This window comes from Anabrus simplex, chromosome 1, assembly GCF_040414725.1.
Source record: "Anabrus simplex isolate iqAnaSimp1 chromosome 1, ASM4041472v1, whole genome shotgun sequence".
In the NCBI taxonomy this organism is placed as follows: domain Eukaryota; kingdom Metazoa; phylum Arthropoda; class Insecta; order Orthoptera; family Tettigoniidae; genus Anabrus; species Anabrus simplex.
The window spans coordinates 1,582,951,606-1,583,528,321 of NC_090265.1; the positions used below are offsets into that span (position 1 = coordinate 1,582,951,606).

The 576,716-nt window shown below is 39.8% G+C and overlaps 1 protein-coding gene across 1 annotated transcript; it reads right to left on the minus strand.

Moving 5' to 3' along the window:
- Positions 1 to 21,412: 21,412 nt before the first annotated feature.
- LOC136862779 (popeye domain-containing 2) lies at positions 21,413 to 277,124 on the minus strand. The gene is made up of 8 exons (XM_068226268.1): positions 277,044 to 277,124; positions 276,697 to 276,854; positions 193,247 to 193,349; positions 168,586 to 168,726; positions 145,636 to 145,680; positions 86,565 to 86,703; positions 34,306 to 34,335; positions 21,413 to 23,082 (listed from the first exon to the last, which is right to left on the minus strand). Exons 1-8 carry the CDS (start codon positions 277,122 to 277,124, stop codon positions 23,018 to 23,020), a joined length of 762 nt encoding a protein of 253 aa, XP_068082369.1. The 3' UTR covers positions 21,413 to 23,017.
- Positions 277,125 to 576,716: the final 299,592 nt, after the last annotated feature.

A 576,716-nucleotide genomic window follows, 5' to 3' on the forward strand; every position in this document is an offset into this window, starting at 1 on the left:
GCTTTTCTCACATATAACCAGACGCACACAAAGAAGATCCAGCTTTGTGACTTTTGCCAGCAAGTAGTGATGATGATGCTCTCTCTCCCAGAAGACCCAGTCAATAGGACACCAAAGAGGGACAATCATTACCTCGAACAGCGAGATCAACTCACAGACCTAAAATGTCGCAGGTAAGTTATATTTCGCACAAGTAACACTGAATATAATCAATATTTTACCATAATAAAATACTTTTATATGTCCTGAAATTCCCTTACAGAAGAGTTCGCGGACGCTGCAAGCGATGCTACGAGGAGTGCAGACAGACTATGAGCAGCACAGAAGCATGCAAGAAAGCAACAAAAGTGTCCACCATCTGCAAATCTTGCCCTGACAAGCCCTACTTGTGCGTCAACTGCTTTGAACTGCACCACAAGAAGAACTGGTAAGTACTTTCAGCACGTTTACATTCATGATACTACAGACAACACAATTACACAGGTTCACACATAAGTACAAGGGACTGATGATCATGATGTTCCTAGTCCATAATGAATCAGTAACTACATTCACATAAGTTATAATGTTCCCGGACAATATTTGCCTACTTCTCTTTTTCCTTAGATCACTTCTGATGTGGATGATGGGGATGACGCGGATGACGAAGAAGTAGCGCAATTATCTCCAGTTATTGCAGCAAATACTAAACAATTCACTTTCTCTGCTATTATGTTAAGTTATGTATATACATTTCAAATATTATGTACAATGTATTATTTAATTTCCATTTATATAAAATCTTGTGTTCGTGAATAAAATTTGATATCATGTTTGTCATTGAGTTGAAATTTGCTTTCTCGGTCATCCTACAAATCTGAAAAACCCTTCAGCAATAGCAAGCTCATAGTATCAACAAGCTAACGCGTCTCTCATAATCAACGACATATAAAACGTCGCATCTCTGCAAAGGAAGAGGTAAGTATGGCTGAACGTTGGGACATAACCCCATATGGGGGCGCGTGTACGTTTACAATTTGTAATGACCAATACGACCCCATATGTGGTCGCAATATTTTACCTAATCTACATAATAAGTTAACCTAATACATCATAAATATATCCTCAATTCAGTGATCACTTGCTTGGTTAAGCCTATGAACGTTTTGGCACCAGGGAGTAACTCAGTGTTATTAGCTCACGGCACCAGACGGCAATCCCAATAATTTCGGTCTGGCACTCAACGTGTTAAATAACATGCAAAACTGCACCTCATGTTTCTGAGAAGGAGAGCTTCTTCGGATTAGGCAGGATTTTGAATTGACCAATTTCAAATTATCGAGGTTCTACTGTATTAACTCATAGGTACTTAACAGTGATCCCCATAAGGAACTTTCACCCTATCAGCGCAGTAATGAAAGCTGAGAGTACTTTTCCTATTAGTGTAACTCACAACCTGACTTTTAACCCTGTTTATCATCATACCATTGCCTGCTGTCCATCTGACAATATTGTCGAGGTCTTTTTGCAGTTGCTCACAATGCTGTAACTTATTTATTACTCTATACAGTCATCATCCACAAAATGCCTTATCTCTGATTCCAGTTCCTTACTCATATCATTTATATATACACAGGATGGTCAGAAACAATATGAACTGTGTATATGAGTGTTAGAGGTTTGGTCATACTGATAAATAATTCTAAAAAATAATTTTATTTTCGCACCATTGTCAATTTATCAGCTGCTGAAGTTAGCCAATCAAATGACATTGCAGGCAATTTTAAACGGGCTTTGTGCAGCAGTGTCAGTAAATCTGCACTGACTTAACCCTTTCACTCTGGTCGACTGCTGTAGCAGTGGGGTGGTAGCTGTGCCACATACCCGGTGGACTGCTGCAGCAATCGTGCTGGAATCATGCCTCATAGCCGGTCGACTGCTGTAGAAGTCGCGTGTCTTTCGGCTGTTTTCCGATTCACCACAATAGACTGCTGGGGAAGTTTGGCCTTGGAGGTCTATCGTGACTGTCTTGGGAGTCTATAGTTATGGCTATGATCACTAGATGACAGGAGTAACCAGTCTGAAGACGAAAGCAAATTTGTCCGGTATGCTACTCACTTCGCGCCTAGTTGCTTCCCTGTGCTGACGTAATTGTACTTCTTGACTTAGTTTTCAATCGTTTTGAAATTGTGAAAGGCCTGTCGATGGAGGAAATATATACTGCGGAGGAAGCTCTTCCCCTCATATTGGGTAGTGACTATGAAGAAGATGATGACGAGTTATTTGTCATCTGATTCTGCTGATGAATGACTTCAATCACACCTTCTACTTCAGGCACGTTTTCTACTCCAATTACCACTTCATCATCTAAAAGGTACTTTTGACTGAAGATGAAGATAGTTTTGATGAAGATCACATACCTGAACCATCAAGAAGAAAACTAAATTAGAAAAAGAAGAACCCGAATCTGAAAGAACATAAGTTCAACGCAGCTAATTTCGGATTGAAAAGTTTAGTGGAAAGTGCTAGCCGAGTGAAAAGTGCTAAAAATATAATCATAAGCATTTCACCGAATGTGCATTACACATAAAATAATTTTAAACTCTGCCTGTCCTTTCCTTATGTCACAGGTTGACTGCGGACGGGAGAGCGGAGCAAGACGAGTATTCTGTACAGCAGGCTCGGTGAGCCACTCACTTCAAGCATTCAGAGGGTCATGCCACCATGCTCACTCTGCCAGAGTGAAAGGGTTAAGAATGGCTTGAGAGCCATACCAAGAAATCAGCATCAAGCACAAACAAATTGTTGGTTTCAGCCAGTATCACTGTAGCATTCTTTCTATGATGCGATCCTGTCAACTTGGAGGTCTGTATCCAACCTCCTCTCCTGCCAAAGTTTTATTCTTTGACTGGTGCTCTGATGCCCATCTTAAGATATGAGTCCACCCAGCTTTCACTCCCGTAAAGCAAAGTTGGTCTGAAAACAGACCAATATAAAGATAGTTTCGTCCGGGAGTTGACTACCTTCTTACAGAATACAGTTGATCGCAACTGCGAGCTCACTGCATTAGCCTTACTAGACCTTGATTCAATCTCACTCACTATATTACCATCCTGGGAGAACACTAAACCTAAATACATGAAATGATCTACCTGTTCCAGCTTTGTGTCCCCAATGTGACATTCGGTTCTCTTGGATTTCATACTACTGACATCAATTTAGTCTTCGAAAGGCTAATTTTCACACCATTCTCATTGCACCTATTTTCAAGTTTCAAGATATTAGACTGCAGGCTTTCAGCACAATCGGCCATCAAGACCAAGCCGTCAGCATAGGCCAGACTGCTTACTACATTTCCAACTAACTGAATCCCTCCCTGCCACCTTATACCATTCAGCAGATGATCCATTTAAACTACGAACAGCAAAGGTGAAAGATTACAGCATTGTCTAATCCCTGTCAGTACCCTGAACCAAGAACTCATTTTACCTTCAATTCTCACTTAAGCCCAATTGTCAACATAAATGCCTTTGATTGATTTTAATAATCTACCTTTAATTCCATAGTCCCCCAGTATGGTGAACATCCTTTCCCTCGGTACTCTGATGCTTTATCTAGATCTATGAAACATAAAGACAGCTGTCTATTCCTCTCGTATTATTTTTCAATTACCTGGCGCATACTGAAAATCTGATCCTGACAGCCCCCCTGGGGTCTGAAACCACACTAGGTTTCATCCAACTTCTTCTCAACCACTGATCGCACCCTTCCTTCCGAGATGCCAGTGAATACTTCGCCTGGTATATTAATCCATGAGATACCTCGATAGTTGTTGCAATCCTTCCTGTTTCCTTCCTTATAGATAGGTGCAATTAATGTTTTTGTCCAATCTGAAGGTACCTTACCAACACTCAATGCTAATCTAACTACTCTGTGAAGACATTTCATCCCATTGTCTCTGCCTTTCCACTATACTTCACCATTTTGGGTCTAATTTCATCTATTCCTGCTACTTTATGACAATGGAGTTTATTTACCATCCTTTCCACTTCCTCAAGCATAATTTTGCCAACATCATTTTCCTCCTCCCCATGAGCTTGGCTGTTCGCAACACTACCAGGAAGATTTCCTTTTACGTTGAGAAGATGTTCAAAATATTCCCTCCATCTCTCCAGTGATTCCCTGGGATCTATTATGAGTTCACCTGAATTACGCAAAACGTTGTTTATTTCCTTTTTCCCTCCCTTCCTAAGATCCTTTATTACTGTCCAGAAAGGTTTCCCTGCTGCTTGACCTAGCCTTTCCAGGTTATTACCAAACTCTTTCCAAGACTTCTTTTTGGATTCAACAACTATTTGTTTCGCTCCGTTTCTTTCATCTACGTACAAATCCCTGTCTGTGTAGTTTTATTTGGATATAATGGTGAGTAACATTAGTTCTTGGAATCAGTTTTTTAAGAGGGCTGGTACTCAACTATCTGAGCTATCATGCATGCCAAGTAATCTTAGTGTAGATTATCCTGTGTGAAAGAAGAAATGTTGCAGTGAGCCACCCAGAGAGCCAAACCGGCGACCTCCAATGAAATATATAACTCTGTCCCATTTCTTCTGAATTTAACTATTTACTAAACCATTAAAAAAGCACAATATTAACATTGCATACCGGACCCACAACACCAACCGTAATATTTTTTTCAATTCCAACTCCGTTAATACAATTTACGACAGATGCTCAATCTCGGGAATATATAGACTCAGATGCACACAGTGCAATTTTTCTTATATAGGGCAAACTGGCCGTAGCTTTAGAATAAGTTATTTGGAACATTATAATGCCTTGAAACACAAAAGGCATTCTGCCATGTGTATTCATATGGGGGACACAGGGCATAATTTCAGTACTATCGATCAAGATAAGCAAATACTCAAATACGTAAATAAAAGCAGTCTAATGACCGGGTATGAAAATGCTTACATTTCCTTGGACCAGTACTTTAATAAAAATAGTAATTTAAATGACGTCTCAGACATTAATAGCCCCATAATTGAGCAAATCCCCAATCTAATTGCTAACTTTTTAATCAATGCTAAAAATTTCATGAAGATTTTTCATTATAAACATGCTTTCAATCCTCCTGTAGTAACAACAGCAACAGTAGTCACACCTACAACGCCTCCTAGCACTGCATCCCCTCCATTGGCCGAAAACTCGCGTAACGCCCCGCCTCCCTTCCCCTACCCGCTATCTTCCCCGTCTCTACGATCGCATTTGTACAACACACTTAGCAGCAAGTCGGTGACCATCAAACCTCGGTAAACAACCAAGGGACTAATCTCCCCTCAATTAACACACGGGTAAGCGCCTTCTGTTATTATTTCCTTACAGTAGTACAGCCTTTAAATTCCAGCAACTGACACACGTACTATTCTTCCTTTTTCTTTTTTACAGGATACACCCGATTTATATTATTTCACCTACGAGATCAGTAGTTCTCCATTTGAAGCCCAATATTAACACACTACTACACAAAATATAATAATGTTTGAAAAACAACGCGAGGAACTCCCATAAGGTTATTTACGCCGATCCAGACGACGTTTTATCATCAGTGTAGTTCGTTTTTCAACCAATATATGTGATTTTAGCATTCCTCATCATGTTTATTTTTAAAAAAAACATCATAGTTCATTACAAGAGCTCACCCTTATGTGAATAACTGTTTTTAATCATAAATATTCTAATGCAACTGAGCGAAGATTATTATGGTCATTGATTTATACGAACATTTAATCACTACATACTATAGTAACTTTTCATATCATTCATTCCACTTACATTTTAAGCAATTTTAATGATCAATATTTGTTTTAATAGACATAATATAATCTTATTGATTATTTTTAAATTGTTAAAATTCGTATTTTATCAATATATATTAGACGTTTTTTCGTTATATATACCAGGGTCAGGGCCCTGACCCACCATGGATTATGTTATCTATAGCTGATGATGCTCACTAAGATTGAGCGAAACATGTCCTACTTGTAATTAAATGGTTTTATCCTAAATATAAAGGACTACTGTGTATTGGAAAGGTGGTTTTATTAATATAATTTCTTAATTATAATTGTACCGGGAGGTACACCTCTATGCCGCGTGTTCAAAATGAACGCCTAAAAGAACTCCTCTAGTGGTGAAACAGTGAAATTGAAACTAGACCAACTTATGAATTTACTCAGAAGATGTCACCACAGAAATCTGATAATTTTGTTATTGTGAAGTTTCCTGAACTGACTGTATTTCTACTTGTTTTGTTTGCCATTCATCAAGAAGTTTGGACTTTCTTCCATACATGTCACTACCAGAAGTGAAAGAACTTTTGATTTAAAGAATTTTTGTATTCATAAGTTTTTTTACTAACTGATGTTCATTTATTTTTGGGTTGGCAATATTTATCTTTTCTTTCCGCCAGTTTTGAATCTAGCCAATCCCTAATTTCTGCAATTAATTTTCTACCAATCACAGTCTTCTTCTTCTTCTTCTTCTTCTTCTTCTTCTTCTTCGATTTGAGTGTAACTTTAAAGTACCCAATAAACATGAGAGGGTGTGGCTAGTTTAATCTGGAATGGTCTCGGACTTTCCCCGAGGGTTTATAAACTGCGGATTTTCACGTCTCTTGGCCAATTGATCGTCATCTGACCTAGTGTGTGTGTCAACGCAGGAGGCGGGCAGCGCCTCTTTCATCAGGCAGCAGTAAACCGACAAGGTAATGGCCACATAACATCTTTATTTCTTGCTAGCTCTGCAGTTTAACCTGAGGGAAAGGTCCGAGTCATTAACTATGTAACCTAGTTTTCCTAAAAATGTAACTTTCTGCCGGCTAATGTAGAAACTTCATAAATCTTTAACTGTAAATTGGAGATAGAGAGTGATGTACCCTCTCGAGCTCCCCTTCATCTTGGTTTGAGGTGACTACGTTTGCAACTGGCTTTCTTCCTTTCCGTAATGCACTAATTTATCATTATACGAGTCACCTCAGTAGTTTGGGAATAGCCCCTGTTTCTCCGGCCTAGTGCCCTTTGGGTTTTAAGTGCTCATATCTAGGAGTGCAAGCATTCGCCTCCATTCATTTTGTGTTCAGGCCATTTATTTAACCTTCCTTTTACATGAAGGCCCAGTAGGTTGGGTATTAAATACCCCTGTATAATCATTTTCCTACTGTAAGTGGTGCCTTCAGAGGCCAGAATTTGTAAGTTGATGTTGCCTTGAATAGGCTTGGAAAACTGAGAGCCTGTTAGCTCTTTTTCAAAGTAAGATTAGTGTATGCCTCTTGAAGGCTAGATGATGTGTTTTAGGAGCAAGTGCTCCATGAATTTAGGGGATTTCTACCCTTTGAACAAATTTATGCTTGTCTGTAAAATTTGAGCTGGGAGCTCAAAAATTGTAAAACTACGGGCTTGTAGCCCAAGAGTGTTGAAGTTCTGAAATCTTGGATTTTTCTAAGTCTTGTTTCTAATTGCCATTTTGGACCTGAAATGTCATTGTTATCTCACTAAGTGAAAAGTTGTTAAGTTGTTGTTTTTCAAAATTATAACCTTCAGTTTAACTTTTAAATTCTTTTCTTGACATTGTAGTTAAACCCATTCACCCCAGCACCTTCTTTCACCTCTTCTGCTCCATGGGTAACTCCGTAGTAATAATAATAATAATAATAATAATAATTGTACCGGGCGGTACACCTCCACTCCGCTAATTTAAAATGTGCGCCTGTGGAAACTCCTCTGTTGGAGGAAGTCTGAACTTTATTTACCCTATTAATTTTCTAGTTTCTCAGAAGATGTCACCACCTGGAAATTTTTGAGTTTGTGAACTGTGTCATTTTCGACGTACTTTTGTTTTGCTTGAAGTAAGAAGTGTGAACTTTCTCTTCTAGAGGACACCACTGAAAAACTACAATAGTGCACCCTAGTGGGAAGAAAAATAACTGTTCTTCGGAGAAAATTTTATTTCAAAAGTTTGTTCTTTGTTAAATTTCTTTCTGTTATTGTTTAAGTTGGCTGTATACCCCTCTCTTTCCCCTTGTTTTGTATTTGACCAATCCCGAATTTCTGTTATTAATTTCTGACCAATCATTGGTATCTTCCCCCAACTTGGATATGTTTCTATACCCTAGCCAATAAAAAGTTTGTGGGAGGGTGTTTTCTTTCCCCTAACACCTAGAACCTTCCGCGAGAGGATATAAACTGCTGATTTTTGGGTCTCCGGGCCACTTCTGTTCCATCTTTCAGTGTATTAAGTACATAGCAGGAGGCGGGGAGCGCCTCTTTCTCCGGCAGCGGTCAACTATAAGGTAATGGCCGATTAATATATTCTTTCTTTGCTAGCTCAGCAGTTTAACTCTCGGGGCGGGTGCGAAGCGTTCCACCATGTAACCTTTTCCTAAAATGTAAATGTAACTACTCTTTTCATCTATTCTCTTGGAAAGCTACATTCTGGGATAGAGAGTGCTAACCCTCTCGAGCTCCCACTCATATTGTTTTGAGGTGAACTTATTTTTCTCAACCTATTCTTCGTTAATGTAAAACAAATTGTTCTCTTCTTAAGTCACCTCTTTAGTATGGGATTAGCCCTTGTATTAACGGCCTAGCGCCAAGTAGGTCTTAATCTAGTGTATTAGGAGTGCAAGTTCGCCTCCTCTCAAATTGTTATTTTAGAGGTCATTTAATTAACATTCTTTTCATTTAATAGACCTCAGTAAATTGGGTATTTTACCCCCTGTGTTTATGTCCGTTGAGGACAGCTTGAAGGTGGAGTTTGGTGTGGCCTGGGAGAGGCTTAAATTTGAGAGCGAGTGGCTCTTTTGAAAATTGTATGTTGTATGCCTCGAGGAGGCTTTTCAGTGTAATTTGGAGCAAGGGCTCCTAGGTATGAATGGGGTTTTTCTGCCCCTCTGTTAAAACTTGTGTTTGGGGTAAAACTGAGCTGATTGCCCAAGCATTGTGAACTCGGGGCGCGAAGCCCAAATTCTGTAAATATTGTAACTACCTTATTTTGACTTGCTATTCTGTACCTGCCATGCTTGTTACTTATTTATTTTGAAAAGAAAATATAACCGTATTAAATTTTAAATTTACTTTACAGGCACTATAATTTCGTAGCTTGAGATCCATTCACACCCGCACCTTCTTTCACCTCTACCTACCGCTAAAACACGGTAACAATAATAATAATAAGAAGAAGAATAAGAATAATAATAACAAGAAGAAGAATCTGGTGGTTTGTTATTTAGATTTCTGTGTCTGCTGGATTACTACTGGTCAAGCTGTGTGTAGATTGTGTTAAAAAAAAGGAATAATCTGCTGTGAAATGCATCAGACGATGATGCCAGAATGGAATTGAAATCAGGACTCTCAGTGCGAATTTTGGAAGTCAGATTATGGGTGGACACATATGAATGTTTATTGAATTGAGAAATAAGAAATGAATTATAAATCACCTTGCTGAAATGAGTGTGTTATGTGAAGCGAATTGATGTTTGAAAATGATATTTAAAGGGACAAAACTGGTCTTCCCTTGACAGTGTAAAGTTATGTTCTTTCCCACACCTCCAGACAAGAGAGGGAGTAGAGAAAGCTCTTCCATAAGGGTGTGCTATTTGTATTTTTTTTTTTTTTTTTTGCATCTGTGGCCCCACACCATGAAATTGTGGTCCATGTGCGATATGTAGGTCTTTAGTACTGCTCCAGAGTGGAATGCAAATGATCTATTTCCTCAGGCGGCTTAAATAAATGGCAGAAATCAATAACCGGTTCCTTTTTTGTTAATTGCTGTCATGCATCTAAAAATTATTAGTAGGGATTTCAGCCTCTCTGCAAACTTCGAAGATCTTGGGTTCGGCTCTGGCTTGAACCGGCAGACCTAAAGATGTTGGGACTGGCAGTTAGCGTGTTCATCTGTGTTGTGTATATAATTTCTGTATGTCTTGAGCGTTTGTGTGTTTACTGTATTGTGATGCCATTCAGGGTCGACATTGGTTTCAACCAATGGTGTGATCAGGTTCGTGTGTATGTAGGTGGTGTTCGATTTGGACCCAGGGCATGTGAATTTTGTGTTTGTTTATGTTATATTACTTTAGGTTATTACACTGGGAAATTTGTTAATGTTAGACTAGGTGTCACTCAGATTTGTTTATTTTCAGTGATTAATATTTAATATTCTGTACTTCTTGAATGGTTAGACTCAGTCTCATTGAATAATGCTCAACATATCCAGTGTTTAATTTTTGTGAAATTCAATTATGTATTTGCCATTAAGAGGTTTGTTCCAACACACGGTTCAGAACTGATACCAACAAGTGTGAATGCGCAAGCACGTACTGAGTACTGTTCAGAACCGGTTCGTTATTGCAGCATGTTGGAACACAAATAGAATCGTTCTGTGCATAATCTGAGTCATCTAGTGACAGCGGGAGAAACAAATCATTTATTTGGTGGGTACTTGATTACTGTAATAAAGAGATAAGGAATGAATTATGTCTACATTCTTAATGTATTGACAATGTCATTCAGAATCCTCTTAGTATCTCTATCATCACCATCGTCCTCAACGTCGCCTATTTCCTGTTGAGACAAGGCCCTTTCCACAATAATGTTGATGCCATTCTCTTCCAATACAGCGTCACTTAAAGATGGATGGAACACTGTAGGTATAGAATAAAAGCCTTTCCTATATATATATATAGAAATCCAGGTCATTTCCTGGTTACCAGGCGAGTTGGTTGAGCGGTCAGGGGCACGCGGCTGTGAGCTTGCATCCGGGAGATAGTGGGTTCGAATCCCACTGTTGGCAGCCCTGAAGATGATTTTCTGTGGTTTCCCATTTTCACACCAGGAAAATGCTGGGGCTGTACCTTAATTAAGGCCATGGCTGCTTCCTTCCAACTCCTAGGCCTTTCCTATCCCGTCATCGCCATAAGACCTATCTATGTCGGTGTGATGTAAAGCAACTAGTGAAAAAAAAAATCCTGGTTTGTCAATTTTTATGTGAGAGCCATTCATGGCCCCAATAACACCTAGAAACCCTCTTTTTCTGAAATGTAGTTCACTGTCCCTTTTTTCAACTTCTGTAGGCCAGGTGATTATTTGGGCAAATAGATAGATAGATTGCTAAAAAATAGAACAACTCTTTGGAGCACCCTGTGTAAAGAGCTGATGGTAACATCAAATCTGTCAGCAACATCTCTGAAACTTGCGGTTTGATGCCCCATGAACCACAGAAATATGAGAACCTGAAATTAGCAATGCATATGTATTATGCTAAAGATGAATAAAATACATGTATAGGCATTTTGCTGAGAAATGAATGCGCGAAGCATAGTCAACTATAAATTACCACTGCTGACCTGACTTAGAGCTGATAGTTTTTCATACTGCCCATTGTGTCTTTTAAACTGAGGAGTTTGCTGAAACTGCTCAGCAAAATTCTCAGCAACTGCTCAAGTGACCCGAAAATGTTATAAAAATGAATCATCTTCATACAGAGGGACTGTTTGTTCTGAAAATATAAAATTATAAGCAATAAGTCTATGATCCTTTTCACCAGAAATTAATCATGGTATAAACACATAAGAATTAGAAAATTTATTTTCCAAATGGGGTATTTTCTTACTTACTTCTGCCATGACTTCATTCTACATTTGAATGAATGCACATATTTTTGGAAATGATTGAAGATATCCTTCACTCAGCTATTCCATTCTTTTTCTCCCTTCCCACAAATGAATATTTCCCCCAGTTATTATGCCATTGGCGTAACCTTATTTTAAACTCGTGATCGAACCTACCTCCATAAACACCTTCAGTCTTCAATCTCTTTCCATTATCCTCCCAAGCACTTTCTCCTGTATATGCCAGGTACATATCCCAGGTACATACTCTCAACCTCCTTTCTGTCAAACTTTCTCTCCCAAGTTTTCTTAGCATGATACTAACATTGCTGGTCATTCTGTGGTCCTCATCACATAACTAACCTGCTTTCCTCTGTACCCACTCTAATTCTTTTACCAAAAATTCTTGATAAGGATCCCTTACCTGCGAAGTATACTCCAGTTGAGGTCTTACAAGTCACTGTCATAAATTGACAGTTGGAACTAAAATGGATGCATTTGCCATGAGAAGAATAGATATGGCACATAAATTCAATCATCGATATCAAGAAAGTTATACATATAGTGAAATCGAGGTGAGGAATATCAAGGTGGCGCACAGTGGGACGAAATGACGAAAACGTGGCCAAAAGTCAAAAAAATAAATTTTCTATTGGGGATTTTCGACTCATAAGTTGGTAATAGGAACGTTGGGACTATTGAATTCCGGCCCTAGAAACAGCCGGCCAGTTCATTGTGAAGTTGCACAGTAGGTCAAATGCGTAGCGTTTCTGTTAGTCACGCACGAGGCAAGCTGAGGGAGCAACGTATCACATGTTAAGATATTGATAAAAGTGATCTCAGACGTTTATAAAAGTATCGACAAAATGGATAATGTTTCTCCAGGTATGTAGTTTATTATTAAAACTTTATTAGATGTTAAACAAAATAGTAACAGTTGTTTATTTATAATTAACTTTTATGCTAAATAACGTAAAATAATATTGAAATATAGTAACAAATGATAGGTAAAAGTTATGTATACGACAGCATTCGGCTAAATCTCGCATACTATGATGAAGTATAATTAATTTACTTTCAAAATCTCTTGGAAAAATGCACTACTAGCCACTACTCCGGTAATGAACCACATTTGAAGTGAAAATTGGTATTAGCCGATATTTATGCATTTTGTAAAAAGTTATATAAAAGTTCAGTTATAGCAATATTTCTGTGAATTATGCTATTATATATATGTGTAGCATAGTAAAGGAAAGAATGTGATGAAAGGAGATGGAAACATTGACCCTTCTTTTGAAGGATCTGACGCATAACTTAGAAAAGGACAAACGATGCTATTATATTCTGTCCAATCTTTTTTTCATACACACACAGACACACCAATACATATGTATATATATATGTATATATATTATTTTATATGCTTTTTCAGGTTCATCTAGTAACCATGATAAAGTGCATTTTTCGAGAAAAGACATTTTCATCCAAATGAAACCATATCTCTCCAGTGACCTGCAAGTAGTTGTTGACAATTTGGAAAAGTTTGTGGCTGACAATATGGGACAACCTTATACATTACCGGAATACATGAGGCCAATTATTTCAACTTTATTTCACGTGTTTAGGACCAAACATAAGCAAGCTTCCAAACGTGATGATTATTTTTTTAAGAAAAATGAAACATGGCTAAATGGTTTAATTAATTTTCCTGTACCTGGTGTTACTACGAGAAGCGAACAGCGTGGATCAATGGGTCGACCTCCAAAAGAATTTGACGAAATGTCTGACAGATCAAAAAGAAGAAGAACCGCGGAGATTCGTGAGAAGTATAATCACAAAGAACTAGCATACGCTGCGCAAATGAGTCTCCAAGCTTCAGGAAATTTAGATGTTTCCAAAATTGTGAAAGATGTTTCAATATCTAATCCATCTGACGTCGCAGAATTTCGGAAAAATGATCGTCTTCAAATAATACAGGCCTTAACGGGGATGAAGCTCTAGCTCTTATTTTTGATACAGGAATGTCAAAAGGACGATATCAACTAATGAGAAACCGTTTCAAAGCAAAGGGTATGAACGTTATTCCACCATATACGGCTGTGGCCATTGCTAAAAATGATTGTTACCCCCATGATAATTACCTTAGTTTTACAGAATCCAGAACTGAGGTTAAATTGCAAGGTTTATTGGATCATACTTTAAATCGCATTTTGTTACTTAAGGAGAACAATATTGCGCAAATGACCGATGAAGAACTTGAGCATATGAATTTTATTTGCAAGTGGGGCTTCGATGGGACTTCGGGACACAGTATTTATAAAATGAAATTTACTGATCCAAATATTTCAGATACAAGTTTACTTCTCACTTTGATTGCTCCATTGCAACTTAAAGCAGTTAATACAATTTCTAATGTTTAATCTGTAGTTTGGTCCAATACAGAACCTTCATCTACTCAATATTGTAGGCCATTAAAATTAGAAGTTGTAAAAGAAACCATTGAAACCTCACTGAATGAAAAATCTTATTATGACAAACAGATTCAACAATTGCAACCTTTAGAAAGAGTCATCGCCACGAGAAAGATTGTGGTCACATATGAATTAGCTATGACCATGGTTGATGGTAAAGTATGTAATGCAGTTACGGGAACTAAATCATCTCAACATTGTTATTTATGTCAAGCAACATCCAGTAAGTTCAATGATATTGACGCAATGTTAAAGAAACCAGTAAACGTCGATCATTACAAATTAGGATTGTCAACTCTTCATGCATGGATTTAGTACTTCGAAAGTCTCATTCATATATCATATCAAAGTGAAACACAGAAGTGGCAAGCACGCAAAACTGAAGACAAAGCCGTGAAAGAAAGAAGAAAACGTACTGTATGGTCCAGGATGGCTTCAGAAAAGAATTAGGACTTCTCATTGATATGCCAAAAGCTGGTGGTGGCAGCACTAATGATGGAAATATGGCTCGACGTTTCTTCGAAAACGCACGTACATCAGCTAGTATAACCGGAGTCAATCAGGATCTGATTCATCGTTTTCATGTTATATTGCGAACAATTTCAAGTGGTGAAGAAATTAACATAGATAAATTTTGCACATATTGTACAGAAACAGCCAGATACTTTGTTCAACTGTATCCCTGGTACAACATGCCAACTGGAGTTTACCGACTACTGATCCACGGACCGGATATAGTAAAAGCAGCATTACTACCGATTGGCAAACTATCAGAAGAAGCGCAAGAAGCGACTAATAAATTAATCAAATGAAACCGAGAATACCACACACGAAAGTGTTCTCGAGTTAAAAACATGGAGGATATTTTTCGAAGACTTCTGGCAACAACTGATCCTTTTATAGCATCCTTGCATCAGGTACGTCGCAAAAAAGAGAAGGGTTTATTACCAGAAGCGAAAGCTCTCTTAGTGTTACCTCCAGTTGCTTCTAACAGTGATGAAGGTTCAGACGATGATGATTTTTGTGGGGACAGTGATTCCTTCGAAGATTATGATTCAGGCGGACAGATTAGCGATTTCGAAGATGAATCAGAAGCAACTGTTGAAGAACATCAAAGCCAATAGGATAAGGATAAAGATATAAACTTATATTGTAATGTTTCTTTTCTTCATTTCTAATAAAATGTATTAATATTCACAAATTATATTTATTGATAATAATTGAAAAATCCTAAATTCAAAAACAATAACTACTTTAGTTTTTCAATAATTAATTAACTATATTTTTGCCTATGAATATTATATTTAAAAAAATTTGTTTGATAAATTGGATCTGCCATTTTGAATTTTTCAATTTTAACATCAAATTCGTAATCAGCAGTATGAAAAACCTTATAATACTCATTTTTGCCCAATTAAACCAACTTTTACGAATTTTGGTCCGCCATATTGGATCCGCCATTTTGAATTTTTCAATTTTAACATCTAATTCGTAATCAGCAGTATCAAAAACCTTATAATACTGATTTTTGCCCAATTAAATCAACTTTTACGAATTTTGGTCCGCCATATTGGACCCGCCATTTTGAATTTTTCAATTTTAACATCAAATTCGTAATCAGCAGTATCAAAAACCTTATAGTACCCATTTATGTCCAATTTTACCAAGATTTAGACTTTCAGCCACGTTTTCGTCATTTCGTCCCACTGTGTGGCGGTGAGAAAAATAAAGAAATGCCTAAGATTGTTATAACATTATTATTATGACTTATAAAATACTGCAAGCAAGAAGAAGCAACGTACCATTGTGATAAAAATATGCAAATATTACGAGCAGCTAACTTTAATTTGGAGAGAATGATTACATCAGTTAAAAGAGAAAGGCCGATATTATAGAATATTGTAGTGAAAAGCGTAAAATAAACGCCAAAAAAACAAAGTGACATATTAAGAAGAAGATTATGTAAAGGATTATGTCACATACCCCGAACAGCAGCAGCAGATAACATTTAAAGCTCGCCGGCAAGAAATATTAAAGGCACAGCAATTAGAATCAACATATAAAATAGAAATCAGAACATATAACTGAATTTTATGAAAACATATTGGTAATCTAGAAGAGAATATCAGAATTGAAAGAGAAACACTTTATTTAACACCTATTTTAATGTTAGAAGGCAGTGAAAACCCTAAGATGACAAAACTGACTATGTCTGTATGTATTTTTGTTACATTTGCATAAGACATGCCCTTGAACATGAGCTAAGAAGACCATGGCCAATGTCTGGGGAAGGCTTACCCGAAATGATGGAATGTCCCTCAACATCCCAGAGACCAGGAGGATGTAGCAGCCAGACCTAAATCGCAGATGGCCCAGTACATCTGATTCCAGTGCCATTGGAGCAGATGGAAAAAGATAAGTGATATACATCTATGCAGTAAGTAAATTAGAAATCTTTTGAAACAAAATATTATTTCCTGGTGTATTAAACAAATAGTGAAGCAGTGAAATCTTCGAATTAGCTCATAAATAGTGGATTTTTGTGTGATATCATATACATGTGACAGTGAAAAGGGATGATAGGTAGTCATCTAAATGAAATAGCAATTCTTTGGCTAGGATGTGAATGTGATATATGTGACTAGTCAATTCATAATGTTGTCTAACATAGTGAAGAGGTTAGCATATGTGAATTATAAGAGATATATCGACACTGTGGTTAATGTAACGATTAAGTTATGGTTGGTATGTTATTAAATGGAGGTGATACAGTGCCTTACGTAGGTTATAGTTGGTTTATGTGAAAGACATATGAGTAATATGAAATGATACAGAAGTGAGTTAAGAAGAAATGGAATATTCAAGCAAATAGATGATGATTATGGAATAATCTGTGTCAAGTCAACGTGTACATGAGGGTTGTTGATTTGAAAGAAGAAATATTATGAGGAAATATGAAACAGATGATATATATGATGAATGAGTTAATAATACGAAGAATAATGATGGTGATGGTTATTATTGCATCGATAAAGAAGAGAATGATTTGTTGCAAGGGTTATATTGAGAGGATTGATGCAATTTGAGGTTAATAATATATATTTCAACTCCATGATGAGTAATAATTCTTAGGTATTCCATATCCAACGTTGAATATGAATCATTGAGATAAACCAATATAAGGAAAATTAAGTAGAATACTGACCAACATTAACCCAGATTTCAACCACAGTCATGTTCACTTAATAAATAGAAGTGTATCATATTTACTTATCACAATTATGCTACTGGTGAAGTTACTGACACACAATTGCTAAAGATATTGGTTGTTAGAGTCTTCTTAAATAACGTACCATACTTATTTTCATAAATAAAGATGAATGAGGTGTTGCAAGTTAGTGATGACATGTTGATATGTTGTATGTGATACATTTATGCAGTTAACTTAATTCATAAAATGTATGAGAGGAATGATATCCACATGAGCTATTGGTAATGATGATAGATGATAATTTTGAAGAGTGCATATGCAGTAAATGACTTATCGCTTATCTTTTTCCTGACGTATCCACATATAAGAAAGCTGAAGTGATTGAAATCATCGATATTATTTAAAGTATTGATATCCTCAATATTATTAATTAACTATGGAGATGTAAAGACATGAACACATAAAATTAGGATATTTAAGTCAAGGCAACAGATGATGCTCAACAATTTTCCAGATAGATCTGTAAATTTTATAACATTAACAAATGTAGGGATTGTAATCTTATTCAGTAACAAAAGAGTTGAACAAGAGATGTGATTTTAATTTACATGCACAGAATTCGAGGAATTATTTCAGATTTATTTTCTATTTTTCAATACATAATTGTAAATTTTTGTTTTTAATCAAAGATCTTTGATGAATTACTTCAATGATTAACGAATTTTAAATGAAGAGAGATACTTATGTCCAATGATATTTCATTCTTCTTTTATTTTCAAGATTTAATTATAATAAACGATAGTAGTCAAACTTATTGGCATTTCTATGTTATACTAGGATAAGTAGATAGTTATAGTTAACCTCAGTTAAGGACTACGAATTTTACTATGAGAAAATTAATTAATCGGCAAGATGGAGACGTCCATTGATTGAGTTGAAGGGAATTCAGCTGGCGAACACAGCGAACTGATTATCTCTCCGGACCCACGACCTCAAAAAATAACGAGAATAGAAACTTAATTGGAAATGAGATAGTCTGGATTTCTTTGTGGCCTGACCTGGACGCAGGAATGGCGCAATACTGATCAGTGAAATATCTCAATAGTTGTTGCAATACTTCCTGTTCCCTTACTTACAGACAGCTGCAATTACTGCTTTTGTCCATTCACAAGGTAACTTACTAACATTCCATGCTAATCTTGTTACTCTATGTAGCCATTTTAACCCTTTCACCATTTCAATAATAATAATAATGCTATTTGCTTTACGTCCCACTAACTACTTTTTCGGTCTTCGGAGACGCCGAGGTGTCGGAATTTACTCCCGCAGGAGTTCTTTTATGTGCCAGTAAATCTACCGACACGAGGCTGACGTATTTGAGCACCTTCAAATACCACCGGACTGAGCCAGGATCGAACCTGCCAAATTGGGGTCAGAAGGCCAGCGCCTCAACCGTCTGAGCCACTCAGCTCGGCTCACCATTTCAAGCCTAATTACATTTATTCCTGCTGCTTTATGACAATGGACTTTATTTACCATCCTTTCCACTTCTTCAAATATAATTTCACCAACTCTCGGCTGTTTGCAACGTCTCCAGGAAGATTTCCTCTTATCTTGAAAAGATTAATATTTTTTCCATCTGTCCAGTGATTCCCTGGGATCTACTATCAGTTCACCTGATTTACCCAAAACACTATTCATTTCCTTTTTCCCTGCCTTTCTTAGACTTTTTACTACTGTTCAGAAAGGTTTCCCTGCTGCTTAACCTATCCTTTTCAGGTTATTACCAAAATCTTCTCACGACTTCTTCTTGGATCTTTACCATCCACAATAAATTAAAGGCTCAAATAAAATGACAGATTTTGCTACCCAGTTCATGGGTTGGCATGGGAGACATCACGGACGTTATTGCTCTCAGTATACCACAAGCTTACTCTTCACGAAAGGTCCACAAGACATGTCTCCTCTGCAAGGCATCAAGAACAAGGCTTCTGAAGACAAACACTCTTATTTCCCCATCTCTTCTAATATGCTTGTGTTGACTGTATGGGAAATTGCATACCGCAGAAGCACCCATGGTAAATATAAAATGGAGGGGGGAAATAGTTTTCATTAGCACAGAGATAGAAACTCAAAATTTTTCATTTTATTCCCAGGCTATTCATCCTTGCTTCTCTGTACAGCATTTCTGTGATGACGACTTAGGAACATAACACTGGGGAACTAAATTTTTGTTGCAATGATATAAACCCTTGTTATTATTTAATTTTGGTGTGCTGATCTCAAGTCTGAAGCAAGATTTTTCTCTGTAAGCTACAGTTGTTTTGCAATTCAATATTTTCTGTTTTCATCTTAGTGTAAATTTTTCAACATTCAGTTCAACATACTGAATTTGGATATCATCTTGGGCACCATGCTGGTGAGAATATTATTGATTTATACACAAAATCTTCCAACTGTATTGGATGTGTTGACAGGTTTGCAATACAACAAAATAAAAAAACTTATTTTGAGCATAAAAATGTAAATAAATTACAATTAAATATAACTATGTACTTTTCTTAAAAATAACCTTTATATATATTATAAGTGGAAGGAAATAACAAATTTACATATATGGTATGCAAAACTCAATTACTGTGGATCTTAATCAGGCAAGAATTTGTGCTTATGGCTCTTGTATTTGTGAACTTGTTGAGGACAATCTCGTTTGATTTCTTCAGATTCTACAGCTAATTCCTAATGAATATCAAAAGTCCCTAGATCACTAAGTCCACTGCCTTTGTCCTCAGCAGAGACAAAGTTATTGAAAACTGGAACCAGGAGTGTCTCAGAATGTGGGATGGGTGGTATTGATGAGGGAATACTAGGATATGGTATTGTTTGCTAGTTTTTCCTGCTGATACCCTTCTTTTATTTTGTTTTGTCTTTCCAATTTTATTTTCCCTACAATTTTTGGTAATATAAGTCACCGCTGTGGTCCTTGGATTTTTTTGTCCAATCACGAAGCATTGCCTCACAATTATGACACGCAATATACGGGATCCCATTTCTTACCCTCATTGCCTAGGGAAATTTCAAAACAGGTTCTATATGCATGTCTCATAAATGCTGAAGTGTGTAACACGAACATTTAAACAAAACAGAAGGAATTTTACATTTATGTCTATTTAAACAGGCCACATTCTGTCTTAAAAAAAAACAAGGTGTTATTTAATCAGACAGTTTTATATTTAAAAATAATTAAAATTATGTGTAACAGGAACATTTAAACAAAACAGAAGGAATTTTACATTTATGTCTATTTAAACAGGCCACATTCTGTCTTTTAAAAAAACAAGGTGTTATTTAATCAGATATTTTTATATTTAAAAATAATTAAAATTATGTCAAAATGGTATGCATACTGTAAATCATTAATTACCCTGCAGTTATCTTCAATATAAGCTTCACTGTCCTCCAATTCCAGTAAACAACAGGTGCCTTTATCAGCAAAAAGTACAAATTCAAATTGCAAGAAAGCTACAGCATGAACAAGAAAACAGATTTCAGATTTGTAATCAGCAATGCAGAAAGATATAGAAACCATGGAAATGTCTGATGAAACAGAAAATGAAAAGAAAAAAATGTTCCCCAGTGTAATCTAACTGAAAGTCAACTTAAATATAATTATGAAAACTAAATACACAAAATTATTTTGCCTTGTCTTTCTAAATTTATTTTTCCCACAATTTGTTGGTAATATACCATTATAAAAACACAAGCAATCAACAGAACTACTTTGAAGTACAATATATGGTATCTGGAGACTAATATTCCATGAATTTAGCACCATCACAGTACTTTTGGTTTGAATATCATCTTCTATAACGTACCTATAATATGTAAAACTTAACAGTCAAACTTATAGCCTCTTCTCTACTTGGGGACTAATTTGCCACCTCAGTTAATAGCACAGGTTACTAAAAAAATGAAAGCCAAAGCACAATGATGACACAGTAACCATTTCTGCCAAACAATAAATGTAGCACACTATTGTAAAGATATCTCAAGCAAGTATACTGCATTAAACATTTTTTTAAAATGTCACTTGGCAAAATCAACATCTATTTATTTATATAAAAATAAACATCACCAAAAACTGCTTACAAATTAATTTCTATCAATATGACCTTAAACAACATGAGCTATGATAAAAGTATTCAACCATATTTAGGCAATTTCTAGGACAGCTTATCAGATAGGTCATGTCATACTTTTAATGTCCTTTAATGCTTTTATGACATATAATATTCAATAATCATAAAAATATATCAATATGGACCAAAATACAATTACTGAATACATAAATACAATCTAGAACATTCAACTTGTACATTTAAATGATACATCAAAGACATATTTACAAATATCCAGAAACTTTCAACAGAAAAGGGAAGAACTGTATCTTGTTAGAATCTGGCATAATTACTCAGTTAAATCCATAGGCATATATGTTTGTGGAACTATAGTAGGCATTCAGTCTTGTCCTATCTAGAATGTTTTCCAGCAGTAAATAAGCTTTAAACTACAGTTACCCCAAAAGAGACTGATTTTATTATTCCATTTAAAGGTTTTAAACACTGCACTTGTCAGCCACTTGGACTCAATAAATGTGAACAATCTGCATTAAGTGATAAAAGGTTTTATATGAAAGTAATGGAAATGAACAAACAAGTGATGATGTGTGAGAGATTGGAAAGATAGTGGCAGTGACCTTGACAAAGGCACAATTTCAACATTTGCCATGAGTAAGGATGGCAGATTATGGAATTTGAACCAATCACCAAGCCTCCTTGAATACAGACCGCTTTGTTCTACCTTTACTGCACTGAGCCTTATTGGTCAGTATTCAGACTTATGAGGCTAGAGAGGAAGAAATCTCTGAAAGTGACAGAGGACATGAAAAATACAACATGGCCTAATAAATTGAAAAGCCTTTCTGGATATTATCAAACTGACTGTGAAAAAATTACACCAGTACACCATATTTAGGCAAATAATTTCTGAGACCTTACTTTTAACTGTTCATCACAGTAAAAAGAAAGAACTTATTCTATAGCTTCTAATACATGATATTTACTGTATAGGTACTAAATATACTGAGAGTTGTTCATCAGCTGCCTGCAACAACAACAACAACAACCACCTGAGGTTCCATCATAAAATATAAACTGCCCTCTCAATATTTCACTTAAATAAGTTATCTTCTATATAATAATAAATTCAAATAACTAGACTTTTTCACTAAGTAAATTCAACTGTAGAAACAACATTACATAACAAATTTTTATTATAATAACATCCAAAGGGGTTATGGGATTAGTTGTGATGGGAAGAGTACTGTTGGTCAGTCTGGTTTATGTACATGATTGTACAATATAAAACACACTAGCTATATGACTTAAGGTTACATGTTCACTGGGTTAGTAATTAAACACTGATGACAAGTTTTGGCAGTTAGTAAGTGGAGAGAACAACAGAAAGAGAGGGATATCTTCTCAAACTTTTTTTTTTGTATTGAGAATGGAAATGCAGTTTCTTTTCTTTCCTTTCCTTTCCTTCAGTGTGAAAAGATTGTCTGCTCAAGTTCAGATCAAACACACACTCACATTTATATACACATATATCCACTATCTCACAGTTCTCCCATCACACTGGAGTTTCATGGTCGGCTTCTTCTATCCGGCCCAGGCGCCACGCATTTGGATCTGCAGCTGTAACAAGACAAAGTTGAGTCATTACCTGCAAAACACTTCAAAAATGAGGAGCAGCAGTTAATGGCTTATCTACATGATACTGCCACATTTCTTACAGCATGCACAACCTACGATTGTTTTAAGTTGGGAACCAACCACTTGACCATATTCCTTCAAACATAATGCTAAAGACATGCAACAGAGTTGACACTGGCAGCAAGAGACCAGTTTAGTGGCATGGATATACAGACATGCAGAAAGCCATTAACCCTCAGGGCTATAAACAAGGATTGAGTAGGTATACTTTCTCTTACAGAACGATTTGGTCAATAACAGTTAATACAAAGACATGTTTCAGCCTTCTATCAGAGACAACACTTGATATCCAGTATACAGTAATAAAAAATTATCCAGCTCTTTGGTGTACTACAAGAGATAAACATTTTTTAACCTGTAGCGAGGCGCGCTTAATTCTGTAACGCTAGTGGTCGCTTGTCTGTCATTTCACCACCCTTGGTCCTTGTGTCGAAATTGCTGGCTACATCGTACACATGGTTAACAGAGCCTTGTAAGTCATAAAGAGGATTGAAAAAATGAAGTACAAACTGTTTCAAACAATGTCATGACTTTTTCTTTCTCTTAAGATTGTTATCACTCCCTCCTTCTGTGTACGTAGTAAACTATAACATCTTGATGATAAAACAATTGTGTGGTAAATTTTTCCAGATTGTTGTATTATTCTTTCCTAAAACAAACATTCCATCGGTATGTGCTAAATCACTCCCAATTTTATCTTTGTCTTCAGAAAATTCATTCTTGGTGTCCGAGTAATGATCACTTTCTTGCAAAATATCTTCTTCACCCACCTCAAATCCACTAATTTTATCTTTACCAAGGATCTCTCATTAAAGGTTCATAAAAATGAGGAAGTTCACCACCTATAAAGAAAATGTATAACTCGGAATTGCTGAACGAAAACACTCCCATCACTATGAAAATCTCCCCTTCCTTACAAGGTGCACCATGCTCTAAATGACCAACCCTGTGTTTATCAACATTTCACTCAAGAACAAAGCAACAAATATAAATAACATTGACCATAATTTATACACTGACTGACAGAGCAAATGCAACACCAAGAAGGAGTGGTCAGAACTTTATGCCAATTGCAGGGTAGACTGACGTCACTGAGGTATGCTCATGATGTGAAATGCGCCGCTGTGCTGCACACGTAGCGAACGATAAATGGGACACGGCGTTGGCGAATGGCCCACTTCGTACCGTGATTTCTCAGCCGACAGTCATTGTAGAACGTGTTGTCGTGTGCCACAGGACACGTGTATAGCTAAGAATGCCAGGCCGCTGTCAACGGAGGCATTTCCAGCAGACAGACGACTTTACGAGGGGTATGGTGATCGCGCTGAGAAGGGCAGGTTGGTCGCTTCGTCAAATCGCAGCCGATACCCATAGGGATGTGTCCACGGTGCAGCGCCTGTGGCGAAGATGGTTGGCGCAGGGACATGTGGCACGTGCGAGGGGTCCAGGCGCAGCCCGAGTGACGTCAGCACGCGAGGATCGGCGCATCCGCCGCCAAGTGGTGGCAGCCCCGCACGCCACGTCAACCGCCATTCTTCAGCATGTGCAAGACACCCTGGCTGTTCCAATATCGACCAGAACAATTTCCCGTCGATTGGTTGAAGGAGGCCTGCACTCCCGGCGTCCGCTCAGAAGACTACCATTGACTCCACAGCATAGACGTGCACGACTGGCATGGTGCCGGGCTAGAGCGACTTGGATGAGGGAATGGCGGAACGTCGTGTTCTCTGTTCTGTCAGTGATAGTCACCGCAGACGAGTGTGGCGTCGGCGTGGAGAAAGGTCAAATCCGGCAGTAACTGTGGAGCGCCCTACCGCTAGACAACGCGGCATCATGGTTTGGGGCGCTATTGCGTATGATTCCACGTCACCTCTAGTGCGTATTCAAGGCACGTTAAATGCCCACCGCTACGTGCAGCATGTGCTGCGGCCGGTGGCACTCCCGTACCTTCACGGGCTGCCCAATGCTCTGTTTCAGCAGGATAATGCCCGCCCACACACTGCTCGCATCTCCCAACAGGCTCTATGAGGTGTACAGATGCTTCCGTGGCCAGCGTACTCTCCGGATCTCTCACCAATCGAACACGTGTGGGATCTCATTGGACGCCGTTTGCAAACTCTGCCCCAGCCTCGTACGGACGACCAACTGTGGCAAATGGTTGACAGAGAATGGAGAACCATCCCTCAGGACACCATCCGCACTCTTACTGACTCTGTACCTCGACGTGTTTCTGCGTGCATCGCCGCTCGCTGTGGTCCTACATCCTACTGAGTCGATGCCGTGCGCATTGTGTAACCTGCATATCGGTTTGAAATAAACATCAATTATTCTTCCGTGCCGACTCTGTTTTTTCCCCAACTTTCATCCCTTTCGAACCACTCCTCCTTGGTGTTGCATTTGCTCTGTCAATCAGTGTAGTTTAAAAAAGGAACAGAAGCTACAATGGGAAACAACACTGTAGGAGACGTTAACCAGTTAATGGATAAAGGAAAAATGGCGGCGAAGGGACCGATGTGCGACCAACTGAGGGTTAAAAAAATATGCTACACAAATTACTTTAAAATGAATACTATAAAATTTATGGAAGTATTCAAGCTCTTTAAGCTTTTACAAATGTGAAATTACCAGCATTTTGCCCCATTGTGACATTGGGCTCATCTGCCACACCTCTCCAAGATGCTGGTGACTACCACACTGTCACTCCACGTGTTTCAAAAAGAGGCTTGCAATGGTGTCTCAGTGGTGTACTAGTTGCTAGCATCTTGGAGAGGTGTGGCAATTCAACTGATACTCCCATTGTCACACTGGGGTGAAGTGGTGGTAATTTCAAGTTTCAAAAAGCTAAGCTTTAATACTTTTGTAATATTCATAATCTGTGAAATTAAATGATGGTTCCTTATGGGGAACTTAATTTTTGATAAGTAATTTATGTTAATGTTAAAGAAATCTAAGAGTTAAAGAATAAATCTATCAAGGATTTGAAATGATATAGGTACTGATATGAAAAATTACCACAAAGTTGTTTATTTTCAAATGTACAATCTGTAAATCTGCCAGAAACTTAATTTCACTTACTTTCCTCAGAGGATGGTCACAAATATTATATATTTTTTTCTTATGTTAACAAATTTAAGTTTAAAACAACAATCGCATACAACAACATACAAGTAAAGAGAAAACAAGTACTGCAGCTCATTAGCGAATTACAACTGAAAATAAATGAGCTGGAAAATCTTACACTGAGAAAGTCTCAGGAATAAATGAAGCCTAATTACTGGAACATTTCACACTGGAAACTTATTAAAATCAGTACTGGTACCTAAATAGCTGTAAAAATTTAGAAGTACATGTTCAAATATCCCCCCCTCCCCCACACCCACTATTACCAATAAATATGGTATATATCATGACTTTTTCAAAGTTATTGAAGAAAATGACCAAAAAAAAAATGGAAATGACAGGTTTGTCAGTTATCAAGTTTATCAAGTCTGTTACACAGAATAGAAGAATTTGCACAATCTGTTCAAGTCATTCAGAAATGGGAATGATAAGATGAATTTACTTATTTCTATAGCAAATTAAAATCCTCTCTTACTTTCCAATGTGTTTTGTTAAAAATACAAAAACACATACTTATGCATCTTTGCTCAGTAACCACTTGTTATATGAATAAAAAGAACATTTTGCTATCATGGATGAAATACAAATCGTAGAGGAAACAAAAAGGACTGAAACATGCCTAATATCTATTTTTCTGTATTTATAACTAAATTAATCCAGTTCCTTTAAGACTATAAGATTAGAGAGACCTGTCTTGAACAGTACAAGTTCAAGACTCAATACCAATGTGACATCCAATCAAGTTCATACCCAGGTTGGTAAATTGTATGTAATGCATGCAACTACACAAATAACTTCCAACGAAGCCATCAAAGCCACAGCAAGTGCAAGCAACTATACAACCTTGGTGCATTATCCTTCAACCTCCCAAACAGTAAGGAAGTGCACATTCTATGACAACATCTATTTTATGCAGATAGGAATAAAATACTAAAGTGAAACATGAGAAGCAGAGCAAATATTTCATTCAAGAGTCAAGAAGAAACCAGAAAACTGTTATAATTCACTTTTTTCATGAGACACTTCTCTTCCATGTGCATACCTTAATTGAAAATTGTCATCCTTAGCAGATATCATTTGTGACCCTATGCTTTAATTCTCATTCTTTAATGTTTTTTGTTTGTATTGGATCATGTGTCAGGGACAACACAATGCTATTATAGGCCCCTCATAATATTAACTGTTTGGCTCCTAGGCTGAGTGGTCAGCATAGAGGCCTTCAGTTCAAAGGGCTTAGGTTTGATTCCCAGCTGGGTCTGCAATTTTAATCTTAAATGGTTCATTCCTATGGCTTGAGAACTGGGTGTTTGTGCTGTCCCCAACATTCCTACTAAAACATACCACTATCCTCCACCACAATGTTGTCCATCTCTTATTCTGCTTCTCTAAAGGGGGGGATCAAGTATTAAGTGAGATAGAACTTCGTAGCGAGTTTTTATGACCGGATGCTCTTCCAGACATTAACCTCATCAGAGGAGTCAATGCAATGAAATGAAAGATGTGATATATGATAGTATGAAGGGAGAGGGTGAAACCTTATGCTGATACAGCCTACTTCTGCCGAAGAGCACCAAGGGATCTACTCAAGGCTTAACGTCCCCATTCAATGGACGAATCACCATCAACAGCATCATAAATCCTCACTCCATATGAACACTGCAAAGGGTTTGGAGCTGAATCCAGGCTTTTTACATGCAATCTACCCTACTGGTCAACATTCTGATGGTGATTTTTTTTTTCCACCAATGGGAATGTCAGACAATATAGACTTGATGCCTTAACGATCATGGCCACCAGCTGGGCTATACATCACAATAACACACAGTTTACCATACATGGTAGATACCACACACACTCATTGGAGGGTCTGCCTTACAAGGGCTGCACCAGGCTGGCAATGCCACATGATTTATTAAGAGTAATTCATGAAGGAGAGTTCTGATCCCCTCAAGGAAACAGAATATCTGCAGAAGAGAAAGGATGTTAGTGCTAAACTCTCTAGGTTTCATAAACCTAATATCATTATGGTCAGAAAAGGTCTGTCTCCTTGGCTGAACGGTCAGCGTTGAGGCCTTCGGTTCAGAGGGTCCCGGGGTTCGATTCCCTGCCGGTCGGGGATTTTAATTGCCTTTGATGAATTCTCCTGGTCTGGGGCTGGGTGTTTGTGTTTGTCCCAGCACTTTCCTCTTCATATTCAGACAACATACTACACTACCAACCACCACAGAAATATGCTATAGTGATTACATTCCTCCACATAGGGTTGGCATCAGGAAGGGCATCCAGCCGTAAAACAGTGTCAAATCCCCATGTGCGACAGTACGCACCTGTGACTCCACAGGTGTGGGAAAAGTGGTAGAAAAAGAAGATTATGGTCAGAAGAGAACAGGAGTTAATGAAAGGTATAGTGAACAGTGAAGATGAAGAAGAGGAAAACTGAAAGAACCTAAGAATGAAAACCTCAAATGTTCGATTTAACTAATTATACAGGAGAGACAGAAAACTGTTTTTCTTCAGATTTCAAAGTCTCTCTCAATAAGTTTATTGATAAATATTGCATAACATCTTAGAAATGTGCATGTACTGATAACTTACATAATTTTTACTTGTTTTTTTAGATTTGCTTCATGTTGCACCAACACAGATAGGTCTTATGGTGATGATGGGATAGAAAAGGGTTAGTAGTAGGAAGGAAGCGACTGTGGCCTTAATTAAGGTATAGCCCCAGCATTTGCCTGGTGTGAAAATGGGAAATCATGGAAAACCATCTTCAGGGCTGTCAACAGTTAAGTTTGAACCCACTATCTCCCAAATGCAAGCTCACAGCTGTGAGCCCCTAACCACATGGCCAGCTGACTTTTTTTTTTTTTTTTCCACACCTGTTACTGGATATACAAGTTTATCATACTTACATGGCTAAGAGTTAGAAGATTTTCATTATATTACAATAAATTTTCAGAGATTCTAGTGTAAATTATATTGCATGAAAGGTGGGAATAATTTAATTTTTTTTGCTTGAAACTTTCCCTAATTTAGTTGACCACAACAGGTAATTTGACACCTTGATCTTTCGCTAGTTGTTTTATGTTATTAAATCAGCATTACTACAGACAACTAAATATAAAGTGAATAATCATAATCTAGAGCCAACGAGTATTTCACACTAAATTCTGCCTACTCAGATATACATGGTTTACTAATGGGTCTCTGAATGAGAGTACAATACATTTTTTAAATTTTTCATAATTTAGCACCTTGACATATGAGATTTTCAACTTCTGTTTAAATATCTCAATTTCAGAAAAGAAAAAAAAGACTTATGAGGTTTTCATTTTTAAGTGTTGATGAGTAGAACTGATGTCAGATTCAAATGGGACCTTAAAAATCCGGATTTTCTTTTTCTTTCTAGAAACTTGAGACCTTTAAATCAGTTTCTCAGTCTGAGGTTTTCTTTCCATATATTTAATCTGAGGGAGAAAGAAGCAGCGCAGGGGAATGAATGTAACAGGTAATAATATTGAGTAAGTGGCTGTGCGGTCTGGGTCATGTAGCTAACGGTTTGCATTCGAGAGATAGTGGTCTCGAACCCCACTGTTAGCAGCTCTGAAGATGGTCTTCCATTGTTTCCCATTTTTACACCAGGAAAATGCCACGACTGTATCTTAATTAAGGCCATGGTCACTTCCTTCCCACTCCTAGCACTTTCCTATCCGATCGTCATTACCAGACCTATCTGTGTCAAACATAGTAATAGCCATGGCACATATCATATATCATTAGATAAATTCTATAGCCTTATTTAGGTGGCCACTAGAAGCAGTTATAATACTCAGTTACGATGAACTGTTCTTTAAAAATACACAGTTAATCATTTCACTATTCAGAAAATACATAATTGCCACTATAAAGAATTATCTAAAGTATATATATTTTTATTAATACACTCTCGTGGTGTATTTGCAGTCAATTTCACTGCCTTAATGAGAAAAATGAGCCTGTTTATCCTTAATTAGTTCAGAGTATCATGGTGTCATTTTAGATATTGCAACACATATTTGTTTATCAATACTGAGTTCAGCTCAATACTTTGACTTTATTAATACAGTATCATTTTATTATTTTACTTTATTAATATTCATTTACAAACTTCTTGATGATGGATAATTGTATACCCTCTGCTACCTTATGCAGGCATTTTCAATTTGCAGCCATTTAGGCTGACAACAGAATCACCGCTATCTCATAAAACTAGTTTGTTGTTTGTTAGGTCATCAGCCCAAAGGCTGGTTGGATCCTCAAATAGCACCACCACTATGCAGTTATAGGGAAACCGCCAAAACCAATGGCAGATCCCAAATGAGGCGTACTAGGCAAGATGAGGAGTGAGGTAGTTTGCCATTGCTTTAGTTTATGTACTAAAAATATTAAGCCTATGTGGATGTTATTATGCCGGCCCTGCCGTGTAGGGGTAATGTGCCTGCCCTTTACCCGGAAGCCCCGGGTTCGACTCCCAGCCAGGTCAGGGATTTTTACCTGAATCTGAGGGCTGGTTCGAGGTCCACTCAGCCTACGAGATTACAATTGAGGAGCTATCAGACAGTGAAAGCCAAGAATAACGGCCAAGAGGATTCATCGTGCTGACCCCATGACACCTCATACTCTGTAGGCCTTCGGGCGGAGCAGTGGTCACCTGGTAGGCCCAAGCCCTTCGGGGCTGTTGCGCCATGGAGTTTGGGGTTTGGTTTAGGGTGTTATTATATTATAATTTCTAACAATTGAGTAGGCACATGACAATATCCTCATTGTAGTGTCCTTGTCAAAGTTTGCTGGCACCCTCGCTAAAGTTTGGTGATGCCCCTGGAGCCAGGGCGCACACTTTGGGAACGACTCGCCTATGGTATCAAAACATCAAAACCTGCACCCTTGCAAAGAGACACTCATTAATGCAGCAGGCATCAGAGATGAAGTTCCTGAGTTCCACTATCTAGAGGACCAGGATGAACAAGTTAAGAAATGAGCATGTGAAGCAGGAAGCTCACATCAGAACATCACCACTGGACACATCCAGTCTGCAGTGGTTCAGTCATGCAATGAGGATTGAGCCTATGAGTACAGCCTGAGTGCACTTGAAAAGAGAGGTAGAAGGAAAACACCTGGTCGGAAGACACTGAATTAGCTGGATGAACATGGTCAAGACTGACATTGAAGCCATGGTAAGGACACTGAATGATGCCATGAAGAAGAAGACATTCAAGAATAGAAGAGAGTGGAAGAGGCTAATCAACAGTACTTGGGAAACCGGAGCTGTAAAAAAAATAATGATCATCATCATAGCTTCTCTAGCATGCAATTCAAAACAAGACGTGTCTAGACATTTTGTCTTCATTCTCTGATTGACTGTCTCAGAAAACAGGCTTAGTCAACAGAACTGAAAGAACATTTTTTACAAGTTCGCTTTTGCTTTGGCAGCAACTTATTAACAATCTCTTGACTGGCATACTGCTGAGAAACTTCCTACCATAAGCTCCAGAATTTAGGAATTCCTCCAGCTATCAAACAATAGCTGGTAATAGTTGGGCTAACCAACCTTCACTGTGAGTTCTAAATCATTAGATAGATAAATTGAAGACTGATGTCTCCAAACAATTCTGTCAATTCATAGCTCACCTTAATATTTAGTTTAATAAATTGTGTGTCATGTAAGGAAATGGATACATGGGTAAAAAGTGGAAATGTGAGAACAAAAGATGAAATTATCACTGGGATTCATCTGTCTGGACAAGATAGCTACTTCCTATGCACAGTATGTCCGGCGTTACAAAATATGACTGACATGTCATGAAATGGAGAAATATGAAGAAACCTTTACAGAATCACTGTAGCCCTATTTGTAAGGATAGCAATATTATTTACAGCATAAAAATACCACATTGTAAGTCAATCTGGAGGGTCATCAAAATCATAATTCATTAATAATTTCTTAAAATTAATTTGGTTTAATTAAAACCTACTGAGATGTCAACTGTCTCCTCTCACTTGCAAATTCAATATACAACTAGGGGCCTGTCACAGCAACAGCTGCAAAAAGAGACTAAAAATGATGACAGAGGAAGCGCGAGACAAGTAACATAAAATATACTGAACTCTGGAACTCTGCCTTTAAACTTACACTTTTGTTGTGACTATGCATATGGAATTTTAAAACCTTGGCAATTACCATATCACCTTCTTGTGCATGCTTGCAACAGTCATGTTTTAATCATTTTAACAATGTAGGCTACAGTTCACTGTAAATGATTGCATTTGACTCTCCTATTCAATGACTGATTGTAGTATTTCACTGTAAACACTCTTTTTGTGAAATGCCTTTCAATTTCAGGGAACTGACCCTGATATGGTGTATTTATAACTTTAATTTTTACATCCCTCGCAGCTTTAACTCTACTAAATGCCACAAATAACAATTCACAGAACTGAACTAACTTTCAATCTTCTTCTACTGCCACTTTCCCCACACCTGTGCGGTCGCGGGTGAAAACTGTGTCGAACATGTGGATTTGGTCCTTTTTAAGGGCTGGATGCCCTTTCTGACACCAATTCTATGTGGAAGGATATAATCATTATTGAGTGTTTCTGAAATGATCAATCAATCAATCAATCAATCAATCAATCAATCAATCAATCAATCAATCAATCAATCAATCAATCAATCAATCAATCAATCAATCAATCAACATTGATCTGAATTTAGGGCAGTCACCCAGGTGGCAGATTCCCTTTCTGATATTTTTCGAGCCTTTTCTTAAATGAATGCAAAGAATTTGGAAATTTATTCAACATCTTTGGAAAATTATTCCAATCTCTAACTCTCCTACCTACAAATTAATATTTTCCCCAATTAGTTCTCTTGAATTCCAACTTTACCTTTATATTGTGAAGTTTTCTACTTTTAAAAACATTACTCAAACGTATTCATTTACAAATGTCATTCCACACCATTTCTATGCTATATGACTTACTGCATTTCAAACAAGGAGAAGTACTCCACCCTTTCATTAAATTATGAGGCGCACTTACTAAGCACAAGTTTCTGATAATATGCAACCATATCATTTCTCAATAGCCATTTTAGAAAACATCATATGAAAAGCTACGTAAATACCATCACATCAACTAACACTTTAAAATGAATCAAAAAGTGAGTGTACAGATTATATTTTCTAAAATCTTACTGGTCAATAGACTGGAGATAAAAGAGACAACTCAATTGAACAATTTCCTGTGCCATGTAGAAAATTTAACTTCTTTCCATCTTTGTAAACATTTTAAAAAACTTCCGTATTTAAAAAATACTATTCCATAATGCTATATGCAATGTTACAGATATGTTACAAAGTTGTTTTCTGTATTAACTGTGTTATAATATTACCGATATCTGTTCTTGTTACTGTAGAAGGGTAGGATTAAGTGTTCTTAATAAATAAATTCATGTTTTCTGGAGAACAACTATAAAGATAATTGTAGAGAAGTATAAACTACACAGACATTAAACAATAAAGTCATTCAAGAACTCGGGAGATGATCAACTATGGTGGACATCGGAAACTGTAAATACTGTAGATGGACACATTTTCCCTCGATCATATTGTTGTGGATCTATCATTAAGTTTGAGATAAAAACATACTTTGCATACGTGAAGAGATATTATAACTATTTACATCGATATAATAGTGAAAGTAGTATAGAGCTGATCCACAGCAAAGGACAACTAGATGGCAGGGTTCTACACATCAATGGACTTTTTTTCATCAACACACCAGCAAATATTCACCACACTGATCTTAAATATAATGGACATGTCAAGTAACAACAACAATTCATATCAAATGCATGTCACTCTTGACTTCCAAGGGGATTGTTACAGTGGCATCAAAAACAGCAGAGGGAAATGATTTGAATGAATTCCTGCTGTCACATGACAACACTAGTACATGCTAGGTGATTAATGAACACAACCAACTTACCACAATAATAGTACCTAATCCTAGGCATACCTAGGCAAAAAAGAAATAAACAGTCTCATGATATGCTTTGAGGCATTCCTCCTCAAACAATATTCCTAGAGCTTCCTCACACTAAAATAATCATGATTTTGAAAAAAACAAGCTTGCACATTTAAGACTATAACTGTTCTCTGCATGTCACTGAATAAAGAGAGGTTAATGAAACTAGGCATCTAGTAAATGTTCCACTACAAAACTGCAAAACAAACTATTCTACAATTTTACCACATGATACTTCACTAGGGATAGAACAGACAACATTCTGGAAGATCTAGAAAATTTTAAGGGAGAACTACATACAGTAAATATGTTCACTTTACAAAAAATATCATTTGAACAGGAATCTAAGCTTTAAAAAAAAAAAAAATGTAAAGGTTACACTGAAATAAAATATTCCATCATTAATGCTTCTAAAACTATTCTATAACTTTAAGACATATGTATAGTCACTTCTTTCTTTATACAAACCTGCATCATGCCTTAGGAGAGATAATACTCTTGAAAATTAAATAAATATTGTGTCCAACAGAGGGGAATATCAGTAGTGGAGAAACTAACAACCACACAGTCTGAAAATACAATGCTATTCTAATTTTAGGCATGAAGTCTTTTATACAATGGTCTGAATTAAGCCCAGAGATAATGCATGTCCAAGAATCCAGAAACTGACAGAACTGCATTGTACAGGGAGAGAGATCACTGATGAGTGGTTATGCACCTCAAAGAGTACAGCTTCCAAACTATCCCTTTTATATCAGAAGCTATTGGAATTACCTGATCAGAGAGATTATAATGAAGATTAAGGACCAAGACAATATTTGTTAAAACTAGCAGCTATTTGGTCCTTAGTAAACAACTAATATTGGTCTAGAAATCGACAGTTTTTTGAGAGATACGTGATGCCAGAAGCATCATTGAACATAATCATTTCAAATTTTAAGCAGTTGTTTGTATTTCCTTTAGTGAAAAAACTGTTTTCAATTAAAATATCCTCCTGCGTACACCTTCATTATCTATCTATTGATTCTTTTGAGGGACATGAGACACCTCTGGGCATCTGCTCTTTGAGTGTGTAGATCTCATTCCTTTCTCTACAGACCACATTATACATTTGTGTATGTATGCACTACCCAAGGACAGAATGTCAGAATGTCTAGAGGTCCTGGAGTTAGTCCAGAGGGAATGATTAAGAACAGTATATTATGAACTTCTGAAGTTATCCTCAGAAACCAATTCCTTATCTTAACTGTAATCAGCCATTACTGATGTAATTTTCAGAGTACAGCATGGAGCAATTTTTTACAAAATTGATGTAAACTCTATCAATAAACTTTCACAGACTGTTCAGATTTGCCGGAGAAGTATTTTGATATAAGGAATCCATGGTCACTGGGGACTTACTGCCGAGTACTCATAATTCCATTCCTTCTTTCTTTAACCTCGACTACATAAGTGTTTATTTACACGGAATTCGTTTTGCTTTTCGAATGAAACTATCTTTGCATATGTTAACTTGGCATAGTAACTTTTAATTAATTGCCATGGTACTCACTGTTGAGCATAATGAGTTCATACTGTCATGGTAGAGTTGAAGCCCTGTAGCTTTATTGTACTGCTATCACCTGGCAGGATGGATGGAATCTTATGAGACTGATGTGGTGATAGGAGTGGAATCGTGGTTGAAAGAAGGGGTATTAGGGATAAAATTAGTTTGTGATAATATGAAGGAGGTGGGAATTATAGGAACATACAGGCCTGGAAGAGAGGAAAGAGACATGGAAATCTTTGAAAAAATAATAGATTATACTCATAAAAACAATAATAATGATATGGTAATAATTGGGGGAGATCTAAATTTGCCTGAAGTTGAATGGAAAGGAGCTGCAAGTGAAGCCCATGAACAGAAACTGGCAAATAAGTTAATTTGGGAGGGAGGATTTACACAAGTAGTACAAGAACCGACTCGTCTCAATAACTTACTAGATGTATTCTTGGTTAAACCATGGGAAATTGTTGATAAAACTGAGGTAATTGAAGGAATAGGAGACCATAAGGCTGTAATAATGGATGTAGGACTCGTACCAAAAAGGCTTAATAAGAGGGTTACACAAGACAAGAAATTGTACAGAAAAACTAAAGTTGATGAATTTGGGACTTACCTTAAATCACAATTCAGTTGTTGGATAAGTGAAGGGAGTAACGTGGATACACTTTGGGCTAAATTTAAAGGAATTATTTGGGAAGGAGAGAAGAGATTTGTACCTGTTAAGAAGGGTAAAATGACCTCAGACCCTGTTTATTATACAAGGGAAATAAGAAAATTAAAAAGAAAATGTAAAATAGTAAACAGGAAAATCAAAGAGGGTAGGGAGAGTAGAGAAACTAGAAAACAGCTAATGAGAGAACTGAATAGAGTGAAAAAGGAAGCAAAAGAGAATTATATGAATGGCATACTTCAAGAGGGTAATGACCACAAAGAGAAATGGAAAAAGCTGTATTCATATGTCAGGAATCAAAAAGGAAAAGGAGTCCAAATTCCTACAATGGTGGGAGAAGGGGGTGAACATTATTTAACAGATACTGAGAAAGCAAACCTATTTAGTAGGGAATTTAGAGATTCAGTAGATGATTGTCAAGAGTTGGAAACCGAAACAGAAGATAGAGAGGGAGAGAGAGAGAGAGAGAGAGGGAAACAAGAAGCTTCTCATTCACAAACGAAGATATTTTCAAAGAAATCCAACTGCTTCAGCAAGGAAAAGCTGCAGGAAGTGATCAAATTACTGGGGAGGTATTAAAGACAATGGGGTGGTACATAGTGCCTTATTTAAAATTTCTCTTTGACTATGTCATAAATAATAGTGTAATACCAAAGGAATGGAAGGAATCTATAATAATACCAATTTAAAGGAAACCAGAGAACTACAGACCAATCAGCCTGACCAGTATAGTTTGTAAAATTCTGGAGAGTTTAATATCGAAGTACATCAGAGGGATATGTGATGATAAAAATTGGGTCATGAGGAGCCAGTATGGATTTAGAAAGAAATTTTCTTGTGAGGCACAACTGGTGGGATTTCAGCAGGACATATCAGATCAGTTGGATTCAGGAGGTCAGTTAGATTGCATAGCCATAGATCTTTCCAAAGCCTTTGATAGAGTGGAACATGGAATATTATTAAAGAAATTGGAGGGAATAGGATTGGACGTAAGGGTTACACGTTGGATAAAAGCATTTCTAAATTCAAGGGTTAAGAAAGTCAAAGTAGGAAATAATATATCACAGGAAGAGAAAGTCTGGAAGGGAATTGCACAGGGTAGTATAATCGGTCCGTTACTTTTCTTAATATACGCAAATGATTTAGGGAACAATATAACATCAAAAATAAAATTGTATGCAGATGACATAATTGTTTATAGAGAAATAAACAACATTGAGATTGTTCAGAATTACAAAGGGACCTTGAAAGTATCCAACAATGGGTTGAAGAAAATAATATGAAGGTTAATCGAGGCAAATCAACTGTTACAACTTTTACAAACAGGAGCTTTAAAACTGAATTTGAATATACTTTGGATGAGGTAGTTATCCCAAAAGATGGCAAGTGCAAATACTTAGGTGTGAGATTTGAAAGTAATTTGCACTGGAAGGGTCATATTGATGACATTGTTGGGAAAGCATACAGATCATTACATGTCATAATGAGGCTACTTAAAGGATGCAACAAAGAATTAAAAGAAAAAAGTTACTTGAGTATGGTTCGTCCATTATTGGAATATGCAAACAGTGTTTGGGATCCTCACCAAGAATACCTAATAAAAGAAATAGATAGTGTGCAAAGGAAAGCAGCAAGATTTGTAACAGGGGATTTCAGGAGAAAGAGTAGTGTATCAGAAATGTTAAAGGAACTTGGGTGGGAAACTTTAAGTAAGGGAAGGGAGAAAACTAGACTTATAGGATTATATAGAGCCTATACAGGAGAAGAAGCATGGGGAGATATCCGTGAGAGGCTTCAGTTGGAAAATAATTATATCGGCAGGACTGACCACAAATATAAAATTAGAAGGAATTTTAGCAGAAGCGATTGGGGTAAATTTTCATTCATTGGGAAGGGTGTGAAGGAGTGGAACAGTTTACCAGGGGTAGTGTTTGATCCTTTTCCAAAATCTGTACAGATATTCAAGAAGAGAATAAACAGCAACAGAGAAAATAAATGAAGTGTTAGAGGGCATTTGACCGGTGCAGGTTATTGTAAATAAAAAAATGTGTGTGAATAAATTAATTCCATCCCCTGGTCTAAGGAGTTTGGACAGCCAAAGTAGGGGACTGCCTGTAGGGGTGAAGTACAGTGGGGACTTCGAGGGCCCTGGGACCGCTACGGTAGCTGTGAAGACCCTTCAGGAACTCTGAAAAGTGGTGGCAAAAGGGGCTCTGGTTAAGACGCAGCAGGTCGTTATGCTACTTAGGATCCAGAACGGGTAAAAAAAATAGTAAATAAATAAATGCAATGTAAATATTAATGTTATACCAGTTTTATAGTATCATTTGAAGCAATTCCACATACTGTATATCAGTTGACTATATTTGTAAGTAGTACAGGAGATATTATAATTAGAATTTTGTAAACAATATAAATTTATTAAGGATGAGCTGTGTGTTTAATAGAAAACATTGTTAGCGTAAATTGTATAATATTGTATTATAGGAAAAATTTTCTTCTCTTGTTAATTTAATATTTAGTGCTTGACAATAATGTATTTTAGTGTACCATTTGCCACCGAGGTAGACACCTCATTTGCAAATAAAGAGATTTTGATTTTTTTGATTTTGAGTGGTCTACTTGCTTTCTCATGGAGGTGGGGATGTTCTGGTCCTTCTCTTTCTTTCTCTCTCTCTCTCTGTGTGACTGAGACACACAAACATTTAGCCAATAACAGTTGAGGAGACTAAACGTGATAAGATTCTATTAATGTATTTCGAGTCCTCAACCTGAAGGCTGGTTAGGTTCTCAACACATTCACCATCAGCTGTCACAAGTAGCCTAGGTGCCACAAAGGAGGTGCATAACGGAAATGAAGAGTGACGTAGTTTCCCATCGCTTTTCTCACTGAGCCAGAAGGTACTGCTGCATATCAGTCTGCCAGGCCCACTTAAATGTAAACACTCACCAACCATGTCAATATTTTCACACCGTTCATCACAGGGGCTGGCTGTGTAAGGAATGGTGTTATTAGCAATATTTATACTTCAGCCACTTTGACACTGTCAAAGCCAAGTATGAGACCAAGACAGAAAAGTGAAATTAATTCTTGCTAGTGGTTTAACGTTGCACTAATACATCAAAGTTTTTAGCAATGCAAGGATGGGGAGTGACGGGACTGGAAAGATAGCAGACATGACCTTTCTTAAGGTATACCCTTTACAGACCCAAGTCAGAACTAATTCATTCTTACTATTACTTCCTGTTTTTTTTTGTTTTTTTTTTAGTATTCACTTGGGCTGAAGAGATTATTTTTATTTAAAAAATTAAAACCCGAACTTCAGCAGAAAATGGTCCCTCACAAAAGCCAGTGCTGGGTCTTAACCATTATAAAAATGGCTATGGGATCCACACCAATTTTTGAACTCCATGCCAACCTCACTGTGGACATTTTATGCAATGCAGCATGCAATAAATACCAAGATACACTTTAATTGCCATTGGTGTAAGAAGCGGTTTCAGTTCTTTGTTCTTCTCTCGCTGGTAGTACTGGCTGGTACACAGAGCTGCACACTTGAATACATTTTCAGGAAAGTACTCCTGATGCACATTGCTGGGATTTTAGGCTCTTACAACTGTATATCATTGTTCTCTTCACACTACTTCAACTAAATTGTCCTTCTTTAAGTTTTAAAACAAAACCTCATTATTAATTTCACTTTGTCTTTTGGTTGTTTTTTTTTGTCAAATATTAATTCAAATGAACCTACATTGTTGGGTGCTCTTCAAAATTCAATTTTCCTGGGTATAATAGTATTCACTTTTAATTTCACTCTTTAATGCTATTGTAAAATAGAGTTTTAAGCAATTAAAATGATTAAACCATCATTTCAATTGAACTATGCATCTGTTCTATTTGCAACATTTTATGCAAATTGGCCTATTATTAAAGGTGTGGCCCGAAATCATGCCTATGGTTTCCAATGTGGCCTGATCTAGCCCATACCACTCATCAGTTGTTAGAAATGTTGTGCGTATGTATATACTTTATATGTTTTACATAAAAAATACAATAATAAGAAAAGCTATTTCCAGACATGACCCCCACTGAATATGTCAAGCATTTATTAAAATGAGCTCTTTATGGACTTTGCTTTTTACTGACCATGCAATTTGCAAAACTTGCTTGGTGTTGTTAGTGATGAATGGGACGAATTGGACCAAGGATGACTTGATCTTGCGGGTGGTATGGTAAGATGAATTCAAGCATGTATAGAAGCACAGAGACATGCTACCCTATATTGACATTGTCAAGATTGATGTAAAAAACTCTGAGAAGCCATTATCTCATACAAAAATGTTTTTTGAAATTTATTTTTATTTTACAATTTGCTTTATGTCACACTGACACAGATAGGTTGTATGGCATAGGGCAGGGCTAGGAGTCAGAAGGAAGTGATTGTGACCTTGATTAAGGTACACCCCAGCGTTTGCCTGGTGTGAAAATGGGAAACCATGGAAAACCATCTTCAGAGCTGCTGACAGTGGAGTTCAAACCCACTATCTCCCAAATGCAAGCAACAGCTATGCAACCACTTGCTCGGTCTTTTGATTGTTTGTTTGTTGAGCACAAATCAACTCAAATATATCATACTTACATGAACCAGGTCCATTCTTTGTGTTACATGTCATGAAGTGCAATAAATATATAAAGCCAGTACATAAGCCTGCCCTCAAGAGTCGAAATTACCATCTATAAAGTAACTGGGAATTCTAAATGGGCTATTAATATGTCTTATGAATAAAAGTTGCACTTTCCAGGTTTTATATGGCATTCAAATGGACTCAAAACATGTATTGTAATACTGTATTTCCTTACAAACCATATTGAGTGCAGTTGTGGCTCAGAGTTGTATTTTGATGTCTAAGGATCTGCGTACTCTTTAGAAAGCTACATACAACTGTCCACAACAAATCACCATCAACAGTGTCATATGCCCTCCCTCCATATGACCACCGTGAAGAGGTTTGGAATTTAATCCAAACTTTAAGCACGCATTCTAGTGAATATATATTGTATTCCACCACCTCCCCTAGCATGCCGGCCAACATTCTGATGGTAAAAATAATTTCAATGAACGGGACTCAAACTGGCTAACCACTGTGTCAGATCATATAAACTTGATGCATTAACGACCATTGCCACAAGGTGAGCTGCTGTATTTCGCGTGCTTATCAACAGAGATAAATGAAAGAAAAAAAAAAAATGCATTTCACTGAAAGTATTTTTCGCTAAATAGTTCAAGTATGATGGTCTTCAATATTTTATTCTTGTAGCCCATATCTGGTACCATTTCAACTCTTGAACATTCCCATTTTCTCCATATACAGTATCTGTGGAAGGCAACAAAGTCACAATATACATGGTTTGACCTCACGCCGATAGATATAGCTGTGTACCTGCGGCATCATGGCAAATGAGACAATAACTTCACTGATAGAAACTTTTTTTTTTTACGAAGCTCAATAGCTGCAGTCGCTTAAGTGTGGCCAGTATCCAGTAATCAGGAAATAGTGGGTTCGAGCCCCAGTGTCGGCAGCCTTGAAGAGGTTTTCCATGGTTTCCCATTTTCACACCAGGCAAATGCCGGGGCTGTACCTTAATTAAGGCCACGGCCGCTTCCTTCCACTTCCTAGGACTTTCCTATCCCATCGTCGCCATAAGACATATCTGTGTTGGTAAAGCAAAAAAAAACCAACAACATATTTTTCTTTTTACAAAAGTACAAACATCGTGGTCGTGAGAGGTTCATTGTATTTTCCTTGTACAGAAGACATAACAATCTACAACTGGTATGAATTTCATCAATTGAAACTTTGTTTTCTCAATACTGCTGTGAATGAGAGAGAGAATTACAGATTTTATGCAGTGTGATTCAGCCGCCCCTTCCAATGTAGTTTTATACAACCCGCAATATTAATTCCGTCCTGAAAACGTCTGCCCTGCCGGTATGCCCAGACACCACAACCGGATATCTTGCATTTACCGCCTCACCATGATAGGACACCGTTATATTCTACTTGTATTAAACACGACAGAGTCTTGGGTTAGGACCACAAAATGAAAATAAGTCCAAAACAAAAATAATGGAGTAGTCATACAAAGTCAGGTAATGCAGGTAATATTAGATTAGGAAATTAAGTCTTAAAGGAAGTAGATGAATATTGTTACTTGGGTAATAAAATAACTAACGATGGCAGAAGGAAGGAGGATGTAAAATGCAGGCTAGCACAAGCAAGGTAGGCCTTTCTTAAGAAAAGAAATTTGCTCACTTTGAACATTGATATACGAATTAGGAAAATGTTTTTGAAGACTTTTGTCTGGAGCGTGGCATTGTACTGTATGCAGGCAAAACATGGACAATAACTAGCTCAGAAAGAAAGAGAATAGAAGCTTTTGAAATGTGGTGTTACAGAAGAACGCAGAAGCTGAGATGGAGATTGAATCACGAATGAAGAGATACTGAATCAAATTGGTGAGAGGAGATAGTTATGGCTAAATTTGATGAGAAGAAGAGATAGAATGATATGACACATCTTAAAACACCCAGAACTTGTTCAGTTGGTTTTTCAGGGAAGTGTAGGGGGTAAGAACAGTAGGGCTAGACCAAGGTATGAATATGACAAGCAGATTAGAGCACATGTAGGATGCAAGAGTTATGTAGAAATGAAAAGGTTAGCACAGGATATGGTGGCATGGAGAGCTGCATCAAACCAGTCTATGGACTGATGACGTAAACAACAACAACATTAAACACTGGAAGGCATGCGTGTGTCTTCTAGATCATATGAACCTGACATACCGGTAAAACACTAAATTGATATTGTGACCGCAGTTAACCTAATACATGCTATAAGCTGCACAGTGTGCCGTACGGAACCATAGCGTATGTGGTAAAGGTTCAGTGGAGAGGGCTTGCATGTGAGATGGGAGGTTCGAGTCCGGGGAGAAGATTACATATTTTTAAAATAGTTGTTTAATATGTACCGCACATAATGTACGTTCAGTACCAGCTTTCATGCTAGTTGTATGTGAATGAATGTGTTTGTCGCCCTAAGAAGGCCCGATTAGTTAGTAGGTTGGACACATACAAACCGGAAATAATAGAAACACAACTGCGCTGACAATGTATTATAGCAGCAAATGTCCGATGTGATGACGGTTTTGGTTCGTGCACATTCAGGCCCGGTGTCCATTAGATCGTCTTGCACGCTGAGGCATTCCAGGTGTAATTGCTCGGCAGGCATCTGTGATGAGTTGCCAGAGCTGGTCAGGGTTTTCCGGTACTTGAGTATAAATTACTTTCTTCAAATGCCCCCACAAAAAGAAATCTAATGGCGTTAAATCTGGTGATCTGGCGGGCAAAGATACAGGGCCTCATCATCTTTTCTCTTTCCCTGGCAGTTCCTCGTTCAGATGGTTACGAATAGGTAAAGTCGAGTGTAATAGAGTAAATTAATGTATTATTTGGGTCCACCTTTTCAATACAAAATGTAAATAGTGTAAATTACATAAATGATTAGGGACTAGTTTCGACCTAGTAATAGGTCATCGTCAGCCTATAGCAAAATTAAAACACAAATAACAAAGAAATTAAACAATGTAAAGACACGTACGGTCTCGTAAAAGTACATACTATGTGAGATATTGTGCAACACTATGTTAAAAAATAACTCTCTGAAAGATATTCATAATAAGTCCAGTGCATATTAAAAAGATGTTATAGATAGGAATCCTTCAGTTGCTGGAATATGCTGGCTCCTTTAAGATGCAGGTATCCAATTGAAGAACCAAGAAGCCGAAGTTATGTCGTTTATTTATGAATGAAGTCCAGTGCGCCGTATAGCATTTAAAAGTCCAGTGCGCACTAAATAAAAAAACGACGTAACTTCGGCTCATTGGTTCTTCAATTGGATGCCTGCATCTTAAAGGAGCCAGCATATTCTAGCAACTCGAGGATTCCTATCTATAACATCTTTTTAATATGCACTGGACTTATTATGAATCTCTTTCGGAGAGTTATTTTTTAACATAGTGTTGCACAATATCTCACATGGTATGTACTTTTACGAGACCGTACGTGTCTTTACATTGTTTAATTTCTTCATTATTTGTGTTTTAATTTTGCTTTAGGCTGACGATGACCTATTACTAGGTCAAAACTAGTCCCTAATCATTTATGAAATTTAAACTATTTACATTTTGTATTGAAAAGGTGGAGCCAAATAATACATTAATTTACTCTATTGTAATCACAGTTCAATACGGATCTATCATTATGAAACTTATTTAATTTAATTAAAGTCGAATGTGGCGGAGCTCCATCCTGTTGCAACCCCATCATCAAACTACCATGCAAGGACACATCCTCCAGCAGCCGTCGGAGTTCCTAACGCAGAAAGTACAGGTAGCGTGGGCCTGCCAATGGCCCTCAAAAGAAATAAGGTTCAGTCAGGTGATTCCCCAAGATTCCACACTACACATTCACTCCCCATTATGCTTGATGGGCTGGCTGTCGCACCCAGTGAGGATTGTCCAGACTCCAATAGTGCACGTTGTGGCGACTGATGTTGCCATTATTGTGGAAGCGCGATTCGTTCGAGAACAAGATATGCGATATGAATGCTGCATCATTGTACAGCCTGCCTAATAGCCACCAACAGAACTCCATTTGAGCTTCGAAATCCCACCCATGGAGTTCTTGGTGTAGCTTAAGATGGTATGGGTGAAATTTATGTTCATGCAGCATTCGCCAGACGGATGGTTGGTTGGTGTTCACCTTTTGTGCAATCACTCTTGTACTGATGTGTGGATTATTACGAACTGCCTCTTCTGTTTCACTCGATGTAAAAGGCCTATTGTGGACTGGTGACAGCTTGGAAAACATACCAGTTGACCTTACGCATCTTACAACATGGTGGAATGTTGTACCAGCCAGGTGTCGCCTGTCAGGATACTGTTCCTGGTATGGATGCAAATTTTCGTGATACACCTACTCGACAATTAGTTAACTTTCAAGAATGCATACGATCATTTTAACCACACCATCAATGCTTGAAATTCTAAGGAATTTGTATATCCCAGCTGCAGAATGAGCCCAATCCACTCAGAGTCCAACCTATTTCAAATACAACATTGGAACAAGTAAACCACTTTCTGTATTTTGGAAGCATGCATTGTAGCTGAGAATAGGATGTGGAGAACAGATTCCACATATGACTGTTATATGAATATTGTACTGGGTCTTCATGAATACAGAGCTAATTGTGCAAACCAACCTTATGGTGTACTAAACATTGTCATCTCAATGTTAATGGCTATGAACTGCAGACCATGCACTATAACAACATTTATCTTGAATGCGTTCAAGGATATGGAAAGGATTTGGTCATGACATTCATAGATCTGACAAAGGCATATGATAGTGTTCCCCGAGAGAAGGTTTGGGAAACAATGGTCAAAAAGAGACTGGGTAAACAAACTGTAGAAATGGTGCAAGCAATGTACAACAACTGCGTCAGCAGCGTATGGACTCGATTGGAAACAGAGAATGGTTTGGAAATGAAACTGGACTAAGACAGGGGAATGTGCTGTCACTTATTTTGTTTCTAATGGCTATGAACAAAATATTAAAGGAGATGAAGGAAGCATATGGGAATAGGGAGATGAAGTTATTACTATTTGCAGACGATCTTGTGATCTCGGGAATGAACAGCAGAGAAGTACAAGAACAACTTGATACATTGAATGAGGAAATTGAAGAGTATGGTACCATATGAAAATCAACACTGGGAAAAGCAAGACCATGGTGATATTGAGAGGAGAAAGACAAGGAAAAGGCATTGTGCAAATTAGTGGTCAAAACCTTGAAATTGTGGACAGTTTCAAATACCTAGGGAGTAAATTAATGCAGAATACAAGGCTGGACATGGAGATTAGCAAGAAGGTGCAACAGGGCAATGCATTCTAGCAGGGTGTAGGAAACCTTGTCTGGAATAACGAAGTACCAAGGAAGTGTAAAGAGATAATGTACAACATGTATTATATACCCGTACTGACTCACGTGGCTGAGACCTGGACAATGACAAGTACAGAGGAGAAGAGAATTCAAGCCAATGAAATGAAATACCTAAGAAGTATGATAGGAAGGACAAGGAAAGATGGAGTGAGAAACAAAGATGTTAGAAAGAAAGTCAGAGTAGAAAACCAAATTGATAGAATTGATAGGAATAAACTATGATGGTCTGGGCATGTAAAGATGATGGAGGAGAAGAGAATACCAAAGAAGAAATGAAGATTGAGGGAAAGAGAGCAAGAGGGAGACCTAGAATAAGGTGGATTGATGCAATGAAGAAGAGTGCAAGAAGAAACCTGAACACAGCAGGATTAGTGGGAGAGAGGAAGGTGGAGAAGTGCCATAAATGCCCTAAGCCATCAGAGCGCTGGAAAAGGATGATGATGGTTTCACTGGGGTAAACTGAGATCCATCATGAATATCATATGGGAGGACTACATCTTGTGAAAAGATGTGTTAACTCTCCAGTACTCACGTGGGGTGAATTACCCCATCTCTTGGAAAACGACTGCCATTTTTTTTCTATCACTGACTGTACCCTGGATTACTGTGTACCCTTCAAGGACACTGTGTGGCACTTCCCGAGTTGTCATAAAACTTTGGATGTCTGTACATTTCCAGCAGTGAGACAAAACTAATTGGGGTAACATCTTACCCCATGCGAGCACCGGAGAAACTAAATTGGCAAAATCATTGTTTGTCAGTTTTCATTCTTGCGTGTTTCATTGTGAGAGGGTATTAATAGCTATGTTGTTTATGTTGGAAACAACCTTGAAAATATTTTCCCTAGTAGAACCTTCCGAAGATCAGTTGAAATGGAGTTGTTAAAACCTCACACAGCAGTTGGAGCGACACAAACAAGTTTGCCTCACAATATCAGAGGGAAAGCCTTACGAATTCATTCAAAGGATAAAGAAAAAATTCCCAGGGCTCTCCGATGCTACTCTTGAGGGGAAAAATAACAGTGTCATCTGGATACTGCTTTGTGAAACTCTTGTGAAAAGTATGTCTGTGAAGACCATTTCAGTACCTGTGTGATGAATTCTTGAACCAGAAAACCGAAAGTGAGTAACACAGACTAAACTTCAGTGTTCAAACCGTAATCAAGTGTGACTGATTTCCATAGTTCTAGTTTCTATGACTGCATGAACTCAAGCGTTATTATGGACAATATTTTTCTGCTTTGAAGTTATGTAGGATATCTAGTTTCTATATGGTGTGTTTATTAATGGCAAGACTTGGAGTTATTTCAATTGTGTTTTCTATTATAGGGTCCTTATTCAGAAGCAACATGAAAAGAACAATTTTATTTTTACTTTCTGATAAATTTTTGCAGAAGAATGCGGTAATACTTTAACCCGCACAAGCACTGGTGTAACAAAACACCTCGGGGAAAACTGAAGGGTTAAAAAAAACCTATAGGCCCACAATCAGTTATGGTCTAAACTGAATAGGACACGTGCATGGTATGAGTGACACCAGGTTTCACTGTCTATCCTTTATGGTGAACTTTTCATTGGGACAGAACCACGAGGAGCCCCTTTGAGGCATTATGACTATCAGCTCAAACAAACTATGAAGGGGACATACAAATCCATAGACCTGAGATGCATTTGCCAAAGTTTGCCTCCACCGATGATGAATAATGAACAAGAACGCTGCAGTTGTAAAGAGGCCAAATATGAAATTCTGCCAAACCCAATCACGTATTCCTCTTGTATTTCCATTGCAATTTGTGCGAACACCTTTCGCACAAGGTTTGGTCTGTTCAGTCACTAAAAATACGTACATAAAAAGAACTAAGAATAGAGACTTTCCACACTTAGTTCAGTTCTCTACTGGAGAGAATCGTTAGGAAAATATATAAATTCAGAAATGATTAATAATAGCTAATGACACAATGGTACATATTGTGACAATGAAGACTGAGGTTGTGGGGCTGGTGGCAGGCAACAATTTGAGTGGCACGAATTGTTAAGGTATACAATAAAGAAGTTGGCCAAGCTTCTCTGAAGATGCTGGAAGTAGGCCAACAATGGAGAAGTCCTTCAGGTCTTGAGAGATCGCCACACTACCTCAATTCAGGCCAGTAATTGTCTCGAGGCAGTAAGAAACATTGCTGTGAGAGAACTCTAAGACAAAGACTTCTGGAAGCAAATTTGAGAGAAAAAGAGTGATCCATCACTGGTGTGCAGTGTACTTTCCCAGTATAAAGTAGTGTGGTTAGAATTTGTGTGTCGATACCAGGACGGGACTGTGGACCAATGCTGAATGATGTTCTTCATAGTAAGTCAAAAAAAATTCTCCAGGCATCTGGTTTAAGAGAGAGAGTAGGGAGAAGGATTGGAAAGTGACATTCTCCCTGCAATATCTCAGAGATAATGCCATATGGATATGGCTCCATCATAGTTTGGGATGGGAGCAACTTTCAGACATGAACAGAGCTTTTCATCATTGATGGAGGTGCTCTGATATACTGAGGTGGTGTTAACAGAGCAAAAACGTCAGACTGATACACAATAGCACCTGTCCTTATCTCACTCACTGTGTGTGAGAATTTCTTTGTGACACTGGGATACAAACCCTAAACTGGCCAGTATACAGCCCAGACCTCAATTCCATTGAACAGCTATGGGATATGCTTGGGCAAAATGTCCATTAAAATTTTGACACCCTGAATGAAATGAGACTAGCACCATGGTGTATGAGTCATCATTGCAAGGGATGGAACACACAATATTAATGTAAGGAATGTTGTTAGCGACAGTAAGAGAACGTTCAGTTACAAGATGGTGAATTAAGATAAGCTAGTCTCTCTTTAATTCTATTCAGTGAAACTGCCAAAATTTGCAACTATTTTAAGAAGTGTCATAAAATATTGTAAATATTTGACAATTAGAATAATGTGCACAGGGAACCATAAATGCATGGTGTAATCAATAAAAACAAGATTTCAGGTCAATGTATTCAATATTATAAATTTAAAATGATCCACTTCCTTTTTTCTGATCAATGTAGAAGGATAGGAACATCAAAAGGAATGCATAACATGATACGAAAACCAATGGGTCATTGTGTGAAAAAGGAGAAATAGAACACTTGAGGACAAGGACAATCTCCACATCTTCACACACTGTGGTTTTCAAATAGACTGGCTCTCTCCTCACCAATCCCAGCTCTTCTCTTCTCAGCCCTTGATGAGCTCATTTTTGCTTCCCTCATCAGCAAGGTAGGCATCAACACTTATTGAGGGGCCATCTTGAAAATTCTTAATTTTAATGTGAGAAGTGTAAGATTGCACAATACGAATTTTATTCCATATTGACAGTTTTTTAATTACATCAATTCAAATGTAAACAATTCTCCTATTCAATATTTCATGATATATCACTTGTTTCGACCCATTTTAGAGTCATCTTCAGAGGAAAATATGTCTTAAAAACATAAGTTACTATAAAACACTATTTCTAAATAAGCTATCTAATAAGTGGCTTATTCAAATCTTGTAGTGGTGTCCTGGTAACATATTATTGACACCTAATTAAAATCACTGTTCTTGAGATGTAATTTCTTCTATATAACTGTAAAAAAAACTTGATATGTGGATTAAAAAGTTAAAGATTAAAGTTTAAAGTTTTTCATATATAGAAGACAAGAGATTACATCTCAAGAAACCATTTTCTCCATATACAGTATCTGTGGAAGGCAACAAAGTCACGATATACATGGTTTGACCTCATGCCGATAGATATAGCTTTGTACCTGCGGCATCATGGCGAATGAGACAATAACTTCACTGATAGAAACATTTTTTTTTTTTACCAAGCTTGATAGCTGTAGTTGCTTAAGTGCGGCCAGTATCCAGTAGTCGGGAGATAGTGGGTTCGAGCCCTACTGTCGGCAGCCCTGAAGATGGTTTTCTGTGGTTTCCCATTTTCACACCAGGCAAATGCCGGGGCTGTACCTTAATTAAGACCACGGCCGTTTCCTTCCACTTCCATCGTGGCCATAAGACATATCTGTGTCGGTGCGACGTAAAAGCAAATAGCAAAAAAAAAAAAAACATCTCAAGAACTGTGATTTAATTAGGTGTCAATAATATGTTACCAGGACACCACTGAAAGATTTTAATAAACCACTCATTAAATAGTTTATTTAGAAATAGTGTTTTATTGTAAGTTATATTTTTATTACTTACTTTCCACTGAAGATAACTCTAAAATGGGTTGAAATGTGTTTGGATTATGTAGATATCTCATCTTTATAGATGTAATATATTATGAAGTATGAGAGGTGTAAGATACAGAAAAAGGGATCCAATGAGTCAATTACAGACCGGAAAAAAACGAATACCGGTAGATGTATATCATGTCAAATCATGTCCCTCAATGAGTGTTGATGCCTGTCCTCCTGATGATACTGGGACTGGGAAGGAGAAATAAATGAGTTCATCAGGGGCTGAGAAGAAATGGATGTAGAAGAACTAGAACCGATAAGGAGTCAATCTATCTTAAGTCAGCAGTATATTGTATCCGACAGGGACATGAAGCAAGAACTAGGGATCAAGTGAACGTGCACTTCTTTGTCTGGGAGTGTGTTCACGGAAACTAGAAGCGTGGAACACCAAGCATGAGGTTTGGGAATATTTCCCCCAAGCAGAGCTAGAGAACCTCAGGATGAAAAGAAGGGAGGAGTTATCCTGACCACCAGTTGCTTTTGAGTGGGAGAGGTAAACTTTTTAGCATCGTAATCTCAGAACCATCTTTAAAACAGCTTAGCCAACTTCATTTTCTATATCAAAGGAATCGATTTTAATAATACAGTACTGCACTGTACAAGGATCCAAAAGAGCTGTTCATCATCTGTGAATTTATGTAGGGTTTGTGACATCCTTTATGGTAAAAATCTCCTGTTAAAAGGAGGAATACATGATTATATAACAGTGGAAAGTTACAGAGGCCATGTGTTTAATGTCTCAACATCCACTTGACAAGAGAAGTCCCTTGAGTGAGCTGAAAAATGAGGACAGATATTTATTCACTACTGCGGATTTTGCGATCAGATTTCGTCAGGGCGGTCTTAACCATATTATAAGATCACTGGTCACCTGATTATCGCACTATTGTGCCTGATATAAGGTGTGGGAAGCATCACCAAAAGACATTCTGTGGTTTTATCTCTTGAGGGACAGATGTGTGACAGTCCCGAGCAACAGTTTCCTTTGTATGTGAACTTTTATTTTAAAGAATAGTGGAAATGAATTAAAACAATTGGTGTATGAGAAGAAGTGATATTAGTGATATATGAGAGTGTGCATTCGGGTTATTTGACCGTAATTTAGAACAGGAACTTGAACTGATATTATTATTATTATTATTACCGCCATAAGCTAAAACAAAGAAAGGACTATTGGAACCCTCATAATAATAGTTATAGTGAGCAGAGACACAGGGCTTGAGACTAAGGCATCACTGTTAAACTAAATGTGGATGTTTAATTAATAACCCTGTATTAGTACTTCTGATCAAAAATCGGGCCATAAAGTACGTGTTTGAAGTAGATGTACATAACTGGCTTAACTCTGTGTGTTGTGCGCCATAGTTACTAAGGAGATTCCATTGCCAAGGATTATGAACTTTCATCCTAGGAGTTCCAGTTCGGACCTGGTCATCATACCAGTTTACCTGGAGGTCATGAAGAAATAAATCGACCAATGGACGTCCCATAGTTATCTGAAGTGTCCAGGAGGATAAGGTTGAGTACATCCATTTTACTAGCATGGCTCATATCACAACAGAATATCAATCTAAAGTTGTTTTTTTTGCTAGTGGCTTTACGTTGCACCGACACAGGTAGGTCTTATGGCGAGGATGGGATAGGAAAGGGCTAGGTGTTGGAAGGAAGCGGCCATGGCCTTAATTAAGGTACAACCCCAGCATTTGCCTGGTGTGAAAATGGGAAACCATGGAAAATCATCTTCAGGGCTGCCGACAGTGAGATTCAAACCAACTATCCCCCGGATGCAAGCTCACAGCTGCGCGCCACTAACTGCATGGCTAAATTGCCTGGTCATTTAAAGTTCATTAATTTGTAAATAATAATCTATGGGGTTTCCTTTATTTAAAATGTAAGTGTGCTAATTAAGGGAAAGTATTCAGTTAGTATCAAGTCTGAGTGAATTAGATTTTTGTAAATATGGGTAGATTTGATTTGTATTTTATTTTATTCTTTATTTTATTTTTGAGAATGGTGTAGAATGGTTAGTGCCAGTAGTGTCCACTGGAATGTTCTTTTAGACTGATTGGTACTCAACCAATTGTATCACCATGCATGCGAATATTATTTTGATGTAGTTTAGTCATCTCGGATGGAAGGAGTGCCGGAGTGAATCGTCAGAGATCTGAACCATCGTCCTCTGTTGTATAATAGCTAGGCCTTGTTTATTTGGATTTTAGAGTTGGCCACACATTTGTGTGTGTTGATAAAGTAATATTTGGTTTTGTGTTTGTGTTGAATTAATTGTAAGGATGGATATGGATTATCACGTAGGAGTAGTATCATGATGGCCGATAATGTAGATGTTAGGCCCCTTTTATGTAACGAATATCATGATGATATTTGCTACAGTTTATTTTGTTCCGTTTGGAGTTACTCAGTTGCTGTGTTACGAGAGAGCTGAAGAGAAAGTACCATCTCACCAGTTGAAAATGAATTTGTTCACGATGGCAGAAGGCAGTGAAGCCAGGACTCCTGGAAGAAAATATAAACCCATGTGGTGGATCTAGATATTCAGGGCCTTATTAATGAGATGAAGTGATTGATGAATTATGTGATGTCACATTGAAATGAGTGACCGAATTAAGTTATGTGAAATAAGTCTTGGAAGTTTCATTTGAGATTTAAAGACATAGCGTGTTTTTATGAGGGAGCGTTGAGACTCCCCTAAGAATCTGAATTATGTGGCTAGGAATGCCCCTTGTTAAACAGACAGTGGCCCGTACATAGCAGGGATGGAGGCTGGTTTGAGTCTGTTCATATGGCGAGAACATTGTGTCATTTATTGAGTAACACAACGACCTTTTAGAATAGTTTCATTATGAATATAAACCACCCACCTATTTCAGCTGAAGTTAATTACCGACAGAGGCCAGTAAACCTTTTTAGAAATATATTATTATTATTATTATTATTATTATTATTATTACTTTTTTTTTTTTTTTTTTTTTTTTTTTTTTAGGGATTTCAGTCCCATCTTCAATCATTGCAGGAAGTGAGTTCAGATATCACTGGCATCTGCCAAGAGTACGTGGGGTTTCCCATGGCAACCAGACATCTTCAGTTTACTATTTTTTTTAATTTGTGTTGTGTTTTATTTGTTGATTGCGAGATTGTGTTCTGGAATGGCATTGGTTCTGACCCAACAGTCCATTTATATTATGTGTCCAAAGCCATGTATTTGTTGTTGACTCACGGCATTTTTGATGGGGTTATTTATATGACACCCGTATTCTCCTAACCTTTAAGCCACTAAGTTACAGATATTTATTATGCCCAAGCGATTTTAAACCCAGTTAACGACCCTGTAGATTTGTCTGATGATGATGATGCCTGTTGTTAAAAGGGGCCTAACATCTAGGCTATCGGCCCCTAATGGTATGAAATGAGACAAAATGTAATGACAATTTTAAAGTTCAAAATCATCCACTGACCAGAATAAAGAACATGATTATGAAGAAAGAATAGATGGATATGTATTTGAAACAATCAGTGGATCCAGCCCAGAAAGTATCATAAACAATGGTATTACTGACCAAGGGACTGCTTTTAAAGCACAATCCTGAATCGAGGATGCTTGTTGCCTAAAGGGGTCCAAAATCCAAGTCAACGGCCCCTCATAATAGTACTTATTGCTAGTAAGGTAGAACCATGGTATTTGTCATGTTGCTGTACTAATAAAAAGCATTGACTCATGGTGTTCTACACATTATGGTACTACTCACAAGTACTGTACTTTGCATAGGTAATGCAGACCTATGGTGTTTCTCACATAATGGTGCCACTCATAGGCGTGTTCCTCACCTAGCTGTACTAATCCTGGGCACCGGTATTCTCGTGGTGTTCGTAACATAGTGCGTACTAATAACAGGCAATGCAGACCCATGGTGTCGCTGATATAGCCCTTTCCACCCTGAGATATTTTCTTTGAAATTTGAATTTTTTTCTTACTTCAATGTACGTAATTTTGAGCCTAGATTTCAGGAAAATTAGTAAAAAAAATTTTTCTTCACCGTTCTTGTGGAAAACCACCTGCACGATCATGCTAGTTAGGGTTTATTTGAGGCACATTTCTTTGCTGAATGACACATATTGAGAATATGAAATTCTGTAAGTGGATGATTTTATTTACAGTGAATCAAATATATGAAGTAAAATAGGTTATAAAACATCAATATAGGACTTATATATACAGAATATTCTTTGGAAAGTATTCTTCGGTTCAATGCCGGTTGGGAACTCGGCAACTGACGTGTAGGTAAATGATTAGAGAATGATTATCAGTAGAATCATTATCTCCTGTGTGTTCTTCTTCATCAATATCACCATCATGATGACTATCACCAGAATCATTGCCTACGTGTGAAGATATAAGTTCAGGTACCCACTCATCATCATCATCACCATCTTCACTGAGTAAGTCCTCACAATCAGATGCATAGGTTAATACATGTATTTTGTATTCACATGAGTATACTAATGCTTAATTAGAGAAATCTTACTAGAATAATAATGATCACTTTTGAGGTTAAAAACACACCATTATCTCAAATTAAACCCTAACCCACAACATCGTGCTAGTTACAGATTGACAGTTTATTATAACCACTAGGTTCAAAAAGTAGCATTGCTAAGGATATGTATACCTTCTAAGATGATTCTAGGATGTTTTAAAAAGATTCACATCAAAATCAATATGTAAAAGATAATAAAAAGGGACAATTTAACTTGAGGCCGCATGGTATGTTTTGTTTACAAAAGTTTAAACACATATGCTGCCTCCTTGTGCCCAACTATCGAAATAAAAACAACTGAAATATGAAGCGCGGAACCCACACGATCATTGCAGCCCGGTGTGATGCAGGGAAATGGGCTAGTTTTCTTTTAATAAAATAAAAACCCAACCCGCATGATCGTGTGGCTCAGGGTGGAAAGGGATAATAGTACTAATCACAGGCAACGCCCAGACCCGTGGTGTTTCTCACAATGGTACTAATCACGGGTACTGGAAAACCCATACAGACTCGCCTTCTGTTGCTACTAATCACAAACCTATTGTGTACCTAATATAGTGATATTACTCGCAAGTAAAGGCGACCCAGGGTATTCGCCGCATGATGGTACTAATCACAAGTAGTTTCATGGTTCTCATACAATCATCCCTTGCTTGTCCCTTTTAGTTGCCTCTTACGACAGGCAGGGGATATCGTGGGTGTATTCTTTGTCTATGGTCCCCCACCCACAGGGGGTTGTAGATTTGATGATGATGATGATGATGATGCTTGTTGTTTAAAGGGGCCTAACATAGAGGTCATCGGACCTTAATGGTACAAAATGAAAGGACAACAAAAAATTCAAAATCATCCACTGACCAAAATAAAAAAATCGTCATGAAGGAATGGATGGATATGAACCAAGAAAACAAAAAACAACAACGAAACAACAAAAAAATGAGAAAAAATAGTGGATCCAACTAAAAAAAACGGTCATAAATTTTTTTTACTGACCAAGGGACCACTCATAAAGCACAATCCTGAATCGAGGATTGCTTGATGTCTAAAGGGATCCAGAATCCAGGTCTAAGGCCCCTCAGAATGGTACATGTCGTGAGTAAAGTAGAATCATGGTATTTGTCAAGTTGGGGTACTAATCAAAAGTAGCAAAGACTCACGGTGTTCCACACAAGATGGTACTACTCACAAGTATTGTACTTCGTACAGGTAACGCAGACCTATGGTGTTTCTCACACAATGGCGCCACTCATAGCTAACGCAAACCGATGAGGTTCCTCACCTAGGTGTGCTAACCACAGCGACTTGTACTATCCCGTGGTGTTCCTCACATAGTCGCAGGGGATACTGTGGGTGTATTATTCGTCTGCGTCCCCCACCCACAGGGGGTAAAGAGAGAGAGAAAAGAAGAAAAAAGAAGGGATCTGTCACTTTGAAAGATGAAGGAACGGATGAAGAAAGGCAAGGGCCACGAAGGGCGTGAAAATGAAAGACTCCCTAGGCCTCGAATGCTCTAATACCATCGGGGTCGGAAAAGAACAAGAGTTGACCAAGGGAGGTCGGACAGGATAGACTAATGTGAGGAGCCTGGCACAAGTAAGTGGAAGCAATGCAAATACTCAGTTAAGGGCCCCATGGTCGCCAATCCACACTCGCAAGTTGAGAGCCCCTTGGGCCCCTGTTAGTCGCCTCTTACGACAGGCAGGGGATACCGCAGGTGTATTCTACACGTGCGTCCCCCACCCGCAGGGGGTGGTTGCAGATTTATCGCCGGAGACTCAATGGGTAGGGAGCGGGTGCAATATGAAGATGTGGACACTGTCATTGTCCATTTGTTTTTTTTTGTTTTTTTCCCTCTGCCCTCACTGACCTGTCATTACATTTATCCTACTATGTGTTCCTTTCAATGTTTCTATTTTTCTACAAAGTATTTACATACTATTGGAAAACTGAGGAAGCTGAGAAGAAGCTAAAAGAAAATATGTATTTTCAAAAATGGTCTCGTTCTATAAGATTTTTTTCCTAGTGGTTTAACACTGCACTAACAGATCATAAGTTTTCGGTGGTGAAAGGATGGGAAAGGGCTAGGATTGGTAAGGGTACGACTATGTCCTTAATTAAGGTACAGTCCTGGAATTTGCCTGGTGGGATGGGAAACCAAGGAAAACCACCTTCAGGGCTGCCAATGTTGGGATTTGAACCTTCCATCTCCTGAATGCAATCTAAGGCCTATATTACACTATCACATTTCTGTGTCATAGAATATGATAAAATCTTTGATCACATGAATGTGATCAAATTTGCTCATTAAAGACTTCTTGAGTATATTACACTACATCAAAGCTGTTATCATATGTTATGTCATAGTACTGTAATGATGAATCCAGGCTCCGGGGCCAGATGAGATACTTCCGATACTCCTACAGGAAGGACGGGAGATACTCGTCAATGCCCTGACGGACCTCTTCAGAGCTAGTCTAGCTGTAGGGTACGGCCCGAAATCATGGTCTGAAGCTAAAGCAGTATTCATATAAGGGCAAACTATGCCCAAACCAAAGCATACAGACCATTATGTTTAACCTCCTTCATGCTGAAAGCAATGGAAAAAATTCTGGATAAATATATCAGAAGAACGGTGCAACTGAACTCAACATTATAAAAAGTAATCATAGAAAGAGATATCAAGATTATAGAACGTTAAGCTTGGTAACATATGCCTCCAAAATTATTACAAGAATTGTTTACCAACGCATGGAGAAGAGAATAGAAGAAAATCGCTCAGAGGATCAATTCGGGTTTAGAAGAAACGGAGGAACAAGAGAAGCAATTTTGAGCTTTAGAACAATTATTGAACAAGCCCTACGAATCAATAAGAACGTCCTAATTGCTTTCATTGATATAGAGAAAGTGTTCGATAATGTTAACTGGAATATTATGCTTAAAGCCCTTAGAAGTCTGAAAGTGGACAACAGAGATTGGAAAATCATCTATCAGCTGTACAAGAACCAGACAGCGCTTATAGGAAAGGAGCAAATCAACGAGAAAATAAGAAAAGGAGTACAGCAAGGGTGTGGTCTGTCACCTCTATTATTCAATGTGTATTTAGAAGAAGCAATGAAAGAGTTTTCAGCCACCTCCACCCATGGAATAAAAATAAATGGCCAAGTATACCAAACAATATGTTTCGCAGATGATATTGCTGAAACTGAGAAAGAGATACAGACCTCATTAAAGAAATTGAATGGTTACTAATACTAAAGTGTAACAAGATTGTTAACAAAACAAAAACCAAGATAATGAAATGTACTCTGCATGGTAAACAGGATGTTAATGATTGGTTGGAAGGAGAAAAATTGACTCAAGTAAATCAGTTCAGTTATTTGGGAAGCATTATTACATCTGATTGGAGGTGTGAAAAGGACATCCGTTCTCGAATAGCCCAGGCTAAAGAAGCTTTCAATAAAAATAAAAAAGAAGCCTGTTGACCTCTAAGGCAATATTCCTACCAGTAAGAAAGGATTTCATTAAGAGCTTCATATGGAGCATTGCGACCTATGGCTCTGAAACCTGGACTCTATTAAAGGCTGATAAGAAAAGAATAGATGCAGTTGGAATGTGGTGCTGGCGTTGAATGTTATGAATACCCTGGACTCACAGGCTAACAAATGAAGACGTTCTCAAGAGAGCTGAAGAAACCATCAGTCTAGAGAAAATGATCGCAAAAAGAAGAGCGTTTGACGAGGACAGTCATGCTACCCACCAATCATCACGTTGAGGAGAACGAGAGAGACAGTGTTTTTGTCAAATTTCAGTCTTCTGTTCCTGTTTTTATAATCTTTGTGCTTCGAATTGTAGAACATTTCATGTGATTCATAATGTGAAATAAGAAGTTTGTGGTTACCACAGACCATGTGCACTTATTACCCACCATTTTCTTTCAGCCTTGTCACAGATTTGATCAAAGGTATGATCGTTAGTACAACTTTTATCACACAACTGTGTCACGGCTAGATGTGATCAAAGATCCTGTATTACACTGTAAAATATTTTTATCACATAAACATTATCAAACTTCTGTGACACAGAGATGTGATAGCGTAATATAGGCCTAAGGAAGATGCATATGCCATGTTATTGTTTGTGCGTTCTTATGATGTAATTAAGATATATTCATGGGATGTAAATTTACTTTTATATTGCCATTGATGCTTTCACAGCCCGTACTTATAAACATGATACTGTATAGGCTTTTGGGCTTATGCCGTGTCAAGAAAATAAGGTGAAATTCTTTATGTTTCGCAGAGAACTGTGCTTTGCGTCATCAGAAGAAAATCTCGACTGTCCACGAGAAAGGCTTCTTAAACAATGACTTTTTGAAATTTGGATGTTATAATAGAAGTGGAAATGGTACGTTCATTCATCACCAGATGGCTCCCCGGACGTGGCACAGCGCTAGCGTTTGAAGCGGAAGCTGACCAAACCATCAGAATAAGTCTACCAGGGTCACATAACATGTGTATGTAACATATGACATTGACAGGTGTATGACATTGACACAAGCCTGGAATGAAACATCTGGCGATGAGGAACGTACGAATTTGGAAAACACCGAGATGAAAAACAATAGTGAAGGGACAGGAAAGGAATTTGAGAGAATTTGTGAGCCAGCAAATATCCAGGTGGAGATGAACATACTCAAAGTCACGTTCAAGGGTAATGGTTACAGCAATTTGCAGATTCATAGAGCCCTGCATCCCAGAGAAATGACCAAGCAAAGCTCATAGAAGGAAGAAGTGAAGGGAACTGCCTACTTGCCTTACATCCACAACACCACAGATCGAATTGCCAAGGTCCTCCGCAAACACAATATAAAAACCGTGTTTGGCACCGCCACTAAAATTGCTCACAGTCTGAGTAAAACCAACGACAAATTGTCCTCACTTTTACATCCTGGTGTATACAAAATTCCCTGTACTTGCAGCAAGGTATACATCGGCCAAACATGGCGGTCCATTGGTATCAAGGAACATGAACGTAATATTTGTCTCAACCAGCCAGACAAATCGGTAATAGCTGAGCATGCTCTATCGTCGGGTCATGATGTCATGTTCCAAGATGCTCGAGTTCTTACCCACACTAGACACTACAGGCCCAGGATTATACAGGAAGCTGTGGAAATACGTAGAAATCCTAACAATTTCAACAGGGACACTGGCTATCTATCAAGTAATACCTGGTTGCTAGCCATTAAGGATTTACGTAGGTAGTTCCCTTCCCTCTCCCTTCACTATTGTTATTTTGTCTCAGTGTTTTCCAAATACATACGTTCCTCATCGCCAGATGTTTCATTCCAGGCTTGTGTCAAAGTCATACACCTGTCAATGTCGTATGTTACGTACACATGTTATGTGACCCTGTTAGACTTATTCTGATGGTTCGGTCAGCTTCTGCTTCGAACACTAGCGCTGTGCCACGTTCGGGGAGCCATCTGGCGATGAATGAACGTACCATTTCCGCTTCTATTATAACATCAAAATTTCAAAAAGTTATTGTTTAAGAAGCCTTTCTTATGCACAGTTGAGATTTTCTTCTGATGACGCAGAGCACAGTTCTCTGCAAAACGTAAAGAATTTCACCTTATTTTCTTGACACGTCATAAGCCCAAAAGCCTATACAGTATCATGTCTACTTTTATATTGTACATAATATACTTTAAGTGGTCTGAGCTAAAGAATCTAACAATATAATTAAATCTTTTCTGGTTTAAATATTTCTTAGATTAATTTCTTAATTTTTAGAAATATCCAGTTCACAACAACTAACTCTTAAGGCTGGATCATTTGGCAAATCCATTTTAATGCTAGTGCTACAAAAGTTAACAGAAAAAAAAAAAACTCTTTTAATGACTGATGATGGTGATTATTGTTTTTAAGAGGAAGTACAACTGGGCAACCATCCTCTATATAACACTAATCAGAGGGAAAAATGGAAGGGATCCAACACTTCGAAAAATGAAGATATCGGCCAAAGTAAGACAAGGGCCATGAAGGGCGTGAAAATGAAAGACTCCCTAGCCCTCGCAAACCTAATAGCGTCGGGGTTGGAAAAGAACAAGAGTTGACCAAGAGACGTCGGATAGAATAGATGAAAGTGAGGAGCCTGGCACAAGTACGTGGAAGCAATGCCAGGACTCAGCTGAGGGCCCCGTGGTCGCTAACCCACGCTCCAAAGTTCACAGCCTCTGAGGCCCCTTTTAGTCACCTTTTACGACAGGCAGGGGATACCATGGGTGTTATTCTACCACCCCCACCCACAGGGGGATTTTAATGACTGTCCTTTAACTGAACAATGATTAAAACCAAAATAGGTATGTTAAAAGATGTTTAAAATCAACTAAAATTAATCATTTACATTTTTTGTGTTTTATACTAGCAGACAAAATGTTTCCTTTGCAGTGTTTTCTAAAGTTGCAGGGGCTTCGAGCCTATACAGCCACAGCCTACCAGTATGTCAGCTATCGTCTTCATGGAAATGGACATGTGTCGTTGCTATGCTGACTGTTTATTGATAAAAATACCCTGGTAACATTCTGTGATATGCTGAATCTGGTAACATTCTGTGAAATGCTGAGCCTGAGGTCAAGCAAGCAGGGAAATAAAACAATCTTTTGTCCTTTACCAACATTTCCTTTCATACTCATTCTCACCAGGCTGAGTAGCTCACACAGTAGAATGTCGGCCTTCTGAGCCCAACTTGGTGAGTTCAATTCTGGCTCAGACTGGTGTTATTTGAAGGTGCTCAAATACATCAGCCTCATGTCGGGACAAAATCCAGGCACCTTGGCATCTCCAAAAACTGCAAAACATAGTTAGTGGAACGGGAAACCAATAACATTATTCTACTCATTCTTACAGTAGGTGCAACCTAACACTGAGAAATAAAACAATGTTAAGTCCTTTACTGAGATTTCCTTCTGTACTCATTCTCACTAGAGGTGCAACCTACTCTTAAAGTGCATAGCGTTACAGTGCTCCACCTGTAATACAAGTGACCTAGATTGTATACTGAGTGATAATACCACAACTTTAACAACTGTTAGGAATCTTCAAACCACTGAAAGGTAACTCCTGTTTAATGATTATAATGACCATAATGATGGTGGTAGCCTTATAAGGCTATTTGAAGTCATCAGCTCTTGTCCAGCATCCACTGCATTATAGTCTAATGTGTTGTATTGGCTAATGCGGGCTTTTGTAAACTCTCATCACACTGTAAAACTGTATTTGTAAAGTGATTCATGTAAAAGAGGTGTAAGGATATTAGGTACATGAGGAAGCCAATATTGCTTTATATTCAGTTAACAATTTTGAAATATTTATCAAACTGCCAAACTGTAGTGTAACTGAAAATGAAATGAATCAAGAGGAGAACAACATAATGTGAAGCAATGAATCAAATTAATGATATTATTAGAGGCCCAAGATAAACCTGAAGAATAATTAAATGATCAACAAGCAATAACAAAATTATTCACTCCATTGTAATATGTACAAAGATGATTAGTAAAGATCACCAACTGCCATGAACAATGCAAGCTTTATGCCATGCCATTTCAACCAACCAAGGGACGGAATGCAAATAAAAACCAACTCACCTAGATCTTAAAGCTACTGCTGAGAGTCAGTTGTTTCTTGTGGGTTTGTCAAAACATGGAGCCTAGCACTCTGTCCTCTATTTAATAAAGGGTCATGCTCGCATACTAGTGCTTCATCTAGAAAAACAAAACAGGACAAGCAAAAAAGAAAAGAAAAACATAAATACTGCTTTTCCTAATTCAAACAAAACAAACACTGTAAGCTAAAAATGGAAACTCAAAATCAGCCAATGTAATTTTCCTGTAATTTCCTTGTACTATCAGCCTCAACCAAAAGCAAGAAGCAATGTTGTTTTCTTTATGCAGAACATCCATGCCAAATTTCAAAACTATGCTCAGAGCAGCAGAACCACAGCGACGTGTATGAAGAGGTTTATAAATTTAAAAATAAGAACAAATTCACAGGAGAATTGGCCCTCAATTTGAAAATTTTGAAACAAAATACTGAAATTAACCAAAATAATTATAAAAGGTAGAATATACACAAAGTCTATGTAGCTTTAACTAGGACTTTCCATGTGTTCATATTGATGAAAGTGTTGAAGAGAAATGAAGAACATGATATACATAAAGAATAATATTCTGTTAGAGGACAAGATTGTGGATAAATATAAGGTTTGCGTAAGTGAAACATAGCAAAGCTGGCATCTCAACAATTAAATGATGGAACAGTCCAGAGGTGGCAGAACTGCACGATTTGAAATTTGTAGTAACAGCTCAGAATATGATCAGTTAAGACATGCATCCACCAAGTGCAGGAAGAAGTAACATTAGTGTTTAATGGTTACGTCCAAACAAATACAATGTGGCACGGTTCACTTCTTGTGCAAGGTACTTTGACTGGGAAAACTGTCACGAAGCATGCTTGTACTCCACGGTATCGAATGTCAACACGCTGTCAACACAACAATGGACAGTTGATGCCATTTTTGTTGCGGTCTAGTGGATTAAATGCCTTAGAGCCAAGATCTCTCCCCCTTATGACATTTACATTTTTGGTCTGCTCAAGAAAGCCCAGAAGCGAATGTGTTTCACCACTGATCAAGTGGCTCCTGTTGTTGTGGAACAGTAGTCCAACCGGTGTCCTTCAATGAAACTTGTTCAGTGCCGGGACAGGTGCCTAAATGGTGGGGATGCTTATCTGTAGACTCTCTCAACCTACCATCAGTATGTTGTCTTTAGATACAGTGTATGTTGTCCAATACATAGGGTAATGTAAGCTTCCTGACACAATTCCACATTTCAACTGAAATTCTTCACAACATGGTGCTCTAACAGAATATTATTATTCATGCATACATTTTTAAAAATTGGAAAATGTCCATATGATGGTGAATGTGTGTTTGTTGTGAACAAGTATTTATCTACAGTGTTTCTTTACGAAGGAAATTCCATCTAGGTTATAGTGTGCACAAATCGCAAAGATTTAGAAGATCATATTGACATAAATTATATATATGCACAACTATTTAAAATATATGAAATTAGGATTTCCATAATGATATAAATCTATTGTTTCGGAAATACACAGTGTTATGCATAAAGTGAGCCATAAACCTAGTATGCCTTAATGTGAAGCAATACCAAAATTCTATATTATTATGTGAAATAACATAGTTAACCAAATTTCTATACTAGGCCTGTATTTATTTTACATGATCAGGCCCACTGGACTGTGCGCTGATACAAGTATCCTCCTCAATCATGTTCTATTCATCGCTGCCAAACGCCATCCGTCTATATATATCACTGATGTTGCAGGTCCTCGTGTAGGCTATCACTCCACTTCTTCCTTGACCTCTCTAGAGGTCCTCCTTCCTGTGGGGATGAAATCCATGAGCTTCCGTGGCCATCTGTAGTCTTCCATTCAATCCACCTGTCCAGCCCTCTGCAGTCACTTGCTTATGATGGTCTCTGCTACGTTTGTATCTTGGTACAGTTCCTCTAGCTCAACAAAGTGTCTGATCCTCCATTCACCCGTGTTTGCGTCCAACACCAGACCAAAGATCTTTTGCAAAACTTTTCTCTCAAAAATGAAGAGTTTATGAAAGTCCTTCTTTTGGATATTCCATGTCCCGCAGCTAGATGGGCTAGATTAGGGTTTTGTACAGTCAAATCTTGAACTGTTTCAAGAGACTTTTGAAACTGAGCAGTTGTGTTAAGCTACAGAAAGATAGGTTTCCTCCCTGGATCCTGGCATTCATTTCTTCTTCACATGACGAGTCTACAGTGAAAAGCGCTCCCAAGTATTTAATTCGCAGACTCTTCCGTAGGACTGATCTCCCATGCACAGTGACTGTAGCTTTCGAGCAACTTGACCTTGCCCTCGAGTAATCCATCTTAAGAGAGGTAACTTAAAGGGTCCACCTTTTCAATACAAATAAATGTTATAATGGTTAAGTTAAAACATGTTCACTTGGAACTAGTTTCAACGCTATTTAGCGTCATCTTCAGCCAAAATGTGAAAAATACGCATAGGTACATACATACAAACATATACATTACACAAAATATTATAATGTTATGATTAAATAAGAGTAAAAAGGGGAATAAAATAGTGATTAGATCTCAAGTTCAGAACTTGGCAGTCATTATCAAAACAACCCATGGAGAGTGAATCAAAATAGTAATCTAATTGTACAAACATGAGTTAGGACTGAACAAACATAATTTTGAAAATAAGTATACATATAACACTTTAAAACTTTGCTTAAGTCCAAGATGAACTTGGTAGTCAAAGATTCAAATTTGTAGTAACTTTTTTCATTAAATTATGTCACTTATTAACTAAGAGTGTAGAGAACATTTTCTTTAAGCTTTTTGACAGAAATACAATATTCAATTTGTGTATGATGTTCCTCTGAGAGCTTTGAAGTTAGTTTTACATCATGGCTGTGCTGTTGTCTGTGGTCTATTGTTTTTATGTTGCAATGTAATGTAAGGTGGAGACCAAGTTCTGAGCCAAGGTTTCTACGATGTTCACAGTTCAATGCGGGACATGTAATGTAAAAAGGAGATATTTATAAAAGTGGAAATAGTGAAGAAAAAGAGAGATAGCCCAAGCTCTCTTCACTTTCTTCACTATTTCAACTTTTATAAAGATCTCCTTTTTACACCGCAGATCCCGCATTGAACTGTGAACATCATAGAAACCTTGGCTCAAAACTTGGTCTCCACCTTACATTACATTGCAACATAAAAATTATAGACCACAGACAACAGCACAGCCATGATGTAAAACTAACTTCAAAGCTCTCAGAGGAACATCATACGCCAACTGAATATTGCATTTTTTGTCAAAAAGCTCAAAGAAAATGTTTTCTACACTCTTAGATAATAAGTGACATAATTTAATGAAAAAAGTTACTACAAATTCGAATCTTTGACTACCAAGTTCATCTTGGACTTAAGCAAAGTTTTAAAGTGTTATATGTATTTTCAAAAGATTATGTTTGTTCAGTCGTAACTCGTGTTTGTACAATTAGATTACTATTTTAACTCACCCTCCATGGGTTGTTTTGATAATGACTGCCAAGTTCTAAACTTGTGATCTAATCGCTATTTTATTCCCCTTTGTTCATGTTTGTGGGTTGTTGTAGTCACGTCCTAGTTCGTGAACCATGGGCAATGACTGAGTGGCCTAGTAAGTGGTCCTGAGAGTCAGGCTACCAATTGCTATGGAATGGGAGTGGGCATCTCGGACATATTCTGAGTCGTGGTCCTCCTTATGCTCAGGCGGCTAGGATTATACAACCCACCGGTGGTCCATAACCCGTTAGAGGAGAGATCCTCACTTGGACTATGTGCAAGTAGGGCAGCATCCTGCTTCATGAATTTACTGAGCTCAGAACACTTTAAGCAAGCCTCGGACCTATGGGAGTAATGGAGTCCCACTCCCATTTGACAGGTGAGGGACTCCTTGGAAACAACTTGGCGAACGAAATGGAATTCGATGGGGAGCTATCAATATTAATGGGGCTTATGGAAGAAAGAAAGAAAGCAGAACTGGCTGAGTCAGCAAAGAGGATGCATCTGGATGTGCTAGGAGTAAGTGATATTCGGGTAAGGGGAGATAACGAGGAAGAGATAGGAGATTATAAAGTGTACTTGACGGGTGTCAGAAAGGGAAGGGCGGAGTCTGGGGTAGGGCTCTTTATCAGGAATACCACTGCACGCAACATAGTTTCTGTTAGGCATGTAAATGAGTGAATGATGTGGGTAGATTTGGCAGTTGGAGGAATTAGGACTAGAATTGTGTCCGTGTATTCACCATGTGAGGGTGCAGATGAGGATGAAGTTGACAAGTTTTATGAAGCATTGAGTGACATCGTGGTCAGGGTCAACAGCAAGGATAGAATAGTGCTAATGGGCGATTTCAATGCAAGAGTTGGGAATAGAACTGAAGGATACGAAAGGGTGATTGGTAAATGTGGGGAAGATATGGAGCTAATGGGAATGGGAAGCGTTTGCTGGACTTCTGTGCTAGTATGGGTTTAGCTGTTACGAATACATTCTTCAAGCATAAGGCTATTCACCGCTACACATGGGAGGCTAGGCGTACCAAATCCATAATAGACTATATCTTAACAGACTTCGAATTCAGGAAATCTGTTAGGAAAGTACGAGTTTTCCGCGGATTTTTCGATGATACAGACCACTATCTGATCTGTAGTGAACTAAGTATCTCTAGGCCTAGGGTAGAGAAAGTGAAATCTGTCTGCAAACGAATAAGGGTAGAAAATCTCCAGGACGAGGAAATTAGACAGAAGTACATGGATATGATTAGTAAGAAGTTTCGAACAGTAGACAGTAAGCAGGTTCAGGATATAGAAAGTGAATGGGTGGCATACAGGGATGCTGTAGTAGAAACAGCAAGGGAATGCCTAGGAACAACTGTGTGTAAAGATGGGAAAAGGCGAACATCTTGGTGGAATGATGAAGTGCGAGCAGCTTGTAAACATAAAAAGAAGGCTTATCAGAAATGGCTCCAAACAAGGGCTGAGGCAGACAGGGATTTGTATGTAGATGAAAGAAACAGAGCAAAACAAATAGTTGTTGAATCCAAAAAGAAGTCATGGGAAGATTTTGGTAACAACCTGGAAAGGCTAGGTCAAGCAGCAGGGAAACCTTTCTGGACAGTAATAAAGAATCATAGGAAGGGAGGGAAAAAGGAAATGAACAGTGTTTTGAGTAATTCTGGTGAACTCATAATAGATCCCAGGGAATCACTGGAGAGGTGGAGGGAATATTTTGAACATCTTCTCAATGTAAGAGGAATTCATCCTGGTAGTGTTGTGAACAGCCAAGCTCATGGGGAGGAGGAAAATGATGTTGGTGAAATTATGCTTGAGGAAGTGGAAAGGATGGTAAATAAACTCCATTGTCATAAGGCAGCAGGCATAGATGAAATTAGACCTGAAATGGTGAAGTATAGTGGGAAGGCAGGGATGAAATGGCTTCATAGAGTAGTAAAATTAGCATTGAGTGTTGGTAAGGTACCTTCAGATTGGACAAAAGCAGTAATTGCACCCATCTATAAGCAAGGGAACAGGAAGGATTGCAACAACTATCGAGGTATCTCATTGATTAGTATACCAGGCAACGTATTCACTGGCATCTTGGAAGGGAGGGTGCGATCAGTCGTTGAGAGGAAGTTGGATGAAAACCAGTATGGTTTCAGACCACAGAGAGGCTGTCAGGATCAGATTTACAGTATGCGCCAGGTAACTGAAAAATGCTACGAGAGGAATAGGCAGTGTGTTTATGTTTTGTAGATCTAGAGAAAGCATATGACAGGGTACCGAGGGAAAAGATGTTCGCCATACTGGGGAACTATGGAATTAAAGGTAGATTATTAAAAGCAATCAAAGGTATTTATGTTGACAATTGGGCTTCAGTTAGAATTGATGGTAGAATGAGTTCTTGGTTCAGGGTACTTACAGGGGTTAGACAAGGGTGTAATCTTTCACCTTTGCTGTTCATAGTTTACATGGATCACCTGCTGAAAGGTATAAAATGGCAGGGAGGGATTCAGTTAGGTGGAAATGTAGTAAGCAGTCTGGCCTATGCTGACGACTTGGTCTTAATGGCAGATTGCGCTGAAACCCTGCAGTCTAATATCTTGGAACTTGAAAATAGGTGCAATGAGTATGGTATGAAAATTAGCCTCTCGAAGACTAAATTGATGTCAGTAGGTAAGAAATTCAACAGGATTGAATGTCAGATTGGTGATACAAAGCTAGAACAGGTCGATAATTTCAAGTATTTAGGTTGTGTGTTCTCCCAGGATGCTAATATAGTAAGTGAGATTGAATCAAGGTGTCGTAAAGCTAATGCAGTTAGCTCACAGTTGCAATCAACAGTATTCTGTAAGAAGGAAGTCAGCTCCTGGACGAAACTATCTTTACATCGGTCTGTTTTCAGACCAACTTTGCTTTACGGGAGCGAAAGCTGGGTGGACTCAGAATATCTTATTCATAAGTTAGGAGTAACAGACATGAAAGTAGCAAGAATGATTGCTGGTACCAACAGGTGGGAACAATGACAGGAAGGTACTCGGAATGAGGAGGTAAAGGCTAATTTAGGAATGAACTCAATGGATGAAGCTGTACGCATAAACCAGCTTCGGTGGTGGGGTCATGTGAGGCGAACGGAGGAGGATAGGTTACCTAGAAGAATAATGGACTCTGCTATGGAGGGTAAGAGAAGTAGAGGTAGACCAAGATGACGATGGTTAGACTCGGTTTCTAACGATTTAAAGATAAGAGGTATAGAACTAAATGAGGCCAAAACACTAGTTGCAAATCGAGGATTGTGGCGACGTTTAGTAAATTCACAGAGGCTTGCAGACTGAACGCTGAAATGCATAACAGTCTATAATGATAATGTATGTATGTATGTTTTACTCTTATTAATCATAACGTTATGATAATTTGTGTAATGTATATGTTTATATGTATGTGATGTGACCGTATCGTCACTCTGAATATTTATTTGGATATATATATGTGTGGGAAGTATGTATGCTTGGAGCTTCTTTGTTAATATGGGAGCTCAACTGCATCATGTAAAGCGGAATGCAAGACAATCAGTGGTTTAATAGTAATTCGGTCGTCTAAATCAAGAGCCCAACGGGGAACCCCTGTTGGTCTTCGCCAGCCTGGCGCCAAACGCACGCAGTTTATGGCTGATAAAACCCCCGAACTGAGCGCGCGTGAAGAGGGAAGACAAAAAAAAATTATAGTTTCTGCTGACTCCGCCCCTGAAACAAATGCCGACTCACAGTAGAGCCAACGTGAGGAGGTGATTTTAGAAGTACTTTTGGGATAATAACGCTTAAATTAATCATGAAGCATATGTCGAAGTAACAGCAAGAATAATGGATCATTGACAAAATTATAAATAAAAATAAAAATATATTATTTATGAAATTACGTCTCAAAGAAATTATGTAATATGCTCTGGTGCCATGACGCTAGCTGTGAAGCAGACAACCAACAGGGGTTCCCCGTTGGGCTCTTGATTTAGACGACCGAATTACTATTAAACCACTGATTGTCTTGCATTCCGCTTTACATCTAGTATTAGGGATTGGTGAGCCACACAATTTGCCGCATCGCTGATTTCCATAAACTTAGTGGATTTGGAGATCTCAAATTTATGGTGGGGGGAGTTCCTCTGTCCAAACCCCACTCCATGTGAGACCATATATGCTCGCACTTCTGAGGGTAGCTAGTTAGTCAGCAGGCAGTCTATGAGGTGACCATATGGTCGTTTTGTGATCGGACTCTCCTGTGTCTTTGTGTAGAAAATATGGATCTAAGTGGGAATGCAAAGATAGTGTAATTTCTTGTGGGTATCGTCGATGGAAAACTGAATTTTAGAGACAGTGCTGTATGAATGACGGATTAGTCGCGATGCACTGCGTAATTACGTGACTATGCCGTACGTTCACATCGCAAAATTGTGACAGGGTGAAGTGCTGAATGTCTGACAAAGAAAACTGTTCTTTGATTAATATCTCGTAGTAGAGAGAGAGAGTGCACGGTGTGCGCGTGAGTAAACTGTATAATTATATAAAACAGACATATGAGACAGGGTTTTAAAACATAACAACACGTCAAGTTATTTTCAGATTTTCTTTGTTTTAAATATCGCAGCGTCAAAACAGTGATGTTGTATTAGTTTGGTCTGATTGATGTAACCTTCTTTGTACCGGAATCAGATTAACAAATCCGCAATTTCCATTCTGCAGAAGATCGCAATCATAACTATATAAGGAAAGCTCTAACTGTGACGTGTGGATAAAGAGTATTAGTGAAACGTGGTGTGAATAGTATCTTTCTAGTGTTCACGAACTCAAGACCATGGATACATCAAGATTCATCGAGGGACGTTTTGAACCTGTGATCCTTCAAGGCGGAGCCATAGTCTAAACTCACCAGGCGGGTCCCTTGCGGACTCGGACAATGGAGGACTTCTAATGGCTGTTGAGTACCAGTTATGACTTTGTAATGCTAACATTCCCTTTGTAAATAGATAGTGAATTTAAGGATAGGTTAGTATCATTTTATCAATATTAAATTATCAGATTTGTTTGCTTAGAGTGGTCAGTAGAAATTTTTTAGCTTACTTACTGGAGGATAGTTGCATGTATTTTGCATGAACATGTACTGGGGAGATTTGTGATCAAGAGAGCTGATAGGAAAGGTAGTAGTTTTCCTCCGAATTAATTATTCAATAATATGATTTAGGATAATATGATGGTAGGGTCTTCACCGGTGTCCGGACAGTGTTTTTTAAATGTGAGGATAGTTAGGGCACTATCTATAATGTAAAGTTATAGAGCTTATTGCATGTTAGATTATAAGTGGGTGTATGATCTGTGTGTGAAGAATACCTCATGCCCAGTTTTGACATTCACTCTCCCACATTGGTTAGGCCCATGTGATTTTTTTTCCATTTTAATTAAATTTATTTCATTGGTTTGATAGTAAATGCTGACTTTACTGAAAATAGATTCACTTCATTATAAATATGCAGTCTTATATCTCTTTTTTTTTGCTATGGGCTTTACGTCGCACCGACACAGATAGGTCTTATGGCGACGATGGGATTGGAAAGGCCTAGGAGTTGGAAGGAAGCGGCCGTGGCCTTAATTAAGGTACAGCCCCAGCATTTGCCTGGTGTGAAAATGGGAAACCACGGAAAACCATCTTCAGGGCTGCCGATAGTGGGATTCGAACCTACTATCTCCCGGGTGCAAGCTCACAGCCGCGCGCCTCTACGCGCACGGCCAACTCGCCCGGTCTTATATCTCTGTTTGAGAATATGGTTAATGCTAGCCTGTGAGATGGGGAAACCATGTTAACTATGCTAGGTAGGAAACTGTCTGAACTCTGGCCTTCTGTAAAATTGAGATATTGGCACGATATTGAGAAATATTTATAGGATATAATGAATGCCTAAGCTGATTTTAGCTATAATAAGTGTGTCAGTTTATTGCGTTGAAATAATGAGCCACTGATGATGCACTGAGTATGTATTTATTTGTGGAGATGTTTGTTTCAAGGAGGCTTTTGTCCCGTGGCGTGACCCCTGTCCAAATAATTTATGATGGTCTACCCGAGGGTGAGGAGCGTTTAAAAGGGAAGACAGGCGGCCCGAGGTCTCTATACTGGCTGGTGAAGAAATGCAGATTTTTCAGACACAGCATTCATCTTTAGTAGTCGATATACTTTTACATTGGTTTCCACATTTGTAACAAGTTATGATAAAACTAATGTTGGAATACTTAATTGTTGCCCTTAAGAATGCAATAGCTAGGGATTTGTTTTACAGGGTCCCAAATGATGTCAAAACCAAGGCCACCACTTCGAACCTTGCAGGCACGATGAGGTCAGTGAGTCACACAGCTTATATGTTTTCTCTTCCAGGCTGTAGAAGTATTTGAATATGATATTTTGATAATCATTGTTTTATTGAAGTTAGGTTTTGTGAGAATCCATTTGTAGTTTATTTCAAGTGAAGGGGTTGAGACACTTATGGCATGTACAGTAGGTTCATCAAATGTGGTGATTTGTTTCCACCGGAGTTCTGTTTACTTTTCTTATTCCCGGGATCATGTTGTGATTATGTGGAATTTGTTTATTGCTTTCTTTTAATCTATATTTTACATATAATTCATTCGGACTATATTTAATTTAGACAGCCACTCTAAGACTAACCTCAGAGTAAATCAGTGTTTTGAAGATGTAAATTGGGAGTCTTCCCATGGGAATATCGCGCATTTGCAAGGTCATAACTTATTACTGTAAATAGTCAAATGTTTTATTATGATGAAGTTTAGAAGGGTAAAATTATTTTTGTGTCATATTAAACAGCTGGAATGAATTGTAGGGTTGATCAACAACAAAACCAATTATACAAAGTTAAAACTTGGAAAGGTAATTCAACCTTCCTCAAATTATTTGAATCAAGTGAAGGGACACTAATGTTCTTAATTAATGTATGTATGGAATGTTTAGTCAGTAAGTAAAATTTGACACCGTAATTTCAATAATCCACTTGTGAAGATGTGGACCGAAAGTTGGTTTAATTGACAGCACAGAATTGATTTCCCATTGCTTTATTGAGTGTCAAATGTATCCTTGAAGATTAATGAATTTAAACATCAAGCTGGTAGAGTGTAAAGTATGTTTTAACAAGAGCTAATTAAACCGTTAGAAAAATTTATTTGTGCCTATCTTTGCCGGTATTAGCATCCTTACCTCTTGTGTTCAGTTTATGCCTATAAATTAGATTTAAGTTGGTTGTAATTCATAGCTGCGGATGCACCATGGCCATGAGAGGCTCGTGCTCACGTTTTGGAACGGAAGGGTAGTGGTTGACCTCGCTATGTCAAATAGGGTATTTGTCATCTCATGTGTTCGGATTGGTCATTTCAATCCAAATGAGGCGGCATTTGTCACTAGACAAAAAAGGTCCCTTGACTGTTAATTTCTGTGGTGCATGGTCCCATGTGTTCATGACCCGGTCGGGGTAAATATGCATTGTCACATGGTCCCATGAGCTATGGGAGTTGATGGGAAAGGTTCCAGTACCTATGCTTATTTCTCACATTGTGGCTGAAGATGACGCTAAACAGCATTGAAACTAGCTCCAAGTAAACATGTTGTAACTTAACCATTATAACATTTATTTGTATTGAAAAGGTGGACCCCTTAAGTTACCTCTCTTATGTTCTCAGTTCAATACGGATATAAGATGAAATTCTTAAATTTAAATAATCCATTTTAGCTTCTTTTATGATGAACCTGAATCTGCTGGCAGCCATCTCCAGTGCTCTGGCCCTTTGTATGTCCTCCTCAGAGCTGGTAAGTAAACAGATATCATCTGCATAGGCTAAGTGTATCAAGATTTTTGCCTTTGACTTGGATCCCTTCAAAGTTCTCTGGAAGAGTCAGTGAGGGCTCTGAAGAAGGGAATGCATGTTGTTCCTTACACATGTATGAGTGAATAAATAATTTTCAATTATTAAAAGTGTATTGACAACATAAACTATTTAAAATAGTTTCTTTAATAGACCTGTCACAAATTCAAAGCTCTCTGTTACTCTGTTTTCCATCTTTGCCTCACTGGGTGGTTTGCTCAGGCAGATCTTTACCAGGTTGATGAGGTTTTTTAGCCATCCCAAACTCTCTTGGGCAGTGATGATGATGGTTGTTGTTTAAAGGGGCCTAACATCTAGGTCATTGGCCCCTAATGTTACGAAAAATTACAAATTAAAAGTTCAAAAATCATCCACTGACCAAAATAAAATGTCATTAAGAATGAATGGATGGATATGAATTTAAAACAATCAGTGGATCTGACCCAAAACTATCATAAAAAATAGTATTACTGACCAAGGGACCACTTCTAAAGCACAATCCTGAATCGAGGATGCTTGTTGTCGAAAGGGGTCCAAAATTCAGGTCAACGGCCCCTCATAATGGTACTTGTCGCTAGTAAAGTAGAACCATGGTATTTGTCATTTTGGGGTACTAATCAAAAGTAGCGTAGACTCACAGTGTTCCACACATTATGGAACTACTCACAAGTATTGTACTTCGTACAAGTAACGCAGACCTATGGTGTTTTTCACACAGTGGAACCACTCACAGGCAACGCCCAGACCCGTGGTGTTTCTCACAATGGTACTAATCACGGGTACTGTAAACCCACAGTGAACCACACTCTTCTGCTACTAACCACAAACCTATTGTGTACCTAACATAGTGGTACTACTCGCAAGTAAAGGCGACCCATGGTGTTCCCCGTGTGATGGTACTAATGACAAGTAGTTTCATGGTTCTAATATAATCATCCTTTGGTCACCCCTTTTAGTTGTCTCTCACGACAGGCAGGAGACACCGTGGGTGTATTCTTCATCTGCATCACCCACCCACAGAGGGTAGCCAAAGAGAAAAAGTAGGGATCTGTCACTTCGAAAAATTAAGTAACGGACGAAGAAAGGCAAGAGCCACGAAGGGCATGAAAATGAAGGACTCCCTAGGCCTCAAATGCTCTAATACCGTCGGGGTCGAAAAAGAACAAGAGTTGACCAAGGGAGGTCGGACATGATAGATGAATGTGAGGAGCCTGGCACAAGTAAGTGGAAGCAATGCCAGGACACAGCTAAGGGCACTGTGGTTGCCACCCTATGCCCTAAAGTTGGACAGGATCTTGTTGCAGACATTAAGCAGGGTAATTCTTAGATAGTTATCACATTTCAATTTTGATCCTTCCAATGGATCAGACAGATAAGAGCTGCTTTCCATTTTGATGGTAGTTCTTCATTGGTCCAAATTGTTTGTATCAGACAGTATATTCTTTCTTGAAGTTTCGTTCCTCCCTCTTGGATTATCTCTGTCTATATTCTGTCTTCACCTGAGTTCTTATTCTTCTTAAACCATTTGATTTGGGTGTTGATATCATCCACAGTTGGTCGGGGGATAATTTGAGTCTGCTGTGACTGGGAACTGGAACTCAAACAATATGTCGGATTCATCATAACTGAGGAGCTGATCGAAGTATTCCTTCCATCTCTTGGTGATGTCACTATCATTGGTCAAGACTGTATCATAAGAATCTTTGAAAAACTTCTGTCTAACCTGGAATCCTTTGCTAAAACAGGTCACCTTTTGGAACATTTTTTAATATTATAATTTTAAATTTTAACTTGTTTTTCCCATTCTCTTGTCAAAAAATTATGTTAAAATTTTATATGCTTGCAAAACCAAGCTAATGGAGATGTCGAGATTCCTGTCCTATTGTATTTTCATGATTTTCCTTGTCTTCTTCCTGTAGCTTCCTATTCCTATAATGACTTATCAGTGTGTTCATTTCAAAGTGTGCTTCTATTCAAGTGTCTATCACTGTCTACATATTATTTTATTTATCTCTTGTTTGTTCCTTTCTGCTACTTAAACTAATGGTGTGGTAGCTCATCACTCTTGTTAACATGTACTTCCTTAGTAGTTGGAATTACAACTTTCTTTCTGAAGTCTGAAGGCAATTCTCTCATCTCGTACATCTTATGTACTGAGTGGAATAGCTCTAGTTGTATCACATTGATTATGGAGTGTGAATTAGTCTGGTTATAACAAGCTATGTCATTATATTCATTATTTAATTTAATGTTGGTAACAGGTGCATGACGTAAGTTCAGCTCCTTACTTGAATGGTCAGCACCACAGTCTTCAATTCAGAGGGTCCTGGGTTTTATTCCCATCTGGATTGGGATTTTAGCCACACCTGATTAATTCATCTAGCTTGGAGACTAAGTGAATATGTTTGTCTCAATACACACTACTTCATAAACACAAAACACACCTCACTACTAACCACCACAGAAACACATCATAGTGAATATGTCTCTCCACACACTGTAGGGTTGTAAAATAGGCCCATGTTCACATGTGCTACACAGTTTGCACCTGTGACCCCACCAGGTATGGGAAGAGTGGTGGTAGAAGAATAACAAGAATAAGAAGCACATGATATCAGATGTTCCTGTCTCTGGAGTCAGTTACTGATTTGCCCGAATATAGTCTGTTGAACAATCTTCAATAAGATAACTTTTTAACTACAGAATAACAATTTTGTGTGGCTACTGCTAGCCCTATGCAGCCCTTGTAAGGCAGACCTTCCAACGAGGATGGGCGGCATCTGCTGTGTATGGCAAACTGCGTGTTATTTTAGTGAAGGATAGTGTTGTGTGTGGTGTGTGAGTTGCAGGGATGTTAGGGACAACACAAACACTCAATCCTTGACCTAGGGAAATTAACCATTTAAGATTAAAATTTCTGACCCGGCTGGGAATAGGAGCCAGACACTTTTTTATTATAAAAACTATAGATTAGTGGTAACCTTTCACTGCCACATAATTTTCATTCTGAATTTTAGGTTCCTGAGAGATATGTAGAAGAGAATGCTATGACAGTTAGGGAGACAGGGACTGGCATGTTATTTATGATCTGGCAAACGTAACGTGTCATTTTGTGCCAACAATGTAAGTGAAACTTCCTTTAACAGAGTCTAAGATGGTGCATTAACAATCATGGCAAAACTGGAAGGAAAATTACAACAAATTCTTGGGTAGAAAGCAGGAAAAGGTATCTTTCACAGACACCTTGGGCGAAAGTAAGTAAACCAATGAAATAATTGATGCTGAATAGTTAATAGAGTAATCCTTATTCTCAAGTGTCTGCATTAACATTCTAGTCAAGTAACCAGCATATTTTCCTACACTTCAAGAAAGAAAACTTGCATCTATGAATTTTTACAACATGAACATTTCATCATGTTTTAAGAGTTTTTGAAGTTTTTAGCAAGGTTTGTTGTTTCAGTGAAGCATGAATGTAAACTTTCGAGTCAATTTCTTGCAGCTGAAGACTCAAGGAGTCAAAACATGTACAGTTCCTTCTGTTTTCTTGTAGTTTCTTAATTTTGATAATGTTACAGAACTTTAATTTGTAAAAATTGAATAAGTGAAAGATACATGGTGTTGAGTAGGTGGTAAACATATATTTTCTGGTCAATAAAATTTTGAAAACACTATCAAAGTCAATACAGAACCATTACCGTACAAAATTCATTAGTTGCCCTGAACTTAATGTAAAATAGAATATAATTTTTCAGATCACAAAAATAGAAAACCTTGAAAAGTACTTAGTGATTTATGACAATGTACTGTAGATCAGGACCGCTCATATGGTACATATTGCATATGAAATGGCCGCTGTGCCAGTGGACACTACACAGTGGAAATTTAGTCCTTACACCGAAGGCTGGATTGGGGGAGGGGAAAACTTGTGGTTGGGGATGCAGCATCAAGAGAGAGCATGGGTAATTTCCCTTTATTTTTACAGAAAGATTGAAAAAAAAAAAAAAAAAAAGAGCCTAATGTATTTATATTTTTTAATGGAGAACTCTTCTTTCAGGACACTCCCAAAATGTATCTTGTGTTCAATGTATTTGTGAGGCCATTTTCGTTAAATGCAGCAGACATGCCAGAACAATTGCAATTAGAACTCCTGGATTTGGAGTGTAGTACTAAGCAATGGGATATATTTTTAAAAGAGTAGTTTGCCTGCATGTTATCGTGTTTTTTCCTAGGCTACACTTTCCTCAAATTCACTGAGAAGCAAGTGAAGTATTGTCCATGTTTGGATCCATTTCTATATGTTAATGGTTTTTCTCTGTCTTCAAAAATACTAAACCAAGACTACAGTTGGCTCTGATGGGTGCAAACCTGATAAATATTTTAAGGCTTTCTGTCAGACGTTCGTAATTGCAAGACAACAAAACCAGCTTTTTTTTAAAGGTACTATGTTATAGTTTAATGCACCTTATATGAAACAATACTGTCTATTGGGCACATATGCTGCTACACAACTAGAATAGTGAGATGGGAGGGAGAGAGAGATAAGAAGAAGAAGAAGAATAAAGAAGGAAAGAAAGAATGAAAGGGTGTGGCAGTGAGCAGTGGTTGGAGGAGTCTTTCCAACACAAGCACTATGCATACTTCGCAGTGAACTTCACAGTGGTAAGCACAGTGAGTGGTCCTGATACAGATTGTCTGTACGCTGTAGATAAGAGGTTGTAGTAAAATTGCATTAAAATAGTTATTGTGTGCTTATTTTTAAAAAATCTAATATAACAAATTAATGCATAATCCTGTCCCTTAATGCTGTCTTGAGTAGAATGTAATTTTTTTTCTCAAATTATTAAAATATTCTAACTGACAACAACCACTTTCACCCATATTAACCAATCTCTTAATCTTAATCTCTTCCCCACCTGCTTGTGCCACATGCAGCCCATTAAGGGCCTTGGAGTGCCAATATGACTGCTGCAAGATGGCCTGAAGATATTGGAATGCTGCATAATCAATGTGATGACATCCTCAACCATATTATTTGTTTTTTGTGACAGAGTCGACTGCCTCTCAAATCTTGGTCTCAAACGGTTGAAAGAACTCTGTTCCAGCCCTTGGTGAGGACTGAAATCCTTTGATGAGCCAGAAATTCAACCTGGGGCTTTCAGGTAAGAGGCAGCTACATTTTCCTTGCACCACAGTACTGGCATATGGTAATTCATTCCTTTCTTTATTCTGGTGCTATCAGTCAGGGTGACTTTTGGCCACACTCACACCACCTTGCCAGTTGTTAGTCTTGTGCCATTAAGCACCAATCTCCCATTAACCCCCCCAGCTGTCAGGTCTTTCATCAGTTGATCTCACTCCAAAGTCTCCCCAGAGGCTCTTTCATTCAACAGGCTTCCTTCTCAGATCCTCTTAACTGCTCAGTCACCTGAAATGTTCAATCTACTGGCCACATCTGCCTCTGATAATTTGGTTGATGTTTGGTCTTCCATAATAAGCATAGGTATCTGTATTCCTTAGGAATATCCAGACTCCATGAATGAACTCAGGGCTATGGTACCTTATTCTCAAAAACTCAAGGTGATATCGATCAAGTTTGGTGAAGGACAATGCCTCGGAACTGTACAAGAATACTGAACAGATAACTGCCTAATAGTGGGGTATCTGTATAATATTGGAGAGAAGATGTGACTAACAGAGATTCTGTCACCAACCCTGATGCTGTAGATCCCAGCACATCTGTCTTGGCCAACAATTAGGTGTTTACAGCATATCCAGTCCAACTTCCTTTGTTTTGTTGTCAATTTGCAATGTGATCTGCATCACATCTTCGCCCTTGTCCCAGATAACATTTCAATTGTCGACATAACCAAGAACCGTGTATTCCATTTAGTTGTAATCAACCTTTGTCTGCTAAAGCATGTTCGACTACCTTACCTAGGACTACATTGAAAGTCAAAGGGGGATGTCATCTCCTTGTTTGATATCAGTTTTGTTCTTAAAGAGGTGTAAAAACTCTTCACTCTGCTAGATGATTCTTCCATGTAGATTCTAGTGATGCATACCAGCTCGGTGTGGATGCCAAACTCAGTCACAATTTTCCTTATCTTCTCTCTTGATGCTGTCTTATGCATTCCGAGAGTCTATAATGACAGATCAGATGTAAGGCTTTTCAGGTGTCTATAATGATGATGTGAAACACATTTCTCGAAGATCTAATGTATTGACAAGTTTTGATCTGTTGTCAAAAACCTGCTCGGTAGTCTCTGAGGGTTTCTTCACTATATGGAGTCAAACAGGAGTGGATGATGTTGGAGATGATTTTATAAGCTGTACACAGGAGTGCCATGCATGGGGATGTAATTAGCTCAGTGGTTTAGCTGCTGACTTCCCACTCAGAAGACTGAGGTTCAAATTCTGGTCAATCCTGAGTTGAGATTTTCATCTCAAAGTTCATGTGGCATCAAGAAGGGCATCCAGCCTTAAACACCTGGCCAAAACCAAATATGAGCCTGGGTGGCTCCAGCGACCCCAAAAAGTACTGGGGGTAAGCTGAAGAAAGTTTTACTGAGTGGAATGGTCATGTGTGTTAATGGCTATTCACCAAGCTCTGCATTCAGGAGATGAGTAGGTCTGAACCCCACTGTCGGCTGTCCTGAGAATGTTTTAACGTGGTTTCCCCATTTTCACTTCCAAGAAAATGCCAGGAAAGTCCTGTTTATATGCCTTCCATCTCCTTACCCAATTTCTTCACCATCATCCATTTCATCTTCATTAGCTCCTCAAGTGAGGTTGGCATCACGAAGGGCACCCAGCCGTAAAATCATGCCATATAATTTCATCTCACCTCATCCCATACACTGTATCTAGAAATGGGACTAAGAGCCAGACATATCACATAGGAGTGTGATCCCTTGATATTTGTTACATCGTAATTTGTCTTCTTTAAAAACCAAGCCTATAATGGCAGCCCTCCACTCCCCTGGTGGCTCTTGTGTCCTCCATACTGCTGTAACCAATTTATGCAGCTTAATCAAAAGCACTTCCCATTCACGAAGGATCTCTGGGTATTTGGTCAATCTCTACAGCTTTATTGTTCTTTAGTTTGTGTGTCACTATTCAAACTTTTTCCAAGGTTGGTTCTGCTACCAGAGGTTCTGCCTTCCTCATCAGCTGTATTACAGTTCAACATCTCTTCAAAGTACTATTTCCGTTGATCCAGGACCTCCACAGGCCGGGTCAAGAGGTCATTTTGTTCACCCGGTAAGTCTTTGGGAATGGGCATGAATCCTTGCTCCAGTCCTTTCACTTTTAGTACATACTGCGACTACAGTTATCTTGCCTGTCAGTCTCAATCTCTCCAACCAAATTCTCTATGAAAAGTTTCTTCTCCCTATGCAAGATATAGGTACTGATCTCTCTGATCATGAAGGGCGTTCTTTCTCTCCTGTACTGCTATAGCACAGGGGTCATTGAATCAGATCTTCTTCAGACTACTACTCTTTCTATAGATCACCTGATCTGCTATTTCAAAGATGTAAGCTTTGAGTTTATCCCATCATTTCTCCACAGAATGTTCTGGTTCCTCTACATCTTCCAGGACTTGCAACTTGAAACTACTGGTGATGAAATACTAACATATAGATTATAGTACCAAATGAATATTCAAAATGTTTTTTAAAAGGGAGTTAATGGTAATGTAAATTTTTCCTCTATATTCAAGGTAGAATCTTGCAGTAGACATTGTCACCATGCTCTTGTAGTTTTTTCTTCAATGCCAAAATCCCAGATTTAATGAAGTCTTTTCCAATTTTGTTTACATCCTCATCTCTTATTAACAAAACAAGCAACTTTTTTTAGTTACAAATTATTGATTTCAAAAATCAGTTTTTATAATATGGCTCCTGAAATAGCTCCAATGCTACAAGAGCATGAACATTAGACCCAACCTAAAAAGCAATGTATCATTCAGAATTAGAAGCTTCACATGCTATGTTACACAAGCAAGTTATAGAAATTTGATTACTACAAATCTGAACTGTTCTGTTCTTATAATCAGAAGTAATGCAATATCCCTGCACCAAAGTACAACACAAGAGCAATTTATGGATTCCATGCATAACACAACCTTTGCTCCACCCACTAGATCAACAGTAGCCTTGTTTGATAAGATATTTAGGATGAATGTAATTTATGTTACTTTATTCCAAAGAATTAAACCACCTCTCACACACATGAAGTGGATAAATGACCAGTGTAATATTGTATAGAAAAGTGGAGAGAATAAGGTTACAAATAACCTGAGTTCTATAATTTGCCATATCAGGTGTTCCCATTCTACCATACTAAAGGAAATATTTTTAAATACCACATTTCTGAAATAATGTACAGTTACCAAGCTCCAAAAATTTAAAATGAACATAACACAGCAAGATGAACTAGATCAACTATAAAAATTAATTCTCATTATAGTGCTGATGATGGAAATGATTAGACATTAGAGTGTTGAAAGAAATGTTTTTAATTCTGATTGTGTTGTAAACAAACAATGACAAAAATTCCCACACACACAGTATATATATGTTCAGCACGCCTGAGCTAATAACAGCTTGGGAGAAGCTGTTATCATATTAATCTCCACGAACAAGAGGTAAAAAAATAAATTAAAAAGTGTGCGAGTATTTTAAATTAGTAAACACCAATCAACATAATCTCTACATTACATCAATTGTCAGATGAGCAGTTTAACTGTTGAAATGTCAGACAAAAGGAGAAGACAGGAATAATACCTATTGAAATAGTCCTATTGGTTTTATTGGTATTAGATTCTAGTTGTTTCTGACATTAATTCTCAACTGGTCTAGGCTGTGTGTTCCATTCACTCCATTTCATGGCTATGCCTGACTCCACTGAGCTACGAAAACATTCATCAGTTCTCCTCTACTTGGCAGATAACAACAGAGGGACATAACAAGAGGTTGCTCCAGATGAAGCATACAGTAAAATATATTATGCAACAATCAGGATTCCTAGGTTTCCAAATAGGGACAGTGATATCAGAGAACGTGTATCTTCAGAACTAGAAGCAGAACACCACCATTCTTTCTCATACTTCAAATTTATTTTTAATACCAATACCTAAAGGTAAATACTTAATTACTTACAAAGATGTCTTTCAATTCTATACAAGTATAGGCCCTATAGAAAAAATAAAATATAATTAATTACAATGTTACTATTAGAGGTGCATCTGATATGAAGATATGTTTTGGCTTCCACTGAATAACCACGTAAACAATATGAAAGATACAACACATCTAGATTCATGTATATTTCATGTAGTCCATCCTTCAGAAAGTAAATCACTCTTAATATAAGAACAAACAACAAAAGGAAAGATATTCATTAAAATCAGGGATTATTTTATAACATTATTAGAAAAACAGAAACCAAAAGAAATAAAAATGAAAAAAACTAGTAATCAAAGAATACATGTACATGGTAGTCTTTATGGCAACTTCCTGGATATTAATGAAATTAAACTTCATTCCAGTCTGAAAAAAAGTCCCCACTATTACTATTTCTAGTAGAGAAAAAGGATTGTCCAGTATTTTCCCAAATATATCAACACTGATATATGTATAGCTGAGGATGGAAGAGACTACTCAAACGAAATTTTCCCAGTTGTATGAATTACTAACATTATAATCAGAAGGAAGTCTAGAAATATGAAAGCTATCCACGCTATCAGTCAATCAGTCATCAATGACCTGCATTTAGGGCTGTTGCCCTGGAAGCAGATTCCCTCTCAATTGTTTACCTGGCCTTTTCTTAAATGTTTTCAGAGAACTTGGAAATTTATCAAACATTTCCCTTAATAAATTATCCCAATTCCTTATTCCTCATTCTATAAATGAATATTTGCCCCAATTTTTCCTACTGAATTCCAGTTTTATCTTCATATTATGATCTTTCTTTCTTTTTAAAGTTCCGCTCAAGCTTATGCATCTACTAATGTCATTCCATGCTATCCCTCCACTGACAGCTCAGTACATACTGCTTAGTCAAGCAGCTCATCTCCTTACTCCCATATCTTCACAACCCAAAGTTTGCAACATTTTCATAATACTATTCTTTTGCCGGAAATCACCAAGAACCAATCGTGCTCCCTTCCATTGGATCTTTTCCAGTTCTTGAATCAAGTAATCATGGTGTGGATCCCATACACTGGAACCATATTCTAATTGGGGTCTTACCAGAGATTTATATGCCCTCTCCTTTACATCTTTACTACAAACCTTAAACACCCTCAAAACCATTTGAAGAGATCTGTATCCTTTCTTTACAACTTTGTTAATGTGATAAACCTAAAGAAGATCATTCCTTCCATTAACATCTACATACTTACAGTGTTCCCCATGAGGTACTAACACCCCATCAACACAGCAATTAAAAATGTGAGGACATTTCCTCTTTGTGAAACTTACAACCTGACTTTTCATCCTGTTTACCATCATACCAATGTCTGCTGTACGTCTTACAACATCTCTTTGTAGTCTCTCATAATCCTATAACTTATTTACTATTCTACAGACTAACACCATCTGAAAATAACCACCTGTGACTCCAGTTCTTTACTCATATCATATATATATTTAAAAACTATAAAGGTCCAATAATACTGCCCAATGGACACCCCCCCCCCCCCCTACACACCTCTTAATCACTGCAGGATCAGATAAAACTTCATCTACTCTAATTTTCTGAGTTATAGTTTCTAGAAATGTAACCACCCTTTTGTCTAGTCCAGTCCAATAGCCCTCATTTTTGTCAGTAATCTCCCATGATCTACCCTATCATAAGCCTTGGATAGGCCAATAGAAACACTGTCCACTTGACCTTCTGAATCTAAAAGATCTGTTATATCTTGCTGGAATCCTACAAGATGAGCTTTACTGGAATAACATTTCCTAAACCTGAACTGCCTTCTATCAATTTTAGTAATTAGTTAGTAATTTTACAAACATATCAAATATAATTTAAAAGGATGCTTTCCCATAGCTTACAAACAACACATGTCAAGTTGATGGCCTGTAATTATCTGCTTTATGTTTATCACTCTTTCTCTTGTACACTGGTGCTACTATTGCAACTCTCCATTCATTTGGTATCACTCCTTCATGCAAGCAGTAATCAAATATTTCAATATGGCACTCTATCCCAACCTATTGCATTTAGTATCTCCCCAAAAATCTTATCAATTCCAGGTGCTTTTCTAGCTTTCAACTTTTGTATCTTTTATGAATGTCTTTATCATCATTGATAACAATATAATGTCATTATCCTTATACCAAAATACCTTTATATACTGATGACTGAATACTTCTGCCTACTGTTAGTCCTCACATACACTCTTCTTGTTCGTTAATGATCCCTGGAATGTCCTTCCTGGAATGTTTCTGTTTTAAAATACCTATACATATTCTTCCATTGTTCCCTAAAATTTATACAGTTGCCAATCACATTTGCCATCATATTACTTTTAGCTGAATTTAGCAAAATTAAAATTTTCTAGTACGTTCTTTCAATACTCCCACAAGCATTCCTAACTGTATTTCTTTCAAACTTGCACCTGCTTAATCTCTTTATTTCCCTGTTATAAAATGGGTCCTTACTACTTTACTACCTTTAAAGGTACATACCTGTTTTCACAATCCCTAAAGCTTGCTTTAAACATCGCATACACTGTTTACATTTTTATTTACCATTTTCCATTGAACATAATCACTTTTTAATCATTTCCCTATGCCTCTCTTATCAACCATATGGTACTGCCTAAGAATCCTACTTTTACAATCTTCTAACTATGACAAAAACAGCTTCACGATCACTTATACCGAATGATCCTTACCTTTCGACTCTCCTCCTACATTTAAGAGATGCTATTCTGTTCTTAAAAGCAATAGTTCCTAAATGTAACAACTAGAAACTTTTTCTATCTAATAAGATAAGGCATACCTTGCAGCTGACGGTTGATGAGAGCTGTAATGCCAGGCCCATCACCACTCTTCTTCACAATTAACATTGGCTTGTCCTCACCATCTTCAAGGCTGTTAGGTAAGTGACCGTTGTTGCTGGCTGCCATTGTCTCGCTCACCTGCATAACACAGGGGAAGTTATGTGTTTGTTCCAAATGAATGTCAAATATAGAATGCCCAGGAATATCAAATGGTGGGAGATGGCGGAGCAGGGTAGAGAAAGGTTTTAATTATTTTTTTCCCCCGCTAATAAACATTGCATGTCTGAGTTGGTAGTCTGGCAGTTTGGATTTACAGTACTGTATTAGTAAATTCAATTAAGCGATTACTTAGAAGCCATGTTTTACAATATCACTTTGTTAGTTAGAATGTGAAACATTCAATATGACTGGCTGGAAATTCTTCACATTTTTCACTTGTTACTTGTTATGAATGATTATTTAAATGTTTTTTTAACTTGAAATTTATTTTCAAATTAAGTATCAATTTCTATCAAGTTCCAGAAAAAACATAATATCTGCTGTAATTTTATAATCAAGTGATGGGTTCCTCCTCCACACCCAAGACACATACTAATATAAGAAAATACAGACCCAATATGAATCAGTCTTATATGATGATGATGATGATGATGATGATGATGATGATGATGATGTTTAAAGGGGCCTAACATCTAGATCATCGGCCACAATTAGTCTTGTAGTAATTGCACCTCTCCTTAGTGACATTAGAATCGGTGAGCTGTAGTACCCGTTGTTGATAGGACTATCACTTAGATGTGCACGATTACACATTTTTTTATCCTTCATATTTCCCCCCATATTTTGAGGCACATTAGTAGGCATGCCTCCCCCTATCAGTGGCTTCTCATGACGTACTCACTTCCCTGCTCTTTAAGGTGCTTTACACTGGGGTTTTTTATTTTTTATTTTTTATTTTTTTTGCTGCTGTTGATTTGATCTCTAACTTCCCGTATAAAAGAAAGTCAAGAATTGGGTTAATTTTCAAGGAATACTGACAGATGTACAAAGCCTTTAACCTGCAAATGGCTGCTATATGAGATTTTCTCTCACATTATTTTGTATTGTGAGTTTACTTGTTAGTGATGCAAGGGAGGTGACTGTTCCCTCTTCTAGCTGAGTTGATAACTGTCGTGAGTAAGGTGATTCACATTTGAAGGGTAAGTATCCTATCCTCTAGCCGAAATAAAGATTCGTATGAGTTCATGCTGTCTGTCCTGAAATGCCTCCTCTCTCACCACTGACTCTTAATTCCCTCCCCTTCTCTCCACATCTTCTCTTGGCTGGTGAAGCCATCTCTTCCTAGGTTTTCCCATTAGCTTTCTTCCTTCAACCCTTCTTTCTAGACATGCGCATGGTGTTCCTGTGCCATTCATTTTGCATGCCTGCAGTTTACACATAATGAAATTCATTATTCAAGTTCTGTACCGATTATAAAAATTAGAAAAAGAATACTTTCTTGTCCACCTATTCAATACTAATTATTTAATAATCCTTCTTGATTATTTTTCACAGTTACAAAGATACCAGTACATGTTATTACAGATTATTAGGCCATCAACAGCCATTAAATTTCACATTTGGTTAAGACATATCTTACAATTATAAAATTTCATACATATATTGAACATTGTACATGCTACAAATATTTAATTTTTATTAAAATTGACTTTATAATATAATTAAAAGGATACATGATCAAGCTGAGTAATCAGTGAATGAATGAATACATTTTAAGAAAGATAGTATTATGTATACATGATGTCAATTGGCCAGGTATTATGAAACATTGTTAAAAGTAGTCTGAATTTACAAGCATTTTTAAAAATATTCATTACGAAGTTAAGTTGTAATATGAGTTTGTAATCCCATGCTACAGTTCCTTATGTTAACTAAATATTGGCTAAGATAGTCCTATTAGGTATAAAATTAGTTATTCTCTTCTTTTCAAAATAGCTTGCCATGTTTGTACCTATAGATGCAAATCAATCATGAATATTATAATTAATTGTAAGTAATTATTTATTTCCCTCAGTTACTAAGTTCTGCCCATATTTTAATTTCTACCATCATTTTTCTTCTTTGCCCCTTGCTGTTCCACTGATTTCCCACCATATACTGTAATATTTCCAAATTTTTCCTTTGCATTATAATGGGTATGACCCCTAATTATTTTATTACTTTATTAATTTGACCTTTCTTAATTTCTTTAATTTATGAAATGATCTTCCATATGATTTTGAGAGTACCACAGTTTAACCTATTATCTTGAATTGTTGAACTGTTAGAAATCACCTCTACAGTACTGCATACGAGAAGGATTAACTCCAGAAAACTCTTCATGGTTACGCATACATTCAGTATTCACGTCTTATGATATACCGTACTTTGTCAGATTTAGGCAGCCTATCATTATAGGAAGTACAAATAAATAAAAATACTGAAATGAATTATTTTAATCATGAGGAATCAGAGCCCATTTAATTATGAAAACCTAAGTAATTTTGAAGACTACTTCTGGCTTAGAATTTTATGCTCTTCTTTTCATCCTGACTTTGTTATTACTGGTCATGTTTCTCTGACTTGCTCAGCTGCTTTTTAGAGTGGGCACGGGCCATTGTCTTTTACTGAGGTTATTATTTTAGTTGTGATTTTGAGTTTTTTGTGTTGTTGATTATTTTTTCAATATGGCAGATTGTACCAATGATTAATCGTGACATTCTGATTTTGTTCTTCAATTAATTTATTCTATGTACATGAAATGCTTCTCCTGTTTCTCTACCAGGTCGGGTATGAAGCGAGATGAATCTTTGTAGCAACTTTTTGCAACTGGATGCCCTTCCTGATGTCAACCTCATCAGTGGAGTAAAGGGGATAGTCTGGCAATAAAATATTGAATTTTGCAATTTTTTTTTTGCTTAAATACGTTCATTCATATATGCGCTTTCATAGGAGAAAAGGATTTTGTGAAATTTGAAAGAGAAATGTAGAAAAAATATAATTAAATTCTAGCCTGCAGCTGAGGAGTGAGCATGGCATCATATGACAGTTGTCACAATGTTACTTGTTTGCCCTGAAAAATAAATCTGGACTTCGGTGCCATCTCTTGAGCACTCTCTTGAATATATATGTGTTCTTTGAGAAGCAGGTATGTATTTATTTATGCTCTGTGATCATAAGTTGTTTGAAGTGGTTTGTAAACAAGCTTGTCAAAGTGTGTTTTGGCGGTGTTATTTCTGTTTATCAGTGTTCAATCGTGCCTAAAGTCAGAGGTAAAACTGCACTAAAATGGAGGGCAAAAGAAATGCTTACTAGGAGGTGGTCTACAAACCATGCAGAAGAAACACCCACATGTGAGATGGAAGGAAATATTTCTAAGGGATCAAATGAACCTGAACATGAAGTTGAAGGCCAGTATTATGTTTGTTGATATGACTTTTCTCTGAGATCCCTGTATAAAAATGCACTGTGTTGTAAATATTTCAAGGAGAGAGTGTAACTGAACAAATAAGAAATAAGTTCAGTTTTTCTAGAAAAGTGGTTGTAAAATGTTTTGAATCAAATCTACACATGTTCTCAGAAGCAGAAATCTCAAACTAACAAGAGCATGTTTGACATAAACAAGAAAATTGTGGAATCTTTCAACAAGTTTGCTAGGGGATATGCTGCTGTGGAAATATTCTATTTAGTTATGGACATGAATATCATGAACAAATTTACTTACTATAATATTTTGCACCATATTGTAAGAGAAGGAAAAGTTTTTGCCAATCATGTTTTGGAAGAATCAATGAGGTGGGTACACAAGGCATATATAAAGGAAAATAGTGTTCTCGCAGGTGAATCAGTCATTGACATTTCAGTCAGCTACAACGGTAGTTGGCATAAGAGAGGTTTTACCAATAACTTCGGAGTCGGATGTGTGATTGACATTTTGACTGGTTTAGTGGTTGACTGGGAAGTTTTATCCAAGTACTGTCACTCGTGCACTGCCGGGAAGAGGGACGTGGGTGAAGAAACTCCAGATTTTTCATTTTAGTACGAGGGTCACCAGGCACACTGCGATCGAAACTACAGTGGATGATCACCTCAAGGCATGGAAATGGAAGCTGCGGGGAGGTTATGGAACCACTCAGAAAAGCTAGGTTTCCACTACACTACTCTGTTGTGCGATGCAGACTGCAAAACACACATTCACCTGCAGAAGCTGAATGTTTGTGGCAACACAACTTGTGAAGGAGGCGTGTGAATCATATTGCAAAAAGACTTGGGACAGGATTAAGAAATGTGGTGAAGGAAAGTCGGGCACAAAACGTGACTCTCGGTGGGAAAGCACATGGAAGTTTGAAGGAAGAAAGAATTGTAAAGCTGACTCATTATTATAGAAGAGCCATTGTTGACAATGCTCCAGATACTATGGCAATGAAGAGTTCAGTCTATGCAACACTGTACCACTGTATTGAGCTCTGATGAGAAACCACAACACATGGAGTGTCCAAAAGGTGAAAAATTTTGGTGTTTCTTTAATCGTGCCCTTGCCAAAGGAGAGCAACCAGAATCACACAAAACTGCTATCCATACTGTTCTGAGACCATTTGTTGTTGTTATGATGACATCAGTTTATCAGAGGCTGGCATCTGATACAATTCTCTCCAGATGCACTGCTGGAAAGACTCAAAATGCAAATGAATGTCTCCATAGTATAATCTGGTCAAAGTGCACAAAGGATGTATTTGTATCCAAGAAAAAAATTGAACTAGCTGTGACAGAAGCTATGTCACAGTTCAATCAAGGGTGCTACCTGACAAAAGCAACAAGAACAGAGACCACTCCACAGCCAGCAAATAAGAAGAGAATAAGCAAAGTTAGAGACGAGTGACGAAGGAAGCAAAAGGCAAAACGTTGCTTAGAATTTAAAAAAAAAGAAGATGAATCCAGATTGATGGCCATGCACACTGAGGAAGCTAGAAAGAGAAAAGAAGGAACAACATACAACCCAGGTGGATTTTAGAGCAAGGATCGGCGGAAGATTGTGTCGAGTAACTTTGACTGCGTTTATCTTTACTTTGTGAAACTGAACATTTAAATATAACTTTTTCGTAGTAAATATTCTCCAAATTGGGTGAAATTTTTAAAGATAACTCCTACTAACAGTGCTAACAGTCTTGGGCATCATTTAAAAAAAAAAAAATTTGGAACAAAATATTAATAAATGTATGTTGTAATTATTTCCATAAAAAGATTCAAAATTTTGAAAATGAATTTAAAGGTCACCACAAAAGATATCCAAAAAACCTTATGCTAAACTGTCTGACTATATAATGAAATAGTCTTCAATTTTTCAAACACATTAAAAAACACTATAAAAAGATTATTTTTGAAAAACCCTTTAAATTTTTTTTTCTCAAAAACTGTTGGATCAATTGAGTTGTAAGTTTGTTTCTATGTTTAATAATACTCACAAATTATATGTTTAAAATTTTCTTTCCTCACTATGGCCTGTCGTAGTATGCATGTTCCAATTCTTCATCCTAACTTCCTCTCTTTTAAGGTATGGGTGTCATAGACATAGAGAAATGTCTTCTTCAAAAGATTTACGTACATAATAATGTAATAATTGGTGAATTCATCCACAGCAATGTTTTAATAAAATCATCTGTAATCCATCTTTCTAACAATCTTACATGTACGCACCAATGGGCAGCAGTAACCTGACCAGAATTATTCACCCATTTATTACTGAATGGCTTGCAAGTACCTGGTGGTAAGAAGATATTCAATCTATGTTACACAGATGAGACTGCAACTACACTAATCACCACTGAAGATATGGAAATAATTGAACTTGTTACTTGTATCAAAAATGTAACTACATGAATGAGACTGCAGATCAGTATGAAGAGGACAAAAATAATGATTGTTGATAGAACAAGAAATTAGCCAGCACAGACCTTCAAGGAGTTGGAAATAATCTGATAAATACTATACCTTAATTCAGTCATTTCCAACTGAGGTAGCAGTGCATGTCTCAAGAATTCATTAACACCGTTCAGTGGTGCCTCGCAAAGTTCAACTTTCCAGAGCTATGCTCTCCCATATCTTTGTATTTGAGCTTTGATGTCTGCTGGCTATTAAATTGTTATAAATGACTAGCTGCTTATTTTATTTTTTACTTAAGCAATTAAGGGAACATATGCTTGATATCCTCAGGCTAATGAGATTTAGAGCAAATTATATTTTTTCTCTATGGTCCTAATTAATATGGACAATATTTTTCTAATGCATTGATACTTAAGGTGAAATAGTGTGAAGGAAATTAATAATATTATTTGTTATACATCCCACTAACTACTTTTTTTAAACAGGTGTTGGAGACACTGAGGAGCCAGAATTTTGTCCAGCAAGAGTTCTTCTGTGCTCCAGTAAATCTACCAACGTAAGACTGACATATTTGAGCATAGTGATGGAAAATATACCTAGAGCACACTGCATTGTAAAATTCCTGTACAGATGTAACTTTATATGGCATTTTCAATGTATTTAATTCTACAATACAGATTCTTCTTCTTGCAGGCATTATGGTCATCCTAAAGGAGTGAGATTGAAAAGTAAGCAGATGTCCTCAAGTTGTCCATTCAACATCATCTCAGAGGCAGAGCACTTAAAGAGGTTGTGTTATGAAGATGAGGGTGGATACAAATCTTACAGTTCTTGTTAAGCAGCTCAAGAATCTCAAAACACTGATTTTCCTGCAAGAGATACAAACTTCTAGACTTCGTTCCTTTCTACTGTGTTTCTTCTCACAAATTTCCTATAAGATATGCTGTTGTGTCCAGTATATTGAAGGATTCAAATTTCCAGACTTTACACATTCGTTCTCTTACTGTAATGGTCTTCCTAGGTTTTGAGCAAAGATTGAAGCATTACGTGAATCGAGTGGAGTAGCTGTACGTGTAATGTGCCATGGCTATGGAGCCGAGCTCTGCATTTGGGAGACACGAGGGTTTGAACCCCACCATTCTCTGTCCTGAGAATGGTTTCCTGTAGTTTCCCATTTGTACTTCCAGGCACGTACATACATACATACATACATACATACATACATACATACATACATACATACATACATACATACATACATACATACATACATTGAAGCATTATGTGAATAGAAACACAGATAAGATTTAAAAGATGGTGTACAAAATACTGCACCAACTAGATTCATAAAACTGTATATAAAATGTTTGTACATCATCAGATTTTCTAACTTTTATTATTCATTATATAACCCTTCTTCTCAAGTATTTGTTTAAAATAAAAAGTTCAGAAGTCAATCTTCCTTCAAATTTTGAAGACTCTATGATTGGTTACTGGGGAGTGGCTAACCACAAATGACTTTTGACCATTATTTAAAAGTGGAAAAGCTGTTTATGATACAGTACTTGCCACAATCTGATTTGATTTTTGAAGTGTAAGAATTAAATGAGATACATATAAATGCTTATTTACAATTGTGAAAGGTCAATTTTGAAAAGGGGGTTGTAAACCAGATGTTGAACCTACTGTGGTCTGTCTCCTATGTGTAGCCAGCTCTGAGTGGAAAGAAAGAAAGAAAGAAAGAAAGAAAGAAAGAAAGAAAGAAAGATGCTCTTACCGTATTTACATTTGAGGGAATACCAACTATCAGTTTTAGAGTTGTTTGTATTATATATATATATATATATATATATATATATATATATATATATATTCCTAATCAATGTTTTCTATAAACTTTAAGTGATGAAATAGATTGTGTTTTCCTCACTTTACACACATGGGCACATGGGGGGGGGGGGTGCAATTAGCACAGTGGCTTAGCCGCTGGCTTCCCACCCAGAAGTCTGAGGTTTGAATCGCAGTCGATACCTGGGTTGAGAATTTTGTCTCAAAAAATCACATGGTGTAGGGAAGGGCATCTGGCCTTAAACCCCTGGCCAAATCCAAAATCATCCTGGTTGGTTCCAACGACCCCGATATAACTGGGACAATTTGAAGAATGTTTACACCCAGGGGCACATGTGATAATAGGGAGAATTTTCAGAGATTAATAGCTGGGAAGCAAGGACAAAGGCACACAATTTTGCACTGATAGTTTAGATATATGCTTACAATTGTGAAACTCATTTTTTAAAGTGTACTGAGCATTTCAGGGGCTGTAAACCAGTTGTTGAGTTTGCTGGGGCGTAACTGTCTCCCATGTGTTGGCCAGCTTTGTGTGGGAAAAAGAAAGAAAGAAAGAAAGAAAGAAAGAAAGAAAGAAAGAAAGAAAGAAAGAAAGAAGGAAACCATGCTGTTAAATGTAAGGTAATCTCCCTTCTTTCAAAAGGTACTATAAGTGTTGCCTTTGGCTTTCATGTATTGCTGACATCTGTAGATAAATTTTCTGCTAAGTTGCCAGTTCAGTATTCAGAAATGAATGAAATTCCTTGGTGAAAATTTTGTTTTACATAAAGATTTTCTTTCTAAGTGGGCTTGATCTGTAGACTTTCTTTTAAACTACCCAACAGAAAGACCACAAATGGGTGAAATCTGAGAAGTATACTGGGCATATGTTATCTGTAATAATCCTGTCTTCAAAAACTTCAAACAAAAGTGCTTTATTTTAATCTTCTTCTTTCACCTAGCATTGTCCTGCAAGAGCAGGGTCCACTCCTCGAGTCCTTAAACACCATTTTGCATGGTCGTGGACACTGTCTGACCCCAAGCCAACGGCCCTCATATCCTCTTGTACAGCAGCATCCAGGCACTTTTTTGGTCGTCCAGGTGGACGTACACTGTTAATGTCAAAGTGGAAGGCGAGGTTGGCAACTGTGCCAGGTGCTACACATAGAACATGGCCATACCATCTGAGGCACCTTTCCTGCATTTCCTTCCTTTTCCAATAAATTATGTCATTCCTCATGTGATGTGCTTTATTTTAACACACTGTATAAACCACGTGAACCATGCAATGTCATGTCAGTTTGCTGTCAGTTCCACAAAGAAAAACTGCAGTATTTTAAATCTATAATCTTCCTACAGCTTATCCCAGTTATTTCTGTGGTCACTGAAACCACTTTGACTCATTTGGATTTGGGCTAGGAGTTGAAGGCAAGATAACCTTCCTGAAGACACAACATTTTTCAATGGAAAATTCCATCTCCAAGACTGACCAGGACTCAAAATCTGGCTATCTAGATGGAAAGTCACTGCACTAACCATGTCTTCTATTTTGGTAATATATCTGTGGTATAAACACAGAATTTTAATATTTAAATGATGTTTCCTTCACCTGTTCATATCACCCATTCATAATCAGTGACAAGTTTATGCAACATAAACAATGACCCAATGACAAAGGATCCAACAGAAACAAGTCATTCTGTTACTAATAAAATGATTTCTTTTTTTTTTTGGCGAGTTCTGGTGTTCATCAATTTGTACTTTGTGTTCAACAGACTAAAACACTTCAGTGTCCTGTTACATGTATATTAACTAAATTGACACTGAAAAATGAAAAAAAGGCTTCAATAAATTATTCAGCCCAGGCAAAGTATCAAAAGCATATCATGAACGTTGAAATACCCATCGCATTAAATAAGAAATGTTAAGAATTAAATTTCATTCCTAAATTGTTATTGATACAGGAAAAAAGGTATTTATAAAGAAATTAACAAGAAAATCACTTAAATCTATGCAACTCTACGAACATTCTGCAATGATTCTTTACAGACTACATAAAAAATTAAGCAATCAAGAAACGAGTAATCAATGACAAAATATCGTTAACTTATGCAATAAACAAAAAAAACAACAACAACAAAAACAAACATGCTGAATTCTACCCAAGAATACACAACAGATCCAACATTTTTTTTAAAAATAAGGATATAAATCTGCTAGAAAAAGGTAAGTTCAGTTGCCAAGAACATCACACGATAAATAACACAAAACAACTAATTACTGACAGAGATTGCATTTGAAAACCTAGTTATACTACAAAAAGACATAATAAATTATGTAGCCACTGACACACTCAAAATAATTAGACAAGAAAATCCATTCTTCTTTTTCTTCTTCTGAAGCCTTTCCTGATGCCAACCCAACATGGATGAAAATATTCACCATTGCATGTTTCTGTGGTGGATTGTAGTGTGATATGTTGTATGTAAATGAAGATGTGTATTTTTCTGGCGAGATGTAGTGTTTACAGTGCACTATGTCTTCTATTTATGTGCTAGAATAAAGTTGTTACTTTCATTGACCTGTCACAGTCTCATCCTTGGCTTTGATAATATGAAGGTGACCAAGGTATGAGCGATGCTAGTAATACCAATCCTTATGCAACCAGTCCCTGCTATGAATGGTGTGAAAATGTTGCTCATAGGGTTGGTTGGTGCATGCATTTCAGTAGGCTTGGCAGACTGATATGTAATAGCAACGTATGGCTCAGTGAGGAAAGCTACCTCACTCCTCATTTCCCTAGAATGCCTCTTTAGTGATGCCTAGGCTATCCTATGACAGCTGTTGGCAGAACTGTGGAGTATGAGTGTAAAAAGGCTGATTATGCCCTTTTAAAGGGCAAAACATGTCCCTTCAAATTTTAGTTTAATAGGATGTAAGTCCTAACTTTGGAAATTCAATTGTATTGAATAGGTTGATCCTAATAAATTTTGGTAATATCTTAAACTGATATACATTTCAATACGGACCAAACATGAAATTTGTAACATGTAAAGAACTGTGGAGGATCAAACCAGCCTTCGTGCTTAATACTCAACATACATACATACATACATACATACATACATACATACATACATACATACATACATACATACATACATACATACATACATACATACATACATACATACATACATACATACACACACATTATGACAAACAAACACCCAAGCTTCAAGCTACAGGATTAACTAGACAAGTTAAAATCCACAGCCTAGCTTTCAATTTGCTTACAGCGACGATGAGATAGGAAAGAGCTAGAAGTGGGAAGAAAGCAGCTGTGGCATAAATTAAGGTAGAACCACAGCATTTGCCTGGTATGAAAATGGGAAACCATGGAAAACCATCTTCAGGGCTGCCGACAGTAGGGTTCGAACCCACTATCTCTGAACTGCAAGCTCACAGCCGTACGACCCTAACTGCACGGCCACTTGTTTGATTCTATCCTGGGATTTAAACAGGGCATTCTAGACCAAAGGCCACTATGCATGCCATTCAGCCAAGGAGCCAATAACAATCCATAAAACAACAGAACTTCAAATTTCGAAGGTCATTACTTAAGAGCGTAGGGGGCAAAATAAAAAGCAAGAACCTAATTGTCACAAAAGTGGACAAAGGGAATACAGTGGTCATAATACACAAGGACAAATATATTAAAAGAAAATAACTAACAACAGAATACAAGAGATCAACGCAACCAAACCAAAAATTTTTCAAACAAGATCAAACAAGTGATCAAAACAAAATCACAGATCTTATTCTCAACAAAGAGGGGATCCCAAGATCCTTACATGAAGAGCCCTCCCTTAAATAAACATAGGTACATGTGTCATCAGAACAAGAATCATTTCAAAATTGCACCTAGTTACAACATACGCAAACCACTCAACCAAATGCAAAATGAAAATATTTTAATAATTGGTAACAGACTGAATTAAAAAACATTAAAACTAACAAAAGAACTAAACAAGCTGAACATGACAGAAAGCACAAGAATGACATCCTTTGACAATACCAACATACATACCAGCATTCCAAAAGAAGTATCCATTAAAATTACAGAAATAACATCTCAAGGTAAATAATTCACTACAAGAAATGAAAGATAATCAACCTTCAAAGCCCAACCTTAAACCAAAGCACCTGTGTGTTCTATGACAAAATCTACTGTCAAAAAGAAGGATTGAAGGATTAACCATGAGTTCATCATTGTCAGGAATAGTGAACATACCCCTATATAACAATGAAAACAATTTCTTAACTGACCAATGGTCTAAATGGGTCATACACTGGAGCAGATAAGTAGATGACATAAATATACCTCAGAATCAATCAATCAATCAATCAATCAATCAATCAATCAATCAAGATCTGCATTTAGGGCAGTCGCCCAGGTGGCAGATTCCCTATCTGTTGTTTTCCTAGCCTTTTCTTAAATGATCGCAAAGAAATTGGCAAATGATTGAACATTTCCCTTGGTAAGTTATTCCAATCCCTAACTCCCCTTCCTATAAACAAATATTTGCCCCAATTTGTCCTCTTGAATTCCAACTTTATCTTCATATTGTGATCTTTCCTACCTTTGAAGACACCACTCAGACTTATTCGTCTAGTGATGTCCTCCCACGCCATCTCTCCACTGACAGCTCGGAACATACCACTTAATCGAGCAGCTCGTCTCCTTCTCCCAAATTTTCCCAGCCCAAACTTTGCAACATTTTTGTAACGCTACACTTTTGTCGGAAATCACCCAGAACAAATCGAGCAGCTTTTCTTTAGATTTTTTCCAGTTCTTGAATCAAGTAATCCTGGTGAGGGTCCCATACACTGGAACCATACTCTAGTTGGGGTCTTACCAGAGACTTATAAGCCCTCTCCTTTACATCCTTACTACAACCCCAAAATACCCTCATAACCATGTGCAGAGATCTGTGCCCTTTATTAACAATCATATTTATGTGATTACCCCAATGAAGGTATTTTCTTATATTAACACCTAGGTACTTACAATGATCCCCAAAAGGAACTTTCACCCCATCAATGCAGTAATTAAAACTGAGAGAACTTTTCATATTTGTGAAACTCACAACCTGACTTTTAACTCCGTTTATCATCATACCATTGCCCACCGTCCATCTCACAGCACTATCGAGGTCACCCTGCAGCTGCTCACAATCTTGTAACTTAGGTATTACTCTGTAGAGCAGGGGTTCCCAACCTGGGGGGTGCGCCCCCCTGGGGGGGCGTGGGGCTTTATCAGGGGGGACGTGAAGTGATTTCCGAATTCATATTTTTTAAACTCGAATATTACAATTTTGTGTAATAAACGATTTTTGAATCTCTCCCAGTGATTTCGCGTCAAGTCAATCGTTCAAAAGCAGTGGTAGTTGCCAACTGTCGGCACAAACCTCTGGGGAACCGCGAGGTTCGAGGTGAAGTAAGAAATTTGGTGTGTTGTGAGGAGCGAAATGAAGCCTGAGAGCAGGTGCGGGAAAAAGAGCACTCAACGCACGTTTAATTGCATACTTTGTGGACCTACTTGCATGAAAGTAAACTATGACCATACGCGACATATTTCAACTCATCAACGATGTAGTAGTTGCTTTCATTTTACAGTGTTATTATTACATACTGTACAAGGTTTTTTGATAAACAACATATATTACATGAAGGAGGTACTCGTATAAATGTCGGTATTATATCAAATTGATCTAGTAGCGAGAACAACAGGAAGGCTAAATTATAATAATTTTTTAAAATATAACATGTTAGGCTTTCACTGCTAGCGTGAAATTCTATGTAGGCCTACTGGTATTTTGGGCTACAAGTAATTAATATTCAACAACAGCAATTAATGAAACAGTGACATTTTCTCACCAAAGAACTTAACTGGCAATAAGTTACTACAGTCAGGAGTCGACATTAACTCTGAAGAACAAAGAATATCGGAGTTTCAGAAGCAACAAATGATGTGGAAGTTCCTCTTTCCCTCTCACTCTGCGGCATATAGACTCATTTTTTGGTAGGTCGTCCTTGAATGCTCTGTTCCCACCCCTACACATTCTTATTCTTCCCTTGCAGTCAAATTGGCGAGAGTTACATAGTACAACTGTCCTATCAGAAATGGTGCAGTAATGGCCTTGACAACACATCGCCGATTGACGCTCAGTGGCCAGGCCCTTTGACTGTTGATTCTGTGCCTCGTATACTTTCGCAGTAGACGTGTCTGTCAAGTTGTTTATCGTGAGTGTTGTGTATGCTTCGCTGTAACCGTGCGACTATGTGAATTGTGTTATTTAATATTGTGACTTTAAAAAAAATTGATAACGATGTCCAAGAAGAGACTGTGCAATGATGACTATATTAATTATGGCTTCACAGTCGTTGAACGGAATGGAATACAACAGCCTCAATGCATAATCTTCCACTGCGTTCTGAGTAACGATTCGATGAGGCCTGTGCATTTGGAGAGACATTTAAACACGAATCATTCAGGCTTAAAAGTCAGACCCACATAATTTTTTGCAACTAAACTCTACTCACTAAAACGTATGAAGATTCATCGGGTACTTTTAACAAAAAAAAAATAAATGAGAAAGCAGTGGAAGCATCATATGGGCTAGCTCTTCTGATTGCAAAAGACAAAAAAGCACACACAATTGGGGAAACCTTAGTAAAGCCATGTATATTATTAGCCGCAAATATAGTTTTGGGTGAAGGGAGTCGGTAGAAATTGTCTAAAATTTCTCTTTCTGATAACACAGTGAAGTGCAGACTTCAAGAACTGTCAGAAGACATTAAAATGCGAATTTTGGAGAAGGTGAAAGCATCTCCAGTGTTTTCAATTCAGTGTGATGAAACAATTGATGTGGCCTATTGTTGTCAACTGATTGTATACTGTCGATTTGTCGACAGTGGAATTTTAAGAGAAGAAGTGTTGTTCTCAGAATGTTCGAAAACAACTTCGAAAGCTTGTGATGTGTTTTCTGCCCATTGATAGTTTTTTCCAAGAACATGGACTTTCTTGGAAAAATGTAGTGGATGTATATACAGATGGTGCATCTGCTATGATTGGGTCACGTTCTGGGTTTCTCAAACTGGCCAAAGATAAAAATCCAAACATCATGGGAACCCACTGTATAATTCACAGGCAGGCTTTGGGGGCCAAAACCTTGCCCCAAGATGTTAATAACACTCTAAAAGTCGCTATAAGAATTGTGAACTCTGTGAAGACAAGTTCTTTACAGATAATATTGTTTGAAGCCCTTTGTGTTGACCTTCAAGCCGATCACAAAACTCTCCTTTCCCACACAGAGGTTCGCTGGCTATCAAAAGGGAACATGTTAGCTCGGCTGTTTGAATTAAAGTCTGAAGTTGAAATTTTTCTTCTTGGTGAAAGTAAGAACGATCTGTATGAAGCGTTTACTGATGCCAATTTTATCGTCTCATTGGCATACCTTTGCGATTTTTTTGAAGCTTTGAACAATTTGAACTTAAAGCTCCAAGGCAAAAACTCCAATATTATGCTTCCTTTTGATGACATCAGAGCTTTCCTGGAAAAAATACAGTTATGGAAACGCCGGCTTCAGTTGAACATCATCTCATTCTTTCACCACTTTAATGAAATTTTGCCGGAAAATGAACGTGATCGCAATAAACTTAAGGTGCAAATTCAGTCACATTTGGATTCCCTGGCACAAGAATTCAATTTCTACTTTCCCGATATCTCATCATATGAATGGCCCTGGATGTTAACAAGAAATCCGTTTGCCACTGACATTGTGGCACTGCCAGCACAACTTCAAGAAGAAGCCATAGATTTGAAGTGTGATTCACAGCTAAAAGATGATTACAAAATATTAGAACTGGGTGACTTTTGGGTAAACTTTCTTGCAGTGTATCTTGAAATAGCCAAAGTAGCATTGCGTGTCACTGTCCCATTTTCAACGAATATTTATGCGAGTCAGGATTTTCAACGCTGAGTGTCATAAAAACAAAGCAGTGCTGTCGGCTTGATGTTGCAAGTGATGCCCGCTGTGCTCTCTCAAATATCAAACCAAACTACCGAATCTTATCAAGAGAAAACCATGTCAACCCTCTCACTGACATTTGTTGACTGATTTAAGGATTTATTGTAAAACTGTGTTCTTTGTATTGTGCTAAAATGAAGTTAGTAGTCATAGATATAAAGCGCGTATTTCATATTATTTTCCCATAAATGAATAATGGAACAGTTCATTATGTAGTGTCATTATATTAGCTCTATATCCTCCACGTCATTTTATCAGAGAGGTTATAGAAGTGACGGGGTTGGGAGGGGGGGGGGGGGGTCCGATGACCACCCGTATCTGAAAAGGGGGGCGTCGGCTGGCAAAGGTTGGGAACCACTGCTGTAGAGAATAACATCATCTGCAAACAGCCTTATCCCTGATTCCACATCTTTACACATATCATTGATATATATATATAAGAAAACATAAAGGTCCAATAATACTGCCTTGAGGAATTCCCCTCTTAATTATTACACGGTCAGATAAAGCTTCGCCTACTCAATTCTCTGAGTTCTATTTTCTAGAAATATAGCCACCCATTCAGTCGCTCTTTTTTCTAGTCCAATTGCACTCATTTTTGCCAGTAGTCTTCCATGATCTACCCTATCAAATGCCTTAGATATGTCAATCGCAATACAGTCCATTTGGCCTCCAGAATCCAGGATATCTGCTGTATCTTGCTGAAATCCTACAAGCTGGGCTTCAATCGAATAACCTTTCCTAAACCCAAACTGCCTTCTGTCAAACCAGTTATTAATTTTGCAAACATGTCTAATATAATCAGAAAGAATGCTTTCCCAAAGCTTACATACAATGCATGTCAAACTGACTGGCCTGTAATTTCAGCTTTATGTCTATCGACCTTTCCTTTATACACAGGGGCTACTATAGCAACTCTCCATTCATTCGGTATAGCTCCTTCAACCAAACAATAATCAAACAAGTACTTCAGATATGGTACTATATCCCAACCCATTGCCTTTAGTATATCCCCAGAAATCTTATCAATTCCAGCTGCTTTTCTAGTTTTCAACTTTTGTATCTTATCGTAAATATCATTGTTATCATAGGTAAATTATAATACTTCTTTAGTACTCACATCCCCTATCTGGACGTTATCCTTGTAACCAACAATCTTTACATACTGCTGACTGAATACTTCTGCCTTTTGAAGATCCTCACATACACACTCCCCTTGTTCATTAATGATTCCTGGAATGTGCTTCTTTGAACCTGTTTCTGCGTTAAGTACCTATACATACCCTTCCACTTTTCACTAAAATTTGTATGAGCACCTATTATGCTTGCCATCATGTTATCCTTAGCTGACTTCTTTCCTAGATTCAATTTCCTAGTAAGTTCCTCCAATTTCTCTTTACTTCCATAACCATTTCTAACTTTATTTTGTTCCAACCTGCATCTCCTTCTTAGTCCCTTTACTTCTCTGTTATAATATAGTGTATCCTTACCATTCCTTACCACCTTTAAAGGAACAAACCTGTTTTCACATTCGTCAACAATTGCTTTAAACCCATCCCAGAGTCTGTTTACATTTTTATTTACCATTTTCCAGCGATCATAGTTACTTTTTAAAAACTCCCTCATGCCTGTTTTATTAGCCATATGGTACTGCCCAATAGTCCTAATTTTAATACCTTTCTTTCTTTCACATTTATTTTTAACTACCACAAAAACAGCTTTGTGATCACTAATACCATCTATTACTTCAGTTTCCCTATAGAGCTCATCCGGTTTTATCAACATGACATCCAGGATATTTTTCCCTCTGGTTGCTTCCATCACTTTCTGAATCAGCTGTCCTTCCCATATTAACTTATTTGCCATTTGTTGGTCATGCTTCCTGTCATTTGCATTACCTTCCCAATTGACATTTGGTAAATTGAGATCACCGGCTACTATCACATTCCTTTCCATTATAATTTCCAACATAGCTGATTATCTTATCAAATAATTCTGAATCAGCGTCAGCGCTGCCCTTTCCCGGTCTGTACACGCCATAGACATCAAGTTGCCTATTATCTTACACCCAGAATTTCATGTTTTTCATCCTTAGCTTTTTCGTAGCTTACAAATTCTTCTTTCACCAGAATGAATACTCCCCTCCTACCATTCCTATCATATCTCTAGATACACACTCCAGTACCTGAGAATATTTCTGCATCCATCATATCATTTCTCAGCCATGATTCAACTCCTATTACAATATCTGTGAAGTATATATCTATTAAACTACTTAATTCGATCCTTTGTTTACAATGCTGCTACAGTGAGCACAAACATTTTAATGTCATCCCTACTTGATTTCCAGTTCCCTGTTTGCTTAACACCACTCCCTAAGCCACCCCGTTTCCCTGAATGTACCTGCCTATAACCCTTCTAAACAAGTTTCCTAACTTATATGTACCACTGCGGTTTAAGTGAAGGCCATCTGGGCGCAGATCTCTGTCTCCTACCCACCCATTAGGATCTAGAAATCTCACTCCCAGTTTCCCCACATACCCACTCCATAGTCTCATTTAAATCCCCAATCACCTTCCGGTCAGTATCCCTCCTACAAAGTATTCCACTGATAATCTCTGCTTCCTTAAACTTCATCCGTGCTGCATTTACCAGATCCCACACATCCTCAATTGTGTTGGTACTTATGCCTGCTTGCCTTACGTTGTTAGTACCAACGTGAAACAGAAACACTACCACTTCTCCTTTCCCTCTTCATTCTCTTCTACTTTCCTCAACATCTGCCTCAACCTAATTCCTGGATAACACTCTACCCTGGTTCACTTTCCCCACATGTCTAATGATGGAATCCCCCATGACCAGAGCCTCAACCCTACCCACCTCATTTGAACCCCTCCCCTCCTGGTCAGCCCTATCTTCTCTCACTGCTGCAGAAGCTACTTCCTCCTCCCTTTTCTCCCTCCCTTGACCCTGTTCCACCTGTCTTTTCCTTTCCACTACACTACATTTCCCTTTCCTACCTTTTCCCTTCTTCCTACTTCCACACAACTCAGCAACAGTTCCCTGTTTCTCATCTTCCCTCGATTGTTCTAATTGCAGTGACTTGTACCGATTTCTAACTGACACCTGTCCTGAATTCTGATCCTGAACAGAGCCCTTAGCCTGCAATCTCCTTCCCCTTAAAACATTAGTCCACCTGTCTTCTACAATTCCCCCATTTCCTGCCCATCCCTCCTTTACACCTACTGTATCCTGTACATTATTTGAGGGAGGCCTACTTTCCATCCTGTCCTCTGAGAGAATCCTACTTATCTCCCTCAAACTCTCCAACTCCTCCCTCATACTCGTTAATGCCTGGCCACACCCACAGTTCCTACACTTGCACTGCTTAGCCATTATTTACGAGTAATGGGAAGAAAAGGAAAAATAAAATAACTTATTCTGTGCAAATAAAAATGAAAGGAAAGACATATTGGCTATAAAAATGAAAGGAGAGAAATATTGTCTAGGATAGTTCACAAAAGTCACACAACAACAAGGTAATTAATATAAGCTACTACTACACTACAATACTACTTTGTTGTACAATTTTTTTTCTACAACACCCTAACAGAATGAATATTGCTGTTAATTAGTGAAAACCGAAAGTAATACACAAGAATTAGGTCTACACAATTCTAAACTGCAGTTAAGTCTGCCCTAATTACCGCAACAGAATACTAGTAAGAGAGTTAATACAGGTACCATAGATACTATAACCATACTACACAAATATTTCACAGTAATAGAATAAACACACTAATTTATAATAAGATACCTACTATAATACACTACAATTATTTTAAACTACGTTCAAACATATCCTAATTATAATACAACATAGCAAACATGCTGCATTTACCAGGCACAAGGAATTCTTTAGACACTTCAGTTGAATTCACAATGGAACCAAAAACAAACAGCAAAATCAAGTTCAAGCTAAGTTGTGAGAAGATCCGTTTGGCTTCATAAGAAATGTAGGAACACTTGAAGCAATCCTAATTTTATGTCTGATCTTAAAGAATCAAATGAGTAAAGATAAGCCCATGTACATGGCATTCAAAGCTCTATAAAAGGCATTCATTAATGCTGATTAGAGCAAGCTACTTGAGGTTCTAAAGGAGGCTGGGATCAGATACCAAGAAAGAAGAATTATCTACAATCTGTATAAAAATCAGTCTGCAGTGAGAAGAATCAAAGGCTATGAAAAATCAGCAGCAATCCAGAAAGGTGTGAGGTAAGGCTGCAGTGTGTCCCCTTTCATTTTCAATATTTATAAAGAACAGGCAGTAAAGGAAATCAAAGAGAAATTTGGAAAAGTAATCACAATACAAGGATAGGAAATCAAAACTCTGAGATTTGCCAATTATATTGTTATTTTATCTGAGACTGCAAAAGTACTGGAGAAAATAATGAATGGTATGGACAGAGTCTTTGAGAAGGAGTCCTCAATCATCATCATCATCATCATCATCATCATCATCATCATCATCATCATCATTTCCCTTTATCCAGCTGTAACCAGGTAGAGGCAAATATGGTTCCTCTCCACTTTCTTCGGTCCTTCCACCACTCCTCCCCCAACACTGTTCCCCAGTCCAGGTTTCTTTCTATAATACTGTGTTAGATTGTGTCCTTCCATCTCAATCATGGTCGTCCATGGCCTCTCCTCCCTTGTATTTGCATTTCCATCACCTTTTTTGGCATTCTTTCATCACAGAAGGAGTACAAGATGAAAATAAATAAACTCTAAACAAAGGTAATGGGGTACAATCGAATGAATTTAGGTGATGCAGAAAATATCTGATCTTAAAGGAAGTAGATGAATATTCTTACCTGGGTAGTAGAACTAATGATGGCAAAAGTAAGGACACAATATGCAGACTAACACAAGCAAGGAAGGCTTCTCTCAAGATAAGAAATCTGCTCACTTCGAATTTTGATGTAGAAATTGGGAGGACTTTTTGAAGACATTTATCTAGAGCATGGCATTGTACAGAAATGAAACATGGATGATAACTAACTGAGAAAGAAAGGTAACAGAAGTTTTTGAAATTTGGTGTTACAGAAGACTGCTGAAAGTGAAATGTGTAGATTGAATCATGAGTGAAGAGATACTGTGTCGAATTGGTGAGAGAAGAACAATTGGCAAAATTTGACCAGAAGATATAGAATGACTGAATGCATCTTAAAACACACAGGACTTGTTCAGATAGTTTTGGGGGGAAATGTCGGTGGTAAAAATGACAGGTGTAGACCAAGGTATGAATATGGCAAACAGATTAAAGTAGATGTGGGATGTAGTGGTTACATAAAAATGAAAAGGTAAGCACAGGATAAGGTGGCATGGAGGGCTGCATAAACCCAGTCTGTTGACTGATGACCCAAATAACAACAACTCCTCATACTGGTCAAGAAAAATATTAATTGGAACCTAAAGTTACTGAGCATTTAATGTGAACTTTAAATGCTAACATTAAAAGCCTAGAAAATATATGATGAAATTGTGCGATCACAATTTCAGCAAAGCAGAAGTTATTACAAAGTCTATATATGCATTCTTTAAAACCATCTTCAATACTGATGAATAAATGATGTAGTTGTGTAATCTGCTAAGTGTTGATTATTTGGAAGAACTTATAAACAGATCAGATTAAACTGTGACAGATTCAGGAGCTGATTTGGCAAGCTGTTTACTTACCATCTTACACATCTGCAAAGTATAGATATACTGTATATAACTCAACCCAAGAAATTAGTGTTCTCTAGTACAACAGCAGACAAATACAACAGCTGATGACATTAGCTTCAAATCAAGCTTTTTGATATGGAACAATTTTTGTTTTCATTCTAATACTACATTTTGTCAGGTCAGAATCATCCTGCTACCATAGCTCTTTCAGACCGTGTACGCACAATTGTGCGGGTTCGTATTTTACTTATGTCTGAGCTTATTTGACCTTTTCTTGGCGCTAGACCAGACTGCAGTGCTTGTGCGGGACATGTAGCATGTACTTCAGCTGTTTTTATTTAGTACTTGACCATCAGGGGGCAGGAAGAAGAGTTTAAAAATACAGTTCATTAGCAAGATGGCGGGAAGCAGTAATGCCTAAAGTAAGTATTTATTTATTGCATTCATATTAATCTAGAAGCTTTACTGAATATCAGAATATAATCAATGAAGTGTGTAAATTGTGTAGCAAACATAAATTGTGAACTTACAACATTGTACGTAATACCATGAGGGTTTGAATGTTGATACGCACATATGTGCGGGCTAGGTTTCCTTACAGGCAATGCATGCAGGAGTGCTGGGTGCTGTCACATAAAGGACTGTGAAAGCAAAACTCATCCTCTACATGAGAAATATAATGTATAAGATTTTAATTTTTTAAAATCGTTCCACACTGTAAAATAGAAAATTTGATAATGTACATGTGCATATTCATATGTACTGAGTTGAACTTTTACATTTTTATTTTTTGCAAGTGGTGAATGAAGTCCTGATACGCACAATTGTGTGCGTTCTGCTTTTCAGCCGATAGTTCTTATTTTGTAAAATAAACTGTAAAAACATGTATTTGAGAGCATTTTAGTAAGTTTTTGATGTTTTGACACCTCCGGATTTCTTTTAGGCCTGACGACAAGTTGCTGCTGCCAAAAGGGCAGTAAAAGCAAAACTCTTCCTCAATGTAGAAAATGCAACGTTTACTTGTGTTTGAACGAAGATTTAATTGTTTTAAATTATTCCACACTGTAAAATAGAACATTTGATCATGTACATATGTATATTCACATGCATTGAGGTAATATTTCTTTTTTTTAAGTAGTGAATTAAGTCCTGACACACACAATTGTGCGGGTGCTTTTTTTTTCAGACGTTAATTTTTATTTTGTAGAATAAATTAAAAATATATGTATTTAAGAGCATTTTAGTCAGTTTTTGACATACAAACAAAAATTCACACTGCCAGTTTTCTTTCAGGTCTGAAAGGGATAGGTGCCAGTAGATGGTACAAACTGCAACTGTCTGGCCACGGGTGTTGCGGCCAGTAACAAACCAGGCAAACTGAGGGAGAACCAACAGTTGCGGGCAGAGGAGTTTTCCCTTACCCGGTTTTGATGAAACTTGTGTGTAGGAAATGACACACAAATTTATAATTTATAATTTATTTATTTAGGAAATTGAATTTAGCAAAGAAGTCAGCTAAGGATAACATGATGGCAAGCATAATTGGTGGCCACACTAATTTTAGTGAAAAATGGAAGAGTATGTATAGGTACTTTAAGGCAGAAACAGGTTCCAAGAAGGACATTCCAGGAATAATTAATGAACAAGGGGAGTGTGTATGCGAGGATCTTCAAAAGGCAGAAGTATTCAGTCAGCAGTATGTAAAGATTGTTGGTTACAAGGATAATGTCCAGATAGAGGAGGTGAGTAATACTAAATAAGTATTACAATTTACCTATGACAGCAATGACATTTACAGTAAGATACAAAAGTTGAAAACTAGAAAAGCAGCTGGAATTGATAAGGTTTCGGGGGATATACTAAAGACAATGGGTTGGGATATAGTACCATATCTGAAGCACTTGTTTGATTTTTGTTTGCATGAAGGAACTTTACCAAATGAATGGAGAGTTGCTATAGTAGCCCCTGTATATAAAGGAAAGGGTGATAAGCATAAAGCTGAAAATTATAGACCAGTCAGTTTGACATGCATTGTATGTAAGCTTTTGGAAAGCATGCTTTCTGATTATATAAGACATGTTTGCAAAATTAATAACTGGTTTGACAGAAGGCAGTTTGGGTTCAGGAAAGGTTATTCGGCTGAAGCCCAACTTGTAGGATTCCAGCAAGATATAGCAGATATCCTGGATTCAGGAGGTCAATTGGACTGTATTGCAATTGACTTATCTAAGGCATTTGACAGGGTAGATCATGGGAGACTACTGGCAAAAGCGAGTGCAATTGGACCTGACAAAAGAGTGACTGAATGGGTGGCTCTGTTTCTAGAAAATAGAACTCAGAGAATTAGAGTAGGTGAAGCTTTATCTGTCCCTGTAAAAATTAAGAGGGGAATTCCTCAAGGCAGTATTATTGGACCTTTATGTTTTCTTATATATATCAATGATATGTGTAAAGAAGTGGAATCAGAGATAAGGCTGTTTGCAGATGATGTTATTCTGTACAGAGTAATAAAGAGGTTACAAGATTGTGAGCAACTGCAAAATGACCTCAATAATGTTGTGAGATGGACAGTAGGCAATAGTATGATGATAAACGGGGATAAAAGTCAGACTGTGAGTTTCACAAATAGGAAAAGTCCTCTCAGTTTTAATTACTGCATTGATGGGGTGAAAGTTCCTTTGGGGATCGTTGTAAATACCTAGGTATAAATATAAGGAAAGATCTTCATTGGGGTAATCACATAAATATGATTGTAAATAAAGGGTACAGATCTCTGCACATGGTTATGAGAGTATTTAGGGGTTGTAGTAAGGATGTAAACGACAGAGCATATTTATCTCTGGTGAGACCTGAACTTGAATATGCTTCCAGTGTATGGGACCCTTACCAGGATTACTTGATTCAGGAACTGGAAAAAATCAAAAGAAAAGCAGCTCGATTTGTTCTGGGCAATTTCCGACAAAAGAGTAGTGTTACAAAAATGTTGCAAAGTTTGGGCTGAGAAGACTTGGGAGAAAGTAGACGAGCTGCTCGACTAAGTGGTATGTAAATTTCTATAAAATAATTTTCCGCCTTGTCAATACTTTATACACTTTTATTCTATTTAATGAATTTCAGACAAACATCACATCATTTCAATTTGCAGATAAATTAAAGGAATGAAGAATTGGAAGAGAGTAAGAGGAGAAAATTTCTGATTCATAAGAAGTCTAGAAAATTAAAGCAAACGTTAAGCAAGAAGAAATATTTTTAAAAAATGACGAACTTCATAAATGTAATTTATTAATTTAATTTAAAAAGTGGCTATTTATTATTTGTTATTTCATAATTCAGGATAGAGATAGATTTTATAGATTTTATAGACGATGAAGAAAGAGTTACTATTTTTAGATATTAATAAGGACATAAATTAACATAGAAAGATTAATTTAATTAGATTTTATCATTGATGATTGGTAAAATTCTGGTAAAATATATGACAAATGACAATGTAAATGGGCAAAAGAAAACTTAGAGTAATATTGTAACTAATTTAAATTCATATATTTTAATATATAACTGAAATATGATACCAATGAACCATAGTCCTAAGATAATTAGTATTTGGCACCACTGAGGAAGAGAGCAGGGGCTCTCAAAACATGTACATGTACGGTAATTAAATAGAATAAAAGTGTATAAAGTATTGACAAGGCGGAAAATTATTTTATAGAAATTTGTATATAAGTCAATACGGACCAAAATGGTGAAAATAGGCAATTCTAAGTGGTATGTTCCATGTTCCGAGCTGTCAGTGGAGAGATGGCGTGGGAGGACATCAGTAGACGAATAAGTTTAGATGGTGCCTTTAAAAGTAGTGAAGATCACAATATGAAGATAAAGTTGGAATTCAAGAGGATAAATTGGGGCAAATATTAGTTTATAGGAAGGGGAGTTAGGGATTGGAATAACTTACCAAGGGAGATGTTCAATAAATTTCCAATTTCTTTGCAATCATTTAAGAAAAGGCTAGGAAAACAACACATAGGCAATCTGCCACCTGGGCAACTGCCCTAAATGCAGATCAGTAGTGATTGATTTGATTTTGATTTTCATAATTCCCGTGTTGATATCCTAGTTTCAGTAGATTTAATTTTAAATTAGGACACTTCCACCATATCAACACTTTTAAAATTTATGTAGAATTTTATTCTAACTCATTTTTACATTAGTACCAGTTTCGATCTCTTACTAAGACCATCCTCAGCTACAATGATAACCAACCTTATAAACTAGGCATCACTATAAATTATATAAATTATGAAAGCTTTGTATTATAAATTTACATTCCTAACTTTTTACGTTTTATCTTCCTGAATTAGGAATACCATCTAAATGTCCATTTTTTACATTGTAAAAACTTTTATTTTTGTCCTACACTTTTATGAGAAACAACATTAAACACATTAAAACAAAAATGAAAGGAAACAGACTGAAACCCAACAACTACAGAGGCATCACTTTTCTATCTCATGAACTCAAAATAATGGAACAAATCATAGAACAAAGGTTAAGAACCACCATTGAACTACAGCTTGACAATGTGCAGTATGGATTTAGAAGGAATACAGCAACAAAAGACCTAATATTTTCTGTAGGAATGATCATGGAGAAGCACTGGAAAAAAAAAGAAAGATATCTTCATTTTCCTAGATACTAAGAAGGGTTACAAGACTGTACAGAGACAAAAAATCTGGGAATACCTTGAGAATAGATCTATACCATGTGCTTTAATTGAAGTAAAAATGCTGTATGAACATTGCCAGAATTGTGTTCAAATAGGCAATGGATATTCAGAGAGGTTTCAGACTAAGCAAGGTGTACAAGGCAGTGCATTATTGCCACTTTTATTCATCACTGTAATGGATGAAATAATTAAAAGAGTTAAGAGACTCAACAACAAATCTGAATTTAAAACTCTCGCCTTTGTGGACGATGTAAAATGGGGGTGATAATGATACTGAAGTACAACAGAAGCCGAATGGAATACTATATTCAAGCAATTTTCCATGTGTAGTGGTGAATAATCTTACACTTGAAGAATGTATTTGTAACTGCTAATCCTACACTAGCACAGAAGTTCAATAATTATTTCTCATTCTTACTAGCTTTCATATCTTCCCCACATTTACCCACAATCTTCTCATATCCTTTAATTATACTTCCCTCTCTTGCATTAAAATCACCCATAAGCACTATCCTATCCTTGCTGTTGACCCTGACTACAATGTCACTCAGTACTTCATAAAACCTGCCAACTTCATCCTCATCTGCACCGTCACATGGTGAACAGTCAGGCAATTCTCATCCTAATTCCTTCAACAGCTAAATCTATTCACATCATGCACTCATTTACAGTACGTGCCCAACAGAAACTATGTTGCGTGCAATAGTATTCCTGAAAGATCACAATATGAAGACAAAGTTGGAATTCAAGAGAACAAATTGGGGCAAATATTCGTTTATGGGAAGAGGAGTTAGGGATTGGAATAACTTACCAAGGGAGATGTCTAATACATTTCCAATTTCTTTGCAATTGTTTAAGAAAATGCTAACAACAGATAGAGAATCTGCCACCCGTCGACTGCCATAAATGCTGATCAGTAGTGATTGATTGATTGATTGATTGATTGATTGATTGATTGATTGATTGATTGATTGATTGATTGATTGATTGATTGATTGATTGATTGATTGATTGATTGATTGATTGATTGATTGATACTGCCCCAAACTTTGATCTTACATTCTTAACACCTGTTAAGAATATTTAATCTGGTATCTTTTTCTTGTTATCTTTCCTTATCCAGATGTCATTAACTCCTAACACATCTGGATGCATCCTTTTTGATGACTCAGCCAGTTCTACTTTCTTTCTACCATAGGCCACATTAATATTGATAACTCCCCATTGAAATCCATTTTCTTCGTCGAGTTGTTTCCAAGCTCTTGCCTGTCACATGGAAGTCAGACTCTGTTACTCCCATACCTCCGAGGCTTGCTTAAAATGTTCTAAACATACTTCGCAAAATTTCTGCAAAGCAGGATGCTACCCTAGTTACACACAGTCTCAATCTCTCCTTTAATGGATTGTATAGTCCTAGCTGCCTGAGTACAAGGTAGGCCATGACTCAGATGTCCAAGATATCCACTCCTATTTCATACAAACTGGTATCTCAACTTTTGGAACACTTACTAAGCCACTCAGCCATTGCCCAGTTCTTGAACATGGACATGACTACAGAAATCCACAACATGAACCACAGGTATCTATATGTAATATATTTCTGTACCTGTGTAATGAAGGTAAATGGCATTACGTCAAAAGGTTTTATTTATTTATTTATTTATTTATTTATTTATTTATTTATTTATTTATTTATTTATATATTTATTACAAAACTGAGGTTTTGATATTTGTTCACTGAATTTTATGTACTCTTGTCTGGTTCCATGGCTAAATGGTTAGCATGCTGGTCATAGCGGTCCTGGATTTGATTCCCGGCAAGGTCGGGAATTTTAACCATCATTGGTTAATTCCGCTGGCATGGGTTCTGGGTGTAAGTGTCGCCTTCCTCATTGTTTCATCCTCATCATGAAGTGCATGTCGCCTACGGGAGTCAAATCAAATCAAAAGACCTGCACCTTGCGAGCCGAACATGTCCTCAGACACGCCCGGCACTAAAAGCCACGTGCCATTTCATTTCTGCACTTTTTTCCATGGTGTAAAATATTGTCTCCTACATGCAATAACACGTGAGCTAGCCAGTTTGAGGTAAAATGCACCAAGTCCAGTATAGTTCCAAAACAAATGAAGGAAATAATCAAAATTTGAAAATGATCGAAAAGTATTTGGTTTACTATGTAAAAGAAGTTTACAAGGCTTTTCATTAAAGAAAAGTATAGTGAAATGAACACTGAAAAACATCCTTTTACATGTCCTGTAAATCTGCATAGGTATTTGTGACACAGTGCCCTTTACCTCCAGGGCACAGAGATCAATTGGTGGCTACATTGCATAACTAGAGTATTTTATGAAATTTTAGAAGAGAAGAAATAAAAGCTGGTGGTCTGCCACACATTTGTAATTTAAAAATAACAGGAGAGGTAAATCCAATATAAACTTATAAAATAATTTATAAAAAGGAACACTAGCATAAATCCTCAACCTACAGTACAATTCCTTCACTATCATGGCCAGCCATGAATGGAACCTCCTTGCGCAGGAAGTCAGAAGGATATCAAACCATGGAAACTTTAAAAAAGTGTGCTCAAAATATCTCCATGGGATGAACTCGTAGAACAACAGCAATTATTATTATTATTATTATTATTATTATTATTATTATTATTATTATTATTATTATTATTATTATTATTAAATAATATTACTGTTCTTAAAAGTAGCAATAGAGCAGTAGTAGTCAGCTGTGATTCCCAGTTTAAGTCATTTTTAGTTCAATCCCTATTTTATAATATTTTTTGCCTGCAGTGCTGACATTATTACTAAACTTTTCTCAATTTGAGACATTTCTGGAATTCAACATTAAACTGTAAATAATATTCTGGTTATCTAGATTATTAACAGAGTAGGAAATTAGCTGAGCAAAAATAATTGAATTACTTGTAACTATTACTTATTTAGTAATTTTTACTTGTAATTGTTAATTTTGATAAAATGCAGTGTTTACTCATAACTTAGTTCCGACAATAAAATTGTAATTGTTACATTCTAGTAATCGATATACATCGCATCAAGAGCTTGACAACTTTGGAGCCCTAGCATTTGCAAGGCGTTGTGCCAAGGGTACCGTATAATTCCAGAATAGTAGATGCACTCGTTCATTTACTCGCAGGTTTTTTATAATAGTGTATTACATGCAGTAGCGGTGACTGGGAATTAGAAGTGGAGAGGCGAAACAAAATTACGGACAACAAAAAGTATTACATGTAATAAATATCATTTTTGGTCCGTATTGATGATATTTGATTGAAATAATAACATTAAGTTATTTATTAGACCACCTAATCAATACAAAATCGTCTTGGATGATTTACATAAATTTGTTAACTAATAGTGGTACATGTTTCGCCTTCTCTGAAGGCATCATCAGCCATAGTCTTAACCTTAAATTAAAAATAAGCGTCTAAATAACATGTAATAATGAAATGATTTTTAAAATTTTGAAGAGATTTGAAGTAAAATAACATTAAAAATAACAATGATGGTTTAAAAATACAATGTGATGAGATATAATAGTGGAAGTATTAACAAAATTAACATTAGAAGGCTGCTAAAATAAGTGCAATGGATAAAACAACAGATTGTTATACAACAAGGAGTAAGATTGCATAAAAATAAAGTTGATAGTCTGGCGGTTATAATTAGACGATGGCGAAAAATCGTATATAATCAAAGTAAGGAAGAGAGAATAAAAGTCAAAGTTAGTCGAGAGATCCGAAGTTAATCATGATCTTGAAGATAAAAGACGAAAGTCAGAGGCATATGGTGAAGTTGTAGAACACGTTGAGGATATGAAGTTGTAGAATAGAAGCTGAAGAACAGTTTCAAATAGGATCTCTATGGACCATGTAAACTGGAAGAAAAGCTATAAAGTGGTACATTTTTTTATGCTCTCTGAGCGAATTTTCACAGAGAGGTAAAGGTTTTTCCAATTTAAGTGCGGTAATAACAGTTTTTGAGATGTTGACTCAATATTAGACTACAGAATAAAACTTTCACCAAAGGAACAATATTCATATGTATTAAAATTAACAAAAGTACGGCGTGATTATACAATTAAAAATCATTTAGTATTTGACTACACACAAAGAAACTAACAGACAATAAAGAGACTGCCAGACGGATGAATGCATGCAGCAATCGGTGAATCACACCTCAGTGCCCTTGATCTCGGCAAAAAGACAAGACATACGCCTGCTACCCTTTTTCATAGCACATGCAACGTCTCCACTACTTAATGAGGCACTATGCAAATTGGTTAGTCGCGACAAATGACAATTTGTACGTATTTCCACTAATAATTAAAGAAAATAAACTAAAGAGCTAGCTGATACGATAACGGGGCTTGTATTTTTTTTTTCAATAATTCCAATAATTCCTGGCTAAAATGGAAGAAAAATGTAATGTTTTCTCCACAAAGTGGGGGGAAGGGTGACTGCTCCCTTGCCCCCCTTATTCGTCGCTACTGATTATGTGGTCAAGATGGTGGTGATGGTGATTATTGTTTTAAGAGGAAGTACAACTGGGTAACAATTCCCTACTAACACTAATCAGAAGGTCCGACATTTGGAAAAGTGAAGTATCAGCAAAAGAAAGGGAGGGGCCATGAAGGGCGTGAAAATTAAAGACTCCCTATGCCTCGAATACCTAATACCATCTACGTAGGGAAAGAACAACAGTTGATCAAGGGAAGCCAGATAGGAAAGATGAAACCGAGGAGCCTGGCACAAATAAGTGGAAGTAACACCTAACTCACCTTGTGGAACCATGGTTGTCAACCTACACTCGCAAGGCAAGAGTTCTTAGTCTACCTTTTAGTCACTTCTTATGACAGGCAGGAGATACCGTGGATGTTTTTCTACCTCCCCCACCCACAGGTGTTACGGAATAAACAGGTGACAGTGACAGGGAAGGGTTAAGAAATTCCCCTATTTTGAATAAATATTTTGATAATTTTTTTTTTGCTAGTGGCTTTACGTCGCAATGACACAGACAGGTCTTATGGCGACAATGGGATAGGAAAGGCCAAAGAGTTGAAAGGAAGCGGCTGTGGCCTTAATTAAGGAACAGCCCCAGCATTTGCCTGCTGTGGAAATGGGAAACCACAGAAAACCATCTTCAGGGCTGCCGACAGTAGGATTCGAACCCGCTATCTCCCGGATACAAGCTCACAGCCATGCGCCCCTGACCGCATGGCCAACTTGCCCGGTAATATTTTGAATTAGTTATTCTGAAAATAATGAAAACAGGAAAGTAACAAGCAAATTTTGAAAGTCTGATTAGTCTCACCTAGTGAGGATAGCCACTTTTGACTGTCTTGGATGGTATATTTTTCGTTGCAAACTTTGGTATCATTCCATACCCATGTGAGAAAATGTCAGTGATTCCCTAAAGACTTGCTTTCTGTAAAGTTATTGTACTTATAATTTTACTGATTATTTTAGAAAATATTCATTAGTAGGCCTAATCATAACTGAGGACATTTTTTCTCAGGTAACTGCAATTGAGCCCAATTACTTTTATTCTGTACTTTACCCATCAATTATTATTATTATTATTATTATTATTAATGTTCTGGACCGCACAGCAAGATGCAAGACCGCTACTTGGCGCGGTAAATTACATCTGCACCCATTGTCATTGCTGACAATGAGACCAGCACCATTGTCGTGCGTAGGCAAGTGCGAAGGATTTCTGGCGATACAAATGATATACCTCCGTGCATTATTGATCTTATTATAGAGGTGAACAATTCCACACTCAATATGATTCCTATAGTTTATTTCAAATGTGTTTACATTTTTATTTATATGCCAGGAGAATCTACTGTAATCTAACTTTAAGTTCTCCAAAGGAAAAGATGGCTCTTGAAAACGAACCCAGGAAAGATTACAAATGATCAGTTTGTGATCAGAATAAGTACATTATGAACAGCAAAATCAATTGGTCCCAACTACTTTTTCACACCACCGCCGTTAAGTTGATATATTCCGCACGCCCCCCCCCCCCCCCATAAGAATAAAGAAGGCGTGTTTCTTTAAGTTTAAAGGGGATTCCAAATACCAAAGTTCACCCCTGTTACCTTCAGTTTTGAGATATGAGTATCCGCATAAAAATAATTCACCTTTATAACCTCCTTTCACACTCACACCCCAAGTGAATTTTCTGGCAAAAACACTTGTTTCTTTAATAGTAAAGGATCTTCCAAATACCAATTATCATGACTGTAACAACTTCAGTTTTTATTGGATGTAAGTGTCCACACACAATTAATTCAATTCATGTTTCAATTCTTTCACCTCCGCCCCCTTTCATTGGATTTACCGAGAATACGCGTTTCTTTACTTTTAAAGCAGATTCCAAATACCAATTTTCACGTCTGCAAATACTTTCATTTTTGAGATAATACCATCTCCATACAAACATTTCAACTAATTTTTCAATTTCCCTCCCCTCCATTAAGTGGATTTTCGAAAACAAAAACTACGTATTTCTTTATTTTTAAACGAGATTTCAAATACCAAATTTCACGTCAGTAACATCTTCAGTTTTTGAGATATCAGTATCCAAATTAAAAGAATTCAACCCCACTTTCAGTCACTTTTACCCCCCCTCCACCCATATGGTTTATCCGAAAACAAAAATACATGTTTCTTTATTTGTGATAGAGATAAAATATACCATTTTCACTTCTGTATCATGTTACGTTTTTGAGATATACTGTAGAAATGCTCATTTTAAAATTTCACCGCCTTTTTAGTTCCCCTTAAGTGGAGTTTCCAAAAAAATCACCTTTCTTTACTTTTACAAGAGATTCCAAATACCAATTTTTACGTCTGTAACATTTTACGTTTCTGAGATATAAAGTAGTTATAATCTATATAAAGTAGTTATAATCTTTCTAAAAATTCACCCCCAATTTGTCATTCCCATATAACCCCCCTTAACTGGATTTTCCAAAAACAAAACAAAAAAAATACGTGTTTCTTTATTTTGAAATGAGATCCCAAATACTAATTTTCAGGTGTGAAATATCTTCAGTTTCTGAGATATCAGTATCCACATTAAAGGCATTCAACCGCTTTTACACCCTTTTTCACCAATCCTATTGGGATTTTCCGAAACGAAAAAATGCACGTTTCTTTCTTTTTAAAGGAGATTCTAAATACCAATTTTTACATCTGTGAACTTTTAAAGTTTTGAGATATAGATACACTCATTTTAAAAAAATCACTCCCCTTTTCACCCCCCACATTAATTCGATTTTCCAAAAACAAAAAATATGTGTTTCTTTATTTTTAAAGGAGATCCCAAATACAAATTTTCATGTCTGTAATATCTTCAGTTTCTGAGATATAAATATCCTCATTAAAGGCATTCAACCACTTTTTCACCCTTTCACCCCGCCTACTGGGATTTCCCGAAAACAAAAAATACGTGTTTCTTTATTATTAAAGAAGATTCTAAGTACCAATTTTTACATTTGTAAACATTTAAAGTTTTGAGATATAGATATACTCATTTTAAAAATTCATCCCCCTTTCCACCCCCATTAATAGTATTTTCCAAAAACAAAAAAAATACGTGTTTATTTATTTTTAAAGGAGTTTCCAAATACAAATTTGCAGATCTGTGATATCTTCAATTGCTGAGATATAAGCATCCTCATTAAAGGCATTCAACCCGTTTTTCACTTTTTCGCCCTTCCTATTGGAATTTTCCGAAAAAAATACGTGTTTCCTTATTTTTAGAGGAGATTCTAAATACCAATTTTTACATCTGTAAACTTTTAAAGGTTTGAGATATAGATACTCATTTCAAAAATTCACCCCCCTTTTCACCTCCTTAGCGATGGAATATCCCAAAATCCTCTGTTAGCGAGCACCTACATTGTAATATAAATATATCCTCAAAATTTCATTCCTTTATGTTCAGTAGTTTTGGCTCGGCGATGATGAATCAGTCAGTCAGTCAGTCAGGACATGTTCTTTTATATATATAGATAGACTAGCAATTACCCGCGGCTTTGTTCGCGTGGATTTCATAATTTGATCAAAGTAATTGTTCCTCGGCATTGTACTAAGAAAATATCTGAAAATTCCTAGAAAGTATAAAAACTCACTACAAAGTTGAGTTTCATTTACGCCAGAATTCTTTGTAAATCATGTTTGTGCTATTGCCTTTTGGGGTTAAGACGACCATGTGACATAGAGCTAAACATGTGAGAAACAGTCTTCTCTCAAGTCGAAAAAATAAATACGTGTTTATTTATTTTTAAAGGAAATTCCAAATACCTATTCCCACAACTGTAACATCTACAGTTTTTGAGTAATACATAAGAATCCTCATAAAAATAATTCAACCCCTTGATCTGTCCTTCACCCACCTATATCTGAGTATTTTCCGAAAACAAAAATACATGTTTCTTTATTTTTAGAGGAGATTCCTAATACCAATTTTCACGTCTGTGACATCTTCAGTTTTTTAGATATAAGTCTCCTTATAAAAGGTGTTCAACCACTTTCCCCCCTTAATTCACTCACCTTAATGAGATTTCCCGAAAACAAAAAATACGTATTTCTTTGTTTTTAAAGGAGATTCCAAATACCAATTCTTAAGTTTGTAAACTTTTAAGTTTTTGGGATATAGATATCCTCATTTTAAAATTTCATCTCCTTTTTACTCCCTTAGCGAGCACCTAAATGTTAATATGAATGTATCCCCAAAATTTAATTTCTCTACAGTCAGTCAGTCAAGTCAAGTCAAGTCAAGTCAGGCCAGGTCAGTCAGTCAGTCAGTCAGGACAAGTTATTTTATATATATAGATTATTGTTATATGTAAACTATGAATGAGCAAAATAACCAGTATCAAAATTTCAAATTAATTTCCAACACTAAAAACATAGTGTGATCATTGTGCAAAGAAAGATTAAACATGCATATACTGCAAAGAAAACTTGGAATGCTGGTTTCAACTAAAATAGGACCATGCAAGTACAGAGGCAAAGAAAAAAATATGTTCTTTCATGTACCCAAGAAACTTAAAATCATACCTCTCAACTATCGTTCACTACATCTGGAAAGACGATGTATTTGTTACTTCCTCCCTTATGAAACTACAATAATTCTAAGAACAGCCATCATAAGAACTCTTATGCTGACAGGCCATAAGGACCTATTTTTTCTATAATGCTGATGTTCATTACATGATGATGATAACTTTTAGACCAAACCTCCCTAATTCATTTACAGTTATACACTGATGAGCAACTGAATTAGAGATAGCTTCCGCTTTGGCAACATGGTGCTGTGGTCAGCCTAGTGAATGTAAAAGTTTGGTATATTACATGACTGCGATGTCGTCAGGACTTGTACTGGCTGTGTGAGTAACAGGTGAGCACAGAATAGGCGAGACATGAGATCTTGGTGTGTTTTACTCTGGCCAAATTTTTGGTGCCATACTTACGGTCTATTCCACTCTGGAGTCGTGCAGGCAATGGGCTTTCCATGGGCCATCATGTTCAGAGTGTACCATGAGTTTGTTGATTTGGGAAAAACCACTACTCTGCTGTAGAGTAAAACATGATGATGACAGGGGTCAGGGTTGACTGACTTGGGATGGTATGAGTGGATAGATGGGTCACAGTACAACAGATTACTAGCCAATTCAATGCTGTATAATAACTAAGTGTGAGCAGCCATCCACGACCATCACCTCACAGTGAGGTACAGAAGTTATCACCCCACTTGGGTACCTCTGCTCATCGCACATCACAAGGCACAAAGAATGACATTGGCAAAGGAACACCACCAATGAACTCTGAAAGCATAGAGAAAGATCACCTGGACAAAGGAGTCATTGTACCAGTTTGTACACGCTGATGGCAGGGTACCATTGTGTCTCCAAGCACTTGAGGAAATGGATTTGTCTTGTTAGTAAGGTACAGTTCAGGCTGGTGGTGGTAGTATGCTCATACAGGACTGTTCACATGGGATGAAATGGAACCCCTGGTATGTTTGACAATGTCCCTCACCACCACGTACAGGAAGACAATGTACCATCCAGTTGCTCCCGAATTGTGGCCGATTGGTTTGTTGAACACTCCACAGGCATGAGGATGCTTGCCTGGTTCCTAAGGTCACCTCACCTCAATCCTATTGAGCACATCTAGGATACTGTCAAGAGGGATGTGTGCACCATCGACCCTGTTCTGAACTATCTCTGTGCATTATGGGAGCCTGTTCAGTAGTCATGGAACAGCATGGCTTCCCATGTTTTCTTGTGGAGTCCCTTTCACGCTGGCTGAATTGTCATCAGGGTGAAACAGGATGCTAGCCAGGCATTTCTAAGTCAGTTGTTCATCAGTGTATAAGCAATGATTATAGGGCCTATTTCTGAGAATGGACTCTAATATACTCATGAGCATTCTTAATGAAATTATTCGACAAACATTTGACATTTCAAATTAAGATAAAATTATAGTTACTAACAAATCTAATCTCCTACTATGAGAACATATATAATTTTTTTCTTCAAGTACTCTAGTTTGAATTATCTAATCAAAGAACTGGCTATGAGGAGATCCTGTGCCAGTTTCATTATATATAGGATTTCAAACACTGATTAAATTAAACTACAAATCTCAGTAGGAGTTAAGCAGCTCCATGTAAAGGTACCACTGATAGCTTCTACATCATCGTCCACTCTAACAGCAGTTTGTTAAATTCTAGTACTAACACGTATTACCTGGTGCATCAATAGGATAACATTTCTGAGTTCTCTAATCATCATGACAGACTACTTTTCTTTAATATTCTATCACTCCAAAGTCAGTGCAACACACAATCCACAAAAAAAAATAGACATGCAAGCCAGCAGGCAAATAAAATCTAAGCACAATAAAAGGCACTCATCATACAAACATCACTATAGTGAGATTACATAAAACAGCTAGCATATGGTGGGCAACTTGCTCAATGTGTTGAGCAGTGGATAGTGTTGTAGCTTGAATAATAATTAGCAATATTACATGAATAATACTAAACGTTAATCAGCTTGACCCTTGTTAACAGAATCTGCTTGACTTTCTGGCATCTGTTCTACAGAATGAGCAGAAGTCAAAAAAAAATTTGCTTTCTCCCCTAAAACAAAAATCACTACCATCATCACCACAATGAGAAATAACATTTAGTATACCTAGCACATTTAAACAGTATTAATCTGAAGAGAGAAACATATAATGGAAGAAATTGTCTGTCGAGAAACCAACTTTAAAGGCAGCAAAGAACTACTGTAAATGATCAGCTAGAAAGGATTTTCTGGTATAAAGTGTTAATATGATGGCTACTTACAAGGCAGACCACTCACCTGTTTAGAATGTACAATCAATACCTACAACACAAATTATGCAGTAACTAACACATGGGCGAGAAAGTTGCCTAATTTAGTGAAAGATTACCAACATGAAAGGACCTTGACAGTCATTATTCTACAAAAACAATGACAGGAGGAAACCTATAATACTAAATAAATTTAGAAATAAAATGAAATTCTTCAAGAAATATTAAGAATTATTGGTGAGAGAATAGGAATCAAGTTTGCAACATGCCATATGGTCTCTCTAGATTTATGCAAACATTTCTACAATGCCTGTATGCACTGCCTAGCATTTTTGGGCCTGAACTACGTTCCACTGAAACAAATTTTAGTGGTTGGTACCCTGCACCCCTGAGAAGCCCTGGAATAAGGCCTTCTCTGGAACTCCCCGCCTGGTTAAGGGAGATATTTTAGTGTCAAGTAAATTATTGCTATGTAGTTGATAGGTTTGTACCTTCAATTTTAAAGTGAATTTTATGTGACAACTTTGAAATGAGTGATGGGCCAAGTTTTAAGTGTTTTTACGCCCCTATCTAGGTATCCCCATGCCAGGCTAACTTAGTTATCTGACATAAATGGTGTATATGTATATTCAAGTATGTTACCCTCCCCTGCCAACCATATGACCTTGCTGCGGTGGGCAGGCTCGTGCGTCCCAGTTAAGCAGATAGCTGAGCCACGGGTGCAACCATATCAGAGGGGTATCTCTCGAGAGACCAGACTACTGGGTGGTTCATCGAAATGGGGGTAGCAGGCTTTCAGAAGTTGCAAGGGTGGCAGTCTAGATGATTGACTGATATGGCCTTGTAATAATACTTAACATGGCTTAGCTATGTTGATACTGCTACATGGCTGAAAGCAATGGCAAACTACAGCTGTAACTAACTCCTGATGACGTGCAGCTCTCACTGTATGAATGATGTACTGATGACAACTTTCTCCCGGGTAACATATTCTGGAGGTAAAATAGTCCCCCATTTGGATCTCCGAAAGGGAACTACACAAGAGGAGGCAATCATCAGGAAGATGGATACTGACAATCTGCAAGTCAGAGCATGGAATGTTAGAAATTTGAATCACTGTAGTAGGTTAGAGAATCTGAAAAGAGAGATGGTTAGACTAAAGTTAGAGGTAGTTGGTATAAGTACAGCAGCTGGTAAGCTGTTACGACAGTATTAACAGTATTGAACCTCTCCAACAACCTTTTCGGATTGGTGTTATAACTATAGAAATTCGTGTCAAACGGCTTTATGCCAAAGAACTCTAATTATTTTCACATGATGAGGCCTTCACTCCTGCACTGGGTATGTGCAATGTCTCCGCTTAGCTGCGCATGTGCTGGGAGCTCCCTGGCGTGACTGCTCTGAGCCGGCGTGCCGAAGCGTTAGTTCTGAACGGGAAGCCATGATGTGTAGAAGTCGAAACGTTTCGTGAGAGCTAATGTGTTTCAAAAGATGGGTTCTTCTAACCAATTATTCTTTGGAGCGTGGAAAATGCATGGTGGACTGGTTTCGAAAATTTAATTTTAAATTTAATTATTTTCATTTCTTGCTGGTATTGTATTATTTTCTTGTGAACCAAGGTGGCTTTTCCAAGGTATTGAGCTTTTCACCTTTTACTTTTTGGGGTTTCCTGTCTGTAATTCTGTGTACCTTTCTACTCTGTTTGGTATGTTTTCTTTTCTCCCAGGGTTTTCAGGATATTTTTCCTTGCTATGGTTTCTTTTCCTCCTCGCTCGGGAAGGAGGCTTTGCGTTGTTTTGGGTTACCTTAGCAACAGGATGTTGATCGGATTGTTGTTGGGAATTGGATTGAGTGAACCAATACGCGTGCTTTGCGTTGTTCTCTGTTAATGTTTTTGGTTTGGTGTATCTTGTTGATGATATTTGATTTTCATTAATCCATTATCGCCACCCTTAAAAAAAAAATTTTAAAAGAACTTTCTTTTTCGTTTGGATGCAGTGCGTGTGTAAATTACTTATCTTGGAAACAGCCCCTTGGTGGTAATGGTATTAATTACTCAAGGTGTTGAAGAAGAAGTGATCTCCTCAGCATCTAGCTGAACTGTAATCTTGTTTACTGGAACTAAAAGTTTGCTTAGTTTATTTTATACTGGTGATCGATCACATTTTATATGTTATTAGTAACTTCTGGTAAAAAGGAATGGAGGTCAACATTTTCCTTTTTTTTTCTCTCCGATTTATTGGTTGCAAATCTTTTATTTTAATCAGTTAATGAATATCAACATATTTTCTGATTTATTGGTTGCAAATCTTTTTATTATTATCAGTTAATGGATATCAACATATTTTCTGATTTATTGGTTACAAATCTTTTTATTATTATCAGTTAATTGATATCAAAATATTTTCTGATTTATTTAGTTGTAAATTACTTTACTATTTACATTTAATTTGATTCCAACTTGATATCAAATTTATTTTCTGGCAACCATTTTTATTTTCTGAATTAATACTAGGTTTTACTAAAATTTGACTTCAGTTAGGGTTTCTTTTATTTCTTTTTGGAGTTGTTACATCTCATTCAGTACCAATTAAAGTTATTTAATGTTACCAAGGTGTTGTTTTTCATTCACTGTTTTCAATGGAGCACTGCCACTGTCTCTTTTCATAATTGTAACCACGGCCTTAAGCCACTTCCCTTCTCTGTTTCCGGTAAGTGTGTTTGGTTATTTTTGATGTCTTATGTTTGTTTTTTGACAGTGTTTTCTCTCTCCTTTTCTTGTATTCGCTCTAACTCCCTTCGGGGGTGAGTACACTACCAACCTTCTCACCTGGGAGCATTTCTCCTAGGCATGTAAGGTTTTTCTGCCCATCGTCCAAAGGGCTGGTTGGTGGCCTGGAGGACGGTGTCGGTTAGACGACCGACATAATGAAAGAATTATTGTGGTCAAGATAGACACCAAGTCAATGCCCACCACAATAGTGAAGGTCTATATGCCTACTAGTTTAGTGGATGATGATGAAACTGAACGAATATATGAAGAGAGAACAATTAAATACAATGTGTAAAAGGCAACGAGAATCTAATAGTGATGGGAGACTGGAATGCAGTGGTAGGCCAAGGAATAGAGGATAATACAGCAGGAGAATTCAGATTGGGACAAAGGAATGAAAGAGAAAGTCGGCTGATTGAATTCTGCACTGATCACAATTCAGTCCTTGTTAATACTTGGTTCAAACACCACAAACAACAGCTGTATACGTTGATGACATGGAGACACTAGAAGATATCAAATAGATTTCATTATGGTTAGGCAGAGATTCAGAAACCAGGTGTTGGTTTGCAAGACTTCCCCAGGAGCAGATGTGGACTCTGACCACAACTTGTTGGTCACGAAATGCCATCTGAAGTAGAAGAAAGGAAGGAATGCAATGAGATGGGATCTAGACAACTTGAAGGATTGTTTCAAGGAACATGTTGCACAAGGACTAAATGAAAAGGCTGAAGGAAACAAAATAGGGGAATCATGGACAGTCGTGAAGAAAGAAGTCAGTAAGGCTACTGAAGAAAGTTTAGGAAGAAAGAAAATATGGATAATGCAGGAGATATTAGACCTGATTGATGAATGACAAAAATAATGCAAAAATTTAGGAGGGCAGAAAAGAATGCAGGCAATTAAAGAATGCAGTGGATGGAAAGTGCAGGACGGCTAAGGAAGAATGGCTGAAAGAGAAGTGTAAGGATGCTGAAGTTTGTATGATCCTAGGAAAGATAGATGCTGCATACAGAAAAATCAAGGAAAACTTTGGAGAAAGGGAAACTAGGTGTATGAATATTAAGAGCTCAAATAGAAAACCATTTCTATGGAAAGAAGACAGGGCAGAAAGATGGCAGGAAAATATCCAACAGTTGTATCAAGGTAAAGATGTAGATGATATGGTTCTGGAACAAGAAGAGGCTGTTGATGCTCATGAAATGGGTGACCCAATTATGAGGTCAGAATTGGACAGAGCTTTGAGAGATATAAATAGGAACAAGGCACCTGGAATTGAGAACATTCCCTCTGAATTACTAACTGAGGAGAAACCTGCATGGGGAGGTTATTCCATTTAGTGTGCAGGATGTATGATAAAAGGAGAAGTGCCATCCAATATTTGGTAGAACGTTGTTATAACTATTACCAAGATAGTCAGTGATCAGAAGTGTGAAAACTACCGCACCATTAGTTTAGTATCTCACACCTTCAAAATTTTAACACGTATTATTTACAGAAGAATGGAAAGATAAGTTGAAAATGAGTTAGGAGAAGATCAACTTGAATGAAGGACAAGCCCATGTACATAGCAATCATAGATCTACAAAAGGCAATTGACAATGCTGCTTGCACCAAGCTATTTGAGATTCTGAAGGTGCCTGGGATCAAATACCAAGAACGAAGAATTATCTGAAAAATTGTAAAAAATAAAAAAAATCAGTCTGCAGAGATAAGAATCAAGGACTTTGAAAAAGAAGCAGCAATCCAGAAAGGAGTGAGACAAGGCTACAGTTTGTCCCCCCTTCTTTGCAATGTTGATATAGAACAGGCAGTAAAGGAAATCAAAGTGTAATTTGAAAAGTGAATCACAATCCAAAGAGAGGAAATCAAGATGCTGATATTTGCTGATGATGATGATGATATTTTATATGAGAATGCAGAAGATTTGGTGAAATTGCTTAATGGTATGGACAGAGTCTTGGGGAAGGATTACAAGGTGAAAATAAATAAGTCCAAACCAAAAATAATGGACTTCAGTCAAATGAAGACAGGTGATGCAGGAAATATTAGATTAGGAAAGGAAGTCTGAATGGAAGTAGATGAATATTGTTACTTAGGTAGTAAAATAACTAACAATGGCAGAACTAAGGCCATACACTGCAGAGTAGCACAAGCAAGGAAGGCCTTTGTTAAGAAAATAAATTTGCTCACTTCAAACATTTATATGGGAATTTGAAAGATGTTTTTGAAGACTTTCATATGGAGCATGGCATTGTTTGGAAATGAAACATAGACGATAACTAGCTTAGAAAGAAAGAGAATAGAAGCATTTGAAATGTGGTTTTACAGAAGAATGCTGAAAGTGAGATGGGTAGATCAAATCACGCATAAAGAGATACTGAAATGAATTGGTGAGAGGAAATTGTTTTGGCTAAATTTCATATGATATAAACTTCATAATGATCTGTATTGACAAATATTCAATGTTAAATGGGGTAATAGCGGGTCCACCTATTCAATAGGTAATTATCAATGACAATATAGGCCTAATTATATTTTAATTAAAAAATTGGCTACATTCTCATTAACCTGCGAGGGGCCGCATGTCTAGCGTAACATCAGGAGTCGCGTACTGTAGTTCTGACCGGAAATCAATAAAACACCAAATGCTTACTTAATACGCTATTTATTGTTGCAATAATATAAGGTAATATTATTTAAACACAGACAAACACTTTTTAACATAATCATTATAATGAGATTGCTTTTTGCTGATGAAATTGAAAATAAAAATTCAAGTTCTGTTTATGGAAAATACTTTTAAAATGATGTTTAATTTCATTTAACACACATCTAGACAAGGCTCCTTCTCCCTCTACTCAACAGTGAAGGATAACAGTGCACTTTCCGCATTATAAATAAGTCTACGCCACGAGTCGTGTATGGTTGAATAGACTGGAGACAGGTAACGTGAGGAGTCGCGTGCAAACGAAATGACCGGATAGCCAGCTTGTCACTCACTGAAGGAGTGAAGAGTGATAACAGTGGTGTGACAGAAGTGTGGATGAGTCCATTGAAAGGTACTGACGGGGAGGAAGTATAATAAACAGTGTTCACAGAAGGCTTGATCAAAATAAACAGAAAAGGTTGAAACGACCGGACGCGACTCCTCACGGGTTAAAACAGTAATGGGACTACTTTCATCCTTATTTTGAAATCTTCCTCAGCCATTAACCTAAACCAACTGACATATTTAAAAAACACTGAAAAACACATCTAAAAAATGTAAATGAAGCAAGACAATTTAAAAAATCCATGAGTCTTTGGTGTCATTGATAAACTTTTTTTTTAGAGTAACACCAATATGCTTCAGTTGTATAATGTAAATGTTATATAGTGAAGATAATGTTTTGTTAAGTTAAATGGTACTGTTCTGTTCAAGTTGTAGCTGTAGGAACCAGTCTAATATTTATTGCACTGTGACTTATACTGAGTGGATTTATTGAAAAGTTGAAAACTGGCTGACAGGGACATCTGTAAAACCAGAACTGTGGAACATGGCAGCTCAGGAGATGTTTGTAGGCTGTCAATATGGATCAATTGTTTGTTGCCCAGAATAGATGTACGGAAAAAAGAAAAAGAAAAGGAGAGAATCAAACCGATGTTTGATTGAAGAAAACTAAAACATGTATTATACAAGACTTAAATCCCCCCCCCTGACACAGCTTCAACAACCACCACCCTTGGTATCCTCACCTTTCTTTTACTGCAGCTTCATGAAGCAGTGTGATGGGAGGTAAGTCTTGCATAATATACATTATTTCATTTTTCCTTTTCTTTAACCAAACAGCAGTTTTATTCTCTCTTTCTTTTTGAAGACATCTATTCTGGACAATGTACAATTATCCATATTGACAGTCTACAAACATGTACTGGGCCACTGTGTACCATAGTCCTGTTTTTATAGATGTCCCCCTCAGTCAATTTTTTACAACAACTTTAAAAAAAAGTACTGACACCAAAGATGGATTTTTTTAAAGTATTTTGCTTCATTTACATTTTCTAGTGTTTTTCAGTGTTTATTAGTTATGCCAATTTTGGTTTATGTAATGGCTGAGGATGACCACAAAATATGGTCAAAACTAGTCCCATTAATGCTTTAATGAGAATACAGTATAGCCAATTTTTAAATGAAAATATAGTTATATTGTAACTGATAATTATGTTACGGTGTAACGCAATTTATCCTACCCTGTGAACCTATTTTGAACTGGCAATATCGCCGTAGAAAATCTTAATCTTTCTATATGTCTAAGCGGACGGATTCCCTCGTCCTACTACGTGCTTTGGTGATACTCATCGAACTTATTTATAATTCTTATTGTGGACTGATGGCAACGTCCTTGGATTATCGCATTTCTGAATTGTACGGACTGTTTCATTTCTCTTACAATAAGTGCTGCAATCTTCTGCCAGACACCCACAATGAGTTTCCCCTCCCCTAGCGCTCTTCTCCTATCAGAGCGCGGCTACTTCCTCATGGAGCAAACCTCGCCATTTTGTCCCCGACAGTACGCATTGAGAAGTCATGGCGTGCGGTTGTGTTTATTGGATCCTTAAGATGTTGGCGTCGTGTTGGTGTGAAGACCCCGGCTGAGAGTCTTGAGATGTGGGTTTTAAACCCAAATTACCTTGTTTCCTGCATCGTCCTATTATGATACTTTTCAACTAATTCTGACCAGGGAAAAGCAAACTCATCAGGAAGCATCTGTAAGTATGTGAGGAACTAGCTCATCATGGCTGAGCGTCAGCTTCACCCAAGTAAGTGGGTTCATCATTTGGCAAGTTATATCCTGTGAATATGAAACGGCAAGGAAATTCGTGTGATTCGTGTATTGAAAATTAACTCCTTCAAGGTGGAATTTCGTGAAAATAATTTTTTTGGAAATTACTAAAAGGACGCACGTGTGCTTTATTCTAATAATATTTCAAAATTATTGGTATGTAGTGACTACGTAAATAAGGAAATCCTTTTTAAATTAACTATCATTTTCTCCCGTTAATGATTTTCATTGATCATGTAAATTCAATATGTGTCAGGCACTTAATGCCCTTTATACTGCGTGAGGTTCCGCAGAAGCATATAATTCTGGTTTCCTGGGTTTAAAAAAAAAAAAAAAAAAAGAATAACCTTGCTTCTATTTTCTGGTATTTTAAACTTTGGTGTTTCCTGATTTTATTTTGGTTCTGGCCTTTGTTGTGCTTGTACTATGTTTGGTTTGGCGGGCGGATGTTTTTTGTTGCTATGGTAACGGTTTTTTTTCGGGAGATGATGGTGATTGTTGCTTGTTGGTTTTGCGTGTTTTATTGTGGAGCCTGAGTTTGCTTAAGAATTTCCGCTTTCGGTGGAAGATTTATTTGCTCCTCACTTGATCTCTTACGGTTTTCTTCCTTTTCCCCTTGTTTACTGTGTGTGTTTTCCGTGCGCTAATCTTATTTGACCCCTCGTAGTTTATTAATTGGGCTAGAGTTCTATGCTCCTGCGAAGCCTCCTCTTATTAAGAAGGTGCAATGAAACTCGTTAATTGAGGGGCTTTCCCTAGGTTTAATACGTTAGTTTTAATTTCATTTTAGTAAGTCTAACAAACGGGCCCCGTTTTAACCTTCTGTGAACAATTTAAGTTTTAATTCGAATCATTTTCTGTTATTATGGTAATATTACCAAGGTGTACTATTTCTAGTGATGGATTTAGTGCCTTTAATTAGTACAACCTTCTGTTTTAAGCTAATGATTTCCATCAGTATCATTTTCTGAAGAGGACTACGTTTTTCAGTTTCATCTGTGTATTTTCTATTATTCACTAATTGTTTTTTGAACTACTTAAAATATTTTTATTCCCTCAGATAGGACGATGTTTTTCTTTTTGGTTTCCTGTTAAGTTTTCATTCTTTAATTAAAAGTTTATTTGATTGAAACCAGTGTCTCCTTTTATTATCTGTGTGGTTCAGCGCCGAAACAAGGAATTTTTATCCATTTCCTCTGGGTGTTTTATTTGGGCCTTGCTGGGTAAGTATCTGTTGGATGTTATTTTCCTATTCTTGTGACTGATTTCCTTAATTTGTTTAATAAACTTTGTTTATTTAACACCGGTTTATAGGTAGTACCAGCCGGTGCATGTTTGCTAATCACTAGTGTAGTGACTTACTGCGCTGGTGGTATAGTAAAGTGGTAGCAGAGCGTGGTTGTCTTTTTTCTTGAGGGCGCTGCTAACCATTGTCATTCTTTCCCCTTTTTCCCCTGGGTTATTGTACTTGTGATGGCGTTGAAGCACTGGATTATGAAGGTTGACTATGTATGATAATTATATGCATAATTGTGAAAAGAAGTGCAAGTATCTTTCCTAATTCTTTTGAATTCTGTTTCATGTTAATTCATCATGTCCCGAGCGGTGTTGTTTCCATATCATTTGCGGAAAGCTGAACTCCTGTATGAGCTCCAGGTTCGTGGCTTGGAGACTGACGGCACTGCTACTGAATGTGCAGCTCGTTTGTCATCCCATCTCCAGGTTCCGATTGATCTATCTAAGGTAGAAGTTAACAACTCCGGTGAGTCCATTCTTGAGATTAAAAGTAACGTAGAGGAGATTCAATCCTTCAGAAATGAATTTATTGAGGTGACGCCTACCAAGGCCCAAGTAGATCGGCTCAAGGCTAGATCATTCCACTATTGTGGGCGGATTCAAGACCTTTTAACCATTAAACCTGCTGCAGAAAATGTTAGTGAGTTAACACGTTTGTTATGTCTCGCCTCTAGTATCTCAACTGAGTTAGACTTGATGTTAGCGTGTAGAGAGGTAGAAAAGTTATCTGTGGTTGACAGGCAAGGTCCTTTGTGTACTAACCCTAATAACCATCCTAACCGAGTTGCTTCCAATACTAATGAACAAGAGTCTACCTGTGTTCCTACTTCTGTGTTAGAGAGCCTTATCTCTAGGTTAAACGTTAACCCTTCTCATAATTCCCTTAAGGAACTGTTTATCGGAGTTAAGAATTTTACTGTGAATTCGATCGAAGAAACCTTAAGATTCCTAAGATTCCTTGTAGAAATCAAGGAATCCGCTTGTGTATACTCTGTTGACGATCTGGGTATGTATAGAGCCTTATTTTCCCATTGCGAAGGTATTTTAAAGAGAGAAATTTCTGAGGCTATTTCTCAGAGGTGTAAAATTGATAATTTTCATGAATTAATTCTTGATAAATTTATTCCCTCCTTAGCCCTTCAGAGTCTCATTCCACAGCATTGCTTCAGGACTCAGTACCTTCATGAAAACTTACTAACATACATTGTTGATGTGAAATTCTTTTGTAAGGTGTTCCGAATTACGGTCCCTGAAGAAGAAATGGTGACTCGAATAATAAAAGGGATATCTCCTGCCTATCGGTCTTACCTTTCCCTCACGAGGTGTCCTACTAATTTTAGTGAACTTGAGGCCGCGTGTTCCTTTGCAGAAGATGTAAAGCATGGAGACGCGTCCAGATCGGTACACCTACCCCCCCCTATTTATCCCAGTCATCCAGTGGGTCCTAAAACTGGTAATGGTTCTAATCTTAAAGCATGTTTTGTATGTGGTTCTGTCGAGCATCTCAGGAATTCTTGCCCTTCCAAGAACAGGAAACTGGATATTTGTTGCTATTTGTGTGGTTCTCGGCAACATTCCAAGAATTCCTGCCCTAACTCCTTCCATAGACGTAGCAAATGACAAAAGGGTAATGGTAAACTATTTGCATTTCAAAATTCTGTGAATTCAAACAATGTGAATGAAGTTCTCTGTCCCCCCGAATGTAATAAAATATATGGGCTCGTTTCTTCCCATGGTGCTTTCACTAAGGTGGAAATAAATAATGAAGCTGTTCTTGCATTGGTGGATTCGGGTAGTATGGTGAATTTGATTGATTTTGATTGGTATAATCGCCTGAAGAGTGCCTGTAAATTTTCTGAATTGCAACCCGTTGGCATTAAATGTGTTGCAGCTAATGGTAACAAATTGGATATTTTAGGAACTGTGAGAGTAAAACTAAGAATAGGAAATTTCACTTGGAAAGTTACCTTCCTAGTGGCATCCCAACTACCCTGCAATGTAATTTTAGGATCTGGATTCTTGTCAAAAACGGGATTAGTCCTTGATCTTCAGGACAAAATGTTCTTTTTTAAATTTTCCCCCTCCTGTAAATTTAAATTGATTGAGAGTTCTAGGGGTACCCTTAATGTCTCTTGTGTATCTGGGTCTGAACCAGATGAAAGTTGTGGTATTGAAAACTTAAAACTTGATCATTTAAGTAAAGAAAAGGCTGAGGTAATCCGTGTTCTCTGCAGTGAATTTCCTGAAGTTTTCACCAGTAAATTAGGGCTAACTAATGTTCTTGAATATGATATCGAACTAACTGATACCAAACCTGTGAGGTCTCCCCCGTATAGACTCTCTCCTCCACGTATGTTGGAATTAAAAAAGATTATTGAGAAAATGCTCGCGGAAGGGGTTATCCGTCCTTCTACCTCTCCATATGCCTCTCCTGTTTTCCTTGTACCCAAGCCCTCTGGTGGCTTCCGTGCTGTTTTGGACTATAGGAAATTAAACCAGAAAGTGGTTCTTCAGTCTATTCCGTTACCTGACCTGCACACCTGCTTTGGGTGGTTTTCTGGGGCAAAGTTTTTCACAGTACTGGACCTTAACCAGGCCTACTATCAGATTCCCTTATCTAAGCGGTCGATACCTCTTACTGCCTTCATTACTGACTGGAATTTGTATGAATTTCTCCGGCTCCCGTTCGGTTTAAATTCTGGGGCTGGTGTTCTCACTCGTTTGCTTGATTCTATCTTTTCTGATATCAAATTTAAATGCGTTTTTAACTATCTTGATGATGTCCTTATATATTCTAAAACCTTTGAGGAACATGTGACCCATGTTCGGGAAGTTCTTGAGCGCTTGAGGAAAGCTGGCCTCACCGTTAAGCTATCTAAGGTAGCCTTTGCCCAACCGAGTATGTCCTTTCTTGGGCACGTTGTGTCTTCAGACGGAGTTTCCGTTGATCAATCCAGGACACAGGCCATTCGTGAGTTCCAGCCTCCTAAAGATGTCAAAGGCATTGCTCGTTTTGTGGGAATGGTTAACTTTTTCAGAAAATTTATTCCCAATTTCGCTGAGGTAGCTGCTCCTCTCAATCATTTAAGGCGGAAGGATGTGAAGTTCTTCTGGGGTCCTCTTCAACAAGAAGCATTTGAAAAATTGAAACTTGCTCTGTCGAACGCCCCTGTTTTGGCCATACCTGATTTTTCTAAACGCTTTATTGTTCAGACCGACGCATCTGGAAAGGCTATTGCTGGTGTTCTCCTACAAGAGTACGAGGATGGACGCAGACCTGTTGCATATGCCTCCCGTGTCCTAACCGATCTTGAGAGTAAATACTCTGTTTACGAGCTGGAGTGTCTTGCAGTCCTGTTTGCCCTCGAAAAGTTTCGGCCATTTGTTGAACATGTAAATTTTGACCTGGAGACAGATAATCAGGCTTTGTCGTGGGTTTTGAACCGGCCCAAAAGAACTGGGAGGATCACTCGATGGGCACTTAGAATTTCTGCCTTTAATTTTAAAGTTAAGCATATCAGAGGTACTGATAATGTCATCGCCGATGGTCTAAGCAGAATGTTTGATGGGGAACCTTGTCCTAAGGAAAAATCTGATGTTGTAAATTTTGATGAAAGTAATGTCGTTGGAGTTAGTGCCATCCTTACTAATCTACCTTTACTTTACCATGAATTTGAAGATCATCAGAAATCTGACCCGGAATTAAGTGAGATCATCGACAAAATTAATAATGGAACTCTTGTGAAGCCTTACTCTCTTGTCAAGGGGGTCCTGTGTTGTAAGGGTCGAGGAGACCATAGTTTCAAAATTGTTGTGCCCAAGGTGCTAATACCGACTATCTTCAAGTATTATCACTACTGTCCAATCGGAGGTCATTTAGGTGTGTTCAAGACAAGGCAGAAGATTAGGCAGTTTTTCATTTGGAAAAGGATGGACTGTGACATCAGAAACATGATTAAGTCATGTAAAATTTGTGCCATCAGTAAACCTAGTTTGAACAACCGTGTAGGTTTGTTATCATCCTCACAAGCCTCTCGCCCGATGGAGCGACTATTCATAGACTACGTGGGACCAATGGTTCGATCTTCTCCGGGAAACACTCATATCTTTGTGTGTGTCGATGCGTTCTCACGGTTCACTTGGATCTTGCCTACTAGGTCTACCACTTCTCGGACTACTATTAACTGTCTAAATTATATCTTTGCTTCTTTCGGCCCTCCCAAGTTCCTTGTTTCTGATAATGCCAGTGCTTTCACTAGTCATCTGTTTAAAAGATACCTTTTCGAGTTGTGTATCTCACATGTCACAACCACTCCCTATTATCCAAACCCATCTTATGCTGAAAGAGTAAATAGGAATTTGAAGTCTGCATTGATAGCCTATCATCACCTTAATCAATCTAAGTGGGACTCCTGTTTGCATTGGTTAGCTCATGCTTTCAACTCTGCAATCCATGAGTCTCATGGAAAAACGCCCATGTCCCTTATGTTTTCTTACACTCCATATTCCCCAATGTCAAATGTGCTTGCCATTGATGATCTTTTGCCTGTTCTCTCAAAACCACATGATGTTCGCAAGGTTTGGGACGAAGCAAAGAAAAACCTGTCCGTGTCATATGAGAAAGCCAAGAGAAGGTACAATTTGGGTAGGAAATCAAATAGAGTCAAGGTTGGCGACTCAGTCTTCATTAAATGTTATCCCATCAGTAAAGCTGTTAATAAATTTTCAGCCAAACTGGCACCTAGGTATCAAGGTCCTTGCACCGTATTACAATTTCTGTCCCCGGTATCTATGTTAGTGAGTGACCCGGTTGCTAAAAGAATTAGGCGTGTCCATCTGTCTCAAATTAAACCTGGTTGATGTACAGTACTGTTCTACCATTTCCCTTACTTTGGGGTTTCTGTTTGGTCAAGCACCTGGGGTGCTAGAAACAACATACAACTGAGAACTGCATTTCAGTGAGCTAATTAAACTATTAACACGTTACGGTTTATTGTAAGTGAACTTGTCAGTTTCATTTAGGTGCATGTTTCTGTGATTTTGGAACCTAAGGTTGTTATGCTCCTATTTGTTTTGGTACTGCTAATGTTTCAGGTGTGAACATGGTGGTTTGGTGGTGTGTGGAATTTATCACATGTCTGTTTCTTGGGGTTTGTTACCTATAAGTTTCCTGAGCTGTACATCTAATATCTTACCTTTTCTGGGTTTAAATTTTTATTTATCATGTCAATTCTGCCTTGGCTGTGAGTAGGATTTGATAATGAATTCTTCGAGTCTACCTTTTGTCATCCTTGATACTCATACTGTGGTATTGCAAAAATGTTATGACGGTGTCCTGTTGATATGTATTTAACCTCCTGTGCAGGGTATGTAGTTGGTAGCCTTCTGAACTAATGGTTGCTTGTTTTAATTTTGTCACCTGGGTGATCGTTCTAAAATATATTTAAAAAAAAAAAAAAAAAAAAAAAAATTTGGTCGAGTTTTAACTATCTGGTGGTTGATTTAATCATGGCATATTTTGTTCATATCCTTGACTTGTTTCTGGTATTGGTGATCTTATCATAATTTATCCCTTTGAAATTAGGTTTAATATCTTGTTCTGTATCTTATTTGTGGGCTACTATCGACTTTCAATAATAAGTGTGCCTGAATGCCATTTGTTTAAGCTTCGAAGATTAACACAGTTACTTACCGCTGATCAGTTTCTGCAATCCTTTTGTTTGGGTGAAATCCTTTGGGGTGGTCTGTTAACCTGTGTCGGAGTTGGTAGACCGTTTGCTTCGTGCATGGATCTTGGATCTTTATGGTTTTTCCATCTCTAGCTATTGGTTTCAGTCCCTCGTCATATCAAATGATGCGTTGCCCTTTGATAATTATTCTAAGGACTGACAGTAGTACCTCTATTCTTAGTAATCTCAATTTATTCCTTATTTAGCTTATGGTTTTCCTTTGGTTGAATGTATTATCCCATCGTTTTGAAATTTGGTCCTGTTTTAAAACTTCTCTTCCTCTATGGGTGGTATTAGGTTGTCCTTTATGATGTTTATGGGTCTTGTTGTATTTTATTCCACGCATTACTATTACCGCCACACTACTGAAATATTTTCTTAAATTTACTATCTTCTTGTTGATCTTATCGTTCTGTGCGAGTTGTGGAGTGTATGTTGGGGTGTTATCTGTACCATCTTCCCATCTGTTGATATTATGTTGAGTAGAGAAGTCAATTCATGAACTTGAAGCCTGAGAAGTTATCTTCTTTTACCTTTGTGCTTGGTTTCCTGGTCCTGAATTTGGTGGTGGTGTGGTTTTGCACCATGAATTGGTTAAGATGTTGTGTGGCATGTCGTGGTAGAGGGACCCTGTTGTATTGTCTCTTAGTGCTGGTTAGCAATGCTCCTGTGAGGATTCTGTGAGTCAGTATTAGTTGTGTTATTGCACTCTGGGGGGGTGTTTAAGCACCTCTCATTGAACCATTGTGTCTTTGTGAAGATGGAAATTAATTAAACAGTTTGTGCCTGCAACTCGTATGGTATGTTATGGACTTGGTGAGTGAAAATTGTAGTTACCCGCATAACCTATTGCCCTGATGTCATCCTTTTTTTTTTTTCACTTATAATATTGTAAAGTTCAATTTGGTTAATCCTACCTTCTGTGGTTGTTTTTCCTTTGGTTAATTTGCTAACATTAGTAGTTATCGTTGATTTGTCTGCTTACCGTTCTGCATTCTGGATTGTTGAGCGTGTTATTGCTTACCTAGGTGCTATCTCCTTTTTGGAGTCATCCTGCCCATTAATTTCGATGATCCCTTAGTGGAATTCATTCTTTATTCGGTATGTTGGGTTATTGCCCATCACGTCCCCAGTAGTCATCTAATTGAGGTATCTCATTACCTTTTCTGTTTTAATTGGGTGCACTATTGTGGAAGGTGCTCTAGTTTTTCCTTTCCCAATGTGGGTTGGTTATGAGACTCCGTGTTATATCCTCCTGAAGCCTTGTCCATCAATTCTTGAATGGTACTTTCCTCTGTGCTAGTTTGTTCCTTGCTTAGTGTACCCCCGCGGAATGATTGTCGATGACAAACTGTTGCGCTCCCTACACCTGATAGTACTAGAGGTCTCCAATTCATTCTACCTAGGGTTTCCTTTGCTCGGAAAGGGAATTACCATTAACTCAGTTATGGCTTCACAATGTTTGTGCTATGGTCGGTAGTTGCTCTACTTGATGTGTCCTTTTTGAATAATCTCTTCTTCTGGGTTATGCGTGGTCAATTACTTATGATTTAAAATCTGCCATACCTTATGATCTAATTAGTTACTTGGGTTGAGTCATGGTGGGTTCTTAACAAATAATGAACCAGTGGCTCACTGATCTGTAGATCTCAGTCTGTTTAAAAAAAAAAAAAAAATAAAGGAAAAAGTAGGGGTTCTTTCTCATCTTATCCGTCTGTGGGTGTTTAACTAAAGCTGTGTTTTGGAGGATTGTATCTTAGAATATTACTGGTTTTGGGGATTTTTCTTATTGTGGTAAGGGTTCTCCGGTGGAGCACGTGAATTGATTGTTCTCCTTGTGGCTCCCTGTATAGGTAGAAAACCTTAGTGGATGTCATGTCCATTGTTCTCATTTTCCTCCTACGTTTAAGTTTAGTGTACTGAACCATTTGGTACTTTGTGGTAAGTACTGTAAGCTTGGCATTTATGTTTCACCCTTGGAGTAGGGTGGGTTAAAATTACCCTTGCTTGTGTCTATCTATTATGTGTTGTAATCTTGTGATGTTTGGGGTGCTGGTAGATTATTAGGTTCGTACCTACTTAGTTTAACCTAATTTGTTTTCTTGTGTAATTTTGTTTGGTGGGTCAATTGGTACGATTTAGTCTTGAGTCCGCCTTCTACTAAGTTAAGCTATGTGTGATTTATTATTGATTTTATAAATTTTCTTTACTGTATGAATCACCGGACTTTTTTCTCTCCTTGTGATTTTTCCTTTTCTTTTGCTTGTATGATTGACTATTATGTCAAAAGGAAATGGGCGAGATATTGCATTTCTTGGAAACCTAGAGAATATTTATTTCCTAACCTGTAATAAAGTACTTAATCTTAATATTCTTTAAACGGGTGAATTGTAATATGTAACAGGCTTTACTGGAAGCGCACGGCCTAAAGAGTGTAAATTCAGCTAAAGCTAGCTGTTTTAGACGTTAGATAAATGGAACCCTGTTTGAGGGAAGCGTGATCTCTTTACTAAACTCTTGCCACCACCAACTTGAACTGAAGTGAGGATTGTGATATTAAAATGACTCAAGGTCAGTGTGTTATTGTTATACATACATGAAGTCAGTTGTGGTCTCTATCTAATGTGGACACGATTGGAAATTTAGCTTACTTCTTGACCACTAAACTGAGCTGGAAGCTATATCAGTGAATACACTAAGCTTCGGGGGGAGAGGGCTGTTACGGTGTAACGCAATTTATCCTACCCTGTGAACCTATTTTGAACTGGCAATATCGCCGTAGAAAATCTTAATCTTTCTATATGTCTAAGCGGACGGATTCCCTCGTCCTACTACGTGCTTTGGTGATACTCATCGAACTTATTTATAATTCTTATTGTGGACTGATGGCAACGTCCTTGGATTATCGCATTTCTGAATTGTACGGACTGTTTCATTTCTCTTACAATAAGTGCTGCAATCTTCTGCCAGACACCCACAATGAGTTTCCCCTCCCCTAGCGCTCTTCTCCTATCAGAGCGCGGCTACTTCCTCATGGAGCAAACCTCGCCATTTTGTCCCCGACAGTACGCATTGAGAAGTCATGGCGTGCGGTTGTGTTTATTGGATCCTTAAGATGTTGGCGTCGTGTTGGTGTGAAGACCCCGGCTGAGAGTCTTGAGATGTGGGTTTTAAACCCAAATTACCTTGTTTCCTGCATCGTCCTATTATGATACTTTTCAACTAATTCTGACCAGGGAAAAGCAAACTCATCAGGAAGCATCTGTAAGTATGTGAGGAACTAGCTCATCATGGCTGAGCGTCAGCTTCACCCAAGTAAGTGGGTTCATCATTTGGCAAGTTATATCCTGTGAATATGAAACGGCAAGGAAATTTGTGTGATTCGTGTATTGAAAATTAACTCCTTCAAGGTGGAATTTCGTGAAAATAATTTTTTTGGAAATTACTAAAAGGACGCACGTGTGCTTTATTCTAATAATATTTCAAAATTATTGGTATGTAGTGACTACGTAAATAAGGAAATCCTTTTTAAATTAACTATCATTTTCTCCCGTTAATGATTTTCATTGATCATGTAAATTCAATATGTGTCAGGCACTTAATGCCCTTTATACTGCGTGAGGTTCCGCAGAAGCATATAATTCTGGTTTCCTGGGTTTAAAAAAAAAAAAAAAAAGAATAACCTTGCTTCTATTTTCTGGTATTTTAAACTTTGGTGTTTCCTGATTTTATTTTGGTTCTGGCCTTTGTTGTGCTTGTACTATGTTTGGTTTGGCGGGCGGATGTTTTTTGTTGCTATGGTAACGGTTTTTTTTCGGGAGATGATGGTGATTGTTGCTTGTTGGTTTTGCGTGTTTTATTGTGGAGCCTGAGTTTGCTTAAGAATTTCCGCTTTCGGTGGAAGATTTATTTGCTCCTCACTTGATCTCTTACGGTTTTCTTCCTTTTCCCCTTGTTTACTGTGTGTGTTTTCCGTGCGCTAATCTTATTTGACCCCTCGTAGTTTATTAATTGGGCTAGAGTTCTATGCTCCTGCGAAGCCTCCTCTTATTAAGAAGGTGCAATGAAACTCGTTAATTGAGGGGCTTTCCCTAGGTTTAATACGTTAGTTTTAATTTCATTTTAGTAAGTCTAACAAACGGGCCCCGTTTTAACCTTCTGTGAACAATTTAAGTTTTAATTCGAATCATTTTCTGTTATTATGGTAATATTACCAAGGTGTACTATTTCTAGTGATGGATTTAGTGCCTTTAATTAGTACAACCTTCTGTTTTAAGCTAATGATTTCCATCAGTATCATTTTCTGAAGAGGACTACGTTTTTCAGTTTCATCTGTGTATTTTCTATTATTCACTAATTGTTTTTTGAACTACTTAAAATATTTTTATTCCCTCAGATAGGACGATGTTTTTCTTTTTGGTTTCCTGTTAAGTTTTCATTCTTTAATTAAAAGTTTATTTGATTGAAACCAGTGTCTCCTTTTATTATCTGTGTGGTTCAGCGCCGAAACAAGGAATTTTTATCCATTTCCTCTGGGTGTTTTATTTGGGCCTTGCTGGGTAAGTATCTGTTGGATGTTATTTTCCTATTCTTGTGACTGATTTCCTTAATTTGTTTAATAAACTTTGTTTATTTAACACCGGTTTATAGGTAGTACCAGCCGGTGCATGTTTGCTAATCACTAGTGTAGTGACTTACTGCGCTGGTGGTATAATTATATATTGAATACATTAAATAGGTGAAAGCACTCTTACCCCATTTCATGTTGGCTAAATTTGACAAAAGGAAGAGATAGAATTATAGACATCTTAAGATGCCCAGGTTTAGTTGGTTTCTGACTGGGCGAGTTGGCCGTGCGGTTAGGGGCACGCGGCTGTGAGCTTGCATCCGGGAGATAGTGGGTTCGAATCCCACTGTCGGCAACCCTGACGATGGTTTTCCGTGGTTTCCCATTTTCACACCAGGCAAATGCTGGGGCTGTACCTTAATTAAGGCCACGGCTGCTTCCTTCCAACTCTTAGGCCTTGCCTTTCCCATCCTATCGTCGCCATAAGACCTATCTGTGTCAGTGCGACGTAAATCCACTAACAAAAAAAAAAGAGTCGGTTTCTGAGGGAAGTGTAGGTGGTAAGAACGGTAGGGGTAGACAAAGGTATGAATATGACAAGCAGATTAGAGCAGATGTAGAATGTAGTAGTTATGTAGAAATGAAAAGATTAGCACAGGCTAGGGTGGCATGGAGGTCTGCATCAAAACAGTCTATGGACTGATGACTCAAACAACAACAACAACCACCACCCTCAGTATCCTCACTTTTCTTTTACTGCAGTTAGGTTTCTTTTTCTAAATTTTTGTTGTTCTTTTCTGATTCTAAGTTTTCATTTCTCCTAGTTGCAGCATTGTTTGGGTTAAACCTTATTTAAATTGGGCCACCATGCCCAAGTAAGTTGTTGTGTTTACTCTGTCATTTTTTTTTTTTTTGATCTCATGTGATTTTCAATCCCTAATCTTTTGCTATTTTCAGCCTTTTCTAAAACTATTGTTTCATCGTTTGGATTTTTTTTTCTTTGGCCACTTATGGAGTAGACTATGAGTTTAGCTCTTGTATATTCGGGTTGGGAACTGAGAATTTAACATTCGCATTTCCTTTGTGGTATTTGAATGTATCAGACTTGATTAACTGTGTAAAATGAGGCTTGAAAGCCCACATTGCATGCACTTTCCTTTGTTTTAGGGAATTTTTTTTTGCTTTACATCGCACCAACACAGATAGATCTTACGGCGACGATGGGACAGGAAAGGGCTAGGAGTGGGAAGGAAGCGGCCGTGGCCTTAATTAAGGTACAGCCCCAGCATTTGCCTGGTGTGAAAATGGGAAACCATGGAAAACCATTTTCAGGGCTGCCGGCAGTGGGGTTCGAACCTACTATCTCCCGAATACTGGATACTGGCTGCACTTAAAAGGGATTCTTCAAAGCTCTGCAAGCATTATTGTAGTTTGCTCTTAGAGGCCAGTTCTCCCTAAATTTCTTACTGTATGTACTATTGTAACCTTCCATAATTTTCTATTTCCTGTCTGTGTTTAGGTTCACTTTATTTCCTTGTGTTCATATTTATACATTAGTTAATTTTTCAAAAAATGAAGAGCTGTAGTAAATTGGATTTGACCTATGGCTTTTTGGGTTCATTTGATTTGTCATCTAGACTTGAGACCCTACTGCTTCCTAAAAACTACCCTCTACTACTATAAAGTTAATGGACTGTCTTGAACATTTTTTCATTCAACAGTGAAAAGGAATGTGAGTGAAGATTAATTTAAAGGTAAATAAGCAGAATCCATACAATGATCATGCTGTGGAAAAAAAAAAAAAAAAAGAAAGTTGATGGAAGCGTTTATAAATATTATCACTGTGACCTTAAGTGTGTTAAAAGGGAAAAGAGTTGATAAATAAGATTTCCCATGGCTTCTCTCAGTAATTAATAAAGGCTATTTCTAAACAGAATGTTGAATACCATGTTACTGCTTCATTGTACCTAAAGAGAATTACATTCTATTTCTTAGGTGATAGCTGTGATGAGAGTCTTTCTTGTGCTCTAAGCAAGTAAGTCAAACAAACAAACAAACAAACAAACAAACAAACAAACAAACAAACAAACAACTTCTTGCAATACTAGGCAAATGAACACATAAGGGAACTGAATCAAGCCACACAGTTGTTGTATACGATACATAATGAAGCACTAAGACCAGACCAAAACTGCAAAGTCGTGGTCACTAGAGGAACCAACTACAGGCATCTGAAAGCAGAAAAGGTTCTGTGTGAGCAGTTGTCTAAAGGGAACTAATGTACAATCTTTCCCTCACATCTCAGAAATTGTCAAGAGAGAAACTGTCGACAACATTAATGCAGAATTGCACAGTCATCAAAATGCAAATTTAATATTGAGTAAAATACAGAAATACTGTAGAGAAAGATCGTGCTGTCTTAAAATAGAGTGTAAGATAAATAATGGGCAATACCTCATAATATGATAAATATTGGTATTTTCCTAAGATGAATAGCATAACATTTACAAAAAAGCAAATAATCCTTGTAGTGAAATTTGTTCAAATAGCACATAGTATATGAATAAAATGAATACTGCTTGATCAATGCATTATTTGAAATCTGATTTGTATAGAAAGTTCATCTAGTCATGTGAGAGTCTGCAGTTATCATATTTATATCTGTTATGTACTCCATCGCATAATGGATGCACCACAATCCTCTCTTTAAAATTTTGAAAAAATATCCATGTTGAATTAATGTATTTAATTTTTGATAAAATGTCTTAGTAATGTTTACAATATTAAAATAGGATAGATTACAATATGCTATAAAACTAGTAATAGGAGATTAACGGCTACACAGTTGGTTGTGCTGGCCACACAATACACTTTCCATGAACAATAGCAATTATTTTCCATAGCATGTGTGTAAAGGAAATGAGATAATACAGTATTTTCAGAGTGTGTGTAGTGTTTATTGACAATAATGAGAAATGAAGGACAGGGTAGTCATGTTCAAAGTTTTTAAACAACAATGTATAAAAACTCTAGTCATCATTGGTTCTTTTAAACATGGACAAACACACTCCGTGAGTAATAACCCAGTACTGTTGAATGCCTGGAGTAGTCAGGAATGAGGTAAGTCTGTATGTGTCAACAGTAGCTATAAAATGATAGTGGTTTCATTTTAACAATACGCAATTTTAAGTTACAGTACACTGAATGTCATTGTGTCCATTACATAAGTTACAGAGCTATATCTTGAGTTGAAGTGTTCATCTAAAAAACATGTGGCATCAGGAAGGGCTTAAAACCCAGCCAAAACCAAAATGAGCCTAGGTGGCTCCAGCGACCCCAGAGTACCTGAGATAAACTGAAGAAAGTGTGCATATGGCCTCCGGAGAGGCCTAGTGTAGGTTGAGTTGATGCCTGCGGGCAACCTGCACATCTATGAGGATAGGGTCCTGCTTAGGATGAAATTTAATGTTGAAGACATACACACACCCAGTCCCCCAACCTAGAGGAATTAACCAATGAAGGTTAAAATCCCTAACCTGGATGGGAATCAAACCTGGGACCCCCTGGACCAAAAGCCAGCATACTAACCAGTTGGCCATGGAGCCAGATACAGCTGATTCTAGGAATTGATGGACTGTAGACATGTTTGTAGTACGCCCTTCCGGCGTCCAGGATAGGTGACATACACACACCCAGTCCCCAAGCTAGAGGAATTAACCAATGAAGGCTAAAATCCCTAACCTGGCTGGGAATCAAACCTAGAACCCCCTGGACCAAAAGCCAGCATACTAACCAGTTGGCCATGGAGCCAGATACAGCTGATTCTAGGAACTGATTGATTGTAGACTTGTTTGTAGTACGCCCTTCCCGCGTCCAGTATAGGTGACTTAAAGATATCCCAACTAGATCTCAGGGTTCATTGTTTCTACCTTCATAAATATTTTTAACATGGGATTCAAATAATGCTGATACGCTATATAGATCTATCTATTATCAGAATTAATGGACGTCTCCATCTGATTTATCATGAAATTGCAAGAAAATAGATAATTCTACAGCTTAAATTTAAGTTGACCTATGTTATATGGAAAACATGAATAACACATCATATTAACCTTAATTAATGTCATTTATTCAAGAAAATAATTACATAGATGCGAAAGGTAAAATTGTGAAACTAAGTTTATAAATTAATGAATGTTCGTTTTTCTGATATGTAATGATCATCTATGCTCATATCATCGACATCAATCATGCAATTATGTTCATATATCACAACTGAAATGGGTTATTGATTATATTCAATGAAATACTCAAAGAAAAATAATAAATTGCATCTTTACATGGGAAATCATTGGTTATATCGATCTGAAGGATCATTCTATACATTAGTTTCTGCTAATTTTGCTTACAACAAGTTTCGTTAATATTATTATTGTTATTTTCGTTTTGTACCATTTCAATATAAGTTTCCGGAAAAGATAAGTTTCTTACTCGACAGCATAAATCTACTTCTATACAAGTTAAAATTATTATTATTATTATTATTATTATTATTATTATTATTATTATTATTATTATTATTATTATTATTATTATTATTATTGTTAACCATCATAATATTTTATAATAATTCATTTTAATGTAAATCAACCGTTGTGTATAACAAGGTAATAAGATTATCAAATGTGACCAAATATATCAATAAATGACCTAATATGAGAGTTATTCTAAGTGTCTTGCCTAGGGAAAAGCATTTTTGAACACACTATGTACTATCTACATACATACATACATACATATATACATTATCATTAAAGACTGTTATGTCTTTCAGTGTTCAGTCTGCATGCCTCTGTGAATTTCCTAAACATCGCTACAATCCTCTATTTGTAACTGGTGCTGTGGCCTCATTTGGTTCTATACCTCTTATCTTTAAATCATTAGAAACTGAAAATGGACAGTGAACCAAACACCCTGGTATTTGCTGATGATGTGCTTTGATGGGGAGAGACAGAAGCTGAAGTTCAGAAGAAACTTAATGAATGGAACAACACATTCAAAAATTTTGGACTGAAGATGAGCGAAACAAAGACAGTGGAAATGACCACCAACAGGGAAGGAACAAGCTCAAATATATTTCTGGAAGGAGCAAAAATCGAATCAGCTTCCCACTTCAAGTACCTCGGAAGCACAATATCGAAAGACAACACTGTTAGGCAGGAAATACTCAGCAGGACACAGAAAGCATCGAACTTCTACAGTCAAGTCGGGAATCTCCTCTGGAACTGCAAAATACCACAGGAAGTGAAAACAATCATGTACCACACTTACTTCGTACCAATCCTCACGTACGGTTTAGAGACATGTACCCTACTAAACAAAGACTTCAGTAGAATCCAAGCAACTGAAATGAGATTCATTAGAACCATGAACCAAACAACCAGAAAGGACAAGATCGGAAATGAAGTGAATAGGAAAGTAGCTGGTATTGAGGTTCCTATTATCAGTGTCATAAAGAAACACAGGATTTAGTGGTATGGGCACGTAATGAGAATGAACAGGGAAAGACCTGCCAGAAAATATTCCGACCTTAATCTCATAGGGAGAAGACCACAGGGAAGACCAAGAAAATGTTGAATAGAGACTGTAAGATCAGATGTGGAGCAGAGAGGATACAAATGGGAGGATGTACTGGATCAGAAGTTGTATGAAGACAGAAGGAGATGGCGAGCGCTTGTACACCACACCCGGGAAACTGGAGTTGGGAAATGATGATGATGGTGATGATGATGATAATGATGAGAAACAGAGTCTAACCATCGTCATCTTAGTCTCCGTCTACTTCTCTTAACCTCCATAACAGAGTCCATTATTCTCCTAGGTAACCTATCCTCCTCCATTTGCCTCACATGACCCCACCACCGAAGCTGGTTTATGCGTACAGCTTCATCAATGGAGTTCATTCCTAAATTAGCCTTTATCTCCTCATTCCGAGTACCTACCCTCCTGCCATTGTACCCACCTGTTTGTACCAGCAATCATTCTCGCTACTTTCATGTTTGTTACTTCTAACTTATGAATAAAATATCCTGATTCCACTCAGCTTTCGTTCCCATAAAGCAAAGTTGGTCTGAAAACAGACTGATGTAAAGATAGTTTTGTCTGGGAGCTGACTTCCTTCTTACAGAATACTGTTGATCGCAACTGCGAGCTCATGGCATTAGCTTTACTACACCTTGATTCAATCCCAGTTAGTATATTGCCATCCTGGGAGAGCACACAACCTAAATACTTGAAATTATCGACCTGTTCTAGCTTTTAAAGATAAAAATTTCATGATGTTCCATACTGAACTGTATCACAATTAAACTGAAATAACAAATAACGTAATTCAATCTATTCAATACAAGTAAATAAGAAATGTAGTGTTACATTCTTATTTAATTATAAGCGGAAGCAGTACAGGATTCGACCACCAATCTGGGTCATCATCAACCAAATAAAAATACAAAAACAGTGCATAGGAAAAAAAGAAAATAGAACGATGTGTCTTTTTCAATCAAATTTTGTTGGTTATTTTTAGGGTTTTTAACGTGTGAGGAGAAGAATGGGTTTTTCTGACACAACTTTAAAGAAATTTAGGAGTTAGGTTATAGGAAATGCATTGTTTTAGGAAGTCTATATCCTTTCCTAATTTAGCAATCTTGATCTATAGGCCCATGTACGAGAAGGTATTGTTTTTGTATTTTTATTTGGTCGATGATGACCCAGATTGATGGTCGAAACGGGTACCGCTTCTGCTTATAATTAAATAAGAATGTAACACTACATTTCTTATTTACTTGTATTGAATAGATTGAACTACGTTACTTGTTATTTCAATTTAATTGTGATACAGTTCAATACAGAACATCATGAAATTTTTATCTTTAAATGCACAAGCTAACCAAGCTAAACATAAAGCCTTCTCTTACATGGGCCTGAAGATCAAGATTGCTAAATTAGGAAAGGATATCAACTTTTTAAACAATGCATTTCCTATAACCTTACTCCTAAATTTTTTCAAACATGTGTCAGAAAACCCCATTGTTCTCTGCACATGTTAAAAACCCAAAAAATAACCAATAAAATTCGGTTGAAAAAAGACTCATCCTTCTATTTTCTTTTTTCCTATGCATTGTTTTTGTATTTTTATTTGGTTGATGATGACCCAGACTGGTGGTCGAAACTGGTACCGCTTCCGCTTATAATTAAATAAGAATGTAACACTACAGTTCTTATTTACTTGTACTGAATAGGTTGAACTACGTTATTTGTTATTTCAATTTAACTGTTCTAGCTTGGTATCACTAATCTGACATTCAATTGTGTTGAATTTCTTACCTACTGACATCAATTTAGTCTTCGAGAGGCTAATTTTCATTCCATACTCATTCCACTTATTTTCAAGTTCCAAAAACTTGTGCTTTCGGCACAATCTGCCATTAAGACCAAGTCGTCAGCATAGGCCAGACTGCTTACTACATTTCCACATAATTGAATCCCTCCCTGCCATTTTATACCTTTCAGCAGATGATCCATGTAAACTACGAACAGCGAAGGTGAAAGATTACAGCCTTGTCTAACCCCTGTAAGTACCCTGTACCAAGAACTCATTCTACCATCAATTCTCACAGAAGCCCAATTGTCAACATAAATGCCTTTGATTGATTTTAATAATCTACCTTTAATTCCATAGTCCCCCAAAATATGGCAAACATCTTTTCCCTCGGTACCCTGTCATATGCTTTTTCCATATCTACGAAACATGAACAAACTGCCTATTCTTCTCGTAGCATTTTTCATTTACCTGGTGCAGATGGAAAATCTGATCCTGACAGCCCCTGTGTGGTCTGAAACCACACTGATTTTCATCCAACTTCCTCTCAACCATTCATCGCACCCTTCCTTCCAAGATTGCAGTGAATACTTTGCCTGGTACACTAATCAAATGAGATACCTCGATAGTTGTTGCAATCCTTCCTGTTCCCCTGCTTACAGATGGGTGCAATTACTGCTTTTTGTCCAATCTAAAGGTACCTTACCAACACTCCATGCTAATCTTATCATTCTATGAAGCCATTTCATCCCTGCCTTCCCACTACACTTCACAATTTCAGGTCTAATTTCATCTATTCCTGCTGCTTTATGACAATGGAGTTTATTTACCATTCTTTCCACTTCCTCAAGCGTAATTTCACCAACATCATTTTCCTCCTCTCCATGAGCTTGGCTGTACGCAACAGCCCAGGAAGTTTTCCTTTTACGTTGAGAAGATGTTCAAAATATTCCCTCCCCCTCTCCAGTGATTTCCTGGGATCTATTATGAATTCACCTGAATTACTCAAAACACTGTTCATTTCTTTTTTCCCTCCCTTCCTTTATTACTGCCCAGAAAGGTTTCCCCTGCTGCTTGACCTAGCCTTTCCAGTTATTACCAAAATCTTCCCACGACTTCTTTTTGGATTCAACAACTATTTGTTTCACTCTGTTTCTTTCATCTACGTATAATTCCCTGTTTGCATCGGTCCTTGTATGGAGCCATTTCTGATCCTTATTATTATGTTTCCAAACTGCTCTCACTTCATCATTCCACCAAGATGTTCGCCTTTTCCCATCTTCACACTCACAGTTGTTCCTAGGCATTCCCTTGCTGTTTCTACTACAGCATCCCTGTATGCCACCCATTCTCGTTCTATATCCTGAACCTGCTTACTGTTTACTGTTCGGAACTTCTCACTAATCATACCCATATACTCCTGTTCATTTCCTCATCCTGGAAATTTTCTACCCTTATTCGCTTGCAGACAGATTTCACTTTCTCTACACTAGGCCTAGAGATACTTAGTTCCCTACAGATCAGATAGTGGTCTTTATCATCGAAAAATCCCCTGGAAAACTCGTACATTCCTAACAGATTTGAAGTCGGTTAAGATATAGTCTATTATGCATCTGGTACCCCTAACCTCCCATGTGTAGCAGTGAATAGCCTTATGCTTGAAGAATGTATTCGTAACTGCTAAACCCATACTAGCACAGAAGTCCATAAAACGCTTCCCATTCCCATTAGCTTTCATATCTTCCCCACATTTACCAATCACCCTTTCGTATCCTTCAGTTCTATTCCCAACTCTCGCATTGAAATCGCCCATTAGCTCTATTCTATCCTTGCTGTTGAACCTGACAACGATGTCACTCAATGCTTCATAAAACTTGTCAACTTCGTCCTCATCTGCACCCTCACATGGTGAATACACTGAGACAGTTCTAGTCCTAATTCCTCCAACTGCCAAATCTACCCACATCATTTGCTCATTTACGTGCCTAACAAAAACTGTGTTAGGTGCAATGTTATTCCTGATAAACAGCCCTAGCCCATACTCTTCCCTTCCCTTTCTAACACGCGTCAAGTACACTTTAAAATCTCCTGTCTCTTCCTCGTTATCTCCCCTTACCCGAATATCACTTACTCCTAGCACATCCAGATGCATATTCTCTTTGCTGACTCAGCCAGTTCTACTTTCTTTCTTCCATAAGCCCCATTAATATTTGATAGCTCCTCATCGAATTCCATTTTGTTCGCCAAGTTGTTTCCAAGGAGTCCCTCGCCTGTCAAATGGGAGTGGGACTCTGTTACTCCCATAGGTTCGAGGCTTGCTTAAAATGTTCTGAGCTTGGTAAATTCATGAAGCAGGATGCTACTTTACTTACACACAGTCCAAGTGAGGATCTCTCCTCTAACAGGTTAAGGACCATCGGTGGATTGTATAGTCCTAGCCGCGTGAGCACAAGGAGGGCCATGACTCAGAATATGTCCGAGATGTCCACTCCCGTTCCATAGCAACTGGTATCCTGACTCTCAGGACAACTTACTAGGCCAGTCAGCCGTTGCCCATGGTTCACGAACTAGGACGTGACTACAGTAATCCACACCATGAACCATTTTTAATATCTACTCTCAATTACATTTATCACACAATATGATAATTATCCATGTTAGTCTCCATTATACCATCATTATTTGGGAAAAATTGAATTTCAAAATAGAAATATTAAGTTAAAATATCCAAGTGCATAACCAAGATGGCTGCCAAATGCAAGATCTAGTGTGGTGTAAGAGCATCAAATATCTATATATAAGGGGAACTGTGCTTGTTAGTGGCTTCCTGGCAGTATTTATGACACTGTGACATATTTACTGTATGTGAGTGTTGTCTAGTGAATTTGTGATCATTTGATATTGGTTTTTTAACGTAAGTCTATTGTGTTTTTTATGCCATAGGTGATAGTCATCTTGTTTGACCCTCAATCCATAGACAACATTACTAAGAGAGACACTCAATACATTTATTTACTATATTTGCATTTGCCCTAAGTGTCAGCCATTTTGTTCTATCTGCTATTAATGCCATGGAAACTATGACAAAAACAGAAACAATGCATGCTCTTATCGACGTAGCCAATGAATTGGAATCTATACCTGTTGGCACCATTACAATGGACGTATTTTGGACGGATAGATATTACTACCTTAATCTTTAGGGTCTGGTTCTCCAGGTTGGGGGTTGGGCGTGAGGCCAACACCCCCACACCATGAAAAACAAATTGTCACGAAACGCCAAGGTATAGCCTCGGATTCAAAACGGGACAATAATGACAACTGGAAAGTCAATGGTTAATGAGAGAAGGTTACAAAACAATACAGGCTGAATTGTGGCACTTGGAATGCAAGATCACTGTATGCACCTGGAGCGGTTAAGGTGTTGGATGAAGAACTGAATAGGTATAATCTAGACATAGTGGCCTTGTAAGAGATGAGATGGCCTGGAGAAGGGATGCATAAATATAAATTCTATAGCTACTTCCATAGTGGAAATGCAGAAGGCAAACATCAATTTGGAGTTGGTTTTGCAGTAGCCAATAGAACGAAAGGGAACATTATGGTTCAAGGCAATCAATGAAAGGATATGCTGGTTAAGAATGAAAGGAAAGTTTTACAACCTAACAATGATATCATTCCATGCACCTACGGAAGAAAAAGATGGTGATGAAAAAGACAGATTCTACGAAGATCTAGAATCAGTATAAAAAGATGCACAATCTTATGACGAAAAAGTGTTCTTTGGTGATGCCATTGCCAAAGTAGGAAGAGACACTCTTTCAAGACCCTATATTGGCCTAAATAGTCTACATGACTCCTCCAACAACAACGGGATGAGACTTATCAATCTGGCAACTTCAAAAAACTTAAGGATTATGAGCACCTATTTTCCTCGCAAAAACATTTATAAAGTAACCTGGAAGTCACCTGACGGAAACATTCGGAACCAAATAGACCACATACACTAGTGGATGATAGACACAGAAATATTATTGAGAATGTAAAATCTCAAAGAGCTGCAGAAATATTATCAGATCACTAACTCGTGGTGATGACACTCTGTGGAAAAATAGAATGCGATAAAAGCAGGAGAAGAGAAGCAGGCCAGGAAATTAATCTACATATAATGAGAGAAGACAATATTAAGGAAAGATACGCTTTTGAAATCAGAAACAGGGGTTTGCCACATTAGAAGATGAGGAAGACGATGTAGACGAATTATGGTCCTAACTCAAGACCGGAGTCCAACATGCTGCAGAAGAGGTGCTGAAACGATCGGAAAATAGGAGGAGGAGGAGCAGAGGATGGTTTAATGATAGGTGCAAAGATGCTATCAAAAAGAGAAGAGCGACCAAAATGTTGTGGCTGATAAACGAAGATGAAAGAATGAGGTTGGAATACATGGATGCAGCCAGAGAAGCAAGAAAAGTCCTCCGAACAGAAAAGCGTGGGTATATAAACAGAAAGATAACCTTAGCAGAAGAGGACAAAACGTTAGGTAATACAAGAGACTTTTACAGAACAGTCAGATACTTCCAGAAAGGATATACCGCAAGGGTAGATATCATCAAATATCAAGCAGGACAAATGATAACAGATGAGATGAAAGCTATGGAGGAATGGAAAAACTATTTCAAAAATCTCCTGAATGTGGAGGAAAACATTAATAATGTTACAAGAATAGAAGATGCAGAAGAGGAAGAAGAAGAAGAAGAAGAAGAAGAAGAAGAAGAAGAAGAAGAAGAAGAAGACGAAATATACAGAGAAAATAGAGCGACAATACAAACAGGGGAGAATGAATTGCCTAGCAGGGATGAAGTAGGAGTAATCATAAAGATGCTGAAGAAAGGGAAGGCACCAGGAACAGATGGAATACTTGCAGAGATGTTGAAAGAGGGAAGAGATATCTTACAAGACAGAATGCACCACCTGATCTGTGTAATTTGGAGGAACGAAAAGATTCCGGCAGAATCAACGGCTCTAATCTGCTCGTATCTGCTACATGAAAACACTGACTCACACTTTGCAATGTTCAGTTTCTTGCCTGATCTAATCAGATATGTGAACACTCAGATGAATATGGAAGCTCACAGATGTGCATCCCTAACCGCACCTCCAACTCGCCTGGTTACCAAATGTATGGTGAAACATTATTTAGACAGACATTTCAAGTTCCAATATTTTGATCTACGTTGAATTTTAAATTCTTCTTCTTCTCCTTGGCCTTTTTTTCCTATTTACTGGAGTCTGCACTTGACTTGGATTACGACCGAGTGCCTTCCTTTACTACAACACTGTTTTTTTACGAATGCTAAAAGAACTGGAATTACAGATAGGCCTAAGGCTTTTTGCAGGTGAAATTATACTGTATAGTATGGTAAATAAGTTACAGGATTGTGAGTGACCACAAAGAGACCTCGACAATGTTGTAGCTATACCTATTTTGAAACTTCTCTTGATGTGTGATTATACTGATTAATAATAAAAATAACATACATACAAACTGTGTCTGAAAAGTTCGGTGAGTGGTCTCGTGAAATAAAGACAACGTAAGTTACACACAAAACTTCTTTACTGGCCTTAAAAGTAATCTCCATTAGCTACAACACACCTTTGACATCGACTGTAAAGCTGCTGGAAGCTGGCAGCAAACGCTTCTTTTGGAATCTCCCGGAGAACCCTTGTCACGCGTTGTTGAATACCTGCTACACTTTCGAACCGGTGGCCTTTCAGGGCTAATTTAAGACGGGGGAACAAAACAAAATCTGCCGGCGCCAAATTCCGAGAATACGGAGGGTGTGGAAGAACAGTCTCCTGGCGTTCAGCGAGGAACTGGGTCACGCGGACCGCGGTGTGCGGACGGGCATTGTCGTGGAGGAGCTTCCACTGTCCACTCCGGTACAGTTCAGGCCGAACCCGTCTGATGCGTTGCAGTAGCCGTTTCAAAACTCCCTCGTAGAATTTCGCGTTGATAGGTGTACCCTGGGGTACAAATTCATTATGAATGACACCATTGCTGTCGAAAAGGGCGATCAGCATTGTCTTAATCTTGGACTTTGTGCGCCGACTTTTCTTGGGAGGCGGAGAAGACGCTGAACACCACGCCATTGACTCTCTTGGTCTCCGGATCATACTGGTAGCACCACGACTCGTCTTCTGTAATGATAGTTTTCAACACCTCCGGATTTTGGTCACAAACGTCAATGAAATCTCCCGACGTTTCCTTCCGAGTTTGCTTCTACTTGTCTGTCAGGTCATGCAGTACAAACCGGGCACAAATCTTCCGCTTTTCCAAATGTTCGTGAACAAAGGTCCTTACACTGTCCTTGCCTACACCCACTCCATCTGCTATCATTCGTAAGGACAGTCGCCGATCATTCGCAAGCATCTGTCGCACTCGTTCGATGTTGTTTGGAGATGTGCTTGTGGTTGGTCGACCCGACCGCGCCTCGTCCTCAACACCTTCCTTCCCATCTCGAAAGCGTTTAAACCAGCCAAAAGCGCACTTCTTACTCACTGCTTGAGCGTGGTAAACTTGCACTAACATTGCGTGTTTTTCCGTTGCCGCTTTGCCTAGGTGGAAGCAAAAATTCATGTTAACGCGTTGCTCGGTTTTGAACTCCATTGTGCAATGACACGAGTCCTCACATTGCCTCCGTGGTGTGTGTTGCAGCGTTCAACTCCGTTTAAGTGTGTTGAGTTGACCGATAGGGGACACTTAGTGTCATGTTTCGCAATGCGTATGCGCGAGCGCATCATCCGAACTAGCACGGTGTACAAACTAGCCGACCATTCGCCGAACTTTTCAGACACAGGTTGTACATCTCCATTAGAGACTGTTATGCCTTTCATCGTTCGGTCTGCAATCCTCTATTCGTAAATAATAATAATAATAATAATAATAATAATAATAATAATAATAATAATAATAATAATAATAATAATAAATGTCCGGAAATATCACCAGATCGATCTCTTATTTTAACAAAGAGAGATAATTCTTCCTTTTCTCCCAGGACGTGTACTTCAGGCCGTGTTGTGCACATCTTATTCGGGCTTACCTAACCCTCTGAAAACTACAAAAAGTTTAGGGAACAGTACCTGGATTGTATACCTTCCCACTGACTTGAAATCAACCAGCTGTTATTTTGTTATATTATATATAATATATCCACACCTCAGATTTCATCAATACATACAACACATAATATATATACAAATCTTAAAAACAAGTATACGATAATAATGAACCTTACACAAATAAACCAAAGCCTAGAAAGTTCCCCACTAACACTTGAACATATTGTACATAACAAAGATAAAAGTACGTGGTATCACAAATCTTCAAAGAAATAAATGCAAATTATTAGAGTAGGGTAGTATAAAGGTTATTAATATGGTGCTCGGTAAAATGCTTTGAAGACTATGCGAAAATATGAACGATGAAGTTAATTGAATGAACAGTTTGAGAATGAATAAATGGCATAAAATACAGTAAGTTTCTCAGGAAAAAATATGAAAATGTAGCCTGCATGGGAACACAGTAATCTTAGGATTTTGAACAGCTATGAAAGAATTAAAAACGAGAATGAGTAACAGGATTCCGGTTAATCAATTTCATCATCGCTCACTGCTAGCGGTTAAGCTAGGTCGAAATCACATGTGCCATTTCACTGTTATGAGAAGTTACGACCGTAAGTAGAACAAAGATGGAACCCATGTATCTTGGAATAATTAACGCCGAAAGGTCTGATCATACCGCATGTGAAGGCGAAAGTACTCACATCAAGTGGGAGAGAAGAAGAATTAAGATCCAGAAGGCAGTTTAAAGGATCGAACGGGAATATTGTTACTAACAATTATGAGAAAAAAAATTAGAAAAACGAGATTGGATTGCTACCTAAAAAAAAAAATACGAGTTGAAGACGGAAGTAACTGCACTAGAATTTTAAGGACGGTACAACAAGAAATCAGCTCAGCGGGATAAAGAATGAATTTTTAGAAGCTACATTGCGAATTGAGTGGGAGACTAATAATTTCATTCAGCGAACTCCAAGAGACGTGAAGAGAGGAAAATAACAGCAACAAGTTTACGTCACTGCAGTCCCTGCTGACGTACTTCACGATATTGCCGAAGTGAAGAGTTACAGAATGGGAATCCTACAATAACTCGAAATTGAGTGAAGAAAGAGAATTAATCGTTTCAAATTATAAAATTACATCACCCTAAGGAGAATATTCAACAAGTAAATCAACTCTTTCAAAGGGAACAATCTTCGCATTAGACAGTTTCTCACAGTTATTCACAATGGAAATGCTAATTAATCTTATATGCTATTATATTCCAACTAGACCACAGATGGACAAGATGCTCTAAGGAGATGATAAGCCAGACTGCCCAAATGGGTGCCGCAGGATGACGTTGCCGACCGAGATGACTGAGCCCAGAGGAGGAATATGCGAATATTTCCCGTCCACCCAGGGAAATAAATAGCGACGTTTCAATATGTCCTGTCAACTGGACATATGACGGCGACTGGAGCTGCTGAATTCAGATAAGTCTTACTTTTAAATCAGTGTAATAATGTTTATATTCAACTGTAAATGTAGTATGATTTATTAATTTGTTCCGTGCGAAGTGGTTAAGCGACAAGAGTGGTGTGATAAGTTAGAATAAAGGTGGATAGGTAATCTTCAGATATGCATGACAAATCCTTGGATAGGTAGTCACTCAGTGATGAAAGCCTACGTTCGAAAGGTGATCCATGTAGTGTGAAATTCTGAGTTAGTCAAGGTAACAGTAAATTGTATGATATGTAAAAGAGCGATATAGATACGTGTGTACATTGGTTATAGTCAATGAATGTCAAGTTAGGAACCAGCAGTACGATATGCTTGCTAGATAGACAAATCTGTTTATGATAAATGGTGGTTATGACTGAATGAAGGTCATAGTATCTGGAAAAGTATCCATGAACCGTAATTGAAATAATAAGGGCCACGATTGTAAGAAGTGAACCCGTGTTAGTAAGGACACAGATTATGGTTTTGAAGTATAATAATAATGTTTTTTAGAGAAGTTGATACGTGATTGATGATTTAAAGTAATGATAGTTATTGATTCTTCGCGAGGATAAGCACGGTGACGTGGCTATGCACTTAATGGTTTTCATGTAGAGTTATGCTAATTAGGAAATGAACGTGTAGCAATTTCATGTATTGTTTATCTTACGAGCAAGCATAAAGAAATGCAAATAAGATCGGAGTGACATCTGTTGGTTAGAACGCACACTTGGTAGTGTCAACAAAATCTCAGTTAGGAGGACGAATTAAACACATGTGCTGTCACAAATGTTTTCTAATACAAATCTATTCTCAGACGAGAGGAACGTAGTAACTTCTTAGGCGACATCCTATCACTGATGACTGAATGGAAATGTAGGAATGATATTCAACGGTCAAGTCTTCACACCATGCACCACTCTAGATAGCATATTTCAGACGAGACTAGTAGAGTAGTCGTTAACAAGTATAATATCGCACCTATGTTTAGCTTAAAATGACGAGAGGATTTGGAACTTTAAATGGTATATGTATCTTATTGGTTCTGGATGAACTTTTATGAGAACTACATTGATTTGAAAGGGGGACTTATCGGACTTCACGCGGAATAAATCGACGTAAATAAAGAAGCATTAATATTCAACATTCAACATTCAATATTCATTATTCTTTATCCAACATCGTGACTTAACTATGTATGGAAATATTAGGGAACTATCCTCCCAGATTAGCACCCATATAGGATTATTCTATGGCAGTAAATGAATATGAGCTCCGAGGGAGAGCTAACAGTTAATTCAAACCTGATATGTAGTAGGGAAAAATTCCAATTCTTGAGATATGGTTATAAGTCTCAAAATGCGTCCTGGATACCATGAAGAAGACACCCTCAGTCTATATTTTTGCTTATTGGAACTCATGTTGTAAATATTTTTCTTTTCCTTTGCTAGGGTGCACCCAAACAAATATTTTTTTTGTTACCCAGATAAGTTACTAACTATACAGATAAGTTAATTCTTTAATTGTCCAAGTAAGTTTCCAATTACTTATACGAATTTTTAATTACCTATGCTAGAAAATATTTCACTAAGTAGTCAAACATATTTGACTTCGTTTCAATTCATTAATTGAACGCCTTATTCCAATTCGATTATAGCTTTAAGGGCCTAAGAGGGAGAATTTGACATTTTCTTTTGGACTTATATGATTTTTAATTTGATAATTATGAGTTGGAGCATAATGGTATTCAACTTAATAATGGCTTATGCGGAACTTAATACCTTGCCACACACTGTATTCTGTCCCTGATTTTGTGGGCAAGCATGACCTGAGCACTTAATGTAGTGGATTCCAGTAAGATCTATTACAGATGATGACAAAATCAAACAACTTTTACTTTAGAATGTATAGTGGGCGCCGGATGTGCTAAATACCGGTGGATTCTCCATAAACATTGCTTACATATATTTTTGCACGATACCGCCCTTTTCTTCGATTCTTCTTTCCACCCAGAAATGTGGAAGCGCTGAATGAAGGAATGATATAGAGCAATTAGAAGAGAAACGGAAATGATTAATTAAATATTGAGTGGAGAAATAGGTAGACTTATGAGGTTAAGTCCATGTTCCCTAGAAATAGGCCAAGTGAACAGTTGATCATACAGTTTCCTTTACCAGATTTTTCTTGTGGAGGATAGCTCAATATTCGAATTCTGGATTGAAACATTTGTATAATAAACAAATATGTAAAATGTTAAACAGTTCTTTCAATGTGTTCGTAGTATAGAGATCTAGATTTAAGTAAATGAGAGCGGTAACATCTTGATAGCATAAGAATTAGAATAAGCAACATATGAAAGTCGTTTCTATAGATGATTTAAGTCTTATTTGGCTCCGTATGGTATATCTTTCTCTGATTCGGAACTCAACACCCAAATTATAGAACTATTTAGTTGGAAAGGTCATAATTAAGCTAGCCTGGATATTTATGCGTCCTCTCAAGGAGCCGGGAACGTCGCACAGAAGATGAATCACCACTCCCCCCAATCATCATCTTCACTGGATTCCGTATCACCTACGCGTATGATAAAACTGTCTACTGCATCTTCCATTAACGCATCCTTTTCCCAGAACTTGTTTTTGAGGTTGATGACGTGTTGGTCGAATCCTTCCCAGTCGGTATCACAGATGCGATAGCATTCGCCGTCACTTCCTGCAGCTTCGTTAACGAGATGTCGCCCGAAATGTTCTGTTCTCGTACAGTTTTGATTTTGGCCCAGGCCAGTTCGATAGCATTGAATTCACACATGTAAGGAGGCAAGCGTAAAACAGTAATGCATCGAACCGGTATTTTCTTTCAGGATCTTTGAATTTCTGGATCAGTTCAAAAAGCTGAAATTTCTTCATTTCTTCAGAAAAATTAACTTTATTCTCTATTGACCATGTCACCATATCACTTAACAGCATACCGAGAAGGTACTTTGTTTATGTCAGTACTGTGATAAGGCTCATTGTAAATTACTATAACGCTTTCAGAGGGAAGATTAGGAAGAAGTTTTTCACTCACCCACTTATGAAAATTTACTCCATTCATTTGGCCATGGTAATCTCCTGTGGCCTTTCCTGCTCTGAAAATCAACTTTGCTCCATCAATAAACCCACTCTTAGAACCAGCGTGGACAAGTATAAGCCTATTTGAAGAGCTTCTGTTGGTTGTTATGCCCTTACACTGTCACTCTGCCAACATTTATTACATGTGAGGTTATTGTCAACCCATGATTCATCAATATAAATGATGTTCCTATTCTGAGAACGGTAAAATCTCATGCGTCTCAAATAGTTACTTCACCAATAAACAATGTTTGGGCGCCCAATCAGTATTTTCCTGTTAAGAGCGCATCCCTTCCACTTGAAACTCATATCATGTAACAACTTTCTTTGTGTGTGCACCCTCCACGGAAAGTTCATTTTCGCTTGAATTGCCTTTAGCAGCTTCGGTGCTGTGGGAACAATTCTCAGCTTTACATAGAAGTCGTTTATGACGTATTTTATGACTCCCCTATCAAATTCATCACAATGAAGCTTGGGTTCCTCTGATCTGGAGTACACAGTGAAGACTCACCAGCAGAAAGTCATTCCTTGCGGATCTTTGAGATCGTTCGAACAGATACCGGTACACCGCTGTAATTAGCAGCCCGCAAGTTACTCTCTGTTACCAAGTACTTGAATTTTCCTTGTCTAGCTTCCTCATCACATTGGTTTGTCATATTCCTGATCACTTCTCTAGCTTCACTGTGAATTGTCTTTCCCTTCTTGCGTACGACAGACATTACGCTGTCTTTACAAAACAGTTCCACACAGAAATAACAAGAGAAATTAAGAGCAACAACAATAACAAGACATACATGGCAAACAAATGAACGAACGCAGAACAAAACAACGGCAATGAACGCAGACACAGCTGGATTACAACTGACAAGATCGAAGAGCTGCCTGGGTAGTAGCGGAGTTGCTATGGTAACCAATGCGTCACTGGCTGTGCTGGTGAAAACCCCTTCACCCCGTGCATCAGCGGACATTTGCATTCTTCTGATCTCCAAAGTAATGACAAATTGAAAGTCCAAAATCCTCCACTGAGGAGAAGTCGAAAAGTGAGGACGAATCAATGGATGGATATGAATTTAAAACGATCAGTGGATCCGACCCGCAATGCCTCACATTCACAGAAACTGACGTAAAAGAATTGTATTACTGACCAAGGGACTGCTTCTATAGCATAATACTGAATCGATGATGCTTGCTGTCTAAAGGAGCCCAAAATCCAAGTCATCGGTCCCTCATAATGGTACTTATCGCTAGAAAAGTAGAACCATGGTATTTGCCATGTTGCTAGCGTAGACTCGCGGTATTCCACACATTATGGTACTACTCACAGGTAAGGAAATTCGCACATGTAATACAGAGCTATGGTGTTTTGCACATTGCGGCGCCATTTACAGGCAACGCAAACCTGTGGTGTTCATCGCATACGTGTACTAACCACAGGGACTCGCACTATCCCGTGGTGTTCCTCAGATAGTGGGTACTAATCATAGGCAAGCCAGAACCATTGTGTCGCTCACCCATGATGTCACTCCCAAAGTGGTACTAATCACAGGTAGGTACTGTAACAGCCGGCAACGCACTCTGTTGCTACTAATCACAAACCAATTTGGTACCTAACATAATGGTGCTACGCGCAAGTAAGAGTGACCCATGGTGTTCCCGGCGTGGTGGTACTAATCACAAGTGGTTTCATGGTTGTTAATACAATCATCCCTTCGTCGACCCTTTTAGTCGCCTCTTACGACAAGCAGGGGATAGGATACGTGGGTGTATTCGTCTGCGTCCCCCTCCCACAAGAGGTTGTGTGTTTGGTCCGTCGGCTGGCCGGTTCGGACCCCCCTATCCGCCACCTGGGACGCGCCACGTGGGAGTATCATCTCTCCCCCTGCTACGTCAGCGTAGTAGGTTCGTGGTATCCAGAGTTTTAATCTCCTGGATCTTCTTCCCCTACTTGAATGTGGGACACTCCTTGGAGATAGGAGCATGCACACCTGGACAGTTGACGCACACAGGTGGGTGTTCAGTCAACTCCAGCATGCTCGCACTTCCCACACATTTTGCAGGTCGTCATATGGCGTGTTGCTCTCGCTTACAGATGCAGAATATTACATGGACAAAGCTGCTGCCATTCTTTGTGCGAGTTATCCAAAAATGATACATATAACTTGCATTGCACATACTCTCCACAGGGTGTGTGAAAATATCCAAATACTGTATCCCAAAGTGGTACATTGATACTGAATGCAAAGAAAATATTTTTAAGTCACCAAAGAGGATCAATCTCTTCTTCTCCTTGGGAAACTTTCTCAGTGGTTGACAGTCCACACAGCCAGCTCTGAACGTGACACTGCAGCAAGAAAAGCTTCTACCAATGTGCAACTGTGCACCTTTGAATTCTTCTGCCTCCCAACAGACCTTTTCTCCAGCCAAATGTTTTAGCAAATACTTTTCAACTTTTTAACGCAAAAAATAAATATTTTTCAATTTTTAGCACTTCAAAATCCTTTTCCCACTCATTACTAATGCATACATCTGGGATATCCATGAAGAATATTCTTCCCGTTTCACTGCTTATGTTTAATGAAATTCTCATACATCAAATCTAGTTCATTAGAGAGATTATATTTATTAAAACTGGCAGTAGGAGAAATGTATAGTTACTTGAAAACTAAAAAAAAGGAATATGAATTCGGAGGGTAGGAATGAGTACTTCATATCTGTGAATGATCTCCTACACTAGTGACGAGGCTATGGAGATCTAGCAGCATGTAGTAAGATAAGAAGTCGAACACAGCTGTAAAAATGTAGTAATTTCTATTGATTATTGTTTTACAGTATTTCATTTCTTTCAGTAGTCAGGTAGTCTATATAGTAAGCAAAATAAAGAGTTCAACAATAACAGGGTGTAACTAAATATGTGGGAAAACTCCGGGGATTTGATAGAGGGCCTGACAATATATAGTTTATTTGATTTCGTTTCCGTGTTACAGGCATTGTTTGTGGTGTACATAACACAGACCACTTCACTATGCAGGTTGGTCATTTGTGTTGATAAAGTGTAATTTACTACTTACATTTCTCCACAGAAGGTGTTCAAAATGGCTACCACGAGCTGTAATTCGGGCGTCTATGCGCCGCATCATTGACTGTCTCACTCATTCCCATATTCCAGGCGTCTGTTGTATCTGATGACACCCTTGCTCTATTCGCTGACGCAGCATTCCCATGTTATGAATAGGTGTGGCATACACAACGGCCTTCAAAGGACCCCATAAGTAGAAGTCTAAAGGATCGAGATCGGGAGAACGAGCAGGCCACGGTGTTTCTCCCTGATGCCCTACCCATTTGTTTGGGAATCGCTGATGTAAAATTGCTCTAGCAGCAAGAGCAAAATGAGGCGGTGCTCCATCATGCATGAACCACGTGCGATGAATTAAATCCAGTGGGACGTCTTCCAAAAAACCACGTAAATCATTTGATAAAAAGATGCAGTATGACGCTCCTGTCAATGTTCCCGGTAAAATGAAAGGACCACTTAATGTGTCACCTATTATTCCAGCCGAAACATTAATACTGAACTGTTGTTGATGTCTGGTTTGCACAACTTCTCTGGGATTTTCATACGCCCAGACATGTGTATTGTGAAAGTTCTGCACTCAACTTCTGGTAAACTTCGCTTCATCGGTCAACAGAATAGCAGAGAGGAAATGTTGCTCTTGAACACACATCTGTTGAAACCAGGTACAAATGCTGCTCTGAGTGGAAGGTCACCTGCACTAAGACCTTGGACTCTTTGAATGTGATATGGATAAAGGAGCTGTTGTCGTAGAATTCTCCACACTGTCATATGACTCACATCCACCCTTGCCGCTAATTCCCTGATGCTGATCCTGCTATTTTCCTCAATATGTTTGAGAACTCGTTCCTCTGTGTCAGGTGTTCTTGTGCTCCTAGGTCGTCCATTACCAGCAACACGCCTGCTAAACGAGCCTGTTTCGCAAAAACGCCCATGTATTCTTCGGAATGTCTTTTTGTTCGGTAAACGTCTATTAGGAAAGTGTTCCGCATACAAACCCCATGCTTCATTTGCTTTACACTGAGCCCGTCCATACAGAAGGTGCATGTCTGCCATTTCCTGATTCGAGTACCCCATTGTATCAGGACTTGTACTGCACGTGCACTCAATAACAACTGACAACACGTATTCCTCCACTTGCACTATACGTGCACTCAATAACTGACAAGAGATATCACTCCAGTCTAGCTTATGACCTGTGTGGAAGTGTTTACTTTGCTAAGCAACTGGCATAACGTGGCTCTGAATGCAAAACAAATGCACACAGACTTGAATAGGGACGAAACGTACAAGTGCCGTGTGTTCCCTACACAAATGACCAACTTGCATAGTGAAGTGGTCTGTGTTATGTACGCCACAAACAATACCTGTAACACGGAAACGAAAGCAAATAAACCATATGTTTACAGGACACGCTCTGCTTGTTGTCAGGTCCTCTATCGAATTCCCGGAGCTTTCCCACACATTTAGTTGTGTAAATATTCTTGCACCCTCACTGTTTGGGATATTACTGGTTACCTTAACAATTTCTTGCAACATTACGCATGATAGTACTACAGACCACCACTCCAGCAGTAGGGGATGGTATGCTGCAATAAAATGAGGCAGGGATTGAAGTACTCACCTGTGATCCTCCCAACTGCTGCCACCTACGCATAGAGATAAATCATGATTCATCACTAAAGACAGTATGTCACCAGGCCGTAGCATTCTACATTGCTCTTTACTGACACTGCTGTAAACTAAGACATTAATATTGAGGTGCTTGTAGCAGAAAACGTAAAGGTCATTGAAATCTTAGATATGCCAGTATTAGGCATCTGGAGAGGCTTCTGGCGGAGATAAAGAAGCACAGCGAAGCTGCCACCTCTCTGTGGATGGTGGGGGACAACAGATTTGTTCGTGCTTGTCAGGGAATCAAACAATCCTACCACCTGGTGGTCAGTTAGGGTCATCCAGAACCCATGTTCCCGAAGTACGAATATTTTCACACGCCTCTCATTCCCAGTGCAAGCCGATGGTGACGAGCAAAGGGGCCCAAAGACAGCAAATTCAGCGCGTTGTCCACATTGACTCTCGTAGCCTAATTATACAAACTCTCTCGAACGCTGTCATTTGTTCATACTGATAACTTGTGTATGTCTAAATCATACTTATCACTCACGGATCACGCTCAGCAAGTATCACTCATGTGACATTATGAGGACTGTTCATATAAGCCATCAGAAGAGCTACAAAGCCACCTCATATGAGATATGGGCATGCGCCATCATATTAAACGTATCTTCCATCAATGTAGCTATTCACAAACTTTTGAGGTTACAGAATGGTTTTACATGGTGTGCAAATATAATGCACTAACTTAACTATTGTTTTCAATTATAAACTAATACAAGATCATATGAGAAACTAACTTAACTATGTAAGCAGACAGTTGTGAGAAGAGCAATTTTAATCTTGAGTTTTCACTCTGCACATAAAACATTACTGGATACATTTATGAGGAAAATAATACCAATATATAAAATAATGTGATATGTGAAAGAACAGACCTAAAAAACAATTTTAAAAACGCACAGAGAGAGAGAGAGAGAGAGAGAGAGAGAGAGAGAGAGAGAGAGAGAAAATATGAACTTTTCAGCGGGCAACTCAGCACCTAAAATAATATCATATGGCAGGCAAAGACCAAAAATAAAGTAAATTTACAGTATTCTTTAAACCACTACAAATGACTATAAATTTTAAATACTAATATAAGTTAATGCAACCTTTAGGGATGTAACGTACACATTTCAATGTTTAAAATCTCAATACTCAGCAAGAACTATGTTCATTGGAGTGAAGTATGCAGTCATACATGTTATTTTTCTAAAGAATAGGGGTTAGTATTTTGGACATACGAAACATTTCAATACATAATTTACCAATAATGTTATTTTAGAATATTAGAGACTCCTTATGAATTTATTACCTGCATGAGTTTCTTGACAACATCACGTCCCAGAATGTGGTCAAAAACAGCCTGCAGGAACTGGTCAGTAATAATGGTGAGCTTGAGTTTGTCCCGGTGCCAGATAAGGACACGGGACTCCTCCATAGAGGTAATCGACACCTGCAATAATAATAATAATAATAATAATAATAATAATAATAACAATAAAGTCCCGAGAATATTACAGGGGTTTTAAACAGAGTATACAAGGGTACAAGCCTCCCTCCCTCTGCTTTCAAAGGAAAGATGGAACTTTAGCAACATCAAATGAAGAAAACTGTGAGGTCCTTGCCGAATACTCCGACAAAATTCTAAATTGTGAAAAACTAGTTAACTTCAATAAGAACCAACATACCAAAACCCGCAGTCTTCTCCCCCGGATCGCGATGAGATCAAACGCCACATAGGAAGACTAAAAAACAACAAAGCCTCTGGTGAAGACTCCATGATAGTAGAACTATGGAAATACGCGCCGGAGGAAGCAATAGACGTCTTGCATAAATCCATCATTGACATATGGGAGAAAGATCAACTACCGGAGGACTGGAAGGATGCTTGAATCCATCCATTACATAAGAAAGGAAATATCTTTTTTTTTTTTGCTATGGGCTTTACGTCGCACCGACACAGATAGGTCTTATGGCGACGATGGGATAGGAAAGGCCTAGGAGTTGGAAGGAAGCGGCCGTGGCCTTAAGGTACAGCCCCCAGCATTTGCCTGGTGTGAAAATGGGAAACCACGGAAAACCATTTTCGGGGCTGCCGATAGTGGGATTCGAACCTACTATCTCCCGGATGCAAGCTCACAGCCGCGCGCCTCTACGCGCACAAAGGAAATATCAACGATGTAAATAACTCATCTCCTTACTCCCAGTAGCATATAAGATTCTATGGTCATCCATCCTAGAACGACAACAACACGTTAAGCGCTCGCTTGGACGATGCCGGTACCAAGGAGGTTTTCGGAAAGGCCGATCAGCAGCGGAACAGATCCACAATCTTAAAACGATAATAAGATATATGTTGAGAGGCCGAACATAGGTACCGATATGCACATTTATAGACTGCAGAAAGGCATACAAATCCATTGTCCGCAATGAGTTGCTTCAAATAACCGCAGAAGTGGGAGTAGCCGAAAAACTGCTAGAGGTTATAGCAGCAACATTCATTAATACCAACTACTTCTTCCTTTGTACTGCTTTTCCCACATGTGTGGGGTTGCGAGTGCAAACTGCGTCGCACATGTGGATTTGGCTCTGTTTTACGGCCGGATGCCCTTCCTGCCACCAACCCTATATGGAAGGATGTAATCACTATTGCGTGTTTCTGTGGTGGTTGGTAGTGTAGTGTGTTGTGTTGTGTGAATATAAAGAGGAGAGTGTTGGGACGGACACAAACACCCAGTCCCCGAGCCAGAAGAATTAATCAGAAGCGATTAAAATCCCCGACGCGGCCGGAAATCGAACCCGGGACCCTCTGAACCAAAGGCCACTACGTTGACCATTCAGGCAATGAGTCGGACCCTCACTAATACCATCTCCAAAGTAAAATTCCAAGGATGCTACTTTGCACCCTTTGCAATTAAAACGGGTGTTAGACAGGGAGATAAGACTATCACCACACTAGTTCAACTGCGTACTGGAGAAAGTAATAAAGGAGTGGCGTCAGATCCTACAAGATGGAAACTTGTTCAGACCTTTGCGGACTGGGGCGAAGAAGAATGGAGTAGAAATTGACTGCTTAGCTTCTCCGGATGATATAGCAATAATGACAGAAAATTTTGAAAATGCAACAGAAAAAATTAATGTGCTGAAAGAGGTAGCAGAGCAAACAGGCTTGCAGATATTCTTTGAAAAGAAGAAAGTAACGACAAACATCAAAGACAACACGACCCAACTGAACACCAAATATGGAACAATAAACCGCGTGTATAAATTTAAATACCTTGGTGAGTGAGTGAGTGGATCCAATCAAACGGACGAGATACAGAGGCCCTAGCGGCCAGAGCAAGGCAAATGGATGTATATGTCTTTTCACGAGAGTTTAATCCTGACGTAAACATGGTATGTCCACGCCTCCGCCAAAGAAAGAGTTGTGATTCGCTGAGCGTGTAGTACCGACTTCCACCCCGTCAACGTCTCGTGATCGGACGTACAGGTCTACGCATCACATACGACAACAGTGCGAAGATCTGAACTTCTGAATAAACGACTAAACCTGGATTCTGTTCACTTAGTTTATTGAACACACTCACGATGCACTGCCTATGGTCACTTCTAAGCGGTTTTCCTCTTTTGTGCTTCACTACACGCGATGGCCCTACCTCTTGCTCCATTTCTCTCGCTATGAATACTGTATTGACACCGACTGCTGCTGCAAGATGCAACACCTTATCTCCACACTGTACAGCTTGGGACTTTCCCTCACTACGAGAAGACTTCCTGTATTACACCACGCCCTGTGTCTTCATTTCTCGTTATTTAATTTATTTTATTAAAACAAAACTATATATATACACCGGTACATATGATAAACATATTTTAATTTGATTACGTACTCTTCCAAACTCTCTAAATGTAATAAACTAAAATAAAAATGTAATTCGACGTATTACTTTCCTTCGATCTCACATACAGTCGAGTGAGTGTGACGGTTGCTTCTCCAACTACGACCATGTCCACGTGCAAAGGCAACGTGCTCCGCCTATTTGTTTACATCAGGATTAAACTCTCGTGAAAAGCTTTCTAAACCACCCGGAACATATACAGTATAACAAAACGTGCTTTTCTATAAATACCAAAATTCACCATTACAACACTTCTCTCTCGAACGCACATCAAAATTTATTTTTTAAATGTTATTATCTTCTCCATTTTCTACCTTGAAAGCCTTGCAGGCGGCCATGCACCGAGGGTGACAGTGGCTTTTGAGCGGCAGTGGTCTAGCGCCGGGGATGACTTGGTATGACCGCGACAGGGTCACCAGTGCCGAAAGGAGATATGGGATTGCCTGGTGGGTTTAGGGAAGTTTCTCATAACTTCTCCTTTACGGAGGGGTGGAAGTAGCTGGCAGAAGACTAGCCTTTGCACCTCAAGTTATTCTGTACTCTTGTACTAAGCTATGTTCTTGCGTTAGTACTCGCTTGTCGGTCATTTGTCCAAAGAGGTAGGATACCACGGGCTGTGAGGCGGGGCGGAGCCTCCGGCACCCCCCACCCCCCCAAAAAGACACATACTAACACAGCTCTATTCTCTCTTTCTCAACCTAGAAAAAGGCAATCCTTGTCGAGCTGGGCTGGGCGATGACCGTCCGTCCAGGCCTCCAGTGATTTCCATCTCTTTGGATTGTTGATGAAGCAAGAGGATGAACGTCATGACGTGGCTTCAGAAACCGGAAGCAGATTTCTGTCTTAACCAACATCGATGTCTTGATGTAGAGGAACAAGAGCTTGGATAAGAATGGTGAGTATGTTGAATAGCAATGTGTACTACTATGTATTATTTTATCTGCCTGTAAAATAAAGTTTCTCCGTGCAAGATCTTGTTTCCTTATTTATTAAAGGTACATTGTACTTATAACACATGGTGCGCATCATCGTTGAAGGATCTGCCTTACAAAAGCTGCACCACTCTTAGTAATAAGCCATACAAAGTACAACCTGGGGTGTACAAAATTCCCTGTACTTGCGGCAGGGTATACATTGGCCAAACATTCCGGTTCCATTGGTATCCGTAAAGTGGGGTAACTTCGGCCATACAAGGTAACTTCGGCCACTGACGAATAGCAATACTTATTTTCTCCTGCCTCCTATACTGAAAAAGATGAAGCAATGCAACAACTAAAATGAACATACAATAGAATGCTCTATCAACACTAAGTAGTCCAAAGAACATTGGTGGGCTCATTGTTGAGTGAAACGATTTTTTTCGCAGCCCCGATTATTGAGTTGTCTGGTAACAGCAGAAAACAAACTGTTCTCTAGCCCCGGCATTCGATTCTCCATTCCAGTGGTTAATGGGGTCAAAATGTAAGTACGTCCGGTAACTGATCAACACAATTTGATGCATTTTATTCAAATAGGTTTTTCAGGGAAAGGTTTTGTGATAAAAGTTGTCCTCTTCCGGGGTAACTTGGGTCATGACAACAACATACAGGAAAACATTACGCGGCCGCGTGTATTGTAATTACAATACTGTTTACTTCAAGAACGCTTTAGAAGAGATTAATAAATTCACAATAACAATAAACGGGGAAGTTTATCCGAAAGGGACTGGAAAGACGGTTCCGAATTTCAATGTTAAATAGACGGATACGAGTTGACATGGACGATACACATTTAAGAATTTGATTGACCGCCCAGATATTTTCTAATTTAGAAGACAGTTTACTATGAGGACAGACTACAAGATTGCTTCTTTTTCGACCTCCTTTTCTCTCCATACAATTGGGCTTTATGATTTTCGTACCTTTTATTTATTATCTTTTGTACCATTACAAATATTTATGCAATGCAAAATGTAATTTGTAATATCATACAATGCTTGTACGCTTAGGCTAAATAAAATAGTTTATTCTTTGGGGAAAATATGAATTTGACCACTATACATCTGTTTCACTACAAATCGTTTTAATTTGTTTGTGACTGTTGATACTGGGCGTTCTGTAGGTTTTTAAAAACATTCACGGCGTCTGAAGTTACCCCAAAGCATGGGGTAACTCCAGCCACTCTTTCGATAATCATAATTCATTACTGAATAAAAATTAGAATTATATTCATATTTTAAAATGAAGAACGAACATGGCAGAACTTATATTATATTTTTCAGAAAATTAGAGGGAATATTTCACGTTTTAATTTTAAAACTATACAAGAAAGTGGCCGAAGTTACCCCGTTGGGTACTCGTATCAAGGAACACTGGTAATATCCGTCTCAACCAGCCAGACAAATCAGCAATAGCTGAGCACGCCCATCTATGTCGCGTTCCAAGATTTTCGACTACCACTTACTATAGACAACGGTAAAGCATTCTTAAGTTCAAGTCATTCAAACCTTCATTCATTTTTAGAGGTCTTACTTGTGAACAGACGAGATTATCTTTTGAAGACGCAGAGCAAAGTACTCTGTGGAAAAAAAGGCCCAAAAGCTTATTATCGTATCTTCATACAAACTATCATTATCTATGTAATGTCATCATCATTCATTGTGCAAAATTTGAATCATCAGTATACTATACTTCAAGGAAAGTGTTTGTTTGGTCGTTACTTACACCAATGCCCGTAACTTATTTCATGTACATCATCCTTTATTGGTCAGTTTCATTTGTAAATGATCTGAAGGAATGCAGTTTATCAAGTTTCTATTGACTCAAGGGGAAGTATAAGTGGGCAACCATCCTAAGCAAAATTTGAAAAGTTCCAACAATGCTTAGAATGAACGTATTGTCCAAAGAAATACAAGCACCATAAAGGGCTTGAAAATGAAAGACTCCCCAGGCCTCAGAAACCTAACACCGTCGGAACAGAAAAAGAACAACAGTTGATCAAGGGAAGTCGGATAAGAAATATGAAAGCGAGTAACCCAAACCAAAAAACCAAACCCCACGGCACTCAATGTCCTTATAAAGGCCTTGGCCTGCCCAGCGACCGTAGCTCAGCCCGAAGGCCTGCAGATTACGAGGGGTCGTGTGGTCAGCACGGCGCATCCTCTCGGCCGTTATTCTGGGCTTCCGCGACCAGGGCCGCCATCTCACCGTCAGATAGCTACTCAATTCTAATCACGTAGGCTGAGTGGACCTCGAACCCGCCCTCAGGTCGAGAAAAAATCCCTGACCTGGCTAGGAATCGAACCCGGGCCTCCGGGCGAGAGGCAGTCACGCTACCCATACACCACGGGCCGGCATGAAAGAGAGTAGCCTGCCACAAATAACTGGAAGCAATGTCAGGCTCAAAAGTGCTACAAAAATGAAAGCCTTTGGGACCCCTTTTAGTCTCCTTTTACAACAGGCTGGAGATACCGTGAGTGTATTCTACCGGCCCAACCCACAGGAGAAAAGTAATATTATTATTGCTATTATTATTCCTGTCCTATTAGTAAATTCGTTAGTCAGCTCGTACCGTAGTCAGGCCTAGGTTTACGGCTGAATATCCTTCCTTACGCCAATGCTGTGTGGTGGGGCGTCATCAGTATTACGTGTTTCTATAGTGGATGGTAGTGTAATGTGTTTAGTGTGTATGGAGTGTATGAAGATAATAATAATAATAATAATAATAATAATAATAATAATAATAATAATAATAATAATAATACCAGCGGTTTGCCGGCTATTTAAACTGCGCGACTTCTCTACGGTCATCTATGCCAACGGACTTCAACTTGTAAACTTCCAAAGAATTTCGTCTTCCACAGTTAGATGGCTCTAACATCAATTTGCTAGCTCACTCTCACGCACCAAAAACAAACCTAAAACTTAGGTTATTTCATTTTTGTTATTGGTAACCTTTATCTGAAGACTGTTTTATTTAAATGTACCGAAGTTGTCAACACTTCAGCTGGTTCCTCCTTTGCTGTAATCTAAATATCAGATGCTTCTAAATATGTTCTCTAGCCAATCAAAACCAGGGTTGTTTACAGGAATCCAGCCTATCAGCAAAGTGTGGTTCAATTTAATCGGGAAGCTTCCCCTTACAGAACTACATAAGCAGGGCACTTTAGGGTCGTCTTGTCTGAATTGCTCCAGTGCCTGAGAGTATGACTTGACGGAGGCCTAGAAGGCAGGGGCGCGACCTGCTTGAACAATATCCAGAGATACAAGGTAATGGCAGAATTTTCCTAAACACGTGATAGCGCCTGCGGGTAGTTTGAGGAGAAAGTTTTAGCCGTTTTTTAAATGTAATTTTGTAAACTGGTGGTTTAAATGTAGGATTTTCAGCGAAGTCTCAGGACTCTGTTTCTATTCTCTACCGGGAAATATGTAATGTAAGGGAAAGAAGAGTGGTGACCCTCTGCCGTCTCCCATTCAAGCTTGCAATTGGGTGACTAAAGTTTTCAAACTCTAAATTTTGTAAATCTCGTCTTGGCTTTCAAGGTTTCTGCTTTAGTCACCCTCTTGTAGTATGGGATTAACCGCTATCTTTGAGCCGTAAGCCCACTTAGGTTTTTAGTCATTTCTATCAGGAGTGTTGGAGTTTCGCCTCCTTGCCTTTTGTTAATGGCCGGTTATGTGCAACCTTTTCTTTTTCACTCTTAAAGCCATGTAGTATGGGTAATTATGCCCCTGTTTATCCTGTATTATACATAAGGTATCTGTTCTTCGTTGCAGCTCAAAACGCTTAAAAGGCTTGTCATTCACTAAACCAACCATCGCAAAGGGGTAACCTAAGTCTAGTGGTAGCCCACGACTTGGACTCAGCATACGCCACTGCATAACACTAAGAATGGAAGACTATTTTATATCCTGACCTTCGCTCTGCCATATGTCCAGTTCCTCGTCGTCCAGACGTACCTGTCCTTCAAACTCCTATGAAATTACAACATCACGACAGTAGCACCAGTGCTGTAGATTCAGAAAAGTTCGATCAGGATTTTTCGTGTGAGTGAATGTGAAGGACTTCAGCTGTTCACTCAACCGGAACTAAATGGTTTAGTTTGTGATTTACGACTATCAAAGAAGAAAGCTGAATTCTTAGGTTGCAGACTGCAAGAAAATTATTTATTAGCGAATGGAACATCTATTACACCATACAGAAAAAGAGATCGGGAGTTTACCTCTTGGTTTTCAGATGGGGGTGAGTTGGTGAACTGCAGCGATATTAGAGGGTTGATGAAGATGTTTGGCATTCCACACAAGGAGAATGAATGGAGAGGTTTCATTGACTCATCGAAAAGAAGCCTAAAAGTTGTTATTTTAAGCGATGGTAATAGTCTTTTTTGTCTTCACTGGTCACTGAATGCAATTAAAAGAAACGTAAACAAATTTCAGTTACTCCTAACGAAGTTAAATACAGAGACAATCCGTGGATGATTTGTAGAGATCTGAAAGTGCTGTGTATGCTTTTTGATCAGCAGTCTGGATATCCTAAGTACCCATGTTTCCTTTGTGAATGGAAAAGTTAGGTATGAAAAAATTGAAAAAGTAAAATAAAAATAGTGACCACCAAGGAATAATATGTAGCCAGGGAACAAGAAAATTTTGCATGAGCTTCTTATGAAGAGAAGGAAAATTCTCCTGCCACTTCTGCATATCTACCTCGGCACGATGAAACAATCTGTCCAAGCAATGCCAAAATCTGAAAGCTGTTTCACATACTTTTGCAAGACGTTCCTGCACCTGTCAGAAGCCAAGGTTAAAGAAGGAATTTTCATTGGCTCAAAGACATGAAGACTGATGTCAGATAAAGACTTCCTGCTTACAAGAGTAAACTGAAAAATGAGGCTTGGACTGTCTTTGACAGTGTTGTTCATAACTTCCTTCTTAGGAATAATAAGGACCTCCACTATACTACCATTCTGGATGACATATTGACAGAATTAAAAGCGTTGGGATATAAAACGAGAGTTTCCGGATTCTGACAACGTGTGAATGCAATCGAACGGTGTTCTGTCAACATGCGAGTCAAAATTAGTGAATGGGATATGACCGGGCCACAGCAACATACGCAACGTCATTAGCAGGGAGTGGAGGGATGATTGTACTCGAGAAAACGGGGGTCGTAGGAATACTTTTTGCGGGTCCTCAAACGAAAATTTATTGTCTGTGATTTTATTACAAGTATATGGCAATGTTTAGGTTTCATACTGTTTATGAAATAATTGAAGGTATTTGAATACTAAGGTATGAAAAAATCATTATTTTCTAAAATATGTGGGGTCGTACGAATACGTTTTACACTCACTGTACGCAATTTTTCATACGTAGCGCGAATCGAACAGGGCAGTCCCCACCTGGGAAAATGAAGCAAGTTTGAATACATCATATTTTCTCGAGATATACTTGTCCGATTTTCAAAAAAATCACGGTGCTGAATTCGTAATGTTTGTAGGCTTAAGGTTAGGTTTAGAAAATAATGTAGCTCCGTTGGAAAAACAAAACTAAGTACGATAATTACCCCCATGAAAATGTACTGCAAGTCCGATTATGAACCCCTTGGTTAACATTAGTGAAAGTGAAAACAGAAAAACAATATTTTAAAATATTCAAGAGTTATTTGAGGGTGACAATGTAGCTGACTAACCCTGTATTTCGTCATTATCTTCGGCAAATTCATGGAAATATTTCAATTTACTTTTAAGGATGTCTCATACTTAGTTTACTAGCAGCTAGTGTTTAGCAGCGAGCACTCACTGGTTACTACTGGTACCCTAGTGTGACACCCAAATACTCAGGTGCTAGTGCTTGCTGGTGAGAATTTTACTCGCGGTGTCCAAAAGAGGAATAGGAAGCAAAGGGGAGAATTGTAGAAACAGATGGTCTAATATTTTAAGGGGAAGGACATTGTAGACTACGGGCTCTATTCAGGATCACAATTCAGGACACGTGTCTGTGAGAAATCGGTATGAGTCACCGTAGGTAGAACAACAGAGGGAAGATGAGGAACAGGGAACTGTTGCTGAGAAATACGGAAGTAGGAGGATAGGAAAGGAAAAGATAGAAAGGGAAATGTAGAGTAGAGGTTAGGAAAAGACAAGAGCAACAGAGTCATGGGAGGGAAAATAGGGAGGAGGAAGTAGCGTCTGCAGCCATCAGGAAAGATAGGGGTGACCAGGAGGGGAGGGGAGGGGATCAAATGATGTGGATAGGATTGAGGCTCTGGTCATGGGAGATTCCATTGTTAGAAATGTGGGGAAACCGTGCGAGGGAAAGAGAAACAGGGTAGAGTGCTATCCAGGAATTAGGTTAAGGCAGATGTTGAGGAAAGTAGACGAGCAGAAGGAGGGAAAGGAGAACGTGGGAGTGTTCATGTTGGTACGAACAACGTGAGGCAAGCAGGCGTAAGTACCAACATACTTGGGGATGTGTAGAATCTGGTAAATGCTGCACGGGTGGAGTTCAAAGAAGCGGTGATTGTTATTAGTGGAATACTGCGTAGGAGGGATACTGACTGGGAGGTGATTGGTGATTTAAATGAGAATAAGGAGTGGGTATGTTGGAAACTGGGAGTGAGACTTCTAGATCCTAATGGCTGAGTAGGAGATAGGGATCTGCGCTCAGATGGCCTTCACTTAAACAGCAGTGGTACATATAAGTTAGGAAATTTGTTTAGAAGGGTTATAGAGAGGTACATTCAAGGAAAAGGGGTGGTCTAGGGAGCGGTGATAAGGGTACAAGGATCTCAAAGTCAAGTGGAGATGACATAAGAATGGTAGTGCTGGACTGTAGAAGTATCGTAAAGAAAGGAATAGAATTAAGTACCGGTAATTTGATATATATACTTACCAGATAATGTAATAGGAGTTGAATCATGGCTGAGAAATGATATAATGGATGCAGACATTTTCTCACGGAACTGGAGTGTGTATCGCAAAGATACGATAGGAATGGTACGAGGGGGAGTATTCGTTCTGGTGAAAGAAGAATTTGTAAGCTACGAAAAAGTTAAAGATGACAAAAATTAAATTCTAGGTGTAAGACTCATCTCTCAAGATAAGAGGCAACTTGATGTCTTTGGAGTGTACACACCAGGAAACGGTAACGCTGACGCTGATTCAGAATTATTTGATAAGATAATCAGCTACGTGGGAAACGATATGGAAAGGAACATGATTGTAGCGGGTGATCTAAATTTACCAAATGTCAATTGGAAAGGTAATGCAAACGACAGGAAGCATGACCAACAAATGGCAAATAAGTTAATATGAGAAGGGCAGCTGATTCAGAAAGTGATGGAACCAACTAGAGGGAAGAATTTTCTGGATGTGGTGCTGGTAAAGCTAGATGAGCTCTATAGAGAAACCGGAATAATAGATGGTGTTTGTGATCACTAAGCTGTTTCTGTCGTAGCTAAAAATAAATGTAATAGAAAGGAAGGTCTTAAAAGTAGGGTTATCAGGCAGTACCATATGGCTGATAAAACAGGCATGGGAGAGTTTTTAAAAAGCAACTACGATCGGTGGGAAACGGTAAATAAAAATGTAAACATACTCTGGGATGGGTTTAAAGCAATTATTGAGGAATGTGAAAACAGGTTTGTACCTTTAAAAGTGGTAAGGAATGGTAACGATGCATTATATTATAACAGAGAAGTAAAGAGACAATGAAGGACGTGCAGGTTGGAAAGAAATAGAGTTAGAAATGGCTGTGGAAGTAAGGAGAAATTGAAGGAACTTACTAGGAAATTGAATGTAACAAAGAAGTCACCTAAGGATAACATGATAGCAAGCATAATTGGCGGTCATACAAATTTTAGTGAAAAACGGAAGGGTATGTACAGGTACTTTAAGGCAGAAATAGGTTCCAAGAAGGACATTCCAAAGGGGAGTGTGTGTGTGCGAGGATTTACAAAAGGCAGAAGTATTCAGTCAGCAGTATGTAAAGATTCTTGGTTACAAGGATAGCGTCCAGATAGAGGAGGTGACTAATACTAAAGAAGTATTAAAATATACCTATGATAATAATAATGACATTTACAGTAAGATACAAAAGTTAAAAAATAGAAAAGCAGCTGAAATTGATAGGATTTTGGGGGATGTACTCAAGACAATGGGTTGGGATATAGTACCATATGTGAAGTACTTATTTGCATATTGTTTGCATGAAGGAACTACACCAAATGAACGGAGAGTTGCTGTAGTGGCCCCTGCGTGTAAAGGTAAGGTAAGGGTAATAGACATAAAGCTGAAAACTACAGGCCAGTCAGTTGCATGTAAGCTTTGGGAAAGCATTCTTTCTCATTGTATTAGACATGTTTGCAAAATTAATAACTGGTTCGATAGATGGAAGTTCTGATTTAGGAAAGGTTATTCCACTGAAGCTCCACTTGTAGGATTCCAGGAAGATATAGCAGATATCTCAGGAGGTCAAATGGACTCTATCGCGATTGACCTATCTAAGGCATTTGATGGGGTAGATCATAGGAGACTCCTGGCAAAAATGAGTGCAATTGGAATGGACAAAAGCGAGACTGAATGGGTGGCTATATTTCTAGAAAATAGAACTCAGAGAATTAGAGTAGGTGAATCTTTGCCTGACCCTGTAATAATTAAGGGGGGAATTCCTAAAGGCAGTATTATTGGACCTTTACGTTTTCTTATATATATATCAATGATATGAATAAAAAAGTGGAATCAGAGATAACGCTTTTTGCATATATTATTCTGTACAGAGTAATAATTTACAACATTGTGAGCAACTGCAAAATGACCTCGATCATGCTCTCTCAGTTTTAATTACTGCGTTGATGGGGGGGGGGAATACCTTTTGGGGATCATTGTAAGTACCTAGGTGTTAATATAAGGAAAGATCTTCATTGGGGTAATCATATAAATATGATTGTAAATAAAGGGTACAGATCTCTGCACTTGGTTAAGAGGGTATTTAGGGGTTGTAGTAAGGATGTAAAGGAGAGGGCTTATAAGTCTCTGGTCAGATCCCAACAAGGTATGGTTCCGGTGTATGGACCCTCACCAGGATTACTTGATTCAAGAACTAGAAAAAAAATCCAAAGAAAAGCAGCTCGATTTGTTCTGGGTGATTTCCGACAAAAGAATAGCGTTACAAAAACGTTGCAAAGTTTGGGCTGGGAAGTCTTGGGGAGAAAGAAGACGAGTTGCTCGACTAAGTGGTATATTCCGAGCTATCAGTGGAGAGATGGCGTGGAATGACATTAGTAGTCGAATAAGTTTGAGCGGTGTCTTTAAAAGTAGCAAAGATCACAATATGAAGATAAAGTTGGAATTCAAGAGAACAATTTGGGGCAAATATACGTTTATAGGAAGGGGTATTAGAGATTGGAATAACTTAACAAGGGAGATGTTCAATAAATGTCCAATATTTTTGCAATCATTTAAGAAAAGGCTAGGAAAACAGATAGGGAATCTGCCGCCTGAGCGACTGCCCTAAATGCAGATCAGTAGTGATTGATTACTCAGTCGCCAGTTTACTCTCCCGTGTGACAGCCTCTACTACTTACTAGCGGCTAGCTGAACAGACCCTTGATTGGCGAGGTGATTGTTTGTTATTACGTATCTGGTGAGGTGGAATTTGTTACACCCCAGCGAAAACTGGTCTTAATGAGGAAACTGAAGGTGATACAATGTTAGAAACTGACATTTAGGGTGTAGTAAATTTATCGTGTAATTACTCGCAAAGAACACACACACAAGAATAATTACAGTAATCATAAGTTCAAAAGCAGATATTGGAGATATGTCAACAAACTCACTTTCAAATCATGTTAGAGAAATTCATTGCTGTTTTGATTATATTTAGAGCTAACTAACATCTATTTACTATCATAGTTGGAGATAAATATCTTAACTTTATATGGCATGAAAACATTTTAGAGTGCAGACTGTAGTTTTACAATCAGAGCATCTACGAATGCACAATCGCAAAAGAAGCAAGCATCGATACAACCAACGTTCTTCCAGATGTGTTAAGAAAACGGACCAACATGACTCAAACTGTACCCTTTCCCCATAAAAGAAATAACCCCTATATGCACTCCGTATGTTGCAAGTGGTAGAAAACATCAGCTAGAGAAAGAAGAAGTGGATGCTTAAAAACGAAAGTTGAACTACACAGCAACCACTGTTACGATATGCAAAGCGTACAAGAGAATCAGCTGAGCACGGACAATCAAATAAGATAAACGGAGAATGAGCTTAAAACACTTTTTTTTTTTTTTTTTGCAAAAGTGATCGAATCTGGAATCAACAGATTCCTATGCAGTTTACGCATTTGTAGTAAACCCTAAATATTATTTTGGTTATTTAGGGATCCTTGAAGAATATAATAACAAGAAGTCTGCTTACTATTTTAAACGTTTATATAAAAATGTGGTTATCCGAATGTACAGAAATAAAGAAGAGTTGAATAAGGCTGGATTCTTAACTGCATCTTTGATAACAAATAAAGGCAATCAGTTAAATTTTGTTTATTTGCCTAGTAAAGAGTCGTCTGTATCCTGAAAAACTAATGGACTCTCGAACTTGAAGGGTAAAGTAGAAGGTTTACAGTTCTTTAAAGGTATCTGGATGAGAACCATGCAATATGACTAAGTCGTTGACGATCTAGTTAATAATGCCCTTATGCAAACCATACATGGGAAAATAAAGTTTAAAGACTATAGTATAGTAGAGGATTTGGAAGAAGGAACAGAACTGGTTATTTGTGGTATACAAGAAATGGTCTACCGACATAAAACTATTTATTTCACAGTTTGGAAACCTGAATACAGTGTATTGTTCAAATTACTCGTTTGAAAAAGAATTAGTAAATGGAAAAGTAGACTTAAATTATAAACTAAAGTTTAGATTAGTTGGACTTAAAGTTACACCTAGTAAGATTAGGGAAAGAGCTGTATTTTATATGTATATACACTGACTGACAGAGCAAATGCAACACCAAGAAGGAGTGGTTCGAAAGGGATGAAAGTTGGGGAAAAAACAGACGGCACGGACGAATAATTGATGTTTATTTCAAACCGATATGCAGGTTACACAATGCGCACGGCATCGACTCAGTAGGATGTAGGACCACCGCGAGCGGCGATGCACGCAGAAACACGTCGAGGTGCAGAGTCAATAAGAGTGCGGATGGTGTCCTGAGGGATGGTTCTCCATTCTCTGTCAACCATTTGCCACAGTTGGTCGTCCGTACGAGGCTGGGGCAGAGTTTGCAAACGGCGTCCAATGAGATCCCACACGTGTTCGATTGGTGAGAGATCCGGAGAGTACGCTGGCCACGGAAGCATCTGTACACCTCGTAGAGCCTGTTGGGAGATGCGAGTAGTGTGTGGGCGGGCATTATCCTGCTGAAACAGAGCATTGGGCAGCACCTGAAGGTACGGGAGTGCCACCGGCCGCAGCACATGCTGCACGTAGCGGTAGGCATTTAACGTGCCTTGAATACGCACTAGAGGTGACGTGGAATCATACGCAATAGCGCCCCAAACCATGATGCCGCGTTGTCTAGCGGTAGGGCGCTCCACAGTTACTGCCGGATTTGACCTTTCTCCACGCCGACGCCACACTCGTCTGCGGTGACTATCACTGACAGAACAGAAGCGTGACTCATCGGAGAACACGACGTTCCGCCATTCCCTCATCCAAGTCGCTCTAGCCCGGCACCATGCCAGGCGTGCATGTCTATGCTGTGGAGTCAATGGTAGTCTTCTGAGCGGACGCCGGGAGTGCAGGCCTCCTTCAACCAATCGACGGGAAATTGTTCTGGTCGATATTGGAACAGCCAGGGTGTCTTGCACATGCTGAAGAATGGCGGTTGACGTGGCGTGCGGGGCTGCCACCGCTTGGCGGCGGATGCGCCGATCCTCGCGTGCTGACGTCACTCGGGCTGCGCCTGGACCCCTCGCACGTGCCACATGTCCCTGCGCCAACCATCTTCGCCACAGGCGCTGCACCGTGGACACACCCCTATGGGTATCGGCTGCAATTTGACGAAGCGACCAACCTGCCCTTCTCAGCCCGATCACCATACCCCTCGTAAAGTCGTCTGTCTGCTGGAAATGCCTCCGTTGACGGCGGCCTGGCATTCTTAGCTATACACGTGTCCTGTGGCACACGACAACACGTTCTACAATGACTGTCGGCTGAGAAATCACGGTACGAAGTGGGCCATTCGCCAACGCCGTGTCCCATTTATCGTTCGCTACGTGCGCAGCACAGCGGCGCATTTCACATCATGAGCATAACTCAGTAACGTCAGTCTACTCTGCAATTGGCATAAAGTTCTGACCACTCCTTCTTGGTGTTGCATTTGCTCTGTCAGTCAGTGTATATATATATATATATGTAAATATATGAACATGTAATATAAAGTTCTTATAAAGAAACATTTTATTAGATAATAGTGTTTTATAAACTGTTTATTATTACTCTGCCTTTTATCTAGGGAGATTTCCTAATCCAGTCCTATAATACGACATAATTTAATTTAAAAATAGCATTAATTAAATGCAACTATATCACAAACACAAGATATTCTATAGTAGATGACGTCAGAGGTCATCGTGTTGAGTCTGGCTGTGATGTTGGTAGTTGAGACAGTGGTAGTTGAAGGATAGTACTCTGGATTTCGTACCTATATGTGAAGTTAATTATTCTTGTGAGGAGGAGGAGGAGGAGGAGGAGGAGGAGGAGGAGGAGGAGGAGGAGGATGGACTGCCTTCAAGTAGCAAAATTAGCTGTAATCTACAAGAATCAAAACCTTAAACTCAAGCTCAGAAAGCGGATACTCCTTAAGCTGCTGTTGAAATGGGGGCATCTAATAAGGTCAAGGTTAAGCAAGAAATCGAACTCTTAGTGTGCAAGGTAAGCCGAGGTGTCGATCTCGAAGTTACAAATTGTGAGCCCCTGAGATAGCTCTCCAGAGTTAGTCCCGTAAGAGCAATGTATTCTCATTAGCGTCTACCACTGAGCATAACACTTCACATTAGCATATGCCATTCAGCATACTATAGCAGAGTCTTGCCTAGCATCAGTCCCATAAGATCATTGCATCTTCACTAGCGCGTACGCCCGCTTTCGCCATAGGACCAATGTATAATATTGGCAGGTGTTCATAGATTCAATTAAAAGTATTAGAGCATCCTAATTCCACTCTTTATTTGTACATACTGTACACAATACCGAAAGAGAGAATCCACAACGGACAGCTGCCCTAGAACAAAGGGTACCGTACGGAAGAAGCATCTTCATTATATTTTATGCCTTAACACTCAGTCTGCTAGCCTCTGTGGATTAACTAAGTACCTCCACAGTCCTCTATTTCTGTGGCCTCACTTAGTTCTACACCTTTTATATTTGAATCAATAAGGAATAGGTCTAACGATCGTCGTCTTTGTCTTCCTCTGTTTCTCTTACACTCCATGGCAACGTATCCTCTTCCACTCGCATCACTTGATTCTACCACCGTCACCGGTTTATATGCGTAGTTTTCATTTTCTAAAGTTCATTTAAAGTTCAGTCTTTATCGTCCATTCTGAATAGTATCCTCCAGTTATTGTCCCCTTGTGTTTATACTAACAATCATTATTCTCACTACTCTAATGTCTGTTAGTTCCTATTTACGAGTAAACATTCTTGAGACCACTCCACTGTACTTTAGAAGCAAAGTATTAATTTATTTTTGTTGTGTTGTATGTTAGATATTTTATGTACGGTACCCATCGCAACTCTCAATAAACGATACTTGTATGCAGATATCGAGTACTGACTACGTTCACATTCGACAGGATAATCTTTGACCTCCGCAAAGAATAAGTGCTTGATTCAGCAGACTACATTCCGAACCTAAGAGGTCATCGCGACCTACCACCAAAAAAACTTGTCGCTAAGAGCTAATCAATAACCCTTTGTTTTCATCTATGAACGAACGCTTTTATTCCATAGCACTCACATGCAAAGGAACTCAATGCACCCATCTCTGCTTGGCTGTATTCACCAGTTGCAGTTGAACTGTCTGCGGGTAAAGTCACTTCACGCTACTATCTGCAACGATATCTTTATCATTAAGTACCACGGCAGAACAAGTATTTAACATCCCATCATTCTTGGCTCAGCGCGCCATCAAGTGCATTAAAAAATTAATTACCGGTGTCCTTGTAGATCTCGAGGACCAAACCTTCGAACACAGCTTTGAGTTTGCTGTTGCTAGGTTCGAACCAGAGCGCCAACAGATCTTCAACAGTATGGACAAGGAAGTTTACGATTTATTCACATACCTCGTTTGTACTCTAGGGGAATGCGCGACTTGATATCTGAAACAATAGTTGCTGGTGGGCATCTCACGGAACATTTTGACGATACATGCATTGCCTAGAATTGCAGTGCAGTCTATCAACACCCCAGTCAGCGCAGCCGTCGCGGCAGCGTACATCATCTCTCCAATCCACACCACCAGAGTCTCCACTAACCACCCCTGCTCGACACTCGTGTGCTGGATCATAACATGGATGTCAACCCTAAGCCAGCAGTAGCACCTCCATCATCAAAGGGGACATCATCCCCCCCACCCCCCGCCCCTCGCAATAACAACACCATCTCCGACAGCAGCTGTAGCGTGTTCGTCACGCCTATCACTTTTCCCTGCTTACATATTCCTTCAACAGAAATGACTATATGTTTCGGACAGCCTATTTCATTTCTTATAATTAAATTCACCGTTACATCTTGTCTACTAACCTAATGTTTGAATCAAGTTCGCTCCTTCTCCTAGTAGTCACCTCCTCTGTTTTACGTTTATTTACCTACAGAGCTACCCATAGATTGAGCATATGACTGTTCATTACCAGTCCACTCCTGCTTTAAGCACAGGTAAATGCCATATAACTGGTACAAAGGAAGCTACCTGTGCATATCAGTCTGCGATGCTGTTAAGAAGTTAGATAAGAAAAGAAACGTCTTCAAGTTTCTTCTTTTCACATCCGGCGGGTGCTGCATTTGTCTTCGTATTTGCGTTCCAGCTACATTTCTCAAGAAAATCGCAAGTATATCATGTAAGTATAACATTCTGCTCTTTAACCATACCAGATTTTATGTAATGTTTAAAACCGCTGTTTTCAACCCTTCGCAACCCCTCTCATCTGAAAGAGCTCCTCGAGACTTAATTTTAGGAAAAGGTAACATGTTTGTACGTTAAACGGTTTCAAAGCTATAAATACGAGTACATTTGTGTTAAGGGCTGAAAACGGTAAATATCTCGGAAACAGTGCGCCCTAGAGCTTCTTTAGCCTCTCTATACGGAATTGTTTCTTCATAAACACAAAAAGAGATCGGCATCCAATCATCAAACTATCCAGTACCCATAAACCCATCAGGGAAGGGCAACCCTCTGTACAAGTAAGCATCATCCATAAACCTGAACAGGGAAGGGTATTGTAACCGTTAATGACATCGTCATATGTATATAGAGACATCCTGCATAGAGAATATGCCGTTTTCCGCGCAGTTCTACGTTAAATAGCCGCCAAACGAGGATATTATTGACGGTTCCGGGTCTCGAGCTCCCCGCCGTAGAGTCGCGCGCCCCTCCTCCCGTTGCACGCAATTGGGAAAAAGGAGGGAGTACAAGCGCTTGTAAGTGGAGTTCGCTCTTTCTCTAAGCGAGAGAGCTGGAACGAGAAAGATGTCACATGACTGAGAAGTGAGGTCACGAAACAACCTGAAAGAAGTCGTCTCAACATATGAGATGATATCACCTTATATATTCCCCTAAATATCTAGTGGTACCAATGCGTAGCTTTCGACTGTTTCGATGGTATTAACATTAATAACTCGGAAGTACTTGATGGATAATTTCGAGTTACAACTTCGATCAATGAGGAGATTTTATGCGGATTTATCATGCCGAGAACCATTCTACATAATAAGAATAATAGGAAGAACCCAGATAGTTGATGGCATGGAGAGAGTGAAACCAGATGCCCGACTCTGACAGGACCAGGAAAACTGAAAAATCCCAGGAGTCATGCTTCACCTACTGAGAATTGATAGTGACGCTTTGATGACTGCAGACGAACCCGCGAAGAACTCGGAACGAAAATTGATCAGTGGAAAGAAGGATGTACAGGCTTTAATTTGATATCAAATTCAACGTTTAAATATACCTTCCAACGGGCCGTTGTTTGACAAGGGGGCGTGGTCTGTCTCCCCCCTCCAAAAAATAAGGCTTCTCACTATAAAGGCGAGTGGCAAGAAGGCAGTATACGCTAGTGCTGGGGACGGAGCGGAGCGGAGCAGTTGTGACGTCATCACCCGGTAGTACCGAGTGAACTACCGAGTGAATGTTCTGACGCGGGACGTTTAAACACGTTATAGGTATGGCACTGCGAAGGTATTGCATCCCCCTATTAATACCCTTCTCTCACAACGTAACAACTGTAAATAACTGCATATATATTCACTATAATTGTTATATACGTAACTGCTAGGGAGTAGGAGGTAGTATGTGGAATAAATGTTAGTAATTCGTATAGTTAAATCATTCGAATAGTGAAACAAAGTATGGCGCATACCTACCGAAAGGGTTTGTATACAAGGGGATTGGAAGTTAACAGAAAAGTAATGTATTAACAATTATTTCGTAAGTTCATGTGATACGGTACACTGTTAATGAGAAGAATAACCTGAATATAAAGAATCTTATCAGAATATAATGAAAAACACTGACATAGTTTCATCTACAGGATGACAAAAGTAATTTCGTAAATGAACGTTGACTGGAATGTCCTTCTTTGCAAATGTGATTACAAAACGTATCTGACAACATACTACTACACGTCCCAATGCCAAACAGCTATCAGTAGCATGCTTCTATAAATACAGGTATTATATTATATTATATTATATTATATTATATTATATTATATTATATTATATTATATTATATTATATTATATTATATTATATTATATTATATTATATTATATTATATTATATTTGATGCGCCACCACCCGTCACGTATGTGCGGCCACAAAATTTGCATTTTACGTGTTTCGTATTATCAGTGATGTCAAAAACTGCCAGGCATCCGACGGTTTTCGTGGCATTTGTGGAACAACGTTCTATAAAAATTTCTTTAAATTCCTTTAAATGTTCTAAAAATATAACTACTATCTACGAATATGTTTAAATATCACACTAACACCACAAATATAATCTAACAGACTTTACATTATCTACAAAACATAACAAGCGTAGGAAATATATACGTACATTCGAAACACACAGATTGAATACAGGTACTTTCGTACGTGTGTTGTGCGCTACACTGTGCTCAGGTCCTCCGCGAGTACTTGCAGTTGTAAGCGGAGGGGATCGGTGGTGCGCTCTACCGCTACAACCGGATTACTCATCGGTATTACTCGCTCCGTCCCCACCTCTAGTATACGCAGTATATCCAGTGCATTCGGTCTAATCAGCAGACCCATTCTTTAGTGAACAGTCAGTTTCAATATTCAGTGTTTCCCATTGTGAGGGTTATTATTGAACAGTATTGTGTAGTGGTAAATGACAACACATAGTGAGTGACAGTGCGCTGAGTACCAAATATTCGTTACGTCTTTAATTCAGTTCGCTATGACTCGTATGTGATAAACAAATTTACTTCGATTATGTGTCATAGCGGTACGGGGTTGTAAAAAGAAAAAGAGGTATTCGATCGAAGTGAATTATTACGTGTGCGGTTATGAAATTGATCTGAGTGAATGCGGTGGATTATGCCGAATTATACGAATTATATAAATGAGGTTAAATGAAGGATGTAACTAAATACAAGGATAGTTCAGCAGCAGTGCTACAATAAGGCTTGAACCTACAATAACAGTGAGCGGCTTATTAGCTATCATTTTAGTAGATCGGGCGGCACCCTCCGTATTCTCTCAAACGCAGTGAGTTGTATATGGTATCAATGATTAGTGAAACGGAGTGGGTCGATTAGTGACCAGTAAAAACATATTAATACCTAACATTCACATCCTGTGATGGTGACCGGCTAGGTGTGTGATGCTCCGAGATTAAATTACTTGTGGAGAACTGGAGTATGCAAATGAAAGTATCGATATCGGGCTACAGGACAAATACCGATATAGGGCTAGCGTGCTTGAGTTTATAAGTATCCTAATCATAACAGAGTTATAATGCATGACATAATTAATGCATTTATGACAAATTAGTTCTTCCTCATTTGCATATTTGACCTCCGAGAGCGCCGGCTTTGAAGACGTCTTGTGAGCAGTCCGCCGTACAGTTACGCCAACGCAGCATTGATATTCAAGAGCTTCCGACGCCAGACGAGGATTCAACCAACATGCAGGCGAATCAACAGAGAACGATTCTGGGAGCCACCGCAAGTGGAGGCATTCTGATGGCAGGTTAAATACATGGCTGTACTTCCTGAGGAAAGCTGATGGCAGATATATGAGTGCTAAGTACATTTTTGAACTTATTCGCATGAGAGTTAGGTCACATTCCCCTAAATAAGTAGCTTGCATGTAAATACACTGAATATTATTTGACCATGACGGCGTTTCAGAAGGATTATAGCTTTTGTAAGATTTTTCTGTGAGATTTTCTTCGTGGTTTGAACCACTTATTTCATTCATTATGGGGAAATATCGCATGATAGTTATAAGACCCTAGCATGATTTATAGGTGACGTGACATAATGTAAAGGGATAAAATTTCGTAGTATGATCAATTCGTCTTGAAGTTACAATTAAATGCTATGATTCATCATAAGAGTTTCCGATTATTCATTTTTAATTGCACATCACCTACTGGTGGAAACTCCTCCTGTCTAGATTTATGACTGCAAACTCCACGACAACAAAGGTCAACTGTGGGGGTGTAAGTGAATTGTGTAGATCGCGATTAGCCGTGATTTTTCCCCCTCTTAAAGGTTAGGACCTTCTATTTAAAAATGCATGTTCTCGGGATATGTGGAATGAGAAGACGGAACCTGATATGTAAGTGCACAATTTTGAGAGTGTAGTGGTGTTAAATATATGAGTTCCCCTGCTGAATGTGTATAATTAGGGCGATGTTGAATGCCGCCTTGAGAAAAAGATAATTGAGGCCAAATGTAGGCTGGTATAATGTTAATGAGTCGAAGAAAGATATTGTTTTTGTGATGATATGAATATTTAAGAATAGCAGGTAAAGTATGAGGCTTTGCTTTGCGGGGAAGAAAAAAAAAAAGAACGAGCAAGCCGACCCGTCTGACAGTTTTATGAGGGAACGGTCAGGAAAAGCTCTAGCAAAGTTTGTTTGCCACTTTGTGAAGGGAGACACATTTGGTTCGCTCTTTTCTCCTTCTAGTATAACGGAAACATGCATAAAATTAAGAAAACGACATCGTCGTATAGATCCCAGATGTGATAAATGAATGAAATCCTCCCACCTTTCTATTATTTTGGTTTATTAAAGTCAAAAACGCTATAGGGTTTTCAGGTTGTGACAAACCCCAAATGTCGAAGTCCCTGGGTTCAAGTCCCAGATTCTGGCGAGGACTGTTGCCCATCAGTGGCAAATGAGATGGATCGTGCTACGATTTTGTTCTCTGTGTGGAGATGCAATGTAGAGCGTTATGTTATTTCTTCTAGTGAGTGTTTATCATGTATCATATATTGTAAGATATTGGTTGCTGATTGCTATATTCACTGTTTATAGGAACATCGTTGAAATGTCATATGTTAATATTAGTGTATAGATAATCCCAGTGAAGCAGACGTTATGAAGGAGTTAATACTCCGTACGATGTTAGACACGGTCATTAACGTAGACAATGTGACATAATTGTCATGTGTTTAAAATGCGCTCAGGAATTTTGTAGTAAACCTCAATTAACATGATCTCAAGGCATTGATATATAAATTGAAGGATAAATTGAATGGAATAATTCATGCCGTAAAGGAGCTATGCCTTTGGGAAAGATATGTGTACAGTGTTATCATAGGATATGATTATAATAAGGTTTTTCCGTGTGTTAAGTGGCTCTTAAAGGGGACGTCCTTTCAATGTATTTTTAGTGATTTGAAGGTTATGAGGTAATAGATGCGTATCTGAGATAGACAGAAAGACATCCAAAGCTCAAGCCTAATTTATGAATCAATGTATTGTATCGGTAAATATCTCGGCATATCTTTATGTAATGTAAAATACAAGTGTTTCCTTAGGTCATTAAAAGTGTTTGTCCAAAAATAGATGATTTTCCTTCTCATTAGTAGTGTATTCGTATTTCTCTGATATCCGAGACTCTTTCCCCTACTTAAAATTAAATAGTTTAAGCCCCTTTCCGGACATACCACGTACCCAAGCTCTTGTGCCAGCCGAGGAAAGACTCAAGTAGGGGTGATGGACTTCGATTCCAGTGACTGTTCGAGGGTCTCCTCAAATAAATACTTACAGCCACTTCATAAGCCAATTAAGATGAAGTGTTATGCACTGGAACCCTGGACAGGTGCAGTATCGCACTATACAACTTGGCGCCGTTATTGTAGCCAAACAGGGAAGGACAATCAGCCGTAACAGATTCAACGAACTCAGAGAAGGGCAGGCGACCGTAAAACTAGGCCTCAGAGAACGGCAGTCAGCCGTAAAACTGCTCCTCATACACCTTAGAGTCATAGCACATTTACCATGAGGAGAGGTGTAAGGGAGGGGCCCAGATGGGACGGGGTGTGACTACCACCATATTGTGCATTAGAACCCGCACTGCATTAGTGCTCCAAACGTGCGGCTAGGTGCCACCATCGTCGCAATCTTGGCAGGTACATTTTATTCCCACGTGGGGAATTTTTGTCCCGTCAAGTTGGCAGCGTAAATGTTTTGCCGTCAGGTTGGCAGCGCTGCCATCTTGAGAGTTAGAACCCGCGCTGGCCTAGTTCCCACATGTATAATGGCTACTCACATTGCCTGTATGTACACATTCTATTCATGACGAGTTGAAATAGGAAACGTTTACCTGGAAGTACTCATCTGTGGAAACGCCGAACCACTCCGGCGAGTCGAGGAACTGGTGCGGGAACACAATGTGGAGCGCTCGACCGTTCTGGGACACCACCAACCTGAAAAGCAGAGTGAATAAGATCACAGTAACAATACACCATGCCAGGGACTCTCAATACGTTACTTCTAGAAATGACGCAACTCAAACTCAACAGAAATTGGCACAAGGATTATGTGTGTCACAAGAAACAATCGGCAGACGTTTACGAGCAGTGGGGAAAATCTATAAACTCGGTAAATGGGTCCCACACGATTTGAATGAACGGCAAATGGAAAATCGCAAAGTCACTTGTGATATGCTGCTTCAACGCCAGGAAAGAAAATCATTTCTGTACCGAATTGCGACGGGTGACGAAAAATTGATTTATTTTGAAAACCCGAAGCGGAGAAAATCATGGCTGTCACCTGGCGAAGCCAGTCCTTCAACATCAAGGCCAAATCGCTTCGGCAATAAGACCATGCTTTGTGTCTGGTGGGACAAGAGCGGTATTGTGTATTATGAACTCTTGAAGCCCGGCGTAACCATTAATGCACAACGCTATCACCAAAAAATTATTAATTTAAATCACGCATTGAACGGAAGACGACCGGAATGGGCTAGAAGATATGGCAAAGTGATTTTGTTTCACGACAATGCGCCGTCCCATACAGCAAAACCAGGGAAAGACACCTTGAAATCGCTTGGATGGGACATCCTTCCGCACCCGCCGTACTTTCCCGACCTGGCGCCATCTGACTATCACTTCTTCGCATCAATGCGGCACGCGCTTCCAGAGCAGCACTTCAGCAATTTCGAGGAAGTTGGAAAATGGCTCGAAGAATAGTTTGTCGCAAAAGACAAGCAGTTTTTCTGGCATGGTATTCATAACTTGGTACCTGAAAGATGGGCGAAGTATGTAGAAGCCGATGGCCAATATTTTGAATAAACAAAGAATGAATTTCCCTTGAAAATTGCGTGTTTTCTTTACCATAAAATCCGTCAAAAACTTGTGTACACACACCTGGTAAACATAAATATTATATCTAAATAATTGAGTGTGACTTGATAGAATCTGATGACGTTCTTTTAACAACGAAACACGCAATTCTTTGTTTAATAGTGTGTATTTTATCTGTTGTTTATTAATGTTTTTTAAAAGTATGTTATAGTATAATATTTATATTTAAACTGTGTGCTCGACAGACTGAAAAGCTTTTAAGTTACATTTGACTGACTCGACACTGGAAAGTATGGCTTCCTTCTTAACAAAATATATGAATGTATCCGTAAACTTCTAAACTTTTGAAATATGCATCCATGTTTTGTGCTTATCTGTGCTAATAAGAGCAAATTATTTATGTGGCGCTGCAAGCGGCACCTTTTTCAAGTATGGTACCGGAGCAGCACGAAGTCGAGGAAGATGAAGGTTTCAAATATAGAGTACATCATTTAAGAATACAAGGTATTTCAGATGATCTGGAGCAAAAATTTAAAGAAAAAGTTAGGGTGTTTTCAGGGAAAGTTCTTCTGCGATGGACAAAAAATCGCAGTGACTGTAACGTACTCTTAGAAAGAAATCCTGAATATCTGAGTGGAAATTTAACTTTCCCGGAAGAAACACACAACTTTGAGGCCACGCTTTCAAGGGGAGTTGTACCTGAGCCAAGCAGGGGTAGAACGGGACGCCCTTTAAGAACAGCAGCACTAAAAGTAAAAGAAGGAACGTGCAATCATTGCTACAAAACACCAGTTACAAATAGAGGATTGTGGCGGAAGATCTCTTACCTTGGCCACATCCTTAGAAATGACCGTTACCTCATATTACAGCGGATTGTACAAGGCAAAATACAGGGTCGAAGAGGTGTCGGGAGGAGGCGAACATCATGGCTTGGAAACATCAAAGAATGGACTGAAATTCACAGTGTTGAAAGACTTTTCCACCTAGCTAGAGATCGTTCTGCATTCGCCACAGTGATCGCCAACGTCAGGGGGACCTGATACGGTGCTATGAAGAAGAAGATACAGGCTTGCAGAGCGAACGCTGAAAGGATAACATTATGTAATGAATATGTACAGTATGTATGTATATCACGTGTTACGGAAATTCCGTGGTTTACAGAGGTGTAAGAAGGTGCCAGGGTGAATGGGTGGACAGAGAAAAGCTCAAAGCATAATTTAAAACACTAAATTCTGAAATTTTATTTCTTTTCTTTTTTGACTTTAAATGTTGATTGATGATCTGAATTAGCAACAACAAATAACAGTTAAAGAGCTCGTCAGCTCGGATAACAAGAGCGGACTCTAAAGTCCAAACATCACGTACAATAGAGAAAATTGTCGACACAATAATTTACAAGAAATGAGTTTTGTAGCTCTGAAGTTACACTGTTTCAAAAAGCACATTTGCTCCACTCACATTCCAAAATTTTACAACAGTCCGGCCTCTTAGCGGCACAGGTTTTCTGTGAAATTTTACACTAGATAAACTTCAAAATAGTGTTTCCTGTCATTTCCGCTCGACAGTCTATTACACACTCGTCCATAACTAATGACACTTCAAACAGGGATAATAAGTGCCCATTCTAAATGGTCTTAGTGTACAAAAGAAAAGGGTTAGAAAATGGCCCACAACGAAATGCTAGGAGGCAAAGCACTTGCACTTCTTTTGAAATACACTTAAAATCCTACATTGGCTTATGGCCCGAAGTTACACAGGCTAATCCTATACTACGGAGGGGTGACTACATGCGAAATATTAAGTTTCAAAATGGTTTGAAGAATTCAGCGTTTTAGAAGATCATAGTGATCCCAATATCAAGTTGAATGAGAATTAATAGAGGGTGAACATTCTTTATTCCTTAAGTTACATATATCCTAGCAGGGATTTGAACAGAGTCCTTATACTCGCCTAAAAATTGCATTTAAAAGGTGATATTAAACTTGAGAATTTTACGTTAAGGAAGAAGTTTGAAACCTTCCCCTTAAGTTAACTGTCTAGAGCTATCACATATTTTACAAGATGTCTGCCATTACCTTGAGCTGCTGGGCCTAGCAACGATGAACAGGCTGCCCCTGCCCCCAATTATGCCGTACACACACTTAGACCGGAGCGACGAAGATGACAAGACGGCCCTAAAGCGCCTAGCTTTTATAATAACTCGAGAGGAAGGCTCCTGAACTCTCTTGACCTAGGCAGAAAGCCTGTACACACCCCCAAATTTTAATTGGCAACAAAAATATATGTAAACAATTTTGATTGGTTAATAAATTAAGGAAGAAGGAAGTCGAAGAAGTGCTGGTAACCTTAGCACATAAGAAAAACAATCTACAACCACTTCAGGTTTACAAACATATAGAATAGAAATTTCCCTTGAAAATTAATTGTCCGTCCTCCCGCCAGATGGGGCACATAGGCCGATAGTAGAGACATCTAAAGATTAAAGGTCCAAACTTCTTCAGATACACAGTTTCAGATTCCTAACACAGATGGCCTTCTAGAAGGCGCGCAGTTCAAATGGACGGAGAAGGTGTACCTCCGGTACATCATGTTAAAATGTCTTGCTGTGAACTTATTTACAGCCTTCTTTACAGTGGAATATACACTCGGGTTCACCGAGCGAGATGACTGCGCGGATACGGTCACATAAGATCGGCATCCTGAAGATGGTTTTCCGTCATTTTCTATTTTTGCATTAAGATGATGCTGGTGTTGTACCTTAAAGGCTTCGATCACTTCCTTCCCAGTCCTAGCCCTGACATATCTCAGCCTTCTTAAGACCTGTCTGAATCGGTGCGACAAAAAACTGTACTAAACGCAAAAGAACACCTGGGTTCCTTTTTTTACAATTTGTTTTACGTCGCACGGACACAGATAAGTCTTATGGCGATGATGGGATAGGAAAGGCCTAGGAGTGGGAAGGAAGCGGCCGTGGCCTTAAGTAAGGTACAGCCCCAGTATTTGCCTGGTATGAAAATGGGAAACCACGGAAAATCATCTTCAGGGCTGCCGAGAGTGGTGCTCGAACCCACTTTCTCCTGGATGCAAGCTCACAGCTGCGCGCCCCTAACCGTACAGCCATCTCACCCGGTACTCGGGTTCCACAGAGATCCAAGTCGGATAACTTGAAGGGAAATTGCCAAACACAATTATTTCATACAGAAATCTTCCTCGTGAACAGTCGAGATTTTCTGACGTGGAGCAAAGTTCTCTGCGAAACGTAGGCTAAAGAGTTTCATCTTGTTTTCTTGACACGACGTAAGCCCAAAAGCCCACATCATGTCTACAAGTACGGGCCGTGAAAGCATTAATGTTACCATTATTTTATTTTAATGTTCATTATTTTTCAGAAATTTATGAATCACATCCCTACGCGATTTTTGATTTGCGATAACCGATAAGGAACACAACAATATATCATTCTTAATTTTCACATTACGTAATTACAGTCATTAATTTTATTCGCTAACGTTCTGATCACCCGCAGTAGCTCCTGAAAGCTCGTAAATCAAAGAACAACAACAACAAAACTTCTTGACACGCTCGTGAAAGTTTATACCGACTACTTTGCAAGCACAATTTTATGCCTTAGAAGCGCGCATCTAATGGTAAAAGTTGCTTTATACGGCCCGAGTGAGAACCAGTTCCTCGGCTACCGCAACCCCCTATTTCCTAGCTTTGAGTAATAATAAGGTAAGCTACGATCATATGACACGACGTTTCTAGCAGTTAGCAAGTTATAGCATTAACTGACTTGTGTTTCTTGTACTTCTTTGTGGATTTACTATTAAACGCACGGAATCGCTATGAATAATTTCTAACATTACAAGTAATGAAAATCATTGCGAATCCGTATTGAAAGTAATCTTATGATAAATGTAAGGGATTGATTTCTCTTCCAGCTATTCAATACAACTCAATATGCTAAAGTTAGAGTTAAATCTTCATTAAAATAAGAATTGGGACATGTTTCCCCTTTTCCTATAGGGCATCATCAGCCGTATCATTACCTCAAACCATATCGGGTACCTGGTTAAAATTGATCTGAAATCTACAACAAAATTGAATACATTAAAAAACTTCACTTATAAACCGTCATTATGTGAGTAACTTGATTTAGGTACAAGTGAAAATTAACAATACTGATGGCCTTGAGCCATGGTCAATGTTGAATATGCATGAAAGTTTAAAAATATTGTTACAAAATGATGAAAGTGAGTATAGAACAATGCAAGTGATTATATACAAAAATAATAAGGAAATGCATTCCAACACTGTGCCATTTTTTGTAATATTGGACCTTGACTTGTGTACTTGATATAGTCTTATTCGAAAGATAGCGAATAAGTTCTATTTTTTTTTTTTTTTTTTTTTTAGCTTGTAACTAGTCTAGGTAACTTAACCAGGACCCGATATGGTTTGGAATTTGTTAATGTATTCAATTTTGTAGTAGATTTTAGATCAATTTTAACCAGGTACCTGATACGGTTTGAGGCAATGATACGGCTGATGATGCCCCATAGGAAAGGGCGAAGTATGTCCCAATTCTTATTTTAATGAGTATTTAACTCTAACTTTAGCATATTGAGTTGTATTGAATAGCTGGAAGAGAAATTTTTTACATTTATCACAATAATTGCTAACATGTCAATCCCTTGATCTGAGAGATGAGTGGTAGCAAGGAAAATGATGTGGAACTACGGCAAAGAATCAGTTCACCGAGCTCGATAGCTGCAGTCGCTTAAGTGTGGCTAGTATCCAGTATTCGGGAGATAGTAGGTTCGAACCCCATTGTCGGCAGCCCTGAAGAAGGTTTTCCGTGGTTTCACATTTTCACGCCAGGCAAATGCTGGGACTCTACCTTAATTGAGGCCACGGCCGCTTCCTTCCCACTCGTATCCCATTCCTATCCCATCGTCGCCATAAGACCTATCTGTGTCAATGCGACGTAAAGCAACTTGCAAAACAAAACAAAAAAAATAGTTCTGCTGTTGTATGATATGAGGATACAATCATCCATTACTTCACTTATAGTCCACCAGGTGGTCATGATCATTAAGGCTTTATTGTCTGACACCATAATTAGCCGGTTTGAGTCCCGCTAGTTGAAAAATATTACCATTAGAATGTTGGCTGGCAGGTTAGGAGAGGCGGTAGGAAACAATTTCTAACCATTAGATTGCATGCCAAAAGCCTGGGTTGAATTCCAAACTTCTCCGCAGAGTTCATAAGGAGTGAGGGCATACGGCGCTGCTGTTGGTGATTCATCCGTCAGGTGGGGATGTTACACCCTGAGTATATCCTTTGGTGTTATTCGACAGAAGTAGGCTGTCACCCATGGGCGTCAACTAGAAAGACCTGCATTAGGCCTCTCCAGAGACCACACGACATCACATCACAATTCAATTATGAGGATAATGCGGGTCCTCGCTGTGTGGGTAACTGCAACACAAAGATGTTACAAGTCACGGTACACATGATGGGAAGTAACGGAAAAACATTCGAGTTCACATTCTCGACTGTTAACTGGATTCTTAACCTTTGTATTACTAAACTACTAAACATCGATGGCAGTATAAATTAGTGGGATTCCCTAAATCCATACTAAAAAGCAGCTACTCCTTAAAAAAAAATAAAAAAATAAGAATAACTGAACGAATTTTCTTATCTATTTCCATGATAGGTGGCGGGTGAACTCCCATATAAAAGCAAATCTTTTGTCGAGACCTGCAGACTGGCAAACCCCTGGCAGAGGCATTTCTCAAGCTGCATCAAGAACTATAATAACGATACATTTACCAATTACATTCCAGTTTTGCAGCAAGTCTATACAAACATGTTCACTTTCGTACACAGAGGGGAGAAATTTATCGCTATATAAAGCATTATCTACATTCAAACCAGGCCACAAACACAACTACAAGCAAAACGACTCAAAGGAACAAGCTCAACTCTAGTCGTCGTATTTAGCTAACCGGAATTCAGCTTTTATCTACTCGAGTTTAGGACAGGAATGTACATTTAAATCCGCATGAACAACAGTCCCTGTACCAAACAAAAGGAAGACGTGCGAACAATAACACTCAAACATATTTTACAGAAAAAATGCAACCTGAATACAAACAAGTACAGTACGTGGTGATTTGAATTAAATGATATCACTAATTTATTGATTTCTATATTACATCTAAGTTTTGATGAAAAATCATAAATAAAATATAGATTAATATTTTAGAGGATGAAAGGTTTCTTGTGATGGAAAGAAAATATGAAACAAATTGTGGGTTCTGATCTTGTGAACTTGAATGTGTTGCACAGCCCGTTGCTTTGATTACTCCAGCACTTGCCATGGAGTCGACGAGCTTGTCGTAGCGCACTGTGGCTTCACTTAATAGGCCTACTCTAATAATAATAACAATAATAATAGTAATAATAATAATAATAATCATCATCACATGACCACAGCTACCGTATGCGAACATTTTAATTTGACGGCAGTTAGGCTACCTGCGCGTCAATTTCGACGATCCGTTTAACTCTGCCAAACGGTAGAGGAAACCAGATCTCTGTTGGGCATTCTAGGGCTGAGTTTCAATTAATTATGTGTGGTAAACACTAAAGAGGCACACTCAACAGCACAAAAATTGGCCGTTGGAAAATATGACTTTCTTTCACAATCCTCTTGTTTGAAATAGGAAGACCATATTGTGTAGGTTCTAGGATTCTAAGTACCATCTCTTTGGCCGCCGACTAGCCACAGTTTACTAATATACTCGCGTTTCGAGAATGTATACATTTAAATTCTTCTTTGCCGGCCAAGTTTTGAGCAGTTGAGTGTACATGCCGACATCGTACAGCATGGAGTTGAAATGGACTTTATTTTCGTCCTTCAAAAATCCTGATTACCTCCATCGGATCCACCGGATTTGAAACCTCGATCTTAAGATCTGGAGATCGACACTTTTACACAGATGGAGGCACTTAATATTATAAAGAAGTCCTTCACAATAGTGCATTTTTGTAAGAACACGTCCATGCAACTTCCCCCAAATGTTTGATCAAGTTAATGTCGGGACTAGGGCTTGGGGAATCGAACCTAACCATGATCTGTTTTTCAGAACATTAGGTCGCCTACTGGCGTCAAATCAAAAGACCTGCACTGGCGAGCCGAACTTGTCCTCGGACACTTCCAGTACTAAAAACCATATGCCATTTCATTTTTTTTTTCAATGAGATGTTTAGAATGATTAGGATAATTATTATACTGAAATATCCTTGTGTGGCATTTTTCTTCCTGAGTGCAGTCTCGTAATAACGTTCAAAATACAAATGTACTAGAAGCGGGAATTGTTCTAGCAACCCTGGCCAGAGAACAACATGACTTCCATACCAACTACTGTACCTCACATCATGATGCTTTTTCCTCCAACGTTTCGTAGTACAGGCTTGGTATTTTTTTGTCATTCCTTGCGTTGGTCAGTCGTCCAATATAGGCTGCTGGATCGCACTGAATGAGAACGTATTGAACGTGCTCTCATTACTCCATATATTTTAGACCGATCACAATATCCTCTGTTGTAGACTTATTTTTAAACCGAATCTGGCCTTCACATTGTCCTCGCTGTTGCTGTTGTTTAGTTTAGTTTTCAGCCCTAAGGCTGGTTGGAACCTCAACAGCTCTGCCATCAGCTGTCATATATGGCCTAGGCATCACTGCAGAGGCGTACTAGGGAAATGAGGAGTGAGGTAGTTTCCCGTTGTTTTCCTCACCGAGCCAGAAGTTGCTATTACATATCAGTCTGCCAAGCCCACTGAAATGCATGCACCGACCGACCCTGTGAGCAACATTTTCACACCAATCATAGCAGGGACTGGCTGCAGAAGGAATGGCATTACTAGCATCGCTCATACCTCAGTCACTTTCATATTGTCAAAGCCAAGGATAAGACAGAGACAGATCAATGAAAGTAACAAAATTGCTCTAGCCCATACCAGAAGACATAGTGCACTGTAAACACTAGGTCTTGCCAGCAAAGGCAGTCAGCCTCGAAAGCAAGGAGTAGCTGCGAGCGGAGCGGGCTGGGAACACCTCTCTCCAGCGGGAGGAAAGGTTTCATGTGACACATCTGTTATCTGTTAAGATACTTGTTTTGTCCTTCTCTGTCAACCCCTTAAAATTACTTTCAGATCTATCCTCGAAAATATATCATACTTGTTCTGCGGCATTCAATCCTCTTGGATTTCTTCTCAAGTGATATCACTCTACGATGTATATTGCTTGAACTTAATGCCAGGATGTGTATAAAACGCCCAGTCTAATTGCTTGCTTCATTTCAAGCTCCAGGCAATTAGACTGGGCGTTTTATACACATCCTGGCATTAAGTTCAATTCATCGGTATAAGCCAAAATGCATATAATATTTCTATCCAACTGAATCCCTCTCTGACGCTCACGTCCATCTAAGATCTACAGTCTTCAAAATATGAGTAATAAGGGTATATGATTGCAGCCTTGCCTAACCCTGTAATTCATTTTGAGACGCTCATTCCACCATCAACTCTCGCTGTAGCCTGAGTTCTGAAATAAATGGTTTTGATTTTCAGTAATAATAATTTAAAAAAAGATCCTGACCATAGCCTACACATTTTCTCTTAGTCTGCTATATCAGTGAGAAGTATTTAAAGGTTTTTGAATCGACATAGAACATACAGTGAAGAACAAATTGTAAAAAGCACAAAAGTAAGAAGCAGCATCCAGTAGAGGAGGCGGCGTGTTTATCTTCTCGGATTACATATCCCATAAATAGTTAAGCTCTAAAAGTCCATGACATACTGGCATGGCGCACATATAAAAATAGGTCGACCACCAAATATGAGCTTCTCTACTCAAACATATTATTCATGAACGCCTATACACTGCCTCTAACCCCATCACAGCAGTTACCATGATCGGAGAGCACAGTGCTCGCTGAGTAAGGTCACAACGCCGGGCCTAAAAGCGCCTGTAAAATTCATACCAACTTCGAAATTTTACAGAGTACTAGTGTTAGGTAAAAACGAACCAATAAAAGGACAGGTTCCAAACAAACATTCTCCTATATAACGATGATAATAATGATGAGAAAGAAGAAACCTCTTGAAATTAGGAAGAAAACACTTCGAGACGATGATTAAACTATGCAGCAGAAATATAGGTAATTAAAGAACTATATATAGAATATGAAATACAGTAGTCTACCATGCAGTTCACCTACCAACTGCATCGCTGCCAACTTGTTGAAGCAACAATCTATCATTACATAATTCTGCCATTACCGAAATATTCTGGTATTTTCAGTTATCTGATTGGAAATGTGGTAAATAACAAGTTACATGAAATTCAATTAATTCAGTTAACTTTTACGCGTATTTGCTTGTATTTAAATGCTATTAGGAGTAGGTGTTCATTGAATAGTGCGCATGCAAGATTGACGGAAACAGCTCACCTCTCATGTGTGTGATAGTACATATATATATCACACCGTTGCACTGTATGTAAAAGTGAGAGATATTTTCAGTATTCGATTTATTATTATACTTATTATTATTATTATTATTATTATTATTATTATTATTATTATCAGTATTTCATTTGTATATTTTGTCATTTATATTTATAAGCTGGGAGATCTCCACATATGTAGGTATGAGTAATTTGTTTTGCACGAGTGGGAAAACATTGCTTTAATAACTTTGGTAATTCGTATGACTCATGCGGATATCCCAGTGTCTGATGAGATGTGTTTGTTGATGTTGTTGTACTAGGAAAGTTTGATGACTCACGTAATGTACCCCAGAGTTTGTTATTGTCTTGGGAGCAAGAAGAAGTTCAGGGCATGGTCTTGACATAAGCATCACTCATGATTGGCTGGCAAGGACCAATCCAGACGTATTATCTGAGAGAAAGGGAAATGCATGTCTATAAAGGTTGATCAAACGGCGGGAACCAGAGAATCACTACGGAAGAGAACCACAACTGACACACTGTACGGGAAGGAAGTGGTACTGATACACGGTACTGGAGTGACACGGCTGCAATGGACTGGACTTCAAACGTTCGTCGAGCGTCTTGTTATGTTCGTGAAAAGTGGCTGATCAGCAAATTCTGGAGGGCGTACGCATTAAGTGTTGTAGTACTTGTGGAGGTCTGGCATTATATGTTGGTGAAAGCTATCTCAGACTTTCCATAATTTATGTTGAGGATCGATAAGCGTGTGTTACTTAAATGTATATATCTTTACAACAAGTGTTAAAGTCTGTGAACATAGTATTACGAGGTACAGTATCTGTGTGATGTTAGAAGTGCTGATTATGAGAACTGGCAAGCAGTATTGATACAGAGACAGTGAAGGGTATTTAGCTACATGTATGTACATTGTTCATCGGACTATCTACAAATGGTAGTTTAGTTCTCGCTTTCGTTTTCCCACTGTTTTCATTGTTGTTGTTATTGTAAATATGGAGTCTTCCAGCAATACTTTATGTGTGTATTATATGTATAATTTTGTGTGTTGATGAGGTGCTCATGCACGGATTTTGTTAAGAATATAGTTAGCTATTTTATAATCAGTGGCGTTATTGATGAACCTAGGTGCAGTTCCTACCTATTTAATCGTTTTCAGAAGGTTAGGTAAGGCCTGCAGCAGATGTACCAGTACGCAGCATTATGTACACGCCCTGGGATATAAAGTTTATCGTGCTCTATCAAAATTCGATGGATCCATTCTGGTGAACTCTGGCGCCCATACTAAGGACATTTCGTTTGAATATTTTTATTAATTTAATTTATTTCAAGTATTTTATGAAGTTTTTGAGTAATGCTATTTATTTATTTATTTATATATTTATGATTTTATTTATTAGTATTAATCAAAAAGTTACATGTGGGACCTCTACAATGATCAAAATACAGCTGAACGATTGAGAAAGTCTTACAAATACAAACCCTAGTAGAAATGGAATAAGACAAGGATGTTCTCCCTTTCCCATTCTATTTAATGCTTATGACGAATTGGTGATGGCAGAAGATATTTTAAAATAACAGAATGGTCATGAAAGTAATAAAGTTTCCAAATTATCAGACTGTCGCAGATCGCACCGAGGTCGGGAAGGGCATCCGGTCGTAAAACTGGGCCCGTTGCTCCTCCAAAGTCCATCTAAGGCACGAGTGGCAAAGGTTGCCCTTCATAAGCACAGTACCCATGCTAGAAATACTTGTGCACGAGAGCGCAAGTCGCTTCCCTTCACTCACTCGGCTTGATGGCTCAGATATAAAACAGGTTGTCATCTAATTACATAACAGAAAAGATTAGGTATACAGAGGACGGAGGGTGAACAACTCTAGTTAAATACCGCAATATCCGTTCCCTAGACTTCAAAATAAACTCCTTAATATCGGCCGAGGTCTACGATTCCTAAAGAATAGATTCAGATGTACTCATTTACGGAAATATGGGGTACTATGATACATACAGTATCCAAGGGTGGGGGCGTACAGTATTTGCTTCGTCGGAAGGAACTCCTACGCAATAAAATTCTGGCATCTCGGCGTCTCCGAAAACTGTAAAAGTAGTGGGACATAAAACGAATGGCATTATTCATAATTAAACTTAATTTGATAGGACTTGCACTAAACGCCGATTCTTCTCGTCGGATAGCTTCATATTCCGTTATACTTTTTAAGCAGTATGAATGGGGGAAATTAAATAAAGTGGTATCAACATCGAGAATGAGGCTGCAGTTTGATTCGCGGGCATATTAGATCACGGTTGTTAGGCAAGTCAAGCAAGGCGACCGCTTCGGTGGGTACGTAGATCATTTACTGAAAAGAATAAGTTGGCATAGTGAGGTTCAATTAGGCGAAAAATATGTAATTGTAGGTTTGACTTATGCTGACGATTTGGTTGTCATAACTCTGGGGAAAGTTTATGGTTTCACGAAGAGATGAGAAGGAGGACAGGAAATGTAACAGGACAGAATATGAAGGTGTGAAAATCAATTTGAAATACACGGGCTATTTGGAGATCTTAGGCCGCGTCTTCCCGTTAAATGGTAGTAAAATGAGGGAGATAAAATCAATTCGTTCTCTGTTACAGATCTTCAATTCTGAGTGAGTTCATAAAATTGATTATTCCTGAATATCCAGACGAGTTCTATTGAACGAGAGTTATCAACTTAGTAAACTGGGGGAAATAGAAATGACAGAAACGAAAAACTGCCGAGGATATTCATCGATAGAAGTAAATGAAGGTATGTGTAATTAATAAATAAAGGCAACTTTAGGATTAAAAATTGTCAGGCTCACTGGCTGAATTCGATTCCCGTTCGGGCGGAGCATTTTAACTGTATTAATTCATCTGACTCGGAGACTGGAAGTTTGTGTTAGTCTTTATACATTACTAGCTGATGTACCCGTGCTTCGCTACGGGATTCTCAGAAAGACTGGCTTTGTGGTTTTCTTAACTGAAATCAACATAGGTCATTACAAAAACGTAAGTATGAATGTAGCGATTAAAAGCAATGCTATCATATAAAATAATCGACCAAATGGAAAGCCGCACGTTTTATCACTTTTAACGAACAGTGCTGCGGTTAGATTGCGGTGCCAATGTAATAGCCCAAAGTTCCAGAGCTGGGATGACCAGGCCGCAGATTGCCATGAACACTCATCTGCCATTATTCCGCTAAATGTGCACACTGTTCATTCCAATCAGTGCCTCAGAGTAGGGATTGAATAGCCCGAATGCTATGATGATCCAGTGTGTTACGTACCAGTAGTATCAGAAAATTTATAAACCAGGGGAATGGCATGCTAAAGAAGAAAGTTATCTAACTCCCCAGCTACTTCCCATCAATATTCAGGTAGGCTGTTACACTCTGTACGACTGGGCGAGTTGACCGTGTGGTTAGCGGTGCGCAGCTATGAGCTTTCATCCGAGAGATAGTGGATTTGAACCCCATTGTCGGCAGCGCTGAAGATGGTATTCCGTGGTTTCCCCACTTTCACACCAATCAAATGCTGGGCCTGTACCTTAATTAAGGCCTAAGGCACTCCTAGCCCTTTCCTATCCCATCGTCACCATAAAACGTATCTATGTCGGTGCGACGTAAATCAAATAAAACATACTCTGTACGCAGCAGTAGTCCTATCTACCGGAGATGAGGGGCAACAGAAGACACAAAGCACATCACGACAAACAATGGTCAATGTAATGTTATTGTCTATCAATGTTAGGAGCTTTCTATATTGTAGGCCTTAACATTTAGTTTTCTTTCGACTCTGCGATTTGTAAAATATTTTATACCGTAAACTGTAGCTTCTTATTTTCCGACTTATATAGCGATTTTCAGTAAATACTATTTACCCATTTTCTCGTTACTCGGCGCTGATATGGACTTTGTAACAAAACTCCAAATTCATGAATATGTTTGTGATCATAGCCAGTACGGTAACAATGTATAAGACATGAACAATAGGAAATTTAATACTATATAACCTTAGTTATGTAGCATTCATCGATTACACCGCTAATAAGAAATATTTGAGAATTACATTTTAGTCCTTCCCCTAAACTACCATTTCGCTCAGCGTGAATAAAATAATTTACAGCCTGGACTGTAGCGACTTATTTCCTGACTTTGCATACCGATTTTCATCAAGATAGGACTACTAATAACAAAAATATTTGAGAATTAAATTTTAGACCTTCCCCTAAACTACCATTTTTTTCAGCGTGAATACAATTATTGATATCCTAGATTGTAGCAACTTATTCCCCAACTTTGCGTACCCATTTTCTTTAAAATACGACCACTAATAACATAAATAGTTGAGAATTCAATTTTAGGCCTTCCCCTAAACTACCATTTCACTCAGCGTGAGTAAAATTATCTATAGCCTAGATTGTAGAGGCTCATCCCCCGACTTCACATACAGATTTTCATTAAATTCTCTTCAACCGTTTTCTCGTGATGCGTGTACATACATACATACATACAGACAGACAGACAGACAGACAGACAGACAGACAGACAGACAGAAATTACGGAAAAGTAAAAAGTGCATTTTCTTGTTACTATGGACATGACCGATACAGAAATACCATTATTTTCAAATTCTGAGCAATGTACAGACAAAACTCTTATTTTATATATATAGATTTTAATCTGCATACACCACACCACACTGCTAACCACGGCAGAAACACGTCAGGAAGGGCATCCGGCCTAAAACCGGACTAAATCCACACCAAGTCTCGAGCGAAATAAATGGGGGAAAAGACCGGGAAGAATAATATGATTAGGATTAAACGTATTCTGTTCACCAGGAAGGACGTAGGTTCGACTCCCCATTACGAAGTTAAAATGTATAGAACATCAGATTTCCACACCTGGGAAGGCACACGGTCCTGAAGTTCAATCAGTCTACAACAAAAATGAGTACTAGGTTAATTTCTGGTGGCCAAGGCGAAGTTAACGGTTAGTGGGAGCCTTTATCTTCCACTCCTCCAAGAGTCTTCATGGCTTATACGGAGCTGCCTTTGCTCTGCCTTCTTTTGCAAGCGAGTTACATAGTGGAATCTTGTGACACGTATGGATTATCCTAGCTTTTAATGGTAGGAGGAAGAAATGCAGATCTGGATCTAAAAGTCAACAGTTGGATTTCGCATGAATTTTCGCCTCAACACAACGCTAAATGGAGAAAGGGAACCACAGAAGCTGGCGACAAGGGTCGCCTGCTGGCAGAATACACAAACACTGTGTGGTTCTACAAAGCGGATGGATGTAGCTTTGAATGAATCCTGCAGAGTACTTACAGGATGCCTGAAAACAACGCCTCCTGAGAAACTTGACTGCCTGCCTGGGATCCCTCCCTCTGATATTCGGGGGTAAGCTGCGGTGAGGCATAGGAGGACGAAGGCGGAGAACAACAGGATTCACCCGCTACTGAGACTTCTACCGCCGCCTGAAAGATTACAATCAACAAAGAGCTTCTTCATTGTCTTTACCACTTTCAACAAATCGCCAGCAACAGAGCGCCTTTCAAAGTGGATGGTACCAAATTAATCTCCAGCTCCTGGATATCAAAGTCACCTGATGCTACTTGAAGGTCACTTTATTGCTTGCGGAGTGGTGCTGGAAAATCTAGGGGCTACCTCAGGCAGTGGACGTATTTCGGAAAATAGAACTTTGTGATTGCGGGGAAAAGCAAACTACTCCACACTTGTGTAACTGTCAACTATGCCCTGTCCAATGTACACTTCAAGACCTCGCTGATTATTATTGGATGGACTCAATGTGACCGCACAAATTATCTCAAAATTGCAGTGTATTTAGTGTAATGTGACGTGCATATTATATTTACGTATATTTGTACTCTTCATATTGTATGAACGCTCTGCCACCAAATAATAATAATAATAATAATAATAATAATAATAATAATAATAATAATAATAATAATAATAATCCCGGTGTCCGACTCGTTGTCTGAATGGTCAGCGTACTAGCCTTCGGTTCAGAGGGTCCCGGGTTCGATTCCCGGCCGGGCCGGGGATTTTAACCTTAATTGGTTAATTCCAAAGGCTCGGGGGTTGGTTGTTTGTGCTGTCCCGAACATCCCTGCAACTCACATACCACACATAACACTATCCTCCACCACAATAACACGCAGTTACCTACAAATGGCAGATTCCGCCCACCCTCAACGGAGGGTCTGCCTTACAAGGGCTGCACCCGGCTAGAAATAGCCACACGAAATTAAAATTATTATTAATCCAGGTGACAGCACATTGGATGGTCATATCGAACATACGTTTTCAGCCGTTTTTTTCATTCATAACTCACCAATGAACGCGAAAATGAAAAATCTGGCTCCAAGGTGCATTTGAACCCTCTGCCATCTATGATAAAAATTTCAGATCTCTACATGCCGTAGATTTGGATGTGAAAGGCACACAGACAGACACACAAACACTTCCTTTTATTATTTACGATAAATAACTGGACTGGTAAAGTACAACGTAAATGATTAGCATATATTATTCGAAGTACCATCTGGAAAACCTGTATCTTTAGTCCTCGTAAATAAATAAATAAATAAATAAATAAATAAATAAATAAATAAATAAATACAGAACATTTCATGTTTCTTCAAATACGAAGGTTATTGAGGTAGTGAAATTCCACTCTTGAGAAGAGCTTCTTACTGTACCAATAAATTTAAAGAATTGGGCATTTGCATTTAAGCACTATTAAATTAAATCAATTCGCAGACTTAGATTTTGCGATTTGACCATAGGGAACAAACGCCTAATTAACTACACTACTTAGTCATCATGTTTAAATTCTAAACTATAAAATAAAATTTACATTCGGCTTAAACATAATGAAATGATAATTCTGTTCGACTAAAAAGAATTCCATATCATAATAAAGACCTTAAAAGGCCACATTTACATTTCTATTTATTTATATATTCATTCATTCATTCATTCATTCATTCATTCATTCGAGCGTCACATGAAAACCGACAGAACATACTTTTACGAAACTCAGCATATATTTTACAACTGTGTTAACTTCGATATTAAGCTTACTGACATTAAAATACATTATTCATAGGAGGAAGAGGGCTGAGAGGGGTGGTGAAATGATTTCTTGTTGACATTTTGAAAATGGACAGCTTTTATTAGAAATGTTTCAAACAAAACTTACTTTAAAATTACTGAACGTTTTATGCGATGAGAACTTTTTCGACAGAGACAATCCTAACTAAGATAATCGTAAATAATCTACGAAATAGTACCGCTGTACGTTTTGAATCTGCGATCTTAAAACGCGAATGTCTGACTTGTTGGCTGAATAGTCATCATCGAGGCCTTAGGTTCAGAGGGTACTGGGTTCGAAGCGTGGTCGACTTGGTGATTATAATTGCGCCTCGTTAATTATTCTAACTCGGTGACTGTGTATTCGTGCTTGTCGCAATACACTCCTCTTCACCTATATACAACAATATCAACTACCACAGAAACACGCAATCGTGAGTATATCCTTGCATATAGGGTTGGCATCAAAAAGGGAATCACGCCATAAAACAGGGCGAAGTCCACATGTGCATACAGTTCACTGCCGCGACCTTGCCAGAACGTGAGAAAAGCGGATGAATAAGAAGGTATTGGGATTCGGAGGCCGACACTCTACCTCTAAACTTCATAGAGAGCCTCTGGAACTAATCACACTGACTGGCTGTCCTTAACTGAGGTGTGTCCAGTCTCTTCTGCTGCGATTCACCTCTTTAAGGTGGTATTAATTCTGCAACTGTACAAAAAATATATTAACGACGGGTACAGCAGCGTGTACCCAAATTTTAAAATATGTCTCTATAACCATGATTTAAAAGTTAGGACATTGAATACGAACGAAAAGTTTTATTTGAATCTTAGAAGTACGGTACCTCTATTAAAGCGGTCATTACCTAGGGCGAGAGTGTTGAACAAGTAATTCCTCGGGACTCGAACTTTAATCTCCTGCTTATTCGACGGTTACGCTAATCGATTCACCTAAGAGGGTTCATGCACGAACAAATCGGCGAACTAGCTCTTTAAAGTCAAGAATCTGTCTGTGAAGTGCTACACATGCCGCCAGGATGCCCTAGGGGACTCTCCTGTAGTAGAGCACTTTAGTTCCTGTACAGTGGAACGTTCCGTTAGAGAAGTTATTTTTTTTTTTAAACCGAGCGAGTTGGCAATGCAGCCAGCCCCGTGGTGTAGGGGTAGCGTGCCTGCCTCTTACCCGAAGGCCCCGGGTTCGATTGCCGGCCATGTCAGGGATTTTTACCTGGACCTGAGGGCTGGTACGAGGTCTACTCAACCTAAGTGATTAGAATTGAGGAGCTATCTGACGGTGAGATAGTGGCCCCGGTCTAGAAAGCCAAGAATAACGGCCGAGAGAATTCGTCGTGCTGACCACACGACACCTCGTAATCTGCAGACCTTCGGGCTGAGCAGCGGTCGCTTGGTAGGCCAAGGCCCTTCAAGGGCTGTAGTACCATGGGGTTTGGTTTAGAGTTGGCAATGCGGTTAGGGTCGCGTAGCTGTGAGCTTACATTCGGGAGATGGTGGGTTCGAATCCCACATCGGCAACACGGAAGATGGTTTTCTATGGTTTTCCCATTTTCACACCAAAGCAAGTTCACAGCTCAGCGACCCTAACCGCGTGGCCAAATCGCTCGGTGTATAGAGTACAATATGCACGTGGGCCTCTTGAGTGGATCTACATTACTTTATACTGAAGGCCAAGTATCCTCCTCCTGGTGAACAGAATACGTTTTTACCCCCTCGGCTAGGTATCCCCTCTATGTAACTCATTACCGGTACTATTGTTTAATACTAATCATATTATTCTTCCCAGTCTTTTCCCTCCATTTATTTGGCTCGAGCTAATTGGAGACATGCGACGTGGTTTGATGAGTCACACTTCCAGCTGTTTCGAGTGTCGCGCAGACCCCATGAAGCTCATGGACCCGAGTTGTCAACAAGGCATCGTTCAGGCTGGTGGTGGCTCCGTAAATGTGTGAGGTTTGTTCACGTAGCATGGGCTGGGTCCGCTGGTGCATCTAAACAGATCGTTAACCTCTGACCGCCACGTCTGGCGACCACTTGAAGCTTTTCATGAACTTGATGTACCTCGACAACAATGGAATATTTCAATGAGATAAAACATCGTGTCATCGGGCTCACTGGTCCAGAACTAACTCAAGACGCATAATGAGTTTCAACGATTACTGTGGCCATATCAATTGCCTGATAAGAACCCCTTCAAGTATTTATGGGACGTGGTGGAAAGGTTCATTTGCACCCAGGATCCTGAATCGACAAATAGCATGAGCGGTGGATAGCTATCTAGATGGCATGCGTCAACATCTCTCCTTGGATATTTCGTCCACTTAAATCAATGCCACGATGATTAGCTGCACTTCACCGGGCTAGAGGAAGCCCTATACGATACCAGACCCATATACCATGACTACTGGTATGGCAAAGTCGAGTGCTTTATAAAATGACAGCATTTGAACTAAGAACCAGCCCCGCGTGTTTTCTTACAGGCGACTTAACAGCTATCTGCCGCGTTCAATGCAAGGCAGGTGTGCGAGCGTCGGTCCTGGCTTTGGATGCAAAACAAGCTTGCTAGACAGCGAATGTCTAGCGAAAGACGCACTTGTCAATTGTGTGCTGTTCTGTTTTGTGTATTACATCGCGAAGTGTATTACGGATCAGTATATGTTTACTACTGCACAACGTTACTTTATTCGATTGATGTGTGTTAACTTACGCAACCCGTCAAGTCCAAACACGACTTTGGGTGTAAACGTTCTTTATACATTTCTTAAAGAGGTGCCACAAATGTGTGGACAATGAAGGCGGGAGGTTTCAGCATCTCCTTTCATTACGTTATAACGTCGGTAAGTAACGAACTTCTTAAAATAGTTCATAATCCTATTGTATGATTGCATCACGGCCACTGAAATCTGCCAACATACGGCAACGACTATCGCTCTCGCCGGCAGGACAAACATTGCACGGCTGGTCTACAGTCTTACCCGATACAGAGGTTGATATTTTATTTTGTAGGATTAGAAAAACCTTTGGTCATTAGACCTGAGAGGTTTCATAACTTCTGATACTATAGGATCTGTGCTGTAACTGAAGCTAATTGGGTCTACATTTAGTACAGATACTTCCCGACAAGGGAACTGTCCATACTGTCATATAGAAATCGATAATGAAATTTAGAAAGGTTAAGGGGTCCATAAGAAAGCAATGTACAACAATTCAGCTGCCATTTCGATCTGTAACGTCCTGATATCGATACGGAAATGTGAGAGAGAAATGCACGCGTTAGCATATAGCTCGACGTGGACAGCCCTGGCGACCAGCTGAAGCGGCCGGGTTACCCTGAGCTTTCTGCGCTAGCCAATTGACACATGTTCCTTTGAAAGAAGTCATGAATCCGGCTAATATTTTAGAGTATGCTTTACGTTATTTTCGTGAAAAAGGTTTCTCCTCTTCCCATGAAATAACTTCGGATGGGTCGACATGTGATCGATCTATTTGAAAATCATCCCATGGGTGCCAACATCGTCTCGGAGTCGTGTCTGGAGAGAAATAGTGACAGCGAAAGTGATAGCGGAAGCAGCGACCCTTCATTTGCATTATCTGAAAGAGAAGACAGCACACCATTGCCGGGAACATGATGTGTTACGGATCCGATTTTGAGCCCCGAGTCTGATTCCCATCAATCCAGTGAAGAGACACCGCAGTTACCTAGCAAATCTACTAGTTCAAGCTATGCTTCCAGTCCACAGAAGAAAGTGAATGTAGAACTAGCGTACAAGAGAAAAACTGCAAATTTATGATTAAATAAGGGGGTAAGAAGCGGCTTTCATTAACCTCTAGTAGTAGCGCTATGTATGTTCTAAAACAATGGGTGCTGCGTCAGCATTTTCCCACGAGGTCACCGACACCCTTCAGGTTCCACAGCATCGTACGGTCAAGTGCAGTAAGTCGTTCATTGTCACTGCCTCTCAATTATACAACGATCTTAAACTATATGAAATTCAGCAAAGTAGTGTTGGAACTCAGAAAAAATATCTTAAATACCGCTACCTTTCCACTTATTAAGCCATGTAAATGAATTTTCACCAAATTAATTAAATAGTACGAAATATCATAATCCCCTAGATACATTTTAGATGCTCAGTTTTACTCTTAATTCATCATCGGCTTTAAACTTCTTAGGTTTCTGTTTCGTCTTCTGTTCCTTGTTAGTATAGTGTATGTTTATGAAATGTTAAAGTATTATTGTAACCTCCTAGATGTTTAGTTTTTAATCTTATTCTTATATCCTCTGTAGGAAAATGTATCTTACGCTTTTTATGTATTCTTTCATTAGATTTTGTATGTTAGGTGATACATTTAAGTTAAAGTGGCAGTTAGTTACAGCCAAAGGGACCTCTGGTCCTACTTGTAATTAACTTTAAATAAATATATTTCTACATTCTACTCCTAGTTGAGTAGTAGGGCAAACTACGTTTTAAACCCGAGGTCATTGAACCCTAGTTGAGTAGTAAGGCAATGTACGTTCTAAACTACTGAACTCGGAATAACGACGTATCCTTGCGTACGAGAGCAAGCCTAACCTCACAGACGCCATTGGAGGGGCCTAATTCGTCTGGGGTGCTTTTTGACCCCCTAGGTGAGGTTATGATGTCATACGCATACGTACGAGGGCAATGCTAACCTCACTAAGTGTTTTTGACCATTAGCTGAGATTATGTCGTCATACCCTTACGTACGTGGTCAATGTTAATAGGTACGTGGGCAATGCTAACCCCACGTGTGACTTCGGAGGAGCCGAATCGATCGGGCACCCAAGGATGAGCTACAGATGACCTGTAGATGAGGTTAAGACGTCATTATGACGTGTTAACCCGACCCCCCCCCACACACACACAGAGGGGGGCTCCCATTGGGTCTAATCGGTTATGACGTATTAACCTATCCTAACCTCAGACGGGTTCCCCTTGGAGGAGCCGAACTAGTGAGGTGACTTGTAGGTGTGTTAACCTAACCTTGGTCACGAACGGTAACGTAACCTCGTACGGGCTCTTTGTCCTCTCCCTCCCTTGGAATGGTGACAGAGCTGTGGCGTAATAAGCGCGGGCGATTATAAATGCATCTTGGCCACGAACAGTAACCTAACCTCACACAGGCTCTTTGTTGTCTCCCCCATTGGACTGGTGACAGAACTGTGATGTAATAAGCGCGGGCGATTATAAATGCACACAACCGAACGCGCAGTCCTCCTGACAGAGCTGTGACGTCACAGCGTGAGTGATTTGAAATGCGGACTGCTGGCTAAGCGTGCACGACGTGTGTCCATTCCTTGTCTCGTTTCTCTACGAAGTCGGTTTTTTGTGATGAGATGAATCTGTTAAGATCGATTACCGGATGCCCTTCTTGACGTCAGGGAAGATGAAATGAATGTCATGGTATATTGTACCCGGGTGAGATGGACCATAGGTATCATGATTTGGTATTATAAATTCAGTGATATGAGAACATTGAAATACATACTAAGTCTTGAGTGGACGGAAAGATTTCAACATTGTCAGACGTGCCTGCGACAAGCTGGAACCAGGAGATTTAAGCCTGTATAATGGGTGATGTATTTCCATGTCGAAAGTTAAGAGGATTAAATCGATCAGGAAGTGCACGGATGGCCGATCCATTAGTTACGAAATTAGAAAGAAAGACACTCATAACAAAGGGGCTGATTGCTACAAGGAAGTGACGGAGCGCTTATTTCTGAACAAGGCTGATACCCATACGTCACCAATACGGAGAAATGTCGCAATAAAGTTTCCCGTGCCTCCAAGCATACTGTTGTCAAGTTGTCGAGGAGAGATATTTAAACTACCCGCTGCAGTTTCAGCCAATGACAAAATTTCTAAAAGGCTCACAGATGCACCAACATGACCGGAAACAATATGAACTCCAGTTACCTTTTCAGTTAATAATAATTAAAATATTCCATCCACCGAATTGAACAGATGGGAATTTTTAGATATCATCCCCATGTTAATAAATTGTAAGTTTGATTAATTAAAATATAGAATTCCAGGAATACACCCCCGCTGGATCGCTATTGGTCAGAAACTCCACGCGGACATAGACGCCGACTTAGCGCGCGGAAAGAGGAGGACAGAAATCCAGTAATATCTTCGTGATCTCCGAGCGATTTGAGATAAAAATACGACACGTGAATGTTTATCGCCAGTTTATTAAGTGGGATAAGTTAAGAGATCTAAATCAACTTGCAAGTGCCGCTTTATGAAAACCAACCCCTCTCTCCGGAATGACCGCGAATGACCCACGCGGGAAGGCACATCATCCATAAATACGATGGACTGGAACCTCACGGTAACAGTTTGATACTTTGACACATCAAGTCAGTACCTCGAGACGCATTCTAAATCAGTCAGTTAGAGCCGCGAGTACATGGAGACGGTTCCACACGGAAATACGTGAGTCATTACAGAAGTGAAGACGGACAGTGATAATATTCGTAGTACCGAGTGTTAATATCAGTATAACTGTATGATGAATTTTATACACTTACAAAAGTTTCATGTGATTGAAGATATACGAGGTTTGTCCGGAAAATACGTATAAATCCGCCGGGGTGACGTATCACGTATCGTGGAGGCATCGCCAGGTGGCACTGCTGTTGTCGCCAATCTTCTCAACGCTCAGTTCGAGTCGGAGAGCTCTGCGTGTCAGTAGCAGTGTGCGGCTGCTTGTTGAAAGTTACCCGTTTTCACCTGCCGTCGGTATGGAGCTCTCTCTGATTGAGGAACAGCGCATCAACATCAAGTCTCAGAGCTCGTGTGGCCCGAGTTCGACCGGATTTGGCACAAGGGGGCAGGTGGATCCTTCATCACGACAATGCGCCCGCTCACACGTCGCTCGTTTTGCGTGAGTTTTTGGCCCGAAGCTCAATCACCGTGACAGACCACCCGCCTTATTCACCCGATTTAGCCCCTTGTGACTTCTTCCTGTTCCCGAAATGCAAAATGGTGCTTCGGGGGCGGCACTTGGGTGATGTGGAAGCCATCAAGGGAGAAATGACACGGCAACTGAACAGCATCACAACTGAAGACTTTCAATAATGTTATCAACAGTGGAAACGGCGTTGGCAGAAGTGCATCTTGTCTCAGGGAGAGTACTTTGAAGGTGACCATATTGTAATACCTGAATAATTGTCAAATAAAGTTATTATTCAACTTTTATACGTATTTTCCGGACAAACCTCGTATTAAGAGAAAGCCGATAGTACTTTATGAAGGCAGTGTGCGGATCCTGAATTAATACATTTCAAGATAGACGGTATAGGAAGATTTCGGGAAGTGCCGGTGGAAAATCGCGAAACGCGCCGGGTCGAATAAAACAACACCTCGTCGTAAGTGACAACGCTTATGGTGCGGGCATAAGCGAGGAAAAGTGTAAAAGTATAATGGGTCTTAGGTACCTATAACTGTTTGTTGTATAAATTATTGTAACTTCATAATTAAGGTGTTAATAATGGCTAATCGCCCAGGAGTGTTTTCTTCTAATTAATGTGATGAAGTTCGGCGAGATGAACGAGTAGACGAATACGGGGCCATGAGGCTTCTCAATCGCCACGAGACAATGGAATTCTACACAGGAATGAGTACACAATTTTGATATATTTGGGGATGTTATCGCGATAAGACGGGAATATGTGGAAATGAATCAAGGTTACTTAACGTAACGCATTGATCGCTTCTCGAATCCATGATTTTATTTAAGATAGACGGATGAACTAATTTACATTAACGTAATTATGGGTTAGACTTATTAAGTGATTATTTGTTTGTTGTATAAAATGTAAATATGGGTTATATCTTTCAAATAATGCATGCTGTTTGTAAATACATTGATTTAAGTTCATTTAAAGTGCCAGGTTTTTCTTTATGCTTACCCAGTTTATTTAGATTTCTCAATCACTACGGTGATTATTTGTACCGTAGTTATGCATATTTGTTACCAGACCTCCAGATATATGAAAGTGCCAGGGTATGTAATTATGTGTTTGCGTACGGAAGGTCGTGAGAAATAATAATAATAATAATAATAATAATAATAATAATAATAATAATAATAATAATAATAATACTTTGTGAGTTTGCAAGTTAAAGTAATATAGATATGGAGATAACATGTGGCGTAAAATAATATAATTCGGGCAGTAAATTTGATTTTAACATTAATTGGTGATTTATCGTTTTTGGACTCCATAATAATCATAAATATATGTTTAGAAGCGATAGAGGCACTTGTATATGATGGTCACGTTATGTTGAAGGCCCAGAGTGGTTTAAGCCTATTTTTGATGTTGGAATTCGTGCGGGACAAAAATCCGGCATGAGGTGAAAATTGAGCCGTACTGATGTTGATGAAGAAATAGGTTAATCCCGAGGCCTACGTCGATATAATGTAATATGCCGATTCCGGTGTTATGAGTGGCAGAAGAGTCCACGCACCGAGGATTAATTAGTGAATTGAATGTTTGAAGAGTTCCAGTGGAATAAATGGACTTCAAATGAAAAGGATGGAATAATTTAGCACTCGCAACGACTGGGTGTAAATTCTCAGCCGCGAGGTGCCATGGGATTTGAGATTTGTCTTGGGAGGACATAGTGTTTCCATAAATTAACGGCAGTACGAGAAGGAGGTTGCCGTTTAGAATACCGTTATTGTGTCCCGATGTGAAATCGGATCCTGGTGGTTCATTTTGGGATTTAACATATGTGACTAAATTCTAAAGGTTGGAAATTGAAATATAATATTTTCAAATAATAATAATAATAATAATAATAATAATAATAATAATAATAATCCAAACTAGACAGAAATTGTAAAAGGTTATGCATTAAACATAATAATAGTTAACTGCAGTGTAACAAGTGAAATGAATTTATCAAAATAATAATAATTTGAAGTAGAACAAAAAGAATGTATTATATTAATTTTGAGAATAATAATGGTGAAAATGAAACGAAATTATTAAATCAATGATGAGTAAGTGTTGCGATAATGATGATCTCCACTAATAATAATAATAATAATAATAATAATAATAATAATAATAATAATAATAATAATAATAATAATAATAATAATTTATTATAAAACTGATCATTAATTTGTACAGATTAATTACGAGGAAATAGGACCCTTCGCTTGAAACGTCGGCGAAGGTTAGAATATAATCATCCCGGATGATAAATTATATATATATATATATATAAAATGAGAGTTTTGTCTGTACATTGCTCAGAATTTAAAAAGGAGGGTATTTCTGTATCAGTCATGTCACCAGTAACAAGGAGATGCACTTTTTACTTTTCCGTAATTTCTGTCTGTCTGTCTGTCTATCTGTCTCTCTGTATGTATGTACACGCATCACGAGAAAACGGCTGAAGAGAATTTAATGAAAATCGGTATTTAAAGTCGGGGAATAAGTCGCTACAATCTAGGCCATAAATTATTGTATTCTCGCTGAGTGAAATGGTAGTTTAGGGGAAGGCCTAAAAGTTAATTCTCAAATATTTATGTTATTAATGGTCGTATCTTAATGAAAATCGGTAGGCATTGTCTGAAAATAATTCAATATAATCTAGGCTATAAATAATTGTATTCACGCTGAGAAAAATGGTAGTTTAGGGAAAGGCCTACAATGTAATCCTAAAATATTTATGCTATTAGTGGTCCTATCTTAATGAAAACCGGTTGCTATAATCTAGGCCATGCATAATTTTATTCACGCTGAGTGAAATGGTAGTTTAGGGGAAGGCCTAAAATGTAATTCTCAAATATTTATGTTATTAGTGGTCGTATCTATAAATACGACATTTAACTAAAGATGTATGGTATTAAATTTCCGATCATTTATGTCTCATGCATTATTTTTTTTTTTGCTAGGGGCTTTACGTCGCACCGACACAGATAGGTCTTATGGCGACGATGGGATAGGAAAGGCCTAGGAGTTGGAAGGAAGCGGCCGTGGCCTTAATTAAGGTACAGCCCCAGCATTTGCCTGGAGTGAAAATGGGAAACCACGGAAAACTATCTTCAGGGCTGCCGATAGTGGGATTCGAACCTACTATCTTCCGGATGCAAGCTCACAGCCGCGCGCCTCTACGCGCACGGCCAACTCGCCCGGTCCATGCATTATTATCGTACCGGCTATGATCATACACATATTCATGAATTTGGATTTTTGTTGCTAAGTTCATATCAGCGCAGAGTCACGAGAAAATTGGTAAATAGAATTTAATGAAAATCGGTATGTGAAGTCGGAGAATAAGGAACTACAGTCTACGCTATAAATCTATATATATAAAATAAGAGTTTTGTCTGTACATTGCTCAGAATTTGAAAAGAATGGTATTTCTGTATCGGTCATGTCCACAGTAACAAGGAAATGCAGTTTTTACTTTTCCGTAATTTCTGTCTGTCTGTCTGTCTGTATGTATGTATGTATGTATGTATGTATGTATGTATGTATGTATGTACACGCATCACTAGAAAACGGCTAAAGAGAATGAAAATCGGTATGCAAAGTCGGGGAATAAGTCGCTACAATCTAGGCTATACATAATTTTATTTACGATGACAGAAATAGTAGTTTAGGCGAAGGCCTAAAATTTAATTTTCAAATATTTATGGTTTTAGTGGTCCTATCGTAATGAAAATTGGTATTCAAAGCCGAGGAATGAGTCGCTACAATGTAGACTATAAATAATTTTATTCACGCTGAGTGAAATGGTAGTTTAGGGGATAGTCAAAAAATTTAATTCTTGAATATTTACGTCATGAGTGGTCCTATCTCAATGAAAATTGGCATGTGTCATCGGAGAATGAGCCATTATAATCTAGGTTATGAATCATTCTATTCGCATTGAGTGAAATGGTAGTTTAGGGAAGGCCTAAAATTTAATTCTCAAATATTTAATGTATTAGTGGTCGTATCGATAAATACTAAAATACCAAAGTTATATAGAATTAAATTTCCGGCCATTTATGTTTTACACATTTTTACCGTACCGACTGTGATAAAACAGATATTCATGAAATTGTAATTTTGTTGCTAAGTCCATATCAACGCATAGCCACGAGAAAATGGGTCAACATAATTTAATAAAAATCGTTATATAGAGTCGGAGAATGAGAAACAACAGTCTAAGCTATAAAATAATTTATTCATCCTGGATGGAACTGCAGATTAGGGGAAGGCGCCTAAAATGTAATTTTTAAATACCTATGTTACTGGTGCTATCGAGAAGTGTTACATAACAAAAGTTATATTGAATACAATTTCCGATCATTTATGTTTTAATCAGTTTTATTGTACCGACTATGGTAAGAGTGGTATTTCAGAGTCGGAAGAAAACTAAATGTGAAGACCTACAATATCAAAAGCGCATAGCATTGATCAACAGTGACATTACATTGACCATTGTTTGATGTGATGTTCTTTGTCTCTTACGCTGCCTCTCAACTCCAATAGATGGGATTACTGCTGCGTACCGAGTATAACAGCCTGACTGAATATTAGCGAAAAATAGCTGGGGAGATAGAAAACGTTCTTCTTTAGCATGCCATTCCTCTGGTCCATACACTTTCTGATACAACTGGTACGTAACACACAGGTTCATCATAGTATTCCAGCTATGCGATCCCTAATTTGACGTGCTGTTTTGAATGAGCAGCGTGCATACTTCAGACAGAGGCTCTTAGTAGTAGTAGTAGTAGTAGTAGTAGTAGTAGTAGTAGTAGTAGTATGGCCTGGTATAGAATAATAATTTAGGCCTATTCCAAATTATAGCACCACAATTCACTAAATAACTCAAAATTCGACCCTGAAAAGAGCCGTTTCTTAAAGCTTCTTCCTCTTTACTTTTATTAAATTCTACATTCATTTCATTCCAAATTAGCAGTGAAAAGTGGGTTTCTCCTCTTGCTTGGAGGAAAAATTTGTCTCCAAGTCAGATAGATTTTTCCGCCGCCAATGTAGTGAATTAAGATTTTTCGACTCATCGGGCACTCCTAGGAAAAAGATTAGTAAGGGCATAGTTTATGCCGTGGGACTCTCCACTATTCGACCCCCTCCCTGCCGATAAAAGACGAAAGGTGTTCACGGATCACGGCTATCTGCGGCTTTGATCATTCCAGCTCTGGAATTTTGGACTGTTAGATCGGCAGCGTAGTCCTGTTCGTTAAAAGTGAGAAAATGTGCGGTTTTTCATCTGATCGAGTATTTCATATAATATCATTGCTTTTAATCGCTACTTTCCTCCGACGTTTTTGTAATGACCTATGTTGACTTCAGTTGGGAAAACCACAACGTCAGTCTTTCTGACAATCCAATCCCGTAGCGAAGCACGGATACATCAGCTAGTAATTTTATAAGACGCCTAATATCACAGAGTCGAAAGAAAACTAAATGTGAATATCTACAATATAGAAAGCTCATAAAATGTATCAACTATAGCATTACATTGACTGTTGTTTGTTGTGATGTGCTTTGTGTCTTCTGTTACCATTCATCCCCGATAGATAGGATTAATGCAGCCTACCGAGTATTATTTTAAAATTTGCTTTACGTCGCACCGACACAGATAGGTCTTATGGCGACAATGGGTAGGAAAGGGCTAGGAGTGTGAAGCAAACGGCCTTGGTTTTAATTAAGGTACAGTACAGCACCAGAATTTGCCTGCCGTGAAAATGGGAAACCACGGAATACCATCTTCAGGGCCGCCGACAGTGGGGTTCGAATCCACTATCTCACAGATACAAACTCACAACTGCGCGTCCCTAACTACACGGCCAACTCGCCAGGTCGTACCGAGTGTAACAGCCTGCCTGAATTTTGGCGGGAATTATATGGGTTGTTAGATAACTTTCTTCTTAAGCATGCCATTCTTCTGTTTCATAAATTTTCTGATACTACTGGTACATAACACACTGGTTCATCACAGCATTCAAGCTATTCGATCCCTACTCTGAAGCACTGATTGGAATGAGCAGTGTGCATATTTAACGGAATAATGGCAGAAGAGTGCGGTTTTCTGTTTGATCGAGTGTTTTATATGATAACATTGCTTTTAATCGCTACATACCTACTGACGTTTTTGTAATGACCTATGTTGACTTAAATAATTGAAGGTAATCAAGATAATTGATAATAATCAAATAAAGGATGATAATCGAAAATGATAACAATAAAATAATTCATGGTAATCAAAATAAATGATGATAATCAGATAAATAATGATATATAATAATCATAGGAAAATATAATAGAGACAGTGGTCCTGTGTCGGATTAGTCGGAACCATCATTGGTATTCCACTTGGGAGATAATTGGCAGTACGTGCGAAATAACCCACGGATGGCACGTCATAATTATACGAGAATCACAAATAATCTTCCCGTACGTTATTGTCGTATTGACAAATGTAAATATTGAGATAAGCTTTGAGTTGACGAGCTATGTGTGGCATGTTTGTAGATCTGGTTATGAAGGCTAGGGTTCGTCCGTCCAACTAGTTCCCGTTTTAGATACAATAACATTTCCACAGTGGGAATCCGGCCTACTAGAATGTAAATATCCGGAGGTGACTCGTATCCCACGGAACGTGGAGATGATGGTAAATCAAGTTTACTCTCAAGCCCACGTCTCCGAAATAACATATCCAGTGGTGAAATGTCCAGTCATACGGACGTGAATTCGATCTCCAGTGACCAACGGGACGAATTCACCAAATGTTATTCATACCACCACAGGAGTGAGGTGAAACCGAATTTATGTATTCTTTTTCAGGGTAGATTTTTCTAAAGTGTAATAATTGTCATCACTTGCAGTTTGCGAATTAAGTTCATAAATTGCTCCTTATTGCAAATTCAATAGAAAATCGTTTTCATATCTTTTTATTGTAGTTAGTCTAGTATGTCCATGGAAGTTTTCACTTCCCAGTCCTATTGTGGAGTCCTAAAATTTGCGTCTCTGAATGAGCCTTCCCCTACCTTAATTTGCATGCCCCGTTCATCCCTGTGTTTATTTGTGCGCCTATATTTTTTATTGATTAAATTTTGACATCTATTAAGAACTGATCACCCCTGAGATTAATGATAGTCTGAGACTCAGAGGGCGAGCGGTTGCAATATGGACAGAGGGTAAAACCCCGGTAGTGGCACATAGCCTTCTCCTGTCGAATAGCATCGAGAGGTCTGCTCAAGTCTTGACGTCTCCATCCGACGGACAAATAACCATCAACAGCGTTATATGCCCGCATTCCATATGAGCACTGCGAAGAGGACTGGAAATTAATCCGAGAAACGGGACAAGAGTTGGATCCGTCAACATCGATATTTTTTATAACCGGGTGCTCTTCCTGACGTCAACCTCATCAGGGAAGATAATAATATGAAATAAATTACATGATATATGATAGTAGGAAGGGAGAGGGTAAAACCCGATAGTGGCACATAGCCTTCTCCTGTCGAATAGCATCGACAGGTCTGCTCAAGGCTTTACATCTCCATCCGACGGGCAAATAACCAACACCACTCCTCCTCCTTCTCCCCGTAAAACGCATCTCTACTTAGTTGAGCACCTGTGCCAGAGTTGAGTCCGTTTCAGGCCTTGTACCACTTTTCAAATTCCGTAACAGACCTGCGAATCAAACACACTGTACATACTTTAATGTTATTTGCTTTACGTCCCACTAATTACTCTTTTACGGTTTTCAGAGACGCCGAGGTGCCGGAATTTAGTCCCGCAGGAGTTCTTTTTACGTGCCAGTAAATCTACCGACACGAGGCTGACGTATTTGAGCACCTTCAAATACCACCGGACTGAGCCAGGATCGAACCTGCCAAGTTGGGGTTAGAAGGCCAGCGCCTCAACCGTCTGTGCCACTCAGGCCGGCTGTACACACTTTATGTGTAGTTCTATAATAGCAGGACTGAGCATGTGCCGTACTAAGGTCATACTGTTTTATCATGCAGCGATTACGTCGATATGGTTATGCATGTTTAGATTTGTTCGTTATCAAGGTCACTCTCTAGTAAACACAACCCTTTATAGATGCTATAAGTAAGAATATTTTCTTTAGGTTGTGAGGAGGCAAAGGGAATGCAATAACAAGAACATTTTAACGTTTAAGAAATATTTATTATGTAATTATTTACAAAATTAAACACACTACTACCGGTTATACTCCAGTCTTTGTTATGCTGCCGACAAGTTTGCTGTACTCCTTAACAGCTTACTGTAAACAGGTAGCATGCTTCCAAAATTGTAATCCCCCCTGCAACATTCAAAATACACAAAATATTTATGTGCGTTCATGATCATAGATAGAAAGCGATAAAGTATTCCTTTTTCTTCCCACTGCAGACCTATATTTTTCTATCCACTGCGTCTGCTTTTCGTCTTCATCTATTTGCAAACAGTAAGGAAAAAGTGGGCTAAATACTAAACTGACGAGTTTTGGCGCCCACAACACAGTGCAATCCAACACAGTCACCTCCTTGAACACAAATTTGTTGCCGTTCACTTTAAAGCCTGGTACATCAACTATTAATGTACTTGTCATGATGGAATGAAGCGCTCTACTCTCTATCACAGTATCTCAGAGACTAAAGAAAATATTCACACTTAAACCATCTATAAAGGCTTGAGTTTACTAGAGAGTGGCCTTGAGAACGAACAAGTCTAAACATGCATAACAATGTCGACGTGATCGCTGCATGTTAAAACAGGATACCCTTAATATGGCACGTGCATAGTCCCGTCGGAGACAAATGTGGCACAGGTATATACAGTAGTACGCGAACCTCTTCTTGAGCCCTGAGCTCCACAGTGCTGAATGGGAACTAGGGCTCAAGAAAAGGTTCGCGTACTATAACCATGTCGACGTAATCGCTGCATGATAAAAGAGTACGACCTTAGTATGGCACATGCTCAGTCCCACTATTATAGAACTACACATAAAGTATGTACAATGTGTTTGATTCGCAGCTCTGTTACGAAATTTGAAAAGTGGTACAAGGCCTGAAAAGGAGTCAACTCTAGTACAGGTGCTCAATTAAGTAGAGATGCGTTTTAGGAGGAGGAGGAGGAGGAGTTGTGTTGGTTATTTACCCGTCGGATGGAGATGTAAAGCCTTGAGCAGATCTCTCGATGCTATTCGACAGAAGGCTATGTACCTCTACCGGGTTTTACCCTCTCCCTTCTTACTATCATATATCATATCATTTATTTCATATTATTATCTTCCCTGATGAGGTTGACGTCAGGAAGGGCATCCGGTTATAAAAAATCGATGTTGAGAGGTCCAACCCTTGTCCCGTTTTTCTACAGTGTCGTGTATGAGGTGAGGTGAACCTGCAAAGTTTGCGACAGAAGACCAGCGTCTCAACCGTCTGAGACTTTCAGCCTGGTAGGGTAAGGTAGGTGGTGGTATACAATTTTTAATTACTAGATTGTGTGCCCCCCAAAATCCTTGATTAAATTTCAATCCTCTTCGCAGTGCTCATGTGGAGTGAGAGTATATAACGCTGTTGATGGTTATTTGTCCGTCGGATGGAGGCGTAAAGTCTTGAGCAGACCTCTTGATGCTATTCGACAGGGGAAGGCTATGTACCACTACCATGTGCCACTACCAGGGTTTTACCCTCTGTCCATATATCATGACATTCATTTCATCTTCCCTGACGTCAAGAAGAGATTCGGGTGAATCAATCTTAACAGATTCATCTTATCACAAAAAACCGACAACGCAGAGAAACGAGACAAGGAATGGACACATGCCATACACCCTTAGCCAGCAATGCGCATTTCAGATCACTCCCGCTGTGACGTCACAGCTCTGTCAGGAGGACTGCACGTTCGGTTGTGTGCATTTTTAAATCGCCCACGCTTATTACGTCACAGCTTTGCCACCACTCCAAGGGGGGAGACGATAAAGAGCCTGTGTGATGTTAGGTTACTGTTCGTGGCCAAGATCCATTTTTAAATCGCCCGCGCTTATTACATCACAGCTCTGTCACCACTCCAAGGGAGGAGAAGACAAAGAGCCTGTGTGAGGTTAGGCTACTGTTCGTGGCCAAGGTTAACACGTCATAACCGATTAGACTCCTCCAATGGGAGCCCTCTCTCTCTCTCTCTCTCTCTCTCTCTCTCTCTCTCTCTCTCTCTCTCTCTCTGTGTGGTTAGGTTAACACGGCATAATGACGTCTTAACCTCATCTGCAGGTCATCTGTAGCTCCTCCATGGGCGCCCGATCGATTCGGCTCTTCCAAAGGGGTCCATAAGGTTAAAATTGACCACGTACGTAAGGGCATGACGACATAACCTCACCTAGCGGTCAAAGATACTCAGTGAGGTTAGCATTGCCCTCGTACGTATGCGTATGACGTCATAATCTCATCTAGGGGGTCATAAATCACCCTAGATCAATTAGGCCCCTTCAATGGCGTCTGTGAGGTTAGGCTTGCTCTCGTACGCAAGGATGTGACGTTATTCCGAGTTCAAGGTTTAGAACGTGCATTGCCTTACTATTCAACTAGGGATCAATGACCTCGGGTTTAAAACGTACTTTGCCTTACTACTCAACTAGGGGTCAATGACCCCGTGGGAAAAGGCTGACGCAGCACTCATTGTTTTAGAACATACATAGCGCTGATACTACTACCACTGTTCGCAAAAGTTGTTGTAAGGTGGCGTCACTACGTCAACTGTACAGTGGAAGAACCAATTAGACTCTACATTAGTAAGCCCCACTGAACACAGGAAATTGATCCATTAAAAGTTATTTTCTCGCTTTACAGAAGCAAGAAGACCGAAGCGGAATGTATGTGATGAAGACCTGCGACTATGGCCTTGGGAATTTCAAGAGAGATTTCAATGGGGCGAACTGATTTCAGCGCATGTGCTACTTGGTTGATTGTTTTAAGAAAAAGCACACAATAAAAAGTAGAAAAAATACGAAATTTGTATCCCGTACGTATCTGCAAGTAGAAGACGAAAAAGATAAAGTCGCAAAGAAATTTGTGGAAGCAGCTACAGAGCGATTTTTAGACTATTCCCCTCCTTTAATAAGAGTGGTTTCGTGCGCGAAATGAAAGCGAAAAGGACTCTACCGTTTGTTGGTGAGAAACATACAGAAACAGTTGCTCAATCAGTTAGTGCACTCACCCATTCGTACACAATTATGTCTACAATTAGTATGGCCAGTACACATTTCCCGAAATTATTCATTGTACTACAGGAGAGAACTAGAACTTTTCGGTCTGAGAGTTTCCAAATATATGTTTCATGCCAGAAATATAACTGTAACAGCCACAAAATCAGGGAAAATGGGGAAAAAGGAATTAAAGTATTGGTTTAAAGAATCCTTCTTCCCATTTGCGGAAGAGAAGTGTTTGCTACTACTAGATTCCTGGACTGTCTTGAAGGCATTCCTCCAGGCAACAGTATAGAAATTCTCCAGATTCTTCGCGGCACTACGGGGAAAATACAGCCCTTGGACAAGTTTTTCTTCCGGGAGTGGAAGGCTTTGTATCGCCGCTTAACAGGCATTGTGCCGACTTGTGAAGACTTTCAGTTTGATGTTTATCAGAGAAACAATATACTGAAAATGCAGTCCTTAATTCATTTTCAATGTTCTTCCTAACAGTTCAAGGACATGATTAAATAATCGTGGTTCGAAACCAATTATACAAGGGAGAGAACTCCCGAGTTCGAAGTGCCTGCGAAATATTGCCTTCAAACAAGTAAAGAAAACTGTGAGGAACCATGTGGCCTCGAAGTGCATATTCGTTGTGCATGGTGCCAAAAATATTTGTGCTTTTATCATGCGATTAACGCACCTCATTTACAGTATGTTTCACATTCGCTCCGTAACAATAAAGTGACCTTGGCGCGTGGCAGCCTGCCAGTTCGTTCTCTCTCTCTCCAGCACAACTGCAACTCCACTTTGCTGTGCGCCGCACCAGCCAGGAAGAAGCTAGGGTTGTCCAGTAAGCTGCGTTGTCATACGGATTTTGAATCAAGATTTCGAAATGGCAGAAAAATTTTTGTTCATAGCTATTTTTATGGGTCTTTTCATGGTCTCTGCGAAATTTCATTGTCGATTTCGATGTGACAGTATGGACAGTACCCTTGTGAGAAGAGATAAGGCTGTATGCCAATAATGTTCCACGAATGAATTGCGAAAGAAGACAGTCCTAGTTAGCCGATGTGTGCACCGTAAGTCAAAAGCTCAGATTTCCGAATGGTAAATACAGAATCCTATCGCTCTAGTTATTGAAATAGTGTAATCGCGAACTCCTGAATTTTTCTACCCAGGTACTGCTAATGTTCACTTTTCTACGCTGCAATGAAAAAGTTTCGAGCTTGCTGGCCCGAGTGCGAGTGGTGGGTGGGCGGTGAGGAGGAAAGCTGATAATGTTCTTTGAATACGTCACGACCTCTTGACAACTCACTTCTCGACACCTAACTATAAACACACCCCTCAGAGCCGAATGGAATACTTATTATGTACGTGTAACGCATGCCTCATATGGGGGAGTGGATGATAAGAATCGCAATTTCCGAAGTACTTTATATCTGCTCTCGACCACTATATAACTGTACTTTAAGTGGGATGTAAATTCGAAGATGTAAATTGCTTTCCTCTCCATCACCCGAGCTCGGGCTTTCATGTTATATCGACTGGCGTGCGCGTCCAGCACACGAATATAAAAACACGGAGGGTAAATATTTTATATCTAGAGTACTTGCCAGACATCAATACCCGAGCGTGTATATTCGAGTGTCAATGATTTGGTGTTTCCCACGGACCAGCTACTAAAAATGTAATTTTCAGAATAATAAAAAGACTCTTCGTTTAAACTAGAGATGGTATTTCTTTCGCCTACAGGTAAATGTGATTAGGTATAGTTATGTGAAAAGGGAAGCTGTTTCATCTGCCGTTGTATTTATAAAGTAAAAATACTTTGGCTTGGCACGAGTGATATTTAGCACGCTTCTAGGTCACTTCATCTAGGACGAAATATCGTCGACAGTCCAGACTTATCTACTTATAATTTTAGTCACTATGTACTATACAGGGTGTACCAAAACTCGACGGCAAAAATTTAGGAATGAATTCCTCACAGAGAGAGGAGAAAAAAAGTTTATGACAACATGGGTCCGGAGACGTATACTTACAGATTTATTTAAACTTTTGTACATTTACACCATACGTCTGTAACGGCAGCTGAAACACCTTGAACATGTATCAGAGGAAATGTTCCAAGTGACGACCTTCAGTTTGAATACAAGCCTCCGCTCGTCGTCGCATGGAGTTAAGCACGCGATCAAAATGCGTGGTGTAGTGCGTAATGCCTGAAAGGTTGTCACAATACACTCACATAAAGTTGCTTCATCAGGAACAGGAGTCGCATACACGAGAGACTTCACGTGTCCCCACAAGTAAAAGTCCAGGGGGTTCAAGTCAGGTGAGCGTGGTGGTGGCCAAGCAATCAGTCCTCCTCTACCTATCCAGCGCTCAGGAAAATGGGTATTCAGGTACCTGCGGGCAGCAGACTGAAATGTGCGGGAGCACATCATGCATGAAAAACATTTGTCGACGGGATGCAAGCTGCATGTCTTCCAAGTAATCAGGCAATGCATTACGCAAGAAATTCGTGTAGTTCTGTCCAGTAAGCCTATTCGGAAGAACGTAGGGTCCCAACAAGGAATTACCAACAATGCCTGCCCAGATGTTAATGGCGAACCTCTGTTGATGAGACGATTGAATGATTGCATGAGGACATGTAAACATTACTAAAATTAATTTGTGTAACAAAGTTTGAATAAATCTGTAAGTATACGTTTCCGGGCCCATGTTGTCATAACCTTTCTTTCTTCTCTCTATGTGGGGAATCCATTCCTAAATTTTTGCCGTCGAGTTTTGGTACACTCTGTATAGACGATATCGTGACATTCGGTCTGCAGTTCTTTAAATTGTTACCATGGAAACGATTTGGTTTATTATTAAATCGTAGTCTGCTTAAAATAACGTTATCGTATTTAGATTGATGCCTTCACGACCCGTAATTGTAGACATGATAATAAGCTTTTGAGCTTTTGCCGTATCAGAAAACGAGGTGAAATTCTTTATGTTTCGCAGAGAACATTGCTCCACGTCTGCTCACGAGCAAGACTACTCTAATAATGAAGATTTGGATTTAAGAATGCTTTACCGTTGGTCTATAGTAAGTGGTACTATCGTTCGTTACTAGATGACTCACTGTATGCAAGGTGATCCTTGTTCCATCGTATGTGGGTGCGAAGTAAAGAGCAAGGTTATCAGACGAATCAGGGACGAATGCGGTAGAAGAAATAATAAATACAAATAAAATTAAGTGCAACGAAAGACTAACAGGACAGAAGAATAGAACAGAGCTGAAGATGGAAAGAAAGCAGAAAAAACGAGAAAAATGAGTGTGTCAGGCGGGTGGGCAAATAGTAATAAGGCTGGCCTATGCTGACGACCTGATCTCTATGGCAGATTGCACCGAAAGCCTGCAGTTTAATACCTTGGAACTCGAAAATAGTTGCAATAAGTATGGTAGGCCTATGAAAATTAGCCCTTACAAGACTAAGTTTATGTCAGCAGGTAAGAAATCCAAGAGAACTGAATGTCAGATTGTGGATACAAAGCTGGAACAGGTACATCATTTCTAGTATTTAGGATGTGTATTCTACCAGGATGGTAGTATAGCAAGTGAGATCGAATCAAGGTGCAGTAAAGCTAATGCAATGAACTCGCAGTTGCGATCGACAGTATTCTGTAAGGAGAAAGTGAGCTCACGCACGAAACTATCTTTGCATCGGTCTGTTTCCAGACCAACTTTGCTTTAAGGGAGAGAAGGGTGGGTGGACTCAGAATAGATAATTCATAAGTTAAAAGTAACAGACATGAAAGTAGAGAGAATTATTGCCGGTACAGACCGGTGGGAACAATGGCAGGAGGGTATTCGGATGATGAGATATAAACAAAGTTGGGAATGAACTCGATGGATGAAGCCTGTACGCATAAACCGGCATCGGTGGTGGGGTCATGTGAGGCGAATGGAGGAGGAAGGGTTACCTGGGAGAATAATGGACTCTTATGGAGGGTAAGAGAAGTAGAGGTAGACCAAGACGACGATGGTTAGACTCAGTTTCTAACGATTTAAAAAGTATAGAACTAAACGAGGCCACAGAATTAGTAACAATAGCGGATTGTGCGGCGTTTAGTAGATTTACAGAGGCCTGCAGACTGAACGCTGAAAGGCATGACGGTATATAATGAAGATGTATGTATGTATGTATGTATGTATGTATGTATGCATGTATGTATGTATGTATGTATGTATTGCACCCATAAGCGAATGTGCATAATAAATGCATATATTAAATGTTTAATAATTCGCATATGGAAATACTGCAGTAGGCTGGGAAAAGCTTGCAGTCTCACAAAGCAACAGTCAGGCGCCGTTCAGACTGAAAATATATCCACAGAATACGTCTTAAGGCACGAACAGGAAGTAGCTAGCCTGAGTGGTACGTCCAATTATGTTTTATGATGCCGACGAGAAGTGGAAACTTTCTATCCAGTTCCCACGGGAATCCGCACATCGGAAATTGCCCTGCCCAGAAGAGCGAGTGAGAAACGAATAATACCCGTCATCCCTTGGCAGAAAATGGAAGAATCCAAACTACTAAGAGCGCGAACGTCTCAGCCAATCACAAAATTGCAAATTTTAATGTCTTGTCATAGCGGGAATCTACAGCTAGTATTTCGCGATTTGGTGCCCGAAGTAGCTGTGAAACATTGTGTCCTGACTTCCAAGCAATATTTGAGGATTTATCAGTGCAAATGTGTGGTTTACCAGTGGTTAAATAAGACATTTTCAATTTTACATGGAAGAATGGTATCGCCCAGGAAATGAACAGTCATGGCGGGAAGGCGCCATACTCTTGTAGAAAATAGAGCCAGTGACGCGTGCCGTCGTATAAATTAACCTGTGATCGTTTCTCATAACGCAATGTAACACGTAAACCGGACTAAAATTAGGAAGGTTTAGAACACATTTCCTAAAATTCTAACCTACGGACGTATGATAAATCGGTCCCAAGTGCAGGATTATTACGCCACATCCCTTCCACAGAACTATTTTCGAAGTGGGGGAGGACTGTTTACAAAAACGACAACACCAGTGTGGTGACCTTCAGTCTCGTCAGAATTCTCAGTCTTGGAGAATTTCAGTCTCATACAGTTGTTGGCATCCGAGTGAGTAACGTATTTATTTGTGTGAGTAATATCTTAGCCGAAATGAACACTTTGACAAACTTTTATTCAACTTTAGTTTACGCAGAGATAATTAGACAATTAAATTAACAAATGACAATGGTAGTTATATTTTCAACACTTGCCTTGAATTAACTTATAACATGCTAGGACCGGAATGAACAATGAATTTCTTCGTAACAAGTAGCTGCATAACATTTTCCCTAGTTCACGTGTACTTTTATATTTTGTGGAAAAGTCATATTTTGGAGGACGATTATTATAAAAATTCTCCACATATCATTGGGAACATTACATTTATATTCTTCCACACTCTCATATAAATATTATTGCAAGTGAGATATTTGGGAGCAGAATTAGTCAAGCCAGTTACAGGGAAAAAGCTTTGTTTTCACAAGTGGAATGCTGCCGCATTAAGACCTTGAGTCCAGTGTTATGGTCAGAGAAGGTGAATAACCAATAATCCTTTACACAAACAAACTGAGAGGGGTGAGAGAGAGATGGCAGCAGTCAGGTAGCGGAGTCCAGACTTTCAACTTCACGTCAGATGCTCAATGCAGTGTCATTGAATATTCTTCGTAGGAGTGTTAAAAATGCGAGTCCTCATATAAATATGGACGTGTGCAACGCTATTGTAAAAATTCATCAAGTCTGCGTGTGTGACCTCTTGGATAACCCCATCAGCTTGAAGATGAAGTACTAAATTCATCATGACGGAGTCCGGAGGATGATCTGACCTGCCTCCAGCACAAATAAGGTAAATGAGCAGAATGTAAATATGTAAATAGGTAGGACTATGGACAATCGATGATCAAAAATGTAGTTTAGAATTTTAGATAGGATTGTAAATAATTCACGGATCGGATGGTAATTATAAAAAATAGGATCGTAATAATAATAATAATAATAATAATAATAATAATAATAATAATAATAATAATAATTGTGGTAATGAGCGATATTTTTGTTGACGTTTGATTTTGTAGATGCCGCCATGTTAGTTTAAATGTTTATTTATTTTTGCTGCTAGCGCATTCAGTTTATTATTTCATGTTATGTAATCATTATTCAGATGACCGTTTCCGGTAGCTCTCATACTTTGTATTTCGCGACGATCTGGTTGATACGCTAAAGTTCATTTCTTTATGTAAACGTGGTTACACATTTCGATAGCCGTGTTTTTGAGAGGCAATCTCGTTATTTCAGTTAAATAATTAGTGACAGGAAGCCATTGATAAGTTAGCTCTGATATTTCATAATATGTGAAACGGTAGATGAACAAATAACGAGCAAAGTAATAGTAATATCCCTGATGTTCTGCGTTGAGAAATAGAAAATGTGATATTTGGACCATGTCATGCATAATGTCATAAAAATGGATGTGTGAACGACACAGTTATTTCGCCCGCCGGATACGAGCGAGGCCGTATTATGAGTTACTACGTCGAGAATATTGATGAATAAATAGAATTGAGAGATGAATAATTTAACCGAGAGTGTTAAATATGCGACGACATGTGTAATGGTTGTAGGCGGAAAGCCTGTATTGTTGCAAATAGTTTCCAGGGAAAATAAATGCTCGGAAATATGCAATTTAGAGTCCGAGGTAAATTGTGAACAGAGCGACCGATCAATGTGTGTTTCGACAGTCATGTATAATCATTGATGACACGTTATACCAATAATTATTATCCGTAAAGACATTTTTAGTCTGAGGTTAGAAGATTGCCATCAAATTCACATAATTTTGCTATTTGGATCAGGGTAATATTTTATACTGCGATATTGCGCATTTTACTTTAAAAGTTTATTAAGCAGCGATTTTTAGGATCTAGATTTTTATTATGATATCATTTCTTTGTATATATTTTGCCACCGTATTATTTTAGAATCTGATACGTGAATAGTGTTTGTATTTAATTTATGTAAATGAAATAGGTGTAGTCAGGATATTTTAATTTCAGTATTTCTTGGGAGCAGTGTTTCTCCATTGACATATTCATTTATGTAAATAAGATTTCATATGTTAGGGTAAGAGATCATCGATTAGTTCATAGTCAAAACCATTGTAGTGGTATGCTCATACCAGAAGACAGTCAGTTATCACCAAGCCTTATAAATCCACTATAGTTCAGTTAGGCAAATGAAGCGATCTTTAATAAGCAGTTGTATCACAAATGCCGCAAATGAGTCACATAAATACGATGGGATCTGCCTCCATCCAGAGTTGGTACCACACAAATAAGCATTCGCAATGAAAATGCAGGCAGCGGCAAGCTAGGTAAAGTTGACGATGTATAGGGATCGCTTTCATTTGAGATGTAAACTTGAGGCACTTGGCCTAATTAATTTAAGTATTTTAAGCGTCCAGATTATCACAGTTAAATAAATAAGGTTTAACAAACTAAATGAGTGGTGGTAGCACTTAGATGTTCAGTTCAATAATTTTCTTGTTTTCAGCCACGAGTAGTTTAAATATGTGGCAAAGGTTATATAACGGATAAAGTACCATGTTCATGGTTGTTTTATTTTTTCTTTTCTTTTATTGTTACACATGGTTAGTATATTCTATTATTATTTTAGAGTTGGGTGTTTCCCAACTGAATTTGAATATGGGTTAAATATTGATAGACACCTCAAAGTCAATGTCAATTGAATGAATTAACAAATTAATTAATTAATTACTCAAATTTATTTTGAGAGGACATTTACCAAGGTATTGTAAATCATTTATTCAAATGAGGCTGTATTTCCGACCAGTGTTTGAATGTGGTCGCATCATCGTCATGGAGACAGTGGTTCGATGTAATCCAGAATATTTAAATCTAATCGACCTTCAGTCGAAATTTTATTAAGGCAGATAATTAACTTATTGTAATGCAGATCTTTTAATTGTTTTAAAAATTTAATTTCATTTCATATTATTTTATTTTACACCATTTTACTTTCATTTTACACTTTGCAAATTTTGTTCAATAAACCATTTTATTTATTTAAATTTTAATTCAGTCTTTGGGTACCTTCATTTAATAGTTTAGTTTACCCCATCTTTCATTTCCTCACCCCCCGATCGACGTGTGGCCCATCAACCCGAGGGATCCAAGGACGCACCACCCCTGAGGAAGAAGAGTCTACATGAGGCGGTAGGTATTTTTAAATGTCATTACTTGCAGGAGCAGCCGGCGCACATATCAAGAAAGAAGACCACCGCATTGGGTGCCGTTAAAAGGGCACAGTATGTATGTATGTATGTATGTATGTATGTATGTATGTATGTATGTATGTATGTATGTATGTATGTATGTATGTCTTATCTGTGAACTCTATGGTAGTATAAAACCTAAGGATTATCCCACGGACAGGACTGATGTCGATGAAGCTCTATGGATCTGGTTGAGGTGGAAAACACAAGTAAGTTTCAATTGAGGCTGGTTGCCAGCTCAAGTTATTCTACGTGGACACACTGATGAACTCATTAAATGATAGGAAGGGGGGGGGATAAAAAAAGGAAGTTCCATTTTCTGGGTTTTATACGCGCACCTACGCTTTGCGGGCAGTGACGTTCACCGCTAGAAATGTCAGGCGGAGCGGAAGAGACAGACAAGCCGAGGGAAATGTCAGCAAAGGTTATCTTCAAGAAATGTCAGCAAGAGGACACAGCTTTTTCTTTCGTACGCAAGAGAGGATAGTGTATCCTTAACAACGTTTGGACAGAGTGAAAATAGCACACGTGAAAAAGAAATACATTGCTGAACATGAATTGTACGGAAACAAGGAAAGTGAGAGGAGAATTTATCATGTGACCGATCCTGAAGCAAAACAGGCCATCATACTGAACTGCAGTCTGGTACCAATTTTCACGCGTCTATTATTCTGTCGTAATACCTTATCGTTTGAAGTGGAGTTGGGGAAACGTTCAGTCCATGAACTGGTTTAAAGAAGCTTTTCATTCCATGCAATTCTTCTTCTCCTTCTTCTTCTTCTTCTTCTTCTTCTTATTATTATTATTATTATTATTATATTATTATTATTATTATTATTATTATTAGTAGTAGTAGTAGTAGTAGTAGTAGTCTTTTTAGGTTTATTCCAAACTATAGCACCGCAATTCACTAAATAACTCAATATTAAACCCTGAAAAGAGCCGTTTCTTAAGAAAAGCTCCTTCCTCTTCACTTTTATTAAATTCTACATTCATTTTACACCAAATTAGCAGTGAAGAGGGGATTTCTCCTCTGTCTTGGAGGAAAAATTTGCTTCCAAGTCAGATTTTTCCGCCGCCAGTGTAGTGAATTGAGATTTTCCGACTCATCGGGTACTCCTAGGACCAGCTCTGGAACTTTGGACTGCTATATCGGCAGCGATGTACTGTTCGTTAAAAGTGAGAAAATGTGTGGTTTTCATTTGATCGAGTATTACATATGAAAGCATTGCTTTTAATCGCGACATTCCTACTGACGTCATTGTAATGACGTATGTTCATTTCAGTTGGGAAAACCACTAAGACAGTCTTTCTGAGAATGTAAAAAGGCAGGTGGAGAGTGAGAGTTTGCCATTATAATTAAAACTCCCCAACCTAATTGTGACTACTGGTAGGCAAGCGGGCCTACCATTACAATAAAAATTCCCTAACCCAGTCTTCATATGAGAGAAGGCGTTTGGTGACTACCCCGTCGCGTTTCTAGGGTAACTTTAAAAGCTATGCAATTTAATACAATCCTGCTCACAATGTCACTACCTAACCTAGAAATATGTATACAATGTAGAATTCCGTAGCGAAGCACGGGTACATCAGCTAGTAGTCAGTGATCGCTGTCTGTTTTCTGACGTCATGCCGGCGCCGTTAATTGGCTTTAGGTGTGCAGTTTGTGTCCCCCTGTGGGTGGGGGCGGTAGAATAACACCCACGTATCCCTGCCAGTCGTAAGAGGCGACTAAAAGGGCCCGAGGGGCTCTGAACTTAGGAGCGTGGGTTGGCGACAACGGGGCCCTTAGCTGAGTCCTGGCGTTGCTTCCACTTACTTGTGCCAGGCTCCTCACTTTCATCTATCCTATCCGACCTCCCTTGGTCAACTCTTGTTCCTTTTCGACCCCGACGGTATTAGAGCACTCGAGGCCTAGGGAATCTTGCATTTTCATGCCCTTTGTGGCCCGTGTCTTTCTATGGCCGATACCTTCCCCGTTTTCTCTCTTATTAGTGTTATGTAGAGGATGGTTGCCTAGTTGTACTTCCTCTGAAAACAATAATAACCACCACCACTGTGCAATTTGTTGTTCTGTGGTTGGTGTTGGCGTCAAAAGCCACCGTGTCTTTCGGGTGTAGATTTTAAGTGTGTTAAAGCCGTAGCTTTTTTCTTTTCTTTTTGCTAGTTGCTTTACGTCACACCGACACAGATAGGTCTTATGGCGACGATGGAACAGGAAAGGCCTAGGAGTTGGAAGGAGCGGTCGTGGCCTTAATTAAGGTACAGCCCCAGCATTTGCCTGGTGTGAAAATGGGAAACCACGGAAAACCATCTTCAGGGCTGCCGATCGTGGGGCTCGAACCCACGATCTCCCGGATGCAAGCTCACAGCCGTGCAAAAGCCGTAGCTTTAAAGACGGCATTAAGTAATGTTGGAAAGCTGAATACCTAAACAGAAGCGATGTGATGGTCGGAGCATTTTGCATATACATGAACAATCGTTGAAAACTAAGTCCTGTATGCTTTAATTACTTTTATACGCATGTTTTTGCCTGCTGCCATTTCTTGATGGATACAGTACTTTTGTATCCATCTCTTAGCACAGGCCAGAGTAAAGTGTAGCTTTCACCGAAGTCCCAGTCTCATCCATGGCTGTGACAATATGGAAGCTGCTGGGGTATGGGTGGTGCTGAGTAATGACATTCAGAGCACGTCTAGTGCATCTGAGTGTTATGAAAGGTGTTGCTCAGAGGGTCAGTCATGCTGCAATAGCACTTTCTGACCCAGTGAGGAAAGCAATGGCAAACTACCTCACTCCTCGTCTTGCCTAGTATGCCTCATTTTGGTGCTGCCATTGGTTTTTGCGGTTTCCTTATAACCTCATAACTTTTGGTGGTGCTATTTGAGGATCCAACCAGCCTCTGGGCTGATGACCTAACAGACAGACAGACGCATGTTACAGTAGTGTTTGGTAGAGAGTGATATCATTTTGTGATTGTGTGTTTGTTTAGTTTTCGAAAAGAAAATTAACGAACTATTTTACATCCTCCCTGGTATTGAAAAAGGTAAAAGCGTAAGAATGACGAGGAAATGCCAAGAGTGTCGTGTAATGATAAAGTAGGAAATCCCAACAACTAACAACCGCGCGTAATGGTGGGACTGAGGACATTCCGGAATGCTGGGATTTGCACAAAATACAGGAATTTTGGAATAAGTATGAGTGGCTGGTGGTCAAAAATTTGGCTGAAAAAGTTGTAAAGGAGTCAGTAATTCGGGAACTGAAAACACATCACGAGGGATAAACATCTCACAGCAGTGGGTTTCAGTTTCTACTTGTGCAACGTGTCAAACTAAAAATAAATCTCTCCAAACACTTTCTCTCCGCAAGAAAATATTTAAACACAAACAGAGTTCACCTCAGCAGGCTGCACTAAAAATATAAAAAACAGCAGAATTGAGAACTTTGGAAACTCAATGCAATACAGCTGTCGAAAAAAGTAAAGGAAGTAAATGCCAATGTTTTTCGAACAGCATATAAAGTAGTTTAAAAGAATTAAGCCATCCACGATTTAGAAACCGAAATTCACTTGCAGGAGTTAAATGGCGGTAATGTGGGTCGCATTTTTGATTCAAGTAACGCATGTATAGGCCAAAATATTGCTTCTCATATTGCAGTAGAAAAGATAAAAAAATAGTAAAGTGCATGGGGATAGTAAAATCGCCCTCCTAATAAATGAAAATAAGTCAGCTATCATCACTGACAGTGTACCTGAGAGCAACTCTTCAAGATGTGAATAAGCCAGCCAACATTTTCTTGGGCATTATTGAATTATAGGATGTCATTACTTAAGGCATATGTAATTCACTGATGACATATTTGAGAACATTGGGATTCAATGATGAGTTTCTGAAACTCAATCTTGTTGCAGTGGCAACTCACTGGGGCTGAGTAATGCTAGGAAAAAAGAATTACATCAAGGAACAGTTTTCCAGTATTTGGTTGTAGCATTGTGCCAGTCACAAGCTACAGGTTTCCATAGCTGATGTGAGTAAATATCTCCCCTCATATGTAAACCACTTCAAATCTTTCCTTGACAAGCTGTACACAATTTACAATTTACCACCAGTCACCCAAAAATGCCAGAGAATAAAAGCTCATGTTCATGCAGAAGAACTTGAAACCGTATGGTTTTAGACACAAGGTGGGTTGCTTCAAGCTTCAGAGCTGTCTCTGCAGTCTATAATTTCTCTTTAGTGGCCCATTTCAAAATTGTAAAAGATGATCCCAAAAGAGAGAAAACCGAAGAAATCATGTATGGAGGGGCTCCTTAAATGTATTACTAATGTTAACTTCGTATTAAGACCTTTCATCGATGTGTGATGCATTTCATGAGTTAGAGCAGAGGAGCTAAGCTGGGCGCCCGTTGAGGCTAGCCCAGTGCGGCTGGGCTGGCGTGAAGTAAATGCGGGCAGTTTACGTAGCAAGCATACGTCAGTGTGAAGCGAGAGAGCGAACGCACTTGGCGGGAAGGAAACGGTGACGTTTGATTGTCAGTACGAAACTCTCCTCCACTACTCAGCGAAATACCGAATGGTGTACTGTAGAGAATTTAAGAAAAAACGCTATAATCCCAAGAAAAGAATTCAAGATATTCCGGATTGATTTATATTGCGCTCGGTGTAAACAGACAGTTTTATTTTCTTATATTTATATATTCAAAGGAAACTAAACAAGTTATAATTTTTGTTTTACAATTTATAACGGTACATGGTTTAAGCGTACAAGCTACGATTTACAATTCCTTGGATGGGAATGGCAGCATTTCCATTTCTTAAAAAGTAAAATTCCTGTTTTTTTTTTTGTTTTGCTAGGGGCTTTCCGTCGCACCGACACAGATAGGTCTTATGGCGACGATGTTTTTAATTAAGCAAACAGTAATATATTTACATAATTCAACAAGTTTACTGCTTGATTTTGCACAGTGCTGTTAGGTTGTTTGAATTTCCCTGTTCACTGAATTTGAAAGTAGTATTTAAAACTAACCAGGCGTCGGATGATAATAACTAGCCTCTAAAGGGCGAGGGAGTTTCATATCGAGTAGGGGCATAGATATTTACTACCCAAGCTTGAAATACAACAACAATGTAAATGTATCAATCAAATAGATGTACAGCATGTCTTCAAATAAATAACCTAACTGATGGTATTCCCGGTAAGCATTACTGGACTGTTTGTGAGTGTATCAGATAGTTTAAACCCAAGCAACCACAAGCCACATCTTATCCACCTTAACTCGCTTTTAAAGCATCTCTTAAAATTTAATAGTGAACATTGTAATTCATTGCGTACATTACAAAAATATTTGAGGTTGTAGGCCTAACTCTTTATTGTGAAAATGAAAATCCACAGCCTGTTTCCAGTCATTCAACCGGGTCAGGAATGGAGTGAATGAAGCCCCATCTAGCGGCGAGGATAGGAATCGTGCCGGCTGCCGAAGCCTGTCGCACTCCTCTGGGGCAATGATTAATGAATGACATATGAAATGATATTGGAGAGTGTTGCTGGAATGAATTACGGCAGGGAAAACCGGAGTACCCGGAGAATAAACCTGTCCCGCCTCCGCTTTGTCCAGCACAAATCTCACATTGAGTGACAGGGATTTGAACCACGGAACCCAGCGGTGAGAGGCCGGCGCGCTGCCGCTTGAGCCACGGAGGCTACAAACTCTTTATTGTATCCGGTCAAAATACGTAAACTGCAATGAACGTAAATAACTTATTTCTTACAACGTAAATTGAAAATGACGTGGAAATCTGCCCTTTCTTTCATTATTTTCTGCCTCCATTTCAAACTCGTGTATCGCCGCAGTGATCGAGAGTGATTGGGAGAATGTAAAAGAGGCTTCTCACAGATGAATATGATCAAGACTCCAATAAGAGCATCACTGCACCGGGCGAGTTGGCCGTGCGGTTAGGAGCCGTGAGCTCGCATCCGAGAGATAGTGGGTTCGAATCCCACTGTCGGCAGCCCTAAAATGGTTTTCTGTGGTTCCCCATTTTCACACCATGTCGTGGCCTTAATTAAGCTACATCCCCAGCATTTGCCTGGTGTGAAAATGGCTTGTATTTGTAGTCATATAACGTACATCTGAGGAGCACCAGCTCGTGATGAAGACCCTCCCTTCACGTGACATTACACAGTTTCGTCTTTATTATTATTATTATTATTATTATTATTATTATTATTATTATTATTATTAAAATAAACTAGGAAAAGACAAGCGATATCAAAAATAGTTTAGTTCAAGTAATTACTTGGTTTGTTATCGCAAGTGATAACACGAGCTTCAACTGCTGCGGCCACTACACAACAGTCGCCATGAACAGTGTTGTTCTGTCTTTGACTGCTACAAACTGCTTTTAAAGTGTATGCGCGATAATACTAACATAGCTGGCATAACAGGATTGTTACACTAGAGATACGCAGCAACCCGAAGTCCATAGCTGGAATCCTAGCGCTGACTGTGGCTGTTCCATTCGTTTTACTTCAATTAACTCTCTCTCTGTCTGTCTGTCTCTCTAAACGTACGCTATGATAGTACATGCAATGATGAGTCCAGAGATATCTCATCCAATTACATTAAAACATTATATACAACTGAACACGCAACTACAGACTATCACATAGCCACAGGAATGTAATCTCTTTCTTTCAATCTTTGTCCTTGCACCTTAGAACATAAGGTTACAAATGATATCGATTTCTCCCCAAATGAGTGAAACATTAGCCATCCATTATGATATCAGGTATGTATTTTTCTGTCTTTATACCTTAGCTAGCACAGTACGTTTCATGGCGAGATCTTGGGCTGTGAAATCCACAATATTCAGTCTTAATGAAATGGAATAGTGGTTCACTGAGTAACTGATTTATAGAGTGATTGATTGATCGATTCATTCGTTCGTTCATTCAGCGATTCATTGCACTCAACCATGGAGGGAAAGATAATCAGGTGACCAAACCGACGACAGACTCACTTTATAATTATTTAGTGATGAGAAGGGTGGAACTAAACTATTTGCAGATAAAGGATTCTGGAGATGCTTATTTATTCACAGAGGGTTTTAGAATGATCGCTGAGAAGCATAATATTGGATAATGAAGATATATGTACAATATGTATTCATTCATTCTTAGATTATTCATGTTATGGAAGGACACTGAGCTCATGACTAAACGAGTTGAACATTTTCGAAGAAGCAAGCAAACTTAGAGCAAATTGTGGTAATATTATCGTGATCATAAGTCATGGGACGAACAGTTTTAATTGGTACTCCAAATGGCACGGGCATACATTTCAAAAATTTCGCATGCATTGGCCAGGATTCGAATTAAAGCTGCCTTTTTTAGAGTACAACAACGAATTCATCGAGCTATGAGAAAAGGACGGAGTCTAGATGGGAGAAATTAAACATCATTGTTGGGCCTAGAAGAATCGCTATGTGAAATATTTCAACTTAGAACTCTGGCCGGTAAAAAGTCTGCCATCTCCGGTTCAATACTGAGTGATTTATAGAACGGAATTCTCGTTTTGAATGATACACGTGCTGTGGGTCAGTATTTCTCCGACAACAACGTCATACAGCGGTATTTTCAGGCGCAACGAAGATATAACTTAACCTTCGTAAAGCTAGCCTAATAAGCCTCGGTGTCATTGTTTCGGTATATCTGTTCTAGATGGTAAAACCTACCGACTAGAATCTTAGACTGAAAGAAATGAACCGTCCAGAATCGTTGACGATTATCTTTGAAACGTCATCCACCTCACTTCATGTCCATATCGATGGCTTTCTCTTAAAACCACGTCTGTCCCAATGCTGTCCCTACCCATCATAATCCTTAAGACTGGTCACGCCTCCCAGCCACATATTTATATGTAGTCCATCAGAATAATTTCCCTTGTGTTCATTTTCCTACGCTGATGTCGAAATGAAAATGGACCTTACCATACCGTATTGTAGGGATGTTGTCTGCATGGCGAATTTACGCACTCCTACAGTATAATGTATTTAAGGTTCATTTTCCTTTACACACTAGCATAGGAAAATGAACACAACGAAAATTATTCTGAGGCTGGGAGGCGTGGTCAGTGGGTAGGAAGAGCATTGGGACCAAGGTTTTAAAAGAAAGCCATCGATATATGATTCTCTGGTAACAAACGTCCACGACTTCGTAGCCCGTTAAATAATCATCAATTCAGTAACTTCTAATCTACCAAGCGAGTTAGCAGCGGGGTTCGGGTTGCATTCGAGGGACGGTGTGTTTGAACCCCACTGTCGGTAGTATGACAGATAAATTCCCGCAGATTCCCATTTCCAGATTGCGTAAATACTGGCGCAGAACATTAATTAAAATACATAGCAAATCTGCCTCCCCTGCGAATCATGAGACCTTGCCACGGTGGGGAGGCTTGCGTGTCCCAATGGAGCAGGAGTAGCCGAGCCGCAGGTGCAACCATATCGGATGGGTATCTGTTGAGAGATCAGACTACCGAATGGTTCATCGAAAGGGGAGTAGCAGCCTTTCGGAAGTTGCAAAGAGGCAGTCTAGATGATTGACTGATATGACCTTGTAAATATTACTCAACATGGCTTAGCTGTGTTGATACTGCTACACGGCTGAAAGCAACGGGAAACTACAGCCGTAACTAACTCCCGGCGACATGCAGATCTCTCTGTATGAATGATGCACTAGTGATGGCTTCCTCCCGGGTAAAACATTCCGGAGGTAAAATAGTCCCCCATTCGGATCTGAATCGTTGTGGTAGGTTAGATAATCTGAAAAGGGAGATGGATAGACTAAAGTTAGATGTAAGTTAGTTGGTTTAAGTAACGTTTGCAGGAAGAACAGGATTTTTGGTCAGGGGACTACAGAATTATCAACACAAAAGCAAACAGTGGAAATTCAGAGTTGGTTTAGTAATGAATGAGAAAACAGGGCAGCGGGTAAGCTACTACGACCACAATAGTGAAAGGGTTATTGTTGTCAAGACAGGCACCAAACCAATGCTACCACAATAGTTCAGCGGATGATGAATGGAAATAATACATGAAGAGATAGAAGATGTAATACAATATGTAAAGGTGACGAGAATCTAATTGCGATGGGAGAGTGGAATGCAGTGGTAGGCCAAGGAAAAGAAAGTAATACAGTAGGAGAATTCGGATTGAGACAAAAGAATGAAAGAGGAAGTCGGCTGGCTGAATTCTGCACTGATCATAATTTAGTCCTTGCTAATACTTGGTTCAAACACCACAAACGACGGCTGTATACGTGGATGAGACCTGGAGACACTGGAAGATATCAAAGAGACTTCGTTACGATTGGGCAGAGATTCAGAAACCAGGTGTTGGATTGCAAGACATTCCCAGGAGCAGGCATGGACTCTGACCACAATTTGTTGGTCATGAAATGCCATCTGAAGTTGAAGAAATTGAAGAAAGGATGGAGTCCAAAAGATGGGATTTAGACACGTTGAAAGAAAAGAGTACGAGGGATTGTTTCAAGGAACATGAGGCACAAGGGCTAGATAAAAAGGCTGAGGGAAAGACAATAGAGTAGAAACAGTAGAGATCAGTACGCCTGCTGAAGTTATCTTAAGTCATAATATGAGGCCGGTTGGGTAATGCAATGTTGAGGCGCTCACCTTCCGTATCTAATCCTGGCACAGACAGCTGGCATTGGAGGTAGCCTATTGCTAGAAATACATGACAGATTGATATCATTAATTTATTTAAAGGTTAAGGTACCATACTTCTTCTACCGCTTTTCCCCACACCTGTTGTGTCGCGGGTGCGGACTGTGTCGCACGTGTGGATATGGCCCTGTTTTACAGCTGAATGCCCCTCCTGACACCAACCTTATATGGAAGGATGTAATAACTATTGCGTCTTTCTGTGGTGGTTGGTAGTGTAGTGTGTTGTCTGAATATGAAGAAGAATGTGTTGGAACAAACACAAACACCCAGTTCCTGTGCCAGAATAATTAATCAAACACGATTAAAATCCCCGACCACCGAGCTCGATAGCTGCAGTCGCTTAAGTGCGGCCAAGATCCAGTATTCGGGAGATAGTGGGTTCAAACCCCACTGTCGGCAGCCCTGAAGATGGTTTTCCGTGTTTTCCCATTTTCACACCAGGCAATTCAGGCCACGAGCACTTCCTTCCCACTGCAAGCCCTTCCTATCCCATCGTCGCCATAATACCTATCTGTGTCGGTGCGACGTAAAGTCAATTAAAACATGTCACCACCAAAAACTGAGTTAACATTTTTCTTGTTTACTTGAATTGCATGAATGGAGCTCCCTGATATAGCATGTGGTGAACAACACCGTGTCATTCGATGATTAAAGAAGTGATTCATTTTCCGAGGCACCACTTTCATGTAACTCATACGTCTGATCCCAGTGCTATCCATCGAGTTGAAGAATAATTGTGACACTGACAAGCACTGCATTAATTATTGTAGAATTAGTCAGTTCAATAAGTTAGGAAGGATCGGACAGCGGATAATACTGCCCAAAATAGCCTAAAATAGTCAAGGCACTGCTTATCAGGACTGGAAACTTAATTGCTGAAACTAGCTGGTTTTAGGAAATCATCCATCTGTAAGTTGCAACTTAGTTCTCCATTTAATTTAGCATAGAAACAGCTGCATTACTTTTCTTTTTTTCTTGTATTTTTCCTCGTATGACACAGGCAAAGAAGTTGAAGAGGAGTTCTATCGTTGTCTTTTGGTTTTGTTGACCGGTTTCCATTAGATAATTACTCTCATTTACTTCTTGATCGTAGAAGGAATCTCGATATGAAAGAAATTTCAAGTATACCGACAAATTAAGAATCTAATGGCGAGTTTCTGGGTGAAAGACAATAATAATAATAATAATAATAATAATAATAATAATAATAATAATAATAATAATAATAATAATAATAATAATAATAACCCAAGTAAATGTCTTGGAAAGAATCGCCAGCAGAACTGGCTTAAGAATTTCTGCAGAAAAAACAAAATTTTTAACAAATATTTGGGATGCACCAAAATTTCTGAAAACAGATATTGGCCAAATAGAGAGGGTAAAAAAATTCAAATATCTAGGGGAAATAATCCAAGAAAATGGTATAGAAAAATCTGCAGTAGAGGAGAGGGTACATAAAATGGAGAGAGCTTATGGTGTCACCAAAGATATCTACAATAAAAGATGCCTATCCAAAAATGCAAAAATAAGGCATTACAACACAGTAGTGAAGCCAGAATGCCTATATGCAAGCGAGTGTCTGGCATTAAACTATAATTTAGATAAGCTAGAAATACTAGAAAGGCGAATCATGAGGAAAATATTAGGCCCACAAAACACAGCAGAAGGTTGGAAATTACGAAGTAATGCTGAAATATATCAAAAAATAGAAAATATATCAGATGTAATGAGGAAAAGGAGACTTATGTTTTTTGGACATTTATATCGAATGCAAGATAGTAGATTAACCAGTAAGATTTTCAGATATTTGTGGAGTAAGAAATCAACGACAAGCTGGGTCAACGAAGTAAGAAAGGATTTAGAAAAAAACAATATAACAACAGAAGAAATAAATAATAGAGAAGGCTTTCGGTTAAAAGTATTGAAAATAGAAGGATTCCAAGGTAGGAAAGTAAAAACGACTGGTTCAAAGTGGTCTGAAGACAGAAAGAAGAAACATAGTGAACAGATGAAAGCGTACTGGAAGAAAAGGAAAGAACAAAGAAGAAGGAATTGAAATTGGCACGTGGTCCTCTGGTGGCCCATTCGAAAGAATAATAATAATAATAATAATAATAATAATAATAATAATAATAATAACAAAAATTCGGCATTACAACACAGTCATAAAACCAACAGTCCGTTACGCAAGTGAAACATTGTCACTTAACAGTAAACAAGAATTAGAAGAAATAAAAAAGCAAGAGAGGAAGATCATCAGGAAAATCCTAGGAGCAAGATATACCCAAGATGGTTACAGGCTACAATCAATCAAAACAACAGAAAAAGTTTCAAACATTGAAATTGACATTAAGAAAAGACGAATGAAATTCTTTGGACACCTCACAAGATTACCAGAAAATCGACTGTCAAAAAGAATATTAAATTATGTTAGCACACTTAAGAATTCAACACCTTGGCTGGACGAACTTCGAAAGGACCTCAAAAACGCAAACATATGTGCAACAGACATTTTAGAAAGAGACACCTTCAGACACAAAGTCAACAAGTGGGAAGTTACATCAGAGCAACCAAAGCAAAAACAGTGCAGACCGAAATGGTCGGAAGAACGTAAACAAGCCTTCTCAGAGAGAATGAAAGCCTATTGGAAGAATAAGAAGAACCCAAAGAAAGCTTGATTGAGTTGTTTGCTTAACGTCTTCCATTATTGGGAGAATACGTTAATAATAATAATAATAATAATAATAATAATAATAATAATAATACAACTTACAATGCCAAAATTTCAACAGAAACTTACTTGAAACTAATAAAACTCATTGCTCAAAATGACGGAGTTTGTTCCGAATAAAACAATACTGCACGCTGTTAAGTACTTCTATTTCGCGTAATACGTAAAATTGCCGGTGTTTTCCAGACAACCAGCACTTTAAAAGGTAACCTCTGAAGAACTATTTCTTGGACAAGAATCATACAACTGACATGCAGTTTTTGTTAGAAAGAAGCAGAGTTACCCACAGTAACCCACATACTAACAGACCTCTTGAGTACTAGACTGAGGACTCTATCATTGGACTGAGTGCCACAAGCACAGTATAACATTTAAAAAAATTCTGGTCAATCAATGATCTCTTAACATTAGACCCAAACATTCTAATTCTCGCACAATGGTTCGGTCTGCGACCTGCTGTACGACGGTATCCATGGAACGGCAGGTAGGTATCATGAGATGTAAAGATTTGACGCAGCAGTCGGACCCGAGTTAATGGAGCACCGGTCGATATCTCACAACGCAGGGCTTGCAGACAGAGTTACAAAGACAATGATGTTGAAAGGACCGTTCAAGTCCCGAAATATGAACCACTATACAAGTGTTTGTAACAGAACCTTCTAGCCATGGATTCAGGGAGAGCAGCATCAGTCATCCTTCAGAAGATTGGTTCTCCTTTCCCAGAGCTGACCAACGTATCTCATTTTTCACGATAGGACTGGGAACTGCACATCTTGAAGACAAACTGTTCGATTCCTGGAGTTAATAGCAGCTATCATAAGAATAATTTCCTTCCTCCCCGTCTCATCCATGATCGCTACACAAATTCCAAAATACAACTCGCTGCCACAGCACAACGGACATGGCTGTTAAAATATACAAGAGAACAAAATAGAATAATAATGACGTTAAACAACATGCAGTTATAATTGACAAAGTGGAACACATAGTAAAATCTCTTTATCAATACTGAAAGCTATGGTCTAAAAATTAATGAACTGTTTTGAAGCTATGCGTGACGATGGCTTAAAAACTGAAGATGTAAGCAACAGACCGAAATGGAACCTACTTGACCGGAATGAAATCAGGAAAATTACTCACACACGGGGTTTTCGAGGAAGAAGAGAAGACTACACAACATACAGTACATGGCCAGAGCAACGAAAACAGATCCAATCGTTGTGCATGAAGGAATACTGGGCCAACAGGAAGGCTAGAAAGTGTTGATTTCGCATGGTCCTAAGCGACCAATCCGCAGAGTAGAAGAAAAAGAAGACCGAAATGGATGAGATATAGCAAAACAGCGGATCCCTACGTCAGGATAAACACTAGGAAGGAGAGTGTTTTTTAGCTACCATTGTTGACAACTGTGATGAATGGGCAGCAGAATGAACTCCCAAGCAAGACCAACTACAATAATATCGATGATGATTATGCTTGTTGTTTAAAGGGCCTAACATCGAGGTCATCGGCCCCTAATGGTACGAAATGAAATGACAACAAACGTTCAAAATAATCCACTGACCAAAATTAAAAAATGTCATGAAGAACGAATGGACGGACATGAACAAAAAAAAAAAAAAAACCAAGCAAACAAAAACAGTGGATCCAACTAAAAAAAGATTATAAATAATGTATTACTGACCAAGGGACCACTCATAAAGCACAATCCTGAATCGAGGATTGCTTGACGTCTAAAGGGGTCAAAAATCCAGGTCAAAGGCCCCTCAGAATGGTACATGTCGCGAGTAAAGTAGAACCATGATATTTGTCACATTGGGGTACTAATCAAAAGTAGCGAAGACTCACGGTGTTCCTCACAAGTATTGCACTTCGTACAGGGAACGCAGACCTATGGTCTTTCTCACACAATGGCGCCACTCATGGCCAACGCAAACCGATGAGGTTCCTCAACTAGGTGTACTAACCACAGGGACTCGCACTATCCCGTGGTGTTCCTCACATAGTGGGTACTAATCACAGGCAACGCAGACCCACGGTATCGTTCATATAGTGGTACAACTCACAGTCAACGCCCAGACCCGCGGTGTTGCTCACATGGGTACGACGCACGGGTACTGGAAACCCACACACCAGCCACTTTATTGCTACTAATCACAAACCTATTTCGTACCTAATACAGTGATACTACTCGCAAGTACAGGCAACCCATAGTGTTCCCCGCGTGATGGTACGAATCAAAAGTAGTTTCATGGTTCTAATTCAATCATCCCTTGGTCGCCCCTTTTAGTCGCCTCGCACGACAGGCAGGGGATACCGTCGGTGTATTATTCGTCAGCATCCCCCACCCACAGGGAGTAAAGGGAGAGAAAAAAAGAGAAGAAGGGATCCGTCACTTCGAAAAATGAAGTAACGGACGAAGAAAGGCAAGCGCCACGAAGGGCGTGAAAATGAAAGACTCCCTAGGCCTCGAATGCTCTAATACCGTCGGGGTCGGAAAAGAACAAGAGTTGACCAAGGGAGGTCGGACAGGAGAGAAGAAAGTGAGGAGCTTGGCACAAGTAATTGGAAGGTATGCCAAGACTAAGATAAGGGCCCCGTGGTCGCCAATCCACACTCCCAAATTTGAGAGCCCCTTGGACCCCTGTTAGTCGCCTCTTACGACAGGCAGGGGATACCGCGGGTGTATTCTGCACGAGCGTCCTCCACCCGCAGGGTGTAGTGTGTTTAGTCCGCGAAAGTATTTCCCTCAAGTCCGCCGGCAAGCCGGTTAGGACCCCTATCTACCACCTGAGACGCGCCACGTGGGAGTATCACTTCTCCCCCTGCTACGCCAGCGTAGTAGGTTCGTGGCTACAATATATCATACAATAATGCAGAATTGAACATGGTGATAGTGTTGGGCCACTGCTTTTGGCGTAGTTTTGCTGTCTCCTGTTAAATAAACGTAAAGCGCTGGGCGGAGGCTCCTGGTAAAATAATTCACGCTAATAATATTAATATATTCCGTCAAGAATTATTACATTCAACATAAAATGCGTTTTCAAAGTTAAAAACCATGAAATGACAATATTGTATGCATGTATACCTACCCCTTAGTCCCGCTTTCTGATATGGAGTCGGGGATGAGGTGAGATGGCATGTTTTACGACTCGATGCCCTTCCTATCGCCAACTTCAGTTGAGGAGCCAATAAAGATGCAATGAATGATGGTGAAAGCAATACGGCAAGGAGGTGGAAGGAATCGGCTGTGGCCTACGGATAGGAACTGTCCCGGCATTTGCCTGGAAGTAAAAATGGGAAACCACAAAGACAGCGATATATATTTTTGTATCACCTGCAAAATACTAAAACCGGGCGAGATGGCCGTGCGGTTAAGGGCTCGCAGCTGTGGGCTTGCATCCGGGAGATAGTGGGTTCGAGCCCCACTGTCTACAGCCCTGAAGATGTTTTTCCGTGGTTTCTCATTTTCACATCAGGCAGATGCTGGGGCTGTACCTCAATTAAGGTCACGGCGCTTCCTTCCCATTCCTAGGCCTTTCCTATCCCATCGTCGGCATAAGACCTATCTATGTCGGTGCGACGTAAAGCCAACTCTAAAAAAAAATTAAAAACACAAACTCATGTTCGTCCTACAAGCAGCAAAACTGAACATTGCGAACTTTAACCAACAGTTTTCACAACCGTCCAAAACAGATTAAAAGAAGAACACAAAACACCAACTCTAATACCATAAAATATCAATCTCACTTGATACGAAGTACAACAACAGAGTTCAAACGTCCACATGGAGATGCTTTTTTTAAGAATATCAGTTTACTTTCAACGGCATTACCTACAATATTGAAGGCAGAAAAGTCTAGAACTAAACTGACACGTTGACGCGTGATTGTATAAAGGGAATCATTTGCTGCTAAGTTTCAATATTTCGCATTCCTCAGTCTTTACTCCTGTGAGTTTACACGTTTTATCACAGAATACCTACAGTACCTTTAGATTTTTGGTCTGGATGCTCTTAGTAGTTTCCTCTGGAAAGGATTTTTTCATCAGAAGCTTTTTGTAGTAATTGATAAAAGCCTAGATACAACAATTAACACCGATAACGTTGGTAATTTATGTAACAGAAGAACTGTTACATGCAACGTAAACTATGTTTCCAAAGTACAAAATCATGAATGATATTATTGTATCTTCTAATATATATGAGAAATACAAACATGCTCGGCCTTCGTGCATAACTCTATAACCACCAAAGCTGAAAATCACTAACGTTTACCAACATTTATCAGTAAATCGTAGAAAGGTTAAAATAAATTCAAAGTAAAAGCCTCCACCTCATCCCTCGTATTATTGGCAGCTTTCAATACAACATCGCACGGACACTCATTATCACACACTTTTCTAATTTAACTGAATTCCTAAACCTACCAATGCATCACTTTCTTCAAACTCAAATTAATTTGCCGCTAACCAACATACATCGAGCACGTGGCTGCGCGGTTTGGGTCACGTAGCTATCCGCTTGCATTCGGGAGAGAATGGGTTCAAATTCCACCGTCGGCAGGCCTGAAGATGATTTTTCGCGTTTTCTCGTTTTCACACCAGGCAAATACTTCCTTCCCACTCCTAGCCATTTCCTATACCTTCGTCGCCAAAACTGTGTCGCTTCAACGTAAAAAAATCAACACCTGGAAAAGTCTGAAAACATCGCAACACAGGGACAAGAACTTTTAATAGTGGTCATTTCAAATGATTTTTATCAATACAATGACATACAAATAATACTATATTCAAATTGTTTTCTAGCAGGCTCTTTTAACACTCCATATCAATTCTGGGAAAGTACCGTATTCCAAATTCCGGGACATGTAACACAGTCCAAACCCCATTTACACATTTAAGATAATTATGATGATGGTGATGGTGGTGGTGATGATGTTGTTGATAGGGTCGTGAGTCCACAGTCTGATTTCAAGCACTTCTTTATGCCGTCCTATCTTGTGCTAGCCTTTCCATTTCTACTTAACTACTACATACTACAAGTACTCCAATCTGTTTTTCATATTCATCTCTGTTCTATTCTTACCGCCTGCACTTCCCTCAAACAGTAACTGAACAAGTCATGACTATCTCAAGAAGTATCCTACCATTCTCTCGCTCTCTCTCTCTCTCTCCTTCTGGTCAAACTTCGCCACATCGTTCTCCACTAACCAACTCGATTCAGTATCTCTTAATTCGTGTTATCATCTACCCATTTCACCTTCATCATTAATCGGTAAAACATACTTAAAAGCTTCTATTCTCTTTCTTTCTGAGCAAGTTATAGTCCAGATTTTACTTTCATACAATGCCCCACACCAGACAAGAGTCTTCAAAAACATATTTCTAATATGTACTTGTCAATACGTAATATTATTCTTTTTTTAAGACTATTTACCTTTCATTAGGTGTTAACGGAAATGACTTGATTCTACTTCAATACTTCATATGAATGATGATGTCGATAATAATAATAATTTTCCGAAAATGCAGGTAAATAAGCGCCAGATGTCACCAAAGGGTACCTCAAATTTTGATGATAATAATAATACGATAATAATAATACAAAATAAAAATAAAATGAGACATTTATTGTGGCGGGTTCCGCAACATACTATCGTGAGGCCTTAGGTGGAGCAACGTCCGCCTCCGTAGCGTAACGGTTAGTGTTATTAGCTGCCGTCCTCGGGGGCCCGGGTTCGATTCCGGGTACTGCCAGAAATTTAAGAATGGCAGGAGGGCTGGTATGTGGTTCAAATGATACATGCAGCTCACCTCCAATGGGGGTGTGCCTGAAAAGAGCTGCACCACCTCGGGATGAGGACACGAGTTTACTTTTAGGTGGAGCAACCAAGTCTGGGCCGGGCCGTGAGTGAAGTAGGCCCTCACCACTCGCCACACAGAGAACCAATCAGGAAAGAACCAAGCGCGCATTGGCCAACCCTTCGTCTGCCACCCTGTCGTCAGTTCTTCTGCTCTGTTGGTAGGGAGAAGCATTATTGCGATTAATTTAAAAATTTCTGTCAAGTACTTGGGTAGTTTAAATGTTGCTAAGTACTGAGTTTTTGGTGTAGTAGTAGTAGTAGTAGTAGTAGTAGTAGTAGTAGCAGATTATGGTTATTCAGTAGTGTACTTGATGATATGGCTGTCACTGCTGGAGTTAGATGGAGTTCGTTGTCCTCATAGCAGTTCCAGGTGCCATGTTGATATTAACACACGGTCGGTGTTCATATAAGCTCGATACTAGCAGGGATTAGTGCGCACCTGACGAGATTTTGCTCTGGCCTAGAGCTACGAATGCCTGGAATACGGACTTCGTAGCCGAGGACGTGAACCAAGGACGAAAGTAGTACACCAGGACCTTAGGCTAAACGAGATCCACAGAAGAAAATCCATGAGACCCTTATCATTTGGCCTTGATGGTTAATTTTTTTTTTTTTTTTTTTTTTTTGCTAGTTGCTTTACGTCGCACCGACACAGATAGGTCTTATGGCGACTATGGAATAGGGAAGGGCTAGGAGTGGGAAGGAAGCAGCCGTGGCCTTAATTAAGGTACAGCCCCAGCATTTGCCTGGTGTGAAAATGGGAAACCACGGAAAACCATTTTCAGGGCTGCCAACAATAGGGTTCGAACCTACTATCTCCCGAATTGGTTAAAAATTACTAGGAGAAATGACAGTAAGTTGTAAATACAACGAAGAAATTATTTAAGTTTAAAATACGGCTGTTTTAATTCCTGTACTATTAATATTAATGTGCCATTTTATTTTAATACAAATATTATAATAAATCAATCAATTACATAATCAGCCAAACTGAATGATACTATCAATATTCTATCGTTTTCAGGGATTTTCAGGTAAGGTCCAATCAATAGACTACCGGCTTTGCAGCGTATGCACGCGACCTGAGATAAGAGTTCAATGCTATATTATTATTATTATTATTATTATTATTATTATTATTATTATTATTATTATTATTATTATTGCCACTTGTGAGAAACATAAAAAGTAAATCAAGTGATTTCAATTGTCACCCAACAGTGAGGTGAATATCAATTTAACTATTATAAATGTTCGAAGTGAACGAATTTCTTTTAAGTAAGGTCGTCGCTTTTTAATCTGCATGTTATTTCCACATTACTTCTGCCATCGTTATTCTGCTACACAAGTAATAATTTTCATCCATTTCCTTTAAGACTTAATGTCCTAATCTAATAATCCCTGCATTCCAGTACCGGTACTTTTGTTTTGGATTTATTTATTTTTATTTAAGACTGTGCCCACCGAGCGGAGTGACCACACGTGTTAACGCGCTACGGTTATGGAAGCCAAACACTGTATTCGGGAGAGGAGTGGGTTTGAACCCCACCATCGACTGCCCTGAGAATGGTTTTCTATGGTTTCTCATTTTCATTTCCATGCAAATGACGGCATAGTTCCTATTCATAGGCAACAACTGATTCCTTCATCCCAGTTCCATTCATCATCACTCATTTCATCTTCATCAGTTGCTCAACAGGAAGCGCATCACACCGAAAAAACCTGCAATGTAATTTCATCTCATCTCCTCCCCGACCTCGTATCAGGAAAAGGGACTAAGGGGTAGAAAATACAAACATGAAGACTGTGCCCACATCATTCAGCAATACCTCCAGATCTTCTCCAGACCCAATAAATAACAATAAATAACCTAAGACGAATACGCCATACACAGGCCAACTGATTTGTTAATTCGTTCTTGAGTTGTAAGGGCTCAATAGCTATACTATCAGCTTCAGGAGGGAAAATAAGTTACACTTTTATAATAGTCAAGTATCGTAGCAAGCAGAAGGCAGAGATGGCAACCTAGCGACTGCAAAGGAAAGAAGTCCTAGTTCAATACTGTTAATTATCCGAAGAAGAATAGAAATTTCAGCGTTGAGGTCGTCTTGGCAGTCCATCTGGAGTGAGAGTTGAAAATATTCTAAGAGTATTATGAACCGCGTGAACCCGGTTTTGTAAGATAATTAACAAGACATTGTGGACAGGAAGAAATATGGTTACAGTCGGATCTACTGTCTTGTTAAAGAACATTTACGGGTAGAAATTCTCCGTCATCATAGTTAAAAGTATTGAAAGATGGCAATATCTATCTATATATATAAAATAACTTGTCCTGACTGACTGACTGACTGACTGATTCATCATCGCCGAGCCAAAACTACTGGACATAAAGAAATGAAATTTTGGGGATATATTCATATTAAGATGTAGGTGCTCGCTAAGAGAGGATTTTTGGATATTCCGTCGCTGACGGGGTGAAAAGAGGGGTGAAATTTTAAAATGAGTGTATCTATATCTCAAAACTTTTAAAGTTTACAAATGTAAAAATTTGTATTTAGAATCTTCTTTAAAAATAAGGAAACACGTATTTTTTTGTTTTCGGAAAAACCCAATAGGAGGGGTGAAAGGGGGTGAAAAAGTGGTTGAATATCTTTAATCAGGATACCGGTACTTATATCTCAGAAACTGAAGATATTACAGACATGAAAATTGGTACTTTTGATCTCTTTTAAAAATAAAGAAACATGCATTTTTTTGTTTTTGGAAAATCCAATTAATGGGAGGGTGAAAAGAGGGGTGAAATTTTAAAATGAGTGCATCTATATCTCAAAACTTTTAAAGTTTACAGATGTAAAAATTGGTACTTAGAATCTTCATTAAAAACAAAGAAACATATTTTTTTGTTTTCGGGAAATCCCAATAGGAGGGGTGAAAAGGGGTGAAAAAGGGGTTGAATGCCTTTAATGAGGATACTTATATCTCAGAAACTGAAGATATTACAGACCTGAAAATTGGTGTTTGGGATCTAATTAAAAAATAAAGAAACACGTATTTTTTGTTTTTGTAAAATCCAATTAATGGGGGGGGGGTGAAAAGGGGGTAAAATTTTAAAACGAATGTATTTATATCTCAAAACTTTTAAAGCTTATAGATGTAAAAATTGGTATTTAGAATTTTCTTTAAAAATAAAGAAACACGTATTTTTCTGTTTTCGGAAAATCCCTATAGGAAGGGTGGAAAAGGGTGAAAAATCGGTTGAATGCCTTTAATGAGGCTACTTATATTTCAGAATCTGAAGATATTACAGATCTGAAAATTGCTATTTGGGATCTACTTTAAAAGTAAAGAAACAGGTATTTTTCGTTTTTGGAAAATCCAAATAATGGGGGGTGAAAAGGGGGGTGAATTTTTAAAATGAGTGTGTCTACATCTTAAAACTTTAAATGTTTACAGATGTAAAAAATTGGTATGTAGAATCTCCTTTAAAAATAAAGAAACACGTATTTTTTTCTTTTTGGAAAATCAAATTAATGGCGGTTAAACAGGAGTGACAAATTGGGGTGAATTTCTTGAAGGACTATATCTACAGAATATCTGAGAAACGTAAAATGTTACAGACGTAAAAAGTGGGTATTTGAAATCTCCTGTAAATGTAAAGAAACATAGGTGATCTGTTTTTGGATACTCCACTTAAGGGGAAATAAAAAGGGGGTGAAATTTTAAAATGAGAATTTCTATAGTATATCAAAAAACTTAACATGTTACAGAAGTGAAAAATGGTCTTTTTATCTCTATAAAAAATAAAGGAAAGTGTATTTTTAATTTCGGAAATACCACTTGGGTGGAGGGGGGTAAATGTGACTGAAAATGGTGTGGAATTCTGTTAATTAGCCTACTGATATCTCAAAAATGAAGATGTTACAGACGTCAAATTTGATATTTGGAATCTGTTTTAAAAGTATAGAAACACGTATTCTCGAAAAATCCAATGAAGTGGGGGGGGGGGTGAAAGAATTGAAAAATTAATTGACTTTATTGTATGAGAATACATACATCTAATAAATCTAATGTTGTTACGGACGTGAAAATTGTTATTTGGATCTCCTTTAAAACAAAGAAAAACGCGTTTTGGGACGGAAACCACCATGGGGGCGGGAGTGAAAAGGAGTTGAATTCCTTTCATAAGGACACATAAATTAAAAACCGAAAAGTTAGAGTCGCGATAATTAGTATTTATAAGATCCTTTACTATTAAAGAAACAAGTATTTTTTGCCGGAAAATTCACTTAGGGGGGGGGGGGATAAGAGAGTGAAAGGAAGTGAAGGAAGTGAATTATTTTTATGGGGATACTTATATCTCAAAACTGAAGGTAATACACGTGGACATTGGTGTTTGGAATCTCCTTTAAACATAAAGAAACACGCCTTCTTTTTATTTTTTTGGGGGGAGGGGGTAAATAAACTTAACGGCGGTGGGGTTAAAAGGAGGTGAGACCAATTGATTTTACTGTTCATGATGTAAGGTAAGGAGCCTCCGTTGCTCATGCGGCAGCGCGCCGGCCTCTCACAGCTGGATTCCGTGGTTCAAATCCCGGTCACTCCATTTGACATTCGTGCTGTACAAAACGGAGGCGGGACAGGATTTTCTCAGGATACTCCGGTTTTCCCTGTCATCATTCATTCCAGCAACACTGTCCAATATTTCATTTCATTTGTCCTTCATCGATCGTTGCCCCAGAGGAGTGCTTCGGCAGCCGGCAAAATTCCTAATGTCGCCGCTAGATGGGGCTTTATACATTCCATTCCTGACCATGTCGAATGACTGGAAACAGGCTGTAGATTTTTGATGTACTTATTCTGATCATAAACCGATCATTTTTAATTTTTCCTGGGTTCGTTTTCAACAGCCATCTTTTCCTTCGAAGAACGTTCTTAGAATACAGTAGATTCTCCTGGCATTTATATAAAAATGTGAACACATTTGAAATAAACGATAGGAATGAGATTGACGTTCAAATTGTTCACCTCTATAATAAGGTGAATAATGCACGGAAGTATGTCATTCGTATCGCCAGAAATCCCGCACACTTGCCTACGCGCGACAATGGTGCTGATCACATTGTCAACAATGACAATGCCAGCAGATGTATTATTACCGCCAAGTAGCGGTCTTGCATCTTGCTGTGGGGTCCAGAACATCTATAATAATAATAATAATAATAATAATAATAATAATAATAATAATAATAATAATAATAATAATAATAATGTTCTGGACCGTTGACAAATGTGCGGACCGCGCTGGAAACGGGTCCTGGACAGGTAATGACTAAGAATGCAGTCCGGCCGTGGGTTCAGTACCGCCAAGGCACCCAAGACGACACCACGCCGGATCTCCTGAAGGATTTGATCCATATTAAAAATGCTTATAGGAAAAGATGGCAAATATTTAGGGACCCAACTGACCTGGTGGAATACCTGGACCTAGCCCGGGAAGTACGAAAGAATTATTGAAAAATGGGAGGAAACTTGCCGTAATCTATTAGAAAACGAGTCAGATCGCGAATTTTGGCCGATTCTCGCAGAAAACGAGTCAGATCGCGAATTTCGGCGGATTATATATCTAAAACAATAAGCATTCAATTATAAATTTCGGTATAATACCGTAGCGAAGCACGGGTATCTTGCTAGTATATATATAAAAGAACATGTCCTGACTGACTGACTGACTGATTTATCATCGCCGAGCCAAAACTACTGAACATAAAGGAATGAAATTTTGAGGATATATTTATATTACAATGTAGGTGCTCGCTAAGAGAGGATTTTGGGATATTCCGTCGCTAAGGAGGTGAAAAGGGGGGTGAATTTTTAAAATGAGTATCTATATCTCAAAACTTTAAATGTTTACAAATGTAAAAATTGGTATTTAGAATCTTCTTTTAAAATAAAGAAACACGTATTTTTTGTTTTCGGGAAATCCCAGTAGGAGGGTTAAAAAGGGTGAAAAAGTGGTTGAATGCCTTTAATGAGGATACTTATATCTCAGAAACTGAAGATATTACAGACATGAAAATTTGTATTTGGGATCTCCATTAAAAATAAAGAAACACGTATTTTTTGTTTTTGGAAAATCGAATTAATGTGGGGGGTGAAAAGCGGAGTGATTTTTTAAAATGAGTGTATCTGTATCTCAAAACTTTAAATGTTTACAGATGTAAAAATTGGTATTTAGAATCTCCTTTGAAAAGAAAGAAACATGCATTTTTCTTTTTGGAAAATCCCAACAGGATTGGTGAAAAAGTGTGAAAAAACGGTTGAATGCCTTTAATGAGGATACTTATATCTCAGAAACTGAAGATATTTCACACCTGAAATTTGGTATTTGGGATCTCATTTCAAAATAAAGAAACACGTTTTTTTTTTTTTGTTTTTGTAAAATCCAAATTGGGGTGAATTTTTAGAAAGATTATAACTACTTTATATCTCAGAAACGTAAAATGTTACAGACGTAAAAATTGATATTTGGAATCTCTTGTAAAAGTAAAGAAACATAGGTGATTTTTTTGGAAACTCCACTTAAGGGGAACTAAAAAGGCGGTGAAATTTTAAAATGAGCATTTCTACAGTATATCTCAAAAACGTAACATGATACAGAAGTGAAAATGGTATTTTTTTTTCATCTCTATCACAAATAAGCTGCCTGCTGTCATTTCTTGATGGATACAGTACTTTTGCATCCATCTCTTGGCACAGGCCAGAGTAAAGTGTAGCTTCCACCCAAGTCCCAGTCAACATCCATGGCTGTGACAATATGGAAGCTGCTGGGGTATGGGTAGTGCTGAGTAATGACATTCGGAGCATGACTAGTGCATCTGGGTGTTATGAAAGGTGCTGCTCATAGGGTCAGTCGTGCTGCAATAGTACTTTCTGACCCAGTGAGGAAAGCAATGGCAAACTACCTCACTCCTCATCTTGCCTAGTACGAATCAATTTGGTGCTGCCATTGGTTTTTGGGGTTTCCTTATAACCGCATAACCTTTGGTGGTGCTATTTGAGGATCCAACCAGCCTCTGGGCTGATGACCTAACAGACAGACAGACATCACAAATAAAGAAACGTGCATTTTTGTTTTCGGATAAACCATATGGGTGGAGGGGGGGGTAATAGTGACTGAAAATGGGGTTGAATTCTTTTAATTTGGATACTGATATCTCAAAAACTGAAGATGTTACTGACGTGAAATTTGGTATTTGAAATCTCCTTTAAAAATAAAGAAATACGTAGTTTTTATTTTCGAAAATCCACTTAATGGAGGGGAGGGAAATTACAAGAGATTCCAAATACCAATTTTTACGTCTGTAACATTTTACTTTTGTATGGAGATAGTATTATCTCAAAAATGAAAGATTTTGCAGACGTGAAAATTGGTATTTCGATCCCCTTTAAAAACAAAAAAAAACGCGTTTTGGTGGGGGGTGGGGGGTGGGGGGAAATCATATTGGGGGCTGGGGTGAAGAGGAGTTGAATTCCTTTTATGAGGACACATCTCAAAAACTGAAGATGTTAGAGTCGTGATAATTAGTATTTGGAAGATCCTTTACTATTAAAGAAACAAGTATTTTTTGCCAGAAAATTCACTTGGGGTGTGAGTGCGAAAGGAGGTTAAAAAGGTGAATTATTTTTATGCGGATACTCATATCTCAAAACTGAAGGTAACAGGCGTGAACTTTGGTATTTGGAATCCCCTTTAAACTTAAAGAAACACGCCTTCTTTATTCTTATGGGGGGGGGGGGGGTGTGCGGAATAAATCAACTTAACGGCGGTGGGGTAAAAAAGGAGTTGAGACCAATTGATTTTGCTGTTCATAATGTACTTATTCTGATCACAAACCGATCATTTATAATCTTTCCTGGGTTCGTTTTCAAGAGCCATCTTTTCCTTTAGAGAACTTTAGGTTAGATTACAGAAGATTCTCCTGGCATATAAATAAAAATGTAAACACATTTGAAATAAACGATACGAATCATATTGACCGTGGAATTGTTCACCTCTATAATAAGGTCAATATTGCACGGAGGTATATCATTCGTATCGCCAGAAATCCTTCGCACTTGCGTACGCGCGACAATGGTGCTGGTTTCTGTCAGCAATGACAGTGGGTACAGATGTAATTTACCGCCAAGAAGCGGTCTTGCAACTTGCTGTGCGGTCCAGAACATCAATAATAATAATAATAATAATAATAATAATAATAATAATAATAATAATAATAATAATAAGAAGAAGAAGAAGAAGAAGAAGAAGAAGAATGTACTGGACCGTCGTCAAAATGTGCGGACCGCGCTGGAAACGGGTCCTGGCCGGGTAAGGACTAAGAGTCCGGCCGCAGGTTCAATACCGCCAAGGCACCCAATACGACACCACACCGGATCTACTCAAGAATTTGATCCATATTAAAAATGCTTATAAGAAAAGGTGGCGAAGATTTAGGGACCCAACTGACCGGGTGGAATACCTGGACCTACCCCGGGAAGTACGAAATCGATTGCTGGAAAAAAAAGACTGAAAGATGGGAGGAACTCTCTCAGAAAACGAGCCAGATTGCGAATTTTGGCGGAATCTCTCAGAAAACGAGTCAGATCGTGAATTTCGTCGGATTATATATAAAATGTTAAGCATTCAATTATAAATTTCATTATAATACCATAGCGAAGCACGGGTATCTTGCTAGTATGTAAATACATGAATAGAGGAATCTTCTCTTGAGCGTGGCCATCGAACAGGAGAAAACTTATGATCACAGAGGAGGGTTACAGTACCGGTGCCGGTACAGGGTTACGGCTCACACAAGAGACGTAAGCAGGAAAGTAAGCAAGCTTGCAGTTTTGTGTGACCGTCCATATAGTGGTCAGAACCACGGGACCTCCGGTTTAAAAATGCATTGACTGAGATTAAAACCGTGACCATCAGCAACTATGTCACTAGACTATCACGCCCATTTTACTCTTGCTTTGTCAGTACTTACTCGAAAGGTCTTGTCAGATTTCAATGAAAATTGGGTGAATGGTCAATTAAAGCATTCTAAATTTAATGGACGTAGATCCTTATTATTTGGCATGAAATCAATGACAGCGTTATACTTAATGACTGTGGACTCGGAACAGTTAGCTGATGATGACGCAGAATGACCTTGCGCATGCACTGAAGAAGTAGTAAACTCGTGTCCTCATACTGAGGTGGTGCAGCTCTTTTCAGGCACACTCCCAATGGAGGTGAGCATACCAGCCCTCCTGCCAGTACCGGTAATCGAACGCGGGCCACCAAGGAAGACAGCTAATAATGTTAACTGTTACGACACGGAGGCGGACACTGAAGAAATTTATTTATTTATTTAGCTTATGGTAAAAGTTAAGCCGCGCACAAATTGAATAACATGTGAAAGCAACAAATAATTTACAAACTAGAATAAATGTAAAAAGTCAAGGTAAAACAAAGTAGAAATCGGGAGAGATATGTACAATACAAAAAATAGAAAGAAAAATACAAAAAATACAAACTGATGTAAAATGTAAGTACATACATAAATTAACAAATGAAAAGTGAAAACCAAACTAGGATGTCCAATTGTTGCAGCCATGGAATAGCCGTTGTTGAAGCTGTCCGGAGATCGTCGATAGTTCCGCGGAAGACACTATGTGGGCATCTGAAGGTGATGTGTCGCATTGTCTGGAGTTCTTCACCACAGTCAGAGCTTGGAGAGGGGGGGGCAGACCCCAAAATGCATCGCAAAAACGCTTCTTCCATGCCCAGTGCGCACTCTGTTTAGTGAGACCCACACACTCCGCGGGAGAAGAAACCCGAGCGGCGGCTGCGTAGGGTCAAAGATCAATCTTCATTCGTCGGGGGCCTTAGCAGTCCATTCTTCGTTCCAAGTTCGCAGTCCACATTGGTTTTCTTTCATCAGTATTCGAGCCAGCAGCAGGGAAGGGTGTTTGGATTTCAGTCGGGTTGAAGCGATTCTTTGGATGTCTTGATGAATTGGAAGTGATTTATTGGCCTGTATTTTGCTCGCTTCTCGGATGAGATTGTTCATGCGGCGTAGATCTGGAAAAAGGATGTTTCTAAGGACTGGAAGCCAGTGTAGTGGAGTTGTTTTGATGAAATCGCTGATAATTCGCATTGTCTGATTCAGGACGGCGTCAACTGTCTTGGTGTGGGCGCTATTCAGCCAGACGTAAAGGCAGTATTCTGCTGTAGTATAAACCAGACTTTAGGCAGAAGTACGTCAAGTTGCCGCTGTGGATCCCATGTGCTGCCAGATAGCTTGGATGAGATGATGTTTCTTGTACTTAGTTTGGCTGCAAGGTTGGAGAGATGTTTACTGTATGACAGTGTCCGATCCAGTGTTACACCGGGATATTTTGGGTTTGGACTGTACGGTAAAGTGCTGTCATGGAGAGTCACTTTCAGGGTGGTATGAGCCAATATGTTACTCACATGAAAGCAAGATGTTTCTGTTTTGGTTGTGCTAGATGTCAGGCGACACTTTTGAAAGACATTTGTCAGTAAGCAGAGATCTTTCGTTAGGGTGTCCTCAAGGCTGTGGGATGTTGTGTGTTGCTTGGCTTGACAAATATCATCGGCATAAGCAAATTGTCTTAATACCGTTTCTGGGATGTCTGCGAGATAAACACTGAACAACAAGGGGGCTAATATGGAACCTTGTGGGAGTCCATTATTTAGTCTTCTTGGTTTGCTCAGGGTATATTGTTCATGATCACTTGAATTATTCTATCTGAAAGCATGCGACTGATAAGATTTGTAGTGTTTTTACATTGTAAGGTTTTCAGGAGTTTATACATTAACCCGTCCCTCTATACAGTGTCAAAAACAGCCACAAGATCTATGAACACCACACCGGTCTTTAACATCTCTTCAAATCCAGCTTCAATGAATGTCGTCAGAGCAAATACTTGGTCTTCGCAACTTCGTTCCGGTCTAAAGCCAGACTGTTCTGCGGGGAGGTTCTATTGTTTCTATTGTAGATCAGCCATTTCAGTAGCTTGTAGGTTGAGCTTAATAATGCTATGAGTCTAGCGCTTTCGGGAGCATTCGGCGATTTTCCAGGTTTCAAGAAAGCAATGATCTTTGATCTCTTGAACCCCGGTGACAGGTGTCCTGTGCGTTGGATGGATGAAAAGAAGTCAGCAAGCCATTTCCTAGCGTTTTCACCACAGTGAACGAGGAACTCAATATGGATGTTGTCAAAACAAGTCCCATTTTTCAGCTTTGAAGGGCTATTGTGACTTCATCTGCGGTGAATGGTAATGCTAACTTCGGTATAGAGGAGCATGATTTTCTTACTTTCCGTAGGTCTCTGTAATTATTTCGGAGTGTGCTTTGTCTTAGTCCTAGAAATCTGAATGATTCGGTCTGCCATTCTATCTGGTTTGACTTCTTGAGGTGTTTGTGGTTTGTGGGAGTGGCCTCCTAGATTCTTTAGAAGACTCCGGGCTTTTTACTTGAATGCTTATAGTCTACTTCCTCGACCGTGTGAGTCCATCTTTCCCTTCTGTCCTTATCCAGACTACTAATGAGATTACCTGCAACTTCTGTCTGACCACTCTGTAGAAATTCTTGCTACAGAAGCTCACTAGTGTCGCTCCAACATGGTATGTACCGTTTTCGAACGCCTCTGGGTATGTGTTTTTGGCCGTTGAGAATACCATTCTGACGAACTTCTAGTAGTTACCAGAGGTGGGAGCGATCCATCGGATATTGCTGTTTAGGTTTTGAGAAAATTGGCCCCAGCTGGCTTTGGAAAAATTCCATCGCGGGTGTGGTGAATTTTCAATGATTGGTATCTGCATTCCTACTTCTAGGATGCTAGGCCGATGTTGACTGTGTGGAAAGTTATCAACAATGTATCTGGTGGTCGGGAGAGGTAACCCTACATCGTCAGTCGTGACAAAGCTCAGGTCTGGATTTGTTTCACATTTCCATCTGGCTGAACGAAATGTGCGTTTGTCCTTAGGACCATACACGAGGTGCAGATTGTGTGCTTCGACCCAGTTGATTACTTCAGTACCATGTGAATTATCCTGCCTGTATCCCTAGTTGGTACAGTGACTGTTGAAACCTCTGATGATGATTGCTGGAAGTGAGGCGGATGGCAGGAAACCATCAGGCCATGATGCATTTGGTGACTTGTAAATGTTTGTAATTCTGAAGTTACCCATTTTGATTGTTAATGGTGAGGAGTCACTGTGAGAGCTTATTTCAATGAGTTCGGCGTTAGGTATTGACTTTCGGACACAGGTAGCTGTGCAATAGCGGTCATGATAAGTGGCACCTATCATGTGATATCCAGGGATTGAACCACGTGTCTTAAACTGGTTTGCGTTGCACACATACGACTCCTGCAATGCGAAAACATCTACTTCGTGCTCTCTAAGAATCTTGTGTAGAGATAGCTCTATTTTACGGTTGCATATAATACCAAAAACTGAGGTTCTGATAACACGAACAGAATTTGACGTTTTACCAACCTATTTTATTAACAAGTAACGCATATGAATATTATATTATTAATGATTTAATAATTCTGAATAGTGCCGGGCTGAGTGGCTCAGACGGTTGAGGCGCTGGTTTTCTGACTCCAACTTGACAGGTTCGATCCTGGTTCAGTCCGGTGGTATTTGAATGTGCTCAAATACGTCAGCCTCGTGTCGGTAGATTTACTGGTACGTTAAAGAACTCACGCGGGACAAAATTCCGGCATCACGGCGTCTCCGACAACCTTGAAAAGTAGTTAGTAGTTATTAATTCTCAATAGTTTATAAGGGAAGTTAACTATTATGTTACATGAAGTCTTATTACAAGTAATGAACTTCATTCCGGTTTCGTATTGACTTCCAATACATAAGACGAAATTCTGAAAGAATTCAATTCTACTAGGTCCACCTATTCAATACATTTCTACCATTTATTAAATGGTCAGTTTAAAACAACTATGTAACTTTTAAACCAACCATTTATTAAATGGCAGAAGTGTACTGAATAGGTGGACCTAATATAATTTATTTTTTTTAGAATTTCGTCTTAGACATGAAGTTTTGGTTCTGTACAGTATGTATATTAATATGCATGCCGTTTGTACAAACGAGGAACCTGCCGGATTCTTTTTCAGAATAACACATTTTGTTATGCTATGGACATGTCTCATTGGTTGAATGGTCAGCGTTGAGGCCTTCAGTTCAGAGGGTCCCGGGTTCGAATCCCGGCCGTGTTGGGGATTTTAATCGTCTCTGATTAATTCTTCTATCCCGGGGCCTGGATGTTTGTGTTTGTCCCAATACTTTCCTCTTCACATTCAGACAACACACTACACTACCAACCACCACAGAAACACACAATAGTGATTACATCCCTCCATATACGATAGGGTTGGCGTAAGGAAGGGCATCTGGCCGTAAAACGGGGAAATCTAGGTGCATGAATATTAAGAGCTCAGACGGAAAGCCACTTCTAGGGAAAGAAGACAAAGCAGAAAGATGGCAGGAGCATATCCAACAATTGTATCAAGGTAAAGATGTAGATAATTTGGTTCTGGAACATGAAGAGGCTGTTGATGATGATGAAATGGGAGACCCAATTTTGAGGTCAGAGTTTGACAGAGCTGTGAGTGACCTAAATAGGAACAAGGCACCTGGAATTGATGATATTCCCTCTGAATTACTGACTGCCTTAGGAGAAACCAGCATGGTAAGGTTATTTCATTTAGTGTGCAAGATGTATAAGACAGGAGAAGTCCCATCCGATTTTCGGCAGAATGTTGTTATACCTATTCCCAAGAAAGCCGGTGCTGACAGATGTGAAAACTACCGCACCATTACTTTAGTATCTCATGCCTGCAAAATTTTAACTTGTAATTTACAGAAGAATGGAAAAACAAGTTGAAGCTGAGTTGGGAGAAGATCAATTTGGCTTCAGAAGAAATGTAGGAACACGTGAAGCAATCCTGACTTTACGTCTGATCTTAGAGGATCGAATCAAGAAGGACAAGCCCACGTACATGGCATTCGTAGATCTAGAAAAGGCATTCAATAATGTTGACTGGACCAAGCTATTTATGATTCTGAAGATGATAAGGATCAGATACCGAGAACGAAGAATTATCTACAATCTGTATAAAAATCAGTCTGCATTGATAAGAATCGAGGGCTTTGAAAAAGAAGCAGAAATCCAGAAATGAGTGAGGCAAGGCTGCAGCTTGTCCCCTCTCCTTTTCAATGTTAACATAGAACAGGCAGTAAAGGAAATCAAAGAGAAATTTGGAAAGGGAATCACAGTCCAAGGAGAGGAAATCAAAACCTTGAGATTTGCCGATGATATTGTTATTTTATCTGAGACTGCAGAAGATCTCGAGAAGTTGCTGAATGGTATGGATGAAGTCTTGGGTAAGGAGTACAAGATGAAAATAAATAAGTCCAAAACAAAAATAATGGAGTGCAGTCGAATGAAGGCAGGTGATGTAGGAAATATTAGATTAGGAAACGAAGTCCTAAAGGAAGTAGATGAATATTGTTACTTGGGTAGTAAAATAACTAACGATGGCAGAAGTAAGGAGGACATAAAATGCAGATTAGCACAAGCAAGGAAGAGCTTTCTTAAGAAAAGAAATTTGCTCACTTCAAACATTGATATCGGAATTAGAAAGATGTTTTTGAAGACTTTCGTGTGGAGCGTGGCATTGTATGGAAGTGAAACATGGACGATAACTAGCTCAGAAAGAAAGAGAATAGAAGCTTTTGAAATGTGGTGTTACAGAAGAATGCTGAAGGTGAGAGATCGAATCACGAATGAAGAGATACTGGATCGAATTGGTGAGAGGAGATCGATTTGGCTAAATTTGACGAGAAGAAGAGATAGAATGATAGGACACATCTTAAGACACCCAGGACTTGTTCAGTTGGTTTTTGAAGGAAGTGTAGGTGGTAAGAACGGTAGGTGTAGACCAAGGTATGAATATGACAAGCAGATTAGAGCAGATGTAGGATGCAATAGTTACGTAGAAATGAAAAGGTTAGCACAGGATAGGGAGGCATGAAGAGCTGCATCAAACCAGTCTATGGACTGATGACTCAAACAACAACATCTTAATTGATTATCCTACACGTTTTATTGCAATTGGTCTGGTCCAACCTATACAGTTCCCTAGTCAGAATCGTGGGATATTTAATTGTTTATTATATCGTGCCATCTGATAGGCCTACATCCACTACACCTGGAGCAACGACCACATATTTTATCAATACTACACAGTAAATCTTACACGCTTAGTCATAAAATTCGCATATTTATAACAAAAGAGAAGTTAGAGACTTTTGGCATATCACAAAAGAGAAATATACCATGAATCTTAAATATTAACGCCATACCAACTACTTTCACGTTTTCCAGAGACGCCAAGGTGCCGGATTTTGTCCCACAAGAGTTCTTTTTACGTGCCAGAAAATCTACCGTCAGGAAGCTGACATATCTGAGCACCTTCAAATATCACCGGACTGAGCCAGGATCGAACCTAGCAACTTGAAAAGTAGCTGAAACATTAAAATAATAATTAAAAATCAGTATTTGGAGATTAGAGAGAGATATGCAAGACGAATTGATAACGAGAGTTGAAGCTATTTGAGGCTCATTCCAGATTCCCGACGTCCCTATGCAGGTATTCATCAGATAAATTTTAATGAGGGTGAGGTATTGAGGAAAGAGGACACCATATCTATGTGGCGTGACTGCAGCAACACACCACGACACACACACAATACCGGTATTAACAGCACCCGCTTTGTTTACCGATTGCCTATTAACACAAAAAGAGTTGTGCAACAGTGGGCAAGTAGATACGCAAATAAGTACACTAGATCGGTTTGATCCTCTAACGAGGATTTATTGCAAACCTTGGTACACGTTTTCACAATCAGCACAATGAACTATAGCTCATTCCATGTTAAAGAAACAATACTGCTCTTATAGATCAACAAGAGTGAACACACTCCCTCTGAGACACCCATAATTCCTCGTGATTAAGGGATATTATAATGTACACTGACTGACAGAGCAAATGCAACACCAAGAAGGAGTGGTTCGAAAGGGATGAAAGTTGGGGAAAAAACAGAGACGGCACGGACGAATAATTGATGTTTATTTCAAACCGATATGCAGGTTACACAATGCGCACGGCATCGACTCAGTAGGATGTAGGACCACCGCGAGCGGCGATGCACGCAGAAACTCGTCGAGGTACAGAGTCAATAAGAGTGCGGATGGTATCCTGAGGGATGGTTCTCCATTCTCTGTCAACCATTTGCCACAGTTGGTCGTCCGTACGAGGCTGGGGCAGAGTTTGCAAACAGCGTCCAATGAGATCCCACACGTGTTCGATTGGTGAGAGATCCGGAGAGTACGCTGGCCACGGAAGCATCTGTACACCTCGTAGAGCCTGTTGGGAGATGCGAGCAGTGTGTGGGCGGGCATTATCCTGCTGAAACAGAGCATTGGGCAGCCCCTGAAGGTACGGGAGTGCCACCGGCCGCAGTACATGCTGCACGTAGCGGTGGGCATTTAACGTGCCTTGAATACGCACTAGAGGTGACGTGGAATCATACGCAATAGCGCCCCAAACCATGATGCCGCGTTGTCTAGCGGAAGGGCGCTCCACAGTTACTGCCGGATTTGACCTTTCTCCACGCCGACGCCACACTCGTCTGCGGTGACTATCACTGACAGAACAGAAGCGTGACTCATCGGAGAACACGACGTTCCGCCATTCCCTCATCCAAGTCGCTCTAGCCCGGCACCATGCCAGGCGTGCACGTCTATGCTGTGGAGTCAATGGTAGTCTTCTGAGCGGACGCCGGGAGTGCAGGCCTCCTTCAACCAATCGACGGGAAATTGTTCTGGTCGATATTGGAACAGCCAGGGTGTCTTGCACATGCTGAAGAATGGCGGTTGACGTGGCGTGCGGGGCTGCCACCGCTTGGCGGCGGATGCGCCGATCCTCGCGTGCTGACGTCACTCGGGCTGCGCCTGGACCCCTCGCACGTGCCACATGTCCCTGCGCCAACCATCTGCGCCACAGGCGCTGCACCGTGGACACATCCCTATGGGTATCGGCTGCGATTTGACGAAGCGACCAACCTGCCCTTCTCAGCCCGATCACCATACCCCTCGTAAAGTCGTCTGTCTGCTGGAAATGCCTCCGTTGATGGCGGCCTGGCATTCTTAGCTATACACGTGTCCTGTGCAACATGACAACACGTTCTACAATGACTGTCGGCTGAGAAATCACGGTACGAAGTGGGCCATTCGCCAACGCCGTGTCCCATTTATCGTTCGCTACGTGCGCAGCACAGCGGCGCATTTCACATCATGAGCATACCTCAGTGACGTCAGTCTACCCTGCAATTGGCATAAAGTTCTGACCACTCCTTCTTGGTGTTGCATTTGCTCTGTCAGTCAGTGTACTTTGTAATGTATTATGAAAGATAAAAAGGATGAGGCATTTTTGCCCTGAGTTATTAAAATAACTACATTATATTTTCGTTTTCATGAATACATTTGTAGGGAGGAAGCACAATGGCGGGAACAGCCATCGCTTCGTTGCCTTCCTTCATTTTTTCTTCCTCTGTGTTGGTCTGGTACAAGTCTCGTACCGGGCGAGTTGGCCGTGCGCGTAGAGGCGCGTTGGCTGTGAGCTTGCATCCGGGAGATAGTAGGTTCGAATCCCACTATCGGCAGCCCTGAAGATGGTTTTCCGTGGTTTCCCATTTTCACACCAGGCAAATGCTGGGGCTGTACCTTAATTAAGGCCACGGCCGCTTCCTTCCAACTCCTAGGCCTTTCCCATCCCATCGTCGCCATAAGACCTATCTGTGTCGGTGCGACGTAAAGCCCCTAGCAAAAAAAAAAAAAAACAAGTCTCGTGTAGTCCCTCACTCTGTGAATCGCCGGCTACTCACTTCTGCAGATAAGCCATCTAGAGTATTTATTTGTTGCGTGTTTGTTTTTAGACTTTAAATCAGTGCGTAATTGTTTTGTGTTGAGTGAGCGTTATGCGATAAGCCTACGTGTATTATGTATTAAATGCATCCCTCACCCTTCGAGCCCATAAAAATTATTTGTCTATTTTCCGACCCAATTTGCCTTAAATTTCAATGCTAAGGATTTTATGTGCAGTACTTTACATCTGATTCTGTACAAACTAAAAATATCCCCTGTAATCCCCCTCCCTACGCTCCCCTTTAGTTCATAAAAATAATTTGTAGATTAGTTTCTTTCGCTTTTTGTCTCGAACTTAAATACTGAATTTCATAAATTTATGTGCCGCCGTTTTCCCGTTGATGGTGTTGAGCAGAACCGTTCGATATGGCAACCCTGTTGTCATGAGAGCACTACTGTTTTCTTAACATGGAATGAGCTATAGAATGAGAAGCCATTGAAGCTCCACATAATCTTTACAAATAGACGGCCTTTCTTGAAGATTCTTCCGTGAATAAAGAACGTAAAAATCAAAACAAATTAGGATAGCTCTGTGCGTTTAATCACAAGTGAGGAGATACGTCAGCTACCCCTCCAGGTGAATTTCCGCGATCGCTTATTTCAAAATGTTGGCATGAAGTTTATCTTGAAGAATGGTCACTACCTTCCCAATCGCCTATAAACCTTATGCATGGGGGTACTCTAAGGGAGAAGTTGACAAATTTACTCACTCAAATTATTTCATACGAAACTGCCGTGGTTTACACCAAGAGTCGGGCGTAATGCACTGCCTTCCCCTGCGTCTTGGAGTGCACAAAACTAATGTTGACACGTAACTGTACTGAACATGTCTGTCGTAAGGAGACCTGTGCGCTTAGGAAGCAACATTCGATTTTCAGGTAGTGGAAGTTCAGGGTAAGTCTCTCTTCATAGATTTCTGGAGATCCCTTGTTCTGCTTCTTTAAAATACACGTGACTAACATGTTTTCGCATCCGAGGATTACGTACACGGATGAAAATCTATTCTGTACCAATTTTTTAACAGTTACCGCTACCAAGTACATCTCTGTCAAATAATAATATTAATAATAAACAATATTAACGTCCTACCAACTACTTTCACTCTTTCCAGAGACGCCAAGGTGCCGGATTTTGTCACAATGAGTTCTTTTACGTACCAGCAAATCTACCGTCAGGAGGCTGACATACCTGAGCACCTTCAAATATCACCGGACTGAGCGAGGATCGAACCTAGCAACTTGAGCTCAGAAGGCCAGTAGTTCACCGACTGAGCTACTCTGCCTGGTTCTTTGTCAACATGACGTTTCATATTATGTCTGATACAGCTAATGTTAGTCAAAAGTATGAGGCAACGAGCATCTGACATTCTAAAAATAACGAAATATTCCACTTTTCAAGCTTTTCGGAAATGACATCGTATCTTCGATTTGGACAAATTCGGCGACCTGAAACCTGAAATCATTGTCTACTGTAACTGCATACGTCACGATATACCACTTGGGTTGGGGAAGAGCGGAAAATGTAAACATACCCTATCCCAGCGAATATATTGACCGGGCGAGTCGGCCGTGCGGTTAGGAGCACGGAGCTGTGAGCTTGCATCCGGAAGATACTGGGTTCGAGCCCTATTGTCGGCAGCCCTTAAGATGGTTTTCCGCGGTTTACCCATTTTCACACCAGGCAAATGCTGGGGCTGTACCTTAATTAAGACCACGGCCGCTTTCTTCCCACTCCTAGGCCTTTCCTATCCCTTCGTCGCCATAAGACCTGCCTGTGTCGGTGCGAAGTAAAGCAAATTGTAAAAAAGGAAATATACTGCACATACTTGACCTACCTAATTCCGATCTTTAGTAGAAATACTGATTTTTCCGACTCCTTGGCTGAATGATCAAAATTGAGGCCTTCGGTTCGGAGGGTCCCGGGTTCGATTCCCGCCCGGGGCACGGATTTTAATAGCTTCTGATTAATTCTTCAGGCCTGGGGACTGGATGTTTGTATTTGTTCCAACACTCTCCTCTTCATATTCAGACATCACACCACACTACTAACCACCATAGAAACACGCAATAGGCATTACATCCCTCAACGTAGGGTTGGCAACAGGAATGTAGTAGGTAGGTCCCATAATACGGCATGTCACCGTTCAGTAAGTAAATTGGCGTCCTAGTCCTAAGAGGGTGCAGTTTTTTCAGGCACACCCCCAATGAAGATGAGCTGCATGAGCCTTTTTAAACACATATCAGCCCTCCTGCCACCCTTAAATTTATGGCAGTACCCGGAATCGAAACCGGGCGACCGAGGACTGCAACTAATAATGCTAACCATTACACTACGGAATTGGACATCGTTCAGTTTGAAAGATGGATAAGTCCTCTCCGGGCAGTTTCCTAGCAATGATTCTGTAATACGATGTCGGGGTATGTAGAAATACAATGAATTATAAACAATATTATTCTTTTCATAAATAAAACAATAAGCACATCAGATTAATACATAGGGGGAAGTATAAAGGCACAATAGGTCTACAATCATGCATGGGCCTTTCCTATCCCATCGTCGCCTTATCTGTGTCGGAGCGACGTAAATCAAATTATAGAGGGAAGGGGTTGCTTCATTTGTAATGACTGTTTTTTCAGCATTTCCATGTAATGATACTTCAGGAAGGAAAATCAACTTACTTTTACATCTTCAGAAACTCAATACGCAATATATTCTCGATCACCTTACTCGCACAAGTTCGGATTCGTATAATTTGAATGAAGTAAAATGATAAAGAAGTGTACTTACTTGCCAGAGAGCACAAGCGACAAGCTGTCAACTTTGGTGACCTTCTCCTGCGCGTACACCTCCTGGTACTTGAGCTGGCGGATCATCTTCATGCAGTTGAGCACTTTCTTGAACTGGTGGCGTGTCACCTTCAACGGCTGGAACAGCGCCAGGTAGACCTGCAACACACACAACACATGGGTAACAGTGGCCAACCTACACGGTTTATAAAAAATATTGTGTGCGTGAGTGGGTTTTCTTTTTTCTTTCTTTTTTGTAAGTTTAGGACTAAAGAGAAATGTCCTACGGATTTCAAGAGAAGGAGAAAAGGAAAGGTAATAACTTCTGGACAAAAGACAGGAGGATACAGCAAAGTGAAATGATGAAGTACTGTTGGAAGTGTGACATTTTCCCTCACTCAAGGATAAGATGGAGCAGTACGGGGCCATGTGACAATGGAAATTTATTCGGGAAAAGGAATATATGGTATCACAAATATGATGTCAGTAACAGTCAAATGGACAACTATATTTATTGGGACATTGATGACAGAATGAAATTACGGAGAAGTGGAATAACGGTATCACCTAGATGTTTTACATCGATATTAGTAAAAGATATGGTGACATAGCCATAGTGAAGTAAATATAAGATTGGAATAATCTACGTAGTGCGAAGCCGGCAATACTGGGAACCGCCAATGATTGATTTTCGAACCCCATTATCATTTACCCAGAAGAACTTTCGTTCGGAGCAATATGTACTCTTTTTATCGCGTATCTCATCGTATAAAGTGTTACCGCGAGGATCTAACAAGACGAGCCGTGAAATATTGTACTTTGTTCGGACAGGTTATTAACTTTATTTTCAACTGGAGGAAGACTCTCCTTGAGCTTAACTAAATGCATATTCGGAACGGTGTGGTATTTTAACGGAATACGATTTAACATTTGGTTTGAAATTCTGTTGTTTTCAAAGGCTAATATAACTTTTAATTCGAAACGAAGTAACACGAGTGCATAATGAACACCCTACGTCTCAGAGTGCCAGGAGAACAGTGAAAGTGATCGAAGGCAATTAATGTATCGTCAAGCCGTAAACATGACGTGAACATTGAGGGAAAGGACGTCACTATGAAGGGATGCGATACGACACCTGTTCCAGGAGGAGGTCCAATTTCACGATAAGTCTTTTTTTCATTTTATCTAGCCGGGCTGAGTGGCTCAGACGTTTGAGGCGCTGGTCTTCTGACCCCTACTTGGGAAGTTCAATCCTGGCTCAGTCCGGTGGTATTTGAAGGTGCTCAAATACGACAACCTCGTGTCGGTAGATTTACTGGCACGTAAAAGAACTCTTAGGGATTAAATAACGGCACCTCGGCGCCTCCGAAAATCGTAAAGCCAATAATATTGTTATTATCATTTTATTAATTACTCGTAGTTTTCTTTTCAGGATGTAGTGTAGTTTGTGTGTGTTTGCCTTTTCTTCTTTTATTTAAGTGAGTGCAGAACATATTGAAATTTTCAAGGAATGTGAATTTGATATACTGTAGCTTCATTTAAAATGAATACAATTTTTAGGAGACAACAATATTCAACGCTAAGTTAAGTGTAGCACGTATATGCTGTTATTGAGAGCGACATCTTCATTTCTGGATAACTTATTAAGATCACGAGATCTATTGTACAGCTATATTATTTAGATTCATTTACTCATGGAATGATATTGGAAGTTGTAACGGTAATTGAAGGATCTTTTAATGGCAACTTAAGGCAGAGCGTTATCACAGTAGCAAAGGCATAGAGTACTTGGGGTGATTTGCATTGATTTTTTGACGGGCAGGAATATTTGTATCGAATGATAGGTATGATAACATGAGGTCGATCAATATGTGTGAAGTCATGAGTGTGAAATATGGTTTGATAATGGTGAATCTTCGTATTATATGGGATGATATGCGGATAATGATTATTTTGAGAATAGAATCTTTGTATATGGAATGTAATATATTCTAAAATATTATTTTAGAAGCCGTTTTATTAATAAGGAATTGGAACGGTAAAAATAGATACTGAATCTTCAATATGAACCATATGGAATAAAGTAAAATAGGAAACTTCGTATGAGGTTCTGCCCTAGTCTATTTCATGCGTTACAGGTACGAATATGGTGTTTCTGCCTGGTCCAGAGCTCCCGAGATCATCGTAATTATTACAGTATACGAGTAGAATAATGCATGGGCTCCTATAGCCCCTAGGCCAGCTTTCTTTATAAAAGTTTATGTATAGCCGCCATTTTGCGCAGTAGCCCCTGGGCCTCCTTTCTTCATAAGAGCCTGCGATTGACTCGGTCACGTGACCGTAACGTCATAACCACGTGCTTTTGTTTGTAAACAAAGCCACGTGTTTGGCCAGGTGCTTTTTTGACAACTGTCATCTTGACGGACCCTAACCTCAGTTTTATGGACAACAGAGCATCGCTAACCTCAGTGCAGCCATCTTGACGGGCCTAAACCTCATTGCTGCCAACTTATGTACATGGTGCTTTTTGACATCTGCCAAGATGACAGCTGCTATCTTTAATCACGTGGGCGCGGGATTTTAAACAAGTAAACATGGCTAACCTCAGTGCTGCCATCTTGACAGACCCTGACCTCATTGCTGCTACCTTATTCACGTAGTGGCGCGCAATTTAAAATCCACGTGCTTTTTCACAGCTGCCATCTTTAACCACGTGGGCATGGATTTTAAACAAGTAAACATGGCTAACCTCAGTGCTGTCACCTTGACGATGCTAAACCTCACTGTTGCCACCTTATGCATGTGGTGGCGAGCAATTTACAAACCATATGCTTTTTCCATCTGTCAAAATAACAGCCACCATCTTTAACCGCGTTCACTCGTTATCGAAACGATATAACATCGTCTATTTTTTTGCTATTGGCTTTACGTCGCACCGACACAGTGTGTCTTATGGCGACGATGGGACAGGAAAGGGTTAGGAGTGGGAAGGAAGCGGCCGTGGCCTTAATTAAGGTAGCCCCAGCATTTGCCTGGTACGAAAATGGGAAACCACGGAAAACCATCTTCAGGGCTGCCGACAGTGGGGTTCGAACCCACTATCTCCCGAATACTGGATACTGACCGCACTTAAGCGACTGCAGCTATCGAGCTACAAGTTCCGTTACTAACCTCACACCACCAGAAAAAGAGATGCATACGGAAGAAAAAGAAGAACACAACGTTTCTATTCTATCGGAGCTTTTCCATTCTACTTTATTGTCTAAGCCGACAACTGTTCTGTACCTGTGCAAACATCTCAAGAAGAGAATCAACTAGTCTTGTGAACATTACAGTAGGCTATAAAATACTCTAGTGCTTAAAAATATATTCATGACGTTACAATCAGACAATCAGTGTTATAAACACAAAACACCTGTTGTAAGTGTCGGCATTCAGTCCTATTATGTCTTAGTTCATAAGGCTGAGGGTTCGATTCGTAGAAGTAAATCCTTCGAGGTTACATCAATTCAAAACACCTCTCGACTAAAAAGAGTGTCGCGTGAGTAGTCGTACCTAAAATAAAGGTAAGTTAACAATATATATTTCCGATCCCTCTTACAGCTCATTTTATCTACATAATAGATGTGATTATTGATTTAAGAGGAAGTACACTTCTATTCCTCTCCCTTGTAAACCAAGTTCGAATCCCATGATTTTTTATTGTGTTAGAACAGGGTTTAAATCCACGATTTTTCTCCTTAACACAATATGATGTAGGACAAAAGTATCCCCTGCTAATTAGTAAAATGGTTTTATCTGCACAGTAGTATGATTTTTTTATTCCGTTTCGATAACTAAATCACTATACAGATGTTGCATGCTCTCGAATCCCGCAAAATCAATCTCCTTAGGACAAAGGTATTCCCTGCTAAGTAGTAATCATTATATCTAGAGTAATTAAGAAGAGTTATGTCGGATGGAGATATACAACATTTGCAATACCATATATGCGCGCTAATTGCAAAGAAGTACGTTTGTATCAACAGAGAGATTTTGCTCATAATGCACGTAAAAACACAGTTCGAATCTCATAATGTTTTGCGCTATAAGTTTTTCCGTTCCAAACACTAAGTGTCAACATGTTTTATCATGTTAGATAAAGACATACAACATTAGCTTGTTCTACAACCAATTCTAGTGTGTGCTAATTGCAACAGGATTGAACTTGTCGAATAGAGACATACAGCACAGTAACTATTGTGTTTGTATTATAAGTTTTTCTGTTTAGTAGTCAACATATTTTCTGTTGTTGGATAAAGACATACAGCATTAGCTTGTGGATTCTATATTTTTGCTAATTGCATTCTGTAACACGATTCAACCTGTTTTGCCTTGTCAGATAGTAACATACAGCATTTGCTTATCCTACATTTAATTCTACATTTCTGCACGCTAATTGCAATCGAAAAAGTATTACCTTCTCTTTACCGCATCATCCTCCTACCGCTCCCTCTTCAATCGAAAAGGGTAAAAACTTATGCGACGAGAACAAGAGGATAACGCTACACCAGTTTAATAACGTAAGTATATCTGCACTATATTTTTGTGATGTGACGTGCAATTCTATTTGCGCAGGAAAGTATCTGTCCGTAAGAAGAGAGACTGAGCTTACCTCAGTAACTGTAAGGAGAAGGAGTTGCCCTTCTGCAGGAAGAGGAGCCCTTTTGCTAGAAAGAGGAGCCCTTTTGCTAGGAGGAAGCCTTTTTGCCATCTTGGCAAACATAAGGAAGAGAAACCTTTTTGCCATTTTGTCCTACGGATAAGGAGGTAACAGTAACCTTTTGCCAGGAAAAGCCATTTTGCCCTTTTGACTTACAGATGAGGAAGAGGTGTCCTTTTGCCCATTTGCCAGGAAGAGGAGCCCTTTTGCTATACGGATAAGGAGGAGGAGGAGGAGGAGGAGGAGGAGGACAAGGAGGAAGGCGGCTGTCTCCCATGGCCTTTTGCTATACGGATAAGGAGGAGCAGCGCGGCTGTGTCGCGTCGGAGGATTCCATAAGAGCCTGTGTATGGCCGCTATCCTGCGCAAGCGCCCTTAGGGCGTCTCCTTAAATCCTATGTCTCCTCTATACCAGCTTTCTCCAAAAGTATCTATGTATAGCCGCCATCTTGAGCAATAGCCCCTGGGCCAGCTTTCTTCATAAGAGCTTGTGTATAGCCGCCATAATGCGCAAGCGCCCCTACGCCGTTTCATAAGAGCTTATGTATAGCCGCCATCTTGCACAGTAACCTCTGACCCAGGTTCTAGAAGTTCTCATAAGAGCCTACGTATAGCCGTCATCTTGTGCAATCGCCAATGGCAGTCATTTTTCTCCATAAGAGCGCATGTATAGCCGCCATCTTGTGCAATCGCCCATAGCCGACATATTTCTCCATAAGAACCCATGTATAGCTGCCATCTTGTGCAATCGCCCCTGGCCGTTATCTTTCTCCATAAGAGCCCATGTATAGCCGCCATCATGCGCAATCGCCCATGGCCGTCATCTTTCTCTATAAGAATCTAATTATAGCCACCATCTTGTACAATCAGCCATAGCCGGCATCTTTCTCCATAAGAGCCCGTGTATAGCCGCCAACTTGTGCGATCACCCATAGCCGTCATCTTTCTCCACAAGAGCCCGTGTATAGCCGCCATCTTGTACAATCAGCCATAGCCGGCATCTTTCTCCAAAAGAGCCCGTGTATAGCCACCATCTTGTACAATCAGCCATAGCCGGCATCTTTCTCCACAAGAGCCCGTGTATAGCCACCATCTTGTACAATCAGCCATAGCCGGCATCTTTCTCCATAAGAGCCCGTGTATAGCCGCCAACTTGTGCGATCACCCATAGCCGTCATCTTTCTCCACAAGAGCCCGTGTACAGCCACCATCTTGTGCAATCACCCATGGCCGTCATCTTTCTCTATAAGAGTCCGTATATAGCCGCCATCCTGTGCAATCGCCCATGGCCACCATCTTCCTCTATAAGAGGCCGTGTATAGCACCATCTTGCGCAATCGCCGATGGCCGTTATCTTTCTCCATAAGAGCCCATGTATAGCCGCCATATTGTGCAATCAATCGTCCATAGTCGTCGTCTTTTTCCATAAGAGAATATGTATAGCCGCAATCTTGCGCAAGAGCCCCTAGCCCGACTCATAAGAGCAGCCGCCATCCTGCGCAAGCGCCCTTAGGCCGTCCTTGTATAACCTCCATCATGTGCAAGCGCCCTTTGGCCGTCTTTGTATAACCGCCATCATGTGCAAGCGCTCTTTGGCCGTCTTTGTATAACCGCCATCATGTGCAAGCGCCCTTACGCCGTGAATGTATAGCCGCCATCTTGCGCAAGCGCCCTTCGGCGTCTCATAAGGAGCTGTATATAGCCGCCATCTTGTGCAACTGGAGTCGGAAAGGACATCTTGCCGTAAAACTAAGGTTAAGCCCCTCAAAATAGCGGATGTGGGGTTAGGCTCGCTCTCTTAGGAGTTGGGAAGGGCAACTAGCCGTTAAAGTGAGGTTAGGGCCCTCAAGATGGCGACTACGAGGTTAGGCTCGCTCTCATACAAAATCCGCGATCGTACATTGCTCTACTACTCAACTAAGGGTCAATGACCTCGGGTCAGAACCTGCATTGCTCCCCTGCTGGGTGCTGACGTCACGGTTTGTTAACCTGCTGACGCAGCAGAAAAAATGCTGACGCTTGGGAGTTGAACTCTCACAGCTCTCCTATTTATTTTGGATGTGGTGTTGGTAAAACGAGATTGGCTCTATAGAGAAACCGTAGTAATAGATGGTATTAATGATCACGAAGCTGTTTTTGTCGTAGTTAAAAACAAACGTGAAAGAAAGTTAAGTATTAAAATTAGGACTATTAGGCCGTACCATATGGCTGATAAAAGAGGCCTGAGGGATGTTTTAAAAAGTAACTATGATCGGTGGAAAACGGTAAATAAAAATGTAAACAGACTCTGGGATGGGTTTAACGCAATTGTTGAGGAATGCGAAAATAGGTCTGTACCTTTAAAGGTGGTAAGGAATGCTAAAGATCCACTATATTATAACAGAGAAGTAAAGAGACTAAGAAGGAAGTGCATGCTGGAAAGAAATAGAATTAAAAATGGTTGTGGAAGTAAGGCAAAATTGAAGGAACTTACTAGGAAACTGAATCAAGCAAAGAAGTCAGCTAAGGATAACATGATGGCAAGCATAATTGGTGGTCATACAAATTTTAGTGAAAAATGGAAGAGTATGTATAGGTAATTTAAGGCAGAAACAGGTTCCAAGAAGGACATTCAAGGAATCATTAATGAACACGGGGAGTGTGTATGCGAGGATCTTCAAAAGGCAGAAGTATTCAGTCAGCAGTATGTAAAGATTGTTGGTTACAAGGATAATGTCCAGATAGGGGCGGTGGCTAATGTTAAAGAAGTATTAAATTTTACCTATGATAAAGACTATATCAGAAGTACTTATTTGATTACTGTTTGCATGAAGGAGCTATACCAAATGAATGGAGAGTTGCTATAGTAGCCCCTGTGTATAAAGGAAAGGCTGATAGGCATAAAGCTGAAAATAACCAGCCAGTTAGTTTGACATGCATTGCAGGTAAGCTTTGGGAAGGCATTCTTTCTGGTTATATTAGACATGTTTGCGAAATTAATAACTGGTTTGACAGAAGGCAGTTTGGATTTAGGAAAGGTTATTCCACTGGAGCTCAACTTGTAGGATTCCAGCAAGATATAGCAGATATCCTGGATTCAGGAGGTCAAATGGACTGTACTGCAATTGGCCTATCTAAGGCATTTGATAGGGTAGACCACGGGAGACTACTGGCAAAAATTAATGTAACTGGACTAGAAAAAAGAGTGACTGAATGGGTGGCTATATTTCTAGAAAGTATAACTCAGAGAATTAGTGTAGGCGAAGCTTTATCTGGCCCTGTAATAATTAAGAGGGGAATTCCACAAGGCAGTATTATTCGACATTTATGTTTTCTTATATATATCAATGATATGTGTGAAGAAGTGGAATCAGAGATAAGGCTGTTTGCAGATGATGTTATTCTGAACAGAGTAATAAATAAGTTACAAGTTTGTAAGCAACTGCAAAATGACCTCAATAATGTTGTGAGGTGGACAGTAGGCAATGGCATGATGATAAACGGGGTTAAAAGTCAGGTTGTGAGTTATACAACTAGGAAAAGTCCTCTCAGTTTTAATAATTGCGTTGATGGGATGAAAGTTCCTTTTGGGGATCATTGTAAGTATCTAGGTGTTAATATAAGGAAAGATCTTCCTTGGGGTAATCACATAAATATGATTGTTAATCAAGGGTACAGATCTCTGCACATGGGTATGAGGGTACTTAGGGGTGGTTGTAAGGATGTAAAGGAGAGGGCATATACGTCTCTGATAAGACCCCAACTAGAGTGTGTTTCCAGTGTATGGGACCATCACCAGGTTTACTTGATTAAATAACTGGAAAACATCCAAGGAAAAGCAGCTTGATTTGTTCTGGGTGATTTCCGACAAAAGAGTAGCGTTACAAAAATGTTGCAAAGTTTGGGCTGGGAAGATTTGGTAGAAAGCAGACGAGCTGCTCGACTAAGTGGTACGTTCCGAGCTGTCAGTGGAGAGATGGCGTGGAACGACATCAGGAGACGAATATGTTTGAGTGATGACTTTAAAGGTAGGAAAGATCACAATATGAACATTCAAGAGGACAAATCGAGGCAAATATTCGTTTATAGGGAGGGGTGTTAGGGATTAGAATAACCAAGGGAGATGTTCAATAAATTTCCAATTTCTTTGAAATCATTTACGAAAAAGCTAGGAAAAAAAACACATAGGGAATCCGCGACCTGGGTGACTGCCCTAAATGCAGATCGGTAGTGATTGATTGATTGATTGATTGATTGATTGATTGATTGATTGTGTTGTATTATCTCCATACGTTCACTCTAGGATAATATCTGTTTTCACTTTCTGGATAATCCTGGTGTGTTTAGAAGATATTGGTACCTGTTTTTCGTCAATCCAGGAATGTACTCAAAATCCACCACGGTTCGTTTCTAATTCTCTGAGTAATAAAATATACACAGAGCAATACTGACACCACTATAACGCAGATTATCGACAGGTTTTACTTCCAGAGAATCACCGGGACGATTACCTCGAAGTCTTTAGTTCTTAAATGAAATCAACATAATGAAATTAATACTGTTATCTGTCCACAGGAATGATTCGTCCAACTGTGCTAGCCAGATAAATTAATGAATTAAATATTTTTTTTTTTTTTTTTTTGCTATTGGCTTTACCTCGCACTGACACAGATAGGTCTTATGGCGACGATGGGACAGGAAAGTGCTAGGACTGGGAAGGGAGCGGCCGCGGCCTTAATTAAGGTACAGCCCAAGCATTTTGCCTGGCGTGAAAATGGGAAACCACGGAAAACCATCTTCAGGGCTGCCGACAGTGGGGTTCGAACCCACTATCTCCCGAATACTGGATACTGGCCGAACTTAAGCGACTGCAGCTATCGTGCTTGGTACTAAATAAATAAATAAACAAACAAATAAATAAACAGCTGACGGATGGAAAATGCGATGTTAAATTTCTTTATTCAACCCGTCCTAGTGGCTCTGAATTAGTCTCGGGTACAACACATATAGATCTGTGGAGCACAGTGATTTCTTTGTTGTCGGCTGATGGATGGCGAAGAGAGCTGGCCACGCTCCAACGAGCAGACTCTTGTACGACATCTGTATCAACGGACATGAGTAGAGTCGTTATGTTGTCCAGATACGATGCCACGTGCTAACGATGGCGTTTGACTGGCGTTCTTCCAGCTGCACAGCCAGTGCACGCCATAATGACAACAAATTTGCTGCTCAAGTGTCCACATGTGATGACCGAATTGACAGTGTTCTCGTTGTCCTTCACATTAATTATCCGAATCAAAATTAAATAGCATATGTATACGTGCAAATCAAGTCGGTTATTTCAGCTTTCGAGAGTGCGACTCTGCACGTTTAATAGTTTCGTGTGGCTATTTCTAGCCTGGCGCAGCCCTTGTAGGGCAGACCCTCTGATGAGGTTGGGCAGCATCTGCCATAACTGTGCATTATTGTGGTGTTACGTGTGGTGTGTGAGTTAAAGCACAAACACCCAGCCCCCGAGCCACTGAAATTAACCAATGAAGGTTACAATCCCTGACCCGGCCGGGAACCGAAGGCTAGTACGCTGACCATTCAGCCAACGAGTCGGACGACTCTGCACTGCAGCACCTGCATACTGAGACGAGCTTGGAGAGGACTAGGAATGATACGCCTACATTCAGTTATTCAATGGTAGGCTACTTATGTGTGACTTTCGGTTGACTTCCTGAGTTGAGTTTACGCTTGAGATTTTCCAGATTGATTTGAGACTAACATATGGCTACCATTTAGCCCGATCATATACCAGCACAAACATCTCAGAATATCGAACACATTTAACACGCATAGTAAGTGCGAAATTACTTTACGCACGTCCGTTTTCAGACCACCTTTGCTGTGAGGGAGTTTCAAGCTGGTAGAAATCAGGATATCTTACTAACACGTTGGAAGTAACAGACATAAAGGTAGCGACAGTGATACCTGACGTACAAACAAGTGGAAACAATAGCATGATGGTACTCGGTATAATGAGATAAAGGCTAAGTTATAAATTAATTATAATGTTATTTGCTTTACGTCGCACTAATTACTTTTACGGTTTTGGGAGACGCCGAGGTGCCGTAATTTAGTCCCGCAGGAGTTCTTTTACGTACCAGTAAGTTTGCCGACACGAAGCTGACGTATTTGAGCACCTTCAAATACCACCGGAGTAAGCCAGGATCGAACCTGCCGTCTGAGCCACTCAGCTCGGCAAGTTAGGAATTAACTCAACTGGTGAAGCTGTGCGTATACACCGATTGGGTTGGTACGGTTATGTAGGGCGAATGGAGAAGAATAGATAAATAGATTACCTAGGATTATACTGGACCATATGGAGTATAAGGGAAGTAGAGGGAGATCAAGACGACGTTGGTTAGCCTCAGTTTTTATTATTTAAAGATAATAGGTGTAAAACTAAACAAGGCCATATAGCTAGTTACAAATAAAGCATTGTGGAGGTGCATAATTAATTCTTAGGCTTACAAACTGAACGCTAAAAGATTTAAAAAAATATATTTTCTCTACACCGCCTCATAATTATGGTGGCAATGTCTTTACTGGCGAGATCTAGTGTTTACAGTGCACTGGTATTAGCTAGAACAATTTTGTTACTTTCATTGATCTGTCTCAATCTTATCCTTGGCTTTGACAATATGAAGGTGGCTGAGGTATGAGTGACGCTAGTAATGGCATTCCTTATGCAGCCACTCCCTGCTATGAATGGTGTAAAAATGTTGCTCATAGGATCAGTTAGTGCATGCATGCATTTCAGTGGGCTTGGCTTGATATGTAATAGCAACTACTGGCTCAATGAGGAAAGCAAGGGAAACTACCCCACTTATCTCCCTAGTACGCCTGTTCAGTGATGCCTAGGCCATATATGAGAGTTGATAGTGGAGCTGGTGAGGATACAACGAGCCTTCGGACTAAGGACTAAACATACACACAGTACATTCATACATAGACACATACATGGGATAGGAAAGGAGGCGACCGCGGCCTTAATTGAGTTACAGCCCTAACATTTTCCTGGTATGAAAATAGGAAGCCACAGGAAATTATCTTCAAGGCTGCAGACAGTAGGGTTCGAACCCACAACCTCCCGAATGCAAGCTAACAGCTACACGGTGTGAAGGTGAACCGCGGAACCAACTCGGTATGTATGTATGTATGTATGTATGTATGTATGTATGTATGTATGTATGTATCTATGTATGTATGTATGTATGTTATGTATGTATGCAGTAAGTGCATATGCTGATGCTTACAATATATCTAGCTCCTAAATGAGGCAATATCAAATTAAAATTGTTCATTACTATACATGATAAAATATGTAGTTACGTCGCCGATGTCTTATTCTAGAGCTGAAGACTCTAAGAGACGGCAGGGAATCGGAGTACTGGACGACCTGGAGATCTCTAAATAGGCTGTTCTCGGGTGTTACTACGTGCAAGATCAATCTGCACAAGGGGGTATATTCGGTGGATTCTCTTTTGTATGGCTGTGGTGAAGTGGAGATTACGGCCCATCTGCTAGAATGTCATCTTTGTCCTGCCACATGTACTGAGAAAGAGCTGTTTGAGGCGACAAGGAACCCACTAGACGTTGCATGTTTCTTCTGCACCACAATATGAACTTTTGAAGCACAGTTTATTTTTATATTTTTCATCTTTTCTATAGACATTTTTTTTGTAAATCTTTATATATATATATATATATATATATATGCACGTAACTTTGCTTCTGACATGATGAAATAGCGTATGGCTTCTAGTGCCGGGAGTGTCCGAGGACATGTTCGGCTCGCCATGTGCAAGTCTTGATTTGACACCCGTAGGCGACCTGCGCGCCGCGATGAGGATGAAATGATGAAGACAACACATACACCAGTCCCCGTACCAGCGAAATTAACCAATGATGGTTAAAATTCCCGACCCTGCCTGGAATCGAACTCGGGACCCCTGTGGCCAAAGGCCAGCACGCTAACCACTTAGCCATGCAGCCGGACTCCTGACATACCGAAATAAATATATAAATAAAATCGAAATTTGACCCTGCTGGAGTTCCTAAGCATGCTATAAGCCAACGACGCAGAGCTGTTTAAACGCACTCTAATGTTACTGGCCTCATTCAGGACAGAGCATAAGGACAAGAGCTAACTGACTGTGCCTTTGAGGGCAGTATGTAGAGACAGCAAGTACGGTATATGATATTTATGGAGAGGGCGTCGATAGTGGGATGTCTAGTTCAACAGCGGAACCGTCATCTCAAACAAGATAAACTGATTGTTATCTGGATGCCCCAAGCTCCTTAAATGAAAGAACCTGTTCGAACTCATCTGGAAATTGGAGACGAAATTATCAAAAAGATCCAAATCCAAGGATAGAGGAGGTTGCGAGTTCTATATGTCTGCTTCTTGCAAGTACCCACCATTCCGACGTATAAAGTAACACGTCGACCACCTTGTACGGCGCTATTATTGTTACCCGCAGGAAATACGACGTCCTAGAAAATTGTATTCTACAGTGATGAAAAACCATCTGCTTATTAATGGGGACGCAATATGCTCGGTGTCGCGCATTAATGACTGTGTGAAACGAGTGCCGGCAGGAAAAAATAAAGTAAAATTGAAAGCTGAGGACCAAGTTATGGAATTCTGCCGCTGACTTCATTTAAGACAGACACAGGCAAAGATTCACTTTTGCCCTATATTGTGTGGGTTCTGAAGTAGACACCTCTGCTTTTTCTCCATAAACGTTTAAATTCTGTAGTAGTAGTAGTAACAATAGTAGTTTTATAATTAAATACCTAGGCATATTTATTCGTACGTACATACAGTATTCCTTATATTCGGCGGTATGTTGTTCATGTCTCCTAGGCCAAGTTTTCGATACTTAGCAATTCTAGCAATTGGCTTCCCTGTTTCGCCAGCGCACCCTTGTCTCTGAATTTTACACTATTTCAAGACAGGATCCTCCTTTGTTCCTCCATCAGCCCATACCCTAACAGAAAATGTTACCTGAAATTTACAGTGTTATTAATTATTTTAAGATCTGCTTTGTCAGTACAATTCAAAGCCTAATATATTTGCTAATACATAAATACGGAATCAATATTTGAACTGTATTGACAAGGCAGATATTTAAATAACTAATAACAGTGATTTAAGTCAATACGGACCATTAGTGGCCATTATGGTCAAAATTATAGATACTGAAATTTACAGTGGTAAAATATAGGCTGACAGTGTAGAGTTTGTTACCTTGAATCGTTTTGTGTGGGAGTTTCTAGGAGATGTTTTAAAACCGAGGGAACTATCTTATTCTGCAACTTTTTGAGACATGCGTACGCAAGTTTCACAACCAGCAAATAAATGAGGATGAGGAGCAACGTTTGCTTCTCGAAATGCAAGATGTGAGACGTGGTCCAGCGAACTGCCAGTTCTCACAAGATATCTGTACAGAATTCAGTGCTACGTGAAACGTTACAGAATTACGTCAAACTTCGTCTCCCTGTTAAGTCAACACTGTGGAAGTACAGTTTACCAAAACGTCACTCTGAGACAGTGCACAGAATGTTTTTGATAAATTGGTGGCAACGCAGTATGGATTACAACAGACGAGACGACTGACGCCACTGGCTGTTACGTAGCTAACGTCATAGTCTGTGCGTTAAAATGCGATCCATTACCGTCATTTTCTTAATAATGTCATTATTTTTACGTCCCACTAACTACTGTTACGGTTTTCGGAGACGCCGAGGTGCCGGAATTTTGTTCTGTAGGATTTCTTTTACGTGCCAGTAAATCTAGCCGCACGACCGCTATTTTTACTTACATCGGCTAATCTTGAGAAAACGTAAGTCATGCACTAGCGAAATCTTTTAATAATAATGTGGTGCTTCTATGACCTGATAGCATCCGATATGATAAAGTGCCTCTATCAATTACAGACGTTGCACCTTACAACCTGGCCGAGGCGGTAAAGGCGTGCTCGGTTCGCCCGTAAGGACGTGGGTTCGAATCCCCGTCAGGAAGTCTTAAAATTTAAGAAACGAGATTTCCACTTCAGGAGGTGCATATGGCCCTGAGGTTCACTCAGCCTACACCGAAAATGAGTACCAGGTTAATTCCTGGAGGAAAAGGCGGCCCGGCGTAGAGCTAACCACTCTACCCCATCACGTGCCGAGGTTAACAATGGTGGAAGCCGACCTGTATGGAGGTGACTTTGCAAAGGGTTGAAAATTATGTATAGCAAGGTGATTCATTTAACTTGTTTAGCGCACGGTATACGCTGTGTTGCTGAAACAATTAGGAGTATTTTTCCACATTTGAACAGATTAATAGCATCCGTGAATAAAATATTCATTAAAACACCCAGTCGTGTGAAGCAATTGAAACAGTGCGCCGCTGATCCGCCGCTACCTCCACAACCAGCGTGCACCAGGTGGGGTACTTGGCTAGATGCAGCGTGCTATTATGCAGAGAATTTTGAACTTAGAGCTAAACAAATATGACGCTGTGTGCATTACTGAGTGTTTAGAAGCACTGCGTGCGAAGGTAGTTCAAGGAGACATGGTATACATTAAATAATCTAACTTAGCTTTCTGAAGTTCCACAAACAAACAAAAAGAAGACATACAGCACTACTTTCGTCAGTTCTTCAGGACATTCCTGAAGTCTGTGAAAAGCTTGAGAACTCTCCCGGAGATACCGGGGAAACAGGGTTTTGGTGAAATTGAGGAATATATTATCAAAGAATTGGGGTACAATCAAGTTGTGCAAATAAGTAGTGTCCTTAGTGGCAACGCAGATCTAGAGCCCAACGGAGAATTTTCACCAACAGACATTGTGTGTTTTAAATTATGCACCAGTAACTTCATCCGCAATGGAAAACTGTTTAAGCTGAAAATAGGCAGATCTTTCTTTTCGAAAACTTGAAAATCCTGCTTGGTGTGCACTATAAAGCGCAAAAAGAAGCTTCGATCTGTGTAATGTATATTTTCTTTTGCATTTGGAATAACAAAGAGGGTGTGCTTCCTACGTTAAACATTGCTTTGTTCGTGAAATCAATGCAGTCTGTTCTTTTTGCGTTTATATTAGACACAATCAAAATGCTCCAGAATACGTAGTTTCGTGTTTTGCACTGAGTGGCGTACATAGTGTGTTTTACTTCTGCATTATTTTGTACTAGTCATTGACAATCAGCTGGTGCGTTGGAAATTATTGTGAAATTCTGTATATTTTTGGGTGTCTTGCACGTGAAAATAAGGTTGTAGTATTTTTTTCTGTGTAAATGTAAGATGCTGATGAAAACCAAATTTTAGTCATGGCAGATGGCAAAATTTTCTTACTAGCTGACAACTGTGAAGGTGACAGGTTAATATATTTGCAAGTCCATGAGGAAAACAAACATTAAAAAAGTTTCTTGGATGGAGCATTTAAGAGTACAAGCACTACAGAACAGACAAAAATGTTACGCCTGCAGTTTATGCGTTGTTTTCTGACAAGAAAAATGTTACTTATATTCGCCTATTTGAACCTATCCTTGAACTAGTACCGGAATGAGCTCCTGAAACGGGTAACATTGATTTCGAGGCAGGGGCTATTGAAGCAATCAAACATGTCTTTTCAAGTGCTAACTTTCTTTTTCGTTTTCACGAAGTGTTTGGGGGAAGGTACAGATCATTGGGCTTACAAGTATATACAAATTCAATCAGAAATTTCGAAACTCCATCAGTAAGTGTGCTGCCTTTGCGTTCTTAAAGCCAACAGAAATTGAGGAAGGTTGAATTCATAACCACGGCAAGACAGAGGAAAATGAAAAACATACGGAACTTTTCAACTACTTAGTGGACCAGTGGTTGGAAAATTCACAGGTGTCAACTGACACGTGGAACTACCATCAAAGGAGACGCAGGAAAAATAATGAGGATGAAGGGCGGGACCATCGATTTAACTCATTCGTGGGTAAACCACACCCGCAAGTGAAGGATGTGATTATTTACTTTAAGAAGAAAGTAAAACAGTCAGACGGTAATTAAGAATGGACCTGAATTTAGAAGAGGTGTAAAGGAAAAAGAAATATGTCTTGATGGACAACAGAATTTTATGAGCGAATGTAGCAAGGGAGCCGTCAGGAGAGACATTTTCAATATGTCTCTTTCTTTATCTAAATGGATTAAGATTACGGAAGGAAGATATCTAGGAATGATGTATAACTGGTTTTACACAGCTAGAGTATATGGTGACAATGTATAATACCTTGAGAGCTTAGTTTACTATCAAGATGTTATCTATATTATTTATATAGACAAAAATAAGTTTGGACTAAGTTTTAAATTTCAAGGCCAAGTGTGATATTTCCATGGAGCTGTTTTAAACATTCTATACAAACCAAACTTAAAAAAATCCATGGATTATCTCTGCGAGTCCACGTATGTCCCCCTGTCGTATATTTTTTAAAGCTTTCATTCCGTATCTTTAAGGGGTACGGCAGGCCTATTAGAGGGTAACGGCCTCTCTAAGGCCAAGGAGATTTGTATCGTGATTTGAGGTGCAGAGAAGGTAGGGGGGTATCGGCCGTGGCCTAGAAAACGAACTATTTCGGCATTCACCTTAGTGCAAGCATTCCCAGGACAGTCCACTGTAAGGACCAGTCCCTCCGCCTTCCCAATATAGATCTGCAAGGCTAGCAAACTGGTCGTTTTTAAGCCAAAGCATATTCTACTCGTGTCGTGTATCCCGAGCGCGAGGCTATACGGCAGTGGCAATCGAAGAGGGCACGCAGTCCTGGCTGGCTCTAACAGTGGACCTTATCGCATTGTAAACTGAAGAAATGAAGAGTAGTTTTTAAGGGTTCAACACTATTAGGATGGTAGCCCTCGGACGAAACGCTACTAGGGCACGTAGCAAGCCGAACCCTAATAAGCTGCTAGTTCCTGGAATTCAGACGGAACGCTACGACACCTTTAGTAACTGAGGGAGAGAGAGGGGGGAATAAATATAGTACAAAGCTAAGCACATATATTGGAAACAACAGCATATTTTCCACTTTTTAAGCACATAAATACATATAAGTTAAGCTCATAATAATAATAATAATAATAATAATAATAATAATAATGCTGTGTAGCCTCCGGAGAGGCCCATGGGCGACCTGCGTGTCTGTTAGGATGGAGCCCTATATAGGATGAAATCTAATGTTGAAGACTGCACACATACTCAACCCGAATCCGAGGAAATAACTAATGATTGATTAAATCCCTGACTCAACAGGGATTTGAATCTGGAATCCCTTGGACCAAAAGCCAGCATGCTAACCAGTTAGTCATGAAGCTGAACTTGAGTTTAGATATATTTAATATTCGTGCATTTAATTACACAAATTTAGCTCCAGCTCTCTTCGGCCACTTGGGTGCTTCAGAGTAATTGCAGTGTAACCCTACAGTATGCTAGAAAGAAACCAATGTGACTAAATAATGAGAACTTACTTCTTTGGTTAATATTTTAAGCTAATGCGGCTGAGAAGTTCTTGGTGCACCCCAGCACACCGCAATCCTGCAGCACACGCGTGACACGGACGGTGCCAGGGACACAACTCTCGACCTTGCATATCGATTGTTCTCGTCACATCATCTGCCATCCGAGATTGGGCCCGGAAACTTTCCTAGCACGCTACTCAACTTTAAAGTTAAACGGTTGCCAGGTAATAAAGTTCCCTGTTCGTTAAGCGCCATAATGAGAGACACGACACGACATGCACTTTCCCTAACTACCAGCTTGTCACAAGTAAAATGGTCGGAAGACACAAGCTATTAGATAATATAATTTAACCAGTATGGCGTTAAGGGAACTATCGAGTACTCTTATACTAAGGAACCAACGAATATCATAGGCTTATCTTATGCTGATTATTGGACACAAACATACATTCTTGTTTACGAGGACTTCAAGGCCCAAAGCCAAAATTTGTAGACTGGTAACTCTATAATGTAGTGTGGCAACTACTATTTAGTAAATAACGTCCACTATACGATTTTTTCCCAAGTGCTTTTAACGTTGCACTAACTCAGAAAGGTTTTCAGCGACGACATAACTAGAAATCGCGAAGCAGCAGTAACCTTAATTAAGCATTTGCCTGGTGTGAAAATGTGAAACCACGGAAAACCATTTTCAGGGCTGCCAACGGTGGTGTTCGAACTAACTCCAAAATGCACGTTTATAGTTACATGACTCATACCGCGCAGCCAACTCGCTCGTCCTATCTGGTTTAGATCTCCTCGATAAAATTTGGGTCATTTATAATAAAGTCCGAATCAATCAGTGTGGTTCATTGCCGTATGAACTTTATAACAACATGCAGCAAGATCCATCAGGCTATAATCACGTTGCAATGTGTTCTTTCGGGTTTCCAGTGGCTCAATAAGTGCAGCAAAATCGCCGGATGATTCTCATCTGAATCTAGGACGTAGTTGTCACTACCGGGACATTGCTTGATTCATTTCAAAGGCTGGATTCATAGTCATTAGACCAAAGCTGAATGTGTGAAACTTAGCTGTTAGGCTACTGTGATGTTTGCAGCAGTAGGTAAACCTGTATCTTATTTGTGTCTACGTTTGGAATAAATAAATGCAGCATTCTTCTTGAGCAAGTGAATACAAAACTTCTGGAATGGAGGAGATTGGGGTTGACTGTTAAAAATCTCCACAGTCCAGTCAACTTCTATTTACAAGTCCTCTAACGGAATGTGTCGCAGCGCGCATTTGGGATGGTACGGAATACACAACTTCTCACCATGTTACAGTAATGTTTGTATATGTGGGGAATGGATCCTTTCTCTTGTATGTGTAGTTGAAATTTAAGGAAGATACTAATTAACAACAAAAATGGGCACTACACTTGCGACAATTAAAATGATGAACTGAAATTAGTAGTAGTGTTACCTTTGTTCTTCTTTATTGTAATCCAATGCTTCTGGCAAGGTTTGCAATGTTACTGTGTTTATATATTTGTTTTTCAAAGACACTTTCGCACGTTTATGTGAGATAGACGAAGCACCAAGGCACAGAGTAGCTCTTGGCAGATAATTTACGGCCAGATGTTTGTCTGTCACCTCACTCTAGTCATATTGAAATCCCAACCGAAGTCTTCGGGATTTGAACCCGAGACACTCGCGTTTGAAAGCCAAGTGGCCAGATCAATCTACTAGCTAACCCCAAGACTAGTAATATTAATTTAAAATCTTAATTAGAAATAACGTATCATCTTTACGCGATGAGGTAACGATTTTATACTTTCAACTAAATGTTTTATCCGTCGTTGATGGAACTATCACTTAGCATGTGCATTATTATAATTCAGTCGACCTCTCATGTTGTTGCTGACGTTCTGAGACACGTACGTGGATAGTCTCTCCCTTTCAGTGGCTTTTTGTGACGTACTCATTTCCTGGCTCTCTCTCTAACCTTGCAGTTTCATCTCTTTTACATTTGATCCCTTCCTTCTGGTATAACAACCAACTATAAGGTTGATATTCAAAAAGTACAGAGAGCTGTACAAAACATTTAAAACGTTGCCGTCAGAGTTTAGTTACCATCTTTTGGACTTATAATTTTCACATGATTGCCACTAGTATTTCCCTTATTTTCCACTGAATCGAAAAAAACTCTATAACAAATAAATTAATAAATGAGAGTGTACATAAATGTTGTGATGGGCAATTTTCCTGTAAAACCAACCGTAAGAGTGACGCCGAGTTTTATGTTTCAGATAACCTCTGAGCCCCCTCTCATAATGTTTTGAACGATATATAACTAAGATCCCACTCGCCCTTACCCTAAACTTAAATACCAAGTTTCATGAAAATCCACCTATCCGTCTTTCCGTGATGCTGTAACAAACAACAGACAAAAGTTAAACTGAACCCACATAGACCATTATTTGTCCTATCCGGAGTAAAGTATCAGGTTGATATTCAAAACGTACAGACAGAAAGATGCTTTTAATTACAAAGATATCAACATTCAGCCTGTTCTATTCCTTGACAGAAGTAGTGTTCTTGCTTCTACTGGAGCCTAGCCATTGATTGCTATGACATTATGGAACCTGCTGAGATATGGATGGTGCTGACAAGGGAAATGTTACACCCGTCATACCGAAAGCACTTTGAAACTTCGGTGACATAACCAATGTTTACTACGCGGTATCGTTATAAGCTCCTTCCACAGTTTTTATACTTCCTTTGGCATCAGAAAACGTTCTGTATGGCACATATAAAAGCACCATACGTAATAAAAGAATGCAAAATTTTCATCTCTGACACATTCATAACAACGTAAACTCTCGTCTTTATACAATAACTAGCTGTAAGTCTACGACAGTCCAAAATACTACGCGCTGCGGGAAAAGTAACTGAAAATTTGAAACGAGCATGTCCTCCCGATAAATGATCACCGGATTCTGATCTCACACGTTAAATATGACATTATTATCGGAATAAATTGGCAGATAAATTAACAGATGTTTTCTACTGTGCAACCACTTACAAAGAAACTCTATACGCAAAATTTTCAAAGTAGTCAGTAAGACTTGTTAAGTGTATCATGGCAGTAGACGATGTTAATGTTGCAACGTGCAACTAAATGACAACCTCATCTCGCTCATTAAGAGGCATTCTATCGAGAAAGAACTAAGCGGGAGGCGGATCTTTTAGACGGTAACGCCGTCTCTCAGGCCGGGAGATTTGTTACGGTGAAGGAGATGCACGGAGAAGGTGAGGGGGTTGGCGGCCGTGGCCTATCATATTAGTGCAAGATAATGGAAAACCACGGAAAACCATTCTCAGAACAGTCGACGGTCAGGGCCAGCCGTGAGGTCCACCAATCTCCTGTCTCCCGAATGCAGAGGTGTCGAGTCACGGTAGAGCCGTAGCCACCTCTCCGCTGCTCGGTTGGCCGGTCGGAGTACTCAGCTTTTGGACCACGGACCAGCCATGGCCACTTGCGGGCCGAGACCCACTCTGCATCCACCGACAAGATCTCTGTCTCGTGGTTATAGATGGAGGTAGAGTCGTTGCACACGTCAGAATGGTGCAGATGATCCATTCATCTCACTGAAAGAAGTTATTTTTTCATTTAACAATTCAAATATCGTGGTTTTATCCGATATATGATGCCCATTTCAGCCTTTTAAAAGTTCTCGTATCCTCAGTATATATGTGGAAAGAGACAGAACTCAGAAATGGACGTATCCATGCCGATAGATGGAGTTGTGCGCGTCAACATGGCGAATATGGCACAATCACTTCAATGAAAGAAACATATTTTTCTTTCAAAAGTGCATTAATCGTGGTCGTGAGAGGTTCATTGTATTTTAATTCTAAAGAGGAGATAACACACTGAATCTGGCACCAGTTTCAGCTGTTGAAACATTCTCGTTAGCTCAATATCGCCGTGTAAGACAAGGCAGAATAGGGATTATACAATATACATTTCAATTACGTTACAAGAGAGTATTATCAAAAATAAATTTCTGACACGGGCGACAAGAACAGTACGAACGTCTTCGAAACTGAACGGAAAAAATAATTGTAATAACTTATTTGGAACCAAAAATGAACTGTACCTTCAACACAACATACATTTTCGATACATAGAAAACTAAGTTTCGAGGATAAAAGAATGAAGTCTACTGCACCTTCCAAATGCGAAGAAGCAGAAGAAGAAGATTGATAACCGTAAAAGAGAACACTTACTTGTCTCCTTAAAATGCTTATACTCTGTCTCCTATGAGACATCCTGTACCATATTTAACTATCTATATATTAAAATGATTTGTTGGGATCGGTTGTGCAACGTAGTCTGTTAGGTACTTCGTCCTGTACCAAACTATCTATCGAATTAAGATCCAATCGGATGGCATTTAAGAGAGTTAAAATTTGCGTAAACAATCTCAATAAGCTTGTTAAAGAAGTCCCTGAAAAGTGTGAAATTCCGGCACACCAACCACTCTTAAGAAGGATAGTAGCTAAAGGAATGTTAAGGACATAGCATTATTATGAAATGTTGGTTCATTCGGTCAATACACAACTTCGCTCAGGCGGTGGAATTTACTGTTCAGTAATACACATGTGTTCAAGTTCCAAACTGATGGCAGGTCGTCTCCTTTTCATATGAATGTACATACTGTAATGTATGTTCACCGTGTTCTAGCATTCAATGTTACCGATGCCTGTTCCTAATTCCAGGCAAAGACAAGATTTAAGACCGGAATGAGTTTGAGAACTGAGATCGAGACAATTATTAAACTGATATAAAATAGAAGTAACACACCTGACCGAAGGTGAACAGTAAAGAAGGGTGTCATTGTGCTGATCACATATCCTCCCTACCGTGGATTGGACAGCAGTCACCTCATTCTGAGGGAAATGTAACATTGTAGGTAAGTCATAAATATTAAAACCGATCTTGATAAACGAGTAAAATGTTCTAGTGAGGTGAAAGTCTTTCTTAGTTGATCTCCGGGTTCAAATTTCAGTTAGTGGATTGTGGTAATAATAATTAAGCTTTCGGATACGGGAAGTACTGAGAAGGTTGACGGCAGAGTGTCCAGGTACATCATTCATACACACAACAATCCATAAACGTAATATTGTACACTACTGAAGTTCGTCGTGCATTGAGAAACAGTTATGTCGGATCAGAACATTTATTTTGCAGATGGTGTATTTTCCCCGGTAGCAAAATCATAATTACAAAATAACTATATACATATTTATGCCCACCATATTACTCATAATAATGTTTCTTCATGAACCTTTACTTTCTCCTACCATGACATCATTCTATCTTTGAACGAACGCACATCTTGGGGAAAGGGTTGAAGATGTCCTTTGGTAAGGTCTTTCATTATTTTCTCCCTTTTCCACAAATGAATATTTCCTCCTGTTAATTTGGCAATGAATTAACATTATCTTAAACTCATTATCAAACCCACCTCTACGAACCCCATCGTCTTTAATTACTTTCCAATATCCTCTCTCAAACAGTTTCCCCTGCATATGCCAAGTACATACCCATTTTTGCTCTCGACCTCCTTTCTGATAACTTTCCCACCCAAGTTTCCTGAGCATGATACAAACACTCTGTGGTCTCCCATTTCCTTTTCTCTGTATCCTCTCCAACTCTTATCAAAAATCCTAATATAGATCCCATACCCTTGAAGCATACTCCAGTTGAGGTGTTACAATGCCACCTCTTTAATGTCCCAGCTTGCACCTTTTAGCATCCGCATTGCTATATGCAGTGACAAAAATGCCTTTTTGATCTTAGCGTTGAGTGCGACCACATCTTCCGAACGACTTCTCCAGCGAAATTGACCACTCTCTAATTTGACCCTAAATATCTATAAGGGCTGTAAAAGTAATGGCAATATTGATAGAAGGCAAAATTTAATGAAGTAATAAGTACAATTGCATAACATTCCTCCAAAGTAGTCATCCCTTCACCAAATGTAGGAAAGCCGTTGGGGACCGTTGGTAAGGGGTTCTCTGTTGATGACAGCGACGGAAAGCCCTACTGTGCGGAGTACAGATACCACGTTAGGAAATCGGCAGCTTCAGAGGGGTTCCTTCAACTTTGGAAACAGGTCGAAGTCACAAGGATTCGTGTCTGGTGCGTGCGGAGGACGTTCCAAGACCTCGTGCGTTGTCATGCAACACCATAGGACGATCGTCCCGCAATAAACGTGGACGTTTGCGCCGCATAGCTGGACGCAGATGATGCAAGAGTAGTCACTGTTGACGGTTTGTCTGAGACACAACATGCGTAAGAATAACACCCTCGCAGTTGTATGCTACAATCAGCATAAGATTCACCCGAATGGGTTCCTGTTGACATTTCTGTGGACGAAGCCAACCTGGGTAACGTCATTCACTCGAGCGACGCTTTAATTCAGGTTCGTAGACTCGTGCCCATGTCTCATCAACGACGACAATACGCTGCAGTAATGCGTCTCCTTCGTTGCATTATCTGTCCTGGTGGATACCAGCCAGTGCATATCGGTGTCATTTCTGTACGTCGGTGAGTTGATGTGGAACCCAATGAAACGACATTTTCCTCATGTTAAGACATTTCGTCACTATGTGCCACACCGTTTGATGACTGAGACCAACTTCTACGGATAATTCCCGGACAGTCCATCGATGGTCTTCGGGAACGAGACCACTCACGATGTCAATCTGATCTTAAGGAATGGACGATCGACCTGTCTCATTCCGACCCGCATTTAACACCTTGATCCATCGTGTAACCGCCCTATACGGCAATGCGTTCTCGTCACAGGCTTCACGTAATCCTCGATAACGTTCTGATGCATTTTTTCCACGGGCAACCTCCATTTTAATCCACGAACGCTGATCGCCTTTTGAAAACATGCTTTGGAGCAGTGAAATCTACATTCTTCACTTCAACTCCGCACAGCAACAACACTCCCAAGTCCAGATGGCTGTTTGGTCTGTAACTGATCTAAAGCCAAATATTAAAAAAAAAAACACTCCCAAATGGAAGCCCGTCAAATGCACACTACACATCGACAGCAGCGCCACCTGATCGCTCTCATATCCTATTTGCGCATGCCCGATCTCCTGCCAGTGTCTGGACTACGTTGCTACTAGTTTATTTCCAGCCCTCGTACAATTATTCACAAAATGTATCTTTCCCCCAGCCATTTTGTAGTCGATATGTGGAGAGATGGCGTGGAATTACATTAGTACACGAATAAGCTTGAGCGGAAATTTTAAAAGTAAGACAGATCATTTTATGAAGATAAAGTTGGAATTCAACAGGACAAACTGGGGAAAATATTCATTTATATGACGAAGAGTAAGGGTCTGGAGTAAATTATCAAGGGAAATGTTTGGTAAGTGTCCATGTTCTTTGAAAACGTTTAAAAAAATAGCTAGGTAAACAATTGATAGGGAATCTGTCACCTGGACGACAACCCTAAAGGCGGATGATTGATTGATTGATTGATTGATTGATTGATTGATACCCTGCGTGTCTTGTTCCCAGAATTAATTGCTTAACTCTTTAACATTGCCATACCGCTTATGAGTCCCGATATGTATTTATCCACATCCTCCCGCAATATTTTACACTCGTGTAAACAGTTCACTTTTATATACACAACTAAATCATCTGAAAAAAGTCTGATTTGTGAGTTCAATCCTTTTTGTATATTTCTCACACACATATAAAAATGTACAGTTGCCAGTTTATTGACTCACCCCAGCGTCCTGTCCTTCAAGAAAAGTTTCACCCAATCTGATCCCCTCTTATACAGTCCTATTTTTCTCATTTTCATAATCATGGTTTACCCTGTCAAAGGGTTCAGAAAACTCTATTGCTATACATCGGGCTGTTTACTCCTGTCTAAAACATACATACATAATTCAGAACGAGAATTCTTTGATATAACTTATATAACATTCAACCATCAAGATGATAGACTGTAAATGGCCTAAGATGAAGTATTTCAAATAGCAGTTTTTTCCAGACGCAACGGCGATTTCTTACCACCCCATACGAGTGTAACAGTCTTCGTAAACTGACATGTCTCCATACCTCGATAACAAACAAGGCGTTAACCTCAAACCTAGCATTTGAGTGAAATTAGGTCACGTAATGTTATAATACGTACGTAATTATTCTCGACGTTATATTTATTATTATACTCGGCAATCTACTCCCCCTCCAACTTAAAAGCATCTCTTCCCAGCAACTACGAACGCAGGGTAAAATCTTACCCTTACCTTTTGCATTTTAAATATGCAATAAACCCAACAAATGCTTGCTAGCTTTCTTGTTTGTTTCTGGATTCAGTGTAGCGGGAAACCGCGAGAGTCTGGAGTGCGCTTCTCAAGTACCAATTATATCGCTGTAACAAGCTATTCTATGCTAATATAGAGAAGCCCTGTGCACTGACATTTGCTAGGTAATAACGTGTTATTCAAATGGGTGACTACTACATCAGCAGATGAAATATTCTCTGAAACTATAGACGATGTAACCTGAACACTGAAGTATTTAAAGGACTTAAAACTGACTGTCGGTTGAGGATCAAACTTGCTAACTTCTTACCATAAGAAATGGTCGTAGCAAACACAAATTCATCCACATAGGAACATGCAAGTTTTCACAGTTTATTTGCATACAATTCTTTCACTCATCAGAAAGTCCTCATTAAAGAAGAAATCAGCAAACCGAATAAAAATTTGATACACATGAATTTCAGAGACGCATTACTTCACTAGAGTCTGACAAAATCCGGTGAATTTATTCAGAAGCTAACGATAGTTTTAAATTATAGAAAATGACGAAGAATGAAATAGTGTATACTGAAGTGTTTTATTTAAGTTTTCAGGTTGAAGAAACATACAATAGCCTTCATCAACTCGGCCACAGACGAATAAGAAAATCAATCAAATTGATATAGGCGATGGATATTACCAATGGTTTTTTTTTTTGATGAAGTCGACCCTTGTGACCCAAGAGTTTCTGAAATATTTCGGATACTTTGCCAGGAGACTAGAGACAATGGAATAACAAATGATCAAGGAAAAAGCTGACGGCCGAAGACCCACAAGACATCTACCATCGCGATGGGCAGATCCATTCAAGAGCCTGACCGGAGAGAGCCTGCAAGATGCAATCCACCATGCTCAAGACAGGGAATCCTGGAGGCCAACCATCAACATGCTTTTGCATCATGATGTCACCAGATCGTTAAGAAGGGTTAGAACGCGAGAGCAGGACCAAAGTTAGAATAACAGGTTTCTATAAATTAATTTCATTTAATTGTACAATGAATGGTATTTTAACCTAAAACATACAGGAATAAATCTTAATTGTCGATTGAAACTATAGTCGCATACCGTTACTCCAACGTTAGTGATTTTTTCTGAGTAACTACTTCAAAGATCACTGCACAAACTAAAGTGTGTTAATACAATGGCGTAGGAGGAATACTGCGACTCTCAAATAGCTCACTATGTCAATAAGTGGTCTCCAAATTTATCGACAATTTTGTGGGAGTGTGTGTCAGCTGAAGTGCGTGAGTACCTAATTAATTTACAATTCTATACAACAGAAGTGATCTGAGAATTACCAGAAAGATACTAGCAATCTTTCCGTTAACCTCTAAAGCTGTGCTTGTAAGCTCATGTAGCGTAAGAAGAAGAGACGACTGAAAGTCCAAATTTTACACAGTTTAGCACACAACTCTCACAAACCATTCCGATCAAACGACTGTGTAATTTGTTTGTTTCAGGTGGTCAGCTTCTATTCTCACGGTTGCGGGATCGAATCTTGGCGCAGTCTGTTAGCAATATTATTTTGCTAGTGCTTTAACATCACACTAACACATCGAAGGTTTTCAGCGACGCAAGGATGGAAAACGGCAAGGACTGGGAAGGTAGCGGCCGTGGCCTTAATTAAAACACAGCCCCAGCATTTGCCTGCTATGAAATTAGGAAATCATGGAAAACTATATTCAGGGCTGCCGACGGTGGGATTCTAACCCACAATTTCCCTAATGCAAGCTCAAAGCTACGTGACCCTAATCACACAGCCAACTTGCTCGGTTTAAAATGGTTTAAATGCGAGGGATCCGTGTCAGGTAGGCTATTTCCTGGCACGTTAAAGAACATATTCTGAGGGCAAAATTGTGGCACTCCGATGTCTCATAAAACCAACAGCACTTGAAGGGACTTCAAACATATTACTTATACCAACCTGCGTGTACTTTCCACTGTAGTCCCACCAAGCAGTATGTAAACGACTGCGCCTTGTTAGATTCCACTTGCAGTTGCTAGACTCTGGCTATGATCTTTCCTTCTGATCTCCGCTGATTATCAAGGCGAGACGAGTATCTGTCCGAGTTCATAAACGAAATACTGTCGTGTTCAGAAAAAGAAGAACAAAAGTTGACCGAGTGTTGTCAATAAGAATAATGACAGGAGCATTACACATAAGCGTAAGACTGAAGGAACCACCAAGCAAGTTCGCTGCGTCGTACAAGCCGTGTAGCTGTAAACTTGTGTTCGGGAGAGAGGGAGTTCGACCCCTTCGGCAACAAAGAGGACTCTTTTCCATGGCTTCTCATTTTCATGCCGGGTAAATGCTGAAGATATGCCAGCCACAGCAGTAGAAAATGACGATCCAGAAAACGAAGAGGATTAACTACACGGAGATCACAGCTTTTACTATCCACAATTGTTGACAGGAAGACGAACGCGTTTAACTGCAACAAATCGACAATGTGACTTGCGGAATATCTTGCAACAGAAACGTAGTACTTATATCCTGCATCAAGGAACCGGCGATTTATTACACATTCGAATCTTAAAATGTACGGTTCATTTTCTTGTCATATAATCTATTTCTTTGTTCGGGTAAATTCTTTAAGATAGTATGTTTCGTGTCGGCCACGTGGTGTAGAGGTAGCGTGCCTGCCTCTTACCCCGAGGCCCCCGGTTCGATTCCCGGCCAGGTCAGGAATTTTTACCTGGACCAGAGGGCTGGTTCGAGGTCCACTAAGCCTACGTGATTAGAATTGAGGAGCTACCTGACGGTGAGATAGCGGCCCCGGTCTAGAAAGCCAAGAATAACGGCCAAGAGGATTCATTATGCTAACCAGCGGTCGCTTGGTAGGCCAAGGCCCTTCAAGTGCTGAAGTGCCTTAGGGTTTGGTTTTGGTTTTAGTATGTTTCGTACGCCTATAACAGCTAGAACCTAACAAAGCATCAGACCCTAATGTGACAAGAGAAAAGAGAGAAAGACAAGCATCAATAATAATAGGACACAACTAGAGTTGCGACGATGTTTAAAACCAGTTAGGTATATTTGGTAAAATACGACAACTTTGTTTTTAAACCGTTCAATACCTGGTACAATTGGTGTACTTGGTTAGATTGGCAATTTCAATACGCGTAAAGAAAAAACAAAAAACATCTAAAACTGTTACAATGGGTGTTTTATTTCTGAAATACATTGCATAGTCCAAAATATAGAAATACATTATTATTCGATATGTAACTCAAAATTGTGTGTAAACCTTACTTGAAATAATAGGAACAGAAATGTCATCACAAGACAACATTTTCAAACGTTTTACCTCATATAGGCTACTGTACATGATAGCAAAGTATAAATAAGTAATCTTCATTAAAAAGCACAAAGGAAAGAAACTGCTAATTAATCTCCGGAACAAAAAGAAATAATATTTGGTAGTTTCTAATCATAATATTACTCAGATTCATCTTCACACGATGACTGGTATGTTTCGATGACCTGTGTGTCACCCCTGTACCTGAAGTTTCACAGTATATAAACCAGTTTTTCAGTTGTACCTGGAGACAGTCTGCTTCGTAGTGGAGTGTGAATTCGTCCGTGAGCTGACCACTTCCGCTCACTTGCTGCTGAGGAAGGTGGTACATTCAAAATTCTAGAAGCAAGTGAACGTAGAGGTTGTTTAGTTCATAAGCCTTTCCACCATACAGAATTCATGTAAATCCGAAAGTACAGCATTATCAGCTTCAACTCTGAGTATGGCTTCTCATATTGCCCCATCAAATTGCTGCCACGTTTCATATGCTAGCACAGAAGCTTTTAAGTGTTCTGTTGCGCTGCACAGTTGGGCATATAATAGTTTCTAACGCAGCGTCTTTATTCTTAAGTAAACCGTCCAAACAAATCATACTACCTGCCCAACGTGTTGGTAATGGAAGCTTCAGTGTCTCAGAGGTATCTCTCTTTCCTCTTGGTTTTCAATAATGCATGGGGGACATGACGATCCTTAAAGAATTTTACTATTATCTTCACTAAATGGAACCACTCTTGCAGCGTTCTCAGCGATATTATGTCCTATATTAAATATATGTGCTGCAAAGCCTATGCAGGATGAGTGTGTGTACTGTTCCTCTACTCTTTTCCACGCAGGACGCATATTTCGCGCATTGTCTGTGACCACTGCTACGAACATCTCAGCACTTACTTCACTGTTAACTTCAATTACTTTAGAAACAATATACTGTGCAGTTTTCAGGGTCTTATACTTTTATAGAATAATGGCTGACGTGTTATCACGATGAAGTTCACGACATTATTCCCTGATACATCAGGCCATCCACCCAAAATCAATGCAAGAGCAGTTAAACAATCCAACGTCTTTGTGACAAATGTCTTCACATGATGATATTCAGCAGATAGCAAGGATGTGCTAAGCAGGTGGTGACTAGAAGGATCATAGCCAGGCCGTATTTTCTGAAACTCTTCCCGCCAATATTTCGAATTCAGCATAGCTAGTGGAGCACCTGAAGCGTATTATAGCCGTAGCAACAGCTTCGTTAACGTCACAATCAGTTACTCGGTGGTTATCCTTATTCCCAGATAAAGAGGGTTGTTGTGATTTTGTCGTAAAATGTTCACTTGTGAGAGGAACCAGAAGGCAATGGATGATAGCGTAGATGAAGACGCTGTCCTTGATACTTCAATATTCTGCAGCCCATTATTTTTCTGACATATTTGTTTTTTCTTCTTTTTACTTGCGATGCATCATCCGAAGCTACCCGTTTAACAGACTGATGGCAAAGATCAAATCTGATAAGACGTTCTTTTAATAGTGACGCCAGGGCGTTATGATATTTAGTTTTACAATATTTGCATGTTGCTTCTGTCTTATCATCAACTTGTCTTAAATCGAATAGATTCCACACCTTAGATCGAGGTCCGGCTCGATGGCTAAATGGTTAGCGTGCTGGCCTTTGTTCACTGGGGTCCCGGGTTCGATTCCCAGCAGGGTCAGGAATTTTAACCATAATTGGTTAATTTCGCTGGCACGGGGGCTGGATCATCATTTCATCCTCATCACGACGCGAAGGTCGCCTACGGGCGTCAAATCAAAAGACCTGCATTTGGCGAGCCGAACTTGTCCTTGGACACTCCCGGCACTAACAGCCATACGCCATTTCATTTTCATCGAGGACGATTTCCACTATCTAAACTATTCGGTTTGATTACGTAGTAAGATAACAAAGCCTCAGCGAAATGTAAACTGATGCATGTCAGCACTGTCTGGATTTATATAGATCTGTGACCTTGTTTCTAGATATTTCTGGATTCATTTCGTTCATTCCAATATGATAGCCCCTGATGCTTATGCAGTACATGCTACTGCTTGGTATAGCAGGTTGCGTGACAACTGGAATGAATCAATCCTACCATTCTTACAGGGTTTTAAACGGTTTAAAACAACACGTTTATCAATTCAGCAGTATTAAATCGTAAATCTCCAGACACAGCGATATTGAAGTACTAGGAGAATTGAAATTTATGGAATCTGAATAACGCAGGCTTCAAGACTGGGTATGAGAATCTGGAGGAAGATACATGTACTTTCTATTCCAGAGTATCGAATCTACACCTGGATAAAATATGCCATTGAAGGTTAAATAAATCAAGTAAAAAAACATTAGATACCTATTATAGCATATGCAGTTGAGAACTAGCCAGTGACAAAGGAGAATGAAAATAGAACTCAAGCAGTTGAAATTTCTGAGAAGTATGTTACAGAAGCTAAGGATGACGAATGATGATAGGCGGAAATAATTTTATAAAATGGAATAAGATAAACAAATATGGTTTGAACACGATTAGCTGATGGGGAAAGAAAGAATGACAAAATAAATGGTGGATGTAAGAATGAAAGAACAGGGTGACGAGGACGACTCAAATTGCAATGGATGAACCTAGTAAATATAGTACATGAAGACAGAACTTAAGACTGCTACATTATGGTTCATGAAGAGTGGAGGCGAACCATAAAGCTTCCCAATTAAGCTGTAGAGAGGGTGGGGTATGATGATGGTACGCGACACTACTTCTGCAAGGGCATGTTAGTTGAGTGACATCGCACTGACTTCTCACCAATGCGTTCGCGGTTCGCACCTTAGCCAATGAAAATGTTACGTTTAAATTATTAAGTCCTTGTAATTCTGATCTCAAGGAAAACTGGAGGTCCAGTAGCCATCTCGAGATTTCAAAAGTCACGTCAAATTAATACCTTGCTTGCTAGTTCTGAATGTCAACATCTCCAGAATGGGTTTCTTATTTAAACAAGGCATATAGATGTGAAGGGGCTGCCTGGCCGAGGCGGTAAAGCCGTGCTCGGTTCGCCTGGAAGGACGTGGGTTCGAAACCCCGTCAGGAAGTCGTAAAATTTAATAAACGAGATTTCCACTTCCGGAAGTGCACATGGCCCTGAGATTCACTCGGCCTACACCAAAAATGAGTACCAGGTTAATTCCTGGGGGCAATGGCGGCCGGGCGTAGAGCTAACCACTCTACCCCATCAAGTGCCGAAGTTACGGATAGTGGAAGCCTTTACCTTCCACCCCTCCAAGGGCCTTCATGGCCTGTACGGAGATGACTTTGCTTTGCTTTATATGGATGTGGACTAAAATTTCAAACCTTTCGTGCGCTGGAATTATAACCTCTCTGTCTTAAATGTGCAGTCAGCAATTTTCCATTAGCGAGTATGACCAAAGGGCAATATGAACTCCATTCGCTTGGAGATTTTATCACATGTATTTTACTGAATATATTTTGTGAGGGTTATATAAAATTCCACCATTTCATTTCCATTTAATGACATACAAATACCTTCCAAAATCAGTTCTGCGGGGTACTGGCGATTTACTGCTTTACGCAGCACTCAAAGAAGCCGAAAGATGTTCAGAGCGAGATAGGGCAGCAACTCATCCCTACAAAACGAAATCGGAAACGTATTTCTCTTCCCAAGAAGTAGTGCATTATATCACCGTAAGACGTCGTGAGAAGTATTTGGTCGATACACAGCTCACCTCAACGAGGCCAAATTAACGAGCAGGCTGACGTTTCGAAGCAGCAACAATGATAACACATAGGCGCTCAGAGAATATATTACACCTCTTACCTCCAAGAACAACGCAAGAGGAAGAATATTAATATTATTTACGTATGCTATTATTCATATGTTGGAGGAAGTTCCCAGAGCACGCAGTGACCAAGGATCCGTTGGAATAGGTCACAAGGGTAAGAGTGTCAGACAGGGCCAGGTGTCCTGGGACTGGAAATAAGGTAATATTCCCCATTTTTCGTGAAGGCGAAAGAACAAGAACTCATTCACTCTTGTTCTGCTTTCTCACAAGGGAACTGTCTGAAATAAGAAATAGAGTTACCGAATAAGGCCCATTATATTTGATATAAGATGTAAATATGTGCCTACTTATACAATTTACGAGCATGTCAACTTTTTTTTACCAACATTCAAGTTCCCTGTTTCATAAGAAATCACCATTAATTAGAATGTGCGACATCTATAAAATTAACGGGTTGAGTTCAGTTTCAACATTAATATTGGTTAACGAGCAAGTTGGCACTGCGGTTGAGGTCGCTTAGCTGCGAGTTTGCATTCGGGATGGTTCGAACCCCACTGTCGGCAGCCCTGAAGATGGTTTATCCGTGATTCCCCAGTCTCACAACTTAATTAAGGCCACGGTCGCTTCCTACCAATTCCTATCCCATTGTCGCCAAAATACCTATTGGTGTCGGTGCGACGTAAAGCAAATTGTAAATCATCTTCTTCAAGTGCCATATCCGGTTGCCCAGACGTCGGCGATTACTCTGGAGAAAGTTTTTCTGTCTTCTGCTAGTCGGAAGAGTCTCTCAGTTGTCTCAATACCGGTCCACTGCTTGATGTTGTGTAACCATGTTATCTCTGGTCTGCCAACTCGCCGTTTGCCCGCTATTTTACCTTGGAGAATAAGGTTTTTTTTTTTTTTTTGCTAGGGGCTTTACGTCGCGCCGACACAGATAGGTCTTATGGCGACGATGGGACAGGAAAGGCCTAGGAGTTGGAAGGAAGCGGCCGTGGCCTTAATTAAGGTACAGCCTGGTGTGAAAATGGGAAACCACGGAAAACCATTTTCAGGGCTGCCGATAGTGGGATTCGAACCTACTATCTCCCGGATGCAAGCTCACAGCCGCGCGCCTCTACGCGCACGGCCAACTCGCCCGGTAGAATAAGTTTTATGAGGCCATATTTGTTTCCTCATAATATGTGGCCTAGATAAGCTGTTTTGCGAACTTTTATAGTTGTTATTAGTTCTTGCTTTGTCCTAGCTCTCCTTAGGACTTCATCGTTTGTTATCATATCTGTCCAGGGTATTCTAAGCATTCTGTGCAACCACATTTCAAAGGCGACAAGTCGTTTGATACTTGCGGCTTTTAAGGTCCATCTTTCTGCTCCATATAACAGTACTGACCAGATGTAGCACTTCATTAATCTCTGTCTGAGCTTCAGATTTAGATGATTATTACAGAACAAAGAGCTCATCCTGAGAAATGCAGCTCTAGCGTTCTCAATTCTGCATCTGATTTCCTTATCTGGATCCATACTCTTTGTTATTATGCTGCCGAGGTACTTGAACTGGTGGACTTGTTCTATTTTACGGTTGTTTAATGACAAGGTGACATTTGCATTACTATTTCTGCTAAATACCATTAACTTAGTTTTTTCTACATTTATATTGAGACCATACTGTAAACCTCTGACATGGATTCTGTTCAGGAGTTCTTGAAGGCCTTCTATAGTGTTGCACAGAATCAGAGTGTCATCTGCATATCTAATATTATTGATCAAAACACCATTTACTTTCACCCCCAGTTCAACATCATGCAAAGCTTCTTTAAAAATGATGTCAGAATACATATTAAAAAGGAGCGGCGAGAGAATACAACCTTGGCGTACCCCTCTTCTGATTTTCACATCTGATGTTTTGGTTTGGTTGATTTTGACTGTTGCTTGTTGGCCCCAGTAGAGATTCTGTATGATGCGTATGTCTTTCCCATCGAGATGTTTTCGTTGGAGAATCTCTATCAATTTTTCATGTTTCACTATCAAAAGTTTCCCACAGTCAATGAAACATGCAAATACATCTTTGTGTAGTTGGCGGCATTTTTGGAGCAGGACATTGACGCTGAATAAGGCTTCTCGTGTGCCAAAGGCATTTCTGAAACCCATTTGGTTGTCATCCAAGTCAATTTCGCACTTTGTTCTAATGCGTGCGTGCATTATACGTAAGAATGCTTTTAGCATATGTCTCATCAGACTTATGAGACGGTAGTCACTGGATTTCTTTGGATGAGACTTTTTAGGTATTGCGATGAATGTCGATTGCAACCAGTCCTCTGGGATTATTCCAGTATCATAAATTGTATTGAAAAGTTTACCAATTTGGTCAACATTCTCTTCAGTTATTAATTTTAGAACCTCGGCTGGTATCTGGTCTGGACCTACTGCTTTACCATTAGGTGATATTATGAGGGAATGTAACACTTCTTTTGTTATTAGTTAAAATGTTAGTTTTAGTTATAACTGTAAATAGTGTGTATTATTTTCATAGCCAGGTTTCCACTGATTAAGCAATAATTATATATACAGAATTACCTTAAGGCTCTTGAATGTTCAAATGGCACTGATTTCGCTCTTAGAAATTTGACTGCGTATTCTATAATTTATTGTCGAATTTCACTTTTGCTATGCTTTGTTGGTTAGGTACTTTGTTTTCTGTTATTACTGTTGCCTTAACACACAACTAGTCCGTCTACTGTAACTGGAACTACACAAAAAAGTTCATTAATTCATGATTTGATGTTATATATTCCCACTTTTGCATATAACCTAATATGTACCTTCTTTCACATCCCAGTCATATAGGTTTCTTCGTAAAGAATAAGTTGAAACTCAATATTTTCAGTTGTATCTCACCTAACACTACTGTCCATATCCTAATCATTAACAACTTCTAGATTGACAGTGCACTGCAGTGAAGTGGTAGTAACTGCTTACCATTCATTGCTGCTAGTGTCATACCTGGAAATCTTTAAGAGTTTACAAGATATTTGGTTTAACATGTACATTCGTAACTTCTGTGATAGTATTCTTTATGTTGTGGAGTGCATCTTCTGCAAATTGGATATGTTGTTATTCTGCTTGCTCTAAGACAAAGTCTCTGTCATGTGTGCTTCTCTTTTTTGGTTTAAATCATATGCCCCCCATACTAGCTCAAGGTCTCTTCATCAGATACGCTAGAAGCTTATAGAAGTTTATAACTCTGTGCCAAACTCTGGCTGACAGCATGATCTAATCGCTAGTTTGAATTTATCCGTCAGAGGGTCTCTCGTCTTTCACTAGCTACGGGAGATAACCCCGAATAATAAACCCTCTCAGGCTAACAACCTGGGTTGTCACTGTCCTCTGAAGACTTATCTTCAACTGAGGAAAATTTCGCTATATACACTACCCCTACCCCACATAGCAACTAATCCAGCGTCAGCCGACCTTCGAATTCTGGAGAGTCTACATCAACATATTACAAGAATGAGTCGGAGGATCCTGAAAATACCAGACATAAACTCATGCAAAGAGAGCGAAGGTTCTTCGCAACTTTGAAGTAAATTCACTACTCAAAGCGGCTAAGCTGAAACATATGATCGACACACTAATACTACACAACATTTTACTGACTGCAGTACAGAAAGCCTGGTTTTACAACAATCACACCTTTGACAATCCTCAGAGGAATAGTGGCCCAGCGGAGAATGCAGAACGTACACAATTAGATATGAGATTTATATCAGCCACAAGATACTCGATTCGGTCATTGAATTTACTTCCCCAAGCAGTAAGAGCATTCATCCTCTCCCTCAAATGCACTAGCAAGAACTACAAGGACAACTAAGAGGAACCCGATAAAAACCGGACAAATTCTAGGAAGATTTGGGGAATATTCTCTCTAAAATCCCAGAGAGACACACCGCCTTACTGCTAGGCGATTTCAATGCCTATCTCGGTGGAACAGTGTAGGACTTCCGGCTTGGTTATGAAGTCCACAGCCTTTAGACACCTACCTAGGAAAGATAAAACTTGGATCTTCCCGACTGCTAACCCCAGTTACAAAAAATTGAAACAAAATCTTAGTAAATACAGTCCACCCTTCACTTCAGAGATTCAGAGGGCAAGCTGGTTGACGACAAGGACAACAGGCAGCTCTTAGCCGAATACAGTACTTTAAGAACCTGCTGAATTATGATCCATTAAGTGAAGACTTTGACTACCAACAAACGACACCAAACCAAGACTTACTACCTCCTTCAGAAGAAGTTAGGCAAATCATTCAGCTACCTAAGAACAACAAAGCTGCTGGAGAAGACTCCATTGGGGCGAACATTGGAAGTGTGCTGGTAGCAAGGCAGTGAACAGTGAACTCAGAGGCCGAGCAAGTGGCTGCGAAGTTTGGGTCACCTAGCTGTCAGCTTGCATTCGGGAGATAATGGGTTCGAACCCCACTGTCGGCAGCCCTAAAGATGGCTTTCCGTGGTTTCCTACCTTCACATCAGGCGAATGCTGTAGCTGTGCCTTAATTAAGTCCACGCTCGCTTAATTCTCACTCCTAGCCTTTTCCTATCCCATCGTCACCATAAGACCTATCTGTGTCAGTGGGACGTACAGCGAACTGTTAGAAATAATCTGAAATGAGATCATTCAGAAGATTTGAGAAACGAAGAAGTTGCTATCTGACTGGACCCCAGTTTTGATCCACCCCTTTCACAAGAAATGAAATCCTACAGGCGCGAACAATTACCGACGGATCTCTCTCCTCCCAATAATGTACAAGGTTCTATCTACGGCTTTACTAAAGAGGGTAGAGTATCAACTGGACAGTCAAGTAGGGAACGACTGAATAGTAAAGGACTAGGATTGGGAAAGAACCAGTAGTGGCCTTAATTAAAATACAGCCCCAGTATTTGCCTGGGAAAAAGCCAAGGAAAACTACCTTCAGGTTTGCCGACGATGGAATTTGAACCCACCATCTCCCGACTGCAAATTCACAGCTATGTAACTCACACTGCGTGGCCAACTCGCCCGGTAATATATTTCTGAACAGCCACTTATTCTGAACTGCAGTGTCCATTTTGTTCATTTTGTTCATTTAGCAATTGTCCCCTTCGCTCTAGAAATGGTCTTGAAGATTCTTGAGGTCAGTCTCTTGTCCATTCTCACTACGTGACCGTAGAAAATAAGTCCCATCTTTCTCATGGATGATGTTATGCTTTCTATATGTTCGTTAAGTTCGTTATACCTGATTCTGAATTATCTCTCTCTGATGGGGACCAAGATTTTTCTCAGGATCTTTCGCTCTTCCAGTTCCAAATTCCTGAGTTGTCCCTTTTTGACCATGTTCAAGCATTCCGAGGCATGCAGTAACGAAGATCTTACTACAGTTTCATAGTGTCGAAGGGAAAGTGATTTGGACTTGTAAACGTTCTTACAGAGATGGAAAGCTCTCCAGTTGGTACATCTGGCTTTCACGGCATGATCCTCACTATCGTTCTAGGTTATCCATTCTCCGAGGTATTTGTGGGAGTTAGTCTTCTTTATTATTGTATCCTCATGTGAGATCGAGTTGGGTGCATCTCTGATGTTGGTGATGAACTCTGTTTATAGAAATTCTCAACCTTACTTTAGGTGCTATTGGACTGAGGGAGGAGAGTTGGGGTGAAACTTCTTCCATACTTGATGCTACAGTGTGAGGTCATCTGCGAAGGCCAGGCAATTGATGTTTAACTTGTCCTTTTGAAGCCGATTCTCAAGCCCGAGTTTTCTGATGAGAGTTTTCGTCCATTCACTAATGACTTTCTCTAGCATACAGTTGAAGAGAATAGGGGATAAACCATCCCCCTGCCTAACACCTGGTATATCAAAGCTTTTTGATAGTTCCCCTCCGACTTGGTGTTTGTCAAAGTAGCCTTTATGAGATTCAGGGTCTTATTATCTAGTCTCAATTCAGCAAGGGTATGAAAGAGAAACTGTTTATCTATAAAGTCATAAGCTTTCTGGAAGTCAACGAAAATTACCACAAAGAGTATAAAGCTCATATTCTTGAAAGCGAGAATAGTTTTGAGTTTCAGGGTCTGTTCTGCACGTGATCTTGATTTCCTGAATCTGGCTTGATACTCTCCAATGCAAGAATTGAGCTTCTAATCTTGAGAGAAGTATCTTGGACAAGATTTTGTAGGCCACCGAGAGGAGTGAGATGCCTCTATAGTTGTTTGGATGAGACTTGTCTCCCTCTATATTACATCTTATAAATTGTATTCCTCCAATCCTGCAAGCTCTATCATAATGAAATTCTGCGAACCTCATATTTGAAACTTGCTCTTCAATCCTGAGAAAAATGTACTGCCTTCTTTCTTACAAGCTTTTATTATTATTAGTATTATTATTATTATTATTATTACTATTATTATTATAATTCATACTTCTCGTTTAAAAATTTCACTAAACCATTATTTTCAAAATTATTTGCAAGATTTTCAACATTTTGAACTAATTTCTTTTTTGTTTTAAAGTCATAGTCAGATAAACAACCTGAAACTCAATGGATAAGATATGTGCACGTTAAGAGGAAGAGGGAAAATGGAACTTTGAAATTATGACATTTATCAAAAAGTATTTTATAACAAACTTTCAGTTAAAGAGGGCTAAGGACCGAGTTTCAGGTTATAGATAGCACTAAGGACAGTCATGCGAACTTTCATGCTATTATCTTGAAAATGTAGAATTTATTATGCAAACGGTTTTAAAAAAATGCAATTTTGAGAAACAAGCGATAAATGTTAGCTTGTCAGGCTGGAGTTGTTTAAATATCTACCAACTGTGATCTGATGGGAATACACTTCAGAATCAACTCTGTCAGCTGAATTTTTTTCACAAATATGAAAATGAAAGTTCATTTCAGTTTAATAGTTTTTCTTTACCTTGAAAGGTGGATGGAGTTGCCTAGCCGAGGCGGTAAAGGCGTGCTCGGTTCGCCAGGAAGGACGGGGGTTCGAATCCCCGTCAGGAAGTCGTAAAGTTTAAGAAACGAGATTTCAACTTCCGGAGCTGCATATGGCCCTGAGGTTCACTCAGCCTACACCAAAAATGAGTACCAGGTTAATTCCTGGGGGCAAAGGCGGCTGGGCGTAGAGCTAACCACTCTACCCCATCACGTGCCGAGGCTAACAATGGTGGAAGCCTTTACCTTCCACTCCTCCAAGGGCCTTCATGGCCTGTACGGAGGTGACTTTGCTTTGCTTTGAAAGGTGGATGTCTCCCCACTTTTTTTTCTTTTTTGCTATTTGTTTTGCATTGCACCGACAGAGATGATGACAACAGAACATGGCTACGACTGGGAAGGAAGCAGCCGTTGACTTAAGACAATGGGAAAGCCATGGAGAGCCCTCTTCAGAGATGCCGAGAGTGCTGATCGAAAATCTACCTTTAAGAAAGTCCGCAGAGGTGCTCGAAGGGGTGGTCGCCCAAATAAAACCGAAAAGAGGACGATAGGGGAAGAATGCAAAAGCGAGGGTAAGAGACTAGCCAACAACAGAACTCGATGGAGGTGTTCCCCATGCTTCAATAGGAGTAACAGGAAATACGTTGGGCAAATCAATTCTATGCCCTTACCTTGAGAATTATATTTATTCCATCTACTGCCTTGCTATTGTTTAATTTCACTCGTGAACTGCTCGCCGGCACGCACTCTTTATTGATAAATCATCAGTGAAATGTTCACCCCGTGTAGTAGTGATCCTGTATGGATCTTGCCACGCCTGCAACCATTTCTCATTACAAAGCCGCAAACATCCCCCGCCCAAGAGAGGCATACCATAAAACATATTTGGTGCACGTGCAGATCAGCAAAACAAGCCACGCAACATACTACTGCATGTAGTAACCGCAGACCCACAGGCAAAAAGTGAGCACGCACGCACTCACACACGCATGTACTCTCGCATGCTCGCTCTCTCCAGACAAGGAGTAATTATAGAAAACAGATTTTTAAATTTCGATTTTGCGCTTGTTTTTAGGAGATAAAAAGTAGAAATATTTGGTCACAAGTCATCTGAGTTTGTGGGCGTAAGAGCTGTTTGAAAAATAAGCTATTACTATTTCCATATTGTTGTATCATGCCTCTAATGCTATCTTGCAAAAACATTCATGAAAAATTCAAGAATATAGTTTTTTCATTAGCCATGATAAAGTGTGTATTGTTTGTGTACCTCAAATTGTTACTTGGGCCGTGTTATCTAGTGACAGGTCTGGGATTCCACGATGGTGTAAAGATCCTCTCAACATAAGACAGAAATTAACTTTCTCATAAACAAATTCAAATCAAAGGAAGTACGATCACAGCATCACAAGCAAGAGAGTACAAGCAGGCACTTAAGGTAGGAAACAAGACTACGTCCGTCGATCCAAGGCTGGATCATCGTCCATTACCAAGGAAACTGAGACACCCACAGGAGTCCTCAAGCTTGTGGAATGTACTGCAGTGCTTATTCTTTATAGAATCCTTCCTTTCCGTTTCTAACCTATATTCTGCGATTTAAGAAGAGTCGTAATGCTGTATCTCGTGAATGTTAAAATAGCTAAATAAATGAACCTTTTTCTCAGCAGCCATTGAACGTAGAAAGACATTTTTTAACTCATGTCTTTGCATACACTGATCTAGAAAATATTTAAAACATGTGTTACGAAAAAGATTATGTTTTTAAAATAATACTCCCAGTTTTAATTTTTTCTGTAGATATTTTATTATAAAAAATAAACTATTCAAGAAATGTCAACCAAAGTAGATCCATACTACCACAACAGTATCACCAACATTTGGTAAACATTCTGTGGAAATGCACACCCACTAGTTTCTGAGAAAAGGGAGCATTTGTTTAGGAAAAAAGTTATTTTGAGTAAATTGCGTATAAAAGTTTCGGTAAAGCTCACCTACTGCAGAACAGAAGCTTTACAAACCTCCGCCAAAACAACACAATCTTGCGATTGCAGCTCATGCAGGGTTACCAACTAATAAAACATATTTCTCTTCAAAACACTCCAAACCACAGCCTTACAGAGTTAACAGTCCCTGAGATGCATGGAAATCAGCAATTCATTGCACGAAACGTGTCTTGAAATAGAAATGCGCCAATATATTACATAAATTATTTAAAATAGTAAACATTCGAATATTTGGATGAAAGAAATATCACATTAAACAGAATGATTCACATATCAATAACATATAAAAATGTGAAAATGTTAAAATTTGGCGATTTGGACCTTTACGACTCCCCTTAAAGAAATGATACATACTTTGTTAGGGTTGTAACTGTATGAAAATGCTGGAATGCTGGAATGCTGGAAAGGGCTCGTGGAGTCACCCTACTGGACGAAGTAAGAAACGACCACATCCGTACAAGTTGCTTTACGTCGCACCGACACAGTTAGGTCTTATGGCGACGATGGGACAGGAAAGGGCTAGAAGTGGGAAGGAAGTGGCCGTGGCCTTATTTAAGGTATAGCCCAAGCATTTGTCTGGTGTGAAAATGGGAAACCACGGAAAACCATCTTCAGGGCTGCCGACAGTGGGGATCGAACCCACTATCTTCCGAATACTGGATACTGGCCGCACTTAAGCAACTGCGACTGCAGCTCGGTACCACATTCGTGGGAGTTCCAATATCCTGACAAACTTTCCAAGATACGGCCACGTCATGAGTAGCCCAGATGACCATATGATTTCGACAGCAAAGGAAATAAAAACTCCACCGAGAGCCCGAGGAAGATCTTGTCAAACTTCAATGTCCATTATTAATAAAGATCTTTGGGAAACCCAACTAAATCCAATAATAAGCGTGGACAGAAGGAACTGACGAACTGAAACTAGGACAGCCTACCCCAAATAAAATTGGACAAATGTCAGGACAAAGAAGAAGAAGAAGAACGTGTATTTGATTTTATGCGTTAAGTCTACTCAAACCTCCGTGGCTCAGGCGGCAGCGCGCTGGCTTCTTACCGATGGGATCCGCGGTTCAAATTCCGGTCACTCCATGTGATATTTGTGCTAGACAAAGCGGAGGCAGGACGAGTTTTTCTCCGAGTAGTCCGGTTTTCCCTGTCGTCTTTCATACCAGCTACTCTCTCCAAAAACATTTCATTTTATCTGTCACTCAATTATTGCCCCAGAGAAGTGCGACAGACTTCGGCAGCCGGCACAATTCCTATTCTCGCCATTAGATGGGGGTTTCATTCATCCCATTCCTGACCGGGCTGAATGAATGGAAACAGGATAAGGATTTTCATTTTCAAGTCGGTCGACTCGAACACGTCTGTATGCAGTCATTGATCACTGTCTTGCAGATCTGGTCTGCTTTCGTTCACGATCGTGGGGACTTTTTAAGCCTGTGTTCACGGAAGTATCTCTAGTTTATCAAAACGAATTCAGATTATCCTCCGGTGTACCACTAATATCTCACTACTTATCGAACCTTTGCGCGTGAAACACATCCCGATCAAAAACTTGGATCTCCGAACGGGACAGTTAGCGTTCAGCAGTGAAAGCTAGACAGACAAATCATAAAATACACTAGAATCAGTGGCGTATACTGAGGGCTACCAAGGCTATCAGTGAAGCCCAAACCTCAATATTGAGAATGATGGAAGTCTAAAACACATTATAATGTAAGCATCTGACACATTCTTCCATCTACAACACTTGAAAAACGTCGAACGTATTTCTGAGAGCAAGGCACCGGAGACTGATATTGCAGCCCAGACTCTCGTCCCTCTCCCCTCGACTCGCCCCACGCGACTTGCTGTTGTATATCGGATAGAAGCGGAGACCGGTCTGTCAGATCGGCACTGCTAACTATCAACCATGCGTTACTCATCGTATATAGTTCCTCACCTCGTACTCATAGATAACAGAGTGCTGGTATTTCATTCCCGTTTACTTCTACATCCTTGTAGGAAGACACTGCAGGGCGGCTGTTATAGGAATAATATAGTTTTATTTTTATAGGTAGATATGCTAAAATGAAATGCAATCTTTCAGGTTTAGTGTTCTCTTTTGTTGGTTGGATTAGAACCCGCGATCATGGATCGGACACAACCGCTGATCTCCCGAGGAAGCTAATTAACCAGTGAATGATGGGTACGACCGCTGTAAAATTCAACATTGTTATTATTATTTAATAATAATAATAATAATAATAATAATAATAATAATAATAATAATAATAATAATAATAATAATAATGGTGCATGGCATCTGTATAGGCTTGGTTGTGTCCTAATAAGGATAAAATGAATGGCGAAGAAGTCAGAAACACCCAATCCCAAGCAGGGGGGAATTAACAGTATGAGGGGGTTGAGTCTGAAAATTGAACCGGGGCCATCGGACCAAAGGCAAGTATTCTAACCATTTCGCCACAAAGCCGGACTTTAACTTGCTAAATATTAGGTTACCATATCCACTGATCAGGGGTTGAGCATTGGCAGTAGCAGAGGCCAGGGCAGTAGCTTGTGAAGCAGCCTTGACAACACAGCAAGCTACTCCATAGGCTACCGGCTGCAGCTCAAAACGCTGAAGGCTTGACGTTCACTAAACCAACCATCGAAAATCTAGTGGTAGCCCACGTCTTGATCCCAGCATACGCTACTGACTACAACAGGCTAATATTAACTGATGTTTTACGTAAGAACTGGACGTCTAGAATCCTGAAGGAAGAGAGCATTTAAACGCAAATACGCGAAAGCCCTAGGTGTCAGGAAAGAGAACCGCCATGAAAAGAGGAAAACTGAAAGTCACTACAACCCTGTAAACCTAACCGTCGAAGTTGGAAGAGAACAACATTTTAACAAGGAAGGCTGGGTGGGAAAAGCGAAAGAAATGGTAATATTGAAGCTTCCCACCCTGTGGTAGCCAATCATTTCTCAGAAGTCACAAACCTGTGGATAGCACAGGGAACATTTTGATACTTCATACTCCTTGGAGCCTACATGAAGTGATATGTTCTAAGAATATTCTGTTAACAAATACGATCATATAAAATAAAAGGAAGGTCCGAAGCAACTCATAATGAAAAACATAACTCTTCATCATAGGATCACTACATCGCATCGACTGCAAACCACCCCGAGGTGCGACATCTAAAAATGTAACTGATCAGTTCAGGCAACGACCACGGTGAGATCGCCGTCAACGGATTCGAATCGAGCCTTCGCCATTCTCAAAATGATACAAATGTTATAAGTCTTACGTTTCACTTACTACTTTCACGGTTATGGAGACGTCTAGATGCCGAAAACTCGTCTCCAGGAGTAATTTTAAGTATCGGTAAATCTATCGACACGGGACTAGCGTATCTAAGCATGGTCGTGGTATTCTAAGAGGAAGTACAACTAGGCAACCGCCTTTAAATGCCACTGGACTGAGCTGGGAACACATCCTGAAATTTGGGCTCAAAAAGTCAACGCTCTATCGTCGTTAGTCACTCAGTCTTTATCGCTTTGAGATAATACCTTCCCAAGGTGATAACCACTTCTTTTCCAACTCGCGATCTAGCTCTCGACTCTTCTGCTTGACCTGAACTGAACTAAAATGAACTAAACTTTGAGAGTAGAATGTAGAGATGCGGCTGAGAATGTTGCTGTCATGTTACTTTCGGGTCCTTGCATTAACATCTTCATCTTCCTTCTGTTACATATTAGTGAATGAGACTCCGAAATCTACCTTCATGTTCCGTCGCTTTTCCTACACCCTGGTGGGATCGCGCGTGCGATGTCGCGCATGTGGATTTCGCTGATTATCACGTCAGATGCTCTTCCGGACGCCAACCCTATGTGAAGCGATGTAATCAACTATGAGTTTCTGTGGTGGTTGGTAATTAATCTTCCGTGTGTAAATGAAGAGATATGTACTAAGGCAAACAAGAGCACCTAGGCCCCGATCCAGAGGAACCGACTAGAAACAATTAAGATCTCCGGCCTGGGAGGAACCCTCTACGACAGAATGTCGCGAAAACGATCATTCAGCCAAGATGTCTGGCAGGCTCAGTAATCTCAACAAATAAACCCATAATTTTATCAGTACTCTTCAATTTTTCTCCAATACTTCGTTATTTATCTCGGACAGAGTATACATGTAGAAAATAACATTCTCGTCCGTTTAAGACATTATGGGAAAACGGCTACACAGAATTGGAAGGATAGCTAGGTTGTGCACCAGGCTTTATATACTGTAAATTGATTAATATATAGTGACGTAGCTAGCACCTTTGGGAGGGGCTCTCAAAAACAGGAATTGTCAAATAATTCCGTTCATGTAAGTTGTGTTGAAAAACTATACATAATGAGAGTTGTGCAAAATATATTTTCCTTCTATCACTTTTCACACATCTGTAGAGGTCGCGGGTGCAAACTGTGTCACAAACATATTGATTTGATCCTGTTTTACGACCGAATGCCCTTCTTGACGCCAACCCTATATGGAGGGGTGTGATCACTATTGCGTGTTTCTATGGTGGTTGGTAGTGTAGTGTGTTGTCTGAATATGAAGAGGAGAGTGTTGGGACAAACACAAATACCCAGTCCCCGAGTCAAAAGAAATAACCAGTCGCGATTAAAATCCCCAACTCTGCCGAGAATCGAACCGGGATCCTCTGAACCGAAAGCCTCAACGCTGACCATTCAGCCAATGAATCGGACAGCTGTGCAAAATATAATTAATACAATGCGATTTTAACGTTTTGTACACTTTTACCATACGACGAATAATAACGGATATATTCTGGATTATTTCTACAAACTTAGAAATATCTCTGAAAATATTAGTTATATTTAAAATCTGTACAAAACAGAAGTTGTACAAGGTGCAATTTTCGAATATTTATGCCTGATACATTTTTACCGTGCGAGGTATGGCAAAGGTGGTATTTACGAATTTAATATTATTTTTAACATCTGAAATTTATTTAACAATATAAATGGTCCCTTACTGGACATTATAAATTTTTCAGTTAACTCATTCCTGGTTGCCAGCGTTTCGCCCCAGTGTGCTAAGATGGACTCATCAGTTGGTAAATAGCACACCCACCAAGATGCATAGCTCACAACTGCACGCCCCTAACCGCACAGCCAACTCGCCCGGTCAAAGCTGTTTTTAGTAAACTCGTATTACATAGATTTGCACACCTCTGTACATTATATAATCATATTGTAGGAAGTGAGGAAAACAGAACAAAGGAATAACGAAGCTGATGCAGAACGTTATCAACTACATTCTGCAATAAAACAATTTCCCATACCAAAGATGATACAGGTTTTACTGACAAGTAATGTGACATAAAATAAATTTTGACTCATTTTGTAGCTTTCATGTCAGTTTGACGATATAAGCCTTACCAGTCGTAAGTAACAGTTTTACCTTTTAATTATCAAACTTTGTAATGTCTCTACGAGCACATCATGGTCAATTCACGTAGTAATTCTATAACTGAATATGTGTTGTTGTTGTTGTTGTTGTTGGTGGTGGTGGTGGTGGTGGTGGTGGTGGTCTTGTTGCAGCAGTAGTTGTTGCTGTGGCATCTGCTTCACGTATTGGGTTTCTGACATTCTTGTAAATAGTTCGTCTACACAGAGTGAGTCGTCGTATGGCTTCTAGTGCCGGGATATCCCAGGACGGGTTCGGTTTGCCAGGTGCAGGTCTTTCTATTTGACTCCCGTAGGCGACCTGCGCGTCGTAATGAGGATGAAATGATGATGAAGACGACACATACATTCAGACCCGTGCCATTGGAATTAACCAATTAAGGTTAAAATCCCCGACCCGGCCGGGAATCGAACCCGGGACCCTCTGAACCGAAGGCCAGTACGCTGACCGTTCAACCAACGAGTCGGACACAGAGTGAGTGATATGTAAGAACCTATGTGACTGCGTTTTTAAATTGGGGCTAGGAGTGGGATACCGTGATGCTTGCTGACAATGTAGAAGACTTTCAATTCCTTTTCAACAGCATCAACGAATTACGCAGGAGTTTAACTTTAAAATAAACATTCAGGAAACCAAAAAAAGTCATGGTGAATATTTAGCTAGCATTGTACTTTGTACTTGAGATAAACTTTTAGCTTATCAGGTCGAACTGAATACATATTGTTATTAATAAAACTCGGTTTTATTGACCTAATATTTTGGTTTACAATCTGCTTTACGTCGCATCGACACAGATAGGTCTTATGGCGACAATGGGATAGGAGAGGGCTAGGAGTGGGAAGGAAGCGACCGTGGCCTTAGAGCCCCAGCATTTGCCTGGTGTGAAAATGGGAACGCAGTGAAAACCCTCTTCTGGACTGCCGACAGTGGGTACTGACTTAATTTAATCTAGGATGACCCAATCAGCGCGCACACACACACACACACACACACACACACACACACACACACACACACACACAATTATACTTGACAATGGATGACAACACAAACTAAATAGTGGCTATTTACAAAAGTCTCTTGTCCTCATTGTAGGTTTCCGGCTTGCACGTATTTACCTGGAGCGGGAAATTTCTCCGTAACCTAATTGACAGGTCTCACCTTTTACTAAACTTCGCATGCACCAATCACTTCGCTCATCACTACCCTGTAGCTGGGTTCAAATACACGTCTGTTGACCATTACAACTCATGACTGCTGTTCACTTGACTTGACTCCAGACAAGACTGGTAACTCACTCGAAACTCACATAACTACTCCACACATATCACTCGGCAAGACTACACAATATAGATCAACACCAACCACTAAACAACAACCTGTTTGCGGCGAGTCTGGTTTTATATACGGTACATGGTGATACAGTTTGGGGCGTGGCTGAAATGAGAACGTTCTAGTTTCACCTTCCAGAAAATACACGAAGAGACCAGACGAAAGGCACAGCAGAAGTGACAGGCCGTTACATGCCCTCAGACCGTCCAGGAGCTTTCCAACCTGACTCGCTCATTCCTTCCAGAAAATACCGAAGGATGAAATGTTAGGCGCAGAACAAAAAGCCCAACCGAACACCAGTGGAAACCCACTGTCAGCTGGCCAATTTTGTTCCGTCTCTTTGGTATGTACAGTACATGTGTTCAACACGACTTAATAAGCTGAAAGTTTCTTTCAAGTAGCTGTTATCACGCTGGACGGAAACACCGTTTGAAGGGTGTTACATATCGAGTACCTAGGGTGCTGGCTAACCCAAAAATAGAATCCAAAAGTAGAAAGCAAAACCAAAATTGGCACTGCAAGTTGAAAAATCTTGTAGGTAAATATGTCCTCTGAATCGAAACTCGTTGGCATGTCGTGAAGTGTTGTGTGATGCCGGTGCTGCTTTACGGTGTCTAAAGATGGGAGTAATATTGGCGACCACCACAGAGTGTTTTTCCTACTTTGCATTTCCAGTATAAGAGTAGCCGTATGGTGGATTCCGAAACCAAGCCCAAGATAATCTTCTCCGTGCCTTCTTCATCAATGAACCGATTGCAGGCGTTTGAAATGTGGATATCGTAGAATAATCAGTACCACATGGTGGTGGTTTTAAGAGGAAGTACCAGGTAACCATCCTACCCCACGCCATCCAGCGAGGAAGCTACTCCGTCGTGTCGGGAAATCCTATGAAGTCTCAACCCAAGTGAAACGCAAGAAAGGAGCCTATTTCGGTCACAACGTTTGAAATGACAAATACAGCCCGATACAAATGAAAGGTCACGAAAAAAAACCCAGGTAAGTCAACCTTTTTGTCGTAATAGAGCTAGCGGTGATATGCTGGGCATCGGACCAAACTTAATTCGGTTATTACATTTCGAACTTCAGTTATTCAAAGCACACTTTATTTGTTTATCTATTAACGTTCTGATATTAACATTTAATTTTTCTGAGTTGTGGAGGAAGTTAACTTACCTGGTTTTTCCCCCTGACCCTTCAAATAATACAATGCAAGACTGAAGGGATACAAGGGCACATACGGGGAATATTATTCTGGTCGTGGAACATCCACCGCTGGCTGCAGAACACGTATTTGAAGTTCTATGCTGTATTAATGAGGGGCGTCCTCGGACAAGAAGGAAGTGTTGCTCGTAATCTTGACAAGCTTCTAACGACCTTCATTCTTATCAATGAGTCAGCGTTCACGATTATCGTGAATACAAGACAACACTACACGTTCCACCTTTATTACTTAACGATACTGTGAAGCGAGCAATGCCATGTTCAGAAATTATATTTTCGAGTAATCTGGTGAATACTATACAACACATTTGAGGGCAATATTAAGTGACACAACATTTGATTTCAGGAGCAATCTTGGTCTCTTCCAATGCTAAGTGTTTGTACAGCGCTGAAAGATGACAATCACATACTCTTTTACGTTCATTGTCGATTTCGATAAAAGCATTTGAGAACATTGAAAGAGATTTTACCTTTTGATAACTCACACATCTGAGAGAGGACAAGTATTATCGTGCAGCAATACGAGACCTAAAACATCACAACTCATAGAAGGAAAACACTACGTCACCATTCAGCCTACCACCCTCCCAGAAACCGTGGTATAGCTATACTGTATGTCTCTCACCAGATGACGTGTAACATACACTGATGAGCAAATGAATTAGAGGTACTTGACTAATTGCGTGCAGCCCTCCATTTCACCCTGATGATGATGGCAATGCGGCGTAACAGGGACTCCATAAGATGCCGGAAGCGTGGGAAGTACTGCCGTTTCATGACCTCTGCACAGCCTCCCACAATGCACAGATATAATGCAGAGCAGGTTGAACGATGCGCACATCCTTCTCGACAGCATCCTACATGCGCTCAATAGGCCTACATTAGGGGCCAAGCAAGTATCAGCATGCCGTCGAACCTCTCAACCACAATTTAGGAGCGACTGGACGGTACATTGTCCTACCGTACGTACAAATCTCTGCAGTGCCCTGGAGGTGAACAAATGGGAGAACATGGTCTAACAGAAGGTTCCTGTATCGTTCGTCGATATACCAGAAGTTCCATTTGATTCCTCGTCAACAGTCCTCATACGATGATACCTCTACCTTCTACCTGACAAGAGATTCCATAGCCTGAAGTGCTTGGTGACGCACTCGTACACTGCCATCGCCCTGTACAAACTGTCCAAGCGATCTTTCTGTATGTTTTAAGGGTTCAATGGCGGTGTTCCTGTGCCAATGCCATTCTTTGTGCCTTGTGACATGCGGTGAGAAGTCGTACCCAAGTGGGACGGAGGCTTCTGTACCTCATCGCGAGGTTGTAGTCCAGGACGTTCCCAGTACTGATTTCTTTCCACGTCTTGGTGAGGGGTTCTGGGGGCTCATAAATAAACTTGAACTTTGACCTTTGAACTTGTCCTTAAAGTAGGTCATATAGTACATAAATGACTACGAATTGCAGTAAGTTCAGCTTCGTAAAGTTAGACTTTATGAAGTATATCGCTATTAAGAACGACTTATTTGAGCCGGAATCTGGGATAAAGTCGAGAGTTGTTCGACTCGAACATAAGTATTACTTAATGCGACTACGAATACAGGACTAAGACATATGTGGAAGCTACATTCTGCTCTCGCAAGAGAAAGGGAAAAATACGGTATCAATCAATCAATCAATCAATCAATGGCAGATCCCTTATCAGTTGTTTACCTAGTCTTTTCTTGAATTATTTCAAAGAACATTTTCCTTCATAACTTACTCCAGTCCCCATTTCCTCTTCTTATAAAAGAAATTCGCCCCTATTTGCCTTCTTGAATTCCAACTGTATCGTCATATTATGACCTTTCAAACTTTTAAAAGCTCCACTCAAGCTTATTCGTCTATAAATGTCATTCCACGCCATTTCCCCACTGACAGTTAGGGACATACCGCTTAGTCGACTAGCTCGTCCCCTTACTACCAAGTCTTCCCAGCACAAACTTGCAACATCTTCGTAACACTAGTCTTTTGTCGGAATTTAACCAGAACAAGTCATGCTGCTTTTCTTTGGATCTTTTGCAGTTCTCGTATCAACTAATACTGGTATGGGTCCCATACATTGGAACCATACTATAATTGGGGTCTTACCGGCGACTTACATGCCCTCTCCTTTACATCCTTATTACAACCCCTAAACATCCTCATAACAATATGAAGAGATCCGTAACCTTTATTCACAACCATATTAATATTATTACCCGATTGAAGATCTTTCCTTATGTTAACACCTAAGTACTTTGGGATCCCCGTGAGGTACTTTCACCTTATCAAGACAGTAATTAAAACAGAGAGAACTTTACCTCTTGGTGAAACTTATAACCTAACTTTTACCGTTTACCATCATACCACAATCTTGTCGTTCACAATCCTGTAACTTATTTTATGCTCGACGATGCCGACATATAAATATGTACGAAAACTGAATCTCAATGAGGCTCACAGTTCAAGTTTCATTATGATACAAATTCTCCACCAATCATAGTTCAGATTTTCATTATGATACAGCTTCTCCACCAATCAGAGTTCAGATTTTCATTATGATACAACTGTCTGACCAATTAGGTGAGGATAACATCGCACCTGCGCTCAAAACACCGGCTTCTCACTTGTTTCCAAAATCAAACATGTCGGATATATTAACACCAATGCACCTTCTACTTCCAATATTCCACAACTACACGGCACATCCCCGCAAATTCACTTCACCAACTGTACAATAAACAATTTGTATTTGAAATAAAGCTAGGTTATGATAACCCTCTATAAAAGTTTTGAAAACATATGACATTGTCAAGGTCTCTGATCTACTCACGGAAAATCAATAACCCAGCCAGCGCATGAGCTCTGCGCTCTGTTCAGCAAACTCAACTGTCAAGCGACATCTCGAGAGAAATTTGTGAATAGTTAAAAAATAGACTTATAATTATCGTCGAGCATAAACATTCGTATGCAACTCGCCTATAATGGTAATTAAGACACTCGTATGGAAATTATACAACGAGCGAAGCGAGTTTTATAAACATACTCGTGTCTTAATTATTGCCATTATAGGTTTGTTGTATAATGTACTCTACTATTAAATACAGCAGAACATAAAAGGTCTTGTCTGTGATGCCAGTTCCTCACTCATTTAATTCATGTTCGTAAGAAAGCATAACGGTCCGATAATACTGTACTACGCCCCCACTCTTAATTATTACAGGATTATATAATGCTTCACTTACTTTAATTCTCTGAGATATTTTCTATAAATGTAGCCACCCATGCGACCACTCCTTTATCTAGTCCAATAACCCTCATTTTCGTCAGTAGTCTCCCATGATCTATCCTATCAAAAGCCTTGGATAAGTCAATAGTGATACAGTCCATTTATCATCATGAATCTACGATATCAGCTAGGCCTATATCTTGAAAAATCCTAAAAGTTGAACCTCAAAGGAATAACCTTTCCGAATCCCTAACTATCTTCTATTAAACCAGTAAGTAGTTTCACAAACTCGTCTAATATAATCACAAAGAATGCTTTCCCAGAGCTTAAAGGCAACACACGTCAAGCTGACTGCCCTGGAATTATCCGATTTATATTTATCACCCTTTACCTTATATACTGAAGCTACTTTAGAAACTCTCCATTCATTTGGTATAGCTCCTTCACGCAAACAGTGATCAAACAAATATTTCAAATACGGCACTACATCCCAATCCATAGCCTTTAATATATCCCCACAAATCTTGTCAACCTCAGCAGCATTTCAAGCTTACAACATTTGTATCTGTTTGTAAATATCTTTATCGTTTTATTATGTTTCGACGGTGATACTTTTAAAGTTTGTTGTTATTTAAGTGACGTGAGAAGTCGCCGACAGACATAAACCGTCCCTGAGGCTCCTGGAGGTTAATTGCCTCTTAAAGTGCAGCACGGCCACCACGGCGCTAATGGTTATTAACGAGCTCCGGTCGTTAGCCAGCCACCATGTCCCAATAACGAAATTCACCGACTAATGGCGTGTCCCTTCCCTGCCATTTATATTTTAACGAACATTTTAATTAGACTCGACAATGTGATTAACAGCTGCGAGTAAATCTGCAAGATCAGTAGGCGTACAACATTTGCAACTAAACGTTCGTAGACAGTATATCCCTCTTCCTTCCCTCTGCAAGTTGCCCTGGTTCAACCATTACATATCGAACATATTTCATCGCATTCAACGCTGAACTTTTGAGCAGCGACTCAAAAAAAGCCGAAGGAAAACGCTGCTCTCTGAAGGAGGGACGTCACTCACACTTGAAGATTGGAAGCTAGGGCCACGTTTCAGTAAACAGGAGTGATGGAAAGAATACACCAAAAAATAGTTACTGGGCTGAATTTGCAATTACTTGAGAAATATTTTACTAAATTACAATTACAATTACAAAATACTTTTTCAACAAGTAATCAGTAAAATTACAAATGCAATTACTTCACAGAATGGCTGTCTTCGGATCATTGATATTCTTGTCGCATGGGGCTGTAATGAAAGCATATAATTTGGAAACTCCTAAATGATTTCCCCATAATTATTTTATTTAGTGACTTGTAGCATTTCAATAATTTGTCATTTACTTTAAAAAAATAATACTGGTTCTTAAAATTTCCATCACTAGACCAAAGAACATTCTTGCATTTGCTAAAAAGATACTCTACAGGTGTACTTGAAAGAATTCCCGTGTTTAGTTTTAAGAATACCGCCAGCAGTGATGGATTCGGTAGGATAATTTTATGTCTTCGGAAGTTCTTTACAGGTAAGAAAGCACTTCATCACTGGTGAAGCTACTGATTCTGCTGCAGTAGAAATGAAGTTATTTTCATCAACACTATTTTTTCCCGTTTCTTCTTCCATGCGATGTGTATATCATTAGAATGTCAAGAAACTTACTACTACCTATTTACACTGAATCGGTCGAAACGGGCTAAGAAAATCGCCAGGAGTTGAATCCAGGCCTTTTATCGATAGAGTGAAAGAGGCACGTCCCAAAAACAACAAAATAACGCAGATCTGGGGTTAATCTAAAAGAAACACAATTATTAACATAAATGGGGAAGAAATTAGTCCAAGACTGGCATAAAAGAACAAATAAATAGGGATATGGGAAGTCAGTTACTCACATACATGACGTTCAACAACGGTCCATCCAAAGGGAGTGTTGCACAATCTCACAATTCTTTAGTATATTTCTAGAAAGGACGGTAGAGGAATCTGTTTTATAACAATATATTTCTCTCACCACACAGTGAGCACAGCGTTTAAGATCAGACTCCAAAGTATTTCCTTCTCGAAATAGGAAAAATAATCATCCCGAGGTACATCATCAGAATCTATACTTTCACCTTTTTTTAACAATCCCCAGGGAGATTAAATCCAAAAAAATCAAAGATGCCAGCGAAATCAAGCCCAGCTGAAAAAACCAAATACGGAATACAGAAGAGTAAAGAAAGGGGTTACCGTAGTACCAAGAAATAAACAAACACGCGACAGAAAGGCGTAAAAATGAGGTTAAAATCCAAAACAAACAGATAAATCGTCTAGGAAGGCCAAAAATTAAAGTAAGACAGAATGGGAATAGGATAATAATAATAAATAATAGCTAGGTACTGAAAAGTAGCACTAGTCCGGTCATCACAGTACACTCACGCACACACTTAGAGACCAGCATACAAAATATAAAGTACTATAGTACAGTGGCACGACACACAACAAGAATCGTGCAGCATAAAATACTTCGGTCAACGGCTCATGAGTTCGATCTGAAAGCACAGATCACGAACCTGGATTGTCGCAAAGGGGCATGGCACAACCAGTCCAAATACACAAGGTAAAAAACTTACTGCATAACTGCACAACAAGTATTCATATCGTGCAGAAAGATTAACATGGATCATACATATCAAAATACAATGTAGAGCAAGGACTCGAGCCAAGACATCGAAGATAAAGAAAAATTAAAGGTCTCCAACGAAACACAACAAGCAAACCCATCACGCATATGAACAATCGGACCGATGCCACCTTTCGCTCTTAGCCGAAATGAGCAGACATAAGCAAACGTGTAAAGGAAGGGAGGTAACGGCAAGTAAGTCTGCAACAAGATATTTAAAAAATTACACACAAAACGAGAGACCTCCTTATAAACAGGCTTACTACCTATGGCAAACTGGGAATGATAAGAACAAACATTGAGACTGGCATAAAAGAACAAATATTTCAAACCGAGAATGATAGGAACGAACATCACCTCAAGAAGATGGAGTCATAGTTCCGACTCCAAACTCTGAGAGTGGACATCGCATAAGATGCGGTATCTGAAGAATATAAAAACAAGACAAGGAGGTTACGAGGTGTGGCTCAAATGTAACGATTACAATCTCCTATTTCAAGAAGTAAATTACGAGTAAAAATTACATTTTATGACAGGTAACAATTACAAATAAAAATTGCTCAACAAGTACGCGTTACAAGTAATTCGATTAGTTTTACTCAATTACTTCCCAACTCCGAATAACTTGCAGGTCACTAGCTGATACCAAATTCAGCTGAGGAAATGACTAGCCTTAGATTAACTAAGCTACCGAACTGAGAGCCTCAGAGCTAGACGCAGGCGCAACCAACTCCCTAACTTGTGACGTCAGAGCAGCTTTACCGTTCGGGAGAAACAGAACAGATCAAGCAACTGAACAATTGAGAGGAAGCCTGGAAAGGTGCGGAGAGTGTAGTAACTATCAGGAAACTGGAAACCGACTATAACACATAAATGAACAATGGATACTCCCAGATAATAAAGGATCTTCCTTTGGAAAACGATTCAGGATTTCAAAACAAGAAGTTTTTCCTAAAAATCAATTAGAAAAATAACAATTTAGCTATTCACACTAGGCCTACGTTCCAGATATCGACATCCTTCTTGTGTGTGCAAGTTATTAGCAAAGAGGGTTAATTTGTTCGAGACGAGGACAGAAGGAGTTGAACATGTGTTGGAGAAGCGGGATGGTAATTAACGTTTAACGCTGCATCTCTGAAAGGAAAATATAGTACAACTTTTTACTTTTATTTTGACTTTCGGTGTTATTCGACCATGCAGCAGACTATTTCTATTTTTCTTCTACTTGTTAATGAAGCATTTCTACTATAATTTACTACTATAGGTTATTTTCTACATTAATTGCGAACTGACATGCTGAGATTAACTTACACATGTGACACAATGACCAGTCCCCGAGTCAGAGAAATTAACCATACACAATGAAATCATTAGCCGGCCGGGAATCTGAACCGAAGTCCTGTACGCTGACCATTCAGCCAAGGAGCAAGACATAATACAACTTGGTAAGTGATGGTTGAAAGAAACGCATCAATTGTAAGAATACTGAAAATGGTATTACCTTTGGAATGCACTAATGTAATATGAATGATTTAAAATCGAAATAATGTCTTAAGGTACAATGCAAAACAGTTTTCTGGGCCCCCTGAGCCCATGCCCGCCCCACCCCACCCTCACCCCGCCGCATCACCCCTTCTTCAACTTGTGCTACAATGTACGTTAAACATCGACTGACTAGAGACATGTGTTATAAGATAAATGGTGTTATTAATCAAGATCCGTTATAAAAAGCAACAAAAAATACAGTAACTCTCAAATTAGTGGATCATCATCATCTTTTACTACGTCCGGCTCCATGGCTAAATGGTTAGCGTGCTGGTCTTTGGTCACAGGAGTCCCGGGTTCGATTCCCGGCAGGGCCTGGAATTTTAACCATCATTGGTTAATTTCGCTGGCACGGGGGTTGGGTGTATGTGTTGTCATCATCATCATTTCATCCTCATCACGACGCGCAGGTCGCCTACGGGAGTCAAATTGAAAGACCTTCACCTGGCAAGCCGAAGTTGTCCTTGGACACTCCCGGCACTAAAAGCCATACGCCATTTCATTTATTTTACTACCGCTTTTTCCCCACACCTATGGGGTCGAGGGTGCGAAGTAAGGCGCACATGTGGATTTGGCCCTGTATTACGGCCGGATGCCCTTCCTGACGCCAACCTTATATGAAGGAATGTAATCACTATTGCGTGTTTCAGTGGTGGTTGGTAGTGTGGTATGTTGTCTGAATATGATGAGAAGAGTGTTGGAACGGACACATACACCCCGTCCCCGAACCAGAAGAATTAATCAGAAGCGATTAAAATCCCCGACCCGGCCAGGAATCGAACCCGGGACCCTGTGAGCCGAAGGCCAGTACGCTGACCATTCAGCCAACGAGTCGGACTCTCAAATTAGTGAATATGCATTTGATATGAGATACGAGTACATAGCAACCGTAGTACAACATGAACAAGTTTTCAATGTTTCCGCTAACAGTTTCAAAGTGTTTGGTTTTCTCTCCATACTACCTTTGGATACTTATAATGCCACAATGTTTACATGTTTTTAGTTTAAGACCTTTGTTATGGTATCTCCATCTTACGCGCTTCTTAGTTTACAAATTGCTTACAAATTATAAACAATAAATCGGCAATACATATTTTATACGTAACGACATAATTCAGTCAAAATATTATATATCAATTATGCCAAAAATCACTAACAAAATTTCATTGGTATTTGAGGACATTTCATTTCATTTTTCCCAAGAAGAGAGATCTTTATGACCATCCTCTCTGGACTCTTGTCCTCTTCCCAGTTCTATGAATTGTGAGGCTTAGGTATCTACTCATTTGTACGCCTTTAAGTACTAGAACGAGCTGGCAAACTCTCTGTTTTAGTCCTTAAAAACAACGATTATCTCAACCACCACTGCTAATAAGATACGACTTTTAATTAGTTACGAACACACAGAGAGGCTTCGCAAATCTTGCTAAACATCATTGCAATTTGATTTGGTTATTCTTCATTTTCATGTTCAACAATCGAAATTAGTATTATTAACATTAGGCCTATATGTAGAAATGCCACTCAATATAATTTATGTTGATGATATAATGGTTCAGAAACAAGTAGTCACCGAGCTCGATAGCTGCAGTCGCTTAAGTGCGGTCAGTATCCAGTAATCGAGAGATAGTGGGTTCGAGCCCCACTGTCGGCAGCCCTGAAGATAGTTTTCCGTGGTTTCCCATTTCCACACCAGGCAAATGCCGGGGCTGTACCTTAATGAAGGCCACGGCCGCTTCCTTCCAATTCCTAGGCCTTTCCCATCCCATTGTCGCCATAAGACCTATCTGTGTCGGTGCAACGTAAATCAAATAGGGAAAAAAGTAGTACCCTTCTGTCATGGTCGTAAAGTGAATAGCCAACATTATATCGGACACTTCAATCACAATAATCCTGCCTTCTTAGATGAAACACTTCGAACTAGTTAGCTGTGCAGTATGAGTCGTGTCGAAGTAAGTTTCCATTAGGAAGACAGTGGGTTCGAATTCCACTGTCGATAGTCCTGAAGAAGGTTTTCCGTCGTTTCCCATTTGCACACAAAGCAAATACGGGAGCCATATATTAAATTAAGATCACGGCCGCTACCTTCATATTACTATCCCACCGTTGTCGAAAACCTATATGAAATAGTGCAATGTTAAAGAAATAGGTTAAATAAATTAACAAAGTTAGAAGAAATATACTTTTAAGACAATGAGTAAGGAGCATGCGATACCGTTCTAGTACATATTTGAACTGAAGTGTCGAAATATCTCTGCCGGGGTTCGTGGTTCGTGCTGTCACCGCGCCACCGAACGACTGCAATGCGCTATTGATCCATGCCGGTCGGCAGCTTGTAATCTCATTAAACTTGAGTTTTGTATCCGACAACACATCACAAATATTAAATTGGGTCAATCGCTGTTATAGAACTTGATCAATGAACCCCCTCTACTCAACTTTCTCATTTGTACCCTACCTCACTACATTTAGAGTGCGTAGCGCTTACAGACATGACATTCAATACATTTCCATGGATTAAAAAAAATTCAGTTATTCTTCATAGATAAGGTTTTAACACACCCAAGAACCCTTGGAGGATACAGAACGGACAGGGTACTTTCAAATCACCTCACTTGTGTGTAAGTGAAGGCGTTGCGCTTACGTTGTGCGAGTGGTACTAGTCGTCGAAACAGACAGACGACTTCGGACTAAAATATAACACTCACTGTGATTCGTCACATTACAATAGTCAATTCATCTAGACTAGGAATGCTTATGGAATTTACGACGAGTGAGAGGGAAGATTTAGGATTCTGATTGTTACGTTGTTTGATTGTTCCGTTCCTAGCGGTGCATCATTCAAGAGATAACTTGTAGTATACAACTAAGGAAACAAATTTACGAGGGTAGCCCAGAAACTAATGCACCACATTTTCTTCAACAATTATTTATTGAACATAATAAAACGTATACACAAGAAAGAATTATGTTTCTTCTACACTCCCTATTTTTCCACGTAATCTCCTTCCCGTTCTATGGCCTTCCTCCAGCAAGACACAAGAGCGTGTATGCCTTGGCGGTACCACTCCTTGTTCTGTCCACGAAGCCATTTCTTCACTGTGCGAATCACCTCATCGTCATCCTCAAAATATCTCCCACGAATGGCATCCTTCAATAGCCCAAACAAGTGAAACTCTGAGGGAGCTAGGTCCGGGCTATAGGGTCGATGGGTAAACGCTGTCCAACCCCATTTTGCGATGTATTCCAACGACCTTAAACTTGCGTGAGGGCGTGCGTTATGGTGAAGCAAACAATCACGTGGGTTGTTATGACGTCCAAGTCGCTGGAAGCGCTTCTTGAGTTTGGTTAATGTGTTCACATATGGCTCAGAATTAATGGTGGTGCCTCTCGGCATCACATCAATGAGTATGACACCATCATAGTCCCAAAACACAGTGATTATGACCCTACCAGCGGAAGCAGTTGCTTTGAATTTTTTCTTCTGTGGAGAGTCAGGATGGCGCCATTCCATCGAATGCCGTTTTGTTTCGGGCTCAAAAGAAGGCTTCCCCCCGAGGTTCAAAACGTTGCAGTAACGCAGAAGAAATGTTTTTTTCTGAGAGTTCTGTGTTCTTCCGTAAGACGGCGCGGAGCACATCGTGAACACTTTGTTGCGTAATCAAGAGCACTGATGATAACACCCACACTTCCTTTGCTGATTGACAGGACCCGCGCCAAGTGCCGAGTCGTTCTGCGTCGGTTTCCGCGAATGAGCACATCAGCACGCTACATCTTGGAAGGTGTGACAGCCGTGGGTGGCCTCCGCGACCGCTGCAAATCTTCGAGCTCTGCTGAACCGCTTTCAGGTGGCCTCAACAACTGTTGAATATGTTCCTGCCATCTTTCTGCCTTGTCTTCTTTCCGTACAAGTGGTTTACCATTTTAGTTCTAGTTTCCCTTTCTCCAAAGGTTTCCTTGATTTTCCTGCATGCAGCATCTACCTTTCCTAGGACCATACAAAATTCAACATCCTTGCACTTCTCCGTTAGTCATTCTTTATTAGCTATCTTGCACTTCCTATCCTCTTCATTCTATAGTCGCCTGTATTCTTTTCTGCCCACTTCATTTTTTGCATTCTTGTTTTTTCGTCGTGCATCGATCAGGTTTAGTATTCCTTGAGTTATCCACTGATTCTTAGTTGAACTTTTCTTTCTTCCTAAAGGCTAGTACACACCAAGCGACAAAGTTGCGGAACACGTGTATCGCGACAAGTCCCAAGGATGTCCTGCGACATTTTTTTCCGTATTTGGGACTGTTGCGATACAAAGGTTGCATGTCGCAGGTCTCCCATTCGAAATGGGATACATGATGCAAATGTCGCGCAACATGGTGTAGTCTGGACGTCTCACGAGACAAAGTCCCGGGACACGCCGATGCCTGTGCGCAGATAGCCGCCACGTGTTGGTGCTGTTTCGAGTTCTGTTGTTTTGCGATGCAAACTACTCTAAAAATCATTGAGAATTTACACACCCTCCCTTGTCTTTGCCATGTTATGTCTACCGAGTATAAAAACAGAGACAAAAGGAGGGAAGCAATGGAGTCTCTGGCTAAAAAGTTCACTATGTCCATTCATGAGATGGAGAAAAAGATTAACAACATTAAATCATAATCTAGGCGAGAGCACAAAAACTTACGGAATCAAAAAAGTGGCTCTTACCCCAAGAAGTTAAACTGGTTTGGTTACCAGCCTTTAATGTTTTTACTGCAAGGGATGGAATCGAGTGGAAGCAGAAGCACTGACGGCGATGAAGACGGGTGAAGTCAAACAAGTAATGAAGTAAATACATTTTATTTTCTTAAAACAATTACATATTATTACTTACTACACGTTCACATTTAGTAACACTTATTACAAAATAGGTAATGCTCGAAAAACTGAAATACAAATTTAATAAGAATAAAAATGAATTTGTATTCCTATACAAATGTAATGTAAATATTGTAATGGTCATAGCGTCCGCCATGTCAACTGGCAGTGGGCCCGGCCCGGCACTGTTAGACCCACCCCTACGCTTCAACTGCGCCAATCACTAGCAGCGCTGAAGTGCTAGGCCAGCCCCACTCGCTTACGCTCGCGGCCCCGTAGCAGAGGAGTATGGAAATGACTCCACGATTAATCTGGAGTGTTCCATCTCGCGATGTTCCTGGATCCATCCAGCATCCGGACGATTCTAGAAGAGCCAGCGCAGGTATATAAGAGAGGAACGACCTGCCTGGAGTTAGTGAGAGTTAGACTGAGTTAGAAGTTGGTGTGGTTCAGTCGTGAGCGACTGAGAAGTATGTGAACTGCCGTGATTATCGGACTAGTGTGCTACAGTGCGGACTGTCGGAGAAGGAGAGAACGTGTAGCCGTGCGACGCGGGACCTTGTCTGTGAGTGTAAAACTGTGTAGTGTGAGAACAAGTGAGAAACGAAGGGAGAGAGAGCGCGCGAACTGTGTAAGTTTGTGTTATGAGCAAAAGTTGTGTGTAGTCTTGTGTAGTTTAGTGCGTAGCTAATAAATCTTAGTGTTGAAGCTACCAGTCTAGTGTTAACTGATCATACTACCCCGCCAACTCGTTACAATATCATAACGGCGCTTTCAAAGATTGTTTTGCCAAGTTAACGCTCCTTATGGAGACATAAAATAATCTCTAAATTCATCCCTAATGTTATGTACTTGTGTGAGTGCAAGTGCAGGCATGTTTCGTAAAGTTATTAAACCACTTTCTAATTCATATCTCCACTGTCCCTGTACCAAATTAACATCTGCATCTTCCAGATCAAATGATCCTGGAGGAGTATAAAAGCATCTGAATTCAGAATTTCTTCTCAAAAAGTTGTGTATGTAAATGATAGTTAAAACCACTGCTTCCACTTTATCAGGGTGAAGAGCAATAGGTTTCAAGAGTACTCTAAAATTTGGAATACCAAATATATTTTCAATAATTCGTCGCGCTCTAGGTAACCTGTAATTAAAAATATTTCTGCTAGTGACACACACAATCGACCTGGATAAGGTTTCATTACATGGGTGGTTAATGCAAAAGCATCATCTGCGACAAATATATACGGGACAGAGGTCGACCTACTTGGCAAAGTTTTTTCTGGGGGATATTTATTTTCCACCATTTTCTTATAAAGAGATGTAGATTTAAAAACACCGCCTTACGATATTCGGGCTTGAGACCCTACATCTGCATATATAAAGTTGTAATTGGCATGACCAACTCCAAAAAGCACTATACTTAAATTTCCTTTGTAATTATAATACATGCTGCCACTATTTTCTGGGGCCACAATCTGGACGTGTTTGCCGTCCATACCACCTAAACAATGAGGAAAATTCCATCTTACTGAGAATTGCCCCGCTACTTCTGTCCATTCAGATTCAGTTTTTGGGATCTGAAAATCAAGAAACACATTGTAATACAATAGAATAAAATATAATAAAAGAACACTAACAATAAATTATTACAAACGTGCTGGCCTTTGGTCACAGGAGTCTCGGATTCGATTCCCGGCAGGGTCGGGAATTTTAACCATCATTGGTTAATTTCACTGGCACTAGAGCTGGGTGTATGTGTCGTCTTCATAATCATTTCATCCTTATCACGACGCGCAGGTCACCTACGGGTGTCAAATCGGAAGACCTGCACCTGGCGAGCCGAACATGTCTTCGGACACTCCCCGCACTAAAAGCCAATACACCATTTCATTTCAAAATAACATAAAATTTAATAAATTGAAATAATGTGTTTGTCCCCAGAAGGTCAACAACGGTGAGGAGATCAAGCAGTAGAAGAATCTGTTCCACCTCAAAAAGAATTTAGAAGTCCACCGATACCCAAAAGAAAGAAGAACAGCGTTGATCAAAATTACATCGCGAAGGAAACTGTTAACTGCATGAAAACATTAACAGAGGCGGTTACTCGAAAAGATGAATTTTCGGTTTACGGTGAGCATATCGCTTATAAACTAAAAACTGCGGAAAGAGTGCAGTGGAAATTTAATTAGCCCAGCGTGAAAATGATGATATAATAATTAAATTGCAAGTGGGAAAGTACAGCACAGACCAGTCAACTTGGGCAACGCTGGACTTATTAACCCATCCAATTAGTAGTTCATCATCAACAACCCGTAGCATATATAGCAATCACTCAGTCTATTCGGGTTCCTTTTCATCATCCTCCGAAAGTGTCTCTACTCCAGATTCAGATGCGATGGGACAAGACCAAACAATACAGACTTTTTCTAACCGCTTTTAAATGATGAAATGCCACTAAGCTTGTTACCAATATTGCGTAAGTTGGGAGAAATATTTCATTCATTATCATATTAATTAGTTATAATGTTCAGCATTGTTTTTTCATTAGCGCGGACAGAATTGAGTCAATGTAATTGTTACCAATATTGTGTTAATTTGGATATATGTTTGTTTCATTATTAAATATAAATAAATTACGTATATAGTAGGTAAATAAAATTTTTATTATATCTTACCTTTACAAATCCTTTAAGAGAAGTAATTAGGGCCTCACAGACTTCTGGAACGATACGTGAAATAGCTTATTTTGAAATTCAAAAGATATACATTAAGCTTATAAAAGATTCACCACAAGCAAGGAACCGCAGAGTGACGGCTAGCCTCACAGAAGCTGGAATGGTATCCCGAAATACAGTCTGATTCTTTGAAATCTTTCCCAAAAAAAGGCTTCTGCTCCAGTACGGCTTACATTTCCGTTTTTTTTTCCTTTGTACGGACAATAAGTAGTTTAAGCTCAAATTAAAAGCACGTAAAGCAATTTCTTGTGCCATTTCGCGCCGATTCCTGTGGTGTAACTGGCTCTATAGATGAGGACGCGGGACATTGTATCGCAACAGTCTAGAGACAGTGTCTCGCAACTATCCTTATACAATGTCCCGCGACTTTGTCGCTAGGTGTGTACTAGCCTTAACATCTCTTCAGCAGCCCTACTGACCTCATTCTTCATGACTGTCTATTCTTCTTCTAATGTGTTTCCTTCAGCCTTTCCATTTAGTCCTTGTGTAACATGTTCCTTGGAACAGTCCTTCACACTTTTTTCTTTCAACTTGTCTAGATCCCATCTCACTGGATTTCTTCCTTTCTTCAATTTCTTCAACTCCAGATGGCATTTCATGACCAACAAGTTGTGATCAGAGTCCACGTCTGCATTTGCAATCCAACACCTGGTTTCTGAATTTCTGCCTTATCATACTGAAGTATATTTTATACCTTCCGGTGTCTCCAGGTCTCGTTCATGTGCACAGCCGTCATTTGTTGTGTTCGAACCAAGTATTAGCAAGGACTAAATTGTGATTGGTGCAGAATTCAACCAGCCGACTTCCTCTCTCGTTCTTTTGTCCCAATCCGAATTCTCCTACTGCATTACCTTATCTTCCTTGGCCTAACCACTGCATTCCAGTCTCCCATCGCAATTAGGTTCTCGCCACCTTTTAAATATTATATTACATCTATCTCTTCATATATTCTTTCGATTTCATCACCCACTGAACTAGTAGGCATATAGACCTGCACTATTATAGTGGGCATTGGTTTGGTGTCTTGACAACAATAATCCGTTCACTATGCTGGTCGTAGCAGCTTACCCGCTGCCCTATTTTCTTACTCATTATCAAACCAACTCCTGCATTTCCCCTGTTCGATTTTATGTTTATAATTCTGTAGACACCTGACCAAAAATTCTGCTTCTCCTGCCAGCGTACTTCACTTATATCACCTACATCAAACTTTAGTCTATCCATCCCCCTTGTCAGATTCTCTAATCTACCACGACGATTCAAACTTCTAACATTTCACGCTCCGACTCGCAAAATGTTTCCATCTTCCTTATGATCGCCCCCCTCGTGTAGTCCCCACCCGGAGATACGAATGGGGGACTGTTTTACCTCCGGAATATTTTACCCGGGAGGAAGTCATCATCAGTACATCGTTCATACAGAGAGCTGCATGTCCTCGGGAGTTAAATACGGCTGTAGTATCCGGTTGCTTTCAGCTGTGGAGCAGTATCAACACAGCTAAGGCATGCTGAGTATTATTACAAGGTCATGTCAATCATCTAAACTGCCGCCCTTGTAACTTCCGAAAGCCTGCTACCCCCCTTTTCCATGAACCATTCGTTAGTCTGGTCTCTCACCAGGTACCCATCCGATATGGTTGCACCTGCGGCTCAGCTATCTGCTTCATTGGGACACGCAAGCCTCTTCACTGCGACAAGGTCACATGGTTCATATGGTTATGTATCTTATTGTTTGTGCCATACGTATTGTTTGTAGATTCATTTCTAAAGTTACAGGCTCACCAGCGTTGTAATATCCACATCGTCAATATTAGTAATAAATTTGTGTGTTCGGTAGTAGGGCAATTTGTAATGATATATTGTAGGAATCATTAGTAATAGGCAACTGCAGGATTTTCATGATTAGGTATTTTGTTGATTTATGTGGAATGTACTTATTAAAATTTAAAAAATACGACAATTCTGAAATGCCAATGAGAAAACAGTGGTTAACAATTAAAGTAATAAGTGGATGGTATATTTGCCATAGGGGCAAACAGGGTCATTAACCCTTGTAATGAAGTGTGAATATCCAAATGCTATCATTATCAAAGTGAAAGGGAAGAGTCCCTAATATTTGGCAGTGAATGTGTAATTTATGCGATGATGAGTGGCTTCGACTTGGGCATGTTAGCATGCAATTCAATAGTGAATAACGACCTCAAAGACATTAGATGACATTACACAAGCCATAAGTTAAGTGTAGCATAAGATTTCCACCTATAACATATTTGTGAGACATGATTTTTATACTTAGCATTCAGTCAATTCCCAGGACAGGTACAATACATAGTCATTTATAGAAATAAAAGGCTGTACGTATTTTTGTTTGTTGTTACAATAAATCATTTACATACTTTTATTGTTATTGAACTTCGTTTCTCTACGAAAAGTAGTATAGAATGTACCCTACTTATACGATCGCAACTATCATGAGGGCGCCTCCGGTAAGTGATATGAAAGGGGGTCGCGGGTGTAAAAAGTTTGGGAACCACTGTTCTATGCACTTGAGATCATCATTCACTGACATCCACTGATCTTGCTGACAACCAACTTCAACAAGTTCGTAACATGAATTACTTCTTTATCGTTGCGTGCCCGTCTTAGAGCATACACAAGGGGAATCCTTAATGTGTTTTCTATCTAACACTAACTGAATACTCTGATGCAATGATTCTTTGAACAGACATGATAGTTTTTCAGCAGTGTCCTCTGTGACTATTCATCTGTTTATTCATTTTGGAAAAATAATCATATTTACGGTACAATCATGGTAATGTTTTCCTTCTTCCATTACTTCAGACGGCTCGAGTATGTACCAAGATTGACTGGCATGTAAAAGGGTGGTGAGAGAAAGATGGAGGCCAATGATCTGCCTTATGATACCGTTCATAGAGTAATTAGATTCGATCTCTTACTGCTTTTTTTAATAATGTTATTTGTTTTACGTCCCACTAACTACTTTTTAAGGACTTCGGAGACGCCGAGGTGCCGGAATTTAGTCCCGCAGGAGTTCTTTTACGTGCCAGTAAATCTACCGACACGGGGCTGTCGTATTTGAGCACTTTCAAATACCACCGGACTGAGCCAGGATCGAAACTGCCAAGTTGGGGTCAGAAGGCCAGCGCCTTAACCGTCTGAGCCACTCAGCCCGGCCTCTTACTGCTTACTCAGACCGTATGTTTATCTCCTATTTCTGTGCACAGTTTAACAGATAACTTTAAAAAAAATCAAAATAATATATTTTAATATTATACAGTACTGGTGGACCCGTGCTGCTTCGTAGCATGCCTTACAAGTCAGATAACACGTCTTGATATGCCTGTCGCAGTCATTTTGTTTACCTGTCCTTTCCAATAGTACTATGAACATTTCATACCGATAATATTAGTTTATAACACTTCTTTCCATATTCTCCGTGCTTCAACCATTCGGCCGTACCTGGATCTTGACATTTTAAAACGATCTTGTCCGAGATAGTGCAACATACCGTTGGCCGTGACTGAACACTGGTTCGGGTAAGTAGACTACCCACTTTTTCAAGAGTTTGTCCCTGCGCTTTATTAATGCTCATACAGAAGGCTAGTCGACTTGATATCTTCCCGTCTGGCCGTACGTAGACTATTTTCTTTTAGCAGCGTGGTTATTATTATTATTATTATTATTATTATTATTATTATTATTATTGTTGTTTAAAGGGGCCTAACATCTAGATCATCGGCCCCTAATGGTACGAAATGAGACGAAATGAAATGACAAATTAAAAACCCCAAATCCTCCACTGAGCACAATTCAAAACGTGAGGACGAAGTATGAATGGATGGATGGATGGATGGGCGAATATGAAGTTAAAACGATCAGTGGAACCGACCCACGGTGCCTCACATGCAGAGAAGCTGGCGTAAAACAATAGTATTACTGACCAAGGGACTGCTTCTATAGCGCGACACTGCTTGTAGTCGAAAGGAGTCCAAAATCCAAGTCATCGGCCCCTCATAATGGTACTTATCGCTAGAAAAATAGAACCATGGTATTTGTCATGTTGCGGTACTAATCAAGAGTAGCGTAGACTCGAGGTATTCCACACATTATGGTACTACTCACAGGTAATGAAATTCGCACATGCATTACAGACCTACTGTGTTTCGCACATTGCGGCGCCATTGACAGGCAACGCAAACCTATGGTATTCATCACCTAAGTGTACTAACCACAGGGACTCCTACTATCCCGTGGTGTTCCACGTATAGTGGGTACTAATCATAGGCAAGCCAGAACCATGGGTTCCGTCATCCCATGGTGTCGCTCATATAGTGCTACTAATCACAGGTACTGTAAAAGGCGTCGCGCTCTCGTTTGCTACTAATCACAAACCTATTTGATACCTAACATAGTGGTACTAAGTGCAAGGAAAAGCGATCCATGGTGTTCCCCGTGTGGTGGTACCAATTACAAGGCGTTTCATGGTTCTAATATAATCATCCCTTGGTCGCCCCTTTTAGTCGCCTCTTACGACAGGCAGAGGATACCGTGGGTGTATTCATCTGCGTCCCCCACCCACAAGGGGCTGTATGTTTGGTCCGTGACAGGTATTTTATTTCCCTCAAGTCCGCCGGCAAGCCGGTTAGGAACCCTCTATCCCCCACCTGGAACGCGCCACGTGGGAGTATCGCCTCTCACCCTGCTACGCCAGCGTAGTAGATTCGTGGAAGTTATTAGAAACGTTCTGCCATTTGTTGAATATAGTGGAATATATTCACAGTATCTAGCAGAGAATAGTATCCTTCCATAATCAGACGAAGTGTATATACTGCGGCTTCACAGGTAGTAAGCAAACATGGTGCATGCAATTACATTACTTCTTTATTAATGTGTTTACCTTCCAGGGTTGGATTTTCCCTCGGACTCAGCGAGGGATCCCACCTCCACCACCTCCAAGACAGTGTCCTGGAGCGTGACACTTTGAGTCGGAGGGAGGGGGTCAGCTGGAGAGGAGGACCAGTACCTCGCCCAGGCGGCCTCATCTGCTATGCTGAACAGGGGCCTTGTAGTGGGATGGGAATATTGGAAAGGATAGAGAGGGAAGAGGAAAGGAAGCGGCCGTAGCCTTACGTTATGTACCACCCCGGTATTTGCCTGAAGGAGACGTGGGTAACCACGGAAAACCATTTCTAGGATGGCTGAGGTGGGAATCGAACCCTCCTCTACTCTGTTGACCACTCGAGGCTCAGCGGACCCCGTCCCAGCCCTCATACGACTTCGCATTTCGTGGCAGAGCCGGGAAATGAACCCGGGCCTGCGGGGATGGCAGCTAATCACGCTAACCACTACATCACAGAGACAGACAATGACATTACTAAGGATAAAATCACATACATCGGAATAAATGAAAATTTTAATCGCTTAACAACCTGCTAAGTACAGAATGTATTGCGGGTTAGGGCAAGCCTTTGCCTGCAATTATTAGAGTGATCATTTAATGATTTGATTTTATGATTACTCAAAGTTGGCTCAACTTAGAGACCTATCAGCGTTTTATGATTAACCGGCAGGTAATTCCGGAGGGAATCAAACAACAATGAAGCAAATCGGTCCACAACGGACGGACGGATTTGTCAAAGCTGGTTTTAGTAAACTCTTAATATATAGATAATATGACTAAGACTCGTTTCTATTCATTACAACCATCCCTTTTGGACAGGCCTAGCGCCCACCTAACATTTTGAAGCTCATCGTGTACCGTAATTCTGTTAAATTTTGTCCATTTCCTGAACTGCGGGAAGCATTTCTCTACTTTCTAAATTAACACTATGTATTTTTGGGCAATTTGCTTTCCGTCGCACCAACACAAATAGGTCTAGGACGGGATAGGAACGGGCTGGGAGTGAGAAGAAAGCGACCGTGGCCTTAATTAAGGCACAGCCCCAGTGTGCCTGGTGTGAAAATGGGCAATCACTGAAAACTATTTTCAGAGCTGCCAAGAATGGGGTTCGAACCCACTATCTCCCGAATGCAAGCTGACAGCTACGTGAAGCAAACCGCACAGCCACTCGCTCGGCCATTCTCTAACAACTCCTGTGAGCAGTATGTATTTGAATAACATCGTAGTAGGTACCCAAGGACGATCTATTAGTCTTTTTTTTTTTTTTTTTTTTTTTTTTTTGCTAGTTGCTTTACGTCGCACTGACACAGATAGGTCTTATGGCGACGATGGGATAATTATCGTCGCCATAAGACCTATCTGTGTCGGTGTGACGTAAAGCAACTAGCAAAAAAAATGTACATAAGTACACTTACAGTTCCATTCACTGGCTGAATGGGCAGCATTGAGGCGGTCCCGGGTTCGATTTCCAGCCGGGACGGCGATTTTAATCGCGTGTGATTAATTCTTCTGGCTCGGGGGCTGGGTGTTTGTGCTTGTGCTAACACTTTCATCTTCATATTCAGACACCGCACTACACTACCAACCACCACAGAAAAACGAAATAGTGATTACATCCCTCCATACAAGGTTGGCGTCAAGAAGGGCATCCAGCCGCAAAACAGGGACAAATCCAAGTGTGCGGCAAGTTTTCATTCGCGACCCCACATATGTGGGAAAAGCGGTGGTAGTAGTAGTAATAGAAGAAGAAGAAAGTACACTTACACTCAGGTTCGAGGCAGGACTCGAACCAGCAGTAAAGTGCGAACTCAGTTACAAAGATAATCCTTGGAGGTACCACCAATAATTATAAAATCTACCTTATTTATAGTATACATCCATTTTTACTGTTAAGTTAGACACAATATATCTATGAAATGCCAAGTAACCGTGAACTTATTATTGTACGAAATTTCTCAGCCCTCACACCGTCCAAAGGAAAACTCTGACTCGCAGGAAAATAGTCTACATATATGCCGCCCATATCAACCACTGCCAACTGGATCAGTTAAGTCCTCAATACATCAATACTGCCTTCAAAACCACTTAAGAAATAGCCGAGTAGTTTCGTTCAATCTAGGACCCATGGGACACCTATTCGAGCTTCGGGGTTCACCGCATACCTTGTTCTTACAGGAAGGTATATGATAATGAACTCCAAAGTTCAGTATTAACACCAAAATAAATTAACACAAGCATCATTGTCGTCTGATCTATCCCAAGAAATTTGCTACAGCGAATATGCATTCATTGATCTGGATCAGAAACTGAATTTTTGGCTACTCCCTCACAGTTCAATTTATAGGCGATTGAAACAGAAAAGCATTCCAACAACTTTAATCCTAAGGAAGAACGGCTGCACTCAAACAGTCTGCAACACCCTCAAAAACGGGCGACAGTTCAGCTGTGGTGTTATTGCATCTGAATTCACGACTACATCTCTACTCTCACAAGAAAGAACCAATTCCACTGAGTTGACAAGGCCTGCTATAGAACAGATGAAATATCGACGCTCGACAAAATGCGACCCCAGTCTTCTAATAGCCCGGACAAGCAATATCTGTCCCCATTAGGCGCCAGCCGCGAAATTCTACAACAGGGATTCTTAGACTTTTTTGTGACTCGGACCCCTTTCAAAATCTGGTGAAAACTATTGACGCTCCCCTCTCTAAAATTGAACATAAGCACATAAAGATAAGTTCGCAAGCAATGAATATACCTTTTTAAAACTGAAAATGATTCCCTCATAGTATGTATAGCGTACACAAAATATGAATAAAATAAGCAATCTTTAAGACTGTAAAACATATTTTTTGTTAATCATGCAAAACTTAAGCGCTCCATACAAAAAAAAAATTACAATCAACAATGGAACACTGAACGAAATAAAACAAATCCTTAATTCAGTTTTCAAGTTAATTTCAATTAAAACATTGATGATGATGTTTGACATGAATAAGGAGATGACATGGTGGAGTGGCCTTCGACAAGGCAACACGCTTGTAATCTTTAATATTCAAACGATTTCAACCTTTTGTTTTGATAGAAACAAATGACACTGAATATAAATGTTAAATTTTTATTTTATTTTCACGGACCCACTGAAGCCCAGCTATGGACTCCATGTTAAGAACACCTGGTCTACATTATTACAAAATCATGAAACTAGGGACCTCTGAGAAAAATAGGCTCAATTCCATACGCCAGCATAAATAGATATCATATTGTATCGACCAGTGTTCTCATTCCATGGCACAGCGGTAATTAGTTAACGAGCAATTGTCTGAGGAAGGTAGAAACCAAAAGATGGATGCCATTTTCAGATGGGATTTAGTAATACAACACATGTAGATACAGGAGTAGGACAATGAAAACGCTCAGCCATGTTATATTCCCATTTATGCCGTCAACACAATATATTGAAAGTTTTAATGAATTGCGCGCAAATTTAATGCTCATTTACCTACATTGTGTTCGCCACAAATTAATGAGTTTTTATATAGGTAACAGTTCAGTACAAAATTAAGCTCATAAATTGCAGTATGTTCGCAATTGTTTGTTGTTTATCGATATGCAACTAAATGCCATTTCTATCCCGTAAGATTTAAAGATATGACAGGAAAATCGTCTGTTCACTGGAGCTTTGGTTTGTTTACCACAGTACTTAAACGCTGTTACATTCTCAGAATAATATAATATAATATAATATAATATAATATAATATAATATAATATAATATAATATAATATAATATAATATAATATAATATATTTATGACTATGCGAACGAATTAAGTTACATGAAATTCTATGTTTAAATGTACAGTGTATAAGAGAGAGAGAGAGAGAGAGGAACCGAAGACATAATTTGGAACATTCCCAAAGAACTACGATGTTCAGTTCGAAAATTCCATGCGCGTGTATACAGTGTCACAGACCCCCTGCAATATTGGCGAGTTCTTTTTCATTAAAACTATAAAACGGTGTGAAAGTTGAGTGACCTCGTCACTATCATCTCACTAAGGCAAAAGCAGTTCTAATATTATGGCCAACGGACGCGGGATTTTTGAAATAAAAAGTAGCATCCCTGTGGTTTGATTCGCATAAAAATACAGATTCTGTGGCCATGATCATGAATTAAACATTCATGTAAAACTGTAAGTTCCAGTGGCGGCGAGTGAACAAAACGTTCTGGGGGTTCACTTCTTTGGAATGACGTGTTCAAATTAATAGATAGATGAAACATAGTGACATTGCTTGATTATCAACGTGACTTTTCTTTCAAGGCACACGGCTGCAGCTCAAAGACGTTAACACAACAATGAGGAATGAAAGAGCGTAATTACTTTCATGAAGCTGCTGATTTTGAAGATATTGCTTGCGTAGGAATAACTGTCTGAAGAACGTGTTAGGCAAACTAGTGTTATTGATGTCTTGACGTATTTTGCTGTTGACTTTTCATAAAATACGTACTACTAATTGAAAGTTTCATTAATTACATAAACTTAGGCTACTTACGCCTATACAGATCGTAGTTACCAAAACAGTCTGGTGCATTGCGGTTAATTACACCAGAACCGCAAAATCGTGAAATTAAAATACGTTCAAAACTTACCACATATGGCAAATTTTAACCGCGCGCTCTGAGACAGTGCTTCCGCTAATTTCGTGGCTGCCCGATGTAATTTGTGTCCATCGCTGGTCAACTTGGGCTATGTTTTCCTTGCTCCTTACAGCTCCTCACTATGCGCACCCTCCTTATTACGTACCGCGACCCCGTGCCCTTAATCCTGAAACTGAACATCTTCGCAGGCTCCGGAGAGCAAAGATAGTGGATTCAAACCCGCTCTCGGCAGCACTGAAGATGGTTTTCCCGTGGTTTCCAATTTTCAAACCAGACAGGGCTGTACCTTATTTCAGGCCACGGTCACTTCCTTCCCACTCCTATCCCATCGCCGCCATAAGACCTAACTGAGTCGGTGTGACATAAAGCAAATTCCAAAACAAAACAAAAAAGCAGGGGGGGGGGGTTCATTGAACCACTGAACACATAGAACGAGACGCGCCTGGCAACTTCGCTTGTTATTTTTTCGTTCTGCTAAAGTAGAAAAGGTAAGTTGAAAGGAAAAAAAAATGTATAATGTTAGGTTCTTCACACTGTCGAAACTAATTTATGAATAAATAAAATTTAGAGACTATCTGAAAAGGAACACGTATGGCAATAGAATTATACCTAAAAAAAAACTAGTCCACCTATGTGGTGTAGTGGTTAGTGTGATAAGCTGCCACCCCCGGGAGGCCCGGGTTCGATTCCCGACTCTGCCACGAAATTCGAAGAGTGGTGCGAAGGCTGTAACGGGGTCCACTCAGCCTCGGGAGAGCAACTGCGTAGAGGGGGTTCAATTCCCTCCTCAGCCATCCTTGAAGTGGTTTTCTGTGGTTTCCCACTTCTCCAGGCAAACGTCGGGATGGTACCTAACTTAATGTCACGGCCGCTTCCTTCCTTTTCCCTTGTCTATCTCTTCCAAACTTCCCCCACCATAAGGCCACTGTTCAGCATAGCGGATGAGACCGCCTGGGCGAGGTACTGGTCTCCTTCCCAGTTGTATTCCCCCACTGACAGTCGCACGCTCCAGGGCACTGCCTTTGTGGTAGAGGTGGGACCCCTCACTGAGTCAAAGGAAAATACAACCCTGGCGAGTAAACGGATTAAGAAAGAAAGAAAGAAAATTTAACAACAGAATGGCAGGTTTCGTTCCTGAAAGAACATCATCAGATTCTATCATATCAAACTCGAAAATATTTAGAAATGTATGAATATTTATGTTTAACTTCTGTTTAAATCCTTAATACTTCAAATTTGAAACTTATCTTAATAAAGTGCTCCAACAGTGCTTTCTCACTCCTTACCCTGTTGTCGGCATGAGTTTAGCTGGTTAATTGTCGCTGAACTTTCGTTACATCATGCTCCCGTGAGGTTAACGATGCCTTGAATTGCACTTTTAGGTTTATTTTTATTACTATTATTAGTATTAAATAATAATAATAATAATAATAATATTAATAATAATAATAATAATAATAATAATAATAGCAGCTTTACGTCCTACTAACTACTTGCACGGTTCTCGAAGACGCCGAGGTGCCGAAATTTATTACCGCAGGAGTACTTTTACGTGCCAGTAAATTTACCGACACGAGGCTGACGTATCTGAGCACTTTCAAATTCTACCAGACTGAGCCAGGATCGAGCCTGCCAAGTTGCGATCACAAGGGCAGCACCTCAACCGCCTGAGCCCCTCAGCCCAGCACTATTATTGCTCCCATTATTATTATTATTATTATTATTATTATTATTACGGGGTTACCCGTGGAATGCAGAGGTGAAAGAAGGTGCGGGCTGGAATGGGTCTATCCACAAAGCTGAGATATGAATTAAAATTGCATTAAAGGTTATAATTTCGAAAATATCAAAACGATTTTCACATAAAATTTCAACAAATAACAAGTCAAATCAGGTACAAGACCAGGAAAGCCAAGATTTAGAGACAATTTAACAATGTGGGTCTCAAGCCCTAATTTTTACAATTTCTGAGCTCTCAGCTCACAACCACATATTTACCAAAGGGCAGAAAACCATTCAAGGAGCCTTGGCTCCGAAAACCATATCAGGCCTCCTAAGGCACTTTTACCACATATAAAAGAGCCGACCCGCTCTTAATTTTCTGAGCCTATCAAAGGCCACAACAGTCTTTACCATTAACTGCCCTCAAGGCACACTTACACAAAACAGGGGTATCTTGTACCCAACCTACTGGGCCTTAGTAGAAAAATAACAGGTTACGTTAATGGCCCAAAATGCAAAATGAATGGAGGCGAGAATCTACACTCCTACATGAAATTTCTTAAAACCTAAGAGGCACTAGGCCGATGGAACAGGGGCTATTCCCAAACTATGGAGGTGACTCGTATACAGAAGAAATTTAACACATTAAGGAAGAGTAGAAAAACGGTTATGAAAACGTAGTCACCTCATATCCCAAAATGAAGGGGAGCTCGAGAGGGTAAAGCACTCTCTATCCCCGATTTACAGTTAAAGATATGTGAAGTTTTACAAAAGCGACGGCAAATTACATGTTTGAAGATAGGTTACATAATAAAGGTTTCTGACCTTCCCCGCGGGTTAAACTGCTGAGCTAGCAAGAAATAAAGATGTTAAGCGGCCATTACCTTGTTGAAGAGCAGCTGCCTGATGAAAGGGGGCGCTTCCCGTTTCCTGCTACCTGTCCATACACTAAGCTAAATGTTGATGGTATGGCGAGAGACAAGAAAATCAGCAGTTTTTATACCCTCGTGGAAGATTCGAGACCTTTCATGAATAATCAAGCCACACCCTCTTTCTTTATTAGTCCGTCTTGAAAATACACTCAAAGTCGGAGAAGAAATACATGACTGGTCAAAAATTAATTACAGAAATTCTGCATTGGCTCGATTCGAAACTGGCGGAAAGAAAAGATTAATAGTGCCAACCCACAAATGAAAGAACGAAATTTAGTTATAGGAAAACTTATGAGTACAAAATATCTTCAAGAAAAGTTCCTTCACTTCGCACCAGGGTGCATGATCATAGTTTATTAGTAGAGACATCTATAAGAGGATGTCCACACTTCTTGATCAATGGAAAACAAAACAAGTTGAACTCCACACAGTATTGACAACTTCGTAATCACAAAATTTACTGTAGTGACATCTTTTGAGAAACTAATGAGTTGATCCAGTTTTTAAAGTTCAGAGTTTCTTCTGTAGAGGAGTACTTTAAGGCGGAAAATTCAAATGTGCGGCGTGGAGGTGTACCAGCCGGTACAATTATTATTATTATTATTATTATTATTATTATTATTACTTAGAAGAAATACGCCTTCTGAATCATAGAATATGGTCATCAATCAACAATGAATGATTCTCACACGTCACGTTCGGGTAAACAACGGATTAACTTTAATGAATCATCCCATTATCTAATTCTATTTATAAATTACCTCGACATTTGTTGATGGTAGTGTTTGTAGTTGTGTATGATATTTCTTGATGATCATGTATTTCCAGATGCAACTGATTTCTACTTTTCGTGCTCATCATGTGCAATTTGATTGACACTGTCGTTTATATTCACCAGTCTAGCACTGATTTCTTAATTTGTGTATGGCACAGAGTGTGTGTTATATTTATGATATGTTTGAAGAATGAAGTTCAGCCAGTCATTTAATTTTAATGTTCCAGGTAGATAGGATTCAATTTAATTTTTCCCCACGAGCTGTATTACGGTACCATTATTGTTTGGGAAAGGAGACACCAAAAAGGGTTACCAAATACAGTACAATACCATAGGAATTACTCAAATTTAAAAGTATCTTTAATAGATTTATTTAGAGGATTTTTCTCGTTGTATAATTTTTACTTTATTTACTTTCGCTTATTCTTCTTCTTTTTAAAAGGCTCGTATTTCGCCGAAGGATCACCAAATGTTAATTGATGTTAATTTCGATCACCAGATGTTAATTGATGTCAATTTTGAAATGTTAACGATGTAATTAAATTATTTAACAGTTTAGGGAATATCAGGGATTTTCGTCGTGTGACATCCCAACAGTTTGGGTTGGGTTGGATCCTCCCTTTCATTTAAATTAACGAAGCGATCATTTTTCATAATCGTAATTAGATACATACTTTAATTACAAAGATAATAATGTTATTTGTTTTTACGTCCCACTAACTACTTTTACGGTTTTCAGAGACGCAGAGGTGCCAAAAATTAGTCCCGCAGGAATTCTTTTACGTGCCAATAAATCTACCGACACGAGGATGGCGTATTTGAGCACCTTCAAATACCATCGGACTAAGCCAGGACCGAATCTGGCAAATTGGAGTCACAAGGCCTCAACCATCTGAACCACTCAGCCCGGCTGGGATTTTCTTTGTGATTAGTCGGGCTGAGTATCTCAGACGGTTGAGGCGCGGCCCTTCTGTCCCGAACTTGGCAGGTTCGATCCTGGCTCAGTCCGGCGTTATTTGAAGGTGTTCAAATACGTCAGCCAGCTTCGTGTCAGTAGGTTTACTGGCACGTGAAAGAACTCCTGCGGGACAACATTCCGGCACCGCGGCGTCTTCGAAAACCGAAGAAGTAGTTAGTGGGACGTAAAGTCAATAACATTATTATAAGAAAGTCCCGAAGTATCTGCTAATAAATGGTAGAGGAATGTCAACATCTATCAACAGAACGTGCGACGACTTTTCTTATTCGTCATGATCTGAATAATTTTTATATACCCTTACGTCTCATCCACACTTACCTCGCCCAGACCCCTGCAAATTCAAGAGATGCTCATGATACCTTTTGACGAGAGCCATACATAATCTGGCGATAAATTTAATGCTCAGTATTCATAAGTCGTTCCTCTCAATTGGGATTGAGCCTACTATCCTAAGTGAAAAAGGCAACTTCTCAAATAAATAAAAATTTACATTCAGACTGGATCAATATTATAAATATTATTCAATGTTAACATATATCGCCACCTTCACCCTATGGTGAAAAAGCCCCGAAGGACCTTGGCCTCCCAAACCGACTGTTGCTCAGCCTGAGGGCCTGAAAATTACGAGATATCGTGTGGTCGGCACGATGTATTCAAATTAAGTCCGGGTCGTGGCTGACTAGTTAGAATGCTGGCCTTTATATAAAAGGGCCCCAGATTCGATTTCCGGGTGGGTCGTGCAAGGCTCTGTTAGATAGATATTGGCATTCATCTACGATTTATTAGTATATACTTGGATACTTAAATTACAAAGAAAATCCCTATCTAATGACGATTATGAACCTTCGTTTGTTATTTCTGGCTCGGAGAACAGGTATATGTATCTTCTTCAGACAAAATTCTCAAAGACGCACATGTTGTTCATGGGCGACAACTGAAAAGAGCTGCATCAGGCCTCTCCGGACGCCACATATTATTATTATTATTATTATTATTATTATTATTATTATTAAAATAAAAGTCTTAAAAGAAAATTACATTACATGCTTTCACAACCTTTTATATTCTAGTCAAAATTGCACACACTTACAAAATTTAAACTATAAAACTGAAGTATAATGTAAATTTGCGATTCGTTTAAACTATTAAATGCCAAGGAGTATGACAACTTCAGCATACATAGAATGTTTCTGGTGGAAATTGCAATTTGCACTATTTGATCATTCATTAGTAAGGTTGATTTCTGATGAGGACGTTAGGATTTTTTATTTAATAAAAGGAACTTTTTAATTATTTCCTGAATTTCGTGTTATAATAATGAAAAATCACCTACGTTGACACAAATGCTATGCGAAGGTAGGGATGTCAGGTACCATCAAAAACCTTGGTTCTGAGTGGTACCTTCTGTCTAGCAGACCAATTAACCATAGGGCCCATTCGTCGTTTATCTTCCATTCGGAGAGATCAAAATTGGAGTTTATCGAAGAGAATAGAAGTGTATAATGTTAGTGTTTGCTTTGCTAACAGTTTGTTGGGCACTATAAATCTGGAGTGCTGTGCAGAGTTAAGCTGAGGGCGCCATCTTCGGGATCGATACACAGCACTCCAAAGCTGTTATCATTTGTGAGGGTGAGGAGTAATAAAACGCAAAGTCTATCTGCTGACTGAAAATTACGAAAACTGGAGATACGAATTGAAGACCTAGATATTAAATTGGATTCCTGGAAGTATTACCAATCAGATCTCTCATTTTATTCCATTGGCGAGATGCTAATAGGATGGAAAAAGTAGCTCTGTTCAGGATAATTTTCAGTAGACAAGAAACAAAGATCTAAAACGTCGTTCTCGATCCAATGGCTTTATTTGGGAAGAGGAAATGGCTTGTTATTTTCGTGTTTCCTGGTGCATAAACTTCCACACATTGTTCACGGACTGAGAACAAATTTTCAAATGTTTTGCAAATAACTTGGATATCTACTGATGTAAGCTAAGTCGAGTCTTACTGTTCTAATTCCTAATTTAGTTTACACAACATACAAATTTAGTCAATTCTTTCCTTCATTATCATTCCACTATATGGAAAATAATACCTAATAATAATAATAATAATAATAATGTTATTGGTTTTCCGTCGTGTACTTTTACGGTGTTCGGAGACGCCTATGTACGGATTTTTCTTTTGGAGTGTTTTAAAATTACACCAACTGAAACAGGTTTTCGGAGACGATGGAATAGGAAAAGGCTAGGATAGGGAAGGAAGCAGCCATAGCATGTATTATAGAATACATTGGCCGATAGTAGGATTCGAACATGCTTATCTCATCCAGCTCCTCAGACCATTCTAAAACTCTTCTTTTTGAAATCGAATTAATGACACCCTAACTTTATTCCTGTACTTGGGGCTATTCCTTGATATTTTAGTATAATATGTAATATGGCACAGGCCACAGTAAAATGTACAGTAGCTTCCACGTAAGTCTCGATCACTTTTACACCGATGACCAATTACATTATGATTACCTACCTAATATGATGTTGGACCAATGTTTACCCGCAGATTCGCAGCCACTCTGTGAAACATCAATTCAGTGAGGTGGCGGAAGGTATCTTGCGGTATCTAATACCACAAGCGTAACAGCAGGTCGTCCAGTTGGCGTACATTGCTGGGCGTTAGTGATGCAGGACGAACCCGCAAGCTGAACGACATATGCTCAATGGCGTTCATATCTGGACTATTTGGGGGACCACGGCATTAAAGAAAATTCACTATTACAATCCTGGCAGTGCAGCATGGCGCATTGTCCTTTGGAAGCGGCCGTCACCAACACTGTTGACATGAACGGATGGAGTTGGTTCCCGATAACATCCAGATAATGGATAGGTATTAGAGATTGATGTACCGCAATGATAGGTCCCAGTGTTCCATAAAAACATTACCCAATTCATCACACATCCTCCACCTGCCTGTCTCCGCCCAACAGTGCAACCACATGCCGTAACCTCCGATGGAAATCGGCGGACACGTGCTTGGCAGTTGACGTGATGAACCATGAATCTGTATTTATCGGACCAGGGAACCTTTTTCCAATCATTCACAGTCCGGTGGCGATGATTTTGTGCCCACTTCATGCGCTGCTTTCGGTGGAGTGTAGTGAGCACTGGGGTATGACTGGATCTTCGATTCCGCAGTTCCATGGGCAGCAGTGTTCGATGAACCGCGTGTTGGGAAACACTGGCCTGATCATCACCGTTGCACCTGCAGGCAATTTCTCGAACTGTGGTCCCGTGGTCGTCACTCCAAATAACGCACGATAACCTCCATCGCGTCGTTTCAGAGATGCTGGTGCCAAGGAGCCGTGAGCCGGAGAGATCGACCGTTTCTCCCATTCTGACGCTGGAGACATTACTAAAAGCAAATCTGTAGACCTGCCCTATGCATATGCTACCAGCATGTCACGTATTACTCTCCCCGTTCCAGGTGGGCTACATGTTCCTGGGCCGGGGTGGTCACAATGCAGCATGGATACTCCTGAAGTATGATTGGTGCTGAGTGAAGACATTCAGAGCATGATTATGGGCATGAAGGTTGTGAAAGGCGCTATTCGTATAGTTAGTCATGCTGCAGTAGCACTGTCTGGCTCAGAGAGGAAAGCAATGGCCGGCTATTACACTCCAGATCTTGTCCAGTAGCACTTTCTGGCTCAGAGAGGAAAGAAATGGCCAGCTATTACACTCCAGATCTTGTCCAATACACCTCATTATAGCACCTCCATCGGTTTTTGCGTTTTCCTTCTAACTGCATAAACTTTTGGTGGTGCTGTTCTTATAAACTAAGCGCTGGCCGAGAGAAAAATTTATGTCTCTTCACTCATTACTTACCACACACAGTCTGCAGCTTTGTGACATTGTCCCCGATTTCATCTTCCAGTACTGAAAAAATAGCAACAAGAGCTTCTCAGTTCTAAAGTAAGGATTTTTTGCCATCCCAATATATTCGCATAAAAAAGGCATGAGCGACAAAGTCTGACGATAGGGATAATGGTAGCAGACTAATATATTCGAGACGTGGCTCTTAGATGTGTATTTTTCAGTTTTATTCATAGCCGTTGGGTATTTACTTTAATCACAGACAACCAACGTTCATAAACCCATCTCATCAGTTTCACCGTTTTGTCGTGTCACTGACTATCAATTATTGTGAGGACTTGTGAGATACAGGACCAAACTCTTCGTTGGTACTTCCCTGCATTTTGCTATATGATACAATCTAGCGATGTATTCTCTGGAAAATTGACCTCAATCTCATAAACGAGTCGAACGGGTCGTAGAGTTAGTTATATCGTCAAAAATGTCATAAAAATTGTTATAATGTGTTTACGGGCAAAAGGTTTTGTGTGTTGACGCCATTTTTATACGAAAAATCTTCACGGATAGACTTCACAAACGAATAGCACTGAACTTAAAATAGTAAGGAATATGTATGATACAATCTAGCGATTTACTCTCTGGAAAATTAACTTCAATTCCATAAATGAGTATCAAATTATAGTTTATGTGCATCATAGTTTCATTATTTGTGTCATTTTTAAATGAATAAATCAACCTATTGCAACCAGTTTACCTTCAAAACTGAATTCTGAACACATGTAAGTACCTTTCAACGCATTGCTAGAATTATTTCTTCTTGGCAATATCTTTACCAAGGCCGTACATTGCAGCAATTGGAAAGTCTGGTCTGAATCTTTCACCTCAACTACATCATTAAGGAAAATCTTAGCACGGATTAATTTGGAAGCTCAGTATTTCTCTCAAAGTGTAGCTTGCTGCAAGGTTGGAACTCCCAGGAATGTATACATTTACACTCCCAATAGTCTGACACGTAATTTTCTTTATCCTAGGGCACTGATTAATGATTTAACGGTTAGAGAAAAGTATAAAATAACCAATCTATATCAATATTTCTCAATAAGTTCAAAAAGTTACCAAACTGCAGAGGAACAAATGTAATTCCATTCACTTTTTATATACTCGTATTTTCAAGTGTTTGTTGATCTATAACTACAACAGATCATGCGTAATATTCCATTACCTCGAAACTTTGCAACATGAACAACGTGATACATTGCAGGTGGAATCCGCGGGTAACTGATAGCTGTAAATATTTCGCCGTAGGATAAGTTAAGAGTACTAGGAGTTGAAAAACGGCACTAACCCATAATTTCCCTGTGTGTGAGTAAAAACCTCGAGGGAATAAACTCAAGAGGATAGATGCACGTCTCCAGGGCAATATATTGATTTTAATTTCTCATTCTTATTATGGAACTACCTGAACGCGGTTAGTTACAAGGATAAGAAATACACTTCAAGTTCCTAATAACTACCGATAAATTAATACACAGACAACTATTACGAAAACTGAACACTAGGAAGTCTGGCATGCCACGAAATGAGAGAAAAGTCATCTTTCACCGTTTCCCAGAAGGGAGCCGAGAGAATTTTTATTTCATATTTTATTATCTAATTTCGCACTCTGTCAAGCTGAACTAAGCAAGTGCACCAATTTAACAGATACTAGGTCTCAGTTTCCTCACTACAACAATAATTATTCATCCTTCCAGCTTGAGTTCTGATTGGAATCAGGCATGTTTCTTCGTTGCTTCCAAAAAGAGATACAAGGCATTAAATATGAGAGTTATATTAGTGAGAGCCCAAACGCGAAAGCACCTGACCCTGCAGTAAAGATTCCCGACAGCAGCGAGGAAGTTTTCTCACTTCAATGTATTGCTCTTGTCCGTTGAATAGAAGGCTGGATGAATCTTGTATGCAGTCAAAAATAAACTCCCACATCTCTACTAACATACTCCGCTGGATAGCAAATGTGTAAAGTTATCTGATCAACGTATATTCTATTCCACAAAATTACATTTTCCTTGCAGGAATTGCATATAGTAAGTGTGAATGTGGTAGTAAAGGCAAATGGAGAAACAATAAACATGATTGCATATGCAGATGACACTGCAATAGTCGCAGTGAGTGTACAAGATCTTGAATGTATGCTGGAAAAGATGGAAGAAACCATGGGAGACGAACATAATATGAAGATCAAAAAACATAAAACTAAAGTGATGATATGTGACAGAGAAGGAGACTCAAAAGTAAACATCACAATGAAAGAAGTAATAAGTAAGAAGAAAATAAGAAGTGGGATCAATCAAGCAAAAGCTGCATTCAGAAAGAAAGAGATGCCTCTTTACAACAAATAGCAGCAGTTGCGTTACAAGAAAAAGATTGTTAGAAACATGTGTGAAGTGCTCCCTTATATGGGTGTGAAACCTGGACAATAGGAAAAGGTAAAAAGAAGAGTGGTGCTACGGAAAAATGTTAAAGATCGGTTGGAGAGACAGGATAATAAATGAAGAAGTGTATAAGAAGGCAGGGGCAGTAAAGGAGGAGCATTTTCGAGAAGCATAAAAAATAGAAGAAAAAATTAATAGGGCATATACTAAGACATGATAGCTTGTTTAAACTGATATTTGAAGGAAAGATTGGAGGGGTACTGAAGTAGTCGCCATTTGTAGTATATTTAGCAGATAATGGGAGATGTTAAATGTGGAAGCTATGGGGAACTCAAGAGGAGGGCGGAAAAGAGAGCCAACTGGAGATCAGTCGCAAATCAATCTACGGATTGAACACTTGAGGGGGATAGTAAGTCTACTAACAGTGGTACGAAATACTGTATTATTATTATTATTATTATTACTATATTATTATTATCATTATCAAAAAGTAATGAAAGTAAAATATGAAACAAAAATGTGGGGTGCTGCGGCTTCTGGTGTCTTGTGGAGAACTACGCCACGCCGCACGCATCGCCGCCGTCAATAAGGTGAACACGGCTGGTACACGCTACTAGCCAGGTATCTCTAATTAAACTGTTCATCAGTTATTATTATTATTATTATTATTATTATTATTATTATTATTATTATTATTTTACTACCCACTCTCCTCCTCCCCTGTGGGTGGGGGCGGTAGAATAGCACGCATGGTATCCTATGCCTGTCGTAACAGGCGACCAAAAGGGGCCCCAAGGGTTCAACTTGCGAGCATGGGTTGGCGACAACTAGGCCCTTATCTGAGTCCTGGCACTGCTTCCACTTGTGCCAGGCTCCTCATTTTCATCTATCCTATCCGACCTCCTTTTTTCAACTCTTGTTCTTTTCCGACCCCGACGGCATTAGAGCATTCGAGTCCTAGGGAGTGTCTCATTTCCACGATCTTCGTGGACCTTGTCTTTCTTTGGGCGATACGTTCATTTTTAGAAGTGACGGACGCCTTCCATTTTTTCACTCTGAATAGTGTTAATGGAGGATGGACGCCCAGTTATACTTCCTCTTAAAACAATAATCACCACCACCGCTATATTCTCTCCGTAGCGCAAACACTTTTGTCTGTATTAAGGGGACCTGGACGTGGATATGGGCTATTTTGTATTCTAAATGAAAGAGGAAATCTCTGATTCAGAATATAGCCTATATATGGTTAAAGTCGTTTAAATGGCATTTGAAACCCATAGGACTGGCATGCCCTTTTTAAAAGGCTTGAATATTGGAATAAATCGAATGTTCTATAGTTGCATTTCTAGATGGACTGGCTTCGTGCTTTGTTCATACTCACCGTCTGCCTTATGATATAGTTGAAGCAATGAAGTATATATATAGGGATCTTGCAAAACCTTCTTTGCTCTAAAAGTGTTTGCATGGCAAAACGCAAAATCCGAACAGAATTTTCAACAGCATAATAGGGAATGGTTGCCAAATACGGTCTTTGTTGGTCTCAAAACAATACAGTTGGGTGTGATTGACGCTGTAATTCGATGATGCCAGCAGTAGACCGAAAGTTAATGACTCATTGGTAGGTGGTGGAAATCGGGGTTATTTCTTTAAGAATTTCGTGTTATTTCTTTAAAACTTCGCGTTAATTTTAATGTTATATTTTGGGATTTTAAGGGTACTTTTTCATGTAAATAAATTACTGAAGAACAACACGGAGTTTTATTTAGACACACATGGCGGGCTGAGTGGCTCAGAGGTTAAGGCGCTGGCCTTCTGACCCCAACCTGGCAGGTTCAATCCTGGCTCAGTCCGGTGGTACATGAAGATGCTGAAATACGACAGACTCGTGTCGGTAGATTTACTGGCACATAAAAGAACTCCTGCAGGACTAAATTTCGGCACCTCGGCGTCTCAGAAAACCGTAAAAGTAGTTAGTGGGACGTAAAGCGATTATTATTATTATTATTATTATTATTATTATTATTATTATTATTATTATTATTATTATTATTCAATTATCACTGTGGAAGGCATAATGTGAAAGAAAAATACATATTTTCTTAAACGTCAGAAAAACATTGTCACGTCAACATTAGCACATGGAGAGAGCTCTGCCAATAAACTCAGGATGGCTATCAAGTAAACTAATCAGATCTTTCACAATATTTATGTTTCCATCTCGCAATTTGATTGGTTTGCTGCAGAAGTTCATTGTACCCTTTTGTGATCACTGAATCATTCTAATTTTTTAAAAGAATGGAAGGCTTCACTTTTTTCACTAGTGTTGAATCGACATTTCTGTTACTGATGAATACTGGACTAAACGGCTCCATGACTAAATGGTTAGCGTGCTGGCATTTAGTCACAGGAATCACGGGTTCGATTCCAGGCAGGGTAGGAAATTTTAACCATAATTGGTTAATTTCGCTGGCACGGGGACTGGGTGTATGTGCCATCTTCATCACGACGCGCAGGACGCCTACGGGCTGATAGAACTTGTAATCGGGCACTTCCGGCACTAAAAGCCATACGCCATTTCATTACTGGAATGCAAGTGCTGAATACAACTTATTAGCAGGGTCTTCAAACATTAGTAACTGCAATTGTGTAAATGCCAACGCTGCAATGATATTCATAGCTGATCTAACATCTCCTCGGACATCTGCGCTTGTGATTCATCTCTTAGAGAAGCATACTTTGAAATTATGCAATATTTTCCCGAGTTCTCCATAAAGTGTACAACTTGTTGGATATAAAGATCCTTAGAGAGAGAGAGAACTGCATTTATTTCTGCTTCCTCCATTGGAGGCTGCCAAAAAGACACAGCTTATATGAAAATGTGATTAATAATTACAAGGGTCGTTTAAAATATGTCCATAAATGATAGGTATACTATAGTAAAGCCTACTTAATAATTTTTTTAAAAAGTGTATGTCAGTAATTTTGAAATCTATGAGGAATTCCTCATAGGACAAAGATTTAGCTAAGAGTATAGATGGCTTTTTACTATTGCTAACGATCCTTTCAGAGCTGCTAACCTAATGTCCTTAATAAATTGGTTATGCAAATAAAATTTCTTACAAAATTTGTGAAATGTGTAATGGTGCCTCGTGCTCCTAACATCAATCCAGATGATATTTCTCGGCATAGTATGGAATTGTAGGTTCATATATGAACATTTCTCTTTGTGTACATCATATGGTTGAGTGGCTGATGCTTCGGTTCTAATTGTGGGGTCTATTATGAACCCTTTACTTGAGCCCGGTGGTATAGCTATCATGTCAATCCGTCGGACTGACCCTGTCTGAGACAATCCATGTACCTCCTCGTAGACTGTATAATGATTTTCTCTCAGGGAATCGTATACGATGATGTCGAGCATTCCGTAGGGTGTTATTAAATGGACAGGAACCCGAGACGTAACCAAGTGTTTCAATCTCACTGTGGCAACGCCGACAATGGTTACTGTATTGGGACCTGCCAGGTAATGCACGAACTGGAACTACATTTGCTGTCAGTTTTATGGCATTTCTCCAGTCGCTACTGGTTAAACCTTCGGGTCTTCTTACCCACTGATTGGCCGGTGTGTTTTTCTTATACAGTATAACACCCTTACCCTTTTGTGGTAAGGCAAACCAGGCATCGAATTCTTTCCCACGGTGTTGTCATGGGAGCGAGACCTTAACTAATTCGTATTTAGTATTCAGGAGTAGACCAAGTTTATCGAAGCACTTCTCTGTTTCTGTATGAGGTCTCTCGTATGGTTAATGTGTATACAGTTGGATCGTTGGAGAAACTTGGCATGCATTTATGTGCTGTAGATAAGCCTCCCAACCACACTTTAAAAGACCGAGTCATTTATACTGGTCTGGAGTATCTCTTGGAAGCTGAAGAACTTCTTTTAAGGTGCTTTTGGTAAGTTTGTTAGTATCAGTAGGGAAACTCGCAGGTATTCGATGTAAAGGTGTAGTGTGGAATTTGTAGATCAAAGATGGGCAAATGCAGGTTGATAGCGCATTAAATTTCTGGTATGGTTGCAGTAGTGCAGTTGATGCTAATGCGTCTAGTTTACTCAAGTTTTTTCATCGTTAATTTAACGTCAAATACAGTAGCATTGTGACAGTTTACTCCGAGGTAGAGGATTGTCTCTGCAGGAGTTATAGATGTAATTTCTTTGTAACCATCTAATGTTAGAGATTTTTAGGTAGGACTTCCTTTTACTATGAAAATGGATTTAGATTTGTTGACATTGATTGTTAGGCCAATTCCTTCGAATCTCTTGATGGCCATTTCAGTGATCTTCCTAGCTGAAATCTCGTTTGTTTTTTGTTTTTTTTTTGCTACAATCAACGTACCATCAGCAAAGTCTAGAACGGTTACGTTAGAAAGGCCCGGCATTATACAATATCCATGCTCTTCCTGGAACTCTGTTCATGAAAGTTCTTCTAAAACGCTTTTTATGCTAGTGGCTTTACGTCGCACCGAAAGAGACAGGTCTTATGGCGACGATGGTATAGGAAGGGGCTAGGAGTGGGAAGGAAGCGGCCGTGGCCTTAATTAAGGTGCAGCCCCAGCATTTGCCTGGTGTGAAAGTGGGAAACCACGGAAAACCATCTTCAGGGCTGCCGACAGTGGGGTTTGAACCCACTATCTCCCGAATACTGGATACTGGCCGCACTTAAGCAGTCTTGACAACACAACAGGCTTCTCCGTTGGCTGTTGGCTGCAGCTCAAAATGCTTAAGGCTTGGCGTTCCCTAAACCATTTATCAAAAAGGGGTAACCTAAGTCTAGTGGTAGCCCACGTCTTGATACCAGCATACGCCACTGTCAGTGATGTATACCCCTAAATCATTGGCATGTTCCGTGACGAATGTTGCCTCTGCTAAAATTATTTACTGCATCATTCGTCAGTGATTTCATTTTTTTTTTTTTTTTTTTACAATTGGCTTTAAGTCGCACCGACGAGGGGATAGGAAAGGCAGCTTCCTTCCCATTCCTAGGCCGTTCCTGTCCCATCGTCGCCAGAAGACCTATCTGTGTCGGCGCGACATAAAGCAAATAGCAAACAACCGATTGATTTTAATAATTCATCGGATAAAATAAATATGATCGGATCGAGCTATGAGTATCGAACTAACATATCTTGTAGGTTTCAGTCCTTTCGACATAGGGGAAACTGGAGGGACAATATGACGATCGGGGCAAGATGACTAATCGACCATAACTTTCGTGTGACGTTGGGCCCGGTATCTCACAGGTATAACTTACAGATAGAATGAAATTCCTGTCAGTCTGAGACTAGCAGTGGTCTGTCTGGCGTGGCCGCCCTAAAATATCTGAGGCATGTGCAGGAAGCTTCTACTACTAGCGTGCTCACAATACGAATTAACTGTGTTATTTTCTTTAAATGCAATGCACTTCCAACTTCTGTGTTAACTGAATCTTGATCGTAGAGTAAGGCGTCTGGCCGTCTGTCAACTGTAAGGCAAACTGTTTCCTAAGCAGCCTGGGGAATGCAGACGGGGACAGGTTAACGAATTCGGCATTTTACCCCAGGCCACGCATAGGCTAAACTTAGTCACCCATACCCTTACGCTAATTACAGAATTGCTCAGAAATTATCAGCGGAAGACGGATTGTGACGAAGTAAGCATAGCCTCATTGCAGGCTGTCAAAGAATCTCAGATGTCTTGTAATGTAGCCACAGCATAATATGGTATTCGTGAAGCGACTTTACGGCGTTATTTGAATAAACCGCAAGAGGTGAGCCTGTAGTTTAATAATTAGTGTAAATAATTCGGGCAAAAGCTTGATCTAAATAGCGTGTTTTGGAATATACAGCATTCAGAAGTTCTCTTTATTTCTTCACAGGATCCGCCAGTGCATAGAGGGAGGTTCCGCAACGTTTTCACAAGTGAGCAATTCGAAGAACTGCAGCGTTATAATTTATAGTATTGAGCTAAATTAGAGGTTTTTCGGACTTACTAGGATCCAGTGTACGGAAACTGTTTGCACAGAAGAAAGGAATCGAACATCCTTTCAACGAAGATAGCCAAATGGCTGGAGAAGACTGGCCGAGTGAATTCATGAAGACGTACAATTTTTATATGGGAAGTCCTGAGGCTACATCCGTAGGGCGTATGATGAATTTTAATAAAGTGGAAGTGGGTAAATATTTTAATATTTTAAAGAAATTCGAGAGGCAATGAAGTTTAACGCAGCAAGATTTTTTCAATGCTGGTGAGTAAGGGTTATCGACAGTTGCAACTAAGCTGCCTGAAATCATACCTCCTAAGGGATCGGAAAGGGTTTCCAAAAATGTGTCTGCTAAGAAGGGAAAGAATATTATTGTCGTAAACTGCATGGGCGCTAGTGGTTTTTATATGCCTCCATTCCCTCCCCCCCCCCCCCCTCGAGAAAACGTATGAAGCCAGAGCTCAACAGCGGTACACCTCCAGGTTCTGTCGCTCACCCTCAAGAGATAGGCTGGACAAATTCTGAACTCTTTGTGTCATTCTTAGAACATTTGTCTGAAAATGTGAAGCCTAGTAAAGATGATCTGGTTCTCCTCATTTTCGGCAACTACGCTATCACAATAGCTGTTGTAACTGTTTGCCGAGAATGGGGAATTGTGATGGTTGACTTGCCACCACACAAATCACACCAATTGTGGCATTCTTTGGGCCTTTAATATAATTTTATTCAGAAGCATGTGATACCTTCCTCGTGTTAAATCCTGGCCAAAAGGTAACTGACAGAATAGTGATAAACCTCTTTGGCGAAGCTTATATAAAAGCAGCAACTATGAACAACGCCATTAAAGGATTTGAAGCACGTGGAATTGAGCCATTCAACCCACAAATACTTGATGAGGAAGATTACTTTCCAGCAGCGACAATAGAAATAGATCATGAAGAACAGCACCAACCTTCTACCTCCGGAACACACGATGAGTGTAATGGACATGCAGATATGCCTTCGGTCCCTCATACTTCAACTTCAGAAGAAGATTCGGCTATCGGTGATCACTGTTATAGAACACTACAACCTGAAGTGTCAACATCACCACAGGCAGGAACGTCAACGATATGTGCTACTCGACCATTACCTCACCTCGCAACGAGGAAGAGTTAGGAGATCAGCATCCATCATAACCAGCACACACATGAAGGACATGCTACATCAAAAAGAAATGCTGAAGAAAGAGCAAGAATGCAAAACACAGATAATGATGATGATGATGATGCTTGTTGTTTTAAGGGGCCTAACATCGAAGGTCATCGGCCCCTAAAAACACAGATAAGAAAAGTAGCTACGCAGTTGGGCTTCATATCCAAATCTGCCAATAATGGGCAGCAAGAAAATTCTGCATGTCCTGTGTGTAAGGAAAAGTATGTTCATCCTCCAAATGAAGACTGGATACAGTGTGATAACTGAAGTGTGGTGGCATCAAAACTGCTCAAGTTATGAAGGCATTGGACGGTTTCTCTGTAACATGTGCTGAGTACATTCCATTTTAAAACTGTTTACTTCACAATGTAGTGTACAGTTGTTATTTTTAGCAGGGACTTCTAAATAGTACTTTTATATTATTTTTGGTATTTTAAAATCATTTTACAATTAATATTATTTAGAAATGTATGTCCTTGTGTAGTGCATAGTTAGAATTAAGTTACTTCAAGCTATGATGGTGTATCCCTATAACAATTTCAGTTAAGTAAACTTTACTACTTTATGAAAAGGGTATTAAAATAAAAACTTTGAATATTCCAGAACTTGTTGCATATAAAGGTAAAGAGCGTACATTTGCTATTACAGGCGGAAAACGCGCCATGTTCCAGCTGAATGTAAGGAAGCTTATCATCGTCAACTTGCCTCGTTCTCCCTTGCAAAAGTCCGATTTACAAAGAAATCTGTTATGTGACAAAGTAGAACCTCTCAGAAAAGGTGCAAAAAAGAGTAGAAAGAATCAAAATTCAGTTTGAAATTTTTGCTTCATACTTTGTAGCTTGTTTTTCCCTCGTTGTGGAATCATGGCGCCAACACAAAACTTCGTTTCCATTTCCGACACGCCCACAATCTCTCTCCTAAGTTGCGTGTAGATATATGTAGATGTACCCTCCATGAAGGAGATGTCTTACTTACAGCATGTAAATAACAGATCAGCAATATTTTGATAGGAATACGTTGTGCGCTATGCGCAGATTTACTCCAAACGGGGCACTTAACAAAAGGAAATGCAGCAAATTTAAAAATTACTCGGTCTTTATAGGGCCACTGTAAACTCTCGTAATATAATGTTATATTAATTTAGGACTCTGTACAGGTGTCATGCCGGCCCCGTGGTGTAGGGGTAGCGTGCCTGCCTCTTACCTGAGGCCCCGGGTTCGATTCCCGGCCAGGTCAGGGATTTTTACCTGGACCTGAGAGCTGGTTCGAGGTCCACTCAGCCTACGTGATTAGAATTGAGGAGCTATCTGACGGTGAGATAGCGGCCCCGGTCTCGAAAGCCACGAATAACGGCCGGGAGGATTCGTCGTGCTGACCACATGACACCTCGCAATCTGCAGGCCTTCGGGCCGAGCAGCGGTCGCTTGGCAGGCCAAGGCCCTTCAAGGGGTTTGGGTTTGGTACAGGTGTCATTGATTTCGCAAAAAATTCTAAAGCACACTTGTTATTCTTCAAGAGTAGAAATTCGAACCGTAAATGCATTATGAATCACTGTAACTTCCTTTTAAAAATCAAAAAGAATATTTTAAAATATTTGTCATGGTTCGAATCCCGGCCAATGCATTGGGATTTTCGAAGTGAAAAGTTACATGAATGTAATTAATATTCCACGTAAAACTGGAGATCCTATGGCTATGATCACGATATCAACAGTCACGTAAAACTACAATACAGGGTCACTGAAAAAGATTACCCATATTTTTTTTTTAAAGGTGTTTCATGTAGGTTAAAACTTCTTAAACTGAAGAGAAAAGATGCGAGTCTTTTTACATACCTTAATAAATTTCTATATGTTTCTGTATAATCAGTTTCTTGCCTCGTACGCTAGAACATGTCTGGAGTGACAATTGCGATGGCAGCAGTGATATCTTCTCTGAGATGCAATAAGTCACGAATATTCTCACCCTAAACAATTTTCTTAATGCATCCCCAGAAGAAGAAGAAGAAGGTCAATTGGAATGAAACTGGGGCTTGTAAGCGGCCAGGGATTAGGACCACCTTTACCATTCCAGCCATTCGGAAAGTGAACGTTCTGTCCGTTGCGTACATTTGCTTTGAAATGCGGTGGCACCCGATCGTGCATAAAAATAACACGGACAGCGGTTTCTTGTTCGATTTGTTGTATCTGAGGGAAATCTAAAGTCTCGTCCATATTCAGATAAACGTCCCGCGTGAGCTTCCTGCTGAGCGGTTCACATCGTACTGCCCTCGCTACTCGCTACCACACGTGCATATGCGCTATTCATAGCGAATGTTACACCACCCGGTTAAGGTCAAGCAACGACTACTAGAAGCGGTTTAAAGAAATCCTTTCTTTCCTCTTTCTTTCTTCAATCATAATCGTCTCAATATGTTTATCCTGCTTGAAGTAGCAATATTTTTAAATTATGGGTATTCATGATTGATACTTTTAAAATGTTTGTATAAAACTCTGGTATGTTATCCAGGAAATGGACCGTGACGAAGGCTCTATTACGACAGCCGGGATACCGACTGATCAACAAACCAGGAAGTGAACGAAAGACTGAGAAATATGTTTAAACATCGTTAAAAATCTTGAATTCCGATGGTGGTGGTAGTGATTATTGTTGTTTTAAGAAGAAGTACAATTAGGCAACCATTCTCTATACAGGATGTATCCGTGATGATGATACAAACTTTCAGGGATGATGGAGGATGGCAAATGGATCAATTTGAGATAAGGAACCATATTCCGGAAACGATCGGGTCAAAAGATAAGGAATGGCATCGTCGCACCAAGTTCTGTCGTACCCGTTCGAATATCCTCGGTGTCGTTTGAACAGCGTCGCAGGCAGCGAGAATTCTTGCCAAGAGATCCTCTTAAGTCTGGACAGGTGTCTCATACACAAGGCTTTTCACATGGCCCCACAAGAAGAAACCAAGTGAGGTGAGGTGAGGTTAGGTGAACGTGTGGGCCACGAAATACGACCTCCTCTTCCGATCCACTTTGCAGGGAATGGCTGATCCAGGCGTTCACGAACCCTAAGTCCAAAGTGAGGTGGGGCTCCATCATGTTGGAGCCACATCCGTTGACGAAGGGCAAGTGGGATGTGTTCCAGGAACTTCGGGAGTATATCTCTGATTACCACTGTGTACACTGCTGAATTTAGGCGGGGAGGAAGAAGAAACGGGCCTACTACGTAGTCACTGATTATGCCTGCCCACATATTGACTGAAAGTTTGAGCTGATGGCTCTTCTCAGCTGAAGCGTGAAGATTCTCATTGGCCCAAACATGACTATTGTGACCAGTTAGCATTTCGTCTCCGGTAAAACAGGCTTCATCTGTGAAAATACATTCTGAAGAAAGTAAAGATCGATGCAAGGCGCTGCAAGACCCATTGGCTGAACACGACCCGAGGTGCGAAGTCACCAGGACTCAAAGCCTGCTCTTTCTGTGGATGGGAGGGGTGTAGCTGCATTTCACGTAATACTCGCCACACAGTCATATGCGAAACATTCATTTCACGTGCAACTGCTGGAGGGCTGTTTGCCGGCGCCTCATCTACGCGGGCAAGCACTGCATCTTCTAAGTCGGGAGTCCGTGTCATTGGTCGTCTTCGTCGGTCATTGTACTGTGGTACCAATTGCCCTGTTTCACTCAGTCGTTGGAACAATCGTGGAAACATGGTGTGAGCCGAATGTCTCCTACGTGGATATTTGGTTCTGTACAACCGCTCGGCTTCTCTGCTGCTTCCATTTGTTTGCCCATACACAAACACCATACAGTATCTGCAATATCTGTAACCGGGTACAACTTCATTGGAATAGGGCTGATCAACGTACCACTTCAACCGGTAAACACAGACATCGCACACCGATCACGTCAGTACACAGTACGCCATCTGCATCGGAGTCTTGGAGTTATTATCCTAGCCTCTTCTGCTCGTCGGGATTGTCTCCCCTATTGTACTCTTAGCACATGAAGTGTTCAGTACATTTGGAGGTATCAGACCGATTTTTTGCTTTAATTTTTGACTGCCGACCGCAGTGGTGTAGTGGATACGGCGTTGGTCTACTAATCCTAAGTCAACGGGGTTCAAACCCGACTGAGGTCGGTGGCCTTAAGGGAGTTTAAGGTGACAAAACCATGTCGTTGGCTTCCGGCTCGTTAAAGAATTACTGCGGGACGAAATTTCGACACCCCGACGTCTGTTAAGAACGGACGGACGTTAAACAACTGGGTTATTAATAACTTTTGACTCGAACATTTTCGGACTACGATTCCTTATCTCATATTGATCCATTTGCCATCCTCCATCATCCCTCAAAGTCTGTAACATCATCACGGATACACTCTGTATAACACTAATCAGAGAGAAAAAATGGAAGGGATCCGACACTTCAAAAAATGAAGGTATCCGCCAAAGTAAGACAAGGACCACGAAGGGAGTGAAAATGAGACTCCCTACGCGTCGCAATCCGTTGGCGTCGGAAAAGAAAAAGGGTTGTACAAGGGAGGTCGGATAGAATAGATGAAAGTGAGGAGCCTGGCAGAAGTGGAAGCAATGCCAGAACTCAGCTCAGGGCTCCGTGATGGACAACCCTCGATCCCAAATTGAGAGTTCTGGGGCCCCTTTCGATCGAATCTTACGACAGGCACGGGATACCGTGGGTGTTATTCTACCACCCCACCCACAGAAAGATCTAAAATTATGAAGCGCAATTGATAAAACATCCTTTCACAGTGAAGTTCCGATGCTCTGACATTCCATCAGTAGTTAGTGGGAGGTTAAATACCGGTACATATTATTATTATTATTATTATTATTATTATTATTACATCATCATCTCACAGACTTCAATTGTGGTACATTATCATAACTGCAAGGATAAATAACTATGAAGAACAATCAGTGGCGTATACTAAGGGCTACCAAGGCTATCGGTGAAGCCCAAATCTGAATTGAGAACAATGGAAGTCTAAAGCTCATTATATTGTAAGCATCTGACACAATGTTCCATTTTTAAAACTTGAAAGCAATGAGAAAAAACGTCGCACGTATTTCTGAGAGCTATGTATCGGAGACTGATATCGCAGCCCAGACTCTCGTCCTTCTCCCCTCTGCCCGTGCCTCTACTCAACCATAACGGCTTGCTGCTGTACATCGAATAGGAGCGGGGACCTTGGGGGGGGGGAATAGGTGTGCTAGGCTTCGGTCCGTCAGATCGCTACTACTATCAGCCATGCGTTTCCTCGTCTCTAACTTCTGACTTAATCTTATAGATACCAGAGTGCTGGTATTTCACTCCCGTTTCCTTCTACATCCTCGTAGGAAGACCCTGCAGGCTTGCTGTTATAGGAGCAATATAGTTTTATTTTTATAGGTACAACTGTTAAAATGAAATGCAATCTTCCAGGTTCTCTTTTGTTGGTTGGAATGGAACCCGTGATCATGGGTCAGACACCACCATTGATCTTCCGAGGAAGCCAATAAACCAGTGAACCATGGGTACGACCTCTGTAAAATTCAGCATTTGTATTTTATAATAATAATAATAATAATAATAATAATAATAATAATAATAATAATAATAATAATAATAATGGTGCATGCCATCGGTGTAGGATTAGTGGTGTCCTAATGAGGATAAAATGAATGGCGAAGACGTCATAAACACCGAGTCCCCAAGCCAGGGGATGTAACAGTATGAGGAGGTTGATTCTGAAAATTGATCCGGGGCCATCGGACCAAAGACAAGCATTCTATCCACTTAGCCACAAAGCCGGACTTAAATTTGTTAAACCTTCGGCTACCATCTCCACTGATCAGGGTTTGAGTATTGGCAACAGCAGAGGCCAGGGCAGTAGCCTGTGAAGCAGATTTCACAACACAACAGGCTTTTCCGTTGGCTACTGGCTGCAACTCAAAAGGCTGAAGGCTTCACGTTCAGTAAACCTACCAACAAAAGGGGGTAACCTAAGTCTATTGGTAGCCCACGTCTTGATCCCAGCATAAGCCACTGATCAATCAATCAATCAATCAATCAATCAATCAATCAATCAATCAATCAATCAATCAATCAATCAATCAATCAATCAATCAATCAATCAATCAATCACCACTAATCTGCATTTAGGGTAGTCGTCCAGGTGGCACATTCCCTAGTCTTTTCTCCAATAAATGCAATAATTGCAAAGAATTTGGAAATATGTTGAACTTCTCCCTTGGTAAATTATTCCAAACCCTAACTCCTCTTCCTATAAAGGAATATTTGCCCCAATTTCCCCTTTTATTCCAACTTTATCTTCATACTTCTTTCCTACTTTTAAAACACCACTCAAGTTTATTCGTCTACTTATATCATTCCACGCGAACTCACCACTGACAGCTCGAACATACCACATAGTCGAGCATCTCGTCTCCTTACTCCCAAGTCTTCCCAGCCCAAAGTTTGTACATTTTCGTAACAGTACACCTTTGTCGGAAAACGCCCAGAACAAATCGTGCTGCTTTCCTTTGAATTATTTCCAGTTCTCGTATAAAGTAGTCTTGGTGAGGATCCCATACACTGGGGTCTTACCAGAGACGATACGCCCTCTCCTTTGCATCTTTATTACACCCCCTAAATACCTTCATAACCGTGTGGAGAAATCTGTAACCTTTCTTGACAACCTCCTTAATATGATTTTTGCAATATACCTTGCCCTGTACTATTCCTTAGTACTTAGTCAAACAATCAGCAGTAACAACGTTAATATTGCGGGAATTACCTCCAGAAGACCAGAGATGAATGCTAGTCCACATGGGATGCTTGCTATGTCAGTTATTTATCCTCTACCACACGTAAAGTTTGTGGGAGAGCTTTAATATAGTTTAACTTGCCTCGTGGGTGGGGGCAGTAGAATAACACCCACGTTCTCTCCTGCCTGTCGTAAGATGTGACTGAAAGGGGCTCCAGGGACTCAACTTGGGAGCGTTGGTTGGCGACCACGGGGTCTTTAGCTGAGCCCTGGCATTGCTTGTGCCAAGCTCCTCACTTTCATCTGTCCTACCCGACCTCAGTTGATAAACTCTTGTTCATTTCAGACCCCAACGGTATTAGGTCATGAGGCCTAGGGAGTCTTTAATTTTCATGCCCGCAGTGGACTTTGTCTTTCTTTGGCCGATACCTTCATTTGTCTAATTGTCGGATCCCCTCTACTCCCCCACCCCCCACCCTTTTATTAGTGTTATCGGAGGATGATTGCCCAGTTGTACGTCCTCTTAAAACAATATTCTGCACCACCACCAGCGCTGTGACAACAATGGTGCGGCACCGCATTCTCTATGCGGTCCGTCCTTAATGTTATAAGTGGTGGCTGCAATCATATCCTAATTTGAAGGGGGTATGCGAAGTAGCTCCTTTGGGAAGAGCTTTCGCATTACTGGCCATCCGCATGGTCGTTTGCAAGACTACTTCTTATTTATTTATTTTCTCTCGAACGCGCGTCAAAATTTCTTTTTTATGTTATAATTTTCTCCATTTTCTACCATGAAAGCCTTGCAGGCGGCCATGGACCGGGGGTGACAGTGGCTCTTGAGCGGCAGTGGTCTAGCGCCGGGGATGCTTGGTATGACCGCGACAGGGTAACCAGTGCCGAAAGGAGATATGGGATTGCCTGGTGGGTTTAGGGAGGTTTCTCGTAACTTCTCCTTTACGGAGGGGTGGAAGTAGCTGGCAGAAGACTAGCCTTTGCACCTCAAGTTATTCTGTACTCTTGTACTATGCTATGTTCCTGCGTTAGTACTCGCTTGTCGGTCATTTGTCCAAACAGGTAGGTCACCACGGGCTGTGAGGCGGGGCGGAGCCTCACGGCAACCCCCCCTCCCCGAAATGACACGAACACAGCTCTATTCTCTTTAACTCACCTAGAAAAAGGCAAACCTTGTCGAGCTGGGCTGAGCGATGACCGTCCGATCAGGCCCAGTGATTTCCATCTCTTCGGATCCTTGATGAAGCACGAGGATGGACGTCATGGCGTGGCTTCAGAAACTGGAAGCAGATTTCTGTCTTAACCAACTTCGATGTCTTGATGTAGAGGAACAAGAGCTTAGATAAGAATAGTGAGTATGTTGAATAGCAATGTGTACTACTATGTATTCTTTTATCTGCCTGTAAAATAAAGGTTTTCCGTGCAAGATCTTGTTTCCTTACTTTTTTTAAAGGTGCGTTGTACTTATAACATGGTGCCCGTCATCGTTGAAGGGTCTGCCTTACAAGAGCTGTACCACTCTTAGTAATAAGCCATACAAAATACACCCTGGGGTGTACACAATTCCCTGTACTTGCGGCAAGGTATACACTGGCCAAACATTCCGGTTCCATTGGTACTCGTATCAAGGAACACCAACGTAATATCCGTCTCAACCAGCCAGACAAATCAGCTATAGTTGAGCACGCCCTATGTATGTCGCGTTCCAAGATGTTCGACTACTACTAACATGTTTTCATTCCTTCCTTGAAGGGGGAGGTGAGCCTCTTAGACGGTGACGCCGTCACTCAGACCAGCAGATGCTTGGAGAAAGTGAGGGAGTAGGCGTTCGTTGCCTATACTAGGAACTGTCTCGGTATTCGCCTTAGTGCAAGAGAACAGAAAGCCACGGAAAACAATTTTCAAGACAGTCGAAGGTGGGGACCAGGCCCTCTGTCTTCGAATTCAGAGGCGTAGAGCCGTGGCCATCCCTCCTCTGCTCGGCTGGCAGGCCAGAGTGCACAGCTGTTAGACCACGGACCAACCGTGACCACTTGTAGGCCCAGACTCACCCTGCATCCGCCGATCCGATGTTCGAGCTCTTACCCACACTAAACACTACAGGTCTGGAATTATACGGGAAGCTGTGGAAATACGTATTTCAACAGGGACACTCTGTCACTTAATACGTGCTTGTCAGCCATTAAGGATTTATATAGGTGTCCTTTCACTATTATTATTTCTTTCCGATTGTTTCCAAATATGTATTCTTATCACGAGATGGTTCGCACTGCGCATCGGAAGCCATTTAGTGGCGAACGAGAGTACCACTTACTATAGACAACGGTAAAGCATTCGTAAGTTCAAGCCATTTAAACCTTCATTCATTTTAGAGGTCTTACTCGTGAACAAACGAGATTATCTTTTGAAGACGCAGAGCAAAGTTCTCTGTGAAAAAAGCCCAAAAGCTTATTATCGTATCTACATACAAACTATTATCTATGTAATGTCAACACCACCCATTGTGCAAAATTTGAATCACTAGTATAATGTATTTCAAGGAAAGTGTGTGTTTGGTGGTTACTTACACTAATTACTGTATTTCATTTAGACTACATCATCATTTAATTTGTCAGTTTTATCTGTGAATGGTCTGGAAGAATGCAGTTTATCAAGTTTCTATTGACTCAAGGGGAAGTATAACTGGACAACAATCCTAAGCAAAATTTGAAAAATTCCAACAATGCTTAGAATTAATGTATTGTCTGAAGAAATTCAAGCACCATAAAGGGCTTGAAAATGAAAGACTCCCCAGCCCTCGGAAACCTAACACCGTCGGAAGAGAAAAAGAACAACAGTTGACCAAGGGAGGTGGAATAAGAAATATGAAAGCGAGTAGCCTGACACAAATACCTGGAAGCAATGCCAGGCTCAGCAATGCTACAAAAATGAAAGCCTCTGGGACCCCTTTTAGTCTCCTTTTACGACAGGCTAGAGATACCGCGAGTGTATTCTACCGGCCCCACCCAGAGGGGGGAAAGTAACATTGTTATTGCTATTATTATTCCTGTCCTATTACTAAATTCATTAGTCAGCCCGTATCGTAGTTAGATCTAGTTTTACGGCTGAATATCCTTCCTTACGCCAACGCTGTATATTGGGACGTCACCAGTATTACATGTTTCTGTGGCGGATGGTAGTGTGATGTGTTTAGTGTGTATGAAGATAATAATAATAATAATAATAATAATAATAATAATAATAATAATAATAATAATAATAATAATAATAGTACCAGCGGTTCCCCGGCTATTTAAATTGCGCGCCTTCTCTACGGCCATCTATGCCAACGGACTTGAACTTGCAAACTTCCAAAGAATTTCGTCTTCTACAGTAAGATGGCTCTAACATCGATTTGCTAGCTCACTCTCACGCACCAAAAATAAACCTAGAACTTAGTAAATTTCATTTTTGTTATTGGTAACCTTTTTCTGAAGACTGTTCTTTTAAATATACCGAAGTTGTCAACACTTCAGCTGGTTCCTCCTCTACTATAATCTAAATATCAGACGCTTCTAAATATGTTCTCTAGCCAATCAAAACCAGGGTTGTTTACAGGAATTCAGCCTATCAGCAAAGTGTGGTTCAATTTAATCGGGAAGCTTCCCCTTACAGAACGACATAAGCAGGGCACTTTAGGGCCGTCTTGTCTGAATTGCTCCATTGCCTGGGAGTGTGACTTGATGAAGGCCTAGGAGGCAGGGGCGCGACCTGCTTGAATATCCAGCGATACAAGGTAATGGCAGAATTTTCCTAAACATGTGATAGCGCCTACGGGTAGTTTGAGGGGAAAGTTTTAGCCGTTTTCTTTTAATGTAATTTTGTAAACTGGTGGTTTAAATGTAGGATTTTTCGGCGAAGTCCTAGGACTCTGTTTCTATTCCCTACCGGGAAATATGTAACGTAAGGGAAAGAAGAGTGGTGACCCTCTGTCGTTTCCCATTCAACCTTGCAATTGGTGACTAAAGTTTCCAAACTTTAAATTTTGTAAATCTCGTCTTGGCTTTAAAGGTTCCTCATTTAGTCGCCCTCTCGCAGTATGGGATCAACCTCTGTATCTTTGGGCCGTTAAGTCCACTTAGGTTGTTAGTAATTTCTATAAGGGGTGTTGGAATTTCGCCTCCTTGTCTCGTGTTAATGGCCGGTTATGTTCAACTTTTTCTCTTTTACTCTTAAGGCCATGTAGTATGGGTAATTACGCCCCTGTTTATCCTGTATTATCCATAAGACAACTGTTCTTCGTTGCAGCTCTAAACGCTTAAAAGGCTTGTCATTCACTAAACCAACCATCGCAAAGGGGTAACCTAAGTCTAGTAGTATCCCACGTCTTGGGCTCAGCATACGCCACAGAGAACAATGGGCTATTTTCTAAATTCTCGAATTTTTGTTGAATTTGCGCATAATTCTATAAGTGCAGATAAGTGCAGCTTCACATGAACGAGCATAGTTACCATTGAAAGACGTAGAAACTCCGTCACATTGTAGCGTTCCATCATTTGCTATTATTTTGCAAGTTGGCGCAATCAAGCCTCTCATAAACATATTAATGTATATAGGTAGGTAAATTATTTGATGTGTACAATTGCATAAATTTCGATGTTGATATGGGCCAGAAGGTACATCAATAGAAATCGACTGTAAGAAAGCAATTTCCACATTGGTGCCTTGTACAAGTTTAGTATAATATGTTCTTCCATTCTGTCGTCTGCTGTAAAGCGGATAGATATTCACTTTCTCTTTAGTTTCTGGTACAAATTATTTTGGAAAATCCTTCATGCAAATAGAATTAGAACTGAGACGGTCGCAAGGTCCATGTACTATGTGTGCCTAAGTAGTTGACAGGACCTGCAGAATTTGTCTAATCAATATCAGGCATTTCTCGTAATTTACAACTATCTGGAAGACATCTATACGAGATAAACCTCGCTTCTGGAACCCAACTGTGTACAAGAAAAAAGCTTGTACTTCACCGAAAGTTTGCTTTTGATTAATTAAACGCAAGAGTAACCCTACTTTTGTATGAAAAACGGGAACGACGACTATTGCTGGCAGGTTCACAAGGGCGAAGTTGCAATTTCAGGCTATGTTGGGTTGCAAGTGTAGGTAATACAGAGGTCTGGTTTACCAAATTGCATCAAAATTGCCCTTGCATCCTAATAATTTTGCAACACATTTCGGGAAATGTCAATGAAAGCAGAAGGCAAAATAACAATACGACCAGATCTTAATCTTTCATTTTGAGCTCTAGCGTGTAAACCATCAGCAAGACACAGGTATCGACACGCAATTTTGTTTGTTGATTACGAATGATTTTCAGTGTATCTACTACTATTCGAAAATAATAGTCAACTATTAATTGTTGAGTAAAGTTAATAGCATTAATTAAAGGGCAAAATTTCCTTTAGAAGGACAATTTCGAATCGACAGTCTATTCAAAATATATTATGGATTGCCATATTTTGCCTGATAATCGTCTTACGATTCCCTACTCTTTACAATGAAATATGACAAGATTAAAGCATTAGTAAATGGATCACAATGCACACTGTCAACTTTCCCCACTTAGAAAATACCACATGTGACGGCGGAAGCCGGAGCACCGTTAGTTGTTTCAAAAACACCACCAATTTCTCAGGAGGTAGGGTTATTGTAACGTCTAGGATCTGTTTGAGCTTCATGGTAGAAACTAGAAACGAATGAGCAAATCTAATGGCTGACTTTTTCTCTTACAACCGATTCGTTCTCTTTGCACTGTCTAGCACCTAGAAAAGGTTTTCATTCCCCTCCCCGAAGGGGAAGGGCGGGCCAACTAGAAGGCAACGTGTTCTCTCTGGCCAGGAGATTCGGCGGAGTTAGATGGGAAGGAAGGTTTGAATCGGTGAAGGAGCTGAATAGGGTTTCGGTCTCTTGGCTAAGTGCTTTATTGATTTAAAAAAATGATATTACATGGTTTTACAATTTTTTATTCATATTATCATTTACTAGATTACATTTTTCAGTTTAAAATTTGTTTTTCCATTTGTTTTACAACAGAATTATAATTTTGGTTTTACAATTTTACTTTGTTACAATGTATGGTTGCATTTTTTCAGTTTAGCATATACATTGTTCCATAAGTGTTACAATGTAAGGAAATAATTTGTCAATATTATTTTACAATTTTGCAATTTACTCTGATTCCTTTGTTAGGATTTGATGTTGTTACAGGTTTTTTAAAGAAAACTGTAAATAGCAAACAATATATGAATAATGGTGTTTTACAAATGACATGGAATTTTTACAATATTTACGATATGTTATAGATATATATTTACACTATTTACAAGATATTTATGCATTATCTGATATGATCGAATGTACGGGTTATGCAGTTGCAAAATGTTAGAATTCGGTCGATATACTAGTCTGATTTGATCTGCTGAGCAAGGCCGACATATACATTCACGATCATTAGTAAGTAGACAGAGCAAGTGGCTGCGAGGTTTGAATCACATAGTTAACAGCTTGCATTCGGAGATAGTGGGTTCGAACCCCACTGTCGGCAGCCCTGAATACGGTTTTCCGTGGTTTCTCATTTTCACAGCTGAGGCTGTACCTTAAATAAGGCCATGGCCGTTTCCCTGCTATTCCTAGCCCTTTCCTACACCATCGTCGCCTTAAGACCTATAGTGTGGCATTTGGCTGAAGCAAATACAGTAGACACAATACGCGACACTTCCGGATTTAGCCTTGTTAAAATGGGAGACCATTCTCAAGTGGCGCTCCTAGTGGCGTGACCTGAAAATTCACGCTAAATTCAAATATCAATGCAAATGTATATACGGAAGTGGATAAATAATTTACGTCTAGAAAGAAAGTGTTGCTAAAATATTAACTTCAAAGTTGCTAAAGCAATTCTGGATACATGAATGAAGAATTATTTAACAGGTTATTATTTAAAGACTGAAATTAGACATATAATCAAGATGTGAAATTGAATGCTGTGAAAGGGCTTGATCTTTCATTTATGCATTACTTTTTTAGCTTTAGCATACCTGCCTGAACTTTCATGGCTATACTTTTTTTTTCTCATTTAAAAGCATTGTACATCACATTAGGACACTTGTCAATAAAAATATCTGCGCACTCCTTACAGACATGATTAAATTAATTTACATTTAAGAGTTGGAAAATTTTCCTTTTAACTTGAAGCCTACTAACAGAAAGAAAATCTATAAATTTAGCCGCAAAAAATATTCACAATTTCCCTATAAGCAATACTTGCCATTACATTAGGGTAAAGCAAATTTGAATCTTCATCACATTTCTTAAATCACCCTTATTTCCTTCAGTGCTTGACAACGCATTACGGCATTCCAAATGGGGTAACTTGGAACACAACCAGCCACACCCATATGCATTTTCCTGAATTAAATCAAAACCCACAGATCACACCTACCACAACACATCGGAATTGAAGGTTAACTGCGGCACTAATACAATAAAATAAACTTATTCTATTTTAAGCCAGTTAAAATATGGGTCTTGCAGGTCAGAAGTTTAGGAAGTAGAGGAAGTAGGCCTTCTATAAAAATATCTTTGTAACTGGAAGAATATATATGCAAACAGTATTTACTTACATTTTCTTGTCATGAGGGAAACTGAAAAAGACCGCGAATCGTTCTGCACTTCATAGTTAATTGCAACCAAAGGCAGCACATATCTTTCCACTCATATTGACAGGAGATATAAAGGAATGACATACGGTACTATTTACTTATGTCAACTTAATGCAAACGCATAAACAACCCCAAAATCTTCACAAACAAATACACGTGCTCTTATAACAGAATCAGTAACTCTCACGTCACTCCGCTAGACAGATCTCTAATCGCTGTCCCTCGATATCTCGCAGTGTGTCGCGTATTGTCTCTACTGTATTTGGCTGAAGGATATTTAATTTCATTCCGCCTCTTACGTGTCCTGCCACTGACACCAACTCACCAATGGTCGTCTCCATTTACAGTTTCGTCGTTCACGACACACCTGGACTGGGACGGACAGGGACAGAGTTGTCTTGAGTGACGAATTCAAGTTCTCTGAGCACTGAATACGGCCGTTTGCATGTCTGGAGGCCTCGTGTTGAGCGCCTCGATCATGTATTTGCTGTGGCGCAACACACCGTCCTCAGTGAAAGGAAAGAACCTCAATCAGTAGTTCGTCAAGGTCGTTATGAGCAATACGTGATGCTCTGTGTTCGGTGGAATTCATAATACTGTTGTTGGTTTTACAGTTTTCGAAGACGCCGAGGTGCCGGAAGGTTGTCCCGCATTAGTTGTTCTACGTGCTGATAAATCTGCCGATGCGAAGATGGTGCATTTAATCACCTTCAAATACCAACGAACTGAGCCGAGATCGAATCCGTCAACATGGGCTGAGAAAGCCAGTGTTCTATCGTCTGAGCCACTCAGCCCGGCTTTGTGGAATACCGAAAGTGTTGTTCACTTCGAACTGGTCTCAGGCGTGCAGCTAACGCCGAGCTCTACGTGTACAACTGATATCAAGCTTCAGTCAACAGAAAGTGTATTAGGCTGTAGAGAGGCAATGTTCCAACACATCGACAAGACCAATCCAACAGACAATCCAGAAATTACCATTACCGTAGAAGGGATAGAAGTGCCCTTTCGTTCAATATCAGTCCAGATGTTGCACCTTCTGACTGTGATTTGTTACGCTCCATGGTACCATCTCTAGGCGATCTGAAGATCTTGAAGGCGTGAGGAATGCCTGCACAGGACTTTTCGGCTCCAAATTCAAGGGCTGGTATTGCTAACAAAGTCGAATGATGATAGAATGAGTAAAATTTACAGAAAATGGCAGTCCTTATAACGAGTATATAACATCAATAATAATACCTTCTTGTAGATTAACCAACCCTGCAGTGTGTAAATAATGACGATTCACGTTTGATACATACGCTTCTTCTCATTTTTAAATATCACTCTTTGCGATTATAAGTCGACCAAAAGTTTCTTCCTTTACTACTAATGTATCATGAAGCAAATCTGTGACTAAAAACATTAAAATTTATCTGTGGTCTGCGGTAGATTTGACGGCGAGTGTATTTATATAGGCCTACCTTCGTTTTGCCCCTTAAACAGTTCTAAAATAAAGGTCTGCCTAAGGAGTACGGAGTAAATAATGAAGAAGCTTTCATTCGCCGAGCAAGTAAAAGAGAACTGGAGACTAAAGTGAAATGAAGGGAAGAGTCAAGTTATAAATAAGGCAACAGCCCCAGTCGATACGTGATGGCTCCATACAGAACGCGAGTTCAGGAAAGCAGGAAGTGTGTGATTGATAGAGTGTTTCACCAAGCAATACCTCGTATACCGGCATAGTGATGCCAACAAATATACATTTTATTTCTATAGCTGTAGCTCGGAATATGAAAATGTCGCATTTGACCTTCCTTATAAGTAGTTTATATGTTCTGACTCTGGCCTTCACAATACTGGTGATTCAATCCTTAACGACTCATACAGACACTAGAATATATTTTATTTTGATCTTATTCGAAAAAACATTAACGACGAACTCCTTACCTGTATAATTAGTGTAGTAATCTTCGGTTCAGAAGGCCCCAAGTTCATTTTTCAGCCGGGCCGGGGATTTTAACCATGTCTGGTTAATTTCTCTAGCTTGGGAAATTCATCTTAACGTACATCATCACACTACCAACCACCATGGATATAGTGAATACATCCCTCTTTAAAGGGGCGGTGTCAGAAAAAGAATTAGGACATAAAACTGGGCTTAACCTACATGTAGTGCCGTCGAAGAATTTGGGAAACGGCTAAGAAGATTTTTAAAAATTATGAAATTACCTTTCGCTAAGGTTTCTTGATGTCATTTCTTCGCCTTGACTGAAATTTTCCATTTATGAGCCAACGCCAAAATATTATCGTGCAATATTTCCACCTTTCTTGCAGGTAAAGTACATGATAAGAGACTCCCCCTTAAACTAAAAATAAAAATAATAATAATAATATTAATAATAATAATAACATAGTCAGGTTCACACGCAAGAAAGTACACAGTGATTTCGTACTATAACATAACTGGAATCCACCATGAGAGGATCAGTGAATTTTGGTAAACAGCGCGCCGGCCTCTCACCGATGGGTTCCGTGGTTCAAATTCCGGTCACTCAATATGAGATTTGTGCTGGACAAAGCGGAGGCGGGACAGGTTTTTCTCCGGTCACTCCGGTTTTTCCTGTCATATTCCATTCCAGCAACACTCTCCAATATCATCTCATTTCATCTGTCATTCATTAATCATTGCTCCAGAGGAGTGCGACAGGCTTCGGCAGCTGGCGCAATTCCTATCCTCGCCGTTAGGTGAGGGCTTCATTCACTCCATTCCTGGCCCGGTGGAAAGACTGGAAACAGGCTGTGAATTTTCATTTTCACTTTCAGTGAAGTTCGTGCTTTGATCGAACTCCTCCTCACTGTAGGAAAATGAATGGATTGTACCGGGCGGTACACCTCCACGCCGCTAATTCAAATATTGCGCCCGTTGAAACTCCTCTACAGGAGAAAGCCTGAACTTTAACAAACTGTATTAACTCAACGGTTTCCCGGAAGATGTCTCTACTGTAAATTTGGTAATTTTGAAGTGTTCTGAACTGTGTCTATTTCGAATTGTGTTTGTTTTGCCCTGTATCAAGAAGTGTGGACATTCTCTTCTAGATGTCTCTACAGAGAAAAGACTACGATTGTGCACTCTGGTGCGAAGTGATGGAACTGTTTTTTTTTTTTTTTAAAGAAACATTGTATCCATAAGTTTGTTCGTTGTTAAATTTCTTTCTTTCAGATTTGGGTTGGCAATATTGATCTCTGTTTCCACATGTTTTGAATTCAGCCAATCCCGAATTTTCTAAATTAATTTTCCTCCAATCCTAAGTTTCTTGTTCATGTTGTGTGTAACTTTTGGTGTTAGCCAATAAAGCGAAAGGGTGTGTCATCTCATTCCTGAAAGGTCTCGAATGTTCCACGAGGGTATATAAACTGCTGATTTTCTTGTCTCGACGCCACTTCAGTAACATCTTTCGCAGCGTGTGAATATGTAGCAGGGGGCGGGAAGCGCCTCTTTCTTCAAGCAGCAGTTCATCTACAAGGTAATGGCCTGTTAACATCTTCATTTCTTGCTAGCTCAGCAGTTTAACTCTCGGGAGGGTTCGAAGCCTTTAATATGTAACCTTTTCCTTTGAAAAGTAAATTTCCTTTCTGTGCATGTAAAAAATTCAAATCTCTTTTACTATAAAGCGGGGATAGAGAGTGCTTCACCCTCTCGAACTCCCCTTCATTGTGAATTTGAGGTGACTATGTTTTCGTAACCGTTTTTCTCTTCCTTCTTAAAGTCTTAAACTTATTTTGCTGACTAGTCACCTCCATAGATTGGGATTAGCCCCTGTATTATCGGCCTAGCGTCACATAGGTTTTTAGACAAAAACGTTGTGTAGGAGTGCTAGTTATCGCCTCCATTCTATTTTGCATTATGGGCCAGTAACTTAACCTAATGTTTTGTTTTCTTCATGTGAAGGCCCTGTAGGTTGGGTACAAGATACCCCTGTTTCACTGTATGTGTGCCTTGAGGGCAGTTAGGAGTGAAGTTTGTTGTGGCCTTTGATAGGCTTGTAAAATTGAGAGCAGGACTGCTCTTTCCTAATTTGATCTCTGCGTGCCTCTAGGAGGCTTAACATTGTAATTAGGGGCAAGTGCTCCTTGGCATGATGGGGTTTTCTGCCCCTTTGTTCATTTGGTAACTGGGTAAAGTTGAGCTATTCGCTCAAAGGTTGTGAGTGTGGGGCTCGAAGCCCAAAACTTGGTAAAAAAAAAACCCTGACGGGAAAAATCATTTTGTACCTTACTTTCATTGTTATTTCACCTAGTGGAAATTGTTGAATGTTGTTATCTGTTATTTGTTGATTTCGAAGAGAAAATATAACCTTTGTTAAAGTTTTAAATTAACTTTAATTTGGTAGTTGAGACCTATTGCAACCCGCACCTTCTTTCACCTCTGCTGTTCCATTATCTGACGCATTATCTAAAGTCCTGAGGCAAAATTCTCAATATTAACATAATTTGATATAATTCGGGCCCTTTCGTACCAGTTATTTGTAAACGCGTCAAACTTCACACCCAAGAAATATACAGTGGTTATGATCGCGTTGGTGACAGTACCTACAATTCAGGGAGATAGAATCCTTGATAAAGATTCGATCATCACTACAGATGAGAATTATAGGCACTAAAACAGTTAAAATAGGCAGGCATATAGGCTCTTAAATTAGCCAAAATAGGCATGTAATCAGGCACTAACGTGTAAAATAGGCAACAATACAGGCATGAAAAAAATTATAATTTAATAACACACTTAATTACTACAAAAAGAATTTACAAGAAGCAACTTGTCAATGTTTTGCAGTAAGAATCTTGTTCTCCTGTCATGCCGAATGACCTTGTGAGATCTCTCAGTATTACATGAAGTGGCCTGACAAGACTTCAAAGAAGCCACTTCGTCTTGTCGTAGTTCTATTGTTTCGTCTACCTCACCTCGTAGGACCCTGGCTACTTTTACATCCCTTTCCATCCTGGGTTATGCTGCAGGACCCTATCGAACTTATCGCTGACAGCGACTACCTTCCCAGAGGTTCGGTAAAAACTTCCCGTGTATTTTCTTAAAAATTCTTTGAACGTTGGATGCTCCAGTTTATGCAGGGGGATGTTAGCTCCCACCATTGCAGTGCATAGGCCTGAAGACAATTATTGTTGGTCACTGTTCACAGTGGACTGATAGAAAGGCTGCATTGATATCGCTTTCTGTACTCGTGGCAGATGCATCGCAGTATTCCTATGTTGATATATATGGTATTTTTTACACTTGATCTGAAAAAGTAATGAAAATTACGTGAAACGAGACCTGAGTAGCGCAGAGGAGAGATCCTTCCTTTATGTTTGCCAGGGACATACCAAGCTGCCCCTAGCAGTATTCCTACTTACGGAGGTACTATAAATCTCACATTTTGTTTGTTGCTATTCGCCGGCTTTGGTCAGGTGAGTCCGCTGTCATGAAGCCTATTTTCTGTTGCCTGCAATAGATCCTGCATCGTGTGTGCCCGAAAGGCTGTCATTCTCACTGACAATTAGATTACCGCGTAATTTGAAATTGTCGTTGCATGCACCCGTAACCTTACTTTTTGTCACAATTTAGCAAGACTCGGCCCTTACTTGGGCAGAGACAGGGATATTAGAAATACTGAAGAAGCAACATCACTTTCGGCCAAGGGGGAATGTCGGTATCCCTTCATCTTCCCATTATATCCATTGGTAATTATGTCTATTCCTTTCTCTTCACATCTGGAATAAAATAGGCAAATAGGCAAATTCCCATCTCTAATCATTACAGAAAGCTAGAATTCTATTTTCGACATTGTCTTTACAGGCAGTCTTTCATACTTCGCACACCGAAGTGTTATAATCACACAACATGCTCCTTTTCATTACCGACAGCTAATGTAATTGAAAGAGAATCTCCACCACCGTTCTCTAATCCAGACAGAACGAAAGAGAAAATGTTTACTTGTGAATACTGCGTATGAGGCAGTCTTGTTAGAGTCTAATGGACAAATAGCTGGTTTCCCGTGTCTTTAAACTTTCTGTAACTAGAGACAGGCTGGAAAGGAAGAGACCGTGAGTAAATGATCGGGGCCATTTTGAAATTTGTATCCACGGAATAGCTGAGATTGGGATTCAAGTTGAGGCCGAATGCACACCATACTAGTCTTCAAAACCACTCTTAAATTCGTTGGAGAACTGGGAATCCATTCAGGGCTAAATAACGAGCCAGAGCATAGTCCTTGAAAACCGGACTAACCCACGTAACATAGATAACTGAAATATGTTTTCATAAAATTGGTTAGCAGAGCTATGCGAGGCATTGCTAAACATTTCCCGCCTTCTTTTTTGATGTAACAACGGAATTAAAGCCGAAAAAGATATCCCTTTTACTTTCACTAAACGTTAAGAGAATATCAATAAAGAGCTTTGAGAATATAGGATACAACACAGCATGCGTCAGTCAGTTAATTCTTACACGGATAGTTCCTTAGGAAAATCAATCACTACTGATCCGCATTTAGGACAGTCGCCCACGTGGCAGATCCCCTATCTGTTGTTTCCTAGTCTTTTCTTAAATGATTGCAAAGAAATTGGAAATTTATTGAACATCTCCCTTGGTAAGTTATTCCAATCCCTAACGCCCCTTCCTAAAAACGAATATTTGCCCCAATTTGTCCTCTTGAAATCCAACTTTATTTTCATATTGTGATCTTTCCTACTTTTAAAGACACCATTCAAACTTATTCGTGTACTGATGTCCTCCCACGCCATCTCTCCACTGACAGCTCGGAACATACCACTTAGTCCAGCAGCTCGTCTCCTTTCTCCCAAGTCTTCCCAGCCCAAACTTTGCAACATTTTTGTAACGCTACTCTTTTGTCGGAAATCGCCCAGAAAAAATCGAGCTGCTTTTCTTTTGATTTTTTCCAGTTCCTGAATCAGGTAATCCTGGTGAGGGTTCCATACACTGGAACCATACTCTAGTTGGGGGCTCACCAGAGACAAATATGCTCTCTCCTTTATATCCTTACTACAACCCCTAAATACTCCCACAACCATGTGCAGAGATCTGTACCCTTTATTTACAATTCCATTTATGTGATTACCCCAATGAAGACCTTTCCTTATATTAATACCTAGGTATTTACAATGATCCCCAAAGGGAACTTTCACCCCATCAACGCAGTAATTAAAACTGAGAGGATATTTTCTATTTGTGAAACTCACAACCTGACTTCTATCCCCGTTTATCATCATACCATTGCCTACTGTCCATCTCACAACATTATCGAGGTCATTTTGCAGTTGCTCACAATCTTGTAACTTATTTATTACTCTGTACAGAATAACATCATCTGCGAAAAGCCTTATCTCTTATTCAACTTCTTTACACGTATCATTGATATATATATAAGAAAATATAAAGGTCCAATAATACTGCCTTGAGGAATTCCCCTCTTAATTTTTACAGGGACAGATAAAGCTTCACCTACTCTAATTCTCTGAGTTCTATTTTCTAGAAACAGAGCCATCCATTCAGTCACTCTTTTGTCAAGTACAATTGCACTCATTTTGGCCAGTAGTCTCCCATGATCTACCCTATCAAATGCCTTTGACAGGTCAAACGCGATACAGTCCAATTGACCTCCTGAATCCAGAATATCTGCTATATCTTGCTGGAATCGCACAAGTTGGGCTTCAGTGGAATAACCTTTTCCTAAACCCAAACTGCCTTCTATCAAACCAGTTATTAATTTTGCAAACATGTCTAATATAATCCGAAAGAATGCTTTCCCAAAGCTTACATACGATGCATGTCAAACTCACTGGCCTGTAATTTTCAGCTTTATGTCAATCACCCTTTTCTTTATATACAGGGGCTACTATAGCAACTCTCCATTCATTTGGTAAAGTTCCTTCATGCAAACAATCAAATAAGTACTTCAGGTATGGTACTATATCCCAACCCATTGTCTTCAGTATATCCCCCGAAACCTTATCAATTCCAGCTGCTTTTCTAGTTTTCAACTTTTGTATCTTACTGTAAATGTCATTGCTGTCATAGGTAAATTTTAATACTTCTTTAGTATTAATCACCTCCTCTATCCGGACATTATCCTTGTAACCAACAATCTTTACATACTGCTGGCTGAATACTTCTGCCTTTTGAAGATCCTCGCATACACAGTCCCCTTGTTCATTAATGATTCCTGGAATGTCTTGGAACCTGTTTCTACCTGAAAGTACATATACATACTCTTCCATTTTTCAATGAAATTAGTATGGCCACCATTATGCTTGCCATCATGTTATCCTTCGCCGACTTCTTTGCTAGATTCAATTTCCTAGTAAGTTCCTTCAATTTCTCCTTACTTCCACAGCCATTTCTAATTCTATTTCTTTCCAACCTGCACCTCCTTCTTAGTCTCTTTACTTCCCTGTTATAATATAGTGGATCTTTACCATCCCTTACCACCTTTAAAGGTACACACTTATTTTCACATTCCTCAACAATTGCTTTATACCCATCCCAGAGTCTGTTTACATTTTTATTTACCGTTTTCCACCGATCATAGTTATTAAAAACTCCCTCATGCCTGTTTTATCAGCCATATGGTACTGCCTAACAGTCCTAGTTTTAATCTCTTTCTTTCTTTCACATTTATTTTTAATTACCACAAAAACAGCTTCGTGATCACTAATACCATCTATTACTTCGGTTTCTCTATAGAGCTCAATCTGGTTTTACCAGCACCACATCCGGAATATTCTTCCCTCTAGTTGGTTCCATCACTTTCTGAATCAGGTGCCCTTCCCATATTAACTTATTTGCCATTTGTTGGTCATGCTTCCTGTCGTTCGCATTACCTTCCCAACTGACATTGTCTTGTCTTGACTGTTTGCGTTGAGACGGACTGAAGGATGGGCATTATACAAGAAAAAGCAAAATCACAATCTTATTTAAAAATTCATATATATATTTTCCTGTTCTTGTATTACATTTTTTTGTTTACCTTTCATTAACAACATTACTATCACCAAAAATCCTTAATAATGTTATTGGTTTTACGTCACACTAACTACCACTGACAGTTTTCGGAGACGCAAAGGTGCCGGAATTTTGATGATGATGCTTGTTGTTTAAAGGGGCCTAATATCTAGGTCATCGGGCCCTATGGTACGAAATAAAACGAAATGGAATGACAAATTATAAGTCCAAAATCCTTCACGGACCAGAATTCAAAACGCGAAGACGAAGAATGAATGGATGGATATGAATTTAAAACAATCAGTGGATCCGACCCGCAATGTCTCGCATTCACAGAAACTGACGTGAAACAATAGTATTACTGACCAAGGGACTGCGTCTATAGCATAATACTGAATCATTTATGCTTTTAGTCTAAAGGGGTCCAAAATCCAAGTCATCGGCCCCTCATAATGGTACTTATCGCTAGTAAAGTAGAACCATCGTATTTGTCATGTTGGGGTAGTAATCAAAAGTAGCGTAGACTCGCGGCTTTACGCACGGTATGGTACTACTCACAGGTAATGAAATTCGCTCATGTAATACAGACCTGTGGCGTTTCGCAAATTGCGGCGCCATTTACAGGCAACGCAAACCTATGGTGTTCATCACATACGTGTACTAACCACAGGGACCCGCACTATCGCGTGGAGTTCCTCATATTGTAGGTACTAATCATAGCCAAATCAGAACCATGGTGGCGCTCACGCATGGTGTCGCTCCTAAAGTGGTACTAATCACAGGTACTGTAGAAGCCGGCAACGCACTCTGTTGCTACTAATCACAAACCTATTTGGTACTGTACCATTACGTTACATTAGCGGCCGTAAATGTCATGGAAACAGTGGACAAATATGGCGTACAATAGCTTCAGGCAATGTGCAAATGCACGGAGTAGAGATATAGTAAATCGATATCGACCGGCCGCAAAGAAAAGAGTCTCAAGATTAAATAATGATGGGCCATAAAAAAAATTGAATGGAACCGATTCTTGACTACCTTGAGAAAAAGTTACGAGTTGAAGAGGATCAGCACAACTTACTGAAGGAGAAGAAAAAGATTAGCGCAGCGTTAAATATTAAAGTAATAATATACGAATATCATTGAGGACTTTATCGGCAAAATATCGGCTGGAATAACGAAGATTTGAAGGAGAATACTTATTACTGTAACAGCCAAATTCAGAAGCAAAAAGAGACTAGAGCCGAGTCGAACATTGCCGAAATCCATATTATAGCGGCAAATTTATGCTAAGGAAGGCATAATTTATTGTTTCCAAGCGGAAAACAATATCTGTTTAAGCTAAAGAATTGACAAAAAATAGGCCGAATTAAAGAAATTATCAAATTAAGGAAGATATTTACAACCAATACGAGAATCACAAGACAATTATTACGTATTGAGTAACCTACTATTCACCAGTGAAATATGCATTCTACCATGTATTTGTTGTTTTATGATTTCATGAGAACTGGTGACAAGATGGAGTCAGCTTAAACAGATGGAATTGATCGCTCAAGATGAAATAGCTCAAGCCAAGATTCCCAGCCGGAGCCGCAGATGACGTAATCTTTGGACTGCAAGGGCTGCGTATTCCAAGATGTCCTAGACCAGGAGAAATCCAGCAGCAAAATCCCGTTACGAGATAAGTATTATGAGTTGCATCGTACTGAATTTGAAATTAGTTGATGAAAAATATTTCGTATGTGTGTAGGAGTGTTAGAAGTAAGAGATTTAGTGCCAATGAACAGATATTAGAGTATAAATGCCAATTATTAACCGATGATATGTGCCAATTTCTGCAGTATAATTATGGTGCTTATGAGATAATTTTAGGTTAATGGAAACAAGATCAGATTGAGCATTTGTGCATGTTTAGTGCCAATCCATACGAGCAGACCGTGAAACGTTAAACCAGTTGTGGTTGTAGAGAATGCATGCGAGATACGAGACGTAACTTAATATTTGAGGTCACTATGAGTTGAAGTCATAGCCAGTACGATAATTGTATTGTAAGGAAATGTTGAAATATTACGAAGTTGCAGTGTGTGAAAGAATATTCAGGCTATTGAATATTTCTACCGTAACACAGAGGTTATTTAAATGGAGTTAAATGAATATGTTTTCTAAGTATGGAGGTATATATAAAGGAAATGGAATATTAATGTGGCAAGATGTAGTTAGAATGAGGAGATATGTTTTCTGTTCGTTGCATGAGTAAGAGATAGCTGATTGAATTGCGAGTTCCTGTGTTACATATAATATTTATATTAGGATTAGCACTGCAAGTGAAGGATTCAGGCCATGTTAAGTTGAGTGTATGACTTGAGCCAAGCATAATATGTTTCGTAGTGACTTTCAAGCTGAAGGTATTGATAGGTTACGTGTTTGTTATACGTTGCGTAATATAAATATACAAGAATAAAATGGAGTCTCGCATATATAAATATTTGAAGTTCAGCGCGTCAACGCTAATATGAAGAACGGTTTTCTTTGACAAAATCTTGGCACAGCGAAGATATATTTGAGAATAAGTAAATACATTGGCATATGATTAGGAATTCATGGCACGATTTTCGCAGGTTAGACTGACTTACTATTATATCTACGGCACTCTGTAGTAAGGATATTTGGTTTATTATGTACATATGATGGTGTATAGTTTCAATTTACTCAATTTTGGCTACGATAGGAATGTTAATAACTGCATGGGTGTTTTTGAACCCAGATTTAAACAACGTAATGCTTATCTCGTAACGTGATGAGTCAGAAGTGAGAATCCAAACAAGTGTCCAAATAAATTCAGACAAATAGACTGAAAAGAAAGATGAAACCTAAATGGTGCCCCAAAGACAATCCCAAACAGTAATAACAGGAAGATATTCCACTCCTCCTTGATAAATAAAGTTTTGGTCCCTACTTTTCCCCATGAATCAACTTAAATACTGAAAATATGATATATTATTGTAGGTTAACGAAAATGTAAACAAATATAATGGTAATTTAAAGATTTTCAACTATGTTTATCTCAGAAGTCAAGAATTTAAAAATGATCTATGTAATTTCATACGATTTTCTTTTCTTTATTGCCGATAGATGCATAATATTCCATTTTATAATATATTAGCACGCCAATAAACTAGATATAATATTAATATTGCGTTTCTATTCCTAAAGTAACTTATAGTACGTAGTAATAAGATAATAATATATGGATCAAATGAATTTATTATACCAAATACTAAGCGTTGATCAGGCAATATCCTAAATGTATGGAGACTAAATGACTGGTTGAGCATATAGCTACTCTTCAACGGAATCTATGACTTATTTAGAGTATATGGGAATACAATGAAAGTAGTTTACCCTGAGAAACGAATATGCACCATGTTGTTGTTGCTCGTGTTCATACATGATATCCCAGTTTTCATGTAAATTATCTGTAAATAAAATAATACAGAGTCTAGGTATGATTCTTGACCCGAGGTTGTGAATTTCGTAGCCGGAGCAATGTTTAAACAGGTGTATATTTAATTAATGCTCCAACGCGGCGCAATAGAGGAAGTCACCGCGGGAACATTAATAAACCAAACGGTGCAGTACCAAACATAGTGGTGCTTTTTTTTGTTATTGGCTTTACGTCACACCGATACAGATAGGTCTTATGGCGACGTTGGGAGAGGAATGGTCTAAGAGTTGGAAGGAAGCGGCCGTGGCCTTAAATATGGTACAGCCCCAGCATTTGCCTGGTGTGAAAATGGGAACCACGGAAAACCTCCTTCAAGGCTGCCGACAATGGGATTCGAACCTACTATCTCCGGGATGCAAGCTCACAGCCGCGCGTCCCTGACCGCACGGCCATAGTGGTACCACGCGCAAGTGAAAGCGGCCCATGCTGTTCCCTGCGTGATGGTACGATTTACAAGTAGTATGAAAGTCCACATCCTGTTTCCAGTTATTCGATCGGGTCAGGAATGGAATGAATGAAGCCCCATCTGGCGGCGAGAGTAGGATATGTGCCGGCTGCCGAAGTCTGTCGCACTCCACTGAGGCCATGATAAATGACTGACAGATGAAATGAAATGATAATGGAGAGCGTTTCTGGAATGAAAGATGACAGGGAAAACCGGAGTACCCAGAGAAAAACCTGTCCCGCCTCCGCTTTGTCCAGCACAAATCGCACATGGAGTGACCGTACAAGTAGTATCATGGTTCAAATTTGATCATCCCTTGGTCGCCCCTTTTAGTCGCCTCTTACGACAGGCAGGGTATACCGTGGGTGTATTCTTCGTCTGCGTCCCAGACCCACAGGGGGGTGCCGGAATTTTATCCCGCAGGAGTTCTTTTACTTGTCAGTAAATCTACCGACACAAGGCTGACGTATCTGAACATCTTCATGGGTGTATTCTTCGTCTGCGTCCCAGACCCACAGGGGGGTGCCGGAATTTTATCCCGCAGGAGTTCTTTTACTTGTCAGTAAATCTACCGACACAAGGCTGACGTATCTGAACATCTTCAAATACCACCGGACTGTGCCAGGATCGAACCTGCCAAGCTGGGGTTAGAAGGCCAGCGTCTCAATCGTCTGAGTCACTCAGCCCGGCGATCTAGAGTTAAATCCTGATAAAGAGATGAGCACTGGGACGAGAATGAGGCTTTCTTTCTTTCTTTCTTTTTCTCTTTCTTTATTTTCCGTGCCTATACCTGCAACTAGAGGTATTGATGAGTGTATGAAACTACTCCTGGGCTTAAGGAGAGTAGACGCCCATATGTACGGTGAACTAGGAGATGGACACATGTGACCTTTCCACATTCACGGCTACTTCAGGGAGAGTGTAAGGTGGAGCTATGTCAGCAAGGAAGCAACACACGGGGCCTAGGTGCTGGTTTTTGGTGCCCTCTGATCAGTCGGAATGTTTCGCTGAGGGCAACATCGACATTCTTGGCGTGAACAGATTTATACCTAACAGGGCTGGCACATTCTCCAGCCGAGTAAAGTAGTGCAAAAGCTGCAGTTCTGGAAGAAGGCCCCCCCCCCCATCAGACCCTGTCAACTTTCGGAGTAAAGCATTGCGAGAGAAGAATTTTCCCTTGCTGTTGGTACCTGTATTTTAGCGAGCGATCTAGTGTGACACTCAGATACTTAGGTGTATCAATATTTTCCAGTAAACTGAGCAAGTTGGCCGTGCGGTTACGGTCGCGCAGCTGTGAGCTTGCATTCGGGAGATGGTGGATTCCGACTCCACGGTCGGCAGCCCTGAAGATGGTATTCCGTGGCTTCCCATTTTCACACAAGGCAACTGCTGGGGCTGTACCTTAATTAAGTCCATGAGCGCTTCCTTCCGACTCCTATCCCATCGTCGCCATAAAACCTGTCTGTGTCAGTGCGACGTAAAAGCAAAATTTTAAAAAATAATCCAGTCAAAATTTAAAAAAATTCCAGTATGTTTCCCATCTACTTCACGTGCAAAATTCGGGATGCTTTTTCATTTCTCAGGAGAAAAGCACATATCTGGGTTTTTGATGGGTTTGATTGAGATTTTTATCGTTATAATAGCTGCAGAGAACATCCAAAGCATTTGAGAAATTCATATACAGGGTGTAAGTAAATATGTGGGAAAGCTCTGGGGATTCGATAGAGGACCTGACAACAAGTAGAACATGTCCTGTAAACATATGGTTTATTTGCTTTCGTTTCCGTGTTACATGCATTGTTTGTGGTGTACATAACATACACCACTTCACTATGCAGGTTGGTCATTTGTGTTGATAAAATGTAATTTACTACTTACAGTTCTCTACAGAAGGTGCTCAAAATGCATACATTAATTGCTACTTTCATTTTATCGGGAACATTGACAGGACCGTCATACTGCGCCATTTTAACAAATGATTTACATGGTTTGTTGGAAGACGTTCCACTGGATTTAATTCAGCGCATGTGTTTCGTGCATGATGGAGCAGCACCGCATTTTGCTCTTGCTGCTAGAGCAATTTTACATCAGCGATTCCCAAACAAATGGATAAGGTGTCAGGGACAGACACCGTGGCCTGCACGTTCTCTCGATGTCAATTCATTAGACTTCTACTTATGGGGTCATTTGAAGACCACTGTGTATGCCACACCTATTCATAACATTGAATGCTGCTTCAGCGAACAGAGCAAGGGCGTCAGCAGATACGACAGACGCCTGGAATATGGAAACGAGTGAGAGTCAGTGATGCGGCGCATTACAGCTCGTAGTAGCCACTTTGAGGACCTTCTGTAGAGAACTGTAAGTAGTACATTACACTTTATCAACACAAATAACCAATCTGCATAGTGAAGTGGTCTGTGTCATGTACACCACAAACAATGCCTGTAACACGGAAACTAAAGCAAATAAACCATATATTTACAGGACATGTTCTGCTTGTTGTCAGGCCCTCTATCGAATCCCCGGAGCTTTCCCACATATTTAGTTACACACTATATAGTGTTTCAAACACACTCATTACTATCAGCCCACCTCGAGTGGTGTCGAGAGAAAGTTGCGCCTTTCTTTATTTTCCATGCTTAGTCAAATTTTCAGTTTCCAGAAATTAGCAACTGAAATGGCTATGTGATTTGTTCGAAATATGTCGTCCACTGTAAACGCCCAATCAAGCTGAGTGCAATTCAGTAGGTGGACTGGTTTCTGAATAGCGCCACACACGTACTGGATGTCGGCACTGGCAGGAAAAAAGCCGCACTTCTACAGGTTGAAACTCCCACCCAAATAATGTTCAATGTCCCTGTAGCATGTGGGGTGTGTCACCACCGGGAGCCACTTGTTCCTTCACTGGTATAACTGGGCTCTCCAGTTCGCTTCGTCAGCTTGCAATATTTTTCCAGTATGCCACTCAGTTCTTGTCATGGACGATTACTTGTTTCCTTCCAAAATTCTACCGCAATCATATATTCCCCTGCAGCTTTGTTATTCCTTAATTCTCCAAAGATGTCATTTATTTCTTCTTTATCAGGTGGGTCCGAATCTCTGCTGTTTTCTGCTGTTGGTCGATTGAATTCCAGTCTTTATTTAAAGTCTTCGCAATTCAACAGTTCTTCAAATTACCTTTCTAAAACTTCACAACTGTCCTTGTTATTGAATCTAATTTTACCTTCTTCATCTTTAAATCCGAGACTAGGTGTTTGCTATTTACCCATATTCTCTTTGAATATTTTGCAAACGTTTTTGGTATTCATAGTGAAGTCTTCCTCAGTCTGGGGGAACCGGCCTTTTTCACATTTTATCTTTACATTTCACATGGTTTTGCAGGTTTGTTTGCGAATTATCTTAAATTTTTGGAAATTCTCAATAGTTTTAAATGAGTACCACTCTTTCCATTCTTCCAATCTTTCAGTGATGGCTTCTTCATATTTTTCATTCCACCATCTGTGCTCCTGATTGCTTTTTAAAGGGGTAATTCCTGCGTGGTTGTGAATATTTTCTCTTTGAGTCCTTCAGTTACTTTCTAGCTTCTCGTTGAAAGTCTGATTTTTCTCCTTGTTGTTTCTTAGTTTTTAATATCAAATCGGATTCTTTTGAGTGATCACTTGTTGAATTCGTTTTGCGCGATCTCTCTCATTTTGATTATCGTAAGGCCAGTCTCAATGTTAGCTGCTATATTTTACCTTGACATTTTGGATTTCCGTCTAGTTCCTAGAGGATATAGCTATATGGTCAATTTGAAGTTCTCTTGGATTCGGATTCGGGGACCACCAGTTTATTGTTTTCTGCTCAGTTTTTAAAGCAGGTGGACCACAGCTGCAAATTAATGCCTTACACAGTTCAATTAGTTTCATTTCATTTCGGTGTCCTTTTATGTACCGGGAAGTCGACTACACACTTTTTACATATTCTTGCTTTTCCAAACTGAGCATTAAAGTTACCAAGTAGCACCCTGATATAAACCTTTTCTGTGGATTTCATTTTCTACGAGTTCCCAATTATCTTCCACTTTATTTGGGTTTTTACAGTTATCTTCATTAACAGGCGCATAAACATTGATTCATGTGCAATTTTTATTTCCGCATTTTATTTTCAAAACTGACAATCTTTCAAAGGATGAATGGAAATTTTTAACTGATTCTACTGTTTTCGTTGACTACAAATACAGTTTCATGAAGAGGGACGTTCTTCATTACTCTTTTTCCCGTTTTTCCTTTGTATACCCTGTACTTTGAGTTGAAAGTGCTATCGTCCGAGTATCTCGTTTCCCGGAATGAAGTATTAAGACTTTTTGATAATCCAAAAGCATGGTTAGTTCTTTCAGTTTTCCCGTTGAGGGATCAGACGTGTGATTTAGGTTTAAAAGATAGTTCAACTACCTTTTCGCCGTTGTGGCTCATAATCTTTATTCGCCGTTGAAGCTCTTGGCCATCTTATTAATTCCACCAGCACTGATCGGCTCGCCAACCCAGTTGCCCGCTAGGATTGGTTGCTCAACCTTCCACTGAGTTATTCGGCTTAACAGGGGCACCTCTTATAAGTTGTGGCTGGATTTGGAATGAAAGAGGCTAGTTCATCTTATTTAATCCAATGTTTTACTGTCACAGATGTTTGCAACAACGCGTTTCACTCCCTTTTGTCACGGCCATGAAAATTCTTGCCCGGTCGATTCCCAGGTATGGAATTATTATTATTATTATTATTATTATTATTATTATTATTATTATTATTATTATTATTATTATTTAACGCCCCTTTTACAACTATTCTATCAAGTGTATTGAACCCGACAGGGGCATAATCCAAGGACCTTTGGTTAAGATTGGTCATTTAAGTTGCAGACGCGTTGCTATTTGAGGAAAGAAATCTCGAAATTAATTAATATCAATATCATTGAGATAGATGAAATAAGTTTTTAAAATTTTTCTATAGAATTTCATTATTTGCCATCTATTGCGCAGCATCTTTCTTTGTCCAGCGGTGAGCCCGCAGAAGAGTGAAGCCCGTGAAGTCGTGGGTGGGGCTCCAATCGGTGGTTTAGCGTGACGTAACTTGAGAGGAGTCATCCTTACCTCACGTTCAAGAAAGTGAGGGGAGGCAAACCTTTTCGAAGCGAAATAAGGGAGCCATCTTTAAATCAGCTTGGCCAACTTCATTGTCTACGATGTGGAAACTAATAAAATCTGAATTCTGGAGTCACGTTTCGATTTAGAAGAGATCATTATAATTGGGGCATTTATTTAGAGTGTATAATGTCCTCCTGGTTGATAACTTACGGATGGAGAAAGAATACTTCGTTATATCTGCGTGGAAAATTACCAGGGGCCATCTGGTTAGTGTCAAGACACCTCATTGATGGGGGAGTTTACCCCAGAGTAGAGGGGGAAACAGGAAAATCTTTAATTAATTACAGGAGATCCTACGAAAAATAATCGCACGGATGTGTCTCATTCACATCAGGAGAATACTGGTCACCTAATGGTCGCACTATTTGATCTCTAGTGGGCCGTAGATAGGTCATATGCAGATTTTAAGTGGGGGAAACTGCCTTCTTGTAAAAAGCACTGGCATGGGTGCAGCTTGTCATTCGGGACTCTCAGCTCACGAAGGGCGAGGCTATGTTTAGCTGAGCTCGTAGTAATTATTTGTTTACTGATTTGAAACCTAAAATTCAAACGCAGGAGAGTAATTCGAGTGAATACTACATTGAGTTGATATACAGTACGTGAGGCTAGTAATTAAACATTTAAACTGTGTCGAGTCGCGAACACTCAGTTCGACTTGTAAAGTTATTATTATTATTATTATTATTATTATTATTATTATTACTACACCACGACCGTGTCGGGTAGTAATAAATGAACAGTAGCTGAGAGGAATAAGGTAATTCGATATTGAACTGCGGACTACAAGGCACTAATCCGAAATCGTGACCGGACACTCCCGCTGAATGCAATCGAACGTATTGTGGAAATAAAATAGTGGCGTGTTCTGTGCCTAGGAAACTGCACGTGACATCATCAATCAAGGACCATGGACTTCCGGCTTGATGGTGAAATAGAACTACGAGTGATCGCTTTGGTGCTGATGGATCAGCACTACACCCCGATATGGACCACCCCAGCTGACAAGATGTCATCCGATGATAGAGATGAGTACTTAATCTAATTAAATGGCATGGTTAGAAGGGGCGGGGATTATTTGTCATAAGCTGACGCTATAATGTTAGGGATGTAATCTTCCTTGAATGTAGAGGTGCCAAAGATGAGCACGTAGTTTTTATTTTATTTTAATTAATAATAGGTCTGAGTGATTTTTAATTGTAAATAGGGGAAATTTTTGATTCTGAGAGATTTGTACGCGGGAGAAGATTCATTTATTTGCTTAATTTTGGGGAAAAACCGTAGTTAGTTAATGCATCATAAGACCATTAGTTTGGTAAATTCAAGGATTGATAATTTAAGATAGGTGGTAGTTAATCCAGTATTGGTAACTGCATGGATAGTAAGTATTGTAATATAAGCTACGCGAGGAGTTCCATAATTTCGAGATGCCTACAGGACTGATACCCAATCCTTCCATTGAAATATTTAGCTAGGGATTGTCTCAATTTAAGTTGGGTTGTTTTGATCAGTTTATTTACAATTTAATTATGATTTAATTACCGTGTGACAATTTAATTATGGTGTAATTATGAGTTAATTAGCTTGTGAATATTTAATTATGAGTTGATTACCGTGTGATAATTTAATTATGGTGTAATTATGAGTTAATTAGCGTGCGAATATTTGTGAGTTGATTACGTGTGACAATTGAATTACTATTTAATTATGAGTAATTACCATGTGAATATTTAATTATGAGTTGATTACCGTGTGACAGTTTAATTATAAATTAAATACGAGTTAATTATCGTGTGATTAATTACGTTGTAATTATGAGGAAGTTGCCGTGTGAAGGTTTGATATGATTTAATTACCAGGTAAATCACGTAAGGAAGTCAGTGGACAGCTGAAACCAATAATAATAATAATAATAATAATAATAATAATAATAATAATAATAATAATAATGTTAATATCAGAAACCGATGTTGTGATGTGAGATAGGTGTGATATGTGAAGTCATGGGTTCGGCCATGAGCAAAATACGTGCTGAATTGGGGTTCTTTTATTCGAAGTCGAGGCGGTTTGATGAATGAGGAATTGACCTCAGTATTATCGAGTGTGTACCTCGGAACGAGGTATCTTTAAAGAGACGGTTTGTTTTTGTCCGTGAAAGGCGAAGTTAATGACCGCCCTAGTAAGAGGAGGGACGCTCGACCTTGTGACAGTTGCGCTTTTTTGTGTGTGTTTGCCTCTGAAGGGAGGGAATTCTGGGCTGTGAAGCCTGACTAAATATCGCTAGTAGTTGGAAATATTCAAGACGGCAGAATAATATATTTGCTAATAATTAGCTAGGGTTTTCAGCGCCAAATGTTCATCTTTGGATCTTAAGATCAGTCCTGCACCAGGGCAATGGTATTCCACAATGGTCAGGTGAAGGTGTGCCTCACGTGCTTCTTGTATATAATGTATGATGCTTTGCGAAAGTGACTGAGGTATGAGCGATGCTAGTAATGCCATTCCTTACGCAGCCAGTCCCTGCTATGAATGGTGTGAAACTGTTGCTCATAGGGTCGGTTGGTGCATGCATTTCAGTGGGCTTGGCAGACTGATATGTAATAGCAACTTCTGGCTCGGTGAGGAAAGCAACGGGAAACTACCTCACTCCTCATTTCTCTAGTACGCCTCTTCAGTGTTGCCTAGGCCATCTATGACAGCTCATGGCGGAACTGTTGAGGATCCAACCAGCCTTCGGGCTGATGACTAAACATACATACATACATACATACATACATACATACATACATACATACATACATACATACATACATACATACATACATACAAGGTGTATGTAATTAGCGTCGGCGGTGGCTAAATCCCATCGGCACGGCGAACTATGTATTCCAGTGAGGGTTCGGTTCAAAGCCGGGTGTTTGATCCATGTCAGTATAATTCATCTTGTGATATTCCGTTGGGGAATAATCGTGTGCTTTTAGATTAGGCATCACTCAGGTTTGTTGTATGAGTGTCAATTTCATTTGTCTAATAATATGAGATAGCTTCAGTGTTTATGATAAATGTTTCCGTTCACGTTGCGTCATGGCATCTCGCATCGTGATAGACAGTACTCGGATCTATCACACAAGACTAAGAGTCAATAAATAATCCACAACAGATATAAAATCAATTATGTACTTCATTTGTGTATATATGCGTAATTCCCATAGTCATCAGGATTTAATAAACCGTTTGCATTAATGTAAACTTTATAGGAATGTGTTCTCATGATAGTTAGGTATGCCCCGTTTCTTTTACCCTGTATGCCGCTAAGATAATTTAAGATGTGCGCCTATTTGTTTTTACCCAGTAACGCCCTGTAGATTTCTCGCCGGAGCCTCTTAGGGTAGGGGGCGGGTACAGTATGAATTACTCATAACTATCTCATATGAAATAACAAAAGCTCATAGGCTCTTCAACGTGTTGGACTGTCGACCTTGAGAAGCTGCAGTTGCACTCCGTGGAAGACACCTTCCCCCATTTCTACAAGTATTAATGTTAAGAAAATTTGGAGTGCAGAAGTACTAATCTGAGACGGGTTCCTTGAACATAGGCATAATAGTAAATCCAACACGAGACTCCCGCAGGTACCTTAGGATGCTTAAATGCCAACAGAATGTTCCACACAGATAATAACTCTTTTTTAAAGGGAGAGAGTACGGAAAACAGGATTTTGCATATTTAAAAATGAATTATTCATCTAAATTAGCTTTGGAACGCAAATTCCCCTCTGAGAACCGCATAGAATATAGAATATAGTCTATGCAGGATACGCCTTGACAGAACAGACCACTTTTCACGCGAAAACATTTCTGTAATATGTTACTCCGTTCAATATCCTTAAAAGAATATAAAGGTAATCGAATTCAGCTCTAACCTACTTCACTATCGTTAATGCCATAGCCTTCTATGGCAGGAGACAGAAGATCTTTCCGAAACGAAGGCGTTAGGTAAATTCAATAAATTAACTTGGCTGGACATTAAAAATATTTACGAATAACTGGGTAGACATGGCATTCTGACTATCGAAGGTGACAGAGTCGTTTCTGTTCAATTAGCTTCATACGATTCTTTAAGCTCATTCAGAATAAATGAATATAAAGGAAGCTTCGTCCTGTGTAACAAGCGCGCCTCCAACATTCAGATGTGATGTGATTCTCATTTCCATTTTATCAGCAGCACAATGGTAAGTGCAAATTTATCCGAAGTAGAGGCGCTTGGAAGAAAAATACAAGTCTACTTTCCATTCTATCGCCAAGTATGAGTACAACTAAATATTGAGGGTTATTTCACCAGTCAAAGGAAATGGATAGGCGGTAACACACGGTGATGCCCCCAACGTCGACCACAATTCATTCTCTGCCAAGGATTTTTTTCATGAGAAAGGCTTTCCATATCCAGTTCGATTACATGCTACAAGAAGTACACTCACTTTCCTATGTTCATGATGAAATTCATTTCCTCGTCCTCTTCCCACATACTTTATTAAAAAGCTAATTATTTCAGTTCTGGTGGCCCAATTTTACTCAACTAACATGAAAAAGAGGCAGCGTATCCAATATCATTCATACATAGAACCTTGGATCATACTGCCCAGGTTATTCACTTTGAACGAGATACAGCCGTGACACTGGGACGAAATTTCTTAAAAAGTACTGTGTCCTCTATACCAGGATTTTCCAGTCTGTAAGAGTTCCAGGGCCACCTTAGAAACCTTAAGACCGGCGAGTTGGCCGTGCGCGTAGAGGCGCGCGGCTGTGAGCTCGCTCCGGGAGATAGTGGGTTCCAATCCCACTGTCCGCAGCCCTGAAGATGGTTTTCCGTTGTTTCCCATTTTTTACACCAGCCAAATACTGGGGCTGTACCTTAATTAAGGCCAAGGCCGCCTCCTTCAAACTCCTAGGCGTTTCGTATCCCATCGTCGCCATAAGACCTATCTGTGTCGGTGCGACGAAAAGCCCCTAGCAAAAAAAAAAAAAAAAAAAAAAAAAAAAAACCATAAGCATGATCGCGGACCGCACTTTAATGATAGGCCAATTTTCGTAAAATTTCGCAAACAGAATAAAGGTACCTATAAAAAAATAGTAGGGGACCTAACTTTATTGCATTGTAATTCTGACCATAACTTCGAAACTTCTGCAGACCTTAAAACAGTTAGTTTCCTGTAATATCTTCATCTTAATTAATCAAATTACAGACATATTTCTTTCTGTTGATATAAAATTGAAAAATGGTAATGCGAACCATTACCCACTTTTATCCTGACACCACATGACGTTCAAGTCTCGTCGGTAGATTTTCCATTCACTATGGAAGAGAGTTCAGCACAGCGTAGGCCATCGACGCCAACAAGTTTCAACCCTTCCTGGGAAGAAGAGTATTTAATAGTTCACAAAAATAACACTGCAAAATGTTTAATATGTAATCAAATATTGAAATGAATCTGCAGCGCCATTACTCCTTGTTGTAATGTTATTGGCTTTCTGCCCCACTAACTACTTTTACGGTTTTCGGAGACGCCAAGATGCCGGGATTTAATCCCGCAGGAGTTCTTTTACGTGCCAGTAAATCTACCAACACGAGGCTGACGTATGTGAGCACCTTCAAATACCACCGGACTGAGCCAGGATCGGACCTGCCAAATTGGGGTCAGAAGGTCAGCGCCTCAACCGTCTGAGCCACTCAACCCGGCATTCCTCCTTTTGTCATGCCAATAAGTACGATAAATATGAAGGCCGGGAAAGGATAGCTTTGCTAGAAGAATTTAAAAACAACACATTTGAGGAAGTACGTAAATTTCATATTATCCTGCTCAACTTCTTTTATAATATAAAGTTTGATAATTCCTCAGAGACGATTTTCCCACTTTCCCACCATTCCGTTAAAACATTAGAAGCATATAAAGAGGTTTAAATGACGTTATATGACGAATTTGAGAAAATGTTTCACGATATTTGGGCATTACAAAAAAAAATCTGCAAGTGTTCGCTACGCCCTTCTCGTGGATGTGAAAACTGTTAGACCAGAACTGCAGCCAGATCTGATTGACTTACAGTGCGATACTCAAATGAAAGATACATTTCCAAACACAAACAGTTTGGCTGAATTTTATGTTCGTTATCCATGGGAGAGATTTCCCAGACTGCACAAACTTAATGCACATATTTTAAGTACATTCGGATCAAATTATTTATGTGAACAGATGTTTTCATTAATTCATTAATGAAGATTTGTAAATCTAGACACTGAAGTAGGATCACCGATAAAAACTTGAAATGTACTTTACGACTTGCCAGTACAAAAACGATAGTACCAAACATTTACACAATACTATTAGACGAGCCCAATGGTCCTGTACAGGAGCAGTAAACCAGTGATCTGTTTCGATTCGTGTGTTTAATTTGTAGTCATAGTCATAAATATTAAACTGTATGTTAATGCAAGTGCAAAATAAGGTGTACAAATCACATAAATTGTATCTGCTTTCAATAAACGTATGTGTCCCAAAGCTTTAGTTACTTAACCGTGAAAATGTATTTATTCACGACATATTGCACATTGCTGTATATTTTTGTCAATGAATAATCTTATTATTATTATTATTATTATTATTATTATTTCTGTTGTTCATATGGTAACATTTTCGAGCGGTTACGCAAGTACAGTACTGCTACGGTATGAAACTCGCCTGTCCGCTGCTCTCTTGTCACGTGACTGACAGCCGTCCCGAGCGGAACAAGTAACACCTGCTCCCTAGAGCAACTACGTGTTAACGCTTGTCCTAATTTACATTCGGAAATTTACCTAGATGTGTTAGGAGTTAATGATATTCGGGTAAATGGAGATAACCAGGAAGACATAGGAGATTATGAAATGTACTTGACGGGTATTAAAACGGGAAGAGGAGAGTGTAGGGTAGGACTGTTCATCAGGAATGGTATTGCACGCAACATAGTTTCTTTTAGGCACGAACATGACCGAATGATGTGGGTAGATTTGGCAGTTGGGAGGAATTAGAACGAGACTTGTCTCAATGTACTCATCATGTGAGGGTACAGATGAGGATGAAGTTGAAAAGTTTTATGAGGCGTTGAGTGACATCGTAGTCAGGGTCAATAGCAAGGCCAGCGTAGTGCTAATGGAAACTTTCAGTGCGAGAGTTGGAAATTAAACACAAGGATACGAATGGGTGATTGGTATATGTGGGGAAGATTTGGAAGCTAATAGGAATGGGAAGCGTTTGCTGGACTGCACTGCTAGTAGGGTAGATGATGCCTATGTTTATTGTTTAAAGGGGCCTAACATTTAGGTCATCGGTCCCTAATAGTACGAAATGAAACGAAACATAATGACAATTTAAAAATCCAAAATCATCCACTGACCAGAATTCGAAACATGATGACGAAGAATGAAAGGATAACTATGAATTCAAAACAATCGGTGGATCCGACATGCAATGTCCCACATTCCCAGACACTATCATAAACAATAGTATCACCGACCAAGAGACTGCTTCTAAAGCACCAATCCTGAATTGATGAAGCTTGTTGTATAAAGGGGTCCAAAATCCAGGTCATCGACCCCGCTAGTCAAGTAGAAACATGGCATTTGTCATGTTGCGGTACTAATCAAAAGCAGCGCAAACTGGCGGTAGCCTATTCCACACATTATAGTACTACTCACAGGAAATGTAATGCGCGGATGTAACGCAGACCTATGGTGTTTCTCACATTACGGCGCCACTTAAAGACAACGCAAACCTATGGTGTTCCTCATATAGGTGTACTAATCACAGGGACTCGTACTATCCCGTGGTGTTCCTCACGTAGTGCGTACTAAGCCTAGGCAACGCAGACTCACGGTGTCGCTCATACAGTGGTACTAATCATAGGCAACGCCCAGACCCGTGGGGTTTCTCACATAATGGTACAGCCAACGTAAGTCCGTGGTGTTCCACATGTAGTGGTACTAATCACGGGTACTGTAAATCCCACCCTGATTCACACTCTATTGCTACTGATGACAAAACTACTGTATACCCAACATAATGGTACTACTCGCAAGTAAAGGCGACCAATGGTGTTCCCTGCGTGATGGTACTAAATACAAGTAGTCTCATGGTTCTAATTCGTGCATCCATTGGTCGCCTCTTTTAGTCGCCTCTTACGACAGGCAGGGGATACCGTGGGTGTGTTCTTCGTCTGCGTCCCCCACTCACAGGAGGTTGTGTGTTTGGTTCGCGAGAGCTCAAGTCCGCCGGCAAGCCGGTTAGGACCCCGCGCTATCCGCCACCTGGGACGCGCCACGTGGGAGTATCACCTCTTCACCTGCTACGCCAGCGTAGCAGATTCGTGGGCTTGTATGGTATTAGCAGTTACAAGTACATTCTTCAGGCATTAGGCTATTCGCAGCTACACATGGGCGGCTAGGGACACAAGATCTATAATAACACCATATCATAACCGACTCTGAATTCAGGAAATCTGTTTTTTTTTCTAGGGGCTTTACGTCGCACCGACACAGATAGGTCTTATGGCGACGATGGGATAGGAAAGGCCTAGGAGTTGGAAGGAAGCGGCCGTGGCCTTAGGGTACAGCCCCAGCATTTTCCTGGTGTGAAAATGGGAAACCACGGAAAACCATCTTCAGGGTTGCCGATAGTGGGATTCGAACCTACTATCTCCCGCATACAAGCTCACAGCCGCGCGCCTCTACGCGCACGGCCAACTCGCCCGGTAGGAAATCTGTTAGGAATGTGCGGGTATTCCGGGTATTTTCTGATGATACAGACCACAATCTGATCTGTAGTAAACTAAGCATCTCTAGGTCTAGGATAGAGAAATTGAAATCTGTCTGCAGACAGATAAGGGTATTTTCTGATGATACAGACCACAATCTGATCTGTAGTAAACTAAGCATCTCTAGGTCTAGGATAGAGAAATTGAAATCTGTCTGCAGACAGGTAAGGGTAGAACAATCCAGGACGAGGAAATTAAGACAGAAGTATATGGATACGACTAGTAAAATGTTCCAAACAGTGGATAGTAAGCATGCTCAGGGTACAGAAAGAAAATGGGTGGCATGCACGGATGCTGATGTAGAAGCAGCAAGTGAATGCCTACCGAGGGAAAAGATGTTCGCCGTACTGGAGGACTATGGGATTAAGGGTAGATTATTAAAATCAATTAAAGAAATTTATGTTGACAATTGGGCTGCAGTGAGAACTGGCAGTAGAATGAGTTCTTGGTTCAGGATACAAGGGTTAGACAAGGCCGTAATCTATCACCTTTGTTGTTCATAGTTTTCATGGATCATCTGCTGAAAGGTATTAAGTGGCAGGGAGGGATTCAGTTAGGTGAAAATGTAGTAAGCAGTCTGGCCTATGCTGACGAATTGGTCTTACTGACAGATTGTGCCGAAAGCCTACAGTCTAATATCTTGGAACATGAAAATACGTGCAATGAGTATGGTATGAAAATTAGCCTTTCTAAAAGTAAATCGATGTCAGTAGGTATGAAATCCAAGAGAACTGAATGTCAGATTTTGGACACAAAGCTGGAACAGGTAGATAATATCCAGTATTTAGGATGTGTGTTCCCTTAGGATGGTAGTATAGTAAGTGAAATCGAATCAAGGTGCAGTAAAGTTAATGCAGTGAGTTAGCAGTTGCGATCAACAGCTTTCTCCAAGAAGGAAGTCAGCTCCCGGAAGAAACTATCTTTACATTGGTCTGTTTTCATACCAACTTTGCTTTACGGGAGTGAAAGCTGAGTGGACTCAGGATATCTTAAGATGTAAGCGACATTAAAATAGCGAGAATGATTGTAGGAACAAACAGGTGGGAACAGTAACAGGAGGGTACTCGGAATGAGGAAATAAAGACTAAGGTAGGAATGAAATTATAATAATGGATACTCTTATGGAGGGTAAGAGAAGTAGAGGGAGACTATGACGACGATGGTTAGACTCAGTTTCTAACAATTTAAAATAAAAGGTATAGAACTAAACGAGACCAAACAACTTGTTACAAATAGAGGATTGTGGTAGCGATTAGTAAATTCACAGAGGCTCGCAGACTGAACGCTGGGAGGCATAACAGTCTATAATGAAGATGTATGTATGTATGTATGTATGTATGTATGTATGTATGTATGTATGTATGTATTGTACCGATTACGACCTGTACATGCGTATTTTTTATAGTTAATTGCATTTAATCATCACGCGTAATATTCCGAGCATGTCTGGTTTGTTTACATCCGGTGGAACGAGCGAGCGAGTCGAGGACAGCTGTGTGTGTGACGTAGCTGCAGGGGCATGATAGATCACCCGCCTGACACGCCACGTGTAGCTGGCCTGACCTGGTATGTTCTGGATTCGAGCGCCACACCTTCACGAACATTCGATGGAGAACATTTTAAAACTCCTCTAATAATTATGGTAGCGACTTGAGCGACATGTCATTTTGAAGGGAATCACATAAACGTCGCAAAGCGTGAATCTCGAGTAAATCCGTCGAGGGGTTCATGAGATAACCAGCTTCAAGGGATCACGCTATATGACGACGTAGAAGCCCCCAAACCGAATATAAGGATGGCTCACGTTAGCCTGATCAGTCAGTCACAGCCGAGTATTCAGCCTGGCTCTACCCGCTGCCGTAATTGTCAGAGGCTATCTTCGAGTAGTTACAGTCTTCATGCAGAACTTAAACCATCACGGCCAGATGGGACTTATCAATTGTGCGCGCGTGAACCCCAAAATTCTTCAAAGTCTTTATAAACAGTGACTTGTAATTTTCGCCAGTGATGAACTCTAAAATTACTCAAAGTCTTTATGAACATGGACTTGTCATTTTCGCGAGTGTTAAGGAACGAACTCTTTAAAGTCTTTATGGACAGTGACATGTGATTTTGCCAGTGGTGAGAAACCAATTATTCAAGGTCTTTATGAACTTTGACTTGTAAATTCTGCGAGTGACGAAGAACACATTTTTGAAGTCTTTGTGGACATTGAGTCTACCAGCCACATTGGACTTAGGTGATGAGTGATTACCTGAAACGTCGTCAGAGACCATCGGAGATCATCCAGAACATCGGAAGTTCGAGACTTATTCATACACAACCAACCTGGGTGTCCCGGCCTCATCTTAACGGAGTATTTGGCATCTTCCGGAACGTGTTCCAGCCTGTTCGGCCCGGTGAGCTGGAGACCCGGACCATTTAAAGGACGATGTTGAAGACAACCCCTATCTACAATGAGGTGATGTGCAATTTGATATGCATTTCATGAATAAACTCTTATTCAATCTGAATAAAATTTTTCTTGTAGATAGGACCCTGCCTCCTGTACCAATCCCTAGCTAGTGTCCATCCAGTTTTGCCCTGAGAACTCTTTCATGCTTACGTTAAAATTAAAATCTTAAAGTCGGGCTCTTTTACTGGTACAATATGTATGTATGTATGTATGTATGTATGTATGTATGTATGAACTTTTGAAGATTTGTCGTGTACCGACCTCCCCAGGGGCTCGAACCGGCGGACTGCCAGATGGACGGCAGCCGGGTTCGCAGCCGAGACTCGAACTCAAGGTGTCCAGGGAAACAAACTAGTATTAGAATAATAATCATCGATATGAGACACCTTATAGTATCTGAGTAATTGTATAATAATTATAGTCAGAATTAATATTTAGAAGGAAGAAGTAACTTTTTAAGAAGTTACATGTATTGGAGAGCAGTTTGTGAAACGCGCTCGCTTACGAAAGCTGTTGACTAGAGCGGAAGCTTGTTTATTTGATGTGGACAAATAGAGTTGGTATGTGAGCCGCGCGGCCGGCGAGCCGCAAAGAAACGGAGCCAGTACAGTTGCACGTAAGAGAAAAACAAGGACAGATGAGTACGAAGTAAGACAGAGACAATAGTGCCTAGAGGGCAGCGCATATTGGGATAATTATTGGAGAAAGAGTGATTGAGGGCGCCACCGACTAGATGAGTAGCTTAGCAACGCCCATAAGACCCAACCCGTAGGTAGCGGGAAAGGATCGACCTTTGAGTCCAGGAGCGGAGATATAACTCTAGGACAAGATGCTGCGGGGTTCTCTCCCAACCAGTGATAGGTACTTTTCAGGACGAGGCTCTTTTCGAGCAGTGAACCGTGCCAGTAAGATATACGTGCCGCAGGGCAAAATACCGAGATACGTTTAGTCGTAGACTAGGCGCATGGAGCAAGCTCGCTCTCTCCTCAGAACGACATATTCAACTTGTAAATACTTGTACATAGTAGACTTAGTCGCCTTAGGAAATAAAAGGCAGTGGAATTTATCAATTCTTTCATTTCGTGAGTTGCGGGACAGAGTCACACCTACAATTACCTCCCTACTTCCGCTCGGCAGGTCAGGTAATACTTCAACATCCAACGGCCTGGTGGCCAACCTACAAAAACGTCTCTAAGGACAGGTAGGTCACGACAGATTTTTGGGAGTAATACCTTGCCCATTATCACGCCGAATATTTATGTACCGAAAGAAACTTCTCTCTACATGACATAAAACAATACGGACAACTTCATTCCAGCAATTTCTTGCGGTTCAAGAATTACTCGTGCTGGAGTTTCCGAATTACCCTCTCAATTACTACCAATCACTACAATCGATTTCCATCGTGGATTACGCTGAAGCACACGCTGTAGTTTGACATTCACTGCTTGGCGTATGCTACCCAGTGATTTCTGCCAAATAATATCGAGAGTTTCTACCAGAGGTTTACTTCTGGTCTCAAGCTTTTGTTATCACGTCAGGACTTCCACAGAAGTGACATTTGATGTAGGTCAGGCTTGCATTGAAGCCCAATTCAAATGTAAATACAGTGCAATATTTGTTGAGCAGAAAGGTTATAAATTACCTCATAAGGCTGTTTTAGGCATCAACAAAAGAACAGGCACAAACGTATCAAATAGTCTATAAGCACTATGAAAGTGCAGTTTTAGGTTTGCTGTAGCAGGAAACGGGTTTGAAACTTACAAACCTGCGTTTCTGAACAAAGGAATTCAGAAAGGCAAATGGGACAAAATCCGTCCACAAATGATAATACAGAATGGGCTATGGGAACCTAACGATTTTCAAAATGTAACTGAAATTATTTAATACAGGGCTGGCCAAGTTCCAGACGCCCGGTCGTCACGGCGACGAAAAAGAGACGGGTATGCGCCTGAGGTTGATGGATGAATGAATGAACTCGTTTTCTCAGGAAACTTAACACTGCTGCAGTTCATTTAACGTTTCATGTGAAAATGAATTTGATACTGTGACTCTACTCGAAAATAAGGTGATATCCTAACTGCAAACAGTCTGCATGAATCACCTAATAATGATCAATATGAATGGCCCAGGTCTAGAAGATCTTGAAAAGACGATCAGCAGAGGATTATCGATCTTTTGGGAGGAGTGAACAAGAATGAACTAGCGATGACTACTAAGGTGATAAAATAGAACTGGTTAATACCATAGAAGTAAGCAAGTGAATTTAATTTCGATGCCTTGCTCCTAAGAAATTTTGCTGGCTCTTATATTTCTTTCTGATTTGTCCAGCCTGTTGTAATATTATTTCTTGATTTATTGTTACTTAACAATAGGAAACAGAATGCAGTTTGTCCTGATCTCCTCCAGTCTGTCGTATAGGTTTCGTATCGGTGCTTGAAATACGGTGTTTGGTATGGTTACAATACCTACATGTATTGTGTTAAGGTTCCTAGTTTTTTTAACGTACACCTTATGGTAGACTCAGAGAAAGAAGTCGTATACTGACAAATCTGCAGAACGAGCCGATCATGGAACGTCTCCTCGTCTGCATATCACATGACTTTGAGATATTTCTCGAATCCCCACCATAGAGGCTCTGGCAGTATGCGCTGTTTGTTCATCTTGCTGGAACCATACCATATCATCTGGAGATTTATTCCACGACGATGAAGTTCTGGATCACGGGAGTTCCTTAACATCACCTTGTACCGAGCAGATGCCACCGTGACAAGTTCGCCATTCTCTTCAAAGAAATACGGACCTATAATCCCGAAACGTTTCACCCCACATCAGTCAGTTACATGAAAACTACATAGGACGCATTTGAAGCAGCTTGGAATTCGAATCAGACTAGTAACGAAAACGTTGTTTACTAGATCATACTAACAGAAATGTTAACAGGACAAAGTATTAGTCTATATTACATCGTAATAACGGGTGAATGTATTTGGAGCATAGCGCTGTATGGCGCCGAAACTTGGACATTGAGAAAGGAAGATGTGAGAAGATTGGAGGCACTCGAGATGTGGGTATGGAGGAGAACAGAACGAGTGAAATGGGAAGACCGGGTAAGGAATGAGGAGGTATTAAGAAGAGTTGGAGAAGAACGAAGTATGTTGCAAATCATTAGAAGGAGAAAAATGAACTGGGTTGAACATTGTTTGAGGAGGGACTGTTTACTGAAAGAAGGAATGGTGAAAGACAAACGAGGAAGAGGAAGGAAAAAAATATAAAATATTGGACAATATCCAAGGAAATAAATATTCGGACATGAAAAACTTGGCGGAGGACAGGCAACCGTCGAGAAGGTTCATCCCATGGCAAGACCTGCCATAAGGCAGAATACCTAGATGATGATGTGTTTAATGATAATGCTGTAGTACTTTACTAACAACGTAGTTTGCCATCCCTCAGTTTTACGTCGTTTTTCCCCTCCTTCAAATGCTAAAGGTGCGGGCAATATCCTGGTGAGGATTATTTCCGGACCAATGCGGCTTACAGGAGTTAAGATATATTAAATCAACTATTTTACTTGGTCTCTCCAAGTGCATGTAGTTCACAGGCAAATAGCGCAAAATAAAAATTTAATTCTCTCCCCACGTACTCTTCTTTCTTTCTTTCTTTCCTTCTTCCTTCCTTTATCTTCCTCCAAATTTTAAAAGTGCACCTAATATGCTAGTGCGGATCATCTCTGGACAATACGGCTTGCGAAAGGTAAGATTTTGTTTGTTCACCTCCATGCGCGTACAAACAAATCCGTAATTTTATTTTCTTCTCTTAGTCCTAATTTTTCTACTTCCCCTCCTTCAAATGTAAAAGTGCAGCTAATAGGTTAGTGCGGATTATTTCCACAGGAATCGAGATTTTGTCACCTCCACGTGCATGTAGAGGCATGCCACTCTGGGTCAAGTGTAGGCTATCTCGACAATGTTTCCCCTCGGCCTCACAGCCTCCTTAGTCCGTCCATCTACCAACGAGAGGCCGGAAGTCGCCAGGGAGTCGAGCGGATGTCGTTTTAATCACGTTACTCACAGGCGGGACCAAACCCTCTCCTCCAATAAGAACCCGACGTACAATTACATTTTCGTTCGATGACGTGGGAACATGTTAGTGCACAAAGAGATCAAGACCTCTAGTACAAAGTCACGAGATAATTACTTAACAGGCACTGCTATAAATGTTTAGACGTACAGCATCAGCATATTTTGTGGTTCCGACTGGAAGAGTTCAAAATTAGAACAAAATGCATCAGTAGGGTAGCTCAGAGCATTAAAGCTACAGCCAGTATGACGAGGGTCTCTGGACTAGAGAGATAGGGGATTCAAATTTGTCATCGATTATTAGTAATTTCCCCTTTTCTAGAACAGATGGCATCTTCCTCAAAGTCACGGAGATTTTCCTCGCAATTCTAAGCCAAGTGACGAATGAACACATAACGTAGATACCGCAGCAACATACACTGCAGTATTCGATTTGTGATTTCCAGGGAGGGGGGTGGACTTAAAGGGTTAACTACCTTCAAACGTTTACATGACTTAGCCAATTGTTTCCCCGAACATTCACTCATTTTCTCTTTGCTACCACAGTAATAAACGTCTTGTTTCTCAGATTCAGCGTCTTTTAGCGCAGATATTAGTGCCCTGGCTATCAATATTCACACACGTTTCGGACAATTCACTGTTCTCAAATAACGGCAAAACTGTGCTTTTCTTTTGGATATATTGAATTCAAGAAATTCGCATAGACAGACCTAGAGGTGAATTACGAATATGTTCCAACTAATAACTACCATCTGGCTCGCACAATGAGAGATTGAAAGTTCAGTTTGAAATGTTTGAATGAATAACAGTGTGGCCACCATCCAATTTATTCAATAACTTAGTGACATTATACCGCCTGCTATTATTGATGAATGAAGTATTTTTCATCTACCTCTTGGCACAGGCCAAAACAAAATGTAGCTTTCACAGAAATCCTTGTCTTTTTTTATGGCTGTGAAGGTACGAAAGCTGCTGAGATATGGGTGGCGCTAAGTAACGACTTTCGGAGCTTCACTAGTGTGTGAGTGTTATGAAAGGTATTCTTCATAGGGTCACTCGTGCTACAAGAGCACTTTCTGGCTCAGTGAGGAAAGGAATAACAAACTACTTCACTCTTCATTAAGCACAGTACTCCTCATTTAGGCGTGCCATCAGTTTTCGCAGTTTTCTTATACCCACATAACCTTCGGTGGTGCTATTTGAGGATCCAAACAGTCTGAAATACATCGGTCCCTCTCCCTAAACCGGGGTAATATAACGAGATATTTAGGTACGGGCTAGAAGACAGCAGGAATCTTGAGCGCCGCTATTAATTCGTTTATGGGTATCTCGAATGAACCCGTAAAACGAGAACACATACCTTACAAAAGGAGTTTATCACAGCGTGTTTATCACACAACAGTGAACCTGACCAACAAAGGGATTCTCGAATGTTACTGAATAAAGGGAGAATGACTTCACAAGGACAGAGGGAGTCATCTTTCTTCAAATTCATTGTCCAGGTTCAAGCATAATACTCAGTATACACAGCAGTCGGCAATAAAAGAGTTGTTCATTACCCTACATAATTTCTAAATTCATTTCATCCTTTCGACTTACCACCACACAGGCCTGTTATATTGTCACGTAATCTACACCCGCCAGATTTAAGCAATGGGAAGCGGTTGGTAGTGAACATTTTGAAAAAAAGTGTTTGATTGCTTTTTTTTTTTTTTTTTTTGCTTGGGGCCTTTACGACCCACCGACACAGATAGGTCTTATAGCGACGATGGGGATAGGAAAGGCCTAGGAGTTGGAAGGAAGCGGCCGTGGCCTTAATTAAGGTACAGCCCCAGCATTTGCCTGGTGTGAAAATGGGAAACCACGGAAAACCATCTTCAGGGCTGCCGATAGTGGGATTCGAACCTACTATCTCCCGGATGCAAGCTCACAGCCGCGCGCCTCTACGCGCACGGCCAACTCGCCCGGTAGTGTTTGATTGAAGGTACTAATTTATATAGCTGTGGCACAGGAGAAGTGGTCTTAAAACCGACAATTCCTATGACTCCTTCACATTTGCCTTTTGATTTCAAACGAGTCCAATTCCCGTAAGAGTCTCCTTTGGCTATTTTGCTATTTGCTTTACGTCGCACCGACGCAGATAGGTCTTAGCGACGATGGGACAGGAAAGGCCTAGGGATGGGAAGGAAGAGGCCGTGGCCTTATTTAAGGTTCAGCACCAGCATTTGCCTGGTGTGAAAATGGGAAACCACCGGGCGAGTTGGACGTGCGCGTAGAGGCGCGCGGCTGTGAGCTTGCATCCGGGAGATAGTAGGTTCGAATCCCACTATCGGCGGCCCTGAAAATGGTTTTCCGTGGTTTCCCATTTTTACACCAGGCAAATGCTGGGGCTGTACCTTAATTAAGGCCACGGCCGCTTCCTTCCAACTCCTAAGCCTTTCCTATCCCATCGTCGCCATAAGACCTATCTGTGTCGGTGCGACGTAAAGCCCCCTAGCAAAAAAATGGGAAACCACGGAAAACCATCTTCAGGGCTGCCGACAGTGGAATTCGAACCCACTATATCCCGGATGAGAGCTCACAGTTGTACGCCCCTAACCGCACGGACAACTCGCCCGGTGTTCTGCTTTGGCATGACAATGAACAAACCACAGGGTGACACTTAGCGTGGCTAGAGTTGATCTCAGTTGAGAATAATTTTCTCACGGATAGATTTATGTTTCCTTTTCGCGTGTTACATGAAAACAGAATCTTTCAGTGTTCATTATTGGAGGAAAAACGACTAATGTGTCGTGCAAGGTAATCTTGTAAGTCCTCGGTTTGAATAACATATCGCTAGTGTTATATAAGAGATTTGGTCACAAACGCAATTTTGTTGAATGGAGCAAAAATGGTTCATGGTGTGGGTTACTGTAGTCACGTCCTAGTTCGTGAACCATGGGCAAGGGTTGAGTGGCCTAGTAAGTGGTCCTGAGAGTCGGGATACCAGTTGCTATGGAATGGAAGTGGGCATCTCGGACATATTCTGAGTCATGGCCCTCCTTGTGATCAGGCGGCTAGGACTATACAATCCACCGGTGATCCATAACTCTTTAGACAGAAGTACATGGATATGATTAGTGAGAAATTTCGAACAGTGGACAGTAAGCAGGTTCAGGATATAGAAAGAGAATGGGTGGCATACAGGGATGCTGTAGTAGAAACATCAAGGAAATGCCTAGGAACAACTGTGTATTAAGATGGGAAAAGGCGAACATCTTGGTGGAATGATGAAGTGAGAGCAGCTTGTAAAGGTAAAAAGAAGGCTTATCAGAAATGGCTCCAAACAAGGGCCGAGGCAGACAGGAATTTGTACGTAGATGAAAGAAACAGAGCGAAACAAATAGTTGTTTAATCCAGAAAGAAGTCGTGGGAAGATTTTGGTAATAACCTGGAAAGGCTAGGTCAAGCAGCAGGGAAACCTTTCTGGACAGTAATAAAGAATCTTCGGGAGGGAAAAAGGAAATGAACAGTGTTTTGGGTAATTCAGGTGAACTCATAACAGATCCCCAGGGAATCTCTGGAGAGGTGGAGGAAATATTTTGATCTTCTCAACGTAAAAGATCTTCCTGGTGGTGTTGCGAACAGCCGAGCTCATGGGGAGGAGGAAAATGATGATAGTGAAATTATGCTTGAGGAAGTGGAAAGGATGGTAAATGAACTCCATTGTCATAAAGCAGCAGGAATATATGAAATTAGACCTGAGATGGTGAAGTATAGTGGGAAGGCAGGGATGAAATGGCTTCATAGAGTAGTAAGATAAGCAAGGACTGTTGGTAAGGTACCTTCAGATTGGACAAAAGCAGTAATTGCACCTATCTATAAGCAAGGAAACAGGAAGGATTGCAACACCTATCGAGGTATCTCATTGATTAGTAAGCCAGGCAAAATACTCACTGGCATCTTGGAAGGGAGGGTGCGATCAGTCGTTGAGAGGAAGTTGGATGAAAACCAGTGTGGTTTCAGATCACGGAGGGGCTGTCAGTATCAGATTTTCAGTATGCGCAGGTAATTGAAAAATGCTACGAAAGGAATAGGCAGTTGTGTTTATGTTTCGTAGATCTAGAGAAAGCATATGACAGAGTACTGAGGGAAAAGATGTTCGCCACACCGGGATTCTATGAAATTAAAGGTAGATTATTAAAATCAATCAAAGCATTTAAGTTGACAATTGGGCTTCAGTGAGAATTGATGGTAGAATGAGTTCTTGGTTCAGGGTACTTACAGGAGTTAGACAGGGCTGTAATCTTTCACCTCTGCAGTTCGTAGTTTACACGGATCATCTGCTGAAAGGTATAAAATGGCAGGGAGGGATTCAGTTAGGTGGAAATGTAGTAAGCAGTTTACCCTATGCTGACGACTTGGTCTTAATGGCAGACTGTGCCGAAAGCCTGCAGTCTAATATCTTGGAACTTGAAAATAGGTGCAATGAGTATGGTATGAAAATTAGCCTCTCGAAGACTAAATTGATGTTAGTAGGTAAGAAATTCAACAGAACTGAATGTCAGATTGGTGATACAAAGCTAGAACAGGTCGATAATTTCAAGTATTTAGGTTGTGTGTTCTCCCAGGATGGTAATATAGTAAGTGAGATTGAATCAAGGTGTCGTAAAGCTAATGCAGTGAGCTCGCAGTTGCGATCAACAGTATTCTGTAAGAAGGAAGTCAGCTCCCGGACGAAACTATCTTTACATCGGTCTGTTTTCAGACCAACTTTGCTTTACGGGAGCGAAAGCTGGGTGGACTCAGTATATCTTATTCATAAGTTAGAAGTAACAGACATGAAAGTAGCGAGAATGATTGCTGGTATAAACAGGTGGGAACAATGGCAGGAAGGTACTCGGAATGAGGAGATAAAGGCTAATTTAGGAATGAACTCGAAGGATGAAGCTTTACACATAAACCGACTTAGGTGGTGGGGTCACGTGATGCGAATGGAGGAGGATAGGTTACCTAGAAGAATAATGGACTCTGTTATGGAGGGTAAGATAAGTAGAGTGAGACCAAGACGTCGATGGTTAGACTCAGTTTCTAACGATTTAAGAGGTATAGAACTAAATGAGGCCACAGCACTAGTTGCAAATGGAGGATTGTGGCGACGTTTAGTAAATTCACAGAGGCTTGCAGACTGAACGCTGAAAGGCATACCAGTCTTTAATGATTATGTATGTATGTATGTATGTATGTATGTATGTATGTATGTATGTATGTATGTATGTATGAGCAAAAATAAAGCCTATAGATCTGTCGACACTTAAAGCAAAACTCACTACAGTAACAATCACGAACTAAAACTAACAATACGCGGTGACGCGTACCACGTAACCAGCTCACTCGGTTGCTTCTACATTCTACTCTCCCTTTTTTGGACAATGCAGATACAGAGTTAAGATATAACTAATTTAACAACACAGTCTCAAATAACACGTACGGCCAGATTTCTTATAAATTAAGGGTCCCTGAATTTACTTCACTGCTATGCAACTTTCCACATCTTCCATATTTCCAAGACAAGGAAGACAAGTAACTTGCGTACTTCCTGGAGCAGAGGAACCTCTCCTAACGAATGCGGATATCCATACCAGTAAATACTGGCTTGAGAATCACTGCAGTATCTGCACACCTGTTGTCCATTTTCTCCGTCTCAAGAGAACCCGCATGCATCGAGCTAAGTAGCTCCACTGATTCCTCATGGATTATGCATGGAATATGTTGAAGCGGATGGGGAAAATACATTACAATCATGCCTTAAGATAGATAATTCTCTAGCTCGTCAGAAAACTGACGAAAAAATAGAACAGGCGTTAACCCCTTCCTATTGTAAGGCAATGTCTGAATTAGAAGTTCCATCTGACGTAAAGAAAGTGCTTCCCAAAGCGTGGTACATTTCGTCCTCCAGCTACATTTTTCAAAGATATTTACCAACATAATGAATTCCGTGCGTCAGTATTTTTAGTAGCTGACTTTAAATAATTGTGAAGGACAGTTCAGATGCAGTAGTATGTTCTATGCTGATAATGATTTTTCTTCTGGGGCCCAAAGTGTACCCCACTTGGCATAATAAATGTTTTTGTGAACTATTTTTAGGGTGTTTCTACATGTTTAGTAAGATTCTGAAATGTAAATTAAATGCAACAAAAGAGAAAGTTAGTTTCAAGTGTCTTAAAAGAGAACTGAACCAATAGTTAGTCCGTGTTTGCCTGTAGTACATTATGTGCTTTCTTCTTTTTACTTGTTCAACTTGCAATCCATTTTGTTTAACTTTCTTTTGCTACTTGTTTAATATCGCACTAAGACCGTGAAGGTTTTTTTTTTTTTTTTTTGCTAGGGGCTTTACGTCACACCGACACAGATAGGTCTTATGGCGACGATGGGATAGGAAAGGCCTAGGAGTTGGAAGGAAGCGGCCGTGGCCTTAATTAAGGTACAGCCCCAGCATTTGCCTGGTGTGAAAATGGGAAACCACGGAAAACCATTTTCAGGGCTGCCGATAGTGGGATTCGAACCTACTATCTCCCGGATGCAAGCTCACAGCCGCGCGCCTCTACACACCGTGAAGGTTTCCGGCGACGGAAGGATGAGAAGTAAGCGGCCGTGGCCTTAAGGCACAGCCCCAGCATTTGCCTGCGATGAACATTGGAAACCACGTAAAACCATTTTCAGGACTGCCGACGGTGGGATTCGAACCCAGTATCTCCCGAATATAAGCTCATAGCTGTGCGACCCTAACCGCACGGCCAACTCGATCGGTTTGTTAAACTTCATTAGTACATTAGATATACCTGCAGAAATGACTTTATGAGTATTTAAGAAATGTACTTAAGTACATACATAACTAAAAATAACTAGGGTGCCAATATCGTACCCCACTTGCCACTCGGCGGATGTGAAAATGCTTGGTCCTCCAAGGTTTAATACGATTGAGCTATGTAAATATTCAATTACTCCGTCTCAAATTAGCATACTATCTGTACTGGACAATATACACTATATCAAAACGACAGCATACTGATGATGGCTTGAGTGTGTCTGAAGATAATCAACCCCCACCATTCAGCCACCTGTCCTAATGCTGAACAAGCTTTCCAATACCCCCACTCGTTGACTGAACTGTGCTTTCACAGCATCAGGGACCGCTTAATCGGTCGTGAAAGGCTTACTCTTCACGATTTTCAAAAGCAGGACAGAGACGTGACTCTCGAAATTTCCGAAGATGAATTATTTCAGCCATTTTTTTTTACTAGTGGTTTAACGTCGCACTAACCCATCGAAGGTTTTCGGCGACGCAAGGATGGGAAAGGGCTAGGATTGGGAGAATAGCGGCCGTGGTTTTAATAAAGGTATAGCCCCACCATTTAATTCAGCCTTATTATTATTATCATTATTATCATTATTATTATTATTATTATTATTATTATTATTATTATTATTATCATCCCACTAGTGATACGCTCTGACACTTGCAAGCTCAAACAATTCACTACTCACACTTCTGCAACTGTCACTTTGACTCTACGGCAGTTCACGGTTAAATTCGCAGTACAACTATAGCGGCTGCACACTTCACAGTTTATGCTCAGACAAAGGAATCTCACAAGCCTGTACGTCATAGAAAATTCACATAATCTACATACACACGCACACTTACGGCAGTCTTCGTTCGCTGTCCTCGTCCGGTGCACTGTTATCTGTCGTCGTTCCCGTCTAAACTGTCCACCCGCTGATCCAGTACTCCTCAGCAGTACACTCGCTTCACAGCACTGTCACTCACATAACTGGACCGTTTCAATCGCTGGCCGAAGTGAACCCAAACCGAACCGCTGAAGCTTGTCCGATCTGCCTTAAATAAGGAAGCCGGCCTTCCAGATACTTCGGATGAGGAGAAGGCCCTGGAGCTCTCTAGAGTTGGAAAGCTTTGGATTCACTCTGCGAGTTCTTCCTTACGCCTACGGTAGGTCTCCAGTAAGATAACGGGCGACGACAGTACTGGTGGCAGAGGGGCTGGCCTTGCGGGCAAGTTGCTGCAGATGCGAGAGGGAAGGGTCCTAATTCGGTGACGTCACTCATTACGGTCCAGGCTACCATGCTCCTCCCAAGGCCTTATAATACCCAGGACCATACACCCAAACTCGGTCGCCTTCCTAGACCGAGCTCGATAGCTGCAGTCGCTTAAGTGCGGCCAGTATCCAGTAATCGGGAGATAGTGGGTTCGAACCCCACTGTTGGCAGCCCTGAAGATGGTTTTCCATGGTTTCCCATTTTCACACCAGGCAAATGCTGGGGCTGTACCTAAATAAGGCCAAGGCCGATTCCTTCCCCTTCCTAGGCCTTTCCTATCCCATAGTCGCCATAAGACATATCTGTGTCGGTGCGACGTAAAGCAAATAGCAAAAGAAAAAAAAGCCTTCCTAGAAGCTCGCAGTGTTCACATGCATGTCGTAGCAGGCTTTCATCCTATCGCTTGTTACCCTCAAACGTCGATGTCGTTTAGAGGGTCCACCAATTCCTACATATAGTCCGTCGCAAGCTGTGCCAAACTTAATATAAGATCGCATGCCAAGCGTTGCTCCCAACCGAATACCATAAGGCAGGTGTCACGCCCGTCGTCTCGATAGGCCATCACGAAGAATGGGTCCTCTCATCCTAGCCCCCTGGTGCGCCGAAACCACCTTCCTGAGGTGTTCCACTATGGCCTTTACGTAACACTTCACCAATAAGGTGGATAGACGTCATACGGGTCTTTCGAACTCTCAGACGTAGAAATTCCAGCATCAGCTTTGGCTCGAAGTTCCTGCCCTGTCACTGCGCAGTTCTCTCGGTAGACCGAAGCCACAGAAGAAGCTATTCACTAAGATGTCGACTACTGCCGATGCCACAGTTGGTTGGAATCTTGCAAGCGAAGTGGACATGTGTGTATGTGTGTGTGCGTGGGCCCCGATTGTACGTGAAATAGGAAGAGCTATTGAACTCTAGAGGGCGGTAATCGGCGATGGAATGATCGTCTGAAATACCAGATATGTGAAGTAAAATGGCATAAGTTACTTTAAAATGGTGTTAATAACGACAATGATCGCTGTGCTATTGGTGATAGGAAGAGTGGAGATTAATCCTGTGCCTTTGAGCTGGGAAGATAATGTAACCTTTTGGAGCTGATTATGGACCATAACAAGGATATTTAAGATCTGAAGAATAGGCTGAAAGGCTAACTGGGAGGGTTAAGAGAAGACCTAGAAAAATATCAAGAGGAAATGGGCATGTTAAAGGAACATCTCATGGTGTTGGAGCGGCGTACACGAGAAATGCATATACAGGCCAGAAAAGCAACACTTATTCAGCGCAGCAGATGCCTCATCCACTGCATGGCATTAAAGAGAAGAGTGGCGAGAATATACTGGCCTTATTAACGTCTGTGTTGGAAGTGATAACGGTAGCAGTGAGAGTAAACTGTACTGAATCCGATGTGAGTGACGTGCAGAGAATAGGAAAGACTCAAAGAAATAGGGCTACAAAGCTGCAACTGGTTTCCGAGATGAAAGACCAGATTCTCCCTAATGCCGTGGTCATTATGGCTTACCTGAGATTCATAAGGACAACGTACCTCTGCGGCCCGTCGTGAGTGTTATGGGATCACCGAAGTACAGTATCGCGAAACATCTGACCAGCTTACTACAACCTTGCATCGGTGGCACATAGTCGTACATCAGAGATTCAGGCCACTTCATAGAAAAGCTGAAGAACCTCCAATAGGAAGCCGAAGACCTGCTTGTCAGCTTCGACGAGATCTCACTCTTAAAGTACCAGTAAAGTAGGCCCTCGACCAAATCGCTCAGATTTTTCCCGAAGACATCACCAAATTGTTCAATCATTGCTTCACCACAAGTTAGTTCCTGTGGAATGGCAGCTTCTATGAACAAATCGACGGTGCCGCTATGGGCAGTCCACTGAGTCCGGTAATCGCAAATTTCTTCATGGAATAGTTTCGAGCAAACAACACTCGAGACCGCACGACTGAAACCTAAGGAGTGGCTTCGCTACGTAGATAACACCTTTGTAATCTGGAGTCATGGTGAACAACAACTGTAGCGGATTCTACGGCATCTCAATACCATTAACACCAACATTCAGTTCATTATGGAGATAGAAACCGAAGAAAAAATCCCTTTCCTCGATGTTCTGGTACTGAAAACGGCCAATGTAAACTTGGAACACAGTATACCGCAAGCCGACCCATGCACACCACTATCTGCAGAAGAGGTCCACCCACCACCTTTGACCAACATACGGAGTGTTAAAAACAGTAGCTGACCGTGCAAGAATTTGTAAATCGCTGCATTTGAACGAGGAGTTCAGCCACCTCAATATGTCTCTACGCGCTAACGGGTACAGCCATAAAGGAGAGCACTTTATTCCAGACGTCCAACAACCAGGGGGAAAGACCACGAACGGCCGGCTGCTAAAGCCTTTCTGCCATACATTGGGAATATCACTGATCAAACTGTGAGGCTACTGGAGTCCCATGGGGATAAAGACCATATGTAATGCAACGAATATCTAGGAATTGCTAAGGTCTGCTAAATATAAGCGCCATCCTATTTCCACAGCAGGTGTCTACAAGATCCCATGCAGCTGCAGTCAGCTGTACATAGGAACTATGAAACGCAACATCGGCACCCGCCTGAAGGAGCACAATCGGCAAAGCCGGCTGGGACAAGCAGGAAGGTCATCCGTCGCTTAACAGTGGCTTCCAGCAGGCCACGACATATAGTACAGCGACACCGAAGTACTGTCAACTACTGTGTCTTATCACGCCTGGCTACAAAGAGAAGCCGTTGAAATCCTGAACACACCAAAAGTTTCAACCGCAAGGAGGAATCTGAACGGGTCAACAAAGCTCTGGTTTCCAGTCCTGAAAATCTGAAATCCTGGAGGACACGGTGGCCATAGGAGGGCAGAAAAAGCAACGGGTGGTCGGTTGGCGGTCTCCGCCAAGGCAAGTCGACCAACGCTGGGCTCCACATTACTTCAATTATGAGAACAGCCAATAAACGGCCGCCCTCCCCCCCCCCCCGCCCACACCACGGCGAGCTAATAGAAGAGCAGAGCAGCGTAGGCCGGCTCCATGGCTAAATGGTTAAAGTGCTGGCCTTTGGTCACAGCGGTCCCGGGTTCAATTCCCGGCAGGGTGGGGAATTTTAACCATAATTGGTTAATTCCGCTGGCACAGGAGCTGGGTGTATGCGTCATCTTCATCATCATTTCATCCTCATCACGACGCGTACGTCGCCTACGGGCGTCAATTGAAAAGACCTGCATCTGGCGAGCCGAAGTTGTCCACGGACACTCCCGGCAAAAAAGCAATACGCCATTTCCATTTCAGCGCGGCGTAGCCTGCACTATCATTGGCCAAAGAACAGCCAATCAGCGACTACCCCCTCCCCCCACCATGGCGGACCACAACCAGAACTATGCATATTGAAGTGGAATTGCGACACTACTCAATTCCACTGAGAGATTCGGAGCCCTTGAAAATGACGAACGCAGTTTTCGGTGAAACGTCGGGACCATCATACGATCCTGGACCACGGCCTACAAGCCCGGAAAATGCAAGCCGGTCGTGAAAGCCTCAACTGCTAAATGAACAGGATATTTCAAAAACTTACCAAATTCAAATATGGTGTAAGCTTGGTGTGTCGGAAAGCCAGAAAGAAAAATACTCACGATGCGGATTGAAGATTTTTTCCTTAAAATGTTACACGATGCTCTTCCTCTCTTTTGATAGAATTATAATTTTACTGAAAACATTTCTTGCAACGGATTGATCGCGACTGTCAAAAAGTTGTAGATGTTACTGAATATTGAACATACTGTCCTAAATTAAGAATGTGAATCTCTTATGAGTAGGCCCATATTTGAACACCAGGTTTCCGATAATTTCGATCTAGGAGAACTGAACAAGTTTTCATTGCACGAAAAGGTATCTTTACATTTTTATGACAGAATTGTGGTCACTAATAAAAAAAAGATTATAGAAATTTCAGTTCACTGTGCCTTTGCTGGCAGGATGTAGTGTTTACAGTGCACTATGTCTTCTGGTATGGGCTAGAATAAATTTGTTTCTTTCATTGACTTGTCTCAGTCTCTTCCTTGACTTTGACAATATGAAAGTGACAGGAATGAACGGTTCTAGTAATACCGTTCCTTATGCAGCCAGTCCCTGTTATGAATAGTGTGAAAATATCGCTCATAGGGTCGGCTGGTGCATGCATTTCAGTGGGCTTGGCAGACTGATATGTAATAGCAACTTCTGGCTCAGTGAGGAAAGCAACGGGAAACTACATCACTCATCATTTCCCTAGTATGCCTCTTTAGTGACACCTAGGCTATCTATGGCAGCTGTTGGTGGAGCTGTAGAGGATCAAACCAGCCTTTGGGCTGAATACCCAACATACACACACATACAACAGGCTGACAGCCATGAGTGGTTTCGGGAAGACGCTGCAAGCAACTCTCTTGAATCGATCTGGTGACTGTTAGGATGAAAATGATTCTGTGCCTATCTGGAAAAATGGTAGAACATTGGCGCGGCTTAGAGGATGACTAGACCTTCTGTTTCCAATGAAGTGAGCTTTGCGTATTTTGGAGTTTCTTGGAGGGTCCTATAGCGATCCATCAGAAACAATTAAAATAATATATTATTAATCAAACCGAATAACTAGATTGTTAAGGTGACCAGATTCAAGTATTTTAAACACCTGATACATTATTAAACAAAACTACACTGAATTCGAGCATCTACTTCTGGCGGTTTAGGACTTGCATTCAAAGTTTTCTTCTTTCCATTTCTATGCTTCGTTTTGGTAAAGTGTATAACACATCATTTCTGTATTTTTATACGTCTTAGAATAACCCACAACACAACAATTAATACTGCTATTTTTCTCTTTGTTTACCATCCATTCTACACAACGAAGTCTCGCAGATTCCTCTCCCACGGTTAGTTCCAGGGCGCAGCATTGGCGTAGCTCACACGATGCCTATAAACACTAGTGCGTTACCGACAGGATACAACCGTTAGATACTGTATAATGTAATGACTGTTAGTGTGACGCTGTATAGTGTGTTGTGTTTCTTTATTACGGGTCTTTTCCTGAATTAAATAGCTTTTAGAAAAGAATCTTATTAAAATGGCTTAAAAGACGGATAAAAGTAATTGTGAAATGCAAAATAATGAGACAACGGACAAAAGAACTAGTATAGTGCAGAGGGATAAAATATCTGAAAGTGAAAACCCGGCTGTTTGTGTTAATCTTCATCTTCGGTGTAGTTTTGACAAGAGCAACGAGAACCCAGCATGCTGGTATGCAGAATTACTATCAAACAAGGTAAACCAGGCTGTAGGATTCATTCTAAAATAAAGACAATGATAACAAAAAAAAATGAAGGCGTACATATTTCGCAGGAGTGACCACAGGCTAAAGTGTCATATTTTGGCAGCGATATAAATGCACAGCAACAGAGTTTAAGAAAGAAAATTAAGCAAGGCTTATCAGGCTGCATCGCGAATTTTAGAAAGAAAATAAAAGATCATTGAAGGCAGGTCTTGTCAAAATGCAAAGAGAGGAAATTGAGATCACGGTAATCTTTTTCAGAACTGCATATGAAATTGCTGAACACCAACGACCTTACATTGATATGCCTATTGATAATGATCTTAAAATACTTTATGGATTAAATATGGGGAGAATTTTACAATCAAATATCCCTTGTATCAAACAAATTTCTCATATACCCAGAAAGATGCGCTAAAATAATTGTGACCTGCATCGAAGTAAACAAACTAAGAATTATTTTTATAGATAAATCTGCAACATTAAGTAAAATAGGAACATTAGTTGTTTGTTTACAATTTGCTTTGGATAGTGATGACTCATGTCAGAAAATATTCTTAGACCTTGTAGAATTGGAAAGCGGAACTGCCCCGTAAATTACAAGCGCACTCTTACACAGATTAAATATGTAAGGTTTAAGAATGGAAATTTTAAAAGAAAATCTTATCTGTTATTTCTCTGATACTGCATCAACTATGATAGGTTAAAAAGTGGCGCTGCACCGGAAATGAATAAGTTGTTTCCGGCAATTAATAGAATGGTAATGGAGCGATCGTAGACTGGAACTCTCTGTAAATGATAAGCTGAGGGAAGTATATGGATCTTTTTCTTTCTTTTCTTCTTTTTTTGGAGAAATCTGTATCATCAAAAAAACAAAGAATACTACTTCACCATGCTACTACATCCTATATCTACTCTAACTTGTTTGCCATATTCATGCCTTGGTATACCCCTACCATTCTTACCATCTACACTTCCCTCAAAAAATAACTGAACACGTCTTGGGTGTCTTAGGGTGTGTCCTAGCATTCTGTCCCTTTTTCTGGTCAAATTTCACCAAATCGTTCTCCTCTCACCAATTCGATTCCGTATCTCATCATTCGTGATGCGATCTACCTACCCCTTCAGCATTTCTCTATAATATAACATTTCAAAAGCTTCTATTCTCTTTCTTTCCGAGTTTCACTTCCATACAATACCACGCTTCAGACGAAAATCCTCAAAAACATGTTTCTAATTTCTATATCAATGTTATAAGGCACCAAATTGCTTTTCATGCTTGTGATAGTCTGCATTTTATGACGTCCTTACTTCTGCCATCGTTAGTTAATACTCCATTTCCTAATCTAACATTTTCTGCATCGATTGACCTCCTCCGTACTCCATCACTATTGTGTTAGATGTGTACTCCTTCTCGAAGAATGTGTCCATAACATCCAAAAAAAAATCCAGATCCTGAAATCTCAGTATTTAACACATTGACAAAGTTTTCTCAATTAGATGGATGTCTTCAAGTCTGAGGGCAGTGAAACAGTGTGGGAAGACCTTCAGTTTATATATTTTTTGTTTCTAAAATGGCTGAAAATGACAAAAAAGTAATTCTAGGGAAACACGAAAGTCCAGTGGGATAAAGTAAACTCAAATTTCAGTTGAAATTTTAGAAAATATGGGAAGAATGTTAGATCCATTGACGGAGTTAGGGGATCTGCCTTTTGATCTACAGAAAGAGAGACTCATTTACTAACAGCACACAAACTGATCAAAGGAACTACATAGAGTATTTGAGGCTGTGTCAGATAATCTAGGTTCCTGCGGCAAACGTGCCAGAGATTCAATAAAAGAAAGTAAATTCAAGCCTTTCAAACCAACAAGAGTGTTACCAAAATTAATCTTAAACATTTTTCTGGAAGTCTTGCCATGAATCTTTAAAACAGATTACTTATCACCAAATTTTCTCATAGTCGCATGGGTCAAGTTGAGAATTTTATGAGTGATAATTATACGAAGCTAATTAATCAAATATCAGTGCTAAATCCAACTGAGTGATCTGATTCTGTCTTGTCAGATGAATTGTATGGAAAAGGAGGATAAGAATTGTTGTGTGAACAGTTCAGACTTAAAAATAAAATGGGAGCTTATCGATTTTGAAGTTCAGTGAGCTGACTGTTATTGTTTTTCAGATGTTTCAGATATTTAGTCTTGTTATTTTATTGTTGACTAGCTGATGTACCCGTGCTTCGCTACGTAATTCTACATTGTATACAGAATTCTAGATTAGGTAGTGTACACGTTGTGAGCGAGATTGTACTAAATTGCATAGCTCTTAACGTTACCCTGGAAACACGACGGGGAAGTCACCAAACGTTTTTTCTTATATCGAGACTGGGTTAGGGAATTTTCATTGTAAGAGTAGGCCACCTTACCTACCATCAGTCACAATCAGGTTGGGGAGTTTTCATTTTAATGACAGGCACTCACTCTCCACCTGCCTGTCTTCGTAGTTTCCCCAATTGAAATGAACATAGGTCATTACAATGACGTCAGTAAGAATGGCGCGATTAAAAGCAGTCCTTTTATATGAAATACTCGATCAAATGAGAAACCACGCATTTTCTCTGCCGATCTAACAGCCCAAAGTTCCAGAGCTGGAATGACCAAGCCGCCGAGAGCCGTGATCCGTGAACACACTTCGTCTTATCTTCGGCCGGGTGGGGGTGTCGAATATTGGAGACTCCCAGGGCAAAAACTATGCCCTCTTACTAATCTGTTTAATAGGAGTAGCCGTTGAGTCGGAAAATGTCAGTTCACTACGCAGGCGGCGGAAAAATCTATCTGACTTGGAGACAAATTTTTCCTCCAAGCCAGAGGAGAAACCCCACCTCACTGCTAAGTTGGAATAAAATGCATGTAGAATTTAATAAAAGTGAAGAGGAAGAAGCTTTCCTTAAGAAACGGCTCTTTTCAGGGTTGATTTTGAGTTATTTCGTGAATTGTGGTGCTATAACTTGGATTAGTTCTAAATTGCAATCCTAGACCAGGTCATATTAATACTAATACTACTAAGCGAGCGTTTGCCTTAAGTGTGCACACTGCTCATTCAAAACAGTGCGTCAGAGTAGGGATCGAATAGCTGGAATACTCTGATGAACCAGTCTGTAACGTACCGGCAGTATCAGAAAATATATGAACCAGAGGATTGGCATGCTAGAGAAGAAAGTTTTCTAACTCCCTAGCTATTTTTCGCCAATATTCAGTCAGGCTGTTATACTCGTTACGCAGCAGTAATCCCATATATTTGAGTTGAGCAGCAGCATAAGAGACAAAGAACATCACAACAAACAATGGTCAATGTAATGTTATTGTTGATCAATGTTATGCACTTTCAATATTGTAGGCCTCCACATTTAGTTTTCCTCCGACTCTGAAATACCACTCTTATCACAGTCGGTACGGTAAAACTGAATAAAACACAAATGATTGGAAATTGTATTCTCTACAACTTATGTTATGTAGTACTTTTCGGTAGGACCAATAACATGGGTCTTTAAAAATTAAATTTTAAGCGCCTTCCCCTAAACTACAATTTCATCCAGGGTGAATAAAATTGTTTACAACTTAGACTGTAGTTTCTTATTCCCCAACTCTATATACCGATTTTCATTAAATTCTGTTAACCCATTTTCTCGTAGCTCGGCGTTGATGTGGACTTGGCAACAAAAATACAAATTGATGAATGTCTGTGTTATCGAAGCCGGCACGGTAACAATGTATGACATAAATGATCGGAAATTTAATTATATATAACTTTCGTATTTATCGATAAGACCATTAATAAAATAAATGTTTGAGAATTAAATTTTAGGCCTTCCCCTAAAGTACCATTTCACTCAGCGTGAGTAAAATGATTTATAGCCTAGATTGTAGCGGCTCACTTTACATACCAATTTTCATTAAATTCTCTTCAGCCGTTTTCGAGTGATGCGTGTACAGACAGACAGACAGACAGACAGACAGACAGACAGACAGACAGACAGAAATTACGGAAAAGTAAAAAGTGCATTTCCTTGTTACTATGGACATGACCGATACAGAAATACTATTCTTTTCAAATTCTGAGCAATGTACAGACAAAACTCTTATTATATATATATACAGATTCAATACAATGAAAGAAAATAAATAAACTTCAAATTTGACTTTATTAGCAATAATTAAATTCTGGTCAGTTCTTGTCCAACCATTCACCTCTCGGGTAATTAACATCCTTGTACTATCCGTGTTGGAAGAGATGAATTATGTACGTACTAGAAAATACACTACAAGAATTTTCTCGAATTTAGTTCTCTTTGCCACTGGTCTGTTCCGGGTTTCGATCTCACAGGCTTGAAAACAGGAAGTGTGCATCGAATCAACTGAGATATTTGGTCGGTCGGTCGGACGTAGAAGAATGAGATGGAGCACTTTTTTTTTCTTAAGTTAAAAGGGAGTAGAGCACGGAAGGTTTATTTCGTGACACTTTTATTACAAAATACATATTTTCAAACATTAATTATTCTGACGGTAGTGAAGTGTGGGCCTACCACCTGTTGCTGCCAGCACACGCCATCAAGCACGGCGTCACCACGCTCATATCGATTGTATTATTTATAGCGATCAGCAGTACGGACGCTACCACTGGCTGTACTGGGGCCGTCCCATCAGAACGGGGTAACTCAAGGGGAGAAACGGGCGCGTTCAAAAAGGAAATTAAGACTATTATTATTATTGCTGTTATTTGCCTTTCTTATTTGGCGTGGCTGAGACTGTAAAGTCTGCTACTATACCAAACAATATTGTATTGATCGTCGCCATAAGACCTATCTGTGTCGGTGCGACGTAAAGCCCCTAGCAAAAAAAAAATATTGTATTGACATGTTGTAGGCCTTCAATTTTATAAATATTATATATGAAATCATTACATCGTATTATGCTATCTAAAATGACCTTATGTCTAAATATTATTCGTCTAGCTCGTTAGCTGAATGATCAGCACTAAGGCCTTCAATTCGGAGGGTGCCGGGTTCGATTCCCGACCAGGCCGGGGATTTTAATCACATCTGGTTAATTTCCCTGACCCGGGGACTGGGTATTTGTGTTTTTACGTCTCTCCATAATACAGGGTGGATGTCAGGAAGAGTATCCAACCGTAAAAGAGAGCCAAGTGCCCAGTTCGCACCTGGGACCCCATCAGAGTGTCGGAATAGCGTAAGAAGAGGAAGAAGAGGGAGGTCTGAATACAGTACTGTTAAACTTAATTTACTAAATCAAGACAGATTTAATTAATTACTGATAACTCATGCAAAGTTAAAATTATTTGCTATTGCGATATACTGTATATGTGTTTATTGCAAATACAATTTCGGGCATTTTATTTTAAATTACCTTGGACTGTTCATACCTCTAGCTTTAGCTAGGACGTATGATAGAAGTTATGAATAACAGGGAATTAATAGTACCAGTAGCTATATTTTGCCTAAAGTATTCTGAGCAACTCAAAAGAATCTACATTCGGAAGGTTTTAAGGGCCTCTCGCAGAAAAAACCACAATATGTGTTCAACTCCATTTAATACAGTTTATTCGTCCTTCTGGTAAGAAAATACTTGAGCGTTTAACTCTAAAAGCCAGTTTACGATTGCAAATCTATATACTTAAAATACTACGCTGATTTTTGTGACCAAGAGATTGAGAGAAGGCTGAACTAATTGGCATCGTACAGCATTCGGACGAAAGCTCTTGGCTTGTATATTTGCAGTATGTGTTTAAAAGCATAAATATTTCTTGCTGTACATTTTTAAAATCATTCAAGAAAATGTAGCATTCTGATTGGCCAAAGTGCTTGCCAGTACTTCAAGGCTGCCTGAACAGTGAGAGCGCCTAGGCATGTGGCACAATAGAGGAGGTGGAAATGGCAAGCACACATGCTCAGTCAGACGACTTCCTTTTTCATGTCGTATTTTTAATACTGAGGTTGTGAACTACTTCCATTCCGAAGTGACTCGATCTTCCGTGTCATACAAATGTGCTAATTTTCAATTTATTTAGCCGATATGGTACTCATAACAAACCAGGAACAACCTTCAATTATTAACGAAATCATTGACTTGCTCCAACAAAACAACACAAATGTCAAGAATGCATTTTTCATCGATGGTTCCCGGGATCCAGAAAAAAAAAAAAAAAAAAGGATATATAATACAAAAGTGTTTTAATTTAGGGCCCCGGTGGTGTAGAGGTAGCGTGCCTGCCTCTTACCCGGAGGCCCCAGGTTCGATTCACGGCCTGGTCAGGGATTTTTATCTGGACCTGAGGGCTAGTTCGAGGTCCACTCAGCCTACGTGATTAGAATTGAGGAGCTATCTGACGGTGAGATAGCGGCCCCGGTCTCGAAAGCCAAGAATAACGGCCAAGAGGATTCGTCATGCTGACCACCTCGTAATCTGCAGGCCTTCGGGCTGAGCAGCGGTCGCTTGGTAGGCCAAGGCCCTTCAAGGGCTGTAGTGCCATGGGGTTTGGTTTGGTTTGGTTTGGTTTGGTTTGGTTTGGTTTGTATGTTTTAACAGTAACGTGGAAAAGAACAGCCACTGTTTTACTGCCCAGAGGTTGCCCATTGCCCATTTGTACATTAAAAATTTCTGTATATTTAAATGCGAGTTCGGTGTCTGAATTAAAATTAAATTGCAAAGCAGCTGACGATATTCGATTAGCACGGCTCAGTATGGGCTTAAGCCACAATGGCAAATAGTCATTCAGTATTGTGTGTAAATCCTCTTCTAAAATATATCATATTTAACGGCATTCCATTCCTCCTGGTGGGAAAATAATTGTTGTTGTGAGAAATTTCATAAAGGTTTTGCCTGTTTTGCCACATGCTTATTGCCAAACAATTATTTACTTGTAATTGCACGAAATACTCTCTTCTTTGATCCTCCTTCAAAATACGCCACATATGCAAATATGCGGGAAAACACAAAACAATGGAATTCGCTTATATTTTTGCAAAAAATATCGGTAAGACTACCCCTCTGTAGATGGTGACGGATCAAATGTTATTGAACTACCAGCCAGAATTTTAGCACATGATGATATTGTGATTGAAATTTATTGCAAAACGTTCACTTCTGCGAAAGATGTAATCATTTTCTCGAGAGTTGCCATTCTTAATTAATTTGAAAGTCATTGGGCTTATTCCCAGCAATTCAAAACGATACACTAGCGTCAACAGATTAACACTGAAAATAAAACCTAGCTACTGTACTTGGATTTTCTACATAATTCCACATATTCTTATTCTAAAAATTGGAGCCATGGTTATGCTCCTTAGAAATTTGACCGTTTTCCAACGGCTCCTAAACGGAACCAGATAAGGAACTAATTGTAACAAGTATGTAAGAAAATTGTTTAGATTTGGAAATGAGTGCCGGCTGCACGTTGTAGGGATAACGTGACCGCTTCTTGTCCGGAAGCCCCGAGTTCGGTTCGATATCTGGTCAGGTCAGGGAGTTTTACCTGGATCTGAGGGCTGGTTCGGGGTCCACTTAGCCTTCGTGATTACAATTGAGGAGCTATCTGACTGTGAGATAGCTGAACTCACGACACTTCCTAATCTACAGGCCTTCACGCTGAGCAGCGGTCGCTTGGTAGGCCATGGCCCTTCGGGACTGTTGCGCCATGGAGTTTGGTTTGGTTTGGAAATAAGTGGAGATAAAGTTGGACAGAGAGCTCTAACAACATCAGATAAAACACTTTCACTTTCTTTTAAGAGACATCAGTTTCCAATTCGCTTGGTATTTTGTATCACGATCAATAAACCTCAAGGAACGTGAATGTCTCTATTTACCTCAGCAAATTTTCAACCCTGGCCAGTTAAATGTTGCAATGTCAAGAGAGCGATATTTTAAAGTTGCAATAGTGCAAAAGGTAATTGTACAAATAATTCACCGAGCAAGTGGCTGCTTGGTTTGGTCACACAGCTATCAGCTTGCATTCCGGAGACAGTGGGTTCGAACCCCACTGTCGGCAGCCCTGAAGATGGTTCTCGGTGGTTTCCAATTTTCACACCAGGCAAATGGTGGGGCAAATGCATAATTAAGGCCACAGTCGCTTCCTTCCCACGTCTAGCCATTTCCTATCCCATCGTCGCCGTAAGGCCTACCAGGGTCGGTACAAGGAATGTCGTATACAAGGAAATCCTTCAATAACTATTCACTCCATTGACCGTCATGTCTTGACGGGTTTCAGCTAGTAATGTTTTAATTTGTTTAATATAGGCCTATGCTTTTCATTTTTATTAATTTTGCTTCGAGTGCTTAATTCTTTAAAAATATATATCTGACAGAGCGACTTCGCTGCGCAGTTCAAATCGCATAACTGTGAGGTTGTATTCGGGAGATAGTGGGTTCGAACCCCATTGTCGGCACCTCGGAAGAAGGTTTTCCATGGTTTCCAGTTTTCACACCAGGAAATGCTAGGGGGCTGTACCTCCAACAAGGCCACCCACGGTCGCTTCCCTCCCAACCCTAGCCCTGCCCTATCATCGGCATAAGACATGTCAATCGGTGCGACGTAAAAACCAACAGGAAAACATATCTGATAACTTCTAAAACCAATAAAGGCTAGGACCGGGTAAGGAGCGGCCGCGTATAAATGTTCGGTATAAATGGAGTATGAAAGTCACTGGCTTCTCACTACGGTGGCGGCCGTGGTTCGAATCCCGGCCAATGAACGAGGGATGTTTGAAATGAAGTCATATTCTTGTGGTTCGGATCCCACGTAAAACTACAGATGCAGTGGCTATGATTACGATATCAATAGTCACATAAAATTGCAGGCTTGTTCCGTTTCTATTAGGTATGATTTCGACATTCGCCTAGAGGTGAATGAGGGGAACTGCGGATAACCACATGTTGGATGGCCGGGATAGAGATTTTAACCCATTTCTCTGCTTAATTTTGTTCTCTGCTCCAGACCCTCAAAATCATGGCACAGCTAGGAATCGAATTCGGTTCAATTTACTACAAGCTACACCTAGAACACAGGTTTGAGAGGAAATATAAAACCAGTTTCCTGGAAATTCGGATCTCAGTTGAGCATTCCAACCATTACTCACAGTCTGCATACAAAATGCAATATGAACAATGGTATAGTACGGGCTATTAACATGTCAGCCATGAATCAGAGTTGGATTTAACAAGTCACGGGCACGTGTGATTCATGGCGTGCCGAGAAATGTGTCACGCCAGTAGTTCACGCTTCCTTACCACGTCTCTCCCAGCTGTTCCTTTTGTGTCAGTCAGTGACGCCAAGAAAGCGGCACATGCACGCTTCAGAAACACACTTTATCAGAGAGCGAGGGCAATGTCTTGGCTAAAACTGCATATAGAGTTAAAAACTAGAGCAAGACCAAATTACATTCAAAACGTAAATAAACATTTTGAACCAAGTTTCAAAATAACGATGCAAAGTTATCAAAATCATAACCTTTATATTTTCCGATACAAACTGCAGTATGGTCGTAGTTGTTTTAACACAAACCACTGGGATTTTTTGTACCTCAAAATATTAAAAATGACCATTCAAGATGTTTAAGATGTATTTAGTTTATCGTCGATTAAACTTTCAATCTCTGGGTAAGCTTAAGGAACTACAGGATGACCGAGAAGTCCGTTAACATTTGACGAGGCAATCATTCATGGAATATTGGAGGTAGAGAGGTAATAATTGACAAGCATGATTGGCTTCACATGACATGGCACTGACACCAACATAAAGTAAATAAAGCTTCATTAACAGTGCCTTTTCTTGTAACATCAACGCCCTCAGACCACACGAATCCTCTCTCACGACAGCTCATTTTAGGCCTATACCGCACACGAGTCTCATGCGGTATCACTGACGTGTTGCTGACCAGCGGCATCTATTGGCCATTTTGTGTACTTTATTTTGGTGTCAATAAAACCCCCACATCATGCCAATCATGTGCATCAATTATTACCTCTCTACCTCTAATATTCCGTGAAGTACTGCGTCGTCAAAAATTAACGGACCTTTGGGTCATCCAGTATTTACTATACTTACACGCCGATTGAGTTCAAACCTGATTCATTCGAAGAGCTAGAGATGTGTTTGGAAATAAATCCTCGTTTCTCGATTATTTTTTTTTGCTAGTTGTTTTACGTCGCACCGACACAGATAGGTCTTACGGCGACGATGGGACAGGAAAGGCCTAGGAGTGGGAAGGAAGCGGTCGTGGCCTTAATTAAGGTACAGCCCCAGCATTTGCCTGGTGTGGAAATGGGAAACCACGGAAAACCATTTTCAGGGCTGCCGACAGTGGGGTTAGAACCTACTATCTCCCGAATACTGGATACTGGCCGCACTTAAGCGACTGCAGCTATCGAGCTGGGTCGAATTCTTTTAAATTACCTGTACTATAATACTAGTCGTTAACAGTAGTCTAGTTTAACATCACAAAGTCAGACCCATGCTGTAAGGACAACGAGAGAGGTCTCGGGTTCGATTCCCAACAAGTCCAAGGATTTTAATTCTGGACTTAGAACTTGTAGAGGGTGTGCTTAGCCTCTTGTGTTCAACCTAGAAGATGTCTGATTTGACAGGCAGCAGATCCGGTCGTCACGCTGGCCACGTGCCACTCCAATTCCTGCAGGAGCTCTGGTTCTGTAGTTTCTTATTGGTAGGTTAATCCAGTCAATGGGTTGTATAAGCCACGGGTGTTTACATTGCACTAAAACAGGTAGGCGACGCTAGAGTAGGAAAAGATTAAGAGTGGGATCGTAACGGCCGTAGCATTACGTAAGCATTGCTTAAAGTGAAAATGGGAAACGGCAATAAACAATCTTTGCGGTGTTCTCCTAAAAGCAAGCTTACCGTTGCATGATTCGTACCGCGTAACCAACTCGCTCAGTAGTAGTAGCGATAGTATAGTGCGCCTCAGACTGTAGAAGCACTGGCCTTCTGGCCCCAACTTGGAGGGTTCGATCCTGGTTTATTCCGGAAGTATTTGAAGGTGCTCAGATACGCCAGCCTCGTCTCGGTAGATTTTTCCTATAGGTTTTACGTGGCACCGACTCAGACAGGTCTTGTGGCGACGATGGGAGAGGACGGGGCTAAGGCTGGGAAGGAAACGCCCGTGACCTTAAGTTACAACCCCACAATTTGCCTGGTGTAAAAATGAGAAATTACGGAAAACACTCATGCTGCTGACAATAGGGTTCAAACCACTACCTCCCGAATGCAAGCTAATAACTATACGGCTCGAATCCCCACGGCCAATTCGCTCGCTGTTTCGTTAGATTTACCAGCACATAAAGGAACTCCTGCAGGACAAAATTCCGGTGCCTCTGCGTAAAAATATTTAGGAGGACAAACCAATAAAGTTCTTATTAGAAATGTAACAAATTAGTACAATAAAAATATAAGCTAAGAGACAGTTTCTGTCGTCTGCTTTAGTAATTTAACGGGAATGGGCGAAGAAAGAAATTGGGAATATGAGAAATATGAGAAACAGAATCTCAATTTCAAGGACTGATAATGCAGGATTCGAACACATTCATCTTTAGGATCCATGGACCGCGTACTAACGGTAGCCAGATATACAATAACACAGGAGCGACAAGATGAAATGATTGACTACTTTCTCGCGAGTGTTCGTTAACGGGCTCGTTATTCACAGCAACCATGAACACGCGAACTGGCGATCTGCGGAGACTACAACACAATTGACTTCATTCGTTGTGGACAGTGAAAGTGGCGAGTCAGTTACTACACGGAATATTCTGTTTTCAACGTGAGTCGATCCACTAGAAGTGACTTTTGGAAATTTAGCTACCACGGAATATTACGACAGAACAAGTTGCCACTGAGCCGAGTACTATATGATACTGCCTAAGTACAGTAGATGCAAATAAATATATATGAACTATAAATTGAATCAGGGGCTTCAAATAGGTGTAAGAGAGTCTTCTAGTCGGGGAGGTAAAGACGGGCTGGGCTTGTTTCTACATCATAAAATGAGTTCCATTTTTGGAGAGGCACATCGTGCTGGGATTCACTTAGTTTACACCAGAAATGAGGACGAGGTTAATTCCTATGGGCAAAAGCGACCGAGAATAGCACAAACTACTTAGTGCCGATGTTACAAATAGCGAAAACCTTTACTTTTTTCACTTCCACTTTATGGTTACTGGCAGTAGGTAAAAACGCGAGTGTAATATGAACCTGTTTTCAGCATAAGCTAATCGTTAATTATTCAAAGAAGAATGAATAAAAATTTGTACTTATTATCAAGACTCGAATCTTGGTTCAGTTTATTAAATAATACGAAGTCGAGCGGTTTTCAATATATTACCAATTGAAAGACATCAAGGTAGTTAGTAATTAATAAAGTCCTGTCTATCCAACAAAATCATACTGAAAAGGAAAAGTGAGATAAACGATTTAACAAGTTAAAAACTTGTTATTGGCCGGCAAGAGCTCTGACGATGATCAAATATGAAGGTGGGAGTTTCTTTAAGGGGTAAAAACTACTAGATTATGAGCCTTTCTAAACAATAAAGACATTCAGAACATATTTAGAAAGGAGAAGAGTTATGAGACTTCGCAGGGAGAGAGAGAGAGAATAGGGAATGACAAGAGGGTGAGGCTAACAAATACGTCGGGGTCTGGCAAGATCGACAATCGATCAAATATGGTAAGATAGGGAAGATGAAGAAGAGGATCTTAGCACTATGCCAGAGTCAGCAGAGCTCCCATGGCCACCACACTTATGTCTCACAAGATATGAGGCCCTGAGGATGGAAGCAGGTAGAAAACTGACGGCAAAATGAAAAATGATGATAGAAATAAAGAAGGACTATCTGATGTTCAGGACGATCACTGACCATATAATGGAATGGCTAAGCCTCTGAAAGTATAGAAAGCAATAACCTCGCAAATAATTCGTTCTCTCCGACTAATGCAAGAATAACGTTCAAATATTCACATTCACGACATTCTGGCCTATTATAAAAATTGCTTCTGTATACTGCATATGGCGATCAATACGGTAATAGTTACAGTCGAGTAACCGTCAACTGCTTCTCAGAGTAACAAGGAACAAGGACACCCATCAAGAGAAAGCATGAAATACTTGGCAATAGTTTCGTTAAACATAAACATGTTGAAGTATCTTAGAGTGGCTAATTGTAAAATTCGAACTACAATTTTTTTCTTCTCATCTATGAAGTGACTTACTGATCAAAGTCGTTCGTTATTCATCTTAAGGCGATGGCCGTGGAAGAAATCAAATTACGACAAGTCAAAAAGTGGCTAAAAAAAGATCAAACAAGTAATGAAGGCCAGATTTTAAAATTTTCTAACTTCAATGTGATCATCAGAGAGTTTGTTTCTGACAGGATTTTTTTTAATTGCTTGTCTAACGTCTCTTCATTGTAAAGATATACAAGTCTTTATTATTTCCTGCCGGGCTGAGTGGCTCAGACTGTTGAGGCGCTGGCTTTCTGACCCCAACTTGGCAGCTTCGATCCTGGCTCAGACCGGTGGTATTTAAAGGTGCTCAAATACGTCAGCCTCGTATTGGTAGATTTACTGGCACGTAAGAGAACTCCTGCGGGACTAAATTTCGGTACCTCGGCGTCTCCGAAAACCGAAAACGTAGTTAGTGGGACGTAAAGCAAATAGCATTAATTATTATATATAGTTGTATAATAAAGAGGAACATGGTAGCCTGCTCGTCACACATTTGACGTTCATGAGCTTTACTCGCCGAACCTACTCAAGACACTGCAACAGCGTGGGATATACAGTAGCTAAAATAAGTATTCGCACATACTTGGTTTTGCAACGGTACACAAAGGTAAGAGGTTTATACTAACACTACATATGCACTACATCATCATGCAGGTATTCTGCCTTATGACAGGTCTTGTCATGGGATGAACCTCTTCCACTACTGTTTGACGTAATTAACTGTGGTGAACGCACTATATTCCCTGGTTTATAACGAAGTGTTGTTTAACGGGATACAAAGTTTTCATTAGTTCGCAGTCATATTTGGTATGTAAAGGTCGCCGACTGACGGCTGAAAACAAATCATTCATCGTGCATCCAATATGAAGGTGAATATCATTTCCTGGAGCTAATGGTGTACAGGAATGAGACGTCGATCGTTTCCTTATCGCAATAGCGACTCGTTACCGACATATTGCTTTTAAAAAAACTGAACCTCTCGCATGCTGCTGTCCAGTAGACTGAACAAATACAAACGAACAAGATCTACGGCGAATGTGCGAAGGTCTGGACGTTCTACAGCTCCAACGGACCGAGAGTCGCGATATGCAGTATAAAGCAGACCCTACACGGTCAATAATACTGATCAGTAATACTGAGTCAATAATACTGACAGTACGCATCAATATTGTAGCGACCATACATGATCATTATTACTGTCAATATTTTGGTCAGTACAAGTGCACTTGCTTATTTACCATTGCGGTATTCTCACTTTACAAATAAAAAGTCAACAACCGTCTACGGGTTAAAGACTGGCTTAGGAAAAGAGAAGACTATTCTCGTATGAAGTTGTTGAGGGAAATACAACATATCGAAGCAGAAGATTCAGAACTGTCTCCGAATGAGTGAGGGTAGGCTACTTTTGCGAAATTACTAGGAGTGGTAGTGCCTTTTCTTCTTCTTCTTCTTCTTCTTCTTCTTCTTCTTCTTCTTCTTCTTCTTCTTCTTCTTCATCTGTTTACCCTCCAGGATCGGCTTTTCCCTCCGACTCAGCGAGGGATCCCACCTCTACCGCCTCAAGGGCAGTGTCCTGGAGCTTCAGACTCTGGGTCGGGGATACAACAGGGGAGGATGGCCAGTACCTCGTCCAGGCGGCCTCACCTGCTATGCTGAACTGGGGCCTTGCGAGGGGATGTGTAGATTGGAAGGGATAGACCAGGTAGAGGAAAGGAAGCGGCCGTGGCCTTAAGTTAGGTACCTTCCCGGCATTTGACTGGAGGAGAAGTGGTAAACCACGGAAAGCCACTTCCAGGATGCCTGAAGTCGAAATCGAACCCACCTCTACGCAGTTGACCTCCCGTTTCATATAGCTCAGGGCCTCTCAGGGTGCATGCGCGTGGTGCATGCACTGTGCACGGTGCAAGAGACGACTTGGCTTGGTTGCGATATTTCTACTTTTTGCGTGTGCGTTACGAGTGTTATATGTGGTGGCTATAAAAGAAAGATGTTCGGAGAATGAACGCAACAGTGAACCAATGAGAGAGTCACTTGAACTTCCGAGTTTCCAAGCTGCTCGACCTGTCCAGACTCGTTCTGCATATTACCAGACAGCATGGACAGCTCGGTCGACTCATTTCTTCAGTGAATTAAACGACTTTTCGAGTTTGGTCCTTCCAAACACTGATTGAACAGAATGCTCGAGCAAGAAGTTCTGAACGAGTCTAGACTGAGCACGACTAATTTTATGTAAACGAGTCTGAGCGAGTATACAGGCCGTTTTGCACAGCTCTAGTATACAATGTAGAAATGTGCAATAATTCTGTTTTAAAGGTATATGAAACACTTATATCGAAAATTGGATTTTAACAACATGAACCGAATTTCATACTCTACAAACCTATTTTACGTCGCTAGCGAGCTTCAGCCGAAGCAAGTCACTCCGCGCTCTTAGCTCTCGCTTGTGTTTACAGTGTAGCATAACGTGTATTGTGTGTTCGTTCTTCAGTGTGTGTGTGTAATTAAACTTCGTGTGCTTTCACGCTACGAACTTACACTTCTCTCAACATGGCTAATGGAATAAACCCTGATATGGAGACTATATTAAAAGAAAGTTTATTAACAAATTATTCGTCGTCAGCGGACATGGATTCAACGCAACCAATTAAACCCAGTCAACAAGTCAACACAAACTAGCCTTTAGTGAGTGTTTCCTCAAATCTACAGCAACAAGCAGCTTCACAGCAGCAGCATTTACAAAGACGGGAACAACATCATGTAAGTCCAGAACTTCGTAATCAACGTTCTATGTCTTCAACCCCATCACGACCTATTTTACAACTAAGTAAACTTGCAGAACTTAAACGTGCGCACGAAGCACTTGCTTCTCCCGATCCCCCGTTACAATAGGACGACGGTTTTCAGACTCCCAGTAGAAAGTTAACTGTATCAGCTGCAAGATTAAACAATAAGAACATGGTAGATCTCATAGCCGTTCATAATAAGTATGCTCCTCTTGAACGCATGGATGATGACACTGCAGGCGACAATGTTGCCCCATTAACACCTAAAGGTAACGTGCCACCAATCTTTCTCCACGGAGTAAATAATTATCAGAAAATTATTAGAGACTTGAATACTGTAATCAGCAGTGATTACACTACACAACAGCGCGGCGAAGTTCTCAAAATAAATACTACCACTATCGGCGATTATCGTTCCGTCATCAAGTTTCTAGAAGAATCCGAACTTCAATTTCATACCTTCCAGGACCCTACAACCAAAAAACTTGAAGTTATCATTCGTGATGTCCCATATTCTGTTACTGACTCGGAATGCACTCAGAGTTACAAGAGCTTAACTTACCGGTACGTAAAATTACTCGGCTTCTTTTCAAAGATAAGCAGCCCATGCCCCTCTGCACCGTTGAATTGGACAACACGGAAGATGCAAAAGAATTTTTGACTTGACACACATTCAGCGTGCCATTATTTCGGTCGAACTTCGTCGCAAACCACAAGACATCTCACAGTGTACCCGATGTCAAAGGTTCGGTCACACTAAAAACTTCTGCAAGTTAAGTCCACGCTGCGTCAAATGCCCTAATAATCATCCCTATTCAGCATGCAATAAACCACGACAAGTACCTCCAACGTGTGTCAACTGCGGCCAAGGTCATGCTGCAAATTACAAAGGCTGCCCATATCATCTCAATATGAAGAACAAGATCAGGCATGCAAGTACTTCTCTTTCGCCACCGATGTTCACCAGCACCCAGCCCAATGGTATCGCCCCCACACCACCAGATAATAATGCTACAAACTTTCCTCGCTACCATCTCGACCTTCCGCTAGTTCGAACCCCTAACCCATCAGCATGGCACCGCCCGCTTTCCCAACCTTCTCCGCAAACCCCAGTATATTCAGCTCAGAATCCACCGCAAAATTCGTCTCAACCTACATCGTCTTCCAGCCTTGTCCAACAGATTATAGCCTTTCTTACGCCTTTCATCCCACAAATCAAATCATTTATCATGAAATTACTCTCAGAACTCCTTAATAATGGTTGTTAGTGCCAATTCTCTGTTTTCCCATCTCACATTCCTCAACTGGAATGCTAACGGTTTTAAGGTCAAACGTGCCTCCTTCTTGGAGTTCATGTTTCGCCATAATATAGATGTAGCATGCGTTTCTGAAACTCACCTCGTTGAACATGAACGTTTAACAGCACCTGGTTTCATCATCTACCGATGTGATCGCCCAGCTCCTGTTGCCTCTGGTGGAGCGGCAGTCATCATAAAGATAAGACTTAAACATTATCCGATATCCCTACCACAGTTAACCACTACCGAAGCTTGTGCTGTTAAAATTGAATTAGGCAATGGAACCCCTTTGGCAGTCATAGCAGCCTATAAACCCCATCACCTCGACTCCACGTAGAAGATATAAGATTAATGTTTCAAGACCAGACCGGCCCCGTGGTGTAGGGGTAGCGTGGCTGCCTCTTACCCGAAGGCCCCGGGTTCAATTCCCGGCCAGGTCAGGGATTTTTACCTGGACCTGAGGGCTGGTTCGAGGTCCACTCAAACTACGCGATTAGAATTGAGGATCTATCTGACGGTGAGGTAGCGGCCCCGGTCTCGAAAGCCAAGAATAACGGCCGAGAGGATTCGTCGTGCTGACCACACGACACCTCGTAATCTGCAGGCCTGCGGGCTGAGCAGCGGTCGCTTGGTAGGCCAAGGCCCTTCAAGGGCTGTAGTGCCATGGGGTTTGGTTTGGTTTGGTTTCAAGACTAGTTACCAACCATACTAATGGGAGATCTTAACAGCAAGAACAAGATTTGGGGCTGTCATGTAACAACTCCTAATAGCAGACAGCTGTTAGCAGTAACTGAACTTCATGCCACCCACGTCGCTGCTCCAGACGAACCGACTCATTACCCATGTAACTTCAATCACCAGCCGGATATTCTCGACATAGCCCTAATCAAAAACGTCGCCTTCCCGATTTGTAAGAGACCAGTGGCTGAAATGGATTCGAATTGTCCAGTAATTACATCCTTTTCTGCTGAAACTTTCGTTCAACAACCACGCACTTTTACTCATGGTTATATTAACTGGGACATTTATCACCAAGAGCTTGACTCCCCTCTTCAACCAAATATGCCCCTAAAAACTAGAACAGATCTTGACAATGCCATTCGCCACTTCACCACCATTAGATCTACTTCACTCAAAGCAGCTACTGTGTCCCAAAGGAGGCAGCAACAGTCACCTCTTCACTCAACATTTTCTCTCAGAATGTTAAGACTCATCAACGCTAAACATAAAATACGACGTCTGTGGCAGGCTCAGCGCCCACCTTGGCAATATCATAGATTAAACCAGCTTATCAGATTAGTACGCACAACTTTAGATAACCACCGTTATGCTTCGTACCAGCATCATCTCTCTGGTCTGTCGCCTGATGATTGTACACTCTGGAAGCAAACCAAACGAATACTGCATGAACCAAGCCTTATTCTACCTCTGAAAGCATCTGATACCCATTATTTGAGTGATTTTGAAAAATGTGATATACTTGCAGATGTTTTTGAAGCTTCCTCCACTCCAAACCCACCAATCAACCACGAGTATAACAGTGGAATAGAAGCGTTTCCAACATTCTGCCCTACAGTTCCGGAAAGAATCAAATTTACCTCACCGGGAGAAATACGAAATCTGATCAAGAACCTGCCCGTCAAGAAAGCTGCTGGACATGATCTCATCCCTAACATAGCCTTGAAGCGCTTCACTCGAAAAGCACTATCATTTCTTGCATCTATATTCAATGCCCTTCTTCGTCTTGAGTACTTTCCCGACACATGGAAGCATGCAGAAATAACTGCGATTCACAAACCTGGGAAACCTTCGACACTACCCACGAGTTACCGATCAATAAGTTTATTACTAACGTTACCCAAATTATTTGATAAAATCATCCTTAAACGTCTAAATAATTTCTTAGAGGACACATCTCTCCTTCCACATCACCAGTTTGGCTTCCGTCGACGGCATTCGACAACTCATCGGCTACTACATCTTACGGAACACAATGCGCAAGGTTTCAGGTTCAAACATCACACTCTTGTAGCGTTCTTAGATTTTACAAAGGCATTTGATAAAGTTTGGCATAAAGGCCTATTATACAAATTGCACACATTCGGAATCCCACATTATATTTACACCATCATCTACAGCCTCTTGAGTCAGCGTATCTTTCGCGTACGTATCAATTCCACGCATTCAACACCTCGGCTCATTAACGCCGGAGTCCCTCAAGGTTCTATTCTTGGTCCAACCCTCTTCAACATTTATACCCATGACATTCCATCGCCTCCATTCGTCAACATCGCAATGTATGCAGATGATACTGTTGTCTTCACATCCCACCATGACATTTTAACTGCCACTCGCCGACTGCAAGCCTCTCTGCAAACCATATCAACGTGGTTAGATAACTGGAGAATTTCAGTGAATGTACCAAAATGTGAAACGATGATATTTACTCTTCGAGGTCCACCTCTCCCACCACCAATCTTCCTAAATGGAACAGCCATCCAATGGACGCCTAATGACAAGACCGTGAAGTACTTGGGAGTATTCCTTGACCGTCGCTTATCATGGAAATACCATATAAATCAGAAATTAAATTTGGGGCCGATGACCTTCGATGTTAGGCCCCTTTAAACAAGCATCATCATCATCATCATCATCATCAGAAATTAAATCTAAGTTATGCACGACTAAGAAGACTATATCCTCTCCTAAACAGGGAATCTTCCCTCAAATTTGAATGTGGATTACTTCTCTACAAATCACTGCTCCGTCCTTCATTCACCTACACCTGTCCAGTCTGTGGAGGGGCGGCTCGAACCACTATCAGACGTCTGCAATCATTCCAAAACAAAGTTCTCCGTATCATCACCAACGCTCCTTGGTACGTCCGAAACAAACAGTTACATCGTGAACTTCAGTTAGACACTCTGGAACATGTGATTACAACGCAAGCCAAGACGTTCTTCAAGAAACTCCAAAATGTGCCTGGTGCTGTGTTCTTCGCCCTTGGAAAACGATCCACACTTCCACGCCGGATTAAAAGTAGACTTCCTCAAGATCTTTTACTTTCGCCAAGAGAAGAATCTGAAGATGATCAGTGAGTGTTCGTGTATATACAAAAATAAAATAAAACAAAGTGTACGAATTTCCACTCGAGTGCTATTGTTGCTCAATGCTTCTTTTAATCAACTGCCAATTTACTTCTAAATGAAATATTTAGTATAACAAGCATTACAAAGAAAATACGAGTTAACTTGACAAGAAAAACTGGAACATCCCTTTGCGTTAGTGAACAATTGCTTTTTTCTTTTTTATCTGTGTGTGTATCTTTTCCAGCACTTTATTACAAACTTTCCTCACTTATTCTAGTTACAGAAGAGCCTAAAGGAGGTCGACTTCAAATCTCGTCCTTAGTAAGTGATTATTTTTGCCTTCTATTATTATGTACTAAGATTTTTGTTTGTTGTTTGTTTGGCTGTTTTTATTGTATCTCTTGTCAACAGTAATCTGATACAGCATGTATTTATGCTGAACGATTAAATACTACATTAAAAAAACCTATTTTACTATCACAATATACGAATATATCAAAATATCTGAGTTTTTAAATACGTCTGTATCGTTTATAATGAAACGTTTATTAATTTCGACAAATTGGATAAATCATTTGAAACTATACACCTTTGTTTATTTTTCAACATAGCCTCCATTCTATTGGAGACATTTTTCCCACCGTTTTAGAAGTTTGAAAATCTCTTGACGGCACAAGTCCGTTCCATCACGCCGAAGTTACAGACGCACTGCTCCCTCCACGTCCTCCTGCGTCTCATAGCGCTGGCCTCTCATTTACTCCTTTACAAAACCAAAAGAATGGTAGTCGGAGGGTGCCAAGTCGGGACTGTAGGGAGGATGCGGCATAACTCCCCATCCAAATTTGTCAATGTTCTCGCTGGTGAAAAGTAATCATGTTGCAGATAATGTTTATCATGCTATGCACGCTGAAGTATGTGACGCCTTTCAACGTAAAGGGAAACATACATGGTTTGCCCAGGTTAAAGGAATTCAGCCAGAATGACACCTCTGCATCCCAGAAGACGATGCCCATAACTTTGCCAGCAGACTTCACCGTCTTTGCTTTTCGTTTTCGTCGGCGAATTCAAATGGTGCCATTCCATTTCTTTGTCACTTCATTCCTGGTTCGTAATGGTAGAACCAACTCTCATCCCCTGTAACAATACGTATCAAAAAATCATCTCCATTTCCGTATCTCTGAAGAGGTTTTTGAATTTGTCTCTGAACTTTATGATCTGTGGTGAGTAAACGTAGGATCCAGAGGGAATAAACTTCTCGATAGCCTAACTCACGAATTATTTCCTGCACTGCACTGTGTCCTACTGCAGGTCTTGCTACAATTTTACTCACAGTGACACGTCTGTCTTATTTAAAAAAATTTTGCAATTGGTTTTACGACTCACCGACACAGATAGGTCTTATGGCGACGATGGGATAGGAAAGGGCTAGGAGTAGGAAGGTAGCGGCCGTGGCCTTAATAAAGGTATAGCCCCAGCATTTGCCTGGTGTGAAAATGGGAAAGCACGGAAAAACATCTTCGGGGCTGCCGACAGTGGGATTTGAATCCACTGTCTCCCGGATGCAAGCTCACAGCTGCGGACCCTAACTGCACGGCCAACTCACCCGGTCTTTATATTACCAAACATCTCCATTATTATATCTCGTAAGGTACAAATGTATGAGTTATAAAAGACATACAAAATATTATAAATAGATCTATAACCGTAGTTATACGCACTGTTTAGATAGAAATAATATTTCTAGGAATATTTGGAAGTTTGTGCAAATCCAGCGGAGTGGCCGCGCGTGATAACGCCCTGCGGCTAAGGAACAAAGCTCTGCATTAGGGAGACAAGTCGGCTCGAACCCCACCGTCGGCTAACCTGAGAATGGTTTTCTACGGTTTCCCATTTTCACTACCAGGTATAGGTATGCCAGGACAATTCCCATTCAAAAGACACAGTCGATTCCTTCACCTCCTTTCCCAATTTTATTCACTATTGTTCATTTCAACTTCATTATCTCCTCAACTGAAGTTGGCGTCAGGAAGGGCATCGGACCGTAAAAGCATACCTTATCATTTCATCTCACTTCATCCCCGACTCCACATGAGGAAACAGGACTAAGGGTAGACATACAATTTGGAAGTTTCTAAAGAATGTAACAGGGTAGGCCATGTTGGTAGTTGAGGTAATGGAGAAAATATATCCGATTTGCAGCGAGAGTGAAGTATGAATATGGGATGTACCAGTAGTTATCAAACATTTATGGACCAGTGGAATGGTACGCTACTTCCTGCCAATATTCAGGCAGGTTGTTCTATCTTGGTAGGTACCTCCCTTAGGTTACGCAGCAGTAATGCCATCGTTCGAAGATGAGCGGCAGCTGAAGAGACAAAGCACATCAAAATAAACAATACCCAATGTAATTTTATTGTTTATCAATGTTATGGACTTTCGACATTGTAGGCCTTCACAATTCGTTTTCTTCCGACTCTGTGATACTACGGCATCCAATGTAAAGACGGCCCCTCCTTCCACGATTCCCTCTTATCTTATTCTTCAAGCGATTGTTCCAGCACGATATTTTTTTTTTCTCATTTAATAGTCCACTTCACAATTTTCCTTGTCGATAGGGGGGATGATCACGCCGTTTTTCTCCTTAAGACAATCTCGACAAAAGTCACCACAATCGCCAGTTAACATGATTGCACGATGGTTCCATGTTAGCAATGCTTGGCGTTGATATGGACTAAGCAACAAAAGTTTAAATTCATGAATATCTCTGTCAGGGTAAAACTTTATAGCCTACGACATAAATGATCGAAAATTGCACTTATGTTACGTAGTATTCATCGATAGGACCACCAGTAACAAATATATTTCAGAATTGAATTTTAGACACTCCTCTACACTACCATTTCACCCAGGGTGGATAGAATTATGTATAGCCTAGCCCTAGACTCTAGTGAGTTATTCCCCTACTTTACGTACCGATTTTCATTTAATTCTGTTCACCCACTTTCTCGTGGCTCGGTGCTGATATGGACTAAGCAACAAAAATCTCAATTCATGAATAACTCTGTTATCATAGCCAATACGGTAAAACTGCATAAAACACAAATGATTGGAAATTGTATTCAATATAACTCTTGATCTTTGGTGTCTTTCGATAGGAACACTAGACATACATTTGAGAATGAAATTTGATGCTTTTCTCTAAAGTAACATTTCACTTAGCGTGCGTGAAAAACATTATTTATAGCCTACAGTACAATGTAGTGCGTTATTCCGCGACTTTTTCCAATCTGCTTTACGTCGCACCGACACAGATAGGTCACATGGCGGTGATGGGATAGGAAAGGACAAGAAGTGGGAAGGAATCGGCCGTGGCCTTAATTAAGGTACAGCCTCAGCATTTACCTGGTGTAAAAATGGGGAACCTCGGGAAACCATCTTCAGGGCCGCCGATTCTCCTGAATGCAAGCTCACAGCTACGCGACCTTAACCGCACGGCCTATTCACTCGGTCTTCAGGACACTGAACCCTTTACAGTTCAACAACATCCTGTGTAGAACATGAACAACGCAACTTACTTGCGTCATTTTCGGAAAGCTTACAGAAAGAACTTCAACTGCTTTTCTAATGTAAGCTGCACTATCAGTAAGCAGAAACCATACATTATCGTATTTTATACCTTTTGGCCAAAGTAATGTGCCGTTTCACAGTTCTTTATAAGAGCTGTAGTAACAAAGATGGAGTCTCTGCGATCAAAATGTCAAATAAAATGCATTTAACGTCAGTACGGGCCGAAATGTAAGTCTTTTCGTCGGTCGGTTACGGAAATAACCGCGTATAGAAGGCGCAGGAAAAAATGACAAATGGACATTATTTAAAACCATTATTCAAGAAAAAAAAGTGCTCATCACTTATTATATAATCTGACTTCGATGTGTTAAGAAGACGCAAGACTAGATTTGAAAGGGATTATCCAGCGGAGCTAAATACTATAAATTGGAAACGAAAGATAATTCGCGACTACACGCCAATCTGCTGATATCAAGATTTAAACGCTGCGCGGGAGATTAAATACGTAAAAAGAAGAGATAAACAGACTACAGTAGAACTACATCACTAAGTGGCGCAGGGCTTCAATAAAATTTGCCCGATACTGTTTAATGTTGAAGGACACCTACTGATCAGTTGTTGAGTGCATTTACGCCAATAAAAAGATAGCGGAAAGAAATTTATTTTCAATTTGGAATATATACAGAACATCTATCTTAGTCGATTTGGAACTAGTTTGTTGGATCAACTGTACCCTAACGAAATCTATACAACCTGAGCAACACAAGAGATATATTAATTGAAAGATGTCAGCAATGAATCAAATATTTTATTATTGTTCTGTTTCATACGCACGAGTTTCAACCATGAGTCGGTAAAGAAGCAAGGCAACGCTACTTGGATCCTGATGAGGCGATACGATGTTGGCTGTCCCGGATGACCTGTAATCAGTGTTGAGAAGCTACGATGTACCCGACCACTTGTGGAGGAACCCGATGACGAGATCCTAATCTCAGATGACCGGAGATGAGGAAACACCGAGACCATCTTGAGCAAAGCTAAGTCCATTATCCAAGTCGTTTTCGTGAGTAAGAGTATATTATTTCTTTTATTGTATGTTGATGTTTGTTTTGTGCGAAGACAGTGCGTAGATAAACGTCTAGCTGAGATGATTGGAAGTAGGTACTCATCCAAATGAAATGTCAATTCCATTTGTAGGCGTGGTCACCAAGTGATTTTCCGATCGTAATGTTTTCCAGTGATATGTGAGGAGAGATAGCTAGAGTTATTATTATTATCAGTGAAGAGTAAAGAGTGAAGTTGGCATTAATACCTGTGTGTCCTAATTTAATCAATGTCAATCAGTTCGAGATCGTATATTGGAAGTGTTTTATGAAGGAATAATGCAGTAGACTACTCCAAGTTCATGTTAACTTTAGCACTATGACAGTAGTAAGTAAAGTAGGCATTTTATGAATGTCACGGCACGTTGATGTGCAAGTTAAGGGAGTGATTTACATATGATGAAGTGAAAGGGTTGTTATATATGAAATGTGAGTAATATTTAACGCGGTATAGATATAATATAAGGTTGTTAATGATTTATGATGGTTGTATTTATGGTTTTCTTCGAGAGAGAAATAGTCATAGTTGTGCGAAGTGAGATCTCGTGATTGCAAATGATGTTTCTGAGAGTGTCACTGAATTCTCGCCAATTCCATGTAATAATTCTGGATCCTACGCATTTTACTTAGCTCAGGATATGATCTCGAGACGTGTAGTGCAATGTTTTTATCCATGTTAGGATTACCTAGAGAATCATATATGTACGCAAGATGAGATTTGAGCCTTCACTGATTTATTTAGGATGATCTTGAAAACTCTCACTGTGTATAACATTATTCTGGACAAAATTCAACCTACTAGGCTAATCACTGGTGACATAGATTTTCAAAAGAGAATTATTTTTTTAGTCGGAGATAGTGTCATCTGATCAAGCAGATTTTCCATTGGTAGTATGTGTTATGATAACTATGTATGATATGTGTGGTGACGTTTCTTGCAACCTTGTACGCACGTAGTCTAATATCAATAAGCTAAGGTCACATTACCTTAAGTTCATAAATTAAATCTTACAATAACGTTACTTGAAGGGTGATTACGACTTAAAATGGACGTAGCTTAGCTTATGGTGTGTGACACAGGGAAATATGAGCAACTAAGAGGCAACTAAGTATGCGGAAGTGAATATTTTAAACTGTAAAACATACAAGAGAGTACTTGTCAGATCAAAGGAAGAAGAACTTGGTGATAGCTTTTATTGAGAATTTTTAAACCTGCATCCAGACAAACAGTCAGTGAAAATTAAGCAATCTGGCAGTTTAAAGAGTAAGGAATAGGTGGTAACTAACAGAATCTAATACTTATTCCAAGAATAATTGATTCAGACAACTTGAACTCCAATCCTTAACTGAGCATTAACTCGGCAATTCTACAAGCGTTTCTTTATTTTCTCAAGAGAGTATCGCTAGAAATATTGTAAATAGTAACTAATACAATTTTTATTTTTCTTCTTTGAGGATGCATCCCATATTCTTAGTATACTTGATTTTAATGTTTATTTTCTTGCCAGTACGGCACATGTAAATACAATTAACTGCATTCACATTAATTTATTTTATTGTCGCCCAACTTCGTAAGTGAGTTGTATACGAAGGAAAACAGATCTTTTTCAAAAGTTTCCCAGATGTTACATAGTATTTATTCTAATAATTCATGATTTTGAGATCAATGGACTTATGAACGGAAATAATGTAATCCGAGAAGACATTTATTTAGGATGAATTCGGAAGATGTAATTTTTCTGAAATGTCATTGACGGATATAGACTATAGGGATGACAGTGAATCTCTCACTTCAAGAACTATTTCATTGGCAAAGTTTGAGATAATTTTCTTGAATATCTGATTTAATATTTAAAATAAATATGGAATAGTGAAACCAAACATTCTTTCTCTGTGTTCTTAGAATAAGAATTAGTGGTAAGACTGTAGTTGTTTCAATCGACGACAATTTCTCTAAGAGCTAATAAGAGTATGGTATCTAACTAGTTACGAGTTAGAGACGTCTTTCTGCGTTAGTTAGAAACTACCATTACCTGGACGTTTTTCTATTACGGAACTCACACCCGTAAAACTTGGTCACCGGATTAATTGAATTTAGAGCTAGTCAGGATCTCTTGTGTCCATGCCTGGACGCGGGAACGGCGCAGTAAGTGCATGGCTTCATTATACAACCTGGCTACAGTTACATGGTCTGCAGCAGACATTTCTTTCCATGCTGCCAAGTAATAATGTTCACAAGCAGTTTTGCCATTCTTCAACACACTAACAACAACATTTCTTACTTTGCTTCCACTTGAATAGGTTTGGGCAATGCTAATCCACAGATTTCCTTAACATATACCACCCGAATTATTAGTAAAGTTTTTTCGTAACATTTTGGGAGATAGTTTTTCCTTGGTGTGTATTCATCTAAAGGCTCAAACTTAATGTGCCGGTTTTAGGAAATTTCTCAGTCTCGGATTATTTATTTTTCCCAAGAGGAATTTCGGCGGAAAGAAATGATCTAGACACATCTAAATAACAGTGAGGGTATTTGGATGGGCCTACATTTGAAGAAGCTGGTTCATGTATTATACATTGCCGCGAACGCACACGCGAAACAGCAGCAATGCGTTTATTTCCAGACAAATGCTGGGTTACTTGACAGAGTTAATTTGCACTAACTGTTTACCACACGGTTGACAAAATAACACTTTTCCATTCATAGTGAACATATTTTACAATACCTCTAAGTATTGTTCAAGAAGCGATCTTGTACTTGACTTCACTTTCGGTACTGTTTTGCTGGTGAAACACCGTTTCATTTTTTTTTTAAAGAATGGCAACAGACACCGAAGGAAATACTTCTTCTGTCTTAGAAATTCACACAAAATCACACGATCACGGGAATTATATACGCACCCGAAATACTAACCTTACGAGAGACAGAATGCCACTACCTGCTGTTGGGGAAATCTCTCTCCTGTGCACAATGGGCCAAGAACCATACCTAGCTGGACAAAAGTTGTTTTGGGAAGTTAACCGAAACAAATACCCTATGCATTTCGTTTACCACTCACACTAAACTGAGTTTGTTTTGACTCTCACTGTCATAAATCAAGATAAAATAAACACTGAAGTTGCGGTGCATCAGCCGCTTCCGATAGCGCGCCTCTTGAAGTGTTAGTTGACAAGGAACTCTCTTTGTGATAACACGGTGAAAAAGAAACGCATTAGTTTAATCTTGGTATTAGACTGTCACAATGGGTAAGCACTTACATTTTTAATGTCTATAATAACTAACGGAATCATATCCGTTGAGTTATACAGAGTAAATTGTGGCTAATGTAAAAGTAATGATCACTTTCAAATTCATTAAATTCCCGTACACTTATAAAGAAAACTTGTAAGAATTCACCCTTATTCAAGACCACAACATATAGCCTATAGTGTGTTTTTCAACTTCCATCCTTGAAATGTCGTGCATATTTGCGCCTTTTTGATAAATATAATATTGTTTACAGAACTAACTCCACAGGCGCGGCGGTGTGTTGTGAAAAGACGGGAACTCTTCGAGGAGGTATTGGGTATTAAGGCTTCTACTGAAGCATTATATGGTTTTGTAGTGCACAAATATGACCTTGATAACTCTTCTGAGGACATTTTAAGGAAAATTAAAAATCTAAGTGCTTTTAAGTGTAAGTTTGCTATAAAATGGAAGCAGTGCGGTAGAAAGGAAGATCGTTTCCTTACCAAATCTAGTGCATGGCTAGATGGAGAAGTACAATTATAAAGAAGAGGGACTTGCAACGGAGCAACCTGGTCCTTCAAGAATGGGAAAACCAAAGAAGCTTGTTACTGAAAGTGGAGATAAAACAAAATACAGACAAATCCAGCGTTTATCAGAAGAAAAATCTCAAGAACAACTTGTATTGGCTGCAGAGGTATCACTTAGGTCCACTGGTAAAAGGGATGCTGCAGAGATTCTTAAGGATATTTTGGAATCATCACCGCAAATGGCTACAAGGTATAGGAGAGATTTCAGATCTCTATTAGTCCCTCCCATGCGTTACAGCGCTGAAAAAGCTTAGGGGTTTTCGATTGATAATGAATTTTCAAAGAGGCAGTATGCCAACATTCGAGCTGGGGCAAAAGCAAGGAACAGTGACATTTAACCAGCATATAATGTTGTGAGAGGAACGAAACTGAAGTGCTACCTTTCAAAGGCAGCTCTCAAGGTGACGGAGTAACAATGCGGGCTCTTGTAGATCACACAATTAATCGACTCGTAAGTGTGCAAGCTGATTTTAAAGAAAATGATACGGTAAAAGCAGTGTTCAAGTGGGGCTGCGATGGTAGTAGTAATCAAAGTGATTAATTTATTTTTCTTAACGTTACTTGCTTTAAGTGTTTACAAAACAGAATTCCAGTCGGAAAATACAGAGTTAAGTGACTCAGATACATTTGTCATTTCTTTGGTGCCTTTGCAGTTACATTCCGTTTCGAATGGCGACAAAAGTAATGAGGTACTGTGGCAAAATCGTCGTCCAATCAAGATCCTGTACGAAAAGGAGACATCAAACATGTGCAACAGATAGGTTCGTTGTATTAAGGAACAAATACGATTTATGGTTCCCACTAAAGTTGTTACTGAAGGCGTGAATTTTAATTTAATTACTGACTTTGCCCTGACTATGGTTGATGGTAAAGTCTGCAATTCTTTAAGTGAATGCCAACACAAACATGTTATGTATGTGGAGGTACACCTAAAACCATGAACGATATTCAGTCAAGATCAAAAAGAGATAATGTCAGCCATTTGCATTTGGTCTTTCACCCCTGCATACATACATCAGATTTTTTGAATGTCTTTTGCATATTGCCTACCGACTTAATGTAAAAGCATGGTAGATTAGAAAACCCGAAGGCAAAGTCAAAGTTGCTATGAGGAAGCAGCATACAGCAGCACGATTTCACTCTGAAATGGGTCTAATCGTTGATCAGCCTAGATGTGGAGGAGCAGGAAATTCCAATGACGGGAATACTGCTCAAAGATTTTTTCGTGACCCAGTCAAATCAGCTAGAATTACCGGAATCAGTGAAGAAATAATCAAGAGATTTGCTGTGATTCTGCATGCCATATCAACTGGACTTGTTGATGCTGATAAATTTGATAACATTACTCGAGACACGACATGTCTGTATCTTGAGTTATATCCGTGGTATTTTCTTCCATCTACCGTGCACATGGAGCAAGTATAATTGAATCGACCATCCTGCCAATAGGTATGCTGAGTGAAAAAAGCAAAGGAGGCAAGACATAAGCACATTAGGCGATACAAGAAAACAGTCTCGAGAATACAACATTCAACATTCAAGATGTGTTTAACAGACTTTTGCTAAGTTCTGACCCAGTAATAACAAGTTACTCTTCTTTCTTGCATAAGAAGAACGCGCCTTTGCCATTTGAAGTGCGGCAGTTGCTATGGGAACCGACAATTTTCGGCGGAACTCCTGAGGACGAAGAGGAGGATGACAACAAGGAGAGTGCCAATGACGAGGATGTTTTCTAGGAGCAGTAAGTAAAGACAAAGACATATTTCGTGTTACTGTACTATAAAAGTGAGACTATTTTCGAATCAAAGGAGTATTTATAATATATATAGTATATAGAGTGTATACAATATAGGCCTAGTATACATAACAGTACCAGTACATGTCTAACAATAAAATGTCAAACATAAAGCATTCCAGATAGTAACGACTTTTGTCCAGCTAGATATGATTCCTGGCCCACTGTGCAGTGCGTAGTTCAGTTTACGATATTCCCCGTCAAACTACGCCAATAAAGACATCTATCTATCTATCTATCTATCTATCTATCTATCTATCTCTCCGTGATTGCCTTTCGCCGACATTCTATAAACCAAATCCGAGCGGGCTGAATAATACGAACGAGTTAGAATGGTAGCTAACTCAGTGATGGAGGGAAACAATTTGTACAAGAAATCAAATCGCTCTCTAACGGTAACAGCGTATCCAGTGACCAACAAGTCTTCGAACTTCAGGAGGGAAGTCCATAAACAGCCACAGCATTCAGAAATGACGTTAGATACACTGTTAAAACAATACCGTAATCGCAAAATTTGAATAAGAGCATCATTTTAAATTTTATTGAGTAGCAAATATTGCCGATTTGTGCGCTTATTATGAATCTTCTTACCGGTAACATATTTGTTTACATAACAATTTTGTTAAAATGCGTGTTTTTATGTAGAAATAAGATTTTTTTGCAAGTTGCTCTACATCGCACCGACACAGATATGTCTTCTGGCGACGATGAGACAGGAAAGGGCTAGGTATAGGAAGGCAAGCGTCGGTGGCCTTAATTAAGTTACAGCCTCAGCATTTGCTTGGTGTGCAAATAGGAAACCACGGAAACCATCTTCAGGGCTGCCGGCAGTGGGGTTCGAACCCACTATCTCCCGAATACTGGATACTGGCCACGCTTAAGAGACTGCAGCTATCGAGCTCGGTTGAAATAAGATTAGGTTTTCACGCTAGGAGATGCAAAACAGGAATAATAAACGTTGTAAATTGTGTTAAAACATTCGCAAGAAATGTAATTACATACAAATCCGCTTCCTAATTATAACATTATCTACGAACAAACTTCACTCTTTGTTCGAGAGCAAAGACCCGCGGACCGGCCTCCTCGACAGAACACGCACTTATCTGGACATTCCAACAACTGTGTTCTATTTTTAGCGTTTTACGAGTACCATTTTTAATCAGCATGCATCTGTTAATGTCAGTGGAGGCAATTACAATCCAGCAGCGCGGGATGTAATGGTCTACACTTTTAATATTTTCATCTGGCGTCCGGCGTTCAGTCAACACATCACTCCATATGAAGTCAACTCCCGCGCACTCCAGCATAAAGGTGAATTTATCAGCAGCACTATCCCATTTTAAATTGAATGATGTACATACACGTAAAGTATCATTTTATCGGAACAGACGAGCTAAACTCTAACCTTCTTACAGCATTATGTTCAATGTTGCGTATACAGACCCATCTGAAGTAAGCACTAGACGAAATCATCTGCAAAACATAACTTAAATACTTGCAAGGATAGTCTGGTTAGCAAAAATAGCTTAGGCAATTACTGTAAGTATGAATTTACACTCATGAGTTAATAATGAAACTAGTATTTACCTTCACTTTTGACATATCCATACTCAGATGAATAGTCGTCCTCAGATGAACAATAATTAATTCGCTCCGTTGTGTTCCTTCAGCACTCATATGATAGTGGGTACCAAACCACCACACACCTGTAGTCCACAACATTTTACTACAACTACAGCCAACCTTTCATGTAACTTAATTTTAATCAGTGGAAACGAGGACTCGTTAATTGATAATTACGAAGATGTGAATGATCTGCATCACTAACACGCAACTGTAAGTACAGGTACATATTCCTGACACAAGGCCCAACAAGACTCTCGAAAATGAGGAATCAGTGTATATACTTTACACCTCGTCCTGTGCTGTAATATTTCCTAGTACATATTGATCGTCTTAAATATGCATTTGTTCAATACACATTTTGTCAATAAACTTACATAGTTCTATTATGTTAGAAAAGTGGCAAGCAGAGTTTAGGGCACCTGGTAGCGAATATAATTTCGTTCTAAAAGCATAGAATTTTGCACTTTTATAAGCAAAGTGGTGGTGATATGGTGGCGATTGTTGTTTTAAGAGGTAGTACAACAGGGCAACCACCCGCTCGTAATACTAACCAGAGAGAAAAGTGAAAGAGGTCCAAATCCTGGAAGAAGTAAAGTATCGGCAAAACAAAGGAAGGGGCTACGAAGGGCAGGAAAATGAAGGACATGCAAGGTTTCGCAAACCTTAAGTCATCGGGGTCGGAAGATGAGCTGAACAAGGCAAGTCAGACAGGAAAGAAGGGAGTAAGCAGCCAGGCTCAGCTAGAGGTCCCATGGTTGCCAATCTACGATCCCAAGATGAAAGCCCCTGGGGATTCCTCTTTCAGTCACCTCTCACGGTAGGCAGAGGATACAGTAAATGTATTTTCTACCGCCCACAGAGGGATATCTGACAAATTGTAGATGAACCTTCGTATATTAAACTAGCCATGTGCTCCTTCGCGTCGGTCACGTTGTACAACTGATCTGCGACAGTGTACAAGTTTATCTGATTAACAACCCGTGGACTTTTTGGCGTACCGGGTCATCGCGAGAGCTTACAAGTACAACATGTGGGAATGAGATGATGATGATGACGTTGTTGTTTAAAGGGGCCTAACAGGTAGATCATTTGATATGTTCATAGAATCTTAACCACCAGGCGAGTTATCCGTGCGGTTAGGGGCGTGCAACTGTGAGCTTGCATCCGGGAGATAGTGGGTTCGAAACCCACTGTCGGCAGCCCTGAAAATAGTTTTCCGCGGTTTCGCATTTTCACACGAGGCAAATGTGCGGCTGCAGTTTAATCAAGGCCACGGCCGCTTCCTTCTCACTCCTAGGCCTTTCTTATCCCATCGTCGCCATAAGACCTATCTGTGTCGGTGCGAAGTAAAGCAAATTCAAACAAATCTTAACCTACGTTTTCTAATGTCACTGTGAATATTTGTGTATTGTCTGATTTTCCGTTTGCCTCTAAGTCGGTATCGGACGTGTGCGAGTTATGGTCGCAAAATTTTGATGATGATGATGATGCTTGTTGTTTAAAGGGGCCTAACATTTAGGTCATTAGCCCATAATGGTACTAAACGAAATGTAATGACAATTTAAACTTCCAAAATTCTTCTACTGACCAAAATTCAAATCTTGATGATGAATGAATGGATTAATATGAATGTAAAATAATCAGCTGATCCAACTCACAACATTAAAAGTTAAAAATAAATTCCAAAAAGAATCCACTGACTAGAATTCAAAAAGACGACGATGAACCATGATTATGAACTTAAAACAATCAGTAGATCCGTAGCCCCACCTACCAAGGGGTTGCTTCCGAAGCACAATCCTAAATCGAGGATGCTTATTGTCTGAAGGGGACCAAAATCCACGTGAATGGCCTCTCATAATGGTACTTATGTTTATACTCCGCACGGCTCTACTTCTAACTTGACGTTTTGGCAGATTTTGGCTCTGTCTGGTGGTTATGTTCTGAAGCATAAACATCTAACCAATCCCAAGCTGCCATTCATATCGATTTATATCGGCAGAGCACAATCTCGAAACCTAGTTGCCAACTCTAATATTTACATTCGCCACGTGGTTAACCTATCTCGCTCAACGTGTGTAGTATTCGGTACGGTTCGCGAACTGTTGCATTTTCCTTCAGTAATTAGTGTGTTTTTTCATATTGTTGGAGGGTTCCAGTGACTCTGAGATCAGTGGAGTGTTCACTTTGTAGGCCATAACCTCCTTCCTGTGCCAGCCATTAGCGGTGAGTGAGGTTTTATTTCCACATTTTCTTTTATTCTTAATAATATATTCTCATTAGCGTCAGATGTTGTTAGTAAGTGTAGTTTTTGTGAATTTGTTTTAATCCATATTTATTACTTTTTCTGAGTACGGTTCCACACTTGACAAGGGCTGTTTACAGCGGTCGTGTTCATTGTCTGTTCTCGTGGGCGTAGCGCGCTGACAACAGCGGAAAGGTGATGTTCATTTGTTTTAGGAAACTTCAATTTAGAAGTAAGTCCGTGCGGAGTATAGTAAGGTAGAACCATGGCATTTCTCATCTAGCGGTACTGATCACAAGTAACACAGACTCACGGTGTTCCTCACATTCTGATACTACTCACAGATTATATACTACGCACAAGTAACGCAGACCTATGGTGTTTCTCACATAATGGCGCCACTCACAGGCAACACAAACCCATGGTGTTCCTCACATAGTGGTACTAATCACAGGGACCCGTACTGTCCCGTGATATTCCTCACATAGTGGGTACTAATCACAGGCAACGCCTAGAATGGCTGAAAGAGAAGTGCAAGGATGCTGAAGGAAATATGGTTGCGCTATAGGCAGATGCTGCACACATGAAAATTACGGAAAACTTTGGCAAAGAAAAACTAAGTGTATGAAAATTAAGAACTCAGATGGAAGACTACTTCTAGGGAAAAAAGACAAGCCAGAATGCCAGTGCCCTATCCAACAATTGTATCAAGGGAAAGAAATAGACTATAAAGTTCTGGAACAAGAAGTGGCTGTTGATGCTGATGAAACTGAAGACCCAAGTGTAAGTCAAAATCGTCAGAGCTTTGAAACACTTAAATAGGGACAAGGCATCTGGCACTGATGACATATCCTCAGAATTCACGAGTCACATTGTTGCCATGGAACCTATTCGTGTAAACATTATCGACGGATGTCGGTGAATATAGGCACGAGGCTAGCGTATTTCAGAAGCCTCAAATACCACGAAAAGGAGCTGAGCTTGAACAAATCATCTTGAGCTCAAAAACCAGCGGGGGATAGATAAAATTTGGGCCCCTAGGTTAGGCTCAGTTTTAGGACTTATCGTTATTATAGTTCTTATTCTTACTGGCAATACATGGTGTTATAATGATACTTCACTCTAAATGCGTAGATAAATCGCTCTGTACTAAAAATCCCATTATAAGACCACACACGGAGCTTAAATACAACAATTTTAACTTATAGGGAAACTCACTTAAAGCTCTGTTTGTGGCCTTCCTGGCCTTTCTGACAGCAAAATGGCAAATGGGAGACTCAAAGTCAAATCCTTGAACGATATAATCATTCGCTGTGAAAGACGTCAAACTAGAAAGTCCACTATCCTTTGCGAATAACTGACTGCAGTCAGAACACCGAATGACCGCTTTTGGCATTTGATGGGAGAACATTTGTTCATACACTTTCCCAGAGCAATGTCAATATTTTGGGAAAAGGACTGTTAAAGGTTCATCACGAATAAGCGTTACATGTTTATCATGTGATGGTTGACTCTGTTGTCCTCGATCAACGCAACGCTTCGAGAACTTTCAAGAAGTCTTCGTTCATGGCTGCGCATCTCCGTCAAAGGACAAATTACTTCATCATCCATGTACATATATACTGGCGGAAAATGAAATCCCAACACCAAGAAGACAGCAGTTTAGAGGAATGCAATTCAGGCAAGAAGACATGACATGACCGCACATTATTAACCGCTGTAGTCGCAATGATTTTGAATGCAAACATGAATGCATTGTGTCATACGAGTGCCGTATGCCATTTTGTGGAATGGAGTTCCACGTCTGTTGCACTTCGTCAGTTAAATCAGCAACGTTAATGCTGGAATCTGGTATCGAGCATGAACTCCTGTTCTTCTTCCCAAGAGCCGATAAGGCTCCAAATTTGCTTTATAACCTTACCTGACACCTATTAATACCTGAAAGAAAATTGGGTAGTATGCCAGGTAAACCTCAGCCCTGTGAACCATGTGACCTTGCCGTGGTGGGGAGGCTTGCGCGTCCCCATGAAGCAGATAGCCGAGCCGCAGGTGCAGCCATATCGGATGAGATCTCTCGAGAGACCAGACTAACGAATGGTTCATCGAAACGGGGGTAGCAGTATTTCGGAAGTTACAGGGGCGGCAGTCTAGATGATTGATATGACCTTGTAATAATACTCAGTATGGCTTAACTCTGTTGATACTGCTGTGCGGCTGAAAACAACGGCAATCTACAGCCTTAACTAACTCCCGAGGACATGCAGCATTGTCTGTATGAATGATGGCTTCCTCCTGGGTAAAATATTCCGGAGGTAAAATAGTCCCCCATTCGGATCTCCGGGTGGGGACTACACGAGAGGGGGGCATTATCAGGAACATGGATATTAACATTTTTGCGAGTAGAAGCCTGGAATGTTAGAAGTTTGAATCGTTGTGGAAGTTTAGAGAATCTGAAAATGGAGATGGATAGACTAAAGCTAGATGTAGTTGGTATAAGTGAAGTACGTTGGCAGGAAGAGTAGGATTTTTGGTTGGGTGACTACAGAATTATCAACACAAAATCGAACAGGGGAAATACAGGAGTTGGTTTAATAATAAGACAATAAAGCAGCGCGTAAGCTACTACGACCAGCATAGTGAAGGGATAATTGTCAAGATAGACACCAAACTAATGCCCACTGCAATAGTGCAGGTCTATATGCCTACTAGTTCAGCGGATGATGAGGAAATCTATAGAATATATAAAGAGATTTAATACAATATGTAACAGGTGACGAGAATCTAATTATGATAGGAGACGGTAATGCAGTGGTAGGGCAAGGAGGAGAAGGTAATGCAGTAGGAGAATTCGGATTGGGTCAAAGGAACGAAAGAGGAAGTCGGCTGGTTGAATTCTGCACCAATCACAATTTAGTCCTTGCTAATACTTGGTTCAAACACCACAAACGAAGGCTGTACACATGGACGAGACCTGAAGACACTGGAAGGTATCAAACAGACTTCATTATGATTAGGCAGAGATTCACAAACCAGGTGTTGGATTGCAAAATGTTCCCCAGGAGCAGACGTGGACTCTGATCACGACTTGTTGGTCATGAAATGCCATCTGCAGTTGAAGAAATTGAAGAAGGGAAGGAATCCAGTGAGATAGGATCTAGACAAGTTGAAAGAAAAGAGTGCGAAGGATTGGTTCAAAGAACATGTTACACAAGGACTGAACGGAAAGGCCGATGTAAACACAGTACAAGGAGAATGGAAGTCATGAAGAATGAGGTCAGTAGGGCTTCTGAAGAGATGTTAGGAAGAAAGGAAAGACCAATTAGGAATCAATGGATAACTCAAGAGATACTAGACCTGATCGATGAACGACGAAAATACAAGAATGCAAAATATGAAGAGGGCAGGAAAGAATACAGGCGATTAAAGAATGAAGTGGATAGGAAGTGCAGGGCAGCTAAGCAAGAATGGCTGAAGGAGAACGGCAAGGATGTTGAAAGTTGTATGGTCCTAGGAAAAGTAGTTGCTGCATACAGGCAATCACGGAAACCTTTGGAGAAAGGAAAACTAGGTGTATGAACATTAAGAGCTCAGATGCAAAATCACTTCTAGGGAAAGAAGACATGTCAGAAAGATGGCAGGAACATATTCAACAACTGTATCAAGGTAAGGACGTAGATGATATGGTTCTGGAACAAGAACAGGCTGTTGATGCAGATGAAATGGTTGACCCAATGTTGAAGGTCAGAATTCGACGAGCTTTGAGAGACCAAAATAGGAGCAAAGCACCTGGAATTGATGGCGTCCCCTCTGAATTACTGACTGCTTTAGGAGAAACCAGTATGGTGAGGTTATTCCATTTAGTGTGCAAGATGTATGAGACAGGAGGAGTGCCATCCGATTTTCGAAAGAATATTTAGTATCTCATGCCTGCAAAATTTTAACACGTATTATTTACAGAAGAATGGAAAGACAAGTTGAAACTGGGTTGTGAGGAGATAAATTTGGCTTCAGAAGAAATGTTGGAACATGTGACGCAATCCTGACTTTATATCTGATCTTAGAGCATCGAATAAGAAGAGCAAGTACACATACATAGCGTTCGTAGATCTAGAAAATGCATTTGATAATGTTCATTGGAAAAGGCTATTTGAGATTCTGAAGGTGATCGGGATCAGGTACCGAGAAACAAGAATTATCTACAATCTATATACAAATCAGTCTGCAGTGATAAGAATGTAGAGTGTAGAGTGCTCCCAGTGCTAACCCACGGGGCAGACAAGGAATGTCACAACTGTCGCCCAACAGTGGGGTTCGACGCGATTGCATGCCGCAAATGTCACAATATTGTTATTTTATCTGAGACTGAAGAAGATCTGGAGAAGTTGCGGATTGGTATGGACGGAGTCTTATATGAGGGGTACAAGATGAAAATAAGTAAGTCCAAAATAAAAGTAATGTAATGCTGTCGTACGAAGTCAGGTGATGCAGGTAATATTAGATTAGGAAATGAAGTATTCAAGGAAGTGGAAGAATATTGTTATTAGGGCAGTAAAATAACTAAAATGCAGGCTAGCACAAGCAAGGAAGGCCTTTCTTAAGAAAAAGAATTTGCTCACTTCGAATATTAATATAGGAATTAGAAAAAAATGTTTTGAAGACTCTCGTTTGGAGCGTATGGAAGTGAAACATGGACGATAACTCACTCAGAAAGAAACAGAATAGGAGCTTTAGAAATGTGGTGTTACTGAAGAATGCTGAAGGTGAGATGGATAGATCGAATCACGAATGAAGGGATAATGAATCGAATTGGTGAGAGGAGATCGCTGTGGCTAAATTTGACGAGAAGAAGAGATAGAATGATAGGACACATCTTAAGACACCCAGGACTTGTGCAGTTGGTATTTGAGGGAAGTGTAGGTGGTAAGAACGGTAGGAGTAGACCAAGGTATGAATATGACAAGCAGATTAGAGCAGATGTAGGATGCAGCAATTATATAAAAATGAAAAGGTTAGTACAGGATAGGATGGCATTGAGGCTGCAAATAACCAGTCTATGGACTGATGACTCAAACAACAACAACAACAACAACAACAACAACACTGGTATTGGGTAACGTTGGCCGTATTCGCCGCATGGCTGTGGTGGATCGTACTGCATTTGCACCAGCCACTAGAGCTTCAGTTAGCACCAAGGCGACACAGCAAATTGTAACAAATCAATTACTTAAGGGACAGCTCTGTGCCTGATGACCTGTTGCGTTCATGCCACTAAACTCAGGCACAGAGGGTTGACTCATCAGATAGATCCCATTTCTTCATATTGATCTTAGATCGACCGACCCTAGACCGCAGCCTGTTCAGACTTTTCCATGTAGATCACGACTATTCATAACCGGCTGGAAGAGTTTCAGACGGATCCATTCATCCATTGAGATGTTTTCTGGATCTCGAGGAAGTTAGTCTTGATGATTGAGGTGACTCAGGCTCGTCCACTGACCGAACGAGTTGGATAGTCGAAGTGGAGACGGAATAAAAAATAGTCGTGGTCTACATGGAAAAGTCTGAACAGGCTGCGGTCTGGGGTCGGTCGATCTAAGATCAATATGAAGAAATGGGATCTATCTGATGAGTCAACCCTCTGTGCCTGAGGAGAAGAACAAACCATGGCGCACCTCCTTCATTGCAACTCCTGCCCTCTCGTTTGCACCATGCAAGATTTAGTGAAGGCCACACCAAATAGTCGAGATCTCGCCAAATTCTGGTCCGATATGATATACTAGAATTGTTACTTCGAATGTACCTCTAGCGTGTTTTTACCAGTTATCTAATTATTGTTTCTCATTCTTAACTAATAATGTATATGATGCATTGCTTCTGATACGAATAAATAAATAAGTGGACGAGCCTGGTGCTACAACAGAGAGACACTCATAAATGAACGAGTCTAGACAGACTCGAATCATACTCATTGCTGCTAAGCCAAATGGGCCATATTTGAACAGTGAGATGTGTAAGTCAAGCTAACTCAAAACTCGTTCACGGGTATACCAGTTCACTCAATTGTTCAGTTACTCGGTGGGGGATTAAACTGCGAGTTTTCATGTTCTACTTCACACATATGCGTTATGAGTGTTATATGCAGTCTTTTGAAATGTTAGGTAACGTGAGGAGGACCCATTAAGAAATATATTTCGGAAGAAACATGAATAATCATTTTGCCTGAAGACAACAGCTGGCTGCTGTTATGCTTGCAAGGTTTAATGAGTGTGCTGAAGATGGTACGAACAATGCTAATGGACTGAGAGATTGAATTCTAGCCCGTAATCCCGAATAATATAATAATATTCTGCCATACTTGATTCACTGTCGTAACACTGTCTCTTCGTGTCTTCTATGGCAGTGTTTAGGAATGATAGGATGTTTAAATTGTGTTTCTCGAGTCACCTGCTCTGTGACCAGATAGTCTGATAAATAGTATGAATCTCTCTCTACAGCAGTTCCAGTTTCACAGATGTACCTAAGTATAAAAGCAACCTCATCAGAATTGGTAGTATCAGGAGTTCAATCGACCGTAATCGAGTAGTATTTTGAACGTCTTAATATATTGCACTATTCCCTTCAATAAATGTTCTCGGATTAGATCAATAAATTAATTGCAAACTGTTTTTAACTGATAACTCGTTTTCCTCCCTCCCTGGTTACCATATGTTTTAATAAGATTCTTCGAGACGTGTCTTATTCAGCTAAGAGTCCTAAAAGGCCATTTCGTTTGAATCAAACATTTCATTGTGTTCCCCATCACGAAATGGTCAACCATGAACCCCAAGAAACGCGCAGGGTCTAACGCTGACGTGAAACTTGTTCCCAGCCGGGCTGAGTGGCTCAGACGGTTAAGGCGCTGGCCTTCTAACCCCAACTTGGCAGGTTCGATCCTGGCTCAGTCCGGTGTTATTTGAAGGTGCTCAAATACGACAGCCCCGTGTCGGTAGATTTACTGGCACGTTAAAGAACTCCTGTGGGACTAAATTCCGGCACCTCGGCGTCTCCGAAGACCTTAAAAAGTAGTTAGTGGGACGTAAAGCAAATAACATTAATTATTATTAAACCTGTTCCCAGTAATCACATTCTTGTAATTACTATAAAGCAAAACAGAACCAATCTTGCAAACATGCTCCCCCTCGAAACATTTATTTGTGCATTCTCCATGTTCATTACCATGCTCATATTAAGTTAATCGCACTGGGTTTTCCAGTCAAAAAATCCCGGTGCGAAGGAATGATCAGCATGATGAAATAGTTTGCAAGGACTACCACATGCGTTTTTCAATCTGACCGTTAGATATTTCAGAGATAAGCATCTTTTTCGTCGCGTATCTCGTTTGTTCAGATTATAAGCGCTTTGTATTTGAAAATCAATATATCGCGGTCGTTTGGCAAGTTTCGAATGATGTATCAATATCATCGGGAGTTAAAGCACAATGCAGGATGACTGATTTATTTTATTCGTTGGTTTCTACTTCACTATAAGTAGGTGTTAATATAAGGAAAAATCTTCATTGGGGTAATCATATAAATGAGATTCTAAATAAAGGGTACAGATCTCTACACATGATTATGATGGTATTTAGGGGCTGTAGTAAGGATGTAAAGGAGAGGTCATACAAGTCTCTGGTAAGACCCCAAATAGAGTATGGTTCCAGTGTATGGGACCCTCACCAGGACTACTTGTTTCGAGAAATGGAAAACATCGAAAGAACCGTAACTCGATTTGTTCTGGGTGATTTGCGACAAAAGCGTATATATTGACTTGGGAGAAAGGGCACGAGTTTGCTCAAATAAGTGGTATGTTCCGAGCTGTCAGTGGAGAGATGGCGTGTAACGACATTAGTAGACAAATAAGTTTGAGTGGTGTTTTTAAAAGTAGGAAAGATCACAATATGAAGATAAAGTTGGAATTCAAGAGTTAGGGATTGGAATAATTTACCAAGGGAGATGTTCGATAAATTTCCAGATTCTTGCATTTAAGAAAAGGCTAGCAAAACAGCAGATAGGAAATCTGCCACCTGGGCGACTGCCCTAAATGCAGATCACTGGTGGTTGATTGATGGTGTGTCAGCAATGTCACATTCACTTTTTCTCCAGTTTGTAGCGTCGATTGTGCCGAGAAGGGAGATCAACTTGTCCTTGAAATCTCCAATTTCCCACTGCGAGACGTGTTGCTCTTGAAGCTGAACCCAGCAGATTTGCTTCGGATATATTTTTTTACAGAAAAATGTATTTAGGAACTTTCTTCAGAATTTATGAAATACGGTTCTTTTTTCTTTGACTTTCCACTTGCAGTATGTATTTCGCGACACTACTGCTGCATAGAAAGATTCTTTTTGCTATTGGCTTTACGTCGCACCGACACAGATATGTCTTATGGCGACGATGGGACAGGAAAGGGCTAGGACTGGGAAGGAAGCGGCCGTGGCCTTAATTAAGGTACACCCTTTATTTGCCTGGTGTGAAAATGTGAAACCACGGAAAACCATCTTCAGGGCTGCCGACAGTGGGGTTCGAACCTACTATCTCCCGAATACTGGATACTGGCCGCACTTAAGCGACTGCAGCTATACCATGGAGATTAACCGACACCACACTACTATCCACTCCACACAAAGTGAAACTGAAGTTACTCCACTACAGAACCTATTCCAGCTGTAACATCTGAAAGCGATTTGGTTGGCTAAAATTACGTATTTGAGAAACATCAATAAACTGTTACGTGTGAAGTTGTGTGTGAATATTCCCAAAGCAACGAAATTTTCTGACCTTATCAGTAATCGACATTATTATGTATTTTTGAAAATCTGCTTCCACTTGAAGGCAATCGTGCGTGCTTAAAGGCGCCTTTAGATTAGATGACAGGGCGTCTACAGCAATAAAACCATAATAAGATGGTACCTGCTTTTAAAACTACGGACAAAAGAGAAGCCACCGCCTCACTGAGTGCTTAACTAACCATGTGTCCGAACTTAACTGCGGTCTGCCGTACAGATTCATACTCCCGTTGAAATAATGTTGCTACATTTAAAATAGCATTTTGACGTAAGAAGTTAGTTTAAACGCTAAACGGCCGATTCTTTAGTCCCTAGGTTTTGTACGGTTCTCCTGGACTTGCGGCCCCTAGGCCCAGTCATAAATCTGCTTCGGATATATTTTTTAACAGAAAAATGTATTTAGGAACTTTCTTCAGTATTTCTGAAATGCGGTTCTTTTTTCTTTGCCTTTCCACATGCAGTATGTATTTCGCGACACTACTGCTGCATAGAAAGGCGATTTCTTTTTTCTTTTTGCTATTGGCTTTACGTCGCTCTACTTTGGCTCTACTACACGGCCCACTCAGCCCAGCCCATCAAATATGATACAGCCATCAGCACATTCATTGACCTGTTGTATGCAAAATTTAATATTCTCTTCCTCTTGTCTACACACACAATACGCTAACTATATTGATTTTATTATTCAGGACACAAAGCATGCTCGTTGGCACAAAGGAAGTTCTGCAACATACCCTGAATGGACCCCGATTCCTGCAGCTAAGAAGGCTGGCTAGACATTTAAGAGAGTCAATAAATAGGCAGCAGAGAGACGGGAAGAGAGATGCGGACGGGAGAAGGCGGCGAAGACTCAGTAAGTGAGCAAGCGAACGAAGTAATGTTAAAGCCTTTTCAGTAAATCTATTTCTAATTAAAGCATTTCTTACGTTATTAAACAGAAACCGAAATATCCGTATGATTATACTTACAAAGTAGCAAACAAAGTCGAGAGTGTACCTCCAGTTCTTCGAGAAAATAAGTGCTTTTCAATTTTTCTTACGATTAACTTATCTTTACACAGAGTAACAAAAACCTTACTCTCTAGCGAACTGCTGAAACATAAGCAGGTATTTTCTTAGCTGAACTTCTTTTGATCTGAACCATAAAATATATATGTATACTTTTATTTTAATAATTCCTGTCATTAAGTAATCATAACTGCAAGGCACTGCGTAAATTAGCAACAATGTTACAGCTATGTAAACTGTGCATTTTCAGAACTTGAATGCATTTTTCGGCTCACTATAGAACCCGTGACCTTTGAGTCGTAATGAGCCAGAGTCCGAACTTTATTACATGAGGTCCTAAATTTGTTACATGAGGCACCATTTAATTCCAGCGCGCCAGGTCATGAGCAGCCCTAGTTGCATTTTTATTTCTGACCAGAGGCGGCAGGTGGAGAACAGGTGGGATATTCTCATGCAACAGAAATTACGTCACCTATACGTGTAGAAGGTGCAGGGAAACAAATTAATTTGGCGCGGAACTATTTCAGCTGAAATTCCATTTTAAGGAGAATTGGCGACAAAAGCGCCGTGGTAAACGCAAAGAGCGCGTAAATGAAACAATTTGGTTGTTAGTGGTAAAGACTTTAGGCCGCTAAGTTCCCCAAGAAAAAAAAATACCGAAAATACGCGCCTGTTTGTTTAAACTATGTTATACTACATCGACCAAAATATAGTGCCTAGCTTATGAGTTCATTTAAGGACTCAACTTTGTTAAGAGAAACCCTTAATGCTGATCATCAGCGCTGCTGCCAAACTAAACAATTATGTGTTATTTCAAAATCAGCCCTAATTACAGTTTTTGTGAGGTAAAACTCTGTCGGTAAACGTTTGGCGGTAAATGCAAACAGCAAGGGAGTGGGAGAAAATTTGATAAAACCACACCTCGCTATTTAAGATTGCCCATTGTGTCTAGTGAATTCGAGGCGACTCCACGCGTTTCAGAGTAACATTTTGACCGAAAGGTGGCTGTAACATCATCTCCAAGTGGAGATAGGTTAAAAGGTAATCGACGCTGTTCCATTCTTCTTGCTATTTGCTTTACGTCGCACCGACACAGATAGGTCTTATGGCGACGATGGAATAGGAAAGGCCTAGGAACGGGAAGGAAGCGGCCGTGGCCTTAATTAAGGTACAGCCCCAGCATTTTCCAGGTGTGAAAATGGGAAACCACGGAAAACCACCTTCAGGGCTGCCGACAGTGGGGTTCGAACCCACTATCTCCCCATTACTGGATACTGGCCGCACTTAAGCGACTGCAGCTATCGAGTTCGGTGACGGTATTCCAAATGTGGAGTCATTATTCAAATTCAAGGACAGGCAACAGACGGTCATTCTAATGCCGAAATCCTGCAGTTGAAGTAGTAAATGTAGTTGTTGTATTATGAAGTATTGCGTGTGCGGATCGGTGGTTCGACAAACTTGTTCGGTCCGTGCAAGGAAGAAACGTGTGAACGGTATTTATATTGTTTTATGTCATTATTTTCAGATAAATGATACAAAATAATCAATCTAAAATATTATACCCAGGATAGGAATTCTGATGAAAGAAAAAGTACGTCTTGTAAATCCACAAGGGCCTACTGGTGGAGATGGCTAGATAAAAGATTGAGAGAGGCTGGTGGGCCTGTAATGATGCAAGGCCACGTACAACTTCCAGGTATGTAAGCTACCCTTTGTAAAACGCATTTGTTTATTTCATTATGTCATCATTTTATCTGTGTATCTGTGACGCACTTTGGTCACCCTTTTTATTTCGTGGTAATGTCAGAAGTGTGCGACGGAAGGTAATTTTATGTTTCTTGGATGATCGGTTGAGCCGCGAAACTAGCGCGTGAAATGCTGTACAATAATAGATTTAATGGTTGTAATATGAATGTAATATGTAGAACGGGGTATCATTTCCGTACATTTATTCCTATATTTGTCGTTTGCCCGAAATAAGATATTAATTTATTACGAAATTCGGTTTGGTGTGAAGTTGCAATTCCCGTAAGTGTAACCCGTGGTTTACCATTTAAAGCGATCGTGTAGTAATGATGGAACGCCAGCTGTTGCGGAGCGTGCGCCGTAATGTGGTCGGTGCTGTAGAATTTATCGAGGAATGTACGAGGCGAAACTGGTGTGCGAGATGTGGAAGGGAAGTGTTATTCCATACGTCTGTTAAAATATGTGTAGAACTGGTGAGGAGAAAATAACGGTAACATTTTGTAAGTCAAGTTGTAAGTTTCGGTTTTGAAATATTTTGTTGTCAGACTCAGATATGCGAGGAGAGATAGTTTGTCATAGATTGTTTTATGTAACAGCATAGTGTATCGCGTGAGAGAGATATTCCGTATTATTATCATCGTGTAGAGAATACGCGGTAGCAAGTGGTTCAAGTCTTGCAGAGTTAGGAGGAAATGTGGCTCAGGTGGTTGAAATCCTGTAGTGTTGAGTTGATGTTTGTTGCCATGATTTCCATTGTAGGGAACCCGAGGATTTACTTCTATAATTTAATGGTATGGAAATAAGGTCATTCTATAGTTAGGATCCACGGGAAAGCGTAGGATGTGGTGGCTAGGAACATTTCAAGTGACGTTTTAAATAAAATCTTTTCGCATATACTGTAATGGTTAAGTACTGTCTTTCACGCGAGTTGCCGACGAGGTAAGATTTTATTTTGATAAAGTTAGACGAGATAACGTGTTTACTTTCACAGAGATAACGAGAAGTGTCTTCCTTCCAGGTAAAGCGACCACCTGTTTCGGCGAGCGAGCCAGTTCATTTGTCAGAAAAGAAATGTAATTGAAATTTTGTTATTTATAATAAATGTTTGGGATTAGATTTCATTACTTAATAAGAGAATCGTTTGGTAGAGAACTTTAGATTCATTATAGGTGCGACGGAAATGTTACGATGTTGTGTTCTGTTGTAAATAATCATTTTCAGGGGTGTCAAAATCTGAGAATCTATCGTAATGTTGCTTCGTGTTGTTGAGGATTGACCAAGGTCTTGCGAATATTTTATTTAAATGTCAATCCATAGAGTTCGTGATGGATGAGATGTTGTTGGTTTCCAAGGCACAAGTGTAGGTTCGTGTGGTATGAGGTCATGCCTGTGGAGCACATGGTGGTGCAGCAGTCCATCCACCTTAGAGTTTGGGTGACGTGCATTACGACACTTGAGTCTCATCAGCATGAAATCATATCGGATTGGTGCCGGAATTAGTCCAACGGATAACCGTAGACGTTATAAGAGTTTAACATGGGTTGCTTATTTTGCGTTTCGTGTAATGTATGTAAATTTTAGGATTTAAGGTTAGGATTATCCAAGCTAGTGTCTCAATAATTATTAGTGTTATAACGTAAACTTGTTGAGTGACGTAATGAAACAAACGGTACCGGTAGTTATGACCGTGTCTTTTGTATCACAGTTGCGAAACAAGAAAGCTGCGAGAATAAACAGAGATACATATTTTCTTTTAAAGGAATATTTCTGGTAAACATGTCCAAGTGATAAAGTAAATTTAATTGAAACGGTTAGAAAGTTTAAGGAAACTACTTCGTCCGGGATAGATAAATTTGTTGTTAATTAGGATCCAGAGCTCGTATTACGGGGGCTGGATTATGACGAAATATTATGGTGGTACATGCAGTCTCACATGGAAGGTGATCTTAAGGGTCTTCAGACTTTATTTTATAAATTAAGACGGTGGTTTCTAGTAAGGATGCCCCTCATGCAATTGAGTTAAGGTCTCCAAAGCCAGCGTATCTTATCATCGTTGTTACTATTCGTTTCTTTCTCATAGACAGGTATGAGTTCGTTGATTCGCTGTTGTGAAATGTCACAAGTTTTCAGATTTCGTTTGAAATGGTCAATAAACCTAAACTTTTAAGTTAAACAGTCGTCGAGTTCACTCATTGTAGACATTAGTTTTAAATTACTGAAACCCACCATTTACAGGCAACGCAAACCTATGGTGTTCATCACATGAGTGTACTAACCACAGGGACTCGCGTTATCCCGTGGTGTTCCTTATTTAGTGGGTACTAATCATATGCAAGCCAAAACCGTGGTGTCGCTCATCCCATGGTGTCACTCATATAGTCGTACTAACCACAGGTACTGTACCCTTTTGCTACTAATCACAAACCTATTTCGTACCTAACATAGTGGTACTACGCGCAAGTAAAAGCGACTCATGGTGTTCCCCGTGTGGTGGTACTAATCACAAGGAGTTTCATGTTTCTAATTCAATCATCCCTTGGTCGCCCCTTTCAGTCACCTCTTACGACAGGAAGGGGATACCGTGCGTGTATTCTTCGTCTGCGTCCCCCACCCACAGGGAGTTGTGCGTTTGGTCCGCGAGAGGTATTTTATTTCCCTGAAGTCCGCCGGCAAGCCGGTGACGACCCCCCCCTATCCGCCACCTGAGACGCGCCGTATGGGAGTATCACCTCTCCCCCTGCTACGCCAGCGTAGTAAGTTCGTGGAAACCCGTAAGCGACCCAAGGGAAATATCTCATGCCGACTGCTGATAGGTAAGGAAGGTAGGTACTCTTCGAAGGGCCCTAAAGGGTTTATTAAATAGACATACTATGTATGATATCCTGCAAGTACTTCGCGTGGAAGCTCGGGCTTACAGACTTTTAGAAGACGATTTGCCATTGGTTAATATCAGAGAGAATAATGAGGAGATGCGTAATTTAAACAGTAAACGAATTGCTTTCATTAAGCGCTCATTCTCAATCACATATCTACGGTATATTACCACTACTTATTGGAATTCCCTTCATGCCTACTGTAATCCATGTGTCGTACTAATTGCATTAGCTGGAGACGAAAACTCTCAACCGATCAGAAGTTAACATCTCTTAAGTGACACAACATACTGTTCCGTGTGTGTCCATAGTGCCAAAATATGGGTCTATCCGAAGTATATAATGTTTTCAATGGACACACGTTCACCCATCTATGGACTATAGAAGTAGAAACATTATGAATGCCCAGTACAACTTAACCATCTTTGAGGATATTTAGTGGAAGAACTGTGGCAACGAGACAGATTAAACACTTCAGAAACACTCTCGTAAAATATGCTACAAGTATTCAAGGATTTGTTATAAACCACGAAGCATTCGAAACTTTTAAGTTTATGACAAGATTTGAATATGTAATCGTTCTCATTTCAGATACAAGAGTATTGTTTTCTTGGGTGAGCAACTTAATTGTTTCTTTTTCAGGTGGTATAATTTCGTTATCATATGTTTACAGGTAGCTTCTAAATTTATTTATTCATAAATTAGTTTCGATAGACTGAAGAATCCAACAGTTATAAATTAAATTAGTCGAAACTGAAAAGAGATGGCTTCAAATATCACTAAAAAAAGGTGGTTCCCACAGCACAATAAACAGAGGTGCGTGCGAGATTGGATGATATTATGCTACTCACTCGGTACTGAATAATTATATAAAAGAAACTTGTCCTCTTGTTAAATTAATCGAACCGGGCAAGTTGGCCGTGCGGTTAGGGTCGCGCAGCTGTGAGCTTGCATCCAGGAGATAGTGGGTTCGAACCCCACTATCGGCAGCCCTGAAGATGGTTTGCCGTTTTGGTTTCCCATTTCCACACCAGGAAAATGCTGGGGCTGTACCTTAATTAAGGCCACGGCCACTTCCTTCTCACTCCTAGGCCTTTCCTGTCCCATCGTCGCCATAAGACTTGTCTGTGTCGGTGGGACGTAAAGCAAATAGCAAAAGAAAATTAATCTATATTATACTAAATCTGATATTGTTTTCTTTGGTATATACACAAACAGAATAAAATATAATCAGCTGTAAATTATTATTAAGAAACTAGTTTGTGATATCCTCATTGAGATGCTTTCAGGTGAGCGTGCGCTAAGGCATACCATCGTGCTTGTGTTTCTGGATCATCAGATACACCTGCGAGATATAAATTTTTAACTGTGATATCATGATTATATTAGTTCATTCCGCCAGCAATGTTCACTAGTTAGGAGGAAATCAGCCCCTGCCGTTGTTAAGGGATAGCGATCAGTACAGACTACGTCCAGTCCACACACGATTAGGAAGCTTCTAGTCGGAGGCTCGAGTTTCGAATCCCGACTCAGATAATGGAAATCTTGAGTGTGTTTCCATCCTCCCTTCTGCTCATCAAGATACACTAAAACGGAAGACAGGAAACACCTCCCTCACGGGATAAATAAAATTAGTGTATGCTGTCTAAATGTTATGATTAACTATTAAACTTTTATGAAAAGTATTTTAAGGAATAACACGAGTTGGAAATCCTGAGAATGAATACGCCCTGCCTACTTATAAGGCAACAGTAGAACGACAAAAACGCATGAAAATTATTTTAAGATGTAGACAACGTTCAAAGAAGTGTGTCACGTGCTGTAGATGACAATAGTGAAAATTTACTGACACTAGGAACTACAGCTCATTCCATTGTTAAGAAAACAGAATTGCTCTTATGACAACAGGGTTGCCATATCGAACACAACTGCTCAACAGCATCACGGGAACCCCGGGGCATATACCAGGTGGCTCCCGAACGTCGTACTTTGTACTTATGAATGTCCCGCATGCACAAACGATGAATGGGATATCTACCGACTGATTTTCAGAGGGGCACTACTGCCAACGGGCAGGTTACTTCAGAATATGAAGAGATACGAACCGGATTGTCGCTCGCAGCATGTTACTCAGAGCGCTACGGGTCTAATGCACCCTTTGCATTAGTAAACCTCGTTTTCCACCGCATAGTTCTAGGCTGGTGTGTGGTACAGCCGCAATATATTTGCTGTCTGAATATCGGCAATGGCTAGTGTGTTCAGCAGCGACGAATACACATACATTATTTTAATCTGGACAACCTGGTCGGAATGCAGCCGAAGCTCCAAACAAACGTATGCTTTCTACACACGTATTTCGCCGAACAGTATTAGTTTTTGTTTCATACAAGCAACTCTTATCGAGTGGAATGTCTACAAGTGTATAAATTAATAAGTTAAACAATTTCCTTTCTGCCTCTTTGGCGTGTTTACAAACCGTAACGGCGATTAAGGGGTGGGGTGAGGAGAGACAGTCGCCCCCACCCTCCTCTACTTTGTGGAGTGAACATTACATTTTTATTCCACTTTAGCCAGCTGGAACTAGGAATTATTAAAATAAAGCTATTTATACAAGCCTTGTTGTCTTATCTGCTAATTCTTTCCTTTATTTTCTTTAATTATTAACAAAATTATTGGCAGAAATACGCACAAAATACCGTTCGTCGCGCTAACCGATTTGTATAGCGCTACGACAAGTAGTGGAAACTTTGCATGTGCTGTGAGGAAGGGCATAGGGGTACTTTTTTTTTTTTGCCAAGGTTGTGGACACTGAGTTATAATTCACGCGCTTGCCGCGCGCATTCGTCAGTCGGGCAGTCCCTTTAGTGTCCATTAGTTTCTTAGTGTGTATTCAAATACTAATTTTTAATTGTATAATCATGCCGTACTTCTATTTAATTGTACCGGGCGAGGTGCCGTGGGGATAGGGGCGCGCAGCTGTGAGCTTGCACCCGGAAGATAGTGGTTTCGAATCCCACTGTCAGCAGTCCTGAAGAGGTTTTCCGGGTTTCCCATTTTCATACCAGGCAAATGCTGGGGCTGTACCATAGTTAAGGCCACGGCCGCTTCCTTAATACGCTTAGCCGTTCCCTGTCCCATCGTCACCGTAAGTCCTATCTATGTCGGTGCGACTTTCACCAGACTGAATTCTTTTGCTTGTGTTATTATGTAAATGTAATGAACCTGCCCCGTGGTTTATTATTGTAGTAGTAGTATTTTTTTTTTTTTTTTTTTTTTTGAGATTTTGATTCAATATAATTTTCACCAGGTCTCACAAACAAACCACGGGGCAGGTTAAATACATTTCCTTAATAAATAACATGACACAAAAGAAATAATTTAGCCCAGTGAAAGGAACGTTGCTATTATCTCCCGTTGAAATTACAATTACACCTGAATATTTTTTTTACAACTGGCTTTACGTCGCACCTACACAGATAGGACTTATGGCGACGATAAGACAGGAAAGGGCTACGCGTGGAAAGGAAGCGGTCGTGGCCTTAATTCAGGTACAGTCCCAGCATTCTCCTGGTGTGAAAATGGAAAACCATCTTCAGGGCTGCCGACAGTGGGATTCGAAACCACTATCTCCCGGGTGCAAGCTAACAGCTGCGCGCCCCTAACCCCACGGCCAGCTCCTCCGGTACAATTAAATAGAAATACGGCATGATTATATAATTATAATCAGTTAGTATTTGAATACATACTAAGGGTGGTGTGCACCATCTTGGAGTAAATTACTACGGAAGTAGCGTTTACTAAATAAGTCCATACTACAGAAGTAAATTACTACGGGAGTTATTTACTCCGGAAGTAACGTCGGAGAGTTGAAGTACAATTTACTCTTTTAGTTACTACTTCAGAAGTAGCGTTCATTACTCGCGGAGTAGTGCTGTGTTCGTGTATCTTCCTCAAAGAAATCTAAATAGATAAGGTTATGTGCGATAGGAAACGGGGAAAAAACGTAAGCGAAAAAGATAAATGCTTGTTAAGAGAGATAATGACGATCTATGCAAAAGATATAAGGTGTAAGAAACACAACATAAAGATGCTGGATAAGAAAAGAAATTCAGGGAAAGTCGTGACGAAAGAATTCAATGCTTCGAGTGACGGAAAACGCAGTGAAAAGCAAGTTAAGATTCTGTAGAAGGACTTAAAAGCGAAGACGGAAGCAAAGCAGAAAGTCATGGACACGCGGGAAAAATTAAAACTGATGGCCCACATCCACAGCGAAATTTTCCCATTTTCACACCAGGCAAATGCTTGGTCTGTAGGTCCTACCTTAAGACCACGGCCGCTTCCCAATCCCTAGGCCTTTTCTGCCCTATCGTTGCCATAAGACCTATCTGTGCCGGTGCGACGTTAAGCAAATTGAAAAAAAACAACAAAAAAAAACCTCTTCTGATTTCTGAAAAGTTCACCGTTGTCACCGGGAGGGCAATAAATGGGAAAAAGCGCGCAGTCACAGTCAATTGCACCCACGATGTGTGGAAACCTGCCAACGTGAAGAATATCCTTTTATTTTCCGAACGATCATCATTTGCAGGCGTACCTCCCTCTTAGCCTCAGCTAGTGATTTAACCACGCGAAGAAAGATACGGCTAGCAGTTGTGCGGTATACGTTAATTAGATCACCGGCAACTGTACTGAAATTTTCCGGGACGAAACACTCGTAGGGCACACAGCAACTGTAATTTGAGAGATACAACAAAATTAAGACAAGAATTCAGCTGTACGTGATCTCCAAGTAGATTTAGAAGGAAAGTAAAGGATTCCTTCCTAAGACCAAAAACGTTCCTGAAACTCGCCGTGTTCACATTACACGGCTCTCGCCTTTCACGCACTGTAGGCCTACGCACTATTACATTTCCCATCGTTTACTGCGTCGAGATCGTCAATATAATCTAAGTAATCCATAAACACGTTTGAAACGTCTTTCCTCTCATATACGGCACGATATTATCATTAGTCAACAAGTCTAAACTTAGCTTACTCCAGGCACGACGTGAGAGTAAATTCTAACCTATATTCGTACGTTATTTACTTCTTTAGTAATATACTACAAGATGGTGCTCTTCAACATTTTACACGTGTAGTAATTTAGTCCAGGATTATCTGAAAGGACTAAAATACTTTGGAAGTAATTTTCTCTCGTATGGAAGTCGCCGAATGCTGACTTCAAGAGTACTTTACTATGGATGTAGAACTTACTCTTGGTTGGTGCACGCCACCCTAAGAAACTAACGGACACTAAAGGGACTGCCAGACTGACGAATGCGCGCGGCAAGCGGATGAATTATAACTCAGTGTCCACGAACTTGGCAAAAAAAAAAGTACCCCTACTACCCTTTCTCACAGCATATGCAAAGTATTCACTACTTCCCGTAGTGCTATACAAATTGTTTAGCCGCGACGAACGGTATTTTGTGCGTATTTCTGCCAATAATTATGTTAATAATTAAAGAAAATAAAGGAAAGAATTAGCAGATAACTTAAGACAACAAGGCTTGTACAAATAACTTTCTTGTTAATAATTCCTAGTTCCAGCTGGCTAAAGTGGAATAAAAATGTAATGTTTACTCCACACAGTAGAGGGGGGGGGGCGACTGTCCCTCCTCGCCCCACCCCTTAATAGCCGTTACTGTTTTTAAACACGCCAAAGAGGCAGAAAGGAAATTGTTTAACTTATTATTTTATACACTTGCAGATATTCCACTCGATGAAAGAGTTGCTTGTATGAAACAAAAACTAATACTGTTCGGCGAAATACGTGTGTAGAAAGCATACGTTTGTTTGGAGCTTCGGCTGCATTCCGAACAGGTTGTCCAGATTAAAATAATGTATGTGTATTCGTCGCTGCTGAACACACTAGCCATTGCCGATATGCAGACAGCAAATATAATGCGGCTGTAGCACGCACCAGCCTAGAACTATGCTGTGGAAAACGAGGTTTACTAATACAAGGGGTGCATTAGACCCGTAGCGCTCTGAGTAACATGCTGCGAGCGACAGTCCGGTTCTTATCTCCTCATATTCTGACGTAACCTGCCTCACTGGCAGCAGTGTCCTTGAGAAAATCGGTTGGTAAACATCCCATTCTTCATTTGTGCATGCGGGACATTTAAAGTAGAAAGTACGGCGTTCGGGAGCCACCTGGTATATTGGCGAAACTCAGTACTTAAGTTCAAAATAAAAGAAGGAAGAAACTAAGCTGCAATAAAAAAATGAAGGTACATGGGTTGTAAAGGGGCGTGGGGGCTTATGTATGTTTTTAGAGCAATATGGGTAAATTACTGCACATACAAAAGAAAAATAAACAGATCATATTTATAGGCTCCGGGTGAGGGATGTACTTAATTGGATTTTTAAAAAATGTCCAGGCAAAGCCGTGTACTACTGTGTCACCGTATCGCCCTACGAAAAAATATGACAATTAAATGCGCTTCTGAAAAAGTGGTAAAAATAAAATGTGCTTAAGAAACAAAAGGTAAATAACAAAACCAAGCACAGATACTACCAAACATAGCGAATGTCTGTATCAGTACAAGTCACGCCGTTATGTATCGCTGCACATCACATCAAAATCTTCAGTAACTGTTGTACAGTACAAGAATATTAGAACACACACATAAATAAATAGATGAATTCTCTATAACAGTGATAACCTGCCGGTGATTCACGGCGTAACGGATTGCGCGTTGCATGTACCAGAGCAACTCAGAAGGAAAATGAAGGAAGGCAACAAAGCAATGACTGTTCCCGCCACTGTGCTTCCTCTCTTCGAATGTGTTTATGCAATACGAAAATCTTCAGTAGTTATTTTAAAAACTCAAGGGCAAATATATTCCCCATTCATTTTCTTTCTTTCGTAATACAATATAAAGCACGTTATAATATTCCTTGATCACGAGGAATTATGAGTGTCTAAGAGGGGCTGTGTTTACTTCTTGTAGGTCCTTAAGAGCATTACTGTTTTCTTAACATGGAATGAGCTATAGCTAGTGATCACCGTGTGGTAGCAGTGTGCCCCGCTCCGCTCAATTAGCGTTCATTTGGAGATCCACGCAACGCCCTTCAAATTACTGCTATGGGCGCTCTTCCATAAAAACGCACAGTGTTTAAAGCAGATAACATCACATTTGTTAGATTCACACATCAACGCCTACATAACGTGTAACACTAATGACCAGAACGAATTTACCATGACTATACTACAATACTCAACAAATCACCAGACAACCCATTATTGTACCTACAAGTTTACTAGTGAGATGACAGGGAAAAACATGCAAGTTCGCGAGGGAAAATAGTGAAAGTGGATGAGCAACCTATCTGAATGATCGTTATGAATGAAACTAATTTTTCCTTTCTCTACTAATACGGAAAATTTTCGATTATTCTTATTTCTTATCTTCAACACATCGTTTTATAACATCGAGAACCTCCTTACCCTAAAAATAAATAATGAATCTGACCATCGTTTCCCGTACCTTACTCTGCTGCCCACCCCTATATAGCTTCACATGAAACCTCCACCTATCGAGCTCGATAGCTGCAGTCGCTTAAGTGCGGCCAGTATCCAGTATTCGGGAGATAGTGGGTTCGAACCCTGCAGTCGGCAGTCCTAAAGATGGTTGTCCGTGGTTTCCCATTTTCACACCAAGCAAGGCTGTACCTTAATTAAGGCCACGAACGCTTCCTTCCCACTCCTAGCCCTTTCCTGTCCCATTCCCATCGTCGCCATGAGACCTATCTGTGTCGGTGCGACGTAAAGCAACTTGCAAAAAAAAAAAAAAAAAAACCTCCACGTACGCCTACTTATAAGCGTAGTTTCATCCAACTTACCTGTACATCTTTATTGTCAGTACCTGTATGCTACTATCCCCACCAGCAAATCTCCCTCTACACAATTGTCTTCAAACATCGAAAAGGACATTTGTGGCTCATCCACCTTTCCCTCACATATGGACGAAAAGTTGCAGTACACCTGCAGTACAATTCACCTATTAGTATACTATAAATATAATATATTGATGAAATATGGGAAAAAACACACCTGTTACGCGTCTAGGGCGTCAATGGGAGTTCCACCATGATCTCTAGAGAGACCAATACGATATCACGTTCTCTCGTTTATTTTAATGAGCATTTTCGGCGTCAATTCTTGGAAGACAGCCCGGACAGCAGCTGTTAAAGCACTGCTGGAACGTCGCACTCTTTCTTTAATGAAACCACAAAACACATTATCTGGCGTGGTCAGGTGAGGGCTGCCTTCCGACCAGGCAACGGTGCAGGTGCTTCTTCGGTTCCTTATCCAAGCCACCGTTGTTGGAAACGTGTTGTCAAGGCAGGCATAGACAACAGCCGGTGCACCATCTTGTTGGAATCAAGGAGCTGCGGACGTAACCAGATATTTTGCATGTAAAGATACAAAACTCGATGTACCATTTCTTTAAAGAAATAAGAACCAAACAGATGGTCTGCATTCATTCCACACATCACGACATGCAGAGGATTCTGTTAAATTTCTTGATAGAAATGGGGACTCACCTAAGCCCAGATTATTTTCCGATCTCTTGAACTGAGGTAAATGGCGCATTCGCCTATAAAAAGAAAGTTCTTCAGTCTCGCACGGATTGGAAATATTGGCAGGAACAAAGCGCATGCAGTGTGACGCCTGTCAAGGTCTGCAACTATTAATTCATTGTCTGTAACAGTGTAGAAAGATTTAATTTTCAAGTATTTTTCAATGTGGTCGTGCATTGTTTATCGCGGCACTTGCAAATCGGTGATATGCTTTCTGCTTGATTTGATAAGAGATTAAGTCACTGACTCACCGACGGAAACACAAGTTTCTGCTTGAGTAGAAGGTCTCCCACTCCCCTTGGCGTCTTTAACAGATCTTACGTTGAAATAATTTCTCTGACTTCGACACGTTATCAGCGCACCGGTGGCGTATAACTAAACGGGTTCTAAAATCGTACATGATTATACTAGTTCGTTTTCCGGCACAAGGCTGCTCATGTTCCCAAACAGAAGCCACAAGTCTTTCCTCCAAACTGCAAACACTCGTATCTATCAACATGCACTCATTATTTTTAAAATATTCATTATTAAGCTTTTCCTTATCAAGGAACCCTGTGGTTTGTTTAAAACCAATACTGATGCTGTGTCACGAGTATCATCCACTCATAAATACAGGAGGGAGGGAGTATCACGATCATATGAGATAGCAGAGAAATATATCTCAAAGACATACATGAAAAACTTTTTAAATTTTTTCGGACATAATGTAGGTACTGTGACTTTATGTTGTACTTATGTAAGATTTGATTTATTTATAGTGTCAGAAGCAAGAAACATTACATTAAAAATAATAAGAACTGCATACAATATTTTGTTAAAACAACACACAAACTGTATTGTATAGTCGCAGGATTAGACTGTAGAGGACCAAAAGCTAGTATCTGGTGTTGCCTTGAGCAGATCTTCCACAGTACAACGGGCTGGACATGCACTACATTGCTGTAAGTGTGCTGTGGTCTGCTCTTCTCTACATTCACACAAACTGGAATCTACACTGAAGCCCCACTTCTGCAGGTTTGATCTGCATCTCGTGACACTCGAGCGCAGTCTGTTCGACTTCGAACTCACCCAAACTGCTGTGTGACCAGGAGGAAAATGTTCACTTGGCATCATCCATTCATTCAGATGCTGACTTCTTAACTGCCAATCTTTAATTCTTGCTTGCCGTGATGTACCCTGGAAGTGCCTCAGTAGACCATAATAAGCTTCATCTTCATCTTCTTCTTCTTCTTCTTGACCTAAGACGTTGGCAAAGTCATTGTTTAAGAAGCCTTTCTCGTGGTCAGTCGAGATTTCTTCTGAGGATGCAGAGTACACTACTCTGCGAAACGTAAAGAATTTCACCTTATTTTCTTGACACGGCATAAGCCCAAAAGCCAATACAGTATCATGCCTATAGAGTAAATCTGATGTTTGCTTTTACTGAAAAAATGGAGTTTTCTGCAAAGGAGTGGGGGGGATATTCTTATTATTTACGGTGAAGCATATTGCGATTAGGAACTGCTGCCCGACAGTAAGGTGAACGCTTTCCTGATCGCCAAACACCCAATAAGCGAACGTTTGTTCCTGCGTACCAACAAGTACGTGATAATGTAAATGTTTCGCCATCCAATCGAAGTACGCGACAAAGGCCTCCCAGTGGCATACTTTGGGCAACGCTCTGTAGTGGAAGGCTAACTTTCTGGATATCAAGTATCTTCAAGCAATATTTGAGGAGACTCGGATATAATAATCATCACTGCCCTATCGAAACTGTGATCGGCAAAGATAGCAAGTGTTAGCAGTAAAAATCGACATACTGGACGTAACTGAACGGCAGCTGGAGTAAAGCACGCGAAGTGTTGCACGCGATGTTGGTGTGTCCCAGTGGACTGTGCATCGGTCCCTGACTGCTACCGTATCACGTGCAACGTGTACAGTGCCTTCACGATGAGGATTTTCCAGAAAGGCGGAAATTATGAAACGAAACAGCACAACAACAATTGTTCCCCCTGCGAAGTGCTAGCCACAGAAGAAGCCTGTTCCACGAAAAAAGTTGTGTTAAATTTCCATAAGGTCCATGCATGGGCTGAGGATAATCCACTTAGGATTCCGTAGACACATTTTCAGCGGCGATTTGGAATGAATGTGTGGGCCAGTATAATTACCGATTAACTAATTGGGCCCCACTCTAATGTCAAGCGCAAATTACCTACCGTTCCTCAGAGAACTACCGGCGTCTCTTGAGAATGTACCGCTGCAAAAGCGCATGAACTTTCTTCATGACGGTGCACCACCTCATGCGAGCCCGTGAATACCTCCACTGTACATTTCCAAGCCGCTGGACAGGGGGCAATGGATCAATTATGTGGCCAGTTCGGTCTCAATCAATCAATCAATCAATCAATCAATCAATCAATCAATCAATCAATCAATCGATCAATCAATCAATCAATCAATCCAATCACCCCTGATCTTAATTTAGGGCAGTCACGTTCCCTATTTGTTGTTTACCTAGTCTAGATGAACTGAACGACGTGGAACATGATAGTACAAATGGTGAAACCCGGTACCGGCTCATAGCCTACTGCCGTGGAATAACACTAATGGGTCTGTTCAATGCTTTGCGACCTGAAAAAGATCCAAAAGGAAAGCAGCACGATTTGTTTTGGGTGATTTCCGACAAAGGAGTAATGTTACGAAAATGTTGCCAACTTCGGGCTGGGAAGACTTTGGAGTAAGGAGACAAGATGCTCGACTAAATGGTGTGTTCCGAGCTGTCAGTGGAGAGATAGCGAAGAATGACATTAATAGTAAATGGTTAGCGTGCTGGCCTTTGGTCACAGGGGTCCTGGGTTCGATTCCCGGCAGGGTCAGGAATTTTAACCATCATTGGTTAATTTCGCTGACACGGAGGCTGGGTGTATGTGTTGTCTTCATCAACATTTCATCCTCATCACGACGCGCAGGTCGCCTACGGGAGTCAAATCAAAAGACCTGCACCTGGCGAACCGAACATGTCCTCGGACACTCCCGGCACTAAAAGCCATAAGCCATTTAGTAGAAGAATAAGGTTGAGCACAGCTTTTAAAATAAGTAAAGATAAAGTTGCAATTCAACAGGGCAAAACTGGGACAAATGTTCACTTATAGGAGGAGAAGTAAGGGATTGGAATAACTGATCAAATACCGAGCTCGATAGCTGCAGTCGCTTAAATGCGGCCAGTATCCAGTAATCGGAAGATAGTGGGTTCGAGCCCCACTGTCGGCAGCCCTGAAGATGGTTTTCCGTAGTTTCCCATTTTCACACCAGGAAAATGCTGGGGCTGTACCTTAATTAAGGCCACGGCCTCTTCCTTCCAATTCCTAGGTCTTTCCTATCCCATCGTCGCCGTAAGACATATCTGTGTCGGTGCGACGTAAAGCAAATAGCAACAACAACAATTTATCAAATGAAATGTTCAAATGAAATGTTCGATAAATTCCCAAGTTCTTTGAAAACGTTTAACACAAAAACGAGATAAACAAATGGCAGGGAATCTGTCACCTGGGCGAAAGCCCTAAATGTAGGTTATTGATTGATTGATTGATTGATTGATTGATTGATTGATTGATTGATTGAAACGACAGCCTCATAACTGATTTTTCAACAATTACCACTGTACTTCACAATACGGTATGTTATGTTGTGTGGTCTGGCATTTCTCCTGCTGCAGGCAATTTCCCGCTCGTGGTATAACGAACCTCAGTAAGTAGTTCCAGGGAGAGTCAGATTAATTAGGCTGGACTTCCCAGATGAAAAGGAAGCGCAGGGGATAAACCTCAGGATTAGAAATTATTTCAAATATAGGCAAAATAAAGCCACTACACTTACCCATTCCGCAACCGAAACGTAAGCAGTCTGGTAAACTCACCTGAAACAAAAGAAAAGCAACGTTATCTTTTACAATTCTATACAGAAGTAAAAGAAAGATTGAACAATAAAACTGCCACTAAGAAGTGGAGATTAGATCAAATTCTTTTTAGCAAATTCACTCTGAAAAGGATCTTGGGAAGATGAACTACCCATTAAAATTTGTGAATGTAACTCCTCGTAAAGATAAAAGGCAAATTACGCTAGAAGAAGAAGAAGAAGAAGAAGAAGAAGAAGAAGAAGAAGAAGAAGAACAAGAACAAGAAGAAGAAATTGTTAATGTACCGAGCTAGTTGGCTGCCGGTACGCGTCGTGCAGCTGTAAGCTTGCGTTCTGGAGATAGTGGTTTCAAATCCGACCATCGGCAACTGAAGATGGTTTTCCGCGACAGCTTCCTACTATTTCTAAAACCCTTCCTATCTTATTGTCACTGCAAACCTATTTCAGTTAGTGCAAAGTTAAATTATTAACAAATAAAAAGGGTCAACCCCGTCTGAACTGCTAATAGTCTTACGATCTGTTAGAATCAAATCATTATTTTTCAGCAGTTGAAGTGACATTAAACATTTAATATTATTATTTACTGAATTCGTTTCAAACCTCAGATCAGGCTCCAAAGCCTCGGACCTGCCTGGAATTGAATCAAGAGCCTCTAGTAAAAAGAAGCGATACCTCGTGTGCATGACGTCAACTACATGTAAGGATCGAACCAACCGGAAGATTTTATACAAATGTGTTTAAAGGCGTTCGAAGATCCTTTCAATTGGAAAACAGATCAAGCGAGTTGGCTGCGTGGTACGCGTGGCGCAAATGTAACATTATATTCGGGAGATGAGTTCGAACCCCACTATGAGCAGCCCTGAAGATGGGCTTCCGTGCTTTCCTCACTTTCACTCCAAACGAATGCTGCGCCGGTTCCTTAATTAAGGCCAAGATTACTTCCTTCCCATCGTAGTAGACATCGTGTAGGCCTACTTGTACGAGCTAGTGCGACGTTAACGCAGCTGAAAAAAAAAAAAAGCAAGAAGCATTCACAGGTAGAAGACAAAATGAATGTTGCTGCTACGGTTCCTACAAATGCTTCAAGATTGTGCTGATATTTCAATCTGCAAGGATACCGTATGGCGCGGCGGGAGACAAACAAATCGAGACACCGCGTGATAAATTAGTGGCATGGTCACTGGCATCTCACCATGACGGCTACATTTCAACGAGATGAATGTAGGAATTGTCCCAATGTTTCGGAATACACATGCATTGGAGGTCTCATGGCTTACATCATGGTATTAACAGTCACATGAAACTACAAGCTTGCTTAAGACTGACAGTGTTATAATAGCTTATGCACGACTTCAACCAATCATATACCCCCAATTCTTAATTGAAAAAAAATCGATCTGTTATGAGTTTAAAATTTAAAAATATAAACAAAATAGGTGCCAGGCGTGAGTCATCTCGAGGATGTCTGAGTGTAACGTGTAAAGTTACCATTTCTCTCGTCCTCGCCGTAGACGGCTAAGTCCGAAGCGATATGTGCGACTTGGATGTAATATTGTAAGGAACATGAGGAATGCTTCAAATTCCAAAGGGCGTTCCGTGTTAAATGGTTTCGCACCGATACAGATATGTCTTATGGCGACGATGGGATAGGAACGGCCCAGGAATGGGAAGGAAGCGGCCGTGGCCTTAACAAAGGTACAGCCTCAGCATTTGCCTGGTGTGAAAATGGGAAACCACGGAAAACCATCCTCAGGGCTGCCGACAGTGGGGTTCGAACCCACTATCTCGCGATTACTGTATACTGGCCGCACTTAAGCGACTGCAGCTATCGAGCTCGGTGATAAAATATATTGGTAGACAGCTTAAAAGCAAAATTCATCTTCATTGCTAAGCTTTTGCAGATGACCGTCCAATCCTTTCAAACAACAGACAAGAAGCAATCCAGTCCACAGAAAAACTTCATGTAACAACGGCAAAAACCGGACTCCAAATGTCATTTGAAAAGACGCAGTATATGGAAACAACAAAATCAAGATTCGACAATCGATCATTAATTATCAAATTTGGAAAATCTTCCAATGAGATACATACAGGCATCTCAGCGAAATTACTCAACCAGCAGAGATAAATCGGGAAGCAAACAAAGAAAGAAGCCTAAATTGCAAAGAGCTTACAAAATAATCTGTAATAAATACAAAAAAGAAATCTATATTAAAAATGCAAAATTACGAATAGTCATCAAACCAGAGGCACTTCATGCATCCGAGATCCTGATAACTGGCAGCAAGTCACAAATAAAAAATATCGAAAAAAACAAGAGAGGAAAATTCTCAGAAAAATTCTACGACCAAAATACGAAAATGGAATTTGGGTGAAAAAAGAAACTACAGGAAATTTATAGCCACAGAAATAATCAGATGCAATTACAAAAAGTCGATTAAAATTCTACGGACACCTACACAGAAAGCACTATCCCTGATAAATCCCAACAACTGGTTAGTTGAAGTAAACCAACATCTACAAGAAAATTGAAATTATAGAGAAAATCATTCAAGACAGAACAAAATTTAGAAACTTAGTAAGCAAACGTAAATTTGCAGAGAAACCTAAATATATATATACGTAGGACGGGCAGAAGAACTCTGTGAAGGACTGAAGACATATTGGCAAGAAAAGAAGAAACAGTGTACAGTACAAAATAAGTTCAAAAGCGATCCCTACTTGGGCGTGAGGAATCAAGAATAATCTTCGTGGCCTTCTCCCAGCGACTTGGAGTCGGCATTATTTTCGTAGATCAAACCCAGTTTTACGGCCCGATGCCTTTTTTGACGCCATCCCTATGGAATCGAATTCGGAGCCCTTCGACCCGAAGACCACTTTGCTGGCCACTGAGCCATGAATCCGTACTACTACTACTACTACTACTACTACTACTACTACTACTACTACTACTACTACTACTGTCCGGCTCCATGGCTAAATGATTAGCGTGCTGGCCTTTGGTCAAGGTAAAGAAAGGCATCAATGTGGCCTCAGGTCATTATATGTCTCTTATCAAATTCAAACCAATTCCCGAAAACACAAGGAAGACAACCAAACAGATCACACGCTTCGACAATGATAAACTTCGGCAAAGGGTTGTGACTTTAAGAACGCCAAAAGTCTCCTTGTTGAGGCCGCCAAAGACGTTGCAGAAATCAAGAGAAGCAAAAAGCATGCCTGGTGGAATGGTGCCTGCGAATCAGTCCTCCAAGAAGGACTCAATGCGTGGAAACAGTACTACTCTACAAAATCAGAAAATGATTGGGAAACCTACAAAACCCAGCGTGCCCAAGCAGCTAGGGTGTTCAGAACTGAGAAACGTAAATACGAAAAATCTCTCATTGAAAAGACAGAACAAAACTTTAGGAAGAATGAAAGCAGAGAGTACTACAGAGCCTTCAAACGCAAACTCACTGGCTATAAACCACCATCTCTATGCTTTCAGCGAAAGGACGGCTCACTGGCGACGTCAAATGAAGAAAATTGCAGCATTCTGGCAGACTACTTCAAGAATTTACTTAATTGCTCTAAACCGCAAAGCTCCATTGAAACCAAGGGACCCTTACTCAGGTACCCAGATTCCAGACCACCCGACAGAGATGAAATCAAGCGCCACATTGCCCGTCTCAAAAATAACAAAGCGCCGGGGGAAGACTCAGTAGTAGCAAAACTATGGAAATATGCCCCAGAGGAATCACTTGATATCTTGCAAAGGCAAACAGAAGAAATTTGGAACAAGGAGACCCTACCCGAAGATTGGAAAATAGCTTGGATCCATCCATTACACAAAAAAGGCAGCATGAAGAACATCAACAACTACAGAGGAATATCTTTGCTACCCGTGACTTACAAAATTCTATTACTTGCCATCCTGGAGCGTTTGGAAGCCCAAGTCGAGCATCAAATAGGTGAATACCAAGGAGGGTTCAGAAAAGGTCGCTCAACAGCTGAACAGATCCAAAATCTCAAAACGATCATCAGATATTGTACACTAAGGTCCAAGCAGTATGTGTCTGTCTTTGTGGACTTTAAGAAAGCGTACGACTCCATTGACCGGGAAGTCCTGCTAAACATCTTAAATGAATTTGGAGTTGATTTGAAACTGCTGGCATTAATTAGAGCCACCCTGACCGATACACAATCCAAGGTGAAGTTCCACGGATGTCTCTCGCATTCCTTTGACATCAAAACAGGAGTCCGACAAGGTGATGGTCTATCCCCGATACTCTTCAACTGTGTTCTTGAAAAGATCATCAGAACCTGGCGGGTGAGATTACAGGAAACCAACTACAGTCCATTGAGAATAGGAACAAAATCTAAGGGGATCGCAACAGACTGCTTAGCATTTGCCGATGATATTGCTGTTCTCTCAAACGACATAGAAACCGCTAGAGCTCAAGTTGAAATTTTAAAGGAAATTGCCGAACAAACTGGTTTGGAGATATCTTTTGAGAAAACAGAAGTAATGACTAACTTCAAAGAGGCTCCACCAAAACTCCATACAAAATACGGGGACATCACCCGAGTAGACAAATTCAAATACCTGGGTGAGATCATCATGAAAAATGGACTGGACAAAGAAGCACTTCAGGAGCGAGTACGCAAACTGGAAATAGCCTACCAAACATCCCGCACAATCTACAACAAAAAATGCCTTTCCCAAAACACCAAGATACGTCACTATGAAACAGTTCTGAAGCCAGTAGTTCTATATGCAGCCGAAACCCTGTCTCTAAATGCCAACAAAGGACTCCTTGAAGAACTGGAGAAAAGAGAACGCAAAATTGTGAGAGGAATCTTGGGATCAAAGTACAGAAATGGAGTCCATCAAAAGAGATCCAACAAGGAAGTCTACAGCAAAATAGAGAAAATTACCGACACAATCAGAAAAAGACGGGCACGATTTTACGGTCATCTGAAAAGAATGGACGGAAGAAAGTTAACTAAGGAAATCTTTCATTTTTTTGATTCAAACCCCAAAACCACAATTCCCTGGTTTAGAAATACCAAAGAAGACCTGCAAATGCTACATATCTCAGCTGAAGACGCCCTTAACAGAGATCTCTTCCGCAAGAAAATATTGACGAACGGGCTAAACCGAGACGAGCAACCGAAGAGAAGACACGGTGCCCCTTGGACAGAGGAGCGTAAGCAGGCCCACTCACAAAGAATGAGGGAAATTTGGGCTCTAAAGAAGGCCAAGTTCAGTGTCAAATGCAACAAGACTTAACGTGGTCCTTGATGGCCCCAGCGAATTATATATAATAATAATAATAATAATAATAATAATAATAATAATAATAATAATAATAATAATAATAATAATAATAATTTCGTGTGGTTATTGCTAGCCTGGTGTAGTAATTATACGAAAGAGCTGGTAATGGATGAGCGGCGGCTGCCAAGTATGGGAAAACCGAACGTTATTATATATTATATGCTACAGGTTTAACCTCGCATTAACACATCGAAGGTTTTCGGTGACGGAAGGATGGGAAAGGGCTAGGTTTGGAAAGGTAGCGGCCGTGGCCTTAAGGTACAACCCCAACATTTGACTGGCGTAAAAATGGGAAACCACGAGAAACCATCTTCACGGCTGCCGACGGTGGGGTTCGAACCCACCATCTACCGAATGCAAGCTCACTCAGCGCGACCCTAACCGCACGGCTAATTGGTTCGGTCTGAGTGTTAGTGTGGAGGAGGATAGGGCTGCGTTAGTGTGCGAGTTGCAGAAATGTTTGGGACAGGACGAATCGTAGCCCTAAGCCAAGGGAATTAATCGTGCAAGATTCAAATACCGTACCTGGGTTGCAAATTGAGCCCTGGGCCCGAGGACTAAAGGCCAAGCTATGGCACCGGAAAATGTTGTGGGATAAAAACCTGTAAAGGTCAATGTTTTAGTTCAATCTCATCTTAAAGAAGTTCTCTGAAATATCATTTGAATCTCTCACAGTTAAGCAACCTCACATGCCGCTCAACCGGGTTGGGATGTGCTGCAGTAACCTTGACTTAACGACCTGCCGGCTAATAATGAAAATGAATATGCATAGCAGAAGAAGAAACCAGAGTATGTTCCTACATTTTAGGGAACTAAGAATTATGACGCGGGAAGTTATTAAGAAAGATTTAAGGATGAAGAGCAGGAGGGGAGGGGTCCGCGTGACTTACTGCCATAACACCGGCCACAGGGAGTTCAGTGGTTTCAAGCTACGAATATTAATACTAGGGTCAGGATGTTTATGAACTAAAAAATATTACAAATATACAAGCATTTAACCTAAAAAAGTATGATAATATGACAATAAATATGACTAAATATTTTTGGTCACATTTTCGAAATCTTCAAAACCTTGCCGCTGGCTAAATTAACATTATATTGAAAATATGCTTTTAAAATGTAGCACATTCAATGATAAATAAATATGTATTTTTGGGTATTCAGCCTGAAGGTTGTTTTGATCCCCAACAGCTCCGCCAACAGCTGTCATAGATAACGTAGGTGTCACTGAAGAGACATGCCAGGGAAATGAGGAGCGAGTTAGTTTCCTGTTGCTTTCCTCACCAGGCCAGAAATTGCGATTATATATCAGTCAGCCAAGCCCGCTGAAATGAATGCACCAACCGACCCCATGAGCAAAATAAGTACTAAGTGAAATAATTATTACATATTATATTTTGAATTTATTTAATTACTCAATCCAGAGGTAACTCTCGATTCTGCAAAGAATGAAATAATTATCAGATTTGGATGGCCGATCAGAAAGAATTACAACAGCAAATAACATACATTTTAAAATGTTCAAGTAGGAATAATGATCTATTTCACGCAACACTGACTTGTAACGGAAAAAAAGACCACTCAGTATCGCAGGATGTTATTGAGATATATTTGAAATAAGACAAATCATTAGAGTTCACCTTTCTGTCGCTTTCTACGCATCTGCCTCTTTCTATACGGCTTAGTCTCCTAATTCACATAAATATATATTTCTAAGAAAGATAATTGTAAGAAAGTACAGACAAGAATGGAGATGTGAAAAATCCGTCTTCGAGACGACTGAAAGCAGGTATCACGAAATTGGAATTAGAAAGATAAAAATATGACAAAAATACGAAAATTCACGGGGAAATATGACCATAATATGAAAAATTGCCGGAAAAGGACAAAAACGTTAAAAAACCAAAATATGACTTTATATGACCCGTAAAAATTGCATAATTTTAGACTCTGTAGATAAAAAATCATGCTTGTATTTTACATGGGAATAATGCAAAGGAAAAAATATGACGTCATAAACTTCCGGGCCCTAATTATTACGTACCAGTGTAGAATTTATATTAGTTGTCTTTGTGAGATAAATTCTCTTTAGCGTCAAGTTCATGTCATTCACAATTCGTGCTACCATATAGTGTGACTATGAATGAACCTGCAGAAAAACCTTCACAGCACTCCGAAATTCCTTCACAATCGCTTGATAAACCGGCGCAGAACTTAAATCTCCTCGAACCTAACGCAATCACCACTATGCCCACACTTTTGATGCTAACTAATCAATCTTATACAGTCAGGCATCGTCACGTCAGAGCGAAATACCTTCGAAACCATCTTGATCGACGCTGTGGAAGGGCGGGAGGAGACGAGTGAGGAAGGGAGGGGAAGTTTGTGACGTCATGTTTACCGGAGCTCAATGGTAATCCCATGCTATTTTCATACCACGCCATGATCACGCCCAGTAGGTATGTAAGTTTTAATTTACTATGGAAGATGGTTCAGCATAGTGTAAGTCATCGACACCAACAAGTTTCAACTCTTCACGTGTTAACCGTACAACAAAATCTGTCTATGAAGAATGTTCCTGCGCTGCTTTACTCTGTAATCTGTATCGTGTTCGTTTTGCATCATACATAATAATAATATGCATAAACGAATGAAGCATGTTCTCTGCTCCGTTCTCCCTCAGTAGCCGGCCGTCACGAGCGGAGTAAGCAGTGCCTGCTCCCTAAAGCAAGGGTTAATGATCTATCCTATGCTATACATAACTCGAAACCGTAACTTAAGATTTTCAATAGACCACGAAAATATTTAATTTTAAAATTCATACATACCGGTACGTCAAAATCTGTTCTACATACAAGTCTTTCCGTTCGCCATTCACTACATCTAGTTTTAAAACGTCGCAATTCGACATTCTGAATTTGAGCTTAACACACAATTTACTGCGTGTACTGCACGAAACTAAATACCTAGGTATCTGTCTCACATACAGTCGTAATGTTATTGAACGGATTATTTAGAAAAGATAATTCGATTACTGATATCGTTTGTTCCCGGAAATAATAAGAAAAGCGTATTTATATTACTTCTGAAACAGATAATGGCAATACATCTTATAACTCTGCTTTTCAGCGATATGTTTTCGTTCGGTTAAACAAACAGCACACATGGTAGAGAACGCAATTTATTTCAAAATTCACACATCCACCATCAACACTACTTGCATTTCAGCTATTCCAAACTCACACTAGTCAAACTCCCCATTATACACTATATGCATAACGTCACAGAGGCTTCGATAGCTCTCTAAGAATGCGTAGCAACTTCATGTTGAAATTCATCTCTCCATCACGGTTCATGTATAGTACTCACAGTGCATGATAGCATATAACTATAAATTAACACGAACAAGAATTGGATTTAAAGGTTTCGGCTGGGATAATAAAACTCTGTTCTCAAAAAGGGTTCTCTGGAGTGTCGCAAATTTAGATATAATCTCTCGCCAAAATCTCCTGAATGGTCACTGTCAGCGTCAGCATTATCTCAAAACCTTGAGTACAGGGGCCAAATACAACCGTTAATTTGCACTTGGTTAAATCATCGCCTCTACCCCTTCCCCTTTGCAACTCCATAATTGAACGACCGCCAGCTTACGGATATACGACCCCATGCTGCAAAAAGCCGAGACAACTTATACCTGGACGAAACCGTAGTACCCTTCCTGTACACGCTCCTGAACTACTTCAACATCAACGGTGCCGTAACGTGGAATGGAAAAGTGCTATGTTGTGTCGGTATATAAAAAGTGTGATAAGGAAAGGGTTGGATATAACAGGCCAGTGTCTTTAACATCCACTGAATGTAAATTATGGAGAAGTTGGTAGCTGGAATTCTCACGGAAGTATAACTTGCTTAACCGCAATCAGCATCGAATCAGCAGGGGTGCTAATATAAGGAAAGATCATCATCGCTTGATCATCGGCTGTTCCAGTCATTTCTGGAGTAATGCAAGTGTCTGTCATCGAATCTCCCTTCTTCACTGTCTATGTATTTGATCTCCTAGTTTGTGTCTCTTCATCAGTGGCCCAATATGCCGACGACAATCAACTGTATAAGAACGGACGACACCCCACATCAACAAGCGGATATGAAGAATCTGTCAATTCGCTGTTGTGCAAACAGCCTGAAATTAAATTTAAATACATGTAAATACGTATATAAGAACGAATAAGTCCTAAAATTCCATCACGACAACCGGCTTTGGACTTGTGAAACGTATCATTGGACAGTGCAATATTTCAAAGGTATTCGGAATAATTATCTGCGAACATTTAAAATGAAATATACTGTGTGAAGAGGCAAGGTGCAAGGCAACAAACATCCTACGATTCCTATACTGGGTTTATCCGTGATGATGTTACAAACTTTCAGGGATGACGGAGCTCATTCAGGCAAAGCTAATTCGTAAAGAAAACGAACATTTTGCATGTGGCATTTATTTAATCAAATTTTCCGTTATTTCAATATTGTGTTACACTTTAAACGATGCTTAATGAATTAACATCATCCCTTCTATAATAACCTACTTCTTTTTTAATTGTGCATTATTTCAATTATTTTCTACGAAGAACATGTTTTAACATTAATCTTGGAGTTCCTGTTGGAAAATAATGTAACATGCGAAGGTTTGGCTTTAAAATGAAGTTATTTAGATGACACACTAACCTTGAACAGTGGACGGTTGATCCTCTATGACTACCACCATTTTTGTTCTAATGTTACAATCTGAGATACTGTAGTCTGCCTTGGATGGTGTGTAGTTAGTAGTGGTAAGGTAAGGGTAAGGGCGTTCATTGAAATTTTCATGGGCAACCATGCCGGAATCTTTCAACTTCTAGGCTAGGGTGGAATGCTGTGAGTCTTCCACTAATTGTAGTTTCATTGTGCGTGCAGTGACCAAAGGTGTTGGAGAAGGTTTCGATCTCGTTGTGACCATGTCCACAACGGTTACTGTCATATACCCTACCTGAGAAATTCGTACTGCTGCTACGTTGTCAACCATATTTAGGTCTTCTCTATGACTTAAATTCATCCGGTTATGATCCATAGACCATAGGTAAGTATATTTTTGTTGTTTCATACAGCATATTGAAATTGCGTCTATTATTCATTTGTCTAACGGCTAAATAGCATTGGACTAAATCAAGCTTCAATCGCTGGTTACATGAAAATATCTTCTGAAATAATTTTTCAGTGCTGTTAATTGCTCGAAGATTTCATTTTGATACATTCATAAAATATCTGGCATTGCCCATGTTATTTCGGAAACAGACGCTGAAAAAAAAGAAGGCAATAACCATATCTGCTTCGGAAGAAATAACGTGGCAGTCGACCTTGTTGAGCTTAATACTTTGTTATATTATCCACAATGTCCCATATTCCTGTCAGACATGACAATAAGGATGCCATATTTTCTCTTGAAAGGCTTTTTAAGATGCCAGTAAAACTACAACAGCGGGAGTTATCCTTCATTGCAGATTCCATAACACTGGACGCGGGAGTGTGAGCGCCTTACTAGCTGAGCTGCATCAAAGAGATGATTAATGCAGGGATTTGAAATGGATATTAGCGACTGGAATAAAAACTTCCTAGGACATTAGAAAACGAAATCACATGAAACCATAGTTCGTAGTTCCGTGTCTCACGCTTAGGCAGCAGCAATATTCCTTATCGCCAGTAAGTAACAGCTTCCGAGATCTTGAATTATGCCACGAGGCTAAATGGGAAGCAGAACTGATGCGACTGTTTGAGTCACCGTCTGTTAGCACGCGCATTAGGACAGCACCCGTAAACTGGTGGGCTGCATACCATCTGAATCGCGAAGAGGTAGGCCTATTACTGTCGCTCTCTTTGGTCGCCGACCAATTCAACCATCCTACAGCCATTCACAGTCTGCTGCGTATAGCAATGCTCACGGACTGAACAAAAAACTACGTACATCTATGCTTCGGATAAAGTAGAAAGTAATAATTCACAGATTTTGTTTTTACACACACTCACACATTTGAAAACACATTGTACCAAAGTATGGGTAGACATTTCTGCCACTTTTGCGTACTAATCATATATCTAAGGCCAAACTTCTATGATTAATTAATCGAATAATTCTTAATTTTCAGACATTGATCTTGTAATCATCAGGATATTTATTAACTGCAAATTCGAACAGATGTTGGACTAATGTGATTTTTGTGTTCGAAGGCTGGCTGAAATTTTAGCGGTCTCGACCATGAATTCATTATTAAATGGCCTCGCGCTCAACCATTGTAAGAAAGAATGACCCTTAATTTTGTCAGTATAGGCCATACTCTTGCAAGCACGGTCAAAAGAAGAATTGATGCTTGTTTTTTTTTAAGGGGCCGAACATCTAACGTCATCGCCCCAAAAGAAGAATTAATATACTTTGCACTAAAATATGCACGGATATCAAATTTGAACGCAAGAAATTAAGATGAAAGAAGGTAACTGTTTCATTTAAAGACCTAGAGCCTACCCTTTTACTGAAATATTATACCACTCCTTTTTCCTAATTATGGAAATGGGACATATGCCATATAATAATAAAAGACAGAGACAATGCTCCCATTTACAAAGACTTGTAAATAAATATTCTTCACAATCCAAAAAATATGAATAATGATAGGTTAGTTGCAATAAAGGTAAGATTCTCATAATACGTATAATAGTAAAATGTCTTAAAGGAACAAAGGAGAGCACTTTTTAGAAAAAAGTAAGTACAATGAAAAGTAGAGTACTGTATAATCTTAAGCGGTGCGCTCGTTTTTCACAAACATAATAATTTTGTAGCTATTCAAATGATTGGAGGAAACTAATCAGGGAAAAACTGAAACTGAATGGCTCTACATTAATTTGTTAATAGGAAAGGATTTTCATTTCTGGCTTCTAAAAGAGCTGTCTTGCCCTCTAGCTGCCTTCTCAAGTCGCCCCGATTTTCTGCGAGTTTTAAGGCCCTCCGTGCCCTCTTCCTGGCACGATCTTATCTAAAACCAAACTGTGTATCTTAGTAAGACGGAAGAGTAAAAGCATTGACAACTTATAACAGTCAGCGACTACTGAAGCATTTTAACGTCTGTATGCAACTCCATTGTTTTAGCAGTTTGGAAACAATGAATTACGTGAGATATCCATATTCATGCGAGCCTGATCATGATCAGTATTCGAATGGGTCAAGGTGCTGTGTGCTATTCTATACTACCAAAAATACATTACAGGTCCATAGGTTATTCAAAGGGAAAAGGTGCTTTTCGTTTCTTTTCACGAACTGCCATATGGTATAAAAATATACCTTCTTCCTGTGACCATTTTTACTACCTGTATAAAGCCGTTGAATTTTAATTAAATGCTGACTTTATTTCCATAGCGTGTATTATTAATTATAACAATAATATATTTTGTCCTCAACAACCGAAGTAAAAATAACCTGGCATTAAATAATTATGATCACCAGAGGCGCAAGTGTGTTTGGAAAACCATTCCTATGGAGTTATTGTCAGCGCTGTTCAAAAACTTAAATGCCATACGTATTGGGGCGGATTATATCGTGCACATTTCTTCACAATTAAATTACAGTTAATTGTTTTCCTTGATTAGAAGAAGTTAGTATAGACAGAATGTTCAGTAACAGAAAGATCTTAATCAGTTCCCGAGAAAATTGTGTCGGGAGTGACCTCTGAGTGCGGAATATCACAGTCTACACCTCCTGGAAGACGGACACATGTGACGTTGCGTCGCTTACCTCCCCTTCATCCTCAGGGTTGGCCAAAATCTGCACCTAGACGTTACCCGGTTTCCTTTCCACCCAGAATTCTTGTAATTACGAGTGTACAAGGTGTCACAGTAGGGAAATGAGGTAATATCAAAGTGCAAACGAGGTGTTCCTTAATATGTTGGGGGATTTAAGTTAAGCGTCGCAAATAAGTTTCTGGAAACGTTGATAATCTGCTGCTTCATAAAAGATGTTCGTCTATGATAACACTGAGGTATTAGACTGATTCACTGAAATCAATTTATGAATTTTGTAGGTAGGGTATCGGTAAAGAGAAGTTGCTTATGATTTTTCAACGATGTCGTGGGTGAGAAATTATTACAGCTTAAGATTTTACTTTATTTTTGTCCAAGTCCATGCGTGTCAGTCCAGTTACAAATTTACTGTTAAGTCTCTATTGAAATATTTAATTTCAAGAGTTAGTTTTTTCCAGTTCACAGCGCAAGTATAACTGTATATCGGCAGCGTGCATGTGGTGTCTGCAGTTGTTAATCGACGACGTAATATCATTGACATAGACGGGAAATAGAAGTGGCCCTAGGCCAGACCCCTGTGCGACACCATCTACGGATCGCCAGGATGATATTCTTTATTGTTATTTCGTACACACTGCCGACGACCTCGGAGGTATAAACTCATCCACTGGAGACTGTGTGTTGAAAAATTGAACTTGAATAGTTTACAAAGTAGTATGTCTATGTCAATTGAGTCAAAAACTTCCGAAAGTGAAGAAGAGCAAGGACTGTAACTGAATCGTTTTTTTTATTATTTTTTTTTTGAAACAGCACATGTCAATAAATCTTAGTTTGGAGATATCCAGCTAAAACGTGCACATGTCAGAGACAAGTGCTGTTTCTCTAACAAACTATTATTACCAGGCAGAGCTACCGGATAAAGCAATGCAGTGACGTGTGTAGTTTCTGCAGAAAACGATAGATCTATACTTAAAGACTGTATTACTTGCCTTAACTCAACTGTGGCAACATCTTGACATGTGCCGTTTCAAAAAAAAATATATATATATATTCAACTAGTCTTTCGTCCATCGCATTGAGAATGTCGGCTGTGACCTTAAGTAGCTATCAGCTCGCATTCGGGAGATAGCGGACACTGTCGGCAGCCCTGAAGTTGGCATTCCGTGATTTCTCACGTCCATACCAGGTAAATGCTGGGGCTTGTGAATAAATTAAGGCCACGATCGCTTCCTTCCCACTCCTAGTCCTTTCCTATCCCATTGTCGCTACAAGACCTATCTGCGTCGGTGCGACATATAAAAAGCTTAAGTAGTGAAGTACTAGTGCTATGGTTGCACGGAAAACCAGACTGGTCTACAATGTATTCTAGGAATTTTGAAAGAGCTGATAATATACTCACTAGTCGGTAGTCAGTTACGTTTTCAGGGAGTGATTTTTAGGGAGCAGGACAACAACGGCACTGTTTTCAGTGGTGCGTGTCGGTCATAGAGCGTGGTCAGATATGCGTTAAATTTGTTTACTTTAATGTCTATATCGTCAAATGTCAGTATATGGCGCAATTAAACAGCTAGAGCGTCTTCAATAAACATTTTGGAGTCAACTTTAGAGAGATCTCTGAATGTGATAGTCCTTGGTTTAGCCAGTAATTAGTGAATGATTAAATATTCTAGTTATAGAAGTTAAAATTACGTCAATTATTATCTTAATTTATATTTCAATGTCCCTTTGGAGCTTGATTTTATTCTAAACATGGCTTGTTTAACTTGCGAGGGAGTCACATGAGAAAAGTAAATTCTTCTCTGTTGTGATTACCGTTTAGTGTTCTATGTTTCTTCTATGTTGTATGTCCACGAGTGGTCACACCATAGCAGGTCTAGTATGTGCTCTGATTCTAGCGTTGCGAACCGTTTTCGATGTCTTATTTCGTAGCCGTTTAAATGCGTCACAAATGAACTGTGTCGGCTGTCGTTTAAACGTCCTGTGTGCGGCATGTCGTCTTGCCATTAGATCTTTAAGCTCAGGGTTTAGCCACTGTGCTGGAGTTCGTGCTACCCATACTGTTTTCGTGGACCGTGTCAGTCGCAGAGTGCGATCAGATATTCGTTAAATTTGTTTAGTTTAATGTCAACGTCGTCAACTGTCAGTATATGGTGCTGCAATGGAACAGCTAGAGCGTCTTCAGTTAACATACTACAGTCAACTTTGGAGAGATCCCTGAATATGATAGTCCTTGGTTTAGTCTTTCGGGGCTTTAATGAGTAGGACATAAATATGAGCTAAAATTCCCGGCACGGATGTCTGTCCGTATTGTAGTAATTTGTCCGTATTATTTACAATAATTAAGTCTATTGTCGTGTGTGACGGGGTGATGTGGTGTGTAGGAAAGGTTTGCAGAATACTCATATCGCATGACGCAGTCATGTTTATAAGCTGCCGACACTCGGCATTGTAGTTTCCAGTGTCTATGTTCAAGTCGACCATGGCAATTACATGTGCGTACTGTGGAAGTACTCGTAACAATACGTTCTCTACGTCCTCTAAATGCCTGGTACATCGGTACATCGATGGAGATGTAATTGCTGTAATTCCTTTTGCAAAGAATTTCCCGGGAGAATCTCCCGTGACGAAATATTTTATGTGACTAATGAATATGCGCTATTTCTAATCACTAGATTGCGTGCCAAATGCCTGGATTCAATTACAAACCTCTCCGCAGTGTTATGGAGCGAGGGCATATGACGCTGTTGACGGCGTTTCGTCCGTCGGACGGCGACGTAAAATTTTGAGCAGATCCCTTGGTGCTCTGTGATAGGAATAGGTTATGTGCCGGCACGCGTTTCACCCTCTCCCTTCCTACTATCATATAACATATCATATCATATCATTAACTCTATGATGAAGTTAACGTCAGGAAGGGCATACGGTCATAAAAGCTCGCTACGAAGATTCATCTCACTTTATACGCGATACTGTAGAGACACGGGACAAGCGTTGGGCATACATACATACATACAACACAAGGAATAAGCGCCCCAAAATCAATTAAAAGAATAGGACGGTGTTAGTGTTTGTATAGACGCAGCCGCTCCTATGCCAAATCGAGTGAAAACATTTGTAGCTCAAGTACGCAAAGTTAATCCTAACATACTGTGCGATCATTCTCTTATTCAACGTGAAGCGATTGTTGTTAAATCTTTGTTACCTTTGTCACCAAGGAGTTCGGTATTGCTCACAGCACTGTTTCACATGCATGGAGATTCCGAACCACAGGCACTGCTGCCTGAAGGACAGGAGGGGGTCGACCACGGTCAACTACAGCAGCAGATGACCGCTACATTGTGCAACAGGCAAGAAGAGACTCACATAAAACAGCGGGTGCAATTGCAACCACATTTAACAGGACTGCAAGGCACCCAATCTCACGCTCCACAGTGGCACGCCTACTGCATGGGGGTGGTCTGTTTGCCCGACGACCACTACGTTGTGTTTCATTGACACCCGCACATCGACGGCACCGTGTGCGACCATTAGGTCTGGACCGACGAGGAGTGGGGTCGCGTACTCTTCTCAGACGAGAGCAGATTCAGTCTGAGTAGTGATTCTCGACGTACCCTCAACAGGCGAGAAGTGGGAACACGTAATGCACCCACGAACATTGTCGAACATGATCATTTTGGTAGTCCACGTGTTGTGGTGTGGAGAGGCATAATGTTGCATGGGCGTACAGACATCCAAATCTCTGAACGGGATACACTCACTGGTCACCATTATTGTGACAGTGTGAACTCCTTCTCCATATGCGTCTTTCCAGGGGTACATTCAGTTCTTCCTATGTATGGTTCAAGTTTCATCGAGCTATGTTACTCGGCAGTGAGACAACATGCGAAAGTTACTTTCGTCCTTAAGTTTTGCACAGCAGTGTATATTATCCTCATCACGGAATTGATGATGATGATGATGTTGTTGTTGTTGTTAAAGGAGCCTAACAGCTAAGTCATCGGTCCCTAATGGTACGAGGTGCAACGAATGACACGATAATTAAAACATCAAAATGTATCCACTGACTAGAAACTAAAATTATGATGAAGAATGATCATGAAACAAAAACAATCAGTGAATCCAGTTCACAATGCCTTAAGTATTGGGATGATATGAGGGCGAATCAAAAAGTAAGTTACACTTCCAAGTTATGGCCATTTATGAAACCACTTACACATAGGCAACACGGCTATGACAACATACAATCTCACTTTTCCATGTAGTTCCCAGGAGACTAAAAAATTTTCTGAACGGTCAACCAACTTTTCGATTCCAGATGCGCAGAAATTACCTACAGCGCTATGTAACCACCTGGAGACAGCTGTTTCATCTCCTCATCGTTTCGGAACCGTCGTCTATCCAGATCCTTTTTTTCAGCTTACTTAACACATGACCCACTTGAATCACTGCAGCAGTTCAGACGTTTGGCGGGCCATGTGAGGTGTTGCGTTATCGTGCAACAGTCACATCGGGATTCAATTTTACCCGCCGCTTTTCTTTGTCAACCAGTTCAACGTTTGACAATACGAGGCCGAGTTGATTGTCGTGCCTTTCGACATACATTCCATGTAAAAAAAATTGTCACCATTACCTTTCCTGCTGAAGGTGGGATCTTGGATTCCTTTCGTGGTGGTGGTGTGGTGTGCACCCATTCCACCGATGTTCTATTTGTTTCGGGGGGGGGGGTGAATTGATGGATCCACGCTTCATCCCCTATGATAATTCGCCGCAGAAACTCGTTGCACTCCATAGAATATCGTTGCAAAAATGCCAGTGACGATTGGAAGCGTTATCCCCTGTGAACATCGGTGAGCACATTTGACACAGTTTACGAAATCCAAGGTGCTGGTGAACAATAGAGAGCATACTGCCATACGAAATGTACAGCATGCTGGCAATTTCCGGCAGTGTTATGTGCCGATTCTCTCTAATGATCCCATCTACACGGTCAACATTTGCAACAGTACTGGACGTTGCGGGCCTGCCTTCGTGATATTCGTGCGCCCGGAGTAAAATTGCTTACACCACTTTACAATACCTGGACGAGAAATTGCAGGCTAACCATATACAGCAGAGATTTCACGATGATGTCCGTGCACTTGAGCCGTTGCACGCACCTCCAATTTGCAGTGAACATCCAGTTGATGCGCCACTGAGCCTAGCCCGCTCTGCAAACACAACACGACGGAATACCACACCAATCTTCCTATCGGATGTGTGAGCAGTTACTGTAGCTTGCTCCGAATTGGTCACGGTCCACGACACACAGCACAGCGTGCTCTCGCGGCGAGCTAGTGTAACTTACTTTTTGATTTGCACTCGTACTTATTTAAAGGGGTCCAATATCTAGGTCACAGGCCTCTCATACTGGTACGAATCACTGGTAAATCAGAACCATGGTGTTCCTCATATACTGGTACTAATCACAGGTAACGTGTTTCTCATAAAGTGGTACTATTCATAGGTTACGCAGACCCATTCTGAACACAGTGTAACCGACCGGTGGAATGTACACGAAACTGTTTATCACAAGCAACGCCCAGACCCGTAGAGTTCCTCACATAATGGTGCTGTTCCTATGTAACGTAGACCCAGGGTTTTCCTCGCAAGGTGGTACCAGTCGCAAGAAACGTCGACCCATGGTGTTCCGCACGTAATGGTACTAATCGCAAGTAATCTCATAGTTATGTCATCATCCCTTGATCGCCCCTTTTAGTCGCCACTTACGTCAGGGAGGGGATAACCGTGGGTGTATTTTTCGTCTGCGTCCCCCACCAACAGGAGGTATCATGGAATTGACTAACTGGAAAATAATGTTCTGTAGATGTACCAAATCAGCCAGCTAAATGATTTTGTTTTAAGACGGTAGGACCGCCTAATGGTATTGTAGCAGAAACAGACCAGGTGACAGAAGTAGACATGTTAGATACCAGTGTTTCAGTACCTAATAATTCCACGGTAACAAAAGTGCCATTCACTATTTTTTAATTTTTTGTAATTTGCTTTACATCGTACCGAAACAAATAGGTTTTACGGCAACGGTGGGAAGGGAAGGGCTAGGAGTGGGAAGGAAGCGGCCGTGGCCTTAATTAAGGTACAGCCTCAGTAATTGGCCTGGTGTGAAAATAGGAAACCACGGAAAACCATCTCAGGGCTACCGACAGAGGGGTTCGATCGCATTATCTCCCGAATCGAAGCTCACAGCTACACGCCCCTAACCGCATGACCAACTCGCTCGGTCATTAACTAATCAATCAAGTTCATGATGATTATGATGATGACAATGCTTGTTGTTTAAAGGGGCCTAACATCTAGGTCATCGGCCCCTAATGGTACGAAATGTTATGACAAATTAAAAGTCCAAAATCCTCCAATGACCAGAATTCAAACCATGAGGACGAAGAATGAATGGATGGATGGATATGAATTTAAAACGATCAGTGGAACCGACCCACATGCACAGAAGCTGGCACAAAACAATAGTATTACTTACCAAGGGACTGCTTCTATAGCACGATGCTGAACCGATTATGCTTGTAGTCGAAACGGGTCATCCAGGTCATCGGCCCCTCATAATGGTACTTATCGCTAGGAAAGTAGAACCATGCTATTTGTCATTTGGCGGTGGACTCGCGGTGGTACTATTCACAGGCAGTGTAATGCGCTATTACAGGCAACACAAACCTATGGCGTTCCTCACATAAGTGGACTAACCACAGGGACTCGAACTATCCCGTGGTATTCCTCACATAGTGGGAACTAAGCATAGGGGGTATGATGCGCAAAGGTATCACCGAGATATCACTATAAAATTTGTCACAAATGGAACATAACAATTGCTTTTACACATATCAAGTGAAAAATTCCTGGCACATTAAGAAATACCGTCGTTATTTGAGAAATATGAAAACATACCTAAGGCTTGTAGACAGGACTGGTTTATGTCGTATTCCGCTGCTGATGCCGTCTTTTGTTCTTTTCTTGAGGTCCAGGGCTAGCACCGAGGAATGCGAGTGCTATGTCTGCGGATTCTCATTATCTTTGTCCATTATGAGTAGAGCGGCTAGTTCAAAAAGCAAAATGGAGGTGAACAGTATTCATTTTTCGATGAGGCAAATGAACAGGTTATTGTTAAATTACAAGACCTTAAGCTATTGCCGAAGTAGCATGATCCCTGGACCAATAAATAACTTAATGAATCAGTTAGGGCACAAGTCCACAACTCGTCGTGATCAAAGAACTTCAGCGAACAAAGACATTACACAGGAAATTGTTCAACGTGTGAGACAAAAGACATACGTGTGTCACTGTGAGCGTAACACCAAATGTACTTGTAAAGTGGTAAAGTGCGCATACATAATATACTCCAAAAATGAAATATTTCTTAATGTGCCAGGAATTTTTCACTTGATATGTGTAAAAGCAATTGCTATGTTCCATTTGTGACAAATTTTATAGTGATATCTCGGTGATACCTTTGCGCATCGTACCCAGCATAGGCTAAGCAGAACCATGGTGTCGCTCATCCCATGGTGTTGCTCATATAGGGGTACGAATTACAGATACTGTAAGACCCTCATCCTGATTCACACACTATCGCTACTAATCACAAACCTACTGCGTACCTAACATAGTGGTACTACGCCCTAGTAAATGCAACCCACAGTGTTCCCTGCGTGATGGTACTAATTACAAGTAGTTTCATGGTTCTAATTTGATTATCCCTTGGTCACCCCTTTTAGTCACCTCTTACGACAGGCAGAGGATACCGTGGGTGTATTCTACATGTGTGTCCCCCACCCGCAGGGGGTAAATCAAGTTCAAACAACGTTAGTTCTGATAGGCCCAGATTGTATTTTTGTGGAAAGTTTGGCCTGAGAAGTTGGTAAACTTCACCCAACGCCGATAGGTAAACTGCTTTTTCACAATAACAGTGCCTTTAAAAAGGAAGTTGTTGACATCAGCTCTACTGGGAAAAATAGTTTTAAAAGAACTCGTTCGGCAGGATCTGCAAATTTAATTGTACAATCCGATGTCTTCAAGCAAAGAAATTTAGAAGCTTACGTTCCAAGGTTCCTAATTTATAATGAGGGTATAATCAGCAACGTCGACACTGCGTTAAGTGAGGAGGAAATATTAGAAGAAATAGTCCGTCCATGTCCAGTTGTGCGAATTAAGATGTTTACCACAGGAGACTCGGAGCAATATATCTGTAAAAATGGTAACAGGTAAATATGTGTAACAGTGAAATGCAAGGTATAAAAAATTTGAATCAACATACTAATGTACATTGAAAAGTAGGAGTAAAAACATCGGACGTTCAACAAAGCCTCATTAAAATGCAATATGTAGGCTACAACTTGGCGAAGTATATTAATTCGCGACTTCTTGAAATGCACTGAGTGAAAATTGTTATAGATATATAATTTCGAGCACACAGGAAGGCAGTATATAATGCTTTTGTATATATTTCTGAAGCATCAAAATTTAAAAGTAGATGTATATATAATTGGGTCTTCTTGAAATATATTGTGTAAAAAGGTTACAAGAATGTAATTTAGATTTCACAGAAAATATAGATTGGGTACACATAAACATATGATTCAGAGAAAGGTAGCTTAATGTGTAACATGTGATATATGTTCAAATTTGTTTCATTGAACTGTAATGTATAAGAAATGTATGCTGTAATATTCAGATGGCTGTTTGGTCTGTCAAAGATTTCCTTCGTACATTTGAATATAAAAATACATGGTAATAACGAAAAGATTCTGACTAGTATGGATACGATGCAATGATTTGTTAATAAGCTCAATTTGCGGATATAGAGTTTTGAAAATGGTTCGTTTGAGATGTTCTCAACTGTGAGGCCATTTGTTTGCGGTAATTCTGTTATGATGTACCTAATTAAAGAACATTTAGACGTCCTGCAGCAAAGGTTCAAGAAGTACAGTATTTTCGGGACAAGTGTTCAAGATTTCGACTGGGTTCGCGAGCCATTCCTTTCGAATTCAGAATCTCTACCGAAATATAAAATATGAATTCGTAGAATTAAAAGCGGACAGAATACTGAAATTAAAACTCTTCGAAGTGCCTTTGGATACATTTTGGTTTGCGATAAGAAGAGAATATCTGGCTATCCCCAAGAGATGGCAGTCAATATGTTGCTGCCATTTTCAACTACGTATTTGTGTGAAGTGGGTTTCTCGACGTTGACCGATATTAAAACGTCAAAGAGGGAGAGACTCAGATTCGACGACGAAGAAATGAGACTTGCAATGTCAGCGAATCCACCACGGATCAGCTGCAAGTATTAAATTGAAAGGTTATAAGTAGAATTATTTATTTTAACAGTAACAGAAAGGTGTATTGTCTTATATCTCCTACTATCTACAGCAAATTAAAATTCTTAAATTTTAGTAATTGCATTAGTTGATTTCTGTTTAATAATAATAATAATAATAATAATAAGTTAATGGCATAACATATTTGTATTAAGTGCCATACCATGTGTTTTAAGGGGAATAACATTTTGATGTGTAGTATTGAGTTTATGTGCGCGGTAAGTACCAAAAAGGTTGCCGAACACTGCAGTAGAACACGCCCACATATTTATTTGATATGCTTCGAAACGTTTATATAAAACAGAATTTATACCGCTATTTGTAATCATGTCATCAGTACTCTTCGCAACATCGTAAGTTCATAGCTACTCCTTCAAAATTATAAATTCAATTGTTTGAATGGATTTTACTTTTCGAGGTCTATTCTTTGCACTACCTGAAATCTTTGTTTACTGAGCGAGTTGGCTGCGAAGTACGAGACGTGTATCTGTGAGCTTGCATTCTGGAGGTGATAGGTACGAACCTCACCGTCAGCAGCCCTGAAGATGGTTTTCCGTGTTTTCTTATATACACACTAGGCTTTATAGTACTCGGCACGTAAGCTATACACTAAAAAGCAAATATCGCCATCCTATTATCTTTTCTTTAAATGATTCATCACTGCTGCCAACTTTACTAGTTACATATTGAAATCACGAGACATAACCATCTATAAACTAACCTCAATATAAGTAAACTATAATGAAGGCTCCCTTACCCAGGTAAATGATCAATCAAGATATTCATTAAGTCGGCTTTCTAGAGCCTCCGTGGCTCAGGCGACAGCACGCCGGCCGCTCACAGCTGGGTTCCGTGGTTCAAATCCCGGTCACTCCGTGTGAGATTTATGCTGGACAAAGCGGAGGACAGGATTTTCTCCGGGTACTCCGGTTTTCCCTGTCATATTTCATTTCTGCAACACTCTCCAATATAATTTCATTTCATCTGTCAGTCATTAATCACTGCTACAGAGGAGTGCGACAGGCTTCGGCAGCCGGCACAATTCCTATCCTCGCCGCCAGATGGGGCTTCATTCATTCCACTCCTGACCCGGTCGAATGACTGGAAACAGGCTGTGGATTTTCATTTTTCAGGTCGGTTATTCTAGCTCTATGAGGAATTAAGGAAATGAAACATCTCTCTCACCCTCACTCAATTTAATGTTATATATGTTTGCCTTTATTTTGATATACGCATTACTACAACCGTGTTCTTCGGTGTTTGCCTGGTGTAAATAATTCAGCTCCCTTCTTGAAATTTGCTATTACTTGGCGGACTGAAGTGAAGCCACACTGTAATAATACACACAAGAAAATATAACACCTATGACGCAAATCAATAAGAATACACAATGGCTAAGTCTGCAAAACGTAAATTACAAAAGTCATGACAAGACAAGGTTAAGTTAGGTTAGGTTGCTAACGAAATTTCCTTCCATTTCAACTGAATATAAAGGTTGCTTTCCTTTTCGGAGGAGTTCTTGCAGATTTTTCTTGCTTCTTATACATCCTAAATGAATTCTATACATACGAATTGGACGAAATAAGACTGTATTAATAAAATGTTTCGTTCGTCATTTAACCCCAACTACGTTATTAAATGCATTATTTAAACATGCGGCAATTCTACGTACCTGGTATTACCCGAACAGGTTTACAATCTTACCGAAAAAGAAAATATGCTCTACTTATACAAGCAAATGTAACACTAGTGATTTTCATAATACGGTAGTGGCAGAATTAACAGTAACTGTAAGACGTCGTATCGGCAAGTAGGTTCTCTAAACTGTATGGTTAGCGACACTGAATCGAACCCAACAGTTAGAAAATAACTATAAATCACTACCTTCAGTATTAACAGGGGAGAAAGAGGAAGGTTGTACCTTTAGTGTATAAGCTTAATTCGCAAAGACTATACCCATAAGTAAGACTACAGTGACTTCCTTCCTAGTCCTAGACTTTTACTATCCTATCGTCGCCGAAAACCTGGATGTGTAGGTGAAATAATAATAATAATAATAATAATAATAATAATAATAATAATAATAATAATAATAATAATAATAATAATAATCATGTAGGAGCGAGGATAACGAAAGTCTTGCTCCTTAGTTGAATGGTCAGCGTACTGGCCTTAGAGCCCCGGGTTTGATTCGCGGCTAGGCGGACGATTTTAACTGCGTCTTGTTAATTCCTCTGGCTCGAGGATGGATGTTTGTGTTCATCTTAATACTATTATTTCCATCTACATCACACTACCAACCACCATAGAAGTATGCAATAGTTAGAGGCATGGTTTTTTTCGCATTAACGATAAACGCGACAAAAAATATGTTGAAGCGATTTCGAAATATCTTAACGAATCATATGATTCTGGTTAAGAAATTAGTGATTTTGTTTTCGCAAAATTCATGGAAAATAACGTTGAAATTTTATTCCAATATCACATACGTGAAGGCAAACAGAAGGCACAATAAGGATTTCTCATTTTGACAGAAGTATCTCTTCGTGGCAATATTCTATAAAATCCCTTAATTATAAGGCCATATATGGTGAAAGCTGTGGCCTTGCAGGGTGAAAGGGTAATTTGTTATGGAATCTTCATTAGGGCTATTTTATAGTTCTAATCAAGATTACATAAGGAATAATGAATGATTATCAACATTGCTTCTCTTTATTTATCTTTCACATAAATAATTCACAAATCTCCAGAATTAAACTTTTTATGAATAACTTTAGGAAAGGATTAAAGTGATGGGGTCAGCCTTATTTCGCGAAATAACGCGAAAAATTTCTTCCTTTTTGCGAAATCGAACATAAATTAATACGAAAAAGTCATGCCTCTAGCAACAGTGAATGAATATACACTCTACTATGGCCGTGTGACGAGAAGTCGCGTGGATGCGGGGTAAAAGGTGTGAGGGTAAGCATGGCTGCCGCGCATGCGCCCGTCTGAAGTCTCAAGGCCTGACAAACATCTTTTCCGTCCGCTGTTACTCTTGCAAAATGAGGTGCTGTTCTGATGCTTCACAGTAGTAGTGCAAATTGTGCTTTGGTTACACATTTACTGTAAATATAAGTACTGCATACGAACAAGTTAATAGTGAACATGCATCTGTTTCAGGGAGTTCACACTGTCTGTCACGATGAATGTTTGTAGCTAAGAGTGTAGTATCTGTTACTCGTGCCGTACCTACAAGCTGCCGCGACTTCTCGTGAGACGCAGATAGTACAAAGAGTTGCACGGAGATACCGCCATAAAACCTGGGCCAAATCCACAAGTTCTTACATCAATAAAGAGGAAAAAGTCAGTAAGAAGACCCCACTACCAAAGCCGGTTTATGCGCCCGGCTTCATCCATCGAGTTTATTTCTACCTAAGCCTCTATCTCCTCATTCCGAGTACCCTCCTGTCACTGTTCCCATCTGTTCGTAACCAGTGATCATTCTCGCTACTTTCATGTATGTTACTTCCAACATATGAATAAGATATCCTGTTTACACCCAGCGTTCACTTCCTTACAGCAATGTTGGTCTGAAAACCGTCCGATGTAAAGATAGTTTCGTCCAAGAGCTGACTTCTCTCTTGCAGAGTACTGTTGATCGCAACTGTGAGCTCACTGCATTAGCTTTGCTGCACCTTGATTCAGTCTCACTATACTGCCATCCTGAGAGAATGCACAGTCTAAATAATTGAAATTATCTGTGTGTTCCAGTTTCGTATTCCCCACTTAACATTCAGTTCTCTTAGGTTTCTTTCCTACTGACATTTTAGTTTTGGAAATGGTAATTTTCATATCATATACTCATTGCGTCAATTTTCAATTACATTAGATTGCCGGTTTTCAGCACAATCTGCCATTAAAACCAAGTCCTGGCATAGAAGTGATAATAATAATAATAATAATAATAATAATAATAATAATAATAATAATAATAATAATACATTGAGGACTAAGAACCCCTATCTATCTCTTGTTTGAGAACTACTGGCTTGGAGTGTTCAGCAACATGGCAAACTTACCTTGGTCATTAGAATATCTGATGAATGGTCTCTCTTATTGAACATTCACATCAGGACGTTATGTTTATACAGCATGCTTTAAGATCTGATAAGCTATCGAAATGGTGAGAACAAGCCTTGAGCTACATGCCGACTTCAAAATCCTCTCTCCGATACTGCCCCAGCCCAAGTTATTTGCAAGAAGGAGCAATGGGACATTTCATGTCCACTTGGTGAACTCGATTTAAGTCCAATCCCCTGCTAATTGAGACAGTCACAGAAGGAGTACGTTCCTTTATCTTCACGGGCTAAGCTTCGGTTCTTGTGCCCAGCATACGCTAGCTGATTTGACAAAGAGAGAGCGAAGACGCGCTTCCAATTAAAGCAGCAATTAATGACCGCGGTACCTCATTATCTCGTACAAGGTTTGTCGCCTCAGACCTCTCAAGTTGAGATGGTCACGGTAAGTAGAAAACTCTGCTCCGTCTCATTATCTAGTCACCAACGTTCAACGTATTTGATGTTTACAAAATAAGATAACTGAAACCATAGATAAGATGGAAGAACTTGGGAGGCAGTGAGGCATAAAAATAGCAAATGCAGTATAGTATAGTAGGGTTCACCTTCGTAGTGGGTGGAACTCGACCATATGGAGATCTGATGTTCGAATACTGACGCTGACAGGGGTTATCTTAAGATGTTTCCTCTCTTCCTCCCCCAACACAATTCTCAGAATTCTCCACATAGGCAAATGCCAAAATAATTATAATAATTCTAACTGCACTGATGCACTAAATCTGAAAATCTAATTAGTGTTTTGCTATCAAATAAGGAATGTTCGCTAATTATAATGATTATATATTGCAAATGTATAAGGTGATGATAGTAGATAGCCTCAACAACAACCACTCGGATATCACAAGAGTCTCAGACCGTAAACTGCTTTGAATACCTGGCATCCGTCGTCAATACCACGGACGATTGCGAGCCTAAAACCCGCAGACGCATCGCAATGGCGAGAAATTCGATGATATCAAAGCCGACTCGGATCTGGAAAAACACTTCCATCACGTCGCAACGTATGCAGTAGAAACTTGGACTGCGAAGATGGCAAATCATCGTAAGATCGATGCTAGGAACGGTGATGCTACAGAAGGATACGAATTCCATGGACGACACATAGCATTAATGAGTCGAGGGAAAAGTTGACAGCCGAAGTCCCAGAGAACGTGTACCATCACGAGGAACATACCAACTCAAGAGCTTGACCGAAGACACACATGCAAGATGCGATCCACCATACTGAGGATCCTGGAGGCGAACAGTCAACATGTTTCTGCACCATGATGTCACCATATCCATACTAAAGGTTAGAACATGAGGTTTTATTGAACATAAGTATTTTTAACTTCCATTTTTTAATCCAAGCCGTTAGATGAAACAAGTACAATCTGTCGAAATACGCCCTTAAATGTCCAAACAGTTCACACACAAAAATTGGTGTCAGCCCCATTTCTCGAATGTGTCTGAATATGAAAAGGAGTGTTGGGACAAACACAAACACCCAGTTCCCGAACCAGAAATTAATCAGACGCGATTAAAATCCTCCATCCGGCCGGGAATTGAACCCGGTACCTTCGGAACCGAAGGCCTTAACGCTGACCATTCAACCAAGGAGTCGGACTTAAAGAACCTAGATTATCAGGGGAAACTATCAATGTGTTGGTGTCAAACATGAACTTTCTGAGATCCGGAGCATTACTTCCTATCTACGAAAGTAAATTACAGTAAATTGTTAATATCATTCTCTTCATTTGTTACTTAATATTATCTCAATAACGGTATCGCATGATTATAACGCTCAGTATCAAACAATCGGTATGTGCGAGGAATACTCTGGACGTCGTTTTCTATGTAGGGTGCCACCAGTGTCCTAAAATATGTAAATTGCCGAGGCCATCAACTGATCTCAAATAATAATAATAAATATCTCGAAGGAGAGCAAAGAAAAGAGAATAAGTTTGAGAGATAGAAGATTTGGTGCACTATGTAAAAGTGGCTCATAGATGACCTTAACGAATGAAATAAATAAATAAATAAATAAATAAATAAATAAATAAATAAATAAATAAATAAAATGCCCTCACATATAGTGTTACACACATTGTTGTTTTACGTCATTTATGTTGCCTGGATGTCAGATACGAAGTTCCGTTTTACTCCATTAGATGGCAGAGAAACTGAACTTGTTGGGCAACCGATGGGTGAGTTAATTAATGTCGTCGGGTAAACACAAGATGAGTCCCTAGAGATGCTTTAAAAACTGAAATCGAAAGCAAGTGTCGAATGGATTTTCTTTTAAATCCAACTATCGGTGCCGCGATCTTGGAATCCACTGCACAAAGAGGGCTCAGCCCACAAATTCATCAAGCCCTTAGTGTGAATCTGCAGTAGATAGAATAGATTTGTTTGGATTATTGTTACTCATGACCACTAATTTTAAGAATGAAGCAAACTATCGTTCAGGTAGGAATCTAGGCCTATGCAAAGACTTCCACGACTATATACATTTGCAACGCTAACCAAAACTGGCAGAAAACTAATGGACTTTTGCCTTTCCCCGCGAAGAGAAATATATCACAGAGAGAGAGAGAAAGAGAAAGAGAAAGAAAGAGAGAGAGAAAGAAAGAGAGAGAGAGAGAGAGAGAGAGAGTTAGCAGAGTTCACCGAGAGAGTTGACAACGCAGTATGGATGTGTAGGAATGAGCTTTCATTCGAGAGATAGTGGGTTCAAGCCCCACTGTCGGTACACGTAGAGATGGTTTCCCGTGGTTTTCCATTTCCGCATGACGCAAATGTTGGTGCTAGACCATAATTAGGACATGGTCACTTCCTTTCCAGTCCTAGACCAGTCCTATCCCAACGTCGCCATACATTAACAAAAACATAAAGTAGAATGTTCAACTACGTAAAGACATGATGATGTGAAAAATAGAATAAAGGACAGAACGCACCCACCTCCAGGGGGAGCGTAAGTTAAATATGCAAACGCATGAATGTCTGTTGCAAATTTTCTCATGCATGTGTGTGGATTGAAAGACGGGCCAAGATACCTCCAGGCGCCCCTTAGCCCCGGTGCACTTTCACTGCGGCCAACGTTTCCTTTAGTCCTAAAATGCGCGTTAATTACAGTCGGTGACGTCCTCTAACCATGCTGTCTCCTACGGCGCCCAGAAGTCTGTAAGCCAGTTACAGTAATAGACAGTCACCTATTTCAGGATCTCGTTACTTCCAAGACCAACGGGTGGTCCTAAGTATATGCGAATCAGTTCTCCCTTCGGGTTGCCAGGCTTAAGGGATTTATCAATCCTCACTAACAGGGTAACGAAGGATTAGCATAGCCAATTCAGGAACTGAGGTCGTTAACTATTACCGACTGAATTCAAAAAGCGAAAAAATGTAGAGTTATTTAACATTTAGAACTTCCGGTGTCATAGTAAATACTTTCGGAAGAAATACCAAAATGTGTTTACGAAATAGAAATGCAAAATTAATCTTCTTTTCATTTGCTTTTCATTCTGTCAAATTGTGACTTTAATGAAAAAAGTGCGGGTTTGTTGCAGTAGACACCCACTGATCGATCTAGGTCTATACTGAGAAAAGACATCAAGCAATATGTCAAATCGTAAACCTGACATATGGTGTTATGAGTAACATTCAGATTCTGATAACGTGAGATTGTGATTAGGATTACTGTCAGTCAGAATTTCAGCTCATATTCGGAAGTGAAATAAACAACTGAATAAAAAAAACGGATGGAATACCATTGCTGATTATCATACAGTGATAATATTATTCGCAACGAACCAATCCACCAATCCAGGATCCACTGAGGTACCACTGCACCGAAAAACATTGTATTTGAGTGATTCAACATTTCTAGAAAAAGAAAACTGGACTTAAAAAAATATCGCTTTCAGGTTACATGTTGTAACACACGCTTGATGAAGAACTAACTTGGACAGCCAGAAGTGACTTGCCAGAACTTATCTGTTCAACATAGCTGTAGAATATGTCTATCGCAAGGTCAGTATGAAAGAAACCAAGCGTCAAAGATGGTAGTTCTCAAAGGTTTAGAACTCTTTACGCGTCATGTAGAACAGCCCGAATATAACTTATGCATTAGTGAAAATAATACTATGCCAAAATCAAGACGTTATTAAGACTTCTAAAGGAAACACTTTGTAATGTTCGAAATATTTCCAGAGCATTAAGTTATAGGCTAAACGCAAGCTACATTATCTAAAGACGTATAGGAAATCGAAATGTAAAATCAAATTAATAAAAACAAAATGTCTCGTAGCAGTCTCTGAGGTTGAAGAGGTGAATTATGCCAGTAGAGTAGTTCCTTAAACTGGCTGTGAATGTAAACAAACTGCATATAATCCTATCTTGCTAAAGGAAGACAATGTCAAAGTATACAAACCATGTAAGTTGATGTTGTAACATAAAAAAAGAAATCTTAATGATTATGCTTGTTGTTTAAAGGGGCCTAACATCTAGGTCATCGACCCCTAATGGTATGAAATGTAATGACAAATTAAAGTCCAAAACCTTCCACTGACCAGAATTCAAAACGTGAGGACGAAGAATGAATGGATGGATATGAATTTAAAACAATCTGTGGATCCGACCCGGAATAACTCACATTCACAGAAACTGGCGTAACAATTTTATTACTGACTAAGGGACTGCTTCTATAGCACAATACTGAATCGATGATGCTTGTAGTCTAAAGGGGTCCAAAATCCAAGTCATCGGCCCTTCATAATGATACTTATCGCTAGGAAGTCCGGCCCCGCGGTGTAGGGGGCAACGCGTCCGCCTGTCACCCGGCGGTCCCGGGTTCGATTCCCGGCCGGGCCAGGGTTTTTTAATTGTAGTGATTAATATCCCTTGCCTGGGGACTGAGTGTTTGTGACGTCCTTAATCTTCGTTTCCTCACACACAACATTCCACACTACCGCCATTCCAATTATACGCAGGTTCATACAATATGGTGTCAGTAGGGGCAAAAGATCCACATGGGTCGACCCCCCCGGACAAATAGCATTATATATATATATATCGCTAAGAAAGTAGAACCATGGTATTTGTCATGTTGCGGTACTAATCAAAAGTAGCGTAGACTCGCGGTGTTCCACACATTATGGTACTACTCACAGGTAATGAAATTCGCACATGTAACACGGACCTACGCTGCTTTGCACATTGCGGCGCCATTTACATGCAACGCAAACCAATGGTATTCATCACATAAGTGTACTAACCACAGGGACTCGTACTATCCCATGGTGTTTCTCATATAGTGGTACTAATCACAAACCTATTTTGTACCTAACATAGTGGTACTACGCGCAAGTAAAAGCGACCTATGGTGTTCCCCGCGTGGTGGTACTAATTACAAGTAGTCTCATGGTTCCAATTGCATCATCCTTTGGTCGCCCCTTTTAGTCGCCTCTTACGACAGACAGGGGATACGTGGATGTATTCTTCGTCTGCATCCCCACCCACTGGGGGTAGAAGTCTTAGTAGCCTGTCGTAAATACTACCTGGAAATTGGTAGTTAGCCTATGACGAGGAGGCAAATTTCGAAATGCGATCGTGTGTGCATATTCACTTTACATCAAGAGTGACCACAAGGGAGGAAAGTTGCAATACGTGTAGGAGTTAATCAAAGTGCTACACAACTGCAGACCATGGCTGCTATCTGTGTCACTAAGGAATTCTGCAGCTAATAATGACTCCTTTGAAGTCAATTTTCATTCACGACTTCTTTGGGGTACGCTACAAATGAATACGACTTGCGAGGGAAACTATTGGTGTTAGTGTTGGATGTCATTACATTGGCTCATCGTAATCGTCGTCTAGTCATCATAACTTAATGGGCTGTCTGACTGTATACCAACGAGGATGCAAGTACTCATCACTACAAGGAGACGAGTTGTAGGGTTTCTGAGGTGGGTGTGCACAATGGAAACTGAGAAACCAACGATCTGTTCTTGGAAGGACATTCCTTTGTACCTTGGAAAGCAGTAGGTATTATGGATATGTTGTTCACATGTTTTATGTCTACGTTTGTGTTCAATGTCATGAAATGTACAGCTCATATGCAATATACATAACCATCGGGAGAAAGACGTACCTCCAGCACAATAAATAGGCGATATTTCATGTTAAATACTGTATCTGTACCAAATGCAACTGTCCTGCATGTGGTACCAGTAATACTGGATCTTGATTTACACAGAACATTCGCGAAGTGCCTGGTTGATAATGGTATAAAATGAAATATGATAGGAAGTTCAGTAGTAATCCATGCTTACTGTACCAATTCTACCTGCCAGTAACGGTAACTAGACATGTTTATGAGCCCAGATAGATATTAGCAATATAATGAATACAAGAAACTCAGCAAATAATAAGTAATTCTACTAACTTAAACTGTCCTTACATATACTTAAACATGTTTGTGGGTCTTGCTGTAGAAATCCGTTAAGCACAAATTTAAACTACAATAATAAAATTGGATGAATACTGTATCTTTTCAAGACAAAAATACATCACTAAAATTTTTGAAGATATCGAGACCGACAATAATCGTAAGGAAACACGTGACCTTTACAGCAAAGTTAGGCTGTTACGGAATACATTTAAAACAAGAATGTGGTCAAAAGAAGATGTCCGTGCTAGTAAAATCCACTAGTTTGAGAATATATTAAATAGATGCAAGGAATACTGTGAGGATCTCTACCAGAGAGAAACAGTAAAACCAAGGATGATCCTCTGGCACGGGTTTGATATGGAACCAGACATCATACCTCAAGAGACGGAACGGACGATTGCATCGCTAAAACTGGGTAAGGCAACTGGCCTAGACTACAAAGCAGATGATCAGAAACATTTACAACAATATTTGGAGACAGGCATTTTGGCCAGATAATTGGGTTGCATCCATTGTTGTCCCTCTGCACAAGAAGGGTTCCGCAGCAAAATGTGATGCACACATGCATGCAAGCAAGATCCTGCTGTATATATTTAAAGAGAGGCTTCGGGCTTTCCTTACTTCAGAGATGCCCCACGAAGAAGCTGAATTTGTCGGAGATACTCTCATCATCTGCTTTCTAGATTACCTGAAAGCCTTTGTCTGTGTACAGTCGGAGAAAATGTGGCAAGTTTTGTTGGAGATAGATGTCCCTGCACATCTAGTTTGGCTGATCAGAATTCTGTATGAAGCCAACCCAGCTATGATTAAAATGAATGGCAAACTGCCTGGAAATTTCAAGATCCAGATAGGTATCCGGCAGATCTGTATACTGTCACCCGTGGCCTTCAGTATCAATGGCGAGTACATCATTAGAGCTGCGCTTGAGGAATGGGATGGAGGATTTCCCGTTGATGCTACGAAAATACTCAACGCACGATACTGAACCATTCCTACTGATGAGAAGAGAATGTCAGAGCTCACTTCACGTGTCAAAAGTGGGACTACAAATGAACATGAACAAGACCAAAATGATGACTGCTGACAGAGCCGAGAAATTAGGCAGCAAAGACATCTTCACGGAATTGGAGAATTTCCCAGAAATTCTATACCGTGGTTCAGTCATTTCCAGTTCCGGTAGTTGTGATCCTGAGAGAGGAAAGCTATGGCTATGGGTAAAACCAAAATGATTTTTCCCAATTATGGAAGGGTTGCTCTAACTTGTTACCAATGAAAATGAGAGTAGTATCCAATTTTCCTGTATGGAGCCGAGACGTGGACTCTTCGTGCTACAATCTTGAAGAAAATAGATTCTTTTGAAATGTGGTGCTGGCGAGGAATGTTACAAATACCTTGGACAGCATTTCGCACCAACGATTCCTTACATACTAGCTCAACCCCAGAAACAGATCATCGATATGTAAATAAGGAGACAATTCTCTGGACATACTATATGGTGTGGGAATGAGAGCATAGAAAAACTGACCATTCTTCGAAATGTTCCCGGCAAGAGAGATCGTGGACGAGTTCCCACTTTTTAGTCGAACATTATCAATGATATAAGTGGGCTGAACCTCTTTGGCGCAGCACGTCTAGTTGCGCACTGTAAGAGATGGAGACAACTGAGCAATAGCCTCCTCAATGATCCTCAGAATTGAGGGAACGATAAGATACAAATATAAGATCGGATCATGTTCTGTTGCACAAGGGGACGATAGCATCATCCCTAGCCTCGACACGGTAAAGAAGGGTGGAGAACACGTAACATCTCATTATTCGCCTCTTCAAGTTTAGGTCGATGTCATGACTGTGTAGCATTATTTCCATCTTTATGCAGATGTTTCTTGCTCGCTCTATGCGACACTTAATTTCTAAATAAGTATCCTAGTCTTCACTTAAGGTAACCCCAAAGCAGGTGAACTCAGTTACTCTCTCCACAGGTCGACCGTTAGCTTTGAGAATACAGAGTGGCACTTCATATTTGCCGATTACTGTATTTCGTCTCTTTTTACATTAATATCAAGGCCGTAGTCTAAGAGATTTTACAGTCCCTACTTTCCGCAATGTGTACAGTATCGTCTGTATACTGTATATTGTTGATGGCTTCGCCGTTCACCTTTATTCCGTCCGAGACATCGCCGAGCGCTTCCCTAACGATTTGCTGAGAATATAGGTTGAACAACAGTGGCGACAAAACACGACCCTGTCGCGTGCCTTTAGTGATCATGACTAGCTCCGAGAGCTTGTTTTGAACGCGTACGGTCACTTCTTGACCCCAGTAGAGGTTTCACATTATTCGAGTGTCTTTTACATCCACCCCTGTGTTCTTCAGCGCACTGATCATCGTGAAGAAACCTATCAAAGTCCACGGAGAAGTCCAAGAAACAGACGTACACACCAAAGTTGACGTCACTACAACGCTGGAACGACACTTCAATTCCGAGCAAGGCCTCACGGGTGCCCAGACCGCTGCGGAATCCAAATTGAGATTCGCTCACATTCTCATCATATTTCTGTTACATTTAACTGTGGATAATTTTGAGGAATACTTTCAAGGTGTGACTCATAAGGCTGATTATTCTAATTTTGCTGCATTCCCTGGCAACCACCTTCTCAGGCGAGGTAATGAATGTAGATCTCAGCCAATCTTTAGGGATGATGCCAATATCAAACTTTATTGAACAGCTTTGCTACTGTTTAGACGCATTCGTTTGATTGCTCGCTTCACCACGGAGATGGTTATTTCAGGGCCTTCAGTAACACACAGTTCTGGCTGCTCTGGACGAATTTAATCTCTGAAGAGTTTTGAATATACGTCTCCCAAACCTTAAGTTTTTGCTCCACTTTTAAGACAAGGTTTCTATGTTCATTCACGGTATTCCCGGTCATACGCTGTCTTTCCATGCCAGTTGCTTCCCTTATTTTCTTGTGTGCTTTAAAGGGATTATGTTTATCAATGAGATCTTCTATTTCCATACACAGTGCATATTGTAACTGCCATGGTCGATGGTAGAAATGTTGTTTCCTATTTTATCAAGATCACAAACAAGTCAAATTACTGCCAGTTCAGCTAGTTACAGAGAATGTATGAATAAATCGCGTTTCTTGGGAATATGAAGATTCTATCAGAGCGAGATCCGGGCAGGTCGGAAATCCTGAAACACTGCTAGAACGAATACCATGCATACGAACGCAGCAATAACCGACGGACGCCAAGTCACAAATACTACACTAGAAATATGTTTGGTCCGTCTTTAAGTCTTGTACAGAAATATATTTACTCTTTCATCTAAAAGTAGGTTTATAGTCGAATAATGAAGGGAAATAAAGAATACTACGAACTATGATTTAAATCATAATTTAAGCATATACAGTAATTAATTTATAATTTTAATTATAATTTGATGCTGAGGGCAGAAAAATAGCACTTTCCGAAATATATTGTCATAGTCTGTATTATATAAGATGTATCTGGCTGTTCTGATTGTTTATTAGGGTTCGGTTGAACGAACATAAAGCAATGCACTTGCTAAATTCTTCACCGATATGAGTCAGAACAGAATTCACTAACATACACTTCTTGCTAGTACAACATTTTCTACCGGGCGAGTTGGCCATATGGCTAGGGGCGCATAGTTGTGAGCTTGCATCCGGAAGATAGTGGGTTCGAACTCCACTGTCGGCAGCCCTGAAGATGATTTTCCGTGGTTTCCGATTTTCGCACCAGGCAAATGCTGGGGCTGTAACTTAAGGCCACGGCCGCTTCCTTCCCACTCCTAGTCCTTTCCTATCTCATTGTCACCAGAAGACCTGTCTGTGTCGGTGCGACGTAACGCAAACTGTTGAAAAAAATCTACGACTCACAACATACATTGTTTAGGGGGATTTGTCTTTTCGTGTGTATTCCTTTATTGAGGTATTCAACACTGTACTTAATCACACCATGCCGTTTCTGTTTTAAGGAGTGAGTGAGGTATCTGCCAGAATTTAGTTTTCAGCTAAGTTTAGAATTTAGTATTATTTTGGTGTACTAGAGCACAAACCACAGCAGAAATGAATATAATGCCATAGTGTCAAATGGTCCCTCCAGATGAGTTGTTCTTTCAGTCACTATCATCTCAATACTCCTGTATGGGTTTGCAACGTGTGCATTCCTTAAGGCCCACCTAGACAAGTTCGAGGAATAACATGTGCTATGCCTACATCAGATACCGGAGATCGCGAAAGTCATTCGTGAAAGGTACAATTACCAGGCCCCCATCGAAAAACAGATTTCAGAGGCGGCGACCGTAAAGGTTTCCTTATCGAACGAATACTACTGGAATAACCTACCAACTCCTCTGGGGACAAGAAGAAGTTTCACAACAAGTCATCAGCAAGGGATAGTATATATATGCTAGTGGTTTAAAGTCTCACTAACACATCGAAGGTGGGGGCCGATGACCTAGATGTTAGACCCCTTTAAACAACACGCATCATCACATCGAAGGTTTCTGGCGACGCAAGGATTGGAAAGGATTAAGACTGGGAAGGAAGAGATAGTGGCCTTACTTACCAGCATATGCCTGATGTGAAAATGGGAAATTACAGAAAACCCTCTTCAGAGCTGCCAACGGTGGGATTCGAACCCACCATCTCCAGAATACAAATTCACAGCTACGCGACGCTAACCGCACGGCCAACTCGCTCGGTAGGCATGGATAAATAAGAATAAGAAGACGACTCAGTCTTGCCAATACAATTCATAAGAAGAAGTTGTTTAAAGTACTGGCGAATGTAAGGAAGTCATCTAAGATACAGGAGACGGCCAGTTACTTCCTAACTACAAACACACGCGCCATTAGTATGAACACCACATTGACATAAGTATCAGACTTCACACATTAGAAATGCTCTGGACTTACATGAAACAATAGAATCAATTAAGATTGTCTCCAGAGAAAGCACGCAACGGAACTAAGGTAGTGTGAACTATGCTTCAGGTTATTCTTGAAGTGTACACTAGGCCTAACACTTCTTGACAAGAAAAGTGATCAGCTGAAAATGTCTGCAGTCCCCAAGTACGACCACAAGGAAGGAGCATATTATCAGAAAGATATATTGGTTTTTCTACAGTTTTCAGTAAAAGATGTGGCTGCCAGTCCGAGGCGGTAGAGGTGCGCTCGGTTAGCCCGGGAGGATGTGGATTCGATTCCTTGCACGGAAGTCAGAAAATTTATAAACGGGACTTCCACTTCTGGAGGGACATAAGGTCGTAGGGACTAAATTTCTTTCACAATCTGAAAGATTATATCATTCCAGGAAATACAAGCTATGTATCATCCCGGAACATAAAAGGGTTCCCACGAGAACAATGATTTTAAAATATGGCAGCAATATTAAATCTCAAAGTTTGTATGTTTGCCTGTGTGATTTTTACGTAAAAACTTCATGACTGATGGAAATCAAATTTGGTAAGCTTATAGCTGATAGCTCTGATTAACACACAGGCTACTTACTATCACTCCAACTTTTAAGTGGGATACGTAGCGAAAGAAAATGTGGAGGAAATAGGAGGAAAACGTACGCCTTGGACTACAAAAATTGAATTAGCTGCCTGAATAGCTAGTCCAAATGAACACTGAAGCAGAGCGTGTGTACTCAAAGTTCAATTTGCCAGAAAAAAAAAACAACCACATTTTCTTCGTAACTAATAATTTCCAAGAAAGGAATGTTTCTGTTTTGGCGCATTCTTTAGAGGGTTGGAGTGCGATGTCCTTACGCTGACCGAATAAAATAAGCCATTAAAATGGTGAAAGCTCTGGCATTTAATTCGAGAACTGCTGCACAAATTCGTGTGTAATTCACGACGCCCTATAATATAATATAATATAATATAATATAATATAATATAATATAATATAATATAATATAATATAATATAATATAACAGGTCTTTTTAACTCCCGCTGATTCTTAACATTCTACAAATTATGACAAAAGTTTTAGTGATATGTCTTGGAAACATACCGTTATTCAGGGAACCGTTTTACACGATACCTATAGGCAGGCCAATTATCCTATATATATATATATATTCCAATAACAGAAATATATATTAATCGTTAATAATTTACTTCTTCGAGCAAGTGGCTGCAGATTTTGCGTCACGTACCCGTCAAATTGCATTCGGGAGATAGTGGGTTCGAACCCCACTGTCGGGAGCCGATTTTCCGTAGTTTCCCATTTTCACACCAGGCAAATCCTAAGGCTGTACCTTAATTAAGGCCACGGCCCCTTCCCACTCTTAGCCCTTTCCTATCCCATCGTCGCCGCAAAACCCATTAGTGTCGGTGCGACGTAAAGTAAACTGTTAAAAAAGAAAAGTTTCCTTTTCATTTGTATTTACGCAGACACGTATTAATAAACCACTTTATTGTGATAATATTGCTGTCACGTTTGTTTTCTGTCCATTGGTAGATCCTTTTAAAACTTTGGGAAAGCCACAGAGGCAGTCTTTCTGAGGTTGTAAAAAGGCAAGTGGGAAGAGAGTGTCTGCCATTATAATAAAATTTAAAAAAACTAGCTCGATTATGACTGTCAGTAGGCAAGGGGGCCTGCCATGACAATGAAAAATCCCTAACCGGGTCTTCAAATGAGATACGACGTATGGCGACTTCCCGGTCGTATTTCTGGGGTAACACTAAGAGCTACGCAATTTAATACAATCTCACAACGTGTACATAGCGAAACACGGATACATCAGCTAGTGTAAATTGAAATGCAAGACAAAACATAGCACGAGACGAGGAATACAGAGCTTGACGCTAATTTTTCCGTACTCCCTCTTACTCTCATTCTAGTCACTAAAACTGGTTTTATATTGCCATCACAGCCAGGAATCAAACTCTGGTGAAATGCACAAGAATATACTATCCTAACTCCTTGATCATGGCAGGAGAAAATTCTAAAGAACAGCACGGAGGATTTCTCCGAGTAACTTACCCAGGAGGTCTTACAAAGTTGTCTCATTGTATTTTTGTTTCGTGAAGTGTACACTGTCTCGTCACAGTATAGATTAGCTTTTCGATCCCCGACCTTGCTATTTAGCATGTTTTGTTGCGCGAGACAAGGGACAGGTTCTACTCTGTACAGCCCCAAACATGCTTAGCAACGATATTCAATCAATATGCACACTAATAACCACTCAGTACTCAGTGACAAGACAAAGGGGACCTGTTACACATCATCACTCATTACGATCGTCAGAAAATTGATTTCATGTTTACATACTACACGACGTCTCGTTTTCACGTAGTAGTAGTAGTAGTAGTAGTAGTAGTAGTAGTAATACTGCAGCCTATGGCCATTTTAGGAATTTTCAACATAAGCAAATCAGTCGATTATTTTCCTTGCTATATGCCACTATTGACATGAACTGGTTGGGCACGTTGTTATGTTATAAATTCCACGTACATCGTTCACACACGGAATATTCATCTTGGTCATGGAACAATTTTCGAGAGCAGATCCTACGGTGGAAACAATGAAGTGCAAACCTGGTCAAGACTTACCGCATTTCACAGAGTGGCTATGTCCATCTTTTGTCTAGCATTGCATTTGTTGTGTAAAATTCCATCGGTATGTTTGCTTTATCCTGTAGATATTGCAGCAGCTTGTTGTACCTTTCCGTAGTCAGTAGTAGTAGAGTTATCCGCAGATCTTCTATTAGAAACGTTTCTCTTGCAAGCTCGTATACCAGTCTGGATTTGATTTTCTTCGATGTCCAATGTCGTTTATAGCTTTTATTGCGGCGGTTGTTTTTTTTAAATCTTATGTGCAGTCTAAAGCTGTTTTCCTATAACCTGTAGGACGAAACTGTTTTCAGTTCCTTGTCGTTGGGTATACTGTATCACCTTGTCTGAATCTGCTGGTCTACACTAACATCTCTTCGAAAAATTATTTTATTTATTTATTTATTTTATGCCTTTGTATGTGGCGAAGTTAGGGCTCACGGCCCTCTCTTACACTTAACCACTACGTACAGTACATAATCACATACTTTGGTAAAATAACATTAGCGGACCCTAGGAGCTACCTAAATTTATGGAGTAATATTATAACAGATTATAATTGTTATTTTTAATGATTAATATTATCTAGCCTATCTACATCACCTAACAATAGTTCTAAATCACGCTTGCAATCATACACACTAACATTCATACAAGCTGGTCACGTATTTAAGAGGAAATCTCGACAAGACCGTTTAAATGAGACTGTTGAAGTGCTATTACGTATACTGACAGGGAGTGTATTCCATAGCCTTGCCCCAGACACTTGGAAAGAGTGATTGTATACAGATGAATGATTAACCGGTATCATAAGGGTAGAAGTCGATCTGGTATTATGTCCATGGAAAGATGAGAGGAAGTTAAAATGTGAGGATAGGTATTCAGGTGTAGATTCGTTCAGAAGTCGAAAAATTAGTGTCGCAGTATGTAAATTCCTTAGCTGATCAATTTTCAGCCAGGATAGCTTCTCATAATAAGGGGAAATATGTGTCCTAAAATTCAAAGAAAATATAAATCGTATGCAAGAGTTCATTGCCCTTTGAAGTTTCATAGTTTGTTCTGCAGTTGCATCGGTTAATACGACATCACAGTAATAAATTATTGGGAAAATGAGGGTTTGAATAAGTTTTATTTTCATGCCGTGTGGAAGAATGGATTGTTTCATTTTTAGGGGGTGAAGAGATGCATATACATTTCTGCAGACACTTGTTATATGGTCATTCCAGTTTAATGTGTCATTCATGACAACGCCTAGGTTTTTTACAGACTTCTGAAAAGGTATAGCTTCTCCACAGAGCATGAGGTTAGGCTGTTGTATGATGTTTAGCGTATTTAAAAGTCTAGATTGTCCTATAATGATTGCTTGCGTTTTCTTCGGGTTAATTAATAGGCAGTTCTTTTTAGCATACGAGCTAATTGAATTTAAAGTCGAGTTCATATGGTGGATTGCTTTGTCAATGTCGGGGACCTTAAAGTGTGAGTATATCTGAAGATCGTCGGCATAAAGATGATAGTTGCAGTCGTTCAGATGAGAAGAAATGTCATTAATATAGATTAAGAATAACAGAGGTCCAAGAATAGACCCTTGGGGAACGCCAGATAGCTTAGTCCTCCATTCTGTAGTCTTCATGTTTGATACAACTCGCTGTCGTCTGTTTTTGAGGTATGAGCCCAAGAGCTGAATAGCAGAATGAGCCATGTGAAGTTTTTGTAACTTAGCTAACAATATGTCTATATTTACAGGGTCAAACGCACTGCTAAAGTCTAGAAGGATAAGTATAGTCAGTTTTCGTTCGTCCATAGCCCGTCTAATGTCATCCGTGATTTTGATTAGTGTAGTTGCAGTACTGTGTCCTTTCTTAAAACCAGACTTCAAGGGATCGAGTACAGAATGTTTTTCCAAGTATTTAACAATTTGTTTATGCATTATCTTCTCCAGAACCTTAGAAAATGCTGTGAGGATGCAGACAGGTCGGTAGTCAGATGTATTGCTTGCAGGAGAGATTTTTGGGACAGGGACAATGAGTGCATCTTTCCATTTAATTGGGATTTTGCCTGCAGTAAGACAGGTATTAAGTAAATGCTTAAAAATGGGCAGTATTATGTCGATTATGTAAGTCACAAATGAAATGGGAATTTCATCAGCTCCTGTTGCGTGAGATTTTATTGAATTAACTTCCCTTCTTACTTCATGTTCTGTAACGGTATCAAATTCAAATACAGGACGGACTGGGGATTGTTGCCTTAATATATTGTCAATGGTGTTTTGTACTGTCACTGTGTCAGGAGTGAGACGCTCCGTGGAGAAATATGTATTTAACTCATCAAGGGACACCTCGGGATCAGTATGCTTCGCAAGTGGTTTGCCAATACCCAGTGACCGAAGTTGTCGCCATGTGGAACCAGTGTTAATGTTTTTGTTTAAATGCTGGAAATAATTAAATTTCTTATTACGAATTACAAGCTTAATTCGGTTTCGAAGAACACGATACTGCTCATGTACGTCAGCTAGTTGAGTCTGCTTATAGCGTCGGTGTAATGCGTCTCGTTCTTTCATCATATTCTTAACATCAGCAGTCAGCCAAGGGCAGGGTGGACGTGTTACTCTCACAGAACGCTTTGGTGCATGTTTGTTGTACAGTTCATGTAAAAGGGAATTAAATATTTCCACTTTCTCGTCAATGTCACTCTTCATCATTATGTCATACCAGGGGCAGAGTTGTGCATCTTGTCTCAGTTGTATTAAATTCATCCTTTTAAAGTCTCTAAACGTTATATATTTCGGTCGGTACTTCGGCACGCGAAGAGAGTATGCTAAGTATATGAGGTCATGTTTAGATATGTCAGGAACAGATACTTGACCGTGGTGAAGGATTTTTTGAGGGTTATTTGTTATTACTAGGTCTATGAATGTATCAGCGGAAATAGTGGAAGTATGGACGTGGTGGGTGGGTTTAAGGGGTAATATAGTCATGTCACAGGATTTAAAAATATTTTGTAGTCGTGAGGCGCCCTTGTTCAGAGTTAATAAATTGGTGTTAAAGTCTCCAAAAAGTATCACGTGCTCGTATGATGCTAGCAGTCTCAGTAAGCTGTCTTCTAAGTCATGGAAATCTCGCACTGCGTCAGGAGGCCTATATACTACACCTACAAGTACTTTTATAGAATTGACAAGCACCTCTACAAACATATATTCAGGAGCCGTTTTTACAGCAGGAGTAGACGTGTGAACAACTTTGCTCTTAAGCATTGCTTTACAATATAGGGCGACCCCACCACCTCGTCTGTTCGTCCGATCATGTCTGAATATCATAGCCCGATATGTCAACCATGCTTGCGGGAATCGAACTACGGAGCCAACTCTCGCTTACAGCAACGATATGAATAGGACTGTCTTCAAATATCATCTTCAGTTCGTCGAGGTGAGCAACGATGGATTGGCTGTTGACATACGCACACAACAGGGCGCGATTAAATGACATCAGTTCCTTCTCTAAAATGGTATGGGTAGAATAGGAAGTACAAAGTGTTGAGGAACGGTCAGTGGCAGGTCGTGTCCTTCCAAACGTATGTTCCGGTGAAAGGGCTGTGGAGGGAGAGTGTTGGGGGTCTGTCCTGCAGTGGAATGCTGAGGGGTGAGGGAGGGAGCAAGGAGGGGGACTTTCAATAGCACTTCTCAACTCAAGCATCCTAACGGAATGTAAAACATGCGGCTTACCTTAATTTCCTCGTACATACAGTGGCCAGCTGATTCACACAAACACACACACACACATTCACAACTATGCACTAAATTAAAAATAAATAAACTACACAGATTGCACATTGTTCATATGTTGCTTTCACCATATTGCCTGATTAGTGATTGTAATTCCGCGAGTGAGTTCACTTGGAATTTCCTGCCGGATACGTGAATGATTATCCTTCCGTCTTGGCTGTATGTGTTGCGCAGTCCAAAAGTGCCTCGTGCCTTATTCAAGATGTCCTTTCTCAGCCTAGTGAGGGATTCAGTTATAAGTAGTTTGGAGCCTTTCAGCTGTCGCTTAGCGCGCCAAACTTGATCCCGCTGGTGGTAGCGGAGGAATTTTATTATGATAGGACGATTACCCTCGGTCACTACGTCCGCAGTCTATCTACGCTGGCGTCCCAGTCGATGACAGCGATCGATGGAGTCCATGGACAGTTCAATTTTCAGGTTATCACGGAAAGTTTCAATGACCTTTCCATAGATATCCGCATTAGGCGTCTCACTCACTCCATGCAGAAGGAGACAATTACGCCTACTGTACTGTTCCGCTTCGTCACTCCGAGCCTCCTGAATTTCCAGTCGTTCCTCGATATCTACGACATTGTCTTTCAGAACAGAGAGTTCAGCACAGATGGAATTTCTAAAAGTTCGGAAGTCCGCTTGAAGCACAGTCAGAACATCGCTGGTATTGGTAGCACTACCGGTGGGAGCAGACATGGCTTCCTCCAGGCGGGCTTGGGATTGAGCCATTTGCTTTTCGAAGCTTGTAATTCTTTCCTTCACTTCTTTGAGGGTCATAGTTGCACACACGATGAGATGGTATCCTAAACTTTCGAATTACACTCACTCGCGATTACGACTTGCTAGCTGACTTGCGATTTAGGCAGGTGCGTTGCAGAGCACACTTACACGCGTCTAGCTCTCAGCGCCATTACATGAAAGTGAACTTTGCTTTTGAGTGCGCGTTTGATCCCATTAACATTCAAACCGAAGAATAATCTCTTTATTTTCATTGTGCATTTGTAGTAAAGAAATGTTCGTGATAGATTCTATTGACATTCTACACGGTATAACCATGTTCCTTTATTCCCGTCATGGCAACCATTCAAACCATTCAATTTAATTTCAAACTGCACCAATAATCAGTCGAGTGTACACAATCGTGCCGAGTGAACCAACCCTGAAACTTAGACTCCCAGACAGTCGGCGATCTGCCAGAACTTCCTGAACATCTAGTCGTCGTGGGAATTCACGTGGTTCCATGGTACAGAGAGCAGACCTATGGTGTGGGGAAGGAGTACAAGCAGCGAGGGATATCGCCTGCCACAACACAAAGGACATTCATTCCTCTTTTCAAACTCGGGCCGTATTAAAGGTGATATGCAACTTTTCTTTAACAAAACAGTTCAATTTAAAAAGTGTATTTCTAAAACCCCTCTCTCTGTACGCATTCCAAACATGGACCGTACACGCCTTGCGTAAACCAATGCTCTCCAAGTTAGCTATGTACGGTCGTTCCTAGTACAATACTAATCTGCTTCACGTCGTACAGACACAGGTTTTATCGCGACAATGGGATAGGAAAGGGCTAGGAGTGGGAAGAAAACTACCGTGGCACGACATATTTAGGGAGGAAGATACCAAATACTCAGTATAAGCTGTAAAAAAAATCGCTTCTAAAATCTAGTGCATTTATGGGTCACTGAAAAAGACAGTAAAGAACGAGATGTAATAGGTAATACATTCTGAAAAGTAATAATGGGCCTACGAGAGTGTACAGCTATTGGTGGAGCTAGAATTTTATGTGAAGATGTAAGTATACAAGCATACTATACCGGAAACACCGCTACGAGAAAGCATGTTCGAAGCATGAGAGTTAAACTTCGCACGAGGTGAAGTATAGGCAAGCCCGCCGAACTCGGCTGACCACAGCAGTGACGTGGCCGCCTCGGGTCGGCCTCTCTCAGTGAGCTTGCATATACGGTAATGTTCCGATCCACCTGTAGAAAGTCTATTTAGAGTTAGGATACAATTATTTTTGCACCACCGAAGTTGAGGCTATAATAACAACTGCAAACTATCAAATTATTGAGAAAATGTACCAAGTACTTTAGGAGTTATAGAGGTGGATGATATCCACGTTTCGAGATGCTTCATCGGTTCCAGGTATAACAGCACGGCGATCTAGGCTACAGAGAGACAGTAATACTCCACGGGTGACGGGTGGAGCTCTACAAGTGCGGCAGACCGAAGCTAAGTCCAGAGGGGAATCGGTATTTCGGCAAGACAACACACTGACTTTCTAGTGCTCGGTTCCAGTGGAACATAGTATTTTTCTTCAAGTGCCATATTAGGACTTGTGATTTCTTTACAAACAGTGGCGTTCCAAAGGAACAGAGTTTTTCCAAGTGTTGTAATTTTTTCAAGTGTCATATTGAACTTGTGTTGTCATAACAGACTGTGGGAACATAGAATATTAATGCCATATTTGAACATGTGTTTTCTTCTCATGAAGTTCTGACAGAACATAGAATTTTCCAGTGCCGCATTTAAACTTATAGTTTTTACTTCGTAATAATTATTCACATACAGTGTTAAACATTCCTTAAGTGCAGTTAAACTTTAATAATTATTTATAGAGAGTGTTCAACAGTCCTCGAATGCACTTAATCTTCAATAATTACACTGACTGACAGAGCAAATGCAACACCAAGAAGGAGTGGTCAGAACTTTATGCCAATTGCAGGGTAGACTGACGTCACTGAGGTATGCTCATGATGTGAAATGCGCCGCTGTGCTGCGCACGTAGCGAACGATAAATGGGACACGGCGTTGGCGAATGGCCCACTTCGTACCGTGATTTCTCAGCCGACAGTCATTGTAGAACGTGTTGTCGTGTGCCACAGGACACGTGTATAGCTAAGAATGCCAGGCCGCCGTCAACGGAGGCATTTCCAGCAGACAGACGACTTTACGAGGGGTATGGTGATCGGGCTGAGAAGGGCAGGTTGGTCGCTTCGTCAAATCGCAGCCGATACCCATAGGGATGTGCCCACGGTGCAGCGCCTGTGACGAAGATGGTTGGCGCAGGGACATGTGGCACGTGCGAGGGGTCCAGGCGCAGCCCGAGTGACGTCAGCACGCGAGGATCGGCGCATCCGCCGCCAAGCGGTGGCAGCCCCGCACGCAACGTGTGTACCTGGAAATTCGAGTACTTCCAGATCCTCCAGAAATTCTAGATATTCTAGAACGTCGAGAACTTCGCATCAAGAACGGGCGTGGTCCCTGTCCAGACCGAGCCCAGTAATCATCCCGGAGTCCGGAGGTTCTAGCCTGCTACAACGCATCAACTCGTGTAAAAGGCGATATGAATTCGTTTCAAACGAACAATAACAACAGATTTTCAAAATAATATGAATTCAATGAACTAACACCCCCTCTCTGTACCAACTCCAATGCTTACGTTCCACCCCTTAGAAATATTCCATGTTCTTCAAGCAAGTATCAGCGGCTAAAGACATTTTTCCTGGTACAACACATAGCTAGAATGGTAATAAAATATGGGTTAAGATTAAGAAAAGCAAATTTGACATGGCTTTTCGTTCAGGTAGGTTTCAATTTCGAGGTAGAATTAACTTTCAGAATAAATGGTACTTTGAAAACCCTTATGATGTAGCCGCTGTTGTTGTGGAAACTACTGGAGTAGCTTAATGCCCATTTCATCCAATTATATGATGCAGTGCCTTACCTATGCTCCATCTAATGTATGTGTTTGGTCATAGAATTCAGCGCTACCAGTTGTGTGTTTATTTGCTACTCCAGCCATATAATAATAATAATAATAATAATAATAATAATAATAATAATAATAATAATAATTAGATAACCACTCCACAGCGAAGTACCGGAATTTAAAAAATCTCCTGCGAGACAAAATTCCGGTAAATCTACCGACACAAGGCTGGTCTATTTCAGCACCTCCAAACATCACCGGACTGAGTCGGGATGGAACCCGTCAAATCGGGTATGGAAGGCCAACGCTTCTCCGTCTGAATTACCCAGCCCAGCCCATAACAATACTTATTCTCACTGGCACATGAATGGCTTTTAAATTTAAACGAAGACGGTTTCTAATGACTGTCATAACGTCTCAGGTTCACACTTCAAACAGAATCTGTCTTCTTCCCCTACACCATTGTGCTATAGCTCTGATGTGTCTTGGCCTACCAAGCGACCACTGCTCACCCGAAGAGCAGTGACACGCGGTCAATGCGACGAATCATCTCGGCAGACCGGGGCCGCTATCTCAATTGTTCTCAAGCAGTCTGAGGGGACCTCGAACCAGCCCTCGAATCCATGTAAAAATACTAATGTGGCGGGAATCAAACCTAGGCCTCTCAAAGGCAGGGTCGGCAAAAATCTTTATTCTCTAAAAACCAGTCTTTAGTCACGGGCAACATTACGTAGGACTTTCACGAGAAATCATCTGTAGCATCACCAAGTCAGAGAATAACAAACTGTGTATTCAGTGCAATTTTCGATGGTGTCTGCTATGAAATAATGTAGCAGAACATTGCTAGGATGGAATGTGAATGTAAGCTTAACTTCAAACTTCAAAGGAAATTGTGTAAGTACGTCACGCAAATTCTCTAAGACACACTTACTTTATTATTACTTTGAAGAAACAAACCGCGTGTGAAGCTGTTCTAATAGCACAACTACTACTTCGTAGATATTCCGCGTGGGATATGCTAGTATTAGTAATTAAGACAAATATGAAACTAAACACACACAAAATGCCTTTACTAAAAGAAATGTAATGAATTCTGACGATACAAAAACAGTCATGCTGGAGGCAGAGCAATATACTTGAAAAGAGCAAATATAGTCCGTACACAGCACAACATATAATACCTCTTCTGATATTTCATTTTCGATTATTATTATTATTGTTTCCCCCACTTTGGGTTATGATAGATCAATCAATTGTTAGCCAGTAGTGTTTTCCTGTCCTCCCAGTACTTGTTCATCCTTTCAGATCATGCTTTCCTCTCTTCAGAAATTTTGTATAGTTGCCCCGACCTCTTTATTTTATCTTTGGTTATTTTCTTCACGGATCCATCCACAAGCATTTCCTCTGTAATTTGGAACTCTCGTAGGTCCTTCTCAGTTTCCTTAAACCAGTTCGGCTTGGTTTTCTTACTGCAGAAATAGTCGAATATTCTTTTAGTTATCCTTTTCGGGTCCATTCTTAGGATGTGGTCATAGAAGTCAATTCTCCTTTTCCTTATTGTGTCGGCAATCTTTTCTGTTTTCCTATACAGGGTTTCATTGCTGATGTGTGGAAGTTCGTTATTATGGAATTTCGGGTCTAGAATTTTTTTGTAGTATTTTCCTTTCCTTGATCTCCAACTTTTCCATTGGATCATATGTAGTTACAGACAGTGTTTTCGCAGCATAAAGGGCTTCAGGCTTGGCTACTGCATTATAATGTCTGATCTTGGAATTTCAGGAGAGGGATTTTTTGTTATAGGTGTCTTTCGCAAGCTAGAAAGCTGTTTCTATTTTGGTTCGTCCAGATTCCATTGCTTTCTTCACATGACCATTCCTACTGATCCATTCACCAAGGTATTTGAAATCCCTAAAGATCTCTATTTTTGGTTCCCCCACTTTCAGATATTTTGAATGATTCATAATGTTGGTTATTATTTGGGTCTTTCCCAAGGCGATTTTGAGACCTATCTTCTCTGCTTGCTTCAGCAGTTCGATGAACTGCTCCTTGGCTTCCTCCCACGTCTCAGCTAGTAAGGCCACGTCGTCTGCGAAAGCTAAACATTTGATCTTGATACCCTTGTTTACCAATCCCAATCAAATTCCACTATTGGCTGTGTTATTCCATTCTCTGACTACCTTCTGCATGGCACAATTGAACAGTATGGGGTACAGTCCGTCACCCTGTCGGACACCAGTTTTGATCTCGAAAGGAGCCAACAATTCTCCCATGAATTTGACTTTGGATAATGTATTAGTGAGAATTTCCGTAATGATGTTTGTTGTCTAGACCGAATTCTTTGAGTACAGAAAGGAGATTTTCCCGGTCTAGTGAGTCATACGCCTTTTGGAAGTCAATAAAGGCGACGACGTATGTTTTTGCCCTAGATTTCCGGTATGTTATGAGATTTTTAAGGTTCAAGATTCGTTCCGGACAGGATCTCCCCTTTCTGAATCCGCTTGGTATTCTCCCAATTGATGATCTAACTGTGGTTCTATTCTATTAAGTAAGACCTTTGGGAATATCATATAATATCCAAAATTGATATTCCTCTATAGTTGTTGGGGTTAATTTTATCCCCCTTCTTGTGGATTGGGTGGATAAGGGCCATCATCCATTCTTTTGAAATCCTTTCTCTGACCCAGATGTTTTCAAAAAAATTTGTAGGGATTCTATTGCTTCCTTGTTGGCATTCTTCCAAAGTTCGGCTGTGATCTGGTTTTTCTCCCGATGCTTTGTTGTTTTTAAGGCTCGATATGATCTTTTAGTTCCCCGAAGGTTGGCGGCTGTGTTCGGAAGCATTATACATGTTACTAAACCATTATTGTAGTGTGAGGAGAACAGCAATACAAAGACCGAAAAATGACTGCACCACACGTTAAATACCATTTTGTTTTGACTGACGTTTCACAGTTGAGGAGATTTTCAAAGTAATCAGTCAGTATCCTGCAGTTATCCGTGTTGTTATGTGCTCTATTTCCGTTCCTGTCCCGTAACTGTAGAGTCGATGGTTTGTACTTCGATGTTCTCTGTTTAAAGATTTTGTAGAAACTTCTTATCTTGTTTTTATTATTATTATTATTATTATTATTATTATTATTATTATTATTATTATTTATGGTAACTGGAGACTTTAAATATTCGGAAGTATTATACATGTTACTAAACCATTATTGTTGTGTGAGGAGAATAGGAATACAAAGACCGAAAAATGACTGCACCACACTACACTAAGTCGTACAACGGGTAGTCTAATCGGAAGAGAGCACGGCGCTAGCGATATTTCTTGCAGCACGACTGGCATTCACGGTTTGTTGGCTACGAGTCACGGAAGGTTCCTGAGCTTTCGGGGACCGCACATGAGAATTTAAAAATGCCCAAGAGAATCTCGCATTCTGATTTCAATGTAATATGCTGCATATTCCGTAGAGTTAGGTCACAGATATTAGATGTTCCATAATATGGAGTAAAATTATACGATAACGGAAAATAGGGTGCCAAATGGAAACAAGCACTTGTAATGCCTCAGGAAAATGTATTTTGTATCAAAGTCTAAGGCATGATAAACATGACTTAATTTAGGTATGTAAGGCGTACTTCCTGACCAGACCAGTTGGATATGTAAATGGTATAATTTGACTGCCAGCAGAGGAGGTAAGGGCCGTACATCGAGTTCTGCGACTCGACTATTACCCTCAATGATGATAGAAAATTACCTTCAAAACTCATTTCGACAGGTGGATGAACTCAATTGGAAATTGAGGAACCAATAAGGGTTCCTTCGTGTACCTAGAGATTTTGGAAGGTCTTACTGGCAGCGCTCATGATATAATATTACTTCCTGGCCCAGTAGGGAAAACAGTGGCAAACTACATCACTCTTCATCTTGCTTTGTATGCCTCATTATGGCCCCACCATAGTAGTTTTGTTTTTTTTTTTTTTTTTTTTTTTTTTTTTTTTTGAGATTTCCCTATAAGCGCATAATTTTGATGGTGCAATTTGAGGATCCAAGCAGCTATCGTAATGAAGACTTAAAAAGCAGTTGGAATATGGCTGATGTGTACGATCAGGAGCTATATGGACTAACACGAATATTATATAACCTGATCAGAACCTGATGGAGAGATAAAATGTTGAGAATATTCCGCTATAAAAGCTTCTACTACTTTTCTGAACTTCAATATTAACAAAATTATTTGTCGTCTAAACGCGAATATTTCCTACTTTATAATAAAATTGTACAATTTCAGGCGAGGTGGAAGAATCGCAGTTGAGGACAGGTTTACTTATAAAAACTAAGAAATATGATCGTAAACTCGCTCAGATACCTCGGAAAAATCCTTCAAAACCCACCGGATCATTTCGTATCCGCACCAGAGAAAGGACAACAACTGCTATGCAGTACGTATGAAATCGAAAAACCTCACTAAACCCGCCCTCGCAACAGTTACGAGACTTTTCCGACCAAAAATAGAACCAGTCCTGGTATATGGCACCGTGCGTGCCACTCGGGTGGCAAGTTTGGTTACTAATTGGTGGATAACGGAAATAGCGGATTAAGGGTATAAGCGCATGGTAAGGTGTCAGATCGAAACTCCTGGAAATGGAGATACTACAAGAAAGCGGACATTTAAAAAAAAGCTGTTGTGCTGTTGGGTCTAAAAATACCAACAAGAATACTACGTCAGATACTGCCTTTTATTGATTTCCCACGTGGAAAACGGAAACGGAAAGACAAAAGCCATGGATACAAGCAGTAGCCTATATTGATACAAAGTAAGTACACTGTTTAAATATTGTCTCTCAAATTACTTAAGGTATAGTTTGAAAAAATAACTAGACTACAATATGTATAATGCTGTTTGCAAATTAATGTTAATGCTGTATGCGTTTAATAGATAAGCACAAAGCAGTGTATTTATTAATCAAATCAAGACACATGACGGGAATAGCCTAATGACAGTATTATTATTATTATTATTATTATTATTATTATCATCATCATCGTGCTCTCAGTACGGCCTCGGCCTCTCCCTAGTGGTATGCAACACTTAACGCCTGAAAGCAGTGTAGTCTCGCGGAGTCTGGCAACCCTTAATGAAATATACTTAATTTGCTAGTGCTACTTGGTTAATAGATAGCATTACTTTTGATTTTGAATGCCGCCTAGGGACCTGGATTGTCTTCCGCTTTGTAGAGAATTGCGCCTATTAGTGGGTAGGCACTTGATAATTCATGTGCTTCTAAGTTGCCACTGCTGTCAGTTGTATTCAAACCAACCAATTATCACCGAACTCGTCCCTATAAATACTGGTAATCTTGGACCTATGTTTTATCTCGATCTTGAATTGTGGAGCGATAAGTAAGGTTCTGCTCACAGCAGGCTAAGGACGATCTGGAGCAGCGTATAAGGTAGGCGGCAATATTTATCTATCATGTGAACTTGCGTGTGGCGACGGAAACATACCAGCGTTCCCCTCTAGCATGTAACGGTTAGGATGCGCCAAGTTTACCTTTCTTTTAAATGCAGACTTCTTAAAATTATGTTAGTTTGTAATATGTAGGTTTCTAGGCTGTCTACGAACCTGGTGTAATGTAATGTAATACGGATGTACGAGTATGGACCCTCGTTTCGCATGTTCGGTTTCCTCTTGGTTGACTAAGCTTTCCTAATTCCTAATTTTGTATCTCTTCTCGGTATACTCATTTTCTTTCCTGTCTTAGTCACCTACGTAGTATATGGCTTATCCTCCGTATCACCGGGCCTTCTGCCCCATTAGGTTTTATGTCAAGTCATGTCACGGGATTGCATGAGTGAGTTCAGCATCCCAGCATATTTTGTTTTCGGCCTTTTCTATTTTACCTTTAGTTTGTCACTTTTCGGCCGTGTAGAATGAGCTTCTGCTCCTTTTTTTCCGGATCCTTCTGATCCCAAATTTGGTGTTGTTGCTTCCGCCTGAATAAAGGGCAGCGAATGCCATGTAGTGGAAAAGCTGCTAAGTTCTTAAGTGTAATCAGAGGTATCGCGATGTGGATTCTTGACCCGTTCGGCTATTGAAAGCTGAAGTTCAGGGTTCAATTCCCCTCTGATATGTAACTTCTGTCTTGCGAGCTGTATCATCTTTAATTCATATTCATTTTAAACCAAAGCAATTCTTACTGCAAAAGGTACCCGAGGCAACTAACTGTCGTATTTTTTATTATGGACACTCGAGTTTAGGCTTTAATTACTAACGAACCGATTGGCCTATTGACAAATAAGTAATGCCAATATTTCCCTTGTATAATTATGAATTAGAGCGTATAGAACGAATTGTTTTCGAAGTTCATTAAATAGTTTTTATTTATGGTTGTATTAAATATTGTCCGGGTTTTCGGCTTCCTCTCTAGAAACATTACTTAATGTTAATGCGCGCTGAACCGTGGGATTAATAGTGGGCGGGGTGGTGAAATCGGGTACAGCGTTGCCGCGTTCAGTATTAAACACAACGTGCAACGAACAAAGCTCATTGTTTACTTTCAACCTCTGATTTTATTTCCTCGTACAAATTCTATTTTACATCACCTTTTCTCATAAGGAATTTGGGCATTCAGTTGCAGGTTTACAAATGGTTGGCTTCCTAACTAGAAATGTCACAGTGTACAATTTTTACAAGGGTTATTTACATTACTATTTACATATATTAACAATATTTAATTCTGTCAATATTCTTCGTCTGAAAAATCACTATGTCCTGATGAGACGGAACTGCAGTAAACCATGTTTATTATGACTGGCTCAAAATGAGATACATTTTCAGACAGTCCATCTTTCTCCCAGTGGTAGTCTTTCACTTTTTAGTGCGTGTTTATACAATGTTTCCAGAGTTTCAAACTCCTAGAAATTGACATATCAGTAAAATCCCTCATTTATTCCAACAGCTTCAGGCGGAGACTTTTATATGTGGGGAATGGATTATTCTTGTAAAAATCACGTTGTAAAAATCATCAAGTTCAATTTTCGAACGCCCCGGCCTCAAATATTGCTTCTTCCTTGACCTGGATGATGTATTTCTAATCATTCTCCTTTGAAGCGGCTCCTACTCTCTATCCTGACGACGACGACGACAACGGCAATCCAACACAATCTGCCACTTTCTGGTACATAGGGAACCTGTGTGCCCGTCACTCTGAAGGAGACAAACAGCACTCAAACCCACTGCAAGTTCGCCCTCTGACAACGGCGGTCTCGGAGGCATCTTGAAGTCATGTGCCTAACAGGCAGACTGCCCGGGGCGAGTGTACGTGGCGCGGCAATCCTGCACCCGGTTTCACCACCCTTCACGCTGATAATCGCACGATCCAGTGCGCACAAAACTTCCCATCAATTTAACTCTTCATAAATTCAGTATCACACTGTACGGTTACAGTGGTTGTAGTTTCTAATAACCTTGACTGAGTGCTTCAAAACAAACCCAAGTTTTCTCTTGTAAGTTTATCCTGCACTGAGAAAAAGTTGCTTTAGAAAAATTGTCAGAACCTTTTTTAGGGGTGGTTGAAAAAAATATAGCTTCAGTATTACACTATCAATAAATGTGGCTACGATATATACAAATTTCATTACCATCAGACAAGTAGATTTCCATGTACATATATTTAATTGAGCGGTTCACTGAGAGGAAGCAAAAAACCCGGACATTATTTACTACAACCACATATAAAAATAATTAATGAAATTCAAGAACAATTTGTTTTAGACGCTCTAATGCAGAATTAAATAATGAAAATATTAATATAACTCATTTTGAAATAGACCTATCGGTTCATTTGTAATTAACACCTGTTAATTCTCCCCTGTTTAAGCTCTAAAGCTTACCTTGTAATATATTGTTATTGCTTGTTAATATTGTTGTTGTTGCTTTGAAAAGAGAAAACTAAATGAAAGGTAATTTCGCAAGTATATTTAAAATTTTAAAGTTTTTGCGTGGTCTTTTTGTCCATTCCTAGACCTTGCAGTTTTTTTCCCTCGACTCAGTAACAACAATTATTATTATTATTATTTTATTATTATTATTAATATTATTATTATTATTATTGCGTTCATACTACAGTCATATTCGTATTTTATTTTTGATTTTCAGTCCTGACGGATCGTTGTGGGAGACCATGTCCTCAACAAGAATTTCATTGGAAATGAAATATCAGGACATCGCTAAAGTCCATCTTATGTTCCCAGTATATTTCCAGATGTGTACAAAAATAGTGCCTCCTCATCTAAGCATGTTTCTGACAGGTATGAGAGATTTACAGAAAGAATAAAAGCTGAAAATTTACGTATTGTAGACAATGAATGCTCAACAGTTTGTGCACTTAATTTTCAATATCCTCTAGGCTTATCCATGGTTAACGACAATGCCATCTGGACTCCCACAAACCCACGGTTGTGATTTAAGAATAATTAAACCACAACAAACTCCTCGTACTTCAGCACCGTATGTTTTTTCATAATTTCGAATAGCCTCTAATTCCATCTCCTTTCCATTGTATGTATATTTCTGTGGCTTGGTTCTAAAAGGGCCAATGCCATTTTTTATCGAAATTGAGATATTAACTGATACAGACACGTTTTATCCTGGCTTGCAACATGTTAAAAGGGCCAATGTTTCTGTTAAGTACTAAACGAACAGTTAACGTTTAATTAAATAAGCCCTTACCAATAATGTTAGATTACCAATAAAGATTAGAGACCTAGCAATTTTTAAAGAATACGATAGAAAAGATTAGTGTTTAATCAGGTGATTTCCACAAAGAAAGTATAAAGTTATTTAAAGTTAGTTGTTGAAAAAAATAATTGGAAAACTATAAGCAAAACTTCAAATGTTCATAGCTCAAAAACAGGTTTTTTGACATTGGCCCTTTTAGAACCAAGCCACAGATTTATCCTCGATGTGAAAAGACACAGGAAGCTGTATTTAGTGGGGGGAAAAATATCCGTTTTCATGTTGACAACCCATCGTTTTATTAGCTCATGGTTCTACAAAGCGAATCTAAAATGTAATAATCACATGCACGTGAACTGCTGCTCCACATATTCGTAACCACATTAATTCCTGAATTTGGAGGACATTTCTTACCTGGAATAATAAATGCTTTTACGTCCCACTAACTGCGTTTTTTACGGCTTTCGCAGATGCCGAGATGCCGTAATGTTGTCCCGCAGGTATTCTTTTACGTGCCGGTAAATCTAGCGGCACGGGGCTGACGTATTTGAGCACGTCCGAATACCACCGGCCTGAGTTAGGATCGAACCTGCCAACATAGGCTCAGAAAGCTAGCGCCTGAGCCACTCAGCCAGGTTTACATGAAATACGATTTTTTGATGCAGAATGCGATGAGAAATATGCCAAATGCAAAGTATGTGCTCGTAGTTTTTCAACGGGAGGTGGCACATCTAATTTATTCGATAATTTAATAAATCAAACAATGTTTGGTACCAACAATTGATCAAAATAGCGAGGTGTACGTAGGACGTACAAGAACAAAGGCAGTCAAGAACAAAAGCGCTTGAATCGGAATTTGTTTATGTTTATTTCTGCAGATATCCAACCCTAGACATTTCCAGGACGAAGGCTTCAGGAATTTTGTTGGCGATTTTCATCAGAGGTATGAATTACCATGACGTCGAACTCTGTCTGAGGTAGGTGAAAATGAACTCATAACGTACCATTTATTATACCGTACTCAATTGAATTGCCAACTATTACTTTATCGATATCAATGTTATATTTATGTTGTAGGGAATTTTAGAAGAAATACATGAAGTGCGTAATAAGCTGAACGTGGAACTGTCAGCGGCAAAACATGTCACTTTAACGACTGACTGTTGGATATCCAACAGACAAGACCTGTACGTAATTGTGACTGCCCATTTTATATCGAAGGCGTCAAATGCATTGATGACCTCATGTCTGGCAACGGACATTCTTGAAGGAAGTTATACCTCAGAACATATTGCTAACCGCTTGTCAGATATAAGCATTTAACTATTTTTCAGGCTGAAGTCGAGCTAAGGACTATAATACAAAAGCGTGATAGGGAGTAAGCAGCAGAAGAAAGTCTAGATCTTTGGAAGAAATGCCTGTTGCAACAGAAACGAAGGTAGACGTGATCTCTTAAGAGTTATTTTTATAAAAAGCTGGCCCAAAAGCGACGTGTTGCGACGCCTAGTTCGAATACTACGATACTCGTAAGGCAGTACGTGGAATTAGAGCCAGAGCACAGGTTGACTGACCCTATCAAGTACTGGGCTCAAATGGTGAACCAATCTAATTCCCTTCATGAAATAATAGTACCGGTACTCTACTCCTACCGCTACTTTTCCTTCACAGCGGTTATAGCGGAAGAGGCAGGGGCGACGGAGGTAATCGGAATTACCCATTCATATTGTGCAAACAACTGCTCGCTCCTACCGCTCCTTTCCCAGCACTAAACCAGAGCTGTGCAGGCGAGCGTTATATTGCTCCAGGAAATGTAGCATATTGGGCTACAGGATTTCCTCAACGTACCATCATCATCATCATCATCATCATCATCATCATCATCATCATCATCATCATCATCATTTGGAGCAGTTTTCAACCACAGGCTGAGTCTGTTTGGAACACAAGCCTCTTCATCGTTTTCTGTCCATCCACCACGTCTCTTCGCTCACTGTCGTCCAGTTCCCTCCTCCTGCTTCGATGCCTTTACACCTTTCAGCCATCTGTCCCCCGGTCTTCATCTACGTCTTTTTCCTTTCAACTCCAGTTCTAACACCTTTCTTGGTATATTCTCTTCTCCCATTCTTTTAACATGTCCATATCACCGCAGCCTTGATTTTTCTATCTTTTCCTGTAGGGGTACCTCATTTACCATTTCCCTTTCATTTCTTACTCTGTCCATTCTTGTCAAACCTACTAGACACCTTTGAAACTTCATTTCCACTGCTTGCATTGTACTTTTATCCCTCTCCTTCATCACCCACGTTTCTGATCCATATGTCAAAATTGGCACAAAATAAGTCTTGTGGATAATTCCTTTACGTCTCTGTGGTACATCTCTGTTCCATATCAATCCTCCCACATTCTTAAAAAATCCATTTGCACACATTCTTCTTTCATTGATTTCCATCCTGTTTCCTCCATTTTCTTCAATTACACTTCCCAGGTACTTACAGCTTTCAGCTCTTTTCAACTGCTCCCCTCCTAATGTCATGCCATTATATGCTAGGTTCTTGTTTCGTGTCGTTATCAGCATTTCACTCTTTTGGGGTGAGAACTTCATTCCATAAGATGACAACTCCCTACCATACATTTAGCTGTTCCTGCACTTCAATCTCACTGTTTTCCCATATTAGTAGATCATCTGCAAACAACACTGCTTTCATTCTTCTCTCCACAATGGTCTGTGCCACCTTCTGTATTATATCATCCATCATCAATAGTAGAGGTGAGAGGGCACTTTCTTGCTTTACACCATTTGTTACCTTAAACCATCCAGTTCTTTCGGTTCAGACTTTAACACAGCTTGCGCTTCCATCATACGTATTTTTCACCCTGCTCATTTACCGCTTTTACTCTCATAGCTTCCCAGATCTTATTTCTACGGCCACTATCATACGCCTCCTGTATGTCCATAAAGGCCATCACCAAATCTGCCCCATACTCATAGTGCCGTTCTTGTAGCTGCCTTACGGTGAATATGAGGTCAATAGTTGCTTATCTCGTGTCACTGCTCGAGATATGAGAATCATATGTAACAGCTCTTCAGACCGTCACACGAGTACGGAACGTGTGCTACTAAGAGAGCGGTAAGGAATATAGCGCTTGCACGTAGTGGCAGCTGGTCATCTGTTCCCAACGTAAAGCGTGATTTGTCGCTAAAGACAGTATGTTGCCCGTGTATAGCATTTACGTTGCTCTCTCATGGCACCATTGCAAACGATGGCGACGATAATGAGGTGTTACTGAAAAAAAAAACGTGAAGTTTGTTGAGATTGCAGATTTGTCTGTGCTACAGGTCTGGAAATACTTTCAGTAGATATGACGTGCCCTAGATAATTTGCCACATGTGTCTGGTTGCCGGACAAGGAAGCTTATAGATCTGTGCGGTTCTGCTTGATAATAAGCCGTCCAAGTAGACTACCGGGTTCGTCCAGAACCATTCCACCGTGCCCATTACTTCCAGAGCTATTTCACTGTGAAGTTGTTGAAACGGCCCAAACGAAGAGTACTTCGGCCCGTCATTCACTCTGTCTCTCGCAGCCATTTGTCAAGGGCAGCATCTTTCGCTTTACTTGATGAACTGAGTGATCTTCACGTTTAGTGCCAAAAATATAAACACAAGAACATACCACTAGAATGCCGCGAGAAACTAAAGATGACATTAGCTGAAGAAGTATACTGTGCGCCGTTAGATGGAAGATGTGAGTGCGTCAATGTGTACTTAAAATAGTGACTAAGGTTTTAGGAGGAATGTAATTAGATAGTCATCAGTCTTTAATCACATCAAAATTATCAAAGGGATATGCTCAAGTACCAGAAGAAAAACATGCGAAGAAATACGTAACATCACGTTGCCCCTGAGCTCAAGAATAGCGCCCAAGAGAAACATGGAACTAATATCAACATTTACCCCTCTTGAATATGCCGTATCAGGTCCCCCTGACAATGGCTATCAATCTCGGTATTCGGCTCTGTTTTTAAAGAATAGATTCTAAGAACTTAATATACCCGCGCAATCTTCAATCTTTTGCAGTCAGGAAACTCGTCTTCTTTCAACCTTCTATTTTTCCCCTCGTTGTATTAACTTCTGAAGCTGGTACTGATTATCCCTTACTATATAGAACCTATCGTAGGTATGCTGATTTCCTACATTTTACTGTTAGAAGTTCCCGTCGAACATCTGGTTTCATTAGCACTTCATTGGAAGGATGCCTAAATTCGGGAGATAAATTACGACAAGCAAGAACCACTCAGCAGACGACTTCAAATATCATGGTCGCTGGGACACAGAAGTCAACATCCTCGAATACGTATTGTGAATAAAAATTCTGTCTGTGAGCATGGGTTACTACGACGTGTAATTACAGGGGACTAAGATACCACCCCAACATTTGGCTGAATATAAAATTGGGGAAATCCTAGAAAACTATTTCGACGATGGCCGGTAGTGAGTTTATCTGTTCTTGTCAGAACATGACAAGTAATTCTTCGACTAACGTATCTACAATAATCCACATATGAAGATTAGGCTACTACAAAGAGTGAGAGCTACTGGATTACTGTCGCTCCAGTTACTGTTCCCAAGGGTTATGACGAGATTGCCACCGTTTTATACCATGTCACGAACATCACTCACTTGTCACCCAGCCACAACAGCATCTTAGTAAAAAATAAAGCTACACGTCAGGTTTTACGATCGTCGACCGTCAAGCTATAAATACTGCACATGCTAAAACACCTTCACGTATTTCCTACTGCATATCTAATTCACTGTCAGTCTGAATACGAGAATAGTGTCCATCGAAAATGGTATCAAGGAGCATATTTTACGCGCTACGGCATAACAATTCTAACAATCTAGAGAATGTTCACGATGTGTAACGTGACCATACACAATGGAAAATCAATTATGGTAACCAGAAGGATACACTTCCATTTACATTTAAAAAAATAATGATGCGAAAGAAGTCCCAATAATTGTCTCTCGTCGAATCTGATGATTCGAGAATCCAATTGCGATTGTAAGCCTTGGTTAACCAACACCTGTAAATGTACTTTTGAGGACAGGTTAATCTGGCTACCTGTTAAGTGAACACAATGGAAATAAAATATAATATCTAATTAATACTCATACTACAAATAACATTAAATAAAAATACACCATTAACTGATGGAAACTAACTAACGTGCCACCCGTGCACTTGTGTCTTAATAATAATAATAATAATAATAATAATAATAATAATAATAATAATAATAATAATAATAATAATTGTACCGGTGGTACACCTCCACGCCACTAATTCAAACTTTGCGCCAGTTGAAACTCCTCTACTGGAGGAAGTCTGAACTTTATCTACTGTGTTAATTCTCAAGTTTTTCAGAAGATGTCACTACTTGTAAATTTTGAAGTTTCTGAACTGGGTCGTTTTCGATATATTTTTGTTTTGCCTGTAGTAAGAAGTGTGGACATTCTCTTCCAGATGGCACTACTGAAGGACTACAATTATGCACCCTAGTGGGAAGTGAAAGAACTGTGTTTTTGGAGAAATTTTGAATTCATAAGTTTGTTCTTTGTTAAATTTCTTTCAGTTATTGTTTAAGTTGGCAATATTAACCCTTTCTTTCCGCCAGTTTTGAATTTAACCAATAAGGAATTTCTGTAATTTTCCACCAATAATGTGTTTCTTCTTCATCTTGTGTAGGGGTTTTCGTGGTTAGCCAATAAAATGATTGTGGGCGGGTGTTCTCATTCCTGAAACGCCTCTAACTTTCCCCTAGGGTATATAAACTGCTGATTTTCGGGTCTCCGCGCCACTTCAGTAACATCTATCAGTGTGTAAAGTACGTAGCAGGGGGCGGGAAACGCCTCTTTCTTCGGGCAGCAGTTCAGCCACCAGGTAATGGCCGTTTAATAACTTCTTTTCTTGCTAGCTCAGCAGTTTAACTCTCGGGGCAGGTCCGAAGCCTTTCTACCATGTAACTTTTCCCCTAAAATGTAAAAACACCTTGTATCAATTCTATCTTTTAAACTACATATTGGGATAGAGAGTGCTTCACCCTCTCGAGCTCCCACTCATATTTCGTTGAGGTGAACTTATTTTCTCAACCGTTTCTTCCTTAATGTAATGTAAATTGTCTTCTTCTATAAGTCACCTCTCTAGTATGGGATTAGCCCTTGCAGTAACGGCCTAGTGCCAAGTAGGTTTTATATAAAGTGTGTTAGGAGTGCAAGAACGCCTCCTCTCAAGTTGGTATTTTAGAGGCCATGTAATTGACCTGTTTCTTTACTTAATAGGCCTCAGTAGGTTGGGTATTTTTACCCCTGTTTTCATGTCCTTGGAGGACAACTTGAAAGTGGAGTTTGGTGTGGCCTTTGATAGGCTCGAACTTAAGAGCAGGTTGCTCTTTCAAAAATTTTGTTTTCTGCGCGCCTCGAGGAGGCTTTACTGTGTTATTGGGAGGAAGTGCTCCTCGGCATGATAGGGGTCTTCTGCCCCTTTGTTGAATTCTGTATATCGTAAGGTTGGGCTTATAGCTCAAGAATTGTGTGTCTGGCTCTCGGAACCCAAATCCTGTAATCACTGTAACTGTACATTTTCGAATTGTGTTTCGGCTACTGAGTACCTGTTCTATTTGTTATTTCTTAATCTTGAAAAGAAAATATAACCTTGTTAAATTTTATCTTAACTTTAATTTCGTATTTTGAGACCTGTTCACCCCCGCACCTTCTTTCACCTCTGCTGATCCACCAAACCACGGTAATAATAATAATAATAATAATAATAATAATAATAATAATAATGTATTACGTCACATTAAGTACTTTACAGTTTTCGGAGACGACGAGGTGCTGGAATTCTGTCCCGCAGGAGCTCCCTAACTTGTCGTTAAATCTACCGACATGAGGCTGGTACATTTGAACACCTTCAAATACAACCGGACTGAGCCGGGATTGAACTTGTCAGCACGGGCTCAGAAGGAGCCACTCAGCCCGGCTTTTACAAAATGTACTTGGGAATGAACTGAGATCGAACTATAACAGTCTGGATATTCTTGTGATTACAGGGAATCACCTTTTGAATTACATATTTAAGACGTTATCAACGAGCTACTATAGAACCAAGCTATGATAAAAGGGGTTAATTTAACTGAATACTGCCTGTCCCTCTCCTTGCAACATACCGGGCTACTGAGCGATAAAATGTCGCAAATTAATTTACAACATTATATTTATAATTTATATTTACAACAATTTTACACACACACACACACACACACACATTCCCCACCAGGTGGCCATGATTGTTAAGGCGTCAATTCAATATGGTGATGATGATTGTGGTGGTGGTGATTATTATTGTTTTATGAGGAAGTACAACTAGGCAACCATCCTCAATATAATACTAATCAGAAAGAAAATAGGGAAGGGATCCGACACTTCGAAAAATGAAGGTATCGGCCAAAGACAGGCAAGGGCCACGAAGGGCATGAAAATGAAAGACTCCCTAGCCCTCGTAAACCTAATAGCGCCGGGGTCGGAAAGAAACAAGAGTTCACCAAGGGAGGTCAGATAGGATAGATGAAAGTAAGAAGCCTGGCACAAGTAAGTGGAAGCAATGCCAGGACTCACCTAAGGGTCCCGTGGTCGCCAACCCACGCTCCAAAGTTCAGAGCCCCTGGAGCCCCTTTTAGTCGCCTCTACGACAGGCAGGGGATACCGCAAGTCAATATGGTCAGACGTCATGGTTAGCCAATTCGAGTCTCAATGGTAGAAAAAACTTCACCATCATAATGGTGGCCAGCAGGGTATGACAGGCGGTGGTATTCTGATCACTAGATTGCGTGCCAAAAGCCTGAATTCAATTACAAACCTCCCCGCAGAGTTCATACGGAGTGAGAGCATATGACGCTGTTGATGAGATTCGTCCGTTGGATGGTGACGTTAAGCCTTTGACAGACCCCCTTGGTACTATTTGACAGGAATAGGCTATGTGCCAGCCCTCTCCCTTCCTACAATATAACACGTCTTTAATTTCATAATAACTCCTGTCATGAGGACGTCAGGAAGAGCATTCGGTAGTAAACTAGCTACAAAGATTCTAATCACTTAACACTAGACGGAACAAGGGTTGGACACACACACACACACACACACACACACACACACACACACACACACACACACACACACACACACACACACACACATATATATATATATATATATATATATATATATATATATATAAAATGTTTGTCTTACAAAATGATATAAGCCTACATATTGAGCATATTGATACGAAATACTGTGACATGACAGTTTTTCTTCCAGGATATAAATAACTGCCAGCACCTCACTTAAGCCAAAAATAACAATCAAAATGTGCCAATTACACTATGATGCTGTTTTGTTAGTAAATGAAGTTTTATAATGATATGTCTCGCTACACAATGGAACCGGGTTAATACGGCTGATGGGATGATTTCAGACTACAGATACAACTGAAAACTACACAAATAGTTCGCGAGGTTTTCCTAGGGTTTCTACAAAATTCAGTTAGGACAACTCCTTACTTTAAGTTCCAGGACTTACATTCCATTCAATTTCAATTGCTTCAGAAACAGCAAAATCACACATCAAAGATGATACTCCATGTCACCATTAATGAAAATTAAAATCCATAGCTTGTTTCCAGTTTCAACCGGATAAGAAACGGAAAGAATTAAGCTCCTGTCTAGCGGCGAGGGTAGGAATTATGCCGGCTGCCGAAGCCTCTTGCAGTCTTCTAGAGCAATAATTAATGACTGACAGAAGAGACGATATTGGAGAGTGTTGCTGGAATGAAAGGTGACACGAAAAACCGGAGTGCCCGGAGAGAAACCTGTTCGCCTCCGCTTTGTCCAGCACAAATCTCACATGGACTGACCGGGATTTGAATCATGGAATCCAGCCCTCGCACTAACGCCTGAGCAAGGGAGCACTACCACCATCAATAAACATATAAAATTTCGCTGTATGTTCAAATTTATAAATATACAACGCCAAAAAAAAAACCGTTTGAAATATCAAGGGTGCAATGCAATAATAAAGTTACAGTATGTTGTTTATTGTATCACAGAGAGACACAATCTCACATTTATATTTTTACTAACTCGAATGATTTTATTAGAATATCTAACGCAAATACACAATAATAATGAAAAGGTTACACTTTGTGAGATTTTTTAAGTGAAGGTTGTCCCTTCTTCACTCTTCAGTACCGTCCATGGCCTCCTCTGGCATTGTTCAAGTCTGACACGCTATGACATGCTTGCGATCAGTACATTGACGCTATCTTGAGGAAGAAAGTTTCATTCCATCTGGACAACTCTAAAGAGGTCTGGGAGTGTCTGGGGAGGTTGTGGATGATAAAAAATGGCCGTTTTCAATCTGTCCAATGCAGACAGCTGTCCAATTCATATGGTCGATACCCTCCTTTTTCATGAAGTTCCTCACTGATGCACCTCAACGAGGGGTGCACTATCGACGAAAATGAATTCAGCACCACATTCATCCCTAAAGAATACAAATGGTCCAAGAATTTCATCGCCGAACCGCTGGACAGTTAACGTCCCTCGAATTGGTATCAGATGTGTACCACGGGTATGCATAATCCCAGCCCAAAACATTAATGTACACCACCAACTCCAAATGCACGTACCTCTTGAACACGCCGATACTTTAACGTCTTCACACCTTTTATCGTCCAGTATCTGGCCCAAGTGATATACGCATTTCATCTGCAAACATGGCATTACGCCGTAAAAAAGGATGTTTCTCTATTGAAACACGCCGAATCAGTCGAAGTGATCTTAATCGTGCACTACGCAGATGATTGCGTACAGTTTGTGCAGATACACGAACACCGGTTGCTCTCCTAATCTTTTAGCACTCGAAGTTTCTATCTCCTGCACTGTTACGCGGATATACCGATCTTGACGTGGCGTTGTGACCCTCAAACTGTCAGTCACATCATTGGACTCACTACCTTTCCATGTTTTTTGACATTGTACATTGGGTAACTCATACGATGTGTGATACTGCTGCTTGCGTTTGTCTATCCTGAAATATTGCAACAATTCTGGCTCGATCAAGCTGGGACATACGCATTGCACATGAAACGTAAACACTAACTGAAGCTCGTACCACAGTCTAACATACACAGTCCCGAATCTACTTAGTGACTAAATGGTATCCTGTTGACAGGACCAAGGTCTGTCTAGGGAGGTCAAGTCACGAATGCTACTAACGGAGCCGCCATATTGGGTCTTTAAGTGAGCGTAACCAAGGGCGAATGTATTCGAATTCAGAGGATTTCGGTGCCGTACATTGAAATAAAAACAAAATACCAACTATTTTTCATAAGGAATTTAATTGGTTATCTACTGGTTATGTATATATAACTGTATAACACTTAAATGATATGAACACATTCACAGCTATTTGAATACGAAGATAATTAACAGAGCATGGATTTTTTTTTTGAAACAAGAATCAACAGAAAAGCTCATGTCCTTCTCTTTTACTTCCTTACAACTTGGTCTTACTGTGTTTCTTATTGATATCATCTGTCAAAAGTAGTATAATTGGACAGTTCGGCCGCCTCCTCCCGCGGGAAATTTGAATTCTGGCGGGAAATTTGAATTTTTGGCGGGAAATTTGAATTTTGGCGCGAGATTTGAATTTGTAAACAAAGCCACGTGCTTTCTGACAGCTGTCATCGACAACAACGCATCGCTAACCTCACTGCTGCCATCTTGACGGGCCTAAACCTCAGTAGTGCCAACTTAACCTAACTAGCGCGAGGTAAACAAAGCCACGTGTTTTTTGACAGCCACGTGCTTTTTGACAGACAACAACGCATCGCTAACCTCAGTACTGCCATCTTGACGGGCCTAAACCTCAGTAGTACCAACTTAACCTAACTAGCGTGTGGTAAACAAAGCCACGTGCTTTTTGACAGCCACGTGCTTTTTTGACAGCTGTCATCCGCCATCTTTAAACTACAGAGCACTGCGCTGCCCTCTTTATCGTAGTAGATGTAAAATTCGTCACCTGTCATCGGCAGTGCTGCCATCTTGGCAGGCCTAAACCTTAGTGCTACCAACTTAACCTCACTAGCTCGAGATAAACAAAGCCACGAGCAGCTGTCATCCGCCATCTTTAATCCAGGGAGCACCGTGCTGCCCTCTTTAGCTACTTACCTTTGAAATGTGGTACATCATAACTGTCATCCGCCATCTTGCATCGCAAACCTCAGTGCTGCACTCTTTACTTTGAAATGTAGTGGCGGCAAATTCCACGTGCTCTTGTTTGGAAACAAAGCCACGTGCAGCTGTCATCCGCCATCTTTAATCCAGAGAGCACCGTGCTGCCCTCTTTAGCTACTTACCTTTGAAATGTGGTACGTCACAGCTGTCATCCGCCATCTTGCATCGCAAACCTCAGTGCTGCACTCTTTAGTTTGAAATGTAGTGACGGCAAATTCCACGTGCTCTTGTTTGGAAACAAACCTATGCGCTTTTTTGTCAGCTATCATCCGCCATCTTTAATCTAGAGAGCACCGTGCTGCCCTCTATGTGGTGGTGGTAAATTCTACACGCTTTACAAACCCATGTGCTTTTCTGACAGCTGTCAACCGCTAGAGAGCACCGTGCTGCCCTCTTTATGCCGGTGGCAAATTATACGTGCTTTTTGACAGCTGTCATCCGCAAGAGAGCACCGTGCTGCCATCTTTAGCTAGATACCTTTGAAATGTGGTGGCGGCAAATTCCACGTGCTCTTGTTTAGTAAACAAAGCCACGTGCTTTTTTGACAGCTATCATCCGCCATCTTTAATCAATAGAGCACTGTGCTTCTATCATGCGGGTAATTTCGTCAGCTGTCATCCACCATCTTTAATCTAAAGAGCGCCGTGCTGCTCTCTGTAGTAGCGGGCAATTTGAAAAGTTCTGTTACTTGTCATCCGTCATATTTAATCAACAAAGCTTCGTACTGCTATCTTTAGCTACATACATTTAACATGTGGTGGCGGATAATTTGAAAATAAAAAACCTTCCGTTAGCTATCATCCGCCATCTTTATTCAACAGAGCATCGTGCTGCTATCTCTAGCTACATACATTTAACATGTGGTGACGGCAATTTGAAATTCTATCTAGATGCCATCTTTAATCAACAGAGCACCGTGCTGCTATCCCTTTGAATTGTGGTGACGGATAATTTGAAATTCCGTTAGCTATCACCATTAAACATTAGTGCATTCGCTAACCTAACCTCTCATCTACTATCTTGAAGGAGATTATACGACACCTCCTCTACCTCATGCTCTTCCTCCTCCTCCTCCTCCTCCTCCTCCCCTACCACCTCCGCCTCCTCCTCCTCTGTCAAGGCATAACTTTATCGAACACGCATCGCGAAGGCAAGAGTGTGCAGCGATATGCATGTTTAGACTTTCGGATTACGAAAGAAACATAACAAGACTTGAATCGAACACTGCACTCGATACAACATGTGATTAAAACATTGTCTGGTGTGTTCAGAACACTACATAAGTAGAATCGAACGCTGTACAACATGTTAGGGGATACCTTCGTTCTAAGAAGATCAGATTGAAACATAACAAGACTAGAATCGAACACTGCACTCGATGTCGTTAACCTTAACATGTGATCCGATACAACATGTTAGGGGATACCTTTGTTCTAAGAAAATTAGATTGAAGCATAGCAAGACTAGAATCGAACACTGTAAGAACATTGTTTGATGTGTTCAGAGCAAAAGTACAACTTCAATGATTTACCTAGTGTAAAACACACACTGTGCACATATCGCATAGCTATCTCGCCTATCACTTGCCTAGTATGAAAATCAAAAACACACTGTGCACATATCGCATAGCTAACTCGGCAACACTTCAAATGATTTGCTTAGTACGAAAATAAAAAATCTATACCGCGTAGCTAACTCGTTCATCACACTGCTAAGACGCTTAGTAATTGCAAATACACTGATATATGTCATACGAAAATCAAGAAAGCATACTGCGTAGCCAACTCGCTCGGGTCACTCGCTTAGTAATTGCAACACGACTAGAACACTGATACACGTTACTCTTTTTCTTTTTCTCGAAACACACACACACACGGATAAGAATGTTCCGAGATACTACATACTTACATGTTAAAAAAAATAGGGGGATGAAAGATCATAAATTATATGTACACATGTTGTCTCCTCCAAGTTGTAAGACGAAACAGACGCAGTACTGCGAGTTTCCGCTCTAGCTAGCGAACGGAAGTAGCATGATATCTCAGCAAAAAAAAATACGCGTGAGCTTGCAAGTCAGACACAATGATGGATACCGCGATTCAAATCCTGGCAACTTATGCCGTCAGGAAGGGCATCCGGTGAGCATCTAGCTGTAAATCCCCGATTCTCATGTTAGAAAGGGCAACTCGTTGTAAACATTCTTAATCCCAGTTCATTGACGTCAGGAAGGGCAACCGGTCGAAAACAATAGTGTATGATGTAAGAGGCTAGATACTGCCAGTTTTGCGTCAGGAACGGCAACTAGTCTTAAAACAAATTCTTGCGTATTTAAAATCTTAGTTCTGCGTCAGGAATGGCATCCGGCTGTAAAACAATAGTTCGTGATACAGCGATTTAAAATCTAAGAAGAGCATCTAGCTGTAAATCCCCGATTCTCGTGTTAGAAGTTGTAAAACAGATTCTTAATCCGAGTTCTTTGACGTCAGGAAGGGCAACCGGTCGAAAACAATAGTGTATGTTGTAAGAGGCTAGATACTGCTAGTTTTGCGTCAGGAAGGACATCTAGTCTTAAAACAAATTCTTGCGATTTAAAATCTTAGTTTTGCGTCAGGAAGGGCATCCGGCTGTAAAACAATAGTTCGTGATACAGCGATTTAAAATCTAAGAAGTGCATCTAGCTGTAAATTCCCGATTCTCGTGTTAGATTCTTAATCCTAGTTCTTTGACGTCAGGAAGGGCAACCGGTCGAAAACAATAGTGTATGATGTAAGAGGCTAGATACTGCTAGTTTTGTGTCAGGAAGGGTAACTAGTCTTAAAACAAATTCTTGCGATTTAAAATCTTAGTTTTGGGTCTGGAAAGGCATCCGGGTGTAAAACAATAGTTCGTGATACAGCGATTTAAAAATCTAAGAAGAGCATCTAGCTGTAAATCGCCGATTCTCGTGTTAGATGTTGTAAAACAGATTCTTAATCCAAGTTCTTTGACGTCAGGAAGGGCAACCGGTCGAAAACAATAGTGTATGATGTAAGAGGCTAGATACTGCTAGTTTTACGTCAGGAAGGGCAACTAGTCTTAAAACAAATTCTTGCGATTTAAAATCTGTAAAATATATTTTTATTCCCAAGAGAATCGAACCCGAGACTGCCGGGTGAGAGGCATGCACACTAAACCAAACTGTAGGCTATAGGTTACATTTTTTTGGTTCCACAGTCTTTGAAATTGTACACGTATCTTCCTGCTGTAGTAACCTTGAACGAAGACACTGCGTGGTGATAAGCTACTTGTAACTCACCGTGTAAGCTCCTAACATAAATTATCATGATTGTACGGAGAGGTTAAAACACACAGTGCCAGCATATAGCCCACTCCTATCGAAAGAGCCTGCACAGCGCCGGCATGTAGGCTTCTCCTGTTGAAGGAGCCTGTACAAGGTTTAACACCCCTCTATCAACAGCCCTTACTTAACGCTGGCTTTTTTTGCACGCCCTCGAAACTTCCTAAGAATGTAATATACTACCGGAGGGAGAGGGTAAAACCCGGTGCCGGCACATAGCCTACTCCTACCGAAGAAGCCTGCACACAGCTTAACGCCTCCATCCGACAAATGAATCACCCTCAACACTCCTGTACTCACAATCATTTTCGAAGGAGTCTGCATAAGGTTTAACGTCCCCATCAACAGCCCTTACTTAATGCTAGCTTTTTTGCACACCCCGCCTCTTAGATCATACACCATAGTTTTACGACCGCTTACCCTTCCTGACTAGGATTTTAAATCGCAGTATATGCGATAAATTTGTTATAGCGGGTTTTATAACTAGATATCCCGGTACCGGCACATAGCCTACTCCTACCGAAGAAGCCTGCACAAGGCTTATTGTCTCCATCCGACAAATGAATCACCATCAACGTCTTGTACTCAAAATCATTTTCGAAGGAGCCTGCACAAGGTTTAACGCCCCCCTATCAACAGCCCTTACTTAATGCCAGCTTTTTTGCACACACCGCCTCTTAGATCATACACCATAGTTTTACGACCGGTTACCCTTCCTGACTAGGATTTTAAATCGATAACTAGATGTACCGGTACCGGCACATAGCCTACTCCTACCGAAGAAGCCTGCACATAGCTTAACGCCTCCATCCGACAAATGAATCACCCTCAATACTCTTCAATCATTCTCGCTACTTCGGAAGATAGCGGGTTCGAACTCCTACTGTTAGAAGCAGTAAAAAATAGCAAATGCTAGGCGAGGAGGACCTGCGCGATCGTCATAACATGATCTAGTCGGATGCCCTTCCTGACGGCATAAGTTGCCAGGATTTGAATCGCGGTATCCATCATTGTGTCTGACTTGCAAGCTCACGCGTATTTTTTTTGCTGAGATATCATGCTACTTCCGTTCGCTAGCTAGAGCGGAAACTCGCAGTACTGCGTCTATTTCGTCTTACAACTTGGAGGAGACAACATGTGTACATATAATTTATGATCTTTCATCCCCTATTTTTTTAACATGTAAGTATGTAGTATCTCGGAACATTCTTATCCGTGTGTGTGTGTTTCGAGAAAAAGAAAAAGAGTAACGTGTATCAGTGTTCTAGTCGTGTTGCAATTACTAAGCGAGTGACCCGAGCGAGTTGGCTACGCAGTATGCTTTCTTGATTTTCGTATGACATATATCAGTGTATTTGCAATTACTAAGCGTCTTAGCAGTGTGATGAACGAGTTAGCTACGCGGTATAGATTTTTTATTTTCGTACTAAGCAAATCATTTGAAGTGTTGCCGAGTTAGCTATGCGATATGTGCACAGTGTGTGTTTTACACTAGGTAAATCATTGAAGTTGTACTTTTGCTCTGAACACATCAAACAATGTTCTTACAGTGTTCGATTCTAGTCTTGCTATGCTTCAATCTAATTTTCTTAGAACAAAGGTATCCCCTAACATGTTGTATCGGATCACATGTTAAGGTTAACGACATCGAGTGCAGTGTTCGATTCTAGTCTTGTTATGTTTCAATCTGATCTTCTTAGAACAAAGGTATCCCCTAACATGTTGTACAGCGTTCGATTCTACTTATGTAGTGTTCTGAACACACCAGACAATGTTTTAATCACATGTTGTATCGAGTGCAGTGTTCGATTCAAGTCTTATGTTTCTTTCGTAATCCGAAAGTCTAAACATGCATATCGCTGCACACTCTTGCCTTCGCGATGCGTGTTCGATAAAGTTATGCCTTGACAGAGGAGGAGGAGGCGGAGGTGGTAGGGGAGGAGGAGGAGGAGGAGGAGGAGGAGGAAGAGCATGAGGTAGAGGAGGTGTCGTATAATCTCCTTCAAGATAGTAGATGAGAGGTTAGGTTAGCGAATGCACTAATGTTTAATGGTGATAGCTAACGGAATTTCAAATTATCCGTCACCACAATTCAAAGGGATAGCAGCACGGTGCTCTGTTGATTAAAGATGGCATCTAGATAGAATTTCAAATTGCCGTCACCACATGTTAAATGTATGTAGCTAGAGATAGCAGCACGATGCTCTGTTGAATAAAGATGGCGGATGATAGCTAACGGAAGTTTTTTATTTTCAAATTATCCGCCACCACATGTTAAATGTATGTAGCTAAAGATAGCAGTACGAAGCTTTGTTGATTAAAGATGACGGATGACAAAGTAACAGAACTTTTCAAATTGCCCGCTACTACAGAGAGCAGCACGGCTCTCTGTAGATTAAAGATGGTGGATGACAGCTGACGAAATTACCCGCATGATAGCAGCACAGTGCTCTATTGATTAAAGATGGCGGATGATAGCTGTCAAAAAAGCACGTGGCTTTGTTTACTAAACAAGAGCACGTGGAATTTGCCGCCACCACATTTCAAAGGTATCTAGCTAAAGATGGCAGCACGGTGCTCTCTTGCGGATGACAGCTGTCAAAAAGCACGTATAATTTGCCACCGGCATAAAGAGGGCAGCACGGTGCTCTCTGGCGGTTGACAGCTGTCAGAAAAGCACATGGGTTTGTAAAGCGTGTAGAATTTACCACCACCACATAGAGGGCAGCACGGTGCTCTCTAGATTAAAGATGGCGGATGATAGCTGACAAAAAAGCGCATAGGTTTGTTTCCAAACAAGAGCACGTGGAATTTGCCGTCACTACATTTCAAACTAAAGAGTGCAGCACTGAGGTTTGCGATGCAAGATGGCGGATGACAGCTGTGACGTACCACATTTCAAAGGTAAGTAGCTAAAGAGGGCAGCACGGTGCTCTCTGGATTAAAGATGGCGGATGACAGCTGCACGTGGCTTTGTTTCCAAACAAGAGCACGTGGAATTTGCCGCCACTACATTTCAAAGTAAAGAGTGCAGCACTGAGGTTTGCGATGCAAGATGGCGGATGACAGCTGTGATGTACCACATTTCAAAGGTAAGTAGCTAAAGAGGGCAGCACGGTGCTCTCTGGATTAAAGATGGCGGATGACAGCTGCACGTGGCTTTGTTTCCAAACAAGAGCACGTTGAATTTGCCGCCACTGCATTTCAGCTAAAGAGTGCAGCACTGAGGTTTCGGATGCAAGATGGCGGATGACTGCTGTGACGTACCACATTTCAAAGGTAAGTAGCTAAAGAGGGCAGCACGATGCTCTCTGGATTAAAGATGGCGGATGACAGCTGCGCGTGGCTTTGTTTATCTCGAGCTAGTGAGGTTAAGTTGGTAGCACTAAGGTTTAGGCCCGCCAAGATGGCAGCACTGCCGATGACAGGTGACGAATTTTACATCTACTACGATAAAGAGGGCAGCACAGTGCTCTGTAGTTTAAAGATGGCGGATGACAGCTGTCAAAAAAGCACGTGGCTTTGTTTACCACACGCTAGTTAGGTTACGTTGGTACTACTGAGGTTTAGGCCCGTCAAGATGGCAGTACTGAGGTTAGCGATGCGTTGTTGTCTGTCAAAAAGCACGTGGCTGTCAAAAAACACGTGGCTTTGTTTACCTCGCGCTAGTTAGGTTAAGTTGGCACTACTGAGGTTTAGGCCCGTCAAGATGGCAGCATTGAGGTTAGCGATGCGTTGTTGTCGATGACAGCTGTCAAAAAGCACGTGGCTTTGTTTACAAATTCAAATCTCGCGCCAAAATTCAAATTTCCCGCCAACAATTCAAACTTCCCGCCAGAATTCAAATTTCCCGCGGGAGGAGGCGGCCGAATCCCTGCATTATACTACTGTCAAATACGTAATATTATTGACAGAAACATAGAAATCTCTACAGTACTTGTGTCATATTATGATTACCGGTACATGATATACTGAACTGTATTTAAAGTACTAAAAGAAAGTTGTAATAAATTACCTTCAGTGTTTTCTTTATTAAAAAAGTAATTACCGATACTGCGTTTCTAAAAGGTTACCCCACTATGTTGACAATCACTGAATGCCTCTTGAGTTGAGTGCATTAAATTATGTTTGCTAACTGTTGTTATCCATTCATGTGGTATTTCTTTGGGTTTTAAGGCAAAACTATTCTGCACATATGCAACAAGAGTGATGTTTTTAGGCACTCTTAACTAGTTTATTGAAAACCCATGCAGCTATATAGTACAACATGGTGGTGATTATCGTTTTAAGAGGAAGTACAACTGGACAACCATTCTCTATAAACACTAATCAGAAGAAAACAAATGGAAGGGGTCCAACACTTCGAAAAATGAAGGTATCTGCAAAAGATAGATGAAGGCCACAAAGTGCGTGGAAATGAAAAACTTCCTAGGCCTCGAATGCCCTAATGCCGTCGCGGTCGGAAAAGAACAAGTGTTGACCAGGGGAGGTCGGATGGGCTAGAATAGTGAAAACAATGTCAAAACTCAGCTAAGGGCCTCGTAGTCACAACCCAAAATAAATTCCCCCCGTGGGTGGGTGAAATAGAACAACACGCACGGTATCCCCTTCCTGTCATAAGAGGCGACTGAAAAGGGCGCCAGGAGCTCCTAACTAGGGAGCGTGGGTTGGCGACACGGGGCTCGTAACTGAATCCTAATATCCATGCATATAATAATAATAATAATAATAATAATAATAATAATAATAATAATAATAATAATAATAATAATAATGGTTAAGAAAATTAAAGCCATTAGTAGACACGATTCCATAAGAAATATAAATTCAGTCACTATTAAGTTAACCTAGGTAAGGCTATTTTAGGGATTACATTAGGATATTACTGTATGTTAGGCTACGGTACGTTAAATTACCGTAGTTGGTTAGTGCGAGTGAAGCGAGTGTTGTGATTTTTAAGTATTTGTCCAGCCATATAATGTACTCTATAGAGCATTTAATATGAATGCAATTTAGCTGTAAACAATAACTACACTACAGTATAAGACTGGTATTATCAATAAAGTTGTTGTAATGATGACAAGCTGGACACAAATTGTTGGTTTGAAGTGACAGGCCTATTGTTTGTTCTGATTGTAATTGGTAAATGAACAGGAACAACCATTTCAAATATCTGTGAAACATTTCTACGTTGCATGTAGGGTTAGAAAGATAATGTCTGTAGTTTACATGAACAGGAATGGAATGAAATGGCGTATGCCTTTTAGTGCTGGGAGCGTCTGTGGACAAGTTCTGCTCGCCAGGTGCAGGTCATTTGATTTGACACCCGTAGGCGATCTGCGCGTCGTGATGAGGATGAAATGATGATGAAGACACATACACCAAGCCCCCGTGCCAGCGAGATTGACCAATTATGGTTGCACTCCAGAATAACTAAGATTTATTTTGAGAAAATGAGGTAGTTATCTTTCATCGTTTTATTGTTCCTTATTCCTGTAATAATAAGTGCAGGAGTTCTTTTACGTGCCGGTGAATCTACAGACACAAGGCTGACATATTTGAGCACTTTCAAATACCATCGGACTGAACCAGGATAGAAACTGCCAACTTTGAGTCAGAAGGCCAGCGCTCTACCGTCTGAGCTACTCAGCCCCTCTCCATCTCTCTCCCTCTCGCTCCCTCGCCCTAATGATGAATTCATTAACGCCGCAGAATTATCTCGGCGGAGACATCAGGTAATAATCCGACTGCCGACGGTTCAAAATTATTCTCAAAATACCGCCGTCCACTCGGACACACTTGGCTGAACGTCTATAAATCTCAAATGTTTGGGCGAAGCAATTAAGAAATTGTCAATAATATTTCATCTTCAGTCTCAAAAGTATCATGCATGGAAATGTAATTAATATATTTTCCACAAGTTCTACCATGTTATAAAAATAAGTTACACTAAAAACTCCTGAAAACAAACTCAATTTTCATAACGTGCATAGCTCAAAAATATTGTGATTAATAAATTAGCTTGTACTCAATTCAATCGTCCTGATCTGACAACAAAAATGAGTAACTTCGGCACGATCTCTTGCCTTAAAGACAAACTCGTCAGAATGCTTGTATGGATCTTTTCTCCGGTCTTACAGTACACCCCTCGTCCTTGAATACTGCTTACTGGAACATGACTTTCCACACATACGTGCAAAGGGTGTGGAAGCGGAAGACTGCCCTAGACCTCACAAAACGGATTCCATCGGGATCGGAAGGGAACGAGAGTTGAACAATGGAGGTGGTGATTACCGTTTTAAGAGAAAGTGCACTAGGCAACCATCCTCTATTAACACCAATCAGAAGGAAAATGGATGAGGTCCGACATTTCGACGGCACCGGCAAAACGAAAGGGGCATGAAAGGCGTGGAAATGAAAGACTCCCTAGGTTTCGCAAGCCTAATACCGTCGGGGTCGGAAATGAACGAGAGCTGATCAAAGGATGTCGGATAGGAAAGAGCCTGACACATGTAAGTGAAAGCAATGTCAGACTCGCCCGGAGATGTAGGACACCTCGGAAACCAAGAGTAGGATTTTAAACAATTTATCTTCTCAACTGTGTTAAATTAAAGTCAGAATACAACGTTCTAACGCCGCAAGCCGATGTTAAATACAAGTCACACCCGGGTCAACTGCGTAGGAAGCTACAATGCCCATTACTGCCCACACCAGAGATCTAGAATGGGATAATTCCCGTTTCGGAAACAAAATTGGTGGTGGTGGCAGTGATTACTGTTTTAAGAGGAAGTGCGATTGGGAACTATTCTCTCTTAACACAAAGCAGAGTAAAAGAATGGAAAAGATCTGACACTCCGAAGAATGAAAATATCGGAAAAGAAAGCAAACGGCGTGGAAATGAAAGACTCCTTAGGCCTCGTAAATCGAATAACGTCGTGGTCGGAAGACAACAAGAGCTGATCAAGTGAGGTCAGGTAGGAAAGTTGAATGCAAGAAGTCTGACACAAGTAAGTGGAAACAAAGTCAGACTCAGCTACGACGCCCGTGATGGCCAAATCACGCTCCCAAATTAAGAGTATATGGGGGTTACCTCCTTTAGACACCTCGTATGATGGGTAGGTTACACCGTGGGCGTATTCTACCACCTCCACCCACAGGGAGAGGAAACACATTTATCATGAGTAGTGGGTTAGTGTCCCACTTGCATCCTTTGTAGAACAAGTTAGCCAAATCAATTCCAAGCGAATTCCGGGAGGGTTCATAAACATAGGCCATATTCATTACAGATGCTCACACCAGCAGAGGCAGTCAAAGTAGTTATCAGACTACACACGAAGCAAGTACGCGGAGCTATTGACCACTATCTCTTAAGTAGCAACATTTTTATTGAACATAAATAAGCCAATATGAGTTCCAATCAACAAATATAGCACATCAAAAGTATTCTCAAGTAACTTCTATTCGGGAATGTTGTAGAGAGGAAATGTGCTCGGCCTCGTAATCCCTGTACGTGACAACGCACACTAAATATCAATGGAGCGACACTCCACGAGCAAAGGCATCTCACTTGACTGAAAAGTAAGAGCAGTAGCGAAACGCGCAAATTACATGACCTCTTTATCCCCAGATGTAGTGGCAAAGAGACTATTCACATGACGTAGTAAAGCGGGTCACACCATCAGGGCTTCGCATCCATGACCAGGGGGAAAAGTGATCCCAAGGTATTTCTCGCCTCATTCCACTTCTTCAATTACTTCGGAATGGAAATGGACCACTCTTGTTGCCGTAACTACTTCTCTGTCGGACTGAGAGGCTCAGATGGTAGAGGCTAAGAACCTCCCGTCTCAGATCGATTGTATTTGAAAATCCTAAAAAACATCGGCACCGTGTTGATGGACGTAAAAGAACTTCCACTGGACATCCGGAACTGAAAATCAGTAACATTATTATTACTACTGTATTATTATTATTATTATTATTATTATTATTATTATTATTATTATTGAAATCTCTTATATTTCAGGGGTAAACAGAAATTTTTACTATTCGTGGACACTGCAACAATCATGCTCTTTGCTGCATCTGTTTATCACACACCATAACTTAACCGGTAGAGTGTTTGCTGAACAGAGAAACTAATTTCCTAATACACTTGCTTCCCTATTGGAAATAATTTAAACTGTGATTCGAGGACAGATAATAATAATAATAATAAAACACTTCAGAAATATGTTTTATATCATCCATTTTGAGATGTGATTACACCCTATTCTTCCTTTATAATATCAGCCCCTTTCCGTTATAAGTGACCAGGTGCATTCGAAGATTAGATTTCTTGAATAACTTACTACCACATTCTCTACAATTTGTTGTCAGTCTGGTAAACTCGTCCTCATGAACCATGATTCATAGTACGTAGTATTTCAAAAAATGGTTCCTCATTGACGAATCTTCGACTACAGTTTGCTAAAATATTTTTTTCGTATTTTCTCAATGTAGGTCTATATTTTTATTGAACATTCTACTCGCTACCGGATGTACATGAAATTTAGCGTCCGCATGCTGCGATAAAGGACTGTTCTAGCGTTACATATTTGTCGGTATATTAAACTATATCTCTAGAACCTTTCGACATATTTATGGTGAGTCTGTGTTCCTTATGAACCATTACAACCTATCAATGATCGTTCGTGATTAATATGCGTACAGAACTGGGTTATGAATGAATGAATAAAAATAAATTATCTTCTCTCCTAATTACGCTTTTTTTTTGCTAGTGGCTTTACGTCGCACCGACACAGATATGTCTTATGGCGACGATGGGAGAGGAAATGCCTAGGAGCTGGAAGGAAGCGGCCGTGGCCTTAATTAAGGTACAGCCCCAGCATTTGCCTGGTGTGAAAATAGGAAACCACGGAAAACCATCTTCAGGACTGCCGACAGTGGGATTCGAACCCACTATCTCCCGGATACAAGCTCACGGCCGCGCGACCCTAACCGCACGGCAAACTCGCCCGGTCTCCTAATTACGGACGGCGGGCAAGTGGCGAGAGAGGACCTTAATTAAGGCTACGGTTGCTTCCTTCCCAGACCTAGCACTGTCCATCCCATCGTCAATATAAGACTTCTCTGCGTCGGTTCAACGTAAAATCCATCGTAAAAAGCACATGTTATTAGTTATTTATTAAACAAAATATTAAAGACATTCAAACTAACAAAATTATGCAAAACGTAATTAAAACATAATTTACTTATCAATATAATACATCAGTCTTAACGTACATTTAATAATTGGACGAAGATTTTTGAGATATTTCCTTAACTTTGACTGAGTCACAGAATCCACTTAACAGCTCTCATTTGTATGCATGCTACTACTACTACTACTACTACTACTACACTTTACACAGGAAAATACTATTTCGGGAAGCAGAAATATGAACGATTTTAATTACGGAAAATCAATAATAATGATGTTATTGGCTTAACGTCACACTAACTACTTTTACGGTTTTCCGAGATGCCGGGGTGCCGGAATTTAGTCCAGGATGAGTTATTTTACGTGCCATTAAATGTACAGACACTAGGCAGACATATGAGCACCTTCAGACACCATCCGACTGAGCCAGGATCGAACCTGCCAAGTTGGGGTCAGAAGGCCAACGCTTCAAACTTCTGACCACTCAGCCCGGCTACAAAGGATCATATGAACATGTGTTCAAAATGCAATATGGGGAGAATTACAGCTTTTAGTATGGTACGCAAAAGTACAACCTCACAAAAGTGACTAAAGACAAAAAAGTGACTTGCTGATATACTGTACTTATAGACGCAAAAACATTAAGTAACGTGCAACAGTTCACACAAGTGATTCATCATTCATTCATTCATAACCCCTTTCTGTACGCATACCCTACGTCATACACACTTCAAACTGAACACACGACACCTTTCTTTTAATACTCAGAATAGGTCATACTACTGTCTTCCGATATATTTACTATTCCTCCTGAAATGCTTTACGAATACTAAGGAAGTATTAGACAAAAAAAGTCCACAACCTATGAAATGTCCCGTTATATATGAGAGACCTGAACATCGTTTAAAGAAAAATAATTAAAAACAACAGCGTAAGAAAGAAGCATAACTGGAATCCTGTTTCCTGCCTGTTTCAGCGAGTGTTGAAATTAAAATACAAGCAGTACAGTTGATTATTGGTGGTGGTGGTGACGGCGGCGGCAACCGTTAAGAACGAGCTTCACATATAGTTTTCTTCCGACTCTGAAATACCACTCTTATCATAGTCGGTAAGGTAAAACTGAACAAAACATAAATAACAGGGAATTGTATTCTCTATAACTTTTGTCATGTATTACTTTTTGATAGGACCAATAACATGGGTATTTAAAAATAACATTTTAGGCGCCTTCTCCTAAACTACAATTTCATCCAAGGTAAATAAAATTGTTTATAGCTTATACTGTAGTTTCTTATTCCTCGACTCTATATACCGATTTTCATTAAATTCTGTTAACCCATTTTCTCGTAGCTTGGCGTTGATAAGGACTTAGCAAGAAAAATACTAATTCATGAATATCTGTGTTATCATAGCCTGCACGGTAAAAATATATAAGACATAAATGGTCGGAAATTTAATTCTATATAACTTCAGTTATGTAGTATTTATCGATACGACCACTAATAATATATTTGAGAGTTAAATTGTAGGCCTTCCTATAAACTACCATTTCACTCAGGGTGAATTCAATTATTTATAGCCTAAATTGTAGTGGATCATTCTCCAACTTTGCATACCAATTTTTAATGAGATAGGGACACTAATAATGTAACTTTTTAAAAATTAAGTTTTAGGCCTTCCCCTAAACTACCATTTCACTCAGCGTGAATAAAATTATTTGTATCCTAGATTTTAGGAACTTATTCCCCGACTTCGCATACCAATTTTTATTAAGATAGTACCACTAATAACATAAATATTTGAAAATTAAATTTTAGGATTTCCCCTAAACTACCATTTCGATCAGCGTGAATAAAATTATTTATGGCCTAGATTGTAGCTAGTTATTCCCCGACTTTGCATACCGATTTTCATTAAGTTCTATTTAGCCGTTTTCTAGTGATGCATGTACATATATACATACATACATATACATACATACTATCTGCGCACTTTTTAGCGATAGATTTGTGTACGGTTTTGAGGAGTAAGGAGGGAGCACTTCCGGTTCCGTTAGTACTGCCAACGGAATGGAAATGAAATCTGAATTGAATCGATAATATGATCGATCGATATGAATTTTCTAAACCTTTGTTATTTTAAGCCAACAACTGTGTCACACACACACATTATATAACATTTCCGGATGCGAATCTTATTCCTAGATTGAATTCTATAGTTTGGCTTTGCTGTGTAAATAACAACAGTAGGCCTACTAGTACGTAAAGTGCACGCCAGACGTCGCACAGCGATGCATAAGCGATTCATAGTTTGTGTTTCAAAGATTGCCAGTACGAATCTCGAAGATTGCCGAGGTCGACCGCTTCAGCACTAGGGTGTAAATCTATCGCTGAAAAGGGCGCAGATAGTACATACATACATGACAGAAATTACGGAAAAGTAAAAAAAGGGAATTTCCTTGTTACTGTGGACATGGCCGATATAGAAATACCACTCTCTTCAAATTCTGAGCAATGTACACACAAAACTCTTATTTTATATACAGTATATAGATATGACATTGGTATACAATTCAAAACATGAACAATCCAAAAAGAGGATTGGAGATTGACGTAGTTTATCGTTTAAAATAACTTTCAGATAATAAAATACTCATAAAATAATCATCGTTTGTATGCAAATACTGATAAAGTCTCACACTACAAACTCAATTCGTCTTCAAGGATCAACAGGAGAGTCCCTTAATACAGACAGTAATTTAAAATAAATTTTCCATCAAAGAAACTGCATGATGGAAAACAAAGCAACTCTCGCAAACACCGTGCGTTTGAAACTCTATCTCCTTCATTAAATCTGATGTTTGAAGCAGCATGCACGCCGACACGCGGAGACTAACTGCGCTGCTCTATTAACCGCCGTTGCGCTGTGGGACATGTCCTTTGTCACAGTGTTCTGAAAGAGCCTAATCTAATAACCCACTTGGATCAACATCACGTGTTCGATTCC

Excerpts from the sequence above, each read along its gene's own strand:
- LOC136862779 (XM_068226268.1), bottom strand. The coding sequence starts at position 277,124 with ATGGCCCCGTACTGCTCCATCTTATCCTTGAGTGAGGGAAAATGTCAC. Across the intron at positions 193,350-276,696 it reads TCGCTTGTGCTCTCTGGCAA|GTTGGTGGTGTCCCAGAACG; the intron begins GTAAGTACACTT and ends TCTGCTTTTCAG. Across the intron at positions 145,681-168,585 it reads TTGTCAAGAAACTCATGCAG|ATGCCTGTAGTTGGTTCCTC; the intron begins GTAATAAATTCA and ends TTCTGCTTTCAG.